This window comes from Rhipicephalus microplus, chromosome X (genome assembly GCF_043290135.1).
Source record: "Rhipicephalus microplus isolate Deutch F79 chromosome X, USDA_Rmic, whole genome shotgun sequence".
In the NCBI taxonomy this organism is placed as follows: Eukaryota; Metazoa; Arthropoda; class Arachnida; order Ixodida; family Ixodidae; genus Rhipicephalus; species Rhipicephalus microplus.
In genome coordinates this window covers 318,628,957-319,177,225 of record NC_134710.1, presented here as the reverse complement: position 1 = coordinate 319,177,225, position 548,269 = coordinate 318,628,957, and the positions used below count along the sequence as shown (strand labels likewise).

Below are 548,269 nucleotides of genomic sequence, written 5' to 3'. Positions count from 1 at the left end.
ATCTTCCTGTAACCCAGCATGCATGTAAAGGGGTTTATGTGTTTAGGGGGGCGACTGGTCCTCAAGCTGCCCAGGTAAAAAGGAGGACTCGGAATTTCCGACCTGGGCATCATAGTCGGCACCTTCCACGTCAGATAGATGCGCAGACTCGCACACGATACTCACTCAAAAGCTTCACATCATTCTTTCAAAGCACGCGTTAACGGCTCTTCCTGGTCGGCGCGCCGCTTTCTCACTTGGCTCGATGGAATTTTATCAAACTTCATGTGCTAGGTCTATGGCACACTTCATTTTTATCGATCAGAAGCTATGCAGAATTTACGCTTAAAAACTTACGTAACGGTGTTTGGGGCGGAAATCTCATGGTGGCGTCACTACCTGCATTTTATCGCTTGCCAAGCGTCGTGTCGCGGTTGGAGTGGTGTTTTCGGGATCGTGAAAACATTTATTACGAATACGAGAAAGCTCGTTTTACTCTTTAGTGTCCCTTCAAACGGTAACGAGCTAGCCATGCAGACACTGGTAAGCACTGTCAAAATCTTTTCGTCGCAGAAAATTGGTGCAGGAATTTCAAGGTGGTTTTAGCAAACTGCATTTTCTGTTTGCTTGATTTCTCACTTATCAATCTCCCTGCAGCAGGAATTGTGCTATTGGTATTGAGTAGGTAATTTACCATGAACAGGCTCATTTACTGACCTTAATCTGCTGGTGCGGGTAAAGTGTACACAAAGTCTGGCTGAATTTAGTACTGAATAAAAACAGATTGGCACTCCACTACGATTTGGTCAGAGGTACACACCAAAAAAAGTCTTCATAAGCCAAATGGTAACTAGTTGTGTCAGTTTGCATACAAGCTCAGCATTTTCGCCTGCAACTTTTTGAAGTCTCCCAAAATAACACAAATGACCAGGGCATCACAGTAAGACTCAGTTTATTCAGTTAGTCAAATCGTGCAACATCCATACAACCAATTCACTTCTAAATTTTTTACATTTTTTTATAAAGTTCAGATTTTGAATATCAGCACAACAAAGGAGTGGCTATGACGTAAAAGAGCATTTTAAAACACGTGTCAAAGTGATATAAAAATTGCGATATTAACAGCTGGTCAAAAAAATAGGTGTTCTTTCCCACCCCCACATATATGTTTTTGGCACCATGTTTGTGATGTGGCAAACCTGAAAAATGCATGCTGAACCATTCTGCCTTTTGACTGATCATTAGAAGACATTCCTCCTTCATGTTTTCACGAAATGCCAGAAGGACAAAATTGATCATGAAACCAGGAAGCGGCACTTGCAAATGAAACAGTCACTTATGTGTGTCTCATAAAATATTGTTTGCTCACTGCTTGTCTTATTAGTAGCTCTAAAGTTACTGTTGATCATGTAGTCAAGTAGAGGAGTGCACACCAGTGAATCCCAAGCCCTTTATAGCAGCTGGAATAAGATTTTGAGAGATACATTAAGATGAAAACTAAGAAAACTTTATATAACTGCAATTTTCTAAGAATTTCAATACTCCATACTGAAAAGAAAACATATTTTAAATCAAATTGCAAAACAGGGACTCCTGATAGAAGAATAATTGTTACTATGCACAACCAAGGCTATACAACAGCACAAAGCATTGGAGCAGCCTCAGCCTCTCATTGGAGCAGCCTGTAGTCAGTGCCAAAGCTCTTTGGCCAAAATTTGAGCTGGCAGTCTGCTGTACTACCAAGTTAAAGCTATGTGCCTGTATAAACCACACCAGGCTAAGCATTAACCCATTGGTGACTGGGCAAAACACAGCAATAAATCCCGCAGCACTTTGCCTAACGGAGGAAAGTTATGGAACACCACGTAATAGCATGCATGCAACAAGTTTTGCCTTAGCATACAACACAAAGTGCCCCCCCCAAATGCTGTGCTCATTGGCATGCTTTGGTTTAAGTCGCATGAGCACCCAACAGTGAAAACACAACATGAGCGAATTCGGTAAATTTATTTGTAATACACAATCAAGAAAATAGAAAAAAAGAGAGAGAAAGGGGGGAACAAAGTGGCAAAAACCTGGGGACAGAGAAAGCAGCAAAAATCTACAAATGTCAAAAATAATTTTACTAGTGCTCTACTCATGAATACTTTTCAATTGCCAAAACGTCTTTTGCACTACAACAATCTTCAGTTTTCAGTCAGAATAAAATGCACTTTACCTTTCTTGACCACAAATCTTACAATGACCCCATATGCAGAAACAAAACTTTTTAGCACCATGCACTGCTAATGGAGAAACATCTGAAATACAATAGCCTAGAAAAAAAAAATAAAATGGACGTTACACTTGTAATAAAATTTTTAAAATTTCATATTACATGTGAACAATGACTGCACTGATAATTATGGATCAGCTTAAAATGTTAGCATACACCACACGAAGAAATAAACTTATTTTTGAAAGGAGGTTCACAGAAATTCCAGCATTTACAATACAACATTGACAAATGTTGATATGAGGTGGAAACAAGGATCTTGATTATTTTGGTTCCCGTCAAAAACTGACTATTTGGAACACTTAGGGAGTCGAGTTCTTGATTTCCTTAAACATTACTCTGATTTAGAAATGGTGAAAAAGTAAACCAAAGCACACAACTCTATTAGGACATTATTGACAAAATAAATGGCCTATTTGGTACCAGATATTCAGGCATGCTGCTCAACATTTACAGAGGTAACTATTTTACTATTAGGAAAAACATGTGGAATAGATTAGAAATTTGTGCAACAATGCATTACAATCTGCTCACAAAGCATTAAATAAATGTGACTGTCAAATTGCAGCTGGTAAAGAGATAAGAGGGAAGGAGAGAGCAAGAGAGCATTCATGCCTTGGCAAACCACACCACAACACAGAGGTGCAATGGGAATGACTAGAAACTGCAGGTCTTAAGCTGGTGGTTTGCATAACACAAGGACTACTGACCACCCTCGGAGAAACACAGTAAGCTTCCTGAACTGACTGCATGCACTAAGTTGGTAACTAAACACATTATGCCAATGTATTTACTACATGCAAAATAAACCGTTCACACTCTATTTGACTTTTAGTGGCGTTGTAGAAAGCATACACGAAGCACGAGTTTATGACCAAAGATGAAGGTGCCACTATGAAGCTTTGCACTAAGTGCCTAAAAGCATGCAAATTGGCTACAAAACAAAAATAAAGGAAATGACTGAAATGCAGTTAACCCATTGATTTTGATAAATAAAAGTAAAAGTTCACTTCAGTAAAGTGAAATATTTGTGGGAGGACTATGCAGAGCAATGGCTGTCTAGATTTGGAAAGGTCAATCCAATGAGCTTCAGCACATGTCAGCCATCACATGCTAACTTTATGACAACTACAGCCCACTGACCCAGTGCCAGTTTGTGTGTAATGTGCTGGGTGCTCATTGAATGTTCTAAACACAAGACAATCCTTGCAGGGCAGCTTTGCTGTGCCACTCCGAAGTTATTACCAGTGGCCCAGGATTGAGCCACTGGAATGTGCAAACTTATGGCTCTGTTGAAAGAACACCAGTGCGACAGAGCTGGTCACATATACTGCGAGACAAATTAATCTGCAGTAATATGTAACGGCATATGACTAACAAGTAAGGAGCTGAGCATAGCGTGTGTCTATCTGACAAATGTGTGGTCCACACACGACACTCATGTCACAGCAAGGTCACATGCGTTCTGATAGAAGGTGCCAGAAAGAGAGAGGAAGGCAAAACAGAAGCAAAAGACCGGCTCTACGCTTCCGTTTTAGCACAATTATTATAACGTTCAAAAAGTTCTGCACCCACAAAACCACGCAAGTGATGCTCTCTGTTCCAAGGGAAGGGCAGTTACTAAGTGCTAACGAGAGGAAGAAATGCCAGGAAATGCACTGTGCAGTGGGGAACGATGGTGGCATTTCCAAAGCACCAAAATTACGTCTTCCGGCTAGCCAATAACATTCCAAAATAATGAAGAATTGTTACAGATGATGACACTAATAAAAGACAGCACACATGGCTCTGCCTGTTTACGTATATGCAGTTGTCAACCAAATGCACTGAAGCACTTTAAAATGCCTGCAATGCTGCCAATTTAACTTCCATAATATAACTGAATAAAAAATGAAGTTTTTCACACTGTCACAGCTTTTCCTACGCATTTCTACCCCTCAATCTTCAACCGAACCTGAGAAAGCAGGCATTCTCAATGCCACAAAGTACACACTCTTAATTAAAAAAACTTAAGCATTGGTTACAGTTCAGCATCACTCGTGGCATACACATTCCACTTCTTTCTAGATAACAAAAAACATATGTTGTTTCTGACAAAAACAAACACATACACACAAAAGAAAAAAAAACTGCTTGCTTCAGACATGGTTAAGAGAAATGGCATTTCACTTTATAGCAGGGAATGCTACTGTGGGCTGATAATTATGCTGGTTGTGGGAAACCAGATCAGCAAGACCAGTTTAAAAGTTCAGCTAGCACAGCGGCAAGAGATTAAAGTGTCTGAAAAAATAAAACAAAGTACAATTACACCACACTCCTTAATATTCTATTACGAGTGTATTCGTCATGCAGTCACCTGATCGTTAATTTTTCTACTACTGCAGAGAAGGGGCACTATATAGTACGATTCCTTCATTCCATTACCCTTCTACATCTGTCAAGTGCATTCTGCGATTGGTTAAAAGCTCCCAAGCTGTACCCACAGCACCTTTGTGTCATATGGTGCAAAAAAAAAAAAAGAGTGAGAACGCCCTATAGGAATGACGTGCCAAGCAAAAACAAACTTCCATTTTAGCTGCAAAGTGCCCCCCTATAGATAGAATAGAAGATGGCCATTCACTGGCCTTTTTGCAATGAGTACCCTTAGCTGGTAGCAAAAGTGAAGTTATTAGCGAATAATTGCACTTAGTGCACTGGTATATCCGTGAAGTCATTTAATTTCTCTTAAGATGCAATTTGCCGCCATTTTCCGCTCAGTTTCAAATGGAGTACACTTGCCAGCTAGTCCACACATATTCAAGTTTGTCCTATATAAATGAAAAATTTCTGAATACTTGCCATTTGACGTTACTGGTTTTTGTAGTTTCCAGTCGCCACTTGAACAGTAAGCAAAATGGGCAAGGCTTGTTTAACCATTTAGGCTAACCAGAGAACGCTGATGGCAAATTCAGAATAAAAATAAAAAAATACCCATCCCATCGTCCCATCGTACCAATCCAGGATAGTGCAAAAAAAAAAAAGTGTGACACCTCAATATCTCCCACATTTTGAAATAGTGATGGAAAAAATAAAGGACGCATGATATCATAGTCTTGTTATCTATATTTAGGATAGCTTAAGCACAAACAACAAGTTTCTATATTAGAACATAAGCCAGCAGTAATATCACTTTCAGGACCGTAAAAGAAAACATTACGCTGCTCGAGGACTGAGAATAATCACTCAGGACAGAAAATCTCCCAGGGCTTTCATTTCCATCACCATGCTAGTGGTTATAAAATGAACACGTCTTCTAGATAAACATTTTCAAGTAAGCCAGTTCTCATTAGCATGCCAGCATAAAACGATGTCTGAAGCACAATAATGGCAATATTCAACATCCACCCGCAGCTAGAAACTCTATAAATACCTTGCACAAAACAGACTCTTACATATGTGTCTTTTTAAAAAGAGAAGCGCAGTGAAAAAAGAAGATAACTGCCTCATATTAAAGAAAAGCTCCACCATGAGCTCACTGGGCAGATGTGAGCAGATGGTGCAGGATGCCTATCTATACAAGAACAACCATTCTAGAGCATTCATATAAAGCAACTTGAAGGCACACATTTGGTCTCAACAACTGAGCAAAGCAAATGTGATATAAAAGGGAAAAAGAAAATATTGCTGAAAATGAGAAGAAAGCACATTCATTCCATGAAGAAGATGTTCACAGTTATGCAAAAGTGAGAGCTAAGCAGCAAAACAGAAGGATGCAGTTCTTGAAAAAGATGGGGAAGTGTTAGTTAGCAGCATAGTGTATACCGAGAACAAGCACAGAGCATGCAGAACACTGAAAAAGGTATAAATTGAGAAGACACATACATTCTGTGAAATTTTATACACACTCACAAACACATATGCCTATACGCAGGAATATGTGCAAGAAAGACAATCATTCATTATAACAGCACTTGGTCCATGCGTTCAAAAACTTTCATTCAACACATTTTTCACATCTCTATATATAATATAATATATCCTGTGTACCATGCAAATTTATGCACAATACTCGTGCAAATTCTTATTTTCATAAAGTACAATAATCCAAGGCAATAGAAGGGAGAAACAAACAGTAAACAATGGGGAAATAATGACTGCCTAGAAGAGCTCACAAAATTTTGAAGAATTCACAGGCATGTGAGCAAACTGTAAAGGTAACCGTAATGGGAAATCTACTCGAAAGTCCCAATGGCCCAATTAAAAAAAATAAAAAGACGAAGAAAAACCGGGTAACATTTTGGCAGGTTGAGAAAACACTAAAGATACATTTAGCAGGTAGAATAGGGTACCAGATGAACAAACAGTTCGAGCTGGAGAACCATAACCGAAGGTGACTGCAATGAGACAGACACTTCTCATCAGCATACCTGCTTTTAAGCAACTTGTATATGTTGGGAACAAGCAATAGTGACAAGACATTACATTCTCACTTGAGTTAAAAGCCCAACAAAAAAGAGGCAAACAGGAAAAGAAGGAGCATGCTGAAAGGTGTCATAAAAGACGCCCTCCAAAACTTGCTAAATACCACTTGGAAGCCATTGAGAACAGCATGTTGCTCTCAGAAAATTAATTGACCAACAGTGTAGAAATTATAATAGAAAACTTGAAAATAAAGAAAGAGGACTCTAGCAAAAAGGAAAAAGATAGTTTACACAACAGCACATAGCAACGTGATCAGGACAGCATGTAGGACATGCAAATTAAGCAACCTACATCTTCTGATAAAGAAGGTTCCACTTGCTACCTGATGTACCACAAGCAAATCTTGGAGTCCCTTAGTCTGCATGCAGTCTCAAGGACCCCTGAAGTACTCAGCCACGTTGTAGCTTGTTTGCTTATGTTAAATATTAAACAGAGTTTAAATGTGTACAAGACTTCAGCACCTTCAAACTTATACATACAACTGCCAATAAAAATACATGATATAGGGTATAAAAATAGCAATCAATTTGACAACATATGTCACTAAAGATCATACGGCTAAAACATTAGGGATGTAGTCTTTTTCCTAAACCTTGTGTTTGGTGGTAAAGTGACTCTATGAATGTGCAATGGATAACAATATTGAATTTGACTATACAACTCATATTTTATTACTTGACCGGCTACAATTTCACCTCACTTTTATCAGTTGCTATACGCTATAGTTTTGCGTACTAAAAATCAGATGATGGCACTGTCCACTGGCAGAGGCACTTTTGACACACATGTCAGAACTGGAAAGAGCTACTCCATTTAGTTACATGTGATTACCTACCAATGAAAATAATGCCAAATTTTTTGAAGTGTGGTTGCATAGCACTTACAAAGCACCCCAGGAAATTTTCAGTTACCTCGAAGTTTAATAAATGCATTTCAAGTTTCTTTTTCTTAGCAGTATATGGTTGAAGCAGCTTCTTGAACATGCACAAAAAGAATATATATATATATATATATATATATATATATATATATATATATATATATATATATATATATATATATATATATATAATTTCAAGCTCTCACTGTTACAGCAACATTATTTGCTTACTAGTTACTTTGTCACATCCTGGAATTTAATGGCATCATGGGCTGTGTGCTGCCAGCAGTGTCTGCAGTTGTGAAGCCAATAAAGCTCTTAATAAAAGGCTATAGGGAAACAAAGAACATCTGAAGATGTGTGCAAGAGAACAAGACAACCCACTTAAATATACTGGATAAGCCAGAACGTTGCAAGAGGGTCAGTGGTGAAGAAGGGCACATAGCCCATGCTGCTTTCCGCTCTGCTGCTCCATAAAAAAAAAAGCACCTAAAAGTAGCCTTTGTAATGTAGATTCGTTAGCAGCAGCTCAGTCAGATGTCAACTATATTTCCAACTTTTAATCTGCTGCCAGGTTGGAAGTAAGTGAATTTCACAGTGGCCGTTGCAAACCGAACAAGCCAACAATGCTTGACAGAAAATGACTCAAGTCCACAATTGTGTACCGAGAGAAGGAAAGAAACGAAGAGAATGTCGCCAAGAAAGTGCAGGGAGGCACTGCGTTAGGTGGAGAAGCAACAATGCAGGCTAGACAAGTATGAAAGGGAAAACGAGGGATCAATAAACGTGAGCAAGAATAAAGACATTGAAACATGTACAGCTCACACAGGGGTGGAGAAGGCTGCTGCACAAAGAGAGCTCAATCACATGATGTGGTGGTTTTGAGGCTAGATGAAGTGCCCGTCTTAAGAGCCGGTACTCCATCTTTTCCTATAAAGAGCTGCAATCCCTGGCCCTCGGTAGGCTCTGCCTCGAGGTTTGTGTCCCGGATGAGATCCTCAATGAGCTGGTCAGCATTGACACGCGTCGAGTCCATGCGATGTTCCTCAGTGATCTGTTTCTGCAACATAATGATTAAATCAGAGGAAAGCAGGCTTTTCAAACAACGTGTTCAGGCTAAGCTTAGAGGACGGCCCCATTGCCATCAAAAGAAGAAAGTTATGATCTATGCACTTTGCAGCAGACCACTTCATAACAAAACCTCGGAACAGTGCAACAAAATACTATTCCCATCAAGCAAACAACCACATCTACTATACACACCAAAAATACAATGCTTATCCAAAGCAATGTGACAATGCCCCAAGAGATTGTGCTAGAGAAATTGCAAGAGAGGGCTTGTGAGAAGTTACAATAACCACCAAGGACTGCCAGTGAAGCAACCAACAAACAAACAAGCAAAAAATACTCTCATTCCCACAGCTATTGAATATACGATTGCCTCGCACTTTCAAAGTTAGTTGATGATCTGCAACTAGTATAAAGCACATCACTTCATGCACCTACATGTGTATTTATGCTGATGACTAATGTGCAATCTTGGGAATTCATTAAACAAAAGGAGAGCAATGCACAAATACAACACTTGTTCAAAAGAACATCACGGACTTCTTCAGCAAAAAGTAGTTGACCCCAATAAAGTTCTTGCTCATCTTTATGATCATATAAATATTTATATTATAATAATAATATCTGGAGTGTAATGTCCCAAAACCACAATATGATTATGAGGGACACTGTAATGGAGTGCTCTCGAGATTTCGACCATCTGGTGTTCCTTAGCATACACCGACATCACACAGCACATGGGACTCTACCATTTTGCCCCCATCGAAATGCGACCGCCATGGCCAGGATCGAACCTGCGATCTTCAGATGAGCAGTCGAGCACCCTAATCGCCATGCCACATTACGAATACTTTGCATGCTCCCTACCAATTTGTATCATCGAGATTCTACTATAATGCCACTGCATCCAATTTATTTCTCATTTGACTCGCACAGTCTTGAATTTCAGAGATGAAGTTTGGCATATCACTTTGAATTTAACAGAGCCACCACACACATCTGCACTTTGGTAGTCTGAGAGCAGAGAGAAACCCACGCCGCAGCAGAGCAGAGCGCACTCAATCACGGGCGTAATTTGCAATATGCAAGTGGGAATCAATGGGAAAGTTAGTCTCGTAGAGAGACAGTTATTTGTAAGACGCCTTTTTCTTGGTTGACAATATTGGCTGTCTAAAGAGTGCTTCATAACAAACACCTGAGCACAGTCCTACATTTTGTGTGCCTCACAGTGTGTCATTATATGTGTGGCTGAAGACTGAGTGCTGGCTTGCCACTGCATTGCCGTAAAGCCCACATATCGCCCATGTTTTTTTTCTGAATTTTAGGGTACAAAATTTTGGCCCTGTACAATATGCGAGTCCCAAGAATTTTCCTCTGAAATTCAGTTTTGGTTTCGGTATAGCGCGGTGCTATAAGCATCATTAAGTGTTTGCGCGCTTCTGGGTTAGGTAATGGGCAGTGTCAGCGGTGGTAGCAACCATTTGTCTTATATACCCGCGTGTGCGAATGTGGTCAGTGGTCTTTACTTCAACTTGGCGCCCATAACGATGGCCAAGATTTTGCTCCTGTGATTTTACGCCATGTCAGCACCGTGCAGGCAGTACTCTGCTGCTTTTAAAAAGAAAGTTATCGCTGGTGCCGAAACCTGGCAACTGTGCTGCGGAGCGGCAGTTCGGAGTCAACGAGTGGAGTATTCGCCGTTGGCAGAAGCAGAAGGATGCCTTTTTTGCTTGCAGCGGCCAGCAAAAAAGTTTCCGCGGACCAAAAAATGGAGTGTTTCTTGACGTGGAACGAGAACTCGTAGACTTTGTGCGGGAGCAGCGAGCTGCACATCTCGCTGTCAACATCGAGCTGCCACAAGCAAAGGCAAGGGAGATCACCCGAGACAAAGACATTCAGCCGGAGGATTTCAAAGGTGAGCAAGTATTGGGTGTCTCTTTTCATGCGCCCGTTGGGTACTCCCTACGTCGGCGTACGTCAATCTCACAGAATCCGCCAAAGCGCTACGAAGAGAACCTTGTAAAGTTTTAAAAGTATGTAATTGCGTTGCGAAAGGCTGTCCCCTTCCAGAAGGGCCAAATCGGCAACGGGGACCAAATGCCGGTCTACCTGGAAATGCCCTCTGCGCTGACTCTGCATCTGAAAGTCTCCAGGCAAGTTATCCTGCAATTAACTTGGAAAGAAAAAACGCGGGTGACTGTAATGCTGCCCTGCATTATAGAAGGTCGCAAGCTACCACTCTACGTGGTAGCTTGCGACCGCTGCCGAAGGGGGAGAAGTTCCAAAAATGTCGTCCTTTGCTGCGAGGACAACGGGTCGATGGACGAATCGCTAGTGCTTGACTGGATAAAGTTCTTGTGGTGTCGACGGCCCGGTGCACTGCTGGCGCTCCCTTCAATGCTTGTGCTCAACGGCTTTCGGTGTCACCTGACCGCCTCTGTAAAGCGACTGCTAAGCAACTCCCACACCGAACTCGTCGTCATCCCCGAGATGACATCACAGCTGCAGCCGCTTGATACGTGCCTTAATAAGCCATTTAAGGGCCGTGTCAAGCGTCTGTACGTGGAGTAGACGAGGTCCGGAGAAGCAGAAGTGCCCTCTGCCGGACGGCTGAAACGGGTCTCGCAGGCGATGCTGTGCGCGTGGATAGTCGAGGCTTGGGCCTTGTTTGGAGGCGCTTGTTTGCAGAGCGTTCAAAAAGTACTCCATCTCGTCCCACTACGACGATGAATGAAGTGTGTCAATAAATGCATTTTTCCATTTTACTCGGGCTATATTCAAGTAAAAACTTTTTTCTCGCGTTTACTATCCTCGAATTACACTCCAGACTATACGCGGGTCCGAGCTATATGCAGGCTTTTACACTATGTCAGTTTCTGAACTACAACAAATGACAGGTGCTTTGATGACCACGTGCCGCAGGGGCACCACGCATCTTGTGCCCGACATGCGCTACACAAGTGCCCTTAGCTTTAAGATAGACATACATTTTTTTATTATTATTACAGTTAAACCCTTTTAAAAAAGGCATGCTCCAGGCAGCAATTATTTTCTCTTATTCGAGATGTCTTATTAGCAGTGGACCTTGTATGCATTTTTCTACCTGTAGGCATACTGGTGTCTCTTATACACATTTGTCTCTTATATCAGTGTCACTTATAAAGGGGTTCGAATGAAATATTACTTCTTTGTTGACACCTGCATGGACGAATCCCTCCTTATGTGAAGACAACGTTCACAGAGCATGGTGCCTAAATGTGGTTGTTGTGTGGTTGATATGCGCGCCAATACGGCACGCAAGAAAGGGAAGTCGCTTGCCTCCATATCACGAGCTCCTCGCAGGGGTGAGACGGCTGAAACTAAATTGGGAGCAGTTTTTGGAGCAGCAAAATTTCAATTTTGGAGCAGGAAAACCTTGCTTTGGAGCAGTTAGCAGCGTTTAATATGTCGTCCTGGGAGCTTGAAAATACAAATTTTTCGCAACATGGGGGCACCAGCGTGTATTTTAATTGGTTTATAATACAGATAACACTGAAATAGATTTGAAGGATGTTTTTAAACATATTATTGCCAGGTATGACCTGCGCTACCTTTTTTTCATAACATGTGACCTATCTAGCTCTCGTAACAAACATGTGAAATAATATTAAAAAAAAAAGGGTCCTGTTGAAAACTAGGTTTCTCGAAAACATTTAAAAAGAAAAATGCATCACACTCAAAAAGAAATTCGAAAATTGTGACTGCACAAGAATCTTAGTTATGCAACAGTGGTCCTTGGCTTAAAGAAAGGCTGACATGATAGCGTCAAGAGCTTTCAACAGACAACAAAAGTGCGCTGCACCGCCGTTCGCGGCCACCTCGTGTGGGACCCCATTGAAGAGTGCAGCGCGAGAGCCCAGAAATCTCGCCGCACTGACTATCTCGTTATGTCGTAAAGCACATGTGTATGGCACTAAGTGATGAGCGAATGGTACTGATAACGCCTCTCCACGCGAGTAACCACATGTTATTCATACTGCACATGTTGGCCAGTTCTAATTTTTGTAATATTGTAGGTCATCACCGTCAATGTATCGGAAGTCAATGTATACATTGACTTCCGATTACAGCCCTCACTGCACAGGTAAGAAATTCGTGTCCAAGCAAACGAACCACCGAATGTACAGAGGTCGGTTTCATTGCAAAGAAAGAATAAAAGAGAAAAGAAAACGAAGTCACACAGCAGAATGGCCGCCGACCAAAACGGCGATCGAACATAAAGCTAAGCCTAAAAGCCCGTGAAGCCCAGAGCCGGCACGCAGTGACGCCTCTTCAAGTGCTCGTTCAGAGTTTGGATTACTGAACTGAGCAGTGGCAAATCACCATTCATGAAAACTGTGCCACGTGGTTGTCGACACGTCATGAGTCACGAATAAAGCGCCGAGGTGACCGTTTAAGAGAAGACACAGGTCTTAGGAGGTCGAAAATCTAAAAAATCGACTTTTTGAACCTGAGATTTTCGGAACCTGCGACTATTTTTGCACTTATCTGAGAAGTTTCTAGCTTTTGGCGTCCTTATTTCTGGTGTGAAATCCATTTATAGCACCCCTGTGAGATGAATGTGAGCACAAGCAGACGCTAAAATCACGCTTTTTTTTGGCGCCGAACCATTGCCGTTACACACAAGCTATCGTGGCTATCTTGGTCTCGTTTGGAAGGGTGGTTCTTCGTTTTCTATTTCCCGCCACCACTGCCTTGCGTTGCTCATTGGTTTTTCAGCAAAAACGCGTCATCAAGAAATACAAGCGCGCGATTCTATTGGCTGCTTGGGGCATGTGACAAAACCTAAGCATTTGAGTGTCCAAGTGGCATTTCCGACGTCTGTTTCAGCATCCCAACGTGCACGGGCATGCGCCATTTTGTCATGTGTGCTGCAATAAAGAAGTTCTGCGCCAGACAAATTTGTGAAGAGGGTGTGGTGATGATTCGTTCACCGTGAACTTCACAAAGAGCCCCGCTATGGTTCAGGACGAGGATAACGACCCCACAGCAGTCAACGAAGGTCGCCGAGTCACCGGTGTTGGCCTAACTCACGTACGAGCCGGTCGGTTGTCGACAACGTCACTGAAAACAGCCATGTTTTGGAGCCTCAACAGTTGGAGGATGGCAAGTAAAAAAGCAGAAGTGAAGCTACGAAAGATATCAATCTTTGCAGCGACAGTACGGAAGTGCAGTCTTATTGGTAAACGCGCCGATTCCACGTTCCCCCCATCTGACGAAACGACCTCGTTGGTGTGTCAACTGTGTGATGGGTCGTCAGAGTGGAGTTCGCCGCGTGTCGACAAACAACAGAAAATCAATCCGTTAGCGGTGAACGTGCTCGCTGTCCGTGCAATGGAGGCTACTGGCAACAGGTAGAGTGCTTTTAATGACGTGTTCACAATGATGAACATATTGCGCCGCGGACTCCACTCGAAAATGTGGCAATCTCACGTGAAAAAAAAGAAACTAACACTTCGCCGCACCTGCACCCTCGAAATTTATGAGCGAGTGCGCGAGTTCGGTGTGCAACATTTACTTGTAACTCAATCTGGACAAGCCGGAAAACATCGCTGTATCATACAACGGATCACAGATGACACTCGCACATTCGTCGCACATCAGCATCCGTACCGTCACCGAACTGATAAGCAGCCTTGTCGGCAGACGAGCACACGCCGGCAACTTGCAGCAGGACTTGAACAAACGACATGCTCATGCAGACAATCAGTCCGATTACATTCCCGGTGCATATTAACTGACTGAAAGTATGTGTGCGATGATATTTTTCCCTCAAAAAGGCAAAATAAAGTTTAAACCGTTTTTTCTCATTTTCTCAGAACACAGATTTTGACCACTTTCCTTGTTTGCTTCTTCTGTAAAAACGGACCTAGGATAGCTAGAGCTATAATTCTTTTTGCACATTGTAGTTAAATCTGCACAAAAATCAATGCTGAGATTCGATTTTTAATGTGCAGCTTAATTTTTTTTAATTTTCATAAAAAATTTCTTTTTTTCTGGTTACATGCCGACAGTCAACTTTATTGTGCTATAATTCCATAAGTACTTGTTCAATTTTCTATCAGCTTGCAGCATTGTACTCCTTAGGCTTTTTAGTATCCATATATGTGTTAATGTATATATAATTTTATGTACATACATTTTTATTGTTTAAGCAATAGATACAATGTTATTACTAATTATCTCAGAAAATGATAAACCTGCCTAAAATATACCTGTATAGCTAAAATAAGCTCAAGAAGCTGAACAAGGCTGCGCTATCACCTAATATGGTGAAGAAATAACCCACGTTATCTCTAAAACCCATGTCCCCCCTTAAAATGCCACCACGGCTTCGCAAATAACCAAGTCTCTCTACCTGCGGATGCCGATGCCCGGATTTCACGTGCGATGGCTTTCTTTAATGCAATGAGAACTCGCTTGTCTAAATAAATTAGTAGCGAATGGGCATAAACCAGAAGTGGGTTGTACGCGTTTTGTCACTCACGGAAGCCACTTTGAGAACCTGCACTAGCCAGGACATCCAGGAGATGCGTTGCATGCAGAGAAATGACTCCACGTTTGCTGTTACTCACTCATGGCAAACACGCACGCGTAGGTGACCGCACGCAGCAGCGTCGACATGAAAACTGTAGCAACTGGAGGAACGTGCCATGCACAGCAAATAACCTGAGAGTCAGCTCCGCTACGCTCGCCACTCAGCTATGGTTATCACAAGGTGACAGAGGCACCAAAACACACAGCCTGGCTAGTAGAAGCAGCACACTCAATACCCGGCAGCACATTTTTGCGGGCATATTTACTACAGTTTAGAGGAGATTATGGCGGCACCGTGCATGGGAGCTTTGTCACCAAAAAGGTGCTAAGTAAAAAAAAAAAAAAAACACGATTGGGTGCGTCTTATTAGTCAACTCGGCCTTTTTTCCCCACTGAAGCTGCGGTTTGCATCAAAATTCTAGCTTTCGAGGCTGTTTTGGAGCAGCTTGGCGCAAGAAAATGGAAATGTATCAAAAATGCGCAACATGCGCAGCTGTCTCACACCTGTCCTCGCCATAAGTGGTGAGTTTGCAGGCAACAGATTGAACCACGAATAACGGAGGTCACATGCACAAGAAGCGGGGCCGATACTTTGGTAAGGACATTCATCTAATGAGAAAAAGTGCTGCGCATATGTGAAAAGTGAGAGAAGGCGAGAGCTCTGCGGCAATCTGCAGAAATAGTTGGGTATGCTTGGTGCCAGACTAAGAATATATTGGACCGAAATTCCCTACAGACATGTAGGCAGACAGAATAATGTATCAGAATTTGAGTGCGGTTGGGGCGAAGTGCACTTGGATGAGTGCAGTGAGGTGCATATTACAGTGGTACTATTACCACATGCAGACTCCAAATATTGGTTGTGTTATTCATTACATTAGTAGTTATCAAAAAGCATCAGTAGCTTCAGTTAGTGCTCAGATTGCTTGTCAGAGAGGAAGAGATGAAGGCAAAAAGCAGCATAAACGCTGATGTAAAGTTGTCATGGGATAAACTGAGGGATAGAAAGTGGGAGAAGACAAAGAGATGGAGCAAAAGAAAAATGAACCGACAAGGCGTAAAGAAGGCAGTATAAAGACGGCAGGGCAGCCATCATGAAGCGGTAATATATGTTTTTCACTTCCTTCACGGTGTGCTTTTGAGCACTGCCTAAGCGATACACAGCAGGAGATGTGCATTCCCACTAGAGTGCCTATTTTACACTAAAGTTTACCAGACGAATGCTTACCTAAACTAGAAAGCAAGTATGATGATCAATAGTAGAAAGAATTAAAATAGAACTTCGCATGTTGCAGAGGCCCTGTATACACCTTGACAGAAAGACTCGTATATAGCATTTTTATGAAAGTGCTACATTTATTGAAGTGCTACTGTTGCGACTTCCTGTAAGTTACTTAACTTCCTGGTAAGTTGGGAACGTGCAAGCTGTATAGGTTCAACACAGAAACTATGAGAGCTGCAAGGAACAAAGTCAAGGATGAAAGTAAAAAAAAAATGCACATGAAGACAGCCAAACTATCAAGACCCGCAAGCATGGATTTTGAAAAGGCTGCAGGAGAAAATAGTCAACAGAGGACAATACGTCGTTTGACAATTCACAAGTGAGAAAAAGAGAAAGATCAAGCCAGAGTCAACACTCACATAAAGCAAGTTCTGTACCTTGCTGATGGGGCGTTTTCGATCTGGAGGTTTCAAGGATCCTGGGAATGTGTCGCTATAGCTTGAACCAGAACTCAGGTTCCTGTAAATACATAACAATAAACTTGGGGCAACTCGATTACCCGCATACTTTTCAGTTAACTCGATCCATCCTGACAGTAATTTTGAAAAAGTCACCAAAGTTGAACATTAAATCAATTATAATTGTTCTTTATAATCCAGCTATTACAGGTTGTCTATTATGAGGATAAAAACTGCATTTTTGAACTGCACAATGAAATAGCCCCTGAAATGTCAGTGTGACATCCCGGATTTCAATATTTTTGTTTGTTCTTTTTTTGTTGCCACATAAGCTAGATAAATGTTTTAAAACTTGTCATGTTAAGTATTCGGGTGCCTAAGAACACACCACAATATTAAATTCTACTAACAAAAAAATATACATCATAAAAGATGCCATCAAAAATCTGTGTCACGATGATGAGTAGATGCAGGAATCTCAAGGGTAGCGTCACCACAAGTCATTCTTTTTGATAGCTTGGTTTTTCTCCTGAATTTTGAGACTTGCGGAAAGTCTTCTCGAGGGCAAGGTATCATGAAATGGCAATGTACTAACAAAAAAATATTTCTCTTTACTGACCCATAGCAGCACTGTCTGTATTCGCTGCAGGTAGAATAAATGAGCCCAGCACAAGTCAGCTACAGCTGTAAATGCCCATTTTTTATACACCTGTCGAGTATACTATTCTAACATTGGCTCACAATATTTAGCAACTTCTAAAGTGTGCTTAGGTGTCTGTAGATATGTGGTGACCGAAGGAGCCAAATCGTGCACAGCAGGACGACGATGACATGACACTTTTAGTGCAATCAAGAAAGCTCATCTGAATGATACCTTATACTACTCATTCATATAACAGTCACAAGTTGCATCACACCTCTTCTGCATTCCAGAAAATTGCTTGTGTTACGTTCTTGAGCGCCTTTGAGAGCCCCCAGAGTAATTTTTCACACACAGTGTACTGTGAGCTAAATCGTTTTGACACAGCATAGATAAAGACAAATATACGGACATTAAATACGCTGAAATAGTTGGTTACCTTTCCTTATTTTCGCAATAGCTGCATGTCCAGTGTTGTCCATGAAACAAATGATGCAAAGCAAAGTGGAGATGTAGCTTTAACACAAAGGTAAGCCTTTTCAGCCTAATATTCATAGGTTGTAGTCACAGCAGCCATCAGAATTCTGACCTGCAACTTGTTTGAATTGCAAAATTTTTCTTCCCAAAGTTTTACAGTGTGCAGTGATAGCACCATTCAAATCTGGGTAAACCTTGTGTGAAAAATAGAAGTGAGCTCATTATGTGAGTCAATACGATATTAATTTGTCAAAGTTTATTGGGCTTTGTGCTGAGTCATAGCAAGACCTACCTGACATGTCCAGACTCGGAGCTACCTTGTCTTGAGTGTGACTGGAGGCTGCCATAGCCAGAGCCACGAGAATGTTGACTGTGATAGCTGGAATTGCGCGAGTGGCACTGTTCAAAGTCCTCCTCTCGCCTGGGCTCACTTGCCTCTGGGCACCCCCCCATGCCACCATTGCCCCCTTCTGCATGATATAAGAATAAGTGCACACTGAAGTCTACCATAAAGTACTCCACAGCAACTTAAAACACTGGTGAAGCTCCCTGACAAAGCAACTACAGTATAGACTGCTTACAACGCAGGTCCCGGGAGTCGTGATTATCCACACTGTAAGCAGTACCGCACTATAACCAAAGCAACCTTTTTCAAGGGCTGCAGTTGCACAAAAAGTATTGAGCATGCAGCCTTACATTTACGATTCTGGCAGTGGTTGCAGCAGTAGAAACACGTACTGACCAATGCTGTTTGCATCTGCAGGTCAGTCGCCATATGCTTGGTATATTATCTATTATCGATTCACTGTTCCACTCTTGCTGTAGCTGCTGCCAGATACAGCTTGTGTTAATTATGTGTTATTTTGATCTGTGATTCTTACGTTGTTTCACTGAGCCTCTAGAGTATGTTCGACTAACAATGCCTACAAATGCAGAACTCTTGAAGAAAATTGAGGCAGACGAATCGAAGCTTGCTGATGTGAGTCAAGGTCTTTTAGACAATCTACTAGAGAAATTCCCGCTCAGAGCCAGCAGTTTGGGTGTAGGTGTAAAACTCAAGAAAAAAATTAACGGCTAGGAAAGTAGTGTTGAATTCCTGAACAAACTCGTCGAAAAGCTGAGTGCCGAAAACTGCGACCTCAAGGCTGAAAATAAAAGCTTAATTAAAGACAAACAATCAAAATCTCGCAAAGAAAGTTTCCGAGCTTGAGCAATATTCAAGACACAACAATGTCGAAATTAAGGGAATTCCTTGCACTCAAGGAGAAGACTGCATGACAGTCATACAAACTATTTGCAACAAGATTGATTGCCCTGAAACAGCCATCGACCTTGACATTCACAGAGCATCTACAAAAACTGAACACAAATTTTGTGGCTTGTTTCAGCTCAAGGGCAAAGAAAGCTGAATTTGTGGCAAAGGCAAGGAAGGCAAGACTTTGCTTAGGTGACATCGGGCTGGCAACAACAATACAGTACCCAGTTTATGTTAAAGATCATTTGATATTAGAAAACAAAGCTCTGTTTTCCAAAGCTTTGCACCTTGAAGAATAAAAAAACTAGAGATTTTTGTGGACAGATAATTGCCAGGTTAAGTCTAGAAAAACAACGAATAACCAAGTGGTTTGCTTTGGAGCTGAATCCGATCTTTTAGCGTTAACTTAGTCCAAATCTAAGCTTCCTCACTGTGTGTCACTAGACAACTACCATATAAACCGGACTATAGGTCGAGTGGGAATATAGGTCGACCCCACAAGTTCAGGTTACAGAAAAAAAAAGGAAAACAACCCAAACTGCTCAACCACATTTATTTGTGAATTGGGCGCACTGCACCCCTATCGTCGGAGCTCCTCTCAACCACCATCGCAACTGCTCCTATTCGTCCAACAAAGCACCGCTGTCTTCTGAAGACGAGAGTTTGTCGCTGGCCGCCTCCCACAGTGCGCAGTCTTCAGTGCCATCCAGAGAGTTGCTGACGCAACATTTCTTGAAAGTCTTTTCCGCATGGAATCTAGCAAGGAACGCCAGGCGGAAAGCACCCATCCACAAACAGTTGCAAGCGGAGGCCTCTGTAGGCGGCCCGTCGGTGTCTTTGGGTTGTCGCCGAACATCCCCTCTTGGTACTCCAGCTGCACTCGGTCCTTGTACGGCTTGTTTAGCACAACGTCGAGCGGCTAGAGGGTGGACGTCATACCACCCGGTATCATGGCAAGGTCCGTTTTCCCGTCGCCAAGTGCGCGTTTCACAGCGGCGACGCTGTGAAACGCGCACTCGGCGACCACGAAACGCATCCAACACCAGCATGCTGCAAAGACGCAGCAGTGCACCTGGTGGACGGTTCCACACTACTCTTATCCATTCGAGCATCTTGGCCTCGTTCATGTATCCCTTTTTGTTGACGTGAATGACAACACCAGGCAGGAACACTTGCTTCGCCATTCGCCATTGTCTTGCGTTTGAAAATGACGAAGGGCGGAAGCTTTCTACCATCTGCCATGCATGCCAGCATGACGGTGAAGCGAGAGTGCTCGTTGCCAGTGGACAGCAGCTTCACATCCTTGGCGCTGCGCTGCGTAATCGTGGTCGACGAAGGCATGTCAAAACACACGGGGGTCTGATCGACGTTGCCAATCTGCCCCATCATGTAGTCGTTCTGCTCCCAAAGCTGGTTCACAAAGCGCTGAAAGTTTATAAGCTTGTCCTCGAATTCTTTCGGCAACTTTTGACAGATGGATGTGCGCCGCCGGCGAGAAAATCCTTTGCATCACATAAATTGATGCACCCAAGAGTTTAGTGCACGTAACAGTTCTCTCGTGAGCCCAGCTTCTAGAGCAAGTTCCATGGTTTTCTTGCGAATGGTATCCACGGTCACTGGCAGCGATCACGCACGAACTTCCCGCTCAAAGTCCGCTAGCTTATCTTCCAGCTGCGGATGAACGGCACTTCGTCCACGCAACGACGGTTTTCAAGGATTGCACATCTGCAGCTTCCCTTTCTGCGTCCTCCAATAATAGCGCACGCTTTTTTCTGATACACCAAAGCGGCACTGAGCAGCCATATTTCCGTTTGCTTCTGCGAACTCAACAACATCTAGTTAAAACGCAGCAGAGTACTGCCTCCTCGTACCGCTACTCATATTCAGTGAATGAAAAAAAAAAAGACCACTAAAAATGCAGCACCATGTCAAGTGGAGCGAAAACTCAGAACAGATCAAAAGCAAATCACGAACACAAAAAAAACAAAGAGAAAAAAAAAACTGCCTGCAATTGGATTTGGATACGGATATGACCTCGTCCGGCTTCTCAAGCACATGCAAGCCACATGGTGCCAGACAGTGGTGCACTTTCAGCTAGACACCGCTATATAAGACGAGGGGCGACTTCGGTTATTTTATGAAAATATCTCAACTTATATTCCGGTTTATACGGTATGACAACTTCATCATACTTCTTTGTCAACCAGCTAAACAACGTTTTGTCAAACAAGCAACGATCCATTTTGCATTTCAATGCACGAAGCCTGTGCAAGCACTTCGATGGCTTTTTCAACTTGCCCTCTGCATTTTCTTTTCCGCTCTCAGTAATCAGAATATCAGAAACTTGGTTGAATGACCACGATAAGTACCTTTTTTGCTTTCCTAATTTTGTTGCTGAATACAATAATCGTCCATCGAGTAGCCATGGTGGAGCAGTACTTTTCCAATGTTTTGTATAAGAAGAGGATTGATCTTACTCTAAGCATGATTAATTGCAAGGGTGTCTGGATTTAACTGATGTACGGCTTCAACACTGACAACAAAAACCTGATAATTGGTTGCATATATCGATCACCTCCTTTGTCAGAACAAGATTTCTGCTCCGCTCTCTTTAATGTCTTGGGAATCCTAGCAAATGAAAATAAAAAGGTAATTATTATCGGTAACATCAATATAAACCTCCTTGACACGTCTACTTCTAACCATCTACATATTAGTTACAACAGCTTTGATTATCAATGCTTGGTTAAAGTATCAAGCCAATTTCCTAAAGACAGCATAGATACTTTAATTGATCACACCCTATCAAATTTGCCATTTCCACCAGTGGCAGGCGTTTTAATGATTGACATCCCTGACCACTATCCCTTATTTTTATACTTTCATTATACCCAGGCCATTGAAAAAAATGACTTACACGAAATACATGCTGGATAAACAATTATTTGTCAAAGCTGTGCCTAATGTTCACTGGGGTCTTCCATCATTTGTACAAATGATTCTGAGAATTTGTACTCACTATACATAATTACGCTCAAATCTTGTTTCAATTGTCATTCACATAAAGTCAAATGCAAAAAAAAAAAAAAATTGTGGCACCTCGTAACGCATGGTTAACAAATAAATTACTAGCGTTAAATGCACAAGAAAGACAATTTCTAGAGAAAAAAAAGCAAAAGACAACCATTCAACAAGACTCTGATTTCCCGGCACAAAAAGTTATCTAACAATCTTTATACAAACTTGAAACAAGCAAAGAAGACGTAGTATGAAAACAAAATCTTGGAATGCGGTGATAACATTCGAAAGAAATGAGAATTCCTTGATTCAGTTTTCAATAGTACACATAATCGTGAAGCAATATTCGAAATCGTTCATGAGGGAATAATGCTTAAAATCGCGGAAGAAATTGCTAATATGTTCGCGAACATTTTCTTCAGCGAGGAACACCATATAACGCCTCACCGATAACCCCATATTAGACCACTTTCTTAAATCTTTCTTTTTATTTCCAACCACCCCTCAAGAAGTTCTAAGCGTTATAAAAAAACATAAAGATAACCAATACTGCAATTAATAAATTACACCCCTCCCACGTAAAATTAGTCGCAGGATTCTTAACTGATAGCCTTGCACACATAATAAACTTCATGTTCAAATCTGGCAGTTTCCCTAATAAGCTAAAACAAGGCAGGATCACACCAGTTTTCATGAAGGGCGACCACTCTTTAATTTCCAATTACCGCCCTGCGTAATGCTATTCTTCAACAAAGTAATTGAAAAACATATTGAAAACTACTTGACTAATTATTTAACAAAGTTTAGTATTCTCTCGCCATTACAGTACGGCTTTCACCCAGGGTATTCAACTGAACTCGCTCTTATTGCACTAACAGATGAATTAAAATTTGCAATTGATGAAGGTCGTTATAATGCTTTAGTATTTATAGACTTAACTAAAGCTTTTGAAATAATTAATCGTAAAATATTGTTTCAAAAACTTGAAACACTAGAATTCACTGGACCAGCTCTTCTTTAGCGACAAAACTACTTAAAAACAGAATGCAAGTAATAACTATTTCAGGTGTTAATTCCAAAGCCATGTACACCAATATTGGAGTGCCCAGGGTTCCATATTAGTTCCTCTCTTGTTTTTATTATACCTGATTGACTGGCCTGTCTCTGTTTCTAAATGTATATTTTATTCAAACGACACCACTATCACCAACTAAGACAAATATCTCGCAACACAGCCACGTGAAATGTACTCAAATGGTGCAAAACTAACCAATTGCACATAAACGCATCAAAAACAAAATTTGTATTATTCACGTCTAACCAGCGGACACTTCCCTCAATTCCTTCTATAATTTCTGGATTCACTTCTATTCCAGCAAGTTCATCTTGTAATTATCTAGGCGTAAAACTAGACAACCACCTAAAATTTACTAATGGCATATTCAAAGTAAAACGAAAAATTGCCTACGGGATCCGAGTACTTCTAAAATCACGACACGTATTGAAGCATGACATTTTACTATCATTGTATTTTTCATTTGCCCATTCACACATTAACTACTGCATTACATATAGAGGAAATATCTACATCACACATCTACATCCACTACAACTACTGCAAAACCACGCTATTAAAATAATTACGTGTAGTATTTTAATCACAAAGCCACGTATCTTTTACAATCTAATCACATCTTTTCAGTTTTGAAACTCGTCATTTATAGCCTTACCAAATTCTTATTCCAAGAAATTAACTTGAGACAATGCAATGGCATTATACCCTGATCATATCTAACATATAATAATACTAGAAGGTTTGCACACAGTAACATGGCCTTACTTAAAATAAGTACTAATTATGGCAAGCAGAGTATCCTTTTCAAGTTCATCACTGCCTGGAATTCCAAATCCATCGAAATCATAACAATAAAAATTCATGAACTTAAAAAAAATTAAAGGATTATATTCTTTCAAGCTCTGATTTTTAAGCATCTTTGCAATCTTGTCCATAGAGTATTGTTATTGATGACCTCGTTCTTACTACTTCGCGTGTTCTTTTTTCCAGTTCAATTGATTTCTGTTCAACTTCAATCTTTTCTATTTTCAGACTTTGTAATGCATATATTTTATATGCTGTAATATTTCTTATTTATTATGAAAAGGTGGCCCTATTGCAGTCTTTGACTTCGGGACCTCCTGTATGTTATCAATATGAAACCTTCGTACTAATTACAATAAAATTGGTTCTGATAATGCAAGTTGCAGGAGTTGTGAATATCTGCACTATAAGCAGTACCGCACTATAACCAAAGCAACTTTTTTCAAGGGCTGCAGTTGCGCCTTTGAAAAAGGTTGCATCACATGCTTCAATTTACGTAAATCGAAACATGCGATGCGTGAAGCTTACAACCATTCAAATTTCGAATTTCCCAATGTTAAAAAAAGAGGGGGGGGAAGACCAAAAACCTGCGTTGGCATAAGGTGAAAGCAACGTTGCGGAATTTCGGCGACTACTTCTCAGACTGCCTCCATTGTATGCATTACAAAGAAACTACGTCGAATAATGTCTAAAATTTCACGCGCTGAAAGGCGCCAATGGTTCGATTTCCTGGGCGTGCACCCGATTTCAAAACGCTGCAGTTGAATGACGAGCCCCAATTGAAGTGCTACACGTGCCACACTTGTTTTCATTAACAATATGGATCTCTTCCCTTCAAGTGCAGCCACCGCAAAGAGTTTCATTGATTTCGTTCCAAACCGCAACTTAGGTAGCACAGGACTGCAACCGAAATGCAACCAACACTGATTAGGCCTAGCCTGCCATTCAGTATGCCGTCGCGGGAAGTTTGTCCAAGACATGATGATCGGTGGTTGAAAGGACCACACTGAACCAAAAACAGCGTGCATGATATGAAGTTTGCATTCGTGGCTGGGAGACCAACAACGAAAACCTGCCAAGCTTATGTAAGACCATGCACTGAAAGCTAAGACAAAAACTTGCGTGATAAAGCTGTAAAAGCTTTCAAATTTACGGACCGGGCAGCCAACGCAATATATGCAGCAAGCTCGATAACGACGGCGTTCTTTCCAACAGGAAACTCTTAAGCCTAGTTGATAGAAAAAATCGCACGTGTCATGTTGAGCCGCACGCAGCCGGCACCAAGCAGTCGGAGCCAGTGCAAAGGCTTCCTGGGTGACCAGCAGCGCCCACAGCGTGCCGTGGTCTTTTTTTCTTTTCTTTTGCCTCCCTCCGCGATTTGTTTGTTCACTCTGCCTTTTCTCCTCTGTAACGACCTCGTCGCTCACTTCCCAGCGGGACACCCAGCATGCCTCCTTTCAGATACACATTCTCTACCGCATTCGTCACAACGATTTTCGGGCAACTGCATTATAACTGGTCTTTCATCTTGGGGGACTACACAATAGACGGCATGCGTATACATAGGGTCTTATAGGATGGTAAACGGTGGTCGAAAAAGGCTGCATTGTAACCAGTCCTGCACGATAAGTGGTTACGTTATCAGTGGTCTACACTGTACATAAAAGCACAACAAGATAAGCTAACACTAATGCGACTTAGAAGTGCAGAATGGTATTGTGGAACTTTTGAAATGAACAGCAAAAGCCAGTAGTGCAAACAGCCAGTAAACACATCAAAACAAAAGGGGGCCACCACAACTGAATTCAGTGTTCAAAGTATATTTCCATAGAGCTAATGAAAAATAAGCTGAGAACAATATCACTGCATTTCAAACTCTAAAGAAGTAAACCATGTAGTATAGGCCCTTTATGCTTCATGCACTGACCTTTCTTTTCCACTTATCTCGGTTTCTCCTTCAACGTCCCAATTTGCTTTCGATTTCCTTTGAGTCTTTGCACCAGGAATTTATTTTTTCATTTTGCTTTGTCTTCTTTGCCTGAATACCCCTATTAAGACCATAAAGTTTGTTGCGCAGAATCCTTGTCGTTGTTGGTCACTGCAAGAGTTCGTCTTCACAGAAGAGGATTGTTACGTGGTTCGTCTTAAACAGATCTTTTTTGCATTGAGTCTATGGGAAACCAAACAAACACTCCCGTGTTGTTTGTCTTAAGCAAGAAGTCCTCTTAACAGAGTTTGTCTTAAGGGGAGTTTACTCTATGTGGCAATGGCAGAGCAAGGGTTAACAAAAATAGTGATACAGCTTCGCTGTGGAACATGTTGGCCATGCCCTGTTTGCAAGTTGGAAAAAAATTTGTGTAATTCTCTAGCCTAAGGCAACGAATTTTTTTGATGCATATATACGCTTTTATGCCAATTTCAAATATGTAATTAGTTTTATGGTAAGTTCCAGTTTTTTTTTGTGTGTGTGCCAAGACAATGTGTAAAATATAGTTTGCTTGGACAAACTTTTTATACCACTAAATTTTTATGGTTCTGAGCCATTAATGGCTTTTATTGCTCCACATTAGCTGTAAAATGCAAATAACAATTAAAAAAAGTGCAAATTGAACATTTTGATGGCCAAGAAAAATTTTATGTGAGAATATAAATTCCTCAGTGCACTTAATTGCTTACATTAAGTTTGCAATAATTATAGACTAGATATCAAGTCTCAAAAATATATTTGCACCCTTGCCATTAAGGAATATGTGAGCTAAATCTCATTCCAATTGGGCTATCCAAAATACCAAAATAATGATGTCCAAACTCAAGAAGTCGCCCAAAATGGATCTTGAGAAAAATGCATTTTAAATGTAGAAGTGAAGTTACTTCTTCTATCATAAGAGCTTAGGAATCGTAGATACATTGAAAATGTGGCTTTGATGAAATTCTCATGTGAAATGCAATGGCAATATGCCAGCTGACAATTTTCAGGGGACTCTAGACAATGGGCTCTTTTTCGTTTCTTTAGCAGGCCAACACTAAATATTTATTTTTGAAGAACCAAATAGAAAACACGCATTTTATTTAATCTTACAATGTGCAGCAATGACCCTTTTATTGTGGGTGGTTAAATACTACTGACAAAGTGATACTGAGTATGCACTCTGTCACCAGTATGGCAGTGAGACGTCCTGCAGTAGTTGGCTTTCGTATCCAATGTTAACTGTAATGTACATTAACTATAAGATCTTGATTACATGCTTATAGATAATATTGACCTTTTAGACAGTCTTAGGTGTTCATTTACGAGTGCTGCTAAAATTGCTATTTACCCTGAGTGTCCGTTTAAGCCCTTAGCAAGCATATTAGACGTCTGGCAGACCGAACAGGGATTCGTCTGAACTACACCTAATACAAAGTTACTGCTTATCGAGATTTCACTCTATTTTATATGCCTATCATGGCTGGAGAACTATAATCTGATGGAAGCAGGCAAGCTTAGAGCTTTTTGTAGTAGACTGTGGTGGAAAAACAGCCCACTTGGACAACGAAGCGACAAAGACAAAGAGGTCAATATAAATGCGGCACCTGCAGATGTGCTGCCCATGGTAGGCCGCTGCTTACGAGGCAGGCTGCCAAAGCCACTGCTGCTGCTTGCGATGCTGCTGCCACTGTGGTCATCCACCTTGAGAGCCGCTACGTGCAGCTCACTGGACTGTTGCTCACTGGGTGCAGGGCACGGCAGCAGTGTGGGACTGCACGGAAATCAAAGGAAAGACTCAGTCTGGTCTACCCTTGTGACAATATGCACATTTATTTTGACAGCACTGACCGAAGTCTTCAGATTTAAGTGCTGGCCAAATTATTTTACCTGCACTGCCAACTTGGACCAGTCTTATTAGGTGCCAGTGCTTGCCTTGCCTGGACAGTTTAGAGAATATAAAAAGTAATGTTTAGGCCTCCAAGCGATGGCTGTTCCAGAGAATGGGAATGCGCACCACAGCGGAGTGTTACCACTAAACACACACACATATATATGTGTACAGGGGTGGAACAGGGTACATGGGTTCGGAAGCAGTCCTGGGAGCAGCAAAAGGTGCCTTTTGTAGCAAGCTTGGAGGATCCACGGAGACAACAAGGGGGACACACATATTGTAATGGTGGCCATTTTGTTTTTATACATATACTTTGTAATTATGTATGATTAAAAACAATTATGTATTCACATATATAATAACGGTTATGAATATTGGCACCGGGTCAGAACATACACCATTGAGCATACACCAGTATATACGAAGTTACTTTGTAATAGCAACTTATAAGCAGGCGCTAGCATTTTCGCAGCTACATCAATTGGGTTAAAGCCTGCAATAAAAATGGCAGCACTTTTTGTACTGACACATCACGGTATTTATTGCCCATCGTGTGTACTGGCTAGAAGTACTGCGTTTCTGTTCAATGAAAATGCTCCAGATTTCAGAGTTGGTTTTACGGAAAGTGCATTATTCTTGACTGTGAAGATACTCAAATGGAACATTGGGAAGATAAATCTCAAGGGAAGACATTTGCATAAAATGTCCCCCCCGCACCAGCCTAAACACGGGGGTGTCCTGTCCCCCCTCCCCCTCCACAATTTACACTACCGGTCAGAGAAAATGTTCTAAACAAATGTAGCCCCGTTTCACAGCACTTGTGAAGCAACATATATCAAATGCCACAATTTTCAGACAGCAAGCTAAATTTGTGCCATTGCATTATTATTGTGATTGCTATTATATGGACCCTATCAACGGGTTTTTGCCACCACTGCATGTAAAGCTGAAATCGATAACATATCCTCGCGCATTGGGTTTTACCCGCGGGTATTAAACAGAAGCACGCGAGCAGGGGCGACGAACTCGGCTGAAGCAGGGATCAAACAAGCCGCCAAATCCCCGTCACTCGGGAGGGTGCAAGCGACAAACATCACCCCGCTTGAGAGATCTCCCATTGAAGCAGAGAGGAAACGCTATGCCTGTCTTGAACGAGCATGAAAAGACACGAGGCTGGGGAGAGGTGTTGCTCGAGCAGCAACAGTGAACTTTGCTTAAGGCACGGTCAGCAAGTGGCTCACACACTTCAAAGTTCTGTGATCTCATCGCGAAGAGACTACGCAAAAAATGTTGCTCTCCTGGCATGGCCGTATTCTCTTCACCAGCATTTTGTAGAGTTACGTGATGTCCGATATAAATATGTTATCTGCCAGCCTCACTTTGTAGAACATTACAATTTGTTGATATTGTATTCATTGCTGACCTCCTGTGGTGCAACTGTGACTTCTTAAGCCATCTACAAGCGCTGATATTTTTTTAACTTGAATGCGCCAGCGTCAACGGCGGAGTCCATAAGCACCATCCTGAGCCTGTTTTTACTAGGCTGTTCTGGGAGTGTTGCACCACCCGCTTCTTTTGAATACCGTTGCAGTCACCCCCCCCCCCCCTCTTCTTTTCTGAACGCTGCCATCAGGTGAAAAAGTTTCACCGCAAGGGTGAAGCAATGAATGCGATAGCAACAAGTCATGTTAAATGGAGTAAAGCCAGCAGCTAACTCTTTTGGATCTAATATCGCATTACAACTCTACGAATGGCTGGAGAGATGCACTCATAGCACAGTTTCTTCCCATTTTGAGCGCAGTATGTAGAAGGGCGTACGAGCTATTCACATTGACGCCTAACGAGATAGCGCATACACCAATCGAGACCCTACAGTCAGGAATTCAAAGCTGCTGAACAGGCGATCACTGCCTTGATGAAACCGCAACTATATCTGTTTTGATGAAACTGAAGGCACAATGTTTAATGGCGTGTTTTTGGGCACCGGGGCACCTTGCGGCTGAATTTGGGTGCCGCGACATGGTACGGCATCGTTCAGAGAGTTTGGCACAGCAGGGTTGGTTCAGTGCAGGCGGTGCAGGTAAACAAGTTTGGTGCACAATGGCACAGCTATTCCGCCCCTGTATGTAGACACACCTAAACGCGACAAATGAGAAAACCAGACTGGCAAAATATACCCGTCAGAAAAAGATAAGGTGTGGCCTCTTTGGGCTTGTTTTGTGAGAAATTCAACTCAAGGAAGCAAAATTGCAAATTTGCGAGACTGGTTCTAAGTAAAATAAATGCTGTTTCTGTAGGAAAATATTGTTTACGATTCATTACATCTCCACCCTATCAGACACCATCTATAGAGATCTGCAAATGTACCAAACTTACAAAAGATTACTTCATAATATTCAATAATATACTGCAAAAAAAAATGTTGCCAGAATACTTTGATTTATGTGCTTTACAGTAATCATTCCTAATTAGGTTGTAATAAAAATATATCTTGAAGTCATGTTGTTTTTGGATAAATAGAAATATAAAGCAAATTCGTTTTCCATTACGTTTATATCAAGCAAAAAAAATTATACCTTTGATGTGGCTTGAATGTCGATCAACTCAATTAAGCACAGCTATTCAGACCAATGGTGTACACAATTGTGCACAAAACGCTAAGCACAAAAAAAAAATGACAGCATATCCACGGGGTGAATGAAAATGAGTGGGCGACGCTCCGGAGGGAATCATCGGTAAACCGTGAATCTTCCGTGTAATCAATCGTCATTTAAAAAAGTGAGAAACTCTGTGTGTATGCCGTGTCGCTTGGGCCTCCCGCTCTCGTACAGCAGGATATTGTCGGCGCCGCCATGCAGCTTCACGGCACGTCCACTGCAGATCTCCCATGTTCCGCAAATCAACTCGGTCCTGTACGTTCTGCTGTGCCACTATACCTGCAAACTTCTAATCTCATCTGCCCACCTAATTTTCTGTCTCCCTCTCACATGTTTGCCGTCTCTTGGAATACAGTCACTAACCATTAATGACCAGCAATTATCCTGCCTACGTGCAGTGTGCCCGGCCCATGTCCGTTTCGTCTTATTAAAGGGGCACTGACACAAAATTTTGGGGCCGAGATAGCCTGCGGGGTCAATTCTCGTGAACATTCGTATATCATCTGCAAGATATCAATAGCGAATATAGCTTAGAAGGTATTTTAAATGAATTTTGAAGTTTTCGTGAGTGACAGACTCCATAGCACCCTTGGAGGTGACCCCGAGGTGACCCCCTCCTTCCCTCACGTCACCACGCTGCGGTCAACAAAACAAGTTATGACGACGTCATAGCAGCCATTTTTCTTGACGTCATATGATGACGTCATAGCCGCCAGTTTCCAAAGTCTACATTTCTCGGCGGCTGGTTGTGAGAGCGTGGCCGTGGCGCACGCTTAGAAAGTTTTGTGTTTGGCGACATTCAAGTGCCGTTTCCTATTCAAAAGTAATTCTTGATGTGGATCGTGCGGAAGTGCGTCACAGTTCTGTGTGCTGACGTGGTCAAGAATTGCACACGCTAGGTGGCACCCAGTTTTTAGAATTTTCTCAAACTAAAACTGATCGATAATGAGGGGCCTATAATTATTTATCTACTGTGTGCTGCAGCAAACAATGTGTCGTGTCATGACTAACAGCCCTACAGCAACGCATTGCAGCAGAAAAACACGAGGCCAAATTTTTTGTGTCAGCACCCCTTCAATTTCTACTATGATATCCTTAACTCTTTCATTACCGTGCGAGAGTGATTGTTTTTCATATGTCTCAAGAAGATCGTTGTTGCCAGTTTGAAAAGTACTCCAGCACGCGTTGAGAAGTACTCCAGCACGCGATGTAGCATACCAAACATTGCAGAATGAAATGTTCTTTCCAAAAAATATATGCTATAGAGCAAAAAAAAATATGTAAGAATGAATAAAAATGTGAAAAGTCTGAAATTTTTCATCACCAGCTAGTAAACAGTGCAATAAAAACACTATATATGCAAAAATATTAACAAAGAAAATTCTGAATATACATATTGTAGATAAATGACCGATGAACGGTATGAAAATGATTAATGCTGCACAAAATGTTTCTCTTCACATAGACGAAGAAAATCAGAACCAAGGCGTTGCTTCATTGCTCATGCCATGCGGTAAAGCACTGCATGTTTTTTTTTTTTTTTTTTGTGAGGCACAGGTGTATTCGTACACACTTCCCAGTAAATTTTGGTTGCCTTACGATAAGAGCGTCCAGGTATTCCAATATAGATAGATACCGGTGATGTGAATAATCCCTCTATAAATGAGATGTCCAATGAACTTCGCTATTTCATCTAGCATCACCTCTTTCCACGAGCCACCTCACTCCGCATAGGTTAGCGTTCCGAGATATGCATCCAAGCATATTTCTTTGCATCTTTGAGCATATCGTAATAAAGAAAGGACAACATCGCGTGCAGTTCTAAAATGTTTCGCACTGCTCTATAGTCAGGGCCAAGATGTGCTCTGGGGTCTTTTTGCCGTTAAGAGAAGCTCTGCAGCCAGTGCCACCACACCATGCCCTAGCGAAGTGTGGACCACGCACGTAACCTTAGTAACTATAAGATTATGCACAAAGGTCAGAAGCTATACGCACTTGCGGCAGAGGAGATAACTTGAGGATGTAAACAAAACAAACCCATGAATGGCTACAAATGTCTCAGGCTGACGCAAAACATCATCTCCATAAAACTTGAAGCTGAGGTGCTGTCGTCCACGAAATCTCGGCTCGTTCTCACTCATTCAGATGGGGTCGCAGGACAGTTTCAAGCAGCGCATGTGTTTTGCAGCGCTGATGCGCACCCATGCGCACGTGACGACCGCGTAATAGGAGCGACTAGTGACACTAGATGTGACCATGTGTCTGATATAATAATACAAGCAAAATCAAAGTGGCTGGAAACTGAATGCTGGCATAAATTTCCGACAATTATTTCTGCTCAACTCGGTCGAATTGCGAAGCTAACACATCAATTCGATATTTGGCTTGCCAAGTTTCTTTTCATTACAGAACTTCGATGTTACTGTAGCATAACTACGAGGGACATGCACTTCTGTCAAGTTCACCAACCTCGCGCATTTTTCCATCTACACATGCACATTGGCTCACGCGGAAGTCTGTAAAAAATCGCGATGTTGCCCAAACCGGCAAATTCTAAAAGTTGAGTGGCTGAACTAACTACTACAAAGTGCTGGCTGCACAAAAAAGAAATTTAACATACCAAAATCCATGACCGAAAAGCGTCGATCACCGATGATCGATTTAAATAGGCGTGGTAACGAAAGAGTTAACCCCACGTTGCTCTTTTCTGTCTCCTAAGGTTACACCTACCATTTTCCTTTCCATTGCTCATTGCGTCGTCTTCAATTTAATCCGCTTTTTAAGCCTACAGGTTTCTGCTCTGTAGGTTAGTAACGGCAAGATGCAGCTGTTATATACCTTCCTTTTGAGGGATAGTGGTAGACTACCATTCATGATTTGAGAATACTTGCCAAACGTGCGCCACTCCATTCTTATTTTCTTCTAGCTATTTCACTCTCATAATTCGGCTCCGCTGTTACTTACTGCCTGTCCAAGGTAGACATATTCCTTAACAACTTCTGGTGTCTTGCCACCCATTGCAAAGTGCTGTTCTCTGCCGAGACTGTTGCACATTACTTTAGGTTTATGCATTTTAATTTTCAGAACTTCTCATCTGCTTTTCATGTGCAGTTCAGTGATTATGAGCTGTAATTCGTAGCCCGAGTTACTCAACAAGGCAATGTCATCAGTTAATCACAGGTTACTAAGAGACTCTCCATTAACTCTTCTCCCTAACTCTTCCCAATCTAGGGTCCTGAAGACCTCCCATAAACAGGTGTGTGAATAGCACTGGAGAGATCGTGTCTCCCTGCCTTATACCCTTCTTTATTGAGATTCGGTCACTTTCTTAATAGAGGACTATATTGGCTGTGGATCCGCTGTAGATTTCTTCCAGCCTGTTTATATAGGTTTTGTCGATGCCCTGATTCCACAGTGCCTGCATGACTGCTGATGTCTCGGCCAAATTAAATGACTTTTCGTAATTATCAAGGCTATGTATAGGGGTTGGTTGTATTGATACCATATGAACTCCCATAATTTGCGCCCCCCTAATATTTAGCGAGCTTTAATATTTTGTGCTCCCCAACCTGCCCGAGCCAGCTCGCCATAGCGCACGAAGAGACTGGATGATTTGGACGGGAGTGCCAGAGGCGCATTTAGGCGAGCAAGCGAGCGCAGCTAAACATAAAACAGGCTGCGAGTACGAAGTCCTTTCTTCCAAGAACTTCCCCGAACTACGGTTCTTATAATAAGACACTCTTTTGCGGGTCGTCGGAACTGCTCAAGCATTTGCCTCCCTTTATCTCCCCATCTCTTGCACTGCAGGAATGCATTTTCGTGTCATGGCATGGCACGGGCAATTTTCTGCACAGGAGGCGTGCGAGGGCCTCAAGGGCTTACCATGCCAATCGTTCCCCTCGTTCTTTGTATCTACCCTGCAATGCACTCTTGGTTGATTTTGTAAGTTTAGGGTTTGTCATCTGTCCATTGTGTTTTTACTGTTCCCTAGCAATGGGTTACAATAATTAAATATATGGCAAAATTCAAGCTTGTTTTTATTAACGATTACTGAAGAAAACTAGAACCGTGCCACCGTGAAGCACTACAGCGTGAAGTTATTTAATGTGTGACGTTCGGTATGAGAGAAAGCAGAAAACAAGCTTCCCGCCATTGTTGAAGAGCTTTTCAACTGTGTGCGAAAACTTGGGTCCTCTGCCATCGACGTGTCGTGGAACCTGGTTCTTCCCAGTATTGTCAAGAAGAGCTTCAAGAAAATGGAGCCCTGAAACACGCTTGATGGAATTGAGGACGACCCGCTTCGTCAGCATGGCGACAGTGGCAGCAACAATTCCCACCCAGACCTGTCACCCAGCGATTCTGACTAGACCACGCATGACCAGATCTGGCTGGTTAGAATACGTGCTAATACTTAAATAAACAAGTACACTTAATTCATCTTTGCTACAATTTGTTTTATTTTTTAAAATATATATACCACATGTTAGGACTATGCTATTGCACATTATTTCAAATGCCTTCGCGAATTCTCCACGTAATTCGTGCACCCCCTTCACAGAGCTCCAAAATCGCAGGGGGGGGGGGGGGGAGAAAAAGTGCATAATATGCGAGCAGATACGGTAGCATGAATATGGTCTATTGTTGAGTAACTTGTACGAAATCCTGCTTGGTCCTTAGGATAATTGAACTTTAATTTAGTCTTCTTAGTCCTATTAGCTATTATTTTTGTATATAGCTCATAGACAACAAACAGTAAGCTGATCGGCCTTAAGTCCTAGACATCCCCATTCTTATTAAAACGGACGAAGACGATGTTGGCGGTCCTCTAGAGTCTGGTACCTTCCCTGTCAACAGACACTTCGTATACAGAGTGGCCAGTTTTTCTAACACAATCTCTCCACCATCTTTTAACAGGTCTGATGTTACCTTGTCCTCACCAGCGGCTTTGCCTTTTCCTCTAGGGCTTTCTATACTTTATAGAACTTCTCGGCGCAAAAACTTCCGACAAGTAACACAAGAGACGAGGACGAGTGCAGACTTTCAACTAAATCTATTACTACTACGACGCACATATATATGTTACAAAAAAGAAGATAAGATCACTTGCTTAAGCAGAAACAAAAAACAAAAAAACACAAACCGAAAAAGAGTGCAAAAACCCACGTGCTCACCCCGGACCATCACGTACCGAATTTAAAAATGTCAATTCTTTTTCAGATAATGCTATTGATGGTTTGCTGATGCAGCTGCCTCGAGCGATTGCTGCATCTTCAATTACAAGTCTTGTGCCTTCGTTAGGGTGGGACGCGAGAACCCTTGTCTTTTCGAACAATGGCTGGCAACCACATTCGGAACAATGAGCGGCCAAAAAACCGTTCCGTCCAGCACCTCTTACTTTCTGGCAATGTTCCTGAAGTCATATTAAGGCAGCTGCCTGACTGACGAGGTGAGCACGTGGTTTCTTGCAGTCTCTTTTGACTTTTGGTTTGCGTTTTTTTGCTTTCTGCTTAAGCAAGTGATCTTATCGTCTTTTTTGTGACATATATATGTGCGTCGTAGTAGTAATAAATTTAGTTGAAAGTCTGCGCTCGTCTTCGTCTCTTCTGTTACTTGTCGGAAGTTTTTGCGCCGAGTTCAATAATGCATTACCAACTAGCCCAATCCCACACTTTACTTTCTTATTTTCCCTGTCATTACTGGTCAGATTTCTCTGGGCTATTTTATTACTGGTTCTTACGATATCATTTTGGTAATTTCTGCTGCTTTACAGATCTCTGTAGAACTATGCCGGTACCTCAACTATCCTATCCATATTGGTTGCGACCTATCTGATTATTGCCTAAGCACAGTTTTGCCTTCACAGCTTTTAAGATTCTGCCCTTTACAGCACGCTCAGTTCACCCCATGTTATACCATTTTATATTACTGGCTACCTTACGCGTATTAACTTTGAAAGCTCCACCAGCTCTATTTGTCAGTTGAATTTAAGGCTTTCAAAGTTTCATGTGTCTTTGAGGCTTTTTGTCTCCTGGGATAGCTTGCCAGTGTCCTGTCTAATGACTGCAAGCACAACTTCTATTGTACACTTTTTAATGATACAGGTCAGATTATCGTTCATTGTGTGAACACCAGAGTCTGTTTCCTTGGTTAAAGCCACGAATATATTTTGAAGTGAAACTCTGATTTCCTATACTTTCCCTTTCAGTGCATCAGATCTTGCCAACTACTTCCACATCCTGTACAGTGCCAGAATGGGCACACAGAATGGAGTCTATTTCATTTTTAGTTTCACAATGATCATCATACTTGGATGTAGACACATATGCCTATACTACCTTCATGTTGAACCTATTAACCTTAACTACGATACTTGCCGCCTTCTCACAAACGTCGTAGTATTCCTATATGTTGCCAGCCATTATATTTTTATGGATAAGAAACCCTACCCCCAGTTCTCTTCTGTGAACTAAGTCACAGTAGCCTAAGACATGTCCATTCTTCAGCACTGTATAAGCCTCACGTGTCCTCCTAACTTCGCTGAGCCCTATTGCATCCCATTTAAAACCCTCCGATTTCTCAAATGGTACAGCTAAACTAATCTCAGAAGTTCTAGGGTTGAACGTAGCTAAGTTCAGATTCCAATGACGGCCTGTCCGGACTCAGAGATTCTTAGCAACCTCCACTGCGTCGCAGGTCTGACCACCGCCTTGGACAGTTGCACAACCGCTTGGGACTGAGGGCCGAGGGTTAACTGATACTTTCATAAGGGAGGTAGTGACCAAGTACTACACCACGGTGGCCAATCCTACTCTGGTAAGGAAGTGCATTACTGGCAGGTGGTCGCCAGCACAGCCGCACCCCTTTTCTTCTTTTACTTCTGAACGATTCGTTTATTGTGCATTTTAAGTAAATATACAATTAGAAATGGTCCGGCATCTGCATTCGAACCGAATTTCGTCATTGCATGCTAGGCTGCTGTGCTATCTTCCAGTAGAGGGTTCTGTTGCACTTTCTTTACACTGTAGAATACCACCTCACAGCCAAGCCTCAACTTCACATGACTCGTAGCTTGCCCGGCCTTTCTTAACCATTTGGAAGTTCATAATTTCATAGTTAAAAAAACAGCACGGTTTCGAACTTCTTACGTTGTGAACTTAGGCCGGCTCGTGTCCTAGATGACCCTCCTCCTCACGTGTTTATTCTCTCCGAACTTCTTCCTGTCTTGCTCAATTTTAACAGTGATGGCTTCAAAGCGTCAGCATTGTCGAGTTTGGCTGATTTCAAGTGGTCGCACTCCTACTTTGATGCGTCCTGTGAACTGAGCAGTTGCGCGGTCTTGTTTTGCAAACTACTAATTGGCTACTTCTATGTGATTTTTACGTTGAGGGTACAGGTCGCGAGCGGTTGGTGTGCATAAAAAGTAAATGCAAAAAGTTTCTAAGTGCTAAAGAATAGGCTGGCGCTGCCTTTAAGGCTGTACCCTATTTCGTTGGCATTTTAGAGTAGTAATTAAAACTCTAGTAAATAGATATATTCGTGGTCTTCAGTCGGGAATTAGGTATTTGTACTAGTGATTACGTATACGGCTAGCCTAATAACGCAGAATACAGGATGATAAGGTAAGGAGCAAATTATTTTTAATTCTAGAGAGCAGTGAAAGGCAAGAAAATTCGTATGAAAGTAATGTCATGTATCGTTCACCGCATAGCCCTCAGCTTAGAATTGATAGATCCCGACAACTCTCGGCACCACACACATGGTAAACACAAACAAAAGCACGTCTACAACACGCACTTGTATATATAAACATAAGCGTCCCGAGGTGACTGATCTAACTTGGGCATGACATAATTGCAAAGCACGTGCTTGGCGCGTAAACAAAGGCAATCGGCCAAGATCACAGATTCGCTATCTGTAGCTGAAGTTTCCTGGCCGCATTTGGCGCCCGCACCAAGAAGCACTTCGAGGCATCGACATGGAAGTTGAAGTTTGACTGCGTTCCCTCGGTGGGAAGCACCTGAAAACTCCTGTCAGGAAGCTGCGAGCGCTCGCTTCCTGCACGTGGGTGACAGCCGCTTTAGCAAGAGAAACTGCACTGCATGAATTGATCTCAGTGAAAAACCATACAGGTGGTGCTCCAGGAGCCAAATCAAAAGGGAACAAATGCCAAATTATAGACAACCGGGTGTGCCCGCCCATCTCAGATGGGGCAACAGACGAGTTGTATTGGCCGTACGCAGTCATTTGACTCCCAACAGTGCTTGCGCTTAGTTCTGCTGCTGTGCATTTCATGGCGGAAAAATGTAGCTCCTAGCAAAATTATTGTGCAGACTACCATTCGAAGCAAAAGAAGCTCATTTCAGAGACCCGAAATTTTTGCAGAGTTGCCGATTTATAGACCACAGCTTGATGCCGCAGTGCCTCGATGAACCCCACGTGTACCACAAATTTTAATAATTTAGTACCATGTTTATCACTGCTAATTTGCAGTGGAAATATATAATTATTCAATACAATATTACGCCAAATTGAAAAGTCATACGCAATCACAAATTTCATACAATCTTCAGACCCTCATGTTGTGCTCAGTCTTACGCAAAGTCCTTATTCAGCGGGCCCAGTGGTGGGAATGCCTTTCAGCAATTTAGAGCAGTGATAGAAGCAGGAAATCTGCTTTTGGAGCAGCTACCTCTGTGTTTGAAGCATGCACGGGCTTTCCATGACACACACAGAGAAAGAAAACTTAGCTTTAATTTAGTTCATTGTTCCCTGACATAACATAAACATTTATACAGAAGCAGCAAGCCCACAAATTAAGCACAGACAATATACAAAATTATGATTGAGTACAAAAGCAGTGACATAAAGTAGTGAAGGATATTGAACCAACTAGCAAGCAGAAGCACGTAGTGCATAACAGTGCGCACACACACACACACACACACACAAAGCACGTTACAGTATTGATAGATATCTGGGGTTTAACGTTCCAAAACCACCATATGATTATGAGAGACGCCGTAGTGGAGGGCTCCGGAAATTTCGAACACCTGGGCTTCTTTAACGTGCAACTAAATCTGAGCACACGGGCCTACAACATTTCCGCTTCATCGGAAATGCAGCCGCCGTGGCCGGGATTCGATCCCGCAACCTGCGGGTCAGAAGCCGAGTACCTTAGCCACTAGACCACTGCGGCGGGGCAAGCACGTTACAGTAAAACCTCTTATTACGTACATGCATGCAGAGAACCTGCGGGGAACATGGCTAACTACGCACTAAACGTAGTATGCATTAACCATCAAGTACATAAGCATGCACAGGCTTCCCATTCAGGGGAGAAGGGGAGCAAAGGTTCATGGCACCCCCTCCTTATCATGCCAATATATGTCACTGACTTCGCGCCCCACTCCCTAATATGACTATGGAGCTGGCTTTGCGACCCCCATAGCAGTTATTGCTTAAAGTGCCCACCATGAAGCCATTTTTTTTCTTTTTTTGCCAAGGTTGAAAAGTTATTGGCATTCTCACAGGACTGTTCGATGGCACGCAGAAGTGATACCGAAGAACATTTCGAAACTACTGCGGAATCCGGGATACGCAGCGTCTGACATGACGATGAAGCGGACATAATCAGCTCTTTGCGATAAATGTGTGCTGCAGTATGCTTAGCGAAAGCTGACAGTTTTCTTAAGACGTGGTCGTAGCGGGCCGATCGTTTACTGGCTAGTTGCGTGCAGCGCTTTGCTTACTTGGCGTACACAACGTGCCGAGCCGCTCGCGCTCTCTTCCCGGCAGATTGAACAGATGCGGCGAGAAGCCTGTTGTGTTAATGTGACGATGTGAGCTTTCTGCAAGCGATGCTTTAGCGGTCCTGGCAGCAGACGCAGGCGCGTTTGGGCTGTCGCCTCATGAAAGCGTGTGCTACGCTTGCGGTCTCGATACCCGCGATCCACAACACTCAGCTCTGCAACAGGGAGATGCTTACATTTCTGCAAAGCAATGCACGCTCAACACGGTCCCGCACAACGATTGAGGTGGTAGCGATCGGCGCCTCAACGCTCTCGGGTAGTCGCCAACCATTAGAAGCGTGCAGTGGGCTTTTTGAGACGATTAGTCATACTGGCGCTCTTTTCGGTAGTCGCGACATCACCCTTCTTCTTTGCCAATGGTTACCAGAAAAGGCACCACTGTAACCGTGCAGAAGTCAAAATAATCGATTTGCCAATTCCGTTATTTTCCAGCAGCAGAAATGCAACGCAACAGCGCCAGTGTACCAGATGGCGACTATCATGTAATATCTGCTCACGATGTGTGCTGTCAACATTACTTTCGGTTACAAAACCACCTTATGGCACAGCAATGGCACAAATTAGATAAGAAAGACCCTTTCGGAGCAGTATGGCGCAGTAATCTCAAGTTGGCGCAGGTTTCTCACCCCTGCGCGCCTTCTTCATACCTAAACATGGACTGTGCAAGCTTACTTTCTCAGTAATCCCGCACTCATGGCCGCTCCCATGACCAAATCATCTTGAAATTGGCATCCTCAGCGCAGTAAACAGCTATTTCAGTGCTGCTTGCCTTTTAAGAAACTGAGTATAGGCCTGCATTCCATACTTAGTGGGCAAGAAGTCCAATCTACAATTGCCTATCCTTGAGAGCAAGGGCATTTTTTTGACGGGCTGTAACTATAAGTAAAACCATATTATGCAATTATGCAACATGTTTTTATTGTGAGAGCTGATGTGGAGGAGAATAAGTGGGGAAAAGTATAAAAAATATCAAAAATGTTTTTTTTTATCGTCAGAAGTCTTTCTCGAATGCTCTTTACTTGAAGTTAGCGTGATTACATCTTTTTATAAAAATGATAATAATATAAGCTTTGGAATTTTTATAAATAAGCATACTGAGAAAGTAATGAGAAACCTTGAACGCTTTGTCATGAGCCCTTTTTGAAATAAAGGCCTGCACACTAGGCAAAAAAAATTTTTTAGGTCAAATTTGAGAATTTTTAGAAAAAAATCTACACTATAAGCATAGAATCTAAATATAATCAAACATAAGCCAAAGTAAGCCTATATTTAGCTAAACAAATTTGAGGTACTTAGCTTTAATATATTCTGTCTAATTCATCACCAAATTAGAAAAAAGAAAACAGCAGAGCAGGTAAGCATGGCACTCCATTTCTTTATCATTATTGATTTACTATGCATTGAGAAAAATTTTTCCCACAAAACCAAATGCGGATCTCTTCTTTCCACTGATCAGACAACAATATATGAATTTTTAAAAGAAATTTAAAAGAGGTCGACTAGCCATGCTTTGTTCGATCTTACGTGGAATCACCCTCCTTCGAAACTTTAACATGCGACCCTCAGGTCACCTTGTGCTCAATAAGCTCGTTCCGGTATGTTTCAACTGATGCACATTAGTTTGGGTCGGCATCAACTCTTTGCTGACACAAGATAGCGAATGTCTCTCTCATTCCTAGATTTATGTGACCACCACTTTCAAATGCAATGTAGCATGAAGGAACATTTTAGAACAGGAATGTGTCAAGTGGTAACATGGCAGCTTAGGTTGGGACCATAAATGTATGATACTGCTGTCGGCAAGGCCAATGTCAAGAAATTTTTTAACAAGGTTCTTCTATATATACAGGGCAAACTTCCTTGATTTCCTTGCAGGGAAAAGTTCAACTGTGGAGTTGGCTTTATAAGTATTTACCCTTCTTTGTATAAGAAACAGTCACAGTTTCGCCAAAAGGGCAAAGCAATGAATGTGATAGCAACATATTCAAATATATTACGAAGCATTTTCAGGAGCAATAATAATTGTAGCAAACATGCGCTTGCTAAGTAAGTTTCCAGTGTGTGTGTGTGTGTGTGTGTGTACACACACACACACACACACACACACACGAATGACGGTGGCAGCGGCAACGACCAGCCGAGGTTGTCGATATAATTACTATCACTATATAACTAAACCATGGAACTTTGTACTAAAAACTAAACACGCCTTCCCATTTTATTAAAATTAGGCCAGTGGTTTAAAATTCATTTTCAACAGCCTCGCCCATAAAGGACTTTAGTATAGTAACAGTCATGGTACAGTGAAAAGTAACTGTACATACGCCTTGAAGCAAGGATCTCCAGAGAGGAGTGTCATGCTAAGTGACAACTGCAGGATGGAGTTGTCTTGACGGTGCTTGGCATCGTAGCCCTCGAGCAAGTAGCGCCGTGAGCAGAGACCTGCACCAGCAAACTCCACCAGGTTGAGGTCTGCAAAGCCCAGCTTCTGGAAGGACCTGCCTCCCTTGACCTCCTGTTAAGAAAAAGAAGAAAGAAGCAACCAATGCACATTGCAGAGACACTAAGGATGAACTCAGGTAGACGAAAAATTCTTTATAATTCTATGTTGATCACTTTTGTTCTAAGAAGCTGATTCTTAGAAATATAAAATAAAGGTGCCAATCTTTTATGTTCGCTATTGCACTGTACCTCCAGTGTTGACATGCGAGTGCCACAAATTTTGAAGCACAGTAGCAATACTTGGCATATTGTGACCGAGTCAGGGTTCTTGATATTTGCTTGTTAAAACTTTGGCACTTTCACAATGCATTGAACTCCATCTTCAATAATAAAAAATTAAATTTGCTCAAACAGGCAATGCGAGAGCCTGCGATGGCAGCTCAATCTGGTGTGGGTACTTCGGCCTTACTTTTGCATCCCTACTGGCTTACCAATGGTAAGATAGCACGACAGGTAAACAATGGCAAGCACTCCTTCCATTGTAAGCAGTGCTGTTTTTTGGCATCATAGAAGGGCAATTTACCTCTACAGCTCACCTACCTTACTCTTTAATGCTCCTTTACCTAATGGTGAAACTGGGAGCCCAGAAGTTCTTTAAGCAGTGTTCCATTATTTGCTGGGAATAAGTGGCTCCCAGTGTTTTTCAATAAAGAGTTGCTCTTTTTCCCTCTCTGTCTATAAATTTTTATCCCAACAGGAACTGATAAAAACACACATGCCACATAAGTCACCTTTTCTATATATTACTGAGAGTTTCTCAACAAGAGCCACGCATTCCAGACTAAATACAACATGCGAAATTATAAATAAAAGTTGCCACATTCATGACACGGTGGTGCCAATACTTTGGTTAGGCCAATACACTCTCTCTGTATGCCTGAACAAGAAAAAGCGCATCGGAGGGAAGAAGAGAGAAAGGGTTCCTTGGCAACTTGGAAAATATTTTAAGGTGTTTGGTGCAAACAACAGAAAACTTTATTTGACCAATTTTGAATAAAGGAAGTTGCAACCACTCCTGACCCAATCAGGAAACGGCCAAGAAGCTTTGTAAATGGTGGCTCTTGGCAATCCAGGACGTCCAATCTAGCTCGTGAAAGGCTGGACTGAGCAGCAGCGCTGCCTTTGATCCTTGAATTGAGTGACCCTCGAATGGTTCTGTTGGGACACATGCCCACAAGATGTGCGACAGATTGCAGTCAGATTGCACAAATTTAATGTCAGTAATACACCACTGCTGTGTAGGCCAGCAAAAACAGTGAACTCGAGTGTAGCTGCCCTTGAACGGGTGAGAGAAACATAACTTAAGCCTAATGGTGCAAATGGCGCAGTTGGAATACCACTGAATATATGCCTGGTCCATTTCAATGCAGAGACCAAACAGGCACCAGGAGAAGGGATTCCTTTTGTGGAGACTGGTTTGTGTGAGGCTGAAGTAAAGTAGCAAATGGGCCTATTTGGAACATACTCATCACGATCAGCACAAGAAAAAGACAGGTCGTGTCGAAAGTGCCGTACACTTTGTGTTTTTGTCCTTTTTGTGCACTGATTGCGATAGGTTGTGTGAGGCTTACCCTATGAGCGTGGTCGAGAAAGGACGCGACGCTGCTCCACCCCACAATGTACAGAAGTACGATATGGCTGGGTCTACCGCATCTCTCACCCAATGCAGAAAAGGCTCCACAGGCAGATCATCATCAAACACTGAAGGATGCAGTATAGTGCAAAAGTCAACGATTGTTGGCAAAGGAAGGCTCCCTACAAGGCCAATCAAATAAGTACACTTTCCGGCGGCGCTATCGGCTAACCGAACGAAGGGACAAGCACATGAATGAGTAGTCATAATGCAAAGGCCTCATGTAAACAGCTTGCCACAGGCCTGTCAGCATCTACCTCAACAAAACAGAGATGTGGACGAGAGCTAGACAGCAGAGGATGCCCAAGGGCCATCCAGGGGGCCAATCAGGGGACGTCCCAATGACCTGTGCTAGTATGGCAACTCGACACCAGAAGAGAGAAGCTTGGTTTGCATGGAAAAACAAGTAAAGCATGCTAGCTGTGTTTGCCAAGATGCCGTAACTAGCAGTTTCCAGTGATCGACATAACACATAGCGCAAGTCTGGGGATGAGGTGCAAGGAAGGCACTTCAATTCCCACGAAGACACGTATTTCAAGGCATGGCGCTACACAGAAATGCTATGCAACAATGCAACGCTATCCAGTTTTTAACATGTCTGAAGCCCTTGGTGTAGCTTAGTGATAGCAAGACCAACTACCATGCTGTGACCCTAGGATTAAATCTTAAGGTGAGGTGGGTTTGTTCATTCAACTTGAAGCCGACTCCAAATATGACCACCACCTTTCAACATTTTCAGCCAGCCGACGAAATATCACTGCAAGCAATCTTCACTCAAGCTGATGGGGTGAACAAGTGAGATAGTGTTACCACCTGCCCGGCCTGGCCAGTTTTATGGCCATCATATTGCGATTATTATTTTCTTTTGTGTTTTTATAAGTGCAAATGTTACCAATTTCAAAGATGCTAAACGTTTCTTGCTAGGGACCAAAAGTATCACGTAATTTTTAACCACTTCCAACCTTATACCCATAAAAACCCAAATAAGATCGCTCCAGTTATACTGATCATTTAACTAAAGTGAAAAATCAATATCATTGGTTATGTGCTTCCATTACGAGTGTGAATTCTCTGCCTTCGCAACAGTGAAGACTACGTCAATGTCTGTTCCAATAGACTTGAAATTTCAATGTCGGAACGAGAGCTGGCCCCTGACCGTGGAAGACGGATGTGTAGACTACATCTATTTTTTCGCAAACAGAATACAGTACACTTCCTTCAAGACAAACTCAAAGGAACCACGATCATTTGTTCGTCTTATAAAGAGTTCATCGTATCAGAAGTTCTTTCCAAAACCAAATGCTAACATGCCAAGTATGCCGAAATATGTTGCTTAAAAACACTGAATGAAGTATACTTGAAGTATAGGAACAAGACAAAGCACTTATTTAGCTCAGCCTTATAAAAACTGCTTTCAAGTAAAGTATCTAGAGTAATCTAATAGGTACTCGATTTCCCGAGTTCATAATGAATATGCTCATTAATAAACTGCTACCACATTATAACAATAAAACTGAAGCATGACCATATTTCGACGATTACAATAAGATAAAAAGAGAGAGAGGCAAGTACAATTCTCCTTCAAAGAATGAAAAATTTATTCTTGTGGCTGTTCACCTTGTGATAGGCCATTTTACTGGCTTTCCTATCACTTTTCGATACACCTCTGTTGCATACTATTACCTTGGCAAAGCCAATATACGCCAAGTTGCTTATTAAAGACCGCAAGCTTTGCTTTGAGGTTCGGATATTTTCTTATTTTCAGCCCCCAGTAATTTTTCCTAAATGACATGCAGCTGAAGATCTCCATTTATGCTACTCCCAATTACAAGCCTTGGGCACACAAAAAAGACATGACGTAGCTATATTTCGTGAGCAAAATGACCTTCCTTTGTCGTGCCCTTTCATAATGAAAATGGCATATCCCAATTTGCTACATTTCACTGGGAATAGATATGATGCGCAAAGGCCCTATGCAAAACAACGCAAACTGACCACAATATGTGCTCGGTGTATGACGGCGATAACAATGCATTCGACTCCTCTGATGCGAATGCTGGTATTGCGTATGTGGTTTTGGTCTCATCTGATTATAATGCACAGACAATCTGTTCCCATTTTCACTTTCATTTGACCTTTTTTGCCCCCTTTCCCTTGCATTTTTCCCTCCAGTCGAGCTGTTGTGTTCTGTTCTCCGCTGTACTCCAGCTGGGGAACTGAAGAACACGAGGAGAAAGCAAAAGGACAAACGCTTTTTGTTGCTTTCTTTGCTGATAAAGCTGGCCCTTTCTCCACCTACAAGCTAGGAGTGAGGAAGATACCAGGTTTATGTGCTGACCTTTTTTTTACACTTATCTCGTTTTTTCCCTCCATGTCGCAATTGGCTTTCGATTTGCTTGGAGACTTTGCGCCAGAAAGTTCTTTAAAGACGATAGTCTTTCTTGGGGACCTTCGACGAAAAAATTTTGGTCTTGCTGTCTTTACAATTGTCTGTTTGTCCGCTTTTAACGATACCTCAAACGGCCGACTCCATCTGCAGCGACCACCACCATTGCTCAAGGTTTAGCGTTCATACTTGTGCGATTATCAAATAAATCAAATAAAAAGCAATTGTTACGCATACCTGAGGTACCACAACAACACGTCGATGTTTTGTATGTGTGCCTTTATACTAGAGAAGGCACACACTAGTAATTCTAAGGAACTTAGCGTTAAACACGTTGTGCTGGCAGTGCGACGCGATGCTCAAAAAGGCAAGTGTTACCAACGCTTGCTAAAGCGAGACGGTGGTGGCACCTGTCAGTCGCTTTGCGTGCTACATCTTATCGCTTCCGAGAATGGCACGCATCTTTCTTCGCAGGCGCGCATGCCTTCCTTCGTTTTGGAAGATAAATGTCAGATGGTGCTCGTGTATAATGCTGATCTGCATGCAGATTACATGCAGATCCGGGGCCAATTTTTTTGTCTATTTTGCTTTTTCTTTGCTTTTGTCTATTTTGCTTTTGTCTTTGCTTTTGTCTATTAAGACCATAATGTTCATTGCACAGAATCCCCATCGTTGTTGGTAACCGAGAGAGTTTGTATAAACGGAAAAGGCCTGTTACCTGGTTCTGGTTTGTCTTAAGCAGACTTTTCTTGCATTGAGTTTATGGGAAACTAAACAAACACTCTCGTGTGTTGTCTTAACGGGAGTTTACTGTAGTTGGTTAGATATTTTTTTTATATTTACATAAAGTTCGCTTCTTACAAAGTGAATAATGTTACGGTAAATGATGATGAAAGTCAAATAGAATTTTTTTTCAGCATAGATTTAACTACCTGTGTTGAATCTATGCTGAAAAAAAATCCCCCCCCCCCCAGAAGCTTTTTTTCTTGTAAGGTGTTAAACCTAGTAAAAACAAAATATAGAAAAGAACAAGAAAAGGCAAACAAAAGAAAATAGAAAGTAGTTCATATAGTCACATACTTTCCTGATGGAAATTCGGCAGATACAGGGGTCCAACTCCCCAGTGTTGGCGTTGGCACTCATCTTGCACGTGAAAACAAACTTGGAGTCCCATTTCACACAATGGTTGCAAACCTCCTCCCTAGTGAAATGAGAAAAAAAAAACAAGCAAACTTACAAATTTCTCGAGTACAAACAGAGCTTTTCATAATGCAACAGAGATTTTGCAGCAGCCTTTTCACAGAATGTTTGAAAAAAAAAGAAAAAAAACTTAGCTTAACTGCGCCAGAATCACCACATGAAACAACAAAATGGCCCAGATTGCAATGAGAGAGACGGAGAAATTACAAGTTACGTGCTTCATCCTCAATCTATAGTGGAGTCAGAATAGGTTGTTATTTTGGCAGTTTTTTAATGTTCCTTCGAGAGTGCCTGTAGAACGGCTCCTTCTGAAGGTACACTTGCTCTACAGCAGTTTTCGTTTGATGAATAGAAGAAAATATTTTTACGATATTGTTGACAGCCATAAGCATGCGCACAGTTCCCTTTCGGTCAGTAGGCATTTTAGGAGCTCAAAATGCTACAAATCAAGAATTTCTTGACACATGGTCATGATGATAAATGGGTTTTAATGGCGCAAGGACCATGCTAGGTTAAAGAGAGCCATTGACACATGGTCAGCACTGTTATTAATTTATGCCCATATTTCTTGCTTGCCTTTTCTTCGCTGTTACAGCAAAGTGGCACTCGTTATTCATAAAAGCCTTCCAGGAAGATCAATTTACCATGCTAGCACTGCCATCTTTAGGAATGTAAAAAACCCAACTTTCCCACTTTCGTTTCTCATTACGCTTTTTTTTCTTAGGCAAGTCATGTATGATACACCACATTATAATGGGTTACACTTTATCATAAATATTCACTAAACTGAGTCTCATTGACAATACAGCTATTTTAAGCATTGGCTTACGATGCATCAGGTGAAGAAAAAACGCGGACAAGTTGCTGCATGCATGGGAACAGTCCAAAAATAACTGACACAACTCAGCAGGGCAAATAAGACTAAGCAGATAGCTAAACAAAAAAGGCACACTCTAGGAGCCAGACATACAAGAATAATAAACAATGAGAGACTGCAGGTTGCAAGCAACCACATGGGCGCAGCAGGCAGAAAAAAGCCTTTATTTATGTTTTGAATACTAAGCATTCTAGGCCACTGTCTGCATTTAGGAGAAAACAGACACACACAGAAGGTGCTTTTGTACACAAATGCACTTTCTGTTTTTGCCTGCTCGTGTGTAAGCTCCAGGTCCACCATAAAAGTAGAAACACCCCGACTGGCTTGTTGTCTGTTCTTTACAGGATCAACGAATCTTGTACATCTTCATCGCCACGCTGGGTAAAGGGGGGCCCAATAACACTTCTCAGGTGCATATTTTTTTATTGATGGGTTGCCTAGAATTATTGCTGGAGATATATTTAGTGTAGGTCAAAGGCACCGACATCAGTCATCACTGCTGACCATATCAATGTGGTGCGACACTCGCTAGGACTACTTTTCATACAAATGACGGCACTAAGTGGTGGTCTGTGAATGGTTAAAAGTGACATAGAAGGCAATCACTGCATAAAACAGGAATATTATTTGGTTTTCTTCTCTGTATTTTTTCCACTGAGCACCAAACAGATGTAGTCATAACAAAAAGCACTATATACAAAACACATTAGAAGTATTGGCTTTGAGCATTTCTCCAGACAACCATGGAGTGTAATCGTCACCTATACAGGCACTTCAAGCTCATTTCATCAGCAGCGTTTCTGGTCAAGAGAGATGGGGTCATATGACCTCGCGAAATTCAATGATTGATTGATATGTAGGGTTTAACATCCCGAAACTACCATGAGAGACGCCGTAGTGGAGGGCTCCAAAAATTTCGACAACATGGGGTTCTTCAACGTGCAATCTGACCACACGGGCATATAGCATTTTCGCCTCCATCGAAAATGCAGCCGCCGCAGCCAGGATTTGATCCCGCGACCTGCAGGTCAGCAGCCGAGTATTTTAGCCACTAAACCACCGTGGCGGGGCCTCACGAAATTCAAGTTGAGGGTAGGCATTTCTTCATAATATTTTCAACTTCCAATGCTGAGTAACTTCAGACTGAGTGGTCCTATTACTGTCCTTCTTGCTGTAACCATCAGTAAACAATTTAGTTTACAAACCCCGCAAGTAAAGAATTAGGGCTACTCAAGTATTACAAGGCCTTATTTGTTAGTATTTGTATTACTGCTTTCCTAGTTGCATATTGTTAGTCGATGAAATGATTTAAAAAAAAAAAGTTGACAACACGAAGTTAAAAATGCCCGCAGGGTAAAAATGCAGATCATCAATGTTCTACATAAAAAAAATCTATATAACAGTCTTAAGACAAGTTTTGCTAATTTCACACAGCTTTCATTCTGAGTGCAGGGTTATAACACATCCTAAATTCACATTACTGATAAGTAGATCACATTATGACACATTAGAATGCACAAGCCCAAGCTAAAGTCACAGCAGTTCTTTCTCCATCACAGTAATTGAAAGAGCAATGGGCAACCCATGGCTCTTTCATAAGCACTGAACTAGATTTTCCTGGTAATCTCATGGAATTGCTGTACTATCTGTAATGCTTTGTAAGCAGTAAACTTCAATTTTCCCAGCAAATAGGTGTACACTTGCTTATACATGTTATTTAATGCATTGCAGAGGCAATTTCCAAGGAGTGCACAGAGATGGGAGCCCAGTGATTGCAATGCACAATGTGGCAGGCAATTCTGTAGTACAGCTATCCTAGTGAACACATATTTTGCAACTTGGCTGCATAATCAACCTAGATTGTCATCAAGTGTCAACACCTTTCATTTCACCAACTTGAAAACAACCCCATGATACAACAAAAGCTGTAACACTGCATGGCCCCTTATGCCTGTCAGGCCTACATCTGTCTAAATGCCACACAAATAAAACTACATGCACAGGCATGCAATGAAAATATTTAGGTTCAATATGCACAGGACTTCAAACAAGACAGAGACTACTACACTGTTGGTTTTATTTGCAATACCCTTAGGCCTTTATTATGAAGTGTGATGGAAGGGTGGATAATAATAATGAATTTAAAAATATGAAATATGGCAACATAAAAAAGAAAGGAACACTTCTAGCAATATGGTTACAAAATTAAAAATAGGTTACAGTTGTAAGAAAAACAAGTATGAAACATAAATAATACAAAGAAGTAAACAATGCTAACTCACTAATCATGGCATGAAAACAAACAATGAAAATACAAAACAACAAGCAGTCATAAGCAGCTGTGCTAGCAAAATAAAGAACACCACTTAGGAGCAGCAGTAACATTAGTTATGGCAGCAAAGTTGGCTGTGCCACAGTTGATAACTTGACCAATCATGCAAGGTTAGAAAAAGTGACAAAAACGCTACCATAGTCAGGAGCTGAACTAAGCAAATAGCCACAGCCAAGAATGGCACCTTGAAAGAACATATGTGTGCCAGCAAAATGCGGTGCATACAAGCAAATAATTTTAGGGGTAACCTCGGTATGGTTATGGGCAACACCGCATTGGAGGAAAATGTGGACCACCTAAGGTTTTTGAAGTGCACCAAAGTACACAGGCCTCGATAATTTTTGCCTCGATCTAAAATGCGGCCGCCGAGGCCGGGACCTCACAAACTTTGGGTCCGCAGTCAGAGGCATGGGTCAATACAATGTTGGGTCCTTAGACTGTGCACATTTCAGCTACAGGAGCACATTTACAACAAAGCTAACAAATACCAGGAAATACAACTATTATTAGACTAAGGTGCTTGGATACTCTGTAGAAGGAAAGTTACTTAGAGGGAGATGTGCACAAGAACAAAAAGATATGATTCCAGTGACGAAGAGTGGCAAGCATATTCGAACATATACAGCCTTTGTGTAAAAGGCAATAACTGCTTTTGAACTGCCAACTCGCAACATGAAAACACACAAGGGGGGGGGGGGGATTCTCACAAGCCAACCTAAGCCTTATAAATGGCTGCAGAACGCATACACAATAAATGAAGATAACAACACCAATGAAAGAGTGATAGAACGCAGGATGTCCCTGCCGAAAGTGATGTATGCTACCCTGCTGAAACCATTGTGAATATAGCTGGATGAAAGACGGCAGCATAAAAACAATGGAAGGTACATCTCATGTGCTAAGCGTGGCGTGACGCTGCAGCTAGATGTGGGTAATATCCAGCTGTGCATGACGATGTTCTGCGTGGCATGCAATGCACCTGTTGCACATGCTCATTGCCGCACACATTCCGTATCGATAGCAGGTTAAAAAAGGCTTCGGCTATTCTCATGCGACCACATAATCAAATCCCAATGTTAATGAAGAACTTGCGGTGGCAAGTGCAGCAAGTTCGGAGTTAAGCATTTACTACAACACCAGAATAATCCCAATTAATAGGCCACAATAGCAAGAGATCTGCAACAGCATATAAGCACAGTGAGGAAAAAAACTACTGCCTTCTAAACTTTTTTGTACAGCCAATTCCAATAAAATTAAATTTCCCAACCAAAATGTGTCAATTACTGTTTGACATATCGAAGGGCCAAATGCAAATTTCACTACAGAATGCCAGCAATAGTAGGCTATGCATATTCTAAGAGTAATATAGCATTCAGGTATTTCAGCTATATGAGCGCACCGAGAAAAAAAATTGTTGGAGTATGGTCATCCACCTTGACAGTAGCAGACCACCGCATTTTTGTAAGTTCTGTTTAATACATTTTTTCTTCTTTTAAAGAGAGAAAAAAAAAATAATCCGTTTGTAGTTCCCCCAATAAGAACAAACAGCTGCTTTTGCTCTCAGTGACAAAAAAAGATTATAGCATTTCTGAAGCTCCTCTGTATATGTGTGCATGTAACAGGAAGCAGGTAAAAACATTGTACAAGGAAGCCACCCTAAGGAAGCCCGTTAAAGAGTCTGGACTGTGAAAGCAGGATGAACAAGAGGAAAAATGAATAAGCACCCTTTACATTTACCTCCAGCTATTTTGGAGGCAACACTTGTGACATAACATTTATAAATAGTAGTGCTTGCATACACGAGTAAAAATCACGGTACTGAAAATGGCACATATAATAAGGCATACATAGAAAGCAGAGATTCAAGGTATTTTGACAAAAGGCACAGAAACATGTATGCTGCTCATCCGTACATTTTGTGGCTAGAAATAAAGGGGATCGAAGTTGTCCAGCTGTATAGTAAAGAATGCAGGTAAACAGACTTAATGAAGCTGCAAAAAGCTTCAAAGATTTAGAGTGGTCGAAATTCCACATTTTTGAATTAAAAAAAATAATGCATTAAACAAGCCAGCCTAACAGACAATTGTGAAGCTTGTTCATTGAGGTTGTGTCTTAACTAAAATGACAGTGAGTGTACCAGCCAGTTCCTACTTTAATGAACCTTAAGGGAGACCCAGAAATATTATGAATGCGAATGATTTCACTTCAATGGGTTCTTTGTACGGTCAACTCAAAGTAGGAAAGGGTTTGAAAATAGGAATGTGCAAATAAACATTATTATTAAATTTCATATCCAAGGCAAGAAAACAAAAAGTGAATTCAGCATTAATTTTGCCAGCCCTGAAATGCAATCAGCAGCTGCAAATGAAAGTAGCGGTGAGACAAACAAGATTGAATGCTAGCTGCTTTTGAATTTGCTAGCATCAGCAACTACAGAGAGCACCAACATGCAACTATTTCAATCAAGCATGGAAGAAAAAGCTAGAAACCTTAGTGTGTGTTTCAAAGTGGTGTACAAATGAAGGCAAACGTGTCATTTATAAAACTCCAGCTGTTCGAGAAAGTGTATATGGACATAATGTGTACAATGCAAATTGTCCAGCAAAGAATAAGTTAACAGATATGCTCGGCCAGGCAGCTAACAATAGAAACACAATTTATTCCTCACATTCAAATCTCGCGTAAGCAACACTATAAACTCGTGAAAGACACAAACACTGATTCGAAGAAATAGTGGGCTATATGAAGCAATGTAGAACCAGTTGTAATAATGACAATTAAATCAAAAGGTCAAGCTGAAAAGTATTTTATCAGCATGCCAACATCCAAGACATATAGATGCGATGATAGAGAAAATGCAAACACAAACATGTCATTTAAGTGAACTCGAGTGGCCTGTGTATTATTATTCCACACATGCACGATGCCACTATCTTCTCGTGCCCCACTGAATTCATTAAGTATATATCCCAAGCAATAAATGAAAGTTTGAGGTCAAAGTTTGCAAGTTCAATCAGACACAGACAAGAATCGCATAGGCTTGCCAGACAGAAACGCCACCGTATCGCCGTAAAGATCTCGCCAGGGGCAATTGGTGTCACTCTTTGTATTTTTATTTTAAAGCTCAGTTCAAAAGTTAAAAGGCTGCGGGCAGGAGAAAGAGAAGGGTGATCAGAAAAACGCTGTCAGTGTGCCACTTTTCAGGCAGATGAGTTATCAGATGCCAAATTTGTGGGTCACCAAAATTGAAAGGTAAGAAGAATAAAAACTGGGGATGCCTTACATTGAAGAATCACTTTAACTTAGCCTTGAAGCATGTGTGTTAGCATTTTTTACAGAGTAGCAATACAGATAGAACACCAGACATAGAATTGAAAATACAAGGATCGTTATATAAATGATCTACATTTCTTTTGTTGGTGGTGTTGTTAAGCAAAGTTGAGCTTTTCCATGAAGTAGTTGTAGAAAGTGCGGTTGATGCTTGACACTTCCGATAAAATGCTACTAAGATTTGCTGACTTTTCAGAAATTATGTCACACTTTTTATACAACGTGAATGCAGTTTTAAACGTTTAACTTATACAAACAGGCCACTTTATTCGTGCTGTGAAACTGTAGCCTGTGTATTCAATGGATCTATTGACTTCTCCACAGCACTAAGACAAAATATAACAATCACACATTGGGACTAAAATGGCTGCATGGGAAAGCACACTTGCCAAAATAAAATTTCTCAATTAACGTCCCCATCCCTAAATGTGCCATTGCAGCTTTTCCCTCATTTGTGAGAATATTTACCTAAATCAACTATTGCAGACAAGTATACTCAAGGACTTAAGTTACTTAAACTAAATGTAGCATTTACACAGCATAGTTAACTTCATGATTAAATGAAAGAAACGTGTTGGTAACACCACAAATGAGTAACAAGGGAAACAGTGAACAGACATGCCATATGCTCGAAGAAGTACGTTCATAAGTCGCTATGAGTCTTTGTGCAGGCATAGCAGCTTACGAAAAGTAAACATCTGGTTAAATGCAACTTAAACAGACGAAGTTGTGGGCTCGTGAGCCGAACTATCAAGTTATGACAGCCAAGATAAAGGGCAGAGAGGCGGCGTAAACATACACTTCGATAGCAAACCGTACAGTTGCAAAACACGGTGCGTACGCATTAGCATAGGCAGCTAGCTAACCACAACTTTGTGCATATAATATTTATCAATCATTAATCGGCGGAACTAACAAGCTATATTGTTTAATTACAACTTTGCTTAATCGATGTGTGTTCCCTCCAGAATGCGGTTTTCCAGTTATCGCACATTTCCACGATTAAGCTAAATTTTGCCATTTTTTGTCCTATGACCTGTGTTACAATTACAATTAAGACAGGGTGAAAAAAAAAAGCGGACGAGAAAAACATACCTGGACGACGTCTCCGAAAAGCTTCCCCCGTCGAGGAGACGGATCTTAGCGAAAAGGATCGCATTGACGAATGGCACAGCGGTCAGCTCTTCGATGCGAATGTCAACCTGAAACTTGTACTTTTTCTTCTTCAGCATGAAGGTCATGATTCGAGGTGCGGGTGTTCGGAATCAGGCGGCAGCCACAGAAGACCATGGCAGCTTCACATGACCCCGGCGGCACTGCGACATTACAAACATGAACGCACCAGGCAAAACACGCACAGTGGTCGCAGTCATTCGATACGTGCCGCAAGCGTCACACGCCGAATGAACTCCACGACCGCGACGTTTTCGAACACTGCGATAAGTAACACGGCGGATCCTAATTGGCCGAACTCGCGGGCGGCAAACAATCCCAGCCGCTAACACAACCTAGGGCAAGAGGTACGATTCGTCAGTTACCATGGGTTGGCACGAAGTGGAACGCGTCCCATGTCATTCAGAGCTCTGTCAAGAGTGGACGGCGCCGCTCATTGAAGATCGCTATCAGTTGCATTCTGCGACTTCGACGTTGAACCTATCCGGCCAGACAACGACGGGCACGAACAAGACAGTCATTCGATGTTTTGCCTCTGCTTCGAGCAATTGATGGGAGCATCAAGAGGTCTTACTATAGGCGCTTTGCCGCAGATTACGATTCGACGTGTTGCCTTCGCAATGCAAACCAGCTTCGGTGAAATCAACAGCCCGAGGGAAGGATGCGATTTAAGAAGCGAATTTTACAGCATCTCACGGACCATGCCATAGTGAGCACAACTTACCGAGGAATTTTAGTAACAGCCCGAACGAGCAATCCCAACATCAAGGAAACATCACAACAGTATCGATTACTCTTGCAACATGTCTGACGCGCCCTCGCCCACCTCTCGCCAGCTATCCAGCCACAGCTATCGCCAGCGGCGAATTTTCAATTTGTTACAAAACACGTAAGTTATCTCGTTCATAAAAATAAACATATTTAAATTTTAAACAATATTTCAAAGCTATATATTGGATAATTTTATTTGCATATGAGAACTTTTTTTTTTAGAAGTAATGGGTAATGCGCATCTGCGTTCCTGTATAAGATGGCGATGCGCTGGCGTGGCGGCACCACGGAGGAAAAAAAGATGCCGCGCGCCAACTGGAGTAAGTTAGAAGCATTCAACCATCTTCGCCTGTTTACGTGTACAGACGCGTAAGCTGAATCAAAACACGGTTATTGCACTTTTATTCCAGGCTCCTCACCGTGAGGTGCGCAGTGGTCACGGTGGTGAAGAACGAAAATGAATGTGAAAGAGACAGACGAACAGCAAAAGCTGCGCTTCCAGATCGAACTGGAGTTTGTTCAGTGCCTGGCAAACCCTAACTACCTGAACTTCCTTGCACAGAGAGGTTACCTCAAGCAGAAAATTTTTGTGAATTACCTGAACTATCTTCAATACTGGAAAAAGCCGGAGTACTCCAAGTACCTCAAGTATCCGATGTGCCTTTACTTCCTAGAGTTGCTCCAATATGAACACTTCCGACGTGAGATATCCAACGCCCAATGCGCAAAGTTCATCGAGGACCAACAGCTCCTGCATTGGCAGCACTACACACGGAAACGCATGCGACTTCTACAGCAGCCGGCCACAGAAGCTGCCGCGGCTCCTACCAGCGCTGCTGCTGCAGCTGTTACTGCACCTCAAGCGCCGACGCCGAAGTGAACGAGAAGAAAGGACCAGATGCCCTTTTGCCCTCTTTTCACTTACTGTTTATCCCCTCACTGCCGCTGTGCAGTCACGTAATCCTCCTCGTCGGCCGCAGCATTTCAAATTGGCCCTCTTTGCGCGCACGCTTATTAAAAGTGAGATGACCTGCGAGTGAGATGAAGCCATTGGTTGCCGCCGGCACGGCGCAACACGCTGTGCGCATGTGGGTTAATCCTTTATCTGCGCCTTTTCACTCGTTGCCGCTTCGCCCGTGGCCCGGCTACCTGTCAATTCGTCACGACTTGGCTGTTGACAGACCTTTGTCCCGTTATGTGTTTGTGTGTTTTTTTATTTTTCGAACCGGAACTTCACGAGCCGTGTTGTTTGAAAGCGCCTGTGAACAAATTTTTTAAGTGCTGTGCAACGGCGAGAACTGCCGCTCGATGAATTGTGTGCTCGATGAATTGAATGCTTATATTACAGTGTACTCACCAGGGGGCACCTCGTCACGCCAAGTGGAATGTGCATTGCCCACCCGCAGGTCGCGGGTTCGTATCCCGGCTGCGGCGGCTGCATTTTCGATGGAGGCGGAAATGTTGTAGGCCCGTGTGCTCAGATTTGGGTGCACGTTAAAGAACCCCAGGTGATCGAAATTTCCGGAGCCCTCCACTACGGCGTCTCTCATAATCATATGGTGGTTTTGAGACGTTAAACCCCACATATCTATCAATCGTATAAGCGTTGCCCGTGTTAGAGTCCCTGCTAGAGAGAGTCCGTGTTAGAGTCCTTCTTGGGGACCTTCGACGGAAAAATTTTGGTCTGTCTGTACATTTGTCGATTTGCCCACCCTAACGATATATCCAACGGCCAACCCCATCTGCAGTGCCCACTCGTTGCAGCTTCGCCCGTGGCCCACCTCTTCACGCTGACTGGAATGTGCACTGCCCGTGTTAGAGTCCCTGCTAGAGAGAGTCCGTGTTAGAGTCCTTCTTGGGGACCTTCGACGGAAAAATTTTGGTCTGTCTGCCTGTCTGTCTGTACATTGTCGATTTTTGTGGTAAAACGTTCCTCATCGAACACCCAACAATTTCCACTGTGTAACTAAAATTCGGTATGGGGCCTGGTGAGTGGCCTTTAACGATAGTCCTTCTTGGGGACCTTCGACGGAAAAATTTTGGTCTGTCTGCCTGTCTGTCTGTACACGATAGTCCTTCTTGGGGACCTTCGACGGAAAAATTTTGGTCTGTCTGCCTGTCTGTCTGTACACGATAGTCCTTCTTGGGGACCTTCGACGGAAAAATTTTGCTCTGTCTGCCTGTCTGTCTGTACATTTGTCGATTTGTCCACCCTAACGATATATCAAACGGCCAACCCCATCTGCAGTGCCCACTCATTGCTGCTTCGCCCATGGCCCACCTCGTCACGCCGACTGGAATGTGCACTGCACGTGTTAGAGTCCGTGCTTCGACATCCACAGGGTCTTTCCTCGTATTAGCCGCAGTGCTTGAACCGATTCGAAAAATTTTTGTGGCAAAACGTTCCTCATCGGACACCCAACAATTTCCACTGTGTAACTAAAATTCGGTATGGGGCCTGGTGAGTGGCCTTTAACGATAGTCCTTCTTGGGGACCTTCGACGGAAAAATTTTGGTCTGTCTGCCTGTCTGTCTGTACATTGTCGATTTTTGTGACAAAACGTTCCTCATCGAACACCCAACAATTTCCACTGTGTAACTAAAATTCGGTATGGGGCCTGGTGAGTGGCCTTTAACGATAGTGCTTCTTGGGGACCTTCGACGGAAAAATTTTGGTCTGCCTGTCTGTCTGTACACGATAGTCCTTCTTGGGGACCTCCGACGGAAAAATTTTGCTCTGTCTGCCTGTCTCTCTGTACATTTGTCGATTTGTCCACCCTAACAATATATCAAACGGCCAACCCCATCTGCAGTGCCCACTCGTTGCTGCTTCGCCCATGGCCCACCTCGTCACGCCGACTGGAATGTGCACTGCACGTGTTAGAGTCCGTGCTTCGACGTTCACAGGGTCTTTTCTCGTATTAGCCGCAGTGCTTGAACCGATTCGAAAAATTTTTGTGGCAAAACGTTTTCATCGGACACCCAACAATTTCCACTGTGTAACTAAAATTCGGTATGGGGCCTGGTGAGTGGCCTTTAACGATAGTGCTTCTTGGGGACCTTCGACGGAAAAATTTTGGTCTGTCTGTCTGTACACGATAGTCCTTCTTGGGGACCTTCGACGGAAAAATTTTGCTCTGTCTGCCTGTCTGTCTGTACATTTGTCGATTTGTCCACCCTAACGATATATCAAACGGCCAACCCCATCTGCAGTGCCCACTCGTTGCTGCTTCGCCCATGGCCCATCTCGTCACGCCGACTGGAATGTGCACTGCACGTGTTAGAGTCCGTGCTTCCACGTTCACAGGGTCTTTCCTCGTATTAGCCGCAGTGCTTGAACCGATTCGAAAAATTTTTGTGGCAAAACGTTCCTCATCGGACACCCAATAATTTCCACTGTATAACTAAAATTCGGTATGGGGCCTGGTGAGTGGCCTTTAACGATAGTCCTTCTTGGGGACCTTCGACGGAAAAATTTTGATCTCTGTCTGTACATTTGTCGATTTGTCCACCCTAACGATATATCAAACGGCCAACCCCATCTGCAGTGCCCATTCGTTGCCGCAGCGCTTGAACCGATTCGAAAAATTTTTGTGGAAAAACGTTCCTCATCGGACACCCGACAATTTCCACTGTGTAACTAAAATTCGGTATGGGGCCTGGTGAGTGGCCCTTCAACGATAGTCCTTCTTGGGGACCTTCGACGGAAAAATTTTGCTCTGTCTGCCTGTCTGTCTGTACATTTGTCGATTTGTCCACCCTAACGATATATAAAACGGCCAACCCCATCTGCAGTGCCCACTCGTTGCCGCTTCGCCTGTGGCCTGGCTACCTGTCAATTCGTCACGACTTGGCTGTTGACAGACCTTTGTCCTGTTATGTGTTTGTGTGTTTTTTATTCTTCGAACCGGAACTTTAGGAGCCGTGTTGTTTGAAAGCTCCTGTGAACACATTTTTAAGTGCTGTGCAACGGCGAGAACTGCCGCTCGATGAATTGTGTCATATAGCTGTATAGCATATATCTGTTAGCTGTATAGAACTCGTTCACTATTCAAGTGCAGCCCTTTCAAGCACTTGCGCACTCTGAATTTAACCTCTTTGTGAAGAGATCTTTTTCTACTGGATGCGACAAACTGATTTCTTAGAAAGCAAGTCATTTGCAGTGCTGTTCTTTCTACATAAGCTGTACCCGTTTTCGAGGCTCATGCCATGCTTATATTACAGTGTACTCACCAGGGATCACCTCGTCACGCCGACTGGAATGTGCACTGCCCGTGTTAGAGTCCGTGCTTCGACGTTCACAGGGTCTTTATTTCCTCGTATTATCCGCAGCGCTTAAACCGATTCGAAAAATTTTTGTGGCAAAACGTTCCTCATCGGACACCCAACAATTTCCACTGTGTAACTAAAATTCGGCATAGAGCCTGGTGAGTGGCCCTTTAACGATAGTCCCTCTTGGGGACTTTCGACGGAAAAATTTTGGTCTGTCTGCCCGTCTGTCTGTACATTTGTCGATTTGTCCACCCTAACGATATATCAAACGGCCAACCCCATCTGCAGTGCCCACCAATATTCAATAGCTCAAGGTTTAGCGTTCATAGTTGTGCTATTGTCAATTAAAAACGCAAATATTGGGCATATCTGAGGTGCCATAACAACATGTCCGTTTTTTATGTCTGCCTTTATACTAGAAGAGGCACACACAAGTAACTGTAAGGACTGTAGCGTTTAACGCGCTGCGCTGGCAGTGCAACGCAATGCTCAAGAAGTTGTTTCCAACGCTTTGCTACGACGACACGGTGGTGGCACCTGCCCGTCGCTTTGCATTCTACACCATATCACCTCCGAGACTGGTGTGCATCTTTCTCCGCGTTCGCGCACGCCTTCGTTTTCAAAGATAACTGCAAGGTGGCGTTCGTGTCTAACATGCCTAGATGCGCTTGTTTGCCTCCGTTACAGCTCGAGGCACTCTAACGCAGCGCCTTCAGAATACCATTCACCGATTTTCTTGCGCAGAACATCAAACGTTTCATTCAAGCCTCAAACCAAAAAGCGCTCAGTTTATTGTGCGGATATCTTTTTTTAGTCCCAGTGGGCGGAGCAGTCACCGGTGAGTTCAGATGCCACAGCTGTCCTAGAAAGTGGGCGTTGCTGGCTTTACTAACAGACCACATCGATGCATACCGATGCACGTTCCTTGATGTGCTGGTCGCCTTCAATGCAACGGCACCGTTGACAATTTGGAGCTGTTATGTTCACAATTGCTGTCCCAAGTTTACCAACATTTGCCATTACGGGCACATAGAAAATGGGCTGCAACCATTTGTCTCCCCTCCAGCCCGGCCACAAAACATCCACTTATGTCGTGTCAAAATGCGCGCTCTACATTCGCATCCTACCTGGGTCCATCACAATATTGCTATCAACGTCAGCAACGGTAGCTGGATTCTGGATTGCAAGGGCATTGAATGCGACGGGTGCAATCCCCTTAAGGAGTTGATGTACCTTGTCTGACTCACTCATTGGTGTGTCAACCCAGCGACAAAGTGACATAACATCCTCGATGTAGGATGTATATGACTCCCCAATGTGCTGTTTCCGAGTCGAGAGAGCTCTCTTTGCAAAAGCCGAACGAACAGCCAGTGTGCCAAAGACATGGCGAAGCTGATCTTTGAAGGCTGACCAGTCGGGGATGTCGAAGAAGCGGTTGAGAAACCACGTCTTCGCGACACTCGTGAGGTTGAATGAGATGTGAGCGAGTTTAAGGTGTTATCCCACCGGTTAGCAGCACCGACATGTTTGAAATCGTCCAGCCATTCCTCCACATCTTCCCCGTGCATACCAGCGAAGGGATGGGGCTCACGCTGGAGGCTGTTAACGATGTAAGAAGGTGCGGTGGTGGAGTGGGAACGGCTGCAGCACCGACCTCATATTGGTGCAACATATTTCCGGACACCTGGCCCAAGCGGCGACCTGAACGTAGCTCCAGTGGGTAGAGTGGTCAAGAGGACAATGAGCGATCTAACAGCACTCTCCATCACGTATGAAGTCTTGGTTTGGAAGACCTTTATTAGGCCCGGGGAAGTGGCAGCCGACAGCTACGATGAACGAACCAAGATGATGATGCTTATGGTGTGGCTCGCTTTAACAATTGATCAGCTGTCCTCGCTGCTACAAACACCACACCAGATAAAATTTTACTGCCGCAGGGCACTACTGTCGCCTGCATTGCCGATCTGGAGCCTGTGTGCGTCGTGCCTCTTACACCTGTCTCCTCTAAAGGCCATCCTGCAGATTATGCTGCCTTGTCGGCCTTTACAGCAGCCATCAACAAAGACTTGACTGACTCACAGGAGCAGAAGCTGCTTGATTTGTTGGAAAAGCATGCAGACTCTTTTGACATTCATTCATCCACCCTGGGCCAGACAACCGCTACAGCACAATGGATGTTCAGTTGGTCTGAATACGATGTGCACATCGTATTCAGACTGGCTGAACATTCATTGTGCATTGCCGTCCGTACCGCGTCTCTAAAACGTAGACGATATGCTACAATGGGAGATAATCTGACCCTCAACCAGTCCTTGGTCGTCTCCCATCGCTCTGGTGCTTAAAAAAGACGGTTTCGTACGATTTTGCGTCGATTACTGAGAACTCAATAAAATCACTAGGAAGGACGTATACCCCATGCCACGCATCGACGACGCCCTCGATTCCTTACAAGGTGCTGAATTATTTTCGAGCCTCAACTTGCGTTCCGGCTATTGGCAAATCCCCATGCACGAAGATGATAAAAAACTGCGTTTGCAACCCCGTACGACCTATACTAATTCAATGTTATGCCGTTCGGTCTATGCAATGCGCCCGCAACTTTTGAGTGCACGATTGACACCATGCTGCGTGGCCTGATATGGAAGACTTGCCTATGTTACCTCGGTGACATTGTTGTCTTTTCATCGACGTTTCCGCAACATCTGCTACACTTGGATGAGGTCCTGACTTGCCTTGCGGGCGCTGGTCTTCAAATTAACACCAAGAAGTGCCATTTTGCCAGCAGATCTATCAAAGTCTTTGGTCGTGTTGTGAGCAAGGACGGAATTCGTCCAGACCCTTAAAAAAATGCGGTGCTTCGCTTCCCTCGCCCTGACAAACCGAAAGATTTGCGAAGTTTTCTTGGTCCCGCCTCTTACTTTCGGCGATTCATACAAAACTTTGCCTCCATAGCCGCACCACTCCTTAAGCTACTTGCTTCCGGTATGACCTTTCAGTGGTCTCAGGAATGTGAATCGGCTTTCGACAGGTTGAAGAGTGCTCTCACGACCAACCCTGTACTTTCTCATTTTCACGATGATGCACCGATCTTCCTGCATACAGACGCTAGCGGCCGTGGTTTAGGATCCGTGCTCCTGCAACGCGACAACTCTTCGCGAGAGCGAGTCGTTGCATACGCCAGCGGCGTTTTTTTCGCAGCCGAGAGGAACTACACTATCACCGAGCAGGAGTGCCTTGCCATCGTTTGGTCAGTGCAGAAATTTCGTCCTTATCTGCACGGCCGCCATTTCACCATTGTGACTGACCACCACGCTTTATGTTGGCTTTCGACACTCAAGAACTTGTCGGGACACCTCGGCCGCTAGATTCTACGCCTCCAAGAGTATGATTTTGACATCGTATACAAGTGTGGCAGACAGCATAGTGACGCGATGCTTTCTCGCTGCCCTCTATCAGCGGCTCCACTCGGCGTTTCCGCAATCACTTTGCACAACACACCTTCGGAGTCCACGTCTACAGCGGTTTCCTCTTTCGCCTCTATGGATCAGCTGCCTGCGGACGACCCCCACGATTTTCCTTCTCGACAGCTGGCTTACCCATACTGTTGACGTATTATATGCTACCTCACTGGCAGTTCCCATCCACCTAATGCGAGGCTCCGTCGCCAACTCTCGCAATTTAAGCTGGACAACTCGGTACTGTAACGCAAAATTTACCATCCTGACGGTGAGCACTGGTTTCTCGTTCTACCTCGATCGCTTTGGTCTGAAGTCCTCAGAGCGCTTCATGACCATCTGACTGGTCACCTTGGTTACCATAAAACCTACGATCGCCTTCAAAGTCGGTTTTATTGGCCAGGCACTACCAGTACTGTAGCTCAGTATGTCAGGTCCTGCACTACCTGCCAATGTAAAAAACTACCAACATCTGCTCCAGCCGGTACACTACATACAGCCTCTTCCGTGCCCAGCCACACCATTCGAAGTTGTAGGCATCGATCTTTATGGCCCCCTTCCAGTCAGTGCTGCCGGAAATCGGTGGATAGTAACAGCCGTTGACCATTTGACGGGCTACACCGAGACGGCATCCGTCACTACTGGTTCAGCTTCTGAAATTGCCGATTTCATCCTCCGAGCCGTTATACTGCGTCATTGTGCTCCACGTGTATTGCTTAGTGACCGTGAAAGGGCCTTCCTTTCACAACTAGTGAACGAACTTCTTCACGCCTTTGGTACAACTCACGACTGCCTCTAGTTATCATCCCCAGACTAACGGCCTCACTGAGTGATTCCACCGCACTTTTGCTGACATGATCACCGCCTATATTCAACCAGACTACAAGAACTGGGACATAGTTCTACAATTCGTCATTTTCGCCTACAATACGGCCATTCAGCGGACAACGGGCTACTGACCATCTTACCTAGTTTATGGACGCTCCCCTACTTCTTTTCTGGACGTCTCTTTCTTTACCTGCCATGCGAATTCATCTCCATCCTCTTCTAAACAATACGTTTTACGACTCACACAGTGTCGCCAACGTGCTCGTATAATTACTGAAGCCCGACAGCAAGAGAGAAAGCTAGTTTATGATGAATCGCATTGTGCTGTATGCTTTAACCTGGAGACGAAGTGCTTCTTTTGACGCCTATTTGCACACCTGGTTTGTGCGACAAATTTCAGCCACGGTTTATCGTGTCGTACACAGTTCTTGAAGAGACTTCACCAGTGAATTATCGCGTGACGCCACTTGTAGCCCCAGGAGATTGCCGTTATCGAACTACTGAGGTCGTCGATGTCTTTCGTATGAAGCCCTTCATGCGACGTTCTTTGTCCCCTTGACTTGCCGCGGCCAGGCTGGCCACTTTCACGTGGGGGAATCAGTGTGGGCATTTAGTATACCCATCCTCTTCACCTGTACATCATCATCATTATCATGTATTGCTCATGCATTCTCATCGTTGTCGCATAGCACCATCATCTTGGTTCGTTCATCGTAGCTGTCGGCTGCCGGTTCCTCAGGCCTAATAAAGGTCTTCCAAACCAAGACTTCATACTATTTCTATCCACTAGGCTGTGCGTTGCGACACTGCAGTCACACTCAAAAACTTGACTTCACGGTGCCTATAGCACATGTTTCAAATCACACAGATGTTAAACTGGTATAAACTTGTGCATTGCAAAAAAATCTTGCATTGGTAAAGGTTCAGCCTTGGTAACACATACACAGGGGTGCATAAGTATTGAGCCTTGCAAGTTGTATACAACAGTTTTCCATTTTTATGGTACCTCTCTTTAGAGCAACGGGAAGCTTATCGGCTGGAGTGTAATCACGGACTGGTAACAGCAAAAATATTAGAGACATTTATAATAAAAAAATTTTCAATCTGTGGCAACCATAAAGTTGTATACAGTACACGCTGCAAACAGGGAGATAGCTTAAGAGTGATTTGTGGGTGCGGTTTGTAGCACATGCGTGCATGCGCTATGGTTCGACAGTTTCCACTCATTGCTGCGAAGGCAACACCAATTCTTAGTGTACAACTAATTTTACTTTGTAAGCAGCACAGAATATAGAGGGGATGGATAATATATGCTATAAACAGTAATTTCGAACGCTGCATGAAAGCGTCGGACTACGTGCGGCAAGAACAGCTAAGTAAACTCCACAATTCATCAAGGCTCTTCCGCAAGGCTTTGCTATATTCCAGTTTTTCATAACCTTTAAACATGATTTAGAAATATAAGCCCTAATCAGATTGTAAATGACTCTTGAATCTGTCACTGTATTTGTGTATCTTTTATTTATTTATTTTTCATTTCTACTAGGATCTAATCGAATGTTGTGGCCATTTGTTAGTCCCTTAGGGCTAGAAAGTTGTTTCACTCTTTTTAATAACCCAAGAAGTCAATGCACTTGTGACATGGGTCCTTCAGCTCAATAAAATAATTTCATCTGGTGTAAATTTTCAGCATCAATTTTCTCCACACTCCAAAATCACGGTCCCTAGAGGTGTTTTCAACAACTTTTTGCCATTGTTTCACCTGCAATGAGGCATTTTCTTGCCTTTAGAGAGCTATTTTAAATTTTTTACTAGATCTCTGAACCAGTAGTGTAAATTGAGATAAATCTCAAGGGGTGCTCTCTTTGATGCCATGGTGGCCATATTGTTTTTCGTAAATATACACCTTATTTTTACTTATATGAGAATTAAAGAAATGAAACGAAAAGAAAACAAGTGTGAGACGGAGAAGCCAATAGTTGGCAAGGTTAGTTTGTAAGTGTAACTCATTTCAAGCTGATATGTCATTCAGCTTAAACCATCAAATGAACATGCCAGCATATTTGTTTTGTCATGACGCGTGAGGGAAAAGCTCTTTAACTTCAGCCCCACCGTGGTGGTTCAGTGGCTAAGGTACTCGGCTGCTGACCCGCAGGTTGCGGGATCGAATCCCAGCTGTGGCGGCTGCATTTTTGATGGAGGCGGAAATTCCGTAGGCCCGTGTGCTGAGATTTGGGTGCACATTAAAAAACCTCAGGCGGTCGAAATTTTTGGAGCCCTCCACTACGGCATCTCTCGTAATCATATGGTGGTTTTGGGACGTTAAACCTCACATATCAATCGATCTATTCAACTTAAGCTCCACTTGTGTGCACTGTTAGCCTCCAAAGATTTGCCTTGAAACCTTTATTTGGTGTTTATATTCACTTGTGATTTTTTTGTTTATGAAACAGTTCTTACTCCAGCAATTTTATTCATTTTAACAAGACTATTTGCTGGCCTAATTAGTAATCACTTTGGGACATAATTTGGTTATGCTTGTCCCTTTGTGCGTGTTCCTAGTTGTGGATAAATTATGTCCTGAAATAAGTTACATACATACTTTTTGTTGATGTCTTCCACCCAATAGTCAACACAAATAAATAAAAGTAGATGGTCTCAGATTTTCAGCGCTTCAGAAGTCACCTGTAGCACTTTAGGAAGCATGACCTCTACACTGCTTTTTGAAACCAAAAGCAGCTCTCACTCCTGTACTTTGTTTTAACTAGAAGCAAGCTCAAGCACTTGAGGGAGAAGACAGAATCCGCACCAAGGGGACTTAGGGTGGGGGTGAACAAAAAGACGTATGAAATGGCAACCCGGAGAGTATTGTCTGTTGTTTATTATGTGCAGTCTTATTACACTACTTATGGAAGGGCTTTAGATGTCTAAAGTTGATTTTAAGGAGAGTGTGCTATGCTTATCTGTCAAGTATTTGAAATACGATATTTTAAAGATAAATCACAAAGGGGATTACTTGCAAGCGGTGTCCCTTCCATCAAAAGTACAAGTGAAGGTCAAAACATCCCCCCCCCCCCCCCCTCCGTGGTTTATGCACTACCCTTAACTCGCCTTTGTGGGCCAAAACCTTTCCCGCCTTCTGTTTGTTCTGGAACAACTCAAAGCTCAGGTAAAAGCAGTTTACTAGCTCATTTACAGATGGCGCATAATGATGTGCGATAACATGTGTGTGAATCAATTGCGAAAGAACTTGCCCAGCTGTCCTGACCATACCATGTTGCGTTGTTGGGCCCTGCCCGACAATGGACCACAAAGGCTTAATAGTGTAACACTGTTGGAGCTAGTATGTAAGCAGAACTTCCCCCTCACTCAAAAAACTTGCCATTTACTTCTGCATTGGTTTATGCAGACAGAACTCCTTTGACCCTGTGCTTGAACTCTTGTTACTGTTATTTTGCTCGTCTTGAGGTCACAACACCACGTCTCATTAGAATTGACTAGTTCGTTCAGCACATACTAATTTTTTAGAAGTGTTCCAAAACTGCCACTCTGTTTAATGTTTTTCATTGGTAATATTTGGATGCATCATGCTTGAAGCATTATTTTCAAATTGTGCATAACAGCATCAACACCATCTGTCATAATCACAGACACATAGCAATAACTTTTGGGTAATATTTGACAGACCTTCCCGATAATGTCATAGATGGGTTCTACATTTGAAAATACAGAAATAGAAGAAGACCCTTAACTGGTCTTTCTGCATTGAAATGGACACCTTTAAAAATTACAACACCACGCTTAATGGCAGCATGTGAAGGGCTAATGTCATTCAAAGTCTGTGGCATTTTATCATGAACCTGTTTTGCACCATTCTGTTGAAGTAACAAAATTATGGCCCTACACTCTTCCGCATCGAACTTTTATGGAGGTGCTGCCAAGTTTACTTTTGACTTGAAAGATCATCTGAAAACACAGGTAAGTCATTATCACACTGCTGAGTACAAAATAGTTTGAGTTTCCTTAGAATGTAGTGAACTCCCAGTTGATTGAAAAGTTCAGTGCTGGTGTAGTGTGGGAGGCCAAGTGCTTGCTTGTAGACAGACCTTTTGTATGAGGGTATCGAGCTTGTTTTATTCTGCACGATGCCAGTTCAGATAAGCAGCAACGTAGGTGATATGACACAGGACAAAAGACTGCACGAGGCGGAGAGCCATCGCCCTGGCCACTCTAAATCCCACCTGTGACACCATCGAATGCTACTCTCGCTCAGCCGTCACTAACTACAGCAAAGGCCGCATTTCTCCTCAAGCGCTTCGCATACTCTGCCAGGCACCACACTCCAAAGAAAACATGATCACCCTGACATGGATCCGCACTCACACGGGCCCAGTCCACCCACGCCTCCCCAACCTCAACAAGGTCGCCCACTCCCTTGCGCAAGGCCTTGTCAACCGCGCTGGAGCTACTAGAGACGATATGGACAACCTCACTACCTACAATGATCTGGTTGAGAACTTTTACCTCAAACGCCGAGCCTTTCCCCTACCTCACCCCAAGCTCAACCGGCCACAAGCCACCACTTTACGTCTACTTCAAACAAACACGTATCCCTCACCTGCCCGCTTTCACCTCATATTCCCGGACATGTACACAATCTCCCACTGCTGGTGCTGCGGCACTCACCCGGCTATGCTTCCGCACATGCTGTGGCATTGCCCGGCACAGCACAGACACATTAACGCCACGACCCTTTCGTTGAAGCTCCATGAGGCTTTGCGGAGCCCCGCTCTTTACGACCAAACCTGGGCGACCCAGCAGGCCCATGAGGCAGCGTCGAGGCAAGCCCTTGACGTCCCTTCATAGAGGCTTAGGCCCGGCCACCTAAACCTGCTGGTTTCTTATAATAAAGTTTATTCCTCCTTCTCCTCCTTAGAATGTACGGCTACCTGGCTAACATTTTTCTGGGTAAGGCTTAAGGGGAGAGGCGGGTCAAGAAATTAGTTTTTTGCCAAATTACGCATTTTTCGTTTTTATTTGCATTCACAAGTTTGGTTTCTCTACTTTCAAGACAATACAACTGAAGACTGTAGTTAACCTTGAAGTGGGTTAAAACTGCTTTTAAAAAGCACAAGGTGAGTACTAAAAACTAAAAATAACTCATTGTCTAGTGTCCCCTGGAAATTGTCACCTAGCTGCTTGCCATTGCATTTCACATAAGGAGCTCACTCAAGCCACATGCTTAAAATAACGACGATTGCCAAGCTCTCATAATAGAAGAAATCATCTTAAAAATATTTCTTTTCCGCATAGATGAGCTTTAACTTATACGTTTAAAATGCGTTCTTCTCAAAATCCGTTTTTGGGCAACTTCTTGAGTTTAGACATCATGTTTTCGGTACTTCTGATAGCCCAATCGAAATGAAATTTTGCCCATATATTCTTTAACATGTGAAGAGTGCAAGAGTCTTTTTTTAAACTTGATATCACATGTATAATCATTAGGAACCTAATGATTGATTGATATGTGAGGATTAACGTACCAAAACCACCATATAAATAATAGGAACATAAAGTAAGCAATTATTATGGGATGAGGATTCTGTAAGAATTCTTAGGTTATAAAATTTTATGTCCATTAAAATGTCTTATATGCACTGTTTTGACAGTTATTTGCATTCTACAGTTATTGTGGAACTATATGAGACAATAATAGTTCAGAATCATAAAAGCTTTGCTGGATAAAAAGTTTATCTAAAATAAACTATACTTCGCATACTATCATGGCACAAAACGAATACTGCACATATTATTATAAATCTGATTACATATTTGAAACCAGCATAAAAGCCTATATATACAGCAAAAATGTGATTGCCCTAGGCTACAGATTAATGAAACTTTTGTTTTGAATCGCATCTCCGCTTAATTGGCACCCCTTTGTATAATAAAGAGTGCATAAATGCAATGCAGAACATGGTTAAAGCAAGCAGTTAAAGAAAACGCCAACTTTCCTCCAAATGACTGAAAAGGAGAATAATAAACACTATGTACAGGGTGTTTCAAGAAATGTGTCCACTATTATTAAAAAATTACAGAAAGGAATTATCTGCGTGCTACCTGCGTCCTTTACTGTGACTGAAGAAACATCAATTATGGCAGTAATTAGAGAAATTAACACAATTAACTTTTCACCAGTAAAAATAAGCGGTCAAGTCAAATAGGCGAATTCAAGTCCTTGCTGCGATTAGTCCATAGCCACTTTGAAATTTATGAAAGGTGGCCACTAGTAATCACGGCGGGGCGATGAAATCTGGCAAAACTGATACCAATGCTCCAAACAGCGCATCTATTCACTTGGAAAACTCCATCAATGAAGACAGTTTCCCTTGCCGCTATCGACCATCAGTCTACATACTTCATTTTGTAGCAGCGCTTTCCTGTCGCATGGCTGCTTATTAACGCTCGCTTATCCTCCTTCCTCGCTGCAAGGAAAACGGTGTCGTCACTGAGGGTGTTTTCGAAGTGAATGGCAGATGCTCTGTTTTGTGCATCATTTTCGGTTTTGTCGGCTGAATTGGCCAGATTTTCATCACCACTAATGATTACCAGTAGCCACCTTCCAGAAATTTCAAAGTGGCTATGGACTACTCGCAGCAAGGACTTGAATTCTCCCATTCAACTTGACTGCTCATTTCCACCTGTTAAAAGTTAGTTTTTATAATTCCCGCAATAATTAAAGTTTGAACACATTTGAGGATGCCTTCTTTCACAGTAAAAGGAACGCTACAAGTAGCACGCAGATACCTATTTCCTGTATAATAGTAGACACATTTCTTGAAACACCCTGCATATATAATTTTCTTTAATGCCCAATAATGAGAAGTGGCAAAACTTAAGCACAGCAGAGATTTCATAATCCATTTTTTTTTCTGCTCTCTATACTTTCAAAAGAAACAAACATGTTTTTTTTTTTTACTTAAACAAAATACTTTTTTTAGAATATGTATAAGCAATCATTTCTTTATTTCCACTAAAAAGACCAATGATTATGTACCTCAGTAATGTTATGAATATAATATGTCGTGGAATGAAACTATAAGGCAAAGAAACTCCTAAAATGAGGACTTTTTAAAGGGAAAGTTAGGGCATCAAAACATGGCAAAACTGCTTATGTTAAATGGACAATAAATCTATAAGTTTGCATAATGTAATCGTACTCTACTAGCAACTACTGTTGATGGCAACTGCTCAACTAGCACAAGAGCACCAAAGGTAAAACCTCTAGTGCTCCTGTTCTGCAATGAGAGCCACCAGTTACAGGGGCAGAGGTGCATCAACCTCCTTTTCCTTTCTCCAGAATTTTTTCAAAGGCTGAGAGGGGGAGAATCTCTAGTTAGGGGCTGTATTTTGCTGTATACTGATATTGTACTACTGGAATGACCCCTGAATAAATGATCTGCACTATTTTTCATTTTCACTGTGACAATGACAAATTTATTTTGTGCACTTTTCCACAAAGTGCGGTTAGTCTAGCTTCTATCCCCCCTGGTCAACGCTAGCTAGTGAGTTGCCCGGCCACCCATTCCGCAGCATATAAGAAGTAGTAACACTTCTCCTTATAGTGAAAAGACATAAACTTTTGGTAGAAAACTTGAAGGCTTGAGTATACAGCAAAAGCAGGCAAGGGCAAATGGGTTTTGAGCACTGCGCTGCTTGTAAATACAGTATTTTTTTTTTTCCCTAGGAAATTGCACATTCAAGGAGCGACATAATTCGATTGCTAGCACAAATAATATCCATACTGTGCAAGGACAGTTTCATTTGTATTGGTAATAGAATACGCACACATCTAATGCATAGGATGAAGCACAAGTTGCGGGGTTGTTTTTGCAGAACTGATTGCGGAATAGGCATATTAACTTCTAAGATTGATCACTGCAGCACAAATACATTTGCAAAATGTGTTTGTGTGAGCTTGTATCACTAACCCCATCAAGAAAAAAATTTGTGATACAGAAGATGTAGGGCAACCTTGCTTTATCAGATTCAAATGTATATGAGTATGTTGCCATATTTTAAATTAACACATGTTGTAGATGTCTTTTGGGTGCCTTTACCTGCTTTGGTACTGCGATAATAAATGAACACAAAAGGCAAATCACACTTTTAAATACTTCAACACAGAAATTTCGGTCTGTCTGTTCGTCTGTGTGTCCCGATTCAGCCACCTGGTGAAAATTTATGCTCAAAGCCCATCTATCTTGACCTGGTGACTGCGTTCGTACTTGAACATTGTCACTCAAAAAGCAAATATAATTATATATATTTGAGGCATAATATCAACCCGTAAGTACTAGTAGTGTATTTCTTTATATAGAAAATTCATATACATGTAATTCTAAACACCGCAGTAGTTATTATGCTGCGCTGACCATGCGGCACTACGAACGAAAAAGCGGACGTTTCCTATGCTTCGCTAAAATGACACAGTACTGCCACCTGCCAGTGACTCTCCGTTTTAAAATACTTATGATTTTTCACATTAATGCCAGATGGCACGAAATCTCACGCAGCACTTGGCGATCTTCTCGCACAGAACACTAAATGAACGCCTTATTCTCTCCCACCAGACAGAAGACTATCGTTTTTTGACGTCTTTTGCAGAGAAGCATGCAGATGCACGGCCAATTTTTTGTCAGACTGAAATTTAAATGCCTGAGAACCTTTAGTACATCAATATTGCGTACAAAAGCACTTTAATAATCGAGAAATTAAGATTAATATAGGACACAACTTGTGCCACCAGTGGGACATCCTGGAACAAGAGCCCAATGATGAATGCCTTTAGTAAAATTAACTTTTCATGCTCATACTACCCATGATAAAAGAGAACATCACAGTACATCTCAGGCGGGAAAGAATGTGACTTGTGCTTTTCAGTCGGATTCGTGAAAAAAATAACTTCTTGATGCTATACCTTGAGAGCAATACCAGTTCTGTATTCTCTGTGCCCTGTGCTGCAGGTCAGGCTGTTAGGCAGTAAAAGGTGGGCTCAGCAAATTTATGCTACGACATAAGGCCGTTCTAAGACATAGACAGCTGGAATTGTGCTAACGATATGCACACCACTTAAAAGTGATTTTCTTTCAAACTTCTTTGGCACTAAACAAGCACTACAAAGTTTCTGAAATGCTATTTCAAAAATCCACATTGATTTAGCATTTGCCTTTGGGATGCCTTCAAAGATGTTAAATTCCAGTATTCCTTATGGCATTGCATTGTGTGCCATTTTTAAAGTGCTTACTGTGTCATACAAGCTGTGCTTGATTCAACAGCTCAAATGAACAAATGCACATTGCCAAAAAGGGGTATGTTTTTCTATCCTCTACAAGCAGCCCAGTTCAGCAAACATCACCATGATGAACAATACTTATATAATGCCACACTTCCCGGCTGCATCATTTCACCAACTAGTGCAGAAGTTGTTTGAGCTGCACTGACAACTCTTGAGCACCATGTCATAACTAAAAAACCTGCGCTGTGCACGGGGTATATTTGAAGCGATAAGAACTTGAAGAGCCCCGAACCATCTTATTTTCGAACACAGCTCAAAGGGGACGCCGAAGCCAATTTTCGAAGCTGAGGTTACTCCATCATACAGATTTCCAGTATACAGAGACCATTCTGAGCAAGTCTGAAGATCAGTAAATGCCAAGACAGCTTGATAATAAAGTAAATTTAGGCATGGCGAACTTTCTGACACAGGCATCAATGTGAAGTCAGGCTACAGCCTCAATTCTAGAGACTTCATGCACCAGTATGGTAGCTATGATGACATTGGTTACCAAAACACTCAAAATGGCTGCTTGCACCACAATGAAGCCACACGGTAATGTGTCCATCAAAAATGTTCCAATATCTTGAGCAAGCGCGTGGCAAGAAGCTTGTAGTGTCATGCATGATGTCAGGGTATAGTAGGAGTCAAAACTAGCTTCAGTTTCAGTTTATTGACTGTACTAGGATGGAAGGTATACATATACGGAAAAGTAAACAGCTTTTAAGAATGTGTAATTAATTTTTCAGGGTGCACTCATGCTTACCAGCAAAATATCTAGTCTCTTGAAGACTTGGTTTTTCATTTGATGCAAAAAAAAATAATAATGAACACATGCACTCTGTGTTCCTTCACTCTTTTCTATACACAATAAAGTTCCCCCAATAGAGCCCTGTGTGCACAAGAAAAGAGGGAAGAGAGAAGAAAGTGCTGTGAGTAGTGATAAAAAAGATGAAACAACTGAATCAACATAATTTGTGAAATGCCTGTACCTTTGCTATTAGAGCATCATTTAAAAAACACATTCATGCAGCCAGTTCACTGTGTATGGGTACAGAGCTGCCACTGTCGTAACAACTTTTACATTCTGGCAATTTAGGGGGCCTTTACAAGGACACTACCATAAAGAAAAAGAAGCTCAATGTGTTAGTAACCTAATATTGGAATCCAGGGTTTGACAGAATCCTGTCTGCTTGAGAGGAGGCATTGCAAAAGAAGAGAAAAGACTGACCACAATGAAAACAATTCAAAACAAAACGAGACATTTCGGCTCCTGTGTGGGGCTGAAACGTATCGTTTTGTGAGCAAGGCTACCAACATGTGGGAGCCGAAACATAGCGTTTCGTTTTCAAGTATTTTTATTGAGGTTGGCGCTTCTTCTTTTACAATAACTCGACCTTCTACGATAACAAAGAAGTAATCTCGATGCAACAGCTGGCTTCATAATCCCACAAAACACATAAAAACGAAAGATGAGTGGTGACATGACCTTGAATAATCAGTACCAGTTATACAATGTCATAAAACTCAGAACTGCATTTCTTGGGGTTTTGCATTTTTTAACGGTTAAGTTGCACTTGATTCACTGAAACATATGAAAAAAACTGAAGCTATTTTCAAGAACACTTGCAGCACCTAAGAACCCTTAATAATAGTTGTACCACATTGAAATCCTCAGTGTTGTAACAGACAGTAGCTTCAGTGAAAAATGCAAAACTGAACTTTTACCAGCATTTTCTTTTCTTGGTATTGGAGTTCTATTAAATTAAGACATATAAGTGGTTTGAAAATCTTTAAGAGTCTAAATTTACTTAGTGTTTCTCTGTAGGGTTCACTTAACTAAGCATATGGAACACCACAGGACTGTGGCCATCTCTCAAAATAGCCGACATTTAGTGGCTTAGTGTGCCACCATCTGGCCGACTGTGCATTGTAATCAAAGCTAGGAACATTATCAGTCAATCAGATGATCAAACTTGTGGTAACAAGGCAGCCTTGCACACTGTGCTGATCTGCTGCAATGACACCCACTGGGCAGTGTAGACAACATGTAGGAGGGAGGTCAAAAATTTTGAGACCTCTAACCCATGTAATCCTATGGCAGAATAGCCTGAGAAATACTGACCACCCATGCACAATGCCATCCACTCTCAGGGTGAACAGAAATCAGTGTGTCTATGCTCTGCAAATAGCCATTGCATCCAAAGCAGCTGTACATCAAATCGAAGTGGCATACGCATACTTGAGAGTGCCACTCTTGCTGTACTACAGCCAAGCAAGTGGTGCCGCGGCCACAGTGGCTACAATGAAACCGCATGCTCCAGTGCAGTAGTAGATGGCATGAAAACACTACCGTGATACCCTGTGCGCATGCATCGCTGCAGTTCAATGCACAGCTGTGCCAGGTTTAGCTGCACTCTGAGGTGCGCAGTCACGCCGAGCCATTTTTACCCCAAGAGTATACATGGAACTGTGCAGGTGCTCAAAAAGTAAAATAAATTACACAAGCTGTGGCCAAACGGGGCGAAACTGCATGTCAGCGTGTTCTATTAGAAGACGTGCTGCAGATAGCAAGAGTGCATCGGCATATCCGCCTGACCCATCCCGATATTCTGATGCTCACCTTACCGCCTGCTCGACACCTCACCGCCTGCCCCCTGACCATCATTGCTTGTCAGGGGGCGAAGGTGGTGGCATCCTTGGCTACGCAGAAAGTACATGCTTCCGAATATTTCGCCATGATGCGAGCAAACAAACGCATAAAAGGTTGAAGTGTCCACTCTTTTGCTGGCTTATGCAAAGATCATTCCAAGTTAATTTCCTGGAGCACTTACATGGTTTTCTTGCAAAATATTAAAGGGGTACTGACACGAAAGTTTTCATTAGTGGTGTTTTTTGTCAAATGAAAGGCCTAGCATTCAAGAGCCTAAAAAATGCACAGTTAACCGTGAGTGCGTCCGAAGAAAGTAATTTGAGTGTCTTTAAAAGCTAGTTTCAATTTCTACCATACCCTGACGGCACCACATGGTATGAGCTACTTCACAAGTGCACGCGCAAGATGTCCCGACATTTGCACAGCAGTTCCGCTCTGTGGATCCATTCGCGACTTAGAAGCGACCATTTCAATTGTTTTGGGTGGTGCACAAGCAGCCATTTTTGTAAGTTTAGGTACCCAACACCATCACAACTAGTCAAACTGTTGTCTGAAGTCACCAGAATTAGCAATGTAGCCTGACGTCAAGCTAGTGCTGATGTCTGTAGGTGTGTCAGAGAAAAAGTGGCTTCAATATCAAATTAGCATTTGCTCAGCTTCGTACTTGCTCTGAACTGTCTCCACATACAGTAGATGTGTATGGCAGAGTAAACTCCCCTCCAAAAAATGGTGTCTGTACTTCTTTAAACGAAAATCTCAAATGAGATTATCACTTTCATGCAATCCTTGATTCACATACAATACGAGACATTATTAATTAATTAGGTATATTAAATAATAAAGGCCATTATAAAAGCATGGGAACATTTCTGCATAATAAAGTTGTAACAGAATTAATTGTATACACTATAGGCATTATGAAGTTGTGAAACCATATGTTTCTGTGCAAATGCAGCTGCCACAACACAACTTGTGGCTTTTGCTCCATTGCATGGTGCCAATGATAATATTTCTTGCATTCATGTATTGCAGGTACTAACTTCCTTTGATCGCAAAATTTGGTTCTTTGCCAACATACTTAAATCGCAGAACAACGTTTAGAAAAATTTGGAATAGGGCTTTCGATTGAGCAACACTGACCCTGCAATCATGCAGTACAGCGACAAGATTTCACTGTGTTCTAGCTACTCGAACAAGGTACTCATTACCAGTCATGGAAAAGCTTGAACAGTGACTGAGCATGCAAATATTCAGTGTGCAGCGAATACCTACCTTTAAGAAAGCCTTCTTCACTGCAAGCTCCAACCTAAAAAAGCATTTAATTTGAAAAAGTTAACTGAAACTGCACTAAACGAGATTGCAGAACTTTTATTTCATACTTAAGATCATATTCACAGATCAAGACACAAATAGATAGTACAAGTCTTGTATATATATATATATATATATATATATATATATATATATATATATATATATATATATATATGACACAGTAAGCATTCACGAGATAAAAGAGGGGTCTACCCCAACAGCCAACTGTTCACAGTGTGATATGAATTGGCCTATCAGCACACGCCAAGTGCAACTAACCATAATGCAACACAGTGGGCATTTAAAGTACCCACTATCGAGGGCAGCGCACTTTGCAACATTAAACACCAGTGACTTAAGCTACCCATGTATGCTTGCTCAACACAGCTAGCATGGGGAGAGGGGAAAAAAGGAATGGCTTTCCCAATGTTTTAGCCAAAAAAGTTCTAACCAATTCAGTGCAACCAACTGTGCCAAAATGTGAGAAAGATGGTGCAGGGCATCACGCGGCTCAAGGAATAGGAAGTTTTCCTCTTTGTAGCCATACAATTAATAGTGCCGAGGTTCTGCTTAAGGATGTCCAGTAAATCACTCCTTCCAAATTAAGCTCTCTAAGGTAGCCTTGAAATGCTTGAGAAGCAATTTCCACAGCCAAAGAACTTGCAACCCACCCAATGCATTTTCCCCCAAAAAATATTGCTACGTGCCAGTGCATGGAGCTGAAGAATCCTTCCCGTAACAATATTACAGGCAATCACAAGTTTCCTTTGCTTTCAAGGTAGCTACATATTTGTATACAAGTGAAACTTCTGGCACAGTAGAGTAATTCCAATAAGCCGAGTAGTAAATAAATAGAAAACCAGACTATACAGCCTAGTTCTAATGATAATGCTAGGGTTTTAATAGTTTTGATAGGTGTGAATTCCCCTGCCCAAGGTACAGCCAGGACATATAATAATGGTCGACTACAGAATACTTCTTCAAATGACTTCACCTAAGAGAACCACATTCACCTTATCTTAAATGTGAATCTGGTTCTATGAAGCACTTTATTGATAAAGCGCTAGATCCATATAGTACACACCATGTTTACTCGAAAATAGTTTCCACAGAAGTGTGGGTCTACATTTGTATATTATTAAATAAATAAATAAATAGAATATAGGCTGACCAATACAGTTTTTAGGATGTTAACTTTCAACATAACACACCTGTGTTTGCTATATGCTATGCTACCAAATCTGGCTAGTCAAATCAAGTTGCATTCAATTGTTTTCTGCATGTTTTTTTTAGGTGCTGCTATTTACTTCAAATGCATATACACAATGTGCCTAAGCAGTCTGTGCTACTTGAAGAATAGCAGCCACATCAACGGGATTGTTTTAAGTAAGTTCATAATACATCAAGATTCTTTGGTAATGATTTAGACCGCAGCTCATTTTGGACAAGACCTATGATTGATATGTGGGGTTTAACGTCCCAAAACCACTATATGATTATGAGAGACGCCGTAGTGGAGGGCTCCGGAAATTTAGACCACCTGGGGTTCTTTAACGTGCACCCAAATCTGAGCACACGGGCCTACAACATTTCCGCCTCCATCGGAAATGCAGCCGCCGCAGCCGGGATTTGAACCCGCGCCCTGCGGGTCAGCAGCCGAGTACCTTAGCCACTAGACCACCGCGGCGGGGCTTGGACAAGACCTAAAAAACAATACTCGAATAAATACTGCATGTTAGTGGAGGCCCCTTCATGAAGCTACCAAGAAATAACGGACAGCTTGTTGTGCACATTTCTTCAACTTTTGCAGAACACAGATTATTTAAATTAATCTAAGAATGTCACCTTCTTAGGTCACTTTTAACTACATTTCATGAATTTCAAAGGCTCAGTGGCTACACATGTCTTTGTTAGCCTCTTTGACCACAATTATCAATGCATACATAAACAATACAATCCTCTTTTACTTTGCAGTGAATACATTAGAGCTTTTGAAGCTGTAGAGCCATTGAAACACAAGTTACTCTTATGATCCAGCAAATGCAGAAAAAAAAAACTTGGCAACTGCTTGAAGCCCCCATATACTACATGCAATATCACAATCTAATATACATCTTTTGACAATATAAGTTTCTTTAATAGCACAAAGCAACAACCATGGCAAACGAGCAAGTTCCAGCAATGACAACAATGCATACCTTCTTTAGTAATATTCAGGTAGACAAGACATTGTGTTCTCATGGGAGGGTCAAGTTCTCATCATTTTTTTTTTCTCCTCATAGGCCTGAATGGTAGACATGCTGAAACCTTACCCTTACACAGAACTTTATGCTATCATGCAATACAGCTAGTACAGCAACAAATGAAGCAAAACATGAAAGATCAGTAAAAATTTGATGAGGCATGCATACACAAATGCCGAGAAAATTACACCAATAAATGCATAGAATACATCTCTCTATATGCACATTTGAATGATAGCCTTTTAAGGCTTATTTAAGATTTTCCAAAACCAAAAAAATAAAACCAAGAAAGAAAATACCCTCTAGGTCCTTTTTTACAACAACCACAACAGGTATATTAAAAAAATAATCTACGAACAGTACAATTATGAAACTTCCAAAAAAAACAAGGCCACATTTCACTTGGATCGATATTCTAATGCTTTTGTCATTGTGGAGGATTCTTTACCAGCACTCAAAATGGCGTACAGCCTTGTATTTGCAGCTAACTGAAAATAAATGCCACAATCAATAAGAGTTTGATGCGCACACGGATGCCCCAATCATTTTAATCAAAGCACTCATGCAAACATACAAGGATATGATGTCATCTGCAAATGCTCTGCCTGGGTGCAGCACAAGTTGCAATTAAGAATAATAAGTAGGTAGGTCACAGCAGTATGTCACAAGCCTTTGTTTCTTCACTGACAATAGAGAAAGAGTGACGGTATCTCACCATGTAGGATGCATAAAGCCATGTTGCAGTGCATCCTCCATAAATTAACCAGACAGGAATAAAGCAACACAAGCTGTATGTTAGTGGGGGCAAGCCACCATCTCCATAGCCAGAGGCGCAACATTCCGATGATGGCATTACACTACTAAACTGGTGCAAGAAAACCGCAAGCTTTCCTGCTCAGACTAAGCAAAAACAGCAGTCATCGAAAATGTAACACTTGTCGGTTCTTGTTGAAAACATCCAAAGAAAGTACTAGACAAAAGAACACCATAAGTGAACAGTTCTCTGCTGAGCTTTTAGCAGTTGTTTCCCGTTCAACCAGGAATGTATAACCTGCCTCATAACCTGTAAAGTAGTAAAACTGCAAGAAATTCTGCCGTCTGCTCGGAAAAGCCAGTAAACACAAAACAGCCCCCACCCAATTTCTTCTATGGCAACATGCCACAAAGAAAAATATGACTAGTGAACAGAACGCTTGCAGTATACCTGCAGGACACGAAGGAATGAACCAGAAGAGAGAGCTCTACCTAGCGTGGACAGTATGCCCATGCCAGTGATAATCCACCATCCATGCTCATGCTAGACAAGAAAAGAAAGCAACATACCTTAAAAAAAATTGGTTTAAACAAGCAGCTATAAAAGAAAAACAGCAAAAAAAAAACGAGGGGGAGGGGAGGAGTTGAGAGAGAGAGGGCTTAATGACTCGAAATAATATTGTCTAAAAACACAAACTGAACTAATACAGTGCCATGGGTAAGTTCTGAGACTACCTGACACTGCAATGCTTTGGACTATATCACGAAAATGGGTGATTCACCAGTCTTTTCCAATCAACTGTACCAGTCTTGGACACAAAAACATACACTCAAAATAGATTGTCACCCACTTTGCGGTTTAAACATTGCATTGAGTGAACACCGAGATAAATTTGCATGACAAACAGCAAGGTGTTGAAACACCAAGAGTGTGACTAGACGGATGCAGCAGACAGTGCTCACAGCAAGCAGAATGATTAGTGCGCACTCATGTAAAACCACAAAAAAGTTGGACTCATGCTGCATGAAAGCTGATTGTTTGGTTGGCAAGGCTTGCTTGTTCCTCTCAAGCTTCAAGCCACAGGATGAAAAATGTGTGCAGCGTGCTGGTGCACATAGAGGAGTTTGCAGTAGATCAAACTTGTGACTGCAGCACTATGCACATATTCTTGTGTTGCACATAACAGAGCCACAATGTGTGACTAAAGTAGCGAACTTTTGAATGTGGCTCTGTTAATGCTTTGAGGCTTTCACAATGAGCAAGCTTATTTTCCAAAGGGGCGTGTGTATCATTGTGGCCTCCAAGCCGCAACAATGCGAGTTTCCCTAACACTGTTACCAGCCCTGAACGTTTAGTCATGACCACCTCAAAATTAGAGATTGCAGAAGCATTCAATTACGCAACACCTGCAACCAAAAGCATGGTACAAGTTGAAGGCTATTGTCCCAAAGTATCCACGGTCCATTTTATCAAAAGTGGAACGTAGCGAAGGTACCAACATTCTTTCTTATTAGCCACTGCGGAGCTAAAAATTGGCCGCAAGATTCCCATGGTGAGACACCAAGGTAGCTAGAAGACTCGCTTTTTCTTTCGGACAGATGTACTGCCCAAGTTTCACAAAGTCTGCAAAACTGTGCCCCTTTTCACCATCTACAAATGTGAAGGACAAGTCTTGGAGGAAAAAAATAAAACAGTAAAATATATGGAAAGACAATACTTATGACTAGAATGCTTCCAGTCAACAGTGTACCTTTTCAACCACCCATGGATCACGCAGTAACATCAAATTATTACAGCACAATACAAAGGCCAACTTCTGGCCCCGATAAGAACAGCATATTCATCACATCTGCTCGAATGCACTCAGAGCTGGTTCCAGCTATACTGGGGGAAACTTTTAAAACTGGCAAAAAACAACCATGCACTTGAGAAAAACAGTGAGGACGTGTGGGACACAGCACATCACAGAAGTTTGACTGGTAGGGTGAAAATTAAACTCTGTTTTTCTTCTTCAACACCCCATAGGGAAAATATTTCCCTCTGAGAGCTAAGCTACGTTCAACGATGTAGAATATACACCCAGTAGGGCTCTCTTAACAACTATTGGGGGAAAAAAGGGGCAAAGGCATGTGCTGACCAAATTTTCAAAAAGGAATGTATTGCCATAAACATGAAGAAACATTAAGAACATACATAAATAACAGCAAACAAAAGAACAGCAATTTTTCCTTTTCATATGTCTTAGAAAAGAAAATATAACAGATAAATAAATGCTGGGACAAAAACAGAGAGAAGTAATTGTGAAACTCGTAAAGCTCAAGGGCTTTTCAAATGTGCCTATGGCATCAGTAGGCAGAAAGCAAGCAAATGCTGTTAAACATTCACCCAGTATCAACAACTACCTTCTTTTGCCATTAACCATACTGTATACTTTTACTTTTAAAAAAAGTATGACCTGCAAAAGCCAAGTGCAAATGTAAAACTGAAGTGATTGTAAACAATGTCAAAGGCAGGAGAAAAAAAAAAACTTTGGAAAAATTCACAAGTTTAATAACCCATATTAAAACAAGTACACACTGTCAGCACACTATGTGCACTTCCAGCATCCACTACTGTGACTTTAGTCCCTCGATTGTGTGAACAGCCAATACGCTTACTTTTCAGGTTTGTAGTCACTATCATTTATCTGTCATATATACTTCTAGCAGCTTATGAACAGAAGATCTAGTAGTGTATATTTTATCGTAGAATCCCCCCAAAATTCTAGGCACATGTTTCTAAAATTTGTAGGCTTGGTAAATTATGAAAGCATATAAAAGAGACTGTTATGTAAAAAGATTTGGCAACGCTTACCGTGCATGCGATATCACTACAGTGCTGGCTGGTTTGGACAAAGTTTACTAAATATACACACAAAGCTGTTTAAGCTCTTCATAAGGAGCATGTGCCAAACCAACATTGTTTTCCCCTAACTCAGAGACAACTTTGCACACAATGCCTTCTACAAACACAAAAATAATAAAAAAAAGTATATATAATAGGAGCCAACTTGTTTTACGCCCTTCAAGAAAATGTGTTTCAGGTAAAGAAGCCCACAGGTGGCCTGGTAGACACCACATAGTGTCAGCGTGCCAGAGGAGGATGCGGCACGCACATTTTTTTTTGCTTTCTTTCTTTAGGGTGAACGCTTCTTTCTCTCATCGTCAGATGTCTTGCTCATATCTTCGGGTGTGGCCAGCACAATAGGATGATCATCTTGGAACAGTGGGTTTTTGACTTCCAGTTCCCCACCCTAAATGAAGCAGAGATGCCAACAAGCATTGAAAAAAAAAAGTTCAATATTTAGAACACTACTGATCTCGCATGTGCCTGTATTTAAGTCTTATAACATCTAGAAAACTGGAATCCACTCTAGTCACTACTAATTTATCCAACTCTTTCTTACTTATACCTGTCATCATGAGCACAAGTTAGCAGGTTTTCACAGGGTCGAAGTTACCTCATATGATAATTATAGAATAAGGTTGTCCAAGGAAAAAAATAAAATCTCTTATAATGGTTCGTGAAACAGTTCACAATGATAAACCGGCCCAAAAGCCAGTACAATAAACTTCTATCTTTTACGATGCTATTGACTCCTATTTGATGTAATGTGAAATTGATTGGGCGGCATTTGCTCAAGTGACTACACTAAAAAATTCACCAGAACTCGCACTTTGTGATTTTTCATTAAATACTCTTTTCGTTTCCAGAGATGCCTTGAGCTAAGAAGTGCACAGCTCATCTGGAAGTTTTTTCAAAAGAAAGTGGAGAAAATCAGCCCACCTGAAGGTAGGAAACATTAATCAACGTTTTCACATAAATACCCGTGGGAGTTAAGAAAAATATCTATGGCAGGCTTACTTAGTGGCAGATAATGTTTTTTCTTGCTTATACGACCTCCTATGGGTGTCATTAGTCATCTGTGCAACAGCAGCAGTACCCAAGAATCCACTTTTTAAGGTCCTTTCAACAAGGTGCTGCATCACACACTTCGTTTTGCTGGTGAATTAATGGTGTCCTCTGAACCATGCCATTTGTTTCAAAAGAACCAGGACTGGCTCAAAATTTTTCTACAACCTTCCTGCCGACAATGCCATATTGGTGCATTAGTGCATGTGCAAAGTAGCAGACGCAGCACATTGACATATGCATTGTTTGAACCTCGCTTACGTGCATCTGCTGTGTTCACACAACATGCATGTGTCTTTATACAATCTCAAAAACTGACTGCACATATGGTTCAACACCTCTCAAACTTGTACAACACTACAATGTGCAAAGTGGAACATGGTCATGATTGTCTCGCAATCACGCAATGCAGGCTTATAGTGCTGGGAAGGCTATTTCATAATGTGTGTAATTTGTAAAATGAAAAAGGGCCTTCATGAAACACATTGGTAAATTCATGCTTCCAAGTATCTCAAAAAGCTGTCTGAAGCGTATACAGTTTTCAGATGAGGTTTAGATTAGCAAACGTTTCATTGAATCATCAATACATGCAGTTATTTTATGATAACCATCAAGTTGAGCATACTGTAGAATTTCGTTAAATGTAACCAGAAGGGACCAGTACTGAGAATACTCAGAATACGAGTAGAAAACCAGTCTTGTCAGAAGCCCTTGTTCAAAGCAGAAGTTCTTTTTACGAGATTTTTTTTTGTTTACTGAGAGTCTACTGTATACATGACCCCAATTGCACAGTGAAATTCAGAAAACTTAAATTTGTTCTACAATATACTTTTAAAATGGCACACTAATGTGTACAAGTAAGCTAAAGCAGTATTTTCTTTTCTTTCTCATCTCTTCAAGCTACTAACACCCACCGAGGCCATGCCGGGACACTCGTAGACTGTGTAATCCCCTTCCTCATTTTCTTCCTCCTCAGTATCCACATCTGATGCTGAGGTGTGTCGATTAGTATGGTTCCTGGAAACACCACCAAACGAGAATAATGAGTTTGAACAGGTACAGTGATAGTGCCAATTAAGGACACTGTTCCAACATAGATGATTAGGATTGCATGGCCGTGCAAGAACACCCAAGAAAAGCAATAGGGGCAAAGGGCCCTAAAAAAAAAAAAAACATGTACACACAGAGTAGCCGCCATACACATATCTAAATACTTTTAATAGGGCCAAGAAATTAAAGGACCCCTGCCAGCGAAAGTTTTGCTTGCGACTTTTTTACAGTAATTTGTAGCTTTGCGTCTGGTAATGCAGAAATTAAACTGAAATTGCTCCGACGACACATTATATAACTAATGCTAGCATCATTACTTCAGAACGATATTGCATCAGTTCGAAACACCCAGCTAAATACCATGAGAAATTAGCACCCCACAGTGCAGAAGCACCTTCGACTACATGCGCTCAAGCTTCATTGGCGTTGAACACGCTGTTTTTAAATGAGGGGACTCGCGGGCAGCGTGAAAAATGAAACGATGTCGGTGCTTACAGCGCGTCCCCCTCAGAAAAAAAAGAAGAAAAGCATTGCGCAGCCAAAACCACCTTCAGAGCAGCTAGTAACAGAGCAAAAGGAATGACGAATAAAGGTCCTCGCCAGATGCCAGTGAGGGTATTGTGCGCGCCCCCTGCAAATGTTCTGACGCCGACAAACTTGCTTGACCTCTACCGCGTCACGAGGGGGGCCCCTGTCTATGTCAAACCACAGAAAACGTCGATTGAACCTTAATACTCGGATGAGCATGCAGCCCTACTTCAAAACCAAAATAAATTATCTTATATAGACAACACTCGTCACTAAAAATCGGTCAAATGTGGCCCTGCATGCAGGACAATCACACAACACAAACATCTAGAGTTTCCAATAGACCCTTTAGAAAATTCAGTCTGGCAACTAGGCTCTTCCGCCATATCTTGTTCACTCATGCGAGCTGGCGGGCTGTGTGTTCCAGTGACGCCAATGAGCGTTCCCTGCAGCACACACGGACACTGCTTGAGTTCCTGCAGGACGTGTACTGCGTTTGGACGGTACGTCATTGAGCGTCCCTTGGATGAACAAGACATGGCAGAAAAAATACGTTTTCAGTTTCGTTCGATAGGTGGCGCTGAATTTTGAAAAGGGTCTTGTTGGCGTCAGGGGTCATTTAATGATGGAACGAATTATGCAATGTGACAAACATTCTCTTGTAGGAACCTCATTGATAAATTTACGGGAAAAAAATGCAGAAAATAAACATATGATCCGAGAAAATGTAGAATCTGAATTTAGTTAGAATTGCGGTTGACAAGCCTATATTGAGGAGCAGTGGCAAAAATGCATATACTTCTAAAAAAACACAGAGGGACACTTCGATTATCAAACTTCTGGCATTTCACTAGCAGCGAAAGGTCAGCCAGCTAGTTTCAGTCCTGACAGGAAACAACGTCCTGATCACATGAGTCAAAACCCAGAGACCCAACCCGATTATCGCAAAATCGAACACTGAGAGAACCTGTGTAAACTTAAAGAAATGCTACCACCGTGGCAGCAAATGAAACTTTGTGCTGCATGGTGCGAACGCCCGTAACGTCTGTTCTTTCTGCATTTCTGCTTTGAAATACAGAACTAGGTTTGCCCGAAAGAGCCCACTTTATGAGTCGATAAACAGCACTTTATACACTGTAAAACCAACATATCCTGCTTACTTTCAACCGATCCCTTTTTAACTGTGTGCCAACAACCACAGCTGTTGCTGTACTACATGAATTGGTTAAAGAGCTGCATATGCCATATGTGATCCAAAACTGCATGTACATTGGAAATTCCAGGAAGGAATTACAATTTGAAAGCTTTAGACTTATTTCTTTCTAATGTCAAGGGCGTCAAGTGCTCAAAAAGTGAGCAAAGCTGATTTCACTTTATGAGGATGGTTTTTTGAACATGAAGACATAGTCCACGAAAGAGATCAGTGAAGTTGACAATAAACTTTAATCATCATCATCATCAGCCTGACTACGTCCACTGCATGACAAAGGCCTCTCCCATGTTCCGCCAGTTAACCCGGTCCTGTGCTTGCTGCTGCCAATTTATACCCGCAAACTTCTTAATCTCATCTGCCCGCCTAACCTTCTGTCTCCCCCTAACCCGCTTGCCTTCTCTGGGAATCCATTTATTTACCCTTAACGACCAGCGGTTATCCTGTCCACGTGCTACATGCCCGGCCCATGTCCATATCTTCTTCTTGATTTCAGCTATGATATCCTTAACCCCTGTTTGTTCCCTAATCCACTCTGCTCTCTTCTTGTCTCTTAAGTTTACACCTACCATTTTTCTTTCCATTGCTCGCTGTGTCGTCCTCAGTTTAAGCTGAACCCTCTTTGTAAGTCTCCAGGTTTCTGCTCTGTAACTAAGTACCGGCAAGATACAGCTGTTATATACCTTTTTCTTGAGGGATAGGGGCAATCTACCTGTCATAATTTGAGAGTGCTTGCCAAATGTGCTCCACCCTATTCTTATTCTTCTAGTTACTTCAATCTCGTGGTTCGGCTCCGCGGTTATTACCTGCCCTAAGTAGACATAGTCTTTTACAACTTGAAGTGCACTATTACCTATCTCGAAGCGCTGCTATTTTCCGAGGTTGTTGTACATTACTTTCGTTTTCTGCAGATTTATTTTAAGACCCACCTTTCTCCTCTCCTTGTCTAACTCCGTAATCATGAGTTGCAATTCGTCCCCCGAGTTACTCAGCAATGCAATGTCATCGGCGAAGCGCAGGTTACTAAGGTACTCTCCATTAACTCTTATCCCTAACTGTTCCCATTCTAGGCTTCTGAAAACCTCCTGTAAGCACGCGGTAAATAGCATTGGGGAGATTGTGTCCCCCTGCCTTACACCCTTCTTGATCGGCATTCTGTTGCTTTCTTTGTGAAGCACTATGGTAGCAGTTGATCCCCTGTAGATTTCTTCCAGGATGTTTATATATACTTCGTTGATGCCCTGATTCCGCAATGTCTGCATGACGGCTGATATTTCTACTGAATCAAACGCCTTCTCGTAATCTATGAGCGCTATGTATAGTGGTTGGTTATATTCTGAGCATTTCTCTATTACCTGATTGATAGTATGAATGTGGTCGATTGTTGAGTAGCCTGTTCGAAATCCTGCTTGTTCCTTTGGTTGATTGAATTCTAATGTTTTCTTCACTCTGTTAGCAATTATCTTTGTAAATATCTTGTATACTACAGAGAGCAAGCTAATCGGCCTGTAATTCTTCAAGTCCTCGTCATCTCTTTTCTTATGTATTAAGATGATGTTAGCGTTCTTCCAAGACTCTGGTACTCTTCCCGTCAAGAGAGCCCCGCCGCGGTGGTCTAGTGGCTAAGGTACTCGGCTGCTGACCCGCAGGGCGCGGGTTCGAATCCCGGCTGCGACGGCTGCATTTCCGATGGAGGCGGAAATGTTGTAGGCCCATGTGCTCAGATTTGGGTGCACGTTAAAGAACCCCAGGTGGTCTAAATTTCCGGAGCCCTCCACTACGGCGTCTCTCATAATCATATAGTGGTTTTGGGACGTTAAACCCCACATATCAATCAATCAATCCCGTCAAGAGACACCTCGTAAACAGGGTGGCTAGTTCTTCTAACACAATCTGTCCTTCATCTTTCAGCAGATCTGATGTTACCTGATCCTCACTAGCAGCTTTGCCTCTTTGCATGCTCTCCAAAGCTTTTCTGACTTCTTCTATCATTTCTGGTGGAGTGTCATCTGGGTTACTGCTAGTTCTTATAGTATTAAAGTCGTGGTTGTTTCGGCTACTGTACAGATCTCTGTAAAACTCCTCCGCTATTTTAACTATCCTATCCATATTGGTAGTTATTTTGATTCTTTGTCCCTTAGTGCATGCACTAAGGGACAATAAACTTTATATTTTATCAATTCAAAGTGATGATGAGTGCTTACTTCTCAACAGCAATCATCTGCTGCTTCTGGTGCTGAAAGTGATACATCTGGGCACTTTGGGCTAACTTGCGATCAGCTGTCGGAGAAGCCCCTTCTTTGTTCGGCCCTGTCACTCCATACGCTGGATAGTCCACATCAGCAGCTGCACGTGCATTCTTTTGGACCCTATAAATAGTGGGGATAATGTGAGCCCTCTTGTGAACAGTTGTTGCAATAGCTTTTACATTCAACAAAGCCCCCCAGAGAGGGGAAAAAAAAGGGATGAGAAACTACTATTAATAAAAGTAAGTCATATTTTAGAATGTCAAATCTTAACGAGTGCACCTAACTACTGCACTCACCATCTTACTTATGCACACCAGCACACCGCCATGAAGCAAATTGCAGTCACACTATATAAAAATGTTTTATCTATTTATTCTCACTCATAACATTTATGCTCTCCTTCAAAAAATTACCTTTGTACTATTGAGGAATGACTGACAAACATAATTTTTGGTGATATGAAGTTGATATGAAGTAGTGGTAAGAAACCACAGTAATAACACCTTTGTTGTAAAAGTGTTTTGACAACTTATGTAGAGTGCTTACACACTCTAACGTGACAGTGGAACATTTAGTATATTGCCTGGCATGCACAACTGCTCGAGATGAGTGTGTCATGTTGCTAAGAATGGGGCCACTTAAGGTAATGTTGGCCCTGATGCAAGTGTTCTCAGTCGTAATTATGCAGACACAACACATACTGAAGATGGCACATATGAAAGCATGCAGAGTGTGCCTATTGGCCTGATGGTTCATCGTTACCAGTAGGAAAACAGCGCTGAGAAGACAGGATGAAGAAAGGGCACAGACTACAACAATGTGGTTAGGGCCCTGTTTTGGTCCTGTCTTCTTGGTGGTGTTTTTCTACTGGGATAACTGTGCCTTACTTAGCCCTCAATTGTCACATTATAATCTATGAGTGCCATACATCCTTAACATACAACATTAGAAAACAATCCCACACTTAGCAAAAAAGCAATGCTACATCATTCAGAACCAATACATGAATGTTTTAATTCTGACAGCCTATGGTCTGGCAATATACTGGGTGTGCAGAAATCACCGCATTCATGCCATACTGGCAGAGAACATTCTAGAGGTTATATGTTATATGCATTTGGTATCATAACATACGTCACTAATTATACATATACAACTTCACTACAAACTGCAAAATTGCATGCTAATAAAATATAATGAAATCTTTGCATATTGTATATAAAAAGTAATACTTCTATATGGCAAAGTCTCAAATTAACTAAGTAAACTACAGATTTAACTGCCTTCGCAATATTAAGGCTTAGTTGTGTATCCATAAACAGCAACTAACTATAAATATTGAGAATAATACACTCACTTGTAGAAGCAGTAACCTGCTGCAACCACTCCAAATACTGCCACAGCACTGCAACCTGCTACAAGCACTGAAATTCAGGGTAACAAAAAATTTACCATTTATAACTATGGGTATGAGTATTAATTTGCACATTTTTAAAAATGTGTTTTACAAAAATATTTTTCAATTTTGTAATGCCACCTCAGAGCATAATGAATCTACCATAAAGTACAGTAAAAACATCTCACTTTCACTGAAAATATGGGTGCTTGCCTGATCAAAGCAATAAAACCAAGACGGTGGCTAACGAAAAATTTGGAGGTAAGGCAACAGTGCCTAGGAATAAAAAAAAAAGCAAGTTTATTTTCAAGTGGGAAATGACAGGGTACACTACATTGCATTACTCGTCACTGAACCGAGTCAAGAGGTTGCCGTGGTGGCCTCAGTGGGGGTGCGGTACAGTTGAACCGGTTTATAATGAACTCAAAAGTGCTGCGATAAATGGTCACTATATCAGTAGTTCGTTGTATCTGGAGCTGACAATAAAAACGTCAACTAAGTGGCCAAACCGTTTTTTCATGTATATTTATTGAAAAGTCTGAACAAACCCTACGCTGAACTCTTAGGCTTTTTTGCGTGTTAAATGACGCCCATTCACAATGAACTTGTGCCGTTTCTCTGAATCACGGTACCCCCACGTCGAACCAGTCATCCCTGGCTAGTTGCGTGCAGTATGACGCTTACCATAGCTACTCTCGCCATTGCATGCAAGTTTGCTTGCAGTCCAATGTATGCGCGCGTTTGTTCATTCTACACGCATAATGCGCTTGAGAGCATACGTTCCTTTTTTTGCGAGCAACGTGCGCCAGCGCCCTCGCATGACATGGCGGCGGCGATCTTGCGAACGGCACCATGACGCGCTTGTACCATCGTCACTCCAGTTATCTGCAGATGACGGTGTAAGCTCGCCAGCAGCGAGTCAAAATGGCACGTTCATTGCCACCAGCCACGTTGCTATCGCTCTTTTTTTTTATGCTTATCTGTTAAAGCACCGCCGCCACTGCACGGAAGTGTGTATCACTAATTGACCGGTCTTTGACGCTCGAAAGGTGGAAAACCTTTAACGGCTTATGGTGATGTTGGAGAGTTGAGCGTCGCAGTAAACTTTCACACAACAAAAGTTATCACTTCTTGCATTTATGGCTTCTTGCGTTCGAAGACATTGTTGGTTTATTGTCTGCGATCGTAGATGCCGAGAACGGCGTCAGAAAAGTATGCCGTGCGAAAGCTGACCGCAATTTTCTATGCTGCCTCCTATGCACCATGCTCCTATGTCTTCTTTTCGTTTTTATCCCGCTCACTTTCGGTTTACCTGTGAAGAAACGTCTGGAAAGTGAACCACCTCGCTCGCAAATCTGAAATCTGCGTGAGGTGCTTGCCGCGTTCTGTGATATTTTCCGTCGCAAGCAAATTGCAGCGATGCGCACGCGAGCTTGCCTATCACATGCTTCAGAATGCCTGTTTGAACTTTTTTTCCCGCTTTTCGTGCGCTATATTTTTACCGCGACCGTGTCTTAAATGTTCATTGTAAAAGTAGGAGACGCTGAAAATTCACTTTGGACATGTAGCAGCGCCGCCGAAAAAAATGTCATTCGGGAACTGAATGCCTTCGCTACCGAATGTCATTTTTTATGCCCGCGTGGCACGGGTATAAGCCCCCGTAGTTATTTGTATACCGATTTAAGATCTCTGCATGAACTGTGCAACTTATTATTCTATGAATCGATACGTGGGAATCACTAAAGATGACTAAACCTCCAGCGGGCAGCAAGCGTTGTCTCCCGGTGTTACAACATGCTCCATGTTGACGTAAGCTGCGCGTCAGTGTTTACCTCAAGGTTTCATTACTCAGGCAACATGAATTGCCCCTGCTGAATTGTGTGCCACAAATCTAGTGATTGGTGACTTGCAAAGATGTGACATTGTATAAGGTTCTGCTGTGAAAGTTCACAAGGTAGCCAGCGAGCGGAGTCGCGACAGCTAGTCACCGCAATGAGTGTCGGGCTCTAGCTATCTTATCAACCCCAGAATCCATGCGTTTGAATCTGTAACTTCACCCCTGAAAACACAACCACATTGCCCGAGTTTACGCTCATCAGTGATCGTTTCCAAATACTTCGCTTGTCCTCATGTCTTCGCAGAATGTTGCCTACCAGGAGAATTAATACTAAGAACAGCTGATAATGTGGTGGTCCCTGGCAGAGCTGATATCAGCCACTCCATACACTTCATCTCTGTTGCCCAACAACATGTGCTGCCTAGCGCAATCGACGAAGTTAAACCAGTCGGTTGCACTTGAGTCGTCAGCGATGCCTCAGTGTTTCATGAGTTGAGAAGGCAAAGCATTGGTAAGAAGAAGAGCACAAAATATAACTACCCATAGCTGCCTTGATACAAAGTGTGTCACTTAATTTTTGGTGCGAATGCTTTTACAATGATGTAGCCCAAACGCTGAAAAAATTTCGAAAAACCATTTTCAGGCCCCTTTAAAACAAGATTTTTAAAATTTTTATTTTTTGGAATATATTGGAAGCTTTCGCAGTATTTTACGGTGGGCATATTGTTCCTGCCTGGTGCCTGCTCCCTGAACACGAAGTGTGTGGCTGAAGCACGTCATGCAACTTTACGCTGGAATTACCATTAGCACTGATTGAATTCCACATTTGCAACGTCTAATGACGAATTTCACTGGTAGATCCGAAGCAGCCGCCGGAATCCTAGAGCAAGCACTCCGATTGCGCCAACCCAGATCTGTGAGTGGAACAAGTGAATGCCCGGCGTGAAGTCACTGCAAAAGTTGTTAACGCATATGTAACTAAACCAGTACCGGAAACTTCCTAGACGCAGCCAATTATCTTCAGCTGTGCACACCATGGGCCAGGAAACACTTCCTTATGGACCATTTTGCATAGCATAAACGGCTCGTCCTTGATGCTGCTACTGCTAACAGAACTAGTGCTCTTGCTGTCGCTCAAAACGAGATGCAAACCAGCAGCAGCACATCCAGCAGAGTCAAGGAGTGAGCAGAGTTAAACAATGCCATTTTAGGACTGTAAACAAGTGCTACAGTGCAAGTGCACAGACATTGCCTCAAAAAATGCTGAAGACCACCTAGCTGCCCGACTGTATCGGAAATGACAGCAACGCTTTCTCAAAGTACGGGCGAAATCCGTCTTTGCAAGACAGCGCAAATGGAACTCTCCGTTACGAAGTGGTTTGCTGTGAATCTACAGCGGAACATAGATTTTCGGCCGCGAAGCAAGCAAAATTCCTCCCATTCGACGAGTGGAACTTTGAATTGTCCATAATTAATAAAGTTGTTAGTACAGTTTCTCTAGTGAGTAACTTTGCAGTAATATTCAACTGATTCATAAAGCCTACTTTACTCTGTAAAGGTCGTTATTTCAAATGGGCCACTCAGTTACTTAAAAGATATTATCACCCTACTTCTGATGTCGACCTTTTGCTTTCGATCTTTGTTTTAATCACTAGACACTGCTTTTGCTGAAACAATGTTTACACACTGATACGTCACACCTGAGTGCATTCAAGATGGCACTGTAACTGCATGTTCATCTGTGCATGCTGACAGAAGAACACAAGGGCGTCATCAAACACCTGAACACTCACCTACAAAAGAAATATCAGAGATAACAGAGGCTGATTTCCTGACAACATGTGGGTGGATATCATCAGGACCTGCTTTCAATGCCCCTGCATGTGGTGCTCCTGATGTTACGCCTTCTTCTGATGAATTGTCTACTGTCTGGGTACCTTCATCAACTTTTTCATTGCTTCTCTGGACACCTGCAGTGAGAAAATATATGACGTAAAATAATAACATCTAGAACACTACTGCAAGCAGGAATATAGACATTTATTTATGGAAGTTTGATATTTGGGGTGAGGAGGAACAAACCATACAATTCATCATCTCTAAGAGTGAACTAGGTATATTTTTTCATGAGAAAAACTGAGCTGAACCCACATGCACAGAATCACTTCACAGGCAATTATATAATGTACAATGTGTTAACACTGTATTCCAACGTGCAGAACAAGCTTCCTTTCATCACACTTTCTCTGAAGGTTTGAGAATAAGTGTTTGATAAGTGTTTGAAAAACAAGGAAGGCCCTCGAAAAAGCAGGAGTCTATGAGTTACCATATTTATTCGCGTAATGAACCCACTCGCATAATGAGCCCGCTCCCCACATTTGCCTTAAAAAGAAGATTAAAAAATTATTTTTGTAATGTACATTTTATTTCAGTATGATAGCCAGTGCCAATGATGATCGAAACAGCGTTAAATCAAGCAATTATATCATAAAGTAACAATGCAATAAAAGTCAAAACAAAGTTTTGCAACCATGCTAAACAGTTGCGAGCAGTTTGAGCGCGGACGTCAATCAAAATTTGAAAGTCGCACCTTTTACGGCAAAGCGCAATCTGTTGCAGGAGAAAACTTTTTGCTGATAGTGCCACGCAAGTACAGCAGCACAAAAACAAAGTGCACGGCCTTCAAACTGCTGCTCGCGCGACGTAGAGACATGCCGTGCGCTCGCTATCTCGAAGGCCATGCAAAACGCAACCGCCCCAATCGCCCCGATTGCGTGTTGTGCACCCGCAACATATGTGCACCGCCATCTGACGTATGTATCCATGTATATGAAAACTCAAGAAAAAAAGCTGCCCTTGCTCGGTTCCCAGCTCGGTCACGATGCGCAGACGCGCACTTATCCTCCACGGGTACTTTGCCCCGCGAATGAAGGGAGGGGGAAGCAACATAGATGTTTCTATGTGCATGCTTATGTTTCGGTGGGGAGAATCGCGGGCCTTCCACTTTGACCAGAACGATTGCGTTTAGTTTAGTGACAGGGCGCACAAAGATCCCTTTGCTCGCTGGACAGGTGCCGTTTGCGAAAAGAGTGCGCTTTTCAAACACACTGAAATAACAACTGGGGCACTTGCTACTTGTTATTTCACACTCATATCTGTACCTGTGATTACGCTTAGTGCATCGTTTTTGTTTAAACAGCACACTACATGTCAAGCGGTCAACATTGTTAGTTCGCTCTCGTTCAGTGTGTGTTGTTTCGTGCGTCATGTGTGCATGAACAGCGTGCTGCACGTTTCGATCTGCTTGCCATTCTTAGCGTTACATTCCAAGTTGTTGCTATCGTATTCATTGCTTCGCCCTTGCGGCAAAACTGCCACTTTTTTGTTGTCAGGTTCGTCGTTGTGAACTTAGTTGGGACACCTGCTGTACAGGGCGCATTAGGTCAGTACGCTAGCTACACGGCTGGTTACAAACAGCGAGCGCTGGAGCATTTGAACCGAGCGGCTGGACGACACTTGGGCGTTAATCTGTGCGCTTTCGTTACGAGAGGAAACAAAAAGACCTGCGGGCTACAAAAAAGATTCGTCGTGCATTTAACGGGCTAAACAAGCAAAGCCGTCGCGCGTCATGCGAAATTTTCGCTGTTGTAACTCCCATGACTTTTTTCCAGCGTAATGAACCCTCCCCCCAAATTGGCGTGAACTTTTCTGAAAAAAAAAAAAAAAAAAAGGTGGGTTTATTACGCGAGTAAATACGGTAACTGGTGCGACACTTCAAGGTAGGTGAGCACTGATGCTGAGGAAAAGAAACACACTACTAGCAAGAAAGGAAAGACACTCACTTGGAAGCCGCAAGAGGGTATCTTTTTCTGTCTGCATCTGAATCCTTTCCTCAACATTCACACTCACTTACCTAAAAAAAGTTCTCGCGTTCTATGTAGCACATGCAGAGTGCTGCATCTAATCACATCATCACTTATACCTGTGCCACACCGGCATAGAAAATGACATTCTGTAGCGAAGGCATTCAGTTCCCGAATGACATTTTTTTTGGCGGCGCTGCTACATGTCCAAAGCAAATGACCTTTGACTTGATGATGTTGATCGCAGCACCTTCCTCGTGAGCATTGGGTGAGTAGCAATTAAAAAAAATAAACAAGCGTTTACAAGCTTCCTACACATCAGATAATAAATAAATGTATACACAAGCATATTACGCTGCCGTTAGATTTCGTTCGACGTTGCAACCGACCGTGTAGCAACTTAAGCCAAAACTAGTCTGATATGCAGCGTAAAAAAAAAAAATGGGGCCTGTCGCATTTATTTCAAAGCGTCTACCAGCTGAAGATAAGTTTTTAAGAACTTGTTTATGTAATTAGTGTGAATAAAGGACGAGAAAAGTTTCCTTCCAGTTAAATCAAATGTCGTTTTATATAGTTACTTCATCAGCTGTGCCGTCGAGAGTACGCATTTCTCAGTCCAATGAGTTCCGCCGATGGCATTAGGTGACGAATGACATTTGGGCGAATGCCATTTCATCCATCCGTGTGACACCGCGCGAATGACATTCAATCTGAAGGCATTAAGAGGTAAATTTCATTTTCTCTGCCCGTGTGGCACGGGTATAAGGCAGGGCAAAGCATTCCACTGCTTATAGCATCAGGTTGGCCCTCCGCGAAAAATGTAAAGCTAAATAACTTGATTCTAATATTTTGTCCCGAATGTGTTTAGAGACGCTCGTTTCAATTTTAATATTTGCCTTCTGTGAACACTGCTTTGTGAATAAATAGAAAGAACAATGAAGAAACAATGATACAGCTTTGGTATACTTCGTTAAACAATGGTATAACTGAAGCACCCATTTGTGGTGTAAGAATGTTTTTGCAGATCTTTCAGACACACTTGCTTTTTTTTTTTATTGTTTATCAAACAGTTTTAGTTTTCATATGTGGAGCCTGATTTGTCCAGAACTTATCATTAGCTAAACAGGTTTTCCTGCTCTAAGCTGCAATTTATTTCCAATTTAGAGAGACCGCCTGCAGACTGTATGTGGTCTCCCAAGTCAATCGTGATTATGTGCACCTTTCTTCCCTCTGTTCTATTTTGGCCCCCTTTATCCCTTACCTCAGTACAGGGTAGCAAAGCAGACGTCTGCCTGTTTAACCTCCCTTCCTTCCCTTGCATCTTTCCTTCTCGCTTTCATTTATTTTCAAATTTGTATTTTTTACTATGGCCATGCAGACACAGCCTTTTCAAATATCTAGCTTGGCAAAAGGTAATTTCATGTTATGACATATCCCACATTCTGTGGAATCTCTATCCCCATATCCCCATTTTGTGAAAGCCTCAATATTTTCAGTAAAGAGCCCTTTTATCAGTCAAGCATGAATCGTTAATTACATAAAATCAATTTTGGCATACAGTGCCTTACCCACTATTTAAATAGAGAGAAGAACAACTATACATTTTGCACTGTCGCATAAATATAAGTGCACAATTTGTCCTCAGAATCGAGACGGAAATAATTTCATACCTTTAAGTTATACTTACTGACAACAGTAAAATTGCACTTCTTAATATGGGTATAAAGAAATGGTCCATGCTATCGTTATATGCGTTCTGCACGTATAGTGTCATGCTGCTTTTAGATAATAAAATGGTCTCATAAACTTGTATTTTGAAAAGAATTGGCAGTGAAGGCTAAAGCACACAGCACAATATCTGAGCACATGAAATTGACTGTGAAAGAGAAAACGGTCACTACCACTACTGTATGAGGGGTCCAGTTTGCAACACTTATATATGCGAGGATAAAAGAGAGATGGTTGTAGCTAATTCCAGTTCCGTTTTGTGTTGCTTTAAGCCACATTCTTAAGATTTACAGAAGCAACTAAGCAAGCAAATAACTGATACCAATTACTTGAGAAGTTCTTCTTAGCCTAGTTAGAGTTGCTTACTTTATGACATTTTACCACTTTTGTGTGTTGTTTTAACTAGCGACAAAACATCACACAGTAACACCAATCACTTCCACAATAAAAGAACACCAGTTATGTGAAGGAACACATATTTCAGCTCACCCCCTCCACTAAGAGACCTATCCACAAAGGTTTCCAGACTAGAAACATCTCTGCCGGCAGCCTCTGCATCGGATGGGCCGCCAAAGGAGTCACGTTCCTCGAGTTCAGATGTCTCTCGGATTTTCGAACGACTAATTTCCCATGGCCTATTTTGCGGCTCTTCTGCCATTCGTTCTTCTGGTTCCCTCCAGCCTCCATTGGGAGTCCAGCTGGGCCGAAGACGCAAGCTCCGCTCCAGCAGCAGGCCATCTCTTAAACGCCATGACCGTCCTGAAGTAGATGAGGGAAAGCAATTTATATACAGGGAACATTTTCTAAAAACTAGCATGTACACTATTACTTCCGTGCAAGCTCTTAATCCCCCCATGTTACGAGGGGGTGCAAAATAATAATGTCAGCATGTTACAATAAGGAAATGAAAATAAATTTCATTGCCATCTGTTCAGTGAGAAATATGAAAAATATTAATAATAAATAAAGGTAACTAAAATATCAGGAACCCACGCATGCCCAAGCAAAAAAAAAACAAAAAAAAGAACACCAGACCTAATCTTTTCATTCTTTTTTTTTTTGCAATACCTTATCTTGCCTATAGTGTTACTAATTTGTCACAGTATATTTATATAGTAAGTGCACAAAAGGTCCTGCATTAATGATGTGTTATTCAGATATAGATGATGCTTATGTGAACTTAACTTATGATCTAACCTGGAACAAACACATCGACATAATTACAGGTCTACACTTCGACCTATACTCTCCATTCTACTGACAGTACTCCACGGTTACGCATTTAATGTTCACCTTTTAGTGACAACACAGAGGGACTTTCTATTCTCTCCCCACCGCCAAAACCAGACCTTCAAAGAGGTTCTTCAATTCTTTAGGGATGCTGCACAAGACAACATGCTGTAGAAGCCAACCATAATGTCAGCCATGGACGCCATGCAACTCTCCTCTTCTTCCGCTCTACTTTTTCCCATTATTGCCCCTCTCCCCGCTCCTTACAGATACTAAGGTTGCAAAAGTGGCATCTTTTTTTCTCCTCAAGATCTCCTCCTGCTCCAATTCCTTGCACGATGTCAGGGCGGTGGCGTATGGTGAGCGGCATGTCCCATTTCACCTCTGGTGAAATTGATTTCCCAAAGCTGGTTGAACAACAGAAATGTATTGAATCCCATTGAGTTCCAAAAGGTCAATGTTGCTTGGTAACACAAATACCATTCTCAAACTGCACTTCAAAGTGAAATTTAAGGTTAAATAGTTTTTATACAGGTGTCGATTTCAAAAGTAGGCATTTAGAGGCACTTACACATTTATACAGAAACACCAAGAATAGGCATTTATATACACTATAAAACCAGTATAAAAGACCTTTAACCTCTAATACCCCTGCCACACAGCAGATCTAATGTCATCTACGATGAATGGCATTAACCTGACCTAATGTCAATTCACCTTTGTGCTGTCACACGACGAAAACAAACGTCATTTTGAAATGATGACATTGACCTTTGCACTCCTGAGCTGTGGATTTTGGGAGAAAAAAAACGTACTAAAGCTCGCATAAAACATGCGTGTGTCTACAAAAATAATTTTTACAAGTAAAAAGGAGCTTCTAGAATATCAACGCGGTCGTTTCACACAACACCAAATCAACATGGCCACCGACATGACCGGGCATAAGTACAGCTGCAAGATGAGCTGAAGCAAGGCGCATGATTGACTTCCCGGCTGCAGAAATGAGACTGCAGCAGCGATTTCACGTAGTCACCACCTGAGCCACCACAACACGTGCAATTGGACAATAAACATCTGCGATACAGGCAACAACAACAACAGAACAAAAAATTAAAACATGGCCGGCATCCAGCTGCTGTAGTTGAGAGTAGTTTATTTTAAATTTTTAGAGACTTTCGGGCGTGCTATTATGCCACCAAACCAGTGATACCTTGATCTAGTAAGAATAAGATATTTACAAATGATAAAAGTTACGTATACATAAGATAAAAGTCATTTCTCTAAAAGTCTCTGGCGTTGAGACTACTCATTTGGTCTGAAATCGAATGCGAATGTGTTTTGGGAACTCATTCGACCAAAAATGTCATTTTCGTCAAATGGCATTAGTTTTCCCATGTGACAGTAAACAAATGACATAACAAACTAATGTCATTCGTTGTAAATGACATTATAAATATTTGCAGTGTGAAAGATGGATTATTTATGTTTATACATCAAAGTGGCATAATAGGAACGCAAGATCAGCGATGCAGCAAACTAGCCAAGTTTCCTTTTGAACTCTTAGTGCCCAAGCCTGTCACTTGCCACATACCAAGTCCAGCTGTAAATTACTCAGAAGTGCATCTAGCGGCTTGCCAGACTGCACATACACTTGCCTGCACATGCCAGCGCCTTTCTATGAGCATTACACCTGCTGCATCTCATGCACAAAGCACACAATATGCATCACTAATTAAGAGAGCTTGAAAAAACAATATGCATCACTAATTAAGAGAGCTTGAAAAAACAATCTTAATTTGGCTACAATCTATTAGTGGTACAGAGTGAAGCTTATCCATATCATACAGCTAAAAAAAATTATTTAAAGGTGCATAATTTGCTAGATACAAACGAAATAATTTTTGTAGAAACTATGCAGAAGATTGGCTTTTCCGTACTACACCATGGCAAGTGACTGAGCCTATCCTATCTTCGATGCAGTAAATGCATCTTTCAAATTTAAAAAATAATCCACATGGACAAGCGAACCCGTGAAAGAAAGTCTTGGACACAACAGTCGAGTTTGTACACATCCATCATCTCCCACTGCCAATACGTTATACTCCGTTTCATACACCAGGTGCAACGCTGTGGAAGCTATGCAAGAAGTTCGGCCAGAACAGCGTATAACTCTGAGTGTTTCGTGGTCGCTCGCGATAAATCTGATTAGTGCCGATGCACATTCGCATTTCTTTGTGGTCCCCTTTGGCGCGACTGGCAAAGAGAAAAAAGCGGGGTGAGCACAAAAGAACGCGAGTTCCGAACGACCCTGTAGTGTTCTAATCTGCTTTGACACTGAAAGTCCAGGTGGCCGCCATCCTGACGTACCCAGAATAGAGAGCCTGTATGTGACGTCATGCGAAAACTAAGCTATACAGCCACACAATAACAGACGTTAAATGGCGTTTTTGTTTGTAAGGCACGTATTATCTTCGATGATTCTTACCTAATAACAAACAAAAATTAAATTTTTGGTCGTAAGAACATTGAACTACTTTTTGTTGCGAACAAACACATCGACTGCAAGAAGTCTCGCTAGCTTCCACAACGTTGCACATGATGTGTGAAACAGAGCATAAAATGATGTCCGAATCCAATAATTTAGAAAAAAATTTGATGCTCTGTGTCGTCACTATTGCACTCGCAGAAGAACAGAAATAATTCATTCCACAAAACCTCACTGAACAAGCGTTTTCTGTTTTCTGGAAAGAGCTGCTATCAGCATGTGCAGGTTCCTTGCACTCACAGCAGGATGCCATTTGCCAACTCCAGTTAGCAGAATGCCTAAATACCTACAGTGCTTTGAGCACGGTTCATATATATTTTTTTTTACTGCCGCATCTGTTCAAGCCAAAGAGAACTCAGAAAAGAATCAGTGTAGCTTAACTATGCTACCCCCAAATGCATCTTTCAGCGTGAACAAGCCCAGCTAATCTTTGGCAAGAGTGATATGAACTGTGTGAACAAGCTCAGCTATCGTCCTCAGTAAGCAAAAGGTTACTGTGAATACATTAAAGGGGTTCTGCAAAACTTTTCCAAGTAATCATTGAATGGCTTCACTAAAGGAGTTCATTGCCTCATGAATCAAAGACCGCAATTGTTTCTAAATCCGTCAAGTATGCACAGAGCTAAGATTCGCGCATGCTGTAATTGCTTTCTCTTTTCTCGCATCCTTATGAACATGCTGGAAACTAAACAAGGAGGAATGGCAAGATGGAAGGATATTAGGTTTCGTGAGAAATTGAAATTTTGTTTTTTTTTTTTAACACAGCGCACGACTAGGCAGACACAAGAGAAGGGACAAACTGGAGCACAGTCCCTTCTTCCCTTGTGTTCTTGTAGTCGTGCACTGTGTTAAGATATGTTCAAGTACTGTCACTAACTGGCTCAGCTTTGAGTCCTTCTACAGTATGAACTTTAGTGCCTTTTCTTCGATTGTGCAGTTTACTTTCAGTGTGATCACAAACGCGCGCGATGGGGTGCCTCGATGCTCCTCCTCTCCATCCTCTCGGCGAAGGGTGGCGACATCGGCATTATATCCGTGCCAGTTTCTCAGCAGCACACAGCTGGCGTGCGGTTGCAAAAAGCTTTCACGGGCTTGAGACATGGACACTTCAATGGTGGACGTACTAGCAATAAATGGCGCCACCCTGCATGAAGCAACAGGGGAGCATCGAGGCACCCTAATGCATGAGCGCACATGGCAACCGTAGTAACTATGCGGCCCACGATGCTCAACTCAGCCAATTGCTGTGAATTTGGATATATGGCCTGGTCATTTGGATATATGGCATCATTTGTAGAAGACAAGGGCTATGATTTCTAGCTGAATTTGAAAATAATTTTGTAAATTCCAGGCCACGTGCTGCACTATAATGTTGGGCTCGTGTATTGCGAGCAGCCTCAGCTACCAGTCCGTAGCATTTTGCGACTATGTTCCAAAGGTGTAGCACGGCTCATTTAGGCTCACGGAGACGCTTTCCTGAGATCAATAGGAATTCCTATGCAACTATCTCACACACTGGCGACATCAGTTTCTCTTAACTTTCACTTTAAATAGCATTATTTGCACTAAATTGGATCACTCGATTTCACCCCCCACCCCACCCCAACATATGATATCACATTTCAAGATGTGGGTTATACAAAGGAATGCAGGCACAATGTTGCCTACTTTGATTAAACTTCAGTCCTAACTCTGCAAACTCAAGAGGACACAATGGCCAGTCCCAGAGCATTTTTTTTTTGCCCTCAAGTCTGGTACACAAAACCTAGATGCACTATCCATCTCACTGTGTCCTCAACATCACTGCAGCAGAAACAAGCACAGCTCCATTTTTCTTACGTCCCATTCATACTGTCCCTAAACTGACGCGCTGCACAGCGGACAGAGAGAAAACGCCTCGAGGAAGATCAACCGACAATGCAGCGGTTTCATGCGGCTAGTGCGAGCCCTGCCAACACATGCCATGCAGGCAGAGAGCTTTCGTTAGCCTTTTTCACCAATGAGTGGCAATATCCAACTTACAGGCACCGTGCCGCGGAGCACGAAAAAAATTCGCAGCAGAAATATTGTCAAACTTTTTCTAGTGAAATATACTAATGTAAAATGTGTGGTGATCAGATATGTGGTAATCTGTTGGTAAGTCTGCGCCACTTCAATTTGCTTTAAAATGTGTGGTGATTAGATATGTGGTAATCTGTTGGTAAGTCTGCGCCACTTCAATTTGCTTTGATAGAGGGTTCCCCTCGCATTTCCGAAATGTGATATTGGGTAGTCAAGCAGCTTCCAAAACAACACTGCAAGCTTTCTCCCTCGATGTGTGGGAGTCGCTCCTGTCATCAACTGACTACAGTGTTCAGTTATGTTCAGGTAGAAGTGATTATTTGGGCCGAAACGATAGTGGCAAGCTTTTGGTTCCAACACTGCAAACCACCGGTAATATAAAATCAACGACAGTGCCTAAAGTTGTTTCTTGCTCTCTCAATATGCTGTATTGTATGCCGTTCTAAGAAGGAGAGGTGGAAAAGAAAATAAAGGACAAACTGGGAATGTGCCAATACAAAACTTACGCGTGCGCTACGTTTATACATGTTTTAGTGCAATTTTTCTGTTTAGCACCATTTAGAAATCAGCTGCACGATGTTACGAAGCCATCTTGATCGAAGCCTATGTGTTGTTGTATAAAAACTTATATATGTTAGTCTCGCCGAAGCGCTTCCTAATTTCAGCCCACTGCATGACGATTCACCCAATAAATACGTGTCTTTGTTAACAAAACTACAAAAACTTCCTTACAAAATTGGTGACACCAGTGTTTCAAGAGCTTAATGATCAGAGATAAATCAAATAAATCCCAATGTTGTACTCTCGTGGTCAAAATTATTCAAGTTTCAAAATGCTTCTAATTATCGAGAGATAACTGCATTCCTTCAAAACATTACAGCTTGAAGCAATTTGTTTTCGCAGGCGACAATGCATCGCATGGGCATAGATGGTGCATTTCTACCCCTTTTGTGCCCATGAGGCCTTTCAAGGCACCAAGCACGCGAGCTGGGTCACACTAGATGAAATAATGCAGCCACTGTTTAATTAGTAGAGAGTGGCATATGGCAGCCGCAAATGGCGTTTATCGTTGCAACATTTATTCATGGGAAGTCAACACGGCATGTGCGGACACAAGTGGGTCAGTGCAGCGGAGAATGAAGCGGTAATCGATGGTCGCAAATTGAGCTGAGGTTTTATCTTCACCATCACATGAATGGTTGGTTTGCAAATTTCAACTCATTTACCCTTCATTTTGCATGTAATTGTAATCTATTTCAATGTGGAACTCGATGCCGCATCATGAAAGTGGCCTGGCATGATTACACTTGTCAAAACAAGTTTTACAACACACTTATAAGCCATCCTACTTGCTCGCAATTATCCTCCAAACCGCCATGTTGGTTCACCTTGCGTGCCACCGATAGTCCGGGGACAGTGAGAATAGCCTTACTGCTACAAGTGGACCAATTTTGCTCCATTGTTAAGTCGCAATAAATTCAATGTTGGTTACCAAGCCCAGAATTTTCACACCGACTTTATCTCCCATCTAATAAATTAATGTTTCATGCCAATTCTGCTGATGCTTTTATAAGGGATTAACATCTTTACTGAGCTTACTCTGAGGCAATATTGCAGGTACTCAAAATATGCAGCCATATTTTGTATGGCTGCATATTGTATGGCTACATTACGAATATGTATAAACAAGTTTATTCATTGATAAAAATGAAAATTACGCCGGTTTAACCATTTTCATTACTGCCACTCAAGTATTTGTAATGTCCAGATTCATTGACCTAATTTTAATTTATGATAATAAAAACCAAATGACAAATGATGTTTAACTATCTTGCCACTCGTACCAAAGAAAGTATATCACACTGGCTTTCCACTGTCTTCATATTTTAGCATGCTTCAAAATGAGGCAACTTTGTGCACTCCATCTAATGTGCAGCTGATAGATATTATGACCGTTTATACAATAACAAATGCAAAAACATATGAACACCTTTCAATAGCCCTGAGCAAGGCTGCATTGCAGTTTCACTAGTCATGTTGCATAAACTGGCTGCTAATATACTACTACCAAAGGCACTGTCAGTCTTGAGTTTAAAGGCACGTCGCGCACTAGAGACAAGCGTGTGGCAAAAATTGAATTAAAGGAGACAAACGTGTGGCAAAAATTGCTTTAACCATGACAAGCATACCGTATTAGTGCGAATATGACTGGCTTTGTTTCAGAACAAGTTCAAGGAGTATATCTAATGCAGATGACAATGACTGCATTAATCAAATTGCAGCAATACATCTACTAATGTTGCTGTGTTGGCTATCTTAGTAATACTTTACTTCCTGGATCATGTAAAGAACGCACATTATGCATCGCACAAACCACATGCAACACTCGCAGTGCATGTGCTTTGTGTAGGTGTCGCAAAATACCTGCAAGATTCTGACTTAAAACTATGTTGAAACACCTTTTTTTTTTCGTATTTATCCAAGTTCAGAAATGGGTGAATTTAATGTGTCGCATAAGGCCAGACGGTACCTGCGATCTCGTTTCTAACCCGTAATTACGGTTCTATTGTATTTTTCCTTACAGTTAACACCTGCAAACTTTCAACCGCGACAAAACCGAGACAGTCAATGTAGTGCTGGTCACCGACTGAAACTGTTAAAGAGAAAGTGCACGTAGGTATAACTTCGCAATTCGGCGCCACTTGAATGGCATGAAAATACGTCTAGGTAACTAAGACTCATCCACTTTGCCATTGGATAAGGACACAAACACCGACAGAAAACCGAGTACATATAGCGAAAACAGTAAGCGCGAAAATGTACATATGCGGAACGAAAGCTGCCATGCTTAATATGAGAATCGGAACACCTATCTGCGGACAACACACCTTTGATGCACAGGTCAGACAGCATTGCGCACCAGGGTCTCGATACACAACTGAACTACCGTGACGTAACCAAGCTGGAGTGATGCACCGAGGCTTGGATATTCATTGTCACATAACACATACTAATCTAAAACGCTAACGCGTGACGGCTGTTAATATGCAAACATGCCAATACAACACTCCGATCGGACGAGGCACCACCGCAAAATACACCGCTCTGAATCAAAATGTAAACAAAACACGGCGATTCGCACACGCTGTCTGGCCCCAACAATGTGACATCTGTTCTAAACCAAGCGCAAAATGGCGAGAGTGTGAGCCCGTTCGCGAGAACCCAGGCGCGAACGTCAGTACTCACCCTGATAGCTTCTCGAGCGAACTTCGGCAGTTACACAGAGTAGGAGGACTGCGATCCAAGGTGTGTGCCTTTTCATATCCGGCAACGTTTAGATGGTAAGCGGGATGGCATAGAAACGTCTAAGCTAAAGTTTCATACATATCCGCCACCTAAAACCGCACGTTCGCCATCTTAGATAAGCATCGCAGCCGGCGACACCAGCGCCGCCAGCCCCTTCAGCGTTTCACTATAGCTGGCAGGAGGGGGAAAATGCTGTAGAAATAATCTATAGAATAGCAAAGAAGCTATTTATAGCTCGCAAAGCGTTTCGGAAGCTTTAGTGCAGCTCGGGATAACTCGGGCGGCTAAAGCCGCGCGTTGAAGCTCAATCGCGCTCGGACCGGTCCAACCCCACAGAGGAAGGAAACAGTTAACTCACCGAAGGTTCAACATAATATTCGGTTTTCGCTTGTTTTCCCTGGCATGGGACACCCGGCTGTGTGGCGCAAAATGTGCCCAAGTTGCGACAGGGAAAGACTTGAGGCCTGGAGGAACTCGGAAATGCTGCTCACTCGAATGTTTTGCCAACTCAAGCAGCGCGACGATAGTTACAGCGCGAGAACAAAACGACGACACAGAGACAAGAAGGGCACGAGCGCTCGTGTCTTTCGTGTCCTTCTTGTCTCTGTGTCGTCGTTTTGTTCTCGCGCTAAAACTATCGTCATGCCATACCAACTAGCCCATGCTGCCACACTTCAAGCAGCACGTTTGTTTTTACTCCGTTATTCGTGCGCGATTCCCTCCCCTTCTCTCTGATATGGCTTTCGACCATTTCAACCCTCTGAATTCTGAAACGGCATCACTGTCACAAACGACTCCAATTTTCGGATTATCCGCGGGCCCCATCTTCCAAAGAGGGGCGCTTTTGTGTTCGGGGGACGACATCCGGCGACTAACGACCCAGCGTGGCACTGCTTGTCTTCCCTGCACTTGTACCGAAAGGGGAACCGGCGGCCTAAAAAAGGAAAATTACCCCCAGATGAGACGGGGTCACGTGTACGCCCCTGAAGAGGTTAGGACTGCATCGGAACTGCGCCGTGTCGCCTGTAGGCAGACAGAAATTAGGTGCCTTCTTCCTTTTCCTCATGAACCACTAACAACAATAGGCAGCTGACGTACAGCCAGCAACAAGTGCGGTCGTCGGTGTCGCGAGTCTCGCGTAGGCGGCGAGCATGGAGTGACCCGCGCAACGTATCGAGACGGCTGCAATTCCGGGCACCCTCGTCGTCTACCAAGCTGGCGAGACCTTCAGCGGCACCCGTCAACTCCCCTACGTGCACCAAGAGCTGGCCTGGTCCGTATGGAACTTTTATTGTGACTTTTTTTTAAACCGTTAATTTATTTTAACCAGCCTTTTTTTTTCTTTAAACATTTGTAGTAGTGTGCGCTGCGTCGCACGTTGAAATTCCAAAGCGCCACCATGAGCATTCTGTAATTATTTCCTTGTAACCCTTTTTTACGATTTCCATCTTGTTGTTATTTTATTAATGTTCCGCATATTTGTCTTTAGCCTGTATCTTTTGTAAGGCTTTTAAGCATGTTCTGTTATATAGCAGTTGTTTACATCGCGCGTATCAGATTTCCTCCTTTGTTATTTTTGTAATCTCCTGCCTTTGCCCCTGTTTTAATTAAATGCTTGTTTATGTGTAATCAAACTCTGTGTCTGCTCTATGAGTGCGTCGGTCAGGCCCACACATCACCACACGTGCAACCCCGCACGGGTCGACCAACCCGCAAATAAACTCGAAATGTGCCACTTCGAGGCCTTTCAGGCGTCGCAGGCCGAAGCGTAAAGTGGAAGCCTGCGAGTCTGCCGCACGTCGATGTTAGATCGGCGGGGCCTCACCCGAAGTGTGTGACATTATCTGGCGTCCGCGCGACAGGACTGGCCGACCACGTGGTGGTGTCTGAGAGACTGACGTAGCTCTGAGCGTGATATGCAGACGTCCTTTTATTGTTTTGTTGGTGGACAACTGTTTTAACAATGGACGGCACGGAGTTTGATAAGCTGATTGAACAGGGCAGGGGTTTTGGCTTTGAGGGCAGAGAATTGTACGATTTCGTGGAAAGAGAGCGCACTAAGCGTAAAGAGGAGCGTGATGCGGAACGCGCATATTTCAGACAACTCGCGGAATTTGAGATGGAGCAAGAAAGGGAAAAATCCCGGCTCCGAATTCAGAAGGAGAAAGAGCGCCTGGGACTGTGTGCGACGCAGTTGGGTCTTAGCCTAGCCGCTAGAACGCCCAGTAGCGTGACCGACCGTGTCCCGAACAAGCAGTCGTACCAGAATCATGTGCAGCTACTGCGCCAGAAAATCGAAAGTAGGCGACGCATGCTTGAGACCTGGGATGCAAGGCACGAAAGGGGCAAAGAGACCGTAGGTGCCAAACCGCTGAGAGCCGGGCAAAAATTTTGTACTGTTCAGACGGACATCAGGTTCGCGAGTGAACCTACTGAGTTAGCTGCCGAAAGTCCCATTGTGGCCACAAAAGCCACTGAAGGCCGCAGTGATGGCGACGAGGCGCTGTGCCTGGAAAGTCTTGTCGATACAGAAATGCCATCTGTGATTGACTTGGCACAGCCACCCTGTATGCGCGTCGCCATGGCAGCTAACTGTGATGTTCACAGTACAACCGGCCCGGCAGACGAGGACCCCTGTACAGAGAGCGGGGCACAGTCGGGTGCTGACGCACACTGTGAGCTGGGCAATGTTGGGGCAAGTAGTTCTCCCAGGTGCGAGCGGCGCAGCCCCGAGGAAGACGCTTGCATTGCTCAGCCGTCAGTCAAGCTTCCCGCAAGTCAGGGTGTCCACAAGTTAACGGAAAATCCCGACTGTATAGGCATTATAGCCGAAGAGACAAGCGAAAGAAGTTCTGCTCTGCAAATGTTGCAAGCGGACTTCTCGAAAGTGAGCACTGAGCAACGTGAAAAAGGAAAAAGACACCGCAAAAGCAAGAACAAGAGAGAAGCGAAGGGTGTAAATCCCCTCATGAAATCGAGAATTGCCAAACGGCAATCAACGCAACGAAAGCTTCGATTGCGTTTTGTGGCATTCGCCAGTAGAGTTGGTTGCCATGCTCCAAACCACCCGACAGGTAGAGGGGGGAGGCAGGCGATTGTACCTGGTGCTCCGAGTAGCCAACCCCCACCACTCCATTCTTGTGTTCGAGGAGCGGAATGCATGTGGAAGGAGCGCAATATGCCTAGGCGACGCGACGCGGGTGCAAAGCCCATTTCCATAGAACGCGGTGTCGACGATGGCTTGCTGCCACGGGGCAAACTAGCGGAAAACAGACGTCGGGGTAGCGGCCGTCCACTGTTCTGTCTGCCCTGGTTGCTTCAAACGGTTCCTCCACGAGCACGGCCACCTCGAGCACGTGTGAAATTTGCGTACATCGACACTCAAAAGTAACCTTAAAGGCAAATGACTTGTTTTTCGAAACAATGTTCAGTTATGTTTTTCGATTTTGGAGCATTCCATTAATGAGGGGGACCAATAGCTTAGTTAATTCATTGTTTGCTTGTGTCGTCCGTGTGTTTGTAGACGATGTTTTTATGTTTGAACTTACTACACGTTTAGTTAGGGAAGCTCTGTTTGAGGGACATGGTTATTTTAATTAGTTGAATCTTTAGTGAGACCGGTTGGTCATATAATCAGTCTATCACGGTACGCATGTGTGATAAACATGGCGCTATGTTATTCAAGACGTTTCTTTCTATTATTATTTTGAAAGGAAGCGCTTTAGCGTGGAGCATGTTACAGAACTATGCACAAATGATCATACCGAATAATTTTTCATTCACCCTTGTCGGAAGCTACGTGTAAGTAAGTGATTTTACAATACCGCTTACAGCCCGTATTTTTGAATATGTGGCATGAAAGAATGCCTACGTGCCTTTTCCTTGAATCGTGCAGCATTTTTGAGACTTTCTTTTCGTGTTTCATGTGTATGTCCGTGTCGTGGTGCGCGGGTTATGACTTACATCGTATTGTGACCGTGAAGCGTAGTGTGTCAAGTGTTCTCTGCCATGTCGTCCACGTCAGTGAAATGGTGCGCGAAAAAGAAAACGCATCGGTGGACGACCCGAACACTGAAAGCTCGCGAACATTGTGCGTTTGTGATTTTCTTGAATATTACGGAGTAATATTCTTAAGAAGGAGGCTATGTCATTAACGACTCCAATTTTCGGATTATCCGCGGGCCCCATCTTCCAAAGAGGGGCGCTTTTGTGTTTGGGGGACGACATCCGGCGACTAACGACCCAGCGTGGCGCCGGCTTGTCTTCCCTGCACCTGCACCGAAAGGGGAACCGGCGGCCTAAAAAAGGAAAATTACCCCCAGATGAGACGGGGTCACGTGTACGCCCCTGAAGAGGTTAGGACTGCATCGGAATAGGCAGTTGACGTACAGCCAGCAACAAGTGCGGTCGTCGGTGTCGCGAGTCTCGCGTAGGCGGCGAGCATGGAGTGACCCGCGCAACGTATCGAGACGGCTGCAATTCCGGGCACCCTCGTCGTCTACCAAGCCGGCGAGACCTTCAGCGGCACCCGTCAACTCCCCTACGTGCACCAAGAGCTGGCCTGGTCCGTATGGAACTTTTATTGTGACTTTTTTTAAACCGTTAATTTATTTTAACCAGCCTTTTTTTTTCTTTAAACATTTGTAGTAGTGTGCGCTGCGTCGCACGTTGAAATTCCAAAGCGCCACCATGAGCATTCTGTAATTATTTCCTTGTAACCCTTTTTTACGATTTCCATCTTGTTGTTATTTTATTAATGTTCCGCATATTTGTCTTTAGCCTGTATCTTTTGTAAGGCTTTTAAGCATGTTCTGTTATATAGCTGTTGTTTACATCGCGCGTATCAGATTTCCTCCTTTGTTATTTTTGTAATCTCCTGCCTTTGCCCCTGTTTTAATTAAATGCTTGTTTATGTGTAATCAAACTCTGTGCCTGCTCTATGAGTGCGTCGGTCAGGCCCACACATCACCACACGTGCAACCCCGCACGGGTCGACCAACCCGCAAATAAATTCGAAATGTGCCACTTCGAGGCCTTTCAGGCGTCGCAGGCCGAAGCGTAAAGTGGAAGCCTGCGAGTCTGCCGCACGTCGAAGTTAGATCGGCGGGGACTCACCCGAAGTGTGTGACAATCACCAACCCCCCCCCCCCCCCCCCACCACAACAACAACAACAACAATATTAATAATAATAATAATAATAATAATAATAATGAGAAGAAGAAGAAGGGATAAATCCGTGACATACCAAATTAATCGGGTTTGGCAAAACCGGCTGTCTGGTCGGCTCCCAAAATCAAGGTATAGCTATTACTGTCTACTTCCTTGTTGATTTTTTTCTCACTATCTGAATCTTTGGTTTCTTTCTTTTTTTTAATATATTAAACGTCTTCATTCTACAAGCTTTTCCCCCAATTTTTCGTTGTTGTTGTAAGCAATAGTGCGGTTATCGTCCATATGAGACTACATGTTTTCTTGGCCACTCCCCCAGAGTGGGTATGAGCCATGGATTCTAGGCTAGAAACAAACAAACGCAAGCATAATAAATGAAGATTATAAAAGATACCGGCTTATTTTAACTCTCAAACAAACAAACAAACAAACAAAAAAGCACATAAATGATAAAAAGGATGTTTTCATGGCCCAAAATAGGGGTGCGCAAATATTCGAGTCTCAATTCAAATCGAATAATACCCAATCAAACAATCGATTGACTTTCGATTAGCCACGTACTCAAAGTTCCGATTAGTTCGGAAGGACGAATATCTAAAGCGCGACGAAGACCATTGGTGTGATTGGTTAGGGTGGTGATAACTATGATGATATGTGGGGTTTAACGTCCCAAAACCACCATATGATTATGAGAGACGCCGTAGTGGAGGGCTCCGGAAATTTCGACCACCTGGGGATCTTTAACGTGTACCCAAATCTGAGTACACGGGCCTACAACATTTCCGCCTCCATCGGAAATGTAGCCACCGCAGCCGAGATTCGACCCCGCGACCTGTGGGCTCACGGGGTCGAAGCCGAGTACCTTAGCCAATAGACCACCGCGGCGGGGCAGGGTGGTGATAACTAACGCTATAGCCTCGTTGCAGCTACTTTCGCCCTTTAAAGGACCCCTGACACCAAATTTGGAAACTCGAGATGCTTGTGTTGTCTAATGGTCCTGCATGATGGGCCAGCTCTGACCCATTAGCAGTGGTGAGCGTTGCCTAAAAGATATCTTAATTTGGTTTTAAAGTAAAGGTGCATGCTCCTCCGAGTATTCAGGTAAAATCGACATTTTCTGTGGTTTCACGTAGACAGGTGATCCCCTTGTGACGTTGCAGAGGTCAAGAACATTTGCGGGGCGCGCACAATACCCCAAATGGCACCGGGCGAGTACCATTGTTCATCACACCCAGTGGCGTAGCCAAGGGGGGAGGGGGAGGTTGGGTCTTCAACCTTTCCAAAATTTTTCGTCCCCCCCCCCTCCCTCCGCAACTTACCCACCCTATTTTTTTTCGTCACTTCGCGCTAGCAACTAAGTGCTGCTACTATCACAATATCATTCCTGGGCGCTTTTACAGTGAATGAAGCCTGCACACAGAAATACTTCTCGCGGTGTTTCTCAAGGCTTTGACACTCTGTAAGATTACGAAAAGTAATCTCGGCTGCGAAGGTTTTTTAGTTGGCTCGGCGATGGGATTAATGCTCCAGCGATGGTCATACATGTACCCGCCGGAACAGATCTCGCCGGAGTAAATCACTACGATACCTTTCACTAGGAAGATGTTCCTTTTAATGAAAAAAGCCCGACACAGTTTGAAGGTCTGACAGGCCACGTTGAAGCATCTTGCTCTTCGTGCGTGTGCTAAGATATACTCAAGGCGAATACCATTTTAATTGAACTTTCACACGTTCTGCTAACGTCTAAATACACACACACGCGTGCGCGACAGAATATTCGGTTCATACACCTAACTTCGCTCGTATGCGAGTGTACAATATATTGATACATATCTTCACTGTGCCCTAACAGCTAAAGGCACTCCGAAGTGTTGTCTAGGGACGAAGGTGCAACACAGGCAAACATGCCGGCCAATCAGAGCCTTCTTAGAAAGGTCTACTAAAGTACTCATCGTGAAACTTAAGCTGATTTATATATATATATATATATATATATATATATATATATATATATATATATTAAAGGGGCTTTCAAGGAGTGGCGCTACAGAAAGGAGTGGTGTAAACAAGTAATAAAAATAAATAAATAAAAAGATGGTGGTCAAAAACTTAAAGCATCGTTCAGTTATCGTGTAGTTCTTTTCGGCAGGGGTGAGTACGCGACTGGCATATGCAACAACTTTCTCTAGGGAAGACTTGTCGCGTTGTAGAAGAACGGCTCCTATACTAAGGCCGCTAGCGTCGATATGGAGGATAATCGGTGCGGCTTCGTCAAAGTGGCAGAGCAGAGGTTCAGACGTGAGTGCCCGCTTCAACAGGTCGAATGCCGTTTGACATTCTTGAGACCACAGAAAGGGGACGTTGGAAGCAAGTAGTTGGTGAAATGGAGCAGCAATAGAAGTGAAGTTCTGGATAAACCAGCGAAAATAGGAGGCGAGGCCAAGGAAACTGCGAAGCTCCTTTCGTTGTTCGGGACGAGGAAAGTGAAGGACTGCAGAAATCTTGTCAGGGTCGGGCCGGATGCCATCTTTGCTAACGACGTGACCTTGATAGATTTGCTAGCGAAATAGCATTTCTTAGTGTTTATTTGAAGCCCAGCGCCGGCAAGGCACGTCAGAACTTGATCCAATCGTTCTAGGTGCTCAGGAAACGTTGACGAAAAGATAATAATGTCGTCCAGGTAGCAAAGGCAACTTTCCCATTTCAGGCCGCGCAACACGGTATCTATCATGCGCTCCAAAGTCGCGGATGCGTTTCAGAGCCCGAAAGGCATCACATTGAATTCATATAGCCCGTCGGGGGTTGCGAACGCCGTTTTCTCCTTATCGTCTTCATAAATGGGGATCTGCCAGTACCCAGAACGCAAGGCGATGCTTGAAAAGAATTCCGCGCCTTGTAGGGAATCAAGGGCGTCGTCAATGCGTGGCACAGGGTACACGTCCTTGCGTGTGATCTTATTGAGCGCCTGGTAGTCCACGCAAAAACGCACAGAGCCATCTTTTTTACGGACCAAAACAATAGGAGACGACCAAGGGCTAGATGAGGGACGGATGACTTCATGTTTAAGCATGTCAGCAACGTTTTCTTCTAATTTTTCTTTCAGCTAGAGACACACGGTAGGGTCGGTGGTGTACGATGTCCCAACTGTTTGAATTCGATGTGCTGTAGTAGTAGTGCGGCCCAGCTTAGACGAGCAAATATCGAAAGAATTTGCGTGCTTATGCAACAATGCGAGCAGCAACTGCGTCTGTGAATTTGTCAAGTCGCTGCTGATAGCGGTGGTAAAGGCGTAGGAAGAAACATGCTCACCGAGGGAAGGGTCTTTGGATGCGATGGCCTGAAGTGGCATGACAAATAGAGGCTCGAAGTCGGCAACACGGGCCACAGTAGTGCCCTGTGGCAGTACGATCTTCTCCTGTGTAGAGTTTACAGCGGTGACAAGTGCAGAGCCATTGCAAAAACGAACGACACCGTTTGGAAGAAGTCTGCCTTTACGAACGCAAAGTGGTGACGGGGAGACCAATACATCACCGTGATAGATATCGTTGGACGTAATGCTGACAATTTGTTCTTGTAGTGGCGGCAGTTCGATGTCTTTCGCAGCGACCAAACGAAGTGGCTTTTGATTGTCGTCGTCAAGCATGTAGTCGGTGTCTGTAAGGCAAACAACGCGTTGTCCTTAACAAATAGCCGCGGTAGCAGATGATAGGAAATCCTATACCCAAAAATTAGTTGGTGACAGCAGTGGGACAGGACAGCAAACTGGACATGATGGCGGATGCCGTCGATGAAAACACGCACAGTACAAAACGTGGAAGGGCGAATGACGTTCCCCTGGGCAGCAACTAACGTGGGACCATCCTAAGGCGTCTCTACTTTCTTTAAATTTTTACACAAATCAGCACGTATCACAGACAATGTCGCACCTGTGTCCACCGAAGCATCGACCCACACTCCAACTTCCACAGAAACCATGTTGCACGGGCCTGATGGAGGAATTTCAGTTATATTTTTCTAGTTTTTCCTCCACAAACTGCATCATTTAGTTTTCCGAATGAATATCAGAGGACAATGAGGCGGGCCGAAGTGGAGAAGTGGAGCGGCGGAAGGGCGAAGGCGAGCGGCGTCTCGTGTTTCGGCTGTTCCGTGGTGCAGTCGATGCCGGAGGAGATGGAGACCGGTGCGGGGGAGACGAATAACGCCGACCTTTATAAGAGGCCCCAGTGTACAAATCCAGTTCACGCATGTCGTTCCGACGCTCATCTTGCTGGTGCTTTCGGCAGAAACGAGACATGTGGCCGCGATATCCACAGTAGTAGCAGACAGGGTGGGACGAGCGCCAGGGTGGGGAGTAGAAGGCGTTCGGGGCCCCTGGAGATAACGCGGTCAAGTGGTGGGCCGAAGAAGAGTCAGGGGGCATCCAATGGTAGTTCACCGGGGGAGCAGCAGCAACCGGCGACGCGTAGGTTGGAAGTGGCAATGTCGCGTGTACGTCGCTGGGAGGCACGGAAGCAACTTGAGGGTAGGTGGATATGGGCGTGAAGCAGGTGGCTGTACGGGCGCAGAGCCGGTCAGGGATGTAACTTCCTCCCTGACGATGTAACGAAAGGGCACTCCCGAAGACTGTGTAGGACGCGGTGTGGGATGTGTGAAGCCCATAGACCGCAATTCTTCGCGTATAATGTCCCGGATGAGGTCACGCAGGTGGCCATGAGACGTGGAGTGGTGGTCGTCAATGTCTGGTTGGAGACGAACGTAGTCCAGCGCATCAAGGCGCTGGCATGTCGTCACGACGTCAGTGATGGTAGCTGGGTTTTGCACAGCGAGAGCATTAAAGGCAACAGGCCCAATGCCTTTCAATATGTGGTGCACTTCATGAATTGATTGACATACCGGCACAGTGCGAGGACATCCTCGATGTATGAAGTGTGCGATTCACTGGGATGTTGTCGGCAAATATCGAGTGTCCTCTTCGCGACGGCGGATCGAATGTCTGGGGTTCCAAAAACGTGTCGCAGCTGCTGCTGGAAGGTAGCCCAGTCGGGTAAGTCAATGACGTGGTTAAAGTACCATGTCTTTGCGACTCTGGTCAGATAAAAAAGGACGTAACGCAGTTTGGCGGCCTCGTCCCACCGATTAGTGACACTTACGCGGTCGTAGTCATCGAGTCAGTCTTCTACGTCTTCTCCACGAAGACCAGCGAAGAGCGGGGTTCCCGCTGATGTCCGTGTATGTAAATAGGAGGGGAAGCTTGCGTCGGTGCGTGGTTGATGACATCAGCTCCGGTAGGCTCGGTCTGGGACATGCTGCCCGACAGTGGGCGCAATCGGCGACCTGAACGAAGCTCCAGGGGGTAGAGCGGGCTGCGGGAGGTCAGAGGACCGAAAATACACCTCCACCACGTATGAAGTCTTGGTAGTCTTGGTTGCGACAGCGTTTATTTGAGGAAAGACCTCGCAAAACGAACGGCCAGAGCCAGTACACAGACGATGACGATGATGATGACCCAGAGTGGCAATGAGGACAAAGGGACAAGCGGATGATGGTGATTATGATCATGCAGGGATGAGAACGATGTAAGTAACAAACGCGCACAACAACAACAACAACAACAGCAACAACAACAACAATAATAATAATAATAATAATAATAATAATAATAATAATGATAATAATAATAATATCTAGGGTTTTACGCACCATAACCACGTTGTGATTATGAGCCACGCCGAAGTGGAGGGCTTAGGATATTTCCAACCATCTGAACGTGCAGTGACATCGCATAGTACACGGGGTTCAACCACCGCGGCTGGGATAATCTTCCCTGTGTTCATCGTATTCCTTGCGCTAATGTGTGTCACTCGGACATCGGCCACTAATCCAGCTGAAGTGATGCTGCCCATTCATGAGATCGTGACAACGCGCATTGATCAGAAACACGCCAAACTAACGAAGCGCATATCTCACTGTATATATGAAGGCCCTGCATCGAGGCACTTATGTGGATGCATGGATGCTATGAGCGTCCTTTCTATAGAGGGACGGTGACATCTGTGTGACCAGGCTCGCAACAAAGAAAAAGAAAAGGAAACTTTCTTTTTGTGTTAATGCTTTATATACTTCGATGAAATCTATCTCTCCGCCTCTTCAGGCAGAATGACCCCATTTCCCCACTATTTCTGTCCTTTATCTCTACTTTTCTGCCACCAATACTCTGAACGTCTATTTCATGCTTCTTTCGCGGACGTGTTCAGCTTTCCATGTACGAGGCATTAACCACTGAGTCATGGAGCAGCACGTCGTTTGAAAGTCAAACGACATGCTATTTATATCTACCATTTATAGCTGGTGACGGGCATCTCGGGTAAGGGTGGACCTATCGTGTTTTCAGCATTACCAGCAAGATGACACAATTAGTTCGTGTCGCCACATCGTTACGACGCAGCAGCGCGTGCTCTCATCTCCCACGTGTATTTTGCCTCGTAGAGAGGAGACTGTGGACGTAAAGCCCCTGGAGGCTCACTCGCGCGCCCTTATCTCGCAGTGGGCAGGATCGTACGTCTTGGCTCACCTTTGTCTTTCACCAGAACGATTCTGTTGTAGTTACCGGGAGCACACAGGTCACTGCAATTGTTGCACAGTCTCCGTTTGCTAAAAGAGAGCGCTTTTTAGACAAGCGAAGTAACAACCGATACGCTTATTCGCGTTCATCTGTACCTGTCAGTACGTTTCGTGCGATATCTGTGCGTGAGAAATATGGGGCACGTTTCGGTCTGCTTGTCATTCGGTGCGTGACCTTCCAACTTGTTGCTATCGCGTTCATTTCTTCACATTTGGGGTAAGGCTGTGGCTTTTTTCTATACACTGAGTAAGAACAAGCAGGTCATCGTCTAAACACCTGTCAATTCGGTATTTATTCTGACATTCTTCCATAAAATCATTTTGCTCTGCTCTCGTTTCTATTTTTAATTTTACTGCTTGCCTTGCCAAGCTGTATAGCACAGATGTAATGGTTAGCGGTCTATAAGAGCGAATGTTAACCGTTTCTCCATTGCCTTTATAGATTAAGTTCATTATGCTTTTCCGTCAAGTGTGCGGTATTTCCTTCTCCTGTAAACACTTTACGGATTTCAGCAGCGCTTCTTTAGCGCTGTTTCCTAGTTCAATAACGAGGTGGATGGGAACCCCATCTAAGCCCGGAATAGTGCGCTTAGGAATGTTTGCTTCGGATGTTCTTCCAATTGAAATTCTCAAGTACTACCTCTTCCTCGTTTGCACTCGTTATCATACTTTTACTCACCGGTAAAGTCACCTTGGCGATCTTTTTAAGCGAATCTGCTGTTACCTTTCGGATATAACCTAGTGCTTCGTACCCTTCCAATTGATTTCCTTATTCATCTACCATATGCTGTTGCATTGTGAGAGACTTCGTACTCACTGCATTTAGGTGGTTCCAAAATATTCTGGGTGCGGCCTTCTTCTTTTCGATTTTCTATATAATTCAGCCTTCACTTTCACCTTTAAGCCTCGACCAATTTCCGCACAGTGTTTTTTTTCTCTAAATATATTTCCCATATTTGGTTGACTTCATCCTGTGGCCGCTTCTCCCTTTGTGCCTGTCTGTGCTCCCGCGATGCCTCACGTCGCTTCTTGATCGCGTCCCGAATTACACTATTCCATCAACATTTAGGCCTTCTCATTCCTTTTCAGGAAATTGTTTTCTTCTCTTTTTTCCATCTCCATCGTGATTAAATTCAACCGCTCACTATACTCCCAGTGTTTGCCCAGTGGTTTTCTTACTTCGTCCTCGACTCTTGCGGCTATATTTGTTATTTGTGTGTCATTTAAATACGAGTTTCCGAACTTTGACTCATGTTCTTATTTTCAGTTTTATATCACATTTCTAATGTTATGCGTTTATGATCCCTACCCAAGCTCTTAATGCCTTCCTCGTCTATTCTCATCTCTCTCTAAATTCGCCATAGATTCCTTCCGTCGTAAGACAATATAATCGATGCTCGTGTGCCTGTGTCCGACTTCCCACGTAATCTGTCCCTCACACTTAGGCCCCACATTAACTATCTCAAGACTAAGTTGCTCGCAGAGATGACCTGCCATTGGAGCCATAATATCCGTCAAGGTCCTGTAGGTGAGCGTTCATGTCCCCCAGAAGAATTATTTCGCCCCCCTGCCCAAATTCTCTGATATCGCTATACAATCCCCCATCTCCGAATTCTTTTCCTTGAAGTTGTCCACAAGTAGGCTACACCTAGCTACGTTTTCTTTCCCATTCTGTGCCCGAGACCCAGATGTGCTCTGAACACGTTTGCTTCACTCTATCTCATTTGTCTTTCCTATGAATTAGCATTCCAGCACGCCCACATTTCCTTTCTGGTATGATCCTGTTGCAGCCTTTCCAAATATAACTCAGAATCTAAGTTGGCTCTTCCAAGACTCTAAAGTGTGTTTCTGCAATCGCATACACTCCTATATGTTCCTTGTTCAACTGCTCCTCAATCTCTAACCATTTTGCCCTTTTTTCGGCCTCCCTGCATTTAATGTAACTAATTGCAACACGCGCCTCCTCCCTTCTTTTACATTTTCTCCGGTTTTTCCCCATATCACCTGTCAATGATTTGCCCTGGTTGTTTCCCTCGCTACTAGCTCGCCCCCCTCAAAAAAAAAAGCTACTGCGCGTCGCGTCGCCAACCCTCCTCATGGCCTATCCTCCTATCGCAGATAATTCTGTCTCGTTGAAAACCACCTCACCTATGCGCCTCTCTGTTAATTTCCACTACCTCAAAGCCTTTCTCTCGACTCATCTGCCATATATCTGTGCTTGCGTTGACAACCGCTCTTTGCAGGTTGCCGTCACGTACTGGTACCTCTGGTATAGTGCATATCACTACCTGTACATGAGGAGAAATGGCGCGCATGTCCTCGACCCCTTTCGCCAATGTGGTCACAAGTACGGCCGATTCTTCATTCTAAACATCGTTTTGACCGCCCACAATTATCAGGAGGCTTCGTCCATTAGCTTTAATTGTGAGTTTTGCGCTCACTTGCCTCCTCGCTGCTTCCAGCTTATGACCTGGGATCGTCCCTACTGAAACCCCTTTGACACCTCTTAACCTTTCCTTGATTGCTTGTGCGCATCGATTTAAATTCGAGTCCTCGGCGATTATCCCGTGCTGGGCCTTTTCTGCTAGAGTGTCCTGCACCTGCAGGTTATTTGCGCCTGTTACGTCGGCTGCTTTGACCCCTCCCAACCCCACCACTACTTCGCCGAAGCTGGGTCTTGTGACCATTGAACCAGTTGAACCTGTTTTTCCGAACCTGTTTTGCTTTTCTTCTCCACCGTTCTGGGTGTCGGTGCCCTACAGTTATTGCCATCGGCTGCTCCTTTGTTCACCTTCGCTAGTGCCTCCCCGGCTGACCTAAGCGTTTCTCCCGTCGCCCTCGTTTTTTCTCGCTCTGTCGCCAACGCACTCTACAGCTCGGCGATTCTCATCAACAGGCAATTGACTCTGGGCAATCATCAATTCTCCCATATTTTTCTCGACCTCACATTGCCTACACTTGGAGTCAGCCTCTTCAGCATTCACGTCCGCACTTGCCTCCATTTTGAAATCCACCCTGCATACTAAACATTTTACAATTTTTTAACCACGCTTTTTGACACCAATCGCACTGCTGAATTGTCCCACTCGATAATTGCAAAACGTGACGTACGGCAAGCCCTGCCCTAAGCAAAAAAAAAACGAAGTTCTACTACAAAAATTTAATCTGGTGTTGTGGTCGGCCACCATGTCTTGGCGCCGCTTGAGCGCATAGAAGGATTTTGACTTTGCAGCGCTTCATAAGGTGTCCAGAATCAGTGACAGCACAGCGATTCTTTAGGTCCGTCGGCTCGCCTCAAGCGCTTTGGGCCCGTACGACGGGCATATTACCTGAAAAGGGCTGTTTTTCTGTGGGCTACCTAGCAAGATCAATCCTCTCTGAGTTGCTGGAGTCGTCGGAATGCACCTGACAGTAAGCCGAGTGCCAGAGAACCATCTTCAGGGACGTTTCTCGCATTCCAAGGGCCTTTCCAAGTCTTCATTTCCTGCGCACTACGGCCTGCCCGGCAGCGATGCCTCCTTGATGAGTCAACCTTGAACCTTGCCAACCGAATGGGTCGACTCTGTGCGTGGGGTTCCAGGTCATCGCAGCGTGCCAGTTGTACCGTGCTGTCACATAGCGTGTGGTGTGTACCACCCCTCCTATGCTACAAACTGTGCGTGCCTTTCCCCCTTTCCTGAGTCCCAAAGAGAGGCGGTGTGTGACTTTGCCTCTTCTGGAACGAAGTAGAAGACGAAGATCCCATTGGAGGGTCCTGAACTGAAGTGTTTTGCCTTTGGCTCTCAGAGAATCTTGGCAAGACGGAGGATATAAAACGTGAGCGCAGAGACGCTCGGGTGTGTTTTTCCTTTTTGTCATGTATAGTATCACACTACCTAATCATGTAAATACTGTAAATAAACATTCCAGTTTAGAGCTCCGTCTCCTCAGTTCGTCTGCGCCCTGACCTTTGGATGGCTGCGGGTCCCTAACCAATTCCCCTAGTCGCAACAGTGGTCAGTGTATACGTGCACCCCCATTGCGGGGTGGCAGGAGAAAAAAAAACACAGAAACAAGAAAAATACCAGTTGACTGCCCCTTCCCCAGAGCACAGTGTAATAAGTGCTCTAAACGTTTATACTGCTGCCTTATTAATTATTAAAAGCAAGCTCGAAACACACAAAAACACTTACTGGCGCAGCCGATACGGAGGCCTCGCAAAACACGTCCGTCCACTGTACCAGTTCGAACAAAACCCCAAAATGGACATTAGGGAGCCTTCATCACACACGCCTCCCACCCGGTTTTAGTTGCCTGTCAGCCTTTGAAAGGGTACATGTCGAAGCCCGCGAGTATTGACGGTCGTCGTCGTTGCCAACTTCTGTCACCATTTTGTTTCTCAACTCAACCGATTCAACGTCAGTGCAGCCAGTGTTCAGGTGGTTGCAGGCTGTCTCCACGCACGCGGCGTTAGTCAGCGCTGCGACGACCTTGAAAACAGTGGCTACACGGGCTCTATTTGTGCATTTCAACGAGGTGTTATCTGAGTGGAACTTGAAACAGCGAATTCTACGTTTTTTTTGTGGTGCGAGTCAACGTTCGCTAGCCCTGCATGCGTCGCTGGCTGCTGCAGAGAGCAAAGCAAAACAGACCGTTGCGTTCCACAATGTTCGGACAACACTCGGAACTGATTGAGAATGTTTCGCTTCCCGTCAAGCCCAACGCGAAAGAAACGTTTGCTGGCCCAAATCAAGCGAAACCGGTGGATGGTGACGCCATCGTCATCCCGCGGTGGGTGAAAGTTTCCGGAGCAATGCGTCATACAACATCCATATAATAACCATGCCGCAATTTCGAGGCGTTACACGCAAAGATTAATACTCCTGTAAGGAGAGCCACAGCGCGGGACAGTGTCAATCGACTCCATTGTCATTAGATATTTAACTTGTTTTAATCAGGCCCCTATCTCCCTCTCTCTTTCTTTCTTACATACACACATACACGCATGATTGAAGAGAAGGACGCACGCACGACATGTGGTTTTGATAACGTTTGCTGAGGGGCAGACTTTCGTCAGCATGGATGCACTACATGTTACCCCCGCCTCTACTTATGTGTAAGTAGATGTACACTGATAAAGTTCACTGCACCACTATCAGAATGTATACGCGTAAAGAACAGATAATCAGCGCATAGTGGGCAGAACACTCCACGGCGAATCACAAAAGCAATAAGAAGCATGTCGCGTTAAACAAGAAACCTTGTAATCACGCATAGGGAGTCCACCCCCAATATCAGCAATGCCGAAGAAACATTACAACATGTGGACGCAAAGTGAGCGCACAAACTTTTTTCCAGAACCACTCCGTGCCTTGTATCGGCGTTGTAAGACTTTGCAGGACATTCGTATACTTCCTCCAAAGTTCGTAATATTGATTATATTCCACCCACTGGTTACCATTATTGTTGCATCTTTAACGCGAGCCCCGCCGCGTGGTGGTCTAGTGGCTAAGGTACTCGGCTGCTGACCCGCAGGTCGCGGGTTCAAATCCCGGCTGCGGTGGCTGCATTTCTGATGGAGGCGGAAATGTCGTAGGCCCGTGTGCTCAGATTTGGGTGCACGTTAAAGAACCCCAGGTGGTCAAAATTTCCGGAGCCCTCCACTACGGCGTCTCTCATAATCATATGGTGGTTTTGGGACGTTAAACCCCACAAATCAATCAATCTTTAACGCAAGGCATACAATCAGATGAATAGCACTGCGACTAAAAGCACCGCCATTGATTTCAGCTTGAAAATTTATAGTGATTTTTCTTGTGAGACAGATGATGTAGTTTATATGCTTGAGTGCTCCATTTGCAAGTTGCTGTATATTGGTGTAACCAACAATGCGTTTTGGTACCAATTCAATAATCACAACACACACGTGCACTCTATATGCTTCATTGGTCGATATCTAGACACCTTCCCACCATCGGGCACACCATCGAATCATTTAAGGCGATGATATTGAGGGTGGGATTCACTTCACAATATAAGCACGAACTTCGCAAGTAATTTAAATTTCACAAGTTGAAAACTTGTAGGAGCCTAAACGAAAACACTGGTGAATTGTCCAGGGTGCTTGCATATTATACCAACCCTTCCTAGAATGTGACGACAGAATACCATGCATGCACAGTTCCTTGCTGCCACAGACTACCTCTGTTTGTGTGGACAATAATTCTGTCACAAAAGCGTTCTTTTTTGTTGTATTTGTTATCTGATTTTGTTCGTAGAGTGCAATTCTTTGCTATGTACGTTTTCACAGCACCGAATATTCTGATAAGTGCTGTATATAGGTCTCAAAGTATCTGATTGCACAGCAGCGTAGGTTTTTGTATAACAGGATATATTTGTTTGAGCCATTGCGATTCGTATTGCAGTGGTGTGTCCACCATGCATGCGCCTAAAACTTATTTTCTTTGCGCATAGAGTCCGATTGAGGTGCGCTGCGCCCTAAAGTTTGCATCTTTTCACCTCTACAGGGTGTTCTAGCTAAAACCGTCATGTAATGAAAAAAATTACACATGAGCCCTACACGTCTCCGATTTGCGCAGAATGCTTTTGAGCCACATGTAACATGTTAGAATATTTTTTTTTCAGTCCACCAAGCTACGCAATTAACAAGAATAGCTTAATGAACATTGTAATAGTTACTCTAGGGGAAAATCTTCAATATAAAATTTGTAGCGCTCAAACAGAAATAATAAAAATTTCATTCTGTGGTAAAACAACTGCACCGCTTGATTTTTGCCAGCATCAGTTTAAATTTCGCGAAATCGAAACGTTATCACATTACTCCCTCCAAACGCGCCGCGTTTAACTGTCTTCAAGTATAGGTTCAAGGAATTATCAGACTGTTCACGAAAGAAGGTCTCTTGAAGAGGCTATCGGTGACTAATAGGGACGTTAAGCAAATGCATAAGAATTGTTTCGATATGAAAAAAGAACAAAAATATCGACAAAAAGCCGGCTGCCACGTGCGAATGTGATGCGAGACCGCAGCAAAAATTTGACGCAGCGCCAGCATTTTTTCTTTTATTTCCTGCGATCAGTGAGCATCGAAACAATAGTTGAACTTCAGGTAGACAAGCAGTGCGTGCTTGATCTGTTCATTAGTTTGCTGAACCATCATTAGGTTTGGCTCACGAACACTGATTGATTGATATGTGGGGCTTAACGTCCGAAACCCCCCATATGTTTATGAGAGACGCCGTATATAGTGGAGGGCTCCGGAAACTTATACCACCTGGTGTTCTTTAACGTGCACCCCAATCTGTGCACACGGTGTAAAATGGCATTGCGGTAACGAAACTAGTGTGTCATGGGTCAATATTCCCCATGAAAAATATGCTGATGAGGAGATCGCCGCAGGGGAGCAGTGGTTATTGAGCTCGGCTGCTCACCCTAAGGTCACGGGTTCGATACCGGCCGGGACAGTCGCAATTCGATGCAGGTGAAATGGTAGCGGACCGTGAACTGTCCGGTGTGAGTGCCCGTTAATGAACACCAGATAGTCAAAACTTCCGGAGCCCTCCACTATGGCATCTTTCATAATCATCTCGTGGTTTTGGACCGTAAAACCCTAGATATTATGCTGATGAAGAAAGCAGACTATACTAAAGAAAGAACGTGTTCAAAAGATGCCGTTCCGCTCACAAAAATAGTCCTGAAATCTTGGATGCCTCTCGATTGTATTATCGACGCACTCCCACCACTTCCACTAAGAATGGCAAGCATGTTATCAGCCTGAGACATTTTTTTGTTTGTTTCATAGGAAAGTGACGAGCGCCGAGAATTCAAGGAACGAATTGATTGATAGATAGATTGATTGATATGGGGGGTTCAACGTCCCAAAACCACGCTATGATTGTGAGAGACGCCGTAGTGGAAGGCTCCGGAAATTTGGACCACCTGGGGTTCTTTAACGTGCGCCCGAATCTGAGCACACGGGCCTACAACATTTCCGCCTCCATCGGAAATGCAGCCGTTGCAGCCGGGATTTGAACCCGCAACCTGCAGGTCAGCAGCCGAGTACCTTAGACACTAGACCACCGCGGCGGGGGTTCAAGGAACGAGTTCAATGCAAGCCAGCAAAGGCAGCCGATGGGAAATATCTCTGGCGTTGCTATGTGAACTAAATATATACGTGCAGCCGCGCTTTGTCGCGTTTCCGCATCTGCTTGGCCATACCGTTTCGCTGTCTGTTCCGCGCACATCGGTTCAGATAGAGGTTCAGGAAAGGAAAAGAACCTCGATCTCTCTCGCGACGGCGGCGCGGACCGAGGACCTGCGCCAGTCACCGAGCGAAAGGGGGAGAGTACTGATACATATCTTATGTATGCTCGTGCGTTCGGTTTTAAAAGTGCGTTCTCTCTTATTCCCTTATTCTCTGGGCACGTGCCCGCAAAGGAAGGGGGAGCAGAGTTCATCTTGAAATTCGACCCAGTTTCGTGGCGCATAGCGTTGCAAATTTTGGCAGACGTGATCATGAACGCCTCATCTACGCATTGCGCTTGTCAGATCAAAACTGTCAAACCTGGTGAGTGGCCCCGTAAGGCCCGTGTGCTTAGTTTTAGACGCGCGTTAAAAGACCTCAGGTAGTCTAAATAATCGAAGCACTCCACTACGGTATCTCTCAAAATCGTATGGTTGATTTAGGACACTGCACTCCTATTATTATTATTATTATTATTATTATTATTATTATTATTATTATTATTATTATTCTGAAGAAGAAGATGTGCCTGCGGCGAGCAGCATCGCCAACGCTCGGCTCTCTCGGCTCGCTGTTTGCTGATCTTTGCTGGACGGTTCTTCACGCTGTCTTGCCGTTGTCGTTATCGACTAATAAACCTCGTCACATTTGGTGGAGAGTGCTGTTCATCCCCGTCGCTACAGCCTGGAACTGCGAAGCCGCACGCTACCGCCCGTCATGACTGACAACGCCAACCCATCGGCATCGTCGCCCCAGTTCAACTGCCCCGGCCATCCTAGGCTACGGCACCCGAAGGTCTTCAGCGGTTCGGATGGGACCGACGTGGAAGACTGGCTTGAGCACTACGAGCTGGTGAGCGCCAATAACAAGTGGGATGAAGCCGACAAGCTCGGCCATGTCATATTTTATCTCACCGGCGTCGCAGAATTGTGGTTTAACAACCACAAACACAACATCCCCACATGGAGCGTCTTCAAGACGTCATGTGCTGAAGTGTTTGGTCGGCCGGCTGTCCGCAAGCAGCGGGCAGAACAGCGCTTGCGCATCCGCTCTCAGCAGACTGGCGAAAATTTCATTAGCTATATTGAGGATGTCGTCGACCTTTGTCGACGCGCGAATGACACCATGCCCGAGTCGGACAAGGTCAAACACATCCCGAAGGGCATCGACGATGACGCATTTCAAATGCTCTTGGCTAGAAATCCGAGCACAGTTTCTGAAGTTGTCAGCTTATGTCAGAGCTACGACGAGTTGAAGAAGCAACGCTCTCTGACTCGACAACCTCAGCGTGGTGGTGAGTCGCTGTCCAGTTTCGACACCATGCCTGACAATTCACCATTGCTTCAGCAAGTCCGAGCATTCGTCCGTGAGGAAGTCGCCCGCCAACTTTCTCTAGTGCCTTTTGCTCACGAGACCACCACCCGTCTACCCGCCCCGCTTCGCACTGCTATATCGAAAGAGGTTGCACAAGCTGTTCCCCTTGCGCACTACGAGCCTCCTCTATCTAGCCGTGTCCACTGCCCGCGTGTCGCACAGCCGGTAAGTGCCCCTGTCGCCTATCCGCCAGCGATTCAGCCCGTGGCCGCGCCCCTAACGTATGCAGCGCAGCCTGTGGCTCCTCCTGTCGCCTGTTCGCAAGAGATGCAGCCCGTAGCCGCCCCGCTCACATATGCAGACGCTGTGCGTAGGCTTCCGCAACCGCCCTACACCACGCGCTCACAGCGCGCACACCCGGCTGTTTATACTACACCTTGGGCGGCACCACCAGTCGTCAATCCATGGATGATTCCCGATAACCAACCGATTTGCTACGCCTGCTTCACTCCCGGACATGTTGCCCGCTACTGCCGCCGTCGACCTCAGACGTTCGGCAACTATGCCCAGTCGTCGCAACCCGGCAGCCAACCCTTCGACCAATACGGGCCGGTCTCGTCACCTCGCTATGCCCCTACTGACCACCTTGACTTCCAGCCGCAGCGCGCACCGTCTCCTCGTCGGCGATCGCCCTCCCCCATGCGTCGCCAGCCCGGACCTTCCGAACAGGAAAACTAAGCACCGCAGTTCAAGAGGCAAGAACTGCGCCGTTTTCGAACTGTCTAAGCCCTCGCCCCTCTCCTGCTAACGTGGTCGCAGTAACTGTTGAAGGTCATTGTACTTTCGCCCTTGTGGACACCGGCGCAGCTGTTTCTGTTATTGCCGATAATCTCTGCCGTTTATTGCGCAAAGTCACGACGCCGCTTTCGGGACTGTCGCTCCACACCGCAAGCGCACAGCAAGTAACGCCTCTCGCAGCCTGCACTGCGAGAGTGTGCATCGAAGGCAATCTTTACATCGTGGAATTTATCGTTCTCGCTGTCTGTTCGCATGACGTCATCCTCGGGTGGGACTTCCTATCCCGCCATAGTGCCGTCATCGACTGCGCTCGCGCCGAAGTTGAGTTTTCACCCTTGTGTGATGTCCCATTACTTGACGCTCTTCATCAGCCGGCGAAGTTGCTCGTTCATGAAGATACCGATATTTCACCTGGAAATTTTGCCCTTGTTCCCGTTTCATGCAACGCCTACACTGACGCTACATGCCTTTTTATGCCTTCCCATATCTTCAAGAGTCGTGGAGCTCTGCCGCTGCCTTTCGCAACAATTGACCTTGCCGCCGGAAGAAGCAATATGTTCGTAAGCAATCCGCTTTCCACACCTGTCACTTTGCTTGCGGGGGAATGTCTCAGCCGCGTGCAGGATCTCGACCCTTCGGCGTTGGTTGATGTCCCGGATGACTACTGCGACCATCCAAAATCACTGTCGGCACTCGAGGAGTCGTCACTCTCACTCCCACCAAACATGCCGACCTGCTGGATGTTCTGCAAGAGTTCAGGAGTTCTTTCGATGTGTCGCAGCCTCAACTGGGCCGCACGTCACAAGTCAAACATCATGTTGACACCGGCCTACACCAGCCACTGCGTCAAAGACCATACCGTGTCTCCGCTGAAGAGCGCCGCGTCATCAACGATCAAGTCGAAGATATGCTTCGTAGAGATGTCCTTCGACCATCTCACAGTCCCTGGGCGTCTCCTGTCGTCCTCGTGCGTAAGAAAGACGGATCTATCCGATTTTGCGTGGACTATCGTCGTTTGAACAAGATAACCCGCAAGGACGTCTATCCTTTGCCGCGCATTGATGACGCCATCGACACCCTTCACGGAGCGGAATTTTTCTCGTCGCTAGATTTGCGGTCTCGCTATTGGCAAGTCGCAATGGCTGAAGCCGATCGCCAAAAAACGGCATTTATTACACCAGATGGACTATACGAGTTTAACGTCATGATCTTTGGGCTTTGTAACGCGCCTGCCACGTTTGAACGTCTTATGGATAATACGCTACGTGGCCTCAAGTGGAATATGTGCCTCTGTTACCTCGACGATGTCGTGGTTTTCTCCCATGATTTTCCTACGCACCTCCTTCACCCCAGGCACGTTTTGACTTGCCTGACCAACGCTGGCCTGCAGCTTAACCTGAAAAAATGCCGCTTCGCTGCACGCGAGCTCGTCATACTAGGCCACATCGTGCCCAAACACGGCGTATTACCTGACCCGGCAAAACTTCGAGCAGTCGCAGAATTTCCCGAGCCGACGACCATGAAAGAACTTCGCAGTTTTGTAGGCCTATGCTCGTATTTTCGGCGCTTTGTTCGCAATTTTGCATCTATCATGTCACCATTAACCTAGCTTCTTCGCGGTGACGTGAACCTCTCCTCTTGGTCCCCTGCATGTGACGTTGCCTTCACTACTCTACGCCGTCTGCTCACCTCCCCACCTATTCTTCGCCACTTCGACCCGACGGCTCCTACCGAAGTGCACACCGACGCCAGCGGCGTCGGGCTAGGCGCTGTCCTCGCTCAACGAAAGCCCGGCTATTCAGAATACGTTGTAGCCTACGCTAGCCGCACTCTGACGAAAGCCGAAACTAATTACAGCGTGACAGAAAAAGAGTGTTTGGCTCTGGCGTGGGCGCTTGGAAAATTCCGGCCATACTTATACGGCCGCCCGTTCGATCTAGTAACTGATCACCACGCGCTTTGCTGGCTCTCCACTTTGAAAGACCCTTCTGGCCGCCTTGCGCGATGGGCACTCCGCATCCAGGAGCAGGACATTCTTGTCGTATACCGCTGCGGACGCAAACACTCTGACGCTGATGCCCTGTCCCGCTCACCTTTATCACCAGATCCGACGTGCGGAAACACTCGCCTCGAGGCATTGTCATCGTTAAATCTCGACTCGATTGCCACCGAACAACGTCGTGACCCGTGGATCGCATCTCTCATCGAATATCTATCTGGCACGCCCAACCTTCCAGTATCTCGATCCCTCCGACGTCAAGCTTTCCATTTCGCCATCCGCGATCAACTCCTTCATCGACGCAACTACGCTCCCGATGGCCGCCGGTGGCTGCTGGTCATTCCACGCACTTTACGATCGCAAGTATGCGCCTCTCTTCACGACGATCCGCAATGCGGCCACGCCGGAGTATTCAAAACATATGAACGCCTTCGCCATCGCTATTACTGGCGCGGCATGTACAATTTTGTACGCAAATTCGTGCAGTGCTGTCCTGACTGCCAGCGACGCAAACCAACACTGCCACGTGCTACTGGCGCATTGCAGCCACTTCCATGCCCTGCCAAGCCATTTGATCACGTCGGCGTTGACCTTTACGGCCCCCTTCCATTGACATCAAATGGTAATCGGTGGATTATAGTGGCAGTTGACCACCTGACACGCTACGCCGAAACAGCCGCTTTGCCGAGCGCTACTGCTCAGGATGTCACCTCTTTCATTTTACGTCGCTTTATCCTTCGACATGGTCCACCTCGAGAGCTCCTTAGTGACAGAGGCCGCGCTTTCCTCTCCGAGGTCGTCGAAACTCTGCTTTCGAAATGCCACGTCATTCACCGGAAAACGACAGCATACCACCCGCAGACTAACGGGCTAACGGAACGGTTCAACCGCACGCTGGGTGATATGCTCTCAATGTACGTGGCATCTGATCATAGCAACTGGGACCGTGTTCTCCCATACGTCACATTCGCATATAACACCGCAGTTCAAACCACCACGGGATTCTCACATTTCTTTCTTCTCTATGGACGCGAGCCTTCCCATACAAACGACACCCTACTACCCTACCGTCCTGATGCTTCCGAGTGCCCACATGTCTCCGATGCTTCACGACAAGCCGAAGAGTGCCGCCAGCTCGCCCGTGCGTTCACCTCAAAAGAGCAGCAACGCCAGAAAGAACACCGTAGCACCGCCCTTTCAGATCCCAGCTATGCCCCAGGGTCTCTTGTGTGGCTCGCAATTCCATACCAAACACCGGGACTCTCCTCGAAACTTGTCCCCCGGTACGAGGGACCTTACACCGTTTTGGAGAAAACCTCTCCAGTCAATTTCCTAATTGAGCCAGTTTCCAGATCGCACGACATGCGCCGGCGCGCACGTGACATCATCCATGTTTCCCGACTGAAATCATACCATGAGCCTCTACCTGAAACTTCTTAAGTCACCAGGATGGCTCCTTTTTCAGCGGGGGCGATTGTGAAGAAGATGTGCCTGCGGCGAGCAGCATCGCCAACGCCCGGCTCTCTCGGCTCGCTGTTTGCTGATCTCTGCTGGACGGTTCTTCACGCTGTCTTGCCGTTGTCGTTACCGACTAATAAACCTCGTCACATTATTATTATTATTATGTTCCCTCTCATTTCACACGACGTCATTCTACAGTTTGGCGCACTACGTGAGGTGCTCCATATAGACTGCAGGATATGCATTTCTGTCAGATGTCGTCAAGGAATTCTAGTGAGATGCAAGGTCTCTCACCTGTGACACCAAGTCACCTGTGCCCCTCCCCCCCCCCTATTACACCACTGCGTGTACGCACCTAAATAATTGTAGTATAAAATTCTCGCCTACTTTGAATTGCTAGAGCCTCGGTCACGATCAAGGCCGTTTCCTTCAAATTGGCAGCCGAGCACTGTGACCACCGACAGAAAAAAGGGGAGTGCACATACTCTTCTTGGGATTTGAACCTGCGCCGCACCGACTTGTCCGCGCGCGAGCTACCAGCTTGGTAGCTCGCGCGCGTGTGCTGCTATAAAATTTGTTTTATCAAAATGCTATAGTCCAAGATTCGAGTCGGCGACGCAACTGTGTTGTGAAAAACTGCATTTTGGAACGTATTTTTCGTCACGCATAAACATGATTGTGGGCTCAAATCAAAGCTTAGTCTTTGTACTGCTTATATCTCGGAATCGTTTGCAGGTTTCCGCCTAGTTTTCTTTAGACGACTCCTTTTTTTTTGTCTCGAAAAACAAGGTGTGATTTCGGTGGCTTCCATAGGGTCCCATTGTGTAAACTTTATTCGTCGTGGGAACAGAATGGGAAGCCACGACGTTAACGATGCTGAATTAGTAAAAAGCAGTACAGCTCTTAGAACTTGCCCCCTAAAGAACTTTTGGAATTTCCGCCTCTACGATTTTTTATCGCCGAAAAATGACCCCATCACATTGAAAACGCGAGGGCTTCCAGCCGTGGCCGCTACGAGCCCGAGATCAGTCAGTGTCCCACTTGCCAGTCAGGGCCGAACTAAATCAGACATAGCCTATAATATATATATATATATATATATATATATATATATATATATATATATATATATATATATATATATATATATATATATATATATATATATATATATATATATATATATATATATATATATATATATATAGTAGAGATGATATAGACTCCAACCAAAAGTTTGGAAGAAGCCCGACGTTTCTTCCATCTCGCTGTATCCATACGTTTATGGAACCAGCGAGATGTTGGCGCGGATCTTCAAGAAGGAAGGGGTTCGCATCGCTCATGCGCCTTTGTGTACGCTGGGCCGCCTCCTCTCCCGCCCGAAAGACAGGCCAACAATGGACAGGAGCCCCGTTGTCGTTTACAAAATTCCGTGGGCCGAGTTCCCCTCGTCGTATATCGGCGACACGAAAAACCTACCGGAACGACTGAAGCAACACGCCAACAATGTGCGGAAGTTCTACAAAGAGCGCAGCGCAGTCGCCGAACATGCTGAGACATTGGACCACCAGATAAATTTCGTAGCGACGGCCATCCTCGAAAACGAGCCGAACTGGAGAAGGTTGTTACTCGAGTCGTGGCACATACAGAGAACAGCCCATGACATAAACCCTCTCTCGGAACCCTTCCCCCAGTGTACATACATGAACTGTGCTCCACGGCGAAACGAGGGAGGGGGGGGGGTAGTAGACACCCCTCGGGTGCTTTGAAGACGCTGCTGCTACGTAGCCTACGCAGTCACCCCTGAGGAAGGAACCAAGTCGGTTCCGAAACGTCGGGTTTCTTCAAAACTTTTGGCTGGAGTCTATATCATCTCCCAGTTTCATATCCAACCAGAAAGACTTCTGTCAAATGTTTACACTCATAGGCTATATTAACATGTATGGTGGCTGGAATGGGTAAAGTGGTTAAGCGATAAAAGAGCAGTTAAGGCAGGATATAATTGGAGATATGAATGCGCACATAGAAGATATAGATGGGTATACTGACCCCACCGGCAAAATGATCATGGATATGTGTGAAAGACATGATTTGATCATTTGCAGAAGTACTGAGAAGTGTGAAGGGCAAATAACATGGAATGTAGGAAGGCTGCAGTCGACGATAGATTATGCACTGATGTTACAAAGGATGTATGATAGGCTCAGGTGAATGCACATAGATGAATGTGGCTCCAAAAATCAGGGTAGTGATCACAACGCATTAAAGTAAGTTTTGGAAAATCAATGAAAGTGGGAAGGATCGAGACAAGATGAGCAACTACATGGGAATTCAACTTCAGAAAGGCAAATAGAAATAGCCACTAAACAAATTGAGAAAGTAATAACAGATGATAATAAAACAGTGTGGACATACACGAATCTAATAAGACTGTTTGAGCATGATAGAGCTTGCTAAGGCACGTGACAAGTCACCCCGGAAAACGAGACACAAACCCAAAAGTTGGTGGGATGAAGAAATTAAAAGAGCCACAGCAAAACATAAGGAAGCGTTTAGGGAACACAGTCATGCTAAGCAGCAGGGTGAGCCGACAGATGATGTTGAAAGAAAATGGGCAACCTTTCTAAGCTGTAGAAGGAATGCATCCCTTCTGATCAATGAAAAGATTAGAAGGAAGGGAGCTCAGTGGCTGGCAGAAGTACATAAAAAAAGATAGAAAGGCAGCTGCGAAATTTTGGAACCATCTAAACTCCCTAAGAAATGAGACGAGCCTAGAGCAGAGTTTTATAACTACAGCCCAAGGTGCTAGGCTAGAAGGGGACGAAGCTATTGTATATATAAGAACAAGGGTGACAGAAAAATTTCAACAAAGAAGTACTTTATGCACCACAATAGACAAGGACGAATCAAGTAGTGCAATGGCTCCATTTTCACAACAAGAGTGGGAAAGGGCTGAGAAAAGGGTTCCTGGTAGTACATCAACAGGCTGTCACAGAACGAGCGCTAAACAAGAGCGCGCCGCCAAATCCTTGCGACAACGGGCGGCAGAAACGCCGCGAGGTAAAAAGAAAAAAAAAAGAAAGCCAACATTCAGGGCTCCCGGGCGCGCGCTCTCCCCGCAGAAGCACGGCTTCGCAGACGATCCTCCTCACCCCACATCGGCGGCCCAGCAAGGCCGCGATTTTTCTAGAACGAAGGAGGCGGGGTTAGACCGAGTGAATCATCCTCCGGAGAGGGCAGTCGAACCGTCTCGTGCCTCTCCCCAGCCTTCGCTGCGCATCGCGCCGACGAAATGAGGAGAACGTTCTGGAAGGTGGCGCGGAAGGTATTTAATCGAGCGGCCGAGACGAGAAATCAGGAGAAGACGGAAAGTTAGCGCCGGAGCGCGTAGGAATTCCGCCGTGTAGTCGGCGAAGGTTCTGCCCGTAGTGACAGAACAGGAGGAGACGGAAGTGAGCGCCAGAGTGCGTAGAGAGTCCGCCGTGTAGTCGGCGAAGTTTTTGGTCCGTAGGGACGGCTCGAGCTACAGGCAAGAGCGTGGGTTTACCGCTATCGAGCGAAGACGCGGGCAACAGCTGCGTGTGGGAAGCCGACGGATTTCCGGCGAAGAAGTTGAAGTTTGAAGAGTGGCCATTTGAGGACGCGAGGTTTCCTGGAAGAGAAACGTCGAGAGCTACGGAACGACAACAACGCTGGACTTTGAGTGAGTGATTCTCGGAAGAGTATCATTCAGACTTTTGTTCCAAGGACTTTGGACTGAATAGGTTTTCTATCTCTTTAGTCCTTAAGTGTCTTGGTTGTTCAATGCATGCGACTGCATTGTAGTGCGTATTGTCTGTGTCCGTTGTTTTGAGTGTGGCTGATTGTATTGTGTAGTACGTTGATTGATTGGTTTGATTGGTGACATATTGTATGCAACTATTGTGGAGTGTGCATTTTTGCGTATTGTTTTCGATCTGCCATTATTGAGAATATAATTTGTTTGTTTATCAACTCTCGGCTCTGTCTTGTTCTTTGGGCCACAGCCGGCGTCCGCTGGCGAACCAATAAGGACCACTTCTAAATTGTCCACGCTTTCGTGGTGCGGTTCGGGGGGCCGATAGTTCGGCTCTTGGAATTAGCCCGGCGATCGCCTCCCTAATAAACGGGACTGGTGTGACAATTAATCTGGCGTCCGCGAAACAGGACCTTTTGGTGCACAGTGTGTCCAAAGTAGTGAGAAAGAGCCTCGAGTTGTTGATAGGGCTATCGGAACGATTTTGTGTGTTGTTCAGTGTTCTCGTTAACGAGTGTAGGGGAGTGTTCCGATAGACTGATTTAGGCAGATACTTTTTGCACGCGGCAAGGTTTTATTTGAGAGTTGCGAGACACCATGGATCTCGAAAAGTTAGTTGCTCTGGGTGAGAAGATGGGTCTTTCTGGCGCCGAACTACGGAAGTGGGTCACCCAGAGGGAAAAAGAAGAAAAAGAGAGGGTCAAAGAGGAAAAGGCAGCTGAGCTGGAAAGAGAAAAGCTGGCGGCTGAGAGGGCGAGAGAAGAAAGAGAAGCGGAGATGGCTGAAAGGGAGCGGCAGCGGCAGCACGAGATGGAACTCGAGCGGCTCCGTTTGCAACAGCGAAGTGAAACTCCCGTCCAAGCTAGAGTTGAAAGCAGCGAACGGGAAGATCACGGCTTCCGCTTGAACCCAAGCAAGCTGCTCGTAGCGTTTGATGAAAGGAAGGACGACCTAGACGCGTACCTCCACAGATTTGAGACGATTGCGAGGAGCCAGAATTGGCCGGAACAGCAATGGGCAACTGCTTTGAGTACTTGCTTGAGTGGTGAAGCGCTCAGTGTGTACGGTAGGCTGACGCCGACTGATGCAGCCAACTACGCAAAGGTGAAAGCGGCTTTGTTGAAGCGATTTAGATTCACTGTGGAAGGATTCCGGGACAGATTTCGGACAGGAAAGCCAGCTGATGGTGAGACAGCTACGCAGTATGCCGCCCGACTTTGCCATTATTTCGACAGATGGATTGAACTTTCAGGGACAGCACAGGAGTACGATGAACTTAGAGAGCTGCTAATTAAAGAACAATTTCTTACTAGTTGCCACCCAAGCCTGTCGCTGTATTTGAAAGAGAGGAAGGCGGAGTCATTTGAAGGAATGCTTGAATTGGCCGATCAATTCTTAGAAGCGCAAGGAGGAACTAATTTGGCCAAGGTCAAGAAGGATTGTCCCGATGATTCGAAGAAATTGGCTCCTGAAGAAAAGAAGCGTGCACCAGAGAGCATGCAGCGATGTTTTCTGTGTAACCGAGTGGGTCATCGCGCGAAAAACTGTCGAACGATCTTTACGAGCCCTACGGTAGTGAAATGTTTTAAGTGTGGTCAGACTGGGCACAAAGCAGATGCATGTCGAAACGGAGCGAGTCAAACTCACCAGGTATCCTGTGTGCAAGTGGCACCGAAATCCGATAATAATGCCGTCACCGACGGATTCGTAGAATTGAAAAATGGGGAGAAAATTCCTATTGTGGGTGCTGTAATGTCAAAACAGCCAAACGGTGTTACGAAAGGAATGCCAGCGCTGCCTGGAAAAGTTGCGGACAAAAAGATTACGGTGTTAAGAGATACCGGCAGCTCCACTGTTATCGTGAGGAGAGATTTGGTACGGGAAAGTGAGTTGACAGGCAGAACGAAACCGGTTTGCTTAATTGACCGTACAGTTCGGATGCTTCCCGAAGCAGAAATTGAGGTTGAAACCCCGTACTTCAGCGGGAAGGTTACTGCTTTATGCATGACGACTCCCCTGTATGACCTTGTCATCGGAAACATCGACGGGGCGCGAGGGCCAAGTGATCCAGAATGTTTGGGAGAAGACCCGAAGATAGAGCCCTCGCCAACACAGCGGCCGCGAGATACAGTGGAGGAGCATCCCGTGACGGATCTCATTAGAGCCCAAGGTGAAGCTGCGGCGCAAGAGACAGCGAATGAGAAAATGATCGTGTCGAATAAGTTCACGGGCCGAGCAACTGGACTTGCGTCGGCACGACCTCAACCGACCGACAGTGTAAAGGAGACGGAGTTGGCCAGCCGGGCAAAATGTAGAGGCATGATCAAGCGGGTAAATAAACAGACAAAACCCGTCGAATGTAATGACGCGTTAACAGTGTCGGAAGAGACAACGATGGCTGAGACGACGCCTCAGATATCGTCGTTGGAAAGGGCTCGCCGAAAAAGAACGTGGAAGCACAAGAAGAGATCGGGCGAGCACCGCAAAAAGGGGCGCAAGCGCAGCTCGAAACACACAGGATAGGTGCTGAGGTGGAATCAGATTGTGTTTGGCAGGGCTGAGTGACATATGTTGTGTTAATGTTCTTGTTATCCTGTGTCTCAAGTGTATGTCGAGCGAGTCAGTGTTCTGTGCGATGATGTGATGTATAGTGTTGTATAATTGTTGTAGTGAGAGAACTTTGTACATTTGTATTATTGGGAATGTGTGGTGGAGTGTTGTACTCATGTGCTTGTGGTTATATTTCATGTGTTGTGGAATTGAACTACAATGTAAGATTGTATTGCGTGATCTATTGTGAATGTGAAGTGTCATGAGCGACTGATGGTGTTACAGTCTGTGAGAGTGTGTGGTGACTGTTCGCGCTCGTTTGCGTGGTTTTGAATATTATGAGATAATATTCTTAAAGTGGGGGGCAGTGTCACAGAACGAGCGCTAAACAAGAGCGCGCCGCCAAATCCTTGCGACAACGGGCGGCAGAAACGCCGCGAGGTAAAAAGAAAAAAAAAGAAAGCCAACATCCAGGGCTCCCGGGCGCGCGCTCTCCCCGCAGAAGCACGGCTTCGCAGACGATCCTCCTCACCCCACATCGGCGGCCCAGCAAGGCCGCGATTTTTCTAGAACGAAGGAGGCGGGGTTAGACCGAGTGAATCATCCTCCGGAGAGGGCAGTCGAACCGTCTCGTGCCTCTCCCCAGCCTTCGCTGCGCATCGCGCCGACGAAATGAGGAGAACGTTCTGGAACGTGGCGCGGAAGGTATTTAATCGAGCGGCCGAGACGAAAAATCAGGAGAAGACGGAAAGTTAGCGCCGGAGCGCGTAGGAATTCCGCCGTGTAGTCGGCGAAGGTTCTGCCCGTAGTGACAGAACAGGAGGAGACGGAAGTGAGCGCCAGAGTGCGTAGAGAGTCTGCCGTGTAGTCGGCGAAGTTTTTGGTCCGTAGGGACGGCTCGAGCTACAGGCAAGAGCGTGGGTTTACCGCTATCGAGCGAAGACGCGGGCAACAGCTGCGTGTGGGAAGCCGACGGATTTCCGGCGAAGAAGTTGAAGTTTGAAGAGTGGCCATTTGAGGACGCGAGGTTTCCTGGAAGAGAAACGTCGAGAGCTACGGAACGACAACAACGCTGGACTTTGAGTGAGTGATTCTCGGAAGAATATCATTCAGACTTTTGTTCCAAGGACTTTGGACTGAATAGGTTTTCTATCTCTTTAGTCCTTAAGTGTCTTGGTTGTTCAATGCATGCGACTGCATTGTAGTGCGTATTGTCTGTGTCCGTTGTTTTGAGTGTGGCTGATTGTATTGTGTAGTACGTTGATTGATTGGTTTGATTGGTGACATATTGTATGCAACTATTGTGGAGTGTGCATTTTTGCGTATTGTTTTCGATCTGCCATTATTGAGAATATAATTTGTTTGTTTATCAACTCTCGGCTCTGACTTGTTCTTTGGGCCACAGCCGGCGTCCGCTGGCGCGCCAAAAAGGACCACTTCTAAATTGTCCACGCTTTCGTGGTGCGGTTCGGGGGGCCGATAGTTCGGCTCTTGGAATTAGCCCGGCGATCGCCTCCCTAATAAACGGGACATGTGTGACACAGGCCCAGATGGCATTCCAATTAGGCTGATAAAGACATTAGGTCCGAAGTCTAAGCAGGCTTTGAGAGAGGCAGCGAGCAAAACAATAATCGATGGGGAAGTTCCCAATGGATGGAAACTTAGCAGGATGAGCATGATCTATAAAGGAAAGGGGGACAAAGCTGACATAAACAACTACCGTCCTATAACAGTGACATCAGTGGTCTACAGGCTGGTGATGCAGATTATAAAAGAAAGACTGGAGGCATGGATAGAGGATGGGGGGGTGCTGGGGGAACTGCAGAATGGGTTTCGGAAACAAAGCAGGTTGCAAGACAATCTGTTCTCACTGCCGCAGTGCATCGAAATAGCAGAAAAGAAACACAGGCCCCTGTGGCTAGCATTTTTGTATGTCAAGGGAGCGTACGATAGCGTGGTTCAAGAGGAATTGTGGGGAATACTGGACACACTAGGCGTGGAAGATGTAGTCACTAATCTTTTAAAGGATATCTATAAAAGTAACAAGGTAATTATAAAGTGGGAAAAACAGGTATCCAAGCCTGCAGAGGTAAAACGGGGGCTTAGGCAGGGGTGTCCCCTGTAACCCTTATTATTCATGATGTACCTACAAAGATTAGAGGCCAAATTAGAGGGGAGTGGGCTTGACTTCAACCTCTCTTTCGTCAAGCAAGAAAAACTCATTAAACAGGCACTACCAGCATTGATGGACGCAGTTGATATAGAGCTAATGGCCGACAACAAAAAAGATTCGCAGAGATTGGTGGACATCTGCGGTAATGAGGGAGATAAGTTAGATTTCAGATTTAGTAAAAAAAAATCAGCAGTCATGATTTTTAAAGATAATGAAGGTACCGAGCTTACGATACAGGAGGTCACACTAGAGATAACAAATAAATAGAAATATCTGGGCGTGTGGATAAGCAATGAGACCGAGTACCTAAGGGAACACAAAATATACTAACGACTAAAGGAAACAAGAATGCAGCGGTGATGAAAAATAGGGAACTGTAGACTTACAATAGGTATGATGTTGTGAGAGGAATTTCGAAAGGTGTCATGGTTCCTGGTCGGACTTTCGGCAATGCGGTCTTGTGCATGAGATCAGAGGTTCAATCAAGATTAGAAATTAAGCAACGAGGAATAGGTACGCTTGCTTTAGGAACTCACAGGAATACACCAAATCAGAGAGTACAAGGTGATATGGGATGAACATCTTTCGAGGGCAGGGAAGCTAGCAGCAAGATAAAATTTGAGAAGCGATTGAGAGAAATGGGGGAGGAGCGTTGGGCTAGGAAGGTTTTCAGCTGCTTGTACATGAAGAATGTCGATACAAAATGGAGGAAGCGAACCAGAAAATTGACGGCAAAATACTTAGAAAAGAGCAGGGGGCCAAACCAAAAAGAACTATCGGGTAATAAGAAGGTGAAGGCAACGGAGACCAATATGTGGAGAATTGGAATGGTGAAGAAGGGCGCATTCTAGATCGATCGAACTTTCAAGCAAGAAATTGTCAAGGAAAGGATCTATGATAATACTTGGGGTAGTTTGCTACTGTTTGAGGCCAGGACGGGAGTGTTGCGAACCAAGACATATCGGGCAAATACGAATGGGTAGACACGGTATGCAGTACGTGTGGAGAGGAGGAGGAAACTGCAGAACACTTTATAATGTTCTGTAAAGGGCTTCACTCTATAGTTCAGGGTGATGGCGCAAAGCTTTCCAAAGCACTGGTGTTTAGGGACAGATGGAGTAAAATAGACTTTAAGCGGGTAGAACTAACTAGAAGGAGGTTATCTGATTGGTGGCCAAAATCAAGGCATGAGTGAAAATTAAACCCTTCACTGCAAAGTACCAGTCCCCAACTATACTTTTTAAGGGAAAAAATATAAATCTAGTTTTTTGGTTAATTAAGGATAACGGTTAGGTGACGTTAGCCGCCGCCCTATCTAAAGGGTACAGCCATTTTAATCCATCCATCCATCCATCCATCCATCCATCCATCCATCCATCCATCCATCCATCCATCCATCCATCCATCCATCCATCCATCCATCCATCCATCCATCCATCCATCCGTCCATCTATCCATCCATACACCCACCCACCCACCCACCCATCCATCCATCCATCCATCCATCCATCCATCCATCCATCCATCCATCCATCCATCCATCCATCCATCCATCCATCCATCCATCCATCCATCCATACCTGAAAGCTGGATATAATATTTTTGGCGACTAGTATGAGCAATGATGTCTTCGAGACGCAAATTGATAAGCCTCAGTACTTCAGCGTGTTTTGACTATTTCCTGGTTTCTGGTAGCTCGCTTAAGTGCCTCTCAAGCTCGAACAACAAGAAGAGGGTGGGAGTGTCGCACACTCGATTTGACACAGCGCTATACCCATGGAAGCAATCGCAGTTGCACTCCCTTCAAAACAACAGAAAGCGAAAGATCTGGGAGAACAGTCAACGAGCATTTCACGTAAGTAGAAGTATTCTTTTCGATGACAAGAAACCTTGCGCACTCATCACTGATAGTTACTGTCCAAAAACTATTATTGCAGATTCCTGACAGCTTCGTCTTGAAGTCCGTATATGAAGATACCTTGTTTCTTTTTTGCCCAGGTTCTGTAGACTCAAGCGACTTGTTTATAGCTTCTTGCAAAGCAGCGCTCTCCCTTCTTGCGATCTTCCTTGCTGGTGATTCATGACGTGTTCGCTTCAAGGACAAGCATTTTAGACAGTTTGGAACGACAGAAGGTACAACACTGTGCTTCAGCTTGCGTTTCTCCAGTTCTACTTTTATTATCCTTCCTGTTCGTTCATCTCGACATGACAATGTCGTTATGAAGTTCTCTGCTTGGAAGTGAAGCTCACAAACCTGCGAGCGCAAGAAAAAAAAGCGGCTGTTATAAATGCGCTACACATGAAGCACACTATGCGTATACATATAACCTGCAAATAGATGTATATGCTGTAATTTTTTTTATGTTTCACTAATTAAATTGCTTCACTATCGGTGCGTAGCACACTCATATTATTAAACACAGCGACATTTATAGTGCGGGTCTAGATACTATGTGTCGAACTTCGTGAATTTTAGCTGGAATAACGTCAGACGTACGTAAAAGCATATATTCTGTGCCTTATGGTAGATGTATTATTGCACCGCTTTTCGTTTCGACAGTCCAGGGGATCATAGCTTTCCATTACTGTTTTCTAATACACAGTGTTCCGCATCTCTAACTTACCTTCATAAAGATAAGCTGTCGGGCCTTAAAAACACACAAGAACCTGTCCACCCACAAAGTAAAAAAGTGAATGGTACTGTGTGCAGGGGTGCACCACTCGGCCGCAGTCAGCGGACGTGTGGCCGCGCCACCAGTCAGGATCTAATGCGTTCTGCAACACTTTCAGGTGCGAAACATGCGTGCCTACAAACTCATAACTAGCAACAACCCTGAACGATTTTGCGTTTTTGGAGGCCATTCTAGCACAAAGTGCATTTACTCGAAAGCAAAAGGCGGTGAAGTCGCGCGCTTGCAGTTCACGCATTGAGGAGTGGGCCAAGTTAAGACGACCGCTAAATTGCCGCTAAATGGCACTTCGCCATGGCGTACTTCGATGACATCGTCATCTTCTATCGAACGTTCAATGAGCACCTCTCTCCACCACTTAGAGGATGTCCTTGATCGGTTGCATGCCACCAGGTTGACTCTCAACCCGAAGAAAGCCTAAAAGTAGCCGAGACTACAGAATTTCACTATTGGGCTTCACCATCGACAGTGGTCGCATTCTACCGTGCGAGAAGCTAACACCATTGGGCAGTAGCCGACGCAAGCGAACATTCAGGGCCTCAGGCGCTTAGTGGGCGTGAACTACTACAAACAGTTGATCCCAAACTGCGCCGACCTCCGAGCGCCTTCAACCGCACCATCGAAAAAGTCGGCGCAATGGAGCAAGCCTTCAAGGTGCTATCCGAAGCTCTATTGGCCACAGTTGAAGCAGACTGGCCCCAAGGCGAGGTTCGTTGTCCAAGCGAATGCGGGCGATCTGGGTCTCGAGGCGGGGCTGATCAGTGATGTTCCGTGCAGGGAATGTTTCTCTTTTCCGGGAATTTTCAGCCATCATTTAGAACGAAAAAGAAAGAGGGAATAGTTGAGATATCGCAGGGAATTTCGGAAACAGTTACATTCACCAAAGAAGAACAATTCATTGCGGTCACAGCGTGCCTTCGGCTTGTGCTATCGGTTCTGACACATGGAGCATGCAAGCATAACCCTTGAGATTAGTCTGACATTTGTTTAGAGCATCTTCTAGAGTAGTGCTGGTGTGGAATCTGCGAGCACTATTTGCGATGCAGTACGTATAGCACATGAGTTAAGATAATAATGCTTTTGTTGTTGTGCAGGAGCACAGGCACAGGCCTTCATTTCAATAGTCGCAAACACGTCACGCACATGCATTTGGGTGTGTGTGTGTATGTGTGCGCGCGTTTGTGTGTGAAGAGGCACTCGTATAATACAAATAATGAGCAGGGAAATATGTTGGGAATTCGGTCAGCGTATGCAGAGAAAAATGCCCAAAATATGGAATTTTCATATGTAGAAATGGGAATTCTCCAGCGTAATACGGAACATGACTGCTGCTTCAGGAGCACGACGGCGTCCTCCGGCCAGTCACCTTTGCGAGCCGGTCACCTAACGCCACCGAGCGCAACTACAGCGTCACTGAAAGGGAATGTCTCGCATATAGTCTTTGCTTTCCGTGGGAGTTACCCTTCTATGAAACTGCAATAAATAAATATATGAATAAATAAATAAATGCACGTGCACACGATTTTTACTCCGGTGGAAGCTTCGTCGAGAGCAACGGAAGGAAAAGAGCGGCACTTCAACTTCACCAGTGAACAAGGCCAGTTAAATCGACAACGGCTTTCACTTCATGGAAGTACGCGACTTGCGACTTCTTTAAGGAGCTCGGCAATTTCTTCCCAAAGAATGCTCCTTTTATGCTTGTTGCGGAAATCCTTCATCTTGACCTCCCAGAAAGGAGGACGTTTTACTACTTCTGCAAGGGGCAACTCGTTTAAGGCAGCGCGAGACATTTCTGAGCCGGGGAGCGCACGGATGTCGTCTGCTACAGAGTCGCAGCGAGTTGTAAGGTCCGTTCGATTTACCTGCACTGCCTGAAGTGGTTCACGTAGTGCCGCACTCGGCTGTTCGTTTTTGCAGTGCAAGGTGGCGCTCTCTGAACTGGGCCATTCGTTTTAAAAAGTGCAGGCATCGTGAACGGCCAGTTCATGCAAAACCGTCACTCAGTTTGGAGGTAACTGTAAGAAAAAACTACCCAAGTTTTGGTGTTTTTGCGGCTCAAGACCTCTGAAAACTATCTCACGTTTGAAATTACTACCGTGTGTTGGAGTAAAAGGTGGTACACTACATAGTTTTACCACCACCTCTGAGGCACGTAGTAAAAGGATGTCAAAATCCAGTTTTACCACGTAGGGAATTTTCTATCACGTGATTTTTAACCTACCTTTTAGAGTTTATTACCACGTGACTGCAAGCTGCAGCTGCTACGGCGGCTTATGCCCCTTACCCCCCTAGTGACACTCTCAGTGAAGCCTGAAGGTACGCGAGGACCGCATATGTTTTTTTTTTTTTTGGCATCGTCGTGCTTCATGACTGACCTCGAGTCAACGCACTTTCACTTGAACTGGTGGCAGCATAAGCCCAACGAGTCTGTGAACGAAAAAAAAAAGGGGGGGGGGGAGGGCCTCTAAAAAAACCCTGCTGTGGGAAAGCCGTCCTGCATATTTTCGCAAATTGATGGCTTTTGCTCTGCGGCGGCCCTGGAGACAGACGGTGCAAGAAGCTCGGGATCTGTGTGTCCGGTTGAGCTAATGGATCTCACGCGTTCCCTACATCATCGAGCGACCTTGCGCTTCCGAGCGTGAGCCTCCGAGCATGTACGTCGCGGATGCCTCGCTTCCGTGTCGAATCGCGAAGATCTGCCAGTGGTAACAAAATCAAGCTGGTGTCATCGCCCGTGGTTGCTTTCTGGAGAAGCGATAAGCAAAACGCCTCACTATGTCGTCGGCACCGAGCCGCCGCCGCCAGTGACCAGTGGGAGTGTGTCGCCGGGGCAGGTGAAAGAAGCTTCGCATATTGTTGGTTCCACAGAAGGCGATGTCTGCTGGACTAAAGTGCTGCCCGAATTGTCCGCCCCACGTACCAACTGTTCTCAAACATGTAGCGCGAAGCCGAGAACCAATACGAGGCAGACGGAACGAACAACCGGGTGCCGGTGAGCACGAAGAAAACCCGCACGGTGATCCGTCTCTTTCTTTGGAAGTATACACATCGCCCGTACCCGTAAGACTCCGCAGATAGCGGACACATGTTCATTTGAGTCTGAAGTGACGACGAAATTCGCACGGGATTCTGTGATCGCCAGCTGTGTTTCATCCCATATCTGTGCTCCTCGAAAAGGCCTAGTACGCCGTCAGTAAGAAGCTTGTATGCAGGCGTGCACCGCTTTTCTACGCCTGTTGTCATAATCAGGTGCTGCTACTGTGTTTGTGCATCGCCGCTCAATGAAAATCGTTGAGCTGCCGTGGTTTGTGTGTAAATAGGTATACATTGTGGACTTGAGCATCAGCAGTGCTAACACTGCTGAGGTCAATAGGCCAATGTGCCAGCTAATTATTGGATAATCAAAAAGATGAGATCAGGTGGGTCTATATTAAAAGGACGGTGTGACTCCTAGCGACCTGCAGCCCACTTTTAAGTTTACGCTTGCACTTTTAACCGTTATTGCTAAACGATGCGAAAAAACAGCTCTCCTACCTGCATGTACTACATGGCAGGTCAAAAAGTTAAATTGTCAAAGTCGAGTAACGCTTGCAGTTTGTTCGAGTGGTGTTTTATTCTGCATTTGTTGTGCGCGCATGTTTGTCTGTATGTTAATCTATGTGTTATCAATTCTACCGTCATTTGATACTTAATAAATATGTCGACTCTGGGCGAATGCAGCCGTCAACTATTATTTTTCACCTGCGGAAAGAACTCCCAGAACTAGCCTCAGAAAATTTGTGAAGCTGTAGAAATTTACGCTGAAAACCTCAGTGGGGTAAACAATTACTACCCTTCCTATGTTCAAAAACTCACTTAGCACGAGAGTAAATTTTTACTTCACTAGAAGGTGGTAACAAAAACAGGAAAGGTAGTGCGCTAGAGGACATGTGGTTTACCCAGTTTTTGCGGTTATTTTTGTTCAGTGTTCGAGTAGAAGCAGTAGCGCTGCTACAGGCACTAACACAGCGCAGACGAATTGTAGCAGACGAATTATGTCCATCCGTAAGAGGCGTTCTCGCATGGTGGACGCCAACACTGAATGAAGACGTCGATTGTGTTGTAGGAAATGGGAGTTTGGTGACTCCGGCGGCTTTTGATATCTACATGTCGGCCGTCTATGTATCATGTGGCGTTCTTAGGTCCCATGACGCCGCTTTTTGCCAGTAAACCAGTTTTGCTACATTCCTGCTCCTGTGTAACTGCAAGCAACCACTTCCGCACTCACGCTGTTCAGAAAATACAAGGTTCGCTCGACGCTGTTGTGTACGGTTGACAGCGGTCGGCCAAGGAGTACGCATATACTGCGCTGTCCGCCCAAGTAGCACCAATCCACCAAGCACGTTAACTTTTTCAGCACTGACCACCAGTCATCCTATTGTCACGTTAGGAAAAATTCAAGGTACTGACTCACGACTTCTTCACAGTAGCTTGGCATTCTGTTGCGTTGCAACCGAATACGAGAGTAACAACTGCGACAATAATTCGTCGAGCTCTTATCAGTTGTATAAAATTTTGCACAGTGGCTGCACTTGTTCTGGCGGAATCCGTGGGTTAATTTTTTTTTCTTTTACAAAATTGGCTAGCTTGCACACCAACGCTTTCAAGCACACGGCGAAGAACATGCGAGAAGCACGGCACTACCTGCACTTCGGCGTTCGTTTCAATGTGGAGCTAGTGTCGCGTTACGCGTGCGCTCGCTGAACTTGTGCTGCATGAGTTCAGCTCTGGCTGCACTGCCATCTGAACTGCCAGGAACTCGAATCCCGCTCCTCTAATCCGCCCCTCACGTCACGTGCCGTCCACGACGCCGCGAGCGAATTTTTCCGCGACGAGAACCGGCGCATTCAGCATGGTACGGCCGATGCCCCTCATCACGCGATTCCCGGCACATGACCGAATGGAGCTCAGAACATCAACTCTGGGCTGTCCCGAGGGACCAAGGGTGAGACTCGGCCTAGCCGTTCCGACGTGAGAGAGGCCCGCTGGTCTACCAGGTAGTGTTCCTCAGGACCTCAATAAAGTTCTCTGTCTGACCGCAGCGTCCAGTCGCCGCGTGCCTCAAGCGCACTCGCGATCTTCTACCTCCGATCAGCGTGCTCGCGGTCGTCGCTCCCATAAACCTCGTCACACGCCTAGAACGTGGCTGCACCAATCGTAGTAGGCCACCAAATACCAATTCTCGCCACCGCCGCTAAAGAATGAAGAAATGCCATAGAAAATGTTGCCTGAGGTGCTCACCGTCATTTCTGTTCACCAATTTTTAGAAATGATTGCCCTCTCGCACCGATCGCGCGCGGTGGCGACATCAAGGAGCATTTCGAAACTACTGTGGAGTGCGAAACGGGCATGAACGGCTGTCCGCGTTGTACTACTTGGCGAAAACACCGAGAAGCGGTCGCAGGTAGCCCATCGTCTACTGGCTAATTGCGTGCACACCGTGCCGCATGCGCGCACTTCGACAGACCGTGCACAGATGCGGCGCTGACGCGAGATTTCTGAAAGCGATGCTCTAGCGGTCCTGGTAGCGGACGCATTTGGGCTGTCGCCTCATCAAGGCGTGTGCTACTGTCTCGGTGCCCGTGATCCACAACACTCGCAGCAACGAGTTGCTTTCGTTTCTGCAAAGCCGTGCACAACGTCCAGCAACAACGACTGAGGCGGCAGCGCTCATAGTCGCCAGCTATTAAAAGCGTGCACTAGGCTTGAAGCGGTGCAAAGTCGGTGATAAGTCATACCGGTGCACCTTTCGGTAGTCGCCACATCCCATTCGTTCGCTGCTTACCAGAAAAGGCACCGCCAAAATCGCGTGAAAGTCGGAATAATTGATCAGCCGATCCCGCACTTTTGCAGCAGCCAACTCTACGCAAATGGAGCAGTGCACAAGATGGCGAACATCGCGTAATATCCGCTCACGATTAGTGCTGTCAACATTACTCTCGGTTCTAAAACCACCTTGAAGTGTGGAGCAGTAATTTCCAATTGGCGCAGGTTTCCCACCACTGCACATGAGAGACCTTCATCCGCCATTAACGCCGAAAACCTGGGCTATCATAAGCCTTATGTTTGCAAATTACGGGGCAGATCTGACAGAGTACAGTATAGGGAACATTTGGCGCCCCCACCTCAAGGATTATTAGCGGGGAACCCCCCTCCTCCTCTCCCACACGCCTATGATTGCACACCCTACCAATAGTTATCCTGCCGATGACAAGCGAGAAATCATTGTGAAGAGAACACCGGTTAACTTTTGTTTCTGAAACATTAAACTTTATTAGCGTAAACTTTTCGCGCTCATGTATAGCCGCACCAGGTCTTCCACGTTGCGGCCTCACTTGAGAATCGAACACGGCTACATCGCATTCATCGAGGACGATCAGTGCCACACCACGTCGTCGAGCTGCAAGTACCGTCTCACGTGGGCCCAGCATTGCTCGCCTAGGGCGTCCAGCCGAGTGCGGCCGTCGTCACGTGGCTCACACGTGACCCGTGCCTTGACGACACCGGCCAGTCGCATGAACTCGTGCATGCCTTCGATGCTTCGAAATCGCCGTCGCACGGCGATTGCGGCGTCGGCTTCGGAGAGGGACAATACTTTGGCCAGCTCTGCCATGAGGGCTGGGTGCCGGTGCACTCGGTCCAAAGCGGCAGCACAGGGCCTGTTGTGAAATGAAACGAAATACATTTCAGACATGCGGGAAAATGCTGGCTGTATCGATTGCATCGAATTATCTACACCCGCATAACATACCAGCGCTAAGGCCCAAGCGAATGTCTATGCTGTCACGGGGCATTAAACATGTCACATTTTTAGGTGTTACACCTGCCGTGAGCTCACCACCAACAGGTTGATTGATTGATATGTGGGATTTAACGTCCCAAAACCTCCGTATGATTATGAGACGCCGTAGTGGTCCGGAAATTTCGACCACCTTGCTGTTCTTTAACATGCCCCAAATCTGAGCACACGGGCCTACATCATTTCCGCCTCCATTGAAAATGCAGCCGACGCGGTCGGGATTCGATCCCTAGACCAGCGGGTCCGCAGCCGAGTAGACCACCAACAGTTTATAATTAAAATTAAAGTCTATTAACCTTCACTGCAGCTGGATATATAATGTAATCTAAAATTTCATTTGACAATTATGCACGTTTGATTCGCGTGATGTCCTCAATGCATTATTATACATTCATTCGAATTGATTTTATTCACCTACAATTTCGATTACGACGTGATTATGAATGCAGGAAACCCTTGCAACGTTGCTGGCCAGATGCGACTGCGATTCTATAAAGCACGACCAAGAAAAAATTGTACTTCAGCGGAAGAAAAGTATCGGTAATCACAGACTGTAGGGCGTGACTCCTGTCATCTGACACTAACGCGATTTCCCAACTATATCCTTAAGATGGCCGAAATCATTGCGTGCCACTGAGTACTCACGTGTCACAACGTCTGCAGTCCAGGAATTGGGCGGCACGTGCCACGTAGCCAGAGTTCCGATGTGCGACGTCAACCACGGCATTCAGCAGGTGGGCTCCACTCTGCGAGAAAGGAACCTCCCAGTCCCACTCAACGTGGCACAACGCGTAGTTCTCGACGACAGACAGCACGCCTTGAAGAAAGCTGTCGCATTTGGATGCGAACCGCCAACCCAAACGGAGCGTTCTGACCGTCTTGCTTTGTGCTACAGCTTTGCCTAGACATTCAACGCCTTCATTGTGGTTTCTCACGAGAACTTCGAGGCCCAGATCAATGATGCTTCCGTTGCGCAGCAGAGACTGCGACAGACCTGGCCACCAGTCGTGCGATTCGGTCCGAAAGCTCCTCCCTCTGAGCTCCAATTCGAGCGTCTGGAGCGTGCACGTCGCCGATACGAAGTCAACGAGAAGCCAGCACAACTCCTTTCCCCACTCTTCCATTCCTAGGCTCAGACATGTCAACGGGGGAAATGTGGAGAGCTGTTGATAAACTGGCAACGCCCTACAATTCTCTGTGGCGCTCACATATGCGCACAGTTCGGAGTAATTCTTGCAGTCTGCTAGCGAGATGCTATCGCCGGTATAATAGTCTACGAAGGTGACTTTCTCCTCACAACCAATTTCGCCAAGCTTGTTCGCGATGTCGGCCAGGCGATCGCGGTCGTTGTCGTCCGTGACGAGAGTTGCCATCTTTAGGCTGCCATGTCGCGACAAAACACGAAAGAATTGTCCCCAACACTCACTTGTCCACACGTTCAAGCTCAACGTGAAATTTTCTAGCGTGCCATTGTTCAAGATGGCCTCTAGCCAGGAGGCGGTTTTAGTAAAATCTATGTTGCTGGGCCGTTCGGCGATAGAATGATCAAGAATGCACAAGCAACGCCACAGACTTAAGGCTCGCAACACTTTGCTCTGCACCAGCATTTTGGCTCCCAAATTGACGCTTTCACTATCCAAACTGAGCTCGTGTGCTTCCAGACTGCTGACTGTTTCATTCTTGAGCATGCCTTGAAAAATCACTTTCATGGCCTTGCGCTTAGCGGCTCTGAGGATTCCGTACACTTTCAAGTATTTCAGTGCGACCGTGCTACTCAGAAAGTCTATGAACGACTGAGGCAGTGCAACTATTGCAGTGGCACATAGCGTCAAATCTCGCAGCATGGAGTTGACCACGAGTGCGCTTAGCAGGCGACACCTGTGCGTCTCGTCAATGTATGGTACTATGAAATCGAGCACGGTTAACGTCTGAGACCCACGGAGAAGCTCCAAAACCATGTGTGTACACGAGGCATCTTGAGATAATGCACCACAATGCAGTTCTTCCAGGCGCTTCATCGACGGGAAAACTTCGCAAAGGCGTTCGCTTGTCAGCGGGAAAAGCTCAGCAAAGGTCAAAGATTTCACGGAGTCATTTCCGCTTAGCACACGGCCAATGACGACGTTGCTCCAATAGGTCATTACCAGATCGCCATTGTAGTCTGGAATCTGGATGGACGCCACGCAGCGATGCGTTTTCAGGAGCCAGTAGAGGATGGCGGCGGCCTGAAGTATTTGGTTTTTTTCGGGCCGCACATGACAAATGTTGCAGACCTGCACGAGTCCCATATGTCTCCCCTCTCCGGGCAACTTATGCAGCTCCAGCTCAAGCCAACCGAGGAACTCGTTCCACTGGGGAATTACGGCCACAATCTGGCACCATGTGTCATCGGAGGCCGTGCAGGGCATGCGATGGTCGACCAGACTACTAGAGAAGCATCCCCTGAAACTTTCATGGCGAGCCAACAGGTCGTCGAGTTCATCGAGTTCGTCAGCGGGATAATCGTGCGCCGGAGTCGCTGCCGCATCACTATCTGTTTTGTCCATTTCGTCTGCGCAAAAAAAAAAGAGTTAACACACACACACACACACACACACACACACACACACACACACACACACACACACACACACACACACACACACACACACACACACACACACACATGCGGTCACCTTAAATACTATCGCCATCGTTTCTTAACATAACCACACCGAACAGTTGTATAGCCAGCCAAATGTCTAACTATATCGGGCGCGAACGGTAGTTTTTTTTATGTGTATCTTTCCCACACGACTGAATTAAGAGGCTAAAAAGGTGAGGACAAGTATGCCCATAAGCACATGCCCGCAATTTTTTTTTTCAACTTCGTTCTATCATATTGCGCTGACAGACAAAGGTGGCCGCTACACACGGTTGTAGTGGCGGGCGGTAGATGTGGCGCAATTTGCGGAAACGAATAACATGCTTCAAATGCCCACTAGGGGTGCAACAGCCGAAATAGAATTTCGAGCAGGTTACGGGGAATAAAACATCTGATATTCATCACGAAAGACCACATTTGTAGCAAAGAGGGCTTACATTTACAAAAAAAAAATAGTATGTTCAAGCCAGTCATCATCATATACAGCCATGCCATTTCATACCAGTTTTGCGATATGTGATGTGAACTGAACCACTGCAAGAGCAGCAAGGCCAAGAAATGTAAATCACGACATTCATGACATACTTGTCACGATTTTCATGTTATGACTAATCACTTATGCGTGTGATACAATCATGTTATGCCATACCCATTTTGACATCGATACCATTATCGGGATGGCCAGGAGAGCTAAAGGTTGTAGGCGGCTAGATAGATAGATAGATAGATAGATAGATAGATAGATAGATAGATAGATACGATCAAAGTCGCTATCGAAACAACGTGCTCATGTTTACTCTGCATGATTTATATGATGTTGAACGGAGCAGAAACCTGGAGACTTACAAAGAGGGCTCAGCTTAAATTGAGGACAACGCAGCGAGCAATGGAAAGAAAAATGGTAGGTGTAACCATAAGAGACAAGAAGAGAGCAGAGTGGATTAGATAACAAACAGGGGTTAAGGATATCATGGTTGAAATCAAGAAGAGGAAATGAAGATGGGCCGGGCATGTAGCACGTAGACAGGATAACCACTGGTCAAGGAGTAACTAGATTCTTAGAGAAGGCAAGCGCGTTAAAGGGAGATAAAAGGTTAGGTGGGCAGATGAGATTAAGAAGTTTGCGGGTATAAATTGGCAGCAGCAAGCACAGGAACGAGTTGACTGGCGGTACATGGGAGAGGCCTTTGTCCTGCAGTGGACGTAGTCAGGCTGATGATGATGATGTGAATGCACATCGAAGATCGACACATCCAAACATGTTAATCATGACATGCGTGCCATGTATAACATGACTACCTGCTACGCTCATAATGCACTCGTGGCCGTTTAACTAGCTCCACATATGCCAAATTTGGTATCACGTGACTTGTATAGACAACGAAGGTGAATAACACGGTATTCATGATAAACATGATATCATGATATGCGTGTCATGTCAAACATGATTTCATGCTAGGCTCATAGCACGCTCGCGGCCATTTCGCTAGCTCCACATATACCAAATTTGGTATCGCATGACGTTAATAGACGACGAAGGTAAATGACACGTCAAAACATGATAATCATGACATGCGTGTGATGTAAAACATGACTACATGCTACGCTCATCGTGTTCTCTTGGCCGTTTTCCATACTCCACATATCACGCAACGTGATACTAACTTTGGTATCACGTGACCTGAATAGATGACGAAGGTAAATGACATATCCAAACATGATAATCATGGCATGGAAGTGACGTACGACATAATTTACGCCCACCTGCTAACGTTATGCTGATTTTGAAGTGACATATCAACCTTCCTCATTCGTGCTTCGCATATCATCGATTCCCGCGTTGGATCTGCCAGTTTTTTTAGAACTACCCCAATGAGCAAACAGTGATAAATTCCACATTAGCACTTGCGGCGTATGTCAAATACTTTGAGTGAATCCGTGAATTAAAATGTAAAGCTGCCTAGCTGGCCACCTTGAAATTCAAGGGATTCGTAATACTAAGTAAGGGTGGCCCAGAAAAAAAAATTTTTTTTTTGGGGGGGGGGGGAGGGGGATGCGACTAATGTGTCATACACTGCTCCAAATCATTGCCAGAAACTTTCAGACGTCACCGATCATACCAGTACTCACAATTATGCGGTAGCATACATGCATGAGTAATTGAACGAAATTCGCTGTCCCATGAGTATACTGCTAACAGCCCCTTCCAAATCATATTACGCTTTTTGGCAAGACGTTGGTGTACTGCGGCGAAGGTTGTTTAGAGGGGTACTGACACAAAATTTCGGGGTTGAGATAGCCTGCGGGGTCGATTCTCGTTAACATGCATATATCATCTGCAAGATAACAACAGCGAATATAGCTTGGAAGGTATTTCAAATTAATTTTGAAGTGTGCGTGAACGAACGACTCCATAGCGCTATAGACAACATAGAGGTGACCCAGCGGTGACCCCCTACTTCCCTCACGTCACTACGCTGCGGTCAACAAAACAAGTTATGATGACGTCATAGCCTCCATTTTTCTTTTGCCGCGTCAGTCCCCGAAGTATGTATTTCTCAGCGGCTGGTTGCGAGTGCGTGGCCATGGCGCACGCTTAGAAAGTTTTGTGTTTGGCAACATTCAAGTACCGTTTCCTATTCGAAAGCAATTCTTGATGTGAATCGTGCGGAAGTGCGTCACAGTTGTGTGTGCTGACGTGGTGAAGAGTTGCACACGGAAGGTGGTGACAGTTGCACCCCGTTTTTGGAACTCTCCCAAACCGAAACTGATCGATGATGAGGGGCCTGTAATCAATTATCTACAGCATGCTGCAGCAAACCATGTATCGTGTCAGGACTAACAGGCCTACAGACACGCATATCAGCAGAAAAACGCAAGGCCAAATTTTTTGTGCAGTACCCCTTTAAGCAGCGTTCTGCAAGGGTTAGAACCAGGCCAATAAATTTTCGAACACGACTATGCCCCCCCCCCCCCCGTTTTACGAAGAGCGTTATGTTTAGGGAATAACATCTCGGTTCGCTTGCAAGGCGCGTTCTGCCAGATAGAGTTAAGTTACAGCGGCGCACGCCCATTGGTCCGGCGACAGCACCGGATATCTATCGCCGGGACGGCGCAACTAACACAGCTCCAAGACAGAAAACTGTTTTATGAACCGTTGCTATGGCGACCAATGTGGTCACCGCAATCCCGGCATTTACAGCGCGTCGACTCTGTTCGCGCGCGGATAACGCGGTATGCACTCCCAGCTCTAGATGCAAACTGCCATGGCCACTTTTACTGGCTAGGGTATTCATATTTCCTGTAAAGCATTCATGGCTACGACAACACATGTATGAATGCGAAGCATTTCTTAGCAAACGTCGGCGACTTTGAGGTTATCTATCTATCTATCTATCTATCTATCTATCTATCTATCTATCTATCTATCTATCTATCTATCTATCTATCTATCTATCTATCGATCTATCTATCTATCTATCTATCTATATCGAGCCACCTACGACTTTTCGCTCTCCTGGTCGTTTCGATGATGGTATCGATACCAAAATCGGTATGGCATAAAATGACTGTATGGCGAACATAAGTGACTAGCCAAAACATGAAAATCATGACATGTATGTCATGATTTACATTTCATGGTCTTGCTGCTCTTGCGATGGTTTCATTAACATGACATGTTGCAAAACTGGTATAGTATGGCATGTCTGCATGGCGAACACAAGTGACAGACCTTAACGTAGAAACCATGACATGCGTGTCATGTCAGAACATGAGACAACACGCCACGCGCATGATATCGCGGTCGTTTCCCTAGCTTCGCATATACCGAATTCGGTACTACGTGACGTGAATAGACGACGAAGGTAAATGGCACGTCCAAACATGATAATCATGATATCTGTGCCATGTGAAACATGACTACATGCTACGCTCATAGCGCACCCGCTGCCATTTCGCTAGCTCCACATGTACCAAATTTGGTATCACGTGACGTGAATAGACGAAGAAGGTAAATCATGACCAAGGAGGTTATACTAAAACAGATTTAGTATAACCTCCTTGATCATGATAATCATGGCATGGAAGTCATGTACGGTATAATTTATGTCCGCTTCGTAACACTGTGCTGATTTCAAAGTGACATATCAACCTTCCTCATTCGTGCTTCGCATATCATCGATTCCCACTATACGTGAGATCTGCCAATTCACACGGAGAAGTTGAAGCGCGTCCTAATTTATGACATACTTACTTGATTGGAAATTAAAAAATACATTGTTCGATATATTCATTATCAAACTTTGAGCGTTACATTTAGACCAACGTTTTTAGGTACTGTCAGTTGGGTAAGCGCGCGCGGTCGCAGGGGTGAGGAGCGGCCGCATTTCGCATATCCCGCAGCGGTGGCGCTGCTGTATCTTTGGGATTGGCGAAGAAGCGTCGTCTGCTATCTGTGCATGCGAAACAGCGGGAAATTCGTTTCCAAATACGCGGACTTAAGGTAAAGCAGCTAGATGAGGGCTGAATGAGTACTACTTAGTTATAGATAAAGGCCACGCTAATACTAAAGAAATGTATGATTATTTCTTGGCCTGCAATAACTGAGTGGTGCGGTCTGCATGTGGCACACCGGGCCTGTGCCGTTCTTCGCCTACCCTTCAAAAAAAAAAAAAAAAAAAAAAAAAAAAGAGAGAGAGAAAATGTTTCGGCTATTGTGACCACACTTGTCTCTCCGGCACACTCTTCAGATCAAAGTGGTGCCCCTACAGCCTGAAAAAAAAAAAATTATGCCTGCGCCTCTGCAATAAATAGAGTTCATTGCGCTTACAGGTTGTGAAACATTCTAAGCAAACGAGCTGTACATATCACATAAATTACATGTAAAATATATATTTAGAAACGGTTGTGCTTCTTTTTGAACAGCTAAGAAAAGACAGACAGGGAGCAGTCCTGCGCGAATTAGCGCCACAATCCTGCTGTTCTTTATATCGGTGAGCTTGCAAGCCTCACAGCTGGGACTGCTGGCATAAATGGTATAATTTTTATGTGAAGACGCATTTTATACTCAAACCCCTTGAATTGATCCTGAAATTATTCGAGGAATTAGGAGAAGGGCTCATAAAGTGATGGAAGAATAATTTAAAAAAAAAATAGAATGCAGTGCAATAGATGACATACAGCCAGTAGTTAAATAACTGTAATTTGGAAAAGCTCATTCGAAATTTGTATTTCACAGGTGACACGATGATCAAGCATGCTTGAGTGAATTAGCAGAAGGATAGTAAACATGCCGACCTGTAGCGCGCCGGGCTGTCGAAGTAGCTATGCCTTGATGGAAAACACTTGCAATCAGCGGCACTCCTTCAAACTCCTAATAGCCCTGCAGTTCTCAAGGCCTGGACAGCTGCTATTCCCCGAGAAGCTTTCTAGGTGACAGTCAAGTCCTACATTACGCATACTCCTATCTTATTGTAATGACCAGCTCTTCTACATGCACTTACTGCAGCTCAAAGAAACCATCGCCCACCTTCTATGTGAGTGTACACATTTAAACGCGCCAAGACAAGAAGTTACTGAAGCTCTGGATAGAATAGATGATCAGCCTTTGTCGGAACAAAGGATTCTGGATCATTGGACGAGTCCATCCTCAGCCCAGAAGGCTTTGAAAGCCTTGTTACGCTTTTTTGCGGACAACTGGCCTCAAAGACAGACTTTAGTGTCTTATTCTCTTTGATTTCGCTTTTCCTCTATCGCTATTTTTTGTATCTTATCTCTCTCTTTTTAGAACCTTTATCGTCTATCATCTTTTATTCCCCTCACCCCTTTCCCCAACAGATGGTAGCCAGCTGGTCTAAGAACTGGCTAACCTCCCTGTCCTTCGCTTAATCTTTCCTTCTCCTCGAATCCGAGTACGGACCCTTGCTGCGAGCACATAGTAGGCGGAAATGTTGTTATAATTTCACGTGGTTGGTGGGCATATTCCTGCACAATTATCTAAATCAGCGGCATTAAAGCGCAAAGGGGAACCCTCAAAACTAGAAGAAACCGCGAATTTGCAGGGCCCTGTGTCGGCAATTGGTGGCGATGTGTCTGACGTAAACATGGGGTACAGCGACGTTGACGAAGCTACTGGCATCCCCTCCAATCCAGAGTTAGGTGCAGAGGTAGCAACTTGGTTGCCTGCAGTACAAGACCGAAGAAAGTTCCAATCCAGGAATGTCAAGCTTATCCAAGAAGAATTTTTTTTTTTCAAAGTTGTTCGAAACAAAGGTATTGTCGAAATCAACAAGGCCATGGTGGTATAACAAAAGACTTCACATTTGTCCTCAGTTGTAGGGGGAAGCTTGTTCCCTCGTGCGCATCAGCGAACATAACTTGGGAAGCCAGCTGAAACTCACGAGCTTGCAGATGGTATCAACTTTTCTGAGCTATGTTGATCACCTGAATATATCCGCGCGTGCTGTCATAACAGCTTATTTCCTTCGATTTCAACTGCAACATCAGCCCTGAAGATCTGGAACTTGCGGAGGAGCTTTTTCGGGTTGTCCCGGAAAGACTTATGCCCTACACGCAAGAACACAAGGAAGCATTGGTGAGCTCGGTAGAAGAAAAAAAGAAAGAGAAATCGGCAAAACCAACGAAGCTTCACTAAAAATTACGCCCGACTACTAAAAAACCAAGAAAGACGGCTATTAGGGCCTCAGTTTATCGAGAAAAAGTGAAGAGCAACAGACGAAAACACAGCTTTCAAAAGGTTCTACCAGTGAAGTGGACTGAGTGATGACCGGCTTTGCTGCAGCGCAACAACTGATGCTGCTGAGCGAAACCTTTTTGAACCCAAATTGGGTTCAAATTTGAACCCAAATTTATCAAATTACCTTTGGCTGATTTCGCTTTGAAGCTTTCAGCACAGCAAACGGACTTGAAAAAAAAAAAAAACGCTTTATGGAGAAGCTCGCAATTCCAGGATTGGAACATTGTTCGGTCTTGTAATGCAGGGAACCAACTTGCTACCTCTGGACGCAACTCAGGATCGGAGGGGACGTCAGTAGCTTCGTCAACATCGCTGTTATCCATGTTAACGTCCGACACATTGCCATCACTTGCCGACACACAGACATCGAAATTTGCAGTTTTTCCAAGTTTCGGTGCTTTACTTTCGCGTTTTAATGCTGCTGGTTTAAGCAAATGTGCCCGAATATTCGGGAAATTAAGGACACAGCGCCGGGCTTAGGTGTCCGCCTACCACACGGAAATTTCACGTTTCCCCTTACGATATATATGCTCGTAGCAATTGATTAGGTCCTCGGATTCGAAATGTAACTCGGCAATGTACGTCTTGACTGTCACCTAGAAGGACTTTCGTGGAATAAAAGCTGGTCAGGCCTTGAGATCTGAGGGCAATTAGGGGATTTGACGAAGTGCCACCGACCGCTAGTGTTTTCCTCAGAGGCATAGCCACTTCGACAGCCCGGCGCGCCGCAGGTCGGTATGTTTACTATGTTAAACTGCTAAGCTAGATTGTCGTGTAACATGTTAAATACTATTTGCGATGACCAAAATTTAACCTTCAAGCTCCCGCCTCTGTGCTCTGAGCAAGCGAACTCAAAAAAAAAAAAAAAAAAGGAGAGACAGAGAGAGAAATTCAACGTTGCCGCGGGAGCCGGCGGTGGCTGGATCTCACGGAGGAAGGAAAGGTGCTCGATAGATGGATAGATGGATGGATGCTATGAGCATCCCCTTTATAACGGGGTGGTGACAAGTATGCCACCAGGCTCGACCAAAAAAAAAAAAAAAAAAAACTTTTTTCTTTTTTTTATGTTGGCCTAATGCCTCTACTTCGATAAATTCTATCTTAATGGAAAAAAGGTAAATTTTCAGCTTAAGTTCTCTGCCATTTACGGCACACTGTCCATATTTTATTTTTCCAATATTTATTTTTGTCCTTTCTCTCTAATTTTCTGCCACCAATACTCTAACCGTCTCTTACTTATTTTAATCGCGGGTGTGTTCAGCTTTCCATTGTTGTCCCTAAAACCCAAGGCTTCCTGTAGGCTCGTGCCCAAACGTACACCTGGGTGGATATCTCCACATTCAATCAGAACATGCTCCGCCGTTTCCTTATCTTTCCCGCAGCATGTGCATTGTTCTTCTTCTTTACTGAATCTTGCTTTATAACTACGCGTTCTAAGGCAACCCGATCTCGCTTCAAACAGTAAAGCGCTTCCCCTTGAATTATCGTAAAATGCCTCCCTCCTTATTTCATTTTTGCCCTTTCGGTAGTTACTCAAAGCCGGTTTTTTCTCCATAGCTGCCATCCAGTAAATCCTCTCCGCCTCCCTGACTTTTCCCTTAACGCTCTTTGTTGACATATGGCTCACAATACCAGCCGTATATTTACTAGTGAGTCTTCTAGTTCTTTTTCTCCACTGTGTGTCCACGCTCTTCCTATACAAATAACGGAACACCTTCTCTGCCCATCTACTCTCCTTCATATTTCTTAGCCTTTCTTCGAACCTTATTTTGCTCTGCGCTTCCCTCGCCTCAAAACCTGCCCACCCCATATCGCCCTTTACAGCCTCGTTTGTCGTCTTCCCGTGAGCACCCAACGCGAGGCGTCCCACAGTCCTTTGATTTACATCCATTCCCGATTGCACCTCTGCCCTCATGCACACCACGATGTCAACGCTACGCCAGCGCCGCTCCTCGGAGCGACTACGAGTTGGTGCCGCCTCCGGAGCGGGCTTTTCCAACTGACAGTATCTAAAAACGTTGATCTAGACCACGGAGTGGCGCGCACAGAGCGCGGCGGAACACGGAAGTGACAAGAAATATTGACGAAATGTGATTGACAGCACGCGAACGAAGAATCTGGTCAGCAAAATCAGCAATAGTTCTGTGATACACTAGTAGACAGCCGAACGTTTCCGTGCCACAGGTGGCTCTCTTAATATAATGGCGCAAAAAAAAAAAAAAAAAAAAACTACTTAGCCTATAAGCATGAAGAATCGCCGCTGTGGCAACCTCGCGAATTTTATGCTTCTCCATCGCTCATCCAGCCGCACGAACCATTCAAGCGCAGTGTATCCCCTACCAGCCCAAAGCACCGCACATCTTCACTCCTTTTTTGTGACAACCGCACGGGACTGGAATTGTCTGCCTACAACTACCGTGCACCACTCCGACCCGCATCAATTCAAGGTTGCCCTCGAATCACTTTTTTATTCTGTAATTAATACCCATCCCTCATGTAATACCACAGCTGGGGCCTTTGAGGTATTCAAAATAAATAAATAAAGGAAAAAGTTGATATTGCGGTTTCCGTCGGCGCTTTTCGAAGGAAACAGATGAGAGCCCAGTACTACAGTTGAAAGCAAGATGATACACGGGCACAAAAGAAATGACGTGAAGCTCTTCACGAGAGCATAAGGCCGCGGCACGCCGTCATTCAAGTTTGCTCACTCTCATGGGCAGTTCCTGTCTGACGTACAAGACCAGCCAAGATTTGTGCGCGCCTCGCGCAATCAGATTCAGTTTCGCCTTTAAAATTTGATGACTATTATCTCGAACTACAGGTCACTTTAGTGATTAAAAAAGAATGGGTAGGCCTTAAACTAGCACGTGCTACAACTTCTTAATACGAACACTGGAAACATAAGTCAATTAACGAGTTTTAACCAATTAGTCGCAATAAAGCCATTTCGACTGCGGCAAAGCACTTCCGCCTCGACGTGGAGTATGTGCGAAGATGACCAAAGCATGAGTGTATAAAATGCGAGTGTATAATCTAAGCAAAGACAACCTGTACATTTTACTTTCTGCGGGGCAAAACAACGATCAACTCGGGCACACGAGCAATGAGAGCAATTAATAATCAACAAGCACATACTGCTGAAACAGCAACGCGAGAGCGGCGCGGTCGACCTGACAGTGTGCTACCAATGCGGTCAACATCATCTTCGTTATGGCGGCACGAAGAAAAAAAAATATTCGGGAATTTCATTTCGTTTTCACAACTCTTGTCACATAAATGAACTCTTTCGACGGCAAATTCAGCACAATATGCAGTGTATGAACCCGATGCATTGTTAACCAAGCGGGTAAAACGGCGCAACAATAGTTTGATACGTGTTATGGCAAGGTTCTGCAGACAACAAAGAAGTTGGAGACAGAGAGAATGAAAATTTGAATACTAGCGCGAAAAAGCCAAACGTGGTCAACAAAAACCGGCAACCATCCCGAGATACGCTAGTAGACGTCTAAAAGTTACGTACGGCCTGTTTCTTCATATCAACCATCAGAATTTATTAATTTTACTCACCGCAAGTTCGAACGTTTATTTCAGACAGCAATGGCGCCCAGCATTCGCGGGCTTCTCCCCTTGCAAACACCTCACGTACAGAGCGAACAAAGACAAAGCCCAGACGGCGCAGACACAGAACACCTACCAGTTTGGCACAGACTTGATCCGCGATGAACAAGCGTTCACCGACGAAGTGCAACTGTTCTGTGGTGGAACTGTGCCGCCGCACGCGTTGACTGTTCGTTTACTACTGCACCGCCTACACCGCGCTCTTAACGGTCAGCGTTCCATCAGGCGCCTGCAAGCAACGCCGCCGACACTCTCTCTCATCATCCGGGTCTCCGGCGCGCTGACTGCAATACAGACGCCCGACTTCGGGGCACGCAGACACGGAGGCGCCGATGGACCTCCTCGCGAGGCGCTTGCCTGTGTCTCAGCCAGTGTGCGTGGTTTGGGTCTTGCGAAGGTGACGCGGCTTCCTTTCCCGGCGCTATATTATGGCAGACGCCGCGGCACGGAAATGCGATGTGTTGCGGCGCCTCGTTCTAACTGTAAATGAATTTGAACCCCTAATAAAGGAATCGCCGGGAAAGTGATTTTTCTCACGGTTCTCGTGAGAACTTCGTCGTCGGGAAAACAGAGAAATGCGCTTGCCAATTTTCTTCGGAGAACCTAAGTTCACGTACAAAAATCACTCTTCTTGCTCCTTTCCGCGCTGCTTTCAAGGCACACGATGTCTTGAGCCTCGAAGCAATAGTGTATACACGCGAATACGAAAACATCACTGAAGGATGCGCGCTGTGTTTCCATTGATAAATCTGTATCAGCGAGCTTGCATCCACACTTTTAAGTGGCCTCCCAATTCAATAAGCTTCGCACAGCTTCGTCGTCGCGAGCGCCCGCGGAAAGTACGAATGATGTCAAAAGTATCAAGAACTTCGAGAACTTGCTTCCATTTCTAGCGTTTTGTAGTTTTCCTTAAGCTCGTCATCACTCTCTTATTCCTTGCGCGCACTTTCTATGAAAGCACCGTTGCTGAAATTTTCCTGCACCATAGGGACGTTAACCTTCATGTATGCAGACACAGTCACCAGCATTGGCGTAAGCATAAGCCGTTCTAAGCAAAAAAAAAAGTGAAGTCTTTGCGCTTATCATCCTCCGGCGTAATATACGTAATGAATAACGACTAAAGGTAACATGAATGCAGCAGTGATGAAAAATTGGGCACCGTGGAATTACAATAGGTATGATGTTGTGAGAGGAATATGGAAAGGGGTCGTGGATCCTGGTCTGACGTTCGGCAATGAGGTCTTGTGCATGAGATCAGAAGTTCAAGCAGGATTAGAAATTAAGCAACGTGGAATAGGTAGGCTTGCTTTAGGAGCTCACGGGAATACAGGGTGTACAAGGTGCACGTATGGGACGGACATCATTGGAGGGCAGGAAAGCTAGCAGCAAGACAAACTTTGAGAAGCGATTGAGAGAAATGGGGGAGAAGCGTTGGGCTAGGAAGGTATTCAGCTACTTGTACATGAAGAATGTCGATACAAAATGGAGGAAGCGAACCAGAAAATTGACTGGTAAATACTTAGAAAACAGCAGGGGGCCAAACCAAAAAGAACTATCGGTTAAGAAGAAGGTGAAGGAAACGGAGACGGACATGTGGAGAATCGGCATGATTAAGAAGTCCTCACTAGAGATCTATTGAACTTTTAAGCAAGAAATTGCCAAGGAAAGGATCTATGGTAATACTCGGGGTAGTTCTCTGCTGTTTGAGGCCAGGGCAGGAGTATTGCGAACCAAGGCATATCGGGCCAAATACGAAGGGGTGGACACGGTATGCAGTGCACGCGGAGAGGAGGAGGAAACTGCCGAACTGAAAATGTTCTGTAAAGGGCTTCACCCTGTAGTTCAGGATGATGGCGCAGAGTTTTTCAAAGCACTGGGGTTTAGGGACAGGGAGGGCAAAACAGACTTTAAGGGGGTAGAATTATTTAGAAGGAGGTTATCTGATTGGTGGATAAAGTCAAGGCACGAGTGAAAATTAAACCATTACCTGTAAAGTACCAGTCCTCAACTTCACTATTTAAATAAAAAAGGATAAATCTAGTTATTGGTTCACTAAGTATTACGGCTGGATGGCGTTAGCTGCCGCCCGATCTAAAGGGTATAGCCACATCAATCTATCCCATCCATCCCGGCGGAACGTAAACAACAATAGTCGCTTCGATGTTGGAGGAAACGTATGGTCCCTAGAATATAGCACTCACTTGCGGAATGCGCGGTCGTGCGATTTTCGTGCTCCTAGGTTCCCAACTCGCACACGGTTGCAAAAACTTCGCGGTTCACTTACTGCCTGAGAAGTTTTCGTTATATCGAGAGTGTTTTTTTTTTTTTTTTAAATCTACTCACTGTCGAGGGAGGGCTACTGCATTGTATCCTAAAGACGTTCGCCTGGTACTCTAATTTTCTTCTTAGCCACGAGAATTTCTTCTTAGGGAGGGTTTCAGCTGCAGTTAATCGACTTATTCTACAATTTGTGCACCTCGTTGAAACAGTGGCTGCAGTGCTCGGCTGCAGAGCCAAAGAAGGTGGTTCGATTCAAGTCCCAGCGGTAGCATTTCGATGGAGGACAAATAGTAGAGGCCCGTGTATATAGTCTGTGCGATATCAGTGCGCGTACAAGAAGACCAGATGATCAAAATTTTGAGGAGCTCTCCACTATGGCATCTCTCATAATCAAGTCATGGTTTTGGAATGTACAACCCCAGATATTATTACTATTTCTAGAGATCCTCTCTTGTACATTTATTCTTCTACGGTTACATTGCATATTGCGGCACGCTTGAAGACCTGCCACTCTGTGTGCCTGACGAAGCGGACGAAGGATTGTCTCCACTCGGTCGCTGGGTAACCAGTCACGCCACAACTGCTGGGGTTATAATATATTCTGCCTACAGCCTCATCCATCCAGCGCCTCTCCTCTCACATAGCAATTTATCGCGACCGCGTTGAGTGCCTCATCTTCATACCACGTGAAGTACAAATGTGCAGTACATGTGAAATACAAATTAAAAAATCAATAGAACTAAGTGGTGAATTGATCGGAAATATTTGCTTAGCATACTTGTTGGTCGATTGCTACAAACCAATATTTCGATATTAGCTAGCGCAGTATAGCCGATGGCTGGATAGATTACTTCTTTTATTGTGAGTGGTTGTTCAATGTCATCAAGGTAATGCAGAAGCTAAAGCGAGTGTTCTCTAGAATTATTCTTAAGGTTTTTTTTTTACTATTTATACACCACTTATGTGTATTGAGACGGCCCTCGAGCTTGTAAAGGCGATGTATTTGGCGGTCTTCTGTGAGTGGCGATTGTTTGCTCGTTCATTAGATAGCAAAGCCGATCTTTTGGTTGGATTAATCTGATCTTTGAGCTTGCCTCCCAAAGCACCACATCAAGTTGAGATGCTTTGAAGATTTCATCGAATTGGTGATCTCAGGGCGTAGCTCGCGAAGAATGTTGAGGAGATTGATTCACACTGCATGCCTCTTGTAGTGAATATAGGCGAGGGACACCGCCGTGGCAGTATGTTACGGTGCTTGATTTCTGATCATAAAGGTGGTGTTTCTATCCCCACTGCGGCGGCAGCATTTTGACGGAAACGAAATGCTAGAGGTTGTGTCGTTGTATTTAGCTACAAGACTAAAAATGCCACGTCATCGAAATTTCCGAAGGCCTTCCCTACGCAGCCCCTCAAATCGTTTTGTGGTTTCGGCGCGTTAAACCGCAGCAGTCATTTATTTTTTACAGTATTTACATAATACTCCCCATGCCATAAGAGGCATTGAGCGGGAACACAATGTAGGCTAGTTTACACATCACGTATAAACAGTAGTTACAACATATCGCCAGGCCTACGCGGAAGGCGCAGCACAGTCACAGCGAAAGTTGCAAGAGCGCCACCTTTAGGACACGTTTTCAACACTCTTGGAGAAACTTTTACAAGTGCACTTGCATGGCACCCACTACACCATAAATCATCCTAATTTTTGTGTAGTGGGAAAGTGTCCGCTAGGCCATTATGCTTCATTCTTCGGAACAGCGCGGTACCCGCTATCCACACTTGTGAGGCATTATGTGTGTTTTGTTTACGCTGCGGCTGATGATGAGAAAGAATTCCTCCAGAGGCTTTGGTAATGGGGTGGAGCATTCGACGATCAACTCGTTGCGCGATCGGAGTTGTACGACGCTTAGTTGTTGCTTTACTGTTTGAAAACGCTGTATTACACATTCTAACGATATTCCTCTAAACAAGAAGAACAAGTTAACACGGCATAAAACTTATCGTTTGATATTTTATTTTGGATTCGTTTTATATGGTCATTGTAGCCTTTGTGCAATAATAATAATTCACTAACGACAGCCACAGGTAATCTATTCCACTCCCTTGTTCTTGGAAAAAAAAAAACATTCTGAAAAATTCTGTATACGAAAGCGTTTCACGCACGTTACGTGAATGATCGCCCCACGCGGATACATTATAAGGTTCTAATACATACTGTTGCCGAAGAATGCCAACTTTTTCGTGAAAAATGTTGTGAAAGAGTTGTTTAGAGAAAGTTTTTTCCTGCAATTTTCAAGTGATTCCCATTCCAGATCCACCTTCACGTGGGTAGCATTCAAAGTAAGCGCGTAATTTTGTGTCATGTGCACCTCGCAGACATATTATAAGACCTATATCTGAGCGTCTTGAACATGTTCAAGCCGCTTTCCTATTTTTAATTTGTGGAAATTTCTACTGTCAACTGCTGAGTGCCTTTTGAATTGACAATAAATTTTATGTGTTTTGTGCAGAACTTGACATTTCTCACTGCCCAGCTTTAGCCCGGCCTCTGGATGTAAACATTTTGTATTTGAAAAAAAAAAAGGAGAAAGTATGTGCTGACGCACAGTTGGTCTAACATGCACTGGGGTGGTCAAATGTTCCTTGGCAGCGCTGCCATAGCATTACATGCATAGGGGCTTTGGAAATTTGAAGCACCCTTGTGCATTTAAACACACTCTTGTGCTTAGGGTGCATGTGAGTCCTTGAAACACTTGAATTTCAAAAAAGAACATATTTGAAAATCCTCGAAAGTCCAGGAACTTGTCCTTAAAAAGCCTTGTGTTCTGGTAGCAGTGCATATTTGCCATATTTATTATTTCTGCAGCAGTACATTGGGACAATCGCAAACACCCTCTGTTTTTCAGGACTTCCAGAGAAATATTAAACACATTCAACGAAGCGATAGACACCTGCTGCAGCTTAGGTGCCGGCAGGTGTCTAAGCCGCAGACACAAGAAAGCCGCAAGAAAGAAAAGGTCCCAGGTTCTGTTCCTGCCGACGGCAAGTCATCTTTTCACCCACTTTTCTTTCTTCATATTTACATTACAATTAGGTCTAATAACTACCCCTATACTTTCCTTGGCATTATTGTCTGTCAGATCTCATATATATATATATATATAAGTATCGACTGTCTCTGGGTCATAGTTGCAGCTGCTTCAGCCAACTGGACATCCCAAACCTGTCCTTGCAAGTCCAAGCTAAGCAGCAGTGTCTCAATCACTTCCTGGTCTTGAATTTTATGGTCCGTAAAAGCAGATGTGAAAGAAAAGGCAGCAGACATGCCACCTTCACGACATATGAGCACCCGCAAGGCCTACAATACCCAAGGCTAGGCCGGTGCTGGCGGCCCTGGAAATTGAACCCACACTAAGAGTGAACGCTCTAACCACGACTACTGCTGCTGTTGAAACAACGTTCCTTCTGTGCAGGACGTTTACCTCCTCTTTACCATGGGTGCTGCTGAACTCTTCATGCTTGCAGAGCGCATGGATAGACGCACAACACATTCGGTTTTTCTCTGGACCAGGAACCCACGGGCCATAATCTAAGCACTCTCATGTGAGCTCACACTGGACTGCAAACAGCGTCGGACAAAATTGACCTGCAGTTTCTTGTGGCGGAATCATCACTGAGGGTGGGTTGATGTGTCGTGCTCATCTCAAGGCCTATGTACACCCCCTAACCCCCCTCTTAAGAAGAATCCTGATATTCCCCAAACTTATTCCACACCAAACCCTACCTCTACCTTACAAACACACCCGAGTTCTGCTAACTTACAAGTTCCAAGACAGGACCTTAAAAAATCTAGTGTGTAACAAAAATTTGTACATAAGGCTATAGCTAGTAAGAAGCCTTTTCTGAGCTAAGTACACACCCCTCTATGTTGGTCAATCTCTCCCTAGTGCTTCATGCCGATCACAGAAACAATGCCATGTCAAAGCAGAGATCTACCACACAGAGGAACACACCAGCACATCGGCACTTATTTATGGTTTGCAATAGCTTGCTTTTCAGCTCTATCACCATAAAATAATGACATAGATTGATGTTTCAATCAACCAAGACATGTGCAAAAAAAAAAACCCTTGGGTAGTCCATGAACTTTTATTTTCCTTTTTTAGCACTCATTTTTTAATGACCATCCAGTGGATAATGTCCACAAGCTAGGCACAGTGAGAAAAAATGACTGCAGCACTGAGCCACAATTAACCACCTTTTTACATACAAAGCTGAGAAGATGAAAACGAAGCAAACTTTGGGTAGGAACAGACAAAATACAAAGCTCATTTAAATCACTTGCACTACATCTAATGAATAGAAGTGAGGGTAAAAATGTGCTCAACAAACATCAAGCATTAAATATTGAAAACATTCATAGCTTGATGGTTACAATGAAAGAGCAATATTGCATGTGAACGAGGGGACAAAAAAGTTATGTTCAATGTGCACACATAAAATACACAGTACACATCACTTCACTAATGCAAACGCAATCAAAACACCAGAAAAATCTGGATGACAACTAAAAAAATTGATTCCACTAGAACAGAACATTGTATAGAAATAAAACGAAGAAAGGAAAGCGCTGACTATCTTGACTATAAGAATTTTGCATGCAATATAAATTAATGCATTTGTGGGAACACAGCTTTAATGCTTTCACATGAAAGAAGAAACAACAGCTGATAAGATTGCGAGCACACACTGTTTTTCTATCTTCTGTCGGGTGAGAGTGTTTTTATCAGTGACGCTCTTTGACATGGCTTGCAGCATCAATGCGCAGGCCCGAAACGGGCGCTGCATCGTTTCGCCACACATAAATCTCAAATGCATTAGAATCAACATCAAATGTTTGTAATCCCCTCAGAATGCTGAAAACTTCAGTTAGATTAATATGAAACTTTCCTGGCAGAAAGCTTAAAAGTATGAAGAGTACACTGAACCTCTGCACGCATGCATAGGTGCATAACAACTGCTTGCAACATACGTGATGTGGCTGTGGACGTGTTCCGCTAGTTGCATCTGTCATACAGTGCGTGCTGCAAACATAATACTAAGTTTACTAAGCAACAGACCTCAAGATGTTTATAAAATGTGTGCAGCATGCTCCCAGTATGTTCCCATCATGCCCCTTATGATTATAGAAAGTATGTCAGTAGTACAAACATTATACAGGAAAAGTGTGGCCATTATTAATCACATAGCGCGATATACACGGGGTGTTCAAATTAACATGCAGTGCAATTTAAAAAAAGAGGAACGGAGTTACACAATGCAAACCTAGTGTACATTGTTCCCAGTATACTGTAGTAGCCGCTTGAAATTTTTTGTTAATGACAATTGAGTAGTCATATTTATATTTGTAACTCCAAAAGTACAAGGCTAATTATCAAAATGTGATTGAGCCAGATTTACACTTGTTGAAACGACATCTATCTGTGTTATTTTCAGCAATGTACTGATTGCGTGCGTGCTAATTTTTTTCTGTTCATAAAGGCAGCCCACAAATTATAAAAAAAACAATAACACATGAATGCGCTCCTAGGCCGAAAAAAAAGCAGTGTCCTCAAATCAGCTTACTACAAGCAACCGTTTTGCCTCCTTTAAATGCGAAGCATTTTTCAATAAACTTCGGCGACTTTGGCCATATTTGTCATTCATCTATCTAGGCGCCTACAACATTTAGCTCTCCTGGCCGTCTCGATAAAGGAATCTATACCAAAATTGGCATGGCATAACACGACTACATGATGAGCATAGGTGACTAGTCATAAGATGAAAATCATGATATGCATGTCACGAATGTCATGATTCACATGTGATGGTGTTGTTGCTCCTATGGTGGTTTTTTTCACATGACATATTACAAAACTGGTATGGTATGACATGACTGCAAGAGACTTAAGTGACAGGCCGTAACATAAAAATCATGACATGTATGCCATGTAAATCGGGACTAAACACCACACCACGCTCATGATGCGCTCGCGGTATTTTTTCGCTAGCTTCGCATATACCAAATCTAATATTACGAGACTTAATGGATGATGATGGTAAATAACATGTCCAAACATGATTATCATGATACGCATGTCATGTAAAACATGACAACATACCACGTGCATGATGCACTTGCGGCCATTTCACTGGCTTCACATGTACTAAATTTGGTATTACGTGACTGAATCGATGACACAGGTAAATGACACGTTCAAACATGATATGCGTGTAATGTAAGAATATGACTGCATACCACACTCACAGCCGTTTCACTAGCTTCACATAAACCATATTGATTGATTGATTTGTGGGGTTTAACGTCCCAAAACCACTATATGATTATGAGAGACGCCGTAGTGGAGGGCTCCGGAAATTTCGACCACCTGGGGTTCTTTAACGTGCGCCCAAATCTGAGCACACGGGCCTACACACATAAACCATATTTGTTATTACATGACGTGAATGGACGATGAAGGTAAATGACACGTTGAAATATGATAATCATGATATGCATGTAATGAAAACCATGACTCTATGCTTACCTCATAGTGCGCTCGCGGCCGTTTCGCTAGCTTCACATATACCAAATTTTGTATTACACGACCTGAATAGACGATGAAGGTAAATGACATGTTCAAACATGATGAGCATGACATGCATCTCATGTAAAACAAGACTATATGCTACGCTCATAGCGTGCTCGCGGCCATTTCATTAGCTTGACATATACCAAATTTGGTATTACTTGACACAAACAGACGACGAAAGTAAATGACATGTCCAAACATCATAATCATCACATGCATGTCATGTAAAACATGAATGACGACATGCTACGCTCATAGTATGCTAGCCACAGTTTCGCTAGCTACACATATACTAAATTTGGTATTACCTGACGTGAATGGATGACGAAGGTAAACGGCACGTCCGTACATGATAATCACGATATGTGTGTCATGTAAAACATGACTACATGCGGCACTCATAGCGCACTCGCAGCCGTTCCGCTAGCTTCACATACACCAAATTTGGTATCACGTGACATGAAGGGTGACGAATGTAAATGAAATGTCCAAATATAAGAATCATGACATGCATGTCACGTAAAACATGACTATACGCTACGCTCCCAGTGTGCTTGCGGCCTTTTCGCTAGCTTCACGTGTACCAAATTTGGTGTTACGCGACGTGAATGGACGACGAACACAAATGCCTGGCGCAACCATGCTAATCATGACATGGAACTCATGCACGGCATAATTTACGTCCACCTCGTAACAGAGCTCATTTTTTAATTGATATATCAACCTTTCTCATTCATGCTTCACAAATCACCGATTCACAGTGTACGTGAGATCTGCCAATTTTTCCATTGCCAGAGACAGCGTTACACACATCGGCAAGGGATATAGGTAGAGTGCCAGCACCATGTGTCGCAATTCTGCAAGGATTCCTTCGACTTGATTGTATGTCACTATCATTGTCCATATCTCACAGCCAACTGTTCTCATTGGTGACGTGGCCTGAGCACTGTTCTGATCACAGCCTCATTGTGCAAGATTTAAGCGGGGACGAGAAGTGGCAGATAGTGCGATCCGTACTTTTTTCTTTCAGTAATACTGGTTGCCTCAAAGCGAGCTTGTTTGAGGGCACTGCTTCCTGATGCGCATAGTAGTATAGTCACGTGTTCTTTTTCATATTTCGCGGGCTTTGTTTATTAACAGAAAATAATGAGCACAAAACTAGTACGTTGATGACAGTATAGCCAATACAGATGCCATTTCAACACGCACACACCTGCAGAGATTTTATGCTTATAAAACCTATAATGCTTAATAAAGTAGATGCGCAGACACAGTTGCCTAAACCTATAACACTTCAATTAGCAGTCTTTTAAGCACAAACATTTCAACAATGATCTAAATACTATGGCAAAAACATATTCAAGTAATGCTACAAAATATGTTCTGCTTCATTGCAAAAATCCAATCTCACACCTAGAGCACTTCACATGCAACATACACCAATGACCCTACATTGGCTACATAGCACACTTATGTTCTAATAAACAGCTGCAGTGAAATGCTTAAAGGGGTCGTGAAACGAAAATGAAACTTCTGGGTTGCAATTTTCCCTGATTTAATCAGGCCTTATATCAATTCTGAAATATTTCGGCCCAATATCCATTCTGTAATTAAAGACGCCTTTTTGAAATGGCAGTTTTTTGGGACATGCACGATCATTGGCCGCTAAAGGCACTAATTTGTGATGTTAGTGGAACGTCAGAGTAAGAGAAGTTACAAACACAGAGTTAGCTTTATTTTGTTCTAAAGTAATCATTTATAAAAGCCTAGAAAATAAAAATCATTGTATATTGACGGAGTAAATCATGATGAGTGGGGCAAAGTGTTCGTCTGTCTGTCTGTCCATATGGTCTCTCCGTGTGTCTGTGTGTCCGTCTCTCTGTCAGTGTGTCTGTCTGGCGACGAGCACGAGCCGCCGAGGCCCTACACTCTGCTTCGTTCATGCCCACCACCATGTACGGCGACGATCCAGGAGACTGAGAAAGGCACTTCTTCCTCGCGCACCCAGGCACAACCCATGCAGCAGCCAATCGGAGAGTAGCGGTACAGCGCCATCTAGAATATTCTCACTCAACTGCAGTTCGTATGTACTTCTATGAGACAGTGCCGTCTATTATACTGCTTAGGAGATACTGCCTTCCTTTTTTTTCCTAGTCTCTTCTTCTCTCGGTTACGCCTTACGCAAGACAAGGTTAAACTAAGAGGACCTTCGCTCCTAAAAAAAATAACAGAGCAGTTTTTGCACTTTGAGTTGTATGCTGTGCAATTACAATGAGAGACTGCCGAGCGAGCACCCAACTTGCTGAATGAAGCCGTGCGGCAGCTGCACTGGTCTGGCCACTGCAGCCAATGGCAGCGCGGAAGCGTGACAAGATGCACCATTGGTGGGCGCCCGTCGCAAATTTGTTTCTTACCGCATGGCCTCTAAGATGGCGGGAGCGCGGCAGGTTTCTCTCCGGCTGTCTCAATCGCACGGAGAGAGCGTGATCTGCTCTTTTCTCTTCACCGTGATGCTCCTTCGCATGGTCGAAAAGGCTGCCGTGCTGTTGAAAGCTTGCATGTGGCGAGAAAAAAAAAATATTTTTGTGCTTTCATTATGTAACTTCCTGCTCATTTGGGAATGTCGGGCCAAGATGTATGAGAGGCTAAGTCAATGCTTGGGCACATATATTCTCAAATGGGCTTTTTGTTTGCTGTAGATTTGTGCTCAGTGGATATGTCGGGCAATATAAGTACGAACAAATGTTTTGCAAGTTCAAGAAGTAAGCAACACGCATTCAGAGTTTGATGTACCTGGTATGAAATACTGAGGTGTTACATAGCAGCAACAATTTGCACTTTTTCTTTTTTTAGTATCCTACCTCTGTCAATATTTATTTTTCGTTAGAAAGACGCCATTATCCTACATCTGCGACCCTTTGATTTGGATGCAGTCAGGAGTACAGTAGATGAACACGACACTGATATTGCCATTGTGCTACCAAAACATGATCAAAAATCAGATGACGAAAACAGAGACGATGGCATCGCGCGCCCGACTACCGCGAGAGGGCGCGGATTCCGCCGACGTCGGAGACTACGGCAGACAGAAGAGCGCACAATATTCCAGAGTGCAAATATATTATTTCTTTTTCCCATACGAGCAAGAATCACCGCCAGATTCTTCTGGCTGAACTAAAGAAAGGTAATATTTTTTCTGTAATTGCATTTATTTGGTTTAATTTACGAAGAAAAGCATGGTAACTACTGAATTTTCCTGATAAGTCATTGTAAGGAGGTATCAATTTGTCTGTGGTAGTATCACTTGGTTTGTTTTTTCATTACAATCTGTTTTGTCTCGGTGCTAAATAGTTCGATTTGAGAAATATAGAGGCATTCTAGAATTTCTCCTTTCTCGAGACTTGCTTGTATGGGGGAAAACTGTTTTAATTATGGTCCACTTTACTATTCTATTTACTCGCATAAAGAACACACATTTTTCTCGAAAAATCACAGCAAAGCTGGGGGTGCATTTATCATGCGGGGCATATTATATGAAAACTTTGCCGTGATCAGCAAAAAATGCGGTAATGCAAAAAAAAGTATAGGTTGTTTAGCTTTTTGGAATAGATATACGTGTACACTGTTTGGAAGCAGCTTCTTTGTTGCACTTAACTTCGGTGGTTGATGGCGCTATCTATCGCAAGCTGTCCCCTCATCGCCCGCGCACACTATAAAAGCGTTTTGCGGCTATCTTTTCTCGGAATCATTCAACTGCAATAGTGGTATCTGCTGTGATCTCGAGGGGCGCCCAGAAGTGTGAGCTACGACACACTTTGCCAACTTCGCCGCAACCTCGCACCACAACCACGGCGCCGCTGTTGACATTGTACTACGGCGCCACCGTTGACATTGTAGCAAGCTACTCTCGAAGCATCAAAACAAATTATCAATACCAAGATGTAACAGCAAAATATGGTCACCACCTCGCTTCCATATGAAAAGTTCCTGTACGCGTGGAAAGAGAAGTGAGAATTGGGAGTGCTACCACATTGTGGAAATCATCACTATCTTTTCTGAGCGAGAAGAGATTTTTTTTTTTGGTTTTCCAGACACCTGCGACGCGATAGCAATGAATGACCCTTTGCGACAGCAAATCCTGTCGTCGTCGTTCGAAAATCGGGTGCATGTCATTAAGTGTTTAAAGTTTCGTATTTGCAGGAAGTGACTGTCGATTGGCATGGGCAGTTTCGTGACCTTCGCTTGCTGTGTGCTTATCAGCTGCGTCTCTACACTCGCATCGTTCGGAACCCTGCTATGGCGCACAGATAAAAAAGATGGGGGACAACGTGCGGCGCACAGATAGAAAGAAAAGCAATACTACACGAGGCAACGGGCGAAGGGAGGAGAGGGAGCCAGCCAAGGTGGCTAAGGGAGGTCAGCATAAGTATAAAAAACGGAAGAGATCCAACGGGTAAGGAGGCACCAGGTGTCGGATAGGGGGACTGCAATGGATGAATGTAGGGAGTGCGTTTATTATGCGGGGAAAAAAATCCAAACTTTGACAACTGAATTTGGGGATGCGTTTATTATGTGATATGCGCTGATTACGCCAGTAAATACGGTATTATATCATGTACGGATATTTATGTGGTGGTAAACCAAAGTGCAGTTTCACTCTAGATAACTGAGTACCCTGGTCATGTAATTGAAATAAGGTACGTGAGAAGTAACTTTGCCGGCATAAATGTTTTGATTAGCCGACCTACATTCACTCCTCACATCTTTTACAGTGAAATTGCCTGAGTTGTCATCGTCTCCTTTTTCATCATCTGAATTATGATTACGTTTTGGTAGCACAATGACAATATCGGTGTCATCTTCATTTACTGTACTCCTGACGGCACCCAAATTAAAGGGTCTCACATATAAGATAACAGCATCTTTCTAATGAAAACTAAGTATTCGCCGAGGTAGACTACTAAAGAAAAAGTGCAAATCGTCACTGCTATGTAACACCCCAATGTTTCATATCAAATACGTCAATCTCTGAACGCGTGTTGCTTAGTTCTTAAACAAGCAAAACATTTCAGTGTCCATTCAGTGCCCAACATATCCACTGAACACCGTAAAACTCACAATGGGAATGGGCGACTATAAGTGTCGAAAATGTGCCTGTAAACAGCCCGTGGGCATCGCAGAACTGACGACATTCAGTGTAAATATAGTCTAGACACATGGTGACCTCCTGCACCCTCCTTCCTGAATCCTGCTTCTGCAGCTCGACGGAAAGATTCTTGAAAGCGCATCACAATGAAAAGCAGCGCTAGTTCCCTGAAAGGAAAGAAAAGCCACCCTTTTAATCAAATGTAACCCATGAGCGTACAACGCGGCACTCTTGTGACTTCGCTCAGGCTGTCATTTTTTTTTTCTTACGCCAGTGCCCTCCATACTATACAGCCTACAAACTTCGAAGTACAGTAAGTTTCTAGTACATGCAGATCTCTTGCAGACGCATCGCAATTATAAGTGCTATAATATGGGCAGCGCAAATATACAGAAAAAAGCCCATTTGAGAATATATAGGCCGAGCACTGATTTTGCGTTTCGTACACCTGAGCCTGACATTCCCAAATGAGCGCGAAAGTTATATAAAAGCGCAAAACTGTTTTTTTTTTTTTTTTTGCGGCACATGCAAGCTTCACCAACAGCATGGCAGCCTTTTCGACCATGCGAAGGAGCGCTGCGGTACAAAGAAAAGAGCGGACCAAGCCCACTTCTTGAAACACGCTCTTTCTATGCGATTGGGATTGGCTGGAGAGAAACCCCTGTGCATCCTCTATCTCGGAGGCCATGCTCACCACTCCGATAGCCCCGATCCTGCTGGTATTTGTGGATATCGTCGTTGCCGGTGATATAGAAAACATTCGATAAACTATTCCTGACGTGAAATAACTCATGATTTATTAAAGTGATGCTTGAAGTGCACTATTTTTGCAAGGCAACATTCTTTTCCGAACCACCAATGAGGTATTGAGCCGTGATGGAAGGCCATTTCGCAGGTAAACAAACAGTGGCACCGGCCGTCTCGGGGAACCAGCCAGCTTCGTTCTCACCTCTGCTCTATACATCGAGGCTGCCAAGTAAACAAGTTGCACTGATAAAAGATCATATAAGTGCACAAGTTTTTATGATGTAGGAAAAAAAGAACGCTGGAGAATGAGCTCATATTGGAAAGTAAGCGGCACTACCGAGAATGCCGACCTTGCAAGGCCTACGCTCGAAGTCGAGATTGAATGTGGGCTGTGGCGATGTTTGTTGCTCGCGAAGGGGTAGCTTTGTTGGCAGTGTTATTAGAAAATGAAGCACGACTGTGTGAGGTTGTTTATTTTGTGCTTGATTAAAGAGGATACGATGTCTTCTGAGTGTGAAAGCTGAGGTGCCGAACGTGGGCGGCGCCCGAGCCCTGATGTCTCGTTCACCTCATGTGTCGCGAATCGTTGTACGCCGTGTGGACGTCACACGCCAAATCGGATGCTGAATTGCACCGTGTCCAGCGCTTAATCCTTGCTATGCCAACCGTGCATGTCATTAGACAGTGCCACACGCACAAGTTATCAAAGTGGAAACAGCGTTCGCTCTCACAAGCTGTCCAGCAAGCCACAGTGCAGAGCAGTGCTTCGAGCTATCAACCGCGATGGTCCCGGATGGTATGGGCATACAAAGCGGAGGTTCATGGTCAGGACTTCTGCAAGGGAAGGTTCTACCAGGCAGTCTTGATACGAGTGCTTCGAGGGCGCAGGCTTCTTCGCCGTCATCGCCGCCGTCACTGCTGCTTTGCTCTGACGATGGCCGATCATGAACTCGCATGGGTGTGTCAGCATACGGCTCAAAGCCCAAAAACCGACTCCGCTCAAGCAGATGACGCCGTAGTTCGGAAAGGTCAGATAGTGGTGATGGTGCCAAGCAGTATGATGCTACGAAGCACAGTGAATGAAGGCTCAAAAACATCACCGCGTTGCCATGTTTTGTCAACGACAAAGATTTCATTGGCTGTCTTGAAGTGACGTGAGCAGCACAGTTGACAGGATTGTGAGCTGGGAAACTGAAACAGCACTTTTTTAGGTATTCAGTGAGCACAGTCGATGAAACGAGCCAAGGTATAGTATTGAATGAACTGCCAAGATTATGAAGACACAAGTGGTTTAAATTTTTGGAGAACGTTTCAGGACCCTTTCAAAGAAGCCCCATTACACTCGACAAGAGTTGCAATGTGGGGTTGTTGGTGATGCATTTGAATGAATGTTTTGTAGCACAAGGCGAAATACGCAAACATGAAGGAATAGGCAGAGTCTATCCTCTCCATCTATTCTACCCTGCTGCCGTATTTCGCCTCATACTACAAAACATAACATTCTTTCAAACCCATTACACTGTTTTCATAGTGAAATATGAATTATAGCACTTGCTTTGACTTTCTGGCCTCTGGCTTTGAGGTGTCCCTACTCCTGGATCTTGACCGCCTCTTTGTTTCCCCACTTGTTCTCCTCCTGTCGAGACTTCCATGTGATCGCGACGACGAATTGTGCCTGCTTCGTGAATCCGTAGAAGAGTCGTCACGCGATTTCTTTGTAGGTGGTTCATCCTCTTTGCCTGGAGCTCGTTGCTTAAGGATTCTTTCAAGGACTCTTCGCTGATGGCTCAGCTGAGGGAAAAGTTCTGCACAAAGACATACCTTTGACATTAGAAATGTGTTACCGTAATCAGAATTTTTTTCACGGCAAAATCAATTACAAGGAGAAGTCCTGAAGTAAGAGACTGCAATGCAATGGTACTACTGGCCCAGGCCTTTTCAGATCAGGATTTTCTTTTCTTTTCTTTCTTTTTTTAAGAAGTAAGAACAAGGTCTGGTAGCAGTAGTTTATAGGAGCAATTGCAAAACTATTAAATAATGTAAGCTGGAAGTGGAGTGCTCACATTGGACAAATAATCAGAAAGCAAAAGTGATAAGGGGCATAATGATGAGGGTGGTATATAGTAAATATTGTTCTTTTCCACCACCCATGAAATAACATGTTGGCTAATTCACTCAATAAAATGCGAAAACCCAGAGAACTGAGAGGGAACAAAAGTAATACAAGTGGGCCGGGATACTGCCAACCCGGTCAACTGTCTTCCTTGTCCTCCCTTTCAGTATTATTGCTTCTTTAGCTTTCATTATTTGTGTTTAATTCCCTGCATGACACCACCTTAACAATGTGCCTTCAGAATTGAACTAAGTAATCACCATATTGAATCTCGTCGAAAACAACTGAAGTTTCATCCACAGTGGTTGTGGCACACAATACTTTAGTTCTGCTTCAGAACTAATTGGCATTGTGCATTCACAAATGCATGATCTTCATAGAGTATTATGTCGATGGTAAACACACAGTTTTACACAATGGTTACAGTGAGTAGCACACAGCTTAAAAACAGAAGGCGTATTAATGGTGCCTTTTAGACTAATAACAATAATTATCATCTGGCTCGCTTGCTCTTGCATTTCCTTTCTTAGAAACTCGGCACATACTCATTTTCTATCAAGAATGCTATGTAACGCTGATAGCCCACACACTGTTTTTGACATTGAAGTACTGGGCACATGGCAACAATGCAAAAAAAGGCACCCAAAATAGACAACTACTATAGACTCTCATTAACAGAAATCTGTTAAGTAAAACTGCTGCCTAAATATAACAACTGCCTCTGATATAATTGGCTTCATATCTGTAATCTGCACCCATTTATCTCTCAGTAACCATAACTCCTGTTAAATGGAACATATTTTCACTGTCCCATCAGGGAATCAAGTTCCATTTATTGGGAGTCTAAAATATAATTTTTATAGAAAAGAAAGACACCCTCTGCATGCCCTTCGCTTTTAATAATGTCTAGATGGTTTTGACTCAGTGCAAAGCATATGTAGTGACACAATCGTATCAGAATCTGTACGGAACTACAGTTAAAACCAGAGCCCCTCTCCTCCTTCTTATGAAAGCTTTCTCAAATTTCTATCACTTTGCTTTTCTAAATTGTGATGTTCAAAACATGGTGTCTATGGTGTGTTTCTGACTTTGAATTGCTTCCGACAAATACGGTAAAAAGAAGCACAGAGTCCGAGAGCTGCCCCTGTTAGCTATGCATTGCTCAGGTGTGAGCCATACGTGGTCGGGTGTGGACACAAGCCAGTTAGCAATGACATCAGCATAGGTCTACATCAATGGCTTGCCCCCGCTGTCTTTACACTGCCAACAAAATCCTGGCCGACTCATCAGAGACGAAATTGCACATCTGCAAGCGTCAATGAAACATGTCATTGCAACGAAGACTGGACATGGAAGTTCTTTCACTACATCATACGAAGGCCACATGACTTTTCAGCTTCATACAAATGAAGATTTAGCTTCATGTTGTAAGTTACACAAAAAGTTGTGCAACAGAAGAAAACTTATTGCATCACAATAATAAATAAAGTTTAGAAGCTCCACAGATACATGAAAATACACCTCATCGTATTCACATTATGAATCAGGTGATGGAGAAATGCGCAGAATACAACCGATTACTAAATAGCCTTCATAGATTATGAGAAAGCGTTTGACTCATTCGAGACATCAGCAATGATGCAGGCACTAGCGAATCAGGGCATCAACAAGCTCTACATAAACATACTAGAAGAAATCTACAGCGGATACACAGCCACCATAGTTCTCCACAAAGCAAGCGAAAGAATTCCAATAAAGAAGGGTGTAAGGCAGGGACACACAATCTCTCCAACGCTATTCGCTGCATATTTACAGAAGGTTTTCAATGCCTTAGATTGGGAAGAGTAAGAGATAAGAGTTAATGGAGAATATTTTAGTAGCCTGCCACTCACTGATGACATTGCCTTGATGAGTAACTCAGGGGATGAATTACAGCTCATGATTACTGAACTGGACACGGAAAGCAGAAGTACTAGTTGGTCTGAAAATTAGTATGCATAAAGCTAAAGTAATGTGCAACAGTCTCGGCCAAAAACAGCGCTTTGAGATAGGTGGAGAAACGCTGAAAATTGATAGATATGTGGGGTTTATCATCCCAAAACAACCATATGATTATGAGAGACGCCGTAGTGGAGGGCTCCAGAAATTTTGACCACCTGTTCTTTAACGTGCACCCGAATATGAGCACACGGGCCTACAACATTTCCGCCTCCATCGCAAATGCAGCCGCCGCAGACGGGATTCGATGCCGCGACCTGCGGGTCAGCAGCAGAGTACCTCAGCCACTGGACCACCACGGCGGGGCAATCAAAAAGAAATGAATGTGGGCCAAGCATGTAGCACGTAGGCAGGATAACTGCTGGCTATTATGGGTAACTGATTGGATGCCCAGAGAAGGCAAATGCACAAGCGGGAAACAGAAAGTTAGGTGGGCTGATGAGAATAAAAAGGTTGCAGGTATAACATAGCAGCAGAAAGCGCAAGACCAGGTTGATTGGTGGATCATGGAATAAAAAGGTTGCAGGTACAACATGGCAGCAGAAAGCGCAAGACCAGGTTGATTGGTGGACCATGGTCTGAGAGGCCTTTGCCCTGCAGTGGGCATAGTCAGGCTGCTGCTGATGATGATGATGACATCATCGGGTATCGAACTTGGCATGTGCTGTTTTTGGGAGTTGCCAAATGAAGTTCTTTGCTGCTTGTTGTGAGAACTTTTAAATATAAGCACTTGTTCAGGGGTGCAACAGCCGAAATACAATTTGGAGCAAGTTTTGGAGCAGCAAAATGTTACTTTCGGAGCACTAAAATCCAAATTTGGAGCAGGTTATGGGGAAATAACATGCATTTTTCATCATGAAACGCCAAACTTGGAGTACTTAATAAAAAAAAGAAGGGTTACATTTATAACAAGAAATATATGTATAAGCCATTCAACATCACCTACATCGCGCAGTGTGAACACGAGCACTGCTATTTCAATGAAAGTAGTATTTTGAACCATGTCATTGAGCAAACAATGATTAAGTCCATATTAGCATTTGCTGTGCCTCACATAATTTGACAGACTCTACGAATTTAAATATAAATTTGCCAAGCTCACGACCTTGAAATACGGGAGATTCGTAGAACCAAGAAGTAGAAATAGTGAAAAAAAAAAAAACTTGGCACACAATTTAGTTTTTTTTGGGGGGGAAGAAGAAATGTCCTACACTGCTCCAAATTATTGCCAGTATCTTATTTAGAAGTCAGTAATTATACTCGTACTCAGAATTACACGGCATTCAAACAGATAAGTAACTCAACAAAATGTGCAGTGCCCCGTAAGTAGCGCCATGATCCTTCAATACTTTTTTCTGGTCATGAAACTCCCGCGTCACTGAATGGGAGAGCTTCATACACCGCCCGCACTTTCTGCGCCGCGGCGCTGGCGTAGATAGAGAGTGTAGATCCTGGTTGATTTCTACGTGCGCATAGGAAGAACAGGGTCGCTAATTAGAATGTGGACTTAGAAGTTGTGATCATTGGTAGAGTACATGAGAATGAATAAAAAAAAAACAGCGTATATCAAAACATGGCTGCGTTATCAAATATGCATGCTTAAAATCAAAAGCTTTCATTTTGAAATAGTACATAGTGCCTATATATAGCAGCTCACAAAAGTTTCATCTCATTTTTCAATCTTTAAAATCATGGGCGCAAATTACGACACCAAATAAAAAAAAAAAAGAACACAACTTGAGCATCCCTCTCCGTCTTGTGGTGTCTCTGTCTGAGTTTTTATTTTTCAGCTTTATCCTTAACGATATCCCTCAAGAGGTACTTGAGGCTATTATTAATGCCAAGTGAACCTGATATATAGATTTGTTTATTGGCACGCGAACTTTTATTGGCTGCTTTGTGATGCCCTATAGAATAAAGTGACATTTATTCCGAAAATGGACGTTACGTGCAGCCAGAGCACGGCTGCTCCGCAATCTCTAGCGCAAACTATGCTAACCTTTCAGTCATCTAGAACTAGTAACAGAATTCGGTTTAGCCCGAAAGCGACTATACAGGAATTGAGAAATTTAGGAACGCTACGATTGCACGTCACTTGACAGACGGACTCAGTTAAAACATTGCCAGCGATCAAGGACTTGGGCAATTTGACAACGCGCATCGGCAACTTTGACAATACTAATAGCTGCTATGATTTGTTAGCGAGAACACAGAAAACGAAATTATCTGAAGAAGTGTATTAGATGGGAAACGCTTCCGCGAACGCGCTACAGCCCTGCCAAGCACGGCCGATCGATGTTCTCCTGCTAACGGTGGCACCTTTGGTGGCCACTTTTGTCCCCATATGAAACTTTCGCGGGAGTTTCATGACCAGAAAAAAAAGTATTAAAGGACCATGGTAGCACTTAAAGCCTTTTCCCAATCTGAATTACTTTATCGCAGGACACCAATGTACTACGGCGAAGGTGGCTTAAGCAGCATTCTCTGCATGGGTTAGACCCATAGCCAAGAAATTTTCTAACCGGTACACTTTTCCCCGACACTTCCCACCCTTCTGTTTCGTTCACTTCAGGTTAGGTGCAGCTTCAACTTGCTTGCAAGGTGCGTTCGACCAGGTGATGTAGCAACAGCGCGTGCCGGTTGCCCGGCAACAGTACCAGATATATATCGCCAGGAGCGTGGCTGGGACGACGCAACTTCAAGACTAAAAAAAGTTTTATGCGCCACTGCTAAGGCAATCAACATGGCCGCTGGCAATGCCGGCGTTCACAGCACGTCAACCTTGTTTGCACAATGAAAATACAGCATACGCTTTAGTTCCTAACAAGCCATAGAGCCGCATTTTCAGGCTAGGAAATTTACATTTCCAGGCGATAACAAGCCAGAGGTTCTCTGTAGGACTGCATTGGCTAGTTCCTCAGGACTTGAACAAAGGTCCTTGTCTGTCTGTCTGCCTGTCTCTACCGCGAAGCATGCATTAGTGGCTACAGCAATGCATTTCTGTCTTGAAGTTCCGCCATCCCGCCGATAGGTATCCGCTGCGGACAGCGGACCAATGGGCACACAGTGTTGTTACCTTATCTGGTCGATCGCGTCTCGCGAGCGTAGGGCGGGTGCCTAGAATATTTTAGGTATATTCTAGCCACTATAGTGAGGGTGTACGCGCTTCGACTGATGGTGCACACTGCAGATGGCTGATGTGGCCTGCATTTCATGCCGAAATTAGAGCACCTGAGAAAACCTTGAGGCTGGCTGGGCATTTTGGCACAGTGTGGTGCAATTTCAGCAAATTTCACAGTTTTAGTGCAACGATTGGGAATTGTATCAACTTGGTGCAACTAGTACAGCTGTTGCACCTTTACTTGTTTATTGAGAAAAACAGCGCTCTTTTCAGCAACTTCAAGACATGACTTTGTGATCAGCATGACTATCTTGATTAATACCCCGGATAGTTTTGTCCCTATTGATACAAATGGCATTTTAGAGAAAAAGATTTGTTCCAGCCAGAAAAGCAAATATAGTGTAAATGTGATGAGAAAAAAAATTAAGAAAAGAAATGCTACAATAGAATTGTAAGGTGTGAGACTTACAAGAGAATATTACAGAAAACTATCAGAAACACACAACAAAGAATTGATACCTTTGGATGCTTCTAGGGCTTTTGAGGCAGCAGCCATCTCTGCTTGCTGGATGCTGAAAGAAAGTTCACATACTCTCAGTTTATTAAGCCAGCTAGAATATCGCTAGATTATTAAAACTGCAAGGTTTCTTCAACCTAGTATATAATGAATTATCTGATAACAGAAAGGGAACCTTTGCTCAAGTCCCTATATTGACAAGAAAGTTCAAAAGATTTTCAGGATTATAACAAAGTGACAACTTTAGCTACAAGGATGCAGAAAATGTGCAAAAAAGCACACATGTCCTCGTACTGTGCGCTGCTAGCAGTTCCAACATTCCTTCAAGCATAATCTACAAGAAAAAAACTGCTGTATCATCCATAAAAAGAAAACAAACAATGGTAATCATGCCACTGTCAAGTGCGAATACTTACTAATCAGAAGTAAAAATGAAAAATAAGCCATTAAAACAGAAATCATTTAAATGAGTTAGATGCCATGAAATGAGACCTACAGAGAAGAAAAAAGGATACATACAAGGAGATCAAAATTTACCTGTGGCCAGATGCTGTGGCAAGCCTTTTTCTCCTAAAGTAGACTGCCACTGTGTAGACTCTGGTATTGGTCGGTCCTTTGCACTCAATTACTCTGCAACAAGTCAAGGAAAAACACATAAGTAAAGGACATACCAGCAATGTCGAATGTGTGTGCATGCATGCATGCATGCACGCACGCACGTACACGCACGCACGCACACACACACACACACACACACACACACACACACACACACACACACACACGCGCGCGCTGCTAAGAGACTTCATAATGTTACTTTGAAAATATCTTTTGTAGAATTAGCACATTAAACTCGTCAGTGCAGTAAAAACTCCTAACTGATCTGGAATGAGTAGCTGCATTTATGTTTATGCAACAGTGGCATACAGTCGAGCCCCCATATAACGACCACACCTAAAACGAACTTTCGCTTAAAACGAATATCTGCGTGACCGTGAAAATATACATTGGTTCAATGACACAAAATCGCACTTAACACGAACGTCTCCGAGCGCTGCTGATCGGTTACAGCGAACGGAGTCAGCGGTCTGCCGACTTCCCGGGAAACTAATTTCAACCACCGATCAGGCATCGGCGAAGTGCCCATACATTCTTATTGTTAAACGCCGACCCTGCCTCCGCGACCCTCTAGTTGCCGCTCTCCCCGACCCATGGAGGAAGGAAAGCTGTTTCCTTCCTCCATGCCCCAACTGATTTTTGTTACGCAACCCTCCGTCCTTTGTCCCCCCCGCTACTCTGAGCACCCTGCATCGCCAGACGAGGCCCTTGTTTTCACACTGCCACCGATCTTTCGAAGACGGGTCGACCATCTACCCGGTTTTTGATCGCTAATATGGTCGTTGGCGTCGCCGCCCTGGAGTGATCAGATCATTTTCCAACATCCTCAGCCACCGACTGTATCCGATAGTCTGCGTCTAGTGCACGCGCGTACGCTACCCCACTGACTCTGATAATTCGCAATTCGTTTCGTGTTTAGGACTTGTTCTCGCTCACTTTGCACTCGGCTCAGCAGCCTTCCACGCGAGTGCGGAAGCGTGAAAGCGGCTTTTAATTTGTGCAGAATGAATAGCAAACTATCGAAGTTCGTGAGGCCACGCAAACCCACCGGCGCAACAAAACAATTTTTTGACCACGGCTGCCAATTCTTCGAACACCGCCGCGCGCACCGATCTAGACAGCCGTGCTTTGACTTCTGTGCGCATAGGCACTCTTTCCAAGTATTTTTACGGGAGAGTTTCGCGGATCTTTCAAGCAAGCTACTCAACCTGCCTCCTTCCCGTGTGCTTTGGTTTTCAAGGTCGCCCTCCCGCGGCATCCTCTTCTCTCTTTACCGCAACTCCTTGCCCTTCTCTCGCAAATCATCTCTCCTCTCTTGATCACAACCCCTTCGCCCACGGAGGAAGGAAATGCCTTCGCCCGTCTCCACCGCTTCGTGACGCCCGCCAAGCTGGCTCGAATTAGTTTTGTTTTCTGATTGGAAACGGGCCCAGAGCTGTTCCTTGCGTTCTGGCATGTGTGTCGCGTGTGCGCGTCTTGCTCGCTCTTGGTGTGTTTGTGCGGTCATGATGGCCGACGGGAGGACTAGCACGCTTTTTCCTGCCGCTCAACAAAACGTCAAAAGTGTGACCACTTGGCTTGAGTGTAATCCGTGCGTTAGGTGCCGCGTTGTAGAGCGCTTGCTCATAGCTGTCGACCACCTAGCAGCCAACATGCCGCTTCGGGCGTCCAGGTATTCACCTGTGGAGATGGCGAATATTTCGTGGGCGGCGGTGATGGCTACATGCGTGCAAAAATGTTTTCGCGAGGCTGACTTCGTCGACGTCGGGCCCGATGCTGAGCCTGAAGCTTCCGAACTGCAGCGGCGATTTGTGGCAGCGCGTCGTCAACTCCGACCTGGGACAGCCGGTGGGACATCTGTTGCAATGGTTTAATTACGGCCGATGATGATGTCGACACCATGGACCGTGCACGGATTGGTGCATTGTGAATGAAGTACGTGGCAAGAGCAATTTGAAGGAATGGGATTGCGAGAACGATGAAACTTCGAAATCAGTGCCTTATGCAGCTTATGCCACGGGCCTCGGCGAACGAGCACCCTGCCGTTTTAAATGAACTTGAGACCACCCTTATTGCTTCTGCTCTTCGAAACACATGCATCACGGACTTTTCGGGGCAAAAAAAGTTTGTGTTTTCACTCGCAACTTTTTTTAAAAGCTGTGTTTCATTCACTACGAACTTCGGGATACAGCAAACGGATGCCGCGTCACGCTCAGGTTCGTTATAAGCGGGCTCAACTGTATAGCATTAATATATGCCTGGTGAGGAGTAGCTGCATTTATGTTTATGCAACAGTGGCACATAGCATAATTATATGCAGGTGAGGGCGGACTAAGCCACTTCACCCAGTTCATATAAACGGTTGTGCATCACATTCAAATAGAAGGGAAAAATGAGACTGCTATGAATGTGGCTAGGTCACCCACTAACCAGCAAAACACACTTGTTTAATCAAGCGCAGCGCCAGGTCAAACCGAGGAAGAAGAAGCGCCTCCTGCCACGAGCAAGTCCGTGCTCACGGGCGCTTGCAGCCAGGAATCGATCAAAACAGCTGAAAATAAATGTTGTTTGTAATGCTTAAGCCTAACTTTTTGCCAGTGAACCGTATGCCATTTTAAACAGTTTTTAGTGCCGAAGATCTGGGAACTGCTACGACGGGACCATGGAAGACTACGGAAGGCTACGAGTGAACTGAACGCTATGGAGAGACTTCAACCGAAGCGGACGTCGAGACGATCTCTCAACACCAGGATTATCAACGAGGCAAGAGCTCTTCTCGGCGATGCGACAGCCACCATCGATCAGCTTAACACCATGTACAGACGTTTGAAGGGGAACAACGATGAGCTGAACCAAATCAACAGGGAGTTAGAAAGCCACATACCAGATGAAAAGTTTGAGGAAGAGTACAACACTATCCTTGAATACGAAGACAACGCTAACAGCGCCATGAGTGAGCTTCCTAGCAAGCGCGACCGTATTGTAGCTTCAGACTTCGTCCGTAGCGAGTACCGCTGAAGCCTCTGGTGCCAAGCTTCCCAAGCTTACCATCGCCCCATTTGCTGGTGACCTGTGCCAGTGGAACGAATTTTGGGAGCAATTTGACCAGATGATTCATCGAAACGAAAACCTCATGGCAACGAACAAGTTCAACTACCCGAGGCTCTTCCTAAGGGGCAACGCAGCTTCAGCTATTGTGGGCCTGCCAATGACAGAAGCTTGCTACAAGGACGCCATCGACATACCCAAGAAACGCTTCGGTGACAGAACGAGACTCGAGCAGGAGTACTTCTCCAGGCTTCGTACGTTGCCTTCAGTCCGTTCAAGTGACCCGACGGCTCTTCGCAAGCTGTACGATCAGGTCATCATCAACACCAGAGGACTGGAAACCCTTGGGGTGAGCAAGATGTTCTTTTCAGCACTGCCGTGCGACATATTGCTGCGGGCTTTACTACACGATCTCGTACTGTACCATCGGTCATGCGCCAATCGGGCGGCGAGCTACAGCAGTAATGAAGCCTCTAACACGGAGCTGGAACGCCTATTAAGTTTCTTGTCTATCGAAGTGGAGAGCTAAGAGAAGAGCGAGTTCGCTAACCATCGTGGAAAAGACAGTTGTAATAAGAATGCGCAGAACAAATCACGGCAGTCTCGTAGCTCAAAACGCACGTCCTCAGTTCTCCATAACAACACAAAGAAGGTACTTGAGAACTGTGTGTTTTGCAAATCAAACCAACATTCCCCGGAAGAGTGCTCGTTGGATCACTCGCTACCAGAAAAGAAGCGTATTTTATCAGGAGACAAGGTGTTTTCGATGCACGACGAAAGGTCACAAGGCGTGTGATTGCAGGCGCAAGATTACGTGCTCTACCTGTCAAGGGCGTCATGCCACAAGCGCGTGTGATCCACAGAAATTAAGCCAGAAGACACGAAAAACCGGCAGGACAAATACTAGAATACCGGCAAGTAAGCCAAGCACCAACACGACTGTATGTGCATCTCTAGGAAAGAATCGACATACCCTCGAGAGTTTATCGACGAGCGTACTTTTTCAGACGTTTCGGGCTTGGGCCGTAACAGATGTTACATGTCGGTATGTCGGAGATGTCATAGACGGAGGAAGTCAGCGCAGATTAGTCACAGAGAGGCTATCAAAGCAGCTGAAGTTGCCATGTGTGGGATCCACCATCATTGCGCTCAACACTTTCGCAAGCAAGTCAAGTCGAGCAGCGCAAACGCGACGTGTTGTGCAGCTTCGATTGAAGAGTCAGTTTTCACACACTGAAGTTACCTTGAAAGCAATAGAAATTCCGCATATATGCCAAGATATCGAAGCAAGTACAACAAATTCACCATTTGTCACGAAAATACAGAGAGCTGCAAAAGACATCGCTGATCAACTACTATACGGATCCGTTGTCGGGGAAGAAGGCATCAGTGTTCTTATCGGTTCCAACCAAATGTGGACAGTGATAACAGGAGAGGTCACTCGATGCGCAAGCAACGACATGTTGATTACTATGAACTCAAAGCTGGGGTGGATGTTTCAAGGAAACACCAGCATGGCATAGGACGTTACACACTCCTGAATTATGGTCTGCGTATTGAAAACCAGTGTACAAGAGAGCGACTAATTCCTTCCTTCGTTTTGGGAACTCGAGAGCGTAGGAATGACAGACGCCATCGACAGTGAGAGCAAGCTCACTCCTGTACTTCAGCAGTTTGAACAGACCGTCTGCCTTAGGAGCGGAAGATACGAGGTGACGCTGCCCTGGAAGGAAGACGTGGAGCTCTCGGACAACAAGCAAGTGGCTATGACAACACTTTGGAAACTTCTCTTTCGACTGTGGAATAAGCAACGACTCTTCGAGACGTATGACACAACCATACGGAAGTACCTACGAGCGGGACATGCAGAAGTTGTCGACGGGCCATTCCTGGATTCGTCAAAAGTTTATTATATGCCGCATGGAGAAGTGATCCGAGAGTACCCACTCACCACAAAGGTCCGGATCGGTTTCGACGCTTCCTCTCATGAAAAAGGGTGCTTTTCATTGAATGAATGCCTAGAAAAGGGTGAAAACCTGTACCAGGATCTCATGAAAGTATTATAACATTTCAGAATGCACTGTATAGTACTTCTTGCCGGCATTGAAAAGGCATTCCTTCAAATTTCAATCGCTGAGAAAGACAGAGATGCCTTTAGGCTCATCTGGTTTCGAGAGAAGGAAGCACTGCATTTGATGATGATGATGATGAGTGGTTTTTAATGGCGCAAGGGCAAATTTATGGCCAAAGAGTGCCATTTCAAAAGACTAGATGTATGAACAATGATATGATGCGTGGCTGTAAAGGGGCCTTAAAAGTCCTCAGGCTAGCACGGGTAAAAACATAGAAGTAATAAAATCAGGACAGTGGTGTGAGTTATGTGTAGTGAAAGTGGATGGCAAAATGTCATGATATTAAAACCATGATGGAGATGTAGTCACCGCAGCCACGACCATGGTACAGAGGTCGTGCACCTCAAAATATAGGGTGAAAGCTATGAACATCTTTTAAAAACGTGAAAAGTGATTGCAATTTAAAAAGTGGAGCCCAGTGGACCCCTACCGATGAGCATTCAAGGTGTAGTGGGAGCTGATGTCGGTAGGGCAGTAAAAAGTGCTTTTTTCTTAGAGCATCTAGCTCATTGCACTGGACGAGAATGTGGAGAATCGTAAGTGGTTCTCCACATCTCTCACAATATGGTGGATTGCCGGTAGATAAAAGATATGAGTGTGTAGAGTGTGTATGTCCTGTTCTAAGCCTTGTTAGTGTTACTTCTGTGTGTCGTGATTTTGATAGTGGCGGCCAATTACCTAGTTGCGGCTTAATAGCATGGAGTTTATATTCTATGTGTCTATCCCACGTGCTCTGCCAATAACCCCTGAACTTTCATTTTAGAAACGGTTTCAAGTCAAGTGCAGGGATTGGTATTGATGTATTGGAAGTAGTGTCGTTGGCGGAAGCAGCCAGCTTGTCGGCCAAAACGTTCCCTTGTATCTCGCGGTGCCCTGGCACCCAGCAGACAACGACATGCTGTTTTGATGTGTACAGTGTGCACAGAAGTGAGTAAAGTGAGACCAGCACAGGGTTCTTGTGTTTTTTAGGAGTTTTCAGGGCTTTGACCAAACTTAGGGAATCTGTGTATATTACCCCCTTTTTTTAATTTTATCTGTTTGATGTGTTATACTACTGCCAGTATTGCGTAAGCTTCTCCTGTGAAAATGCTTGCATCAGGATGAAGAACGCTGCCCTCGAAAAAGGATTGGCCTACTGCTGCATACGACACAGAAGTGTTGGGCTTTGAGGCATTGGTAAAGAACTCAGGACATGTGTATTTATGTTGTAGTTCTAGGAAGTATGTATGTATGTATGTGTGCAAGTGGTGCATGCTTTGCGACTTTCACAAAAGAGACATCACAGTCTATAAGCTGCCACTGCCACGGTGGCAGATATGCAGAAGGAGCCATCAAACTGTGTTCGAGAAGAGGCCCACCTGTTTCTTCAGCCAGGCCCTTTACACGGAGGGAATATGGCTGCCTTAACGAAGGACGGTTCTCAAACAAGCCAGAGCAGAAGAAATCATTGATTGTGAAAAGAGAGGGGGACTGCTTGTCTGCCTTTACCTTCAGAAAGTACACAAAAGACGCGTAGCATCTCTGTAGGTGGAGCGACCATTCATTCGACTCCACGTACAGGCTCTCCACGGGGCTAGTTCGAAAAGCACCCGTAGAGAGGCGAATGCCTGGATGGTGGACAGGGTCGGGAATTTTTAAGGCTGACGTAGTTGCCGAATGATAGATTATAGCACAGTAATTTAGGCACCTAAATGTGACAGGTTTCGTGTACCCCGCACACCTAAATGTGACAGGTTTCGCAATATGCCAAAGCGCCATGTAGTGTCATATGCCTTTTCCATATCGAGGAACACAGAAAGAAAAAAATTGCTTATGAACAAAAGCATGACGAATTTGTGCCTTGATTCGGACAAGGTGGTCAGTGGTGGACTGAGCCTCTCGAAACCCACACTGGTATGGGTCAAGTAGGCCATTAGTTTCAAGGAAGTGCATCAGGCGCCTGTTTATCATTTTCTCAAATACCTTGCAAAGACAGCTGGTTAACGCTATTGGCCTGTAGCTAGAAACTGAGGCCGGGTCCTTGCCTTGTTTTCGAATTGAGATAACAATAGTTTCCTTCCAGGCTGAGAGTAGCTTGCCGGAAGACCATATCTCATTATACAGGGAGAGGAGAGCTTTCTGGGTTTCAGTGGGCAGATGTTTCAACATTTCATATGCCACACGGTCCGGGCCTGAGGTAGATTTATTGCAGCAGGTAAGTGAGGCTTGTAGTTCAGCCAAACAGAGAGGTTCATTGTATGCCTGATGTGTTGTGGGTTTGCGCTCTAATCTTTGTTTTTCTATTCTGGTTTTGTATCGTCAGAACGCTTCACTATAGTGTGATGAGCTGGAGACCTGTTTGAAGTGTGCTCCGAGAGTGTTAGCCTGGTTTTCCAAACTCTCCTCTTGTGTGTTCACTAGAGGAAGTGAATGTGCTTTTCGTCCTGCCACCTTACCAACCACGTTCCAGACTCTCGACTGATCTGTGTATGAGTTAATGCCTATAAAAATTTGTGCCAGCTTTCCCTTCTCGCCTGTCGCCGCGTCCTCCTTCCTTGCGATTTGATGTTCTTAAAGTTTACAAGATTCTCGGCTGTAGGCGAGTCTCTAAGCAACTTCCAAGCCTTATTTTGTTTTTTCCGTGCATCACGACACTCATTATTCCATCATGACGCTCATAGTTTGCCTGGCGGTCCACATGTTTGGGGAATACATTTCGTTGCTGCATCAACCAAGAAAGCTGTAAAGTAGCACACAGCATCCTCTATGCTCAATGCCACCATGTCAGCCCAAATTAATAAGGTCATTTTTGAAACTTTTCCCAATCGGCTTTGTCGGTGAGCCATTTGGGAATCTGTGTAGGACATTTATTTGTTATTGATGTTCTGATAACAGTAAAATGGTCACTACTGTATGAATTATTAATGACTTCCCATTTAAGAAGAGGCAGGAGCGATGAGGATGTTATGCTGAGGTCTATTGTTGAGTACGTATTGTTAGCGATGTAATATGTTGGGTCTTTCCGATTCAGGAGACACGCACCAGAAGAGAAAAGGAACTGTTCAATGCATTAAAGTCCCCTAGGACAAGGTAGGGTTCTGGAAGTTCGTCTATGAGGGACTGGAATTCATGCTTTTCAAGACTGTGTTGTGGAGGTATGTATAGAGAGCAGATAGTGACAAGCTTATTTAGAAGAACTGCTCAAACAGCCACCGCCTCAAGCGATTTTTGTAGTGGTAGATGTGTGCATGCAATCCCTTGATTGACTATAATGGCAACATCACCGGATGGCACAATGACATCCTTCCGGTCCTTTCGAAACATAACGTAATTGTGTAGAAAGTTAGTGTGTTTTGGTTTCAAGTGTGTTTCTTGCACACACAGCACTTTTAGTGTATGTTCGTGCAAGAGCACCTGGATATCGTCGAGGTTTCTCAGCAGTCCTCTGACGTTCCGTTGTAGTATTTGTGTCATTTTAGTGTTGTGTGGTGCTGTGTGTACAAAAGTGTTGCCTTAGGTTACAAGGCCTTTTGGGGGCCTTGTAATTCGGGTTTTTTCTTTCTTGGTGCGCTCCAAAGAGTTGCGCCTATCCTTCGGCGTCTGAGGCGCCGGAGGAGTTGGATTTGTATCCATCACCTCTTGTGAGGTGATGGATGGCGCCTGCTCGACCGACACATTCACGGTGCTTTCGGGTCTCACTGTGCTTGCAGTGGCCCGGGGTTCGGCAGACTGGGGAGTCTTCTGGCCCTGTTTGTTAGGTGGCGGAGCAGCACTGGCTGCTCCAGCTGGGGGCGCTTGTGGCGCGCCCGCAGTCTCACTATGTGCGACTTTTGCGAGCACAGAAAGATGCGGTGCGGCGCCCCGGTGCGTCACATCGGCGAAGGAAGAACTGGACTGATGGATGCAGAACAGTTTACATGCTTCTTGAAAGGCAGATTGAACTTCACTTTAATCTTAAGGATTTGTTTTTCTTTCTTCCAGATTTTCTTCCAGATTGGGCACGATCTCGAGTAGGCAGCATGGTCTCCACAGTTCGCACAGCATGATGTTGAGGTACACGTATGCTCGTTAGACGCACAATTTGCACAATTAATGCGCCCTCTGCAACTTTGCGACCCATGTCCAAAGCGCTGGCACTTGAAACATCTGCGAGGGTTTGGTACATAGGGCCTGACACAAAGCTTGTAGTAGCCAGTTTCAATTGAATCAGTTAAGTCACTGGTACCAAAGGTGATGATTATGTGTTTTGTGGGTGTTTCCTTTTTGTACCGTAATATAAATATTCTTTGGACCTTGACTACATTCTGGTCGTGCCAGCCTTCCAATAATTCACTTTCGAACAGTCCAAGCAGGTTGTCAGCAGAGACCACACCGCGCACTGTATTCATTGACTTGTGTGGGCCCACTGAGACTGGGACATCCCCAAAGGCTACCAGTTTAGGTAAGATGTCGTATTGGAGCTTGTCGCAAACCTCCGAAAGGAGGTCACCGCTTCCCAACTTCGTTACACGATATCCTGGGCCGATCGCTTCGGTGAGTGTTTTCGAGACAGGAAAAGGTGATATTGCTCGGACTGTTTTGTTCTCTTTCTGGATATGCACAACATAAAACTTGGGGAAGGACTGCTTTGGTTTGGAAAAAAGAAACGGTTCTTCAGTGCGCCACCTTTTTGGGCGGCGATCAGAGAGAGGGGGGAAAAAGTTGGCCATACAGATTGTGTACAGTTCGGCGGCGATGGTGGCCACCCACCACCGAGCCCAACAAGGGGATGCTACAAGGTTGAATACTGAACACTTGTAGACGCCAGCCATGCATCGCCGCTATAACTGAATATAACTACCCAAGGTTGGGTAACTACACAGGGTTAACCCTCGCCGCCAGGAAATTCGGTAGTAAACGGAAGAGAGAAGATGACAGGACCGATAAAAAGTGAGAGATAAAGACGAAGTTGTAGGGGAAAGAGATAGGAAAAGGCGGCTGCCGATTTCCCTTGGGTGGGTCAGCCCAGGGGTGCCGTCTACGTGAAGCCGGGGCCAAAGGGGGAAGCACTGCATTTCTCAGAGAAGGATATTCAAGAGTGGAGAATGACGAGAGTGCCATTCGAAGTGATGTGCAGTCCCTACCTACTGACGGCCATTATACTCCACTATCTGAGGAGCGTGCATTCAAGCAAAACTAGAACAGCAAGACTTCTCAGTGAATCATTCTACGTGAATGATCTAGTGGCTGGAGCAGAGTCAGATGAAGAAGCCCTTCAAATCTGCAGAGAAGCCATGAAGATTATGCAGCAAGCAGGAATGACACTGAGAAAATGGACGACTAACTCGGATAAATTGATTATTGCATTAGAGCACGAGGAACAAACCGCAGGCAAAGAACTGGCTATCCTCCATGAGACAAGTGTGAAAGTATTTGGAATTACATGAAATCCACACATGGATGATTTCACATTTTCTTTGAGGGGCCTTCTCGAGTTTATGAAAGAAAACTTGATACCAAGGGGTTCGTTCTTCAAGCTGCTTCCAGAATATTCGACCCCATGGGATTTGTTGCGCCATTTACCATCGCTATAAGGATCTTCTTCCAAGAGTTATGAACACGTGAAATAGCATGGGATGAGCAGCTACCTCCGGATCTTCAGGATGAGTGGCGTGAATGGGTGCATCAACTACCGCTTTTGCAGAATGTTTCCATGCCGCGTTATCTTGGCAGCGGAGCCAAATCACCCACATCACCCAGAGAGCTACAGGTGCACGCATTTTGCGACGCAAGCCCTTCGGCACACGGTGTAGCGCTTTACGTCGTACCGAGCTGTTCAGCAAAGCCCGAATTGCTGATCGCAAAAGCCCGTGTAGCACCTATCAAGACAATGACACTACCACGGCTAGAGCTTCTAGGAGCCTTGATTGGAGCAAGGCTACTTTGCTATGTGTCAAGTGCACTCATGGGCTTCGAGATCCACTGTTTGTTGTGGTCGGATTCTACAATCACACTTTCGTGGATAAAAGGCGACATGACGAAATGGAAGCAATTTGTGTCGAACAGAGTGAAAGGGATCAGAAAAAAAAACAGATCCTTATATGTGGAGGTATTGCCCTAGTCATGTGAATTCAGCCGACCTGCTCACACGTAGAGTTTCTATGGAGAAATTATTATCCAGTAACATGTGGCAACATGGACCAGACTGGCTATGCGATTCAGAAGACCGATGGCCTCAACCACCGTCAGAAGCTATCAGCACCAACGACAGGATTTTTTCTGAAATGATTGCTGTGCACATTGCGATATCCAGTAAGACAACGTCGGTACCAGTCCTGGACATAAACAGTTACAGCAAAATCAAAAAAGGCTACTCAGGGTCACGGCCTGGGTATTCAGATTCATTGAATGCTGCCGAATGAAAATGGCAGCGGACACTGGATTTCTAGTAGCTGAAAAGATTGCTGAAGCTGAAAATTATTGGATCAGGCATGTGCAGCAACAATCCTTCAGAGAAGAAATAAGCTCAATTCGGAAAGGCACAAGTGCAAAGGAGGACTCTATAATCAAAGACCTCAACCCGTTCTTGGATGACAACAGTATCCTTCGGGTCGGTGGGCGCTTGTTACACCTTGAAGCAGCTGAAGAGGTAAAACGCCCAATCATCCTCTCGCACGATCATCGCTTTTGCACATTATTGACAGTACGAGCACACTGCGAAACTTTACATGAAGGAATGATAGACACTTTGTCACAGTTAGGAGAGCAATATCGGATCTGCTGGGCACGAACACTGGTGAAGCAATTGATACACGGATGCTATACGTGCAGATGCTTCAGTATAAGCCCAGGCGACGCTCCGACAGCTCCTATAGCACGCCATTGTTTGACAACGACGAACCCATTCGAAGTCACTGGAGTTGACTTTCCAGGACCGCTCTTTGTTGTGGCTAAAACCGGGGCCGCAGAGAGCAAATGAAGCCACATAGCACTTTTCGTATGTGCTACATCCAGAGCAGTCCACCTGGAACTGGTTTCGAGCCTGACGTCAGAAGCCTTTCTCATGTGTTTACGACGCTTTGTAGCACGAAGGGGTCTCCCTCACATAATTTATTCAGACAATGCAAGAACGTTCAAAAACACGTCAAGAGACTTGAAGAAGCTCTGTCGCATGGTTTCCCAAGAGGACGTATCAGCATACTTGGGTCACAAGAGGATCACCTAGAAGTTTATTCTTCCCAGCGCTCCATGATGAGGCGGATGATGGGAGCGTCTGGTCTGGACTATCAAGCTTCCACTGAGAAAGGTTCTCAGCAAAGCTCGACTTAACTTTGAGGAGCTGACTACTGTGCTATCGGAAGTGGAGGCAGTTGTGAACTCGAGGCCTTTCACCTACATAAAGTCTGACAGCGGGGAACCTTGTGCGTTAACCGCAGCAGACCTCATTATTGGAAGGAAACTTACGGTGCTACCACAGGGCGGCAATGACACGCCAATGAATATAACGCGCACGTAAGCTTTACGACGGCATGCATACAGAAAACGGCTAAGTGAAAACTTTTGGAACTGGTGGACAAAAGAATATATGCTTCAACTTTGATCAGCGCACTTTTCGCGTTCTAGACCCACCAAAAAAGTTAAAGCAGGAGACATCGTCATAGTCCATGAAGAAAAATTATCCCGACAAATGTGAAAACTTGCAAGGGTTCTGAAAGCCTACAGAGGAGCTGATGACCATGTCCGTTCGTGCAAGATCCAACAACAGCGAGTGGTTGTTATCACAAGGCCGATACAAAAACTTTATTCGCTCAAGCTAAACTAGTGACTTGGGGGCCGGGAGTATGTTTAATTAAACGCAGCGCCAGGTCAAACCGAAAAAGAAGAAGCGCCTCCTGCCACGAGCAAGTCCGTGCTCACGGGCACTTGCAGCCAGGAATCGATCAAAACAGCTGAAAATGAATGTCGTTCGTAATGTTTAAGCCTCACTTCTTGCCAGTGAACCATATGCCATTTTAAACAACACTCAACAAGTTTCAGCTTGTTAATTCAAATGGCATAAACAACACATACATGCTGTTTCACAGCCTTTTATTACACAGTAAAAGGTGTGAAATATTTCTGCTACATTCATGTAAACATTGCTAAAGAAGCAAAAGTTTAAATAGTCATTATATGTGCCTATAGCTACTAACAGGCCTATTTTATATGTCAGCTCATGAAATCCTTTCAATGAAAGCTTGTCCAAAAATACTACTGACCACGATAAGCTCAAGAACTGGTAGACTACGGGATACATATTAGTGGAAACAAATAAATAAAGCACTTTGGAGAAGTATGAGAAAGCAGACTTTGTCTTTTTTGTTTGCACTAGTATGTATCACTTTAATGTCAACCAACTCACCCAGCGACGAGTCACCCAACCAACTCACCCAGCGACGAGAACCACTACAGCTTAAGTAGTCTACAAATAAATTAGTCCCTCCGAGACTCAGAGATTCGCAGTAACTACAGTGGAACCACGATTATCAAGCTTTCAGGGGACCACGCAAAAAAGTCGTATAATCCGGGCGTCATATAATCGAAAAATTGAGAATATAGCAATGACACTCAGTCTTGCCCCAAAAAATGGGTATAGACCACCTGAATAAGCCCACAACACGACCTTGTGCCTCTGCTAGAAAGGTAGATTATATTATTCTTGCCAGTGACAGCTAAGTGCAGCATAACTTAACTTAGTTGAAAGAGGTGCAACCGAATCTCTATTCTTAAGTTTAAAAAGAACTGAATCCAACGCGCATTTTTCTACCAATAAATAGAGTCCGAAAATTGCCTGCGCGTGAGAATGAAACCGAACCGGGTTGCCGATAACCTCCCGTCAGAAGAGTCGGACGCAGTGTCATTGCTATCACATAATGGTGACCAACCAGGAGTGTGCGTAGAATGCTTTCGTGTGCGACTGAGCTATGCATGTTGTAATTTGTGGCCTTGTGAAGTGCAACTAGTGATGTCCCGCTGTTAGTATGAACGTCGACGTCAAGTGAAAGTAATCTTTCACAGTGAAAACAGCTGCATCGCACCCTTATGCGTCCGCAAACTAGTTACTGCGAGTGCGACAAAGGCAGGAGATCAGCTGTATGTTGACCAGAAAATGTTTTCATGGACCGAAAATGTGAAAATATCAGCTTTTCGGCCGGCTGGAGCTACTTTGTGTGGATAGAGCTTGACTAGGTAACGACCCCAGATATGCGCACACGCAATTGCAGCGTGTGTAGAAGCGCATGAACTTCCACGAGAATAAATTTTCCGTTCTAAGAAGACATCTGCCTCGCTCTCTACTTTTCTAATCATCAACCTAGGGGAACACAAGTTTATATTTTGCCCTCGTGAATATCTGGTCCACGCTTGATTCGAGTAAAGACGTTCTTTTTTCTTTTGGACGAAATCTGAAACTGCATCGTATAACCAAGGTTTTTTTGATACATTATTCCTATGGTGATTTTGCCAGGACCCAACCGATTCGTCGTAAAATGTGGGTCGTCGCGAAACCGGGGGACACATATCATCGAAGTTACACAGTACATTTTAACATCATAGCCTACTAAGAGGCCTGACATCATAGCCTAGAGCACCCGGCAGCACATGTGTCATCTGGCAACAGAGTCAAAGATCGCGGAGTGGTAGATATCTGCCCCAACAGGTGCCACCACTCTACCAGCTGATCTTACGCACATTCCTCACTGTGATGAATAATGGAGAGGCACGAGCCACATGCCAAACGTGGAATCGTGGCGACGGTGCATGAGGAGAAAAAAGTCACCAGAGGACAGGTGGAACAGCCACATTGATGCAGGAGATTGGTTGGCAAAAGGCTTGTGGCACGGGACCCGAGCCATGATGAAAAAATCGCAGAGGATGAGCTGGCTCTGTGCATTGGGGCTTTGAGCTGCGAAGATGTAAAAAACCAGAAACGCTACAACGACGGGAGCATCATAGCCACCCGGTTCTGAAGGATGTCAGCGTGAGAGGCTTTGGAAGTGGCCGTTGACCTCGGAGGTCCCAAGTGAGGCTGCCCGGACTTGCTGCACCCCTGACTAGCAGTTCCCAATGAATTTGCAGCTACCCCACTATGCGCCGGGATGGTAGCAGCCCACACCATTTAGGTAGCAGAGTGGACCCGTCAGCAAGGGAGTCCATGACGAGCTAAGCCTAGCAAGGCTGAAGATCGAGACAAGGACCGGGACACCGGCAATCAGTAGGACGTGCGGTGCATTCGGCAGGATCAACCAATAATGACCATAAGAAGTGGAGCAGCCCGTCAACAACAGAAGGCATCTTCTAAACGTAGACACAGCAAAGGGCAACGAGTCGCAACGCGGCAAATTGCAAGGACATTTAATTGTTGCGACGTCACCTTGGCTTAAGACTAGCGGCTAGGGCTAGTAACAGATTTAGACTGAGCTACAGTCAGTTTGGGTTTGACCATGTATGCGGACTGTTATTGATTGTTATTGAGTGCTTTAACGCGGATTTTATGCATTGATTTTGTCCATTCAGGGTATAAAGTGTGTTGGTCTTGCCATGCCTGTCTCCCATTTCTCTCAAATCCATCCTTCGCAAGCGCTCGCGAGATAAATTCACGACATCAATTGGCGAGCCTGAGCCAGGATTTTTTCATTGTGCGGCCCAGTTACACTATCGCCGGGGGTTGCAGGATGGATTATGAGAAGTCGACAGCCGTGGCCAAAGACTTGGAGATGACCAAAGAGGAGACGCTAAAGTCCTTCAAGAACACTTAGAAAGAACATGAATGGGAGCTAGCATGACAAGAAAAGGAATGCGAGACCGTGTACCAGAGAGAACAACAGCGTACGCCCGAAGAGCATGGATGCTCAAACAGCATGAGTGCAAGAAAGAGAGGAAGCATGAACAGCAAGAATGCGAGAAGAAAATCCTTGAGCTCAAGCAGAGGTTAGCAGAGATAAATGCTTGTTCACACAACGACGCCAGTGCTGCGAATACCCCTGATCAGCGTCGGCCAGCTTGCCTACTCCCAGGCCTCTAAGTCAAATAACCATTTACGTCAGAGTGAAAGCTCAATGTATGACAACATCTAAAACGACAATATTATCAGCAACAGTGCCCTACTTACCAAGAAATTAAAGTAAATGCACAAGAACACAAGTTCCACAGTAGGACATTTCCGAAATGATCCTGATGACATCAGCCTAAAATGAATCACTCGTAATAGATCTAACTGCACTAAATAAAGAACCTTCTGAGCATTGAGAGACCCAATAAAATGCTGCTTGTTTGTTTCTGTTTGATTCACGAAAAAAAGAACCGCCAGACGTTACTACAGTCAAACTCCACTACAACAAATGCCGCTTCAGCGAAATTTCCGCTACAACGAAAAATTCCCGATTCCCCGTCAGCGGTCCATAAGTGTCAATGCATGAATATTGTTGCCACAATGAACACCTTTTCTTCAATCGTCCCGCTTCAACGAAATTTCACGATGCAATTCCAGGCTCAGATACTTTTTTATATGCAGTAAACCCAATCTTTAACATTTCTATGCATTTTCAGAGCCTGAAAATGCGTCAACAAATTCTAAAACACACATTGGCACCACCAGAAACCGCCGCTGTTCAGTAAGCATGGGCGCCGCCATTTCTCGATAGCGATGGCAATAAGACTGCCATGATTTTGTTTTGCCACTGGCTTGCTTTTGCGCCGCAGACGATCCGAAGCTGAAGCTCAGTCGCTCAGTTCATGGTTTTCTTCTTGCAGCTGCTGGGTGCAACCGCGGCACGATGCCTTTTCCGATTCCGATGCTTATCATTATGTTTGCACTTGGCCAATGTGGTAACTAATCAGAGTGGCTGTTCGTCCACATTATCAACAAAATCAGCTAGCTGTGAGTGATGTATATAAGAATGGCATAGAATAAGGCAAAAGTCACCGCTTCACGATACCTTGCTTCCATCTCGGCATTGTCGGATACACTTTGACAGCAGACAGCTGCTGGTGTTAACGTGTTAATGCAACCGTTTGGTTCATTCATGAAAGCGGTGTTAGGCGCTGTTTTAGCATGCCATTCACCATTGCCTTGCTCTGCGCGGGTGAGAATCACGTCGTAACGCTGCTGGGAAAGAATAGGAAGCAGCGGACATTTTTTGAATTTTGAGAATAAACATTTTGTTTTGCTAGCTCAGAACAGCTATATATTTTTTCGATTTCACTATAACGAAATTTTTTCCGCGCCCCGTCAGTTTTGTTGTAGCGGGATTTGACTGTATAGGAAATGACGTGAGTGGTTCAAAAATTCAATTTTCGCGTGGTTACACGGGACAAGTGGTGCCATCTAGCAGGGTGCAGTTAAAACACAAGCATCTGCAATCTTGAAGCCAATGGCGAGAAATTGATCAATGGCCCTTGTTGCTGCTGTGGCTCTCGCTGTTTTCGGTCAGCTGCTACTAGCGCAGTAAAGCCGGGCAATGTTGTGCATGGCATCAGTGACATGAGTCAGTCCGGTCGGCCCCGCTTCTTGAGGTGGGTAATTTGAAGTGCGCTAACCCGATGCGGAGCGCTAAAACGCGATTTTATTTCAAAATAGGCCTTTCCTTAGCACAAACGTAACACTACGAGGTTCCTCAACTTCGACATTATAGTTCACTTTCGTGTCCCTTTAAAAGATTTGCCCGCGCAAGTTGATGGCACCCTTTGATAAGCGAAAGGACGATTTATATGCCTATTTGCATCCTTTTGAGAGGATTGTGGTAGGACAAGGCTGGGAGAAGAGGGAGTCGGCCAATGCTTTTAGTTTGTGTCTCGTGGGAAAGGCGTGAATGTGTTTGACTGCATGCCAGCCCAACATTAATTAGATTATGATTTGGTAAAGAAAACTTTATTCAGAATATTCCAACTAACCGTCGAAGGTTTTCGTGAAAAATTCCGGTCTGAAAGCCTCAGAAGTCAGAGACTGGCAAACAGTTAGTCTGCCGATTGTCCAACTACTTTGATAGATGGATGGAGTTGTCAGACACAGAAAAAACATAAATAGGCGTCCGCAACAAGGTAGTGGAAGAGCAATTTTTCAACTGTTGCAGTAGCAAGTTGCCCATATTCTTCAAAGAAAGAAAGGTGGGCACGATAGAGGAAATGGCAAGGCAGGCCGACCAATTCATGAATTGATTTATATGTGGGGTTTACCGTCTCAAAACCACCATATAATTATGAGAGATGCCGTAGTGCAGGGCTCCGGAAATTTCGACCACCTGGGGTTCTTTAACGTGCATCCAAATCTGAGAACACGGGCCTACAACATTTGTGCCTCTATTAGAAATGCAGCCACCGCAGACGGGATTCAATCCCGCGACCTGTGGGTCAGCAGCCGAATACCTTAGCCACTAGACCACCACGACGGGGCTAACAATTCATGAAGGCCCAAGAAGTGAGAAAATCTTGGAAAAGGCGTCGGTGAAAGTGATGTGACAGAGCGCGAGATTAGAGGGCAGGTCCCCACGAGCAACGTCAGGGCACAGCAGCGATGTTTCTTGTGCAACCGGCCGGGACATATTGCCATCAATTGTCGTACAAAGAATGGCCCCAACGAAGACAGGAACGTGCTCTAATTGCCAAAAAATAGGACATAAAGCAGAGGATTGTAAGACGAAGTCAGTAGAAAAGTCTGCCTGTGTACTTAGATACAGAGAAGAGGGGAAAAAAGAAACAGGCATGCCCGTTGTAGAAGGCGATGTAAAAAGGCATAAGGCTCCAGTGTTGCGAGACACTAAGGACAATGAGTCACAACGCGGCAAACTGTAAGGACATTCCACTGTTGAGATGCCACCTTGGCTTAGGACTAGCGTCTAGGGCAAGTAACGAATTTAGATCGAGCTACAGTCAGTTTGGGTTTGACCATGTACGTGGATTGTTATTGAGTGTTATTGAGTTATGGAGTGCTTAAACGTGAATTCTGTGTATTGGTTTTGTTAATTCAGGGTATAAAGTGTGTTTGTCTTTCCACGCGCACCTCCAGTTTCTCTCAAATACATCTTTGACAAGTGTTCCAGAGATAGATTCGTGACACTCACCCCAATTAGATTAGCAGCCTGCATGACGTCATGCTTCCTGTGGATGTTGTACTGTGAATGTGTGGTTGAAAACACGTTTAGCTGAGTCGCAGTGATCTGCAGTGATTTGTTAAAGTGTTGTAATAAATTACAGTTTATGAAGAGAGCCTAAACCACTCTGTAAATAACCCTTGGTACTTGGTCTACTGGCCGAATGTATGTGTGTACAAAATCATTACAACTGTTTCAGGGTCTCTTTAACTAGAAATAGACTGTGGATCTGTGCATCTAAACTAAGCCCCCGTTTAAGGAGCTAAGCCCCTTAGTGTCTCGGCATGTCTCCTCTGCTGTAGCGACGATCAATTTGCTTGATTAAAGCCAGTTCTTTGTTTCCTCTGTTTATTCCCTCCTCTTGAAAGAGTGAGTAGGCATTGTGCCCCTGCAGGTAGCAGTTGCCAGCTTGCTCTCTCCCTCTTTCCTCTGTGTCCTTGTGTATCTGTGCATGCAAATCAAACAAATAAATAAAATAAGGGAGGGCACCACCACCTCAATGCTTGCAGGGTGGCGAGAGAGAGAGCGAACGGCACATGTTGGCCCTACAAACGCTGTTTCTGTGATGGACGCTGAACTACCAGCTCGCAAGAAATGAGAATGCACCCCGCTCGCGAGAGACAGTGACGATACATGGCCACTGTAGCCGTACATTCGCAGGAAGCAGCGGCTGCTCGGCAGTGCAAGCAAGCTGACCCTAGCCTTGTCAAAGCCCAGATCGCAGCGGCACGCTAGCGAAGGCAAGCCAACCCACAACTGAAGGCCCAGCAGGCAGCGCCAAATTACCACGACTAGGCTCTGCACTGTTATCATTACGATGAAAGATGAAAAGAACAAGAATGCACCCTTTATGCTCGTCGCTGACTTCAACGTAGACATCATGGAGAGTGACTGAATTATGCAACATATGATGTGTCAGTACACTCTTCGGTGCATTTCCCGAGACTGGAAATGACCAACAACCATTCCTGGAACATGTATCCACCCAGTCTTTGCATATTTCACATTAGAGCCAGTTGAAGAGCCATTGGCTCTCCATTTAACAGACCAAAAAGCAGCTATAATAAAGGGCAAAAGTCATCCTGATCTCGGCACGATCTACGACATGGAAGAGCAGGAACCTCATTATGACCCCAAGCAAGAAAAGTTGAAAGAGCGAAATAAATATAGATTATGTACATGAACTGGGACTTGCTAACTGATGGCTGATTGTAAATAAAAATGTACATTTGTGTATAGCTAAAAAAAAATCTCTCTTCAGTCTCTCATTGCCCATTAGCAACGATTGGCATATTTCAGTAGGAAACACCAGTCCATCACTGCGTGCTTCACCCCTTCTAAGGTTTTACGTTAGTGGAGTTTTTTTTTTTTTTTTTCGTATTAGAATTCCTTCAGTTTTCCTTTCACATGAGGTTCTCCATTTCTCTCATTCCTCTGTTTTAAAATTGTTGCTATGTCTCAATTCGTTTTATTTATTTTATCAGAGAAATAAATAGAGCTTGTTACGGACAAGATGTGTCCATCTGGTTCACCAGAGCTCTACACACTCAGGTGAAGCAGCCATCAGAGAACTGTTTAGCCAAGCATGATTGGTGATCTCAACAAGATTGTTTAAAAACTAATTGCAGGTTCACTCACTTGTACATGGGTATATCTGGCTCGCCACCATCCATGGATCGTAGTGTGAGGCAGCACTGTTGCAGCTTACTCTTTGGATCATTCCAGTCCTGATTGAGAATGAAGTCCTGCATAGAAACAGACGGGTTTTCACCATGCATGTCCACAAGCTTAGACAAAAGTGTGTTGGAAAATCCAGATGTGAGTAGAACTTTTGCTGGGTGACATGATGCGGTACTCCAAAGCTTTGAAGAAAATGAGAAAAGTCCTCAACACTTTTTCCTCTACAAGTCTGTCACCCGAAGTGCTGTAGCATACTTGCAAAACTCCAGTCATAAGCCCGTTAATGAAAACATACATCACAAGTATGGCGATACTTATATTGAGCTTGAAAATAGTATAAAAATTCTTGGAGTTACATTTTCGAGCAATATGCTTTGGAGTGAACACATTAACAGTGTGCTGTGTCAGTTATCTCGTGTAGTGGGTATGGTGTACAGTGGCAAAACTGTTCTACCATACAAGGTAGAACTCTTTACTTTATAAATCATTTTTCTATTCACATTTTACCTATTGTTTCTTGGTATGGGGGACTACAACTTACACGAACTTGCAAAAACTGTACCTGATGCAAAAGAAGTATATTAGAATCATTTTTAACTTGCCGTATGATGCTCACACAAGCGAATTGTTTCAACAGGCTGGAATACTACCCGTACATCGTCTCTACAATTTTAAGTTAGCATTGGCAATCGGGCGTGAATTGAAAGAAAGTCGATATTTTTTGTATAACCTCTCAAAACTGCAGCCAAATATTACATTGTTTGAAACATGAAATAAAGAAACACGGAAAATAAAAACTTTGAGAACAAACTACTCCACAGATAAGTTATCCTACATAGTTCCTACGTTGCCTACCTAATAAATATGTGAAAGCTGGCATAGATTTTTTACACTGTACACAGATTCAATTGTGCAATATACACATGTTTAGTTTTTAAGATTTCTTTGCAGTTACTGTATTATCATGGTTGCTATTTTTATTTTTGAAATTTGGACTTGATTTTTATATCTTTGTTTATTTTTTATTTATTTATCTATTTGGTGTTGTTATTGTTGTTCTTCACATTGCTGATTGTTTGCCACTGCTGTCGTGCTAAAAGGTAGCTGTGAGCCTTTGTCAAGCTGCTCTTTTGGAGAGCAGCTTTTACCTGCAGCTGTCCTTCATCAAACTATTGATGAAAAATAAGCATTATTATTATTATTATTATTACACAGCATCATGTAAACATCTGACAAGTATTGAAGGCAAAGAAATGCACTACAATGAGCTTTTAGGGTGGCCACATTTTCTGTTTCCGAATATTGCACGGGTATGTAAACATGATTGAGCGAGGTGTGGCAGCTTGGGCTAGTTGGTATTACATGACGATAGTTATAGCGCGAGAACAGAACGATGACAAAGAGACAAGAAGTACAGCACTCGTTTCCTTCGTGTCCTTCTTGTCTCTTTGTCATCGTTCTGTTCTCGCGCTATAACTATCGGATTGAGCGAGACCTGGTCTGACATCCCGAATTTCAAACGCTGCTATGCATCGCTTCAACAGAGGTCTGCAAGTTGGCTTGGTTTTATAATAAAACATCCTCACCAATTTGAAGAGTTGGTAGCGACAAGTACCAGTGAGCAGCTACAAAACAGGTAGGTAGTCTGTTTAAAACCTGTTGTATAGTGCCCCTTTTGTAACGTTAGCTACACTGGCCGTGCTGAGCCAATTTCGCGTGGCACTGGTCTGCGCATGCACAATAATACTTCGCCGCCGCCGGAGTGCGCGCAATTCGATGCGCTGCGCAGACGATCAGTGGTGTCACGCACCGGAGCCGGCACTTCCCTCGCACTCGGTCGCGGCTGCGCGCGACTCGCCGCCGCCGGTGTGCGCTTTCCAGAGGATTGCCGTCATAGCCTTGGTAGACATATGGACGCCGACGCGCGCGCCTTCCCTGTGCAGTCGCCATCTGACACTGTGCTGGAGCCGCTTGATAGAGCCTCTGACTGGCGTTTGTCACTGTGGTATAGCCACGAAGAAGGAGAGTGGAAATGCTGCTCAACAGTGCAGTAGAGCGGAGAAGCTTAACTCATCGGATCCCGAAGTAGTTGCCCGGCAAAATAAATAAACATGTTCCACATAATACGTATACCATGTGTGTGTCATTGGAACAGCTGTAAGCATGATATCTGGAAAGCTAAGAATATTCAGCTGAACCTTTGCTAACGCTACGTATATCCTGGCATAGCTGGGCTAAGCCACTGCCATTTTTTAAAAAAAAAGCTTGTATTTTCAGTAAATTGGCCTGTTCAGATTGCTTCTGCTGAGATTTTATTCTATTTTGCACAGAGTCTGGAGTAGCTTCTTTAGAGCTTTAGATCATAGAAAGTGAGCTCTACTATATCTCCAAACAAGCAGCAATGACATTTATTCTATTCGTTGAGATAACTTGAACGACTAGCCCTGTCAGCAACATCAATTTTCTGAAGGGAATCCAATCACTTGCCAGATAAGTGAGAGCGTTATACATTTGGTTCTATTGGCCGTACAGCTACTGATGCTTGTCACCCGACAGACGGCAGTAACAAATATACCAAGTCGGCCTCTGATGCACAGCACGGGCGGTGCGAAATATGGAAATATGTTGGTGGCAGAGCGAGCAATACGATGCACCAATATAGAGACCCTGGCCATGGTTTCCCAATGTTCCCTCTTCTACTACTCCAAAGGTGAAGAGAGCACTGAGGTGCACCCTTGCACCCAAGCCGCTCTTGGAAAAGACGCTGCTCTACTACGAGAGCCAATGTTTATCGCACGACACACATTCTGAAAAATTTTCTCGCAAAGACGGCACACAACTCGACTATATGACCAGTGGCATCAGCCGAAGTTTCTCCTGCAGTTGCGAAACTTCATGACATTGAAACTGCAAATAAACAAGCTTCATTACAATACTGAGATTAGAAGTACAGGGTATTCTATGGACAGTCATAACAAGTATGTACCTCATCATGTATCTCAGTTTCATTGCACAACGGTGCATAAAACACAGGGACACAGGCTAAACAGTCTGTGTTTGTCTTCTTAAGCACTGTTCGACAATGCCGACTAGCTCAATTTTCCTTACTACTGCAACATCAAGGTTTCACTGCACTTGATTAAAATGCACTGATTAGCACCCCTTGCATGTCTAAACAAATTGCATTATACTCAGAAATGTCAAACTTCCTATGTAAACCCAAATTACCCCATAATTTTATTCAGCAAACAGCATGCTGAGCAGGGCACCTTGAGCCAATTTATTTCCTAAAAGCTTCCAGCACAAAGGTAAATCATGAAGTTAGGAATGAGTTTTTTTTTAGCATAATTAGCTGCGTCAAGCTGTCTGAGGCTTTTCTTCGAAGCAAGAAGACATAAATGTCATATATGCAACTGCGCAAGCCCACCAACAATAATATAGCAAGTCCATCTTTAAACAAAGCAAATGCTTCTTAATGTACCACTGAGATAATTTATAAACACTTCAGGTTTTTAAATTTCTGTACCAGCGCATCACCACAGCAGAACTCGCATCTAAACAAAGATCAAAAGAACTACCTGTTTATTTATCTATCAATAACCAAGTACGAGCCCTCGCAAGGGGCAACACATGTTAATTAATTGAATAAGCTCTTGACACTTGCTATCCGTCTTGTTTATTAGCACAATATTGTAGGGATAGAAAAAAAAAGCTATCATATAAGTAGGCACTCCTGGCTGCTACTTGTCAAGAACGGCAGCATGACAAAGAGTGAAGTTTGGATGCCGGAGTTTTGAACTGCTGTGCTAAACACTGCACAAAGTGACATAGCTAGCACAAAAATGCAGGGATATGTTTAGCAAGCATAGAAAGCTGGGCGAATTAGTAAGGATTCATCTTCAAGCAAACTCAGCAGCAGATAGGACGTTTGTGTCCCATCTGCTGTGCAGTTTTTTAAAAGAGAATATTCTTATTCAGGAGACAAATTATGTTTAGTTATATCAATCGATAGGTGCATATATGCTTCATTATATAAGATTTCATTATAAAGAGGCTCAAGTGCAGTAAGAAGCAAATGAGCTAATTTTCACAGCAGTGCATGCATTGAACTTATAAAGATAATAAAGAAATTTTTTTTTGAGAATTCTATTTGTCCAATGCATTAACAACAGGAACAACAACAAAGTGAATGTAGAGTAAAATAATCAACCTTGTATGATATCATGAGCACTTTATTCATCTGAAACATAAATTATCTTTTCAAATCCGTGAAAAGTATTCCTGGCTCTTTTTATTGGTTTGACATTAAGCTTTACAGTAAAAGAGAGAAAACATTTGAACTTTGGCACGTTATGCCAACAGTTTGAGAAAAAAAAAATAAAGGAAAAGGTAGGAGACCCACAACGAGTGGTACATTCACTATAATCACAATTAAAGATGTTAAAAAAAGCATACAGTTGACCCAACTAATTAATAACTCCTTCAGCTCACCTGTAGTCGTGGAAAGAAGCACACCTGGCAGAATGCTTTGCAGTATTCCAAGCCCTTGTCAACAAACAACGCTCCAAGAAAAGCTGCAAATGAAAACAAAGATTAGTACGAAACAAAGTAAGATAATTTTGATGTATTAAACTCTGCGGCCTAAATACACTTTACTTCTCTTTTGGCATTAACTTTGCACTAATGTTGACAATGAGTGCACATTGTTTTGTATTGGCCGTTGCTTCCCCTGAAGACCGAAGTAGTCTTGAACATGGTTGATTTTGTCAAGGCATGTCAACACTGGCCATAGACAGCTGTGTACCCACTACCACTGTGCCTGCTGACTGTGTTGCTAAATTTTAATTCATCCAACTGAATAAAGCTAACAACAGGCGGGAACACGGCAGCTGCTGCTTGCGTGGGTGCAAATCCAAATGGCACTTCTACGGCCATCAGTAGAGGCCGGATTTTTAGGCACTAAAAATGGGTTTTAGGTACCAAAAATAGGCAGACAAAACCCAGTTTTAGGCCCCCAAAGCCGTAAATATAGGCAAAACAAATTTCTGAAAATAAAAATGATAATTTTCCAAGTAACACGTGCAGGACCTGTGTCTATGACAAAAAGGCAAAAAGAGATGTTTTAGTTTATAATCGTACAAAGGTGCCAATGCTTTAGCATAGCCATGCAACATTTTTTTCCCACAGCATTTGCGGAACATGGTCTCTCCTTTTATTGTCTAGCACAGTGAGTCAAGTGTACTCTGTCGAATAAACACGCTCCTGGGTCTCTTTCTTCTCGGCATAACTTGGAAGGGCAGCACAGGAGCAAATAGCCAGACTGCTAATAGGCCATAAGGGTCTTTTACACTAGTATTAACCCGGTCTGATTGCACAGGGTTCATTTCTTTTCTGTCTGTAAACACCTTGAAGGGGCCCTCATCAGGTTTGAGCATTTACAGCAGGCAAGAGAAATGCATGCACTGGGTGCTCACGATCTCGTCTGCCAAAATTTGCAATTCTACGCGACCTGGAAAGAGCTGAAATGTCAAAGTGAATGCCGCTAGCCCATTATTTCATTGGCCCATACCAACATGGTGGAAGTGACATATACAAAGTTTTACGTACATCAAAGTAGTACGTGACACTGCAAGAAATTTTCAAGGCGACATGTGTAATTTCTATAATCTTTTGATTGAATAGAAGTATGAAGGTTGATAAATATTAAAACATACAAACAGAATCTGTACACATTACTTTTTCTTTTAATTCTTATTGAGTGAAATGCGCGCAACTAAGCTGCCTCTACTTTATTTGCATTAGTGTCCTCATCGTTCTCGAATCATGTTGGAGCCAGCCTTGAAAATGCTTGGCATGTTTTTATTGCATCGTCTGTTAGAGAAGTTCCAGCAGTATGACGCTGTGTATAATGCTATGGATACATGATCCATGCGAGTGTCTCCAAACATACATGCGTGCATAGGAGGATCAAGCCCACAGAAACAGGCAGTACACTGCACAGAACGTCAAAACGACACAACACCGATTGCGTGCACGATTTGGCTTGGGCATGTCATGTGAATGCAACTTTGCATGCACGTGACTTTTGATTAGTCTGCGTCATGTGACCTTCTGGCTCTGAAACGCTCCGGTACCGCAACACCTGCCCGCAACACCTGCCGCGACTGTCACTAGCTACACCGCCGATTCGTCGGTTCACGCGCAATAAACCTGTTACGTGCCTCATGACGGATGATATGAACTTGGATATCCTAACTGTCGAGCGGTAGCTGACAGCAGCGTGTTCTGAAAGATTTGGAAATATGCGCCCATTTGTGAACGAAACCACAATAAAACTGTAAAAAGGCTTGAAGCATTTCAGCTTTCCCGTCGTTCGCATATAACTATGGTTGGGCAGACTTTGGCCCTTATTTTTCAGTTGGCTTGAGGCGAAACTTCACCGCGCGTTTGTGACAGCCGCTGTACCTTATACCCGCGTCGCCCAAGAGTTTGGAAGGCCTTCCCATCAATAGTCTATTAACTCAATGGCATACCTGCCAAGTTTAAGGATTTTGAATCCGGAAGATTTCTGCAATGGGGGGTGGAAAGGATAATTGCGCTGAATTATTTGCTTCAATTTTTTTTTTGCCACCAAAAGAAAACAAAATGAAAAAAAAAAACAGCAAAAACAAAAAGAGAGAAGGGAGGTCCCAATCACAAGCACAAATATTGGCCCTGATGTCTTATAATGACTTAAAGTGGCCGAATACATGAGGGTAGGGTTTGCTAAGAAGGTGAGAGTCTCACGGGGGGAGCGCAAATACACCCAAAATTTTGCCTCATCAAAATAACCAGCAAAACCTATTTCCATGAAAACAACTCGTGTATATCACTTCCTGGGACACACGTGAACAGACGGGACGGCACAGCTGGATGTCGCGAAAACTTGTATCAAAGCCTTGCTCACTACTAGATTTTTTAAACTGGACCGGCAACATGCTTTTATGGTTTTCAAACGGTAGTTCCGTTTTCAATCAACATGCCGTGCGCTGGCTGCGCACGTGCCTTCAAAACTAAGTCATATTATGATTTCTATGATAGCATCTGCCGCGGATTTGTCCCCAGAGTTAGTGGAAAGCAGTGTTCCTTTGACTGATCAAGCGTTATATGCGCGCGCACTTTCGGAGTTCTGTCAGTTACGTTGTCCCCATACATGATCGTGTCAAGAACGAGCACGGTTTTGTCCACAGTGGTTGTGGCAATGACAACCACGCGCACTGTAGAAGACGGTGCGCTCGCTGGTCACATGCGTACTTCCGAAGCTTCGAGCACGCTGATTGATTGATATGTGGGGTTTAACGTCCCAAAACCACCATATGATTATGAGAGACGCCGTAGTGGAGGGCTCCGGAAATTTCAACCACCTGGGGTTCTTTAACGTGCCCCCAAATCTGAGCACACGGGCCTACAAGATTTCTGCCTCCATCGAAAATGCAGCCGCCGCAGCCGGGATTCGAGCACGCAGCTCTCGACCTTTGTTCGATCGTTTCAGTACTAAAGTTATTATCGTCTGCGGCGATTAAGAAAAGTGTTCAGAAATGGACACAATGAAATTTGGCTGCGGAATTTCACAAATTCGTATCTGCCCTTGTGGCACATCACTGTGATTCTACTGCATAGCTGCCAAGTTCAAGGATCCCGAATCCGGGAGATTCCCGAGACGGGACGGGACGAGGGGGGGGGGGGGGGGGCTGAATTATGTGCTCTTAGTTTTTTTTTTGGTACCAAAAAAAAAAAAAAAAACTGAAGGCAAACAAACTAACAAACATCGCAAAAAAACAAAGGTGGGGGGGGGGGGGGGGTCCTCAATCACAAGCGCCACCATCAGCATTGCAGTCTTATGGTGGCTTGGAGTGGCCAAACACACGAGGGTAGGGTTTCCCACTAAGGTGAAAGTTTCAAAGGATTAACACAACTAACATAATCTATTTCCATCAAAACAACACGCTTATGTCTTCCCGGGACACAAGTGAACAAATGGGATGGCACAGCTGGCTGCCGCAAATGCGCAGGTCAAAGCTTTGCTCACTCTACTAGATTCTTTTGACAGGAACGCCAAAATGCATCTGGCCCTTTTTATTTATTATGATAGCAATTATATGGACCACCTAGGCTGGTTTTCTTGCCGTCGCCGCCATCGTTCACCATCTGTATACATATCTATATATATATATATATATATTAACACTCAAAAAAAAAAAAAAAAAAGAGCCCCAGCTTGTCGCAATGCGCCTACGCGCACTTATCCTGTAGTGGGGAGAATCGTGTGCCTTCGGCTTTTACTGGAATGATTGCGTTAGTTGCCAGGCCCACAAAGGTTACTTCGGCCTCTGCACAGGCCCCGTTCGCAAAAAAAGCCCGCTTTCATACACAGTGAAGTATAACAACTGGGACACTTGTTAGTTTGTACTCATCAGTACCTGTGATTACATATCGTGCATCGTTTTTGTTTAAACAGTGGGTTAAGTGTTGAGCAGTAAACGTTAGTTCGCTCTCATCCTGCGTGTCTCATTTTCTTGCGTCATCTGTGCGAGAGCAGCGCGCTGCACGTTACCATCTGCTTGCCGTTCTCAGCGTGACACTCCAAGTTGTTGCTCTCGCATTCGTTGCTTCGCCCTTACGGCAGCACTGTGGCTTTTTTTCTTTTTATACGTATTTATGGCCTTTAGTCTACCGCAGTGTGCCCTCGAAGCTTGTAGATCGCTATCGCGTTGCCGCGACCACGGTTTTGTGCGAGGTGGTTGCAGCAAACGGTAGTTCCTTTTTACAATCCTCGTGCGCTTGGATGCACAGGTGCCAAAACTAAGTCATTTTATGCGATCCAAGATTGCATCTGCCGCAGTTCTGTCCGCAGAGTCTGCGGAAAGCAGCGTTGATTTGACTGATTGAGTGCACACTTTCGATGTTCTGTCAGTTACGTCGTCGCCATACATGATTGTGTCAACAGCGACGGCAGTTTCGTTCACAGCGGTTGTTGCAACGACAATCACACGCACTGTAGAAGACAGTGCGTGCGCTGGTTGCACGCGTACTTACAAAGCTTTGAGTACACTGCTCTCGGCCTTCGTTTGATGGTTTCCATACTAAAGCCCATATCACCCACCGCGATTAAAAATGTGTTCGGAGCATTCGAATTCAGGCCCAATAAACATAGTGAAATTTGGCCGGAGATTTTCACAAACTCGTATCTGCCGCCATTGCATGACTGAGATTCTACTGTACGTTTAGATGAACGCCTCTTTAACTCATTTATAATAAAAAAGGGTAGGTTTGAAAAGCCTGGAGCAAATTGAGCTGCTTTTTTGCCAATGCGGCCAGATCAAGCACAGAAATTTCTATTTCCGGGAGATTTTCATCACAACCGTACAAACGGAAGAAACAGTCAAAATACGGGAGTCTCCCGGCCAATTCGGGAGACTTGGCAAGTATGCTACTGTACGTTTAGATGAACGCCTCCTAAATTTGTTTATAATAAAATGCGGTTTGTTCGCAGAAAGGATGGAGCGGATTGACCTGCCTTTCTGTCAATGCGGCCAGATCCCGCACAGATATTTTGATTTCCGGGAAATTTTTATGACAACCATACAAATAGAAGAAATGGTTGAAATCAGTGAGTCTCCCGGGCAGTCCTGGAGACTTGGCAGGTATGTAATAGTCAAGTATGACCTGCCACACAGGACATTTGGAAGGCACTGAGTCAATGAAGCACTCTATAACACAATTGAAACTCCGCTACTAAGTAATGAAACTGATCACCACTGAGTAATGAAAGCAGAAACAGCGGGAATGTGCCCTTTTGTTCACATATCCGCATACTCACGATTAGAACGAAAAACTGACCGGTATGACTTGAAGCAGTATATGTGAGCTTTATGAATTTTTAGCGCGACAAGTCCATCGAGTAGAGAGAGTTGTGAAGTTTTGATGGCCATCAAAAGTGGCAGTACGATGCAGATATAAGTGATCCATTCACGTGTTCCAGAAAGATATCTGCGAGTCGTTCCAGCATAAATAAAAACTCTGTGAGCACACTATGGTTTCAGAATGAATTTTGCTAATTTTTCGGTGATACAAAACTTTGGGCGATACGAATGTTCTCGCTCTTCCTTGAGATTTGTATCACGGAGATTCTACTGCACTGAAGTCATTCTTTAATTATTTATACAAAGGTTTATTCTATCACATACATGCTTTGAGGTAAGCTAAATTTAGGTCTTCATGCAATATGATTACCTGCTCCTTTTTGACCATGTAAGAGCCTAATATATTACTGTAAGTAAAAATATCTGCATATTCTTATTGTTTTGGTTGTGCACCAAACAAACAACAGGAACAATAAAACTATCAAGCACCAATGCCACAACTTCAAACTTTTTTTTTCTTGCCTTCTTTGAAACAACTGTCTGAGTGACCACTACTCTCTAAATAACTACCATGTTTGAGCTACCGTTCATGTTGATTATGTTGAGAAGATCGTGTGAAAAACAAAATGTGGCTACTGAAATTTAAGCAATCTTACAACACTGATTCCATAGAGTTGGTAGTCATGTTGCTGGCAAAAAATCAGGTGCCTGTAGAACAAAGTTCGCAATTATATTTGCATTCTGTAGTTATGTTGATTTGTCAAAAAGTGGATACAAATAAACGAAATAGAGAGTTAATTTTGTTATTACAACAATAGTAAAAAAATTATTATATTTCGACATTTCATGAAAAAATAAAATTTCGTTGGTATGAAAAATACAACACAACAGAACTGCTGAAAAGGCATCTCTGTCTGCAAAAATAAGCACAAATTATGATTCTTACCTTCAAGAATGTCGGCGCGATCTTTGGTCTTGAGCTCAGCCTTCGCGTATGGGTATATAGCGTACTCCACCATTCCCAAGTCATCACACACTACTGCCTGTGTTCGGTTGTTCACCAGAGAGCTTCGAAGAAGCTGCACGACACAGAACGAAAAGAATAAAAATGTTATCTATATATAGCCGCCATGCATGAGCCGGCCCTGCATGCGCACGGTAGTCCACTGAACAGCAAACGCACACACATGAAGAAGAGAATGAGGGTGCTCGAGGCAGAAGCTCATGAGGACTACCAACCTTCGGATCTTCTTGATTGCTGTGCGTCGTTCACTTTGGGCACAAGTTCGCCCTTAATAAACCATGTAAATAGAACATCCTTGTTGCGAGGCTGCTGCATTTGTTAGATGCCGGAGACGTGACCTGGCTCATACGCCATGTTTATTCCATGCTGACTTCTTCCTTCTCCACCTTTACTAACCATCGCTTGATACGTAACATGATTCCCCCACCCCCCGAAAGAAGGCATGAATTATGAACAAGAAAAAGTAACCTAGGAGAGGTTAAAAATCCATAAATGTCAAAATTAACAATTTCTTCTATGCTCCAGGAAAGTTCGGTAAACTTTCAAAGACTTCAGTGGAGAGTGCAGCAGTCCGGTTAACGCAGGAGTTCTGGTGGGCGAGGCTGACTGTGGCGTTCTAGAGAAGATAACCGCGTCCTGCACAACTGCACTGACCATGACACGGCTTCAGCAGCTGCGAAGAATGAACAAAGCTGGACGTCCTTGTTGCATCGGCAACTCGGATGTCGTCGGGGTTGTATTTCTAGTTGTGAATGGTGCAATCCCGATGCTTCTTGCGTACGTGTTTCTCGACAGATTGTAACAGAGTGCCGGAGTGCTTGCGGTTTGCAAGTAGTGCTTCCGCGTCTTTCTCGGCGTTTTCTGTGGTGTTGCAGTGGGTGTAATAGCAGGCGCAGGGAGCATCTCTGGCGACTTTTCTTTGTGCAAAAGTGTCTGACGTCTTTAAATGGCCTTTGGTTTGGAGATCTTATTTTTCGATGTTCTTCAATTGGTGAACGCGCTTCCGTTGAATTTCGCGTTCCTCGATGCCTTTGTTGCAGTCTCTCTTGTGGTCGCATGTGTTTGTAAACTTGGCCTTGCTTTCTTTGCTGATGTTGCTCAGGAGATGGCTGTAGTGGAGCCCCTTTCGAAATTGGGCATTCACTTCTTTTACAAGTTGATATGTCCCATAAACAGCTGATGCATAGTGAGCTAGTGTCTTGCTGGTCGGGCATAGTTGGTAATGCGTCATCATTGCTAAAATGCTCTTCAGAGGCTCCGGTAAAGTGGTCCAGTATGGACGCTTCTGACAGACAGCTGCGTGCGAGGTTTGATGTTTGTATTACTTCTGCATTCTTTCGGTACTTAGATTGGTGAGCCCTGGGTGAGGTTACCAAAGGCGACTTGGCATTACTAGGCTCGATCTGCACAGTCTGCTGAACCATAGAAATCAAGTCTTATGATGAGAAACACCTTTTCGAGTCGTCATAGTGGGGTTGGGTAGTTTCTCGATATGTTGACAGTTTGCTTATCGTGGACATGGTGTCATTACAAGGCAAACGGTGAGCGTTTGATTTATAAGCACTTGAGGAGCCGCGTAATGGAAAACGAGGTGGTGTACCGTGTATGCGAGATGAAGATTGAAGAGTATCAGGTGTGTGAACAACGTCTCGTGCCACACGCTGGAGCGACGATTTTAAAACTAACGACATTCGTGCAGAAGAGAAACCTGATAGAAAGTTATGTGTCTTGACAAAAGCGCGAGGACTGTGCCGGCTGAAAGCGATTGTGTCCAGATGGTCAGTAATAAAGAAGTCCTTGTCGTAGTCCTTGAAACGGGTAATCATCTCTTCTTTTATCTTTTGCCACGATTCGTCGTTCTCGAAGATGTGGGTGAGGTAAAACTTAAATGCCTCACCAGAGATGTAGTCAGTGAAGTTTATGATCATCTCCCGTTCCGACCATGATGCAGCGGTAGCGTGGAGCTCGAAAAGGTAGAACCAGTCCTGCACAGGTCCATCGTTTGCTGCCCCGATGTACTTGGGGATGTCAAGATGGGCCGATGAATCTGTCATGGTGCTGGTCGTTGTTTCCTGGTTGGAGATGATTCGGTAGTCAATGTATGGTCAGGGCGTCTTGTGGAGAACTGCGTTGATGATGAGCGACTGATGAAGGGGCAGGCAGGTCTCCATCCTGGCGACTCGTGCATTGCATTGCAACTCAGTATCTCAGTAGCAACTTCGTCGCATTGCAACTCAGTATCTAGTAGACCTATTTACAGATGAATATGAGCTCTATTACAGAATTCATGGTTTCAGATCCTTGCATGATACACCTACTTCTATCAGTCTGCAATTGGTAAAGTAAGATGCACATTTTATTGATTCCACAATGACACTTCCTCTAGCGAATACCGGAATACGTACACCACATCGCGACATCGATATCCAGTCATCCAGTACAGGCAAGTAGGGGCCCGCAAACAATCAAACTCCACTACAACAAAATTCACGTCAAACCCAACGATCCAGTCGGTGGAAATGACCCTCGTCATCAATGAATGACTGTTGGCAACGTACTTCACTGGCAAGTTTTTCATGCCCTTGAAGCACCGCGGTTTGGCGCTCTTGCCAATAATGATAAGGGGCCATTTGTCAGACCCGTTTCTATTTGCACAGAGCAACACGGTGGCTCGCTTTTTACTCTGCTTGCCTTCGTAGCACTGTTTGCCCTTGAAGACAAGCATCTTAGCTGGTAGCATTTCAAAGAAGAGCCCAGTCTCGCCCGCATTGTACCCGTCGGACGCAGCGTACTTTTCGACGATGTCAGCAGCATTGGGTGCGATCCATGGTGACGCACCGTCACAGTCTGGAGAAGCGGACTCTCTACACAGCACCTTCCCAACGATCTCATGGCGCTCCTTGAATCGGCTGAGCCACCCGGCGCTTGCCTTGAAGTTTTCGTTGATGCCTAAAATGCAGGCGTACTTCAGTGCTTTCCACTGAATTAGGCTACCACTGATCGGTATCTTTTCAGCCCTCGTTTCACTGCCTTGTCAAGTTCTACATGGGCTGGCTGGGTCGTTTTCTTTTGTTGGGTAGATGTGCTCGACGCTAGCACATTTAAAATGCTTGCAAAAGTCTTCAGTATCGTCGACAACGAGCGCGGAGAGATACCGTACTTCTCGGAAATACATTCCTCTTCTTTTTGCCATTCTGCTGCTCCCGCGGCAATTATTTTTGCCTTTTGCTCTAGCGAAAGAAACTTCTTTTTCTTACTCTGTGGTGCTGCCATAAGCCTTCGCTGCCATAGACAGAGGGAAAAAAAAAACCTGCAGGTCGAAGCTAACATGGTGCTGGAGTAATGATCCAAAGAGATGAGGCACAAGGCGGGGACTAACCAGGACTAACACTGCTAAAACCACAGAACAAGTCAAAAAGACGAGCCAGCAGTGTTGCGTTTGGCGGGCCACCATTTTGCGGTGGCCGCCAGAACAGAAGAAAGGCAGCCGCCTCATTTTGTGGAGATAAGGATCAGCGCCAAGACGCCCTGCTGTTTACATGAACTGGCCGCTGCGTGGCTGAAATTACTCTACGGAGCGCCGTTGTCCTTCGGATCCGCGCAGAGATGCGACACGTGGCGTATTCGTGCCCCGGTAAAAGCCACAATGCCAAGCTTCCACCGATTTACGGACGTCAGACCACCACGCTGCGCGTCTCTGATTGAGGAGCCGCCGGCGCTCAAATCAGTACCAGATGTCCAGGTATGGCCCCTCAAAGGCACCTAGACGGCGATCGCCATTCAACAAAGCTTGGGTGGTCGGCCCGATGTGGTCAGCGAGATAACAGACTCGTTTTACCCTGCTCAAGCAAGATTCGTCGAAGGAGGCAGCATCGCCGGGACCATACACGTGTTTAATTTGTGTATGTGTTTGTTGGGGGCGGTGCCGGCATAACGACACTCGTGTGTGCTGCGAGACATGTTATTGGACAGTCCCGTTGTCACAGAATGAGCGCTAAAAATGTGCGCGCCGCCAAATTCTTGCGATAACGTGCGGGAGAGACGCCGGGAGGTCAAAAGAAAAAAAACAAACAAACAAACATCCAAGGCTCCCCGGGCGCGCGCTCTCCCCTCGGAAGCGTGGCTTCGCCGACGAACCTCCTCACCCCACATCGGCGGCCGAGCAAGCCCTCGAAATTTCTAGAACGAAAGAGGTGTGGTCATACCGAGTTGAGTCATCCGTCGCGGAGGGCATTCGAACCGTCTCGCCCCTCCCCAGCCTTCGCTGCGTATCGAGCCGACGAGATAACGAGAACCTTCTGGAATCTCGCGCGGAAGGTATTTAATCGAGCAGCCGAGACGAGAGAGCAGGAGAAGACGGAAGTTAGCGCCAGAGCGCGTAGGGTATCCCGCCGTGTAGTCGGCGAAGGTTTTGTCCGTAGGGACAAAGCAGGAGAAGACGTGAGGTTTCCTGGAAAAGAAACTTCGGAAAAGAAGACGGAAGTTAGCGCCAGAGCGAGTAGGGATTCCGCCGTGTAGTCGGCGAAGGTTTTGTCCGTAGCGACAAAGCAGGAGAAGAAGAGGATTTCCACCTGAGGGGTGAAGGCTCGAGCTACAGGCAAGAGCGTGTGTTTACCGCTATCGAGCGAAGACGATAGCGGTAAGTGTGTGAAGCCGACATGTTTCCGGCGAAGAAGTTTGAAGCTTGGAGAGTGGCCAACTTAAGACGCGAGGTTTCCTGGAAGAGAAACTTCGAGGGTCGCGGAACGACAACAACGCTGGACTTTGAGTGAGTGATTCTCGGAAGAGTATCATCCAGACTTTTGTTCCAAGAACTTTGGACTGAATAGGTTTTCTATCTCTTTAGTCTTTAAGTGTCTTGGTTGTTCAATGCATGCGACTGCATTGTAGTGCGTATTGTTGTCTGTGTCCGTTGTTTCGAGTGTGGCTGATTGTACTCTGTAGTACGTTGTTTGATTGGTGACATATTGTATGCAACTATTGTGGAGTGTGCATACTTGTGTATTGTTTTTTTGATCTGCCATTATTGAGAATATAATTTTGTGTTGTTTATCAACTCTCGGCTCTGAGTTGTTCTGTGGGCCACAGCCGGCGTCCACTGGCGCGCCAAAAAGGACCACTTCTAAATTGTCCACGCTTTCGTGGTGCGGTTCGGGAGGCCGATACTTCGACCCTTGGAATTAGCCCGGCGATCGCCTCCCTAATTAATGGGACTTGTGTGACACCCGTATGAACCTATTTGCCGATCTAGAGATTTGGGGAGATGAGACTGTATTTAATCAGCCCTCGCGGGCTGCTCAGGGTGCTTGTCAATACAATAGACAGCCACGGAGCTTGTTCAATTGACAGCCTTTTTGAATGTAGAGCTTTCAAGTTAGAGGTTCAGGCCAGAGAGCCCGTGCCATGTCAGAAATGTAAATAAACCCTCTCTACGAAGTTCAACCTCCTCCTGCCTCGACATCTTGATCCCGGATCTCCTGTGCCACAAACCTCGGTCGCAACAGCAGCCAATATCCAACGTGTGAATTCGGCTCGGCTTCGGCTGGCCAAGCTCGCAGGCTTTCACGGCATAACTCTATGCTCCAGGGAATGCTGCGGAGCACAACCTGCTATACTCCTGACCTGCCCTGCTGACGGAGTTCCTATGGAAGCCCGTGCCCCTGCTCTCGTTCAACCGCTCACCGTTGGTGGCACTACCTATAACCTTTTCGTCTGCTACTCTTACGGCTGTTTGGACGACGCTGGAGTAAGAATGACTGCATTCTGTGATGAACTGACGGCATATATGTGACATTTCTGCAAACTTGGACGGCTGTTCAAGTAAGCTGTTCAGTGCGGTCAAGTATTTATTGCACACTGGTTTATTAGCGTGGGAAGTCGTGGACTTGCACAGTGTATGACAGCCTATGTGGTGTTGCGTCCATTTAATTCAAAAGAATTTCTGAATCACTTCAAGTATACTAATTTCCAAATTATTTTGCATGTATGCATGTTAATTACACAACATGATCTGTGGGCCAAAATAATGACCACGAACGCTGAAGCTGACGTCAGTGAACAGGTGGTGACTAGCGCCACGCTTTTTGTAGGTTACAGCCCTACTGGCAGAAGGTACAAACTAGACGTGGGCACTGAAGAGAGGATATCTAGGCAGGTCAGGAGTAGAGTAGGTCGTGCTGCAGGGCATAATCATCAACCACAAACGATGGCATCCTGCATTATGTCATGATTTTGTAGCATTTACGATCGTTTTAGCTGTAAGATAACAAAAATATCCATAATGCAGACTCTGAATGCAGGCAGCTAATAGAAACTTCCCGTTAGAGAAAGCGCAAGAAAAAAAATATTTGAAAATGGCCACTGTCGTGTGTGCTTTTTTTTCGTGCCGTTCAATTTACTAGTCAGCAAGGTTCGATTTGTGGCTGGTCGAGAAACTCGTGCAAATCATTGTAGTCATTGTAGTGCAAATATTAGTGCGAGTCATTGTAGTGCAAATATTAAAAATTTGCTTAAAAATCATAAATGCAACCATATGAGTCACCTACCAGTGCTGAGTACGCATTAACAATTGAAGCACACACAAAAAAACAACCAAACACAACATATCACCGAATGAGTGCACGAAAACAGTGCACATTTATTTGAGGAAGAGCATGATCTTTGCCTGATGGGTGCAGCTCAACTTCTGTAAGGTGCACTCTTTAAGAGTGTGCATCCTTCTTACGCACTTTGAACCATTGGTGTTAGAAACAGACTTTTCGCATCAATTTGCGCGTGCTGTTTCAACTTTGCTCTCCTAGTCTTCATCACCATTTTCTTATCATGACTGGTATGCATCTTATTGGTCCTCATCCAAGCCAACGTGTATACTTCATCGTAGTACTGTGCATAGCGTTCAAATGTTAGTGAAGCGTGCACGAGTAATCTTCGGTGCCTTCATGCCGAGGGACACTCGCATTACATTTTTCACAGTTGCTGCACTCCTTCCGTGCTGCTTCCAGAGCTCACTGTGAAAGCAGAGCCCCCAAACCAAAGGCGAGAAGACAACAGTGTAACAAGTGTGCAGGCATAGCTGCCTCGACGTGAAAAAACAAAACAACACGAAAAACATGTACAGGCGATGCTGATGGTGATAGTGCCATTGTGCATTTGAATACGGCAGAGGCATAGAGAAATAAAATAGCGTCCTGATGACGATGATAACAGCATGTAAAAACGGGGCAATGTTTCCACAGCTGTGAGTGTGTCTTCAAAAATGCTACAGTCAAACCCCGCTACAATGAAACTGACAGGGCGTGGAAAAAAATTCGTTCAAGCAAAAATTTCGTAGTAGTAAAATCGAAAAAATATAGCTGATCTTAGCTATATACGATATGGCTAATATAGATTCGAATGGCTAATATATAATTACGAATGGCTAATATAGATTATTGCATGGGTAGTAGAAATGACAGAGGAGAGCTACTAGTAGATTTTGCAGAACGCAATAATTTAGGGATTTTGAATACCTTCTACAGAAAACAAGGAAACCGCAAGTGGACATGAAGGAGCCCTAATGGCGAAAATAAGAACGAAATAGACTTTATAATGAGTGCACACCCGGGCATCGTGCAGGATGTGGAAGTGGTTGGCAACGTACGATGCAGTGACCATAGAATGGTACGGTCTCGAATTCGCCCAGACTTGAGGAAGGAACGACAGAAAATGTTACGCAAGAAGCCAATCAATGAGCTAGCACTGAGAGGGAAAGTACAGGAATTCAGAGTCTCGCTTCAGAACAGGTACTCAGCTCTTAGTGAGGAATCCAACCTTAGCGTAGATACAGTGAATGACAATCTGACGAGTATCATTACGGAGTGTGCAGTGGAAGTTGAAGACAGGGTAGTTAGACAGAACACTGGCAAGCTTTCCCAGGAAACGAAGAATCTCATTAAGAAGCATCAAATCATGAAAGTCTTAAGTACAACAGACAAAATAGAACTGGCAGAGCTTTCGAAGTTGATTATTAAGCGTAAGGTATAACATGGAGAGAATTGAACACGCTCTGAAAAACGGAGGAAGCGTCAAAAACAGTGAAGAGGGAACTTGGGAAAGGCAAAAATCGGATGTATGCACTAAGGGACAAAGAAGGCAAGATAACTACCAATATGGATAGGATAGTTAAAATAGCGAAGGAGTTCTACAGAGATCTGTACAGTAGCCGGGACAACCACGACTTTAATACTACAAGAACTAGCAGTAACCCAGATGACAACCCACCAGTAATGATAGAAGAAGTCAGAAAAGCTTTGGAGAACATGCAAAGAGGCAAAGCTGCTGGTGAGGATAAGGTAACATCAGACCTGCTGAAAGATGGAGGACAGATTGTGTTAGAAAAACTAGCCACCCTGTTTACGAGGTGTCTCCTGACGGGAAGGGTACCAGAGTCTTGGAAGAACGCTAACATCATCTTAATACATAAGAAAGGAGATGACAAGGACTTGAAGAATTACAGGCCAATTAGCTTGCTCTCTGTAGTATACAAGCTATTTACAAAGATAATTGCTAACAGAGTGAAGAAAACATTGGAATTCAATCAACCAAAGGAACAAGCAGGATTTCGAACAGGCTACTCAACAATCGACCACATTCATACTATCAATCAGGTAATAGAGAAATGCTCAGAATATAACCAACCACTATACATAGCGTTCATAGATTACGAGAAGGCGTTTGATTCAGTAGAAATATCAGTCGTCATGCAGACACCGCGGAATCAGGGCGTTTATGGAGTATATATAAACATTCTGGAAGAAATCTACAGGGGATCAACTGCTACCATAGTGCTTCATAAAGAAAGCAACAGAATACCAATCAAGAAGGGTGTAAGGCAGGGAGGGGGACACAATTTCTCCAATGCTATTTACCGCGTGCTTACAGGGTTTTCAAAAACCTAGAATGGGAACAGTTAGGGATAAGAGTTAATGGAGAGTACCTTAGTAACCTGCGCTTCGCCGATGACATTGCATTGCTGAGTAACTCGGGGGGCGAATTGCAACTCATGATTACGGAGTTAGACAAGGAGAGCAGAAAGGTGGGTCTTAAAATTAATCTGCAGAAAACAAAAGTAATGTACAACAACCTCGGAAAGGAGCAGCGCTTCGAGATAGGTAATAGTGCACTTCAAGTTGTAAAAGACTATGTCTACTTAGGGCAGGTAATAACCGCAGAGCCTAACCACGAGACTGAAGTAACTAGAAGATTAAGAATTGGGTGGAGCACATTTGGCAAGCACTCTCAAATTATGACAGCTAGATTGCCACTATCCCTCAAGAGGAAGGCATACAACAGCTGTATCTTGCCGGTACTTAGCTACGGAGCAAAAACCTGGAGACTTACAAAGAGGGTTCAGCTTAAATTGAGGACGACGCAGCGAGCAATGGAAAGAAAAATGGTAGGTGTAACCTTAAGAGACAAGAAGAGAGCAGAGTGGATTAGGGAAAAAACGGGGGTGAAGGATATCATAGTTGAAATCAAGAAGAGGAAATGGACATGGACCGGGCATGTAGCGCATAGACAGGATAATCGCTGGTCATTAAGGGTAACTAACTGGATTCCCAGAGAAGGCAAACGGGTTAGGGGGAGACAGAAGGTTAGGTGGGCAGATGAGATTAAGAAGTTTGCGGGTATAAATTGGCAGCAGCAAGCACAGGACCGGGTTAAATGGCGGAACATGGGAGAGGCCTTTGTCCTGCAGTGGACATAGTCAGGCTGATGATGATGATGATGATGCTTGCAGAACAGCGGCGGTTTATGGTGGTGCCAGCGCGTGTTTTAGGCTTTGTCGACGTATCTTCAGGTTCTGAAAATGCATCGAAATGTTAAAAATTGTGTTTACTGTATAGCAATAAATATCTGAGCCTGGAATGGCATCGTGAAATTTCGTAGAAGCGGGATGGCAGAAGAAAAAGTGTTTTTTGTGGCAACAATATTTATGCATTGACTCCTATGAACTTCTGACGGGGAACCGTGAATTTTTCGTTGTAGCGGCGTTCGTTGTAGTGGGGTTTGACTGTATTATTTTGAAGTATTGAGGAGAGATAAGGATGATAGAATTCCAATTGTTATTCTGAAACATTCAGTATTCTGAAATTTATAGTAGTGAAGTATTTTTACAATAAACCAATGAACAATTGAAGGGAGAGTTTTGAAAAAGTCGGTATTCTGGGGTTTGCTATAACAAGATGTGACTGCAATATTAATGGTAGTTGACCAATAATTACACCATTAAAATGGTTTCTAGGCACCATCACTTGGTGATATTAGAGAAAAATGTATGGTTTCACTGATATTTATGTCTGTGGGCTGCTTCACCTACGTAAATGAGCATGTACTGGTAAGATCAATGTAAGTTAAGCCAAGACACATCAAATAAAGAAACAAACGTTCAAAGCATACACACAAGCAAATTCCACAACAACAACAAAAAAATAATCTAGTAGCTGGACTAACTACGCACCCTCCTTAAAGTCATCCTTAGTGACCAACTTTTAAGCAAATTCAGACTTTTTTTTTTTTTTCTTTGTGCTCTTATAGTCCCACTTCAATATATGAGCATAAATTATACCTAGTTTGAAGGGACACTCACCAGATTTGATAATTTCGAGCCGACAAGCGATATGCGTAGGTGGGGCGTTCATGATCACGTCTGCTGAAATTCGCAACGCTACGCGCCGCGGAAATGGGTCAAATCCTCTACGTAGATGACTGTTATCTGTTGTTGCCAACAGTGGTACATGACATGGCGAAAATTATTTAACATGACATGCGTAGTTTATGTAATTTGTTAGTTGAAAAAATAATAAAACTTGAGATAAAGAATCAGATGCATAAAGAAATGTGCGTGCCTTTTTTTGCATTTTTTCCCGTGAATTGCAACGAGATGCAGGGCTAATGTGCTGGCGTTTCGCATGCATTCGTGTCCCCGTGATCAGCGCATTGAGCAGACGACAGCCGTGGAAGCGAAAGTAACGCTCCTACATGTTCGGGCACTCATTGTGCTCATCTATTCTACCGCGTCTAAGCCAGCATTTCCAAACCATCCCGCAGAAACAAGCAGTAGGCTACAAAATAACGCTGGTCAACAAAACAATACTGCTCGCATGCTCGGGGGTTGGGCTTGTTGGGGCACGCCATGCGCACGTGACCTCTTGGTCGGCTGCCGGAGAGAGTAGGAAAGAGATTTGCCTTGTGAAGGCTACGTGGCGGAGCGGCAAGGGTTTCGAGCTCGCCTTCTCTCATCTTCATTCGTGCCGCTTCAAAAAAAAAAAAAAAAAAAAAAAAAAAATAAAAAAAAAACAAATAAAAAAAAAAACACGTTTTCTCAGCTCGTAATGAACCGATTGAAAAAATTTTTGTGGCATAATTTTCTTCGTTGGACACAGAACAACATACACGGAATAACTCAGATTTGTTATGGGGCCTGGTGAGCGGCACTTCAAAGGGATACTTAAAAAAATTTACCAGCAGGATTTTCAGCTGAACTAAAAGATGGCTAATAAGACCAATAGACACAACGTAAACTTCGTGCAGAATGAGGGGAAAATTACGAATTAAATGTGTTTGCCACAAACTGCCCACCAGGACAGTAATGCACTTTTAAAAAGCAAGAATGAAAATTCAGTACTGCCAGAAGACAGCGCACTGATAACGCAAGACAGCAAGACTTTGCGTTGAAAAAGGACTCACAGACAGATGACCTTCATGGTGCTCTGGAAAATACTTGTAGAGGTATTCAGATGCAACCAGCTGCAAGACGGTGTCACCCAGAAATTCTAGCCTCTGGTTTGAACCCCTGATCAGAAAAGAAAATGGGGCGAAATAGTTTTACATTGAAGCTTGCGAGCAATCTTATGCATGCTAGCAGCAGAAGAGAGAATTGGGCTGTGCGAAAATTCCTGCAGCAGTTACTGCTATATTCTTTTACCTACCTGGTGCCTATTTCTGTTTGGAAAAAAGATTTACGAAGCAGCTCCTCTTATAAAATGAAAATTGGTAACAACAGTCACCAATCTACATTAATATCAACATGATAGTGGTGAAGCTCCATCCTGCTGAAAACCAAGTTGATGACTACTGTCGCAAATGTAGCTGCAAGCGGTTGCAGATGGAAACAGTCTACTATATTTGATTTGAAGAATGCGAACTGTTACAGTGGTGCTATAAGACACCATATTCACTTGCGTAACTTGTGTCATAGTGCAGCTTGCAGGCAATATGGAAATGCTGAAGACGAAGGCTGCAAATTATGCTGCAATACATGTTCAACTCTCTGTTTATCTACTCTGAATATTGCAATATCTATACGTTCATTTCCACTGAAACATGGCCACCATGACAAGACGTTCGACCTGCGACATCTTGTTGGACAGAAGAATACCATATCAATGAGCCACTGTTAATAAAATATGAAGCATTTCTTTGCGTACTGCAGGCACAGTGAGCTTCCCTCTGTCTGTAAAAGTAGGGTACTTAATTAATTTACGATTGGCAATACTGACTTACAGTCTAAGCATATAAAGCAGTAAGCATGAAAAACATTAAAAAAATTCACAGTAAGAAGATACAAAAAAAAAAGTTGGCATAAAAGAACTAGTATATATTTTTTAGCCTTGTGATTAAATTAAATTTTTTTTCCTTGTGGGTTTCAATGGTGAATTCAAACAAGAAAGCAAGCATAAGAAACAGCAAACGGTAGAAAGAAATATTAACTTTATTAAATGCTAAGCCGCACCCCTGTCTGAGTGCTTAAGCTGCATTGCGTATGTCCAAGTTAAGGTTTGTTTACACTGAAACAAAAGCATTCAATAATAAGAACAAACAAGCAAGTAAATAAAATAATTAATTACGAGCTCAGTCCTAATGCGTGGAGAGATTTTGCTATGTCACATAAAAATTACATTTAAAAATACTGGCGATCCTTCTGTAACTTTCCTTATCTCTCTGCCCCCCCTCCCCTGCCTTATGATAACCCTACTCATGCACCAAGGCAAAGTAAATGTCAAAGGGGTGGAGCCACACTTCAGCCATATCATCGCCTTCGATAGGCGAATTGTGAGACAAAGTGTTTCTTACAGTGTGAGGTTGTTGAATCCAATGCTGCGATGAGTGAAGGCTTTTGCCAGCAGTCTAATGTGGGTGAACTCAATGCCAGTCAACTGTTCAAACTCATTCAGTTTCTGAAAAATTGAAAACACAGAAAAATGTTAATTTTAAAGCCAGAAAATGTTATACCAGTTAAGCATATTTGACAAGCCACTTAATTGCACAATTATTATTGTTAAGTGGTATCAAATCTAGGGGTGAGGCTGTTGCATAAGCATTGAACAAGAATGTCCAGCATGGACAATGCATCTTTTAAACGATTACTTGTTTAGTGCAACATCTGTACTTGTGTTTTCTAACCAACTCATAGCAATCACTGGTTGCATGCAATACCAACTTGCATTTTCAATTTTTTTATTGACCACACTCCAACATTTATCTAGGCATCCTGATTTCATTCTACTGAAAGGACACTAATCTATATAGAAGTCTTGCTATGTGATATGTGCTTTGTGGCACATAAAAAGGTACCACAAAGTACCTTTTTATTACTACACTGCTATAATCCATGCTATTATAAAGAATGCTGCCTTTACACATTTTTTTATGAACATGTATGCCAAACCAGGAAGCGGCGCATTTGGTTTTGTATGAAATGACTTTTCCCCGGCCTTTCAAAGCATTTTGAAAGTTTCTGGTCAAAACTGTTTGAATTTTACAACTCAAACATTAAACTTACAATAATGAATAACTATTTGCATTTGCTTGAGCAGTTTTTCTTTTTGCCTCAGCAGTAGTAAAATGCAAATATACAAGTTTCAATAAATCTTTTCGTTTGTTTTTCACACATTCAGCAATTTCAATTGTTTCGCTGTTCCCACAAACCCCGAATCGTCAGTTAGAAATTGTACTAATCTGTTTACAAGGCATGTCCATTTCTATGGACTGTAGCTGTCATATTTCTGATAGTTGAACAGGGACTGATAAGCTGAATTGAGCTACTGTAATGTCAAGCTAGGTCCACGTAACAATGTCAGTCAAGTACGAAATATTCTTTCTTGTTTTTAAGAGTAGTATAATGATTATGACTAATAATGAAATTATTGCAGAGCACCCTTTTTTCTCAGTGGGATCTGAACCCACAACCTTCATACCACTTTTGCGATGCTCTACCACAACTTAACTGTGTAATTTGAAGGTTGTCGGCCTGAACACTGGCAGAGTAGCGGCATGTGGCTATCCCAAAAGCTGTTGAGGTTCCTCAAGGTCAAAGAAATTTTACAACCACTGTCCTTTGTTTCCTTCATGCGATCGGATTAAGGTTCTCTTTTGCGAGATTTATAGCCATGCACTTACAATCAGGAGGGTTGGTCACAATAGCGAAGCCTCCTAGACAGATTGGGAGCGTTGGCAGGTACTACGGTATGTGCAGTCCTCACGTATTGAAATGCAATACTCATTTTTTTTTAATTCTAATGACTACTATGAGTTATTGTTCAAGATAACCATGTCATGTGGCTATGAATCTGCACAGTCAAGGTAGCGAAGGCTCTAATGCAAGCATTGAGAGTCAAAATTACGGGAATTACTTAGCTTTAAATTGTCGTGTGTTATCAATCAGTGAGTACAGTACATATTATGCAGAAAATAATATGAGCATGTGCCAGTACAACTGTTCAATAAAAAAAAGTGAGAATGTGTTGCATTCTTAACACTTTGTTGCAATTAAGGAGAATAGCATGACACTGCACTTAGAATTTCAAAAGATAACTCCGTGCAGTACATAATTACCCTGGAAAATTATTCTGCAACTTATCTCATCGAGCTGGCCACTCATGATTGCTATATTATGATAATTCAATAACCAGAATAGCAGACTGCCAAACACACTGCACGTTCCACATTAAGGCACCAACTGGCATGATTTTCCAATGCCATGCACTTACCTTCAGCAATGGAACAATGCCAATCCACTTTCTATCGCCCTCTGGCACTTGTTCCTGTAAGTGAAACATCAAAACTAAACACAACTTCAACGGATCCTTAAAAAATAACAACTCCAATGGCAAAATGAAGCACCTTAATGACTGTGGTTCAAGCTATAAGACGTGAGCATGTACAAATCAGTGTTAAAAATATAAATGCTCTAAACTGCCTTTACAGTGTAAACCTTATCTACGATCTCAAGGTTGGACTTGATTGATTGATATGTGGAGTTTAACGTCCCAAAACCACCATATGATTATGAAAGATGCCGTAGTGGAGGGCTCCAGAAATTTCGACCACCTGGGGTTCTTTAACGTGCACCCAAATCTGAGCACACGGGCCTACAACATTTCCGCCTCTATCGGAAATGCAGCCCCCGCAACCGGGATTCGAATCCGCGACCTGCGGGTCAGCAGCCGAGTACCTTAGTCACTAGACCACCGCGGGGAGGCAAGGTTGGACTGCAGCACATGAAGCTTACGTTTGGTTTTATATCAAATTACACTACCCAAGCAATTTTCAGACACATTTTCTCATGAGGAAAAAAAAATAGAAACTGTAGTATTGCAGAAGTATCATCATAAATGATTGTAAGCTATTTTCCTTGCATCAGACTTCCTGAGGAACATTGAAAATGGGCAATTTGGATGAACCACAACATGCATTCAATCAATTCACAGTAATTATATCACAACACTACCAAAATGAGCAGCGACAATGCTGGAATCACCCCTTTAGCCACCACAGGGGTTGGGTATATGAAAGATTATCAGCTAAATTCCAATTGTCAAGTTATATGGCTAATTCCAAGATTGAACTGAACACCTGGTCCTATAAAGATGTATGGGTGCTAGAAGGTGCTAGAAGAATGGGTACTAGATCTTCAGTCAAGGTCAAATTATTCTCAAATCTAATCAACCAGCTAAAGCAACAAAATTCTGGTGCAGAGTGCACAAGTAAGCCACAGATGGTGGTCCGCAACATTACAATTCACTAAGATAAGCACGTGTCAACATCACAAAATTCCTTTCCCCCATGTGACAGCATAAAATGATATTCATGATAACTAACAGAAAATAATGCCAAGGAAAGTATAGGGGATGTTGCTAGTAGTACAGTAGACTCATCATAATTCAAACTCTAATAATTCATACTTTCGGTTGCTTCAAACAAAATTGTTGCTTCAAACAAAATTAAATTTTTCGGTTGGACCTCTATTCTTTCTAAGTATTTAAAAGCCTCTTAATTCAAACTCTATTGTTTGATTAATTCATACTTTTCGCAGGCCCATACCAGAAAATATCAGCTGCTTTCCCACAACTATTTAAAAATTTGTGTGCTTATATTATTCTAACAGTCTAAAAATTAAAAATATGCACCAGAGGCCTTCAAGGAAAAGGCTTTGCAAGTAAACAAATGTTTGAAACGAAGTACACACATGGTAAACCGTGATGCTTCTCAACTGGTATACAGAGCTTTGTGCTGAAGGCACATACCTATAGCAATAAAGCAGTTAGAAATTCACGATTTCTTTAAAAGGTCTGATCAGCAGTAATGGCCAATAAGCTTATGGACTTTACGCCTCTACTTTTGCTTCACTTCGGACAGTTAGGGCTTGAAGACGCTTAAAAAAATTTTCAATATGATGAAATCAATGCCTAATCATAATAAGTGGTGTCACCTCACCCAGAGTCATCTATCTGAGAACTTCTGATAAATTCAAACTTCTTGATAATTCAAACAAAATTCAAAGGGCCCTTCGAGTTTGAATTAACGAGAGTTGACTGTAATTGTAATGTAAATGTCACACTCGCCGTCATGACTTCCAGTAGTGCTGACTAATGCTTCCAGTTTTAAATGCCGATATCTACCACGTAAAGTGGACCTGGGAAGGATCACTGCCGCAGCTCAGTTAGCAGAGCATCAGACGCGTTATTCAAAGATTGCAGGTTTGGTTCCTGCCAGCGGCAAGCTTTCTTTTCATCCACTTTCCTTTTTTGACATTTACATTACAATTGCTACTAATAAAACATCCCCTATACTTTTTTTGGCATTACTGTCTGCTCGTTCACATTAATATAATGTCAAACAAAGAAAAATGAGCCCTTATATTTCCACTTCTTCCTTTCGTGATATACAATGATATGACATGACACATGCCGAAACAGTGTCAGTGAAAAATGTGCCTCCAGCTGCTGAAAAGATCATTTGGTGCATCACTACACTATAGCTATCAAATAGGTTTTCAGCTATGTAATTTGTATGTTTCATGGTACTGCTCTCATTTAATACGTATCCACATGAACACAGATTCTTTTCCACAGTCACGATGAGAACAATAGCACTTGACCAAAACGAATGAAAAGAATTACTAGCTATCAATAGCAAATTGTATAGTAATTACACAAATTGTGGTGCCAGCGTTTTCTTCAGGCAACACCTGATCACGCAAAGGCTTGCATAGGTTGTAGAAATTTCTAATTACAAAACTCCTGCACTTTATACATACTTTTGTTTTCATATGTTGCTACTGCACGTAACAATTTATGATAAACTGTTAAGAGGGTGACAGCACATTCTTTTTTTTTAAACTGATTACAAAAGTAAAAAAGGCCATCTTTCTTGTATGTTAAGGGTACAGGGTGGGCGCTATACACCTGATGCATTTTTGGTCATTTTGAGGCACCGTTTTCTCAGTGACTAAAAGAAATATTCACATATTCCATACACCATGTTCTTCCAAATTTTCTGCTTTTTTAACTGAAGCAGATATATTCAAATGTCGGTAATACTCAAACTTTTGTGAATATTTTACAGCTAGGTTGATTTTACCACTGGGTTGAGTTAATTGGCATCTATGAAAATTTTAACACAAAAACTGTAAAGTGCCTAACTTCAATTCTGCTTCACTAGCTGAATGTATTTATGCAGAATTCAAGAAAACATAATCAAATGGTTATCTTGGAATACATAGGAAATAATCGTACATAAGTAATAAAAAACATGGAATGAAGATAATCGAGTTTGAAGTTTGAAAACAGCTGAAAAGCGATCACCCTTCGTCAGAAACACTGTTCAGCTATTTTATTTAGTAGCTGCAAGCATGGTAATCATTGCCAAAGTCCATTTTTCACTATGAAGCCTCTTGTAATGCTTGCCTTGCTTCTTTTGTGACCTGTCGTACAGCTTTATCAGAAATGTATCGTTCGAGTGTGGTCAACATTTTCCAGCAAATTGACTGTAGTCTGACCAGGCTTCAATCATAACTATTTCAGAATTTTGGATTGTTTGATACTACCATCAATAAATTAAAGAATAAAAAACATTTAACGTCACAATTTTTAAGACTCTGAACCTAAAAAAAGACAGCAAAGACTCTGCAATGCAATTCAATCAACTCAACACTTACACCGGGCCAATCTTGCGCACTATTCTGTTTATTTACATTACAAATAATAATCATGTCTATTAGAGCATACCCGTTGTCATCATGCACATGATTCACCTTAAAGGATGCTGAAAAGGTAGAGAGCTTCAACAATGCAGAGCTTGCTGGTTCAGCGTTCAGAGTATCAGTACATCACTGGCATTTAATCAATAATAATTTTAAAGAATATCTGGAGCTTCACGTCTCAAAACCACAATATTATTATGATAGATGCCATAGGCATCTATCATAATAATATTGTGGTTTTGAGACCATCATATGAGACTATATGAGACCATCATTTGAGACCACCATATAATTATGAGAGACGCCGTAGTGGAGGGCTCCGGAAATTTCGACCACCTGGGGTTCTTTTCATCATCATCATCATCATCAGCCTGACTACGTCCGCTGCAGAACAAAGGCCTCTCCCATTTTCCGCCAGTTAAACCGGTTCTGTGCTTGCTGCTGCCAATTTATACCCGCAAACTTCTTAATCTCATCAGCCCACCTAACCTTCTGTATCCCCCTAACCCGCTTCCCTTCTCTGGGAATCCAGTTAGTTACCCTCAATGACCAGCGATTATCCTGTCTACGCGCTACATGCCCGGCCCATGTCCATTTCCTCTTCTTTATTTCAACTATGATATCCTTAACCCCCGTTTGTCCCCTAATCAACTCTGCTCTCTTCTTGTCTCTTAAGGTTACACCTACCATTTTTCTTTCCATTGCTCGCTGCGTCGTCCTCAATTTAAGCTGAACCCTCTTTGTAAGTCTCCAGGTTTCTGCTCCGTAGCTAAGTACCGGCAAGATACAGCTGTTATATACCTTCCTCTTGAGGGATAGTGGCAATCTACCTGTCATAATTTGAGAGTGCTTGCCGAATGTGCTCCACCCTATTCTTATTCTTCTAGTTACTTCAATCTCGTGGTTAGGCTCTGCGGTTATTACCTGCCCTAAGTAGACATAGTCTTTTACAACTTTAAGTGCACTATTGCCTATCTCGAAGTGCTGCTCCTTTCCGAGGTTGTTGTACATTACTTTCGTTTTCTGCCGATTAATTTTAAGACCCACCTTTCTGCTCTCCTTGTCTAACTTCATAATCATGAGTTGCAATTCATCCCCCGACTTACTCAGCAATGCAATGTCATCTGCGAAGCGCAGGTTACTAAGGTATTCTCCATTAACTCTTATCCCTAACTGTTCCCATTCTAAGCTTCTGAAAACCTCCTGTAAGCACGCGGTAAATAGCATTGGAGAGATTGTGTCCCCCTGCCTTACACCCTTCTTGATTGGTATTCTGTTGCTTTCTTTATGAAGCACTATGGTAGCAGTTGATCCCCTGTAGATTTCTTCCAGAATATTTATATATACCTCATCTACGCCCTGATTCCGCAGTGTCTGCATGACGGCTGATATTTCTACTGAATCAAACGCCTTCTCGTAATCTATGAAGGCTATGTATAGTGGTTGGTTATACTCTGAGCATTTCTCTATTACCTGATTGATAGTATGAATGTGGTCAATTGTTGAGTAGCCTGTTCGAAATCCTGCTTGTTCCTTTGGTTGATTGAATTCTAATGTTTTCTTTACTCTGTAAGCAATTACCTTTGTAAATAGCTTGTATACTACAGAGAGCAAGCTGATCGGCCTGTAATTCTTCAAGTCCTTGTTATCTCCTTTCTTATGTTTTAAGATGATGTTAGCGTTCTTCCAAGACTCTGGTACCCTTCCCGTCAGGAGACACCTCGTAAACAGGGTGGCTAGATTTTCTAACACAATCTGTCCTCCATCTTTCAGCAGATCTGATGTTACCTGATCCTCACCAGCTGTTTTGCCTCTTTGCATGCTCTCCAAAGCTTTTCTGACTTCTTCTATCATTACTGGTGGGGTGTTATCTGGGTTACTGCGAGTTCTTATAGTATTAAGGTCGTGGTTGTCTCGGCTACTGTACAGATCTCTGTAAAACTCCTCCACTATTTTAACTATCCTATCCATATTAGTAGTTATTTTGCCTTCTTTGTCCCTTAGTGCATACATCCGACTTTTGCCTATCCCAAGATTCCTCTTCACTGCTTTGACGCTTCCTCTGTTTTTCAGAGCGTGTTCAATTCTCTCCATGTTATACCTTCTTACATCGCATACTTTACGTCTATTAATCAACTTCGAAAGCTCTGCCAGTTCTATTTTGTCTGTTGTACTTGACACTTCCATGATTTTACGCTTCTTAATTAGGTTCTTCGTTTCCTGGGAAAGCTTGCCAGTGTCCTGTCTAACTACCCTGCCTCCAACTTCCACTGCACACTCGGTAATGATACTCGTCAGATTATCATTCATTGTATCTACGCTAAGGTTGGTTTCCTCACTAAGAGCCGAGTACCTGTTCTGCAGCGAGACTCTGAATTCCTGTACTTTCCCTCTCAGTGCTAGCTCATTGATTGCCTTCTTGCGTATCAGTTTCTGTCGTTCCTTCTTCAAGTCTAGGCGAATTCGAGACCGTACCATTCTATGGTCACTGCATCGTACCTTGCCAACCACTTCCACATTCTGCACGATTCCTGGGTGTGCGGTCATTATAAAGTCTATTTCGTTCTTATTTTCGCCATTAGGGCTCCTCCATGTCCACTTGCGGTTTTCTCGTTTTTGGTAGAAGGTATTCAAAATCCGCAAATTATTGCGTTCTGCGAATTCTACTAGTAGCTCTCCTCTGGCGTTTCTAGTGCCGATGCCATAATCTCCTACTGCCTGGTCTCCAGCCTGCTTCTTACCTACCTTTGCATTAAAGTCGCCCATCACTATAGTATACTGTGTTTTTACCTTACTCATTGCTGATTCCACGTCTTCATAGAAGCTTTCAACTGAAGCGCCATCATGGCTGGATGTAGGCGCGTAAGCCTGTACTACCTTCATCTTGTATCTTTTGTTCAGTTTAATTACAATACCTACCACCCTTTCATTAATGCTATAGTATTCCTCTATGTTGCCAGCTATGTTTCTGTGAATTAGGAACCCCACTCCCAGTTCCCTTCTGTCTGCCAAGCCCCGATAGCAAAGGACGTGCCCATTCTGTAGCACAGTCTGTCCTCCTAACCTCGCTGAGCCCTATTATATCCCATTTAACACCTTCTAGCTCCTCGAATAGTACAGCTAGACTTCCCTCACTAGATAAGGTTCTAGCGTTAAACGTTGCCAAGTTCAGGTTCCAAAGGTGGCCTGTAGTCTAGAGATTCTTAGCACCCTCTGCTGCGTTGCAGATCTGACCGCCGCCATGGTCAGTTGCTTCGCAGCTGCTGGGGACTGAGGGCCGTGAGTTATTTGACGTATGCATGTGGGAGGTAGTGGCCAGATACTGCACCAGGGTGGCCAATCCTTCTCTGGTGAGGGAGTGCGTTCCCGGCGGTGGTTACCGGTGAGGCCGTACCCCAGGCCTCTTAATGCAGTTCCATCAACACGCGGTTTTTTTTTTTTTGCCGGTTGGGAATTGCGCGGCATGGGGATTCGAACCACGGACCTCTTGCCTGCGAGGCGGATGCTCTAACCACTACGCCATTGCTGCAACCGCAGTTCCATATAGCAGTTGCCGAATAGGCAGATGATAATCAGTATGAGATAAAATAATCCTGCTCATTTTTGCATTTCACCACACTAGCCTATACGTCTAGCTAAGAAAAAAAAAACAGCCAAAAGAGCTATATGCTTAATATCCCAGTTGTTGTCACACAAATGTGATCAGAGCCGATGATGCTACATATTACACTGGGATTCTAGTACACAAATTATTCTCAGGTTCTTGACTTATGAGTCGGTCAAACAGCAAAAGTTTGTCGTTCTCATTCTCTCACTGTCATTTTGGGGCAGGTTTGGAGCAATTACTAATAAAAATTGTTTGGAGCAGCATGAAACAACAATTCTTTTTTGAAGCAATTTGAGCAGCACTTCCGTCACTGCCCACTAGAAGTACAATGCTGAGAGCCACACTGCGAATCGGACTTAAATGATATGATCATCAATTAAGATAATGCTTTTATTTTACGTTAGAAAGGTGAATTTTTATTTTCAGAAAAAAAAAAGGGGGGGGGGGGGGGCTACCATCTACGGCAGCTACGAACCCTGAGATCCGATGCACCCATAAGCTGCCCTGCTTTGCTTAGCTGCAACGATGCTCACATAACTAGGAAGACGCTCGCATACCCGCAACGAGGTTGTTCTGCCTTTGCGGGTGACTTCTCGTTCACATGCTTCGGAGGTTCCCCTATGTATGGTAACAGTGACGCCGCGGGCTAGTGTATTTACGGAGCTGCCCTGCCGGCCCACAAGCCCGCAATTGTCCCGCTGTGCTGCATCCTGGGTTAATAAACCCGTGCTTGTTGACCTGACGAGAGTGTCGTTTCTGCACCATGTTGGAGAATCGGCTGTAGCGTCTACATACGTGCGCGACGGCAATGAAGAACGACCCGTCCCTTCCCGGTTGCCTCGTACTTCCACAAAGAGCACTGATGTACTGGCACAAAGTGCAGTCCTTCACAGTCTAGCAGTGCTGTGCTGGAGATGGTTTATGGGACTTAGGTGACAGACATTCCATCCATAACCACTGCAGTTTTGAGTGCCCAAGCACCATGAACAATTACTGCATTCTTCAAAATATGATAAATAAGCATAAACTTATTCAAATAAGCAGCACTCTCAATACGAGGGTTCCAATTGGATTTCTATAAATGATGCTTTTTTAGCTTCCGATATAAAGCTGCAACAGTTTGCATACATTTTGGTTCAGCGAACTTTTACTTTAACCAACTTTTTCCTAGGGTTACGTGAAAGTTGCTTCAAGTGAAGTTTCACTGTATGCAGTTTTGTCTACGTTAGGCTGAACGACAATAGCATACGACAGCCCGGGCCCTTAAAGTGCTCCACACCTATTGCATCCTCAGGGAGCCCGAAAAACAAGAGAAAGATATCTCCTCAGCGCAAGCGAGAGCTCCATATCCAGCAAATGGCTATGCTATAAGCGATTATGAGTTCAAATCAGTGCCACCGATTTGAGGAGACAGTAGAGAGATCAAGAGTGCCAGTATACTTGTGACGTCATTGTGTTCTGCACATGGCTGTTGTAACCAGTGTGTAAGTGTGAAAAAGCGAAGCCCTTCCAAAGAAACAAAGAAAGAAACGGTTGAGAGTTCTGTGCTCTGTGCCCCCTCTACTGTCCCCTTCTCTCCACTGCCCTTACTTGCACTTACAATCATGTTGTACCAACTCGCTTATTCCTGCATTCTTCCATGTTATAGTGTTTTTGCCTGAATTATGCGAAGCAATGATAGCATACGACAGCCCAGGTCCCACAAGTGTTCTGCACTGAAGATGTTTCCATCCTGCGAACAATAAGTTTGCAATGATACTACTGTGAACAGTACCACTGCAGACAATGAAGAATTAACTAGTTTCCAATCAGTCCTATCATCAATCATCATCAGTCCTATCATAAAAAAAAAAATGAGGTGGCTTCACTCCACAGAGTGCTTCACTCCGTCAGCCGCCATGTTTGTTTTGACATCCCGCACTGTTACAGCGGCGGCCACCTGTGGGTCGACCTGTGTTCATACCGCAGCAATGTTTTTTTTTTTCCCGAGACAAAAGACTTCCGCGCCAGTTCCGGCTTGATGACACGCTTCATGTGGCAGAACGGACTGTCGCTGGCATTTCCAACACGCTCAACATAACGGAAGATGACCCCCTGTGGGACAGTGAAGACACTGCCGGTTCCGACAGAGAATCGTGCGGCGACGACACTGACGCCAGTGATGCTTCAGAGTCTGAATGAACGTTAGGGGGTCAGAGAGGTAAAAAATAAAAAGGCAGTGTGTCATGCACGTAGCTCCTGCGTAATGCGAGTATTCTATTACAAAGGTAAGCCTTAATTTACTTTTAGGTTTGGTTATGTTCATGATAGCTACCGTAAGAATTCTGATTAGCGACTTTTTCGCATTTCCGGTGCTCAGAATATCTTTACACGGAAAATTTATCCCGCGTAATGATCGCATCCAGAAGTTGGTGTCAATATTTTTTTAAACAAGGTGCGGTCAATATGCGAGTATATACGGTATACAACAGAATACACTCTAGCAAAAAAATGCATGAAATAAATTCAGTTGGGGCGGTAGGACTGCTCACCACTCCTTCATAAGCACATTTAAATCTCCGATCATATCATGACAAGATGGTATTTTCTAGAGCAAGTATAGCCAAAGAGTGCCATGCAGGAAATCTATGAATTGCTAATAACCAACAGATTGCAATGCATATGTTTGACTTGACTACTGGCCACATTTTGTGTGTGTGTGCATATGTGTGAGAGAGAGAGATCCTGACATGCAACAAAAAGGGTTGACTTATAATTCTGCCAACACTTTAGATAGTGCAGCCAGAAATTAGTACGAGCAGCTCAGGATGAAAAATCAGCTGGTTATTTATAGGCAGCCAGCAATTAAGATCCGACATACGTGCACCCAAATCTGAGCACACGGGCCTACTACGTTTCCGCCTCCATCGGAAATGCAGCCGCCGCAGCCTTCATTTTCCTTATGCAGCAATATTTTATGTCGCTAGGGCATTTCGTCTATACTCCCGAAAACCCCTATCGTGTCCTCTAGAAAGCAGTGCATAAAAAAAAATCTCACAGGGTACTTTATGCATACGCCTAAGACAACTCGAAGGCAAGATTCATTTTGTTTTTTGATGTGATAGCAATTATACTGACAATCTCGACTGATTTTTGCCATTGCCATGGGTGTAGCCAAAAATTTTAAAAATCTGGGGGGGGGGCAGGCATAAGGTCATTTTGTACTTATATGCATGCCATGGCGAAACAACTTTTGGAGGTGGAGAGGGGCACGTTCCCAACGTGCTCCCCCCCCCTGCTACGGCACTGGCTGTCATGTTTTGTGTAACGTCCCAATCAATAACATCTACCGGCGCATCGTGTTTTACACACGGGTAAAATCGCCCAAGCGGGGGCAACAAATGCGGCTAAAGCAGAGATAAGAAGAGCCGACCCATCTCCTTTGCACTGAGAGCGAATGCGATAATATCACCCCACGTGCCAGGCATCCCATCGGTTGTTACTCAAGCAGAGAGGAACGTGCCGCCCGTGTACAAGGGGCAGAAAGGATGGAGCTAGAAACGTGAGGGTCGGGGCATTGCTATGAACTTTGACTTAAAAGGCATGATCGCTGGCACACGCCTTGTACTCTCAATGCAAACAGACTGCAAAAAGTGCTTCGCTTTCTAGAGCGGCCGTATAAGGGTGTGCACTGAACATTGATCGCAAGGCAACCACACCATCATCGCATCATTTCAGCGATCCATTCGTACGTTCCGTTCGTGCTGCACAGATAGAATAACACTGGTCTAGAGCAGTGGAGCGCGTGCCTGTTGACACTGTTGTTGGCCGCGGCTTCTATCTCACGTTAGCTACAAGCTTCCGTTGATGCTTACATTATAGTACAAGGGCCTAACACGCAGTAGGACCACGTTTGGTAGCATTACAGCATCTCTCTTAACATATTTCTGAATAAAACGCGAGCTGGAGCGGCTGGCTGGGCGCTCTAAATAAGTCTGATTTCATCTGTACGTGCACAGGCATGCAAGAGATGTTTCGGGGGTCTCTAGTCACCAAAGTCGTAGATGTATGCGGTAAGTTTTTCCAAGTGCACGGACGTCAAGCATTATTATTTGGTATAACGATACAATTTGTTGGTATCGCATTCACTGCTAAGAGTATAAGTCAAACTAAAAAATAGTATCTTTTAGATTGGATATCCGTAACTCAAAATAACGCTGGCTAAAAGGACAATGATCACTCTAGTGTCTGAAGCTTTTGTGCTGTCAGTTATCTAAACGCAAAGCAGATGTTAGTAGCACAGAAAGTTCATGAGAAGTCTCATTATGTCGCGAGATAGCGCGCACCAGCTATTTCAAGCGACGCAGCAGCCTCCCCTCCATTGTTTATTTCAAAACGAAGAAATAAATGCGATGCCATGATGTTCATTTTTTTAACCTTCAGCTATTGACCCTGGAAAGCGAGAGGCGAACATGGGTGTACCCACTTCACAGGCTTTTGACACCAGAGCCGCCAGCGATGACCTCACTATAGCCGCGCATATTAAAACCAAATTGCGGCTGCTCCGACCAGGATACATGCTTTTGTAAATGAGATGACATTTAAAAAGAAAGCACAACGAAAATTTTCAATCTGAACTTTAGCAAGCTCAAGTTCGAAAGGGCAGGGTCTTTTAGGGGCTTTTAGCGCCACAGCGATTATAAACGTGGATGTGCTGGTGGAAGGAATTACGATACAGCTCTTCTGTATGATGATCCATGGATAAAGTATATCAAAAGGAAAAGTGGTAACACGTTCCCACTATTTGCGTGTTCTTCTGCGGACAAGAAGCACGAAAAATTAGATTGTGATGTCCAGACATAGACGTGACAGACATTCTGGCAGCACGCATACAGTTATTAGTGAAAATTGTTTTATTACATGCAGCGCAACTCTTCAAGCGATCATAAGCATTTCTGGAATGAATAAGGGTCGCTGATGAATCACCACCACGGTTTCATGCTACCGATTGGACTAGACGTCACGAACCCATGCGGAGAGCACGTGTCGCCGTTAAGCGGACTTGCACAACAGAGTTGCGTCGACAGCAAACATAGCATCGTGTATTTTAGGACGCACGCGCGACCGCTGTTTATTTAGCGTAATAAAATAGGTATGTGATTGTGACTTTGGTGGCCTTGAGAACAAGGTGCACATGCATTGACGTGCCAGCATAACTATTGCCGGTGATAGACCATCCCCAATCCAACTTTGGTGCAGTTTGGAGCAACTTTCATTGATATTATCAGGATCGCACAGTAAATCTGATTTGGCGCACTTTGGCGCAATTGGCACAAAAATGGGATCACTGGCTAGGGTGCATTTTCACTCGCTACTTGCTTTTAAAAAAACAGGTTTTTCGAAAGCAAGTAGAGAAAAAAAATTCTGTTTAAGGAAAGCATGAATGTGGAAAATATTCAAAGGGAAACCCTTTGCAAATTGCAGAGAAAACAAAAAATTAATTTTCATTATAATTTTGCCCTACTCTGTCGCTTTAAGATACAGCAATACCTGTAAATGACAAGCACAACTAGTACATCATTCTAATACATTAAGTACAGAACTGTCACCTGCAAAGGATGTGGAGGGTAGTTGGTCCAGACATCCAGAAGATCAGGCTCCGAAAAAAGAGTTGCAGAAAAGACCTTGTCCGCCACCTTGATGCCACTATCCAGAAAGAGGGCACCTAGGGGAAATATGAATAAAATAAATATTAAAGCATATATAAGACTAAAATATTGAAAAGGTTGCAACGAGAGTAATAAGTATATTGAACAGCAGACATTTTCCTTTTACTGACAAATATAGAATTAACACTGCACAACCACCATTTAGAAGGTCTTCAGTGGGGAGGAAAAACTATTTTTCACCACTTCAAGATGCCATTAATGTACTTCCATTAACAGAAAAAAGAACAGCAAAATTCAAAGTAATCCCAAATTTTCCGAATTTTTTCACCTTACATCTTCTTCGGTTTTTCTTTCCTTCCATTTCTCCCTTTCTATCAATTTCTCTTTACCTTTTCCCATTTCCACCACACACAAACCTCAAACATAAGAGCTCTGCTATAAAACCTCTATACACTCTGACTGAGACCTACAAGGGGCGCCTTGAAAACCGCTTGAGTTCCACTTGTGGTGCGGCGGGCGCGCAACCTTGAGAGCCTTAGCTGACAGCAGCACCTCATTGTTTTGATAGTTATGGTGGCACAAGCACTCATGGCCGATGCATGAGAGTGTTTCGAGCAGAATTTAAGAATATTGCAGGGAGACATTCATCTACAATGTCGTCATAAATACATGAGAAAACATGAACGAAAGCAGCCACATTTTCCTCGTTAGTGAGCGCCTTGCTGCCTGTTGTCAGTAGTGACGACTAAATGCGTGCGCCAGGTGTACGAATGCATGATGCTTAATTCATAACTGTCATGGTATGCTGTCACTCTTTGGCCCTTAGAATATTGGTGTATGCCTACTACCCGCCTACTTGTGAAATACTCAGGGCACTTAGAAATATCAATGGCTTCACGGCTACTCGCAGTGGAAATCGCGGTGAGCGACTGGGTGGCACGCTCGTTTGTTGCACCTTTGTGCTACGACGATTTTCAACCACTGAGTCTTGCGAAGTCATTTGCTTGAAATTGTCGTGGCATGATCATCACTCATCATTATCATGCGCTCTACCTTGCCGCTAGCACAGCTCATGCTAAGAACTTTAGGTGCTGGTGAGAAAGAGAATGCGCTATGATTTCGTTCAGAAAGGACACTGCAGCCCCGTTACGTCTTTGGCTTCACATTACAACCTCTAGTGTTGTTGATGTTGGTTTCTGAAACAAACTCAGACATATGCACATCGGTCGCTACAGTACTCATAAAGCTTCGTTTTTTTTTTTTTTTTTTGCCCTGTGCTACTCTACGCCCAGCATCATTTCTTACTAACATGCAGATTCTTTACCAATCAAAGAAGACTTCTAGATAAACCACTGCGAAAGATGAGATCTGATAAATCCCTTCTGGTGGTTCTTTCCTTTTGGGCTACAGAACTAGGTTTTAGCCACTGGAGCGTTTGCGATGCCGTATGTGATTTACTATGCGAGACGAAACGAAGTGAATGCTAATATATAAATTGAGTTTATTTTGTAATACCATTAGTGTTTTTTTTTTCGTGAATAAAGCTAACTAGTTATTTTGAAAATGACATACTGCTAAACATTTCGAGGTTACAAACAAATTCATTTATACACTAAGGCGCTGCCCATATCATGGCCGATCCCCCATGGTGGGTTGCGGCAGTTTAATAATGGCCAACCAATGACTTAGCTTGATCGAGCCGATTGCACATAATGCTGCTGGGTGGATAGTTGTGTTTACGGTAATATGCTACGTAACTCAGTTCGCCGCATAACTGATGGTCAATGAACCAAACAAACCACTAATTGATGTTGCATTGTATTCACCAAAACTGTAATGGGTAGATGGCGTGTTAATAATTATAAGGTTCATCAAAACCCTCCATCAGCTTTGAGCTGAATTGAAATGCCTTACATACATTTATTTCCTTACCAGCCTTGTGGCAGTGAACATCACGCAAGATCATCACCTGCACAGGTTGATTGGCATGTGGGGTTTAACGTCCCAAAACCACCATATAATTATGAGAGACGCCTTAGTGGAGGGCTCCGGAAATTTCGGCCACCTGGGGTTTTAACGTGCACCCAAATCTGAGCACACGGGCCTACAACATTTCCGCCTCCATCGGAAATGCAGCCACCGCAACCGGGATTTGAACCCGCGACCTACGGGTCAGCAGCCGAGTACCTTAGCCACTAGACCACCGCAGCGGGGCACACCTGCACAGGTGGTGTCTCAGACGAATTTATAAATCATGCAGTGGCAGAAAGTTATACAGTAGAAAGAGCGAAAAGCACACACTTTTTTACATCGCACAGCCGTGATCTACTTATTTCGCAGCCAAATAAAGCAGGAACGAGTCGGTAAACTCTAAAACGTCATACCCACAGGACACAATATGTACCCGTTAGCACAAATGACTTTGCAGCAGTTCATAATTCCGATAAACTACGTCCTTGTGGGCGTTAAGAAAGCATTTGGTTCAGCTCGGGCTCTCCACTACTGTCTGCTCTGACAGCCCTGAGGCAGTGCGCCATTCACCATGCACGAAGTGTACGGTTCATATGGGCTACCGAAATTGAGCTATTCACACTACTCTCCCCAGTGATGCACAAAAAGTTAACAAGGGAGACACAAGGACTGCAGCACACTGATTTGGGGCCGCACCTTGCAGCTTCTTTTGTTAACGCCATGCTGGTCCACGGTGATGATTATTTTATATCTATGACACACAGAAAATTTTGACCATATCAGCGCTGCTGTAAAATTATAAGGAACCGTGTCCACCACATGTAAAGAAACTATTTGTGATACCATTGTTTTTATAGATCACACCACAGATAGTACTTATTTAGTCTATAGCCATGTTATCAAAGTTTATTTTTCTTGAAATTGAGAGGGTGTTTTAGGAGCTTACTGTTTCTTTTTAAAGAAATTCATCATTTATTGCAGTTTATTTCTCATAATTCCCAAATTCTCTGAAATTTGGTGTTTAATTTTGTATTACAGTAGACTCTCAACAAACGGAACCCAGAACCTGAAGGGACCAGGAAAATATGTTCCATTTAACAGAAGTTCCGTTTACTGAGAGGTGAACATAGGTGCAGATTAAGAGCCCGAAAAGAAGTGTTGCGGAGACAATGGTTCTCTTTAAGCACTTGTTCCGTTTAACAGATTTCTGTTGACTGTATAAGTTGTTGCAATATGTTTTTCTTAATTTAATTTCCCATGAAAATGCATTGGATAGTTGCCGATTGTCTTGTTTTCCCATCTTTATTTTTCACTTCCTGTTCATTTATACTGTCAATAGACTCGATGTGCATCGCTGTAAACTCGTGTACAGCTGTGCACTTGTGCAGTGACTGCCGCTTCAAGTTATTCGCTCAAACTTGCATTGCAAAATACAGGACCATGGAAATACTTTGAATTAAGTAGAATTTCGAAATAACTGTGTTCAAATTATTCAAGTTTCAATGTATACAAAAATTGGCATGGCATAACATGACCATATCAAAAAGATAAATGACAACTCATACCGTGGAAATCATGACATGCACGTCATAACTGCCATTATTACTTGCCATGATCTTAGCACTCTTGCAGCCATTTTGTTATATTGATATATATATACCAAAACTCGTATGCCAAGACAAGCGTATGATGAACAAAACTGCCAAGTCCTAAAGAGCACATTATGGAACACGTGTAATGTAAGGCATGATTTTGCATGTCATGGTTAAGATGCTCGCAGTAGTTTAATTTATTGGATATGCAAAAAAACTGGTATTCTGTGACGTGACTGTATTATGAACGTAAATGACAGGTGATAGACATGAAATTCATTACATGTGTGAAGAAGATGTGCCTGCAGCGAGAAGCATCGCTGACGCTTGGCTCTCTTGGTTCGTAGTGCGCAAGGGGAACAGCTTGTGCAACCTCTTCCGATATAGCAGTGCGAAGCCGGGCAGGTAGACGGGTGGTGGTCTCGTGAGTAAAGGGCATTAGGGAAAGTTGGCGGGCGACTTCCTCACGGACGAAGGCTCGGACTTGCTGAAGCAATGGTGAATTGTCAGGCATGGAGTCGAAACTGGACAGCGACTCACCACCAGGCTGAGGCTGCCGAGTCAGAGTGCGTAGCTTTTTCAATTCGTCGTAGCTCTGACACAAGCTGACGACTTCAGAAACTGTGCTTGGATTCCTAGCCAAGAGCATTTGAAATGCACACACATCTTCTTCTTCACACATGCATATCTTGTACACCATGACTTACATGCCACGCTCATGGTGAGCCAGTGGTTGTTGCAACCCCTGAATATAAACCAAAACTGCTATTGTGGGACGTGACTGTATCACGAACCTATACGACAGGTGGTTACACGAAAATTATATTGTCACGTGCGCACATGTCATGTGCGCAATGACCTTCTCGCCCCGCTCATGCTGAGCTCGAGGTTGTTTCATTCACTTGACATACACCAAAACTGGTGTTGTGATGTGCTTCTATGAAAATATATGACAGGTGGCAATAGGAAAATAATGACTTGCATGTCATGCATAGCATGATTTACATGCTATGCTCATGATGAGGTCACGGTCGTTTCACTCACTTGATATACGCCGAAACTGGTGTTGTGCAACGTGACTGTCTGAAGAACATAATGACAGATAGTAACCAAAAAATATGATATACATGTCATGTGCGCCATGACTTACTCACAACGCTCGTGGCGAGTTCATGGCCACTTCGCACACTTGATATACACTGAAATCGGTTTTGTGTGGCGTTACTGTATGACAAACATATATGAGAGATGGTAACAGAAAAATAATGACATGCACGTGATGTATGCCATGACCTACTCTTGATACACCCACTGCCATTTGCATCTCTTGATATACACTATAATTGGTATTGCGCAACATGACTATATGAAGAGTCTATATGACAGATGCTGAGATAAAAATAATTAATTGAATGTCACGCATGGCATAATTTACCGTACTTGCTCGCATAATAGGCACACTTTCTTCCAGAAAATCTGGTGCCAAGTTCGGGGTTACCAAGAGTCTGACTACAGCATAGACCACTGATAAGTCGCCGAAGTCACGACTTGCACTACAGCCGATGCAACCTTCTTCATAGGTTACACTAGCACAAAACGTATTGGGCATACAGTCTCACATCTGCGAGGCTATACATCAGACTCTGGAGTTTGCTAGAGTTACTGTATATGCTGCCTTTAGGTAGCAGAGTTGCGCCACTGTTTTCCGGGCGCCGCTCGCTCCACCTACAGGAGTTCAGTGCCCCTATTTGTCGAGCACCATCACGTGGTCATATGTGGTTCATTTGCACTGTGGAGAAGCCAATGCTATGCAAATTCCGGGCAGATCAAGCGGGGTTGACCACGGCGGTTGTCATTCTCGCCGTGCTTCTTCAGTAATGTAGCCATGCTGCCTATTGGTCACGAGAAATGCGGCAGCAAATGCATTCTGTGTTGAATTGTACTATGTAGAGCCCATGCGACTGGACGCGAGTGCAGTGGGTGTTGCTAAGAAAGATTAGTGTTCAGTCAGAACAAACGCTAAGGCATTGTCATCAGCAGGATTTTTTCTTGGGGGTGCAAGCCATTGTTGCATTGCGGCTTAGGGAGAGCGAGAGTACTGGCCTAGCTTGGGTGAGGGCAAGTGGTGTTGTGGCTTGAGGGGGGCAAGGGCCCCTTTTCCACTTCTCTGCTGACGCCCATGCGCTTCGCTTTTTTTTAATTATCTGTCCACGGCCCTGCAAAACTTGTTCTATTTGTATTAACCACAGATGAAGTAGTGAATAAGTTTTACATGCAGAGTTGGGCAGCGTGTGTCAGCTGCATACGTACAAATTAGTCTGGTGGTTAACACGCTAAAAATAAAGGGAGGATTTAAGCGAACTATTTGAATCGGCAAGGTCTTGCTGCTACTGCGTGAATTGAATGCAGCTTTGAAACCTTGAGCGAAAAGAATGTTGAACACGAGAGGGTTGTTGAACGATGATTCAGATCAATTGTCATGAGCCGCGATTGTAATACGATCGTAATACGAGATGCGCACTTACCGCGGGCGACGCGCGGCCATTCTTGATCGCTATCCAGGTCGATTCGGTTGAAGACTACAATGCTTTAGCTGGTTAACTCACACAGTTAACGAATAAGCCCAACGCGATAAAAATATTCCATCCCTGGCTCGATAGGGATCAAGAGTGAAAAATAATTTTATACATATGAATGGGAAAAACAGTGCAAAAGAAGCCGAAGCTGATGTGTGGCCTACTATAAATATATGTGCCACTGATTCAATGAGGTGACGCACGTTTTTTTCATTATTACTAACCAAAAACGTAAACATAAAATCAAGGCTTCCATGCGTGACCAGAGCAACTGAGTTTGTCTCATACCTTTATAAAAAATAAAAAGGAAAGAAAGGGAAAAAATAATAAAGCAATGCTATAAGCACGAGCGCTGCTCGTACGTGGGTGGTGAGTGGCTTTCCCGCAAAACATTTGAACCCAAGATGGCGTACATTGGCGCAACTCTGCTACCTAAAGGTAGCATATACAGTAACTCTAGAGTTTGCAGACACGCAGCGCCACCTGTCGACACAGTTTGGAGTAGTGAAAAGCCCGACTCCCCTGCACAGTTTGCTGCGCCACCAGGTGCAACTACAGTGTTCGAAAGAACGATTGAGCTAAATATTACGTGTAATTGCGCACTGAACATTTATAAAAAGAACTATGAATTTCTCTTTGCAAGTCGGATGCGTCACCGAACCGCCGTAAAATGCTTGCTGGTTCACTCGCCAGAACGATGGCGAAAACAAGAGTAGACGCAACAGCCCTGCGCTCTAAGAAAAAAGACCCCAGTCGACACAACTTTTGCATTGTGAATTTCCATGGACATAAGGGACTACAGTTTTATTAATTTCCGCAGCTTTCACGAAGCAGAACAGCAACTATGCTTGATACGGGCCATTGTGAAAACGAATTACCCGCGTTCTTCACAGCCGTTCGCATGAGCAAGTGTGATAATGTAGGTCTCCCATTATTGTTTTGAGTTGTCTTGATGGAGAACTGTGGTAACTTTGATTATGAAGCTTGATTGATTGGTGGGGTTTAACGTCCCAAAACCACCATATGAGAGAAGCCGTAGTGGAATGCTCCGGATATTTCGACCGCCTGGAGTATTTTAACGTGCACCCAAATCTGAGCACACAAGCCTACAGCATTTTCGCTTCTATCGAAAATACAGCAGCCGCAGCCGGGATTCGATCCCGCGACCTGCAGGTCAGCAGCCGAAGACCTCAGCCACTAGACTTCCACGGCGGGGCTTGATTATGAAGCTTAACAGAGCCTCTGACAGTGGTGCGTGCCATACAGCAGTAGACAGGCAATGCGTGCGATAAACATTGCACACGCCGAGACTACCGATAATTTGAAGTTGTCGCCACCAAACAGCACTACGCATGTAGGGCTTTGAAGGCTCTAAGTTCGGACTTTAACTAGGAAATGAAAACACGTACGCCATACAGGTAAATCGCAATATGATGGCGACCGCAATCAGATTTTTCTTTCTATTGGTCTCTGCTATTGCCAAAGCTAGTATTTCGGAGGCCTCGGTTTTGCCTTTCGTTGTACACCGAGAAAGTGGACATGCATGTATCCCCATTAGCAGTATATACAAATGAATGACAACCATCAGGAGAACATTCTAGCATGCGTAATAAAACAGTACAACGCACAGGAAGCAAGAAATCGATGAAGAATGCAACTGCAAAATCACCTGGGCTATTCATGCCGGATAAAGCTAGCTTCGTACCACTGATCGTAAAATAGATTGCTCATCTATGCACTTCATCGCTTTAGCATCATGTGTACGCCCAAGTTTAAGTCATTTAGGCATTACAGTACGCACGTCAGAGTGCTGGCCTCGAACTCTATGTCATGCAATGCTCACTTGCATTGAAATTGCCAGTTGCAGTACGCTGAAATAACTGAAACATCTTTCGTATTGTACGCACAGTTCGTTTTGATGAGCTTCCTACTTTTCTGAAGCAAGGTTGGACTGAAGGAAAAAGCATGCCAGTTCCTTGATATTCAGGAAATTGCACCTTAAGACCAAGAAAAGAGGATAGCCTATGCACGTTTGCTTGCAGACGGCTCTCTTTGCACTACCAATTTATGACCAGCGCGTCGTTAGGGGCACTGGTGGTTGCATTTTTCGCAGCACCGCCTGGGCAGAGTCTGATGTCTATCGAGGCATGTGATGCGGTGAGCTTACAAGCATTCAAATTTACATAACACCACGTTGTCAACAAAACTAACGTGAAAAAAAGGAAAATAAAGCGTCATTGCGGAAATTAGCCAATCATATTTGAGGCCACCTAAATTCTGCGCATTATCAAGACCGAAATTTTGTGTGCTGAACAGTACCGATCATTCGATTTCACAGGCTTTGCAAGTCGGATGCGTCACCGAACCATACAGTCTCGCTTGTGAGCCCGGTCACCGTCCCCTGCTCGTCGTCAGTCCCGGTCGCCCCACAACGCCGTGCTGCCTCCCCGACCTATTCGCAGCCTCTCCGACCGGAAACCCATATCCAAACCCATTGCAACCGAATCGCAAACCACCATTTGAGTGTTACAAGCCCCACCATGTTCCCATTTCTTCAAAGCCACCGCAAAGAGTTACGCTGAATCTGTACAAAACCGCTACTTCGATCACCCACAACTGCCATCAAAAAGCAACTACCACTGATTGGGCCCAGCCTACAGTTCGAGATGATGTCGCGGGAAGTTTGTGCAAGACAATATGATGATTGGGCATCAAAAGGTTGCACTCATGCACTGATCCAACAGTATAGTGCGCGTGATACGATGTTTAGGTTCGCGGACAGAAAATCAATGACGACTAAAGTCCACTGAGCTCGTGCATGTCCGTGTAGTGGCAGCAATGGTGAAAGCTCTTGTCGTTAAGCCAAAAAGCTTTCAAATTTGGGAATAAAGCTGCATACACAATAACGACAATGCTTTTCGCGACAGGAAACTCAAAGCGCACTTGTTAAGAACGCGATCGCACGTTACATGTGGAGCGTGCGTGCGGCCGGAGCCACGTACGCCGGCATTGGTGCAAAGGTTTCTCCGACGCCCAGGCAACTGCTTTTCTTCCCCACTCAGTGAGTCCCCACAACTGGCACAGTGCTCCTGCAGTCTCTTCTTCTTTTATTTTTTTTCTCACTCCAGTTACCATAAGACGGCGTCAAATCGCAACCGTGCAAATACAGTACAGAACTGTTGATTACGACCAAGTTTGAGAGGCACCTATTATGGGCGGGAAAAAAAATCCGATTTCTCGCGACTAAACTGGAGGTGCGCTTATTATGCGAGTGCACCTTCTATGCGAGTAAATAAGGTACATGCCAAGCTCACAGTGAGCTCGCAGTCGTTTCACTTGTTTGATATTGATACAAAACAGCCGCTAAACGCGGCTGCATGAAAGAGGAAGACGAAGTCAGTTTTCGTTGGATGCTGGTCTAGCGCCATCTTGCTCGTCGAGTTCTGTGCGCTGTAAATAGATCATTAAACAAGTTACTCGTAACATTGGTAGAGGTGGACGACCCCCGTACCTCGATGGAGACGCGCAGCGGTCGCACCATCGGCGACCTTTCGACTGCTTCGACTGCTGGTACTTTCTCTACGTCGCCCTCATCAGTCCAAGCCACCACCTACGTCGCACTTCGCACCTCCGGGATCCCGGCACTTTCTGCGGTGATGGTACGATCGATCTCGACACTTGGCTGAAGCGGTACGAGCGCGTCAGTGCTACTCACCGCTGAGATCCCACGCTCATGCTCGCCAACGTGCTTTTCTACCTGGACGGCACTCCCCGAACATGGTTTGAAAGCCTCGAAGCCGACATAACGAGCTGGGATCTCTTCAAAGAAAAGATACGCGACCTGTTTGGCGATTCATCTGGTCGTCAGCTCGCTGCGAAGAAGACTCTTGCCACACGGGCCCAGTCTTCTACCGAATCCTACGTCTCCTACATTCTTGACGTTTTGGCCCTTTGTTCCAAGGCCGACCAGTCCATGTCAGAAGACGAAAAGGTTAACCACGTCTTGAAAGGCATTGCTGACGATGCTTTCAACCTGCTGGTTTTTAACAACGTCTCGAGCATCGACACCATCCTTAAAGAATGCCGACGTCTCGAACAAGCTAAAGCCCGCCGTGTAGCCCAAAACATCGTGCACCTTCCGAACACAGCGGCCACTTCTTTGTGTGACGACGCCTTCCACCAGGCCCCTCTATGTGACAACCTCACACGCACCATTCGTCGAGAGGTCGAGGCAGCACAACCAGTAGCCACGCCACTACCGACGCCTGCGCCTTCCCCGACCTCGATTTCTTTGATACAAACCGTCATTCGTCAAGAGCTATCGAATGTCGGCCTACATCCTGTTCCTGCCGTATACACTGCTGCGCCTTCTTTTCGTCCCTCTTCTGCTTCTCGCATACAACGCAATCCGTCCGAATGGTGTACCCTTGATGACAGGCCCATATGTTTCAACTGTCGACGCGTTGGTCATATCGCACGTCACTGCCGCAGCCGCTGGGCTCCACCGTCCCATTATGCACCTCAGTATCACACCACTTCTGCTCGCCAGTCGTCCCCATCACTTTCTCCATCAACGCAGACCACATTTTACGCTCCTACAGCACCTCTGAGCAGACCTCGCTACAACCGGTCACCGTCCCCTGCTCGTCGTCAGTCCCGGTCGCCCCACAACGCCGTGCTGCCTCCCCGACCTATTCGCAGCCTCTCCGACCGGAAAACTAGGCCGTGCAGCTTCTGGAGGTGAAGCTGCGTTCACGACCTTCGTAAGAAATCCTCGATTAACGTTAACAACGAACCGGAACCTTTTGGACGTTACTGTCGACAATGTTCGTGTCAGTGCATTGATGGATACTGGCGCGCATGTGTCCATTATGAATGCTAACCTTCGCCGCCGACTTAGAAAAGTTGTCACGCCCGCCCTCAACCGAGCTGTACGAGTCGCCGATGGAGGAACTGCCGCAATTCTTGGCATGTGCTCTGCGCGAGTGTCTATTGGGGAGAGAAGCACTGTCGTTCTTTTCACCGATATCAAACATTGCCCTCATGAACTCACTCTCAGTATGGATTTTCTAGCCACGCACTCTGCCCTCATAGACTGTTCAGCTGGTCTCTCCATCTCTTTTACCCCTCTTTTCCGACCCGCCTAGCCCACCGCAAACCAGCCTCTGCTGCATTGATTTCACACGCCTCCCTCCTAACTCTGTCACACATGTCGACTTATCCTCCACGCCGCCAGTACCTGATGGTGATTACATGGTGGCCCCGATTCCTGCAGTGATGCTTACGCATGGGGTTGCTGTGCCGCAAATGATTCTGACGATTAAGAGAAACCGCACCTTCCTTCCACTGGTCAACTTTTCACTCACCACCCAAGTTCTGCCACAGGGTATCTCCCTGGCCAAAATTACTGCTCTCCAAGATGACCATGTCGAGCCCTTCAGAGTTGACGATTGCTGCAGCTCAGTCAGTGGTTCCACTCCATCACGTTCTTGGGGCGGCGACATAGAGCGAATGGTGTCATCGAACCTCACGTCTGAGCAAGCTGCAGCGCGTTGCCACGTTCTTGAGGGCTATTGTAGCATTTTCAACTTTGCCAGCAACTCTTTAGGCCAAACGACCATTGTCACCCATTGCATAAATACTGGCCATGCAACCCCCATTCACCGACGCCCCTACCGTGTGTCTGCGTCGGAGCGTGCAATATTACAACATGAAGTCGGCAAAATGCTTGCGAAAAACATTATCGAGCCTTCATGCAGCCTCTTGCTTCTCCAGTCGTCCTTGTTAAAAAGAAAGATGGAATATGGCGCTTTTGTGTCGATTACCGTCACCTTAACAAAATTACCAAAAAAGACGTTTATCCTTTACCTCGCATCGACGACGCCCTCGACTGCCTGTACAGTGCCCTTATTTTTCAACTATTGACCTTCGGTCAGGGTACTGGCAGATAGCCGTCGACGAGATGGACCGCGAGAAGACCGCATTCATCACTCCTGATGGTCTTTATCAGTTTAAGGTGATGCCCTTTGGACTCTGCAATGCACCAGCCACATTTGAAAGAATGATGGACTCATTGCTCCAAGGGTTGAAATGGTCCACCTGCTTGTGTTACCTTGACGATGTTATTGTCTTTTCGCCCACACTCGACTCGCATCTTGATCGTTCGTCAGCTATTCTGGACGTTTTTTGTCGAGCCGGACTCCAGCTTAACGCCTCCAAGTGCCGCTTCGCTCGTCGTCAAATTTCCGTGCTCGGTCACCATGTCGATTCCCAAGGCATGCGTCCAGACCCAGAGAAAATTCGCGCAGTCACGAACTTTTCCGTTCCAAGGACCACAAAGGATGTCCGCAGATTTGTGGGGTTGTGCTCATATTTCAGACGCTTTGTTAAGTACTTTGCGACCATTGCACGCCCACTCACAGACCTCTTGAAAAAAGACGCCTTGTTTACCTGGGGCCATGACCAAGCGTCATCGTTTTCACAACTTACGACACTGCTTACAACGCCACCAATCTTGGCTCACTTTGATCCATTAGCCCCAACCGAGGTTCACATGGACGGCAGTGGACACGGCATAGGAGCTGTGCTATTGCAGCAACAACACGGACACGACCGTGTTATAGCCTACGCAAGTCGACTGCTATCTCCAGCCGAGCGCAACTATTCCATCACGGAGCGCGAGTGCCTCGCCCTTGTATGGGCAGTCGCCAAGTTTCGCCCATACCTGTACGGGCGCTCATTCCGTGTTGTCACGGATCATCACGCGCTCTGCTGGCTAGCCTCCCTGAAGGACCCCACGGGACGTCTCGCTCGTTGGGCTCTACGCCTTCAAGAGTACACATTCTCTGTAATGTACAAAACAGGGCGATTACATCAGGATGCGGATTGTTTATCCCGCTACCCTGTTGACGAAGCAACCGATACGGATGCTATCACGGACGTTTTTTCCGTGTCGCAGCTGTTAAACATTGACGAAGAGAAACGTTGTGATGCTTCTTTACGAGCCATCATTGAGAAACTGAAGTTAACGCCTCGCGACCCGTCCCTACGAATGTTTTTGGTGAAAGACGGGATCCTATACCGCCGCAACCTTGATTCCTTCGGATCAGACTTGCTTGCTGTCATCCCAGCGCACCTGCGTTCCACTGTCCTGCATCAACTTCATGACGCTCCCATGACGGGTTATTTGGGCGTTTCTCACACATACGATCGGGTACGACGTCGGTTTTTTTGGCATGGACTTGCCTGCTCTGTTCGACGCTATGTCGCCGCTTGTGAGCCCTGTCAGCGTCGCAAAACGCCGTCTGCCCTCCCAGCCGGCTACCTTCAGCCGATCGACGTTCCCAACGAGCCTTTCTTTCGAGTTGGTCTCGACCTCTTGGGCCCTTTTCCACTCTCCACAGCCGGGAATAAATGAATTGTTGTTGCCACGAACTACGCGACGCGGTACGCAATCACACGAGCACTCCCGACCAGCTGCGCTACCGACGTTGCGGACTTTCTGCTGTACGACATAATATTAGTGCACGGTGCTCCTCGTCAACTTCTCACCGACCGTGGGCGCACGTTCTTATCAGCTGTCATTCATGAAATCCTGAGGTCTTGCCATACCAAGCACAAATTTACTACTTCGTACCATCCCCAGTCAAATGGCCTCACGGAGCGCTTTAACAGGACCCTAACCGATATGCTTGCCAAATACGTTGCGCCAGACCACCATGATTGGGACATTCATTTGCCGTATGTGATGTTCGCCTACAATTCATCTCGTCACAACACTGACGGATATTCGCCCTTCTATCTACTATATGGCGGGGACCCAACTCTACCTTTAGACACGTTACTACATGCGGCCACTGAATATGCTGGGGAAGCCATTGCCCGCGCCGACAACGCGCGCCAAGTCGCCCGTAACCGTCTACAGGCTTCACTGGCGCGCCAACAACAGCTCTACAATTCTCACCATAGGGACGTGCACTTTTCTCCGGGTTCTCTCGTGCTCCTCTGGTCACCTACTCGGCGTGTGGGACTGCCTGAAAAACTGTTGTCGCTCTATACTGGACCATTCCGTATCGTTCGCCAAGTGACAGATATCACGTACGAGATTGTTCCAACCGATCCAACAAAGTCGTCGTCAGCTCTGAGCGACACCGTTCACGTGGCTCGACTAAAGCCCTATTACCCCCCTTCAACATCATCTGCGTAAATTTAGCACCGGGACGGTGCTTCTACCGCCGGGGGTTATGATACAAAACAGCCGCTAAACACGGCTGCATGAAAGAGGAGGACGAAGTCAGTTTTCATTGGATGCTGGTCTGGCGCCATCTTGCTCGTCGAGTTCTGTGCGCTGTAAATAGAACATTAAACAAGTTACTCGTAACATTATATATACCAAAATTAGTATTGCTCGACATGACCGTACGACCAACTTAAAGAAGTGATAACGTAGAAATATTGAAATACATGTCATGTGCACCGCAACTTGCATGTATACCACTCCATGCTGGCTGCCATGCATTCAGAATCAGTTATTTCACATCAAACAAAAGAACAAGTACACCGTAAGAATATACAGAAGGAGGTCCCGTAGTCACAGACTGAAATGGGACCTTTTACATTAGAGTGTGGGATATGCCCGATTTTGTCTTAAGATTGCATCATCCCTCTGAAAGGTATCCACTGCGGTAAGCGGACCGATGAGCGTGCGATGCTACTTTATCTGGTTGATCTCATCTTGAGAAAGTCCTCACCTAAATATTATATATCTTACACAGTGGTTTAGGGTTGGAGTCTGCGCGTTTTGATTTGGTTTCTTTATGATGCGTAAACTGCAGGCGAGCGATGGGATGTGGTGTCAGTCGCGGTAGGCGCGAGGGGTGTTTCCTCCGTGCGTGCTATAGAGGCGAGGCCTCACTGGTTTTGGGGGCGTTGACTATAAGGCGAGTCAATGGCCTGTATTCTATGGCGAGTTGCGTGTGAGTTTTACTTCTTGCTGTTATGTTTCATGTTGGCTTTCCTGTCGTTGTTTTACTGCATATGTTAGATTGACCGCCAGTCTGCAAGGATTGTTGTCTCAGAGTTTTTTGTCCTCCCTCGTGCATTAGTGCCGTGTTGAGCCAGTTCGGAAGGCTGTTCATGATTATTTTGAGTTGCGCATTAAAGGCGGTTCTTGTTCTCAGCATTGCTGGCTCGACCCTGCGAATTTTGGCTTACTGATCCCCCGAGCGAAGGCGAAGCCTTCGATATATATGTGTGTGTGTTTGTGTGTGTGCATCGTATGAAGAAATATATCTAGCAAAGTGAGCATAAGCAACGCCTGGCTCTACTCAAGCCAGCCATCTCGAACCAAGGCCCAACCCTAAGCCCGGAGCTTCAGACTTGGGCCCTACGTAAGAACTACTTACCTGGCCCTGGTTTTCAGGTAGACCTGATCCTGTTTAGTGCTCTAGTACATAAAACCAAGAAACAAAAGATCAACTTGCTCTGAAACAATGACCAATTTATTATACTTGACAGCCCTTACCCATAAGTGCCTCAAAGCAGTTTGCCATGGCGTGACGTAGCTCCAAATCATGGCAGAGGTCAGAACCATGAGCATACAGCATGTACTTCTCCAGCTCCAATTTCTTCAGAGGTTGAAATAGGCATGAGAGAAATGGTAAAAAATCAAAATAAATGGGTGGGAAAGAGAGGAACAATTATAATGCATGTTTCATGGCTATTTATCTAGTCTGCAAACACAGAGACAAGCAATAAAACCAGCAAAAAAATAACACGCACATCTCAACTGTATTAGGAGCAAAACCACTGACAGAAATCTCAAGATTGATATGTTTGTGTTACATTCTCCTGCATACATAAGCACCTCTGATGAAGTATTGCTGGTGAACATAGCATTGGACATAATTTAATATGGTTTTACAGCAAGCCTGACTGCTCATTGGAATTCTTAGCACTTAGACATTATCCCCAACATGAAGCATTCAGTAAGCTGCACAAGCTCCAAGTGACATTCCACTTTTCCACAAATGATGTCGACCATACGTATTGCAGCATCACAGCCTGAACAGCCTGTGGGGAACATGATAAGGTGCCTTAGCTCCTCTCCCCGTATGCCATATTTTGGGACAGCATTGCATGTCTATCAGGCTGCTCATGGCAGGACCATATTTAAGTAGCATAGCCAAAAATATTTCTTTGAAAAAAACACGCCTGTGATCATGACATGGGGGTTGGGCAGGAACATGCATTGTGGGTCATTTCAGACTAGGTATCGTCATGAGCATGTTACCAGTAAAAAGTAACAGTGTTTCAGTTACAGTTATTTGATTGATCTGTGGGGTTTAACATCCCAAAACCACCATATGATTATGAGAGACGCCGCAGTGGAGGGCTCCAGAAATTTCGACCACCTGGGGTTCTTTAATGTGCACCAAAATCTGAGCACATGGGCCTACAACATTTCTGCCTCCATTGGAAATGCAGCCGCGGCAGCCGGGATTCGATCCCGCGACCTGTGGGTCAGCAGCTGAGTACCTTAGCCACTAGACCACCGCGGCGGGGCTTACAGTTACAGTTACTGAAGCCAAAAAGTAGCTCTGTTACAGTTACCGATTTTCTAAAAGTAACTTGTTACAGTTACAGTGAAAAAGTAACGTCGTTACTTTTTTGTTACTGTATAAAAATTGATATTACAGAACAAATGATACGTTAATAAAGACGTAGGAAGGCATGCAGGAGGTGAAAGTTGCATGTCGTGAAACGCTAAAACGATGCTGCACAGGGCCAGTTTTGACCTAACAATGTGTGTGGGGGGAGGGGGGAAGGGAGAGGCTTCTGGACACGTGGTTCATTCGCTACAACGCACAGGCTTGCTACAGCAAACCGCGGCTCCCTACCGGACATTTGCAAGGACATGTGTGACTAATGAAATGATCGACCTCCGCTTATTTTTATTTTTTGCCATCGTCTACTGAGGGATACCACCTGCATAGAAGGCAAAACGTCAATCACTTTGTTAATAATTGTTGTGTTAACTGGAAGTAGAGCTTTCCCAAGCAGTTACAAACCTGTTTTAAATGCTTCAGGCTTTCAGCAATATCATGCTGCTGTTTTCTAACCACCTGTCAAACACGATAAGCTGGTAGTCTCAGACGGAGGAATGCTTCACCGGCATACAAAGAAAAGGAATAGAAGGTCAAGTGACAAAAAGGATATATGTATATATATATATATATATATATAAAGGAAAGAAGTGTATACTTAAGGGCTCGCGTCTCCGTGTTTTGACACAATATTAATGAGATCTAACAGACAAAGATGCCAAGGAAAGTATAGAGGAAGTTATTAGACCGAATGATAATGAAGAAAGAAAGGCGGGTGAAAAGATAACTTGCCGTTGGCAGGAACCAAACCTGCCAAGGGGAAGTATGTGTGTATATATATATATATATATATATATATATATATATATATATATATATATATATATATATTTTTCTCCCCCCGACCCCCCACAAAAAGAAAAACCGAGGGGGGGGGGGGGGGGCACGTGAACTTGGCAAGGTGTTCAGTGGCATCATTATTGATTTATGACATGTAGTTTTACGAATAAAAATACCCTCCAGACACACTTCGCTTTAAACCAGCCAGACAGGTTTTTGTCAAATGTGTTTGCTTTTAGACGTGTAGTATACAAGTAAACTTTGAACTCGATCTTCAGCAGGAAAGATATTCCTGATAGCGACCAGTTCTCTCAAACTGGGATGAGAGCCGTGGAAAGTCGAAAGGTGGAGAGGATATTTGAAAGAAGAAAGGTAAAAAAAATAGAAAGTGTGTAATGTCGGCCTTTAACGAGTGTGGCAGTTGGATGATGTTTTATAAAAAACAGAAGTAAATGTAACTGTATTTTACGTTAGTTAATCAGTAAAGAAGTAACTAGTTACAGTTACAAGTTACTGAAAAAGGTAACTACCGTATAGTGCGGAATATAGGTCGAGATTTTTTCCAAAAGATGTCACTAAAGCGTCACACCTCGACCTATATATCGGCCCTTGGCATAAACCAAGTGATCGTCTGGTAAGAGGGAGTGTCGCATGCCTTTTGGGCATCAGCATCGACATCCCCTCTTTGGGTCGACGCATTCTCTGCCGACGCCATTTTTCTTTTCTTGTTCATTCGTAGCGAGTGGCGACCTTACTCTGCGACCAGCCATGAATACCGGGACGCGGCGCCAGTTCATTGCCATGTTTAAAAGAAAAGTCCTTCAATTCGCGAAAGCGAATGGCAACATGGCAGCACAGCGGCAGTTTAGAGTGTCCAAAAAAAGCGTCAGGTACTGGCGCAACCAAAAATCCAAACTGTCAGTGTGTAACGTGAAGAAGACGTCGTATCACGGTCGCCGAGCTGTGCACCCGAAACTTGAGAAAAAAGTGGCAAATTTCGGCCACGAGTACTATGCCAGATCTTTGCCAGTGAATGCGGAGCTAATTCACTCAAAATCCATCGTCGAGCTCGCCCGTGAAGCCAGTCTGTCAAAGAAAGACTTCAAGAGATCCATTTTTTGGGTCCGTCACTTCATGTGACGCAAGGGATTTGCCCTTTGACTACGCACGCCGATATGCCAGAAGCTGCCAGAGATGTACAAGGACAAATTGATAGAATTTCAACTCTCTGTGAACAGCCTCCGGTGGTAGCATGGTTAGATGCTAGGCCAGATCAGCAACGCCGATGAAATGCCGGTGTGGTTTGACATGCCGTTGTCTACAACTGTTTGTGAACGCGGGGCAAAAGAGGTGAAGCTTTTGTCGGCCAGATGCGAGCACTCGCGCTTCACTGTTACGCTTTCCTGCACGGCCGACAGCAGAAAGTTGCCCCCCTTCATCATCTTCAAGCGGAAGACGATGCCGAAGGAAGCCTTCCCGTGGGATGTCATTGTCCGTGTCAACGAGAAGGGGTATGTATATGGAAGAGGCCCTAATGCGCGCGTGGATTCGTACAGTGTGGAACCAGCAGCCGGAGCCCTCCTGCAGCACCAGAACATGCTCATGTTGGATGCATTTTGCGGGCATTTGACGGCATCAGTGAAGGAGATCCTTCGTGACGTAAAGACGGAGCTTGTCGTCATTCCAGGAGGGATGATGTCAACATTGCGATGGCTGGACGTCATCCTTAATAAACCTTTCAAAGACCGTGTGCGTGTGTAGTACACCGATTGGATGGCTGGCAACAACCCGCGGACCCCGACAGGCCGGCTGCGCAGGCCACTTCTCGCAACAGTTTCTAGTTGGGTCTCCGAGGCATGGAGGTCTCTGCCTGAAGAGATGGTGGTGCGCCCATTTAAGAAGTGCTGCATCGGCAACGCTCTCCACAGCACCAAGGATGACATGCTATGGGAGGCGGCTAGTGATAAGCAGTTGTCAGAGGAGAGCTCCAACAGCTCGGAGGACTGAATAAAGTGAATCCGTGAACAATTCCGCGTTTTTCTTTCTTTTTTTTTGTGGTCAAGGTAATGTGGTCGACCTATATTCCGCATTATACGGTAGTTACCAGTAACGCGTTACTAGTAACTAGTTACTGCTCAGACTAGGTGTCGATGACACACCAACAGCTCCCAGAAAAAAAAAAGAAAAAAAGGGAAGAGCCTCAGACATCGCTTGCTTTGCCATTCCATGCATGCTGTTGAGCACTTCGAGTGGGCCTCGTGTGGAGATGTAAGAGACCGTACTGCCGGAACTGGTGAAAGCGACGGTGTCGGCAATGTTATGTCGGTGGAGCAGCACAGCGGCTGCTTTGTGCAGGCATTGGAATGAGTGTTTGTAAAGTGTGCTGAATGAGTGCCAGTTTGAAAAATTGCAGCCATTTCCTTGCAGGAAGTTCAGCTAGAGCTTAAGAACCTTTCGCGACAGAGGTCTTCTTTCAAGCAGTTTTGCAGCGGTGTTCCTGTCAGTGCTTGCTGTATACTACAAGGTTACTTGTTGGCATCCGGTGATCTTTCGAAATTGCCTTCAGCCACTGGTCACAAAAGATTCCTATAAATACACTAGAGGGAGCTTTGGTGCTAGTGTCTATGAAAGTTGCAATGCACGGTGCTTCAGCAAGCATGGGAATGATGGGTAGTACACAAATTTGATCTTCATACTTTTGGCTCTGTTTGGCTTCTTGTGGCTTAGAGCAGCTTTGTCACGAAACGACAATCGGCAAATGTTCAGCAGTTGCACTTCACCACCTTGCTCACCAATGCAAATCAAGTCACAAAGTTCACAATGGTCTGTTCTTTTATTTGAAACAAAAACAAAACACAGCAACAAACAAAGTCACTAGTGTGGTTGAAGCCTGGAAGCATGAAGACTAGGCAAATTTGTGTACTACTATCCATCATTCCCATGGTTGCTGAACGATCGCAACGTGAAAGTCCCCTCTAGATAATTTTAAGAAACTCTAGGCCATTGGTCACGCAAATGGCTGTTCCATGGTCTCTACTGGAATGTCAAGCATGCAACTCTTTTCTCGAGCTCAACAAGCACTTAGACGCACAGTAAAACAGCATTTCTAGACAATCAGAACACATGGTTTAATAACTTTCCATGAACGCATAAAAGCAAGGCTAGGAAGAGCTCCCTAAGAAGAGGCATTGCAACATATTGCCTCATCCATTTATTTCTATCGATAGCTGTTTATTTGCACAGCAGTGTCCTAAACTTGTTTACAACGTCACATCGCTAGCACGTTCTGCATTTTGTCATGCTCTAGTTTGATGAACTCATTCTATTGATTTCAAATATGCTGGCTTTCTTTTTGCTGACGTGCACTGTGTCGTCTGCACGAGCTATTGACGGCACTGCATACTGCAAAAAGCGCCACAAGAGGCTCTAGCGATTGCACCACCTGGAAAGAAGGATAACGGAAAGGGTTGGGCAGCGCTTTTGCAGCTCACTTCCCAGGCATAATTTTTTTTTTTTTCAAGGAGGCGTCAAACTGGCGAAAATTTAGAGAGTGGTAAGCTGCCACACGGCTGATACCATAGAAGTCCTACTGTTTTCTAGTACATAAGACCCCGGTTTAAAAACTGAGCCTCTGAATGTCACCAGACTTTCAACTTATGTGATTACAGTTCAACCTGAGTACAACAAAATTGATAAATGACCAAATAATTTGCTTTTGTTACATGCAGTTCTGCCCTAAAATTTGCAAAAGAAACACGCAAATTAAAAGAGAAGCTGAAGGCAGACCTTGCCTCCGACACTTATTTAGTGGCAAAAAACTGCATTATTTTACTCTATTGTTTTAATACTAAACGCTAGTACTACATCAGTACAACGCTGCTCCGTCATCGTATAGCCGTGGCCTCCGCGATGGGCTTTGGCAATGCGCCTTGCGCCGTCGATGACAGAGTGCGAAGCGGCAGCATTGCTCGTGGCGCACTTGAAACCCCGGAAACGTGAGCGAGTGCTCATTTGTGCGTGTGGGTGTGCACGAGGCAGGCAGGTGGGCCTGCGCCCCTCAAGGCAGCATTGCCGGAGCCTATCTAGAGGCTATATTCTAGCACACCCGTTGTGCGACGGAAGATGGCAGAGCACACGACGAGTCGATCTCCAAAGATCAGTCTTTGCTACCATGGTCTCGGACAGTTTTCATCCCCCCAGCGCCCAATCTCACATCTCTCACAGTAACGACGACACAATCTCACAGTAACGACGACACAGTTGTCCGCATAAAAAAAAATGGCAAAGCTGCATGTCGTCAGTGGCGGCTCCATGCATGCGCAGTGAAACCATGCACATGCGAACGATGTCGAAAACGAAAATTGGCCCCATATCTGCATGTAATCTGCAAATGTTGTCGAAAGACGATAGTCTTGCATGTGGAGAGAGAGAACAAAACATTTATTTGATGTTCTGCACAAGAAAATTGGTGAATAGTATTCCGGAGGCGCTGTGTTACAGTGCCTCGAGCGTGCAGCGGAGGTGAACGAGCGCATCAAGTCACATCACACGTGACACATGAGCGCCATCTTGCAGTTTTTTTTAGAAAACAAAGAGCGTGGCCCTGAGACGGGCGTGCGCGTTTGTCTCAAAGGTGATAAGGTGTAGAACACAAGGCGACGGGTAAGGGCCACCACTGTGTCTTCTTAGCAAAGTGTTGGAAACACTCGCCTTTCCGTGCAAGCGTTGCATGGTCAGCGCAGCGTGATAAGCGCTACAGTCCTTAGAATTACTTATGTATGCCTTTTCTAGTAAAAGACGAACATGCAAAATATATAGGTGTTGTTATGATGCCTCAGATATGTGCAATAATTGTTTTTTAATTGACAATCGCACACACATGAGCTGATTCTTGAGCAAAATTGGTGGGCGCTGCGGATGGGGTCGGCCATTCGGGGTATCGGCTGGTGCTGTTTAAAATACCCGGTTCACGGTAACGGTGGACAAACAGACAAATGTACAGACAGACAGACAGACAGACAGACCAAAGTTTTTGCGTCAAAGGTCCCCGAGAAAGACTATCGTCATTAAAAACACGGACACAGATACCATGGAATATTAAAAAAAGTACCCTTCATAAGTGGCGTGATTTTGATGCATAACAACATGGAGCAAGAATTTATCATTATTTTTTTAGTGGTGTTATTTAGTGTCATGTTAATGAATAGCAGTTCAGAGACTTCTGCAACAACAGACAGTTGGCACTGCAAATGCAAAAGAATTTTTCTTTTTCTAAAGAGAGCTGGTGCAGTTAGCATGGTTAGAGTGTACTAGAACTGCAGCATGGTGGCACCCACAAGCAGCAAGGGAAGGGCACGCTCGCGCATGCGCAGGAACGCCATAACATACCTTGGCAAGTACGGCCAAGTGCTGATTCTGGACAATGGCGGCTCGATAGGTAGCCAAACCACCTTCTTCAAGATCAGGGAACATAAAGAAAAGGTGGATGCTAGAAAGAAACTCCACAACTGCATCCCCAAGGAACTCCAGCCGCTCATTGTGGCTTATGCTGGATGCTGTTTCCTCTTGACGGCCAAAGCGCGACATGATATTGATCAACGTGTTGATGCCTGTAATATAGAAACCAAGGTCCTAAAGATTACAAAAACACACACGTTCTTGGGACAAAAAGTGGTATTATTAAAATATTACAGCATGTGAAAAGTCTGCATTACAGTCTGTGTTAACATGGCATAGGCAGGAATGACGTAATGATTTAGAGGGGATTCGGAGGTTGCATTCAACCCCTTAAGGGAGCAGACTGCCTTTTGGGACCAAAAAGTGCCAAAGAAATTCATTTTTTAAAAATTGACATATTTGGTTTCTGCAAGTATTCTTCTATCTCTCTGCAAATTTTTACATACCAGGAAGAGGCAATTTTAGTGTAATGTCATACTAACGGTCCAGATACTTGGTGCTGTTAACATGTAGAACCTGCAAAAAAATGGGGAACCGACTTCGAGGCTTCTTTATGATTGGGCGGCACCTGTGTCAGATGCTCTGCTACGAATTTATGCTTTTTATTGCTACGAATTTGTTGCTTTTTGAAGAAGCTGTGTGTTTTTATAATTTCTTCCATTTTTTCCCCCCAAAAGTCAATTTACGACTGTTCAATATTGAGGCCTCAATATCTCTGCAGCTAGGGCAGGTACAACAATAATTCTTTTTGCAATAGAAACCTGTATGTGTGTAGAATGCAAGTATGAAAGCAGAATTTACAGCAGAAGCCTTTTTGATTGATTACTCATCAAAATTGTAAAACGATTTCAACTGCTTTTGCAAATAGATAGTTCATTTTACTGTAAGATAACCAAGAAAGGCCTAAAAAAAAAAACTCTTGCATACTTTCACTCTATAGTCATTAGTCTATGTTGGCATATCTTAAATATCACTTTTAATTAAGCACTTTTTCTTCTATGGCGGCCTTAAACCATAGGGGGTGAACTTAAGTTATCTCAAGAACAAGATGAGTTACAGGAAAACTAATTAAATATTTGAAATAAGCAGAAAAAACTGTATAATCCTGTCAATTTGATCAAGATAACTGAAGAAATAAACAAAAAATGACTAAGACCAGTCTGCCCCCTTAACTACAACCAAACTACCCTAAAGTGCCCAAGCTTCCCTGAAATACCTATTTCAATAACAATTTGGCAATATGCCTTATAAACAGCAGACCAGACTGCTGATTCAACATAGTGCTTATTAGGTTCTGCCACTCTCATTTCAATCGTGCAGAATAGACAGTGCGGCACTGTACATTACAACTACTTTCTCGGCTCTCTTGCCGCATGGTCTTCAACTTTGTGCTTATCTCTGGAACAGAAACGGTTTCCCAGGAACAGCTCGGATCGGGCGTAGCCAAGCACCAGCACTCCGTCCCTTAGATTACGTGACCTGCTACTGCTTGGTAAAGGCAAGCTCGAGTTGAAGGTCACGATGCAGCAACGCACGGTCCGAGTGCGAGGGGAGCAATTACAGGCAAACACCCCTTGCTTCCCGAAACTACTCAGAAAGACAGTGACGGTCTGTGCACCAATGACCGGAACCGTGATTTTGGCTCTCCGAGTGTGGGGAGACGGTGGGAAGGCACGAGGGTTTCAACACCGATATATCTCGGGCGTGGTATGCGAACTTGCTGTCACTTTGGGTGTTCAGCGAGAACAAGCCATGAGGACTAATTTCGCGAAAATGTGTAAACAACGGTAAGATGCATCCTCACAGTGAGGAATTGCCGAGAGCGTGTGGCGAAGAGAGAGAGTCATGATGAGAAAGAGTGCCAAGACACCTGTTGAAATTGTAAAAACACTGGTATTGAGATTAGGACAAAGTCCTATAAGGAGTGGCTGTGATCAATTAATGGTAAATGGATCGGCTAAGAGAATACTGAGGTGGGTAAGAAGTGGTCGCCTCCCCTTTTCTTTGTATACCACAGTATGTTAAAAACTGTATGGAACTTGCTTTCCTTTAGTCTAGGCCGGAATGATTTAAATGATAAATCATTAAGACTGTATGATGCAACTTTTGTCTGGGCCGTAACCACCTAACGTTTTATCAATGAGACTCTGTTCTTCATATGTAGTAACAATGCTCTGGGCCCTAACTTAACGAAGCTTTGACGTACACATTTTCGACAGCTAGGTGCACTGCCTTTTATTAATCTGTTCACCAGTGTCCCAGAAAAATGTACGAGTTTTTTTTGGTGGAAATAAGTGTTCTGTGCATATATTGTGGTTTTAAATATCTTTTGCTAGTTTTTTGATGGTGAGAACTTTCGGGTGATGCAAATATTTTCACTTCCCCATGAGATCTCATCACCAAGACACTTTAGTATTGTGATTCAACCATCTGAGCTCCACTACCAAACCGTGGTAAGTTGCCTCAGTGGGGCGCAATTGCTCACACCTTGCTCCAAAGCTTTATTTTAATGTTGTGCTCTTGAACACAAGTGTTCTTGAACACAAGTAGCAGTATGCACATCACTATGTTGGGTTGGATAGGAAGCCATTAAATTAACTCAGATACTATGTTATAAAGGCTTACTTTTTGTACATTTATGTTGGGTTAAAGGAAGCAAGATCCGTTTTTCAAACACAAAGAGTTCAAGAGGTAAATAACACTGAACCCCAAAGATAAGGGTGGGGTTGGTTTGTGGATATACAGCAGTTAAATTTCATGACGCTTGTGACAAATATATGCTTTTTGATTTGAAGTAAAATTTAAGCAAATATAACTAGTGTCAAATAATTTAAAAACAAATACGGTAGTAGAAATTGAACAAAAATATAACATCTGGACTAGTGCCAGGCATTAACAAATTTTAAAAAGTCTGTTCCTTATATGTCAGTAAAGAAAGGTAGCAGAAATTTTCATGATTTTCAAAGTTATGTTATTCTGATAACTCATATAAATATGGAAGTCCACTGTTTCTGACAGCCACAGGAGCAAATAAAACTTGTTTGTAGGCTCCTCATCACTGTTGTGATAGAACGTACTGTTAATTTTGTACAGATGTGATGAGTGAAGTACATTTTTTAGTGCAACGATTTAGAGGTCAAAAGAGGTCGAAAATGTGTGTGGTGCACGGCGGCACCGCTCATGAGGGAGCGGAAAGAAGACGAAGGAGGTTGGAACGCTCGAGAAGCCAGGCGGGTCGAGGCATTCGGACAGCAGGAGAGAACGAGGGTTGCGACGGCTACCGGTCCGTTGTGGCGCTGAACCTCTCATGGGTAGCCTCAAAGCGAACTGGGACTCAAGCGATGCAGGGCGACAATGGTGCAAACGTCACCATCGAGACCGTGAGCGAGTTGGCGACTCCGGGGGCCACCGAACCAGGCAAGCTGAGGCCTGCAGGACTGGTCTGCCGGTGTTCCAGGTGCATGCGTGAGGCCAGCCACGCTACAGCGAAGCAGCCATCCCAGCGACTGTTGTGACAGCAGCACCACAACCTCAAGGCAACATGGCGACACGTCGGACCATCTCGTAGACAGCGACGTGTGAGTGGTTCATGTGTAGTGGTATGCGAAATAGCTGCGCTGCGTCAGGGCCGCAGGAACATAGTACTGTAGCTAAGGAAGTGCAGGAACAATTGCATCGCAAAGGATTTTAAGATCATTTATGTTACTGTAAGTCCTTCATATATGTGTGTTCATGTTGTAGAAACAGGCTGTCGTTGTTTACGTCGCATCTCTTGTCGCTTGAGCACCTGGGCCCACACAAAGCTGTCACAACAGGGTGACATCACGGGCCCGTTTAGTGTTCACCTATAGCGCATAGTCACAATGCTGTTAAGTGAAACCTTGAATGCAAGTAGCACTTAATACTGCATTGCAATTTTGTCAATGTTAGTGCAGTCCTTTCATTTTCTTGCTACCTTTGCCCTTTCCAAGTAGTGATAAATCATGAAAAGGTTGTGCAACAGCAACTTGCCCGAACTGCTGCCCTTTGAAGCTAAAACTAGTGCGTTCACTAAGCACAAAGACGAACTTGGTAGGGCTGTTTGCTGCTTTTGTGTTCCTCAAGTACAGCTTGTGTAAATAAACTTTGGCCTAAAACTGACGACTAACAATGACTTGCTATCCACTGCCGAGGCTTTGGGGTAAGGCTTGCTAAACTTAATCAATGCTGCTTTGCTGCACGTCTGTCACCAGAGCTATGGTTTAGTTCTGTGCCGGCACTAGTGTATTTAGTAAAGTGGCTGTGTTATCTTCCTGAAAGCCTTATAACTATGTTGCCAGAGAAATGGAAAATGTGGGGAACAAACCCACTGAATAATTCAGTCTTCACAGATGCCATTTTAAACAATATTGTGTACAGTTATGTGACAAAAATCAAGTTGAATGAATTGCCTGAAGCAGCATCTGTTTGCAGTTATTTATGCAGGTTGTATGCCAAAATAATTTTTTCACTCGTCTGTTGGGATTGGCGCATAGGTGGTAAAATACATTATGTTTTAAATGTTACCACAACTAGTGCACGTAGTGCACTCTACAGTGGCTATCCATTGATAGAACTGCTTCAGGATTCCAGCAACAGCCACAACGGCCCAAAGCATCAGTGAACTGGAGACTTAGTGGAAGCACCAAAAAGTGACGTTTTATAAAAAGAGAAATGGTGAAAAACTGTCGCATGATGTGTGAAACGTGAATGGCTGAAGTAATTTGCTGTTGATGTTTACAGCTGCGCTACACATTCTGAAGCCATCCTGATGCATCGCAGTGCGATTTTGGTCAATTTTTACTGCTTTGCACAGGAGCTTGCATTCATATGAAATTGGCTCAAGTGGCGTGGAAACACTGTATCTGTTCAAATGCAATGGTGAAAGTCTTGGTGAAGCTTTTAAACACAGTAAATTTACCTCGTTTCCGGGTGTTTAGATAGTGTATCCGTCGATCCCCATATTCAGGCTGCCTGATACCACAGTTGGTCAGCGAGTTGCGTGCATGATCTGGGTTTGTGCCAAAGTTCTCCCGGTAAGATGGGTGTGTCAATGCCAGCTGCAAGAAATCAAAATTAGTATAAAAATTAAATGAAAATAGCATCAACAGAGTTAATCACAAAGATTTTGTTCTCTGGTACAATAAAAGCTCATTAATTTGAACTTGAACAAGACTACAACACTGATCGAATTAAGCAGAGTTTGATCTAGCCGGCAGGCGCTACTGAATAAATAGACACGGCCCCACACCATGTGGGCAGAACGCAAGGAAGCCACCTCTGGACTAGTTATTGCAAATTAGGGGATACTACATGGTCATGGCAGGTGATTTCGTAAATAAGTTCATCGAGCTTAACAGCAGACAGAACTACTATATTTACTCGCATAATTTGCGCACCTCTAATATTTACCCAGCTTTACTTAAAAAAAAAAAAAATACTTATGTACTATGCGCTCCCCGACCCGCGCGAGCCAGCGAGCCGGTACGCACATGAGGAGACTTTGGAGCTTTGTACGGGTGCACCCCTTGCCAAGCAGGTGTGCGTAGTCATAGATTAAACAGGCTGCAAGTGCAAAGTCCCTTCTTCAGAGGACTTCCCCCAAACTACGGTCCCTACAATACCATACCTTAACACCTAGACCTGTTGACGGGTCATCGAAAATGCTCGAGTGTTTGTCGCTCTCAAACTTATCTCTTCTAACGTAACAATGCATGCTTGCGACACGGCACAGACTATTTTCTACATCAGAGGCGTGCCAGGGCCTGGAGCGCGAACTGTTTCCCTCATTCTCTGCATTTGTAACTGTCCGCACTGCAACGCACGCCTGTTTGATTTCGCAAGTTTAGGTTTCGCCATCTATCCACCACCCTTTTACTGTCCCCTCGCATTAGGCTACAATAATTAAATATGCAACGAAAGTCCAGTTCGCTATTATAAAGTGGGTCGAGGAAAACGGGAACGGTTCCGCCGCCAAGCACTTCAACATGAAGTTCTTCAACGTGTGACAATCGGTACGGGAGTAAGTTGAGGAGTAGGCACTAGCTAATACACAAGTTTCCTGCCACTAACCTTTTCAACTATGTGCGAAAGGTTAGGTCGTCTGGTATGACCGTGTTGTGGGACCTGGCTTCTCCCAGCATTGTCAAGAAGAGCTTCGAGAAAATGGGGCATTCAAACGAGCTCGCTGGCACCGAAGACGACATGCTTTGGGAAGGCGGTGACAGCGGCTGCAACAATGATTCCCAATCAGACCTCTCCATTAGCCATTCCGATTAGACGCGGCGTGACCGGATCTGACTGGTTAAAGTATGGATTAATTCTGTTAGCACACTTTGTTTGTGCTCCAAATTCTTTGTTTTATGTATATACCACATGCTTTAGGACTTTTGCACATTATTTCCCATGCATTCGGAAAATCCCCATGTAATGTGTGCACCCCCTTCTCAGAACCCCAAAATCATGAAAAAAAAGTGTGTGAATAATGCAAGTAAGTACGGTATTTGGCAGGCTCTAGTTGCCACTTTGTACTATCTCGCCTGCGTTTTGTGGTACTTGTGGTATTTTCGGTTGGTTAGAATTAATTTTAGCATTCCTAGGTTACAGATTATAAATATTTTCGCAGAAATTCAGGCATCGGTGTCGTCATCGTTGGTTGTAAGTGAAAAATCACCATGTCTGTGACTGAAAACCAAGAAAGATGCAAATAAAATAAAAAATAAAAAGGTGTGGTTAGAGTGAGAGTACTAGAACCCAGACCATCTATGTTAAAAGCAGGTGATCTACTACAGAGCCATGATATTGCACAACCAATGGGTGCTTTAAAGGCTCGCCCATGACAAGGTGCTAGACATATTTAATCATCATCAGCTGCAAAAACAACGACAAAGTGGGCAACTGAGCAGGTTCAAGTGTTGCCTTACGGACACACAATAAGGCCTTGATTTATTCTCAAAAGAATTATGGCATATTCGGCACTTAACAAACGTAATTGCTATAGGCATTCTAGGACAGTTTAAAATGACCAATGTTATGCACAGAGTCATTAGTTTCCTTACGGAGCATGGCTGAAACATGCACCAAAAATCGAAGGCAGGCTAGCACTTGAGAAGGCGATTATGCTGTCCCATAGTCTTCCAGATTTCCAGCATCTTCCAGATTTTTTTGTTAAAATATAATGTTTCAGGACTCTTGGGGTGGTTTGAGAATTGTCACCTTAGCAATCTTGGGCTGCTTTGAAAATAGTTACCCAACTATTTGAAAACTGTTCGCACCATTCGATTCGTATTTGATTTGGTTCTAAAATCCACTACATGCCCAACCCTGGTAGAATAGGTTGAAGCTATAACCATTAAGGACATACGATGCGGCCTTTTCTGTATCATAAACAGGCAGTTTCAGTATGCAACCCGCCACAGTGGTCTAGTGGCTAAGGCACTTGGCTGCTGAGCCGCAGGTCGCGGGATCGAATCCCAGCCGCTGCGGCAGCATTTCTGATGGAAGCGAAAATGCTTGAGGCCCATGTGCCTAGATTTAGGTGCCCATTAAAGAACCCTAAATGGTTGAAATTTCCAGAACCTTCCAGTATAGCATCTCTCATAATTATATGGTGCTTTCAGGACGTTAAACCCCCAAAATTATCAATTTTTAGTTTCACAATGCAAATTTGAGTGCAGCGCATACTGTTACTGGTCACAAAGTTTTAGGATACAAGCGATCTGAAAAAATGTCTGAATATTTGAATAGTTTGAGAAATAAATTTAAATAAAAAATAAAAAGATCTATTTCAATAATTTTACAATGTCAACAATGAAAAATCCTTGCCTGTTTAGTGATCACCCACCCTCCAGTTTTGAACATCAGTGAAGAAGAGGGGTGCAGCCAGAAATTTTGTTTGTGAAGGGGGGAGGGTTTCACCATACTTCATGCAGGTTAATGCGTGCGATTGTATGTGTGTGCGCGTGTATATATATATATATATATATATATATATATATACACAGTAAACTCTCAGTAAACAGAACCTGAAGGGACCGGAAAAATATGTTCTGTTGACTGAGAGGTGAAGAACATGGGTGCAGAATACAAGCCCAAAACCAAGAATTGCCAAGGCAATAGTTCCGTTTAAGCAGTAGTTCTGTTTAACAGATTTCCGTTTACTGAGAGTTTAATGTATATGTGCAAGCAAAATTTTTTAAATTCTAGGGGGGGGGGGGGGCTGTAATCTCTCTCTTCATAGCTACGCCACTGGTGACGTAATCCAACTCTATGTTTTGAGATGATCACATAACTTTATGTATGTTCCGAGTTGTGAAGGTACTACAAAATGAAGACATCACACACAAGGTAACTGCATAATACTGAAAATTATAGCTGTGCTGGATGCATTCAGTATTACAAGGTTTCTTCATACAGCAAGCTTTTACCACTTGACTGAACGTGGCGAATGCCAGTGATCGACACCAAATCGTTGCCAGCCAACCTGAAAGTCACTTCTACAACTTTAACAGAAGCAAAACATACCCTTTTCAATTATTATTATTATATAAAGAAATATGCTATAAAAAATACATTTCTTTTTTTCATTTATTCAGTATTACGGCAGGCCTTGCATGTTGTAAAACCATGAAAAGCCCATGAGTATTCTTATGTTATGCTATCGAACATATATTGCAACAATTTAACTTCATTATATTAGAATTCTGCATAAGAAAGCAAAGCTTGCTTATGTTGAAGTTAAGAAGGAAGTACATGATGTTTCATAATTAGTAGTACATAGTACATAGTAGTTAAATACTACTATGTTATCTAGGGAAGTTCATTATATTGAAGTAATTTCATCAAGGCTTAACTGCATTACTTTGCATCACATCGTAAAAATACTAAACAGAAGTGAACACCAACACATTATACATCAAGGATTTCCCGTGAAAACACAAAAGACCACTTTTGAAGAGAATTCATGAGCATGATTGTGGAGAAGTTCCCAATGAGCAATCTGTTAAAAATTTGTTCTGTCCCTTTTTCTGTGCACTTATACAGTCTTTCCTAGAAAGATCATATAGCCCACCTGAAGAAGATAACGATCCTTGAATTCTGTCTCAATGATGCTTTCGAGGAAGTCCAAGGACTTATGGAAGCGAAGGTGGCACACGAGCACAGGAAGGAGCAGAGCGTGCTGTATGATGATAAAGATAAATAGGTGTTATATTGCATGATAAATTTAACAAAGGCAACTTTAGTGCTATCTCTGTTTCTCATTCTAATGTATTTACAGCATCGACTACTTATGGTTAAGAGTTCATAATAGACCTTTTTCAAAATTCAGCGCCACCTATCGAACGAAACCGAAAACACATTTTTTTCCAGCATGTCTTGTTCACCCAAGGGATGCTCATAAGTGTATTTATGCTCATAAGGGATGCTCATAAGAGTTCCACTGTATTTGCTGAACTAAAGCCTGAAAAGAATAGTCAACACACCCAGCTTTTGGCAATGCTCAGTTTATCTGGGACAGTTTTAAGCTGAACTAAAAAATGCTATTTAGAGAGAGACTGTTTGTCTGCTTTACAAGTAGCAGACAACCCTAAGATTATGTTATAATGCCATACACTCAAACCTCATTGTAATGAATTCTGATATAACCAATTATCGGTTATAATGAACTAAGAAAATAATAGCCTTGTCATAAATACAGTGTTACGAATAATGATTTATAATTTTTGGACATAAGTATTTTCATGACAGAAGTGACTTTGTTAGTGAGGTTAATGTGTAAATGTAAATCACTGCTGAATTATAAAGGATAAAAGAGTTACACTTTAGAGGCTTTGAATGAAACGGCTGCAGAAGTGTCCTATATGAGCCAAAAGAGTCATATCCTCACTGTGCGAAAATGCTGCCGTCACAGTGAATGCGAGTTTAGTCAAAGAGTCAGTAAAGTAATTCGACGTTCTGTACATTTTTTCTGAATGAGCGCCACATGCTCGGTCAACTATTATAAATTTTCCTATAGTAGCACAAGTTAGCCAAAATTGCCAGTGGTGCATTTTAAGCATTAAACAGTAGAGGTGTGCATGGGCTTCGGGTAGCCCGAAAGCCTGAGCCTGGCCCGGCCCATGGGCCGGGTTCACCCGGGCCGACGTCATCCAATCTCTGGCCCGGGCCGGGCTTGGGCTTCAATATTTTTTGTCAGGCAGGCTGGGTCAGATGCAAAGCCTGTATTATGCCCGAAATATAGACGTGTTGGAAAGTTTTCCCCTGTATAGAGCCTTCTAGCCGACCGCCCCCGTGCTATTTCTAGGGTCCCTTTTCCTTTACCCACATTAATTAAGCGTAAGGGGGGATGAAGAAGTCATAAAGGACGAGCTTTGTGATCATCTATACACAGAATAATCCCCTCTCCTACATCGAAGGTACAAAACATCTGGGAGAACAAATGGTCTAAATATTTTAAGCTTGCTGTACTTCCAAAAAAATGCATGGGCAATTCTGGCTACCAGTGCGAGCAGGGAAAAGACCTTCAGTTGGGCAGGGTATGTGATGCAGAAAGGCAGCACGGCCTTAGATATGTGCTACCTCGTAATGTATTTTTAGTGATTTAAGTTTTAAAATGCATGTCTCGGAGGCTACACTTTTTTTGGCTTTTCACATCAAGACAGCTGCAAGCAGCGGCTTGCAGCTGAGCACACTTATTTGAAATGCTTCAATAATATTGAGGATGACGAACTTAATGGTGCACAAGAAGTAAGACAAGTTTACAGACTATCTTCATGTGAAATAAAGTGCGGTAACGTACAATTCACACCTTGTTCTCTATTTTACTGTGAGTGAATTGTTGTTAGCGCTTGTAACGATTTTCGAGGCCTGAAATGCTTTAATTCACACTTTAAATCTGCATATTTTGTATTCCGAATAATCGATATATTAAACTATTTCACGATCCCCGTCGAGTTGAATATATCCGAGATCGACTGTATTTAGAGATGGAGAGTAATGTTTGCCTCACACTTCTTAGCACAGAAGCTCCAAATGTTCATATAAACATCTATTCATAGCAAATGAATATAAATATATACGCATAAAACAAATTCACACAAGAATACAAGAAACTTTTAAATACCTGTACAACATCACACATGATGCCCGTCCGGTAGAACCCCTTACTGCTTACTACCACAGTGACACCCCTCTTCAAGTTGCTGCAGTCCATATGAAAGAAAGAAAAAAAAAACATGTCAGGGCGACTACACAACTTAGCTAACAAGATTGTACAATTTTGTAAAAGGTTGCCATAGACATACGACTGGATAAGTATCAAAATTTCAAATCATATAGTCACACGACCACTGTCCTTGAAGCATCTCTTCCTGTTCCTTAACTTTCAATTAATTAGAAGTGATAATTGCTAATGAAAATCTCGATTTCACACCTTCAATGCGATGACCCATATTTTAGAAAAGACAATGATTGCCTTGGGTATGTAAAAAATCAACAAAAAACATACCAAATGTCGTAATACAAGGCATGAAACAGTGGTGGTCCAACCAGTCAAGGATTCAGAGCAATTTTTGGAGCAGAAAAAAAAATTGCCCGCAGCTTCCCTCGGGGGAACACTGAGGAGGATGCGGAGCATATAATTGGTTAACGGGGTGTTAAAGTGCGACTTACTTGGGTCGATGGCTAAATTGGTTAACGTGGTTGTGAAATGGGGTGTTAAATTGCAACTTACTTGGGTCGATGGCTAAATTAGTTAACGTGGTTGTAGGAGGGGGTGTTAAATGAGTGAACACGTACACACGTATGCGAAAGGGCGGCGCTGGTCGAAGGGACGTCGATCATTGTGTTTGTGGATTCGTTGGAATTCATTTCACCGCGACCTTGGACGTCGACGCGCCGTACAAACCAACCGACGAGTGGCAACTGAGCGAGCGAGCGCCGACCTTGAGTATATATACAGCTCGACGGCGCATGCACTGTCAGCTGTTGAATGTTCTCGAAGCGCGACGCCACATGCGCGTCCACTGGAGAATCAGGAGAATTGTAGATGTCGAACGTGGTATGTAGAGGAGGAAGGGTGCACAGATGGTGGAGGAGTGAAGCACGCGCGGTGTGTAGAGGAGGAAGGGATGCACAGATGGTGGAAGAGTGGGCGACGGCGCGACGGCGCATGCGCGCGCGTCAGCTGTCGAATGTTTGAGAAGCGGTGCGGACGGCGCGGACGGCGCACTACAAGGCGCGAGTATAAGATGCTTCCGCATCTAAAAGTCTGTTTTGGAGCAGTACAGTAGAGCAGGTTTGGAGCAGACAAAACAGAAGCGAGGATCACTTGGAGCAGAACATGTTTAAATTTTCAGTGAACCTATGAGTATATGCACTGGAAATACTGCTGCAAGGTAAATAAAGAAACCTGGCCAACATTCACAGAGCAGTCATTAATAACGAAAGAGTGTAACATTTTGGCTCCAATGCGCTGCGCAAGATGTGCGCTGAAGTGGAGCATTAGGAACAAGGTGAGCATGCACATACGGTTTCTGCAAATGCAGGTGTCAAATGGTCATCCCAAAAAGAAAAAGGATGTTAACCAGAAAACCAGTAGTCCAACATAGAAAGAAGCCAAAAAAATTTTCGCAAATGAGAACATCTTTGAAATTGCTCACAAAGATGATGCACTCAATAATCACCAAAACTCACTATGGATGATGCTCCATTGTACTCAATAATTTTTAGAGGTGTGAGCCCCAATTGGCATTCTCCTTTCACATTCAAGAGCTTTGAGCACATTCAAGAGCTTCAAATTGAGCACTTCCGGTTTTCTGAATGTTGAGCAAAAACCTCTTGAAAAATAACACTGGTAGGAAGGGGGCAGGGCCAGTGATCTATTCAAGCTTAAAGGGGACGGATGCTCTTCAAGGCAGCCTTGAAGAAGTCCACTTTTCAAAATGTTGGCTTCAGCGACATTCCGGTGTTCACAAATTTTTCAGCTTAATATGTTGTCAACTTGGTGGGTATGAGTACCCGTGCTACTTCCACGGTTAGGGAATAAAACATTGCCACGCTGTGTTGGTGGCAGAAGACGAGAGCAAAGAAGTGAATGGCTACTGTGGCTGAGTAAACAGTCATTCACTTCGAGTTCTTGTCTATCATTTCCTCTCGCGACAGACTGGTGGAGTCGGCCGCCCAGCGAGCAACTGCTTCCGAGGTGGCTGACTTTTTCATCAAGAACATCGTTCTCCGCCACGGTACTCCCGCTGTTTTCATCACAGATCGTGGTACTGCTTTTACGACACAGTTGCTCCAAGAGATCCTGTTGCTGAGCGGCACGACGCACCGAACAGCCATTGCGTACCACCCACAAACTAACGGGTTAACCGAACGCCTTAACAAAACGACTGCAGATATACTTTCGATGTATGTCACCAAGGATCAGCAGAATTGGGATGAAATCCTCCCGTATATAACATTTGCCTACAATACGGCCCTGCAGGAAACCACCGGCTTTGCTCCTTTCGTCTGGTTTACGGCCGCGACATCACCAGAATGCTTGACACCATGCTCCAACCAACTTTGCCGGACACGATTACTCCAAACGCAAATGTATTTGTTCAGCGTGCCGAAGACACCTGGCAGCTGGTGCGCTTTCGCATTTTATCGCGGCAAAATCAAGATGTTCGCCGGTACAACACCCATTACAAAGCAGTAATATACAAACCCGGTGACCTAGTCTGAGTTTGGACTTCTATACGTCAACGTGCACGCTCAGAAAAGTTATGTCAGTACTTCGGACCCTACCGAGTTCTTCATCGCCTCGGTGAAGTGAACTGAAGAGGGTGAACTGAAGGTGAAGAAAACGGCGCGATGTGTCAGCAGACACATCGCGCCGTTTTGTAGACCACACTCCTCGGATGTGGTTCACGTCTCCAGGATAAAGCCTTACTATTCGCGTTGACTGCAAGTCAAGAACTTTGTGATGTGGCACTTCCCTTCAAGACACACGTACATTTCTTTCTCGCTTTTTTCTTTTTCATCTCGTCCTTTTTTCTCAATGGACACAGATATTTTTTACTACCTTTTGTTGTTTTTCAGAGCCGCGGCATTCACGCGATGTGTCTTCTTTTTTTTTTTCTTTGGGGAGAGGGTAATCCCACGCGGTGTTGGTGGCAGAAGAGGAGAGCGAAGAAGTGAAGGGCTGCTGTGGCTGAGTAAACAGTCGTTCACTTAGAGTTCCTGTCTATTGTTTCCTCTCGCGACAATATGTCTTCCTGCAAACATGCCAGATGACAGAGGACAACCACCTGGTTAGGTGAAAGGAGCGCGGCCCCCCGTGTAAGTGCGGGGTGACTGTGGTTGAATGGCTAAACACTCCTCCCCCACAATCACCACCCCTTGGATCTGTCATTCAAAGAGGTCTTAAGACTGGGTCTTACACTTGATTCACAATTTTTGCTATGCAGTTTAGCCTGAACGACGTCATTGCACAGCTGGTTAGGTAGTCCATGAATGAAAAATCCCCGCGGCAGCGCGGCTAATTGCTCATCAATGTATGATTTGAGCACAAATGGTGGCTTCGAGAAAATCAGCATTGTAAATCTGCAAGCCAGTGGGACTTTTTCGACTGACGACAACATTGACAGTTATAACAGCATTTAGGATGCGTGAAAGCATGCATGTTCTTTATTTCTCGCAGTACAAACTATGCTGACACATCATTTGATAAATGGAAAAAGTATTTACTTCTGTACAAAGTTCCTATGGTTTGCACCGAACCATAAGATTGACCACATGTTTTACACACTTCTACACAGTCAACGCTTATATGTAGCATACACGCCTCGATGATCGCGCTACATCGAAGAATGCCCCAGAGTGCAATCTCTGTAATAATTTCCATGCATCTATGAAGCATGTAATGGCACAACGGCAGCAATACAAAGAACAGCGTACTCATTTGCATGATCAGTTAAAAGGCCAGTCAACAGGCTCCGACTTTTTTTTTAAACCCCCTAAACAAGCACGGTAATTCGCATAGTAGACCGTAGCGATCACGTTTTCTGAATATTACAGAGCTGCACACCGTGCGCAGCCTCCATTTCGAAAAACAATTCCCGCTATCCTTTCCTACGCCTGACCGATTTCCTTGCAAGCGCAATGACAACAACTCGGCGATCGGCGACGTGACGCAGCACGCAGCTTGTCGATTGGTCTGAACCAGGTCTTAACAAACAGCAGTGAAGTCATTGACAGTTCCTGTTGCCACCCACAGCTACAACAGAGCTATTCAATCATTCGAGTTGCGAAACTCCCCATAGGCTCAATGCATCGAAATCAAGACACTTCATCGACCCAGTTTTTGGGAGTGAGCAGATTGTCGTGCCACCTGTTGATAGGCACACCCACTATTAACCGCATTCTTTGTGTTTTGTGTTGCTGCTCTCAGATGGCGCAGCAGTCTGCTCCCAAAAAATTGAACTCCAGAAAAATCAGGCCAACTACATGTCCGCATTTTGGAACGCAGTTTTGCTGCAAATCGTTGTCGGCTACAAATCGAGCGACTAGGCTACAGAGAAGCACTGGCACGGGGTGAACGGAAAACAACCAGGCATCGCAGCAAGCGGAAGCGCGTTGCCACTGATCGAGTTCACCGATGACGTCAATCACTGATGTCTTGTCACATTGCCGAAGTGAGCAGAGTCACAACGACGGGCCACACCTTCCCCTTCCTCTGAAGGAAAAGGGTGGCGAGACCGTGCGAAAATTTGAAACCAGCTGAACGTTATGTTCTAGCCCCTGTACCTTCCTTAATATAGCATGTATCCACAAAATTCTTGTGGCAGCGTGTTCACGAAGTAAAAGTGCACATATTTCTCTTTACAACAATTTTTGAACCTTGGGGTTGTTTACTGGCCTTTTAAACATACTTGATAGACGACCTCTCACACTGTGCAAAGTGCTTGGACCATGGCCACTGCAGGCATTCACTGGGTGGACTAAGAAATTTTTCAGTGGACACAAACCTAATTAACTGTCTGACATCAATGTTTCTCCTGATCTCGTAGTGATCTTGATGAATACAGTTCATGATCAAATCACCTGAGAGTGCATAAAAATTTTACACTACCTGTGGTAATCAGTGAGACTACCTTATATGTTTTGGATTCTCCCCACAAAGGCATGAGTTGTATGCTGGTGATCAAATGTGTACAGTGCTCTCAATTATTTTTCTTTCCTTATTTGTTGATTTTCAATTCTATGATGCTTGGATATCTGGCTCTAATGCAACCTTCCTTCCCATGTTTCCACATCTAAATAAAACAAAAAAAGCTGTAGATCTGGAACCACGTAGCATATAGACACAAATTTTCTACAGTGATCAAGCTGTGAGCACACTTAAAAAAAAAAAAAAAAAAACACGGTGAAGGCAATTGTTTAATGGAACCACAATTTCAAATCATGCTTGGCTCTCAGCTCATGCAGTGACCTGAACATACCCCAAATGCGGCTCCTTGATTATCACAATGGCTCTTTATTAGTAGAGAGTAACTGTACTGAACGCAATAGATCCAGTGCTGGTAAAGAAAGAAAATAACAGCGCAATCACTTGCCTTCATCTCTAAACTTGCAGCTTTTGTTTGAAATGTATTAATGTGCTACTGCATTAAAATGCAAAGTATTTCAGCAAATGACTGCCTTGCAAAGCCAGAAAAAAAAGTATTTTCACAATTGAAATAACTTGCCTCCACTGCAGAAGTCACAGCCATCTTCATCTCTAAACTTGCAGCTTTTGTTTTAAGGGGAGATACTACTCGAAGACACTTTTTTTTAAATATTCACCCTAGAACAACGAAACTTGAGCTGTTTATGAAACTTTTATGCTGATTTCAAATATATAATTAGTTTACTTGCACGTTACACACTCTTAGCTCTGCAACATGACAAATTGAAAACCTTAACCCTTTTGCCCTCCTCTTTTCATCCCTAAACTTCTGTAAATTTTTACTATTCATCATCATATAGTTTCAAATAAAGTGTAGAATGCAAATAACTAATTAGGAAGCAGATACAAAATATGTAATATGCGTGAAACATAATAGATTTATAAAGACCACATTTGACCTACCCTAGTAAAGGTTTACATACAACTTTTTATTATACAATAAAATATTGGAATTTAAACTAGGTACTTGCATTTGTCATACGTTGAAAAAAAATGTGAACAAAATTTGATGCAGATCCGAGCACTAGAAGTGCCCGAAAAAGGAAGGGCACTTTGGAAAAAATGGCAAAATTGGTGTTTTGAGAAAAACGAGTTTTAAAGTTAAAATTTAGTTTTTATTTATTAAAGATATCATTAAATCTGATAAAATTTACACACCAAAAAGAACAATCCTTCTTGTAGTGGCCGCTGCGACTAAAATACGCCAGCACTAAGAGTTTGTCCCTCTCGTTTTCTTCAAGCCGACTCCTCACAGACATTTCGCTCACGGAGAGGGCCATGAAACGCTTGCCAAACTTCCACTCTATCTGGCAGAGCCTTGTGCCAACTGCAAGCTAGGAAGAAGTTCGACAGGACTGCAAAATCCAAACTAAGTGCAGTGTCATGTCATTTTGCGGCCATGTTTGTGCCATATACCATCGTACATATTGGCAATGTCGTCCCCGCTAAGTTCTCTCTGACTGCGAGCTCTTTCGTCCTCGCAAGATTGGCGCTGACGTCATCCATTGCCGCATCACGAACTTTCCGGCTGACGAGTGTGAATAACTTTTGACGCATTGGCTTTTGCAAGCCAACAAATTAACTGCCGCAAATCGGACCAGCTGCTCGTAGCCTATTCCTACAGAGCACGCCGCACAACGGCTTTCACTTGCGAGCAATTCCTTTTTTCATTCATAAAGGAGATAATTACACGAGGAAAGCATTGTTCAGCTACGCTGCTTGACAAGACATGGACCCCGCAAATAGGTTTCACAGCGCATACAGGCGCGCAGCAGCCAATGGCGGTCCCCGATCCGTACCACGTAAAAAGCCAGTCGCGGCGCTCGAGAAACGCGCAGAAGCGTGCCTCTTTTTATTATTTCTAGCGCTGCATCAGCGAGAGAAACTGTTGTTATTTGAAGAGTGAGGCTAGACTCTTTGACTCATGCGATCAACAATGGCAAGCCGCGGCGCATTATCGGCGGCAAGGTGCTCGAAGACTGCACACTTTGGACCTTTTAACAGGCACCTTGTGCTCTTTAGATGCAATTTTAAAGCATTTCCAGCTAAGTCATTTCCAGCTAAGTCTCGATCTGTACTTTTTTTTTCATAACAGTAGAGGTACTAATCTTATCAAAACAGGTAAAAATAATATAAAAAATCTGTAATTTAAAAAAAAAAACCCGCGTTTTTCGACCTGCATCTCCCCTTAAATGTATTAATGTGCAAATGTGCATTAATAATGTGCAAATGTGCATTAATGTATTAATGTGTATTTCAATGCAAAGAATTTCAGAAAATGACTGCCTTGCAAAGCCAAAAAAAAAGTACTGTCACAATTGAAATATTTGATTGATATGTGGGGTTTAACGTCCCAAAACCACCATATGAGTATGAGAGACGCTGTAGTGGAGGGCTCCGGAAATTTCGCACACAGCACTTCGCCAAAAAAGGAATGGGACATAAGCAGGGTGGGAAAAAAGTATGTCCTAATAGTAGTGTGATGTCAGCCCTTGCTATGCATCAAGAAAAAACAATGTCAACTTGAAATTGGCTACTGGCTATTATATACAGGGTGTACAAAATTTCATGCAGCATGACATAGAAAAAGAGGAACGTTGCTACGTGAAGCACACCTGGTGCATATTGTTCCCAGTATATACTGTAGAAGCCACAACTAATCTCTTTGTTCATGAGGTTTAGTTGATTAGTCCTAATTATTTTTCTAGCTCAACAAATACACACCTGATCACCTAAATATTAATGAGGCATATGTAGGCATGCTAAAATGACATTTAACTGAGCTATTTCCAGCTACATACTAATTATGTGTTAATTTTTTCAGGCTGACAAAAAAGCAAGCAAATTATGAATAATGACATGCGGCTATGCTCCTACACGCAGAAAGTGGGAGCATAGTTGGGAATTGCGACCTCGCAGTGATCCTCTTTGAGGCAGCTAATTTCTGATGTGCGCTGTTGTCAAGTCACAAGTCTTTTTTTTTTTCCTTCAGATTTCATCAGCTTCCTTGATTAGCCAAAAAATAGCAAGCATGGAATTAGAATACAGTCGAACCTCGATATATCGAACGGTGCGGTGATCGTGAAATAGTTCAATATATCCAAAATTCGATATAAAAAAAATCAGGAAAAAAATGCGTCAACAGCTTGCTGAAAACAACCAACGAACCGTTCAAGCGTGGTGCAGCAAATACTCCCTTGAAGATTCAAAGATACTATTTATTGTGTTGGTTTAAAATATTGAAAAAGAGTAGCCTGCTTTTTGTTGGCCATGGCGTGTTTGTTGACTGAGTCCTCAATATAGTCCAGGCGATCCATAAGTGATAGGCTGGTGCCTTCAATCGCACCGCAGTGGTGGCGCACAAGGGCCAAGGCAGCTACGACCTCAGCTGATGTCGGGAGCAGGGCACCATCAGCGCTTGCGGGATCCACCTCGGCAGAGTCTTCATTTGGCTGCTCAGCAGTAGCTTCGGTGACAATCTCCACATACGTGAGCTCCACTGTTCGGAGTTAGGCCTGTCGCGCACCACAGCGCACGACAGGCCTAACTCCAAACGCACGGACACTGCGAGCACAACGACCGATGCCTGCCGATGCTACGGGGAAGGAGCTTGCAACAAGTGCGCAGTGTGCCGTTGACACCATAGAGACTGCAACGACTGCAAGCTCCAAGGCTGCGGCGTGAGTCCGGGTGTAAAGCGCGCACATGGCGCGCCCATGCTGGCTCGCCTGACTGCTTTCCCTTTTCCGGCGGCCGCGCGGTCCGCGTCCAAGACAATCGTCTGCGTCCTTTCCCTCCTATATTTTCCTCCTCAATCTTTACCTCCCACTCCCCCTTCCCCCACGCGAAGCCGTGTCGGTGCCTTCGTATTGAAAGGCAATAACAGCTCCGCGCTTTTCTCTTCACTTTCCTCTTTCAAGAACGCTACGGCGCGCGTACGCCGCTACGTTAAAGCGGCACTCTCGGCGCCATCGATGTGTGCAGTATTCGTAAACGCCCGCCGCTCTACCGTTACTTTCGAGAGTTGCGGAAAAACCGCCGCCTGTCAATGGAGCGCGGGTGGTTTGGGGTGGTTGAGTTCGACATATCCATTATATGTCAAACTTTGTTCGAAATAAAAAATCAATAATGCATGCTATTTCCCACGTGATATAGGAACCGTTCGATATAGGCAATAATTCGATATATCTGTGTTCGATATATTGAGGTTTGATTGTACTGTTGAAAATAACACAGTTGGATATCATTTGAACATGCCTACATATGCCTCAGTGACATCTTAATGATTAGGCAAGTTTTTCTCGAGTTAGAAACATAATAAGAACTAGTTGACTGAACTTCATCAATGAAAAAATTAGTAGTGGCTACTACAGTATACTGGGAACAATATGTGCAAGGTTTACTTTGAGTAACATCATTCCACGTTTTAAAAATCCTGCTGCATGGTAAATCAAACACCGTGTATATGTGCATCAGCATACCCACTCAATGGCCCACTCAATGGCATACCCACTCATACATTTCCTTTTCAGCGCACACACACACATCAAGGAACGTCACACAGTCTGGTAACACCGGCCTCGCTCTGTGATCGCTTCATATAATGTGAGTGAGGAAGGTCCATGAAAAATTTCCCACACTCACTAGAGTCACAATATTCCTTTTCTATCGCTTGCCAAGATCTCCACCAAAACAGTTCCACCTTAAAGCAGTGGCATCTTCAGTTCAAAAGCAGAACTATAGCCTCACCTTTTGAGTCTCATCTCCTGAAGCTTGACTTCCTTCTGGAGTAGCTTGTGCCGGTCAGAGTAAAGCACCTTAGGCTTGTTGGCAAGCAAGTGGCGAAACTTTACGTAGTCTCGCCATGCTTTTTGGTACCTGGAGAATACGTATACGGATACTGTAAGCCTGCAGTTGATTTCCATTAAATTTATTTTCTTAGTTAATTTTACCCCAGTCTAGGGGCTCAGTCAGAACCTGTACATTTCTACAGGCCAAAACTTGCGTTTTTCGAGCATGATATTGGCCACTGTTGAATAATGTCACTCATATGCACATGCCTGTACTGCCTGCAGGTAATCTCCCATAAGGAGGGCTACTGAAATGTTGAATAGGGAAGGCAGACATTTTGGCAATAAGGATATAAAAGAAGCAGGATGATGGGCCTTTGATTAATTATGTCCACCGGGGAGAATGAACAAAAAAATGCTGCCAGCAGGAGTCCATCAAGTTTTTTATGATATGCTCATGATACAACCACTGCGTTTCCTTTTACTCGACGTGAAAAGATAAATCATATGCAATGGTGCAAAAAGCAGGCCAAGATGCACGAAGCACACGCTGGGAGAATGCAGGGCAGGCAATGATGTCTTGGATAATAAGGTCATTTGAAAATCCCATGCATGTTTTATGTGATGCATTCCTGCATTCAAACTATCAACATGCAGTTCAAGCATGCAATTCAGACTAGTGGAATATGACTGGATGGTTCTTCCAGCACTGTAGAGTTATTTCATATATGGGACATAACTGGTGGGAAATACCAATGCACAGACTGGTACAAGGCACTTTTCATCTGTACTAAAGCAGCAATCATTCAAGACTTTGTTCAAGGCAAGAGAGGCTGCTCGCCTGGACGAGACAAGAAAGGCTGCTGACGTACTAGAACAGGGGAGTGCTCGGGACGGCCACGGCACCAATGCAGTGAAGCCCAAACAGGATCAGTCTGCTTTTAGAGTTGTGGTCGGAAGTTTGCAATGTGTTGTCATTTTAACGTTGCCCGCGGCTCCGCCTAAGTGCTTCAGTGGTAGAATGCTTGCTTTTCACTCAAAAAGCACGTGTTTGAATCGCAGCTGTAGATGGTGGGTTTTTTAGTGTTATGATCAGTTGTTACAGTTGTACTGGTTTGCCTTTGCTGGCAAAAAAATGGCAATGGTCCTTCGCGATGGCTGTCGCAAAGGGCCATTCGTGGCCATAGGTTCACAGGTTTCTGGAAAACTAGATAAAAATTGCTTGTCACCCAGAAAATATCGTGACTATTTCCACAACACGATATCACCCCAAATTCTCGCTCTTCATGCTTGTTATCCGTGCGTACTTCAAGGAATGCACTTCTCATGCGGACAGCGACGCGGTGGCCATATTTTGTCGTTAATCTTGTTATCGACGGTTTGTTTTGACGCTTCGGTGGTTGCTTGCTACAATGTCAAACAGCACCGTTGCGTTCGTCATGCGTGCCAGGTTGCCACAAAGTTCGCTACGTGGGTCGTAGCACACGCTTCTGGGTGCCCCTCGTGATCACAGCAGATACCACTATTGCAGTTAAACAATTGCGAGAAAAGATAGCCGCGAAATGCTTTTATGGCGTGTGCAGGCGGCATGGGGACAGCTTGCAGAAGATAGAAGCATCCAACCACGGAAGACGAGTGAAGTGCAACAAAGAAGCTCTTTGTTGACAAAGAGCTTCTTTGTTGACAAAGAGGACAACGTTGTCCTCTTTGTTGACAAAGAGGACAACGGTTCTGGGAAAGTACAGAAATAATGGCTGTTCTGACGCCCCTGAAACCGGCTGTCCAATAATTAGGACAACTACTAGCGCCACCAGCGGCGTGGGACAAAAATTGGTCGAGAGCAAGCCTGGTGGGACGCAGTCAAGATGGCAGCCTTCAGCGGCGCTGCGTTTTACGGCAGCGTGTGTGAAAGTAAGTGAGATTTTTCTACTTTTCGAGTCTTTTGCCATGATTTTTACGACCAGAAAGAAAGTATAATGTACCCAGAATGCGTTAATTTGCGAGGCGGGTACAGAATTGCATCCGTAGTTTCGAAATCTCCATGGGATAGTGATGTACAATTTATTGGACAACGGGACTGAACCGACATTTTTTTGCCCGTTCGTTTCTTTCAATATGTTTTTATTTGCTTAATGGTCTGCCTGTATTTTGCCGTCTCGTTTTTTTTTTGTAAAAGTGTTATTACTGTTTTTTTACAGGAAACCGACCACGCGTTTGTGACGAAACGGCCGAGCGAATACTCGAAAGAATTGCAGCCAGGGAATCATCCGACTTGGACCTGTCTGACAGCGATGAAGAACTGCCTGAGGACGTTGCCGTTTTGGATGACCTGGAGAAAGATTTAGAACCGGATGTTGACAGCAGTGACGAGGAACCCGTACACACTGCACCTGCTGCTCCAAAAAGGGTCGCGCTTTGGAAAACCACCGACAGGTATGACTTACTATTTCTGGTGACAAAGACGCGAGCTTACCTTAATTTCAAAACAAATATTTCGCCCTCGTCGTTTGAGAAACGTCTTTTCTAGCACAGTACCAGCTTCTTGTAATGCTTCTTGTAAGAAGCAAATAAATAAATAAATAAATAAATGAATCAATGAGTGAATAAATAAATAAAAAAAACAAATAAACAAATAAACGCCCTTTACTTGCAGTTCTCCCCAGGCATGGCTGCCGGACTTCAACGTCACCTCAGACAGCGGTGAAGTGCGAGCCCTGTGGCGACCATTCGAGTACTTTCAAGAATACATTTCGGATGAAATGTGGGAGACGATGTCTACCGCTATGAACACTGCACATGTGGTCGAGACCAGGAAGAGCCTTTGCACGACTCCTGAAGAGCTGAAAGTATTTTTTGCTTTTTCGATCACAATGTCGTGTCTTGGGTACCCTCAAATTCGTATGTACTGGGCAAAACGAACGAAAGTGCCTTTAGTTGCAAACCACATGACAAGAGAGCGTTTTTTCACACTGAGGTCACGACTCAAAGTTGTGAATGCCCTTGACGTAGATGATGCCACGAAAGCGCAGGACAGGTTGTGGAGGATACGGCCGCTTGTTGTTGAGGTACAAAATGGGTGTCTGCATCTTCCTAGCGAAGAACTTTTGAGTATTGACGAGCAAATGATACCTTTTACTGGGCGTACCCACCTGAAGCAGTTTGTTCCAAGGAAACCTAACCCAAAGGGTGTTGGCTAGTCCCTCTGGCTTTATCCTTGACTTTGAAATCTATCAGGGAAAAAAGTCGCTTCTTCACCCTGGGAGCTCAGGCATTGGTGAATCCGTGGTACTGAGGCTGACACAGAGTCTAACCAAAGGAACGAAGCTTTTTTTCGACAGGTATTTCACTTCTTCAGGGCTACTCGACAAGCTGGCCAAAAAAGAGATTGCAGCAACCGGCACAGTTATGAACAATCGTGTGCCAAAGACTGTAAAGCTTTCGTCGGAATCGCAGCTTAAACAGAGGGGTCGTGGTGCATCAGAGATGTGGGTCCGAAACGACGATAAACAGGTTGTTGTCAGATGGTATGACAACAAGCCGGTGACACTGATGTCGTCGTTGCATGGAAAAGAACCACAAGACACTTGCAGACGCTGGTGTGCCAAAGAAAAAAGGCACATAGATGTCCTGACGCCCCACATTGTCCAGACATACAATGCTAACATGGGAGGAGTCGATATGGCCGACCACATGCTAAGCTTCTACCGTATGAAAGCCCGTGTAAAGAAGTGGACGATACGCTGTATTTTTCACCTGTTTGACATCGCACTCTGCAACGCTTGGATCTTGTACATGCAAGACATGTCCAGCTTGCGCAAACAGAAAAAAGATATTTTAAAGTTCCTTGACTTTCGGATGTCAGTCGCTGACGTGCTTGTGGCCCAGATGAGCCAGTTGAGCAGTGACGATGACGACGCACTCTGGTCTCCTCCAGAAAAACGAGCTCCCCTGCCTCCAAGTGAGGTGAGAACAAAAATCGTGGGCCACATGCCAAGGCTTGCCGACATCCCCAATGCTGCTCGTTGTAGATGGGAGGGCTGCTCAATGAAAACTAAATTTTTTTGTACCAAATGCAAACTTTTTTTTGCATCACAAAAGAAAGGCACTGCTTTGAGAAAGCACACTCGAAATGATGTTGGGATTGTATGAAGAGTACTACCATTTTCATGAATATTTTTTGGGGTGCAATGTACGTGGAATTGTTGCGATTATGAAAATCATGCAAAAAGTGTTTCTTCCACAAGTTCTTTTGGAATCACAAGTTGTTTTGAAATCAAGCTCCATTCTTGTGCGTCGTTTGTATGATGTTGTCCATAAATATTTTACAAAGTTTTTAATTTGTGTGCATTCTTTTATACCGAATGAAACAATTTCTTTTTCATGCTTGCTCCAATATCATCAAGCGACAACAGACACCTTCAGACCCGATGTCCAATACATTGGACAATTGGCCACGCCCAAGCAATGTACGATGCCAGAAAACTGGATGACACTTTTTACCATCGTACCAAGAAAAGTCATTTTTGGGAGTTTCACCAAAAATCATTATCCTTAACTCACGCTGGGTCTCAGGAGGATATGGTAGTCAAAGGCAACCAGCAGGAACTCTACCCGGAATGCAACGACAAACTGGTTCCAGAACTGGAAGGGAGCCTGAAGATGTCGCCATCGTTCTGTGGCAGCGTGCAGGGTAACTGGTAGGGCCTGCCGGAGCATGTCTGACTCTGAGAAGCCGCTAACGGTCGAGTATACGAAAAGGTCGTCAATAAAATCGATGAGCGATTCCCTCATATCTTGGCCGGAATAGGTGGGCACGGTCAACGGTGTCATCAGGGCCATGGTCGCAGACTGCCTCAATATCCGTGGCCCAGGGGCAGAGTTCTTTCCACTGGGCGCCAAATGTAGGTGTTTCGAGGCTCCTAAGCCCAGAACCCCGCAGGGAAGATGCAAAGCCGACCATGAACCTTGTTTATTCCTCTAAGCATCGGCTGCAACTGCCCGCTGCCAGTGGCTACCGCGTGCCCCGAGCGCATTGGCAATCCTCGTCCTCCTCTTCTACCTCCGATCGGCGTGCTCGCAGTCTCCGCTCTGATCACGTGTATGTCATTTAGGAAAGAAAAAAACCTAATGGCTTTTTTTTCATCACCACATTTTTCGCTCATCCCGAAAAAGATTTCATAAAATTTGCCCCGCATGATAAATGCACCCCCAACTTTGCTCGGATTTTTCGAGAAAAAAAATTGCACTAATTATGCGAGTAGATACGGTATTTATACACTAATAATGCGAGTAGATACGGTAAAGTGTTGCACGGCCCCTGTGTTGTGGCGATGAAGGCCCGCCTGTCACCTCTTCATAGACATTAGAAAGCATTAGCTGATGTGCTGTCCCTTTCCCTCTCCTATTTCACCCCCACTGTCACAATAGCGAGCAGGAAAGGAAGAGAAAGCAACCATCAGCCAATTCTCGATGGCAGAAATGTGCACTGTCCGGCTGACAAAAGATTTGGTGTGCCCAGAAAGATGTCCACGCGTGAGAGTGATTTCTCTAGTTCTGAACAGAACATAGTAAAGGCACTTTTTCCTTCCTGTTCGCCAGCGTCTTCAGTATTGAATTGGACTGTGCATGCATGTGTGCTTACATGAGGTACGTAGGCATCTGTGGCCAGCGCACACTCAGCAACTTAGGTGAACAGATGTCTCGTGCATAGTTGTTATACGTTGAGCCACACTCACCAGAGGGCTAAGTGTATGGAAATTCATCCCAACTCTTGTGAACAAGCTCACTGGTCGTTGAGAGAGCATGCAGCATAGCTGCGAGGGACACTTTTCCTATAGCAGTGTGACAAGGTCAGCTACTAATGCTAGCGGGGCCTTTTTTGTTGGGCGAGACAGCCATTCGCTTCATCACAGACGCAGAACTGGGCATTACAGAGTGCAAGGATGCTGCCAAAGGGCAAATAAAGTGTTGTGTTTTTGAGAAAAACCTATTGTGTGTTTTGGCTGCACTGCACACATTGTCTTTGCAGACCGAGCATGTGAGTGATTGATATGTGGGGTTTAACGTCCCAAAACCACCATATGATTATGAGAGATGCCGTAGTGGAGGGCTTCGGAAATTTCGACCACCTGGGGTTCTTTAACGTGAGACCGAGCATGTGTGCTAGATAAAGGGGGTGAAGGCCGGCGCGGCCCTGTGACTCGCAAAACCTGGCAGTGGTCTATGCTCCTTTTAGTTACGAGATTACCACAATGCCAACTATGATGCTGGCTACCTCTGTTATTTTTGCCGACAAATTCATGTTTTTCGAAGCCTTAATGTTACGTCTGTCATTTAATGTTATGTCGACCAAGATGCAGAGGTCTACCTCCTATTAACTTAATTGATCAGTGCTACAGCAAAGCAGCAATAAACTTAAATTAAGTTCAACGCTCCATGAACATACTAATTTTCTCTGAGTGCGTGAACTTTGACCATGCCCAGCTATGCACGCAACAAAAAATGTGTACACAGTTTAGCGCACTTCATTATTCCATGCCTGTTTTTGCTTTTTAGGTGCCATTAATTTGGGAATCAGAAGAATTTTACAGGTGAAACCAACCCCTTCGTGTTTAGTGGTATTATGACAGTTAACACCCCCCCCCCCAGTTTTTCCCATAGAAATACATCTCATGAGCAAGCTTTGCAAGCACGATCTCAAGATGAACATACATGAACATACACGCACATACAAAAAAAAAAGCCGCATGCAATGCATGTGTGGCTAAAGCAGGCTGAGAAGCGAGGAGTGCAGACGAGTCAGAACCTCTGGCGTCTACGGAGGAACTTGAGCCGTTATTGTACCCAATGTTATGCACAAACCTTGAATGCCATGGGTTATGCTAAGAAACAGTTTTACTTTCTTCTTGCTTCAAATGCAACATGCATACTAAGACATATGAAGTCACATGAGGTAGATCAACTCACATAATCATGGGCAAAATTTCTGATGCATGAAGAATGTCGAATTCATGAGATACAGTATATTCTTATTCACAGATTTAGTTTTAAAAGAAACCATACAAACAAAGAACTACCTGAAGTTATTAAATATATGCTTTGTCTGAAAGAAGATACATAGATAGCAATAATAAAGACAGTGACAATAATTACACACTAGTAGTCATATAATTATTGGGGCTTCACGTCCCAAAACTAGAATATGAGTATGAAGGTGGCTAGAGTAGAGGGCTCTGAAAATTTTGACAATCTGGTGTTCTTTAACATGCATCTAAATTTAAGTACGTGGGCCTCCAGAATTTCACCTCCATTAAATTTCAGCTGCCGCAGCCCCAATTCGACCCCACAACGTTTGGGTCAGCAATCGAGCAACCTAACTACTCGACCACCATAACGCGTCAAAAAATTATTAGATAAAGTCAATGTGGAAGCCAAATGGACATAATAACTTGCAGTGATTGATCATCCACTAATTAACCAATGCATAATATCATGAACAAAAACACAAGTGAGCAAACTTCACTCTATGACTGCGCGCCCTACAATGAAAATACTGAAGAGAAGAGCACAGGGGGAGCGCAATGTGTGACATGAATGCTTGTCTCAAAGTAAATGTACTACTCTGCCCTCTTTTGTGAAGGTTCAACGATGCAGCACCTCCAAAACTCTGCAGGATGCATGCAATCAATCACTTGGAGCATGGGAAGATGTGGCATACTATTGAACTTGCCAGCTTTCTTGACTTTAACTAGAGACAGCGTGATCTCCAACATGTGCATACACCACATGTGCTGAGCCACACAAGCATGTCATGTGACTGACAGTTACCTTGCCCTAAGCCTCACACCTGTTCATACCCACAAAACCACGTGATCACAAGATTAGTGAGTGGACCACGCATCTACAGTTAATGTTAGCAGTCCAAGTTTATCGACAATGTGCTGACTACCGCCAACAAATGCTCGTACGTTTAGCTTTCCCTTGAAGAAGTACGGTAGAGCAAACCCCCCAAAAAGTAGAATTTGCAATTTTGATAACGAAAAATCTACTGAACTGCGAAGACCAAACCTGTGGAAGCCTCACGTCGAGCGGCCGCTCCAAGTGATGTTAGTGCTATGCCAAAGTGCCTTGTGCGCCCTCTGGCGTAAACAGTATGCGCACAAAAACTTTATTTTTCTCACATTGCGCTTTCTTTTATAAACTTTTGAAATTTGATGTACCTTTTCTAAAAACGTACTGAATCAATTTTTATAAAACTTTGCATGCATGTACGACAAGTTGAAAGCAATCTGTACTGAAAAAATTTCTGATTTCGTAAACGTGAAGCTGTAAAAAAAATTATGCAGCAATACATGCACCCTCAGTGGTTTTGTGAGTGCAGTTATTTTTTAATTTTTTTACAGTGACTCCCTTCAGGATGTCCTGTTTTTTTTTTTTAGTTCAAATATAACTCATGTCTGTCTACAATAACAGAGCAAAATATCATCACATTCCTTCAGTGGATACAGAGAAAAGGTACACTGAATAAGTGAACTCACTTTAAAAATTTGGAGTGTGCCATAGGAAGAATAGGTAACGTAGGCATAAAAATGGGTATCGTGATAGATACCCAGTGGCACTCTTTGGGAGCGTGTGAAATACTATGTCAATACTTGCAGCTGCTTTACTGCTTCTAAAATATGTTAAAACTTCGCGCGATTGAATCCCTCTGCGGCGGCTGCATTTCCGATGGAGGCAGAAATGTTGTAGGCCCGTGTGCTCAGATTTGAGTGCACGTTAAAGAACCCCAAGAGGTCGAAATTTCCGGAGCCCTCCACTACAGCGTCTCTCATAATCATGTGGTGGTTTTGGGACGTTAAACACCACAAATCAATCAATATTATGTTAAAGCTGACATATACCATTTACCTTACCATGCCACCTTATGGGATGAAAGCTTATGTTTTAGCAATGCCACTGCAGAATGAATGAGCAGATATGTTGCAAGTGCACTAAATGAGGACCATTTTTGAGCCTGTACTATTTCTGGTTGTGCAAGCAGCCCTTGAGCGTGGCATGCAACTTGGTGAGCCATGTAGCAACTCTGTGGTGCTTTCAGTTTTGCGTGTGACGATTCCCCTCAAAGAAATAACAGAGTAAATAGCTAATAATGTGCTCTGTTATCAGCTACTAGAAGCTTGTATACATTTCCAACAGTGCTACACCACAAGTAATGCACACCCAATTTCGAACATGCAGATGCAATAGCGCTAGCGGTAACAGTGGTGACAACTGTAAATATGATGTACAAAATACATATTCGAAAAAGATGTGATGGTAGCTAAGAAAAAACAATGCGCAATGGCATTCTCACTTATCAAATATGGGGAGTATGGCAGAAAAGTTGCCCAGTTTGGTTGTTTGTGTAAAATCCAGCAGTCAGAAGACACACATACACAACTGCAGTTTGGCAATGCATTGAATGCTCGAGCAGAACGTTTGAATTTTTCATTGGTGCTCTATGAAATGCATGAAAATCGGTGCTCATATGAAATTACAATACATGAACAAGGTTCTACAGTTTGGTTTTGTTGATCAAGCCCATATTAATTCAGAAAATCAGATCATTCAGATTCCTAATTGAAAAATTTGTGTTGTTTAAGAATAAGGTTTCAGCTGCTGAGGCAAACTAGTTTCATTTTTATTCAGCGTGTGTGAAAACTTGTGGATCTTACTGATGATCCTGCCGATAACGAGTGTGGTTTCGTCCACCAAGGCTGCAACAAATAGTAGTAATTGCCTTATGATTCAGAGCATGTATCTATCTTCTCAGCTGCGTGGTTGGCATAGTGTTGCTAATGGGGGTAATTAATTGCTAATGGGTGCCAACCGCGAGCAGGTTGCACGCGTTTTGTCGTTCACGGAACCCAGTTTGAGAACCCATGTGCCAAAGCATTCAGAAGACTCGTTGCACTGAGGGCATGACTCAACATTTACACAGGAAGGTACTCGCTCACGGCAAAACACACGCACATAGGTGACTGCACGAAGCAGCGTCGACATGAAAACCACAGCACCCGGAGGAACACACTACGCACGACAAAGAACCTGAGAGTCAACCCTGCTACGCATTCCACTCGATTTGGGTGGCTAACGCCCAGTACAGTTCTCGCCAAGTACAGTGGTGCCAGAGCGCACAGTCCAGCTAGCAAAAGCAGCACGCTCGATCCACGGCAGTACATTTTTTGCGGGGTCAAGCATATTCAGGGCAGTCCAGAGGAGATTGGCACCATGGGAGCCTTCGTCACCAGAAAGGTGCAAAGTAAAAAACACGCTTGGACGCATTTCATTTTGTTGGTATTCCTGGCACTGCTCGGAAAATCATGTAGTAGTAAACTCAGCCTTTTTATCACACTCAAGCTTAGGTAGGCATGAAAATTATTGTTTTTGAGGCTGTTTCGAAGCAATTCAGTGCAATTTTCGAGATTTTTATTCTTTTGGGGCAGCTTGGCACAAGAAAACAGAATCTTATCTAAAATGCGCAATGTGCGCAGCTGTCTCGCCCCTGTTTGTTTCGACTTCGTGCTATGCATAGTGTGATATGCTGGCATGAAACTCACCTGCTATATTGCAGTGACGGAACAATTTGTAGCCAGCCATTTTTCCAGCAAGTAAATTACCATCACATGCGCGTGATGGTTTCAGTGGTTTTGGAAAGTGATATAGAGGTGGTTTCGAGCACATTACAGACTAATTTATGCATGAGGGTCTCACAATGTGGTTGCATTATGAAGAAAGTCACAACGTGATACAAATTACAGCTATTACACTGCCCTTAAACAGTATAAGAACAGGATTTGCATATTCATGCAGAAAGTGAAACTGTATTGAAGCAATACTCATTGTTTTCTTGACACTTCCAGTTATTTCAGACATTTTTTTTTCTGGCCCCGCAAAATGCGGATAAATAAGCTTCCAGTGAACTGTATTAATTGCATTTGTACGGAAAAATATATTCCACAGCAACTGTTCTACTGTACTTGCCCTGCAATAAATAAACTGATATTTAATAATATTTCTTCCTCAAGGTGCAACAACATTACTAAAAGATTAATTAATATTGCTGTCTTATAAGTTCTGTAGTACTTCATAGCCACAAGAACAAGCACTCACATGGGATTTCCAGCATAACTGAGTTGCGGTGGTCGGATGCCGAAGTGTACAATCTCAGGAAACACGGTGCCTTCTTCATTACACAGCTCCCGGTCCAGCTGGTCCACACGAAGAGCACATGGCTTCATGCCTGGATTCACAACAATCATGCCCTTCACCTGCAGAGAACATGCACACGCATTGCCATCTAGTTATTCTCCAAATATGATTGTTCTCCCCCTCCCTCTTGTTGCGTTGTTCTACACCGCTTATAGAGCCCCTTTATAAGAGACACCAGTGCCTACAGTAAAATACGAGTTGATAAGAAAATGCATATGTGGTACCCTGCTTATAAGAGACATCTCATATAAAAACAAGAACTGCTGCCCGCAGCATTTCTCTTACAAAGACGTTCAACTTGAATATTTGTATCCGGGCACAAATCATTTCATTGATTGGCTTGCATGGTGTCTTCTACCACAAAGAATGTTCCTTTCATTCAGCCATAAAATACTGATCATTCATGCGCTGACAAGTACTGATCTAAAAAAAACATGGACGAAAAAAGGTTGATTTGAAAATGTGGGAACCTATCTTTGCCCTCCACTCCTTCAGATGCTTTTTATCAAGTATAAAACTTGGACGAAAAAAAGTTGATTTGAAAATATGGGAACCTATCTTTGCCTTCCACTCCTTCAGACACTTTTTGTCAAGTTTGAAACTTGGACGAAAAAAGGTTGATTTTAAAATGTGGGAACCTATCTTTGCCCTCCACTCCTTCACATGCTTATTGTCAAGTATGAAACTTGTGTTTGCCTGCTACTGCCACACTATACATTTGGCTGGATGTTTCAGTGCATTACGCATACCTGCCAAGTTCAAGGATTTTGAGTCCGGGAGATTTCCGCAGCGGGGGGGGAAGCTGAATTATTTGCTTCTATTTAAAAAAAAACAAGGAGAAACAAACAAACAAAAACATTGCGACAAACAAGAGGGGGTGGGGGGGTCTCAATCGCAAGCGCTAACATCAGCGTTGCAGTCGGCTTGGAGTGGTTGAACAAACGAAGGTAGGGTTTCCCACTGAGGTGAGAGTCTCAAAAGATCAACACAACTAGCAGAATTTATTTCCTTCAAAACAGCTCGTGTATGTACTATAGTGAGCAATATGAGCTCAAACACGCGAGCGGTGGCAAATGGCTTCAAAACCGAGATAACGCGATACGTGGGTGGCGCTGCCGAAACAGTAGGGGGAGAGGAGGGCACTATTCCACTGACGGTTGGCACTTCCGCATGATTGTTGCTGTAAAACGGCAGCTGATCGCATGCCATCGGCCGCGAGCAATAATAACCCTAAAAAAAATTCACCCAAAACAAAAGTGAAAGATGCGCATCAAAATGTTCGCCCAACACCACCAAGATGCAATAAAAGCATGGCCTGTGCATCACGGCAGGCTATATGTCACAGCCCATATCTTTGTAGCTGCATACCATGATGGGTTATGGCTGTACGCGTTGATGCCAGGTAATGTCACCGCCAGCAGCCAAAGACATGCTATAAGCTGCATTTAGCAGCTACAATATCGAGGCAGGAGTGTCAACAGCAAGGGAAGTGCGCCGCTCTTTCCACTTTGTTTCTGAAAGCGGCCGCTACGAATCAGTCGATGTAGGATTCGAGGCCATTCGCCACGCGTTCGCGTGTTCGAGCTCATATTGCTGACGATAGAACGTCTTACTAGGACACGTGTGAACAGATGGGACGGCACAGCTGGCTGCGACAAAAGCGCAGGTCGAAGCTTTGCTCCCTGCTAGATTCTTTTGACAGGAATGCCAAAACGCATCTGGCCCCTTTGTTATTGACAGTCTAGGCTGGTTTTTTGCCGTCGCCACCACCTCAGTCATTCACCGTATAAGTGTACTTATCTATATATATATTAACACTCTAGAAAGGCAAAAAAGGCGCCCGCGCTCAGTGCCCAGCTCGTCGCCATGCGCCGGCGCGCACATATCTCTGATGCGTACTTTGCCCCGCACAAAGGGGGGGGGGGGGGGGGTTGATGCTTGTGCCCCCGCACTTATCTTTTAGTGCGGAGAATTTTGTGCCTTAGGCTTTCACTGGAACGATTGCGGTAGTTGCCGGGGCCACAAAGGTATCTGCGGTCTATGCACAGGCCCTGTTTGCGAAAAGAGTGCTCTTTTCATACACATCAAGGTATGACTGGTTGTACTCATCCGTGCCTGTGATTATGTATCGAGCATCACTTTTTTTTGTTTGAACAGCGCGTTACGTGTCGAGCGATAAATGTTGTTAGTTCGCTTTCATCTTGTGAGTATTGTTTTCGTGCGTCATTTGTGGGTGAGCAGCGCGCTGCACGTTTCGATCTGCTTGCCGTTCTCAGTGTGACATTCCAAGTTGTTGCTGTCGCATTCATTGCTTCGCCCTTGCAACGAAACTTTGACTTTTTTTTAACGTATTTACTGCATTTAGTCTACCGCTGCGTGCCCTCTGAGCTCATAGATCTATCGTGCCGCCACGACCGCGATGTTGTGCGCGGCGGTTGCGGCAAATGGTAGTTCCTTTTTCAATCCCCCTGCTCTTGACTGCGCACACGCCTTCAAAACAAAGTCGCTTTATGCCGTTTACGATCGCATCTGCCGCGGTTTTGTCCGCAGGGTTTGCGGAAAGCAGCGTTGCTTTGACTGGTTGAGTGTTGGACGCACGCACACTTTCGGGACTCTGTAAGTTACGTCGTCGCCATACATGATCGCCTCAAAAGGGACCACTGTTTCGTTGACAGCGGTTGTGGCAACGACAATCACGCACACTATAGAAGGCAGTGCATGCGCCGGTCGCACGCGTACTTCCGAAGCTTCGAGTACGCTGCCCTCGGCCTTTGTTCGACAATTTCCGTACTAAAGTTCATATTACCCGCCGCGATTAAAAAATGTGTTCAGAACATTCGAATTCAGGCCCCATAGACAAAATGGAATTTCGCTGAGGAACTTCAAGAATTCGTATCTGCCACGGTTTCTCATCCCTGAGATTCTACTGTACGTTTCGATGAACGCCTCTTAAACTCATTCATAATAAAATGGGGTAGGTTCGAAAAGCCTGAAGCAGATTGAGCTGCTTTTTTTGTCAAGGCGGCCAGATCACGCACAAAAGTTTCAATTTCCGGGAGATTTTCATGACAATCGTACTAACGGAAGAAACGGTCCAAATCCAGGAGTCTCCCGGCCAATCCAGGAGACTTGGCAGGTATGATTACGCATCAGTTTGGACCCCTTTGAGGCTCTCTCATCCAGAGCACTACTCAGATCTGAACACGACTTCTGCAGCCTTTGCTCTGCTGTGACATCATCTGTGGCTGCAAGCGCAGTGGTCGCATGGGTTCAGCATTTGTGCACCTTGCTTATTGCAACTGCATACAAAATGACACACTTCCTCTTCTGGCCTCTGATTGTTTTGGCAGAGGGCAGCACAACTGGCTCTGTTAAATAGTATGAGCAGTCGTATTTGTTGAGTGCTTCATTAGATTCATCTTGCATGTATATTTTGAATGCTAGCAAAAAATATATACTTCACACCTGCCAGCCTAAGAGCCTTAAAAAATTGGGTGACTTGAGAAAAGAGAAAGCAAAGGGGGAGGGCAGATGCAAAGAAAGAAAGCTTTGGCATGTTTTTTATTGTTGCTCATGGCCACAGCAATGTTATATAGACCTGTGGTTCTCAATGTGGGTTCTGTGAGGTTACAGGGTTCCACGAGAAGTCAGAACAAATACAACCTCCTCTCCTCTTACCCTCATTAGCACTTAGTTAATGACTTCAATGAGAAAACTTGAAAGAAATTTGGCATTTAACGAAGCCATTGCACGTCACAGTCCCACAGTGCCTGTTGATTTGATTGATATGTGGGGTTTAACGTCCCAAAACCACCATATGATTATGAGAGACGCCGTAGTGGAGGGCTCCAGAAATTTCGACCACCTGGGGTTCTTTAATGTGCACCCAAATCATCTGAGCACACGTGCCTACAACATTTCTGCCTCCATCGGAAATGCAGCCGCCGCAGCCGGGATTCGAACCCGCGACCTGCGGGTCAGCAGCCGAGTACCTTAGCCACTAGACCACCGTGGCGGGGCCCACAGTGCCTGTCTGCCAGTAGTGAGAGAAACTCGTTGTCAAGCACACGCCATGAAATTTATGCAACTGGCAGACCCGCAATGGCAGAGTTCACAGGAAATGATCCGGGGTCAATTCAGTAATTGTGCAAACTGAGATATGGAAGATACCGGCTGTTTAAACAACAGGCTCGTAGGGCGCTTCATGGCTCATGGTGCACCAGCGTTCACATAGCTTAGTTTTTATATACACACTTATTAACTACACTGTACTACGCCACTTCTATATAAAAAATAAATAGTTGTAACGAGAGCCTTCGAGCCAGCTGTGAGCTGCACGAACATTAAGCCTTAGCCCTACGACCGGTGTATCGATGGCTGCTTCACAGTGGGACAGGCACGCTTTCTATTTCGCTATGCAAATCACAAAAAAGGCTTTTGTATGTCTGGCACTTTGTTTGCTTGAACACATTGCTTATGGCATGCAATTGCTTATGGTACGTGGTGCCTGAAGTGCGCAATGTGTGGTTCGTAAGTGACCTGCAGAGCAAGCCGAGGAGGGGTGGGTTACTATATGCAGTCAAGCACCACAAACATCAACCACCGCGGCAAGTCAGTGATACTTCAGAAGAGTTCTTAGGCGTTATTGAATTTCAAGTATCAGTTCAGTTTTCTTTTAATGCAAGATGCCGAAATGCAGGTAATTCTTATAATTCTTCAACAAGTTAAAAAAACATTTGTTTGTTTTTTTTCTCCCATTGTCTTGGACAGCGATGGAAGCAACATTTTGTCTATGTGTCTTCGGAGCAGAAAAAATGCTACAGCTTAGGGTTGCTATTGGTGTTTTCGGAGCAGATGCATGTTCCTAATGACTCCTGAAGTCTAAAACAACACTTAAGCATCTAATAAATATTTATATTTATTATTAAACATGCCATATGCTAGTATGCAGCTAGTATACACGCAGTATAGTTGGCGTGAGTCATAGGCGGGGGGGGGTCTCAAGAGATTTCAAACTTTCCTGGTGTTAAGGCTGGGGAGGACACCCTTGCAAGTGTCCCCCTTGAGATTTAGCTTTAGCACGCAATATAATTGAGTTAACAGTTCAGCATAGCACAATAATCTTTTTAAACAGACTATCTTTTACTACAGACCAGTGTTAAATGTCCCTCAGCTGTGTGAACTATGGAAATAGAAAAAAAAGGTGAAAAAAAAGAGAGATTGAATAGAAGAATGCAATTGCTCGAGCTCGAACCACATGCTCGTTTTTTTCAACTTTATTTAAAAGCATGATTTCATTCCTTCATAAATAAAAATACCGCCCATATTAAAAATATGAATTGGACACTATGGCCTGGTATGTATCACCCCTTGAGAATTTTCTGGTTTTACACCTCTGAGTATATAGCATATTAGGATGATAATGTGTACAGCTTGCTTTTGGTTTCGCTTAGGCTCACGGGATGGTCCCATGGTTCAACCTCATTTTTTTTAGTTTGCCAACGTCCTTTCGGAGCAGGTTTGAAGAAGTTACTAGCAAATATTGCACGTTGGAACAGCATGGAGCAGCATTTCTCTTTTGGAGCAGTTTGGAGCAATTGGAGCAGCACTTTCATCACTGTTTGAATAAACAGGCACAACAAATATGTACAAAAAAAAAAAAGAAAACATTTTTCACTAAAATCCCCCTTTGAAGGAAGGGTTGGGACATACCTTAAAACATTCATGATGGCAATTTGTACTCCGCTGAAAGCACAGCCCTCCACCAAAAGAAACCTTAATGGTAGACGGTACCTGGTCAGCATATGCCTGCCACTTGCTTTGAGACGTCTTGAAGAGGTGGGGCAGCTCCGCAGCTGACACCAGCGGTACATTCTTGTTCAGAAGGTAGCTCAGCACAACATTCAGTGACAACAACTCCTTCCCATTGTCTGGATGGTAGCAACGGAAAGAAATAATACCAGTATTAGAGACTTATAATTCGTTTTCTCTTTACGTGATTTTTCTCAACTACCACTGATTGATATGTGGGGTTTAACGCCCTAAAACCACCATATGATTAGGAGAGATGCCGTAGTGGAGGGCTCCGAAAATTTCGACCACCTGAGGTTCTTTAACGCACACCCAAATCTGGGCACACGGGCCTACAACATTTCCGCCTCCATCGTAAATGCAGCCAAGGCAGCCGGGATTCGATCCCACGACCTGCGGGTCAGCAGCCGAGTACCTTAGCCACTAGACCACCGCAGTGCGGCTTCTCAACTACCATTACCGGTGATGGTCATGGCCAAGAGTGTTATGCGGCACACTTGTTATGCAGCATGAAGAACTGTGTTTCATAGCAGCTGTCCTTAGTTTAGTAGCATATTGCCAGGACGTAACTACAAATTTAAACATTGAACAACATGCACAAATGCTGACTTGGCACCACAGCTGCAACAACATGAATAACAACAGGAATGAGCCAGAATGCTCCTATAAAAGCAGTAAGGCACAAAAACTACTCCACAATAAAGACATGAAACAAACTGACAAGCAAAACTGACATGCTGATGAGACTTGGGCAATGTGGCTTTCAGTCAGCAGCGTAGACACTGCATCGGCTCAAAACACTACTGATATTTCCCACTGAGTGCCTTTCATGACACAACAAAAATAGCTGAAATTTGTATTTGTAAACAAGTTGGACGAAGCAAAGTGACTGCTGTTTCTATCATGTGCAGAAAGTGTTACGCTGAAAAAGCATAACGTTGCACCACACAGTGCCACACAGAACGATCATGAGAGGCGATTAAAGAAAAACATGCCTCATTGTTTTTTCCCAATGCATTACATACGGTATGGCTCGCAGCCTCTCCTTAAAATCTTCTAGCAGATCCAACACACACACACACTATCGCCTTCCCAATTGCTAGCTTGCCCTCGCTTTTCGGTGGAGACATGTACACTGTACCATAAGAAAAGCCAAGATGCAAATGCCCTCCAGCTCTCTTTTCATCTTTATCCGCATCTACCTCATGTTTTGCTCATGGCAAACGCTGCTTTATCACTCACAACCAAAAATGCCAACACCAGAATTTTTGCGAAATGAGCTCTTTAAAGGGCCACTCACCAGGTTTGACAATTTTGAGTTGACAAGCGCAATGCGTAGACGAGGCATTCATGATCACGTCTGCCAAAATTTGCAACGCTACGCGCGGCGAAAATGGGTCAAATTTTAAGATGAACGCTGCTTTCCCTCCCCTCTGCCCGTGCGCACTTAGAGAATGAGGGCATGACGTGCGAGTATGAATGGCCCTACGTACATGGCAATGCGGTGACGTTAGCCCTCTACGTAGACGACTTCGCTCTGACGTTTCAAACAGTGCCACGTGATATGGCGAAAATTATTTAACACGGCATAGTTTATGTAATTTGTTGCTTGAAAAGATCAATAAAACTCCAGATAAATAATGAGGCGCAATAAGAGAATGTGAGCGCCTTTTTTCCATTTTTCTCCCGTGAAGTGCAACGAGATGAGGGGCTAATGTGCCGGCATTTCGCATGCGTTTGTGTCCCCGCGGTGAGCGCATGGAGCAGACGACCACCGTGGAACGCTCCTACGCGTTTGCCCACTCGTGCTCATCCATTCTACCGCGGTTAGGCGAGCGTTTCCAAACCATCCCGCAGAAAGAGGCAGAAGACCACAAAATAACACTGGTCAACAAAGCAACGCCGCTCGCGTGCTCAGGGGTTGGACTCAGGGGTTGGATGTGCACGTCACCACTTGGTCGGGTGCCGGAGAGGGTGGGGAAGAGATTCGGCTTACCAAGGCTACGCGAAGGAGGGACAAAGGTTTCGAGCTCGCCTCCTCTCATCCTTGTTTTGCGTCGCTTCATAAAACCTGTTTTCTCCGCACGTGATGAACCGATTCAAATATTTTTGTGGCAAAATGTTCCTCATCGGACACCTAACAACTTCCACTGTCTAACGAAAATTTGGTATGGGGCCTGGTGAGTGGCCCTTTAACGCTATCATGCTAAAGTACGACCAGGACAAAAGCTGTATGAACAAAAAAAAGGTGCAACAGCTTTGTGCCATTCATCATGTATTGCACATCATAAAATTTATTACCAACTTTTAATAAGCAAACTGTTTTTTTTTTCTAAATTGAAGGCAATATGCAGATGCAACAGAAAACTAAATTACACAGACCATAAAATTATTTTTATTACATCCTATATTTGTCCCAAATACAGGAGACTCATCAAATTGAACTATCATAAAATCGAACCTTGAGGGTTGTGGGAATTGAGGCTGGCCCGCTGCCTTTGCGCGGGCTTTCCCGCCTTTTCTGCCATTCTCATGTCCCGACATGTCTGCCCTCCTTTGCCGTCAGCCGCGCTGGGAAGGGCGGAGTGACGTTTAACTCCCTCACCCGGTAGCGGATGTTGATTGTGGCGCCGCGCGCGGGGACCCCCGAGAGGTTTTTCGCGCGCTGCGTCGGGAGCGGTGAGTACAGTCCGGGACTTCAAATGGTGAGCCACGCATTCTTTTCCGTCCGTCGAGTCCCGTCGCTCGGGGCTCGTCGGAGTTCGCTGACGGCGCCTCGCGCCCGATGCGAACGCTCACCTTTTGTTGCCCCGCTGCGTACGCACGGCCGAAGGGCGGTACGGTGTCCTAGTGCGTGGCCTCGCTACGCCGACCCGTCTCCCTTCAAAGCCAACGCGAGCGCCTTTGCCCTCGCTCGAGCAACCGGGCCTTTGCTCCGGTGTCTCCGTGGATCGGCTTTACCGCGGAGACGTGCTCGTGGCACCCCTGTGTAGTACTTTGTGCCCGTGGCGTGGATAAGCCTACTTGCTTTCCCGCCGCGCCTTTTTGCAACGGGCTGTACTGCGTTGGTGTTGCCACAATAAAGTGTTGCGACTTGAGCAGTATCGTGTTTCCCGCCACGGCGACGGTTAACGCGTGCCCTGCGGCTCGCTAAGACCGGACCCACGCTGGTGGCCGTACTCCTTCGGGATACGTGTACACCACACTGGCGCCCAACGCGGTATCAAAAGCTCTAGCTTTTGTCTGCGCTTAGCGAGTCAGTTCGCCTGCGCGATTCGGGCTCGTCGCAACATGTCTGCTTCGTGGCATGCCGCGTTGCAGCAAGAGGCCACCGCCTCTATCGACGGGCGCCCTTCGGCGCTCGCCTGTGTCGTCACCCCTTTTTGTGGTGAATACACTCCTACGTGGTAGCTGACGCGCTATCTCGTGCCCCCTGTTGTCTGCCGAGAACCTGGATTTCGGTGCGACGGCCGCTCGCGGTGCCTTAGCACATGCAAGCGTCGGGGGCGAAACAGCAGCTTCGCCGCCATTCGGCGAGAAGGGTGAGTCCCCATGCGGACAAACCTTGGCTGCTAACCAGGTAAGCAGCGCACCGCGAAGTGGCCGAGCGGGGGAGCTTTCCGAAGGCCACGAGGCCGAGAGTGAACCCGTAATGCCGACTCACGCGGCGGTTGCTGCGGTCCTGAGTGGGCGCGATACCAGACTCCCCCATTTGGGAGAATGGGAATTGCTTTCGGCAGCGAAGAGCTACTCAAGGCTCAGCAGAGTGATCCGTTTCGAGTCTCGGAGGGACGGAGCGCCGTATACGCTGCTTGCTTTGCGGCGGGCGCCGTTAAACCGTCTTGACGAGGCGCGGAGCGCCGTTACGCTGCTTGTTCTGCGGCGGGCGCGATTAGGGGGCTGAAACAGCGTGTGTCGCTGAGTCACCGGCGGATTCATTTTGCTGGACCATGACGGGCTCCTGCTGAAATATATAGCCACTGACGACGAGTCCATAGACCCGTTTAAGGTGGTTATGTCCAAAAGTCTGAGAGCCGCACTGTTGCGATCCTCTCACGACGAATCGATGGCCGGTCACCTGAGTGGCTCGAAAGTTTTTGCAAACTGAGCGATGTTGTGACCTGGCCCGGCACGAAGCGTGGTTTTTATCGCTATTCCGTGCCTGCCACGTCTGACAAACGGTTGAGCCAAGGGTTGGAAAGCCACCCGGTCTTATAAACCGATTGTCAGTGAGCGTCCGTGGCGCGTACTAGCTGAAAGATCCCCTTTGGGAAAACTCAGCCGTGCCCACATCGCAGACCTGAAGCCCTTTGTCATGGTCTGACGAGCTTGCGCCAGTGCCCTGCGGCACTTCGCGCAAGCAACGGGCACACCCGGAGCGGCGGACCGCATTCGGACCCCGCACCGGTATAATCTGAGGAAGCGGTCACCTTTGTGATTTCGCGCCGGACGGCGGACTTCTCCGCAACCGAAGGCCCTCAGTTTACTGTCTAGCCTCAGTATAGGTTAGCTTCTTTACGGCCTTTTCTCGTAAAGGAGTTGACCCCGCCCTGTCTGCTGCCAGTGTTTCTTTTTTTTTTTTTTGAAGTGTTCATGTGTATTTTATGTTTCTTTTGTCTAATATTAAGTGTTATTTGTGTTTTATGTTTTTTCGCCAGATGTTGAGTGTCGTTTTGCTCTGTTTTTACTTTTTTTCCCGTATTCGTTTCGTCTACCGCGAAGGGAGCTGTGTGTGACCTTGTGTGTCGGTGCTTGCCGGGAGGGAGAGAGACGAAGGACGCTTTGCGCCTACGCTCGCGCAGCCGTCGGCGGTGTGTGTGCGTGCGTGTGTAAGTGCGTGACGCTTCAGTGCGAGCCCGCGAAGAGTGCGTCATGGCTGCCCTCCATCGACGCGGACACTGGAGGTGCTGGGGGGTCATTGACCCACTGACGTCAGACCATCTGGCTGTGCTCTGCTCTTGGCCGTCGCAGAAGAAGCCGTGCTGCCTTTTCCACCATGGCTCCTGCGCGAGGCCAGCTGAAAGCAGCTATATGCTGCCGGCCAACGCCAGGGCGCCTCGCAGCCAATTTTGGTTCGGCCTCCCTGACCACCGGAGAGGCCCGGCTTCCCGCAACGTCCAGCTTCGTCATCGAGCCGGAAATGCGGGGCCTCCGAACAACCGAAGTGGCTTTCGTCGGACTCGCGGCTTATCAAGAGCAGCAACAAGCCATCAGTGAGCCCCCTTCCGGTACCTCTGACCTCGCACTCGGGCATCGCACCCAGCGGACACTGTCACGCCTTTCCGCCCCTCCGCGCAGTGGACGCTATCCCCCTTCAGCACCACGAACACTAGTGCCACGTTTCTGTGCTCCCTTCTGCAGTATTTGTATAGTGTCGTGTGTTTATTTTGTTATTTATGTTTTTGTTTCTCCTTTGTAATCATATTTCTTTTAAGCAGCAGTAGCAGGGCTGGACTGAGGTTAGCTACCGCTCATAGCAGTGTCATTTTAACTGCATGGGTGACGTCCGGCTGCCTTTTGCAGACCGGTAAAGGGCAAATTTAGGAGGGGGGGATGTGGGAATTGAGGCTGGCCCGCTGCCTTTGCGCGGGCTTTCCCGCCTTTTCTGCCATTCTCATGTCCCGACATGTCTGCCCTCCTTTGCCGTCAGCCGCGCTGGGAAGGGCGGAGTGACGTTTAACTCCCTCACCCGGTAGCGGATGTTGATTGTGGCGCCGCGCGCGGGGACCCCCGAGAGGTTTTTCGCGCGCTGCGTCGGGAGCGGTGAGTACAGTCCGGGACTTCAAATGGTGAGCCACGCATTCTTTTCCGTCCGTCGAGTCCCGTCGCTCGGGGCTCGTCGGAGTTCGCTGACGGCGCCTCGCGCCCGATGCGAACGCTCACCTTTTGTTGCCCCGCTGCGTACGCACGGCCGAAGGGCGGTACGGTGTCCTAGTGCGTGGCCTCGCTACGCCGACCCGTCTCCCTTCAAAGCCAACGCGAGCGCCTTTGCCCTCGCTCGAGCAACCGGGCCTTTGCTCCGGTGTCTCCGTGGATCGGCTTTACCGCGGAGACGTGCTCGTGGCACCCCTGTGTAGTACTTTGTGCCCGTGGCGTGGATAAGCCTACTTGCTTTCCCGCCGCGCCTTTTTGCAACGGGCTGTACTGCGTTGGTGTTGCCACAATAAAGTGTTGCGACTTGAGCAGTATCGTGTTTCCCGCCACGGCGACGGTTAACGCGTGCCCTGCGGCTCGCTAAGACCGGACCCACGCTGGTGGCCGTACTCCTTCGGGATACGTGTACACCACAGGGTCCAGAAAAAAATGTTCCATTTTACAGGAGTTCCATTTACTGAGAGATGAACTGGGATGTAGAATTCAAATACAAAACCAGCCACATTAGAGGCAGTTGTTTTGAAGCAGCAATTGTGTCTAAAAAAAAATTCTGTTTACCAAGTTGCATATATATAAAATACGGCACAAAAAAAAGCCTATATGAATTGCCAACAAAGGACTTACAAACTTTGCAACACAAGAAATTAAGCTGAGATGCGAGTTGCAAAATGGAAACTTTTTCCAAAATTACAAGTTTTTCGTTTGTATCTGCTGTCACAAGCTTAGTTTCTCTACTTTCTCTACAAAAAAAATATCTGAAAATTGTAATTAAACTCAAAACCGGTTCAAATTGCTTTTAAAGAGCCTAAGCTGGCTACTTAAAACTAACAAGAGCTCATTGTTAAGAGTCCCCTGAAAATCGTCACCTGGCTGATTGTCATTGCATTTCACATGAGGGGTTCACTAAAACCACATGCTCAAAATAACAATGATTGCCAAGGTCTTATGATGAAATAAATCATCTTAATAAACATATTTTCTCTATAGATAACCTTTGAGTTATACCTTTAAAATGTGTTTTTCTTAAGATTCATTTTCGTGCAACTTCTTGAGTTTGGAAATAATGTTTTTGGTACTTCTGGTTGCCCGATTGAGACGAAATTTTGCCCAAATACTGCTTAACAAGTGAAGGGTGCAAGTATCTGCTTTAAAACTTGATATTGCCTGTATAACTATTACAAACCAGAAGTATGCTACTTCTATGGGCTGAGGATTCCAATAATTCTCACATTATAATTGTTTTGCCTGTTTAAATGTTTTATAAGCACTTTCCAGATAGTTATTTGCATTCTACAGTTAAGGTGGAGCAATGTGAGCCAATCATGGCTAAAAATCATAAAGATTTAGTGGCAGAAAAACATTTGTCCGAAAAGAGCTATCCATTACACATTGTAATGGCATAAAATGAAAACTGTGCAACTTACTATAAAATACTTATATATTTGACATCAGCATAAAAGGCTATATATAGTATGACGAAAATTACATTGCCCTAAACTACAGGTTAACGCAACTTTTTTTTTTTTTTTCCACATTGCATCTACCCTTAAGGGGTACAGATGGTATGTAGCATGCACCTTCACCCTTGGCCATCCTCCAGCAGTCATGGGCACGTTACCGGTATAAAGTAAAGTGTTACAGTTATCTAAACAAAAAAAAAAAAGCTCCGTTACAGTTACAAAGTTTCCAAAAATAACTTGTTACAGTTATCGTAAAAAAGTAACGTCATTACATTTGCATTACTGAACATAATAGGTAATGGATTACAACCAAATGATAAGATAACTTAATAAAGATACGAAGTACGGGAAAGTGTGTAACGAGTGGAAACGAGGTCCATTGACCATCGACGTCCATTCCCCATCTTCTTTAAAATGTACCAGACCCTGTTCGAAGTCTTGAGTCTGTTGAGCATACAAACCGTTGGGACCCGCATTCGCAAAACCCAAAGACCGCACACCTGTAGATGATCAGTGTGGAATCATCTACAAGTAGAATTGGAGGATTGCGAAGCGACATAATTAAATCGGCAAAACGGGCAGCAAAAAATCAGGAATGGAAAAATTGCTAAATTCAACTATGGAACACGTTCTTAAAGCTTTTTGAACACTGCTGGAAAGGGCATAGCTTTGATCATGATATGTGGTGTTTAACGCCCCAAAACCACCATATGATTAGGAGAGACGCCATAGTGGAGGGCTCCGGAAATTTCGACCACCTGGGGGGGTTCTTTAATGTGCGCCGAAATCTGAGCACACGGGCCTACAACATTTCCGCCTCAATCGGAAATGCAGCCGCCGCAGCCGGGATCCAAACCCGCAACCTGTGGATCAGCAGCCGAGTACCTTAGCCACTAGACCACCGCGGCGGGGCAAAGGGCATAGCTTTAACCTAAACAAAGGAGAGAGAGAGAGGACTTTTGGAAACGTTTACTAAAACATGCGTGACTGATGGACTGATCAACAACCGCTCACTTCTCCTCCTTTTATTTTTGTTGCTATAGTATACTGAGGATGCCACCTGCGTCGGTTGGTGACTTTGTTAATAATTGTTTTGTAAAGTCGATGTAGATCTATGAGAATCAATCGAAGGACCCCTGACAACGAAAGTTTTGTTGGCGGGTTTTTTACAATAATTTGTAGCTTTGCATCTGGTAAGGCTGAAATTATATCGTAAATGCTCTAACACATCATACAATCAATGCTAGCGGCGTTGATTCAGAACAATTTTGCGTCAGTTTGAAACACCTGCCTAAATACCGTAAGAAACTAGTGCCCCACAGCGGAGCAGCACCTGAAACAGTGCGCTAAAGTTTTTTTTTTTTTTTTGCTCTTTTGAAATAGGGGGACTCGCGTGTAGTGAAGAATGAAATAGACTTACAATGAAACGGATGATTTGAGCATGTCCTGCTCAAAAAAAAAAGAAAAGTATTCATGGCATGAGCAACCAAAGTCACCTTCAGAGCAGCCAGACAACAAAGTGAGAGAGGTGACAAACAATAGACCTCGCCGGGTGCCAGTCGGGGTGTTGTGCATATCCCGCAAATGTTAACCTCTGCGACGTCACAAGGGGAGCCCAGGTCTACGTAAAACCACAGAAAATGCCGATTACACCTGAACACTTGGAAGAGCACGCTCCCTTACTTTAAAACCAAATTAAAATATCTTTTAGGCTACGCTCGCCACTAATAATCGATCATAGATGGTCTCGCATGCAGGACTATCAAACAACACAAGCACCTTGAGTTTCAAAATTTAGTGTCAGGGGTCCCTTAAGAGAAGTTTTAGAAAATTTCTTCATTAGTTCACGGCCTTCTGGCTTTCAGCAGTTTCGCACTGCTGTTAGCTAGCCACCTGCTAAACACAATTAGCTCAGATGCTCAAGCAAAATAATGCTCCGCCGGCACACCAAGAAGAGCTAAAAGTGCAAGAGACAAATACATATATATATTTTCAGACTCACACGTACCCAAACCCAGTGGTCCTACACCTCTGTTACCCAGACATATATACATATGACTGTAAAGCACGTGGAGCAAAAGCGATGCTGCAGCACATGCTGTGGAAGTGTACCGGTAGCATGCAGCAGTCCCCTGTGAACTAAAGCTCCTAGAACTTCGTAAAGTAGCGACACTCTCCTCCTAGCTCGTTCTCCTCAGTCTCCTCTCCTTTGCACTCGCATTTCAAACCTGGCGCCACCTGCATTGCTCCTGAGTAGCAGACGTCCTTTCGCGAAGGGAGTGCTTGCTTGGCAGGCAGCGCGCTGAGAGCATTCACGCCAGTCGTCCGACTCATCCTAAAATTATCTTAACGAGTGTAGCCTTAGCCCATATAAGCTCTGTTTAGTGCCACGCAACGCGTATTTAGGATCAGGCCTTGATCAAGTCACTCCGCATCGCAGTGACCGGATGTTAACTTTGTGCGAATCACCCTTCAGTATGTTCTTAAACGTAAAAATGTGACCGTTAGTGAGAACAACCGTTTTTTCTTGACCCATTGTTTAGCGTGTCTCCGAATAAGCTTTAAACTGTAAATAACCGCTCAGACGTTCATGTGCGGCCGCCATTGGCTAACCTTTCTATTAGCTGGCGCGATAGCGCCTGAAGGAACAGTGCGACTGTCTTTCCTTACTCAGTGCATTGGTGGTGCAAGCTTCACCGTGTATAGAGTACACAATATGTGCAGAGAGCATTCACAGTGACTGTGATCCAATGAAAGCAACAACTCGCGTTCACGCTGTCGACGCGAGATGGCGATGTCGCCGACGGCCAATTTTAGCATTTGATGAGGCATCTAAAGCCTTAATGTGTCAGAAGGTGCATAGTTGATACATCGGACAGCTGTGGTTGTTTCGTGAAGTGGTTAGACGCACCAATCACATTTCAGAAGTTCGCCTTGCGGACGTATCTCACGAACGAACTATATCACCTAAAGAATGAGCATGCGTATGAATGAACTAGTGTGCCACCATACGCGATTACTTCGCAAAAGCTCCACTCGCTGATCTAAACCTTCACACGAAATAGGAAATAAACTATCGCGCGAAATGACATGTATATCTGAGGTTCCTAAACGATGCATGCATCCAATGACTCGAAGGCATGCAAGCTTTGCATAGCTACATGCCCTTGCATCGCGAGTCCCCCAGTTTATCGGTCAATGTAAAGGAGCCTAAAAGAGGGCAATTTGCTCTGAAGTATACGAGCCCGCAACAAAATCCAACGAAAAGTACCAATGTTTATTTGAGTTGCTGCATTCCTGTTTTGTTTATTCAAAACAGCAATGCGAAATCTCTGATGTTCCGTAACCACAATTTCGAGTGTTTTTGCATACATTTTAAGTGCACAAACCAATACTGCGAACTCGAACCAGTCGGAGCATATTGACAAGCAGAACACATAAGCATGACAAAAAAAAAACAGCCCCCACAGAAGCATTAATGAAACCTAAGCGAGCAATCGCGACATCCTGTACAATTAACTGCGACTTGTAGCAGAAGGCGTAACAACCACTCACAGCAATGAACCGCGAAGCCATTTGTGTGAAAAGTATTTCACAGCACAGCACACCCGGAAGGACAAGTTCTGATCTGCCAAAACAGATGCGCTGCACCCCAAGGAGTCCGTGCCTCCAGAGCAAAGATGGCAGTCACGAGCGATTGTAAACAAACAAACACTGTGAGCAATCCCACGTGACGACATCTGGCCATTACTGATGCGGCGCCGACGTCGAAGAGGTGGAAGGAGGGAGAGAAGAGAGGAGGGGCATGAATAACCACGTACATCGCTACTTTACGAAGTTTTAGGGGCTTTACTATGAACCGGGTAAACATGGCAGTCTCAAACCACGAGGCGCGATGACAGGCGGCTCTGCTCAGTCACGACCTAGCTGATCAACTGTGGGCAGTACGGCACACCCAGGAAGCCGCCTGTGCCCAAGGACTTGAGGCAGTCACCTAGGCTGGGGTGCTTGTAGCCCCAACCCACTAAATACCACCAGGCACTGTAAATAAAGTTTGTACTCACTAAATGTGCCCCCCACACCTACCTCATCCACCAACACTAAAAAAGGGGGGAGGGGGGGGGGGGCCAAGAACTTGCGACGCTGTTCAGCTGCAACAAGATTGATTTACAACATGGAGTTGACAAGTGAACTTCAAATATTGTCTTCTGCACGAAAGATATTCTTTTATAGAGAGGTGTTTTATTCTGTGATGAGAACCCTATTATGGTAATTTGAAAGGTGGCAAGAATATGGTAAAGAAGGAAGTTCAAACAAGTGAAAAGCGTCGGCCTTAAACAATTGTTGCTGAAAGGTGGCAAGAATATGGTAAAGAAGGAAGTTCAAACAAGTGAAAAGCGTCGGCCTTAAACAATTGTTGCTGTTTTGTATTTTTTTTATAAAAACAAAATTAACTGTAACAACATTTTGCATCACAGTTACTGTGTAAAAAAGTACCAGTATTACAATTACAAGTTTCTATAACTTTTAAGTAACTAGAGTTACAAGTTACTCAAAAAAATTGACTAGTTACTGGTAATACATTACTAGTAACTAGTTACTGCCTAAGACCACCCTCCAGCAGCTCTTGTTGAGTAAAGTAAGACTGCACAGGGCTGCTGAGAGATGGCATTCTTATGCAAATCCTGCACTAAGCAACATAACACTCACCTTCCAATTTTCGTGCAAACCGAGGCATGAAGTGGAACCTAGGGCACCCGTCCTTGTCTCCATGAGCCCGCCAGTCGAGGTCAAGCATTTCTAGCACTTCGAAGAACAAGTAACGTGTAAAGAGTTCAAGGCCTTCTACAGTGAAGTTCTCAGGCATTTGCTCTTCTATATAGAGTACTGCATACTCAATGTTGAATCTGATCTCTCGGCACGTAGGCAGCTTTGGAAGTGGCCAATGTGAAAGCAGAGAGAAGCCTTCAAATGCAAATTCATGCCCATCATGCTTGATGGTGGTAGGGCACTTCACCTATTTCAAGAAACAGAAAAAAAGATGACAGAAAATTTAAAACATCAATAAAATTATTCATAGCAACCACAGTTGTGGCTCCCAGTATAATATGCCATACTTCTGTTATAACATATGAACCATGAGATATGGGTGCCTTCATATCACATAACATGAGAAAATCTGATGCAAGCCAAGCCCATTACGAATCCTGCGCGGGACATCCATAATCAGGGTGTCTACCAATTTGATTTTTCCGAAATCCCCGACTTTTCCAGGTTTTCCATGATAATCGAAAGCAAGTTCCATGACCGGAACGTCTGGTAGGAAAACTGAGCATTGGAAACGAAACCTGGAATGGCAATATATATATATATATATATATATATATGAGGCACTCATATAAAAAATTAAAAAAGAAACATATTTACCGCACGTGCTCAATGTTCTGAGCGTGCGCGGTAAATGTGAAAAAATATCTACACCTGGCCAAAAATAAAACCTTTGCAGCAGTGAGCTAGCTGGCTGTTTGGTGTCTGAAAGAACCAGGAAGCAAACACACAAGTTAATAAAATTAATTGCAGATGAAAGTTCGAAGGAACCTGTTACAGTCCAACAACGCAGTCAAAGCTGCTAGGAAATGTGGAAGTGGTGCCATCTTGCAGCATCCATGTAAGGGAGGACACATGAGCCTTGCCGGTTCCGCCACTGGAGTATATTCCAGTTCACTATAGTGATTGTAGCCCACGCCGCTCAGGATGTGGATTGGATTGCATTAAATCAACCTGAAATGCTGTATTTACTGACTTACCTATTTAGAATGTGGATTAGATTAAATCTGATCCGACCTGGATTGCTGTATTTACTATTGGTTTGCATCCCCGCCTAATAAACTATATTATCAGCAAAAAGAGAATAAGTACTATTCGAATATTCTGGGCACCTTGCCTTAACAACAACTAACAAGAATGTTGCAAGAAGAAAGCCGTACGGCAAAATTTTCTTTTTTCCTGCGAGCATGTTGCTGTTCTATTTCTCAGTGCTCCAACGTTTGAAGTATTACAAAAGTCCTCGGACGCATGCTATGAAAGCTTGGGCTGGCGTTTGAAGTGCCGACGTTTGAATATGTGGTGGTAAGAAGAAATCTGTCAAGTTGCAACAGCTTCCCCGATTCCACAGATGAATCGTGAATGTCGGCATATGTTACCTTTGTTTACGTACTCTTCTATGAACGTGATGCTAAAAAATAACTACAGATTCAATAACACAATCTCAAGAAACTGAGACTAGAAATTTCACTGGAGTTAACCAAATGCTACATTTGAAACGCGAACTACAGTAGAATCTTAATGATACAAATTTCAAAAGAAGCACGTAAAATATTCGTATCGTCCCGAATTTGTATGAACCAAAAACAATTTATAGCTGATGTTAAAGATGAACAAGAACTTTATTGGCAACTACCCCTTGCTGAAAAAAGTCTGTGATGTTATTTTGAGCTTTCCTGCCTTCACCGTCTCTCAATAAAGTGCCCCGGTTTCCTCGCTCATGCTGCTGGCGCGGCGCGTTCACAGTTGACATCAGAGTGAGCGGAAGCGGCCAAACTCATTAGAAATTCACTCACTTCGCCGCTTAAGTGGGCGGAAAACCATGCCGTGAAGTCGACCTGAAAAAAATGAGTCCTGGAGAATTCACTCCAAAAAATTCAAGCGAAAATGCCACAGCAGCAGAAAAACCATGTCCGCGCCCGTCAAAAACGTTCACATTCGTTCTGTTCCACGTGTACATGCCACCCCCGCCGCCGCCATGGCCGCTCGAGAATTCATTCCATTTTCCCCGTTTCCTAAGCACTGAACTTCATAACGAGTTCTAATTATGCATGCAAGGCACTCAAAAGACGCAGTTTACACCTTTACTAACATTATTTTGGAAGACACGCCAGCATAAATGACACGAGCGAACACAGCTGCGGCAATGAATTCAGCTGACAGTGCAAAAGCAGGACACGGTGCATGCCAACTCGCTGCTGCTGCAACTTGGACGTGGTGCGTGGGCAGTTTGCGATAGCCCAGATGCGATCTACCGCCGATGCCTTTGCCGCCATGTTGAATTAGCGGCTGGTTGTTTACGTCACGTGGTTTGAGAGATAGAGCAGCCGGTGAAGTCAAAGCCATAAAGCAAAAAGGCGATATGCTATCACGTGGCAGGAAAATTGGTCTCGAACCGATTTTTTTCGAGTCAGCCTCGCGGCGTGGTTTTCTGGCTACTAAAGTGAAGAAAATTCCGATGAGTTTTGATGCATTCACTCCCTTCAAGGTCAAAGGTGAACAGGCCTTCCTCCCACAGACAAGCCGTGTTGCGTTGCTGGCGTACAGCGGTCGATCGCACATTTGTACTATCCATCCACAGTGGCTTGGAAAACCGTTCGTATAACACGGAATTTGGTGTATTTTATATAATGTAGTCGATCCAAAACAACCTTAAAATACGTACCATCATAAAATTTGCATCAACCGTAATTGTATCATCGAGATTATACTGTACCAGCAATAAGTGTGCAGCTGAGGACATTTGCTGTTGCATCACCAATAATAATAATAATAATAATAATAATAATAATAATAATAATAATAATAATAATAATAATAATAATAATAATAAACAGCATAACATAGCCCTGCAAGCCACTGCTGATGGCAGTTCTAGCCTAACCAGAAGGCCTTCAAGTCAAGCCAAAATCGTTGCTCAGACATACAGGCCCAAATTTACAGATGTGAGTAATGTTGCAATTTAAAAGTCAGCTACGCCTTGTGATATGCAGAAGCAACAAGCATCAAAATAGTGCTTCTACCAACATGGAAGCAAAAGAATGCTTTAGTCAATGTGAAGGAGAAGTGGCCAAGCAGAGATTTCCCTGGTCTTGTTTATCATAGGCTGCCATATATTGTGACAACCATTACGTCAGTGGAACTGCTCATTTCAATAAATGGGATAACTCTTTCGTTACCATGCCTATTCAAATCGATCACCGGTGATCGACGCTTTTGGATCGTCTATATTGGCATGTCAGATTTGTTTTTCATGCACCCGGCATTTTCTAGTAGTTAGTCCAGCCACTCAACTTTCAGAATAAATTTGAATTTGCCCATTTTGGCAACATAGTAATTTTTGACAGACCTTTGAGCGAACCAATGAGGGTTTATTGTTGAAAAAGTGCAGTTGGCTGGCGAAATTGACAGAAGTGCATGCCCCTCGTGACTATGCGACAATAACATCAGAATTCTGTAATGAAAAGAGCCTTTGCAAGCCAAATTCAATTCAAGTGTCAGCTTCACAATTTTACAATGTTGAGCTGTAATTATTGCCAGAAGTTTATGCCAGCTATTCAATAGAGATCTGTTCCTAGGAGTCGGAGAACATTTGTTCAACAAAAAAATATTTACGAAGGTTCGCCGGGTATTTAAAGTGTCGAGGCAGCCTTCTCTAACAGTTTCCATCAGTGTTGGTTTTGCTTGCATCATTATATCAGACAAAGGGTATCATCTAGTGTCACTAATCGCTCCTATGACGCCGTTGTCCCGCACGCATGGGTACACATCAGTGCTCCAAACCACATGCACTGTTCGAAACTGCCTTGCAACCCCACCTGAATTAAATGAAGGTGAGCTTAGAGTTCGAGGATGACCGCACCTCAGCATCAAGTTTTATGGCGACAATGTTTTGCGTCAGCCTGAGACATTCAAAGCCGTTCATGGGTTTGCTTTGTTTACATCCTCAAGTTGTCTCCGCCACAAGTGCGTATAGCTTCTGACCTTTGTGCACAATCTTAAAGCTACTCTGGTTATGTGCGAGGACCACATTTCGCTGGGGCGTGGTGTGCTGGCGCCAGCTGCAGACCTTCTCTTAACGACAAGAAGGCCCCCGGAGCACATCTTGGCCCTGACTATGGAGTAGTGCGAAACGTTTTAGAACTGCGCGCGATATTGTCTTTTTTTAATGCGATGTACTCAAAAATGCAAAGAAATATGCTTGGATGCATATATTGGAACGCCAACCTATGCGAAGTGAGATGGCTCATGGAAAGAGGCGACGCTAGATAAAATAACGAAGTTCATTGGGCATCTCGTTTATAGAGGGATTATTCACATCACAGGCATCCATACATATTGGAACAACTGGAGACTTACCGCAACACAACAAAAAGTCACTGAGAAAAGTGTAGTTCACTTGTGCCTCACGAAAAACCATGCAATGCTTCACCGCATGGCACGAGCAATGAAGCAGCACCTTGGTTCTTATTTTCTTTGTCTTTGTGAAGAGAAACATTTTGTACAACATTATTTTTGTACTGTTCTTAGGTCATTCATCTACAAGTATATTCTGAATTTTCCTTGTTTTGAATATTTTTGCACATAGTGTTTTTTATTGCACTGCTTACCGTCTAACAACCAAAAATTACACACTTCTCACATTTTTATTCATTTTAAAATATTTTTGTTGCTCTACAACATATAATTTTTCGGAAGAGCATTTCATTGTGCAAAGTTTGGTATGCTGCAATGCTCGCTGGAGTACTTTACAAACTGGCAAAAACGATTTTCCAGAGACACATGAAAAACAACCATTTTCGTGCGGTAATGAAAGAGTTAAACAACACGAACATGACGTCACAAAACGATGCGTGGTCTCGAATACTCTCACTGAACATGTGGAATCTACAGGGTACTAAATTTACTGGTCAAGCATGTGTAATGTGGACAAAGAAAAGAAGCTTGCATCATGCCTACATCTGGTATCCAGATCCAGGAGTGATGGGACGCTTTTGAAAATGCACTCTCATTGCCTACGTCCCATACTTAGGCGTACTTGAGTACGCTGTGTCTTTCTTATGGCTTTTATTGTGAATAAGGCTCCCGTATTTGGCACCAAAACATCAGTAAACTTCAGTGTATCCTTATGTGTTTACCCTAGCAAACATTTATGCCCCATTTTTTTTTTTTTTCATGCCTTTTAACAGTTCACTGTAATTGCAGCCGACTGAGTCACTTATTAAGCTTTGATCAATGGTAACACTTATTTTTTTTAATGGTCGCACAGACCACTGTCAGTTTCCATGACCTGGCCAGGCTTTTCAGAAATTCCCTGACTTTTCCAGCAGGGTCCAACTTCCCCGACTTTTCCAGGTTATTCAGGCTGGTAGACACCCTAATGATTGCATGCCCTATACTGAAAAGAATTACCATAGACTCACAGTAAACAGAAATTTCTCAAACGAAACTTCTGTTTAATGCATACATAGTACCCTGCTTATACCTTATTGACTCGTACAATAAGCGCACTTTTTTCTCGCAAATATTGGATCGAGCTCGGGGTGTGCCTATTACACAGGACTCTGCTGCCACTGGAGACTGCTGTGTGAACCGAAGATAATGTGTGGATGAATAGTGACCTCGTCTGTGACTGGCTTCACATCATCTGGGAGAAGAGGACACGTGCCATGTTGGCACGGCGGTCCATGCTGGTGTTAGACTTGTTTCGAGGCCACTGCACTGACACAGCGAAACCACGCCTTACTGACCACCGCACCGACCTCGTGATCATACCCGATGGCATGACGTCCATGCTACAACCACTGGATGTGTGCCTCAATAAGCCGTCCAAGGAGCCCGTGAAGCGGCTGTATGCTAAGTGGGTAGCCGACGGGCTGTACATCCTCATACCGACGGAGGCCAGACATTGCGCTGCTGTGCCAGTGGATCGTGGTTGCGTGGCGGCCGATTCCAGCCGACATGGTGAGCAAGAGCTTAAAAAAGTGCGGCATAAGGAAATGCTGCGACGGCACTGAAGACGACTGCGTCTTCAAGAGGGGCGATGAAGCCTCGCATGGCAGCAGCGACAGCAGCGAGTTGGGCGATGATTCAAGGAACGGGAATCGGCCCCGTCAATGTTGCAGTGATCGCTTTCAACTAAAGTTATTTTGTAAACGAGATTGTGACTGTGCAGTTTTGACTTCCCAAAACAGTATTTTTGAAGCTAAGCCTGCAGGTTATACACGAGGATTTTTTTTCTCTTTTTTCAAAAACTTCAAAGTTAGGAGGGCGGGTTATATGCGAGAAAATACGGTATGCACATTATCCCAACTGAAATTTGGTGCGCTGAATGGTACCGATTGTTCATTAAACAAAGACATTACAATTGAATTGCAAACAACCATTCAAGTGTTGCAATTGCCACCCATGCCCCCTTTCCTTCAAGTAGAGCCACCACAAAAAGTTACAGAAATTCCATACAAAGCCGCAACTGATTATCCGCCACAGCCAGTGAAAAGCAACCAAAGCTGACCAGGCCAATCAAACACCCGTGTACTTCGAGATGGCCATGGGATGGTTCGGCATGTTGTCACAGGGCGTTTGTACGAGACAACATGAAGATTAGACATCGGAAAAATTGCACTTAAGCACTGATCCAGAGAAGCACGTGGGATAAAATGTTTAGGGTCGCGGCAGAGAAATTAACAGCGACAAAAGTTCGCCGAGCTTGTGCATAATGCCAGCAAAGGCCAAAGCTCGCATCGAAAAGCTGTATAGCTTTTAAATTTGTGGATAAGGTAGCCAACGCGAAAACGACGACACTTTTCCCGACAGAAAACTTGTCTCTTGTAAATGCACTTGATGAGGACGCAATCGCACGTTCCATGTGAAGCGCAGAGCTACGCCAGTGCAGGCGCATTATTTTTCCTAACTGGTAGACACGCTAAAGTAAGAGGGCATCGACTTGCAACCGTGCAAATACGGTACAGAAGTACTGATCACAGCCAAGTTCAAGGTGCACTAAATACAGTAGAGACACTTCATAAAAAACACAAGAATTGTTGCCCGGTGCAAGTCTCTTAAAAAGTGGTTCATAGTGTGTTTCAGCCAACGCACAGCCCTTGTGATGTGGTTTAATGTGCAAACAAGTCACAAGCCTTTGCGAAATGGCCGAAACTTTGAAGGAATCAGGATAAAAGCGCCCCGCCTATTTGGTTGCATTTACAAAAACACTGCTGGAACCAAAATATCACAAAAAAATTATTTGATTATTTAAATATCTTTTTTTTAAACTAGAATCTATGAGCAGCTGATGGGTAGTTCAAAAAATGTTTTATTAGGGCGGAACTTTCACTGTTGTGGATTATTATATTTTTGCATGATTCGACCCCCTTTAACGCCCCCAGGGTAGTTTACTGTAAAATGCCGAGCAAGCCCCTACAGTGATGGATAATGCGACCGGATATGAAGGAGGGGAGGAAGGGCTTGCTCTGCTCCAGGCCAAAATTCAAGATGACGGTGGGAGAGCCGCTAAAAATAAAAAATGCCCATCCATGCTTTTAATGAAATGCTTTTTTATTTACATGACAACGAAATTTTATGAATGACATTAGATACGCATTCAGTGTACTCATTTTTGTGGTTCTTTTTATACAGACGATGCTCAATGTGTAAAAAAAAATGGCCGCAGAGGAGGGGGGGCTAGATCGGCATTTTACGGTGACGAACTACCCAGCTCGAGTATATAAATAAGGGCAAAGCTTCTGGAATAATTTGTCAAAATCTACACTTCTGGAATAATTTGTCAAAATCTACAACCTGAGCTTTGGAAAACAAATGACACAGTAGCAAGGCGCTGCAAATACAAGCTCGAGAAAGATGTACTTACAGAAAAATTGGTACGTGGAGTGACTACAATACGATAATGGTGCAAACGCCCAATGTTATTAGTGTTGGGGTCACAAGAAGTGAGCGGCTCCTCCCCAGGATAAATTCCATGCCGAATGCCTGATCGCTGAGCCTTGGCACTGCATCGGCACAAAGGGCCGTCATTCATCTGCAAGAAAAATAAAATGATACTCTTGTTAGGATAAATTCTGGTATCTTGAAACAGCAGTTAGCACTTTGCAGTCCTAAATTTCCGCCCACATTACCACTAGTTCGATGCAAAACTTTTTCGATATTTTTAGATGCCATGTCAAAATGCAAACATATCTATACAGACAGCAAGTAGAGTAGATCCCGGATATATCAAACTCTGGTTTATCGAATTATTGGCTGCATTGAACAGTTGAGAAATCCCCTTAAATTTCCCATGCAAAAATATAGGAGCAGTGAGCCCGTATATCGAACTCCCGCATCATGGAACATCCAATGTTTGCAGCGAGATCGGGCTATAGGTGGCAGCATGGTCCCGCGCAAGTGTGGATAGGTGGTCGGCAGCGCATATATAAATACAAATACACGCAGCAGCGCTTCGTTGCATCTGGTTTGAGTCGATCGTCGGCGAATAAAATGCGATGACTACAGTTTATGTTAATATCTACGCTCTTCTCTAATAAATCGGGGCACGCTGCCTATGCAACATTAACATTACCCGCGAGTAAAGCGCATTCTGCCTTTCATGGGGATGCTCGTCCTGGGTGACTCGATCTCATTATGCTTTCACAATAAATCACGTCATTGCTTTGTTGTTTGTACGTGATTAGCTTGTGTTCCGCCTGCTACTCATGCTGGAGCGTGACTTAACAACTTTTGTCATCTTTTGTCAATTTTTGTCATCTGCATACTACAAAAAAGAGCGAAAGAAAGATCGTAGAAAGGCCGCAAATCTGAGCGATTCGACCAGTACCACCGTTCGCACCTTATACTCATATAGTGATTTTTTTCTCTTATTCTGTTCACTATGAAATGTGGGACAGACGATAAGTCTAGTCAGTAAAGATTAGTGGCTGACGCCGCTTTGACGACACATGTGCGTACACCATGTGTACGCACATATTCTTGCACCAGAACAAATATAAAATTATATATATGAGTTCAGCAGAAAGCTTTCATTGGTGGATTACGTTCATGAGAGTGCTACAACAAAGGCCCGATTAATGGGGCAAGCGTGTTTTTTTTTTTTTTTTCAGACAAAAAATTACCACTGCCTTTCGTCGGTCACTAACAATGCCGCACAAACGCTGAAAACAATGTAAAAAAGATAAAATTTTCAGTGAAATTATACGAAATTATATATAAGGCATGCCGTCTGAATTAATTTTCAACGTCTGGGCTCCTTGAAGCTTGTTTAAATCTAAGCACACGGTTGTGCACGGTAACTCCGTTTTAAGGGGAGATGTGTTTCGAAAAACGCGAGTTTTTTTTCAAAATTACCGATTTTTGTTTTCGCCTGTTTTGATAAGATTAGTACCTCTACTGTTATGAAAAAAATAATACAGGTCGAGACTTAACTGGAAATGCTTTAAAATTTTACCTAAAAACACAAGGTGCCTGTTAAAAGGTCGAAAGTGTGCAGTCTTAGAGCACCTTGCCGTCGATAATGCGCCCCGCTAGCCATTGCAGATCGCATGAGTAGAAGAGTCGAGATCGCATGAGTAGAAGAGCCTCACTTTTCAAATAACAACAGTTTCTCTTGCTGATGCAGCGCAAGAAATAATAAAAAGAATCACTCTTATGCGCGTTTTTCGAGTGCCGCGACTGGGTTATCACATGGTACGAATCGGGGACCGCCATTGGCTGCTGCGCGCCTGTACGTGCAGTGAAACCTATTTGCGGGGTCCATGTCTTGTCGGGCAGCGCAGTTGAACGATGCTTTTCTCGTTTAATTATCTCCGTTATGAATGAAAAAAGGCATTGCTCGCAAGTGAAAGCCGTTGTGCGGCGCGCTCTGTAGGAATAGGCTACGAGCAGCTGGTGCGACTTGCGGCAGTTGGCTTGCAAAAGCCAATGCATCAAAGTCATTCACACCCGTCAGCTGGAAAGTTCATGATGCAGCAATGGACGACGTCAGCGCCAATCTTGACAGGTCGAAAGAACTCGCAGTGAGCGAACGTAGCAGGGATGACATCGCCATTATGTACGACGGTATGTGGCACAAACATGGCTGCAAAATTGCATGACACTGGACTTAGTTTAGATTTCGCAGTCCTGTTGAACTTCTTCCTAGCTTGCAGTTGGCACAAGGCTCTGCCAGATGGAGCGCAAGTTTGGCAAGCGTTTCATGGCCCTGTCTGTGAGTGAAATGTCTGTGAGGAGTAGGCTCGAAAACGCCGAGAGGGACAAACTCGTGGTGCTGGCGTATTTTAGTCGCAGTGGCCACTACAAGAAGGATTGTTCTTTTTGGTATGCAAATTTCATCTGATTTAATGATATCTTTCATAAATAAAAACTCAGTTTTAACTTTAAAACTCGTTTTTCTCAAAACACAAATTTTGCCATTTTTTCCAATGTGCCCCTCCTTTTTCGGGCACTTCTAGTGCTCGAATCTGCATGAAATTTTGCCCAACTTTTTCCAAAGTATGACAAATGCAATTATCTAGTTTAATTTTCAATATTTTATTGTATAATAAAAAATTGTATGTATACCATTACTAGGATAGGTGAAATATGGACTTTTTACGTCTATTATTTTTCACGCGTATTACATATTTTGTATGTGCTTCCTAATTAGTTATTTGCACTTTACACTTTATTTGAAGCATTATGAACTACGAATAGTAAAAAATTACAGAATTTTAGAGATGAAAAGAGGGGGGCAAAAGGGTTAAGGTTTTCACTTTGTCAGGTTGCAGAGCTAAAAGTGTGTAACTTGTAAGAAAACTAATTATATATTTGAAATCAGCATAAACATTTCCATAAACAGCTCAAGTTTCATTTCTTTAGGGCGAATATTAAAAAAAAAGTGTCTTCGAGTAGCATCTTCCCTTAAGTACCGTGTAAGTAACCGAAGTCTCGTAGTTTGTGTGATAGTAATGTTTACATAGAAATATTGTAATATTTATATGTAATGGTACTACGGCTCGGTAAACACAACTAAGGCTTCTCGCATGATCGATAAACTACAGTGCCGTGGTTGTACACCTACCAACATGCGCAAATGCATGACCTATAAAGCCATTTTTTTAGTTTGTTTTTTTTTTCAAGCAAGTTGCCATAAAACGCTGCAATCACACAGCATTTAATGGTCCTCATGTTTGGGAGGATGCCAAGAGCATTTTGCGATGTGCTTGAAACAGAAAGCAGCACCCACTGTGAAATTATATTGGTGAATAGAAGGTACGACGACAATAAACAGCACTCTTGAAAGTTGCACTCGCCGATCTTATTACAATGCATTAGCAGCCGAGTTACACTCACGCTGACATGACCTGACAAACCACACTTTGAGAACATGCATGACGTACGCGCACTGTACGCGCATATAGAAACACGACGCAAGGAGCAATCCACACTTCACCGTTTCGGCCAATTGCCGCGAGGTGGCGACTCTGCTCGATCTTGCGGCCAATATCGAAAGCTGCGCCGCATCAAAGCCCAGAAAATGCATTCTTCCTAGCAAATATTGATCAATTATCGGTCATGTTTTAACAAGTTCCGATTCCTTTTCACGTGCAGGTGACAAAGAAGCGATGTAAGTTTATCGCCCTGATTTGGTTTGTTGCGTGGCGCTTGCAAGTGCACCGGTATGTTTGATGCGCGACCTGCAGGTCTCAATGCACAGGCGGAGCGTCCTTCAAAAAGACCGATTGCTGAGGGTGGAAAAAATGAGCATGCAAAGTGACTCTGCAATCTTGTTTCAATGTTTGCATTCCCTATCTTTTTTGTTAGTGCACAGTATGAAGCGATGAGTTAACGAGGCTTATGGCCTTCGAGATGTGCAACCTCGTAACGTATTTTGGTATTCTCGGTTTTAAAATACATGTCTCGGAGGCTACGTTTTTTCTAGCTTTTTCCCATCAAAGCAGCGGCTGCCAACTACAAAGTCACGAGTGACATCGATATCGCCTACATGCCGACGGTGGAAACTGGGCATGGAGGAAGGAAAGCCAAGGAAGGCCCTCGCAATGCGACCTGCAGAGCGAATAGTGTGGCGGAAGTAACATGCTTTTGCAGGGGGTTGTGGGAATGTGTGGGCACAGCAGCGTCTCGTGTCATTCACATCACCACTCATATGACCACGTTGTCGATAGCCGGCTGGAGTTCTGAGTGTGAATTTTTATGCAGCTGTTATGCAGCCTACAGTGAGCATTGGTCTTCATGGTTGCGAGTTTGGTTTATATCACTTGAGGTCGAAAGCGGTCGTTCTTGAAGCTCGCGACCACTTTTCCGAAAATGGTTGGCGCCACAGCTTCGTAGCTTTCCTTCGGCACTGTGCTGTTGTGTGCCTCAGGGATGAAACCCTAGAATTCTTAGACAAGAACGATAGCGTATACGGCTCTTAATGCCAGAGGCAACAGGGAGCTGTTCTCGTGTACAACGGTCACAACTATTGAAAAGCAGTACGTGGGCCACTGTTCTCACCGGAGCTTGCCGAGTCAAGAATAAGACGTGCCTGACACAGTACGGTGATTTGTTGTTTGAATAATCACTTCCTGTTTACGTTTTGTACGAGGTAACCTCACTTGGCCAAGTTTTTGTCTATATGGTCGCAGTCGGCCAACCCATGCCGCTGTGAATGATACTCGTGTGTAGGTATAGTGACACACATGGTAAAGAATAATTCGGAGGTGCTTCATCACGCAAGACAAATTAAATAACATGTCACTGTTACATTATTTTCCATAGCCCAAACTTACCATATCTGAAAAAGAAAAAAGCCTATCATGGTGAATATCCAGCTGATTTACGCTGTTGCTTCCTTGCAATCAACAGAAATAACAAGAAGTGCAAAACTGCAAATGTATTGTAGATCCACAAAAGGAGCCATAATGAGGCTGCGAAAAGCATACAAGTGCTATTCGTGCCGAGATCGAACTATAGATAACAGCACTTTCCCGCGAAAGTGTGGATAGGCGGTAAGGCGGGGCGTGTACAAATACACACAGCGCCACTTCGATGCGTGCAGTCCGAGCCAATTGTCGGCGGATAAAATGCGTTGACTACAGTTTATTTTTAATATCTACACTCTTCTCTACTGAATCGGTGCACGACCCCTATGCAACGTTAACATTACCCGCGAGTAAAGCGCATTCTGCCTTTCATAGGGATGCTCACTTTGGGTGACACGATCTCAGCATGCTTTCGCACTAAATCACGCCTTTGCTTTGTTGTTTGTACGTGGTTAGCTTGTGTTCCACCTGTTACGCACTGCTGTAGCCTGACTGAACTACTTATTTACATCTTTGTCATCTGTATACGACAAAAAAAGAGAGAAAGAAAGATCGTAGAAAGCCCGCATATCTGTGCAATTAGTTCAGTATCACTGTTCGCACCTTATACGCACTTTTTTTTTCTCTCATTTTGTTCCCCATGAAATTTGGGACAGTCTATAAGTCTAGTCAGGAAAGCTCAGTGGCTGACGGCACTTTGCACTACACTGCGTTGAGCACGTGTGCGCACATGTTCTTGCACCAGTAAGAATATAAAAAAATTTATGTAAGAGTTCAGCAGAAAGCTTTCATTGATAGATTACGTGCATGACAGTGGTACAATAAGCCAAGCATGTTTTTGTTTTTTTTTTTTTCAGACAAAAAATGACCACTCCCGTCGGTCACTAAAAATGCCACACAAACGCTGAAGACAATGTAAAAAAAGATGTAAAAAAAGATGAAATTTTCAGTAAGATCATACAATAATATATATAAGGCATGCCATCTGAATTAATTTTCAACGTCTGGACTTTTGGAAGCATCCTTAAACCTAAACACACGGTGCGCACGGTAACTCTGTTTTAAATGCCGCTTAAGTACCGTTGTGTCACAGTTTATGTGATAGTAACATTTCTATGTAGTGATACCACGGCGAAATAAACACAACTAAGGATCGTCGCATGATAGGTAAATGACAGTGCCATAGTTATACCCCTACCAACAATGCGCAAATGCATAAACCAGAGCCAGCTTTTTTTTTTTTTTTACAATGGAGTCGCTATAAAATGCTGCAATCGCACAGCATTTATTATTCCTCCTATTTGGGAGGATGCCAAGAGCATTCTGCAATGTGCTTGAAACAGAAAGTGGCACCCACTCTGAAATTATTCTGCTGAATGGAGGGTATAACAACAATAAACAGCGCTCTGGAAAGTTGCACTGGCTGATCTTATTAAAATGAAATTAGCAGCCAAGCAAGACTAAATGCTTTTGTACGTTGCTTCAGGCATACGCAGAAACACACTCGCGCTTACATGACCCAACAAACCACACTTTGAGAACGTGTATCACGCACGCGCACATAGAAACACGACATGGCTAGCAGACAACGCACAGAGCAATCCACACTTCGCCACTTCGGCCAGTTGCCGCTAGGTGGCGACTCTGCTCGATCTTGCGGCCAATACAAGTGAGTATCACAGTACGTTTGCTCATAATCAGCACAAATGTTCTGCTTTTCCAGCTCGTCTATCAGAAGCGGCAGCGATGCCACCTGGCGTGTTCGAAAACAGCTTGCGTTTCTCTCGTTGGCGCTCGTTGCACATACACGAGCTGCCGTAGCGTGCCTATCATTGTGAGGAGTCCTTTACTCTTCCCTACTTCCCACATCAGAAAATGTGATTTAAGGGGGGACACTGTACTTGAGACAAAATGCCAGATATTTTCATGCATTTATAAAGAAAATTCACAGTGTGATTGAGTTTTTGATGCTGATTTCAAAAATATAATTACTGTTCCTCTATACCAATTAGTCTTGAGATATCCTAAAACTAATTACCTATTGTTTGCCGGTATGACACAAGAAATTTATATTGCAGAGCTACTATTGGCACATGCCTGTGTACTGATGAACATAAGCTACACAACTGTAGGAGTGCTTTTTTTTATTTGATAATCTTAGCAAGGTTTGTCGCACCTTGCATTTCAGTGTTGCCGACACACCTACTTTATGCTTTAATTTCTGATAAAAATTAAATTTTTTGAAGATCTCTATCAAAAGTTCACACCAACCATTGTGTAAACTAAAGATACAGCTACATGTCACAACAAAAATGACAGTCCTAGCTGCCCTGGAGGCAGAAATATCCTTTAGACAAGCTTGCAACTGCAGCAAAATTTGAATCCTGAGAAATCATGCAAAAACACAAGAAGTCCATTTCGGCCAGACAGTAGCATGAAAAAGCTGTTTATTTACAATGATTTGCAAATTCAGCTTTCTCAGTAGGCACTAGGCATGTAGTCCTTCTGTTTTGCGTCACTTACATGACGTTTTTTCAATGCCCACTGCATGTTTTCCGCAGAGACACACTTGCGAGCTGATGCGGTCGTCGTGGGCTCGTCTGCCGACTGTCGCTAATTGATTCGGTGACGCCTATGTGCGACGAATGTGCACGAGTCATCCACGATCTGTCGTATGATAAAGCGATGTTTTCCGGCTTGTCCAGATTGAATTGTTAATGTCGCAGACCGAACTCGCGCACTCTCTCATCAATTTCAAGGCTGCAAGAGCAGCAAGGTGTTAGTTTCTTTTTCACGTAAAATTGCCACATTTTCGAGTGGAGGCCGCGGCGCAATATGATCATTGTTGCGGGTGTGCTGTTACAAGCACTCTACCTGTTGCCAGTAGCCTTCATTATGCGGGCGGCGAGCACGTTCACCGTAAACGGATTGATTTTCTGTTGTTTGCCGACGCGCAGCGAATTCTACTCTGATGACCCGTCACGCAGTTCACGTCAGACGGGGGGCACCCGCGACATTGGCGCGTTTAGCGATAAGACTGTGCATCCGTTCCATCATTGCAAAGATTGCTATCTCTCGTAGCTTCACTTCTGCTTTTTTACTTGCCGTCCTGTAACTGTTCAAGCTCCAAAACACTGCCGCTTTCAGCGACGTTGTCGGCAACCAACGGGCTCGTACGTGAGTTAGGCCTACACCGGTGACTCGGCGACCGCCGTTGAACGCCGCGAGTTTGCTATACTCTCTGTCCTGAGTGATAGCGGGGCTCTTTCTGAAGTTCACAGCGAACGAACGATCACCACACCCGCTTCACAAATCAGTGCGGTGAGGTACTTCTTTACTGCGGCAGGCAGTCTACAGCACAATGACAAAATGGCACATGTCCGTGCGCGTCACGATGAAGAAGCAGACGCCGGAAATGCCCCTTGGCCAATCGGGTGCCTAGGTTTTGTCACGTGCCCCAAGCAGCCAATAAAATTGCGTGGTGGTGCTTCTCGGTGCAAGGTGAGCCACTGGTGGCGAGAAATCGAAGATGAAAAACGACCCTTCCAAATGAGACCAAGATGACCACGATAGCTTGTGCGTAACGGCAACGGTTCGGCGTGGAAAGAGCACAACTTTGGCATCTATTTGTGCTCAGATTCACCTCACAGGGGTGTTATAAATTGATTCTGTGCCAGAAATAATGCCACGAGAAGCTTGAAACTTCTCAGATAAGTGCAAAAATAGTTGCAGATTTTGAAATGTCAACTTCAAAAAGTCATTTTTTTTTTTTGCGATTTTCGGCCCTTTAAAACCCGTGTCCCAACTTAACAACCTCTCCTCAGTATATTCTTTTCTCCATGGAACTCGGTGTTGTCCTTTGTTGTGCCTTGAGTATTTCCTGCCTTGTCCCTGATGAATCCTCATTCGGGAGTTAAACTGAACGTTGACCCGCACATGGCGAAAAAAAACTATGACTAGCACTAATACCGACGTCAAGCAAAGCACCGTCGTAAACTTTCCTTGCAGGCCAGGTGGTTGACTTCGGGTTTGTAATGACAGCTAACAACGGCGTGTGTTGCCTCAAGTGAATTCTGCAACTTATCAGCATTTCCGGGCACTATCTTGGACAGTGAGCGACTTCATCAATGCAGATGACGACGTAGCTGTTACTGACTGCATCTTCGCTACCGCCACACTACAAAGCTTCCGTCGGCGTTGTGCGTGAATCAGTGCTGTTGTGGCCAAAGGAGCTGAATTCGCTTATTTGAAAAGACTAGAACTTGATGGCGCGCAAAAAGCAAGACAAGTTTACAGACTATTATGCGAAATAAAGTGCTCGTAATTTGCAATTCATACTTTGTTCTTCGTTGAATAAAAAAGCAAAAATTGCCGATCACAACAGAATAAAAGATATAATGAAGTTTCGGAACTCACAATGGGAGCTTTGTTCACAATGAGGTCATGGTGAACAAGGCTCCCGTTCTGGGTGCCGAAACGTCATTATCATTTATTCTGTTGTAATCGGCGTTTTTCGGCCTTTTATTCGACGATTCTTTCCAATAAGACGGGCATCCGTCGAAGCCTTGATTTCAACTTGTTCCTCATTATGCTGTGAGCAAATCGTTATGTAGTGCTTGTAACACTTTTGGAGGCCCGAAATGCTTTAACTTAGGCTTCAAATGAGCATAGTTTGTATTTGAAATTGTCGATATATCGAACTATTTCGCGATCCACTTCGAGTTCGATATGTCCGTGATCGACTGTATACAGAAAGCAAGTATACGGACTTATGTATACGTACAGCTCCTTTTTCTTCCATTCCAGTCTTTTAGCAGCACTTCGAAACAGTGGAGTAACACTGTAAGCATTCACCAAGGTGTGCCTGTTTCATTTTTTTGCATGTAGATATGCACATCAGAAACTTCTGTTGACTGTGTTGCCTTCGTGAATGTTGTAATCGGAACTGCACTTTTTTCTTTAACAGATGAACGAACATGACTTTCATCTTTCATAAATCTTCACTAAAGTCTTTGCCACTTTCTACTAAAACGGGGGAATAAGTCCTGTGATATTCATGCGCCACTGCTTTGCCCGGTGCTTAGATCTCTAAAGAATGCAATGAGATAACCACCATGAGCGCTCATGCCACTATCCAAAAGATGGCATTACAAATATTTCCTAAACAAAAAGGTGCAGTTTATAATGCCTTTACAGACACTTTGGGACAGCAGAACGGACAAGCTGCTTCATGATGGTGGGTGGTTCCAAACAGTGGACTGCAAAATGTTGACTGTGCAAATGATCTTCGTACCAACTTCACTCCTGACCATGCTCGTATGTAGTGAGTAGTATGCGGTTACACAAATGTGAAAATGGTGAGCTGTACATGTTCCTGTAAGTAACAAGCCTCTACAATGCACTTGGTGGCCCCACACAAGAGGCAGAAACGAAGTACGTTCAGGTTGTCGCAAGGGGTGTGCGAATACAGTGCCGTCCACTCACAGCAATACCACATATAATGATATATCAGTTATAGCGATGGGTTGACTTAATCTCATTTTATGCATTGGGTCAAGAGGCAAAAAAAACCATATATAATGATACGTTATCCACCACATGTCGGTTACAACGATCAAAAGTATGACATCTGAACGGCATGTTCTATGCAGAATAATCTTATCATTTACATTGATAAGTTCCTTTGAAACGAGCTATGCCAAGACAAGACAATAAGTTAGCATAGACGAGTTCGTATCTACCCCCATTACAGCACAGTGCCGGCAGCACGTCCCATCCGTTTAAAAAGTTGAGAAGAGCATCAAGAGTTGGCACGGTGTGCTGCTAGACAATGCCAGCAGTGTCGAATTTTGTGCCTCGCCGTGCATCGACTGAGGGACTAAAAAAAAATGCAAAAAGCAATGCGGTGCGCTCTGCAGCTCACTACCTCACTCCAAAGCTTGCCGATTGAAAGCGAGAAAGTAGAGGGGTGGGGGGGGGGGGGCAAAAAGCAAAGCGGCGTGGTAGCATCGGGCTTTTGGTGAGCGGGACCTTCGGTAGCTCGTAGCGTTTGTGTAGAGCTTTAGAGTCGCTCACGACTGCCAACGTGTATGGCGCGGACTCGGCGATGTACAATGCATCTGTTTTGTGGATACGTACTTGTTCTTCAGAGCGCATTTTGCTGTGAAATACTCCTCACACAAGAATGACGTTGCTGTTGGTTGGTATTATGCCTTCTCATGACAGACCAAGTCTAGTGACAGCCGAAAGCTCTTTATGATACCCCCGTTATGCGCAACGAGCTGCGACAAAAAACATTGTTGCATAAATTTGGAAGTAAGAACTACAGGCCGACATTTTAGACTTGACTTTGCGAAGCAAGTTGCGCGTCTCGCACTATGAGTATGCGTGGAGGTTCGCTTTGATGCCTGCTCTAATGCCGCAGATATCTCACAGTTATTTGTGCAGTACGTCACCATCTCTCACTCTGGTTTTATTAGCACTTCTGTAAGGGCTGTTTTTTTGTCAGCTACATAGTTATGTTTTCTGCTTGACGTAATTCGCTGACTGGTTGACTGGTTGGTGCTTAGCATGCACGCTGAAGGACGGTCGAAAATGTGAACACGAAACTTGGGATATTCCCAGGGGTGGAAAAGGGTGCATGGGAGCAGGCAAAACTGCTTTTTGTAGCAGACTTGGAGCAGCCAGAAAGGCCCTTTTGAACAAGTTTAGAGCAGTAAGAACACTCAAAGCAGATTTAACCCCATTCAGAGCACCTGTAAATCTGCAGTTGTTCAATGCTGCATTTTTAAAACACTCAGCTAAATTATGCAATAACCTCATTATTGCGATAGAAATTATATGGAGACTGCCTACGGGTTTTCGCCGCTGCCGTCATGTCCCGTAGAAATTCCAAATTGATAACATACTCCCACACACCATATGTTTTATCCACGAGTAAAAGCACACGAGCGGGGGCGACGAATGCGTCTGAAAAGAGGTCAAACGGTCTTCTGCCGCTCAGAGAACGCGTTCGATAGCATGCGATAACCAATCCCGGGAGGCCTGTAGTCGAAGCAAAGAGGAAGCACTCCACCAGTCTTGGAAGAACATTAAAAAAACATCGAGCGAGGGGGGGCGGAAGCAGGTGTAGCTTGAGCAACTATGAACTTTGCTTCTAAGGGCGTGGCTGCGATCGCTGGTGCGCACATGCTGCACTCTCATCACGAAGAGAATATTCAAAAAGTGTTGCTCTCCTTGAAGTGATCGTATTCTCGTACAACAACGTTTTGTACAGTTACGTGAGATCGGGTCCAAATGAGTTAGCTGCCAGTCCAAGTTCATATAACATTACAATTTTCTACTATCACATTCATTGCTCCACACCACACTTACGGTGAAACTGCGACTCTCCTAGTTATCTACAGCCACAATGTTTATTTTTTGTTTTTACCTGAACGCATGATCGTCAACCACCGAGTTGATAAGCGCGAAGCACAGTGGCCAAATGAACAAGAATACACAAATGCTCGATGAACAGCCATGAACACTGTGCACCCAGGTGCACCTGTCTTTGCTAGGCTGTTCCAGTAAGCGAACACCACTTCCTCTTCTTTTGAGTGCCATTACTGCCATCTTTGATTTCTTTTCTAAATGCTGCATCATGTTATAAAAAAAAAACGGTTTCACCGGAATGACAAACCAACAAATTGTAAGACTGGCAGCCAACTACTCTCTTAGATCCGATATCGCACAACTCTATTAAACGAGGTGACATGCTCTTCTCATCATCTTTTTGCCCTGAAAGCGCAGCACATGCAAGGGCCTACCGTGATCGTGCGCACATAGCGATCACGACCACACCTTTAGGATCAAAGTTCACAGCTGCTTCTGGAGCAATCACAGCCTTTACGAAACCGAAACTATAACCGTTTCGATCAAACCAAAAACACGATGTTTCAGCCACTTTTCCACGCACGGTGCTTGATGGCTTTCACATTCTGGTGCTGTGGCGCAGTACCGTGCTGATAGGCGAGTTTGGCGCAGCAGGGGTGATTCAGCAAAGGATGGCGCGCAACTGTTCCGCCCCTGTATTCCGCACTGCTGTTTTCGATAAACAAAACTGGACTGTGAAGAGTGACGATACGATTAGTACTCTCCACTGGTTTTTGTTGCATGCTCGTATATTTCAGAGCAAATAGCTTTCTGTGGCTCTTTTACATTGATGGGTCAGCCGTGAGACTTGTGATGCGAGGACAGCTCAGAAAGCGTGCACGCCCCTACATGCCCCTACGACCCCGTCGATGACCACACAAAGTGCACTGATGTCTAATGACTTACTGATTGATTTCATGCACTCCAAAGAAATGCCGCCAGAGTTTTCGCAGCAGCTCGAAACCATGTGCACCGCTCAAGCTTTTGCGGAAGTAACTGTGAATTTCCGACTTCTTCGGCATGCCAAACCCATTATGCACTCTTTGGCGAAAGAAATAAAGTTTTCTTTGGATGGCTCACTACCTACAATATTTATCCAATGGTGCCAATAATGAGTTCAAGACCGAAGCTACAAAAGGTAGAGCCGCCGATTTTTCTTTAACCTGAACGCGCAAGCATCGATATCAAAGTATGTAAATGTTTGTTGCGGGTGTCCTGGTGTCTGGTTCGCAGAACAGCCTCCCAGAAGACAGCTGCATGGGACTGTTCATCCCAGCCATGCACATATCCTCGTTCATTTTGTTGTTGTGCTCCATTAAGGGGAAACGTGGGTTCTAAAAATTTTTTTAACATTTTTTGCTCAAGCTTAACCAAACTTCTCTATCTAAGCTAGTTTTTCATATTGATTTCAAATCTTTAATTTGTTTCTTAATATTTCAAGTGGTTTAGAAAATATGAAGGTCTGAATCTTAATTAATTGCGTACTTCTTACGGGACTTCTTGGCAGTTTATTCTTGTTAAATCCAAAAAGTGAATGCATAATCCCAATGCTGGAGACTTGCTCTAAGGGGTGATGCCATTTTTATCTATTTGAAGGCATTTTATAAGCAAGAAAACGGACGAACACTTATGGTAACTATATTACAATAAATTTCTCTCACTAAAATCTTCAATGGTAACTTTTGAAGTGATGCTAGAGAAATAGAAATAGCATCACCCCTTAGATCATGTCAAGACAAATAAAATGATACCAACTTTGTCGCATTCACTCAAGTTTAACATAGGAAAAACCCCCGTAAGGCTGAGTGCAATGTGCAAAAACATTGAACTGAGAAAAACGCGTTTGAAGCTTCTAGCAACTTTAACTTTTGCTAAAGTGAAGCTACAGCGATATTAATGACATCATTCTGTAGCTCTATATTATAGCATAAATGGCCATGCTAAATTTCACTGTACCCACCCAGAATACTGCTCACAGCTTGTTCCAGAACTATAAAATAGTCATTGACTCAGAACGAGAATTATTATTTTTTTACTTTGTGGTCGTTCCAGTTTCTTGCAAGTGAAAAGAACACAAAAAAATCATGTAATAATGTTGTCCTTGGATAGACAATAGATTTACACAATGTTTAGGTCTAAAACCAAGAATATTTATTTTTGCGAAAATTCTCACTATTTGCCATCATGACTGTTTACAGCAGACCAGGGCTGTAAGCAGAGTCCCCTGCTGAATTGTGACACTTTGAAAGTCTCTCCTTTATTGAAATACTGTCGAGATGCTCTCTTCGCGATTTTTGCAGCCTGCCCTTGTCTTTCTCAAGGCTGCGACGCACCAAGTTATTGCCAGCGCTGTAACCCACCTTCTTGGCAATTTCCACGTTGCTCTAGGTTGTGCCTTGGTTGAAGCGGCTGATGGCTTCGGCAACTGCCCTTTCAATGCTCCGCAAGGATGCATGCTAAGTTTTGGGGGCCTGCTGCCAAATCATAGCATGCAGGCTCTCACTTGAGTTCTGGGTGATCCCATCGCTGCACCTTTCCAAGAGGGCATTGTCGCTCAGCTGCCTAAACACAGGCTCCAATGCCTCAGTTACGAAATCAGGCAGGCTGTCCTTGCGTGGTGGTGGCTTCTCATTTTTCGCAAGAGCTCTCTGAAATTTGCACCAGGATTCAGGGCCTTTAGGGCAAAGGTCATGCTTTGGTGCCTCGTCAGTTGAAGACATGTGGTTCAAAGTTGCTAGAACAGCCTTCTGCATACCTGGAACATCATTCCTGTGGCTTCTCAATGCGTAGCCATAGTATGAGGTGATCTTCTTTATCTTTTGTAGCGTAAGTCTGCCCTTTCCACCAAGTGAACAACCTTGAGCTTTTTTTTTTTTTCTCTACAAGGGTACGTAAGGCAGCTCCCATACGCTTGTGTACATTATTTATGCAGTCATTTTTGGCCACCTTTATGAAGCCGTACACCTCTTTTTCTGTGAGTGCATGGTATGTCCTGCTGTCGCCGTCCGACAGCATTGTCGTATAACGAAGCTTGTGCTTTTCAAGTGACCGCTCAAACAAGTGTAGTGCTGGCTCCACTTCCATCTGGCCAGCATTACAATCAACATTCTTCTGGCACAGAGGCGCATGCTGAATGAGCCAGGCAGAATGTCCTGCTTCTCCTTCTTTGGGTCATGTGGTGTAAGCCAGGCAAAAGTTCGATAGCACGATATGGTCTATCACGAGGCCACTATACATCTCAACAATGCAGCCAACACATATATGCGAGCTATGTTCACGCGTAAGCCAGGTGTCGTCATAAATGACGTCGACGTTTCCGGGCGCGTTGCCGAACTCAGCATAGAGCTAGCTCCTTGACGCCGCTTCGCATTCGGCAGCAGTCGCACAGCAGGCTTCTTTCATTATATTCATGTGGCTTTGGTAATTCTTGTGGTGAATCCCTCGATGCGAAATATTCATCCAGGCGAAGAAGTCCGACAGAGCCGTTGCCCCCTTGCCAATACTGTTGATGGCCTTCATGACACGCATATTAACTTCAAACAGCCTTATTTTGGCGTCAGTCTCGTCGGCTATATGTGGGGACGAAAAACTCTCTTCGCGAAAGTCACAACTGCCGCACGTGACTATGAGCTCCGAACACAGCTTGTACTCTTTCTTGGCCTTTGAAATAGTGACGCTTCTTTCATCGCATTCTGGGCACGCAACAAGTCCAAATAACGAGCGTATCGCCACCAGATCAACGATAACAAATTCTGTCCCGTTTTCTTAGCCACCATCCTCCAGATCAATATCTAGTAACTCGAACTTACGTTCCGTCGCGCACTGCAATGCAAGTGATGCCTTCAAGCCCGCTGCATTTCTCGCGCACTCAGCAAACTCGTCCGCCGAATAAAACGCCGTGTCAATGCGGTCTAGGATGCTGCTGGAAGTGCAAGATGACGATCCGACGACGACACAATCCGATGAGGTGCTGCTGCAAGGCACAGGAGAGTGCACCGCTTCGGACACAAGCGCGCCGTCATCGGAATGCGCCGCTTCGGCGGCATCAGGCGAAATCGGCTACACGTTGTCGGCTGCTTTCTTCTAGCGGGCGTTCCACAGGCACCTACGTTTCTTGCCGTACGCTTGGCGCGTCTTCTTCTTTAGACGAGCGTCTTCAATCATGCCGGCAAAAGACGGAAAGTTGGTGCGTCGGTCGCGTCGCACAAGCAGGCACGTGCGGGAAGCAGACGAACAACGTGCGCGAACGGGAACCGGCGGCCGACGAACAATATACAAAAAAAAAAAGCGAGGGCAACTTTGGTCGCATCAGCTAATGAGAAGCGAGGAACAGGGGGCTCGCATGGTGCGCGCGCGCTCCGGCCAATCAGCGGCCCGGAAGGGGGCTCCGGAAAAGGGGCGAGGGCAGCCGTTCTGTTTAAGCGACGCCATTTTGAAGAAATCAGCTTCAAAACAAGCCCAAGATGGCGGCGATCGGCCAACTGCTTCGCCGGCGGCGCGCGCGGGAAGTTTGAACGAATTTGACCTGCCGTGGGCTGTTTTGCGGCTCCTGTGGCGACTTCATAACCAATTTTAACCCAGTTACTGATCGAATTCAGCGTTCACAATGTGAGGACATGTGCTTATAGGTCTAAAATTTTCAAATATCGCATTTTCTCAAAATCGACTTTTCGGTCATTTTTTACCATTCTAAGACCTGCGTCCCCCCTTAAGCGCACCCTAAGACTGGGCAGTTGATGCTCGCACATTCTGGTTAAAAAATGGGCGGCTGTACGTGTGGCAACAATTTTTTTACGGCAGTTCAGATATAACAATCACCGGTTATAACAATCATATTTTTAGGTTTTCTGTATATTGTTATAAGTGGACAGCACAGTAGAAATCATATATTTTCTGATCATATATGTAATAAGAAATATCAAATATGAACCAAATACAGTGGAACTTCAGTGATACGAATTCAGCTGATACGAATCTGGAAAATTTCCAGACTGAATGCCATTGTGTCTAATGGGCCACGCTTTGGCTATTCCTAACACTTTTCCGCGTCGCGACAGGTAATGCTAACTTGGGTACAAAAACTGTCCAACAGGCCACAGGAGTGTGCTTTAAAAGCTTTAGAAGTACTGCATACACAGAAAATGCCAATGGAACTACCATTTGCCACAACTGCTATGCACAAAATTGCGGTTCACTTCACTGTTGATACAATCGTATATGAGAGCGATGAAACTCCGAAACTGTGCATGCATTCAACGCTTAATGAGACAAAGCAACGCTGAAGACAACACTACAATAGACATGACCATAGATAGCAACAACGAAGCTATGAAAGCACGTGCACAGCCAGCACACACAGATTGAAAACATTACTGTTTGCTGCAACCACTGTACATGAAAATACATGGTCGCCATTCACTCAATCATCAATAGCAACTACACCGCTCCAAATACACGCAGCTAATCCAGTGGTAGATTAAAGGTCAGTACGCCATAAAAAGGCCTAAAGTGCTTTGGCATTCCTGCTGTTCACTTATAACTATAGCATACCTGCCAAGTTCAAGAATTCTGAATCCGGGAGATTTCCGCAACGGAGCAGGAGGGGGGGGAACGGCTGAATTATTTGCTCCTTTTTTTTTTTGCACCGTGGGAGGTCTTAATTGGTCTTATAGTGGCTTGGAGTGGCCGAACACACGGTTTCCCACTAAGGTGAGTCTCAAAGGATCAACACAACTAGTCTGTCAAAACAACTCGGGTATATCTTCCTTGGACACACGTGAACGGATGGGACGGAGCAGCGGGCTGCTGCAAAAACGCAAGTAAAACCTTTGCTCACTACTACATTCTTTTGACAGGAACGCCAAAACGCATCTGGCCCATTTTTATCGCAATAGCAATTATACGAACAGTCTAGGCTGGTTTTTTGCCGTCACCACCGTTATTCACCGTATATGTATACGTATCTCTATATGTGAGCACTCAAAGAAAAAAAGCTGCCCGCGCTCGGTGCCCCCTGCTCGTCGTGATGCGCCGACGCGCGCTTATCTCTCACGCGTACTTTGCCCCACAAATGATGGGGGGGGGGGGGGGTAGATGCTTGAACGTGCGTGCTTATCCTTTTATGGGGAGAATCCTGTGCCTTCGGCTTTTACTGGAACGATTGCGTTAGTTGCCAGGCCTACAAAAATCACTTTGGTCTCTGCAAAGCCCCCGTTAGCGAAAAGAGCGCGCTTTTCATACACAGCGAAGTATAACAACAAGGACACTTGTTAGTTTGTACTCATCTCTACCTGTGATTAGGCATCGTGCATAGTCTTTGTTTAAACAGTGCATTACTTGTCGAAGGGTAAACGTTAGTTCGCTCTCATCATGTGCGTATCGTTTTTGTGAGTCATTTGTGCGTGTGCAGCGCGCTGCACATATCGACCTGCTTTCCGCTCTCAGCATGACATAAGGTGTTGCTGTCGCATTCATTGCTTCGTCCTAGTGGAGAAACTGACTTTTTACGTATTTACTGCATTGATTTGATTTGTGGGGTTTAACGTCCCAAAACCACCATATGATTATGAGAGACGCCGTAGTGGAGGACTCCGGAAATTTTGACGACCTGGGGTTCTTTAACGTGCGCCCAAATCTGAGCACACGGGCCTACAACATTTCCGCCTCCATCGGAAATGCAGCCGCCGCAGCCGGGATTTGAACCCGCGACCTGCGGGTCAGCAGCCGAGTACCTTAGCCACTAGACCACCGCGGCGGGGCTACGTATTTACTGCATGCTGCATGCCCTCGGAGCTCATAGATCGCTATCGCGTCGCCGCCACCACAGTTTTGTATGGTGGTTGCGGCAAAGGGTAGTTCTTTTTACAATCCCCGTGCGCTTCACTGCGCACGCACTTTCAAAACTAAGTCGTTTTATGCCATCTATGATCGCATCTGCCACAGTTTTGTCTGCAGAGTTTGCGAAAAGCAGCATTTACTTGACTGGTTGAGCGCACACTTTCGGAGTTCTGTCAGTTACCGCGTCGACATACATGATCATGTCAAGAGCGACCCCGTTTTAGTCCACAGCGGTTGTGGCAACGACAATCACAAGCACTGTAGAAGACAGTGCGTTCGCCTGTCGCACGAGTACTTCCAAAGCTTGAAGTACGCCGCTCTCTGCCTTCGTTCAACAGTTTCCGTACTGAAGTTCATAACAGCCGCCGCGATCAGAAAATGTTTTCAGAACATTTGAGTTTAAGCCCAACGGACATAGTGGAATTTGGCTGCAGAATTTCACGCATTCGTATCTGCTGCGGTTTCGAATCACTGATATTTTAATGTACAGTTAGATGAATGCCTCTTTAAAAAATGCGGAAGAGTCGAAAAGCCTAAAGCGGCTTGAGCTGCTTTTTTGTCAATGCGGCCAGATCAAGCACAAAAATTTCGATTTCCGGGAGATTTTTCATGACAACCTCACAAACGGAAAAAAACGGTCGAAATCCAGGAGTCTCCCGGCCAATGCAGGAGACTTGGCTGGTATGCTATAGTGAAGCCAACTCCAGCCATCGGCTTAAAGATGGTCTCATGCAAAGCTTTCATGCATTCATTCGTGGGGGCCAGTTGCGTCATCTTTTATTGGTCAATTTCTGTGTGTCCTAGAAAAACATATGCGAGTTCAATAAAAATAAATATTTTGTTCATATATTGTGGTTTGAAACCCGATTTCGCTAGTTTATTGGTGATATAAAACTTGGGTGATATACAAATATTGATGCGATAGCATTAAAGAGCTCGTTCTCGAAAATTCCGCCATCAGCATCGGTTTTGGCACCCCTGGTAGTGAGCAAAAATCATCTTGGTCATGACCGAAAAATAGAAGGAGATGCAAATAAAATAAATAATAAAATTTCCAGGTCTGAATGAGGATCGAACCCAGGCCATTTGCGTGGCGAGCACGTGTTGTACCACACAGCCATGCATCTGCTTGGAAATACAGTGAAAACAACTTTCTCTGCCTGGAAATGAAGTGAAAATAACATTATTGATTTAGAACAACACATGTCCTGGATACAGGCTTCACAATACAACATGTAATATAGCACTAATATTGCGTAGTACAAGCAAGCATTGCCATCGGATGTCAGAAAATGTGATTATCATAATTTCTTAGTTTAAAGCGGGCCACCCATTACAAAAAGCCCACAAATAATAACGCATATTTCCTTAGGACCACGTAGTGGGTGCATAGCAAGTTTGAAAATATTTCATGCACATGATTGCTTGTGGTTTAAAGCATGCTACCCATTACACAGAATGCAGCCCTATCAGTGTTGCCTACCAATTTTAGAAAAATACCCTAGGTCACTGTGAGAGTTACCCTACTTTAACCAACACAACTTTATTTATTACCCTACATTTTACACTAGCCTAAAAATAGTGCAGTGTAACAAACAATATTTAAGTACATACCGTCGAGCCCGCTTATAACAAACCTGAGCCTGACGCGGCATTCGTTCGCTGTATCCCGAAGTTCGTACTAAATGAGACACAGCTTTTAAAGAAGTTGTGAGTGAAAACACAAAATTTTTGCCCAAAAATATTCGTGATGCACGTGCTTTGAAAAGCAGAAGCGATAAGGCGGTCTCGAGTTTGTTTCAAACGGCAGCGTGCTCTTCGCAGAGGCCCGTGGCGTAAGCCGCATAAGGCACTGGCTCCAAAGTTTTGTCAATCTTGCAATCTGATTCATCCAAAAACGCTATTACTGCGTACCTCAATCACAATTCCCTAGTCTGTGCACGGTTCTGCGGTGTCGGCATCATCATCGGCCGTAATAAAACCACCGCAACAGATGTCCCACCCGCTCTCCCATGTCGGAGTCGACAACGCGCTGCCACAAATCGCCGTCGCAGTGGTCCTGTTCGGAAGCTTCAGGCTCAGCATCAGGCCCGACGTCGACGAAGTCGGCCTCGTGAAAATAGTTTCGCGTGCATGCAGCCGTCACCACTGCCCACAAAATATTCAAGATTTCCACAGCTGAATACCGTCATGCCCGAAACGTCAATTTGGCTGCCAGGTGGTCAACAGCTATGAGCAAGCGCTCCACGACGTGGCACCTAACATGCGGATTAGGCACAAGCCAAGCGGTCACACTTTCGACGCTTGTTGAGCGGCAGGAAAAAGCGTGCAAGGCCTGCCGTCCGCCATCCTGAACGCGTGGCACAGCTCTGGGCCCGTTTCTAGTCAGAAAACAAAACTTCTGAATTCGAGCCAGCGCGGCTGGCGTCGCGGAGCTGTGGAGACGGGCGAAAAAGTTGGGATCAAGAGAGGACAGCAGATTTGCAAGAGAAGGGCAAGGAGTTGCGATAGAGTGAACAGAGGGGAGGATACGGTGGGAAAGCGACTTTGAAAGCCAAAACAAGGAGGCAGGTCAGTAGCTTGCTTGAAAGGTCCGCGAAACACGGAACTCGCACGTAGAAAACCTTAAAAGAGGGCTTGCGTGCACAGACGTCTAAACACAGCCGCCTGGATTGGTGCGCGCAGAGGTGTTCAAGAAATCAGCGGCCGTGGTCAAAGAATCTTTTTGTTGCGCCTGCGAGTTTGCGTGGCCTCTACGACTTCGATATTTCGCGATTCGTTCCACGCAAATTGACAGCCATTTTCATGCATTCGCACGCGTGCAGAGGGCATGTTGAGCAGAGTGCAAAGTGCAAGAACAGGTCCTAAACACGAAACGAATCGTGAATTATCAGAGTGGGTGGGGTAGCGTACGCACGTGCACTAGAACGATACAATAAGACAAGACGCAGACGATCGGATACAGACGATGTTGGCAAATGGTAAGGTCACTCCAAGCCGCCGTCGCTAACAACAGTCGTCATCATCATCATCATCATCATCAGCCTGACTACGTCCACTGCAGGACAAAGGTCTCACCCACGTTCCGCCAGTTAACCCGGTCCTGTGCTTGCTGCTGCCACTGTTGAAACAACAGTACCAGCGATTAAAAACAGGGGAGATGGCTAACTGGTCTTCGAAATATCGGTGACAGTATGAAAACACGGGCCGCATCGGGCGATGCAGGGTGCTCAGAGTAGCGGAGGGACGAAGAACGGAGGGGTGCGTAACAAAAAGCGGTTGGGGAAAGCGGCAACTAGAGGGGCGCGAAGGCAGGGTGGGCGTTTAACCATAAGAATCTATGGGCACCTCGCCGATGCCTGATCTGTGGTCCAAAACGGTTTCCCGGGAAGTTGGCAGAGTGCCAACTCCATTCGCTGTAACCGATCGGCGGCGCTCAGAGACGTTCGTTGTAAGTGCGATTTTGTGTCATTGAAACAATGTATATTTTCACGGTCACACGGATATTGTTCGTTTTAAGCGAAAATTCGTTTTAAGCGAAAGTTCGTTTTAAGCGGGGCCGTTATATGTGGGCTCGACTGTACTACCCTTCCCTGTGCAACATGCAGATGTGTAGCAACAATGAAATCGGCAGCGACTTCAGTAGTTTATAAAAATCAATTTCGGAGACAGTACAGCGAACATGAAGTGCAGCAGATGGGAAGAGAAGGCATTTCTGTATTTGTATGAGAAAAGCATTGACTAACAGTTGAAAAAAAAAAAAAAAAAGACCCAGGAGACTCAAGAGCAAGTATATGGTTGGCAGTGCATGCGACATAGTAACAAAGAATGTAAAGGGAAACACAGTAGTGGCGGAAAGGATGTATTGGAAATCAGCGTGCGGCAAGAAAACAGGCTCTGAGTAAATACTGAAAGGGTGAAGGCTAAATGAGCAAGTATTAATTTACAATAACTGAAGAGAAAGGGCTTTGCTGTTTGAAGCGAGATCAGGTTGCCTTCGAACACGTAGTTATAAATCGAGATTAACTAAAGAAGAGAAATGGACATGCGATGAGAAGGTAATGAAATGACGTATCATCACAATAGTGTTGTTATACCACAATTTTCTGTATCGCTCTTCTTCATGCCGATGGTCACTTTTCCGGTTCGATAAAACGTCTAAGTCTTAATAGCTCGAACCAATTGCAAAAGTCACAAGCCCCTCCACGCAACGGACGAATTGGAGGCAATGGACAGAAAAAAAAAAAAAGAGGCATTATAATAATAGACAATGATAGCACAGGGGTGTGTGACATGCTATCTTTTATCTCTGCGCTATGCTGCTAGCACTGAAATAAGGATTCCAATTTTTTTGGGAAGGTAACCCTCAGATATGTTGCGCGGATTGTCTGCAATTTTCTCTGGATGTCTGCATTTTTCTCTGCATCTTTCTCTGGCTGGAGAGTTTTGAGCGCGTCGCGAACTGCGACGGATGGACCGAAGAATGGAAGCCCCGCCGCGTTTATTTCGCGTTGCAGGACAGTGCATGAACGTGGTTTGAAAACCCCGAAGGTGCCATTCGGTCGTGGGATGACTTCCGACGGGAGCTACTGGCCGCATACCTGAGCACAGACCGCAAGGAAAGAGCTGAAGCTGCTTTGCAAGCAAGAAACCAGCGCAACAATGAAAGCGTCGCAATGTATGTGGAAGACATGTGTCTGTTATTTCGCCGGTCTGATCAAAATATGAGCGAGGACAAGAAACTTCGGCACCTAATGCGTGGGGTGAAGCAGGAGATTTTTGCTGGTTTGCTCCGAAGTCCCCCCGCGGAACATCGCCAAATTTCGCACCGAGGCGACAGCGGCTGAAAAGACTCTGCAACAGCGAGCGAGGCACTACAATCGAGATGTTAACGTCGCATCTGTAGACACGGTGTCAGCCGTCTTCGGGCATGGCATCGACGTATTACGAGAGCTCATTCGATCGGTGGTTCGAAAAGAGCTCCAGAAGCTAAACGGCAACATCTCAACGATCTCGTCATTGGCGGAAGTTGTTTGGGAGGAAGTGACACAGGCAGTCCGTGAGCAGCAGCCACAAGCACAGCCGGTTCAAGCATCGGTTCCGATGCAGCCGGCAGTCTCGTACGCCGACGTGCTGAGAGGCGCCCCTGTACCTCCTTTCGTCGCCCCTGGGCCTTATTTCGCCGCAGCAAGCACGCATCTGCCGAAACCTCGATTCACGCCGTCCCCAGCCGAGACGAGGATCCGAAAAGCTGATATATGGTGCACTCTTGATCGAATTCTGCTTTGTTATCACTGAGGCGAAGCTGGCCATCTTTACCCGATGTGTGAATATCGCCGAGCTGGACTTCGGCGTTTTCCCGTAAACGCTGCTTGTCCAAGGTACGGGGAACGACCTTTTGAAATCAAGGAGTACTTGTCAACGCATCAAGGTACTCATTCCTCGCAGCAGCATCAGTCTCGGTCGACAGTGCCACTAAGGTATCGGTCACCAAGTCCGCGCCCATCTTCAAACTCTCCTAGGCGACTTCCCCAATGCCCGCTTCGGGAAAACTAGAATCGGCGACCTGGGGAAGTAAGGCCGCTGCCGACGCAAGAAAACAACCTCCAGTGCCGATTTCAAAATGTGATGAAGGACACGCGTGCGGGAACGGTAATGTCGCTTCTGATTTGTCGGTACTTATAGACAGCTACGAAACGAATGCTTTGGTAGACACAGGCGCAGACTATTCCGTCATGAGCAGGGGACTTGCCAGAACGCTGAAAAAAGTGCTGACCCCTTGGATAGGACCGCAAGTGCGAACCGCCGGGGGACACCTTATCGATTCGGCAGGCATGTGTACCTCTAGAGCCGGAATACACGGCTTCACTTACGGCGCCAGCTTCATTGTCCTGTCGGAGTGTTCAAGAGCTGCAATCATTGCAATGGACTTTTTGCAGGCCAATGGCGCAGTGATAAACTTGCAGGAAACGTGCATCTCGTTCTCGACGAAACACGCCATCGCGACATTCGAGAGTGAAAAACGATTCTATGCGCTCCAGATTGCAGGTGATGATGTAACAGTACCTCCAAGATCCATCATTGTTGTCACCGTAAAAAGCAATGTTTACAACTACTATGAAGGAATGGCAGAAAGCAATACTGGGCTATTACTCGAGAAAGGGATCTGGCAGCAAGAGGTATTGTATGGCTGCATGATGGGTGTATGAGCGTCTTCCTCACAAATTTCCGAAATGAGGTGCAACATCTTGCGAAAGAAACTGTTGTTAGTCACTTGCACGATTACGTTCCGATTATGGATTTGAATTCTTCCGAGACTGCACCACTACACCCTGACGGTATAGATTCCATACTCACATCTATCCACATTGAAGCAGCCCTATCACTGAACCAGAAACAAAAAAGCGAGAGGCTTATACGGGAGTACACATCACGTTTTTCCACGTCATCGAACGTGCAAAGAACATCCATCACCAAACACCGCACCATAATCGATCAATCTGCTAGACATATTTGCCAGCACTCGTACCGAGTGTCACCAAAAGAGAAAGAAGTCATCAGAGGCCAAGTTGACAAAATGCTTAGAGACGACGTAATTCCGCCATCGGCCAGCCCATGGGCCTCACCTGTAGTGCTGGTAAAGAAAAAAAACCAGACCTTGCGCTCTTGCGTTGACTACCGAAAATTGAACGTCATCACAAAGCGGGATGTCTATCCCCTTTCAAGGATCGATGAAACCCTTGACAGTTTACGAGACGCGAAATTCTTTTCCTCTCTAGACCTCAAGAGCGGATACTGGCAGATAGAGGAGGTGGACGAACGAGATCGCGAGAAAACTGCTTTCGTCACCCCAGATGGGTTATACGAGTTCAAGGTACTCCCATTTGGCCTGTGTTCCGCACCCGCCACATTTCAGCGGATGATGGACACTGTGCTGTCCAGGTTAAAATGGCAGTCCTGCCTTGTTTATCTCGATGACGTCGTGATCTTTTCGGCCACCTTCGATCAGCATGTGGAACGACTACGAACTGTGCTCGAAGTGATTAGTTCAGCAGGGCTGACGATAAAACCCCAAACGTGCCATTTTGCTTTTCATGAACTGCTTTTCCTCGGTTATGCCGTTAGTCTGAAGGCATTCGACCTGACCCCAAAAAGACAGCAGCTGTAGAAAAGTTTCCTAGACCGACGGATAAAAGGGCTGTGAGACGATTCTCATGACTTTGTGCCTATTACAAAAGATTCATCAAAAATTGTTTGAAGATTACAAAACCACTAACCCGACTGACGAAAGAAGACACGCCTTTCACCTGGACCAGCGAGCACGAAGACGTGTTGAATGAGCTACGACAGCGACTCCTAAACCACCCCGACCTTGCACATTTCCACGAAGAAGCCAAAGCCCAAACAGAGATTCACACTGACGCAAGCAATTTGAGATTAGGCGCCGTCCTCGTGCAGTTGCAAAACGGAGAGGAACAAGTGGTCGCATATGCTAGTCGCACTCTTTTGAGAGCTGAAATAAATTATTCAGCGACGGAAAAAGAATGTCTGGCGGTAATATGGGCTACACAAAAATTCCGACTGTACTTATATGGTAGACCATTTCGAGCAGTGAGCGACCATCACTCGCTGTGCTGGCTCGCAGGCCTAAAGGACCCTTCTGGGCAACTTGCTAGATGGAGCCTCAGGTTGCAAGAATATGACATAACAGTCGTATACAAGTCGAGTCGCAAGCACAGCGATGTTGATTGCCTGTCACGCGCACCAGTGGAATCTGCACCTGCGGAAGATGGAGACGACTTTCTGTTTCTTAAAGCCGTCAGCACCGCAGACATGACTGAATATCATCGATCTGACGCGGAGTTGCTTCAACTAATCAAGCATCTAAAAGGGCAACCTGTGCGTGTTCCTCAAGTTTTCGCCCAAGATTGTCCTCGTACCTGATGAGAAACAATGTTTTATACAAGAGAAACATCAAGCACAGCGGGGAGAAATTTCTACTCGTCGTTCCTTCGGCCTTGCGACCCGAAATCCTTGAAGCCTGCCACGATAACCCAGCAGCACAACACCTCGGAGTGAGTAGAACATTGGCTCGCATCCACACCAAGTACTACTGGCCAAAGTTACTGGATGCTGTACAGCATTATGTGAGGACATGTAGAGATTGCCAGAGACGCAAAACGCCTTCATTGAAACCTGCAGGATTTCTCAAACCAATAGAACCCCCTAAATTTCCGTTTGAACAAATAGGAATGGATCTACTTGGTCCATTTCCTACGTCATCAATGGGCAACCGATGGATAGTAGTGGCGACAGACTACTTAACCTGATATGTTGAGACAGCCTCTCTCACCAGGGGCACGGCTATAGAAGTCGCTGAATTTTTCGTCACTAACATTGTACTACAGCATGGTGCCCCAAAAGTGGTTATCACGGATCGAGGAACTGCCTTCACAACCAATCTGATGCAGTCCATTATGAAACTTACCCACGCATGTCATAGGAAAACAACGGCTTACCACCCCCAAACGAATGGGCTAACCGAGCGACTCAACAGAACTCTAACCGATATGTTGTCCATTTACGTTGACTTGGAGCACCGTACGTGGGACAAGTTACTGCCGTACGCCACTTTCGCTTATAATACTGCTGTGCAGGAGACTACTAAAGTGACGCCATTCCAGCTAGTCTATGGTCGAATAGTTACCGCGCAATTAGATGCAATGCTGCCTGTAAGCGCCAATACAGAGCACAAGTCCGACATCAGCGAATTCATTCAGCGAGTTAAAGAAACACGGCAGTTGGCACGACATCACATAAAACAACAATAACGCGTGGATGCAAACCGTTACAACCTTCGGCGGAGAGGAGTCGACTATGCACCAGGTGACCGAGTTTGGATTTGGACTCTCGTGCGGGCGCCTGGCCTCTCCGAAAAGCTTCTGCACCGCTATTTCAGCCCTTACGGAGTCCTTCGTCGCATCAGCTCCTTGAACTACGAGGTGTCACCGGAAGGACAAATGACCTCATCAAAATGCCGAAGGAGAACAGAAATCGTGCATGTAGTCAGAATGAAGCCATACTATGACAGGCAATGAACATCGAACTTTACACACCCGATCAAAAGGAATACCTATTTCTCCTATAGAAACCACGCATTCAGACCATCTCAGCAACACTGCTTTTAAGCATCGGGACGATGCGTTTTTGGAGGAGGAATGATGACGCAAGACAGGCGCAGTATTCAAACTTATGTGCGCTAGTTCATGCGGCCCCCAAGAGACCAGCGGCTCGATGATGAGACAAGAAAAGGCCGTGACGGCGCGTGCCTCCTCAGCACGAGATTTTGACGAAAAAGAAGTGGTGCACCACTCGAGGGCTTCTCAGAGATTGATTCCTTTTGCTGATCGCCTGTTAAAAACGCTGCTACATTTTCCTTTACTTTTCGGGCACAAGTTAGCCCCAATAAACAGTTATTCTTACACCATTCGGATTGTGCGTAACAAGATTGTCAAACCTGGTGACCTCTCTTGAGCCGTCACCCTAGCAAAGTTCTATTAGTAGCTCAGAAGTTTCTGTTGCATGCAACAGATGTGTGCTTTGATTTTTTCAAGCTGTGAGGAGCTTCATGTAGCTCCGCCTGTTCCACATATCACTTTTGGTCATCTCAGTGCCTGCAAAAATGAAAACTTGAGCATTTCACTCATCGGGCTTCTGTATTACCTACTGGCACGAAACGAGGAAGAGGCGGCTGATATGCTCACCTTCATTAAATGCGTCATTATCCATTGCTGCTATGTCAAGAGGGCTCATGCACAGTTCGATGCAGCCTCAACAGTATCCAGCTCGCTGACGGTTCTTGTCAACGCTTGTAAGCGGGTGAGCTCTGCATCTGTTTGCACTTTACAAATATGGCCTGAGGCCATGGAAAATCTTTGGCACGTCATCGGCAAAAGTTTCGGAATGCCCCGCAGTGAATTCACAACACCTCCGATTAGCCACTGGTCCACGCAAACGATGTCACTCTCATTGAAGTGCTTTTCACACACGCGTACATTCAAGGAAACAAATGAGAAACCAGCCATTTCTTCTCGGGTACTGCAACGCACTTCCACTTTTCCCGCCAATCACTGTCTGTAGGCAGCGAAAACTTGGAAACCGTTTTTTTTTTTTTGTCATTTCTTTTGTAAACGGATCGACAACCATATATCCAGCAGGTATACGGTATCCTTTATCTTCAGGCTCAGCACATTCGGCACAATAGTAATCATATGGTGAAAACTATGCGATGGCATGCCACGATATTATGCATTGACCCCATAGCGGCACCAGCAGCTAGCTTCCCTTCAGTCTGCCCAATGCCCAATGCCCCATGCGGCGATGCAGCACCGCCCCGTGGCCTCCACTCGCAGCGCACAAAGCTCCCCCATAGAGTTATGGCAAAGCTTCACAACCAGTAAAAGTATTGAAGGACTCTGGTTGTACTCTACATACTAAGAAATACCTTCATGCTCCATTGAAGGTTTATGTACCACCTGTCCAAACAATAGGTGTGATTTGTTTTTTGCTAAGCTTTATCCTAAACCTATTTAATATAGAATTAGAATGGCAGACTAGGTGAGTTCGTTAAAATGCATGATACAGTTGCCGACCAATAAATTGACCAATAATTTGGACATGCTCGGTACTTCGGGCTGCCGCGTTACACCACCAATGGCCCCATAGAACTAATATGTAAGGACGACCCATATTTCGGACAGCTGCCAGATTTGCATTCTGTAATCTGGAGTGTCCGAGGAGTGCACACCGAATTGGCAGCCATTATCTCCTCCAGTACCCATACCATACAAAATATGGCCTCAAAGATGAAAAACGAAAGCGAACTGGCGATTTGTGAGGCTTTACTTTGATTGCCTCACAGCTTAAAAATAGGAAATGTCGATCTTGGAGGTGCTGCTGAACTCTGGGAAGTCGTATCTACATCACAAACATTCCATGTTCCAGTTCCAGTACCTTCGCCCTGTTATTGCGCTGTACTGTTATCACCGCCATTTCTTCATATGTGTCTTCGGCACTGCGCTCTGCTGAATTCTGCATGCGTTTGATTTTGTGTTGAGACGTGCTTTAATTGCACTCTGCTCTCCCAGAAGATCTGTGTTAAATGACATCAATGGTGCCCTCACACGCAGTGCCAAGGCCACGCCACGGACGAAATACGGCCGACATACACAACACTAACAATATGGCAAAAAAAGCTGCCATCATTCTGCAAGTGTTCAGTGGTTGCCTGCAAGTCGAAGTTGCAAGAGAGTTTAACATTTCGAGACTTCAGGAACCCAACAATAAAACTGAAGAGCTGGACCTGCCACCTTGCGCGATGAGCTCCAGTGCTGACGTTATTGACGACCTGCGAGGCTGCGGTGTGCCGATTTCTGACGCAGTTACACTTCAAGACTTCCCAAAGGTCAACAAGGCTGTGTCGTTGTGTGCCAAATTGAGCGGAAGTGACATAATTGAGCACATTCTGCAACTGCCAAACAGTGATTCTGACTCTGATGATGAGGGAGCTCTGAAGCCGTTGCATGCGAACCTGTTTCGAGCCCTCGATATTTTTTCGTCGTCCTACTGGTGGTCCTACAGTGAGCATATCACACTGGCGAAAATGGAGACGGACTTAGTCGCACGTAAGCGGAAGAGCGTGCAGCAACACATTGACAGCTTTTTCCAGGCACCGGGTCCCTAAAGCGTCAATAAAAGCATTTTACTTTTTATACATTTGTTTTTTCGGACATTTAGTAATTCGGCCCTATGTACGTTCCCTGTTGAGTCCGAATTATCAGTCGTTGACTGTACTTAAACAACAACACAAAAGATGTGACCAAAAAAGACAAGACACATACAATGCTGCTGCAGCTCTTAAGCAGCTTATGTTGTAATTTTGCCTAATAATGCTCGTTCCAGGCTGAGCAATCAATGGTAATCAACATGAATGTAATAATGGCTTCAAATAATGCCTGCCATTGCAGAGTTGTAGTCCTAGGGGAAAGTGCAAGAAATTGGACATCCAGAGATTCTTATATGTAAATTTAAGACATCCTAACACATCGACTCTATAACGGCATCTAACAGTGCTGAAAAAGCATCCAAATTAATAAGGCTTGGCCAAAAAAATCAGGGATGTGAAAAAATTGCTTGCTAAGCGTAACTGTTATTACTTATACTGTGCTGGTACTTACTTCTCCAGGATCATTGTACCACAGTTCCTGGTGTAGTCGGTATGGGTGCTTCCTTTTCACTTCCAACTCCTCCATGGCATTGTCATCATCAGACTCAGATTCATTGCTTGAGGAATCACTTGTACCACGGTTGGCAACTGCAGATGGAACATCTATTAAACTGGGATCCACCGGAGTTCACAGCTAACAGTACTCAGGGCTCTTTCCTATTAATTTTTAAAGCACAAACTTAATGCTTAAGCAGCTAGCAATGCTAGACTCCTGCTGCATGAAAGTAATGATGTTGAACAGATCAAGCATGTTGATTTCGCTTGGATGGTCGAAGTTTGGCATACTGCCAACAACCAAGAAATAAGAAAAAAACTAAGCGCATTGTGTGCCAGCATGGTGGCGCCACCACTCGGCTTGCCACTCGACTAGTGCGGAGAAAGCGGTTGCACCCTATCGCAACCCCCATAGAATCCCATGCATTCTGAATAAAATATGCGCTGCCATTGTGAAATATAAACGAGCGCCATTCTCTCCAAAGTGTTTCACACCAACAACAAGACTCTGCTCCTCACTTCCACCCCCTTGGCACGCTCCGAGTGAGCACCTCTTCACACTTTTTCTTTATTTCTTTCGATAACCTTGGAAGCGCACACTCTGAAGTTGACAGCGCACCAACAAGACCAGCTGGGCTAGCCTCTTTCGTCACGGTCGCATCTTCCTTGGACATTGCAACATTACAATTGTGTAAAGGTCATGGCCACACGTCGGATGATGAGCCCTGATTTTGCTCAGCTGTCATCGCATCAACAGCAATGCTTCAGATACTTCAGACGTGCACTTTTGTTCGTTGGTCGCTGTGCAAGATGGCCTCCTACAAGAGCGTGTTTTTCCTCGACAGTCAGCTGTGTGTGTAGCTCTCGGCTTCGCAGCAGTTTATTGACGCCATGAGGAAAACAGGTGCTACATCGTGGGTACCGCTGGCACAACGGCAACATTTACGACGTTACTGTACACGCGTGAGTGTGCTACAGTTGAAACGCGACACTTGGCCTTGTGTGTCTACTTGACACCAGTGTGCGGTAACCAGTGTGTTGCTATCCTTGTTGCGTTGGTTAATATTGAATTCCAATTAGAATACTGTTTCTACAAAGGTGAGTAAGGCTGTAAGTTGCCTTTCTACATTCTCACTAGTCTACAAACATTCTACATTCTCACTAGTCTACAAACATTACTTCTAAAATCGCATGTTTTGCAAATTCCCACGTACCAGAGGAGAATCTAGCATACGATGTACATACTACACGTGTGCGCATTTCCTATTTAAATCTGAGTAATGCCACGTATACGAACTTCCTGTTTAAACCTCAGTTTTTCATGCCTAATTTAATATACATTTGATAGAGAATTGGGGCTTCAATGGTGTTAATGATTAGATTTTTCAGAAATACGTGATTGTAATGCAGTATAAAGTTGCTCACAATTTTTATGTGGTCTGTGAAATAATAAAAAAACAATGTTTGTTGGTCATTTGCTCTGGTGCTTTCACACATTATTATGCACCTGTTACAACGTTAATTAGCTTTCCATTTGTTGTTTTTATACATAATTAGCTGGACAAAGGTGAAAGTGCTGGACGATTGGAAGTTGAAATTGTATGCCTTTTGTGAGTTTCCTAAGCATGCATACAACGATTATCTGCGTTGTTCTTGTACTGTTAGGGTATTTAATGAAACAAGAAGACCTTTCTACATTGCAACAGCTTTTGTTTCGTTTATGTTAGCTGGTCACGCAAACAAATGCAACACACGCACATTAAAAACGCTTGCATTATACCGTGCTTGCCCGTAACTTTTAAAGATATAAAATAGAACAATTGACGCAACACACATCATGGCTGTCTAGTGGAGCAGTGTCAGCAGTGAAAATATCAAAGCAGAATATAAACTGAATTAAAAAAAGAAAAATGGTCAGTAGCGCACACATCCGCTTTTCACCACTGTTTGCCATTGGTGGTGCCGCAGGTACCACTCAAAGCAGCAGCACACGAGGTGGATACCAAATATGCAACTACTAGCACATTTGAATCACACCAAGTGTGAATTTTTTTTATGCTCCAGATAAAGTAAAAAGAGCGATATGTGAATGCGGTGAAACATACATCTTAGTATTTTAGTTCTAAACCTAACTGCTGCACTTGCATGATTTCTGTGAGTGTACCAACGCAAAAAGCATGTTAGGTGAAATTTACAGGCTATTCAGTAAATTAAACTGAGAAGAAAAGTGTGCCTAGTTGCTCACATTTTGAACACAGCATCAATCCACTCATGATGTCACAGCTTATAGATGCTGGCTATTGAGCGACAACTTATAGCTAACATATGCACTTGAAAGCCAACAGATGCTACTCAAAAAATGGAAGTTATTTTTTTCCCATAAAATACTTACTTTTTGTTTTTACTTGTTTTCACAAGTTTAGTTTCTGCACTACTTTCATGACAAAAAGAAGAGTTATATTTAAACTCGCAGGATATTCAAAACTAAAATATCAAAAACTAAACAGAGCTTTTTGTCTAGAATCCCTTGGAAAATGTCACCTGGCTGCTTGCCACTGCGTTTAGCATGAGGAGTTCGCCAAAGCCACATGCACAAGATAACCATGATTCTCAAGTGCTCATTATGAAATATATCACTTTAAAAAGCATATCTTTGCCACATACATGAGCTTTCATTTCTACATTTAAATGCATTTCTCTAGACATAATGTTTCTGGTATTTCCGATGGCCAGATCAAGATTAACTTTTCTCCAAACATTCCTTAACACGTGAAGAGTGCAATTATCTCATTTAAAACCTTATATCACCCATCTAACTACTATTGTGTTAATGTAAGCAATTAGTATGCACTGAGCATACTTCTCACATTACAATTTTTCTTGTTCATTAAAATGTTTTATACACACTTTCTTCTAAATTGTTTGCATTCTAAAGCACATGCAGAGCAATATCAGCCCTGAATAGCTTATAACCATAAAGGTTCAGTGGCAAAAAAAGCATGTCCAAACAAGGCTATATATCGCACGTTGTCATGGTATAAAATGAGAACTATGCAATTACTATTAAACTTATCACATATTTGAAAAAGCATAAAAATCCATGCAAACAGCAAAAATGTTATTGCCCTAGCCTACAGATTAGAGAAACTTTTTTCAAGTAGAATCTCCCCACAAATAGAAGTGGCAGTTGACCCCTCTCGTCTCTAGAGTACCTTTGTTAGATGCTGACCTCGAAGGGGTACATGGCAAGACAAACCAAAACGAAAGAAAAAGGCATTAAGCAAAGAAACGTGACTGCCACTCATCGGCAAAAAAACAGTGTTGAGGAGGAGCAGGTCGACATAATGCTTTCTTTATATCCCCATCATTAAGCTCCGCAGAAATACCAGGTACAGTAGCCCCAAAAAGGATTAGCACAAGTGACTGATACCGCAACAGCGGTAACAAAATCACAAATACAGTCGATTCTGGATATATCAAACTCGGATATATCCAGTTATTCGCTATATCGTTGAGAAATCCTCTTAAATTTCTTATGCAAAAGTATGGGACTGGTGCACCCGTATATGGAACTACCGCACAGCGGGACATCCGCTATATTGCGCACAGCGGGACATCCACTATATTGAACGTTGTGCTACAATGAAGCTTAGAAAGTGCATTTTTCCTAGCAAATAATGATCAATTTTTGAGTGCATTCTAACAACTTTCTATCCCTTTTTGCGCACAGGTGAAGGAAAGGTGGTGTTCATCTATCGCGCCAATCTGGATAATTGCACTGCGCTTGCAAGTGCACCGATATGTTTGAAGCACGGTCTGCAGGTCTAAACACGCGGGCATAGTACTTTTCTAAAAAAACTGATTGTCGAGGACACCAAAATGAGAATGCAAAGTGACTCGGCAATCTCATTGGAATGTTCGCATTCCCTTCCTTGTTTGTTAGCACACAATGACATGCAAGTGGTGGCTGCATTTCCGCCTCCATCAGAAATGCAGCCACCGCAGCCGGGATTCGATCCCGCGACCTACGGGTCAGCAGCAGAGTACCTTAGTTACTAGACCAACAAGGCGGGGCTACTTGAACTCTTTAGACTTTATTTAAATTCCCCCAGAGGTTCAGCAGACTTTAAATAAACAAAAATCTCTTTATTTAAATTACTGTTTAAATGGAATAACTGCCCCTAATATGATTGGTTTTATCTTATCTCTCAGTAAATAGAACTTAATTTAAACAGAGTAAATTTTTATGGTCCCTTCAGGTTCTGTTTAACGACTCTATTGTACATCAGTGTGACACGACCGATTTAAAATACTATACCAAAAATTAAAATACCTTTCCTATAGCTGCTATGTACCAGGGGTCATATCATTCAACGAAAAAGTTAAATAAAAAACTGCTCTTGATATGATTGCTTTTGCACTCCTCTTCATATCTTGGTAAATGGAACTCCTGTCAAACAACACAGTTTTCTGGTCTCTTTCGTAGACTTGTGCATATAGTGATTTTGGTCGAATAATTTCAAATCGAAGTTGAATAGTGTGTATCAGCCCCTCCCTACAGTGAAACTACCTTTACCAAAGGTTTCATGTGGACTTATGAACACCTCTTCGTTCATTTTGATTCGAAATATTCTAAAATTCAAATTTAAATTGATGCAAATTTGAATAGTGTAATATTCGTTCGAATATTCAAACCATTTGAATATTCAAAACCTACTCTTTAGGTTTCACTTATTGAAAGCCTGCCATATATGCAATATGCACTTTTGAACTCGGGAGATGACGCTCTTTATAATAAAGGTTGACAAACCATGCTCAATTTATACGCTGAAATCAGCAGCCAGTGTGAATACACAATAATAGTAACTTAGTAAAAGCTTATGAAATTTGTTCAGTAGTGTTTCTTTTTTTTTTCTGGAACCCAGTTTAGCTCCATAACTGCAGATAAACTGGCTAGACTCAACAAATGCTGTGAAGTTCAAGAAGTAAAAAGTGCCTGGAGTTGAAACTTCTGAGGCGGCGTCGCCACCCATCCCATTATTAGAATTTTTTTTTCCAGTTTATTCAGTCGTGTTCTCATGACAAGAGTGATTTTTTTCTTTCTTGTGCTGCCATATGAACAGTTATTAATACCACTACTATTTTTTACAGTTCATTTAATCACTGCTTTTGCAGCAACTGCTGCCCCATGCATGACGCTTTTCCACTGGCTGCTATTCCCAAAGCGACTATATGGTGCATGTATTGTCATGCCAGGTGCCTTAGTGAACAATATGCCCTAAAAATGCAGTCCTGCTGGGCAACAACGAACAATTAATAGATTAATTGATATGTGGGGTTCAACGTCCCAAAACCACCATATGATTATGAGAGACGCCGTAGTGGAGGGCTCCAGAAATTTCGACCACCTGGGGTACTTCAACCTGCACCAAAATCTGAGCACACGGGCCTACAGCATTTCCGCCTCCATCGAAAATGCCGCCGCCGCAGCCGGGATTCGATTCCACGACCTGTGGGTCAGAGGCCTAGTGCCTTAGCCACTAGACCACGGTGGCGGGACGAAACACAAGGAACAAGGAACACCTAACTTACTGGGATGTGACTTGGGGTTGCAGAGCTTCTTCTTTCGAGGAGGAGGATTGTATGGCTCTTGCTTGCTTTTCACCCGTGCTCCTCGTTCCACCAACTCGTGTCTAAATTTGTCTTGCAGGGCGTGCAGCTTCGTCGTTCCTGTGACAAGCCCTGAAACCTGCAGCCACAGCATAATAATGACGAAAATTGTCGTCAACGCCAGACAAAGCTATAGAAAACATTACAGAGAATTGAAAAAAAATTGTATTACAATTACCGCACTGTCATTAGTTTAAGAACAATACTGCAAAAATACCTTCTTATAGTGAAACTACAAGACACACACACAAGAAAAAAAATAACAATGAATGGAACAATTCTCACCAATAAATACAGTTCCAAGCTACTGTATTCAGTCTAAATGCATGAAACAAAAGTGTGAACAATGAGCAATGTACATAACTAACTGTAACAGTAACATGTGCCTAAAAATTATGTTCAGAAGCTTTTATGTACAAATTAAAATAATAGTGACCTTCACAAAAAGGTACACATTTTTTCTCCTGAATCAAGAATGAGTAAATTAGGTTTTGAGATAAAGATACAGAATATGATTCACAATGAATAATTTTTATTTAGTTTCATGTTTTAGGCAGTCTTTCTAAAAAGTTGAATTAATTTGATTAATGTCATGTTTCAGTAGCATCAATTCCAAGATAGAAAAGTGTATACAGGAAATTAACTGAGAAAAAGAAAGATTATCTTACCCTCTGTCTTTCTATCAAAATATGAGCCCATTTAATGCTTACCTGTGAAAATGGCACCCCCTTAAGAACGCGCTCGTACTTACAATGCACCTTGTGAAATATTACTGTAAAATAATAAAGCATACAACAGACATAATACAATACAAGATGTTTTAGATGATTCATCAACTTCGTGTCAGACAAAAATACAAGCCCTCGAAATTCCCTTCCTTTATTAATACAACTTGTAAGTGTGGACTGTACAATACCAACCAAAACTTAACACAGCTTAAAAATGGTTTATCATCACACTCTTGACTCCACTATGCTGATACCTTTTCATCTTTTCGATAATACAGCTCTGCAGGGCTGCTACGAATCCACCGTGCAGATTCCAAAAGATAATCTTCCTCCTCTGCATCGTCTGGCTCAGGTTCCTGACCACCAGAAATTTCATCCTCCGACTGATCCCTGGAGAAAAAAATGAAAAGAAAAAAGGAAACAAATTTGGAACGACAGGCACTCTTGAAGCAATGGCAAACAAAGAATATACATGACACATTCACAATTTCAGAATTTCGTGGGATGTGAAATGCCTAATCTTGCAACAAAGTTCTCTGGAATCTCGTAAGGTGGCAGGATTATGAAAGGAATACTATTTGACATCCACCTATTTTTAGCCCAAAGCCACAAAGAAATCCATCAGATTCCTTAAAATAGAAAGCTCTCCAGTTGAATTTTAGGAACCACTAGGCCTGCACGGAACGTGCAGCACAGTCACAGCAAAAGCTGGAAGAGCAACCTCACTAGAGCCTTTTTTAAACACTGTTGGGCAACTGCTACAAGCACACTTGCAGGGCTCTACCCACTACACTATAAACCATCATTTTTGTTTAGTACGGAGGCATTCACTATGCCATCTTCTGTCTTTCTTCAGAGAAGCGTGGTACCCGGTACACACTTGCAAGGAATTTCGTAAGATTGTTCGATGCTACGGCTGACGACGAAAAATTATGCCAGAAGCTCTTGTAATGGGTCAAAGCATCGATGACTCACTCGTTACACAATTCGCTTTGCGTGACGCCTATTGTTCCTTTGCTGTTCCACAACGATTTATTACTAATATTAACATGATTCCTTTCCCGACATGAAGCCTGCTTAGGGTCAGCTTGCAATGAAGTTTCAAGCACCGGCATGACTCAGTGGTAAAATACTGGGATGGTACAAAGGGGACCCGTGTTCGAATTTTATTGTGTCCTTGATGTTTTTTGTTTACTTAGTTTTGTTTCTTATTTCGCGCGACAGTGGTTACGGACACCGGTGGCAGCGGATATCTACGGTGCCATAACGACCCTTCACGTGATCTCATAACAATTCTTGCTATAAAAAAAATTGTCCCGGTCCCCGAACTAGTACGATTTTTCGTTCAAATAAGGCCTGTATTCGCAAACCAACCTTATCTGCATTCCTTAAGTTTCTGTACTCTATACAGTCCAAAAATTAATTGGGGGTAAGAGATAACTACGAGATTTGTTTGTGAATGAGGCCTACTTTGTTTATCAAGTACACTAAAGGCACAAGAGTGATCACAAAAACGCGAGATATAGATTGATTGATTGATTTGTGGGGTTTAACGTCCCAAAACCACTCTATGATTATGAGAGACGCCGTAGTGGAGGGCTCCGGAAATTTTGACCACCTGGGGTTCTTTAACGTGCACCCAAATCTGAGTACACGGGCCTACAACATTTCCGCCTCCATCGGAAATGCAGCCGCCGCAGCCGGGAATCGAACCCGCGACCTGCGGGTCAGCAGCCGAGTACCTTAGCCATTAGACCACCGCGGCGGGGCAAAACGCGAGATATAGATAAGGTTGGTTTGTGAATACGGGCTAAAAAGCTTTCTTTTCTCAGAAAACCATGGGGATTTCCATATGGCTTTGTGCTACTAACTGGTGGAGGTCAAATATCCCTTTGGCCGCATTGAGAAACTCTGTAGAACCAATTTGCAATATTTTGTGTCCATGAGCTGCGAGTTATTGGCATTTTCACCCTCGTGCTGCCAAATGCTTGCATCCTCATTAGTTCCATTGGCAGAGCGATCTAGAGCTCCATGACCTAGGAAAGTAATGACAACTCTCCTCCGAGTGTGGCTTTTCTCCTTGATTCTCTTCGCCCACCAGCGGTACGTGCTGTGCACGGCACCTTTTTTCACCACAGCTGCCACGAATTCGCAGCACAATTCAATGAAGACATGTAATTTCCAGCCACTTGTGCATCACGGTGGTATAGAAAACATTAAAAAATGGTGATAACAAGATCGAGAAAGCTGAAATAAGCTTTTTTTTTTTTAATTCACTTATTCCAAAATCCATGTATATAGAGTATGTTAATTTAACAGGAGCTTTATAGAAAGTTCTACGATGCAGAGATTTATTTCTGACATCTGATACCATGTTTTGTGTTTCCAACTGATACCTGAGCAAAAAGCAAATTGAACTGAAAAAATAAAACGTAATGTAAGCTAACTGGTGCTGCTTATGTGCAATACTACGGGTGTGCTTGTCGTCATTTCTTTCAGGGCTTACATTAGTTGCATTTAAGCAACTCAAATTCACATCAAAGCTGGAAGAATAGTGCCTCTACAAGGTGCTGTTCCAATTCTAAGTAAACAAACAAGGGGTCGTGAAAAAATGTTAATTGGAAAAAGAAATCAACAAACGCAAAAAGGCTACACATATAGGTGCTAATTCCACCTGAGGCTTATTTGGGAAAGCATGCATGTCAGTAGGGTCACAATGAGAATCTGCGTAAGCAAAATAGAAAAAACACAAGCACTGCACTGAAGAAAAAAAAACTAATCATGAAGGTGAGTCGTCATATAGCAGACAACACTGTAATTAGTACCAGCATCACACTGGCCCTTTTGATCGTAATCAGGCCCAATCAACTATAGGTTCAATCCAGATCAGGTTCTTCTACACGATCACATTCAATCGTGATCAGGCCTGACTAGGATCAACACCATCATGATCTGTTTATCGAAATCTTGCATCCAGATTGTGATTTCATTGAAGTTTGCACCAAAATCCATCGCAACTAGTTTGGACCGTACAGCAGCGATTAACGTTGACCGCAATCAAGAAATCTGATCTGGATTGACTGTGATCATGAACAAAAGTGCTCGCGTGACACTGGTATAAGAGATATCTAGTTGCTTATAGGTGAATGGTAAGCTAACTAATGCAGGCAGAACCAAGGCATGCCATTTCAGCCACGCCCTGCTAGGTAACAGCTCACCTTTGCTAGCAGGATGTTCTTGTCTATTTACTCTTTCTTCTTTTTTTACACGGTGCTTGTTTTATTTGTTTTTTTCTTGCAGTGGATCGCATTTGTGTCATTATTTCTGTTTGTGAAATACCCCACCACCACCACAGCAAAACCTACAGTCTCCTCTATTCGTTCATTTGTTTTTTCACCAAAAATACATGTTAAACAAATCATAACAATCTCGACAAATGTGATCGATATGCTGTATCATCGCACATAATTGTTTGCCGCAAAAAGCAGATTCTATAGTTGTGCATTTCAGACTGAATAAAAGTTGCGGACGTGCGAGATAATGGAGCCTCTACAGAATAGGGATCCGCTAGGTGGCGTAGGGCGGTGAGAATGTGCTCACATCGCTCTCCGCTTTATGAAACACTTTCAGGCGGAAATTTCATTGAAGTCTACTTAAAGAGTGCATCATCTTTTTTGTGAAGTTGCGAGGATTCAAAGGACACCAAAATCTGGGACCAGGACCTTCTTTACGAGAAACTATCAACATTGGAAGACACGACGTGCACGAATGCAGCTCACCGCATCACCGGCTTCGGTCAGCGACGCCGGGACGCTAAACCGTGCAAGGTGCGACGACGGGTGTGTGCGCGTCAATTGGCTCACAACCATTTGACTGACTTTCACTGACATTTTCTGATCGAGTCAGAAGTCAATGGTGAGTGCCATTTAACCTCCCTTTCGGACTATATGCCTTGGGCAGAGGAAAACGGAGGTCGGCCCATTCCCCTGTTTCTATTGAGCATGCATGCATAAGAACGCCTAGAAATTCTTCGTCTACATGGACGTCGACAAATACTCTGCCAGAGCATCTCTAGTGTCAGAGAATCAACCGAACAACACAAGTAGCGTCTCATCAAATGAGGAACAAAGTAACGACGCGCGAGCGACCAGCGGCGTGGCTCTCGATAACAAGAACTACGACGACGCGGGTCTGGCTCTTACTTGGACGGGGGATGGCTGGCACACCGTCCTTTCACGCAAAAGAAAAAAGAACCATAAACAAAGCCAGAAAGAGCCTGAGAAGGGACTAGAGAAGAAAAAGGAAAAGTCAGCAGGCCATCCGCCTGTCGACACAGCACAGGACAGCCAAGTCAAGCGGGATTTCCAGTGCAGAAAATGCCAAGGCTCGACTCGACGCCCCTTCCAAAGGAAGACATAAAGGTTATCCTGAGACCGTACAAGGGCCTCACAGTGAAAAATCTATTTGGATCGAAGCTCTCTATGGCAGTTATAGAGGCCTGCCGGAACAGCTTTGGAGGAGAAAGTTTTTTGCTGCGGGTCCACCCCGGATGGAACATCATAATATAGTCCACACCACACGAACAAGTGGCGGGCAGGCCGAGAGAGATCAACCAATTGAAAATCAGAGGACGGATTCACCCCTTCAATGCGTACGTGGCCGACCCAGAAGACGTGCTGCGAAGCATTGTTGACGGACTACCACCCAGAACCATTCAGGCCGACCTGATGGCAAACCTACGAATAAGGACACAAGGGGTGAAGATAGAGAGAGCCAAGACGCTGGGCTCTTCGAAGTCAGCAATAATAACTTTACGGGTGACGTGCTCCCCAGGTGTGTCTGTCTATTTTATGGTTGCAGAGGCGATCTGTTATCCATACAAGCCTACCGTACAGGTTTGCAAGATTTGTCGATCAAGTGGTGTGTGCCCGACTCCGAATGCCAACATGTGCTCCAAGTGTGGGACGCGTGATCCTACTCAAGGACACGAATGTGCCCTGAACTGCGCCATATGCGGTGAAGAGCACGCTACAAGAGACAAGTCATGCTGAAAGGAACTAAAAAATGTGGCTCACGGAATATCCCTGTGGAGACCCCTCAAAGACAAACAAGGTAGACCTAGGCGAAGAACGAATACCCACAACTTGAGCAACACCAGCAGAAACCTCCTTGCTGGTTCAGCTCAGACCGAGAGGCAGCGACGCTCCAGAAGCGGCAGACATCCAGATCCAGCTCCATATCATGATCGAGATCAACATTAAAGACCCCACAACAGCGAAACATCAGCAAGTCTGCGAAGGCCCTGGCAAGCCAAACTTGAAGAAAACACCAAACAGCAGCTGGGAAACAAGCTCCACCCATGCCAGGAAAGAAGAAGCAGCAGTAGCAACCACTGGCCTTAGTACAGAGGACGTACAAAAAACAACCAACCAAACAAGGTGAGCTGGGAGAGTCCAGTGCCTCCCAATGTCCTGTTAACTGATAGCCCCCAGTATAGAAAAATTCTAGAGGAGAACAAAAGATAAACACAAGAAATTACACAGCTTAGAAATCAAATGGCTGCGGAGCTAAAGAATATAAACTAGCAATCTCGTCAGTGGAAAGCAAATTAAAAAATACAATTAAGAAAATACGAAACCCAGGGTCTGTAGGCAACTCACCGAGGGCAATAAAGAGGTGCAAGAGCGTCTAGCCGACATGAAGAATAGCGGAGAAATGAACAAGGAAACGATAGACGATGACTCGTTCGCTACTCAATCAGAAAGCAGTGAACTAGTAAAGCAAGTGCAGATGCAGGTTCAAGCAACCAGGGAAAGCATAGCTACTTTACATAAACTTTTAGCTGATTTCATGGCCGAAATGAAAACATTTGTCGGAGAAGAACTGAAAATTCAGAGACAGTATGCTAACGATGCTGTGGGAGGCTTGCAGAGGGAACTAAACAAACACTGCCTGTCCACCCCAGTTACTGACAAACCACCCAAAACGGGCCGCGACAACGTGAACATGACCATGCAGCATGGCCAAAAATAATATGAAAAGTGTAGAACATTTAGAGATTTGGCAGTGGAACTGTCGCCCTTTTCACAAGCGCACCGCAGCACTCCAAAGTTACATGTACTCGATAACTTTTCAGCCAGACGTAATATTCCTGCAGGAGAATGGGCCCAAGATGGTCAAACAGCAGGGATATCATTGTTTACAAGATGCAAATTATCCCCGTGTAGCCTCTCTGGTTAGCAAAAGTATTGCAGCAAAGGTTGAGCACAGAAAGTTTGCAGATAAATCATCAGATAATCACCCTCCTTTCTCTGAAGAGAGGCAAAGTGAAAACTATAATGTAATGTATATCAGCCCTCCCAAAGATAAACACAAGGACTTTGGTGCACTGCTTAAAGATGTCATCCGCATTGCAGGGGCAGGAGATCGAGTTGTGATATTGGGCGACTAACGCACCCAGCACCACCTGGGGTTATTCAAGAGATTTCCCTAAGGGAACGTGTCTCGAACACGCCATATCCAAACTAGGATTGAGCTTAATTACTCTACCCACAATAACTACGAGTCTGAGTAACAGCGTAAGTCAAGACATGTTCCCAGATCTGACATTCACACGTAATATTAACGACACTAACTCGACAAACCTGGAAGAGAATCTCGGCAGCAATCACTACATAATCAGCATTTCCTTGTCAACTACGTCGGGTCATAGGAGACGTGGTGATCACTTACTGGGACAGGTACAGACGACGCGATCCCCCCCTCGACTCTGTACCGGATTGATTGATTGATTGATATGTGGGGTTTAACGTCCCAAAAGACTCTGTACCGGAGTCGATTGGGGAATGGTCAGAGTACATAATCTCAGTTCACAAACAAACATCTAAACGTTTCGCAAGAACAGCAGAGACACCAGCAGTCGACAGGCACCTGCTCCACCTGTGGGAGGGCAGGTGCCGTATGCTGAAAAGGTGGAAAAACCAGCGGCTCAACTGGAACCTTCTCCGCAGAATCGCTGCTTTAGGAGAGGAGGCAAATCAATTCGCTAAAAAAATTGCAACTCAGGGATGGATTCAGTTCTACAGTTCACTACAGGACACTCTGAGCACTGAAAAAACTTGGGCCATCCTAAGGAACATGCTTGAATGAGAAAAATCAAAATCAACCACGAACAGAACACTACAACGAATAATGCATGATTTTCCAGCCACAAAGGAGGAGTTACTAATACAAGCACTTAAGGACAGATACATAGGAGAGAATACCGATAGTTGCAGTATTGAAATGCAGTACACTGGTGCGAAAAACGAGAAACTCGACGCCCCAATCACCAAGGAAGAGGTCTTTGCAGCTGCCCAAGCAGCCAAGAGAAATTCTACCCCTGGTTCAGGTTAAATCGCAAATGCAATGATAAGGAACCTCAGCGATAAAGTCACAGAGGCACTTACAAACCATTTTAATGATGACAACTACTGGTTCAAAGGGAAGATACCCGTGGAATGGAAAGTAGCCATCCCTGCAGGCACTCACCCATATGTTTGACATCATGAATGGGAAATCTTTTCGAAAGGGTTATTCATAATCTGCTCCTAAACTTTATAGAAGACAACGGCCTTTTTCCAGCCACTATGCTGGGTTTCCGCAATGGCCTCTCCACTCGACACGCGTTTCTTTTATTACAAGAGGAAGTTTTGAGCTATATACCCACGGGAGGAGAATGTCTAATACTAGCCCTTCATTTAAAAAGAGCATTCGACAATATCTCGCATAAGGCCATCCTAACAGGATTAAACAACATCGAATGTGGGGCAAACACCTACAATTACATCAAGGCATTCCTCACAGAAAGGTGGGCTTCGATAAGCGTAGCACAAGTCACGTCAGACGCTTTTGAGATGCTAAACAAAGGCACCCCTCAAGGAGCCATCCTCTCTCCTTTGCTTTTTAATATGGCCATGTTAGGAGTCACGCGAGCTCTGGATGAAGTTCCGCAGTTAGGATACACTCTCTATGCGGATGATATCACACTATAGGCAACGCGTGGATCTCTGGCTAACAAAAACCAGACACTTCAAGAGGCTGCAACAGCAGCTGAAATCTTTGCGAAAGCAAGCTGGCTCAGCTGTGCCCCAGAAAAATCTGAAATTATGAGGGTTCATGGAAAAAGATACAAAAGTAACGAAGCATCGACATACACATTGAAGGTGTCAAAGTATGTGACGTAACCGTCGCACATATTCTGGGTTACCGGGTTCAGAGTAACGGATGAGCGAACCATACAATAAACATATTAAAATCAGCCACGAAACAAGTTGCACTAATGATCCATAGAGTAACATACCAGAAACAGGGAATGAAGGAAGAAGACAATTAGATTAGTACAGGCACTTGTACTGTGTAAGGTTACGTATAGTCTACATTTCCATGCATTAAACAAATCAGAAGAAACTATCGAGTCTATAATTAGGGGCACCTACAAAGTGGCCCTAGCGCTACCGGTAAGCACACCAACCCAAAAGCTTTTGGACCTCAGTATATATAATGTCGCTAGGTGAAAATTACAGAATACAGGACGACAGTACGACCAGGAAAAACGAGGTCTGTATTAACAGAACAAAAGAGCAGCCGCTTCGACTTCTTCTTCCTCGGAGGAACCGTGGGTGCTGTCCACGCTCATCACTTCGTCGTCCTCTGTCTTCTTGCCCGGCCTTTAGTCGTGACATTAGCCTCCCATTCAAGAAAGCATCGTCCCGATGCTTTATAATCAAAGCGGTTTGTACTCGTCGGAAACGCATGAGTTCATTCGGAGAAATAAGGCTTCATACGTACCACGTGCACAACTTCTGGAGCATACCTTCGACGCCTTGAAGAGTGCGCGCTATCAGGAACAACCTCATAATTAATGTCACTGAGACGTCGCAGAACTTTATAGGGATCGAAGTACCGTCTTAACAGTTTTTCTGAGAGGCCACGGCGCCGAATAGGTGTCCATATCCAAACTTTCTCTCCTGGCTCGTAAGAGACTGGTCGGTGACGAAGGTTGTACCGTCTTGAATCGTAGTCCTGCTGGCGATTAATACGTAGGCGTGCAAGTTGTCGGGCTTCTTCGGCAAGCTGAGTGATATAATCAGCATCCGTTTCAGCGTCTTCGCACTCATGCGGCAGCAGAGCATCCAGCATAGTGGTGACTTCACGACCATGAAGAAGGCGGAATGGCGTTGTTCTTGTTGTTTCTTGATGAGCCGTGTTATAGGCGAACGTGACATGCGGCAAGATCTCGTCCCAATTTTTATGCTCCACATCGACGTACATACAGAGCATATCCGCAAGTGTGTTGTTGAGACGCTCCGTAAGACCATTCGCTTGCGGATGATACGCCGTTGTTCTCCGGTGGGATGTGCCACTAAGTCTTAAAACTGTCTGTAATAGTTCGGCTGCGAATGCAGTTCCCCTGTCAGTTATTACCACTGATGGAGCGCCATGCCTCAGCACCACATTCTCTATGAAAAATCGGGCTGCTTCACTTGCCGTGCCCCTCTCCAAAGCCTTGGTTTCGGCGTAACGAGTGAGGTAGTCGCTGGCTACTATAATCCATCTGCGACCTGCTGATGAGGTTGGAAATGGGCCCAAAAGATTCATTCCGACTTGAGCGAATGGAGTAACAGGCACGTCAATAGGATAGAGGAGGCCTGCTGGTTTGACGGGTGGAACTTTTCTGCGCTGGCAATCAAGGCACGTCCAAACATAGTGTTGAACGGTCACCGTCAGTCTTGGCCAGTAGTATTTCTGCCTCTGCACAACGTACGCATGTAACCCAGGTGGCCGGATGTTGGTTCATCGTGGCATGGCTGTAATACTTCGCTCCTTAGAGATGTTGGGACGATAAGTAAGTAGTCGTTTCCGTGTGGCGTGAAGTTCATCTTATACAGGACGTCGTTGCGCAAGCAAAATGACGAAAGCCCTCTCGCAAACAGTCTAGGTACAGCTGAAGTGTGACCCTCTAAAAAACGTATTATGAATTCTAGTTCGGGGGTCGTCTCATAGCAGCTGTGCACTAGTTGCCGTGTTTAGAACTCCGACAAAGGCTGTATCATCATCTTCTGCCGTCGCAGGTTCGTATGGCGCACGAGAAAGGCAATCAGCGTCTGAATGTCGCTTCCCCGATCTGTAGACCACCGTCATGTCAAATTCTTGAAGCTTCAGACTCCAGTGCACCAGCCGTCCTAAAGAGTCTCTTAAATTCGTCAGCCAGCAGAGGGAGTGATGGTCGCTGACAACATTAAAAGGATGACCATACAGGTATGGGCGGAATTTTATAACCGCCCACAGCATCGCAAGGCACTTGAAATACCGAGTGCAGTCGCCTGATGTGTTCGTCGAATGTGGCAGAAAATACAATGATGTCATCTAAATACACTAAGCACGTCCGCCACTTGAGGCCTGATAGTACGGTATTCATTAGCCACTGAAACGTTGCCGGTGCTGAGCACAAGCCAAATGGAAGTACCTTAAATTCAAAAAGGCCATCAGGTATCACGAAAGCTGTTTTCTCCCGGTCTCTTTCATCGACTTCTATCTGCCAATACCCACTTCTTAGATCCATCGACGAGAAATAACGCGCGTGCCGTAGTCGATCGAGTGAATAGTCGATACGTGGAAGTGGGTAGACGTCTTCTTTTATCACCTTATTCAGCTTGCGGTAATCCACGAGAAACGTAAGGTGCCGTCTTTTTTCTTCACTAATACAACCGGCGAAGCCCAAGGGCTTTTCGACGGCTGAATAACGTCGTCTTCAAGCATCTGTCGCACCTGCTTTTCAATGGCTTCACGTTCTCGCGGAGCTACCCGGTACGGGTTTTGCCTGATGGGTCTGGTCATGTCATCCGTTATAATTCGATGTTTCGTCAGCGGCGTTTGACGGACCCTGGACATCGAAAAGAAACAATCTTCAAACTTGTTAATAAGCTGCATGATACTTTGCTTCTGCGCCAGCAGTAAACTTGGGCCAATATCAACAGATAGAGGTGCCGGGGTCAGATCAGTTGAATTATCTTTTTCAAGAGTTAGGCAGTCTGTCATCTCGGCGAGCTCTTCCACGTACGCGACTGCCATGCCCCTCGTTAGATGTCGGCCTTCAGAGCTGAAGTTCGTAACAAGGACGTGCGTGTGTCCGCATTTTATGCTTACGACGCCTCTTGCAATAGATAAACCATGGCTGAATAGCAGTGTTGGAATTTGCTCAGCGATGTTTTCAGAATCGCTCGACGTGTCACATGTCACAGCCACAAGTGCACTCGACTGCGGTAGGATGGTCACGCCGTCTTCGAAGACACGCAATGGCCGACGTCGGTGCTCTGTACAGGGCACATCCGAAACTTGATCTGGGGCCGTCCAAAACGTAACCGATCTCTCAGGAATGTTGATAATGGCACCGTATTCACGCGAGGAGTCCATGCCCAAGATCAGGTCTTTGCAGCACTCCGGTAAAATTACGAAAGTAGCGACGAAATCTGAACTGCCGATATTAATTTGAGCTGTACATTTGCCCGTCGGCGTCACCAATTGACCCCCTGCGGTTTTTATGTTTGGACCCGTCCATATTGTTCTTAATTTTTTTAGGCACTTGGCGAGTTTACGGCTGATAATAGAAAAGTCCGCACCAGTATCTACCAGTGCTGTTACTGGGTGTCCGTCTATACAAATGTCTAGATTGGTGCTTACGATTTCCGTTGATGTCGGTGACGTCGTATTGTCCTTGGTATCGTGCGTCGTACGATCCGTGGTATCATTCGTCGTATCGCGTCATAGAGAAGATGTTGGGGGTGTGATAGCATCTCGACGGGCGGCAACCTTCCCCCCAAAGGTCGCAGCTGTTAGTTTCTCCGACGAGGGCTAAGAGATCTGCCCCGGACCACCTCGGAGTAACTGCGCTGCGGCGGCGAGTTCGGCGCAGGTGAAGGAGAGCGGGGTCGACGATACGGCACTTCGGGTTGCTGTGCTTGCGGGCCTGCACTGCTGTCACAACGGTTATCGAAATAAGCACGAGGGGAGGATTGAAGAAAGTTATGATATTTACGGTCACGGTACGGGCAATAGCGAAAAATATGGCCGGCTTCTCCGCAATGAAAGCAAAGTGGTCGACAGTCGACGGGGCGCCACAAGTCCGTCTTACGAATGAATGGTCGACTTGTGGGCATACCTTGCGACCAAGATGCAGATGTCGGCGGAGTGTACATCGGCGCCGTTTGCATAGGCACGTTAGACTGTGGATACGGCTGCGGCGCATTGGGAGCCGGGGCCCACGGCTCGTTGTAAGGCCCTTGGCTGACGTCACGATAAGCCAGTGGCGACGAGTTGTACGACACTGGAGTGGGTCGACGGACAGCTGATGCGTAGCTTACATACCGCTGGTCTGAGAGCGATTCGGGCAACGAAAATGCTTGGCGGAGTTCTAGCCGCACAACTTCTGCAACGCAAGCCATGGTATTTTCTTGTGGAGTCACAAAGAGGTTTCGGATCTCGTTTCGAACGACCTCACGAATGAGCTCGCGCAGAGAACACTCACTACCGGCACTCAAAGCAGAGAGGCTGGGAGATGTCTTGTTTGGTTGGTCATGGTATCGGCACCGTTGCTGCGGTGCTCGCTCGATTGTTGTAGCCTCTTTGACGAATTCCGGTAAGCTTGTTGGCGGGTTGTGTAGGAGACTGGCAAACAGCTCTTCCTTGACGCCCCTCATGAAATGTCGAAGTTTTTTACCTTCAGGCATCTCGGGGTCAGCTCGCTGAAATAGGCGGGCCATGTCTTCCACAAACATGGCGACGCTCTCGTTTCGTTTCTGTATGCGTGCCTCGATGAGCTGCAGAGCAGAATCACGCCGGTCGGTGTTTGCGAATGCCCCGAGAATTTGCTGCCGAAATTCCTCCCACGAAGATAGCGTTGACTCGTGGTTCTCGCACCACGTACGAGCGCTGTCTGCCAAAGCAAAGTAGACGCGCGATAGCTTTTGTTCAGTGGACCAGCGGTTGGCTTTGGCGACTTGCTCATACTGGGCTAACCAGTCCTCGACGTCTTCATAAACCTCACCATGGAAGGTCTCAGGAATTAGGGGCTGATCAACAGTAAGCTGTGAAGGCCCTCCGGTAGCCATTTCTCCCGGAACAGTGTGTTGCTGGAGAAGTTCGAGCGAGATCGCCTCGGGACTAAGGCCGCGCTGTCGGCGACTGTAGCGGTGGACAGGAGTATCTACTGCAGGAACAGATTGCGGTGGCGGACTCGATGTGCTAGGGCCCGGAGGTGCCCCAAGCATCAGCTGGAGAAGTCCAGCACCTCCACCAATGTCGCTAGGTGAAAATAACAGAATACAGGACAACGGTGCGACCAGAAAAAACGAGGTCTGTATTAACAGAACAAAAGAGCAGCCGTTTCGACTTCTTCTTCCTCGGAGGAACCGTGGGTGCTGTCCACGCTCATCACCTTGTCGTCCTCTGTCTTCTTGCCCGGCCTTTAGCCATGACAATAATACATACTCTGAGCTAAAGACAGCGGTACTGACTGCGCAGATAAATGGTCTAAGTCAAACAAAAGCAGTGAGAGAGATACTTGCTAGAGTGGGTTTCCCACCATACCCCCAGATTCTGGACAAGGTTCATGTAGAAATGCCGGATCCAGTCCGCAGCAAGATCTCGATCTCACCGCCGCCCAAGAACATGGACGTAAAATCAAACAGAAAGAGCAGAGAGGAGTGCGAAGGCTCCAAAAAACATTAAAAAACAAATCAAATGTTTTGCATGTGAATGCTTCGAGGTACAATTTTAAACGGTCAGTTGCATCAGCACTTAGCAACGACAACTGGATGGTGACATGTGCATCGCTGTACACGTCCTCGGTCGCCAAGGCGGAATACTTTGCCATTGTCCTTGCAGTTAAAGCACAGGAACAGAGAGATGAACCGCAGACAATTATCATTTCTGACTCGCAGGAAGCGTGCCGTTTCTTTTCAATAGGCCGCAGTAAAACTCAACTTTCTACCCACTCCCTCTGTTCCCTTGAGCAGAGCTCTCCCAGCTGCGTAGCGGCTGTTGCTACAGAAGGGAGTAGAAGGTTGGTTGCTTCTCGGTGTCCGTCTTGTCTTGTCGTGGCTGCTGCTGCTTGTTCGGGAATGGAGGCCAGCACATTTCGAATGTTACAACTCGACTTTATATACAGAAACTTATGTAAATATTTACAAGACTTCACCTTTGGAACCGTCGCATGTTGCCTCGGCAGGGCCGATAGTGCAGAGCACTCTTTGCTGCGACCAGAACTACCGCGAGAACTCGGAAGCCAGGTTTTAATCCCTCGGTTGCGCCTCCCGATTCTCCTCACGCCCAACCAAAGCAATCCAGTCCGTTTATTGGACTGACTAGACATTTGTTGCCGTCCTCTCCTCTCGCTCTCCTATTCAAGCACTCGACCGCTCGGTCGTAGGGAGAGAGACGAAAGGACCGGCCTGCACACGTTCCGCGAACTGTACGAACGCACACAATGGTGGCGCCGTTCGGCTGCGGGCCTCCTGCATGACCGCGAGATGGCTACGCTGTCCAGCATGTCAGCCGTCCCGCGGACTCTAATCCTGACGGATGGGTGGCTTTACACTGTCCTCACGTCACCCGCCGACAATCCGCTGGCCGGGGACCATTTAGCTGGTTGTTAGAAGTGGCGACTGACCGCGGTATTCTTGCCAGAACGGGCGCCCTTACGCCGAGATTATCGTTTCCCAAGAATCGGCTCTTTGGGAAGCGCGCCCTTTTGCGACCGAGAAGACTCGCTCCCCTGGCCTGCGACGCCAGACCTTACAGCCGCCTTCCGATAAAAGTAAACAAATTCTTAGGCAGAAGATGGACGAACAAATACAGGCTGATCTGGTGTTCAGGACACGCAGGCCTGGAGGGAAACGAAAGTGCCGACGCTTTTGCTCAAGGGCTCACGAACTGAGCAGAGCTTCGACAGCACATTCGATCCTTTGAAACACTCCAGGAGGAAGCTATCGAGGAGGAAAATGACCCATCCAGAATTGCCCCTGCGAAATTCTTGCTAACCAGTGAAGCATGCGACAAAAATACAACGCCCCCCACAAATCATTAGAAAGAGAGGATGCGATTGACCTCCGCAGAATTCAAACGGGAGTCTTTCCCAATCTTGAAAGATTGCACAAAATTTTTTCAATCCTGTATGGGCATGCGTCTCCATGGTGTGGTGGCTCGCCATCGCTCTACCACATTTCGTGGGGATGCCTAAACCAACCATCAAATTTAGATACCTTTTTAGGTCAGTTCGAGCTTTCTAATACTTTTGAGCAATGGGAGGCACAGCTCGCCAGCTCTGACCCAGAGGTGCAGCTTGCACTTCTGCGTCACATCAGGCAGGCTGCAGCAGCCAGTGACAGAGCGGACACAATAGGCTGTTCATGATACCCTTGTTTCGTGGTCTGCTTATGCAAAAACTGATGCTTTTTTTTTTACGTGGTAAGGTCGCAGAGCCGAATCGTTTACTGCATGGCTAATTGCGTGCAGCACTTCGCCTACTCGGCACACACTGTGACTGCCAATATGCTTGCTACACAGTAACCTGCTGAATGAACCCTGCTGGATTTCCGCAAGCAGTGTGCTCTCCGCGATGCTCCAGCAGTCCTGGTAGCGGACGGAGGCCCGTTTGAACTGTCGTTGAATAAAAGCGCGCAACTTACAACAGTGCTACGCTTGCTGTACAGTGCACGTTTTAGCATAATACAGCAACATTTTTCGGTGTCTGCAACCAGCAACGCTAAACTTCGGGACAGCAAGCTGTTTGCTTTCCTATAAATCAGTACAAGCCTGAGCACGGTCCCGCACAACCAAGCGGCAGCAATCGGCGGCCCAGCGCGTTTAGGTAGTCGCCTACTAAAAGCGTGCAGTAGGCTTAAAGTGCAGCTACGCCACACGCGTGCCCGGGCAGATAGCCAGGGATGCTTATTGCCATAAGGCTTTTTGAGGCGATAACTGATAGCGGTGTGGTTGTCGGTGGTCGCATAATAAATAAAATGCACAGTTTGCATGTGCAAATTTAGGCACATCAATTGCCTTTTTACAGATGCAAAAATAATAAAAAGGTTAAGCTTGCAAAAAAGTTCACATCACAATAAATAGATAATAAAAACATGACAACGGGAAAGCATAAATCGTACATATGCTTTTTTCAATATCATTCGTAGCTTCGTATAGACTTTGCTCAATGTCGAGGTGCTCAGTTCCTCCTATTCTTTTCATACAAGCAACAGCAGGCACTTTGGCAATGAAAAGCTGACACCATTGTGTCCTTTTTCTTACCCATCCTCTGGAGATTGCCTGCCTGTTCTGGTTGAGAAGCTCCTACTTGTGCTTAGCCTCCTCTCTTTCTCTTCCATTTCACTTCTCTTCCGTCTCTCATCATGGTAATCATGTCTCCTGTCTGTATGTTGGACGAGTCTTGGAGAACAATGAGAACGTGGTGAAGCTCTTCTGTGATTAGATGACCTGGGGCGAGATGAGTCACGGTGACGATCTCTAGAAGATGTTGAATGATGTGACCGGCTTCGGTGTGAACTACGCTGCCTTGGCTCATCTCGCAAGTGCTGTCGCACATCTCGCCTGCTACTAGGTGAACTCCGGCGGCGTCTCTCTTCACTACGACTTCTTCGTCTTTCCCTTGACCTGCGAACAGGACACAAGAATGGTGACGCTTAGTGGAGTGCTAACAGTTTTAGTGCATGACGAATAAAAATAGGCAGATAATACTTGTTAGGCTCTACATCCACTTGACTGCCTTACATCACAAGTTATTAGGAATCTCTCTTAGCCAGAATGCTGCTACATGAGAAGGGACGCGTACTTTGGAAATTATGGTAATGGCAATCAATAACTAAGTAGTACAGTGGATATTTGTTATTTAAAGCAATTTTTCCTAACTAGTAATGTGTTACAGCTATAAGCAGCCCTTAAAATACTATTGAGGTCCATATAGCTGCTGTGCAATAAAAAATTTGAAATTCTAATCTTTCTCAGGCTTATCTGTATACATAGTAAATGCACATGCCTATATATTTTGTGTACATTCTTCACGATTGTAAAGACATATTGCCATGTTCAACAAAGTTTGAATTTATTACAATAGCCTTCATGTGCAAATGGAGCAGTTGCGACCACTGCATGGAGTGGGAGTGTTCTGGACATGCTCCTGGCAGTCCTGGGTACGACATATCTACCAAGTTCAACAATTCTGAATCCGGGAGATTTTTGCAACACGGGGGGGGGGGGGGGGGGGCAAGCGATTACTTGGTATGTTGCGGTCTTATGATGGCTTGGCGAAACAGACGAGGTAGGTTTCCCACTACGGTGAGTTTCTCAAAGGGGAGCGTAAATATTCCCGAAATTTCACGTCATCAAAACCACTAGCGAAATCTATTTCTGTCAAAACGACTCGTGTATGTCTTCCTGGGACACACATGAGCGGATGGGACCAGCGCAGCTGGCTGCCGGGAAAGCGTGAGTCAAAGCTTTGGCTTTGCTCGCCGCTAGATTCTTTGGACTGAAACGCCGAAATGGTTCTAACCTTTTTTAGGTCTTTACTACGTTTAATCTACCGCTGTGTTAGCCACGTGCCCTCGGAGCTCATAGATCGCTATCGCATCGCCACAGTTGTGTCCGCGGCAGTGGCGGCAAACTATTCTGTTTTCAATGCACTTGCATTGGTTGCACACATGCCTTCAAAACTAAGCCGTTTTATGCCATCTATGATCGCATCTGCCACGGTAATGTTTGCAAGTTTGCGGGAAACAGCACTGCTTTGACCAGTCAAGTGTTGGACGCACACACACTTTCAGAGTGCTGTCAGTAACGTCGTGGCCATACATGATTGTGTCAAGAACGACCGCGGTTTCGCCCACAGTGGTTGTGGCAACAACCACATGCACTGTAGAAGACAGTGCATGCGCTGGTCACACGCATACTTCTCAAGCTTCGAGCATGCTGCCCTCGATTAGCCTTCGTTCGACGGTTTCGGTATTAAAGTTCTTATCACGCCGCGATTAGGAAAAGTGTTGGGAAAATTCGAATTTCTGCCCAATGACACAGTGAAATTTGGCTGGGGAATTTTATGAATTCGTATCTGCCACGGTTTCGCATCACTGAGGCTACTGTAAGTTCAGATAAATGCTTCCTAAATTCATTTATAGTAAAATGCGGTGGGTTCGCAAAAAGTCTGGAATGGACTGGCCTGCATTTTAGTCAATACAGCCAGATCCCACACAGAAATTTCTATTTCCGGGAGATTTTCATGACGACCGTACAAACGAAAAAAATGGTCAAAATCCAGGAGTCCCCCGGACAATCCGGGAGACTTGGCAGGTATGCTAGGGTGCCTGCGAATGAAAATAAAAAAGTAGTTTGTTTTTTTTCATTGTATACAGTACAGACTGCTTATAATGTAAGTAGCAAATATCTGCACTATAACCAAAACAACCTTTTTCAAGGGCTGCAATCACGCAAAATGTGTTGAGCAAGCAGCCTCGCGTGTCCGAGAGAGAATTAAAGCATTCTATACATGGTGATTACAACCTTTTATTGCAATTCCAAATGTTAAAAAAGTTTAACGTCCAAAAACATGCCTTGCCAACAAAATGAACACGAAAGAGAGAGAGGGGGTCTAACAAAAGAAAGTACCATTGCAGAAATTCGTTGATTGCTTCTCAGACTGCCTCGATTATGCGCATTGCGCAGAATGTCGAATCACGTCCAGAACTTTATGCTTTGAAAGACGCCAATTGAATCACGAACCACCATTCAACGAGGCACCCTCGTTTTCATTAATGATATTGTTGTGAGACAATGTCTCACAAAAGCGGTTAGATAGCCGCAGAGAAAGACGACACAATTTTGGTGTAGGGCCCCTTGGTGGGTATGCACCAGGGTAAGAAGGATCATCATCTTCAGCTCTTGTTCTCCATCTTGGCTTGCGCGTTGGCGTGGTGTAAATATATCTTGAAACGCCTATTATCGCGTGTACCTTCACGTAACAATATGTATCCATTACTATCAAGTCCAGCCACCACAAAAAGTTTCTTCCGTACCAAACCACAACTTAGGATTGCGATCGCTACCGAAGCCCAATTAATGCCAATTAGACCTAGCCTGCCATTCAGTATCTTGTCGTGGCAAGTTTGTGTAAGAAATGTAGATCCAGGTTCGAAAAGACCACAATCAAAATCTAAACCAAGAACAGCGTCCATGATACGAAGTTTGCGTTATTGGCTGGGAGATCAAGAATGATGGAAACCACCACGCTTACGTAAGACAGAGCACTGGCAGCAAAGGCGAAAGCTCGCCTCATAAAGCCGTTAGAAGTATTAAATTTACGGACAAGGTAACAAACGCGATATTTGTAGCAAGCACGGTAACGACGACACCTTTACTGACAGGAAACAGTTAAGCGCAGCTGATAAGAACGGGATTGCATCTGCCAAGTTGAGCCAGGCGCGGCTGAAGCCACGCTAGTGAGGCTAATCCACTGTACAGCCGCGTCGCGCCGATGCAAAGCCTTTTCGACGCCAAGACAACTGCCCGCTTCCCTCACTCGGCGAGCCTGGCAAGCATGTAGCGCTCATTTTTCCTGTTCTTTTTCTTCCCTCTGCCCTTCGTTCGTTTACTCCGTGTCTCCTCCTCCTCAGTAACGACCTCGTCCCTCGCTCCCCAATGCCGCAACCAGCACATCTCCTTTCAGAAGCGCACTCGCTACCACGATGGTCACAAGAATTTCCAGCGACTGCATTATAACCGGCCCTTCACCTTGGAAAACTGCACAATAAGTGGTACGTGTATACATGAGGTTATATTGGAGGGTAAAAGAGAGTCGAAAAAGACCGCATTGTAACCAGTTCTGCAGTAAAAAGTGGTTATGTTATAAGTGGTCTGCACTGTATTATGTTATAATGTATCTGAATATTCCTAATAGCGAAAATGATAGTTTATTGAATACTATGAACATGAAGTCTGATTATACTTTACTTATTCCCAAGCCGCTGCTGCTAAGGCTAGACATTCCTTTGCAGTAGAAGTGAGTTTGGCAAATGCACTCACTGGAAAGTGTGCTTTGCTGAGTGTGTCACTAAGTGTTGCTGTGTGACAGCGAGCAAATAACACTAACGACAAAGTGCACTCACTCAAAGTGCACTCACTCAAAGTGCAAGAGCACAAGTTGCCCATGTGGCAGTATTATGACAGGCACATGAAAGTCCACTTGCATTAAAAGCAGGAGGATGTCCTCTCGTTAAAGATGTGGCCTGAAGCAAAACATGGTGTGAGACATTAAGTTGTTTCCTTCGAGATGATGTTGCCTAGTCTTCACTAATCTTTCCAACACCTTTCCTGAGACATGATGTAATATATATGGATCTAAGGTTCCCCAAGGCCAATTTCTTCCCTGGTTTCAGGACCAAGATAACAGCGTGGTTATTGATGCAAAAGAAATAAAAAAACTGTACTGACATTTCACAATGCAATGAGTGTGTTCCATCTGAATGAGCATTACCCTTAGTGTAACATGGATGATTTACACAAATAATGTGTTTTGGCATTTCATTAGTGATTCATTAAGGGCAAAGCAGTTCAGAGGCTAAGAGAAGTGCAGAGTAAATATATGTGCAGCAAGACCAAGGTTAGTTGCAGTCACTTAATAATTGCAGTGACTTAAGGGGTGATGCGGGTCGAAAAATGTGAGGTTTTTTTCAAAATTACCGATTTTTATTTTCCCCTGTTTTGATAAGATTAGTACCTCTACTGTTATAAAAAAAAAGAATACAGATCGAGACTTAATTCAAAATGCTTTAAAATTGCACCTAAAGAGCACAAGGTGCCTGTTAAAAGGTCCAATTCTTCGAGCGCCGCGACTGGCTTTTCACGTGGTACGGATCGGGGACCGCCATTGGCTGCTGCGCGCCTGTATGCGCTGTGAAACCTATTTGCGGGGTCCATGTCTTGTCAAGCAGCATAGCTGAACAATGCTTTCCTCGTGTAATTATCTCCTTTATGAATGAGAAAAGGAATTGCTCGCAAGTGAAAGCCGTTGTGCGGCGTGCTCTGTAGGAATAGGCTACGAGCAGCTGGTCCGATTTGCGGCAGTTAATTTGTTAGCTTGCAAAAGCCAATGCGTCAAAAGTTATTCACACCCGTCAGCCGGAAAGTTCGTGATGCGGCAATGGATGAGGTCAGCGCCAATCTTAGCAGGGACGACATCGCCATTATGTACGACAGTATGTGCCACAAACATGGCCACAAAATGGCATGACACTGGACTTAGTTTGGATTTCGCAGCCCTGTCGAACTTCTTCCTAGCTTGCAGTTGGCACAAGGCTCTGCCAGATGTAGTGGAAGTTTGGCAAGCGTTTCATGGCCCTGTCTGTGAGGGAAATGCTTATGAGGAGTCGGCTCGAAGAAGACGAGAGGGACAAACTCATGGTGCTGGCGTATTTCAGTCGCAGTGGCCACTACAAGAATTTTTTTGGTGTGCAAATTTCATCAGATTTAATGATATCTTTCATAAATAAAAACTCAATTTTAACTTTAAAACTCTTTTTTTTCAAAAAGCAAATTTTGCCATTTTTTCCGATGTTCCACCCTTTTTTCGGGCACTTCTAGCGCTCGGATATGCATCAAATTTTAGTCAAATTTTTTTCAAAGTATGAGAAATGCAATTATTTAGTTTAAATTCCATTATTTTATTGTATAATAAAAAAATTGTATGTAAACCTTTACTAGGATAGGTGCAATGTGGACTTCTTTATGTTTATTATTTTTCATCCGTATTACATATTTTGTATGATCTTCCTAATTAGTTATTTACATTCTACACTTTATTTGAAACATTATGAACGAATAGAAAAAAATTACAGAAGTTTAGAGATGAAAAGAGGGGCGGCAAAAGGGTTAAGGTTTTCACTTTGTCATGTTGCAGAGCTAAAAGTGTGCAACTTGCAAGAAAACTAATTATATATTTGAAATCAGCATAAAAAGTTCCATAAACAGCTCAAGTTTCATTGCTCTAGGGTGAATATTTAAAAAAAATTGTCTTCGAGTAGCATCTCCCCATAAGATGCATTTGCATTTTGCTCTTGTAAATAGCATAAGTGCGCTGGTTTCATTGAAACAAATGATGAAAGGCCAGTGCTTGTAACAAAATAAGTGTATGGTAAATTGAGCAGCTGGGCCCGCATAATGCATATAATGGTAAGTTAAGCATTTCAGCCATGGTTAAACGTAGCTTACGCTACTTTATAAAAGAATGTGCCTGTAGCTAGTCGCATTTCACGTAATTCGTGATCTCGTACTGATACATGTGCGAAAACGCTTCAGCTCTGAAACTGAGACTCGGATGATTGAATGGGCTACAAGAAACAAAAATGCGAGCATTGCAGTTTCGGCCCTCCTCTACATGCTAAAGGGCAGTATAAACTACATGGCTAGAATAGTCATCAGAGAGGTCTACTTCCGTGATGATGGATGACAGACTTCGATCATAGAGACATTGAAATGATGTCAGGTCTCAAGTACCAAGTACCAAGTGCCATGAATGTTTTTATTTAAAGGGTGACAACCTGTGAGAACCGCTTGTCGCACACCACTGGACTCCCACTGCCATTCCCGTTACATTGCCGACTTATGAACAAAGGTGTCATGATGAAGTACGTGTGAATGTACACCACAAAGCGGCAGAAGAAAGTTCTTTACAGCACACATGCACAGCAGCCGAGTTAAGTAACTGATGAGACCACTGAACTGAGCCAATGCATGTCACAAATGAGCCAACTAGACGTTCTCGGCCATGTCTCTACACACTAGTAAAACAGTTTGAGGCCCTTAAGAAAGTTCCTAAATAAAGGAAACAAAATACCTGCCGCTGCACATTTGTACTGTGGTAGCCATTTCGAGAGAGCTACGCCTTTCTTGAGTTGTCACGTCGGCTGCTATGGGGGTAAGTTGAGGTGGCCTTTCTCGACACTTTTGGTAACTAAGTAATCATGTGACCCCTAAAGTTGGGGGTCACTCGCAGCCATAGAGAGAGCCAGTGTGAGCAGGTCACTAATTTTATAGAGGGGGTCCTGGTAACTACAGAATGAACACAACATACAATACACGCAGCAATGCGCACTTGCCACTTTGGCTTGGCTTAAATTAGACTGAGGCTCGTGCCATGACCTCTGACATCAGTGGCGCGCGCCGTTATCTCGTAGGTCATGCTTGTGCGTATATAGCATGCATCATGCTTAAGAGATGGTGCTAGGTTTTGTGCACTATTATCAATGGTTCCAAGGAGCAGAGGACATTTCTTTTGCAATTTTAGGGACTCTCGGAAAAAAAAAAACAATCATATTTTTGCTGGGCAATGTGAGGGAGAGGGAGTATGAGAATTATACAAGTCCGAGGATTATGTCAGTAAATACAGTAATTAATTGATATAGCCAATTTTTTCTTCTCTACCCATGAACAAATCTTGAGATCGACAACTACAGTATGAACTTGGCATTACCACATCAACTTCAGTTTGTGTATCTGAATCAAGTTTTTTTTTTTTTTTCTGCCAAGCCTAAAGTATAGGTAGTTTTGCTCAGAAGTGCACTTGAAAACAAAAGTGAAATGTAAGAAAGAGTAAAATTTATGGAGCATTAACGTGGTAAAAAGTCTAAACAAATCATACCCATACCTGTCCCTGCTGCGATGAGAGCTCCTTCGTTTGTCTACACTGCTGCTCTTCATGTCACTGGTAGTCTCCTGCTTCCGACTTCCACAGGCCTGACTACTTGTGCTGAAAACATATAAAGTTCATACTCTCTAAATACCCCCTCTCTGGCTGTTTTGCAGCTGTCTCAACAAACACGTAAATCTTCATTTTGTTATCATAGTTAGGGTTCAATGGTACAAAAACCGCAATGGACATATAGTGCAAAGATTATGGAAATGTTTGCTAAAAACAGACAGATGTTTAGTATGCACACCCTTACTATTTATATTCAATACATAGTAAGAGCCTGCAAATATATCAAAATTCAAGTTTTTTTTCTTAATAGTATTTGCTTTTCAATTCCATTCGCACTGGAATTTTTACTATTCGAACTTCCCAAAGACAAATAATGTCAACATCACATTGAAAATAATCTCTTCAGATCTTTAATATGCTTCACCTCATCACATTCTCGTATTGTGGCAAAGCTGCCTTTCAGGTTCCGCTACTATTATAACTGTTATGACTTGACAAAATGCTGGTCCTAACATGGAGATAATAGACGTGGCAGAGGTAGCGGTGGGAGGTCAATTAATGCTGTTGCTGACTTGAAATTTGGATAGTAAATATTAAAAATCGAACAGCGAAGATTTTGAGCATCCAAAATTCTAATTTTTTCTAGCTTGATGTCTGTGAGGCAGATTTGTAACTCCAAACTCGAAGGGAGCACAACCTTGTCTGCCACTTCAATTGGGATTCCACAAAAGTTGAAAGAGTAGGAGAGGCTGAGGAAATAGCATCTTTGCCTTTCATATGCAAGGGTTTTCGGCAACACTTTGGTGCACCAAATTACGTACTAATACCATTCGACCTCTGCATTGGCTCATTTTTGATAAGACAACTATGAAATACAATCCCACCAGCCTTCATCAACCTAGCGAAAGGAAACACTTTCATGTTGCTATTTTTCATAAGCACATGCTTAGTAGGCTTGTGCAAATATTTGAATACTTCGAAAAGTCGAACAAATATCACAGTATTTGAATTTGCTTTGATTCGAATTTAAATTACTGAAAATTTCAGACTATTCGAAATGAACGAATAGATATATACAAGTCTGCGTGTAACCCCCGTAAAGGTCGTTTCACTGCAGCAAAGTGGTGCTAAGCCATGAAAGCATTTATTTAAATTATATTGGTTCACATATACCTTTCTGTAAAGGTGGTTTCACTGCAGAGAAGAGCTGCTAAGCCGTAAAAATTTCTATTGCAAAGCCACACTGTCTCGAAGGCCCACTTAAATGTTAAAATGAATTTATCACCCTTTTTTTTTTCTGAAAATGCACTATTTGGGCAAGCCTAATGCTTCAGAATCCTCTCCAACCCCCCCCAACCCCCCCCCCCCCCCCCCCGAATGTTGCTTTGAATTATTCAGGGGTGGAAGTGAATTTAGTGTTTGTGAGCAGCTCAGGGAGCAAAAATAATGCCATTTTGAAGCAGCTATGGCGCAGTAAAAGGGGAGTTTTGGAGCTGGTTTGGACCACCACAAGGTGTGTTTTGGAACAATGCCGGTTAGTTTTGGGGCAGCTTTCTAGGGTCAAACATCATCGTCAGTCAAAATTATTTTTGGTAAAAAAAGTTGTTCCCTAAACATTCAGTACTAGGGTGCTTACTATACTAGACTTACCACCCACAAGTGTGGGTGTGAGTTCCCACCATAAACATCACAGCTGACAGAGAACTCAGAGAAAACAAGAAACAAGCAATCCCTATCTCTTGTTTTCATGACCACTTTATAATCACAGTACACTGTGCTTGCAGTTTGTTATCCCCACTTAATTAAACACATTACTCTGCTCATCTGTGCTCAGTCTGGAGCGTAGTGGGGACAAGCAATCGAGACGGCAAATCTGCGCGCACAGTACAGCGAGCCGCAAGGCAGCGACGGTGTGGGCAGCATAGGAGCCGTGCAGCACGAAACTAACCAGGAGATGATGAAGTCCACGCGACTGCTCCGTGTGTTCATGAAACTGTCAGTTGTCGCTTAGTATCAGATCGCGGTATAAAAGCACACATGTGTATCGTGAAAAGCCTATAGTGTCCGTTCTGTCACTATCTCAGTCGCTGCGTATCCCACACTCTCTAATAGTTTCAAAATGCTCGTCGGCGTCGCCACTGCGCGCTATAAAACAATGATGCAGAAGTGCCAGTCTAGTATCCTTTCCGAAATTTGGCAAAAAGAAAAAGAGACTTTAAGGTGGGTACTTTTGACATCATCTGGTGTGGTACTGTATTTATTTGTTGGTGGCAACTGCGGATGTTAGGAGATGCACATTTGTACAGTAGTGAACGCTAATAACGTAAGTCACGGGAGTAGCGAATATCCGCACTATAAGCGGTACCCCATTATAACCAAGACAGTCTTATTCAAGGGCCACATTTGTGCAAAACATGTTGAGCATGCAGCTACCTGTGTCCGAAAATTGAAGCATGCAGTGCATGGTGCTTACAACTGTTGAAATTCCCGAATTAAAAAAAAATATCATCCTAAGACACGTGTTGCCAACGAAATGAATGAAAAAGGGGAGGTGTAGCAAAAAAAGCTCCATTGCAAAAATTCACCAACTACTTCCAAGACCACGTCGTTTATGCGCATTACACAGAAACTTCCCGTCAAGTGAAGCCACCAAATAGAGTTTCGTTGATTCCGTATTAAACAGCAACTTGAATAGCACGCAATCGCTACCGAAACGCAGGAATGCCGATTGGACCTAGCATGCCGTTTGGTATGTAGTCGTGGGAAGTTTGCCTAAGACATGATGATCCGGCATTGAAAAAATCACACTCAAGCACAGAACCAAGAACAGCGTGCGTGATACGAAGTTCGTGTTCACGGCCGGGAGATCAACGACGAAAACCCGAAAAGCAATGTAGGCAGCGCACTAGCAGCAAAGATGAAAGCTCGCGTCATAAAGTCATAAAAGGTTTTAAACTTGCGGACGAGGTAGCAAACGCGATATCTGTAGCAAGTTCAATAACGACGACCCTTTACCAGACAGCAAACTGTTTAGCGCAGCTGATAAGGACAGGATCGCATGTGCCATGTCGAGCAGCGCGCGGCCAGAGTCCCACTAGCAACGCTAGTACACAGCAGCGTCAGTGCCGGGGGAATGGCTTATCCGTCCCCGAGAAAATTCTTGGGGACCTTCGACAAAAAAATTTCGGTCTGTCTGTCTGTCTGTACATTCGTCTATTTGTCCACCCTAACGATACCTCAAACCGCACTGAATGGCCAACCCCATTCGCAGCGCCCACCAATATTGCTCAAGGTTTAGCGTTCATAGTTGTGCAATTGTCAATTAAAAAGCAATTACTGTGCATCTCTGAAGCACCATAACAACACTCCGAAGTTTTGTATGTCACTTCGAAGTTTTGTATGTCTGCCTTTACACTAGAAGAGACACACACAAGTAACTCTAAGGTATGTAGCGTTCTAGCGTGCTGTGCTGACAGTGCATTGCAATGCTCAAAAAGTTGTTTCCAACGCTTTTCTACGACGTCACAGTGGTGGCACCTGCCCGTCGCTTTGCGTTCTACACCTTATCACCTCCGAGACTGGCGCGCATGTTTCTCCACGGGCTACACGCCTTCGTTTTTGAAGACAACTGCCAGATGGCACTTGTGTCTAACAGGCCTTGATGCGCTCGTTCGCCTCCGCTACACGCTCGAGGCACTCTAACGTAGCGCCTGCAGAATACCATTCACCGATTTTCTTGGGCAGAACATCAAATAAACGTTTTGTTCACTCTCTGCATATGCAAGACTATCGTCTTTCGACTACATTTGCGGTGTAAAATGCAGATTTGGAACCAATTTTTTTTTTTTCCTTTTCTCTTTCTCCCCCCCCCCCCCCCGACCTTTGTTCGTTCACCCCCCCTCGATAATGCGACCTCCTCACTCGCTCCCCAGCGTCGCATCCAGCGCGCCTCCTTTCAGATGTGCACTTGCTATCGCATTTATCACATCAAGATTTTCTGGCAACTGCATTATAACCGGTCTTTCAGCTTGGCGGACTGCACAATAAGTTGTATAGGTATACATGGAGTTCTATGGGAGGGTAAACGAGAGTCTAAAAAGAACGCGTTGTCACCAGTTCTGCACTATACAGTGATGCCACCGTGGTTTTTAGCAATTTCGGGAGCAGTAAAATTTTCATTTTGGAGCACTTCGGAGCAGCAAAAGTTACTATTGAGAAGCACAATGGAGCAGGAAAATTTCCCATTTTGGAGCACTTTGGAACAGTAAAATTTTCCATTTTGGAGCAATCTGGAGCAGCTAACTTCACATCCTGGAGGAGAAGCAAGTTTCATTTATATTCAAAGGCATGAATAATTATTTTGGGGCTCTTGTCTTTTGTGAAGAGCTAGAAATATTTCCATTCATTTAAAATCTCAAGAAGCCAGTCATCTTAGGAGCACTCCCTATTTTAGTTGATGCAAAAATATTGGCATCATTATGTTGGCCATTCTGAAAAAACTTGTTCAATGATTATTTTTGTAGCAAATAAACAAAACACTGGTTGAATATAATTGTACTTCATGAAATAACATTCTATACACCTACGTGGTTATCAGTATATATGGTAGACTGTCACAAACGACTGCGATTTTCATTTCGCCCGCACGCTCTATTGTCCAAGGAAGGGCGCTTTTGTCTTGGGTAGATGACAACCGGCGACTGGCGACGCAGCGGCAGCGCCGCCGCGTCTTCTCTACACCTGTACCGAAAGGAGAAACGTGTTCGAAGAAAAAGAAACGACCTCGAGAGGAGACGGGACGTCCCAAAAGAGTTTGGACTGCATCGGAATCAGCAGTTGACATGTAGCCAGCAAGAAGTGCGGTCGTCGGTGTCGCGTGTCTCGCATAGGCGGCGAGCATGGAGTGACCCGCGCAACGTATTAAGACAGCTGCAATACCGGGCACCCTCGTCGTCTACTAAGCTGGCGAGATCTTCAGCGACACCGTGTCAACTACCCTACGTGTACCAAGAGCTGGCCTGGTAAGGAACTTTTTATTGTGACTTTTTTAAACTATTATTTAATATAACCAGCTTTTAATTAATTGTAGTTATGTGCACTGCATTGCACTTAGAAATTCAGAAGCGCGACCATGATCGTGTTCTAGTAAATTTTCTCTATATCTCCTTCAGTTTTATCATGTTCTTATTTTATTAACATTCCAGATATTTGTTTTTTGTTTGTACCTCTTGTAGTGTCTTTTACAGCTAGCATAGTTTGCTTTGTTGTTCTTCTCATCGCGTATCAGTTCTTTTCCTCCGTAAATTTTCTGTAATCTCTTGCCATTGGCCTTGTTTTAATTAAATGCTTGTGTTTGTTTAAGCAAATGTCCGTGTCTGCTCTATGAGTGTGTCGGTCAGGCACATACATCACCACACGTGCAACCCCGCACGGGTCGACCAACCTGCAAATAAATTTGAGGTGTACCACTTCGAGGCCTATTAGGCGTCGCAGGCCGAAGCGTAGAGTGGAAGCCTGCGAGTCTGCCGCAGGACGATGTTGGATTGGCGGGGCCTCACCCGAAGTGTGTGACATAGACAAACACTGCGACGTACGACACTAGAGACACACACAGTCGCAACTGCATTTCCTTTAGACGACTCCAAGGATATAGAAAGGTTCTTTTTCTTCACAACCGACTATACTGCTGGGCTTAACAGGACGTCATTTAGCTAGTCTTATAAAGCCAACCTCGTCCGGCACTCATCTCTCTGTGCTGAAACTACACGATTTAAGAAACTTCGTTTTCCTTTTGCAGCGATGTTTTATGTGGCTAGGGCATTCGGTGTATACTCCAAAATCCCCCTGCAGTGTTCTAGAAAGCAGTGCATAAAGAAAAAAGAACCTCACAGTGTACCTCACAGGCACCTTCTAGTCGCCTAAAACGACTAGAAGGCGAGATAAATTTTTTTTATTGCGATAGTAATTACAAGGACATACTCGACCGGTCGTTGCCATCGCCAGGGGCGTAGGTAATTTTGGGGGGCGGGAGTGCACCTTTATCTGAAGGGGGGGCATGCAAATGGTAATATTGGGCTATATATATGCCATGGCAAAAAAAATATTTTGGAAAGGGGGGGCTTGTCTCGATGTGACCCCACCCTCCGCCTGGCTGTGCCTCTGGCAGTCACCATCATGTTTTTTGTAATATCCCAATCGATAACATCCCCCCGCGCATTGTGTGCTTTACAAGTCGGCAAAAGCACGCGAGCAGGGGTGAAGAACGTAAGTACTGCTGACTAGGCGAGGTGATGCATGATAAAATGATACTGCTTTAGCACAGCCCAGTTTGAGTGTGAAGAAAAAGATGCTATACAGTCAAGAAGGGGAAAAAACAGATCACAGCGTAAGCACTAGCTTCCAACTCTTGTTTATTGCGTACCCTTACAAGACATTACATAGTACATTCCACGTGACGCCGCACACATGACAAAACTGTAAACATGTGGAACAGTACACGTTACCAAGAAAGCCTAGTTGTGATCTGAAATTAAATTAACAATCCTATATCAGCTCTTCACAGCACACATTCCAGAAAATTGAGCTTATTTTCAAATAAGGCCCCAGACGGCATACTCACAAACAGCTCCGCACATTTTGCGATAGCGTTCGCCTAAATAATTTCCCACGTCAACTGATTATGACTGCGGCCCAAGATAACACACTGGTCAAAAAACGGAGTGCATGCACATGACTTACAATGCATAGCCAGAAACCACCAGAAGAAATCTAGTTTTTCACATTGTAAATGTGCTCGCGCAAGCGGTCTTTAACACACCTACCAGTCTGTCCTATGTAAACCGTGCCCCACGACAGCAGAAAGGTGTAGACGACGGCTAGGGAACATTCAACAAACTTAGTAACATGCTTCTTTCCATAAGTGGGTTGCACCTCCTTCTTGGGATTCGTAAGCTAACATAGACGACTTAGTTTGTCTGGAGCAGAGAACACAGCTCAACGCAGCTAAAGCAGAGATAATAAAGTCACAGTTTCGCCGCAAGGGCCAAGCAATGAATACGATAGCAACAACTTGGAATGTAACACTGAGAACGGCAAGCAGATCGAAACGTGCAGCGCGCTGCTCACGCACAAATGACGCACGAAAACAGCATACACAGGACAAGAGCGAACTAACAATGTTTACCGCTCAACACTTAACGTGCTGTTTAAACAAAAGCTATGTACAAAACGTAGTCACAAGTGAGTGCAAAGTAGCAAGTGTCACAGTTGTTATACTTCGCTGTGTATGAAAAGCACGCTCTTTTTGCAAACGGGGCCTGTGCAGCCAGCAAAATAAACTTTGAGTTGGGCCCAGCAACAAACGAACTAACGCAATCGTTACAGTGAAAGCTGAAGGCACACAATTCTCCCCACCGAAGGATAAACGCATGCACACAAGCATCTAACCCCCTCCCCCCTTCACGGGGTAAAGTACGTCAGGGAGATAAACGCGCATCGGCGCATTCTGACGAGCTGGGTGCCCAGTGCGAGCGGCTTTTTTTTTTTCTTTCTTTCTTGAGTTTTCATATATACAGATACATATACGGTGACTGAGAGTGGCGGCAGCGATGGCAAAAACCGGCTGAGACTGTCCATATAATTGCTATCGCAATAAAAGAGCCGATCGACCTCCTTTGCACGGAGTGCAAATGCGATGGCATCACCCTGTCTGCCAGGCCTGCCATCGATTGTTACTAAAGCAGACAGGAACCGGCTACCATTCTTCAAAAAGCAGGAAGGAACTAGGAACGCAAGGGGGTTGGGGGGGGGTATTCTTATGAACTTTGAGTGTGATCACTGGCACTCTTGCTAATTCAGCAGACATTAAAGACGGCTGTTATACCCTCCTGTCTTGTACTCTTAATGTGATAAACAGACCGTTGGTATCTCATTCGTTGCTAAGAGCCTAAGAGAAACTAACAAATAGTATCTTTTTGACACGACGTAGCATAACTCAGATGAACGCGGGCTAAATTTAGGGACAATGATCACTCAGATTGCCGAAGCAGTTTTTGCACTTTCAGTTATCTAAACGGGAAGCAGAGGTCATAGTAGCACTGAATGTTTACGGGCATGTCTCATTAAGTCTCGAGATAGTGCACTCACAAATGCACCCTTCAAACGATGCAGCTTCCACCCCCTCCCCCCCCCTCCAAAGAAAACGAAGCAATAAATGAGATGACGTGATGTTTATTATTTTTAGGCATTAGCTATTGACCTTGAAAAGTAAGAAGCAAACGTGTAACAAGGTGTAGCCACTTCACCATGGGCCTTCTGACCCCAGAGCGGCCAGCGACAGCCTCCCTATTGAAAGCTGCGCGTAACAAAACTGAATTCCAGCTGCTCTGACCAGGAAACATGTTTTTAATATCGAGATATTAAAAAAAAGTATGCGAGAATTTTGAATACAGACCCTAGCAATCTTGAGTTCGAAATGGCAGGGTGTTTTTAGAAGCTTTTAGCACAACAGCGATTACAAACGCGGATGAGCTGGTGAAAGAAATTACGAAAACGATTTTCTGAATGAAGATCCAAGAATAAAGTATATTAAAAGAAAAGTGTCAACGCGTTTCCACCGTGCATGTGTTCTTCTGTGACTAAGCCCGGGAAATTAGACAGCGATATCAAGAAGTCCACGGACAAATCACCGCCACAGTTTCACTCACTGATTGGACTAGAAGTCACGAGCCCCTGCAGCGAACGCGTTTCACCGTTAAAGGGCCAGTCACCAGGCTCCACCTTTTTTTTTTACACCGCCCAAATAAGCTCGTGCATTTTTCGTACACATGATCAACCTCCTTCCATGCGCAGTTACATCAACTCGGTGATCGGCAACTGTTGAGACTTCGTTTACACCAATCAACGAGCTGCGTGTTGCGTCACGTCGCTGACTGTGGATAGAGTGGTCATGTATAGGAAAGATGTCACTGACGTCAGTGAATGTGGAAAGAGGTTGGTCACCAGTAGGAAAGATGCGCGAGCTTGTTTTGGGGGTGTAAAAAAATGTTGGAGCCTGTTGACTGGCCCTTTAAGTGGACTTGCACAACAGAAGTTGCATCAGCACCAAACATTGCTTCGTGGATTACTTAGGACGCACGCGCAACCACTGTTAATTCAGCGGAATAATTCTAGGCCTTGGATTGTGACTTTAGTGGCCCCGAGAACAAGATGCACATGTTTTGATGCGCCGGCGTGGTTATTGCCGGTGAAATACGTTCCCAAATCCGACTTGGGCGCAGTTTGGCACAATTTTCATTGATATTATCAAGATGGCGCAGTAAATCTGATTAGGTGGAGGAGTGGGATCACTGGGTTACATTATAAGTGGTCTAAACTGCACTAGTAAACGCGCACTGCCGTTTAGTGCATGATCATGCCGCATTTGCAGCTGTTACAAATTATCAAGGTTTCACAGTATTACTAAATAATTCACAATATTAATGAGAACTAACAGACAATAACGCCAGGGGAAGTATATAGGAGATGTTTTTAGAGGTAATTGTAATGTGAATGTGAAGAAAGAAAAGTGGACAAAAAGATAACTTGTCACCGGCAGGATCCAAACCTGCAACTTTCGAATAATGCGTACAATGCTCTACCACTGAGCTACGGTGTCAGACATCCCCCCGTTTAGTTTATAGGGTATATAAGTGCATTCAAACGTGAAAGCATCTGTCTGTGTCACCTGTTGCCATTATGGTGAGTGTGGAACACTTTCTTGCCTGTTTCTTATTACGAGATGGCAGATGACCAATATTCCCTCGCATAACACCTCAAGGCATCAAGTCTGCCAGAACAAGACCCTCGCTATGAATGAAGAAAAGTGTAAATTTAAGGGCTCGTTTTCTTTGTTAGATACAATATTATTGAGAACTAACAGACAATAATGCCAGGGAACGTATAGGGGATGGTATTAGAGGTAATTGATATGCAAATGCAAAGAAAAGAAGGTGGACGAAAAGATAACTTGCCACCGGTAGGATCCGAACCTGCATCTACATTTCTGGATAAGGATGCGGTTACGTCCTCTGCGTGTTGCTGAGTGTTGCACGGTCATCGACAATAACCAAATAGATTAAAGTTTACACTTCCAATCGACAATTATTGCGGAAATGGCCATTTATGCACAGAAAGTCAGCTTGGTTCAGAATGGTGCAATCAGCGCAGCACTTCTATCCCTTTTTGAAAAATATTCAAAAAAGTTTCATTCAATTTAAAGACACACTTCAATATTCAAATTTACTTCGCACCGAAAATTTTGCTATTCGCACAGCTCTAATAAATAGTCACTCCACCCAATATAATCAGGCCATCTCTTCATATACACGTGAAATTATTGGTCCACATGATAATAAATGCATTGCAATAACAAGTTAAGTTAGGTGGAGTATGAGATTAAGAAGTTTGCAGCGTTGATAAGGCCACAGCAAGCACAAAACTGGGTTAATTCGTGAAACATGGAAAAAGCTTTTGCCCTGAATTGGGCATAATCAGGCTTATTGACCATGATGAATTGTGTTGACATCTTAATCTGGGGGAAAAAAAGGAACGCCTATTATGCGAGTAAATACGGTGCAAGCTGCAGTGTGCGGAAAATAATTTGGCCAAACTACAAGAGCTCTCCGCGACTACACATTACGCTGTAACTGCCCGGCTTGCGAGTGCCAGGCAGAATCAGGCCAATGGGAGAGGGGGTTGTCGCTCTTAAAAGCCCCGAACTCTCAGTCAAATACTCGGCAGTCCAGGAGGCCTGCGAACGGGTGGAGAGCCACGGTCTTCCAGTCCCGGCGTGGACGCGGCCAGCAACTGCGGCGGGCACCTCTTAGGGGGGTGTCTGACCAGTTTTCCAGGACCAAATAAAGTTCGTTTCACTTCACTTCACCGGCGGCCAATGAGGCTAGGCCAAGCTCAGTGACATCATGGTGATGTACGCTTAGCATGACACTAGGGCAAAGCTTTGTTCGAGAAAGTTAAGAGACGTCCCTCCGTGCAGGCAAGACCAACGCATGACTTGCATTAGACAAAAAGGGCTGGCAGTGAAGGCACAGTGGCCATGCTCGCGAGACTTGAGCCGAATGGGGCCAACACTCGCTCTAGCTGGAGAACGAGTCGCCCAAGGGGAGGGTACGCGATTCCCATAAATTTTGCAAACTGTATTCAGCATTCATAAAGTTACATTTGGCTCAATCTGTACAAATTCTCGTTGGCTAACATAATTTACAAAGCATAGAGTACAGATAATTTAAAGCACTTCTTTTATTCAAAATCATTTGCCCGAGCTGCTATCCTCTAAACACTATCCTCTAAAGCTCTGTAAAAAACAATCTGGAATGAGTGAATTGTCAATTTAATCTAGAATCCTGTTAATTTGAGTAATCTTATTATGCATATAACACAGAAATGTCTCTGCTAATATAGTGACAGGACAATAACAATTCATAGCACCAATTTTGGCCAAATAATTGCTTCAGTATTCTTGCCGCCAACGATGCAGTATGTGCAAGCGGACAGACAACCGTTGAGACGCTACTTTGCCGCATACAAATGCAGTGGCCTTCCTGTTTAATGTGAATGCGTCAGCAGGCAACTTGATAAGTTGTGTGCTGATCAGTGTGACTTAATAAATGTGAAATTTTTGGCATTAGAGATGGACTCCGTAAAGGGACACTAAAAACAATGACTCGGTTAAGATTGAGAAACTGCCTCACTATCTTAATATTCATTTTACAGGAGTAAATTAAGGTTGATGTTTCACTTTCAACTTTCGTGCTGAAACCTCTGCAAATGATATCACCGATTTCAAAGTGCATTTTTTTTTTATTTTCATGACATTGGCTCAATAAAAATTTTCTTAAATTTTGTATGTTAACCATTTACTGCTGAGAGTAGCGAATTCGCAACATACCGAAAATTTTGGAGCAAGCAAGTCGCGAAATGCGTACCTCCTTTAATGACGGCTGCAAAGTACTCATGGGGAACGTAGCTTTCAGCTTGAAAAATCTAGCCCTGTCTCGTCTAAAGTATTTTATGCTGGAACCAATTTTTTTTTTTTTTTTTTGTAGCTGATGGCAGACAGCGTAAAGCACGCGCAACAGTTCTCACCTCATTCTTTTTGGCCTGGGCAACGTAAGTTCTATCTTCAATAATTTTGTTTATTTCGTGTGTACACACCCCAGAGGTGGAACATAGAATATTACAGAGTTTCGAAGTAAGTTTTTCTTGCAAGGTCCTCGCTTCTACAGAGAATTCAATTCACACCGCACATAAAAGTAAGTATTCAAGTTGCATTTGGTACAATTTACCTACAGAATCACTTAAACTTTGCAATTTAAAACTGGAAAATGGAAATATCATTTATTTTATTCAGCTGTTTCATAATTTGGGCATTAAAGTGTGAAGTCTATGGCACCCACAGTTAACAAGATGGCGTCTATCTACACCTGCATTTTCTTTTTGCACATTTGCTCACTTACCAAGTGCCGTCTCGCAGTAAGAATGGCGTTTTCGGGATTGTGGAATTGTACTTTATTAATAACAAAAAATAGTTCTCTTCTTATACGTCCCATTATTGGCACCGGGTAAGCCTTAACTGAGAAATCTCGATACAACTAATCTCAAGGGACCGCTGAAAATCATTCATTATTTCGAAAAGTCGTGGTGGTAAATGTACTAAAATTTGTGCAAAAATCATAAATGCAGCACACGAGTCACCTACCTGTGCTGCGTATACCGTATTTACTCGTGTAATGAACCCACCTTTTTTTTTTTTTTTTTTCAGAAAAGTTGATGCCAATTTGGGGGGAGGGTTCATTACGCGGGAGAAAAAAGTCACGGCAGTTATAACAGGGAAAATTTAGCATGATGGTTTTTTTTGTTCTGGCCCACAAAATGCGCGACGAATTTTTTTGTAACCCAAAACTCTTGTTTACTTCCATAACGAACGCACACACACCAACGCCGAAGTGTCCGCCAGCCGCTCGGTCCCCATGCTCCAGCACATGCTCAACCAACTTCAAGTTTAAAACCAGGCGTGTAGCTAGCGTACCATCCAAATTCACCCAGCGCAGCAGGTGTCCTCAATTAAAGTTCACTACAATAGCCCCGACAACAAAAACACAGCACTAGACGGCGACGCACAAACGTTGCGGGCAATACGCCGTTGGGGTAGTGGGCACTTTACATGGCCCCCGAGATGGAGGGCGCATGGCAAGTTTCTACGCCACGCGCTCACCATTTTATTTATTTATTTACAGATACTGCTGTCTCGATACATGAGACATAGCAGGAGTGGGTACATTAGAAAAAGGAACGAACATACATTAAGCAATACCAAAGAAACATACAAAGCATTTAAAACATATTACGAAATATGGTTAGGCAGTTCTTTCAAAAACAGTTCAATTGGTTTTTCGCGTAGGGAACCATCTAGGTTGTTCCAAATCTCAACAACGGCTGGAAAAAAGGAATGCTTAAAGCAATTTACAAATGGCTGGAAGGGAACAATGTTGAGTGGGTGAGATCGGGGTCAAGTGTGCGTCGGAAAGCAAGGGGTTCTAACGACAATGAGCATGCGTGAGATGAGGGAGAAAAATTGCGGTCATACCGGCCAAATATAAATCGTATTGCTTGTTTCTGTATGCCCTCGAGCATATTTATGTCAAGTGCAGTATAGGGTGACCATACCGCTGAGGCGTACTCTAGCAATGGTCGGACGAGCGATTTATACGCCGTTAATTTGCAGTCCTTGGTAGAGTGCTTGAGTGTTCGTTTTATGTATCTTAGTTTTCGAAGTGCTCTAGCGCAAATTGTTTCAATGTGATGGTGTCACTTTAGGTTTTGAGTGTAGGTAACACCAAGATATTTGAATGTATTAACAGAGTTTAGGTAGAGCCCATTGTAACTATAACTAAACCTTAGCGGCTGTTTTTTATTAGTAAATGTCATTTGAACAGTTTTTTGGTAATTAATGTTCATTTGCCAACCACAAAAGGACGAAAATACTTTGTTCAGAACATCTTGGTCATGAGCATTATTTATGCTAGTATATAAAGCGCAGTCGTCAGCGTACAATCGCAGCTTCACTGGTGTGTCTTTAATGACCTGTGTGACATCATTAATATAAATAATGAACAATAGGTGCCCAAGCACCGAGCCCTGTGGAACCCCGGAAGTGACTGCACACGACGATGACTGCGCATGCTCAAACGTAACAAATTGTGACCTCAAACGTAGCCAATCAGCTATCCAGCCTATTATTTTGTCATCGTTAATAATACTTCTGAGTCTAGTAAGAAGTTTTTTGTGACATACTACATCAAATGCTTTGCTATAATCTATGAATATGGCGTCAACCTGTCCTCGAGTATTAAGAGCCGAAGCGATGTCGTGAGTGAATTCAATGAGCTGTGTAGTTATAGAAAAACCAGAGCGGAAACCATGCTGATTACGGGACAATAAGTTGTTATTAGTGAGGTGCTGAAGTACATGTTTATGAATTATGTGCTCTAAAAGCTTGCAACAGGTACACGTTAATGAATAGGCCTGTAGTTAGAAATTAGTTGCTTATTACCCGATTTAAACACAGGAATTACAATGGCGATTTTCCAAACGGTCGGCACAATACCTATTTCTAATGATTTAACAAAAATTATTGATAAATAACGAGCATTCCATTCTGCGTAACGCTTCAAAAACATGTTTGGTATGCCATCTGGCCCAGCACCTTTAGTAGTGTCGATATTCAACAGAAGGTTAAGAACGCCAGTGTAGCTAATTTCAATTGCTGGAAACGAATCTATTTCCTGGCTGCTACGAATGTCAGGGGTCGTTCCATTGTCCTCTCCAAATACAGTTTGGAAATACTTATTAAAGGCTTCAGAAATTTTGGATGAATCAGAGCAGGACACATCATCTATCATGAAGGTTGACGGACAGGCCGTGGTAGGATTGATAGTTTTCCAAAAATTAATGGGATTATTTTTCATAAAAGAGCTTAACGTGGTATTAAAGTAAAACTTTCTGGCATCACTCATTTTAGCTTTTAGTTCAGATTTAAGCAAGTTAATTTGGGACTCCCCGTCATTACTGTGAGCCCTCCGTCGCTTTCGCAGTCGCTTAATACGACGTTTAAGCTGTATAATTGACCTGGTATACCAAGGGTGTTTGGCATGACGTTTTATGCTCTTGTGAGGAACAAACTGCGCTATACATTCATTAATTATACTGTAAAATTGGTTAGTCAATGTATCAATACTGCAGTGGTCACTACTCGATAAGAAATCGTCAAAGCATGTTGCAAGTTTAGCGAAAATAGAAGTGTCCTCTGCGCATTCAAAATTCAGCACAGTCTTAAACGTTGGTTGTACTGGCTTACAAGCAACATTTAAATCAACAATAACGGCCTTATGGTCGGAAATTCCATCGACAACCCTGCAATATCCATTCGTAACCAACTCATGGTTGGCAAAAACAAGATCTAGTATAGAATCCTCGCGTGTTGCCTGATCAACCAGCTGCGATAGATCGAAAGCTAGTGACAGATTAATTAAAGAATCACAAATTATTCTGTCACGACCAGTTGATGTTAACAAATTCCAATCTATAGAGGGGGCATTAAAGTCACCGGTCAATACGAGTTTAGAACAGTCCAGCCTTTGTCCCATAATATAGTCACTGACAGTCGAAAAAACGTCTGAGGCAGAGTTAGGAGGACGATAGAGAGCACCAACAATAATAGCGAGACCATCAAGCATTAGTTTGCACCATATAGATTCAGTATTTGGGAGTTCTGGCAGTGAAGAAAATTCAATACCACTTTTAATAAAAAGTGCCACTCCATCACCACGGCCAGAAGGCCTATCTTTTCTTAGAACCATGTAACCAGGAGGCAAGAATTCATGATCAAGGATAGATTCATTTAACCAAGTCTTGGTCACACAGATAGCTGATGGACGATGACACTCAATGAGCCAGTTAAAGTTTGCAATTTTATTAACTAGGCTACTTGCATTTAAATTCAAAAGCGCAAAGGACTTCGCACTAAGCCGTCATTCGAGGCCATGCGTTAGTTTTTCAGAGGCCATGCATTAGTTTTTTGCTTTGTTCTCAGACCGCTTTGCTTGTCGGGCGCTGTAAGCAAGACGGTTTTTCCTGCATTCAACAGATAGCGCTCTGCCGTAAAAGGCGCGACTTTTAAATTCTGATTGACGTCATCCGCGTTCGCGCAACTCGCAACTGTTTAGCGTGGTAGTAAAATTATGCTTCGACTTTTATTACGTCGTTATTTGGTGATATAATGGCTTAATTTAATGTTGTTTGGATCATCAACGGCACTGGGTAGCACAACAAAATAAACTGAACAGATACACTAAAAAAACTTTTTTTTCTTTCTTCAAGGACCAAGGTGGGGGGTGGCTTCATTATGCAAGTGGATTCGTTACACGAGTAAATATGGTACATTAGCAATCGCAGTATGCTCTAATAAGCACAAAAAAAAAACGAAATATTACGAAACCAGTGCACAATAATTTGAGGAATAGCGCTATCTATCCTGTGCATCCTTCTTACACACTGTGAAGCATCGGCGTTAAATATCGATTCTTCACGTTGGTTCACGCACGCTGTTTCAATGTCGTCATTGCTCGTGGCCTTTGCCTTAATACTACAAATGGTACGGATAATCGGTCGTCAACTAAGCTTACGTGCACGCTTCGTCGTCACATGGTTCGCAATGTTCGAGTGTTAGTGAAGCATGCATGGGTAATCACGGGCGAATGCATCCCACAGGTCACTAACGTCGCATTTTTCACTGTCATAGGGTTTCTTTCGTGCTGCTTCAGGAGCTCATCTTGAACATTCAACCACAGAACACCTATAGTGGTTCAACCACCAACCAAAAGGCTAGAAAACAGCCTTGTAACAAACACACAGGCAATTGATTGATTGATTTGTGGGGTTTAACGTCCCAAAACCACTATATGATTATGAGAGACGCCGTGAAGGACTCCGGAAATTTCGACCACCTAGGGTTCTTTAACGTGCACCCAAATCTGAGCACACGGGCCTACAACATTTCTGCCTCCAACAAAAATGCAGCCGCCACAGCCTGGATTCGATCCCGCGACCTGCAGGTCAGCAGCCGAGTACCTTAGCCACTAGACCACCGTGGCGGGGCAACACACAGGCAAAGCTCTCCGACGAAAACAAAGAAAACAAAGACAACGGGGCAAAGCCTGACGTGAAAAACAAGTACCAAGCGATGATGATGGCAATAGGGCTCTCCCAAATTTGATGGGGGGGGGGGGGGGGGGAGAGATCAAAGATACGCCAGCGTTCTGGTGATGATGATGGTGAACAGGCAGGTACGGAGCTGAGCGTTATTTCCCCAGCCGTGAATAACTTTTTAAAATCTCTATTCGTTATTTTGAAGTGTTGTGGAGATATAGGGGGCATAGAATTCGATAAGTTATTCTAAACCAATCAGTATTCTGGAATTCATAGCAGTGAAATATTTTTACATTAAAGCAATGGACATTTGGAGAGTGATTTTCCAAAAAGTCATTATCCTGAAAAAGTCTTTAATCTAAGGTTCACTATAACGAGATTTGACTGTATGTCCCATGCACTTTTTGCCATTTTGAAATACCGTTTTCTAAGTGACTAAAATGAACATTCACATAACCCATACATCACTTTATTCTAAACTTTTTCCTTTTATAACTGAAGCAGACTTATTTTAAATCTGACTAATATTAGAATTTCGTGAATTTTTTACCACTAGGACCTAAATTTCAAATATCTATGAAAATTTGTAACACAAATAACATAAAGAGCATAATTTCAGTTCTGCTTTAGTAGTTTCATTATTTTCTTGTTGTAAAAATGGCACTCAAGTAATAAAAAGCATCACTTTGAAATAATTAGGTTTAAGTTAAAAACAGCTGGAAAGTAAACATACTTAGTCACAAACACCTTTAAACTATTTTATTTAATAGCTACAAGCTTAGTAATCATTGCCAAAGTCAATATTCACTTTAGAGCCTCTCGTATTGCTTGCCTTACTTCTTTTGTGAGCTGTCGTGCAGCTCTGTCTGCAATGTATTTGTCTGCAATGTCTGCAATGTAGCTCTGTCTGCAATGTAGTTGACTGTGGTCAACTTTTTCCAGCAAATTGACTGCAGTTTGACCAAGCTTGAATCCTAACCATTTTAGCATTCTGGCTCGTGCGACGCTGCCCACATTAAATGAACGAACAACATCCAATCTCATAAACTTGGAGACTCTGAACGTAAACCAAGACAACAAAGACTCTGCGCAACAATTCCCATTAGCTCAACACTTGCACCAAGCAGTTTGCATGCACTATTCGGTTTAACTGCATCACAAGTAATATCCATGTCTACTGGAGCATACCCATGGTCACCCTGCACGTGATTCGCTTCGAAGAACGCTGAAAAGGCTGAGAGGTTCAACGATAAAAAGCTTGCTAGTTCTGTGTTCAGGGCCTCAGTACATCACCAACACTCATTCCAACTTACAAGAGTACCCTATCGGTTGCCGCAAAATTTAAAGTTGCTGACTACCTTCTTTAGTCTCATCACCTCACTCAACTTCTCAACAAGCACAACAAACACAAGGTGTAATAAGGCCAAGAGCTGAGTGTGTTTGAACAAATGCGCTCTGAAGACCAAGTGCGAATATAAAGGCGCACAGCATTTTCTGACTGCCTTAGAAGTTACCCGACAATTTCCTATACCCCGCTGACTCCAGACAGGCATTTTGGCTTTCGTACATGAAGTGTGTATGTTAATTAGAAAAATGAACCGTACCCACGAGTGCATACGAGGGGATTGCCTCTCATTAAGGGGGGAGGCTACCATCGGATACCAACTTTTTTGTTTATTGAGATATCTTAATGAAATTTTCAGGATAGACTTATAGCAAAAGCATTAGAAGAACTACAAAATTTCATCAACTTATATTCACTGGTTTTCAAGTTACAGCAGAATATCAGGGTAGTGCACATGGTTCTCTTATTCCAGGCCTGGAAAACTTTCAAAAGGTGCTGGAACTATGAAATTAACTATGATGATTCCCAGATTGATACTCCAAGGGGTAACAGAGCCCTTTTTTTGAATTTCCTTGCTGAAAAGTTTTAGCAGACCATCAAACTTTGTGTTCGTGATTAGGATATTATCAATCAAATTTTGATTAAATATAATAAATAACACACACAATATATTGAAAAAATGGGCTTGTCACCCCCTCAGAAATTTATTCATGTACATAATAAAAAAAGACTTATGGAAATCCAATGAGTGGTTCCAGAGATATGGCTGGAATAAGCAGCCTCACTAGCCAAAAAAGTCATTTTGAGAAAACGACGTTTGAAAGTTTTGAGCACATAGGCAGTTCTAAAATAAACCTGCAGCGTAACTGGAGGTGTCCTTTGGCACTCTCTTTCTTTGCCGCCTTTCCATCTTCTCTAGGGATCGCTTCTTAGCCTTTTTCAAGCGCAGAGAATCTTTCTCGGCTGCCCGTTGAATGGCCAGGTGGCCAGGTGTTAGCCCCACTGATGAAGCTAGCTCTTGGGTGGCCCTGTAGCAGCCAGCATTGTATCTTAGCACTGCATCGTGCAGTGCTGTCTCCACAGCAATCAGTGACGCATGCTGCTCTTTGGGCATGAGGGACCACAGCACAGAGTGAAAGGACTCTGATGCATTCTGCGTCTTTGCTCCCAGGCAGCGTTGCAGAAGAGAAGCCTGTGAGAGCCTCTCATAAATGGGTAGAAGTGCATCTGCAACATAGCGTGGCAGCTTGTACGAATGCTTCGGAGGTGGAACACCGGTAATCTTGCTGGCATTGTGACGACACCAGGAGTCTGCACCCTCTGGGCACAAGTCGTGGTGCGGCTCTTCATCCGTCGACGTCACATGGTGGTACGATGCCATCACTGCCCGCCGCATTGCAGCCACATCATCGGAATTGTTCCGTAGGGCCCAGCCATAATAATCTGTCAACTTGTCGATGAGGGCCTTTGTCAGCCTGCCCTTCCCTCCCAAAGCCTTGTCATTTTTCTGCACAAGGTTGCGAAGTGCAGTCTCCATCCTCTTCTGAACGTGGTTCAGACATTCCTCTTTTGAAATGGGGACCAGTCCATAAACATTTTCTTGTACAAGGGCAGAGAAGGTGGCACTATCTCCATCAGACACGAGCGTTGTGTAACGGAGGTTGTGCTTCGACAGTGAGCGTGAAAAGAGGATGATAGCTGCCTCAACCTCCATTCTCCCCGATTTAGAGTCGGTGTTTTTCTGGCACACGATTCTCCAGCCAGCATGCATAGTCTGTGTCTCCAGGCTTTGGCCCTACTTGGCAACCAAGGCACTGATTAGACAGAACAACGGCGTCCAAGATAAGGCCCGTATGGTATTCGATAATTGCCCCGACTCCAATATGGGATGTGTGCCCACGCTTGTGCCATGTTCCATCATAACAAACTGTTATATCCCTGGTGAAATATTGATCCATTTCTTTGTAAGTGGCTTTTACAGCAGAAGCAGATTCTGCATAGAAATTTTCTATGCATTGTGTCTGCGGTTCCCTGAATTTCTTGAGGTGCTTCTGAAAGGTCTTGTGATGGAGGCCACGATGGGACACGTTCATCGCTGCCCAAAAGTCGTTGAGAGCTGTTTGTCCCTTGCCTATTTGTTTTGTTGCCATAATGGCTCTTACATTCACATCATAGGCCTTTGTGTCATCCTGACGAGATGAACTCCATGAGCTTGAAACTACTCCACAATGCAAGCATACTAGCTCAAGCTTTGCAGCAAGTCCAAGTTGGGTGCCTCCTCGTACCTTCATCCCAATCGCGGTGCACCAGTGGCACGGGGTGCGAGATAGCAGGTCGTCTAGGGCATCCATTTGCACAAGGAAAAATTTTTCGCCTTCACTTGTAGCGGTGGCAGCTTCATGATCGCGCTCCATTGCCTGAAATTTCCGCTCCGTCGCTGGCATAGCGCCAAGTTCTCTTTGCACAGCAGCACGTTGTTGATCCGCCGCCTCTTTCTCCTCGCACGTCAGGAAACTTATTCGCAAATGCACAGTTGACGACGCGATCGCACTCGAGGCCGATGAAAGAGAAGATGCGGAAGCCACTGTCGATGAGCACGAGACACCAGGCACACTTGTAACGACAAATTCTTGCACCGGCGAAGCAGGAGTCCCGTTGCTAGGCGCGTCGATGCGACCACTCTCTTGCGTAGATGAAGCAGAAGCTGCCCCACAGGTACCGTCGCCGCGATCACCGTCGGCGCACGTGCGAGCGGAGAGCCTCGCCGCCCGGACAAGCTTCATAGCTCGCTTCCTTGCACCGAATGATTGTAGCGTCTTCTTTTTCGTTGGGCGCATCGTGAGCGAACACAACAACGGTCTCGTATAGACGGTTGAAAATCGTTTCGAAGACAGTTGAAACGTGGAGAGTATGCGAATGGCTGCAACGATACACGGAAGCGAGCGGAACACAAGGACGCCAGACGGAGGAGCAGCAGACGAGCGGCCGCATCGGCCGCATTATGCGCAAGAGTGCTACGTCATCGCGCGCAGCAGCCAATGGCAGTCGCGAGCTCCCCCACGTCCTTGGGGAGCGCGCGCTTCACCCAATCCCAGCTGCGCGCCTCAGCCGCGGGAAACTTGAAAGCTCTCGCGAGCCCTCCAATCATGAGCGGCTTGCTCCTCTCCTGCGCTGCCGCCGGCGACGCAGGTTGGGGGGAAAGAAAGAGCAAGTATTCACAAACAAAACAACACCAAAATGGCGGCGCTCCGTCGAGCGGTCGAGAAACTGCAATCACGCCAAGTTGGGGTATCTTGAGCGCTCGCGCGCCGCTCGAGGGCCGCCGCGGCATGTTCTAAACTTTATTTCAAATGGTTTCGCGACGAATTAGACATTGATATTTAAAGAAAAGGTAGTTTATGACACATACTGCCCGAATATGTGGTTTGCCAAAAATCGACTTTTTCGCGATTTTTCGGTTTTCAAAGGCCGCGTCCCCCCTTAAAAACCTGAAGGAACCAGGATTTATGTTCGGTTCAGCAGGAGTTCAAATTTACTGAGATATGAAGGGTGCAGGATACAAGCCCAAAACCAATCTTGTAAAATGATTTTGTTCCATATCTGCGTTTTAAGAATTTCCATTTACTGAGCCTACTTTACTTGCCTTCAGAAAAACTGGTTTTCAGCCACAAAAAAATACTCTAATAACAGCACAAATGTGGAATATATGCACAAAGAGATCCCTTTCGAAAGTGAGGAAAAAAACTTTTTTTTTTAATTTTGCTCTACCCTGCTCCCTTAATAATAGCCACTGATTTAAGCGACAGCCTGGTATAAGAGATACTTGTGAGCGTATGCAGAAATAGAGGTTTATAAAAAAGTGCAATTGTGGTTTCCTGCTTGTAAGAGACACCTCATACAAAGGCAAGAATTGCTCCAGAGTGCGATGTCTCTCATAAAAGAGTTCAACTGTATAGGAGGGTATGTTATCAATAGAGCTCAAGGTATTTTTTTTTTTAATTTTGTTTCAAACAAGTACAAGCCAAAACCACACTCTGCATCTAGTATTAGTCAAATTTCCTATTCCGGAGATAATATGAAAAAGCATTCCAGTTACTGCTGGCATGGATTGATTATTCCTTACCTTTAAGGGGCCCTCCAACACTTTTTGACCATGGTCATAAAACACTGCCATTCGGTAGTAGGGGCTCCCGAGAACATGCAAGCTAAATATTATTGCGCAGCAAGCGGCCTGACATTCACAATAAATTATCGAAGTCAGCTAAGAATTGCTTTCTCTTCTCTCGAAAAATGACTGAAGATGCTCAAATTACTCATAGAAGGCCATCTATCAGCAATTGGCTGATTTGAACATGGCGCGCTCGGTCGTTACAGGGATCACTGCAAGAAGTCGTCACTTGTCTACGCGTGCGTGCACAATCGCACTGAAAAAGCCACGTATTCAAAAAAGATAAAAGTGCTCAAGGTCACGAGGTGCGCGTGACATTTTTCGTTTGCCTCTCCCCTCCCTCCCTGCTTAGCTTCCAGCGCTTTCGTCGAGACGAGAAAAGAGAGAATACGTTTGCAGTGTGTGACAAATCTTCGTAGCTGCGCTCGTACTGGATGGGTTATTAAAATTTTTGTGGAATTCGTGAGACAATAAGTTCTTGTAGTGAATCCATTTTATGGTTACTTGAAGTGTTTCAGAGCCTTTTTAACAACAAAAGTTATCCTTACCTTGGGTGAGCTGGAGATGTCAGCTGTTGTAGAGCAGTAGCCTGATAGTTATGGTACTGACCTGCCAAAGAATATGTTATGCAAATAAGATAATTAACAGATGAATGTGCTATTATCAAGCACAAGTTGTGGAAAGCAAAGCAGCCATACATGTGACAAACTTAAAACTTATTTATATAGCTCAATCAAATGCCCTCATCAGTGCCTTCCTGGACCACACAATGACTACCAGACATGCTCGTGTAATGGCCGCAGGAAGAGCCACAACATGCATTATTTTTTATTCTTTTGGGCATGACTTGCCTATGGTAATTACTGAACTTCAGTAAGCAAGTACAGGGAGAAGCCAACAAAAGAAAACAAAAAAGAGCTGCTTTTTATCTTCCACTTCAATGCAGATGTTAGCACATCATTCTAAGATAGCAGAAAGGTAGGTGGTTCTGCTTCATAAAAGATAGATCCATCCACTGCTGGCTTTAAGTGCTCTAATCAAAATACTTTAGTCTCGTGTCATGCTGAGCACTTCTACACAGAGCATCTCAATCGAAATAAAGTAACAATCACTCTGCATCTCTGTCACGTACTGCAGAAATGACTCATTTGACTTTCACGAACATGCTGTGCTAGCCCCGCGAAGTGCACCTCTGTGCTTTTTTTTTTTTTTCCTGAGTGCACCCTCTTGGAAGTACTATCTTCTCACACAATTTTTTTAGTTCTAGAACTTTCGACTATCAAGTTCAGTGCTTTGGAGAAACAAAAAAAGCATTGAATTTTTTATAAAACACCAAAGATAACACTGTTCAACATCTCAAAAATCAAGAGCATGGCATAGTATTGTGAATTTTTAATGTATATTCTGGGGGAATTTTCGAACAGAGAACATGGGTGCACCCATTGCACAAGTAATATGCAATGTGGCATGACATGCCCAGCTAGCAGGGAAAAAGAGTGCATGCAACAATGAGCACCATTAATATTCTTCTATTGTTCAAAGGAAGTTGTCTATGACAGCCCTCTTTGCTATGTTCAGGACAGACTACCTGATGTGTCAACCAAATGTTGTAATTACATAAGCTGATATAACAATCAGAGAGAGCTTTCTTGCCCTAATGTAATATTTCCAATAATTCCAATTTCAAAACACAAGCATTACAGTCAAATACAATAAGATCATGTTACAGCAAACTCCATATCAACGAAAGTCTATGCAATAACAATTTCAAAATTTCTTGCACAAATGTAAGCGCAATTCAAGGCCAAAATTTTATTCTTCCTCTGTATTATTATGAAGTAGAGCTGTGTGCCACCGTGCTGCCGCCCATTTTTTTTCTCACGCCGTTTGCACCGCCGCCGAAGTTCCGGGAGAGACCACACCGCCGCCCAATAATGGTGGCGCGCCGCCGTTTATCGTATGTGAAGTAGAGCGAGCATTACGGGCATAAAATACATCACTTTGCCTTTTTTTTTTCTGTAGGTTTATGGTTTTTCAAAGCGTGGTTTGCAGTGTCTTGACTGCTCTATTGTGTCCGTGTTTACATGCATTGTCTATATAAGAACCCTAAAACAGTTTCTGATGATAAACAACTGAGAGTGTTATTCTCTTTTGTCGTTTCTCGTTTTTTTGGTGGTCTTCGGAACGCCAGAACGGTGATTCACGTGACATGATTAGGAACATATTGTCACAGGTAATGGGTATGAGCCATCAACTGTAGGTGGAATCGCTTGGAAGTGAAGAAAAAAGAGGGCTTTGCTTCCCGGTCTGGGGCGAGCAAGACGTCGATTCGTTGCTGTCTGTAATTTCATTCGTGGCACTGGTGGAAGTGCTGGGTATCGATCCCAGTACCTCTCGCACTGGGTAAATGCGCCTCAGCTGCAGATTTTCAGCCGACACACCGAGCTACTTGGAGACAGCTACAGCTCCCACGGCAAGAAGCAGTCGCCGCCTGCGAGGACTACATCCCGAATATGGTCCTCTCTCTCAAGATGATATGGCAACTTCGACTACCAACCAGGCGAGTCAAACCCACGACGCCTATTCTTTTCTCCTGCATGTTTTTCATGTGCCGCAAACACCACGCTCACTTCATGGAGACATTTATGAAGATGTTGATGACTGGCTTGACCACTTCGATCGAGTTGCAAACATGAACGAATGGGATGAAGCTCGCAAGCTGCGGAGAGTTTACTTTGCGTTAGAAGACTCTGCCAAAACGTGGTATGAGAATCACGAGGGTTCCTTTACAAGCAAGAGTTCAGCCGACGATTTCGTGATGCGTACCGCAGCACTGAAAGGAAAGAGAGCGGAACAGGCCATTTCGTCTCGGAACCAACGACCTAACGAGAGAGTGTCGATGTTTATCGAGGACATGCTTCGACTCTTCAAGCGTGCCGACCCTGCAATGTCCGAGGAAAAGAAGGTGCGGCATTTAATGCATGGGTAAAAGAGCAGCTCTTCGCGGGACTCGTGCGCAATCCACCGACGACTGTGGCCGAGTTCATAAATGAGGCGACCACAATGGAGCGTACTCTCCAGCGTCGGTCGTCACAGTATGAACGCCACGACGTGACCACTGCTGCATGCTCTATCGGGGCTGACAGCAAGAGGCATGCCCTCGCAGAGTTCATAAGAAGCGTCGTGCGGGACAAGCTGCGCCAGCTCCAAGCAGCGGCACCCCAACCACCCGTGAATGCTCTCGCAGACTTAATTCGAAATGAGATCCGACAGATGGTCACCCCACTCGCACCAACAAGGCCTGAGGCACCTGTGCTGACTTATGCGGTGGCTCTGCGATCTCCTGTACCACATGCTCCTGATCCTACCATGCGGAAAATCTCTCGTAGACTTAATTCGAAATGAGATCCGACAGGTGGTCACCCCACTCTCACCAACAAGGCCTTAGGCACCTGTGCTGACTTATGCCGCGGCTCTGCGATCTCCTGTACCACATGCTCCTGATCCTACCATGCGGACAATGGATCAGGCTAGCCATCGATTCCAGGGCACCTCTTCGACTCCGCCACCCGCCTCAAGGTTTCCGAGTGCACCAACTTGTCGTCTATCTGGATTGAGACAGAACGCCACAAAGGCCAGCGTGTGGCATACGTCAGATAACCGTCCACTCTGCTACCACTGTGGCAAAACGGGTCACGTCTACCGCAATTGCCAGTACCGCCAACTGGGTCTCTGTGGCTTCCACCCTGATGCCCGGTGCACGCGTTACGGTGAGCGTCCTCGCGACATCAAAGCGTACCTTACGAGCTAGCAAGCTCCTCGCCTTGGTCAATGCCCCCAATCACGATCACCATCACCTCGCCACCCCACGTCACCTAGCTTTCCGTCGTCATCTTATGCTCCTTTCAGAGGCCGGTCACCGACTCCCCACAGGGGAAACTAGAAACCGCGGCTCCTGGGGGTGAAGCCGCGTCCCAACGAACTGTCAAAGAGCCTCCCTCGACGCAAAGACCCGACGAAAACCGTTCTGACTTTCCAGTCGTTTCCGAAAGTCATAAGACTGTTTACGCCGACATCACCGTACACGTCGATAATCACGTCGTCACTGCCCTCGTCAACACCGGTGCCGATTATTCGGTTATGAGCAGCGCCCTGACATCCCAACTGAGGAAGGTAACTACCCCTTGGCAAGGACCCCCGTTGCGCACGGCAGGGGGCCACCTCGTCACGCCGACTGGAATGTGCACAGCCCGTGTTCGAGTCCGTGCTTCGACGTTCACAGGGTCTTTCCTCGTATTACCTGTGTGCTCCCGTCCACTCATTCTGGGACTGGACTTTCTTCACGAACACGGCGCAATTATTGACCTACAAGACTTGCAGGTGTAGTTCGAGGACCCGTTTCATCCTGAACCGGAAAATGCCCGCTTATCGAAGGCTGCCCTTCGTGTATCCTTCGAATCTGTTACTCTGCCTCCCCGCAGCAGCCTCTTTATAAACGTTGAATTTGACCAAGACGTCCCCGATGCTGTAATTGCAGAAGGAAATTTGTCCCTACTTTTTGCACAACAAATCTGCATTGCCCGAGGTATTGTTCAGCCCAGGAGAAAGCAGGCTTGCCTATTAGTCACGAATTTCAGTGAGGAGTATCGCCATCTTACCAAACACACTGCGATCGCATACCTTGAGGATATTGCTGACGTCCCTGGTCCCTCAACATTATCTGCTCTTTCGTCGTGCGACGATTCCGCCATGACATTCGCAAGCACTCTCGACGTAAACCGGGGTCTACCATCCGCACAACGGGGACATCTTTTGAAGCTACTTGGCTCATTTCGAGACTGCTTCGCTACGACTTCAAAAGTGAACCAAACACCGCTTGCCAAGCATCGTATCATCACCGAGCCTACCGAGAGACCCATTCGACAGCACGCCTACAGAGTCTCGCAAAAAAAACAAGACGTTATACGCCAACAGGTCCAGCAGATGCTCAATCTCTCAAGGACGATGTCATCCAGCCATCGAACAGTCCCTGGGGTCCCCTGTTGTGTTAGTAAAGAAAAAAGACGGTACCCTGCGATTTTGCGTCGACTACCGAAAGTTGATTAAGATCACGAAGAAAGACGTGTATCCTTTACCACGAATAGACGACTCGCAGGACCGCATTCCTAACGCTCGTTACTTTTCTTCCATGGATCTACGCAGCGGCTATTGGCAAATTTCTGTTGATGAGCGCGACCGCGAAAAGACTGCCTTCATTACTCTTGACAGGCTCTACGAGTTCAAGGTCCTTCCCTTCGGCTTATGCTCGGCGCCAGCTACTTTTCAAAGAATGATGGACACTGTTCTTTCTGGGCTAAAATGGCAATCGTGTCTTGTCTACCTTGATGATGTAGTCGTCTTCTCGGACACGTTTGAGCAGCATGTCCAGCGCCTACAGGCAGTTCTTCAGGCGATTCGAACAGCTGGACTTTCTCTCAAACCTGATAAATGCCACTTTGCTTTCGAGAAACTGAAGTTACTTGGTCACGTTGTCAGCCAAGCCAGTATACACCCAGACCCTGAGAAAACGAAAGCTGTTGCCGCATTTCCTGTCCGAACGAACAAGCGTGATCTCTGCCGATTTCTGGGACTCTGCGCATATTACAGATGCTTCGTCAAAGGCTTTTCTAAAATCGCTGAACCGCTAAATGAACTTACGAAAGACGGCGTACCGTTTGTTTGGGGTCATGATCAGCATCACGCCTTTGACACGCTACGAAACCATCTCCAAGCCCCACCTGTACTCGGTCACTTTGACGACAACGCTGCCACAGAGCTACACACGGATGCCAGCATTGTCGGACTTGAAGCTGTATTGGTTCAATGGCAAAATGGCCTAGAGCGCGTGATTGCCTATGCAAGTCGAACACTATCATCCGCAGAGAAAAACTACTCTGCAACAGAAAAAGAATGCTTAGCCGTTGTTCGGGCTATAACAAAGTTTTGCCCTTATTTGTACGGTCGACCATTCAGGGTAGTTAGCGACCACCATTCTTTATGCTGGCTCGCCAACCTCAAGGATCCTTTCGGTCGTCTAGCAAGGTGGAGCCTTCGTCTGCAAGAATTTGACGTTACAGTCATTCACAAGTCAGGACGCAAACACACTGACGCTGACTGTCTCTCACGTGCGCCAATTGGAAGTACGAACGTGGACGTTGAAGAGGACGATACATTCCTTTCCTCTGTATCAGCAACCGACTTGGCTCAACAACAACGCGACGACATAGAGCTAAGCCCGCTGATTCACTACCTCGAAGGCCGAAAACGTAGCCTTCCTCGAAACTTCGCACGTTCGCTGGCCTCGTTCTGCGTCAGGGATGGAGTCCTCTATAAGCAAAATTTCGACCATACCCAGGCTACTTACCTACTGGTTGCGCCGACCTCGGTTCGGGACGATATTTTACATGCTTGTCACGACGAACCATCATCCGGACACCTTGGCTACACGCGCACATTGAAAAGAATTCGCCGCTCACACCTCGCGAAGACGGTCACGCCTCGCGAAGACGGTCAAGCAGTACGTCCGCACATGCCGCGACTGCCAATGCCGTAAGACTCCACCTGTCCAACCAGCAGGACTACTACAGCCTATCGCCACGCCGAAAACACCATTCCATCAAATTGGCATTGACTTGCTCGGATCATTTCCCACGTCTTCGTCTGGAAACCGGTGGATTGTGGTTGCCACCGATTGTTTAACGCGTTACAGCGAACAAAGGCCCTACCCAAAGCTACCGCAGCCGAAATCGCCCAGCTTTTTGTCACCAGCATCGTACTTCGTCACAGAGCGCCAGCTGTGATAATTACTGATCGTGGAAAAGCTTTCACCGCAGAGATGCTTCAAGAAGTGCTGAGACTAAGTGGTACAGAACATTGGAAAACCACGGGTTATCAGACCCAAACAAACGGACTCACTGAACAGTTGAACAAGACCATCGCAGATATGCTGTCAATGTATGTGGCCATTGATCACAAGAACTGGGACGATATACTCCCTTACGTAGCTTTTGCTTATAATACAACAGTACAAGAGAGTACAGGTTTCACCCCATTTCGCTTAGTTCATGGTCGAGAGGTCACTACAATGCTCGACGCAATGCTCCTTCCCAACAACCTGGGCATGTTCAACGCGGACGCTGCTTTGTTCGCTCAATGCGCTGAGAATACTCGTCAACTCGCCCGACGCCGTATTCAGGCTCGCCAAACTGCCGACGCACGCCGCTACAACCTTACACACCGAGAGGTTACCTTTCAACCAGGCGATGAAGTTTGGGTGTGGACTCCCATCCGACAGCATGGTCACTCTGAAAAGTTGCTGCGGCGCTACTTCGGCCCGTACAAAGTTCTACGCCGACTCAGTGACGTTACGTACGAAGTTCTCCCTGAGGGCACTTCAAGACGTTCCCATCGGTTTCCACGAAGTGATGTGGTGCATGTGTCAAGGCTCAAGCCATATTTCTCGCATCATCCATCAAACGTGGACTGACTTACCATGCACTGACTATTTTTTTTTGTCACTTTCATTTCTTTTTGATTGTCTTGTGTCCTAACTCCTTTCTTTATTGAGTACTATCACCAGCCCATTTTTTTTCCTTACGACACAGTTGTTGGATTCCATGGTAGCATCTTTTCTTTCTCATTTTTTTTTTTCTCAACGTTCATTACCAGTATCCAGGCGATGCTTTTCGAGGAGAGGGAATAATGTCACAGGTAATGGGTATGAGCCATCAACTGTAGGTGGAATCGCTTGGAAGTGAAGAAAGAAGAGGGCTTTGCTTCCTGATCTGGGACGAGCAAGACGTCGATTCGTTGCTGTCTGTAATTTCGTTCGTGGCAATATTCTCAAATGGTCCGTATACGAGAAATAACCAGTTTTAAATTGTTTTCTACCCTGCTTTACCACACATTTGCCCCTTCCTGTTTGTTCTTCCTCGCATCTAGCATGATTATCACACGTGATAAACTTGTGATTTCACTGTATTTTGCGAGTTCCCAACTACACAAGTAGAAATAACAGTATAGCCCTCAAGCTCCAAATCCTAATAGTCTTCAAGCTTAGAGCTCACAATGCACTCGTGCTTTACGAAGGCGTAAACATCGAAGAAATATAGCCTGTAAGAATTGTAGTGAAAGGAGTATAGTGGAGTGTAATAGAGAACAGTGTAGTGGATTGTAATTGAGAACTAAACGAAAGGGCCCCACTGCGGTTGTCTAAGGCACTCGGCTACAGACCCTCAGGTCACGGGATGAAATGCCGGCTGCGACGGCTGCATTTTCGGTGGAGGCAAAAATGGTTTAGGCCCGTGTTCTCAGATTTAGGTGCAGATTAAAAAACCACAAGTGGTCAAAATTTCTGAAACCATTCACTACGGTGTCTCTCATATTTTTATGGCGTTTTTGGGATGCTAAACCTTACATATCAATCAAAACCAACTGAAAAATTAAAAGAAGAGACTCTGGATAATGTTATTTTCCGAACAGATGAACTCTTTACAACGAAGACAACGCAGCTCTCCACAAAAAAAGGCCAACCTGCTTCGAGAGTTTTTTATATTTTTTCACTGCGAGAAGAATTATAGGAACACTCTTTATAGGCTTCCTCTATATCGACACACTATCATTGCTTTCATGTTACGTATAAAGACCAAATTAATAACTTTTATACGCACACTGCATGCTTTTGCCGCGGATAAAATCTCACGAGTGCTACCGAAGAACACTGCTGAAGCATATTTTAAACATGCTGCCCATCTCCACCATGCGGAGGGCGCATGTGATAACATCTGTGATAACATCTCTGTGATAACATTCGCGATATGCGAATGAGTACACATGAAGAGATACTCAGGTAAGAGGCTGCACGGCTCGATCTACAACTGTGCACATTTAGTATAAGGGCACGGTTGTGAGTGTTTGCACACTCACTATTCCAGCAGGCATGAGAGAACGGCTCGTGTACTCTTCTACGTGCTATGAGATCACTGCACAAGCAATGCCCTTTTCCCGCGAGCGGCCCTATTCCCATATGCCGGCGTATTGGAGTTACGTGATATCAGATGAAACAGAGTTAGCCACAGCCTAAGTTCGTTGCGGAGCTGCATGCTCCTATTGCACGGTGTAAAGTGTGATAAAACAGTTGAAGTCACCCTAAACTTAGCGTGTTGTCCTTAAATACATAAAATCAAAACTGTATTAAACTTTCTTAAAGTTGATGACCCTTCTGTACCGATTACTTTAGCCCCATCTTTTAACGAATTTTAATGTTGCAGCAATTTTCGCAACATAGATGCGCTCCTTTTCAAGATCTAAGTATACAACACAAAAGAAAACACGGACGAGAAAAAGACAAGGGCAAGTGCAGCCCCATACGTGTTTTCTACAGCGTAGTATACTTAGATCATGCATCACTAACTGGCCACTTTGATTAGCTCCTTTTCAAGTTTTGTGACATTGTATGTGAATGCCTATCAAAGTTTGTGCCTCAAATATACAATAAATGGAACCCAAAACCCCCATGGTACCATAAATATATAATTCATCTCACTCATCATATAAAACACTTATGTAAGAATCTACAATCCTAGCGTAATGATAATGCATATTTATTTTATGCATTGAAAAGTAAACTAAAAGCTAAAGCGAAAGGGGTAAGAACTACTACTTCAGCAATGCCTTCGCTACATTTATGCAAAAATCCATCCAGGTTCTAGAGCTCGATTGGTCCTGCATCGTCTATGCCCTCATCTTTATTCTAGATGGCCGGTCGTTTTCAAATCCTCAAGCTATACCAAATGCCTTTAATAATTACTTCAAACCTGTCTCTTTATACCAATAAAGGCATCACTCCTTAATTTTTCGTGTGCACCAAACTATCTGCTTTTTCCAATCTTAAGTTAAGCTCCTCTGGAGTACTGGAGTACATAACCTCATACTAAATCAAGAGCTTTCGAAACGATCTGGCTCAGATGGCATTCCGAATATGTTCCTAAAGTGGTATTCAGAATGTTGTGCAGAGTTTTAAAAAATCAACAATCTCTGCAACAGTTCCCCAGCTGTAGAAATTAACAAACGTAGTGGCCATATTTATAACCGGAAACTAATAAATAATACCAAATCATAAGTCAATATTTTTGCCTTCTACCAGCTCTAAAGTTTTGAAGCATATCATTAACAATAACATTCTAGAAAACATAAATGCACACAATACTTTCAAGATCACAGCACAGCTTTCGTGCTGGTATTCTACTTAGAAGTGTGGCAGCTTGGGCTAGTTGGTATGGCATGACGATAGTTATAGCGCAAGAACAAAACGACGACACAGAGACAAGAAGGACACGAAAGACACGAGCGCTCGTGTCTTTCATGTCCTTCTTGTCTTTGTGTCGTCGTTTTGTTCTCGCGCTATAACCATCGTCAGGTATTCTACTGTTACACAGTTCCTTCAGTTTATGCACGACATTGCTTCTTCCCTTAACAACCGAAAATAAGTTGATGTTATATTTATTCACTATTCAAAGGTCTTTGACATGGTTTCCTCGGCTAAACTTTCAGCTTTTTCATTTTCTTTTTTCGCTTGAACAAGCTGGTTGACTATAGCAGATTACTAGCTATCACGCTCAAAATTTGCTATGTTTAACTACGCCAAGTCATCCGAAGTACATATCGCATCAGGAAGAGGCCTCAAGACGTGGTTCTTGATCCGCTTTTGTTTATTATTTAATAAATGATGGAGAAGAAATTATCGGTAATAATCAAATTCAACTTAAAATGAATGCATAGGACGCCATTATCAGTAAAACTGTCTAATACTCAAGATCTGGATGCGCTGAATAGTGTTTCTTTTTTCAACATTTTGAAACGGCAGTTAAATATGGCAAACTTAAATATGACTGTAGTCACGACCTTTTCAAGTAAGAAAAAATACACTTATACTAATGATGTTGTAGTTATGTAAGTGTTACTTAGTATAAATACATTGGTGTAACTGTCAGAGCAGATTTAAAATGGCACACGAACGTCGAAACAATGTGCAACCTCTTTGACAACTTTTGTGCGTCCAACGCACGTTAAACCACTCGGCAAAAGAATGCTGACTGATAGCGCACAAGACTTTGGTAAGACTCGAATATGCGTTGGTTGTTTGGTGGCCTCACCACAACATCACATAATGATGTTAGAATCTGTTAAAAAAAATCAATAGTGTTCTTACTTCGTCGCCATCACCAGCGTTCCTCGCCTACTTCGCATGCGCATGTTTTATCGCTGCAGTTCCTCTCGAACATAGTCGCACTTGCAATCGTGTCATCCTCCTTCATAAATAAGAGTTCACAGCGGTTCGAGTGTTCTAGCACCTAAGTCCTTCGTTGCATCTTCGCACTATACACGATGATTTGATCTTCTAAATGTTGTGCCCGTTAGATCAATTCAGAATTATTTTCATTCTCTTTTGTTTGTTTTCGCTTTTCTACAAAACGTGCATTTTTGCAAGGACCTTGATAGGTATCTGCACAGACTCGGTGCTGAGTAATTGGAAAAAAGAATCGCATAAACATGTAATTTCTTAAGTTTGTAAACAAGGTTTATTGAAGGAGCCGAGCAAGTGGATGGTAACTCGAAAAGAATGCAGGCGAACCCAGATGATGGTGCTTGATCGCCGATCTCGTGCCTTCTTCTCGTGGTGATGATAGTTTAGCCGATGGTATCAATGTCTTTCTTCTTCATTATAACTACCCCTGGCGAAAAAGATGAAGCCATCCTGGCAATCTAACACGTGGGGACAAGCGAGTTGAAGTAGGACTTGAGACGGTGCACATGAATGATATCATGTCCCCGCCGACAACGGTCGCTCGGTGGCGTGAGGGGTTCCATGGTGTACTTCCTGCTCGACCACGTGGTAGGGACCATGATAATTAGAGAGTAGCTTGGGTGGTACATGTAGCCATACAAGTGCTCCAGGAACGAAGGTTGGTGCAGAACGATGGTCGTTGTCGTGGGTCGCCTTCTGGCGCTGTTGGTCGGCTGTAGTAAGCCGCTTGGCTAGCTTGCAGCACTCTTCTGCGTAACGAGCGGCTTCCGAGACAGGCATGCATTCGGAGGGATCTGGTGCATATCACAGCTAAGTGTCGATGGTGTGCGATGGTTGGTGACCATACAGGAGAAAAAATGGGAAAAGCCCGGTAGTCACATGCGTAGCAGTGTTATACGCGTATGTCACAAATGGAAAAACGAGGTCTTAGTTTGTTTGATCAGAAGCTACATGTGTCGTGAGCATGTCACCCAGAGTATGATTATACTGGTCAGTCAAACCGTTAGTCTGAGGGGGGTAGGGTGTACTCTTCTGATGTACAATATGGCACTGTTGAAAAAGTGCTTGGATTACATCAGATAGGAATGCACGCCCACGGTCACTGAGTAGTTCGCAAGGAGGACCATGACGAGGCACAAAACGATTGAGTATGAAAGTTGTGACGTCTTGTGCTGTTGCTTTGGGGAGAGCAGGAGTTTCTGAGTACCGTGTAAGATGATCCACAGCCCCGATAGCCCGTTGGTTGCCTGCGGTTGTCAATAGAAGTGGTCCGTAGAGGTCAATTCCGACGCGGTCGAATGGGCATTCTGGGCATGGAAGTGGTTGCAATGAACCTGTTGCAGGATGTGGCGGGTTTTTCTGCTGCTGATATTTGTGGCAGCTGCGAATGACCTGTCGGAGAAGGTAAACTGTTGGACGAAGGTAAACATTCCACGCCAGCAATGCCTTTTCCGTATGCACTCTAGGTCTTGAAGAAACCGGTGCGAGCACACTGCGGGTAGGAATAAAGCGACATGCATGTTGTAGAGTGCAGTGTTCGGGGAAAGAGTAGTAGCCATTTCCTACCATCTGCTGAATAGTTGCGCTGGTGCAAAATGCCATCCCAAATACTAAAGTGCAGAGCCTGGCGGCACAGAGTTCGAGTGGTCGGAAGCGTCAGTGCCTTGGATAACGCGTCAAGGAGCAAAGCGATCCATGGGTCAATGCGTTATGCAGAAGAGATGGTGCCCACGTCAAGAGCTGACGTGTTGTCTGAGGAAATAGATGCAATGTCAGGGGATAGAGGGGATGGTGAAAGCAAGGTATGCTTGTGGTTGCCGAGCAGCAAAGTGGCACTTCTTGAGGTTGAGTTGGAACTGAGCATTCTTTAGGCATGTGAGGACGTGTTTCAGGCGCTCGAGATGTGTTGCAAAGTCTGTCGCAAAGACGACAATATCGTCGAGATAGCAGAGTTATATCTGCCACTTCAAACCCCGAAGAATGGAGTCCATTATGCGCTCGAAGGTGGCAGGCGCACTGCAGAGACCGAAGGGCATGACATTAAACTGATATAAACCGTCGAGTGTCTCAAAGGCTGTTTTTGGTCGATCGGCATCTGCAAGGGGCACGTGCCAGTACCCTGAACGAAAATCTAACAAAAAAAAACTTGCCGCCTAGTGAAGTATCAAGGGCATCATCAATCTTGGGTAAAGGGTACACGTCTTTTCGAGTGATCCTATTTAGGCGCCGCAGAAGCAAATGGAACCATCTTTTTTTTTTTTTTTAACGAGCACTACAGGTGAGGCCCATGAACTTTGTGAAGGTTGAATGACACCACGTTGCAGCATAACGTCCCCCTGTTCGGTAATAACTTGCATTCTGCTGCAGAAACACAGTATGGTCGCTGCCGAATCGATGTAATAAAAAGTGGCAGAAGTGCGGCCAAGTGCAGGTTGAACAACATGGAAAGATTCGCGGTACTGGTACAGCAATTGGAGGAGTTCAGATCGTTCAGATGGTGACAGTTCGTCTGCGATCGCCGAATCGAATACTTTTCAAGCCTGTACATCACAGTGGTTAAAATTAAAAGCACTGACAGCAGGAGGAAAGGACGGAGGAAAGAAAGGACGGAGGAAGGAGGAAAGAGCAGGAGGAAAGGACGAAAAATTCGGCAATGTAGCGGTCTTCCACAATGGTGAGTAGGGCAGTGCAGGCGGTTATAAGATTCACTGCATGTAACGACACCATATCAAGCGGTGTCGTCACTTTTTGGAGCTTGCAGCAAAGTTTGGCGTCTATAACGGACATGGCGGCACCGGTATCTACAAGAGCGTATGCATGGGTGCCGTCTACAAAAACTTCAACAATATTTGACAGCAAAGTTCGAGGACTTGAGCGTTTCGATAGTGCAGTTCTCGCCTCCTGAACTGCGACGGCTAGTTTCCTTCATTTCGAGAAGCTGGTCGTGTGCGCATGGGTGACAAGGAGCGACGATTGGGTGAAGGTGGGCGATCTGATGAAGTTTCCGGAGAGTCACGTGAAGACGTGCTTGACTGATGATCCGAACTTTTGTAACCAGAAGGAAGTCGGTCCGTGTAGTTGCTCCGTGATCGGACGTCTGTGTAGCCGGGCATGCAACGACAGCAGTATCGGGCAATATGGCCAGGGCCGCCACATGCAAAACAGATCAGCCGGTTATCGTGCGTTCGCCAAGCATTTGCAGTGAGGGGCACCGCCCATGTGGGGTACAGCCGAGTCGAGGCTATGATAGAGAGGGGAGGAGCCCATGCGACGGACGTCTGAGTAGGAGCGGGGACATGCGGCAGTATATTCAACGGCGAGAGCTGATGTGGATGCTGCCTCATTAGTGCGTCAGCGTAAGTAAGAAGCGCGGCGACAACGTGCTGCTCAAAGGGCACTGGCATAGCCTTGGCAAGCTGGTCCTGAAGCACATGTTGGAATATGGGAGCCAACGGTGTCGGTGGTCGCACTTGCTGCTGCTGCGGGAGCTCTTGGCACTGAAAAAACGGCAAGAGAGAGAGATGACATGCGACCACCTCACGCACAAAGTATTTCATTTGCACTAGAAGGCAGAAGTGATCACGGACAGCGTCCATGCAGTGAGTAGTTGGTTAGGCTGAAATGGACGACGAGTGAGATCTCACAGTCGCAAATTGGTCGTAGCTCTGGCACAGAGTTACCGCTTCAGACACCGTGCCAGTAGACTTCGCAAAGAGCATTCAAAACACGTCGTCGTTGACACCTTTCACAATGTGCTGAATTTTGACACTTTCGCTCATTGCGGCATCGACGCGCCTGCAGAGATCGAGCATGTCCTCAATATAGGCGGTAAACGTTTCACCTGGTTCTGTGCCCGTGTACGCAGGCGTTGTTCGGCACGCAACTTCCACACGACAGGCCAACCGAAAACGAAGGATATTGCCTGCTTGAAAACGGCCAAGTTTTCGAACTTGGATTCATGGTTTGTATACCACAGCTTTGCCACATTAGCCAAGCAAAAGTTGATGATGCTCAACTTGGCAGCATCATCCCACCTGTTTGGTCCACTGACTTTTTCATAAGACGACAGCCAGTCCTCGACATCCTGGTCTGCGGTGCTCGAAAAGATCGGAGGGTCTCGCTGGTGAACCAAGGACGGGGCAAGCAGCGGCCCCGAGGCGTACTGTCTGTTTGGTAGCGTCAACTTGCATAGTCGACGGCAGGGTGCAGGATTGGAGTTCCAGGGCGTAGGTGATGTGCTTACCCAGCACAATCCACCAAATGTGAAGGGGGTTTATTGAAGGAGCCGAGCAAGAGAATAGTAGCTTGAAAAGAACACAGGCGGACCCAGATGATGGTGCTCGATCGCTGATCTCGTGCCTTGTTCTCGTGGTGATAATGGTTTAGCCGATGGTATCAACTTCGTTCTTCTTTATTATAAATTGTATTTTTTCAAGGAGCTGAACATTTGTATTTACACCTGCTATGTCTCGAAAACAGCGATAGAAGTCTACAAAAATAAATAACATTAAGACATGCTGCTATATACCACGATAACTGTTACGCCTTTTCAGGAAACATATTTTTCTTTAATTTAAATTTCTATGCCCATTAACTCTTGAATCTAGATCCTACCCTCTACCCTCCTTCCTTCCTTCCTCCTCCTCCTCCTCCCCCCCCCCCCCACCCCCCCACCCGGCACGCCGCCGCCATTCCGATGAACCCCGCGCCGGTGACCTGCCGCACCCGGCAATTTCGGTACCGTCGCACAGGTCTAGTATAAAGCCAACAGATAACGAAGGCAAGGAAAGCCTAAAGGGTGTTATCTGAGCGATTGACTGAACTGAAGTAATTGTAAAGTACAGTTAAACCTGCCTTTAACAAACCTCCATATAATGAATTCCTCGATGTTACACAGTTTTTCTATTCCCCGCCATTACTCCATAGAAGAACATGTTTTTGCAACGTCTATGTAACAAAAAAACAGCCGGAGATATCCTTGATATAACGAATTTTCTCCACGGACAATCTAGGAATTTTGCCCCCGATTTTGTCACTTGGGCCTGAGCACGCATCTTTCGCGGTTGTCCCACCGTGAACGAAGGGCGAAGCAGCGACTTTCGCGGTTGTCCCACCGTGAACAAAGGGCGAAGCAGCGACGCGCTCATGGCCCCAGCGACTTCGAGGCGAGAGCGAATGCTTGTAATTGTGCGCGGGTGTGCGCGAGGCGGGTAGGTGGGCTAGATGCGCCTCTCGAGCCCGCAAAACACCGTTGTCGCCGCCGCGGGCACATGCGCGGATGTGCCCTCCCCCTCCTTCCAATACAAAAACATAACAAAAGAACTACTTTTGCATTGGCAGTGCCGCTGCAATAAACCGCTCTTCGATTGCTGCAGAAGTCTGAGAACTGCACTTTATGTGACACAGGTGATCCTACTTTGTGTTGTCACGCTTTTAGTTAGCGTCACATATGTAAGGCCATTGTAACACAGGTGATGCTACTTTGCGTTGTCAGGCTTTTAGTTAGCGTCACATATGTGGGGCTGTGCTACATATGAGCGCTTTTCTGCTGTATCCGTGTCGTTCGCTTTTCGTTTTCAACGCAGTGCACGTGTGCATGGTTTCACTGCGTGCGCATGAAATGGCCCTCGACAATGTCCATCTTTGCTTTTTCTTTTCTCTCCGTTTCTCATCTTGTTTTTTTTTTAGATGCGGACAACTGTGTAGTTGATACCGAGGAGATGTCAGGTTACGTGCTGATGGAAACTCTCAGAGACCACGGTGACAATGACAAATCTTTGGATGTCGACTCGTCACACGCTTTGCTGTCTTGCGCTGCGCCGTGAGTTTGCGGGGCTGTAGCCAATTAGCTCTGGCAACACGACGGTGCGTTCAATACAAAAGCAGAAAATCGCTATGCTTTACGAAGTAAGGCTGGCAGCCAGCTCTTTTGCATCTGATATCGCGGAACTCCTACATAATGCAGGTGTAAGCAAATACGACCGCTTTTCACAGTCTCATCATATTGAAAGCGGACTAATGCTTGTCGTGATAGCACGCGTTCCAACGATCACGACCGCGCCATTAAAGGGCCAGTCAACAGGCTCAGACTTTTTTTTACACCCCTCAAAGAAGCTCGGCAATTCGTAGAGTAAACCACGGCGATCATGTCTTCCAAATACAGCGCTGTGTGCCGCAGAGGCCTTCCCCCATATTTAAAAACAATTCCCGCATTCCTTTCCCACGCCTGATCAATCCTCCTTTCACACACAGTGACGTAAAGTCGCCGATCGGCGACTTGACATAGCACGCAGCTCATTGATTGGTCTAAACCAGTAACAACGATGGGCTATACCTTCCCCTCCCTGTGAGGGAGAAGGGTGGCGAGGTTGTGCGAAAATTTGAAACTAGCTGAAACGAATGTTCTAACCAACATATAGCATTTATTCGCAAAGGTCTTGTGGTAGCATGTTCACAAAGCCAAAGTGCAGTTCTCTTTATATTAATTTTTGGCCATCGAGGTTGTTTAGTGGCCCTTTAAAATCGTTCACTGTAGCTACTCAAGTGACACCACCTCCCCTGTTTTTTGATATTCGTTCAACATGAGTGGTTTTTTTTCTGTTTGAGCATTCGACCGCAGTTTTAACATATGGGGGAGTGTTATCATATGCGATCTCCAAGTGAAATACATGGGCTGGCTCATTTTATCTTTGCTTAATCAGCACTGATAACATGGGCTGAGGCATGATAATAATTTGGACTAGTCATGGAACGCGGTGGCGATGGCAAAAGCCCTTTGAGAGTGTCCATATCATTGCTATCTCAATAATAATGCAGTTTTTCACCACTAAATAAGCATTTTGGATGAGCTCTGCCTATGGTTCCCCTTTTGTTTAGTTTGTGCGTCTACTTTTCCAATTTTTGCACCAAACCTGCACATAATAAAATACTCTTTATAACAAATCTTTTGGGGAATTCGTTTATTTCGTTATATCCAGGTTTAACTGTAAAAGTAAATGAAAGCAGATATAAGAATAAGGCAGAAGTGAGTGAATGATGTTCTCTTTACACTCTTTCTTTATTGTTCATATCAACGGCTGTGCCACCCACGAGACGACCCATTGAATCGATGGCACTGTATATCTGTTTCTTGCTGGTGTATATTATTTCTAGCTGGTGTTTCATTTGACCTTTACCGTACCTTCGTGCACAAGAGATGCAATGGCTCTGCCATTGTAAGCATGAACTTTCTATGCATAGAATGAAGTGCTAACACAACAAATAATGTCATTTTAAAAATGTACGGCATATAAAACGTCCAACTTCCTTGCATTGACCTATGGTCATTTTATAATCATCCAGCCCGAGCACTAGTTGCACCATAGAGTATTCAAACACACAGGATGTTTTTTTTTTTAATACAATAATAATCTTTTGTCTTCTCTTGTCTTTGCCAAGAGAACTCTATGACAAGGTGCAAATACTTTGCCACAGCTGAAGTGACACCAATGTAACAAATGAAAAAACTGGACTAATCATCGAGACTAACAAAGACTTGCTAACTTCTTAATTATATACTGGAGGGCAGCTTTTCATATGAGGAAGTTAAAGGCTATCCCAATATTCGGTGAACAATTTTTTTTTCACCAGTAACCAGCTCAGATAATGCGCAAAGAATAAGCAGTTTACTTGTGTGTTTCAGATGATGTGCCCCTTTTTTTCTCGACCTGCTTCTGATTTGACGTGACTTGACAGAACAACAGGTTAGATAAGAAATTCAGCATGTGTTTGTTTCTATACAATTAATGTGCTCATTTTGTTTTGTTTTTTTAACAAAGGAATAACTTACTAGGCAATGAAGAAATTGAAACAACCGGGACGCATGATGTGCTCCAACGTGGCTGCGCCTGCAATGACAGCTGCCCTTGTGAATGAAGCATACCTGCGTAAAGGATAAAATACTATTACTGGTCAACTATGGTCACAGGAAGAGCGCATTAAACGGAAATGGTGTTGCCATATTTTTTATGTACAATGCACTAAAATATTCACTGGTGCATAAAACACCAAACATTCTGCCGATGCAATGATGCATCACAGAGAATTAAAGGGTAAAAGAGGCAGTACCATATCAGTTTCAGTTTACCGTATTTTTGCACGTATAACCCACCCCTGCATATAATCCACACCCCCACTTTCAGCTCACCGAGAAAGAAAAAAGAATCCTCGCGTATTTGTGCAGTTGTGCACAAATTGTAATTGTGCAGTTGCCTGGAGTTACCGTATTTTCAAGTGTAGAACACCCCTTCTTCACCCTTCTTTTTGCATTTTCTCTGGGATAGTGTGTACAAGGTAATTTCATAAGTTTTAGGCATGGCATCTACAACTCAGTGATTTCAATATGACCACCTCAGGCACAAAGCACCATGTACTAGAAAGCCTGCATATGAGTTTCAATGCTGTGCGCATGTTTGCATGAACTGCATGATGTAATAAATGAAAAAATGCAAGGAATATTTTGTCATGCTGTCCACCTGCTTGGTGAACATTGGTTCAGTTCACACGATGAGCGTTGTGAAGACTGCAGTGAACTGTCGCTTCGAGTTGATCAAACACCCTTGCTATGAGGTGATACCTGGCACCCATTTACTAGCTTTTCTCAAAGTTGTAAAAAGATTTTATTGCTGGGTGGCATACGAACGTTACTTCAGAAGTGGTAAAAATGTATTGAAGTGTAGGAAGATTTATATTAAAATGTGACGCTCTTGTTTTGTTTGTGTCGTCATTATAAGTTGGTCTTGCCAGAAGCTAATTACCTGTAAGGTGCACCTATATATAGCTTGGTTGGTATAATGAAGTGTGGTTATGCTCATTTTACATTTGCCGTAATATGAACTCGAACAGAGTACTGAATTTGTATAAACATACATAATTCTTATCAACAACAAATTCTTCCAGTATCAACTTGGAGCTGTCACTCCCATAAGGTGTAGTTAAGTTATATTTATTGCACTTCACTTGAAGCCATCGAAAGCTGGCAGGTCTACTGCTGCATTGGTTAGGATTTGCCAACTTTATGATGATAATGCAAACCAAGTGGTGGTCTTCGTGTGTGTGCATGTGGGGGTAGGTAGCGGGCCATAAAACACAACTGCTAAACATCGTCGTGCCTTTTTAGAAATTTATCTTTTGTTTCATGGGAGAAATATCTTGCTTAGAGAACAGCTGAACTATTACAACAAATATTCGTGACGATAGTTGCCTTTACCTTGGTTGTGACCTCTGCGGCTATACAGTGCTGTCTATACTAAAGTGTGATGAATCGAAGTCGTCTTCTATGTCTGTGCTGTTATTATTATTCAAAGATTGACGCTCAGATTAATCGGAATCCACCAAAACTTGCCGTTTTATTTGCCCGTTTAGTTATGGCGTCGACATCAAACGTCGACGCCATAACTGAAATCACGAGCACTCACCTCTCTGACTACAAAGGAGCTCTTAAAGTCTCCTCGTGGTAAAGAAAAAAAAGTTACCGTATTTTCGCGCGTATAACCGGCACCAAAAACACAAAAATTTCAGTGGCAAAGTGGAGGTGCGGATAATACGCGGGGTTTTTCCTATAGTGCTGCTTCACAGCAATGCGTGTTGTGCTGTGAAGCCCCTTAACAGCGTAGCGAAGGCTACGGAAGCGGTTTCCGCAAATTCGTGTTGCTCCGCAAGTAGCACGGCAGCTTGCGGCCGATTTTGGTTTCGCTTGCTTGCATCGTTGAAGCGTTTAGAAAAACATTTGGGGAAAGGCAATTCGATTGTTCAGTCTAAAATCTAAATGTCACACCACAACTATATTTTTTGGACGTTCGCGGCCGCTCAGTGACCCTCCACATGTCCCTACGTCACGAACGCCATGTTTACTTTTGGAAAGGGCTTGCCAAAAAGGTGGTGCTGTCTAGGAAAGTTCCATAATAAATAAAGTAAGTTCCATAATAAATAAAGCAGTATTTATTTCAGCAAGGCAAATGAGATGTTGTAGTGCCTATAGAGATATTATCAGTAAATTAATGTACTACTTTTTGATGCGGTAGCAGGCATGCATTCCGGTTCTGTTGTTTCCAGGGTGCTGTTACAGTGTACTAGAAGGGGTAGTGCTGTCAAGTTGTCGCCGAGTGTGAGCGCTCTTTACCTCACTGATACCGCTAGTTCTCCACATCTCGACCCATTCGCCAAGCCTAAGTCGATCTGTTCTGTCACCATGAGTAGCGTACGGCGGCAGGCCTTCACGGCACAGCAAAACCTTAAGATCATCGCCGTCGCCGAGGAATTTAAAAATCGCGAAGCGGAAAGACGGCACGATGTGGACAAGTCCTGCGTGCGACTGTGGAGAAAGAAGAAAGAGAGCCTACAAGCTGCGCACCGCGACCGTAGGTCATTTCGTGGCCCCAAGAACGGTGCCTACCCTGAGCTGGAGGCAGAGCTAGTAAAGTTCATCGAAGATGTGAGAAGAAGGGGTCACGCCGTATCGACAGAGATGGCCCAAGTGGAAGCGCGGCGACTTTCGAGGGAGCTCGGCCTACCTCACGAGTTCCGTGCAAGCCGCGGATGGCTGCACCGCTTTATGAAGCGGCAAGGGCTCTCAATCAGACGGCGGACTACAATATGTCAACACTTGCCGGCTTCTTATGAGGAGAAGCTGCCCAAGTACGAGAGATATGTAATTGGCCTGCGAAAGCAGCACAATTACATTTTCTCGCAAATCGGCAATGCGGATGAAACTCCTGTTTATTTTGAAATGCCATTGGACACAACGATTGAGAAGACGGGCCGCAGTTCGGTGAGCGTGCTGACCGGCGGGAACACGAAACTGCGCATCACAGTCTTGCTTTGTGCCCTCGCCGACGGCACGCAACTGCGACCGTACGTCATCTTGAGAAGGAAAACTCTACCAAAGGTTCAGTTGCCTGCCGGTGTGGTGGTGCGTGCACACGATAACGCGTGGATGAACAGTGACTTGTTCGCAGACTGGATCAAGACGGTATGGGAGAAGAGGCCCGGTGCGATGCTCGCAAAGTGGTCCATGCTCATCCTTGACTCGTTCGGCGGCCACACAACTGAGGAAGTGAAGGACCGCCGTTCACGCAACGGCACCGACTTAGTTGTTATACCCGGTGGAATGACGTCAATGTTGCAGCTTCTAGATGTGTCGCTTAACAAGCCCTTCAAAGCGCATGTCAAGCGCTATTACGCCGAGTGGATTGCCGAAGGCTGCTACAACTTGACGCCGACAGGACAAGTCTGAAGGCCTGATATTGCCCTATTCTGCAAGTGGATAGCCGAGGCATGGAAGGCCATTCCAGGTGAGATGACGCGAAAAAGTTTCAAGAAATGCTGCATCACAAACAACATGGACGGAACCGAAGATGACCTTGTGCATAATAGTGAGGACTGCGGCTCAAGTGATAGCTCTAGCGAGAGCAGCGACAGTGAGTGAATTGTGACTGGCCTTTCAGAGAGCGTATTCTGCTTGCTAAATAAAGCTTTTTCTGTCTACATATGTACTATGTTGCTTGAGCAGTAGCTTTTGTACAGCCTTTCCTGTATATCAAATGTGCGGGCAATACGTGATTTTTTTTTTCTTTCTCGGTGAGCTAAAAGTGGGGGTGCGGATTATATGCTGGGGTGGGTTATACGCGTGAAAATAAGGTATACAGAGTGGTCAGTGAATGGTTGTGCAGCGCGAGCAGTCGTGTTTTTACTAGAAGACGCTGGCTGCGTCAGCCTTGCGAGGCGAGAGAGGGAAGCGACAGTTTTGAGGGCGTCTTCCTGGGCCGGCACAAGATGAGAGCATGTGAAGTGGGGGTGTGGACGGCACCGCCGCCAAAACGCGACATTGTGCGACTAAGAAATGCTTCTCATCAAAATATCATCATGATCTAGCCATCTGAAGTAGCAAGAACATGATATATTCCTATATTCCCCCTGTTCCCATATTAGGAAACTCAAGAAGTTCCTTAATATGGCATCTTGAAAAACAAAAACTACAGCGTTGAAATGAAAGCTCATCTACTGTACTTACTAGCGTCATGAACGCACTTTTTTTTTCTAAAAAAATCGAAGCAAAGTGGAGGGTGCGTTTTATATGCGGGGTAAATTTTATAAAAACTTTTTCGGGAGGAGCAAAAAAATGCGGTAATGCAAAAAAAAAAAGGGGGGGGTAGGTTGCTTAGCCTTTCGCAATTGACATACATGTACACTGTTTGGAAACGGCTTCTTTGTTGCACTTTACTCATCTTCAGTGGTTGATGGCACAATTTTCTGCAAGCTGTCCCCGCACCGCCCACGCACGCCATAAAAGCGTTTTGCGGCTATCTTTTCTCGTAATCCTTTAACCGCAACAGTGGTGCCTGCTGTGATCTCGACGGGCACCCAAAAGCGTGCGCTACAGTGAACTCTCAATTGAGTGAACTTCATGGGACCCAAGGAAATAGCTCACTTAACCGATTGATTGATTGATATGTGGGGTTTAACGTCCCAAAACCACCATATGATTATGAGAGACGCCGTAGTGGAGGGCTCCGGAAATTTCGACCACCTGGGGTTCTTTAACGTGCACCCAAATCTGAGCACACAGGCCTACAACATTTCCGCCTCCATCAGAAATGCAGCCGCTGCAGCCGGGATTCAAACCCGCGACCTGCGGGTCAGCAGCCGAGTGCCTTAGCCACTAGACCACCACGGCGGGGCCTCACTTAACCGAGTTCACTAAGCTTAATATTTACTAGAAGATAGAACAGCACTGGGCACAGCAGACATTTGAGTAAAAAGTGTGAAATGCAATTCATTTTCAGAAGAAATTTGTGATTTTCATTTGCACTGGTGCCCTTAAAGCACAAGAAGAGACAAAGCTTTCCAGAGAGTCTAGGTTTCTGTGCACTGTCTCAGGCACAGCTTGTTGCTGAGACACGAAGTCTCGCAACTTTCTAACATACTCTACTGCTTCGGCTAAAGTTACAAGATTCGAACCAGCCTCAGCCATTACGACTTCCTCGTGGCACTCTTCTTCTGGTTCTGCACAAACCCTCGAAACGATTTCTAAATCAGATACTTCTGCACAAGTGACAAGATTACTGTCACACTGCACATAGTCCTCAAATAAAGCATTACTGTAAATGTCCAGCTGTTGACAGACCTCTGTACACATTCCAGAGTCAATGACCACGCCATGCTCTTCTTCCTGCTCACTGACCTCATTGTGCTCTTCTTGCTCATTTGCATCCTGCATGGATAAAGGCCGGATTTGTGCCAGCAGTTTCTAATTGTAGCCTGTGACACTCGCCACCAGGAGCCTGTCACCATCATGGACGCCTGCCTGACGTTGATGGGCTTATTGTTCCCAATCCTTATATTAATTAAAATCCGCTGCACAAGCCGCCGTTGGTACTTGACCTTCAAGCTTTGTATGATGCCCAAGTCGAGCGGTTGAAGCACGGCGGTGCAATTTGGCGGGAGGTATTCGACACGCACATTGCTCAACTGGAGATCGACAAGATGTGCAGAGCAATTGTCTACAATTAAAAAGAATCTTTCTTTTTGCCTTTGTCATTTCTTCGTTTATGTTCAGCTGCCACTCACTGAAGAGATTCTTGGTCATCCATGCTTTTTGGTTGCTTTTGGGTGCATAAAAGTGAAGGGAAACCTTTGAAACATCGCGATTTTGCGTATTTTTCTACCACTAGTGGCTTGAGCTTGTGGCTGCCCCTGGCATTCCAGCAGATCAGCAAAGTGACCCTTGCTTTCGATTGCTTCCCGCCTTTGCAACTGTCATTTTTGAATGCGAATGTCTTGCCCCCCCCCCCCCCCGGAAGAATCTGATAAAACATACCAGTTTCGTCGGCGTTGTAAATGTCATTGGGTGAATATCCACTTATGATATCCCGTGTTTTTTCGTCCCTCCAGGTTCTCGCTGCTTCATGGTCAGCATCCTTGTTTTCACGCAAATTGCTTTCCACGCGATCCCATGCCTATCCCAAAATCGGATAAGCCATCTGCTACTTGCTTAGAAGCCACGAACATCCAGAAGCAGAACAAATTCTTTTGCTTTGCACTGTATCATCGGGTCGGACACCGGTATCTTTTCGCATCACAGGTTGCAGAGCCATAACGCAACGGCATCATCCACTGCTTTGAAATGTCCCATGCATCGTTTTCTGGTAGGATTGAACGAAGTTTCTCCTTCGAACTTAGATTTTTGTTTGACTATCATTGACGTCGACGGTGCAATTCTGTATTCCTTCGCAACGTCCACTTGCCTTTTCCCGCTGTCCAGACACAAGGATTTTGAGCTTGTCTGACAGAGACAACCGCTTCCTTTTCATTGAACTAATTACAAAAGTAGGCGCACAGCGTGTGAAATTTGTTGATGTTATAAGGGTGCACGGCACGTGAAATGCGCTGTTGTTTCCCGAAATGAAGATGGCCGCACAATATTGACGATGCAGACGAATGCCGAAGAGACGGACAAAAAAAAGAGGGGCGCCGGCGGTGCCGGCGAACTGATGTGCACGTGGCTCATTTTCGTCACCCGCATGGCCGCTATGCCTCGCCAGCGCTGCATGCAAATGCAATGTCGCGCCTCCGTCGATGGATGAGCGATTTAGTGGCGGTATCGGCTATACCAGTGCTGCAGTGCACAAAAATTCATTGAATTGATTTGAAAAATGAGCCTTGGTCCACGAATTAAGTTTGTTTAACTGAAAAATTCACTACTCTGAAATTCGTTTAACTGAAAAATTTTTGCATAGAATACGAACAGATAAAAAAAGACGGGGAACTTGCCCCGCACCGATAAAAAGAAAAACAATACGGCACGCAACAATGAACTAGGGGGGGGGGGGGGGCGAGTTGAGGTGGCCGAGTGGAGTCAGCAGAATTATAAAAAAACGGAAGAGATCCAACGGGTGAGGAGGGGCCAGCTGTCGGTTAGCAGGACTACGGCGGATGAATGTAGGGGGTGCGTTTATTATGCGGGGGGGAAAAAATGTAAATTTTGACTCAAGATGAGGGTACACTTATTATGCGAGTGAGTTCATTACGCGAGTGAATACGGTATATGATGAAGATATGCTTTTTGAAATTTCTTCCAGAATAACCAATCGTGGTTATTTTGAGCACGCAGCTTCCATGAACTCCTCTTACAAAATGCATTGGCAAGCGGCCATGCGATAATTTCCAAGGAATTCTAGACAATGAGCTCTCTTTTTTTTAGTTTTTTCATTAGCCACCTTACGCTCTTTAAAAGCAATTTTAACCTACTTCGAGTTTAGTTACATCCCAAATCGTTTCTTTTATGCAAAAGTAGAGAAACTAAGCTTGTAAAAGCAAGTAAATATAAAAAATATGCAACTTAGGTAAAGACTTGCACTTTTCAAGTAGCATCTCCCCAGAAAGCCCTACACAGGCTTACCATAATGATTAATTTTTAACGGGCCACTTGACTGCTTGATAGGTGTGCAGTTTAAACTGCTCTTTCCTCAATTATAGTATAAGAATTGGATAACTATGCCTAACCATAAGCACTTGCCAGTTGAGTACACCTGTTTGTGTGTTCCAAGCTGTGTCCTCTTTAAGACATAAATGTTTACGATATTAAAGAAAAAAAGATGAGTCATACATACCTGCATCATAGCTTGCCCTGGGTACAGCTCTGTAGGAAATTGGTGGGGGAATGCTTGGAGGGGCAACTGGAAATGGTGGTGCAGCCACTGAGGCTGCCCAGTGAGGTATGCTGGCTATTGCAGGGTTGGCTGCATGATAAAAAGCTGCAGCCTGAGCACCTATCTGCTGCTGCTGTTGTTGCTGCGGATTGCAAGATGTTAGGGCTGCATGGACCAGAGCTCTTGAAGACCCTTGACTACCCAGGGTGATCCTGCAGCAAGAGGTAGTGAAAAAGGACGCTATTAGACAGCATGAACACCTATTTTAGAGTCTAATTTACTGATAGCATACACTTTGCATGCTTACATAGTGTGCTCTTGAGAACTTTGATAGGTGGCTTATAATATTGCTAAAATGTAATTCATGTAAATTTGTCATGGCAATTGACCAGATATACTATTTATCACTCAATCTGTAGTTCTTTTCTCAAAAAAACAGTGCCATATATTCAAATCAACATGGTATCCTTATTTCACTTTTTGGATCAAAAAGATAGCTCGATGATGGCTTCACTACATGACTGAAGTGTTCTGCAAAACAAAAAAATGTTTTTCAGGGCTCGATAAAAAAGTGAACTAAACAGCACAAGAACATGTCTGTGAAGAGTGGTTACTTTTCCAAAGATCCTAACACAGTCAGTGAGTCATCTTAGTATGATAGGCCTTGAAACAAAGCACGGCACAAAGGCCAACTCGGCACTGTTTCCACTAGTATTGTTTTTTTCCTTACTAGAAATTTACCGAAAAACTCTAGAAATCTTTCATCTGATGAGCAGCCATGGAATCCTTTGCTTTTACATGAGCTTTCATAGCCTTGTTTCACAAATGCAGCCATGTTTTGTGCAACGATATCAGAGGCAGCAATACAATGAAAGCTGCGAGCACAAAATGGACAAATGTAATCATCGAGCCAAAAGGCACAACTACGATGAATACTGCCGTCACTAGTTCCCTTTATGACAAATATTTGTTGACGACCACTATAAGCATCATCAGTCATTTGTGTACGAATTCTCATGACGTCTATACTCAACAGCCGAAAAAGATATGGCCACATTCTCTGGACTCCCGATAATAGCGATCATGAAAATGATCCTGTTAAGAGCAATAAAGCATGACACTAAATAAAATAAAAGAAAGAATCTTTTCAGACATCTGCACAAACATTTTTCAGAAAAGAGCCAATTGACACAAGTGTGCTAGTATCACATAGTCCCCGTTTCCTCAATCACAATTATATGTGACATCGACTAAACAACACACAAACTCGTTGCACTCAACAATATTATGAAATATATTATCTCTATGACATCACATACTTCTGACTTACATCACTGAACAGCTATTCAACCTTGCTAACAAGAAATTTGAAAATTGAAACTGCCTAAAGGAAGTTGTTTAGAAGATATCAGATTACGTACATATCACTACTGTTATTATGATTGCTAAGAAGTTCTGTGGTACCCAAGATAAAATCATCCCCAGAGAATTTGGAATTTGCATTCTTTTACGAGTGCTAAAAGTACAAAATATTAAACAGATTTTAATGAACAGACACATAATGTCAACGCCAACTAAAGAGCTGTTCTTTTTTTTTTTTTTTTAACTGCTAAGGTTGAATGTCAGTCCAAAATAGTTGTTCGACACTGAAAAATAATTGACAAACAAGGTGTTATGCTAGTACAAAAAATCTAAATACTGTGAAAACAAACTCTTCTGGGAGATCACAAGACTGTTGTGGAGTTTAAGCATCAGCTTGCTTATGGACTTGGACTGTTACACGAGAGCTTAAAGCAGGTGACAGCAGCAAAACTCACTTTAAATCGACTTGCCTCACTGCATAAGCAGTTAGAAACTAGGCAGCGAGTCCGATCTGTGTCGGACTCATTTCTTCACCACTGCAAAAGTGGAACACTTTTCTGCTTTACTGTAAGCTGCACTTTGGCTGCTCTAGCATGTTAGTATCCTGTTCAAAATTCATAAAGATGGCCCGGATGTGCACAGGGTTCTCCATAAGGAGAAGCCAAGTTTCTCCTCAGCTTTTCCTCCAGTAGAGTCAAAAAGAAAATAACTTTCACAATGGATGCAAAAGTGAAAACTAAGCGTTGACATACTTTTCAAAGACTGCCTGGCTTTATAGAGACAAATATATGAAATAAAGAGTTTTTGGAATGCAACATTCGAAGACCTTGGCTGCCATTATCATCGAAAACATGCATGGACATAACCCTCCAATTTGAAAAATCATGGGATAGGTCCAACCGAGTGAAGGTAGGAGGCAGACTTGGCACCAACCTTGGATGATTAAGGAGGGCCACCCCCTCCTCCTCCTTGTACACATGGCTATGATGTCAGCCAAACTGTCGGCAGTAACTCGCATAGATGCAATCGTAATTTACCACATGCTGCATGACCAACATAGCCTCTACAAGAATGCATTCCTTAAGAGTTAGATATGAATGAATATTGCCAAGGATATGAGAATCAGCAGAAGGTGCAGCAGCAGTACGTTGCTTTGTTTCAATGTATCTTGCTTTTGAAGAGCAGGGCAAATCTACTTCTGCCACTACAGTGGCGTTAGCTTATATAGATTCTGCTGCAGCATCTACACAAAACACAGTTGAAAACTTCAACATTGCTTCTTTGCCATGCTCTGCATGCAGAGCTAAAATTCAGTGCGAAATGAAAAGCTCAAAAAAAAGAAACCAGGTGGCATGTATTCACTTCATTCGTTAACAAACAAAAGGTAGAAGTGCCAAAAGCAGCCATGAAAGAAGTAAGGAACCAGTCACTGCAAAAACAGCCTGTTCTGCATGTTGACAATACATAGCAAGTGATCTATTAAGAGCTTGCAGCTGACCAATTGAAGGTCGCAGTTTCTGTCCCTGCTGGTGGCAAGTTATCTTTTTGTCCACTTTTTTATTTTCACATAGCAATCACTACTAACAACATCCCCTATATTTTCCATGGCATCATGGACTGTTAGTTTTCATTATTATTGTGAAGAAAAAAAAAATGAAGCCCTTATATTTACACTTCTTTCCTTCATTCACAGCAAGAGTTTCATTCTGGCAGACATGGTGCTTTCAGGTAGTTATGCGAGGAACTATTGGTCAGCAGTCAGCTTGTAATAAGGGCACATGCTACGTGACGTCAACTGGCAAAAAAAAAAGACAAAGTGTTCCTCACTCGCCATAACGGCTACTGGTGGTCCTGACTGACCCTCCCACATTTAAATGCACATATATATATATATTGTAAAGTGTATGGAGGGATGACCGCAACCGTAGCTCACTTAGTACAGATCGGAGGCATTATTCGAAGGTCGCAGGTTCGGACCCTGCCGGCAGCAAGTTATTTTTTCGTCCACTTTTTCATCTTCACAAATACATTACAATGCATTCCCAGGGACCACAACACCCTTTTTAGCATTCTCAACACCCATGCTCTCATTTAGAGTAACAATCTGAAAATATTTAAAAGGACACTAAAGTAAACAACAATTCACGTCAGAGTGAAAGCTCAATGTATGACAACATCTAAAACGACAATATTATCAACAGCAGTGTCCTACTTACTAAGAAATTAAGGTAAATGCACAAGAATACATGCACCACAGTAAGACATTCTCAAGATGATCCCGATGGCGTCACACAGACCGCCTACATTTAATCACTAGTAATCAATCTAGCTGAACTAAATAAACAACCTTCTGTGCATCAAAAGATGCAATAAATTGCTGCTTGTTCGTTTCTGTTTGATTCATGGAAGAAAGAACTGCCGAACGTTACTATGAGGAATGGTGCGGGTGGTTCGAAAATTCAATTTTCACGTGGTTAAACTGAACAGGTCGTGCCATCTAGCGGGGCCCAGTTGAATGAAAACACGTCTGCTATCTCGGAGCTAATGGCATGAAATTGATTAATGGCAGTTGTTGCAGCTGTGGCTTTCGCTGCCTTTGTTCTTCTGCTACTAGTGTGGGTGGCCGCGCAGTAAAGCCGGGCAACGTTGTGCACGGCAACAGTGACATGAGATGGTCCGCTTCTCGAGGTGGGTCATTTGAAGTGCACTAACTCGATGCGGGCCACTAAAACGCGATTTTATTTCAAAATAAGCCCGTTCTTGGCCCAAAAGTACCACTACGAGGTATCTGGACCTCGTAGTGTTACTACGATCGAGGTTTCAACAATGAACGTTGACTTAATAGTTGCTTTTATTGTCCCTTTAACTCCATGTCAGTACCTCCTCCAGAATCGGGTGCTCATGTAATGTTAAGGTGCATTCGATTCGCCTGCATAACATGAACCAAATGATGAGGTACTGCACCTTGCCATTCATTTCAAAAGGTGCAGCACTGGTTCACGATTTTACTACGCCTTCTACGCCGACAGTTATGGATTGGTGCGGCTGAGCAGATGACGCAGCACTTCTGCGTATGCACCGTGGCCACCTCTACTAACGCGGTGTGTTTTGCCAAGATGTTTGAACCTCATAAACTGTCCACATGTATGGTTCGCCATCAATCAGTGTTAGTTGAACGATCGAAATTAAGCAAATAGAGATAAGGCCTGCACCTTGTTGGCACATCGTCATTTGTTTCGGGTGTCGCGCTGTGCCTGCACCGCTGCACTCTCGCAGCACACTTCCTGAACTTCGCGTACACAGCCGTAAACCGGTTCCAATTGGTTCAGCTGAATCGAATGGACTTTTAGCATACAATGTTTCATTGTCCCGTCCTTCCACATTTTACGGTTCAACACATTTTCTGGGCAGTTATTTTGTAGCAATGCCTTTTCTGAGGCTTTTCTTTGTCATTAAAGTAAGCTTTCCCTTAGTAAATGGTGTGAAACACGAAGGCATTCCTTCCAGGTCTAAGCAGGCGCCATCGGTATGAAAGCAGTAGGGTTTAATGGCACAAGTTCGGTTTTGGTTTCACTCGCAACTGAAAAGGAGGAAACAACAACAATCTTTCGCATAATTGTGCCGTATCTGACCATTCGTGTTAGCCCCTCATGTTTTCAACTCCGGCGTACAGTAACTGCGAAGTTGACGCCAACATCCTAGAATTCCGAAGTGTTACCAAGGGATTGCCCAACTAGATAGCATCCACCAAGAATTATACTAACACATTTTTCACTGGTGTAAAACGTTAATTGTGAATGCGTAACATTCCTCTAATTACTCCTTAAAAATTTACAAGTAATAAAAGTGAATTTTAATATAGATTTGGCTTTGACCAACAGAATCAGTTAGTCGCAAAAGTGGCTAGCACAAGTGCCGAGGTAAACAATATACCACAGGAGCAGCACATGACCGAAAACAAGGGAAAAGCAGCGGAACGAATATATTATGCAGAAATTTCTGCCGAATTAATTTGCCAGGAATACTGCAAGAAAGATTGCAGCGCGATACAACAGCGTCAACAAAAACACGTGCGCTTATCGATAGTCACGAAGGGGGGGGGGGGGGGGATCATCCGACGTTATTCTCAACCACAATTCCTTACGGAAATAAAATCCAATATAACATGAGGGTCAGGACACCAAATATTGTGCGACTCACCCAGACGAATGCATCTTGGACCCTTGCTGCTTGTTAGACTGTAACTTCTAGAAGTCGACCGGGATTCCACAGCTACCGGCGAGCAGCTCGGTTCGCAGTTTTAGTTCACCGCAACGAAATCTTAACGATTAAGTTCCATTTCAGATGCGAACCAACTAAGGCGTCAAATATTGCAGCGGACCAACGTGAAAAGCAAGCACGGCCGCACCGCTGAAGACGAACGAATATGTGCAGGTGGTCGTGGATAGAACAAGGCGGCTAATTTCTGCAGCTCGGTAGGGATCACGGCGCAGCGCCGGCTATGTAAACAAAGCGTCCCACATCCCATGTGACCTCTGTCACTAAACTTTCAACTACTTTCAACCATACATCATCGCAGCATCGTAGACAGTCCACGCAAACAGCTTAAAAGACAGCACCGAGCCCATACTGTCCGCTAAGTGGAATACGTCTGAACAGCTTCCCTAGCTTCCACCACAGAATACCTATATAACTACCACAGCCTCCTAGATTTTCCTTGCCTGTCGGTTTATCGGCGATCACTTGGGAAGCGGCCGTCATCGGAGCTGCGGTGATGGCGCAACTCAAGTAAAATTGTCCTTAAATAGGTTTTTTTACATTTTTGAAGCTTATAAGCAACAAAAGTAACGTAAAATCTGTTAAAAGGCGTACATTTAATTATAACTTACTGTATTGTTTATTCAAAAATTTAAAAAATTGTTGGCGGACTTTTTGTTAGGCGGCGCGACTTACGTATGGTTTAAGGCGCGTTTTTTTAATGTTTACGACTACGCATTAGTATGAGCAGTGGTATGAGTTGGGATCCCACAGTCACTTGTGGGTTAACTATCACTGACAAAGTGTCAGTGATAGTGACTTTTGACATCAGGATGAAATTTTTAGTGCTTTTTGACGGTCATTATGAGATGAACAAAAGAAAAAAAAGAAGCCCGTGTATTTCTAAAGAACGCGTATTGGCGCTACATAAAATATTTAAAAAGAAAGAAGCGCGAACTCAATTTTAGGCATTATTTTTACGTGGTTCAGCTGCACTGTGGAGGACACCATGTAGTGGCGTAGCAAGGGGGTGGCAGACCGGGCACATGCCATCCCCCTCCCCCCTCATAATGAATTTTTTTCTACCATAGAATACATGGCACAAAATGACATATACTCGACCACATATACCTGTCCAGAGCCCATGTCGGATCAAGGACGGAAAGAAATTTCTGCCTGCGACACTGACACCATGTGTGAAAATGCGGAGCTGCCGCTACGGCGACTCTTACGACCATGTCGTGGTTTTTGCAGCTGAAATACCACAAGCTATTATGCATTCACCGATGCACCATGCGATTACGACGTCACTCTTGAAGCTTTGAAAGACGTGCTATTGTTAGGGATAAAAAAATTAAGTCATCATGCATCGCTCGTCGTAGTGATGAAGAAATAAACTGCGATAGGTACTTGAACAAATAATGCTTCATTATAGCAATAACGTCGGTCGTTGCAGTTCTTCAGTTCCTGTGATGAATTGTGCACACGAACTCATGGACTTATGATGTGTGTCGTTGATGAAATGTTGATGTCGTGTCCAAAGACCTTTTCAAACCGAAACCAAAAAAAAGTTCTTTGGAGTTTGCAGGAAAAAGAAGCGCTGTAAAGGGAAATCGTTTTACGGGATAGGCGAAGAGTGTGCACGCTTGCCGTTGGGTTTCGTACTCACGCCAATGGGCAAGTTGGAGGCCCTGGAAACGTCGACAACGCCCGTCCGAGCAGACGATTGTAGAATCAGTCTGCAGTTCTGCCAGCCGGGCAGATGTGAGCGCCAAAATGCCAGTGGGCTTGGCAGCACCTTCTTCGGACGGACTCTCATGCATTTCTGCTTTTTCGTCCAGATTGCCCTGTTGCGGGCGGATGCCGCCGTGGGATTTGCAGATATTGCCTCACCGCAAGACAGTACCATCGCGCATGCGCAGGGACAAGGCCTCGATGGAACATCATCATGGGAAGCTACGCCTCAGGTGTTGTGTCGACGCCATGACGTTCGCAGTGTGACGTCAGCGGGCACTGACCAGCTAGACTATAAAACCAAGGCCCATCTTCAGCGGCCTTTCAGTGGGCTTGGCAGCACCTTCTTCGGACGGACGCTCATGCATTTCTGCTTTTTCGTCCAGGTTGGTGACAAATATCCTGTCTATCAGTCTATTCGTGACGATTCTCTTACTTTGATAGTGCTGCCAAGCCCACAATGTTTGTTTGTTTCGCTGTGTGACTGTTTGATTGTCATTAGATTGCTCTTGTTAGCATCGGGGGACGTGGAGCGGAACCCGGGTCCGTCTTCGGAATCAGAATCCGAGGCTACTGTAAACAGTCAGCTTCTTAGAAAAATCTTAAAAGAGCAAACAAAAACCAATAAGACGCTCACCATGCTTTCTGCCAACCTGAAACAAGTGGAAATAACCATAGGTGGTGTTCAAGAAAGGATAGCGTCGATTGAAAAAGAGCTTCGACGGCTACAAAAATGCGAGGAAAAGCTGGTTGAGCACGAAGCAGCGTGCAAGGGGACGAGGGAACTAGTGAACGAGCTTACGATTAAAGTTGATGACCTTGAAAACCGAAGTCGAAGAAACAACTTGATGATTTATGGTTTAAGTGAAGAATCAAAAGAAGATAACAAATCTCTGCAAGACAGGGTTCAACAACAAGTATTTAAGGACTTACTCAGCGTCGAAGTGAATTCGATAGAGCGCATCCACAGAGGTTTTAAACGTGCTGGGAAACACCGGCCAATTATGTTAAGGCTATTTGATTACTCTGAGAAAACTACAATTATGTCGGCTTGTTTCAAGCTAAAAGGAACACAGATTTACATATCTGAAGATTTTTCCAAGAGAGTTCGCGACTTACGCCGCAGGTTGTGGCATTCGGCAGCAGTGGAAAAAACCAATGGAGCAAAGGTTTCGCTCTTGTTTGATAAACTGAAAGTAGACGATAAAGTTTATATCTGGGACGAGCTTTCAAACCAACGGCTGGAAGTTACACGACGTGATGCGCAGGCCCGGCGGAATCCTGGTCATTCTGCAACAACCCGAGTGAACAAGAGAAGCAGCAGTAAAAAATGACAGCCTGTGAGCAAAATTCTCAGAGTTGTTTCACTGAATGCGCGTAGTGTTGTTAACAAAGCCAGTTCCTTTGAAGACGTTATCTCCTGTTATCAGCCACACGTCTTAGTAATCACTAAGACATGGCTACATGCAGATGTGCAAGATTCGGAAGTCATACCGTCTTCTTACAAGATTAATTCGTAAAGATAGGGAGTCACGTGGGGGAGGAGTAGCAATCGCCATTAAAAACAACGTCGCATTTACTGGTTTGGATGGCATCAACAACCACGAAAGCGTGTGGTGCAGAATTAAATTTCTTGGTAAAAGAATACTTTTAGGGGGCGTGTATCGACCACCGAGTTCTTCGCCCGAATACTTAGAAGCCATTCAAGGCTACCTTGCAGATAATACAAATTCTCGATCCCGGATTATAATAACAGGAGATTTCAACCTACCGGGTATAAACTGGGCTGATTTTTCTTATGATGGCAAAGAATCTCGAAGTGCAGATATACTGATTACGACCGCATTCAACTTCTGCTTACAACAACTAGTTTCTGAGGCTACCAGGGTTGACAGTTCATCATCATCCCTCCTTGATTTGGCACTGGTTCGCAGCTCGTTCCAAGGTTGTTCAGCCAATGTAGAAGAAGGAACATCCGATCACAAGTTGCTTGCTGTGTCATGTCCTGTTTCAGGAACACGTTCATTTACTAGACCGTCGGATACTTTCGTGAGAGATTACACTCATGCGGATGATAACGCTATTTTAGAATACTTGGAATCGCGCTTTGATTATTTTAGCCAAGTTGATGATGTCAATGAAATGTGGTAAAATTTTAGAGAAATTGTTCTCTTTTGCGAGCAAAGATATGTGCCGTTAAAAAAAGAAACGAGTTAATAGGGAATATCTGTGGTTCACGAGAGAAATGATTCATTTGAAACGCAAAATTAAGCGTCAGCGCAAGCGTCGGAACACGAGTGATTTTTCAAGCGTTACTTGTAAATTGCGAGAACTAACGCGATCGGCAAAGGAAAGCTTTTTTCAGATACTCTACCGTCATTCATGAAGAATGAACCCCAATAATTTTGGCGCTATCTGTCAAAAGATAAACGAGGCATTTCAGAGATCAGGGTCGTGGGAGAAAGTATTGTTGACGCGACTACCATTGCCAACAAATTTAATGTCTTTTTCCAGTCCGTTTTTACACGGGCAGCCACGCATGCTCAGTTGCGGTCATATGACTCTGATAGCCTTATGCCAGAAGTGGAAATCACTGAGGATGGAGTCCTTTGCCTTTTACACAAACTAGATGTAAAGAAATCCCCTGGTCCGGACGAACTATCTAATACTTTTTTGAGTAGATATGCTGTTTGGGTGGCAAAATATTTACACCGCATTTACACTGCATCGTTAGACGCTGCAGTTATTCCTGATGACTGGCGCTCGGCAAAAATAATTCCGGTACATAAATCGGGCTCCACTTTGGAAGTTAACAATTACAGGCCTGTTTTCTTAACTAGTACTTGCTGTAAGTTATTTGAGCACATTATATTTAAGGCCATGATCACTTACTTAGAAAATAACAAACTACTGTATGCCCAGCAGCATGTATTTAGGTCTGGTTTGTCGACCGTCTCCCAACTGGCTGAAATAACTGATGATTTAATTAGAACGCTTAATTCGAAAGGTCAAACCGATGCCATCTTTTTGGATTTTTATAAGGCCTTTGACGTCGTACCCCATCAGAATTTAATAACAAAATTATTAGCTATAGGCATTGAGCAGAAGGTTGTAGCATGGATCGCGAGCTACTTGAGTAACAGAAGACAGTGTGTTACCATAAATGGCTGTCTCTCAAAAGAGTTGGCAGTGCATTCGGGAGTTCCGCAGGGCTCAGTCCTCGGACCTCTTCTTTTTTTGGTTTATATTAATGATATTTATTTTTGTGTCGAGCCACCGATCCAGATTAAACTATTTGCGGACGACTGCGTAGTGTACACATCCATAAATAACCAAGAAGACCAAATTAAACTTAATGATGCCTTGCGCTCAATTAACGAATGGTGTATAAGGTGGGGACTAAAAATAAATCGTTCGAAAACAAATTCCGTCACGTTTACCAACAAAACGTTACCCCTTCATTTCACATATTTCATAGGAAATGCTGCAATCACGAGAGCTGATCGGGTTAAATATCTGGGAGTTACACTCACCAGTAACCTCAGTTGGGAAACGCACGTTGAAAATGTGTGTTCGGGTGCACTGAAGAAATTATCTTTTTTGAAAAGAAAACTGCGTAACACTCCCCCCACGTTAAAACTAAAAGCGTATAAAGCACTCGTGCGACCAAAATTGGAGTATGTCGACATTATTTGGAGCCCTTGGCAACAATATTTGATTAAGAAAATAGAAAGGGTCCAAAATTTAGCTCTGCGCTTTATATATTTCGCTTACTCCCGACAACATAGTGTAACTAATCTGCGTAATAGGGCAAGCTTACAAATACTAGAACAGCGCAGGATAATATCCAGATTAAAATTCGTCTACCAACTTGATCACGGGGACATTAAATTATCACGGGAACGATACCTTCAGCAGCCTTCTAAACTTTCAGCTAGGACAAATCACAACAAAACGTTTAGGCAGCCACCCAGCCACATTAATGCCCACAAGTTCGCTCTCTTTCCTCGCGCAATTGTTCATTCGAACGCATCACCTGCGGAAGTAGTGAATGCTGCCTCGACGGCTTCATTCACTCAACAGATAGAAAAGATTAATTTCACCATATAAGTGATGTATGCTGAAAATAGTATCATTTGAGTGCAATTCATCCGGCTACAAATGTTGAAAATATTCTTAGTTGTGCGCAGTTCTGTTGAACAGCGAGAAAATATATTTGACTTTTCTGTACTTGATAGTTATGTATTCTTTCATTTATGCCCTGTACTCCAGTGTATTACTAGTTATTGCTTGAATGTATTGTTTGTATACCACTCCCGCATGGGCCCGGGTAGGGCCTGCAGTATCTGTAAATAAATAAAAAAAAGTGACCATACTGCACCACACCCCGAGCCTTCGCTACATCGACACCGCCAATGTTTTCCTCAATGCACCACGACCTGTCAGCGCCCGACTCAACACACCTATAGTACTTTTTGGGACTTCGGTGAGACGCTCGTTATGTATAGGTTGGATTTGCGTTGCCGATAGCAATTCTTCTTGTGACTTTTTTCCGCTTTCGTTTACTAAGAAAATCACGGTGTACAAGCGTTCGTTGATCAACGCAGCTGTGAGGATGTTTGGCCGGGACCCGAAAGATGAAACCATGTGGTCACAGCGTGAAACAGCTAGGGATATGAAACCGTGTGGCCAAGCTGGCATCAACTAAACGTTTTCGGAATGACGCCATCCTATTTTGCAGCCTCGGGTAAGCGCCTGGGTTCAGGGTGCAAGAAGATCGTGGGTGCTGATGAGGCACGCAATGATATCTAGGCAAGCAGAACGAGAGGCTATACGAAGGCACGCCTGGAGCTTGAAACATGAGTTCCAATGAAAAAGGCAACTTTAAGAGGACTCAAGTGCGATGTTTCATTTGTGTCAATTAAATATCCATGAGACATATTACTGTCGCACGCAGTTCAAGCAACTTTGTGTACATGCATCCTCTGTAAATGGTACCATCTTCTACTTCAACCGCCGTCTTTCACGAAGCCATCTCGAACAAAGTAAAAGAGGCTCCACAGGTCTCAACAAGACTGCAGGGGGAGCCCTGCCGTTGTTGCGTGCTGGTGTGCCGATCAGGCAGCGACGACAAAGAATTAAGACAGTGGTGGCGCGAGCGGGCTGAGTACTTGAGCGTGGGAACGAGAGTTGGTTTTTGTAATTTAGCAGCATATTACTTACGCGATAGCGTTCTAGAGCTCGTTTCGCAGAAAATTCGCCGTTGCCGTCAATGACGGCGTTGTTGGAATTGAGCGAAAAATCACCTGTGACCGAAAAATCGAGAAAACTACAAAAACTTCGGTCCGAGTTAGATTCAAACCCGGGCCGTCTGGGTGGGAAGCAGGTGACATACCACAAAGTCATCGTGATTCTGCACATTTAATATTGCGTGGCGGAAGCGTAGAATCGCGTCAGGCGTCGAAAGATGCGAATTGCGAAACGAGGGGGTGTTTTCAAGGCCCACCCATTACAAACGTTCAGAGTTGGTGGTTTAAAGCCAGCCTCCCGTCATTGTTCCTGGTTTAAAGCGTTCGACCCATTACGGCGCACATCGCAGTGCGCGGAATTCTGTTGAACTCACGTAAGGGGTGCACTAGGGAGAGAAAAGTTTTTGTTCTGCTTTTCGCTACAGACGCAAAGTGGACGCATTGGCCCAAGAAAGTCGCCGGCTGTGTTTCACTACGAAAAAACACTGATGTCGACGGGAGTCAGGACTGTATTCAAAGCGAGGTACGCTCGGCACGCTGAATGCAAAGCGAGCTGTTGGAGATGGCTGTATCAGTATGCACGGCCTCATAAAGGCAGCAAATGCATTTTTTCTATGTCGCTACTTGTTTCGGATGTGGCACTATGGCAGATGGGATCACCAATGACATTCCCGCCATGGTGGCCTAGTGGTTATGGCACTCGGCTGATGACCCGAAGACCACGAGATCAAGTCCCGGCCGCGGCGGCTGCGTTTTTGATGGGGGCGAAATTGTTTAGGCCCGTGTGGTTGTAATCAGGCGCACGTTAAAGGACCCCAGGTGGTTGAAGTTTCTGGAACCTTCGACTACGGCGTCTCTCATATTCGTATCGGGGTTTCGAGGCGTTAAATCCCACATATTATTACCGATGGAAGCACTTTAGGCTGACGTGTTCATCCTGTCGGCTGACTTCTCAGGAACTGTCGCTATGTGTAATCCTCTGCATCAGTATATGTGCTGGCATATTACAACCTCAGGTACTTCCTCGACAAGAGTTTTCGAGTGAAGCTTTTGCCCGCATCACTTCTGTTGGTTGCAGCTGAGGCGTAGTTAACAAGTAAGGGCTTAATGAAACGGGAAGAGCGCTGTTAGACTACAGAGTGTGCAGTTTCTCGCCAGTATTTGACGATACCCAGCAGTGATATAAATGCGAGGGGGAACTGATGGAAGCATATATCAAATGCCTCGATATGTGATAGGGAACTGACGTAAGTATATAAAATGCAAAGAAAGAACGTGGTCCTGATCGTGTACAACACCATATAGCGTTATCACAAATGCGTTACATAGCGTTATCACAAAAATATATTGATCATCGTTTTAAAGAAATGTAATTTAGAAGGTATATATCATATGCTCCGAGTTAAATTTTTTTGGTTTGTACGGTGCATGGGCACATGTTGGTTATAAATTACGTAATTGACTCATGTGCAGTGTTTTCATCTGTACTAGGTGTATCACGTGTATATAGCTCATGCATGTGCGTCTTAATTGTTTTCCCTTTCGAACCATGTTGCTTCATTAAAAATACTGACGTCAAAGCTTGCATGTACCTGTTGTGTACGCGTGTCCTTCAAGTCAGGGTTCCTCGTTCTTTCAAATGATATGCCAGCAGGCTATCGCAATCTTGTGCAACATATGCAAACACAGTACAAAACAAATGCTGCACATTTATGGATGCAATAAACATACATTCAACATACGTACCACGGTGTTCTGATGCGTGTTCAATCCCATACGCGGTAATCGCTATTTAACGAACCCTAAACGGGTGGTTAAAACTTCCAGAAAAAAAAAGTAATGTACTGTACATGACTAGAGATTAGTACCCCCCTCGCCCCATTTTTTTCACACTTACAATATGCATGTTAAAAACAAAGCAATACGAAGCGTTTGCCAATTCACATCTAGTATTCTCATATGTCATTTTCTGCAGGTAGTGCTAAAAGCTCTGAATTTCTGCTAATTAAGCACAGAAGGACGCAGTAAAGGCCATTTCACATGACACAAAAAGTAGCAATTTTCAGTATTTATCAGTGAATTTTCTGGTTCGCTTCCTCCATTTTGTATCGACATTCTTCATGTACAAGTAGCTGAATACCTTCCTAGCCCAACTCTCCTCCCCCATTTCTCTCAATCGCTTCTCAAATTTTATCTTGCTGAGCTTCCTTGCCCTCAAATGATGTCCATCCCATATCACCTTGTACTCCCTGATTTGGTGTATTCCCGTGAGCTCCTAAGGCAAGCCTACCTATTCTACGTTGCTTAATTTCTAATCTTGCTTGAACTTCTGATCTCATGCACAAGACCGCATTGCCGAACGTCAGACCAGGAACTATGACCCCTTTCCATATTCCTCTCACAACATCATACCTATTGTAATTCCACAGTGCCCTGTTTTTCATTACCGCTGCATTCCTGTTACCTTTAGTCGTCATGTATGTTTCGTGTTCCTTTAGGTACTCGGCCCCATTGCTTATCCATAGGCCCAGATATTTGTATTTATCTATTATCTCTAGCGTGACTTCCTGTATTCTAAGCTGACTACCTTCATTGTCAATAAAAATCATGACTGCTGATTTTTCTTTACTGAATCTGAAACGTTCCTATCTCCCTCATTACCGCCGATATCCACCAATCTCTGCAAATCTTCCTTGTTGTCGGCCATTAGCACTGTATCATCTGCGTACATCAATGCTGGTAGTGCCTGTTCATTGAGTTTTCCTTGTTTGACGAAAGAGAGGTTGAAGCCAAGTCCACTTCCCTCTAATTTGGCCTCTAATCCTTGTAGGTACATTATGAATAATAAGGGTGACAGGGGTCACCCCTGTCTAAGCCCCTGTTTTACCTCTGCAGGCTTGGATACCTGTTTTTCCCACTTTGTAATTACCTTAATACCTTTATAGATATCGTTTAATAGATTTGTGAATACATCTTCCACGCCTAGTGTGTCCAGTATTCCCCACAATTCCTCTTGAACCACGTGATATCGTACGCTCCCTTGATATTCGAAAATGCTAGGCCCAGGGGCCTGTGTTCCTTTTCTGATATTTCGATGCACTGCGTTAGTGCGAACAGATTATCTTCCAACCTCCTGTGTTTCCGAAACCCATTCTGCAGTTCCCCCAGCACCCCCTCATCCTCTATCCATGCCTGCAGTCTTTCCTTTATAATCTGCATCGCCAGCCTGTAGACCACTGATGTCACTGTTACAGGACGGTAGTTGTTTATGTCAGCTTTGTCCCCCTTTTCTTTATAGACCATGCTCATCCTGCTAAGTTTCCATCCATCGGCAACTTCTCCATTGATTGTTATTTTGTTCACTTCTTCTCTCAAAGCCTGCTTAGACTTCGCACCTAATGTTTTTATCAGCATGATTGGAATGCCATCTGGGCCTGTTGATGTACTACTAGCAACCCTCTTCTCAGCCCTTTCCCACTCTCGTTGTGAAAATGGAGTCATTGCGCCACTTGATTCACCCTTGTCTATTGTGATGCATAAAGCACTTCTTTGTTGAAATTTTTCTGTCACCCTTGTTCTTATATATTCAATAGCTTCGGCCCTTTCTAGCCTAGCACTTTGAGCTGTAGTTATAAATCTCTGCTCAAGGCTCGTCTCATTTATTAGGGAGTTTAGATGGTTCCAAAATTTTGCAGCTGCCTTTCTATCTTTTTTATGTACTTCTGCCAGCCACTGAGCTCCCTTTCTTTAATTCTTTTCATTGATCAGAAGGGATGCATCCCTTCTACAGCTTAGAAAAATTTCCCATTTTCTTTCAACATCATCTGTCGGTTCACCCCGTTTCTTAGCATGTCTGTGTTCTCTAGAGGCTTCCTGACGTTTTGCTATGGCTCTCTTAACTTCCTCATCCCACCAACTTTTAGGTTTGTGTCTTCTTTTCCGGGGTGACTTGTCACGTGCCTTAGCAAGCTCTAGCTCAAACAGTCTAATTAGATTCGTGTATGTCCACACTGTTTTATTATCCTCAGTGATTACTTTCTCAATTTGTTTAGTGGCTATTTCAATTTGCCTTTCTGAATAAAAATTTCCCTGTAGTTGCTCATCTTGTCTCCTTCCCACTTTCACTGCTCTTCCAAAACTTAGCTTGATACGTTTGTGATCGCTACCCAGACTTCTGGAGCCACGAAGCTTCATCTTTGTGCATTCCCCTGAGCTTATCATACATCCTATGTGACATCAGTGCATAATCTATCGTCGACTGCAGCCTTCCTACCTCCCATGTTATTTGCCCTTCACACTTCTCGGTACTGTCGCAAATGATCGAATCAAGCCTTTCACACATATCCATGATCATTTTGCCTGTCGGGTCCGTGTACCCATCTATATCTTCTATGAGCGCATTCATATCTTCTAGTATAATTATCTCGCACTCTCCTCCTGACTCCTGAATGTCATTTGATATACACTCTACCATTGCCTGGTTTTCCTCTCTGGCCTTTGCTCCCGTCCACAAGTAGACGAAACCAAGGAGTGTCATTTGCCCTGCCACTTTCCCTTTCAGCCATAAATGTTCCTTGCACTCCTGCTTGACCCTTTGCCAGTCTGTACTTTTATGAATGAATGCCCCAATACCACCCCCTTCCGGCTGCCTTCTGTTCTATTACAATATTCCCACGCGTAGTCTGCATTGTTAGGAGGTTGTTCTATGTCCCTGAGATGTGTTTCTACAAAACCGTATACCATCGGCCTCTCCTCCCTTAGCTGTTCTTCTATCTCTTCCCACTTCAGCCTGTTCCTACCACCCTGCATGTTAATATACCCTATGTCTGAATTGGCTCGGCGCTCGTGGCTACGTCTATTTCTGCCCCGGACTCTACCTATCTTAGATACTGGCGCCACTTTGGAATCGTATCTGTCCCTACCACCTGTCAAAGAATCTCCGTGGTTGTTTTCCTCATTACTAGCTATCCTGACCCCCGAAGGTCCCCCTTGCCTCCCAAAAAAGCTACTGTGCGTCCTGCAAGTCGCTAACTAACTTAGAAGTGTGGCAGCTTGGGCTAGTTGGTATGGCATGACGATAGTTATAGCGCGAGAACAAAATGACGACACAGAGACAATTCGTGTCCTTCTTGTCTCTGTGTCGTCATTTTGTTCTCGCGCTATAACTATCGTCACGCCAACTAACCTCATGACCTAGCCGCATATCGAAGTGAATTCTGTCTCGTTGAAAACCACCCCTCCTATGCACCTCTCTGTTTATTTCCACCACCTCAAAGCCTTTCTCTCGACTCATCCGCCATATCTCTTGGTTTGCATTGACAACCGCTCTTTGCAGGTTGCCATCACGCACCGGTACCTCCGGTATCGTGCGTATCACTACTTGTACCTGAGGAGAAGTGGCGCGCATGTCATCGACGCCTTTCGCTAGTGTGGTTACTAGTCCTGCTGTATCTTCATTTAAGACATTGTTTAAACCGCCTGAAATTATCACGAGGTTTCATCTATCAGCTGTAGTTTTGAGTTTTGCGCTCGCTTGCCTCATGACTGCTTCCAGCTTGCGTCCTGGGAACGCCCCTACTGCAACCCTCTTGTCACCTCTTACCCTCTCTTTTATGGCTTCTGTGCATCGATTTAAATTCGAGTCCCCAGCGATTATCACATGCTGCGACTTTTCAGCTGGAGTGTCCTGCACCTGGGGGTGACTTGCACTTGTGACGCCAGCTGCTTTGTCCCCTCCCAGCCTCACCACTACTTCTCTGAAGCTGGGCCTTGCGTCAATTGAACCGACTGACCTGGTTTTTCCGAACCTGCTTGATCTTTCTCCTCCACTGTTTTGGTTGCCGGTTCCCTACTGTTCTCTCCGTAGGCCGCTCCTCTGTTCCCCTTGGCTAGTGCTTCCTCGGCGGACTTCAGCCTTTCTCCCATAGCCGTCGTTTTCTCTTGCTCTGTCGCCAACGCAATTTCGAGCTCGGTGATTCTCATCAGCAAGTCACTCTGGGCAACCATCATTTTCTCCATTTTTTCCTCGACCTCACATTGCCTACACTTCGCGTCAGCCTCTTCTCCTTCCGCTTCTACACTTGTGTCCACTTTCAAAGCCACCCCACATCCTGAACACTTTACAGTCTTTTTAACCATGTCTTTCCGACACTAATTGTCCCTATGACTTGTCTCACTCGACAATTACAAAACTCGAGCCATGCCCTACTAAAAAGAGAAAGTCTAAGCTCCTCACAAAAATTTGGGTGTTCAATGCACGTGCACCTCCCCCGCGGGGTGGCAAAAGAAAAAATACAGCAAAACACCAAAAAAATCAAACACACACACACATGCACAAACTAATAAATACCTGGTGACTGACCTCCGAAAAAGCCCTACAATAAAATAAGTACTACAGGGATTTTAACTGCTGCCTTATAATTATAAAGACAAGCTCAAAACATGCAAAACAACTTATCTGCGCAGTCGATCGGGAGCGCTCAAAAAACACGTCCATCCACCGTGACAGTCCAAACCGAACTGTTTGTTTAGAGTTAAAGCGCCACCATGCGTTGCTTTGGTTACCTATAGACACCTGCCGCACCTAATTGGAAGGTGAAGGAGCGTCGCTGATTCGCTCATTTTTCCCCAGCTTGGTCGTGGCAGGTGTTCCCGGAACGGGCTATGCGGGTAGTGCAAACTAAACTCAACTAGCCACTGTAACTCAACTCTCTTTTAAATGCGAAGCGTTTCTTAACGAGCTTCGGCGACATTGAGCATATCTGTCTGTCTGTCTGTCTGTCTGTCTGTCTGTCTGTCTGTCTGTCTGTCTGTCTGTCTGTCTGTCTGTCTGTCTGCCTGTCTGTCTGTCTGTCTGTCTGTCTGTCTACCCACCCACCCACCCACCCACCCATCCATCCATCCATCCATCCGTCCGTCCATCCGTCCGTCCGTCCATCCATCCGTCCGTCCGTCTATCTATCTATCTATCTATCTATCTATCTATCTATCTATCTATCTATCTATCTATCTATCTATCTATCTATCTATCTATCTATCTATCTATCTATCTATCTATCTATCTATCTATCTATCTATCTATCTAGACGATGCGAATGTGTGGTGCGGTGTAAATATTTTCTGTAGTTCAGCTGCCAGTGACGCTGTTTCCCTGTGCTTTTTCATTTTTCCGGTGGTGCTTAGGTATCTCGAATTTCCCCTCTTAGCTTTTAGCTTAACTACCTCCCTGAAGCTATGCACCCTCTCGCCCATTAACAACCATTGTTAAACTATTGTATGTGGCATCGTTGATGCAAAATGACCTTAGAGTATATGCTAGAGCTCCTGCAGGATCACCGGCTGAATGTGACAACCATTTATAGGACATGAAGTGCTGACATTTTGAATATCACTGTTCGCACAGTGCTTCATTGGAGTCATGCCAGCTTAAAATATGGTGCTCCCACACAGAAAGTTTTCTTCCTGCGCTGTGACCAACGGGAACACTATGTAGACAATAACAAAAAATATCACACCTAAGCTTAACGGTGCGATGTCTGCCTCAATAAATTAATGCAAGAGTGCTTATATCACCATGGTGTTGCCAGTTTATTACATTTGATATGAACCTCTGCTTGCTCCACCATGGTGTTCCTGTGCATGTACACAGTCTTACATATGAGACAGCATTGCCAGAACTAATTTCTCTGTCACAATCTTGAACAGGTGTGGGACAAGCATGAGCCAGTGCAGAGAACACAAGAGAAGTGGTCACTGCTTACATCTTCAAGGTCCTACACACGCATACTGGACTATAATTTTACAGTGTTTTACATTTTGAGGGGAATATACATCGTGATGGCTGGAGCTGTCTCTGTGGGCACCAGCTAGACTGTCACAATGTGCATATTGTTGCTTGAGAGAACTGTTTAGGACAAAAAAGGACACCGTGGAAACAAATATTTTTGGCTAATGTAAGAGCTTGTGGTGAGGAAACTCTGAAAAGGTATATGGTGCGTGATCTTGCAATAGGTAAGCAACATTTATACCTAGTTTATGTTAGTAGGAGTCTTCTAAACATTGGCCATACAAGCTTGTGGCTAGAGAAAGATGATGTCCAGAAAATGCCCTCCTGAAATGTTAACCTGCACTGTCCTCCCTTGCCCTTCATGGTGCACTGGAAGCTTTGCCCTATAGGTACTAGTTCTTTCGCTGGGTGCTCTTGAAGGGCTTGTGAATAAGCCCACTCTTACCACCTGCTTTACCCAAGGGCCAATCCTGCCGTTGGAACTGTGAAGAAGAAAACGCATCGTTGCCAAGCAACATCGTCACCGCTTGGGTACTGGGTGCTGGGCTTCGCTAGCTCGGCTCGTGCTGATCATCGCCGGGATCAACTTGACCATTGCTCTTGCCCGATCGTGTTTCATCGTAGGACCACCGTCGCAACAGTCGCCAATAAACCCTTTTTCAATTGGTGGAAGGTGCTGACATTCCCCGTCGCCTGAACCTGGGTGCTGCCATTCACCGTCGCCTAAACCTGGAGCTGCGCAACCGAACGCTACCTCCCATCATGGCTACCAACAACGCGCAACCTGGCTCTTCCATTCCATCCCCCAGCAACCCCGGTGTTCTTTGTTTGCGAGAGCCCAAAGTCTTTAGCGGAGCTGATGAGACCGACGTGGAAGACTGGTTCGCTAACTACGAACTGGTGAGCGCAAACAACAAGTGGGGTGATGCTGACAAACTGACTAACGTCATCTTTTACCTCACTGACGTGGCCGAAATGTGGTATAACAACCACAAAAACGACATTACGACGTGGTCTATCTTCAAAACGTCGTTTGCTGACGTTTTCGGCCGACCCGCTGTCCGCAAGTCCAGAACCGAACCACGCTTGCGGACTCGCGCACAGAAGCCATCTGTATCGTTCACCAGTTACATCGAAGACATTATTGGTCTTTGCAACCGTGTGAACAACGCCATGCCCGAGTCGGAGAAGATTCAACACATCCTCAAAGGGATAAATGACGGCTCGTTTCAGATGCTCCTGGCGCGCAATCCTGCCACCGTTGCGGAACTTGTGACTTTATGTCAAAGTTTCGACGAGTTGAGGAAGCAGCGCGCCCTAACTCGGCCATTTTCCTCACACGCCGACTCGCTCTCCAGTCTTTTTTTGTTCCCGATCACTCACCAACTCTGCAAAAGATTAAAGGCTTTGTGTGTGAAGCAGTAGCTTGGCAACTCTCGTTGATTCCCATCACGCAGCAGTCGCCGTCCTCTCGTCTGCCCTCACCACTCTGAGACGTTATTGCCCAAAAGGTAGCTCAGGCTGTTCCCGTCGCTGCCCACCAGCAGCCTGTGGCCATACCTGTTCCCCATGCGCCGGCTATGCAGCCTGTGGCCGCGCCTCTTACGTATGCCCAGGTGGTACGCAGCAGACCCCGCCAGCAGCATTTGCCACCCATGTCTTCAGTTGCTCCCCAATCCGCGCCTCTTTCGACACCTTGGGCCACACCGGGAGTAAGCAATTCCTAGCGCACTCCTGACAATCGACCGATCTGCTACGCCTGTGGTACTTCAGGACACGCGGCATGATATTGTGGCATGATAACCACTCCACGACGCTAGTCGGCCGTTATCTTATGACCCACAGCTCTTTCACCTACCTGCTCCCTATCCCTCACCACAGTATGGCTACAGTAACAGTCCCGAGTCTCAGTCACGCCAGCCCCATCTCAGACTCACTCTCCCCGTCTCCTCGCAGGCAATCACTGTCCCCAATGCATCTCCGACCCGCTTCCTCCAACTGGGAAAACTGAACGCCGCAGTTCCAGGGGCAAGAACTGCGCCGTCATCGAAATGCCCAAGTCCTCGCACGTCACCTGCTAACGTCGTCGCCATATCTGTCGATGGTGTTTCTATCTTTGCCCTCATCGACACAGGTGCTGCCGTTTCTGTTAGAACCGCCCAGCTCTGCCGCTCCCTACGCAAAGTGACCACGCCGCTCTCTGGACTATCGCTTCGTACGGCTAGCGCACAACCAGTTCGACCTCTCGGCACCTGTACAGCCCACATTTTCATCCAAGGCTCTATGTACGTTGTCGAGTTCATCGTCCTTTCGGTGTGCTCGCATGACGTTATCCTCGGTGGGACTTCCTGTCACATCAGCATGCCATCATCGACTGCGCACGCGCTGAAGTTCAATTTTCGCACCTGCCTGACGAACCTTTGCACGAAACTCTTGAGCGGTCCCCAAAACTCGTCGTATGTGAAGACACTGAAATTCCGCCAGCCTCTCTTGCCGTTGTCCCTGTTTGCTGCGATGACCATAACGATGCTACAGTAATGTTTACACCTTCCGACATTTTCATGAGCCGCAGAGCCGTTTCCTTGCCTTTCGCTACACTCGACGTCACTGCGGGCCGAAGCAATATTTTCGTCCACAACCCCCTTTCTGCACCGCTGACGCTACTTGCCGGCGAATGTCTCGGTCGAGTGGAGTACCTCAATTCCTCTTTATTCCCTAACATGCCAGACGAATCGTGCAGTAGCGCCCCGACCGAACTTCATGCCCTTTCCCCACTGGAATGCTCATCGAGTGACACCTTCTCGAGTTCCATCGCCGACACCTTAAGTACCCATGAACGCGCCGAGCTTCTTAATCTCCTCCAGCACTTTGCGAATTCATTCGACGTTTCTCAGCCGCAATCGGGTCGGACTTCCGCAGTGCACCACTACATTGACACCGGTTCGCACCAGCCATTGCGTCAAATGCCGTACCGTGTCTCTGCTGCAGAGCGCCACGTCATCAACGACCAGGTCAAATAGATGCTACGCCATCGCGTCATTCAACCATCGCACAGTCCTTGGGCATCTCATGTCGTTCTAGTTCGAAAGAAGGATAGATCAATTCGATTTTGCGTCGACTACCGGCGATTAAACAAGGTGACGCGGAAAGACGTTTATCCATTACCGCGCATCGACGACGCCCTTGACAGCCTCCAAGGAGCCGAATTCTTCTCCTCCTTAGACTTACGATCAGGATACTGGCAGGTTCCTATGGCAGAAGCTGATCGCCAAAAAACTGCGTTCATTACACCAGATGACCTGTACGAATTTAAAGTAATGCCATTTGGGCTTTGTAACGCTCCTGCCACGTTTGAACGACTCATGGACAACACACTGCGTGGACTGAAGTGGTCTGTGTGTCTATGCTACCTCGACGACATTGTAGTTTTCTCTCCCGATTTTCCTACACATCTGCTTCGGCTCCAACTGGTTCTGACGTGTTTAACCAACGCTGGGCTCCAACTGAACCTTAAAAAGTGCCGCTTCGCCACGCGAGAGCTGTCCATCTTAGGGCACATCGTGTCCAAGCATGGTGTTCGACCCGACCCTGCAAAACTGCGAGCAGTCGCTGAGTTCCCGAAACCTACTACACTGAAAGAATTACGCAGTTTTGTCGGACTATGCTCGTACTTCCGGCGCTTCGTGCGAAATTTTGCGTTGATCATGTCACCACTGACCAACCTCCTACGCAGTGACGCAGACCTTTCATCCTGGTCTTCTGACTGCGACGTCGCGTTTGCCACGCTCCGTAGTCTGCTAACATCTCCTCCAATTCTTCGGCATTTCGACCCAACAGCTGCAACGGAAGTTCACACAGACGCTAGTGGGGTTGGTCTAGGCGCCGTCCTCGCCCAACGCAAGCCGGGCTACTCCGAATACGTCGCCGCTTATGCGAGTCGCACACTTACTGAAGCTGAGGCCAATTACAGCGTCACTGAAAAAGAGTGCTTGGCGCTAGTGTGGGCGCTTCGCAAGTTCCGCCCTTATTTGTACGGTCACCCATTCGACCTGGTAACGAACCACCATGCACTTTGTTGCCTCGCCACATTGAAAGATCCTTCTGGCCGCCTAGCTCGGTGGGCACTGCAAATCGAGGAGTACGACATTCGTGTCATCTATCGCAGCGGACGCAAGCATTCTGACACAGACGCCCTGTCGTGTTCGCCTTTACCTCCCGACTCGGCCTGCGGAGCCACTCCGTCGCATCTCTCGACCTCGACTCCTTTACCAGTAAACAACACAAGGACCCATGGATCGCTTCCCTTTTTAACTGTCTCTCTGGATCGTCAACCACTGCGGTACGACGATCTCTCCGACGTCAAGCTGCTCATTTCACCATTCGTGATCGGCTGCTACACCGACGCAACTACGCCCCCGAAGGTCGTAAGTGGCTCTTGGTTGTCCCGCGCAGCTTGCGATCACAAATCTGCGCCTCCTTTCACGACGATCCCCAATGTGGTCATGCCGGAGTTTTCAAAACTTAGGAACGCATTAGCCATCGCTTCTACTGGCGCGGAATGTATGATTTCGTTCGAAAATTCGTTATGGGCTGCCCTGACTGTCAACGCCGCAAATCACCCCCTTTCCACTTGTCCGGTGCGCTTCAACCGCTTCCGTGCCCTGCCAAACCTTTCGATCGGATCGGAATCGATCTCTATGGCCCTCTACCGACAACATCAGATGAAAATCGGTGGATCATAGTCGCTGTGGACCATTTAACACGCTACGCTGAGACCGCCGCCCTTCCAAGTGCCACTGCGCGGGACGTAGCATCCTTCATCGCTTCATACTACGACATGGTGCACCTCGAGAACTACTAAGCGACCGAGGTCGAGCCTTCCTATCAGAAGTCGTCACGTCTCTGCTTTCTGAATGCCATGCTGTTCATCGCAAGACCACGGCATACCACCCGCAGACTAACGGGCTCACGGAAAGATTTAACCGCACCCTTGGCAATATGCTCGCCATGTATGTGACATCCGATCATACTAACTGGGATCGCATTCTTCCATTCATCACGTTCGCATATAACACCGCGGCACAGTCTACCACTGGATTCTCCCCTTTCTTTCTTCTTTATGGACGCGAACCATCCCACACCATCGACACTCTCCTTCCATACCGTCCTGACGCATCCGAATGCCCAACTGTGTCCGAAGCTGCCCGAAATGCGGAAGAGTGCCGTGAACTCGCACGCATTTTTACGTCACAAGAACCATAGCGCCAGAAAGAAAACAACGCCGACTCTTCAAAAAGCCCCAGCTATTCCCCCGGATCACTTGTATGGCTGGCTGTTCCTTACCAAACCCCCGGCATTTCCTCAAAACTCGTCCCAAAGTACGAGGGCCCATACCGCATTTTGGAGCAAACCTCGCCGGTGAATTTTCTCATTGAGCCACTTTCCCCACCTGACGACATGCGCCGGCGTTGACGTGACATCGTCCACGTCGCCCGCCTTAAGCCATATCATAGCCCTCTGCCTCCAGACTCTTAGGTCGCCAGGATGGCTCTTTTTCGGCGGGGACAAATTGTGAAGAAGAAAACGCATCGTTGGCAAGCAACATCGTCACCGCTTGGGTACTGGGCTTCGCTCGCTCGGCTCGTGCTGATCATCGCCGGGATCTGCTTGACCGTTGCTCTTGCCCGATTGTGTTTCATTGTAGGACCACCGTCGCAACAGTCGCCAATAAACCCTTTTTCAGAACTTGTTTGCTTGGCAGGAATTTTAACAGGAAAAGAAGCTTCAATCATTGCACAAGTATAGCTACAGCACTACAAGATTACTATGATGTTATGTATACAGACCTCCCACATACAATTCACTAAAATGTCACCAATTACCTCTATTGTGAGCCTGATTAAGCCTTAAGAAAGCATGTAAGTTTCTTGATGCTATACTTTTTAATCAGTACATGAACCTTGAAAAAACAAGATCTTCACATGCAGTGCATAAAACCAGTGTTTATAAACTGCAATGATGCCATCGGAGGCATCAGTAAAAGTAAATTCACCCTGCTAGAAACCAAATTCTGCATGAAGCCTGTAAATGTACTGTTAACAAAATGTTCTCGACAACTTTATTACTTCTATTTCTACAATTTGCATAATCCTGGCTCATGCATACCTTGCTGTCCACCCAATAATTATTAACCTCTGAGGTGTTACTCAAGTGACCATGCTCATTTAAGATACCTGCAAGCTTCAGTGCTAACCTAACAAAAATTGAGGCTTTAATAAAGTAAGCTCTATACTGCTCACCCCTTCAAAAAAACTTTTTAGCAACCCCTTCAAACCCATTTTTTTAAAGACTCAACAGGCACACTGACGTGACTCATAAAAAACATTCCGGAGCAACTAAAATCTCTTTGGAGCAGCATAACAGCCGCCTAAAGCTTTTAAGCTAGAGCTGTTGCACCACATGTCAGAAGGAACCAGTTCATGAACATAAGCATGCATGTTCACTAGGACTTCTGCTCAACATAAAAGTAGGCTTTTTGCTTTTCTGCAGACATCTCCAATTTATATCAAGCTATCTAACACTTTCCGGGAATTCACTTGGTATTTGTGAATGACTCTGGCTTTCAGTGATAGTTTAGCTACAATATTGAAGCACAGACTAGTCATTCTTTTTATGCATTCTATTTACTTTTCAAAAAAAAAAGAGGTCTGATTATGTTATTTCTTTTATTAGCACAACCTAATCGTTCAATGTGTAGAGAAATGTTTGCTGTTGTCATTTATGCACAGAATTATTAGGTTCCTAATTAATGAGCAGTTCATAAAAAAAGGGTTTTGTAACTGATTTCTACTACCCATTATTTTTTATGGCTCGAAAAAATTTAGAGTTATGGGGGAGTAAGTAATTACACTTGGCAAACTGTTTGACATGTACAGTCATCGAGGTCGAGAAGCCTAGCCGAGACATACCGGAATAGTGTACACCATGCCTTTTAAGCGAAGTAACAGTGCATGTACAGCATGCGGTACTGGTGATAAAATTTGCTCACTGTATGGACTTAAAACTTAATCACCCTGTATGAAATATTTTGAAAGTAGATTGTAATACATAGGACCACAAATAAAAAAGATTTAACTAATTGGTCGGTTCTATATGCAGGTACTAAATTACTGCATTTTAATACAGTCAGTCAAGCAAGACTGTTGTTCAAGCACAACTAGCTCATTATTACTTTTATCTGACATTAACCACAATAGTTAGAAACTATTTGACTAAAGTCACGTAACTTTTGTAGTATAAGTGGGTTAAAATTGTTAAAAAAGTTTGTGGCCAGCAACTTTTTCAACTACATTGCACGTTCCTGTCCACTGTGATGACATCTCCAAGTCGCAGGGGTAATGTATAGATTTCAAGCACATGCCATATAGTTGCTCCCTGAGAGAACACAACAACGAAGAGTACACGTATTCTTGACACAAATAATGAAATTTTTGAAAAAGATGTAGCTGGTTTTGCTTATTGGTGCAGATCCCTGCAGGCACTTACCTAATTACTACCCCGTTTTGCCAACAAGCAGCCCATATGTAAGATGTTCGAACATGCGCTATCATGTTTCCTCATACCGCCTTGCTCTTAGTTCTGGCACGACATAGGTTTCAAAGATTTATTTCTTGCAAACTGTGCATATAATTGTAGACCATTCTTGAACAATTATTTTCGTGCTTACACGATATGAAAACCGTGAGCTACGAATTTTCTAACTAGGTTTCTAAAATATGAATGGTCAGTGAATTGTGAATGGTAATCTGCACCCAGCCTTAGTATATATTTCCTTTATAATTATTTTCAATTTGAGGCATGGCACAAATTTTGGAATACGACTGATTTATTGATTGATATGTGGGGTTTAACGTCCTAAAACCACTATATGATTATGAGAGACGCCGTAGTGGAGGGCTCCGGAAATTTAGACCACCTGGGGTTCTTTAACGTGCACCCAAATCTGAGCACACGGGCCTACAACATTTCCGCCTCCATCGGAAAAGGAATATGACTGAAGCATCTCATATGCATGTTTCGTTTATTTGAAGGTACCATGCAACAATTTTGAATTAATACTGCAATGAACTAAAATCTCAATGGCTTGCGAATTGCCCACCACAAAATTTATTTTACTAGTTAAATTGTGATGGGCTTATTACACAAGCTGAAGATGATGACGATACTGACATCCGCATCGTGACTGGTGAGACAGAGGATAGCGCGTGTACAATTTAGGTGCACACACGAAGCCCAATGCCAGTGCTACATTTCCAATTTACACACCAGCGTGCGCAATACGTAGGCTTTACCACAATACACTGCGTGCACTTCGCCGCAAGGCACGACTGCCTTGCGGGACTGTTGAATTTAAAAAGACGCTTAAGGTGGCAATTTTGAGAGGAGATTTGTAGTGCTCCTAGCATATTTTCAATTTTATTTCCTTTTTTTGTATACATCTACGAGAACAGACATTGTTTAGAAAACAGATTATCGTCATTGGCGACAGCATATTTAAGCCACTTGGACAATAACGTCGTGTGAACGCCTGGCAATGTTCCGTCGCTTCCAACTTGTGCATTTGGTAACTGTCTTACGCAGTTACGCAAGACGAAGCTTCAATGAAAGTTCTGGCACATGCATACACTTCACCCAAGCGACACTGACAGCGATCGATCATCATCAGGCAACACACGCACTTACCAGACATACACGTACGGCATACATCCACAAATAGCATAACACACGGTGTTCATGCTCGGTCAAGTCATTACCACATTGCTTCTAGACAGTATTACAGAACGAGACCACGTACACATGCGCACAGGCGGTTCTCGCGAATGCATACAGCTCCCGGCCAAACTAAGACCACGGAGAAATAACCACCGCACGGTAAAGTTCCTCACAAATTAGTGAGGAACTTTACGGTAGACTTTTCATTCTCACCACCAAAACCCCCTCGAAAAATTTCCAACACAGCGATTCTCTCGCCGTCTATTCAAACACTATAAGTAAAGGCAAGCCGGTCGTGCCACCAGCCATAACCAGGGGCACGACCTACTGTATTCTACTGACCTGCCCAGCAAGCGAAGCGCCAGCACGCCTTTTCTGGTACTGGCACCTGGCGCTATGCACTTTGTGGCGCTACAACTTATCCCATCCGCACTAAAGTCCCTGAAAAATAAGGTCCGTTCGATTCACCTGCACCGGTCGGAACCGGTTCACGGCTGTGCACGCGAAGTTCAGAAATTGTGCAGCGTGAGTTCAGCGGTGCAGGCACAGCACGACACCCGAAACAAATGACGATGTGCCGACAAGATGTTGGCCTTATTTCTTTTCGGTTAATTTACACCATTCAGCAAACACCGACCTATGGCAAAACGCACATGCGGACAGTTTATGAGGCGCAAACACCTTGGCAAAACACACCGCATTTGTAGAGGCGGGTACGGCGCCTAAGCCACGTACGTCTAAAGTGCTGCGTCGTCTGCTCAGCTGCACGCGCGCCTACACCAAGCCGGCACCGTCAGCGAAGGAGGTGCAGGAAAATCGTGAACCAGTGCTGCACCTCTCCTGCACCTTTCTAAACGAATGGCAGGGTTCAGCGGTTGTCAATGCTGCACCGCTGAAACGAATGGTAAGGTGCAGCACCTTGTGAACTCGTTCACGTGGTGCAGGTGAATCGAACGGACCTATAAACTAAAGTAGCGCTAGAGTGTACTAGAATGGGGGAGTGGGTCCACTGTGGCCGGCGGCAAGCGGTGCGGGTGAAGCAAAAACGGCGGAAAATTTGGTGGCGCTGCAGTAGCCTTCTCCTGAAGTGACGTCAGTTTCGGCGGGAGCGTGCGAGTCGTGCGGCGGTTCGGGCCGCACGACGCGCTGGCGGGGACGCTGAGCGCTCGATGTTGTCGTCTGCTCGACGCGCCATCGTCTGTTCGATGCACCGTCGTTCGTGCGCTGTTTTCACAATTTGTCTCCTGGTTCTTTTTTTACACATTATTAGAGACAAAAACAAGTGACATGAAATAAAATGTATGCTTTTTTTCGTGAACGCGTAGGTTTGTATTTCCCTTTGAGCAAAGCCGTCTGGACAAAGAATACGCGGCAGACGGCACGTTTGCGTGCGCAGATATGTGTCTGCTGGTTGCATAACGGAGCGTTCCAAGCTGCTTCAAAAGATTAGAGGATGAGCACGTCTAGGCGTAGAAATTACTGTTGTGTCGTAGGCTGCCAAACCGGATACAGCAGAGTTAAAAACCAGCCCAAGCTCTCACTCTTTGGAGTACCTCAAGACGAAGAAAGACGCCGGCTATGGGACCAGAATCTCAACCGCGCTGATCGGCCCTTGCAAGTCACCGATGCCATTTGCGAGCTGCACTTCGAGCAAAAATACATACTAAGGCAATATGTACATATTATCGAAGGCCGAGAAGTATATATAGAGCGGGGAAAGCCGGAACTTCGCAGTGATGCTGTACCCATAATTATACCTCATCTCCTGAAGTGTCCTGACGAGCAGCCCACACCGGAGCAGTCAACGAAGAAGAGAGCGGCTTCACCACCAACCTGTGAAGACCAGCCGTCAAAAAGAACTGCGCTGCAATCAGTTGAGCCGCAACTGAGATTTGAAGATTGCGAAAGTGCGAGGCAAAGCGACAACGCATTTGAACTTGAAGACGTTGTCCGGCCAAACGACCACTGGGCAATGCACAAGTTTCGTCATTATGACGGAATTGCTTATGTTTCGGCCTCCCTAAGTCGTGAACTCGTAAGCATCGAAAAGACTGTGCTCATGAATTACGGTACCGACCGGAGTGAAGTGATTTGTCGGACATATGTTCGGAAGACGCTGATCTCCGAAAAGGTCGCCTATAACCTTGAAGATGCCAAACAAGTCCTGGACTGCGCAGAATCTCTTCACCCTTGCAGAGGAGCAGGTAGGGCGAAGGACTTCACCTATGACGTTCTTACGAAGAAACTGGAGCAGCAAATCTCTCATTCCGACGGCCTTGTCTTCAGTGTCACGTGCAAAGGAGCGGTTAAACAACAAGGTGAGTGCGGCAAACGTTTATTGAGACGTCACTTGTAATTGTACAATTAATCAATCAGTAACCTGTTTAATGCTAGAACATTTGTGTGGCCCCTAATTTTTGTAGTACTCATTAACATTTACGAAAGAATAGTTTGCCTACAGAAAGTGAAAGTGCATAAATTGCGTTTCAAACATGCATGGTAAAAAACTGGAAGCTCTTCATAATTTTTTTCTCGTATACTTCCAGGTTCTTCATGCATTTCATGCAAGTACGTGAGGAAAGTAATACTCACCAGAAAAAGCTACCTAAAACGAAAAGAGCGAAGAAACTCAGTCTCCACCAAACTGCGGGTCCTGAGTCAGAGAAACAAGCGGATGGCGACAAGGCTGTTGGACATTGCTGGTCGTCTCGAAGAGATGAGGGCAAACAATGCGAATGTCGCGGATAAAATACTAGAGGATAAAATATCGTCACTACCGCGAAAGCAGCAGGCAAGTGTTCGCGCTTGCTTTCAAGCTGCCAAACAAACCAGCAAGCAGGGCATGCGCTACAATCAGGAGTGGATCCTCGAGTGTTTACTCATGAAACTAAAGAGTCCCCGGCTTTATCAGCACATCAGAAAGAACGAAATTCTCATGATGCCCAGCAACACTACTTTGAAAAGATACTTGAGGTCATACGAGTCGGCCTTCGGTTTTAATCAAGCAGTAATGAACACTCTAAAGAAAAAAACCGCGAGCATGTCAGACCTCGAAAGACACGGCGGACTATTGGTGGACGAAATGAAATTGTCAGAACATTTCAATGTGACGGCGTCTGGCCAGATTCAAGGCTTCGTGGACCTTGGAGAATTTACGAAGCCCGAAGACAAGTACCAGCAATGTGATCACGGCATGGTCATCATGTTTGTGCCTTTCGCTGGAAAATGGAGCCAAATTGTGGGCGTTTTTGCGACAAAAGGAAATGTGAGAGGAGACATTTTATTGAAAATTCTCATGGAAGCTACCATCCTCGTGGAACAGGCGGGCTTGTTCGTCGACCACATCACTTGTGACGGAGCCCCCTGGAATCGAAAAATGTGGAAGCTAGCGGGGGTGTCGGCGTCATCGAAGAAAATAAATGGCGCCATACAGCATCCTGTCGACGAGATGAGGAAATTGCACTTTATCTCCGATTTCCCGCATCTGCTAAAATGCCTCAGGAATGGTCTTCTCCAGAAAGGCTTTGCAACACCAGACGGATTGGTACGTATAGATTCATGGTTGACATTTTACAAAGATTGTGTTTTTTGCATACATTGCATTACCTCAACCTATATTTCTAGGTGTCTGTGCATCCGGTTCGGGAGGCGTACCTTCTAGACAGAAGTGTTAGGACACTGAAAGTTATGCCCAATTTGACCGAGACGCATCTGGAACCAAACTCATTTGAGAAGATGAGAACCCCTTTCGCCTTCCAACTATTCGGTCCATATGTCCTACGGGGCCTGGCCTTCTACAAGGAGGACATCGAGAGAAGGTGTGGCAGCATCGAGGCAACTCAGCTGTTCTTCTCGTGAGTTGCGCCTACGTTCCAAATGAATTAAGTGTAATCGTAAACATCTCAAACGCATGATGAGCGCTCTTCTGACATACATTCTTTTTGTTTATTTTGCAGGAAGATCCAACGACTGATCACCGTGATGACTTCCAGGTTTCGGGCCGAAGCGCTGAGACCAGCTTCTACAGACGTGGCATTCCTGTCCAATTTTCTGGACTTCCTGAATGACTGGGAATCATTCAGTGACAACAAGCGGCACTTTCTCAGCGAGTCCACTGCCATAGGTTTTAGGGTCACTATAGCAAATACCCTTTCATTGCTGAAGTACCTGACAGAGAGCGTTGGATTCAAATATCTCATGACATCTCGACTTAGCACCGATCCCGTGGAACATTTCTTCGGCATCGTTCGCCAGTCAAGTGGCTGCAACGCGCACCCCTCTCCGGATGAGTTTCTAATAACCGTCAACTGCTTGTCCTTTTATAACTTGGCGCACAGTGTGGACAGCGCAAACGCAAACCCTGACATGATAAACGCTCTTGTCACTGTGCATGACAGACAGGGTCTAAAGGTCACGCACAAAAAAATTGATGATCTTATATCACAGGGAAAACTTGGCGAGGTCGAAAGCACGATTGCCACGATGCCAGAAAAGTTTGCTGACCACATCGATGTGACTTTGGAGAAGAGTGACTCGAGACTCATTTACTACACAGCAGGGTACGTGGCCAGAAAGTGTGTATTGAAGTTGGCATGCGTACAATGCAAAGAAGTGCTTCTGTTTGAGAAAGCTGTCGCGGTTGCTGAACAGCTCCCTTCGCAATTCACGGAGCAATGCGACTGGGGTGGACTTCTGTACCCCTCACGACAGCTGTATGATTTCATTGCCTCACTTGAAAACTTGTTTACTGAATGTTTCAGTGTTTCCATGTTGCACACAGATAGCATCTCTGACATCCTTTCATTGGTGAAAACTAATTTTCTGAACTCGAAAGCGGTCGGCTGTCCAGACCACAAAGATGCAGTGAGCACAAAGCTCGTTTCGTTCTACGTGCTCACTCGCCTTCACTTCTTAGTGAAGGGAATGAACAGGGAAAACGCTTCGAAACGAGCGAGAGCAAAACACTTAAAGCTTAGCAGGACAACATAGAGCCTGACGTTCCTTGAGCGACGGTGTCGAAGTCTTTCGATGATATTTATTTTGTTTTTTATATTTATGCGAAAAGCTTGCGCAGTCAATTTAAAATAAAATATTTTGCGCATATCACTTCTTTATTGGTGTCTTTCAGACTTCCTATCTATAGGTGAAAACACGTTCATGTTTCGAGCAAATGTTTGCATGGACACGTACCGCAGGCACGAAGAGAAAAGGTAAAATATAACATATTTCATTAATACCTACAACGTATACCAGCACTAGATGCCGAACAAAAACTCATCATAAAACCACCGCGACGGACGTGCGTCCGCCCTATAAGTCATTTCCTACGAATAGCACAGTTGCCGTCCGATGTGACTAAACTTCCTTTGCCAACACCCTCACGTAATCGCAACAGGACTGGTTCAGTTTTTCAATAATATCACGCGTCCCTAACGAATAGCTGCAAATTTGCAGAAGGGTTCGCATACTTTAGCTTTAATTCTCGTGATAACAGCTGGTAACTTTAGTCTTGCATCATATTCAATTTGCTGCCGTGAGTCTAAATTTGCACCAAACGCAAACTTACTTATATATCCCAGTTATATTGACATTTTTAAAAGCATCGCAGTTAATGCTCATATTACACTTTCGATGCGTACGTTTTCGCAAAAGCCAAATTCAACTTACGCTCTTGATTGTAAACAATTACCGTGGAAATCACGGTACTTGCGTGCGTGACTACCTATACGAGCAGGGCGTTTCGCAATATAAACATTTAGATTTTGTTGAACTGGCGCGGAAGCACGGTGCGACGCCGTTCACGGCCATGCACGCACGAACGAAGCAACAACGCTGCGAGACTGCGCCAGACGCGCGAGCAGCACGCGAACCGCGCGAACTATCAGACTACCCACCCGTCGCGAACCGCGTGGCAAAGGGGACTTGTAACCATGGCAACCACGGCTAAGTCTTCAGGTGAAGGCGATGGTAGCGCCACCTGGATTTTCCGAAAAAAACGCCTCAGCGTGGAGCCTTCAGTGGACCCACTCCCCCATTCTAGTACACTCTAGTAGCGCCAACCGCACCCCTTCGCTTCTACCTCCTCTCTCAGCAGCTACAGCAGCGCCTCTAGAGTATTCACCAGGAAACTATGAATGCGAAAGCACGCGGGCGCACTAGGTGTTCTGTGGGCGCACTGGATGTGCCAGACGCTTGGGCAGCTCGGGCGCTGCTGCGCCGTGCGTGTTTCATCGAGCGGCCGTGCCTCGGGTATGCTGAAAGGGTACGCCGGTGGCGTCTGTTCGGGGAGCGCACGCTCGCTTCACAGAAGCAAAGTCTACGGCAGCCATCGTTCCGAGATTCTTCATCGCTGCCCCTGCGTGTGTGCGGCGTTGCCAGTATTTCGTATTCGGTACACTTCTGCATTTCATTCGTCGCTGAACAGTTCTGTGTATCGTTAGTGTGGTGACATTACTCGTTCGTTCGTTGGTCGATTCGAAGGAATAGAAAGCTAGCTACCCCTCGCAAACCAGGCAATGGATCGTTCTACGTTTTCAAAGCAAGCCTTTTGTGCGAAGAAGCCAACCTTTCTACTGTAGAAGAAACTACGAAAGCAACTATGACTTTGGCACGCTCTTCTTGGACCGTCGGTACCGAAAGCTTTAAAAGGTCGCTGCAGCAATATTTAATACAGCGCCGTGCGCAGCTGAAGGAAAGACTCAGATATACGTTGTCGGCGCGGGGCCGACCAGTTCGAGTTCACCGTCAATTGCATGAAGCGACTGCGTGGGCGAGTTAGGCCATGTGATACTACTGGCAAGTGCTGACAAAATCAGGTCACATGGTCATGCTGATTCTTTCTTCGGTCTGTGAGATTATATGCTGCTCGCATTACTCGATGTACAGTAATTTAAACAACTACTGCACATCGTGCGCATATATTAACAGACGTGGCTTGTTACAGTCCGCATAGAAGGTATATTGATATGTAAACTAGTGTAAAACTGGGTGAGTTCGCTCATATTGGAAAAAAAAAGAAAGCGCAGCTGAGGAGGCAATAGAGCCCATAGAAGTATTACGTAAGACAAGCGGTAAACAAACGAAATACTATCTGAAGAATACAAAAAAAGGTAGCATTCGCGCATGCATAGTGCTTTTTAGCATCTCTCTCTAGCAGCTGAATGCGCAACCCAACAAATAAAACATATATGAAGACTGAACTTTGTCCTTTTTGCCTACATTTCTCTTCTATCTGCCAACTTGTTTGAGAGTTTAACCTCCTCGATAGGACCTAAAAATCTGCATACAAGGGGTGCATGCAGCCCGACCATACTAACATTTGCGATTGCTGTAAAACATATTCTAATTGGAGACTTGCAGTTGTTAGTCCAGCATGTGTCCAATGAAATTTTCTACCTATGTTCTTGTCCATGCCTTTATTCTTTTAATAGGTGTGTTAAAATACAATCAATAAAAATGAGTAAGCATAGCTTGCTCCATAAAGAATAACGCATCTCAAGCTACTTGGTTATTATTATAAGGTACGAACAGCTCGCATTTCACATGGACAGAGGTTGGGTTAGTGCGATAATGTGCATAATGTTTCTCCTCTGTGTTCTGGTGAGGTCCATACCGTTTGTCTCCAGTGTTACATGAAGTTCCTTCTTTGCACATATGATTGTCCCCATTGTTTAAGCAGAATACATCTCTCTTGTGAACAAACTTTATTTAATTAGCAGAAAAATCCTCTTCCCCTTTCAGGTGCGAGAGGAGAAGGGAGGACCAAACCTAGACGACGGCCATGATCCCATGGGCCCTGGCGGCGTCTTCGGCCTGCCGTATTAAGCGGGATTGTAATTGAGAGTCAGAGCTGAGGAGCGCGGCATCCCATCCACTCCCGTCTGGAAATTCGCCTCTCATGGGGGCCTGCGGGCATGCCCATAAAATGTGGCTCAAGTCCGCCCTGTTGTGGCAAAATTTACGCTTGTCCGAATGAAGTTCCGGCACGCAGCGGTTCATTGTTACCGGACTAGGAAACGTGTGGGTCTGGAGTAGGCGCCACGCCACCGCCTGTCCTTTGTTCAATGACGAGTGTGCGGGAGGATAAATTTTCCTGCTTAGCCTGTAATACTGTGTAATATCTCTGTAAGTGGTCATCCGCTCAAATCTCTCATCGTCCTCCCCGTTCGACCAGGGCAATCCAGAGGCTCGGTCTGTAAGTCCTCGAGCTGTCTGGTGTGCAGCCTCATTGCCGGGCAAGGAGGAGTGAGCGGGTGCCCAGACTATTTCTATTGTTCGTTGGTCTTTGCATCCAACCAATATTCTTGAAGCTATTTGGGATATTCGCCCTCGTGCAAAGTTTCTCACAGCCGTCTGCTAGTCGCTAACAATGAGTGAAGTCGAGGTGGATGCTATGGCCATTGCAATAGCTGCTTCCTCCGCCTCTTCTGCAAAGCTCGTTCTCACCGAGCCGCTGACCTTATGATTTCCTTTGTAGTCCGCTACTGCTATAGTCATGTTGTCATTTCCTTTGTATTTGGCCGCGTCTACGTATGTTGTTTCCGGTAAATCTTTTACGTTGTTATGTATATTTTTCGCTCTTTCAGCTCTCCTTGCTTTGTGATGTTCGGGGTGCATGTTTTTTGGAATCGGTAAGATTACTAAACATTTCCTGATTTCATACGGGATATCCTTTTTGGCGCCAAATTGATTTGCGTAGTTTATACCCAGTTCCTCTAGTATAGCTACCTGTTTTACTCTGCGTTAGTCTTTCATATTGTGCGATTCTTTGAGCTTCTATAAGCTCTTCTGATGTGTTGTGAACCCCCATCTTAAGTAATTTATCATTAGATGTAGTAATTGGAAGTCCGATCGCCTGTTTGAAAACTCGTCTAATGATTCTGTCAATCTTTTCTCTCTCGGCCACTTGCAGTCTGAGGTACGGAATCACATATACAATACGACTGATGACAAAAGCCTGTACCAGTCTTATCATTTTATTTTCCTTCATACCATAGTGCCGGTTTGCAATTCGTTTAAGTAGACGCATAGTTTGCTGCGCACTGGTTTCAAGTATTCTAATCGCCTCTCCGTTGTGCCCGTTTGAGCTGATTCGGAGTCCCAGAATTCTTATGCTTTCGACCGTAGGTATTTGCGTTTTTCCAACAAAGACTTTAATTTTAGGTTTTTCCTGGATGCCTTTCCGACCCCTACATGTCGGGTTATAGAAGAGAAGTTCCGATTTTTCCGGTGAACATTGTAATCCTGTATGGATGGCATATTCTTCTACAACATTCACTGCTGTCTGTAAAGTTTCCTCTATGTATCCGTCACTACCCTCTGCTACCCATAAGGTAATGTCATCTGCATAGAGGCTATGGTGGAGTCCTGGAATTTCCTTCAGTCTGGTAGGGAGACCTATCATGGCCACGTTAAAAAGAAAGGGGGATAAGACTGAGCCTTGCGGCGTACCTCTGCTGCCCAGACTAAACTCTTGGGATTCTGCTTCGCCTAGTATTATTCTTGCAGTCCGGTCAGTTAAAAAGTCTTTTATAAAATCGTATACTCTTTTTCCTACCCCTAACACTTGAAGATTGGCAAGTATAGCTTTATGGGATGTATTATCGAATGCCCTTTTAAGATCTAGGCCAACTATTACCTTTGTGTCGTGTGTATTGAGGCCCGAATCAATTATTTGGTGTTTAATCTTAAGCATAATGTCCTGTGTAGACAGTTTCGCTCTGAAGCCTACCATCGTATGAGGAAAGAGCTCATTGTCTTCCATATAATTTGACAGGCGAGTTAGGATGACATGCTCTAATAACTTTCCTATGCAGGACGTCAGGGAAATAGGCCTAAGATTTTCAAGATGTAGTTTCTTGCCTGGCTTGGGAATCATTATGATTGTTGCCGTTTTCCATTGCTTGGGTATCTTACCTTTTTCCCAACACTTGTTCATATATTCGGTGAGGGCTGTTATAGATTTATCATCTAAGTTTCTGAGCGTTTTATTCGTGATCCCATCGGAGCCCGGGGCTGATGTTGTGCTCAGTTTCATTAGTTCCGATCGTACCTCGGCCTCTATTATGGGTCGGTCTAGGGAATCATTTTCTTTACCTTTGTACGAGCTTAATTGCTCTTTGGTTGTATTCCCAATGTATCTCTGTCTGATTTCTTCAATCAGTTCTTCCTCCGTGCCTTTGTATTTACGGACAAGTCTAATAAAGTTTTGTTGTTGTGCTGTCTTGCTCGCTTCCGAGTCTATCAGACATCTTAACAGGTTCCATGTTTTAGAGAGACTTATTTGTTTTTCCATCGCATCACACTTTTCCTCCCATTGTTGTCTGCATAGTTGCTCCGCGTACTTCTCAATATCTTTACTGAGGGTGGCTATCCTTTTTCTAAGGCGTTTGTTGTGTTTTTGTCTTTTCCACCGTTTTTCTAGGCTCTTTTTTGCCTCCCACATATGTAGGAGCTTACTGTCTGTGCTTTCTAGTCCTTCTGTTTTTGGTATGGTCTTAGTTGCGATTTGAATATTTTGCTTAAGGTTCCCTAGCCATTCATCTAAGTCTTCGATGACATCGCATGCTTCCTTCTCTCTGATTTTTCTAAAGCTATCCCATTCAACCATCCTTAATTCTTTGCCTCCTCTTTTACGTGTACCTGCTTTAAATGTGGTCTCAATTATATAGTGGTCACTGCCCATATTTTCTTGTGTATTAAGCCAATAAGGTTCGATGATATTCTTAGTAAACGTGAGGTCAGGAGACGTGTCTTTGGATACGCTGTTTCCAATCCTAGTTGGGAAAAGGGGGTCGGTTATTAACGTAAGGCCCTCCTGTTGGGCGTCGATCCAGAGATTTCTACCTTTGATGTTTTCTTTGTCATAACCCCATGCCGGATGCAACGCGTTGAAATCTCCTACTATAACCAATGCTTGATTTTTAGTAATGCTGATCGTTTTTCTCAAAAGTGACCTAAATTTGGTTTTTTGTCTAGGGCGGCTATAGACATTTAATATGAATAGACTTTCACCACTCTTCTGCGATGGAACTAACTCAACAAGAACATGAACGACATCGCAGATTTCTGTATCATGTTCTATCACCGTGAGATTTCTTCGCACGAGGGTTGTTACGGACGTTTTTTCATCAGGGGTACCATAGGATTTGTAATTCGACAATTTAGCCATTCCTCCAGTTTCCTGTAAGGCGATGACGTCTGGTGCATCCTTTCCGTTTAGGAACTGTTGTAAGTTACCCCGTTTCCGGCGATACCAACGACAGTTCCACTGCCAAATTTTATACTGTTTACGTCGTGCCATGTCTAGTCGTCCCCTGCGATTTAGATTACTTCGGTCGTAGCCAGCCGGTTGTAGGGTTTAGTAGTAGTTTTAACCGGGCCTGCTCCTATAGACCTCAAATCTGTTTGCGTGTTCTCCACCAGCGTTAGTCGATTTTCCATGCTATCTATTCTTTGTTTTATTTCTACGAGCTGCAATCCTGCTAATTGTTGTTGCATTACCTTAGTAAGTTCTCCGAGCATATTCTCGACTTTCTTTTCCAGGGGTTTTGAGAGGTCTTCATTTTCTACAGGAGATATTTCCTCTGCTCTTCGTTTCGCTGCGTGCACTCCCGACTCCTGTGCAGGCGCTGGAGTTAAAATTCGACTACACGATGCTATGGAGCTACTTGACTCGCGCAGCTGATTTTGCCTGAGTTTAGCATTCTCTTCCTTTAGTTGTTTTATTTCATCCCTCTGTTTCGCGTTTTCACGGGTGAGTTGCTCTAGCATTTTCTTAATATAGTTTAGCTCTTGACCTAGGGTGGACCCTTCTGCCACAACCTCAGGCAAACTCCCAGACCGGAGAGACTCCCCTGATACCTCACCCACCCAGCTCACCATTTGTTGACTGCCCCGACCGCCGCCAGGACCCTCGTGGGACTGTCCTTGAGGTAATGTCGTTGCCCTTGTCTTGGATTTGGCCCGTGACCTCGATCTGTGTTGACGAGTGGACCTTGATCTGGATGTGGATCTGGGTTCGTGTTGAGTCCCTTCTTTTCCCCCTTCGGCGAGTCGCGGGAAGGAGCTGGAACGATCTCTGCGTCGTCCCCCTCTGTCCTTGGTGGCGTTGCCATTCTCCTCCGTTGGATTTTCTGATGAATACCCTTCCCTCCATGCCTCTGTTGCTCTAGTGTTCGACAAAATCTTCATTTCTCTTCGTTCATCGCCTTGTTGTTGTTCCTTTTCCCACCATCTTTTCTTCAAAAGGTACGGGGTCCTAAACCGTTCTTTGCATTTTTTGTCCCCTGTAAGATGACCTTTCCCGCAAAGGCTACACCTAGGGACGCACTGGTGGTTTTCAGTTGGATTGAGCACCCCACAACCACGGCATTTCTTGCTGTCAGGCTGTGGGCAGACATCCGCCCGATGTCCAATTCGACCACAAGTAGTGCATGTTTCATATTGCTTCTTGTATAGGAAGCACCTATATTCGGCACCACGGTAGTATACAAAATACGGCACAAACAACCCTGCGAAAACAATGACCACTGAGTCCGTAAGTCCCATACGTCGTGCATGTAGAATCGTCGGGTTCCTCTGATTGACCACGCTTTTTTCCATGTCTTCTTGATTATCATACTTCGGTATTCCGTGGATAACCCCTTTGGATGTGTTTTCTGGTGCTGTTACATAAGCGGCTGTAGCATAGCTCTTGTCATTGATCATAATTTCCTTGATGTTGCTGTATTCCTTCGCATTGGCCAGACTAGGTGTGCTCATGATCATGGTATTTTGTCGCATGTTGATTCTGAGAGTATCTTCCCCAGCGATGTCAGGCTGTACTTTTGCCGCTCGTAGAACACAGTCTATGACTGTGTTCTACGAGCGGCAAGCGCTAGACTCTGTCGCGTCAAGTCCAGACCTCCTCCTGGGCGTATTACAACCTTGTAATCGTCTTCTGGTAGTTGCGGTTCTTTTGGCACTGGCCGGCGATGCAAAAAATCCTTCACTCTCTGAGACGCCTCCATGGACGCACCTCCCGCGTTCGTGGCTGGTTCCGCGTTTCTCTTGTTTTTTGCCTTCTTGCGTCGTTCATGGGCCACAACCCATCCTTGAGTGTCATTGTACTCTTTGGGAGACAGCGTCTCCCCCACAACTTCCACAACATCCATTTCGCAGGCTTCGAACAAGCCGGGGGCCTGGCTTGTCGCCTAGTTGCCAGCGCGTCGATGGCACTGCGTCGGCACTGCGATGGCGTAGCTAGGGCGACGCCGTTGTGGGAACTTAAAAGAAGTGTCACGGCTCAAAAAAAGTAGGCCCACCTGGTATATCCTGGCATCGGACGAATCGGGTGATCGTCTGGTGACAACTGTGATGGTCTTGAATCCCGTGGTTGTCCTTATTCAGCCGCGAATGTGAAAAACTGGCAGAGCCCATTCGAGAGGCGTCCGAGTGGCTCAGCCCCCTAGCGGCCAACCTCATCTCTCTTAGATTAATGTTTTACACTTACATACCGGCTCTAGGCCACTCAACATCCATCACACCTCGGTCTTCCCTGGCATGAATACATAAGAATGACTGCGTCTGGGAAGGCAGCATTGAGTACACACGTATACTTGGGATGTTCATGGTATGACATGTTTATGCATATGCCATCATAATAGCATGCAATATGTCGAGCGATCAAAAGGGCCTGGTATTCATTAGAAAACCCCATTCCATAATGTCACTTTATTGATAAACACCAAAGTTCAAGTACAGTTGATTCTATGCAAAAACTGAATGAAGGGCACAAAACATGACATTTATTCAACATTTCATGAAAATGCAAGACTGCCTCAATCATACATGATAATTATGCAGTGTACACAATAAATGAAATGAAATATGTGTTAACGGTGACTTGTTGCTATACGTGCACATCACAATGACAAGAGTAAAGAAAAGCGATGGCATTCGTGGTGCACTCACAACTAGCGACAAGTGGACGCAATTTGTGCCAAACACCTTTATCAAGATTAAAACTCCACATGTGGAATTTAGCGAATGAAATGAAGTACACATATTGAACTTTTGAAAGCATAGGAATAGGAAGTAGACATGGAAAGCCCCTACTGGGGATATGCAAAACATATTATGCAGATATGTAGGCATGAAACAGGACATACACGTAAAAGACATAATAAAACAGATGTAATAGGCACAGCAAAACCACGGACCTAATCATAGACTAGTGAGGGTAACAACAGCTCTATCTGAAGAGAAGAAGAGCGAAATTAGCCACTAAAATAGAGGCCAACCCAGATGTAGTAGGAATAAAAACACACGAGCTTATAATTGCCCTCAACAACAAATGCAAAGCTGTAAAATCATAGGGCAACAATAACTTCAGCCTCAAGACAACAAGAGGAAAATCAGCCACAGGCCAACCTTGCAGAAGTAAAAATAAAAATACACGAGGTTAGAATTGCATTTTGCAAGAAATGCAAAGCAAAGAGAGGAAAAACGAGAAAACAGACACAGAGGCAATGAACAAAGCCATTACTACACTGACATCTAAAGCAGAAATTTAAGGCGGTAAACCACCAAGGCAGAAAGTAGGCGAAATTTCCCGAGTGACGAGAAACATAATGAAAAACAGGCACACTTGACACAGAATATTAAAAATAGGCTTAGCTAAGTTAACAAAGCTTCTCATCAAGAACTCTAGTCACACAGAATTACAACGTAAATGAGATCGAGACACCACCCAAGCTACTTAAAGGGAACTGCTTATAAAGGACCAAAATGTACACACTGAAACAAACAGGGCAAACGTGTTAGAAATTTCAATGACATTATGACGGCAACTGAAAACATCTGCTCTGAACTGTACGGATCAAGGATAAGTAATTACTGTTGAAATGAAATCACAATAGGACAAAACACTGTAGTTCCTCATGTACGGTACTTGGGGATTCAAACGCAACATCAATTTTTTGGGGATAACTGGTATGCACACCTGCTCGAAATAACCACGTCATGTCGTGATAAATATAGTCTCTAAGAATAATTTTGGCTCTGATATACACGTTCTAGTCGAAATTACGCCAATATGACCCGAACTTAACGCAGTGTCAACAAAAGTATGTGCGTTACTGAGACCATAATTCCTGCATTTCAATCCGTGAGTACTGTACCTACAGACTAGGTTAAGAGGCCATACCACATATGCATCATAGAAAAACGGAAAGAAAACACGAAAGAAATGAGGCATACACACTATTTTACATTTGTTGTAGCAGCCTGCTTTCCAATGCTACGACTACCAGTTTTTGCATCTTTAGCTTCATCAGCTGCCAAATGCATATTCTCTTTCCGCAGAAAAATGTTAATTCTGGTTTTAAAAAACGCTCTCGGCAACCTCTCCTGAATGTTGTGGCAAGGTGGAAAACAATTGACAGCTTGCACACTGTCATTAGTGGTGGCCACAAGTTGACCAATCGTAACTTCATTGTACAGAAGCTTGTTGCTATTCACTCTAAACATATTCTCACCTGTTTCGAGCAAATGAAGTACTGCTGGCCCTGGTGATACGAGCTTGCTGTCATCAGTGTAGGATTTTAACTTTGTGAGCACACTAGCTTTGTTCGACACTGTGGCAGTTTTGCACTGCTCACAAATCCCTGTGTGCTTTGCAACACTCTTTACCACAAACCCAGCAAGGTAAATAAAAGACTCATGCTCCATCATGTTTATGTCGAGAAGATCCCTGGGATATTCAACAGCTTCTGTATCATTGCTGTTAGGAGCTCTTGCGTGGCAATTTTCGATGCCAACTAGGGAAGGAACATCGTCGATAGCATAGCTTCCACTTCTACTGGGCCGAAAGAACTGTGCCAAAGTAGCAGCTCGAATAGCACTACGAAATTGAAGAGCTTTTGGTACTGCATTCTTCACCCTCAGACTGGAGAACAAATTCTCAAGAGCATCTTGAGCAAATCGGCTGAGCAAAACAAAAAAGAAGCCCTTCTCATTAAGGTAATAATGCTGCAATTCCAATGCAACTTTACACACCAAAATTATGCCCGTCTGCACAGGCTTCCACACGTGTTTCTATGGAGAGCCCATCTTCAGATCTGTAAAAAGAGTTACCCTATCCTTTAAAAAAATCAGTGAGTCCTCATATTTCTGATCATTTAACTTGCTGATGCCAAGCTTCGTTGTACGTGATGTCAGTATTTTGAACCACCTATAAATGGTTTCTATGAACCATGCTGTTGTCAACGCTTCTTGGGGCAAATCTCCCCTTTGGACCAGGAAACATAGTGCAGCTGCAGTATCGTGATTTAGCAACGAAAATGCAGGCCCCACTTTCATTTTCTCATAGTACCCTGGGTCCAAGAAGGATGGTTTCAAGTGCGGTGCTATGTTTAATTGCAGTTCAGTCTATTTCTACCAGCTTCTGAATCGGCACAAGGTTAACCTCATTCGAAGGCAGCTTGTGCTTTTCAACCACATTTTCGGGAAGGAAAATCGATTGACCACGTGTGAGGTGGTTCCTCAAGTTCTTTAGCAAATGTGCGGTGTCTGCCATAAAATAAAGCTTGCGATTTTGGTCAACAGGATGACAACAAGAAACTCTTGACACAGAATGCTTTCCCACAACTATGCCAAATTCTCTCCAGAGCACCATACTCCCACCACCCATGTCGCTAACGACTGCATCTATACGAACCCCGATTGTTTCACATTCCTGAATAATTTCAATCAGCTGTTCTTGAACTACAGCACTGCTGAACGAGCTTCCAGTAAGATGATAGGCAACTGTCTGCTTCCATCTTTGTGTAACCCCACCCAGCATGAAAACAAGTCCATGCGTTGCCACTGCAGCATGTGGCAGAGAACCGTCGGCCAAAGATAAAGTTGGCCTTCCAATAACAGTGCCAGTCGTTTGGTCAAACGCAAGCCCTGAGCTCAACTGAATTTCATCGAGCATCAGAACTGCATGCCTCTCATGCTCCTTCATGGTGGTTATCTGAAATATGCAACATGCATTAGGCAACAAAGGCCTTAATAAAGACATTTAAAATACAATGATTTTCAAGAATAAACAGGCAGTGCACAGTGCAAGCTGTATTTTGATGTTTGCATGCAAGAAGATTATCACCTATTGAAATTTATGTGGAATTGTGCCTAGTTAGAGGACCTGAAGTCATAAGTGAAGGAAAGGTGAGAATATGTTGTGGAAACTTTATGAATGACCGCTAAAACGTGCACGACAAAGAGCGCAGTGACAGGCACTAACACTGGCACTAGCAACACATGAAAGCTTAATAAATATTAGGGTTTACGTGCGAAAACCATGATACGATCATGAGACATGCCATAGTGGAAGGCTCTGGAAAAAGTTTCACCTTTTGCTCAAGGTGTACTGCTGAAAGAGATGCTCACGAGAATAAATGTAACAAACATATTCAGCTACACCATCCTTTCACCTTTAAAGCAAGGGACTTCAGAACCTCATGTAGAATTCCTGGTGAGAACTTGTAGTTTTCAACACGACTTTGTAAAGTTCTTTCACTCGGAAGGGGCACAGCAAGCTCCCTGACCGCATTGTAGCCTCTGGATCCACATGCCAAACGGAGTTTGAGGCCTTTCTGTATAGTCTCTGTAGACCATTGCTTCCCTATGCATACTGGAAGTCCACATGCCTTGCAGTTGATCTGGTGACAGGTACTTCTTGATGTTTCGCGTGAGTTCATGGTTTCTACGGTTTGCTCTGCTTTTCTGTTGTTGCAGTGTAGCAACTTTCCGCTTCATGTTGTTCAAGCACTCTTCCAATGCAGCTATTCTTTTGTGAAGGGCAGCTACTACTGCTTGATCAGCATCTCAACTACTTGAACTGGAGCCTGCAAAGCACAGATTGAGCAGGAAGTGACAAGAGTTTGAAAATTTCCCTATTTAACCCAGACTAGCATGTGAGGGAGAACCATAAGGATTTAAAGAAACAAAAAAATCAGTGCCACTCCATATTATTCAGCAGAAAAGTGTAAGTGTAACTTTTTGAGAACACAACAGTGGTTTTAACAAACAGCATAAGCTGACACTGTTGCTCAATGAAGAGGGACAAATGGAGCTGCGCAGAACCCGCAATGCATGCAGCTGAACTATTTTTTTTTTGGTGGGGGCGTGTCCTTGATCCAAAATAGGGGCAGGACAGTCAAGTGTGGTCACGTCTCACTTTGTACTCTGCGTGTGAAGGCAGAAAGATATTTTCGGAGCAGCAAGTGTCCGGTGTACCACCTCCTAGCTATGCCAATAGTTAGTAATGAGTAAAGACATGAATATATGGCACGTACTCTCGGTTATGACGTAGGGTTATCAATGGCGGTGGCTATTTCAAACAAAGTGGGGAGAGTGCCATGGTTCCACTGTTGTAGCTTTTTTTGACAGAGTTGCTACAAGACGGCTGCTGATTGCGTGTCACAAGTGATAGTGTGATGATGGTGCGCAGTGTGTAGCAGTGTGCTATGCATTACTGTACACAAAACACAGCTTACATGTTCCTCCAATAAACTTACGTTGTGTGCGACTACTCTCGCTTTACAAGAATGAGCATACCAGCAAAAGAAACAAAACAGGACACCAGTACTTGGAGCGCATCCGCACTATTAAATGCACCAATATATCAATCTGTTATGAGTGTGCATGTAATTTTCTGTAGGCGGCGATGTGTCACACTCAAGGGTATATTGCATAGTGTGTGAGAACAGTAGCACTGAACACTTACCGGTGACATCAGCTGTGCCCTCAGCAGACAGAAATCCTCCACAGGCAGCACAAAAGTTCTGCTGAGCTGTAAATGACGGATAATCTTATTAGTAGTACTGAAGATCGGTACAGTCACCAAAGCTTTAAATTAGCACAGTTGCAGCACAGGCAATGAGGGATGGCCAGTGACTAAAATTAAAAAATGTATATGACACTGAACAGAAATTTCACTCACACTCAACAGGCACCGTGAAAGCTCGATTCATGGGTGGTTTCTACACCTGCGCACATATGATAGTTGAAACCAACAAAACCATCTGGCAGACACATGCCCATACAAATCATGAAAAGTAGCACTCACCTGCTGAACAAGCTGTTGAACAAGCTGGCAGTGAATCACATTCGGTACTTGAAGGTGCATCTGCAACATGAGATCAACAATAAATTATGTGAAATTTCAAAGCAACATGTTACTGCCATTACCTTCTGGAAAATCCGATGGTGCTGAATCAGTGGCAGTGTGACCTAAAAAAGATAAAGACAAATATAAGAAGACCATCATCTCTGTTACATCGCATTTTGGCAAACAAGCATCAACACTACTTGAAGCATTTACAATACGCACAGGTGCATTACAATTTTTCAGTAATAATTAAGAATGCATGCCAAAACCCAAGCGACAATTAATGCTTTCAATGCTTGCAATGTGCTGAACACCATACTGCGGAGCAAAATGTTGTGGATCTGCAGCCCACCCCTACAGACATGATTGTAAAATATATAAACCAATGGATACAAGTTACAAGCCGTTACAATGCTTCGACTACATGCAGCATGTGTGTTAGCTACGTTACCTTGTGAAGAAGCTAACCCTGCTTGAGTGGCATCACTGTTGGCTCCATAGCCCGCAAATTATAAAACATCAATGAAGGCATAAAGTACGTTTGTAATTACGGTAAGTAATAAATGCAGTAAGAACTCACCATCAACAGCAGCTGGTGTCAGAAGCACATTCGTAGCTGATGGGCAGTGTCTCTCTTTGGCTTCTGCATAATCCAAACATGTATTAATGATAACGAAGAGGGAAAAGGCGTGAGATGTGCTTAACCGTCAACTCACCATCACCAAGAGCAGCTGCGGTTAGTAGTAGATTAAGGCCACAAGATGAGCGGGCTGAATCATTGCATTCTGGAGAATGAAAAAAAATGCATTAATTATACCAAAGAAAAGCCATTAATACACAAACAGTGCACAACACCTATATGCAAGACGACATGTTTCAGGTTAGTGAAAGGCTGAGAAGTAATTATGGGTGATGCAGAAAACAATGAAGACGGACTAAACATTCTTCAGTTTTTTAACTTGATTGGCTTACCTGACGTTTGCAAATGCTCTTGACTGAAGATCGTAGGCGCCGCGTCTCTCTTCAACTTTTTAGTACCAAACTTGCGCAGCAGTATCGGCTCGAATTGGTCCGCAGTGAAGTGGTCCTAGGTAAGTAAATATTCGCGGCTACTGTTACACAATGAAACAGCACGCTCTAAAAGAAACTAAAATAACCTTTAGTGTCAACACGTAGACGACTACGCACTGTTTGCCACATTCTCTTCCCACCAGACTAGCACACGGTGCGTACAGTATGTAGAAATACGCACCAATAGCCTTGCGTGTCCTTATTTCAACCACAGAGCTTCTGAATACTGAGCGCGCTGGAGCACATGCTTAAACGAAATGATGCGACATTCAGGTCGCTGCCCACGCCTTTATACATAAAGTCCTTACACACATACACGCAAGAGTCATTTAACTATACGTCGGCCAATAAACAAAAGTTTGGTTTAGCACTTTAATGTATCCATTACATTTACTTTGTAACATAGTCGACGATTATTTCTGGATCAAACGAGTAATAATAATAATAATAATATCTGGCGTTTAACGCCAGATATTAAATTGTGGTTTTCCAAAACCACAATTTGATTATGAGGGACGCCCTTTTGGAGGGCTACGGAAATTTTGACCACCTGGTATTCATTAACGTGCATATAATGCTAAGAACACAGGCCCCAACATTTCCGCCTCGATCGAAAATGCAGTCGCCGCGGTCGGCATGGATCAAGCCAGAGACGCAACGTTTACACGGCACTAAACGCGGCACGCGTTTCAACTGGCATGCACGTTTACCATCGACGCGGTTACTCTCTTTGCGTGATGCTCGAGCTTGACAGTACCGCAACACTGTAAACACGAATACAAGCGAAACGATAGAGTTTAGCTCGCCGGTACTCACCTCACAAAGCCGCGACGATACAGGGTCCAAGTCAGTCCTTCCGAGACGCTGGAGCCACACTTCTTGCCGAGCGGCATTGTCTTTTCCTCGCGGAAGCGAAAATAGCTTCTTTCCTCTGCTGTACCTGCTTTTGCAACCGCTGGCACAGCAGGTCGGCATCCCGAAACGTGCAGGATGACCGTGCACACACTCACGCGCGGTCGAACTCCGGCTACACAACAATACCAAGCGCGCACGCCTAGCCACAAACACCGTGAAAGTGGACAAACAAAATGGCGTTTGCGATACTTTCACAAAGGCTAGTGCGTCATGCTGCAGATTCTGAGCACCGCCGAGTTTATTACACGGACAGTAGTGGCGCTGCCACCGAGAACGTCACCTTCTTAGGCCTAGGGGTTGGCCGAACAATGGCCCCGAGAAAGAGATCGGGCACTGGAGACGAGGGCCAGGTGCAGTGCCAAGAGTGCCTGCGCTGGTGCTTCTTGGGCGAGACAATGTTCGAGAGTGTGGCGGACGCTAAGAAGGCGCCCTTCGAATGTAGGCCTTGCGAGCGGACAAGGCAGGGCTTCGACCGCCTTGAGAAGCAGATGAATGTGAGGGTGAAGGAACTGGAGGGGTACCTGAGGGAGGAAAGAGAAGCGCGGGAGGCTCTCGAGGCGCAAGTGGCAGAGCTTGACAAGGCGGGTCAGGCGAAGACCGCCCAGTTGGTGCGCACGGTGGCTGAACTGGACGAAGCTCAAGAAAAGCAGGCCCAGCTTGAAAAGCGGGTGGAAGAGCTCGTGACTCCGGCGGCAGGAGACGACGCGAGTGCGCGGGCTCAGAACAACGAGCGGCACGCCAGCGGGAACGCAGACCCACAGGGAGTGACTGATGCTGCGCGCACGAGCGGTGTCCGTCAACGCAGAGCGGACTCGGGTAACAAAGAAAGCCCCGAGGCGGCGCCGGGAAGTGGGGGATCGCCAGCCAGGTCCTTGGCTTCCGTGGTCAACCACAGTAGTCCCCGAACACCTGCAAAAGTGCCGGCTAAAGACCAGAGGAGGCGCCAAGTGATTGTTGTCGGCGACTCCAACATGGCCAGGGTGGGAGAGGTGATTAAGGGGAGGGTGGGAGACGACGAACGCGTGAAGGTGAGCAAGCTTCCCGGAAAAAGAGTAGGGGAAGTGATGCAACAAGCAAAGGAGCAACTGCGGGATAGAATGGAGGACCGCAGTTTAGTAGTGGTAATGGGGGGTGTGAACGATGTGTTGCAGGGACGCGGGGGAGGGTTCGCAAAGCAGATTGCGAAGGGGATCACTGAGCTGAGGACGACCTCGGAGGATGTACACATTGCTGTCTGCACGGTGCCGGAGGTGCAGAAACAGGGAGTCCACGTAGAAAGGGCGGTGGTTACGGCAAACAGGGAGCTTTGGACTCTGGGTAAAACGATGAAGTTCGAGGTGGTCAACCTGAACCGAAACCTGGTCCATGCAGGCCGCAACAGGGCGTTTGTGTCTGACGGCATACACTTCAGTAACCATCTAGCTGAGCATGTAGGGCACCGATTGGCAGCCCGCGCGGTAGCTTTTTTGGGGGGAGGTCAAACGTTCAAGAAGAAGGCGGACTGAGTGGAGGGGGTGGTGAAAGGCAGGAAGGAGGGGGCACTGATGCACGGCGGCGGAAGCACAAAGGAAAGAAAAGGAAAATAAACCGGGGGATTAAAATTAGTTATATAAACATGCAAGGCGGCCGCAAGCAGGAAAAATGGATTGAGATACAAACCCAACTCGAGAAAGAAGAAATTGACGTGTACGCCCTGACCGAAACCCACCTGAGAGATATGGAGGGGCCACCAGTGATGGATGATTACGTATGGGTGGGGTGCAACAGGGCAGCGGGAGAAAGGAAAGGTGGAGGCGTGGGCATGTTGATTAGGCGAGGAGGGAATTGGCAGAGGGAAAATCAGGGCTGTAAGGAGCACTTATGGGTTAGTGGAACGGTGGGGGGAAAAAAGACATGGTTGGGAGTGGCCTATCTGTGGACAGGGAATGACGCCAGAGAACAAAATAAAGAGTGGGTGGACTGCCTCAGGAAGGACATAAAAAATTTAAAGAATCTGGCGAGGTGATATTAGTAGGAGATTTAAATGCCCACATTGAGGATCTAGATGGATATACAGACCATAACGGTGCAATGATTATCGATATGTGTGAAGAACAGCAACTGGTAATAGTTAACCGGGAACATAAATGCGATGGGCAGATAACGTGGCAAAGCGGCAGTAGACAGTCTTGCATAGACTACGACCTGGTCTCAGAGCACACGTATGAGCGGTTGAACCAAATGACGATAGATGAAGAAGGAGAAAACAGTCTGGGCAGCGACCACAGGCGTATAATCCTGAAATTTAACAGTGGGGGGGGGGGGGGGCTAGGAAGAAAACACAGGAGGTTGGGCCCCCGAAAGTAAGCGAAAAGCAGATAGCAGACATCGTCAATAGCATCGAAAGAGAATTAGAAGCACAGCCAACAAAGGTGTGGGAATATGACGAGGTTGTTAGCTGTATACAAAAGGAAATAAACAAAGCAAGGAAAAAAAACCGCTGGAGGGGTAAACGGAAACCACGAAGCTGGTGGGACAAGGAAATTAAACTGGCTATTGAGGAGCGACGACGGGCCTCTAGACTGCACAGAAAAGCAAAGCAAATGGGATATCAGGATGATGAGGTGCAGTTACGGTGGAGCCGGTACCGAGAAAAGAAATTTGAGGTGCAGAGACTAGTACAAGCGAAGATTAAAGCTGCGAGTGAGAAATGGGTATCAGACATACGTAAGAAGGATAAGAGCGCCCCCCAAAAAATTATGGAACCATTTGAAAGCATTGGGAACGACGACTAAAGAGATGCAGACTCAGATACAGGACGGGGACGGTAACGTTCTCCTGGGGGACAGCGCATTAGAATACCTACATGGAGTCATAGGAAATACTTTCGGCCAAGCACGCGAGAGGGCGGCTAACTGGACACAGGTGGCAAATAAAAAAGTGGCAGATGAAAAATTTAATATCGAATTTTTGGACTGGAAAAAGGCAGAACACAGTGTTCCCAAAAGTACGGCAACAGGACCGGATGGAATCCCGATAGAGATTATCAACCATTTGGGACCAGCGGGACAGGCGCACTTGTATGGAGCCATCGAGCGCGCTATAAAATCCAAGAGGATTCCTGCGCACTGGCGCGAAAGTAGAATGAGTTTGATCTACAAAGACAAGGGAGAAAGGGACAAGGCGAGCTCATACAGGCCGATTACAGTCACGTCAGTGCTCTATAGATTAGCTATACAAGCCATCAAAGCCGAGTTGTTGAAGTGGGTTGAAAGTAACGGTATTTTAGGGGAACTGCAAAATGGATTTAGGCCGGGTCGACGCTTGGAAGACAATCTTTTCGTCATAACCCAGACCATCGAAATTTCGGCAGCACAGGGCAGACCAACATGGCTACTGTTTCTGGACATAAAGGGTGCCTATGACAACGTGGACAGGGGATTGCTGTGGCATATACTGGAAGAGGAGGGGATTGGGTCGGAATCTGTAGGGCTGCTAAGGGCAATATATGAGGATAACAAGGCACACATTACATGGGAAGGGCGTACATACACAGAGCCCGTGTACATTCGAAGAGGTTTAAAACAGGGGTGCCCTCTTTCGCCATTGCTGTTCACACTGTACATTAGAGGAATGGAAAGACGACTAGAGGAGAGTGGATTGGGCTTTGATTTGTCACACCGAAGCAATGGAGTGTTAGTGGAGCAACGGATCCCGGCATTGATGTACGCAGACGATATAGTGCTGCTGGCGGATAATGCGGAAGAACTTCAAAAACTGGCTGACATTTGTGGTGATGAGGCAACGTACCTAGGCCTACATTTTAACCCACAGAAATCTGGAGTCATGGTGTTCAACGAGGAAGCTCATGTAGCACCAATAAGGATACAACAGGAAGACATACCATTAGTAAATAAGTACAAATACTTGGGGATCTGGCTTAATGAAGGAAAAGGCTACCTGAATGCTCATGAAGAACACCTCAAACTGAAAGGGAGACGAAATGCAGCAGTAATGAAACATAGAGCACTTTGGGGACACAATAAGTACGAGGTAGTACGAGGCATCTGGAAAGGGGTAATGGTGCCGGCGCTCACGTTCTCTAATGCCGTATTATGCTTAAAGTCAGATATCCTGTCGGGGCTGGAGGTTAACCAAAAGGCACTCGGCAGGTTAGCTCTGGGAGCTCACAGTAAGACTACAAACGAGGCTGTACAAGGCGATATGGGTTGGGCTTCATTTTAGGCGAGGGAAGCACAAAGTAAAATACGATTTGAGGAGCGACTTAGACATTTAGATGAGAAGAACTGGGCAGCCAGAGTGCACAGATACCTGTACCTGAAAAGTGTGGACACCCAATGGCGGAAGAGGACGCGAAAGCTGGCGACTAAATATAACTTGACCGCGGCAAATAAGCAAAGGGGGCCAGTTAAAAAGCAAGTGAGGGAAACAGAGACGCTCATGTGGAAAGAGAGGATGGAAAAGAAGGGATCGCTGGGAATCTACAAGGCAAGCAAACAAGAGATCCGGAATGAGAACTTTTATGACAACAATAATGGTAGTGCGTTGCTCTTTGAGGCGCGGGCTGGCTGCTTGAGAACTCTAACTTACAGGAGCAAATATTCGTCACAGGATGAGACATGTGTTGGATGTGGCATAAATAAAGAAACAATCGACCACATAGTCATGGAATGCCAAAAGATTCAGCCGGATAGAAATGGGGGGAAGGTCACACTTCCTGAGGCGCTGGGCTTCGCGGTTGATGGAAGCATTAACTGGTCAGCAGTAGGTATTACTAAGCAGCGGCTGGAGTATTGGTGGAGGAAAAGCAGAGAAGTCGATAAAATAACACCCCAGCCAAGAGTAGCGGCTGGGCAAAATTAAAAAGACATCCGAGTTGAGGGACAAAATTTAAACTCGAACTATTAAGGTAGGCTAGATGGCGCATGCCGTCACCCCGATTCAAAGTGGAGGCCTTTAATCATCATCATCATCATCATTATCATCATCATCACCGCTGAGCGCGTCTGCATGCAAACGGTAGGCTATCGCGTTGAGTATTGCGTGCTTGCGGTGATGTCTTTTGCCACTGCATGCCACTTGCTTATATACACGTCAAATCGTCGTATTTAATGTTACTTTTTGTATTTTTTTCTTTCTCAATCACTCTTTTGGTGCATCGCCTAGAACCGCAGCGCACAGATGCGCTTTAACGGAAACATGAGCACAAGCTCATCTTTGCGGCCAGGAGCCATACAGCCCCTCAACTAGCGCCGTTTACTATCTGCAATGCACGCGAGGGGAGAGGAGTCTGCACATTGACACGAATGGCGCACGTACGAATGGCGCTACTTTAGTTTATTTTTCAGGGACTTTAAGCGTTTCTAGACTTTGCTGCAATCGTGCGTTGCGGATCGCAGTAGGACAAACGCTTTTCTAAAACTTATATGGCGCCCGCGGCGCTTGCAAAACTCCCTATTGAAACGGACATGTAGTACATGTTGCATGAGGTTAGGGAGCAAGATCCCCACAAAGAACGCACGCGTTGGTTCACGATAGCAGAAAACCTCTCCCTGGCGCTCGCAAGAGCTATCAGCGCGCGAGTCATCAGGGAGAGGTGCGACCTTCTCCTGGCGCAATTCGTTTGGGAAGACCGCGCCAACCTGAGAAAGTAAGTGCACTTTTACTTTCAGTAGAATGTAGCACTGTCTCCGAGGGTGTTTAGGCGGGTCCAAGCTAAAGGTGCCACTTTTGCAGATCAGGAACAGAAGAACAATATGGGGAAAAGGAACATCTACAAGACATTCTTGGGGTAGCCAGAGGACATAGCTACCGCATCCGTCCTGGGGCGGCCAGGAGGGTGGCGGGGTGCAACAGGCTTCGCTCTGCCAGGCTCCGTTGCCGGCTGCGTCGTGCGGGCATAGCCGGCAGCGTCAAGCGAAGGTTCGCGACGGTGGTGCGTGACTCCGCCTGTGCCTCAGAAGACTCCGCGGACGGCGCAGCGACCACCGGCGTGAGAGAGCCGAGTGTAAGTATGATGATTAGTGAATCAAAGAATTGTTGCGGATTCATCCAAGTTCCAGCAACACATAGTAGTAGCGCTCGAGAGGCATGGCCCCGAGGTGTCGCCTGCCACGTAGTGAAGGCACAGCAAATAAAAAAAAAGTGTCGGCGACGTTGTGTATGTGGAGATTGCAATTGTGCGACCTCAGTGAAAATAACGGAAGCAGTGACCGAAAATGGCTGTCCTTCTTTAATATGAAACTTCCTACGCCATTTTTCTTTTAATTATAAATACTCGAAGCAATCGTTGACACAAAGTCAAGCCTGCAAATGTCACTTTATCGTCGCAGGCATACCTTGGCGTGCGGGCGCGGACTGGTGCGTTGTCTTAGCATGCATGAGGGGTTTGCTTGATCTCAGTTTACGCACTTCATGTGCTTAGCATGCCTACTCAGTAAGAAGGCAGAATACACATAGCACAGTGCATGATGGTTAAAGAGTGGAAGCAAGTGGTAAATTGTGAAGGTAATTTTCATAATACTTGATTGGAGATGTCATGCCATATGAAACCTTTTCGTGCAGGGAAGGTGATGTGATCTGAATGAAAAGTACTGTTAATGCGAAGGGTGTGCCAGGAAATGGAGCACCTTACGGGCAACCATAATTTCCATGTTAACAGTTATTAAAAGCTCTAAAAAAAGAATGCTTTGCCTAGTGAAGTTGAATGTTGGAAAAATAATTGAACATGGTGTATCGGTAAAGCATAGACGACATGTGCTGTGTGTAGGTAGGTGACATGCATTCTTGAATCAGATCGCCCATTGCCCTTGCTATATAGGTTGAAACATGTGCAAGCTTCAGCTGTAGCTTGCGCATGTTTGGATTACTGCCTGTCATTGATCGCACAACTATGTACATTTGATGTTTTTTAACACTGCTTTAACATAGTTTTATAGGAGAAATGTTCAGTGGTAGGTCTACTCAAGAATATTTCATCCTCTAATGACTGCATGTCATGAAGCGTTTGTAACACACTGAAATGGTAAATATGTGAACTGCAATTTCATGGGCAATCGTCATTTCATTCAGGGGCGACAGGCGCTTTCGAGAGCGTGGAGGTGGTTACCTCGGCTCCTGAAGAGCCCTACGAAGCGCTTGTCCCCCTAACCTCGCTGCACACGGAGGAGCGCAACCCTCCTCAAGCAACAGCTAGCTGCACTGGTCCAGCAGTCGGTGCTGGTGCTGCCACAGCTGCAGCAAGGGCACGCAGAGGTAAGTGATGTGAAACTACTGCGGCAGTGAGAAATTCCACTGGCTATGTTCTAATTATGCAGACAGCAAAAAGAGCCGAAGAGCAAAAAATGGAAGAAAAAGGCTTTAAGGTTTCCATTATTGTACCACGCAATAAGGAAAAAGTACTCCATCTGAATACAACCCTAAAAGTCTGCCGTACTTTCTTCTCTAAGGGGAACAAACACAAGCCTGTCTAAATGGGCACACTCTGTACAGAATTGTTGTACTATTGGCTCATTAACTATTTTTCGCCGAGCATTGTCTGGTGCAGTTAGAAGCCGCACAAACAACTGCCTGCCAGTGGCGTACCAACTCTTTCGCGATTGGGGGGGCAAGTCTACCTCATTTGTAAGCCGGTACAGTGAAACCTTGTTAAACCGTAGTTGGCCGGAGGTCGCAAAAAGTACGTACTAAACTGTAGTACTGCTGAACCGAAATAGGGTCGGGTCGCTCACTTACCTGTCAAAGAAAGAAACCTTCAGGGAGTGCGATGAAAGAACAAAAAGCGTGCAGTAATTTATTAACTTCGCGTGACAGTCTGTAATCTTCATTTGACGACGCGGCGACCTAGCAGCAACGACAGCGGCCTCAAACTCACTCATGCTGTGAGCCAGCTTTTCCGCCAGCCTCCTCTTCTTGGCAAATAACCGCATGACGCTGACGCAATGTGCAGCTTCGGCCACTGTCGGACCTGGATCACCCGTGTTGTCGCTTTCCATGTCGTCCTCATCACTATCATTTGGCGACACTTCGACAACCGAGGCAACAAAGGCTTCGTCGGACATGTCCGGAGATGTCTGCACATCGCTGTCTGCGTCTCTGAAGTCGGGGAAGGAAATGCCTTCCGTAACGCCCTGCCGCTCCAGCACTTCAGCTAGCAGAGTTTTGCAAGCTTCGTCTACAATGTCCGAAGTCTGGTCGATGGTGTCACTGGAGTCATCTGCGTCGCCCGCACACACACTGAAGCCAGCACGCTTGAAGCAATTTTGAACTGTCGTTGCTTCAACCTGCCGCCACGAGTATTCGAGCAGGTGCATCACGCCAATCAGGTCGATGGAGAATAATTTGCCACATTTAATGGCGAGAAGAAATCTGCGCAGCAGATTCTTCTTGCAGAGCTGTATTACAGCTCAAATGATGCCTTGGTCCAAGGGCTGGGCAATCGCTGTTGTGTTTGATGGCAGAAACGCCAACTTCCCAGCCGTCAGGTTGTCCAGGGCGACGTGCGCCGAAGCGTTGTCTAAAATAATAACTCTTCTGTTCTTAGCCGCAAAACGACGATCGATGAGACGCACGTACTCCTCAGAGTTTTGCCGTCATCCATGCTTTGGTGTTGCTGCGATAGATGACACCTGATGGCAACCGGGCGCCTTTGAAACATCTAGGCTTCGCCGACTTTCCAGTCACGAAGGGTAGAGTTTTGTTGGTTTCAGTCATGTTTGCGCAAAACGCCACTGATATTCTATCTTTTGCATGCTTGCCGCCGGTGCACGTCTCGCCTTTGAACGCGAGCGTTTTGTCTGGTAGCAGCTTAAAGAATAGCCCCGATTCGTCCATAATAAAGATGTCATCAGGTGCGTACTCATCCAAGATGTTCTTCAGCTGACCATTTTGCCACTGTTCCGTGCCATCCATCTCAGCAGCAGCACCTTCTCCCGAAACAGTCTTCGTGGAAATGCCGTGCCTCGCCTAAATCTAGCCAGCCAGCCATTGCTGCACACGAAGTTGTCATGGTTGAGCTGTGAGGCAAAAACCAGGGCCTTCTTCACTAGTAGGGGTCCGCTGATAGGCAGATTTTTTGACCGTGCAGCTTTTAGCCACTTCACCAACGCCTCCTCTACATCCGAAAATGCCGAACCGCATAGCCGGCACCTTTTCACAGTTGCAGCAGCACTGCCTAGCAACTTCTCTCTGGAATTCCAAATTCCACACACCGTGGTTAACGGCAGGTCCTTTTCGCGTGCCAGTGCCGATTTTTTCGTGCCACTTTCAATAGCACTAATTATGTCCAATTTCTCCTCTATTTTCAGCACTCGATGCTTTTGTCCCAGTTTCGGCATGACACAAGTATGAAGCAGCACAAGCACACATACACAACACGTGAAAAACGACGCGAGAGCTGTACGGCACGGATCAACCAGAGAACACCTATGCACGGCGCCAAAGGAACAAGGAAAGCAAAGCAAGCGCACACCGTGTTTGCGTGTTTGTGCAAAGCGCCATCGCGTGGACAACACCAGAAGCCTAGCCGGCTGAGTGCTTCTTGTTGCAGAAAAATCCAAGATGGCGCTCACCAACACAGCCGCCACTATCACCAACACAAACAAGCGAGGCATGTTTCGATCTCTGGGGCTTGATGTTCTGTCGGGACGCCCAGTGGGGGACGTCATGCCGCGGCGAGTGCGCAACGAAAATTGGAAAAACTACTTATTAACCGATACATACACGATAAGCTGGTACGGCTTATGCGGATACAAAATGCATTGTGTTCAACGGCCACCGAGTCAGGGATTTGACTTCACTACTTTTAAAACGAAACTACTGTTTTTGCGGGTACGGTTTAACGAGGTTTCACTGTATATCTATATAAGGGAAAGAAGTGTAAACCTAAGGGCTCGTTTTTCTGTGTTTTGACACAATAATAATGCGACCTAACAGACAATAATGCCAATGAATGTATAGGGGAAGTTATTAGAACCAATGTAATGTAAATAAGAAGAAAGAAAAGTGGGTGAAAAAATAGCTTGTTGCGAGCAGGAATCGAACCTACGACCTTCGAATAACGCGTTCGATGCTCTACCACTGAGCTATCTCCCAGCCACTTTATTGGGTGTGTCAGTCAGCGCCACCTGTAGCCATATATATAACCTACAAGGAAAATCATCAAAGCGGCAATGTTGACAAAATTTCACTATGTTGTTACATAGCCTCTTTAACAATTTCATTTTCCCGTGGGAACATGATTGAGTAATTACTGTTGGGATAGAAAACTACGCCTTACTTGTTCGTTTTCCCAGCGTGCAGCCAAGAGTGACCACTGTCGAAAGTGGGAGGGTTCAGCTCCCCCCCCCCCAACTTTTCTCTGTGGGGGGGGCTTGCACCCCCCTTGCCCCCCGGCTGGTACGCCTGGCCTAACCTGGCCTTGGCCTCTGTGGACTTCTAAGGTTGTATCCGTCTATTACTTAATAGAAGCATTCCTGGGCCGGGCACGTTGAGAAAGTGTAACATGTGCATACGCTTTCTTGCACACTTTGCCACCCACGAATAAGGAGCAGTTGTTGCGGAACATGAAAATTTTTATTAGCCTGAGGCAGCAGGTACATGAACTATCGAAACCACATTTAAATGTAACATGACTAAACATCATTTCAGAATACCAGAACAGCACAACGGAAATGGTACATATAACTCGTACAGCAAACATGAACTTCTCTGTAAGCACGTCTCTACAAGCAAGGCTCCCAGTGAGACCATGTGACATATGCATAGGTTGGCAAACTTGTTGATGAGCCGACAGACTCAGTGTGGGCCTTGAGACCATTTAGGTGTAGTCGAAGAAAAAAAAAAGCAGAGTTTGAGCTTGAGTTAGCTGATGTGACCTTGAGTGTGAAACGAGCTTATTCTAGTGAGATGGAGTCTGGGTGAGGGTTAATCAGTCAGAGCCCAGGTGAGCGTTTAGAAAATTGCAGAAAATGCGAATCCAAGCAAGCCCTGATGGGGAATTTTTCGGCTAATTGAGGTACAATAGTTCTGCCAACCTAAGGACGTATTCGGGAAGTAAAAACGGCGCAAAAATATAGACAAGGACAGAGGAAGAGACGACACCTCTTCCTCTGTCCTTGTCTATATTTTTGCGCTGTTTTTACTTCCCAAGTATGAACCACCAAGTAGTCCAACTTTCGCTATTATTGCTATGGACGTATGAAACTTACAAGGGTGTCGAACGCTGTGCTAAAAGGCTCGGTGACATCGCGACTTGAAGTCGAACGTACAACGCGTACAGAGCTTCCTAGGGTCATGAAGGCACAGCAGTGCACAATGAACATTACACAGTCAATACCCTACTGCAGCATTTCTCTTCGAAGCAAGACAAAACGTATCTAACAACAAATGTGCCCAGTTGGATATATTTCTTGTGAGTTGAAAGAAATGTTAACCGCAATGTTAAAAAAAATGTAGCTGTCACGAGGGTAAAGAAATGCGGCAAGGCTACCAGTCGCGGCAATAGAATTACTCTTCCTTTCAACTCGCATCGCTGGCAAGGCATCAAGTACTGGGAGTTGCCTTGGCTTGTCTGTCATGTGCAATGATACAGTTTTTCTTATTGTGCAACCACAATGGTTTAACGCTTTGAACTAGTGTACTCTCATTGTCAGTTACATGTCAGAGTACATTGCTGCCTACTTGTGGTGGAAGAAAATTACATCAGGTCACATGATGCAGAATGCATAAAATGTTTATTATAGTGTAATGCTCCACGAATTTGTTTCCTTGCTTTTTGTGTTTTGCAATGTCTAGAAACATGCCGTGCTTGCTGTGATTTCAGGAAGGAGGCAAACTGCTGACCGCCACCTTGAATTTTTTGAGAAGCGGCTCGCCTTAGAGGCCGAAATGCGTGAGAGGCAGCCCTCGAGGAAAGACGCCTAAGTGTTGGAAAAAAGGCGCCCCTGGCCATTCAAGAGCTGGAGCTGCAGCTGCAAATAACTGTAGAATGCAAATAACTTTCAAGAAACTGTGCATTAAAATGAAAAAAATGTTGTTTTGAAAAGTGTTGAAAGCTGATGTCATGCTGTTTCTTTTTAGTTCGAAGCATATAAATGAAATGACATTTTAAAGACGCTAATTGCTGTGCTCGAAGAGAACAGTTTGCACCTTTTGTATGTGTGCAGTTTCCTGGACCAAGCATCTGGCCAGCCCTTCAATTGCTTTGTATAATTATAGTTACTATATAGCATTCAAGTTTTGGGACAAAGTGTGCAGTCATTGTTAGTATGTATAATGAAGCTTACAAGTATGCAACAAGATTTGTTGAAATTTTGCATTTAATTTTGGATGTGCAGTGTGATGCATCCCAGGCAACACCAGAAACAATGAGTTGACGTTTAAAAGCCAGTCTTGTCTCCAAGCAAAACAGATTATCTTAATCATAGATGGCAGTCACTGATTCATTCTTTCAACAATTATGGCACCAATTTTGCTGATTATAAAAATGCCAGCAATAGTATGATGCCAAATTATGTTGCTGTTCCTACTTGTCACTCTCGACAGTGAACAACTAAATGCACCGATTGTAAAACGCTGACATGTTGCAGCAAATTAACCACGGAAAACGCTGAACAAGCTGGTTTGTATGAAAAAATAAATGTCTAAAATAGGTGTTAAAAGATCTAGCAAAAGTCTTTTTAGAATCTTTGCAAGAAGTTTACTAGGCTTCTGATAGTACAAGTATAGTAAACTTTTACAAAGGTTCTTTAAAAAATCTAGAAAGACGTTTTTTAGACTTCTAGCTAGAAGTTTTCTAGCCGTATAATGTGGCGTTAGCACAGCTACAGGAGGTTTTTAAGCTGCTTAGGTTTAAATAACATCTCAACACAAGATTTCTTATATACTTTTGGACTATCCTTTTTGAACGTTTACTAGAAGTTTTCTAGCTTTTCTTGTGTTTCGTGGATTGACATGTAGTATTCTCAGCGTTTGTTCTGAGACCGTCCCCTTTGCGAAGGCCCGTAGTGCTGCCATGGAATCACTGTAGACGACTTCTATATTATCCATTTTGAGTGCTAAGGCGATGGCCACCTGTTCCCCAATGATTGGGTCTGTCGTTCTGACCATCGCTGAGTTGACGACCTTGCCAGCCCCATCGACCACCACTGCCACAAAAGCTTTCCCATTGGCGTAGAAAGCCGCTTCAACAAATACGATCCCTCGTTCCTCGTTTGAGACTTGACGAAGTATAGTCCTGGCCCTCGCTACTCTTCTTCCGATGTTGTGTTCTGAATGCATGTTTCGTGGTATAGGAGATACCGTGATATTCTCCCAGATGTTGTCAGGGATATCATTGTATTTGCATCTATTTGCCATTCTTCCGATGTTGTGTTCTGAATGCATGTTTTGTGGCATAGGAGATACCGTGATATTCTCCCAGATGTTGTCAGGGGTATCATTGTAATTGCATCTAATTGCCAATGGGTGTTGGCCCAGCTCCTGCAGGATCATTCTCCCCGACCTTGTAGATAACCTTGTAAACTGTGCTCTCTCTTGGGCTTCTGCTATTTCTTCGAGCGTGTTCTGAATGCCAAGCTCAAGTAGACACTCGGTGCTGGTATGTATGGGTCTATTTGTGTTTGTCTAGTGTTTCTCTTGGGAGAAGCGGTGGCGCCAGAGCGGGTGCAAGTGAACTAGGCCCGTCCCGCTGCTTCGACGGCACGTGGTGTAGCAGGCTGCACCTTGTTTTTTTTTTATTATCCAATAGCCAGCGCCCGTGGTTTTTGCCTAATCGTCATTCCAGCCATTTTGCTGGCAAAAACAACGAGTTTATTTGTGTGCGTGTCCTTTCTGAGTACCAAACATGAGTTTCTTTTTTGTGTATGTTTTTTTTATGATCGACCAACAGATGCATACTACCTAGAAAGAGGAACTGTGGGTGTAAGAGAGAGAAGGTGATATCAACTGCCATCATCATCATGCCGGCGCTGGCCCCTTTGCACAGGATGGCATTCACTACAGTGGTGCGACGGGCAAGAGGGTCGGTAATAGGATGGGTCGTCAAGCCACAGCTTTTTTAGGGGGACCCAGAGCCCTGAGGCCAACAGTAGCAAAAGACGATTCTAAAGGGGCACAAATATTCAAGCCACACGGTGTCCGTGGAAGAAAAACTCGACGTAAGCACAAGGGCCGAGCTAAGTCAGACGTAGGCTATATTAACATGCAGGGTGGCAGGAATAGGTTAAAATGGGAAGAGACAAAAGAGCAGTTGAGGCAGGAGGAGCTGATGGTATATGGGATTGTGGAGACACATGTTCGGGACATGGAGCAACCACCTTGCAATGCGCACTACGTATGGGAATATTGCAATAGAACAGAAGGCAGCAAAAAGGGGGGTGGAATTGGAGCATTCATACATAAATGTATGGGTTGGCAAAGAGTCAAGCAGGGATGCATGGAACATTTATGGTTAAGAGAGAAAATAGCTGGGCAGACGACACTCCTTGGTTTGGTGTACTTGTGGACTGGAGCAAAGGCCAGAGAGGAAAACCTGGCAATGGTGGAGTGTATATCAAAGGACATTGAGGAATTAGGAGGAGAGTGCAACATAATTATACTAGGAGATATGAATGTGCACATAGAAGATATAGATGGGTATATAGATGGGTATTTACCCAACAGGTAAAATGATCATGGATATGTGTGAAAGGCATGATTTGATCATTTGCAGCAGTACTGAGAAGTGGGAAGGGCAAATAACATGGGAGGTAGGAAGGCTGCAGTCGATGATAGATTATGCACTGATGTCGCATAGGATGTATGATAGGCTCAGGGGAATGTACAGAGATGAATGTGGCTCCAGAAGTCTGGGTAGTGATCACAAACGTATCAAGCTAAGTTTTCGAAAAGCCGTGAAAGTGGGAAGAAGACAAGATGAGCAGATACAGGAAACATTTTATTCAGAAAGGCAAATAGAAATAGCCACTAAACAAAATGAGAAAGTAATCACAGATGATAATAAAACAGTGTGGACGTACATGAATCTAATAAGACTGTTTGAGCATGATAGAGCTTGCTAAGGCACGTGACAAGTCACCCCGGAAAAGGAGACACAAACGCAAAAGTTGGTGGGATGAAGAAATTAAAAGAGCCACAGCAAAACATAAGGAAGCCTCTAGGGAACACAGACATGCTAAGCAGTGGGGTAAACCGACAGAAGATGTTGAAAGAAAATGGGACATCTTTATAAGCTGTAGAAGTGAAGCATTCCTTCTGATCAATGAAAAGATTGAAAGGAAGGGAGCTCAGTGGCTAGCAGAAGTACATAAAAAGGATAGAAAGACGGCTGCGAAAACTTGGAACCATCTAAGCTCCCTAAAAAATGAGACAAGCCTAGAACAGACGTTTAAAACTACAGCTCATGGTGCTAGGCTAGAAGGGGACGGAGCTATTGAATATATAAGAACAAGGGTGACAGAAAAAATTCAACAAAGAAATGCTTTATACACCACAATAGACCAGGATGGATCAAGTGGCGCAAATCTCCATTTTCACAACGAGAGTGGGAAAGGGCTGAGAAGAGGGTTCTTAGTAGTACATCAAGAGGCCCAGATGGCATTCCAATTATGCTGATAAAAACATTGGGTCCGAAGTCTAAACAGACTGAGAGAGGCAGTGAGCAAAACAATAATCGATGCTGAAGTCGCTGATGGATGGAAGCTTAGCAGGATAAGCATGATCTATAAAGGAAAGGGGGATGAACACAAAATATACGTAACAAGTAAAGGTAACAGGAATGCAGCAGTCATGAAAAATAGGGCAATGTGGAATTACAATAGGCATGATGTTGTGAGAGGAATATGGAAAGGGGTCATGGTTCCTGGTCTGACGTTCGGCAGTGCGGTCTTGTGCATGAGATCAGAAGTTCAAGCAAGATTAGAAATTAAGCAACGTGGAATAGGTAGGCTTGCTTGAGGAGCTCACGGGAATACACCAAATCAGGGAGTACAAGGTGATATGGGATGGACATCATTAGAGGGCAGGGAAGCTAGCAGCAAGATAAAATTTGAGAAGAGATTGATAGAAATGGAGGAGGAGCGTTTGGCTAGGAAGGTTTTCAGCTACTTGTACATAAAGAATGTCGATACAAAATGGAGGAAGCGAACCAGAAAACTGACGGGTAAATACTTAGAAAACAGCAGGGGGCCAAACCAAAAAGAACTATTGGTTAAGAAGAGGGTGAAGGAAACGGAGACTGACATGTGGAGAATTGGCATGATTAAGAAGTCCGCACTAGAGAACTATCGAACTTTTAAGCAGGAAATTGCCAAGGAAAGGATCTATGATAATACAAGGGGTAGGGTAGCCACCCTACTACGGATAGTTCTCTACTGTTTGACGCCAGGACAGGAGTATTGCGAACCAAGAGTTATCGGCCCAAATACAAAGGGTTAGACACGGTATGCAGTGCATGCGGAGAGGAGGAGGAAACTGCCGAGCATTTGATAATGTTCAGTACAGGGCTTCACCCTATAGTTCAGGATGATGGCGCAGAGTTTTTCAAAGCACTGGGGTTTAGAGACAGGGAGGACAAAATAGACTTTAAGCGGGTAGAATAACTAAAAGGAGGTTATGTGATTGGTGGCTAAAGTCAAGGCAAGAGTGAAAATTAAACCATTCACTGCAAAGTACCAGTCCTGAACTTCACTATTTAAAAGAAAAAAAAAGATAAATGTAATTTTTGGTTCACTAAGTAGTACGGCTAGATGGCGCTAGCCGCCGCCTGATCTAAAGGCTACAGCCACATCAGTTCATCCATCTATCCAATATTTGTTTGTATTCGCGGCGGGCCGCATTGCCACGTGCGTCCGTGCGTGTCGAAAACGCCCGGAGCAGGACAAGTTGCTATTCGCTGTCATGGGATTATCAAGCAGGCTGCTGAAGAAGCTGCGTGATTACGGTAAAAAAGCAGAGCTACTGCTGTCCGGATTCTATTTAAAGACGTCGTTTTGTTTCTCAGGTGACAGTTTTCTGGATGACGGGGACGGAACCACCCGGTCAGACGCATTGAAGCATGACCACAAAAAGTCGAGGCGCTCTGTAGCAGATCAGCGTAGAAAGTGCACCTCTGCACCGACGAAGCTTACTGAGATAGAGCGCATGCGAATGGAACTCGGCCTTGACGAGGCCTGCAACAAACCAGCTGACGACGCACAGCCAGAGCCAGTTTGCGAAGATCGACGAGTGGCTCCGACCATAATATTCAACGATCCAACCAAGCGCAAGGTTTGCTTTGTCGCATAACATTGAAAATTATTTTTGAAGGGTAGAGCATTATTGGTCGCAAAAGCCTCGTCGTCTACTGCAAAAATCAGCTTTCGCTGCCGTATCTCAAAGAAAACGAGAAAAGCCTACTGTGCCGCTGATTTTAGCTCCTAGTTTGGTCACGTTTTTTTTCCTTTCTTTCCGCAGGACAAGCAGTGTCGTCATATTATGGTGGGATTAGTTGATGGTGTGTGCACACTGAACCATATATTTTTTATTGATTCTTTGTTATAGTGATTGAGATTTAACCCCCAAGTCGCATTAGTTCTCTCATCCGGTAATTTGTAAAATAAGCATCTTAAAGTAGGGTCATGCAATTTGGTTTTTAACCTTTTATTAGTAACTCACCCATTACGTACAGCTACATAAGAGTCTTGCTGAAATAATTTCACTGTGTTTTAGTGGCGCAAGCACTGAGTGGCACTCTTTGCTATCTTCCAGACAGACCGCCCTGTCAACTGCCAAGACAACTTGTCTAAGATTTCCTGGTGAAAATGAAAGTATATGTATAAAAGATGGAATGGGTTGAGCTATCGGTTGTGATAGAGGGGACATTGAGGAGGCCCTGCAATACTTTTTCATTGCATTCTGCAGCGCTAAAGTTTGTGTAGTGCTGAATGCTGAGAGTAACACAAAAAGAATGATTGAAATTGGTTCATGGTAACAGAATTGATTAGTTTTCAAACTTGAAATTCCCAGCAGACGACATAAAAAATGTTATCTTTCGCATTTTCACTCTCCCACTGCTGCCAAAGGCCGTTTCCATTTGCCGCATACTTTTGCAGAGATGTACCGGATGACTCACCTCATGGTGGTTGTTGTGCAGTGCTCCTAGCATCGTTGCAATTGTTTTCACATTTTCATACATAATAACAGAAATATTGCATCTTAAGAAGTATGAAGGTTGCTTTTATAATTTCTAGCACACAATAGTGCGGCCTATCTAGGACCGTATGAACATTACGCGCGACTTGTCACGTCAAACCAATTAACGCACACTACCTATATTGTCACTCCCACGTGATGAAGCATCCCTTATGATCACAAAAATAGCCGCTGTGTATCACTAAAGTCCAAAAACAGTGTGGTTTCTCCATAGCCATAAACATGTAACGGCTTTGTTTTTGATGTTGCCACTCGCGCAACGATACCTGTGCATTACATCATTGGAGAACTAGAGAGGAATACAACATGCTTAATTTGTGTTGCAGGGCCTCTTTAAGGTATTTCATAACTTAAAATGCGCTAAAGAATCGCAAACATCTAGCATGTTGTTACCTTCTCGCCACTTGCTCTCTCCCAGTCCTTCCTGCCATGGTGGCAGCTGTGTTCCGGGTTATACAGTATTGGACTTGCATATGTCAGAGGACAGGGCTCATATAGCGTGTACTTCCTTTGTCATTTGCCAGGTGTTTGGTGCCTCACCCTTCCTGCTCCACTCCCTCATATACGAGTGTGCACCTACTTATGTCACCAGTTGCTTTTCTGGGTGTGCTGCGAGCAGTGAACTAGAGGAGTAGCGTCTTCCCTCTAGCACGGCTGCTCACCAGCTGTCGGACTGTCGAGATCAGTGTAGTGTCTGAGCCACAAGTAACATTAGCGGCTTCACCTCCCTCATTATCGCTGCTGTGCAGTGAGCCTGCTACCTCTCTCCTAGCTTACTGTAGCAATGGAGTAACGTGCATAGACAGGACGTCCATGCGCATTTCTTCTACTTTTTCAAGAGCGTCTGGCTTACGTCACTTGCTGCTCTTCTGGATATGCCTTAATACTGTTAACTAGAAGTGGGCTAGTATGCTCACTGGCCTCATATGTGTGACGCTGCCAATATCTCCTTGGGCACAACAACGTGGATGGGCGAGTGCCAATACCAGAGAAATAAATGAAGGATTGGGGCCGCCTAAATATTTGCCTGCCGTATTATGTTAAATGATAGCATTGAAGGAGCACTGACACTAAAATTTTGCACCTTATTGTTGTTTTTGTTGCAATAGGTAGCTTACGACCCATTTATCAAGGCTGGAGAGCTCTTTTGCACGAGTGCAGAATGGTCATTTATCAAGAGACTTGTCTAGAGCAGTTCCAGTGGCAAAGTAAACACAGGTGGCCCTGTGACCATGCAAAGCTGTGATGTGGGCGCTGCGCACAGCCAACACACGCAAAGCCGCAGGCATGGAGGAAGAAATTGTAGGTAGCACGAGTACAAACAACCAGCCAACACAAACACGTGATGTAGGTTTGTTTGCATTGCTGCCGCATTAATGTCAGCGTCGTGACAGGCTCCACATCTCGCTCAGTTGCGCAGCATGCACTTTAAGATTGATTTTAAATATGTTCTAGGCTATATGTTCTAGAAATATGTTCTAGGCTCCTTTGATGATTATGACATGGTATAGCATTACAACAAAATTAACGCAGGCCTACCTTATGAAATACGTTATCTTGGACGTTAGTATATTCTAGAAAAATTTGTTCCTGTGATGGCTGTTAACTACTATTTTAGCCGAATATTTTTTAGCTAACTATGAAAACTTGTAGATAGCAGAACCACGTCAAACATTCATCTTTCTGCCTTTCTCTTTCATGCCATCAACAAAGATATTGCTCTTGCCTTTTTGTGAATAAAGGTAGCACAGAGCCTTATTGCCATATATCGTGTTAAATGACCTCTCTTGTATCCATTTTTGTATTCCCATTCTTTTATTATGAATGCATGTTAATTTATGGTTCGTTTATATTGATTACTATAAAATAATGCCATAAAGTTTGGAATTTCAGTATATTCTTTTGAAATGATCTACTTTCTCTCAGCCTATGTATATGAGCCTGCCTAGCTAGATAACAGTAACCTCTATCTTTAGCAGCAAAATCAAACTTTTGGCCCGAAGCAGTCAGCACATTATGCATAAAAGATAGCTGCAAAGAGGTGCTAGCAACTTGTTTTCTTATTCTTTTTTTTGTTCTCTAACGTTTTATTTTCAACAACAATATGGCTGCTGTCATCATTCAAATTTATCATGTTTTTAATTGATTTTTGGTAATAGTAGAGGATCAGTATATTTATGTTCATTACTATGTAAGCCTCGAAAGCTTAATCATTCTGCCAAAAAATAATGAGCACCGTAAATTTTATTTTCAGGATTATTTTAGAATTTGAATATGAAGTGTAGTTGTTATAAGTTATTTAAAATAAGCTTTATGTGATGTACACTCCTCCCTGAAACTGTAATCATAAACTTTATCAATACTAATAAAATAGTAAATGTTAATAATTTAGTCAAAAATGTTAACAATTATTAATCTTGTATTTCTAGCTATTGATTTAATAACTCATCTAGTTTGTTTTTATCATCTACTGATTAGCTTGGCTCTCTTTTGTTCTATGCTATAACTTGGTGCATATTAATTTGGATGTCATATCTTTACAGAGATCATTTATGGGTTACTTTATGGAAAAGTTAATTGGAGGGAAAAGTGCTGCCCATCCTGTGAAATGAATCAGCTGTGCAATAAACTTCTTTCAATTACTAGTTATAACTATAGGCAGTCCATGTAGTCATCACAAAATCTTTGTTATACAAGTTATTTTTATTTAGCAGAGCACACTCAGTATGTTTTTTTTACCTCCTGTTTACTTGTCAATAAAATAGTGTATGGATATCTGTCTGGGATCTTTCAACGTGAAAATTTATGTCAATTTTTCTAACTTTACTGTAACATTAATAGCTATTTTAGTTTTTTGTGTGTGAAGGTAAACAAAACGTAGATTTGAAGTTTGATAGAAATAATTCACTATACATTCCTAACGAAAAAAAAAAAAAAAGATTACTGCTACAATGCTTGTGTTGGTGTCTGCCAAAAATATAATTGGTCCTGAGTAAAGTTTGCTTCGACTTTTCATTGTAACATTCTTTATTTTGAAGACATTACAGCTAATTTCTAGGAAGTGCACCAGATTTAGTTCTCATGAAGGTCTAGTGTTCTTAGAGGAGTTAGGTGTTAGGCTAGTTCACTTGCGATGCAGGCAATAAAAACGGCACAGCATTTGAAGTAAGCAAACAAATTTCATAACAATGCAAAAAATGCTTTGGCTAGAAAAAATAAAATCTGTCTGATATACCTGTGGTAGCTTATTGATTACTCGAGCACATCTACATGATCAATAACAGTGCCTATTGAATAGTTTAAAAATACCAAAGTAACTGCAGATTCCATCCGAACATCACATAATATGTACTATATTCAGCGACCTCTTATCTTGGAAAAGGGCGAGTGAAGGCTACGGAGGCTGCACATTTGTGTTACTGCGCAAGTAGTTCGACCACTTGCAGTCAATTTCAATTCCAGTTTCAGTTTTGCTTGCTTGCAGCATTCGCTGACAGTTCAGGCCAACAGCACCTTACCTCAGCATAGACATTGCAGATAACTCGCTTGGTCTCTTTTTACGCCCACTGTTTGTCTTGGTTCAGGTATATCTGTCTTGGAGAACCAAGCGGCAAGTTTTCGGCCTATTTCTTGGCGTGTGCACAGGCAATCGTATTGGTTCTGTGGCTTCTACAGTACTGCCAATTAAAGTTGTCGCCGACTACAGACCAATGTTATAGCACCCTTTTAGTATAATTTTGTCATTAGTCCTTACCCGCTCCTAATAACTCGTTCAGGCGTGAATTGTAATGCACTGTCCGTAAATGTCTACATTTAACCCAACCTAATTAAAAGGCAATCAATATTATATTTGAATAAAGAAATAAAATGAAGAAACTTTTTGTTTTTGGTTAGCTATGCTAAATAAAGTTAATGAGCATATATTTAAATAGAAGGAAATCTTAAGCTCAAAATGCACATGCAGTTCATTTTTGGCGGTGTTCACTTCGAGCAAAGAAAAATATTACATGTGATGTTGGTCCTGTAACGCAGCATGTCGAGCGACCCAACCAACATTTTAGCGACTTCACTGAGCAATCGGCTGCATTCATATGCAGCATATTGGGGTTAAATGAAGCTGCATTGATTATGCAGAATGTATTTTGCCCTTTCTCTCCCACTGACCTGAGGAACTGACAATAATAAGTAGCCTCCACGTATGTGGATGTTGCACCTCAAGGGTATAAGATGATGACAGCTCAAGGGTATAAGATGTTCAGCTCATGATAACAGATTGGAGCGCACAAACTTTATTTCAGCCCTGGTAACAACCGCCAGTCTTAAGGAAGCGCTGACACTTACATTGAATATTTTCGGGTTGTTGCTTCAAATAAAAAAATGTGGCTGGTCAAGAATGCTAAAAAGAGTGTCGGGGTGCTTCAGAATGCATTAAATATATTTTTAATACAGCTACCTTAAAACAGCTATTTCAATTTATCTTCCTCTGTTATTGAGGCTGTTAAGCTAAATTATCTGGAACTAGCTCATCCAGAATTACTTACTATATGCCTTCGTGGGAAAACTCAAAACCATAACGAGTCGTTGGATTGTTATATGCAAACGTGTTCCAAAAAATGCTTTTCTCGAGCTACAAATGCTGTAAATATGTGCTCTTGATGCTGTGTTCACTTTAATGATCGCAATATAGCCTGTGTGAATGAGCTAAACTATTCTGGAATTTTACTAGGGCACTGCACAGTTCAGGGCCTTCGCACCCTCGAACTGCATCGACAGTACTGTGCTGACACAGCTGCATAGCAGGCGACAAATGAGGCCCGCTAGGCAAGATGTTTCAACACAAAAAGAAAAAATATTTGTGATGAGTATCTGGCTGGTGCCTATTGAACAAGCCCATCAATTTGCTATTATCTCGTTGTAATTTTGAAATAATGCAGATTTTGAACTTTAAATGAGATTATCTCAAAGCATGCTCTGTTTGTACATATGTTCGTTTTTCTCAGCAATCACAGTATCTGGAATCATAGTTTTCTGCCAGTATTTAGATGACGTAATGGAATATACTGAAACTGAATTATTGTTCTGCGAGGAAGTACTATTCTGCAACACAACATCTAATAGCTATTACGGAGTGATAATTAGGGGCCGGAAATAAAAAAATGTACAAAGAATGGGCATTACAGTTTTCAGTGTCAAATCTGCTTCATTAAGAAGAATAATGACTCATGGTTACAATGATAGTAAAATAATTGCTGTATCTTTTATGGTTATGGAACAAACGGTTCATAAACTGCGGCTAAAATACATGGCTGGTATAGGGCTTACCCTGTTCCCTTAAAGGCTATGCTTTTGAGCACTGCAAATATCATATGCAATAGCAAAAGCTGAAAACACTTCATAGCTACCATGTTTACTTGCACAATATGTAATTCTTCGCTGCTTTGCTCATTTCTAACTACGTACAAGAAAATGTGCCTCATCAATGTGATATCGTTGGCTTACTTTTTCATAATTCATTTGACATAGTGTATCACAACAAGGACACGCACGTACACCACTATGTGTGCTGCGTGTCCTTCTTTGTCCCTGCCAGGATGTGCTACACCATATAAATTATGAATCGTAAACAGCTAGCACTGAAACATGCCTCAGCAAATTATTTTTTTCAATTCGGGCAAGAGAAACAGCACCTTTGCCTGAGGGGCAGTAAAGGGCTGTGATGGTGCGTGTAATGTCACATCTATCCCGAGGGGGCGGGTCGGTAATTCAGGTTGTGCCAGGGGAACATGGGCCCTCAAAGTTTGGTCCCCTTAAATTAAGCATTTCATTTGCATGAAGCAAATGCTGCAGGGTCTTGAGAGTTGGATCTCAATGCACTTCAACTGTCATTAGGCCTAGTGTTTTTTTTTTTAAGATGTACTCCACACTTTGCTACATTAAAACAGGTAATAGCATGTGCAGTGTGCCTGGATAAGCACAGAATGAGTTTAGAAATTCACCTGAGGTAAGTCCTTACTGCTGAAAGAAAAAAAAATGTAATCTTTTGCTTCACATAGTACTGGCATTGACAGAAATTTTATATTTTCTGGTGTACCCATATTTTAGAACAGGTCCAACGATATGTATCAGTTCATAACAACGTAAATGTAGTATTTTTGCTTCATTTGCTTGCTGTATTAATCTTTCACATGAAACTTGTTAGACACCAATATCTTATTTTCGAATTTTGAGGCATTTTCTTCCTTTGCACGCATTTATATGCATCACAAGAATAGATGAAAATTAACTTGCTTTGTTTTCCTTTCAATTGCTTTTTTTTTCTTTAAGGCAAAGAAACGGCAGCTTGAAGAAAAAAACACTTGCAATGAGATGCCACAGGAAGTAAATGAAGTAAGCTTCAAGAAAGCAAGGCATGATGTGCTGAAGTTTGGCATAAAAGGCTTAGACAAACCCAAACAAGAAGAAGCCAAGATTTCACTGGCTGTGCAGCTTGGAGCCAAGGTGAGTCTGCAGACATGTGCTCATGGAAACAAGTTATTTCCTTCCCACTCTTTTTCTTTAGCCACCCAAAAACAGATACTTGAATTACAAGGAGCTTGTTAATGACAGAAAGGAGAAAAAAGTGAAGGAAAGAGAAGAAAGAATTATGGTGTGTACCTTCTCATTCACTGAGTTTGGCAAGACATTCTTAAATTTATATTAGATCATTAACCATTTTATTTTTCTTTCAGAATGCAAAAATGGGTCTTAAGCCTAAAAGGCAGGGAAATCTTAGGCAAAGGTAAGCCGTCATGTACATTTAGGCATTACCAGTGCATTTTGCTGTGCCATAGTAAAGCAAGGAATCCTGTTTTTTTCGTAGGAAACCAAGCCATGTACAACATGAAGGTGTCCACCATGTGAGTAAAGACCTGATATCGAAGATAAAGCAGAAGAAAGGAAAGTGAGCAAGTGTGTGAATCCTGTTGGAAATGGAAGACTATGAAGGTCACGCACTACGTGGCTACAATCATCATTAGGATCAGTGTGGGCATTAGTAGGGAAGAGGAAGGCAGACGTGTCATCCGTCTCTGTCATATACATTTGGTGCCGAAACTCTCCACTTCACTACCTGAGGCAGAAGCAGCGTTCTCACTTTTGTTTCTAGGCAACCATCTCCTTGTTTTGTCACACCCTTGTCTAGTTCCTCAAAGTTGTGTGAAACAAAGTCTTGACGTTCAGGCTGTGCATCCAATGTCAAGTACAGGACAGGAAACATGGTAGGACTGCTCTCTCCACCGACCAGCCGATTGAATTGGTCGTTGTTGATGGTTGGTAAGCTGCCGACAGGTTCTTTTGCACTCATCATCAGCTGGCCTATGACAGCAACATGTTCATCCTCTTCAACCTTATCGTATAAACCACAGCCTCCACCATTTATTTTACCTCCTTCTGCTCTTTCAATATTGTCAATCCTTTGATCTTCTATCAGTTCTTCATCTCACTTCAGGGTACTTCCACAATGCTCAAATGGCTGTTCCTCTTCTGTAGAATTAACAGCGTGACATGTTTGCTCCAGAGAATTTCTCACTCGCGTCATTGTCACGTTATCACCACAAAAAGAGTCTCAAGTCACTGAATTATGATGTGGTAGGTCCACACTTCTGCAGGGAGATTATGTGTAGTTTATTGCTTGAACCTCGACACAATTGTTTTGACTCGCAGACTTTACTCTTTTGTGGTTGGAATCTGTGCCTTCCAAGCATTTAATGTCTCTTTCCATGCCTTAAAGCAGCCCTAAAACACTTTCAAGTAACCATGGAATGAATTCACTGGAAGAGCTTATTGTTTCACAAATTCAGCACCCCCAAAATTTTAAGAATCCGTACAGTGTGAGTGAAGTTACAAAGATTTGTCGCATGCTGCAATCGCATTTTGCTTCTTTCGTCCCGACAAAAGCATTGGAAGCTAAGCAGGGAGGTGTGGCAGGGGAAAATACATCACGTGCACATTGGGACCTTGAGCACTTTTTCTTTTTTTTTTCTTCGAATGCGGCTTTGTCAGTGTGATCGCGCGCACGCATGGACAAGTCGCAGCCTCCCACGGAGATCTCTGTAACAACAGGGCGCGCCATGTTCAAATCGGCCAATGGCTGATAGATGGCTTTCTGCAAGTGATTTTTGAGCGTCTTCCGTCATTTGTCAAGAGAAGAGAAAGCAATTTTTAGCTGACTTGGATAATTTATTGTGAATTCCAGGCCACTTGCTGCACTATAACTTTTGGCTCGCATGTTCTCGGGAGCCTCTACTACCGATTGGCTGAGTTTTCTGACCATGTTAAAAAAGTTTTGCAGGGCCCCTTTAAGAAAAGGTAAAGTAAGGTAAAGTCATTAGCTTTTTTATGGAAACCAACTTTGTTGTGGTATTCACGGTCATTTCTGACGTTAAAAAGCGGTTGATAGCTCGTGTCACTTAGGTGAAGAGACTGTTCGTGTTGGAACAAAAAATACTGCCCACCCTCACTTGCACATTCTACCTTCTTATGGTAGTTTGCAGCATCCCCGAGCTCCTGGACAACTGCCTCAGTTACGTTGAGGATCTCCTTGTCTAACTGGCGGAGCTCAGCTTCTTTAGTCATCAAAATGGTGACTCGCCTGTTGACCTTACATGCCTCAGTGTCAAGGTCTTGCAGTAATCCAGTCAGGAGCATAATATTGCATGAGACACTGGCCCTGACAGTTCCCCGCACCTTTTGAAGATGCTGGGCCGAAGTCATCGTTATTCCGAAATGACCACTCTTGGGTTTTGGCACCAAATATAAGCAACGGGGGCCCAGAGTCATAGAACTGGGAGACGATGTTTACTCCATAAGGGCCGACTTTGAAATCCTAGCAATGTTCTCTTCATTCTCTTTGTCTCTCACACCTCCCCCCAAGCCTATGCCCTACTTCTTTATTTTCAACACATCCAATAAATAAAAGTTTATTTGTACAACTGGCATAGAAATCAAATTACTTGGGCTTAAAGTGGTCCAGGACATTCGTTGAGCTCCTGTTCTTCAGTTTTTTCATCTCAGCCTTCTTCTCTTGCGAGATCCACTTCACGTGTTCGTGCATAGCAAAAAGACTCTGTACACACCACACTTATAACGTATGACATTAAACTCTGCTTGTCAGATGTGTGCACGGGCCTTGTGTGAAGGTGCATATGGTAATTGGCACGCATTGCAAGCAAAAAAAGAAAAGGCATAAGGGCCCATTACAATGTGCCCTCATTAAAATTTTGTTTTGAAACACGAAAGAGGATAATGCAGACTCTACCTTTGTGTACCAGTCTTGCTTGACTTTGGCAGACTTCTATTCAACTTTGTGAATGTAATCAATAGTCCTCAGCTTTCACCTACTGCAAACACCGAAAAATGTTTATATTTACAGCAATTTGTTACCAAGTTTGCAGAAAGCTTTAGAAGCTACAGCTAGAGGCACAGTCCTCCGACACTTCTAGTGAAAGTGCTGTTGAACTCACTAGTAAAGGTCACCATGGCAAATGCATATACTGTGAACTTATCTTTTCCCCTGCAATATTTGCCCTATTGGCAGCATTTGAAGCAGATGCTTCAGTAGAGGAGTTTTATGACTGTGTTGACAGTGTTGGAAAAGCACTGGAGGATTCACTATTGTATTTACTCGCATAATTCGGACACTCCTAACTTTCAGCCAGATAAAAAAAAAGTACCCGCATAGTTTGTGCTCCCTGTTCTAGCCGTGCATGCATGAACAAGCAAATTTTGGATGGCTCTGCAGACATGCACTGTCATATCATAAACAGGTTGCAAGTGTCCTTTGGATAATTGAAGCATTGGTGAACAACTGGCTCAACTCACTCTAGGGTAAACGACTAGGCGCTTTGTTGAGAGTGCCATTGGTATTGGTGTTCAACAGTTTTAAAATCCTCTCATGGACGGCATGAAGGAAAAGTTGTGAGACATGAGAGTGAATTTGGCTGTTGTTCATGGTGGTCTAACTTTGTAAATCGTGTAAGGACTGTGTACGCAAGCAAGGTGTACATTGAATGGATGACCAGCGTTAAGTGTGGGCTTGCTACTACAGGGAGAATAAAGAGATCTCCACTTCTTAGATATTCTCAGCGCTCGACGGAACCAAGAACGATGTTTTGGAAGGCTGATGACAGTGGCTGCGATGCAATTTCGACTATGCCACAAGTGGGTACGGGTGGTACAAGTATGTGCTCCTTTAAATGAACAATTACCCGTCGTTTGTGCTATGACACTTCATTTTCTTTTTAATGTATATTACACATTAGAACTACCTATATATATTGTTACGCACGAAGAGGATGTACACAGCTGAAGGGGCTGTTTATTTGGTCGCGAAGAGAAGTGCCGGAGCGGCCAACAGGTTGCTGATCATAGCGTTGTCATCTTCCCTCTTTTGCTGCAGATCGGGGTGGCCAACACATTCACCCATCTTGGTTTTCTTTCCAGGCATGCGCAACATTCCTCCCCTCACAGACGAAGCCCGCCGGGCGAGGTAATTGATTCACCTTGGTGTGTACAACTTCAGTTGGGTGACATGGACTGTGGGGTTTTAGCAGCTCTTCTATCATTTCTCGTGAGGCGAGCTATTGTGTACGCGACTTCCGTGATTTTGTTAAGAACAACAAACGGTCCAACATATGTGGGCAAGAACTTTTGGCATAACCCGCGTTTTGGTACTGGAGTCCAGAGCCACCACTAAGTTGCCTGGATGCTAAGTTACAAGCCGGTGGTGGACGTCGTATCAATTCGTCTTGTGATGCCAAAGTGTGTAAACCAGCAATATGACGTGCCTCTTCTGCAAGGCAAAGGGTTTTGGCTACAGGGAGGTTCCTGTGCGTCGAGAATAGAAAAACTGTGTCGAGTGTGTGCCGCATCAGTCGTGCATACATTAAGAAAAAGGGGCTATAGCCTGTTGTCTCGTGCTTAGCGGTGTTAAACGCGTACGTTATAAATAGTAGCACATCATCCCAGTTCTTGTGGTCAGATGCTACCTACATAGAGAGCATGTTTAATTATTCGATTGGTACGCTACGGGAGCCCATTTGTTTGCGGATGGTATGGCGACGAGTGACAGAGGTGGGACTCACTCAATCGAAGTAGCATTTCTACTATATCTGCCATGAATTGTCTACGATCTTGATGATCACGTGAGGTGGGCCATGTTGGAGGATAATATGCTGCAGCAGGAACACAGAGACATTGCTGGCAGTTGCGGTTGATGTGGCCACCGTCTCGCAGTAGCGCGTGAGGTTATTGACGCATACAATTATCCAGCAATGGCCCTTAGCCGACTTTGGGAAAGGGCCCACGAGGTCAATGCCCACTTGTTGGAAAGGTTCTTGGAGGTGGCAGGGGTTGTAGAAGACCAGCTGGAGCAGTAGATGGGCATTGTGGCGTTGACACTGCGTGCAGCTGGCCACATACACCTCGGCGGACTGTCGCATTCCCGGCCAATAAAAACGTTCTTTAGCACAGTAGAGCGTCCACACAGAACCTAAATGTTCGGACGTAGGATCGTCGTGCATAGCACTTAAAATCACTGGCCAAAGGCTTTCTGGCACCACCAGGAGGAAACGTGCGCCAGTGCTGGAAAAGTTCTTATACAGGGGTCTGTTGCATACACAGAAATGGCATGCTCTAGAAGCTGTGCAGAGCAATGATTGGTGTCCTTTCACTGTTCTTCTTTGAAAGTACTGAAGTTGGGAAACTTTGGTGACACAGAGACTACGAAGTGGTCGAGGTTATCGGCATCACACACTGTAGTGCTCAATGGCATGCGCAACAGCAATCTGTGTCAGCGTGTCGTTGACCGCTTTTATATGAGACTGTAAAGCTACACTCTTGGAGCTGAAGTGCCCAGTGTGCTAGACTGCCGCAAGGGTCCTGAAGGTTGACGAGCCAACACAATAAGTGGTGGTCGGTGACAACTGTAAATGGGCGTCCATATAGGTAAGGCCGAAACCGCTGAATCGCAAATACTACCGCGAGGTATTCTTGCTCTGTGACAGTGTAATTGCGCTCGGGCCTACTTGAGAAGTGACTTGCGTGTGCGATGACATGCTCACGGTTATCGTAGCGTTGAACTAGAACGGCACCAATTCCTATGCCACTGACATCCGTGTGCAGTTCTGTTGGAGCTGATGGGCCAAAGTGTTGAATAAGAGGCCGTGATGTGAGAAGGAACTTCAGTGGATAAAATGAGGAGTCGCACTCCATAGTCCACTCAAAGAGAATATTCTTCCATAGTAAACATATCAGCGGATACGCGACATCAGCAAAATTTGGTATAAAGCGACGAAAATAAGAGTAAAGCCCCCCCTAAAAAATGCAGAGCTCCTTAACAGAGCGCGGCACACTGAACATTTCAATGGCTGCTCTCTTCTGGGGATCTGGACAGATGCCATCCTGATCGACGAGGTGTCCGAGAACAAGGGTTTGTCGGCCTTCGAAGTGGCATTTCTTTGAGTTGAGAACAAGGCCAGCATTTATTATGCAAGTCAGTACAATATTCAGACCTGAATTGTGTTCGCTGAAGGTGCAGCCATAGATGACGTTGTCAAGATAGCACATGCAAATGCTCCACTTCAAGCCACGAAGAACAGTGTCCATAAATCGCTCGAAAGCTGCCGGGGCGTTGCACAGTCCAAGTGGCATCACATTGAATTCGAAAAGGCCATCGGGGGTTACAAAGGCTGTCTTTTTTTTATCTTCAGGATGCAGGGGAATTTGCCAGTAGCCCAATCTTAAGTCTACCGAGGAAAAGTAAGAAGCTGAATGTAGACAGTCGATGGCATCATCAATAGGTGGAAGTGGGTACACGTCTTTTTTGTTACAGCATTCAATCGGCGATAATCGACGCAAAATCTCCATGATCTGTCTTTCTTTTTAACGATAATCACTGGAGCTGCCCATGGACTCTCTGACTCTTGAATAACTTCGTTTTAAATCATTTCGTTCACCTGCTCATTAATAATCCACTGCTCGGATGGTGAAACACGGTATGGCTTTTGTCTAATCGGATTGGCCAAACCCGTATTGATGGTCCGACATGTTCGAGAAGCAGGGATTAAGAGTGCTTTGTCTTTCTGCACAGTCGAATGCCGAGATATGCTTCGAAAGTAAATTCACCAATGTTCGGCATTCACTTGTTCTTACCAACTTATTCACCATTGACAGAAGAGCCGTTTCCGAACTGTGACTACAATGCTCTTCCGGCGGCGCATCTCTTCTGCTCTTTTGGCGGTCACCAATAAGGCCTCGTGTTGTTCACTGACGACGGCTAACTTTAGACCATCTGGTAGCATCACGGGCTGTGTGGAGCAATTGACAGTCTATTAGTCAGTGCGTCTACATCTGATCGACACCACACAATGTGGAATCAACACATTCTTTTTCATGCAGTTGGTGTACACTGGTTCTACGTGGGTATCAAAGTTGGCGGAATGGCTGTTGCTGCAACCAACTGGTACACAAACGGTTGAAGATGGAGGTATGATAGTGTTGCCACAGACACACAATGCCGTCTCACCAAGAGTGCTGTCGGAACGTGATCCAAGTTTTCCAAGAGTGCTGGCAGAACGTGACTCTCAAGAGTATCGTTCTTGTGCTGCAGTTGACAGTCGCACCACACTCCTTCAAAAAGTTCATACCCAAAATGACATCATGTGTCGCCTGCGAAATTATCCCGAATTTCGTTGGGATAATGTAGCCTCCAAGAAACACATTACCTCAACACACGCCAACAGGCTGCAGTGGCTCACCACTCACTCCGCAAAACTTCGAAACTTGATTCCACTCAAATAAAATCTTCTGTCCCAAGGTATCTTTAAAGGAGCACTGACATCAAATTTCAAGATTGGCATGAGCCCATCATTCGATCGCTTGGTATACAAAGGTCTTCTTGGCCAAATTTGAACGACATCTGTCGCGTGGAAGTTATTTCAATTCGATGTCGAACAGCTTGGAAAAGCTAAGGGAAAAAAAACGGAAAATAGACTGCTCTGCAACATCGACACTAGTGCTACGTGTTCGGTGTGGTAAATTCCACAAATACCATCCTGAGTGACGATGCCCTAGTAGCGATGACGCGTACGATCCGAGTGTTCTTAACGTGGCGCAGAAACGCACTTGCTCGTCGCGTCTGATTTTCATCGCACTGGTTTGAATGATTTCGTAAAGTTATCAAGATAGAAACTACTTTTAAAAGAATGGCAAAAGAAAAGAGCATGATTAAACTTGTCGGTCAGCAAGTCGGGGAATCGTGAGTTGCACGTGAGTTGCAGTCGTTGAGTTTGAAGCACAAAAAAGGCGCAATAAGGGTGTTTTTTAATATCACGTATGTGTTACACATCAACACGACCACAAGCTATCAAAAGTGGAACTGTGTATAGTCAGATATCATTGCTTACAAATAACACGCAGGTAGCGTTGAATTTTAGTTCAACTGTAGACTTTGTGTCCACGTTAGAATAGTAACACTGCGTTAACCGCAAGAGGCTGAATAGGTGGGGCCATCTGGAGGTGCAAAAAAAAAAAACCTGGCAAGCAGGATTTCTCCGCTGATGCTCGTTTGTGATAGCTATATTGCATTGACCCCCCTGCGTATACCTGAATGCTTTGCACGCCAGAACACACCAATATACTAGCTGAGACACACGAGCGAACATGGCTGAAGCGTGCATCCTCGGGCACCTCTGCAGTGCTGCTTGGAATGGCATCCATTTTGGAATCACTTCTGCAAAAAGTCGATCCAAGCAAAAATGATTCGCGACGTCGCGAATCGTGGGGATTCTAAGCTGCAGACTATCATATTGAACCAGAGTCGACACTTTGAAGGGCGACGACAGCAACGCAGGTGACAAGGCATGACTGAGTGTGTCAGCCTAGTAGACGAAATGTTTGCGGAGCAGCTGAGCCTGACGTCACTTTTTTCTGTAAACAAGTGGTCAGCTGTGGCGTGGTCTGGAGGTGACCGTGAGTTAGCGCCACTGCTGGTGCTCCCAGCGCTGAAAATTGTGGGATTTTCGGTCGTTTTGAATAGTGCTAGATACCAGTGTTATAAATCAATAAAAGTGATAGTTATACATTCCTCAGTTGCGTTTTAGGTCACGAATCACTGCTACGGGGTCTATAGCTACTTGCTGTCGCAAAAAACTTGGCATGAATAAATTTGATGTCAGTGCTCCTTTAAATCACGTGCTCATGACAGAAATTGTTGCCCCCGTGTCCACCAAAGCCATCACAGGCACATCGTCAACAAAAACAGGCAGTTTGTTTTTGAGCATCAACACAGGAGGTATTTCTGATATTAGCACATCTCCGGAGGCTTAACCTTCATCGACCGCGCTTGCGAGTTTTCCTGTGGCAAGAGACGTGTTACGATGCCGCGGTGAGGGAGAACGGGGAACACAAGGCAGTGGAGGCGTCAAGTTCCTGTCAGATATAGGGGAGTGATTCCGGAGGCTTAGTGTCCAGTAGTCGTCTCGAGGCAGCAGGTGTGTTGCCCTTGGGTTGTCGTGCGGTCGATCAGACGTTCAAGTAAAGTGTTGTGGTGGGTCATAGTACGTTGCTCACGGGTCGTCCCGAAGTCGTTTGGAAGGTCGAGCAAAGTGTGGTGGGTGTCCATGCTATGGGGCTACACGTTTACGGATGCAAAATCGCGAAATATGTCGTGGGACACCGCAGGAGTAGCAAACTGTGAGAGGTCAAAACACTGTCCATCGATGAATCGAACATTGTCTTCACTGGCGTAGTGGGTTGGTTCGTCCCGTATATCATAGGGATAGATCAAGCGTCGCAAAGAAGGTGGACGCTTAGGGTGCCGGTCATGGCGAGGAGCTGGCAAGCGTGGTGTTCTCCTTGGCTGTAGGGGTGCGCTGTACTTCACAGCTGCTGCACTATGATAAGTGGCCGTATGTGAGGGGCCAAGTGAACAGTGAAGTGCGGGGGATGCGTTTGAACTGTGCACCTCTGAGACCATCGAGGAAGACGATGTGCGGAATCGGGGCACGCGGTGGGATGAAACCGAGAAAGAAGGAGTAGATAGGCAAATACGGCTGGGGATCGAAGAACTAGGGCGCGGGAGCAGAGACCTGTCGGGTTCTGGCTCCCACCCGGAGCCAAACCAGCCGTCCACGCACCTGTGGCTGAACCAGCCTTCCGACCACCTCGGTCGGGCTTGGCGTGGTTGAAATGTCGCCAGGACGTTCCTGCCAGGCAAGCCACACGTCTACCACAGTGACCCTCACCCAGCATTCGTGAGCAATGTGGCAGGAGCCATGCGCGTTCAAGGTCGACGACCCGGTGGTGAGCAGCGTTGCTGACTGCGGCTGGCAGCGCAGCTACCGCGCTACCCAAGCATCGAGTGCCTTCACTCAGTGTCATTGAGCCGTTCAACCCTTTCCCGGGACTTGACCATCTCGCTGCTCCCAGTGAACTCATTCTTTGCTTCGTTTGATCATTGACTTTTCTTTAGCATTCTTAGCACTTGCTCTATTTCCTTACTACCATTATAGCTTTATCATCATCTGTAAATACATCGATTTTGTTCATGCAGAAGCGGCCTCGTTATTGTCCCGGTGATGGTTAAGGCATCGTGGTTCTTTTTCAACAAACACAAGCGCTTCGTGTAGAGCTCTGTCTAGCCATATACAAGCTCGTTACATTGGCGTTCAAGGCGACAGGACAAAGCCGTTTATTGCATTATTAGTCACATGAGTTATTACAATTTGTTAAGAGTATAAAAAGACCGATCAAAGATGAGTTCGGATATAGTGAAACTGGCATTGCGTATGGGGCTAGAAGGAGCTGAGCTAAATGCTTGGGTAGAACGGAAGGCTCGAGCTCGAGACAATAGGGCAGCAGATCGCGAAGCCATCAAAGAGAAGATGGAGTTAGAACGGAAACTTGAAGCGGAATCTCAGAGGACTTTACAGTTGCGTCTGCAACTTGCTCAGGCTCAAGACGTGAGGGAGTCAGTGGTGGCTGACGAAGGCCAACAAGTTCGGGCATCGTCTAACGTCAATCCTCACAATTTTATGCCTGCGTTCAATGAGAATTGGGATGACTTAGACGCGTACCTGAAGAGATTTGAGAATATTGCTACCGGCCAAGATTGGCCAAAAGACAAGTGGGCCACGGCCCTAAGTTAGTGTTTGAGTGGAGAAACGCTCAAGAAGTCTTCGGTCGTCTGTCTCCAGTAGAGGCACTCGATTATAACAAAACCAAGCTGGCGCTCTTGCGAAGATTTCGGTTCACCGCGCAGGGCTACTGTGAAAAATTCCAAATTCCGGCACAGCAAATCACAAGAAAATGAAATGGGCGGGCAGTGCGCCGCGAGGCTATCAAGTTTCTTTGACAAATGGGTCGAGATGTCAAAGATAGAAAAAGAGTACTCAGCCGTTCGGAACCTCGTAGTAGCGGAACAGTTTAGGAACAGCTGTCATGATAAAGTGGCACTATTTCTACGAGAGAAAAACTGCCGCAAGGTGGAAGAGATGGCGGAAGCCGCCGACAACTTCTTGGAAGCTCAACGACAGACAAACTTGCTGGTTTTCTGGGAAAAAAAGGAGAATACCTCGGCAGGAAAAGGCGCAAACACGACATCAAACGTTCCCACTCGATGTTTTGTGTGTGACAAGTCCGGCCACATAGCTGCAAAATGCCGATCTCGGAAAAGGCAATCATTCTGTAGGTTTTGTCACAAACCCGAGCACGACAGTCAAGCGTGCACCAATAAAACCGCCACCACACGGAAAACGTCATGTATATGGTCGCCAAACCAGAACTGTAAGGAAGTTGACGAGGTAGATGACAACCAGAATGAAGATTGTAAAGCTAGCGCAGTGAATATGAGACCAAAGATGACCAAGCGACCAATTCCAGTGTTTGCAAGGCATCATGCTTGGAAAGATAGTATCAGTATTGCGAGATACGGGAAGTGACACGATGATTGTGCGTCATTCTCTTGTGCCAGACGAAGCACTTACGCGAACCACGACTACGTTGTTTGCGAACGGAAGCAAAATTATGATTCCAGAAGCAGTGGTGGAAATTTTTCACCCTACTTTTCAGGCGTATGTATCGTAAAATGCATAAGGTCTCCATTGTGCGACATCATCATGGGAAATGTGCCCGGATTACGTCAGGCCCATGACCCAGATTCAACATGGGAAGAGAGACTAGCGGCAGTGAAGTTTAAGTCAGACAGCCTGGCCCGTGTGAAGTATAAAAAAGGCCAACATAGGAAGCCCTTCCTGAGTGGCATCAAGAGTGCAAGCTTCTAGCCAAACTCAGCAACACACAAGGTCGACACTGAAAATGACGAGAGAGGAGCTGAAAGCTGCGCAAGCTGAAGATAAGACCTTGGATACCTGCAGCGACAAAGTCGGACAAGTTTATTTTGGAAGAGGATCAACATGGTATTCGTATACCGCAAAAAAGAGGATAATCTACCGCCATTACCGGTTATCCTCTAACAAAATGGTGAAGCAGCTGGTCGTCTCCAGTAAACTGCATAGCCAAGTGCTTGAGATGGTTCACGAAAGTCTGATGTCGGGGCATCAAGGCATCAAACGTACTGATCGTGTCTTGGGATCGTTCTAATGGCCTGAAATACAGGAAGAAGTAAACGCTATGTTCGATCATGTGATACATGCCGAAGAACGTTTCCAAAAAGTAAAGTAGGCAAGGCACCACTGGGTCAAATGCCACTGATTGATAATCCATTCTAGCGACTAGCAGTAGACATTATCGGTCCCTTGAAACCAGTTCCTAACAGAGGTAACTGATACATACTGACGATGGTTGACTTCGCTACCCGCTACTCGGATGCAGTGGCTCTGCCCGCTATTGATTCGGCGACTGACAGAGGGCCTGTAGAAATAAATGTCCTTGCGCACTGGATTTCCCCGTGAGATTCTATGCGATCGGGTATCCTGCTTCACGTCCGAGTTGATGAGAGATGTCAACGACTTGCTGACCATCAAGCGTCTGAATTCGACACCCTACCACCCCATGTGCAACAAGATGGTGGAAAGATTCAATGGCCCGCTGAAACAGATGCTGTGTAAACTATGCCAAGAAGATCCAAAATCATGTGATTGGCTGCTGATACCACCCCTGTTTGCGTGTAGAGAGGTACCTCAAACCAGCATGGGTTCTCGCCCTTCGAACTTATTTATGGAAGATGCGTTCAAGGCCCTCTCAGCATATTGAAAGAGATGTGGGCATGAGAACACATCAGGGCGAAATGAAAACAACATATGGCTACGTCTTGGATCTTCGAGATCGTCTTGAGAAGACGTTGCAAGTAGCCAATGAGAACCTGTCACAAGCAAAGAGAATTCAAAAGAGATACTACGATCGGGGGAACAAGAACCGTCAGCTCAAAATTAGAGATCTTGATCTTACTTCCTACCACGAAAAACAAGTTACTAATGCAGTGGAAAGGGCCATTTAGAGTCGCTGGGAAAAAGGGTAACCACGGCTATTTATTGGCACTGGGACATGATAACAAACTGTTCCACATAAATACGTTAAAGCACTACGAAAACCGGCAGCTGCAAAGAACCTCTCAGCCAGCATCTTTCGTGGTCATGGAAGAGGACAAAGCAGACAAACCTCTATCAACTTGCAAGGTTGCCCGAAGTGTTGGCGTGAAAGCAATACCTACAGCCGAGGGATTAGAGGAAGAGCGACAAATTCAGCCCCACAAGATCTTAGGTGCTTATAATAATGTATTCTTCGATATCCCCAGAAATAGAGAAAAAAAATACAAAAAGATTCTTTGTTACTAGACATATTAGAAGCTCAGAGAATGTAGTAGCCGACTTCATCAGTAGATTGTAACATAACCTTGCACGGAAGTATTCCAATTTTCGCTTGCCTGTGTATATTCGAACATTCTTTGTGGACTTCTTGTGGACTTGTGTTCACCATTGCAGTGCAATGTTCTCGTGTGGACAAGTGATCAATGTGACTAAAACGTACCCGCAAAGTTTTATTTAGGAAAAAAAAAAACATTTCTCGGGGGAGGGGCATGAGTGATAAGTGAGGGGCCAAGTGAACAGTGAAGTATGGGGACATGAACTGCGCGCCTCTGAGACCATCGAGGAAGATGATGTGCGGAATCGGGGCACGCGGTGGTGCGAGACGCGATGGGACGAAACCGAGAAAGTAGGGGAAGAAGATAGGCAGACGTGGCTGGCGATCGAAGAACAAGGGCGCAGGAGCAGGGACCTGTTGGGTTCCGGACTCAAGGTAGCAGCAGGCTCCCAACCGGGGCCAAACCAGCAGTTGAAGCAACTGTGGCCAAACCAGCCTTTCGACCACCTCGGGCCTGGCGTGGTTGAAACGTCGCCAGGACCTTCCCGCCAGGCGAGCCACGTGTCTACCACAGTGAGCTTCAGCCAGCATTCGTGAGCAATGTGGCAGGAGACATGCGTGTTCAAGGTCGACGACCCGGTGGTGAGCAGGATTGCTGACCGCGGCTGGCAGCATAGCTATCGCGCTACCCAAGCATCGAGTGCCTTGACTCAACGTTGTTCAGCCGTTCAACCCTTTCGCGGGACTTGACCACCGCGCAGCCCCCGGTGAACTCATTCTTTGCTTTGTTTGATCATTGGCTTTTCTTTAGCACTCTTAGCACTTGCTCTATTTCCTTACTACCATTATAGTTTTATCATCCTCTGTAAATACATTGATTTTGTTCATGCAGAAGCGGCCTCGTTATTGTCCCGATGAAGGTTAAGTCATCGTGGTTCTTTTCCCACAAACACGAGCGTTTCGTGTAGAGCTCTGTCTCACCATATACGAGCTCGTTACATGCACAAACCATCAATTGCCAACAAGGTCGTAGAAGGTGGCGGCGCAGTCGCAGCCTCATTCAATTTTTCTAAGTATTTTTATTACTTATACACAAAAAATTATTTAATTGTACAACCGAATTGTGGATTGACTATGGGAAACAAAGGCTTAAAGCAATTTTATATTTTCTGAAGCACATGTATTTTGGAACAGATTCAACCAGTTATTTTTTTATTTCGTGAGCAGCATATTACCCCAAATATTTCTGAATTCCAATTTTGAGGCATTTTCTGTTTTTACACATTTATATGAATTGCAAGAACAAGTGAAAATTTACATGCACTGCTTTTCTTTCAACTGTTCTTGTTAATTTTTTAGGCACACAAACTGCAGCCTGCATAAAAAATGAACACATGCAGTGAAATGCTATAGGATGTCAATGAAGTGAGCTTCAAGAAAGACGCGATGTGCTGTAGTTTTGTATAAAAGGTTTTGGTTCTTTTCCCACAAACATGAGCGTTTCGTGTAGAGCTCTGTCTCGCCATATACGAGCTCGTTACATGCACAAACCATCAATTGCCAAGTGGTCGTAGAAGGTGGCTGCGCAGTCACAGCCTCACGTGACGCATATACCAAATGTTGGTCGTATACAGAATGGTGATCGACTGCTGAATGTGTCTGCTCTCCATAGCGAGAAAGGTCTTCGCGAACAATCTGTCGAATTGGCGAAGACAGGTCTGGGCAGGAGCTCGTGCCGATGCTGGCAACCGTTGTAACATTTGTGAGCCGGCCGAACATTGGAGCAATCCTGCGCATTTTGAGCTGTTAGAAAGTTCGGCAATGCTGAATGACATAGGACACTGAGCGCAGGGGCTCTTTTTCGATGAGAAAATTATAGACATCCTCGACTATGCCTTTCAGCAGATGTCCGACTTCGTCTTCTGACATCAGAGCAGAACCACCTTGCAGATCTTCAGCACATTCTCTATACATGTGGTGCATGTCGCACCTGGCAGCTACGCACATTGAGACAATGTCTGCTCAACCTGCTTCCTTTTGATGCTCAAGTCGCCGAAACACGCTTTTAGCTCTGCAACAAAAGCGTCCTCGATGTCGTCAGCGTGTCGTTATGGTTTTCGTACCACACAAGCGTAGTATCTATAAGGCAAAAGACCACGTTGGTGAGCTGAGCGGTGGTATCCCAGTCATTACTTGCTGACTGGCTTGTACTGGACGAGCCATGCGTCGACATCTTCTCCCGATTTTCCTCCGAAGGTTGATGGGACTCGGTAGTATAGCACGAAACCCATCCGAGTTGGCCTTGAAGCGATAGATGGGAGGTTTTGGGCCATTACGGTGAGCGCAGGCGGGAGTCCGGCAAGGGGGCGGCTGCGGCGAAGTCCTGGTAGTGAAGCTCTCGTTGTTGGGGTCGTCTTACCCAGCACCTACACCAATCTGTTACGCACGAAGAGGACCAGGACGTACACGGCTGAAGGGGCCGTTTATTTGGTTGCGAAGAGAAGCGCCAGAGCCGTCAACAGGTTGCTGATCACAGCTCCCGGTCTTCTCTCTTTCGCTGCAGATCGGTGCAGCCCGCACGTTCACCCATCTTCATTTTCTTTCCAGGCATGCGCAACAGTATATATATCGCATGCGTTCACAAAATTTCTGTTTAATTTGGGCACCCTCACTTTTAAGCCCTAAATTCACGCAAAAAAGTGCTCAATTTATGCGAGTAAATATGGTGTAGGTTGACTTTTTTCCTTTTCACAAATGTCCATTAATAGCCATCGACCTATATGAGTGATCAAAGTCTGGAACAGTACTAGCTGATAAAGTAACACTAGCGTACCTACTATATATGCTTGCAGTAAACTTGCACTCCAACAAAATAAAAACAAGAAAATGCAATAAGAACTTACAAAAATGTTAGGTCACGGTGATTGCTGCCAACTGCAGTTTCGACTCGGACACCACAACTGCACTCGGCATAGATCTTTTGTCGATGGATAAAGTTGTCAGAAATAAAATGGTGTTGTACACAGAGTCATGATTGCTCTATGTGATTCTTTTGTCTCAAACATCAGATAGTGTTAAAGAACTAAACGGGTGCAGAGTAGCTGCCCAACGACTCGTAAGCACATACACAACGCATTTGGACAGTGGTAAGCATAGAAGCACCTCTGACGACGATGAGCCCACGCCAGCAAGATAGTTCTGGACAGAATACGTAAATCTTAAATATTTTGCTTTTTAAAGGGGCTTTGCAACATTTTTTCTACATGGCTAGAAAATGATGATTGGTAGTTCAGGCTCCTAAGAACGTACCATTCAAACATAAGACAGCAACTAGCCTGGAATTTACAATTTTGAAAGTCTGCTAGTAATCGCTCCTTCTGCTCTCTATAAATGATGCCAAATTTCCTAATTATTGCACTGTACACTCAAAAGTTCACAGCTGTTGGTTTATTTGGGCATCGTAAGTTCCATCGTTACCACAGCCGTCGCATGCCCGTGCGGGTGCTCTTGATCACATCAAAGGTAAGTCACGCATTTGAATAAAAATTCAGGAAGTCCCACGTACATTGGGAATCCATGTTATGTGAAGCATGAGCATGGAAGATTACTGTGTTGTAATTTTTTTATTGAGTGAAACGTAATGAAGTGGTGCTAAAGATAAGTATCAATGCACGCACAGGTAGCTGCAAATGTTTTATATAACTAGTCATTTACAGTTGCATAACGATGCCTACAGCAACATGGATATTAGCAACACTAAAAGTGGTAAGCTGATGTAAAGCACTGGACACTGCTACCTAAATCAACTTCACCGGATTGCCCCTTACTACAATTGACGTTTACCCAATGTGAGAGCTGTATAATAGAGGTACTTATGTAACATTTATATAAGTGGAGAGCCAGCACTTCAACCACAATTGATGTTTCACGAACATTATGGTCTATTTGAAAAGTAGTTCCGAGACCTGGCACGGCTCTGTGGTAAAATACTTGATTGCCACACAGAATGTGGAGGTTCGGTTTCTGCTTGGAACGCCAACATTTATTCTCTGCATTTGTCGGAGCAACGCTCCCAATGTCAGCTTTTTCCTAATGCTTACGCGTTAAAATTACCTATGTCTGTTCTTGACGTTCCTGGGTAGATATGAAGTGATCACATGTGGCACATACCCGCATACCATTCGCACATACCCGCCCTCAGTTATGTTACAAGTGGCTAAGGTACTCGGCTGCTGATCCGCTGGTTGTGGGATCGAATCCCGGTTGTGGCGGCTTTATTTCCGATGGAGGCAGAAATGTTGTAGGCCCGTGTACTCAGATTTGGGTGCACGTCAAAGAACCCCAGGTGGTCGAAATTTTCGGAGCCCTCCACTACGGCGTCTCTCATAATGATTTAGTGGTTTTGGGACGTTAAACCCCACAAATCAATCAATCAGTTATGTTCCACTGTCTTGCAGAAAGTGTCGATGTTTGTGACAATGGTTTTCTTGCTCTGATTCTGGGCAGACGTTATTATTTTATTTCACTTCCAAAGTCTACGTAAAAGCTTATTCTCCCGATCTAAGCCCATAGCAAATGCATCCAGCTTTGACGTATCTCTGTAGAAAGGGAAACGAAAGTTGTAATGACATTACACGAGATCTTTAGTGAGCCTAGGCATGCACAGGTTTCCCTATCGGAGGGGACGAAGGTTCATCACTACCCCCCCCCCCTGCCCGAGTCACATGGCCCCCTCTCTATTATGTCAATGTGTGGGGCTGGCTTTGCACCCCCGCCTTCTAGGTGACTATGGGAGTGGCCATTAGAATTAAAGTAAAAACAAGCTTACATTTTATTTGTGGGTTTTATAATTTCTCTTGGCTTTCAGTCATTATACTCAACAACAGAATAAACAAATTACACATGAAGGGTTCCAGGACTTTCCAGGATTTCTTGCAAGTTTTTCAAGGTCTAAAAGGGCCATGCAAACTTGAAATTTTTTTCTATAAAATCTTCAAAAATGGCTTGTTTTTCATTGCATTTGAGTAAATGGACATCATTAAGTAATAACAAAAACATCAAGTCTTGATAGGTTCTCAAGAACACAACACGCAATAACCGCTTATAAGAGGTATTGAGATTCAAAAAATATTTGAGATAGCATTCATTGGTATGCCTAAACTGAGTTTTTTCTCAGTACAGTTTTGCAAAACAGAATCATGTGCACTCACACCAAAGTACTGTTTATGAACTGGAGAGTTTGTCATGTTGAGGGTGATCTACCACATTAAGAAGATTGCAATGTCAATATGGGAGTGCACTGCTCAGGAAATTCAAGGATTTTCAAGGGTGGGTGAAAATTCCAGGACATTCAAGGCCCTTGAAAACAAGTTTTTCAAGTTCAACAGTTTTCAAGGATTTCAAGGACTTGTACGTACCCCGTGTGACTTGTCACCAAGAATAATTCTCGCAATGTCCCGTACAAACTTCTTAATCTGGTCCGCTTCAAGAGCTCTGTATAGTCAGAAAATTAAATATTTTTGTCTGGTTTTCTAGCTATAGCCAGCATTTAATCAGGACCTGATTAAGAGTGAACGGTGGTGTATGATGAACGACTTCGGAACACCAATGTCAACTTAATGGAGCGACGTAAGAGCATAACCATTCCTTGTTGTAAGTCACTCCATCCAGTATGCGGCACACACGGGTGATAAGAAAGGCAAGTGGCATTCACTTTGAAATTTCACATCTTTTCTCTATCTGTAGCATCGCAAAGCTTGGCAGATGTGATCCTAAGTGCCCAGTGCATGCATTACGCTTGTAAGCTCGAAACGCCCAAACCTAGTGAGCTGCTTGCATCATGCCTTTTCATTCAAGAAATTCGGCAAAAGGATTACAGCTAGGTGGCCTCTTGAGACAATAAGACAGGTGTTGTCCCACTTTTTCAAGGACACTTCATGGGTGAATGGGACACATACGTCTTACTTTTTTCTTAAAAACTAATGGTCATATTTTGGTGAAACTTGCTTCATACTATTTCTAAGCACGCTATTTACGAATTCCTCTGGCATAATTTCGGTTATGTGAAAAATATTGATGAACTTGCAAAGGGTTAAAGCATGCAGCGAGTCCCTCGAACTCTACTCGTACGTGACGGATTTTATTTGTGGCAGTTGGTTCATAAAACAATAGGCTCCTTTAATGAAACCATTTGATAATTACTCTGAAAAGTGTTGTAGCACCCCCTTAAGAGCGTGCAGTATCTCATCGTTTCCATCTTCAAATAGAAAGAAGGCCATGCTTTTGCTTGCTGGAATCTGACACTTTATGGATTTGGTGTGTGCTTAATGTAAATAAAGAGGTGTCATGTTCCAAAATTCGTTCTCTTCTCAAATGATGTGGGTCGACCTACATTTAATATTTTAAAAGTTTTTTTGACTGTACATTATTATATAGGAGTGTACGTATATCCTTGCTCAAACTATTTTCAAGTAAATACGATAGTCTCTTTCTCCTTTCAAGTGGTATGTGGTGCTTTTACTTTTTAAGGTGAATTTCCCCTGCGCTTTGCAGTTTTCAAACTACTTTGAGGTATCACGATAAAATTCAGCTCTTAAACATGTTCATTTAAGTTTACTTTGTGCCTTGCCTGGTTTTTTCTATAGAAGTTACTACTCCTCAAACAATGAGGAAATTAAAAATATATAGTAATTGATCCAGTATCATTGCAACTTTTGCTCACTTTAAAGAAGTTTATTCTCAAATATGAATGGAACAGCAGTAGAGATGGGCATATCGATAATGTTCAGTAAGAGATAGTACAGGCCCCAGGTAGCATGCTCCATTGTAAAGCAATTAGTCAATTGAGCCCATTAATTTGATTCCGCATATTACACAGTTGTGTTACGGGGAAGCTTACTAAAAGAAGTTCATAACTATGAAACCTAAATAAGACAGTTGCTGCATGTGCCATCCATACTTTGAGACTCGCACACCAAGCTATTATTGCCTTCACTTTCAGTGTCATTTTTTATTGATTGATTGATATGTGAGGTTTAACGTCCCAAAACCATGATATGATTATGAGAGACGCCATAGTGGAGGGCTCTGGAAATTTCGACTACCTGGAGTTCTTTAACGTGCACCCAAATCTGAGCACACGTGCCTACAGCAATTCCGCCTCCAACAGAAATGCAGCCGCTGCAGCCAGGATTCAAACCCGCGACCGATCAGCAGCCGAGTACTTTAACTGCTAGACCACCGTGGCTTGATGAGGTTTGCCGAATTGCTGTCAGACGACAAATTTAGGGCCAGCCTTACGATGTTGATGCTTTCTATAAGTATAGCACAACAGCTAAGAGCCAGACTGCAGTGGGAGTGGAGGTATCTAGCACACGCAGCAAGCCTGAAGAAAGTGCGAAGCTGGGAAGTCTCCTTTGTTTCTCTTGAGCTTCCTTTCCTCCTCTCTTTCTTTTTTTACAGTTTTTTTGTCTGTATTTCGCCTATTTTTTTCTTGCCCTTTCTATTTGTCTTCGTATTTCTTCTTTTTCCATCTCTGTCTATTTCTCGCTTAATCTTTTTTATTTTTTATGTGGTTTGTACAAAGTGCTTCTCACTTAAAAGCACCTTCAGACTGCATGATTTCGCGCTATCGTGTACGGCAGCGCTAATGCCATGCATGTTAATATTATGGTCGTTGATGTACTTAATATCCTTGCACATGTAAGTGTATGCATGTAAGTGTATGCACATGTAAGTGTAACACTCAAACATTACGTGTTTGTTTATGTTCGAGCACTTTCTAGATTTTACGTGGTAGTATGTATTTATCATTCTAAACTCAAATTATCATTCAAATGTCAACTAAAGCAGTTTTAAAAGACAGAAAGTTCTGCGATGCATTTGATGTTGGGAGCACATTATGCGACATCATTTGCGACGTCTAGTTTTTGTCTAAAAGAGAAGTGCATACGACGTTAATAATACATAGGCTCTTTAGACTGTAAGAATGGCGCCTTATGGTGATGTCGATTACATGTTATTGATAGAGGCAGACATATGGATCTTATTTCTACATTGAAATTATTTCCCAGAGTTACAGTATCCAGGTACAAAGTGACCTTGATGCGATACTACTATGGTGTAATAAGTGAAATATGAGGCTGAATTTTGCCAAGTGTGAAGTCATCCAGTTTACTAACAAACATCACACTTTTGATGGTATGTGTTGTCTTGATGGTGAAAACCTGTCGATTGTATCCAATTATAAATATTTAGGTGTTTTGTATAAGAATGAATTTTAATGAAATGACCACATTAACTATGTAGCAGCCAAGGCTGGTCGTGTTCTCAACTTCTCAAAGGGGAACTTCAAGAAATATCCTCTTAAGTTGAAAAAAACTCTTTACTTTTCAAATGTGCGCACTATTTTACAATACGGGTGCTCCGCATGGGACCCAGGTACAAAGAAAGACTTCATTATCCAATTAGAACGCATTCAGAAGCGTGCAGCATGTTTTTTTTTTTCCTCAAACTATCACTTTTCAATAAGCTCTTCTGACATAAGAGCCGATCTTGGATGGCTGACTTTGCAAGATGAATGAAAATACATACGCCTAAAGCTATTTCACAAAATTTTTATTGAGGTAACAGGCATTAGAAAGGAAATATATTCTCGATCTTACATACCGGTCAGCCCATCGTGATTACTCTCTGAAGGTGAGAAAATATAGCTGTCGCATTAACATATACAAGCATTCCTTTTTTTCCAAGAACATTCTATGATTGGAATAGTCTACCGGAGAAGGTTATCTTGTCACCAATCAATTTCTTCAACAGTACCCTTGCTGAAGTTTTGCTCCACTAGGTATCGCGTAACCTCTGTACGGCACTCAAAAATTTGTCTCCTAATATGTTTTTTTAGTCCTTTTTACTTTTTTGTAGTTTTGTGGTAATGTATTGTTCTAGGTTTGATGCGATATATTTTTCGAGTGATGTATTCGGAACGTACATGTGTGACATTATCTGTAATCTTAAAGGGGCCCTCCAACACTATTGAAGCACCTATTTTTTATCTGTGTTTCGCATAGATTGATAGCTGTAGGTAATTTTAGCATAGGTCTAAGCATTCATATCAAATGATTTAGTATTTTAATCACACAATGAAGTCACTACATTGCTGCCCACCGCATTACCACGTAGTGGCACTCGCCAGAACTTTGCAGGCAGAAATGACGCTAGAAGGTTGCCGACATATCCTTGGATAAATGTAACGTTAGAAGTTATTGTGGTGTAGCATCAAAACTGAGGTTACTAATCTGTTTTATTTTTCTTCTCTGTTGCTTTTTCATCGACTGTGAACAGACTCGGTCACAACAAAAAAAGATCACTGCAACTACAAAGCACGACAAAAGTGCTGGCTGCCATTTCGCCACTGGATTCTTGGCTTGCATGAGTAGGATGTATATACGAGAAACCTTTCTCTTTTTCTTCCCTTGTCTTGCTTTTGGGAGTTTGTGAGCTGCCTCTTTTCGCACGTGCACTGTTGAAGGGGTGCAATGTATCATTGTTGTTCGTTGGGTAGCTCACCGAACAATGCGCGAAGTGTCAACAACACTTCACTGTCTTGGTCGTTTCACAAGTTCCTTTCTCAGAATAAAAGGAGGGATTGACTTGGAATGTTGTAAAAAACAGCACAAAATACCTTGCTTCGACACAGTAGCTCCCGCGCACGTTCTGGCAAGCCAGGCGTCAAGCACCACGCTTGTCATTGAGGCAACAAAGTCAACATGACTTTGAAAACAAGAAAATAAAAAAAGCAAGCAACTATAGGGTGCAAGCTTCCCCTAAATGGGCACTTCCAGCTTATTTCATCGGGGAGCTTTCCGACGTCATGGGCGCGTGAAATGTGGTCAAATGACTCCGCGAAAATCAAGTTGAGGGCCAGCATTTTTTCTTGTATTTTGAATTTTCTAAGTCGAATAACTTCAGATTGTGAGCCGTTATCACTGCCATTTTTGCGCATTAATCTGTCTGTACTTCGGTCTACATAACCCACGAATAAAACATGGGGGGTTGAATAGTGTTGGAGGGCCCCTTCAAGTCATTGCTGATCTTGTTATGTTAACTCTTGATGTTGTACGCCTCCTGTAATGTATTATTTATTTTTTCCCCTACTATATGCCCCTTGGGCACTGTAGGTATCTGAATAAATGAATAAATAAATAAATAAATAGAAGACAGGATATCAGTGGTTCACTGAAATGTATCCAACAGAAATGCCAGCATTGAGGCTCGTACCATTGCTGTGTTCTCAGAGAGCAACAACACACATGGAACATTCGTTCTCTAAAAAGCCTGGAGCTATGCAATAAAGTGCATGCAACATTGCACGAAAGATTAATGCACAGACACCGATATGCCTGAAGCCTTATTATGTAATACCTTTGCGGTGTGAAACACATTCCTACCTTCCACCCAAAAGTTAAATGCTGAAAGCTCAAGTAAGAGAAGTTTACTTACTCTTTCACAAATGCCATATAATGTAGTGAGAAAACGCTTGTGTGAATTAACCGCAAAAGAATTTATCTAGCAGTGTTCGACCACCGACCGCTGTGGCCATGTTGTGTTATGAGGAAGGGACCGACAACAAACCAGAAAGGGTTAAAAGTCTCAGCATCACAAATACAAAGACCCTTGATAACAATCATTAGTGTATATAATACAGGAGCTTAAAGCCAGCCTGAGGCATTCGCAATGTAGTACCACAGTAAAACCCCTCAAAAATGAAATTTATGGGACACAAAAAAGTTTGTAGTCACAAAATTTTGTTGCTGTGAAATTTCATCTATAGGCCACAAAAGTTAAGGAGACCTTATGATGAAGACTTGTCGTTGGGTCTTGACAAGTGCATTATTTCTTGCTCAATAATGGTGACTCTCAAGTGTAATTATTCACAACAGACCCACTTTCATCTGTCATCCTCCTGCAAGAACAAACAGTGTTGTTATCTGCCGTCTTCCCAACAGAAGCAAATGATCATAAAACTTAAATAGCAGATTATAAATTTGAATTGCTAGTAAAATCATAGTCAAGAATATAAATTTGAGTTGTATATTGTCTACATCCTTTAATTTGCATTAACAACATAGATTCCTTTTGCATCACTACTTAAAGGTACATTCACTGCAATACCTAATTACAATGTAAAAGGTGCGAATGCATCAATGTTATTCTCATTTTAACAGTGCATGGTATGATGGAAAGTAAAAGCTAAAATTTCAATTCCTATTTAGATGCAGGTTGATCTAATGTTCATCCTGAAAGCATTGTCAGAACTGATAGTAAAAATGTGCCTCCCAGTTAAAAAAAGCAATTGAAACCAATTGGAAAATTTCCACCTGGTCCAATTGGTTCCAATTGTGAATTAGTACACAATTGAGCCAATTGGACCAATTGGTTTTACACCAATTGGTTTTACACCAATTGGTATAGAACCAATTGGTCCAATTGGTTGTGCACCAATTGGCCCAACACCAATTGGACCAATTGTGTATAATTCACAAATGGAATCAATTGGTTTTATGCCAATTGGCTCAAATGGTATAGTATGGCATGACCAATTGGCATCTAACCAATTGGACCAATTGTTTATATGCCAATTGGCTCAAATGGTACAGGACGTATTGATTAATGAATGCATGTAGACACCTTTGACAAAAATGCAATTATTGTAAAACAGAACATCTTTTATTTACAAACATAATATGCGGTATCTTGCCATGCAGGTCCAGCACTTTGCTACAGCCACATTGGTTAGTCACGCTGCACCCTGCAGAAACAATAAACAAACAGCATTTGCATGAAGGCTAGTTTCATTACAGTTAAAAAAAAAGTGGCTCACAATGAAAAGTGGAATTAAATGCACTTTAGGTTCAATACACATTGAAGTAGAGCCCCAACTTATCAAGCCAAAATTTGTTTACTACTGAAGTTAAAAAAATTGCAAAACAAAATTGCGGTTGGTGTACCTCTTTGCCATCTTGTCGATGTCTGCGATTTTCTCTCCAACATAATGGTTCATTCGCTTCATGAGCGTTTGGACCGCACTGTCTGGGAAACCTTGCTTTTCCAAGCGACGCTTGTAGCAGGCTGTTAAAAAAAGGCATTTAAACATATATAAGATACACAGGTATAATTATTAACATAAAGCTAAATGAATCCATTATAGAATAAAAAATACGCTTTGTTTTTAGGCAGCTGCACATGAAAATTTTAGGTAGCATCTTCAGTGGTGTCAAAATGGCATCTCATAGCAGAAAAGATATCAAAAGCACTCATTATTACTTCGGTAGCAAAGCATTTTGGATATAAATGACACAAAAACAATGCAGAATATAGAACTAATGAATCTATTCATGAAGTTATCGTGAGAAATTTTTTTAAAACAGATTTTAAATGTAATATCAGTTAACCATCTATGAAATTCACCATTATGTATTTTCGCCTCATAAACTGCATACATCATGAGTGATACTATTAAGAAATGTCCCAGAAGAATAGACCTCTACCAGGGTACATCACAGTGCGACGTCGCTAGCGCACGTGGAAGGTGTGGTTGGCGAAGCATTACCTCTGGTGCCTCAGTGCAGTACGGTCGTGCGATGTTTGGGGAAAGTTTTTTTCTTTACTTTCTTTTTTCAAAGCCTAACTTCATGTTACAATGGCGACATCAGCTGTAGTACATGTCAGTGAACATCTAGCTGTGTGGTAAACTGCGTGATGAAATATTTGCCACGCTGGCTGTTTATCTTGAAGAAGTGAACACACGTGGTGGCCTGTGCGAGGAAAAGCGGCATCGTCTTGGAAAATGTGCACTCTATTGTGGAGTGTAGTGTACGTTAAAAGGCATCAACAATATCGGTTCATCTTGACATCTGCAAAGGTGAACCTGAGAAGATTGTGTGTGGTACGTGCAGGGTGAATAACGATGTGGCTTGTTTGCAAAAACATAGGCGCTTGTTTTGGGCTGGTGGCAGCGACCGGTTGTCTACAGAACTTGATTCAAGATTTTAGTGAAGGTAAATATGCATTTGACACGGTCATCTGCGAGTCTGTACATCTCAGCATTTGCGCTCTGTGCAGGAAAAAAATTGCATGATCACCGGGCTGAAAGATACCACTGGTAAAGCTAAATATACGCTTCGCCCCAGCGAGTACACAAACCCAATAAAGGTATAACTCGTTTTATCAGAGGCCTCATATGACTTCATGTAAAAGGCAGAGATTCTTGTTTCACATATACTTAGTACCTTTACTGCTCGATATTCATGAAGTGAAGATGCACACTAGAAGTTTGTGTGTTAGGTCTTAAGGGAACAATGTAAGTATGCGAATACCTTGTATGCATCAGATGCAGTGATGTGACTGTGCAAAAGATAACGTATGTAATTAAGTTAAAGAGTTTAAAAATGCATAAATTTTCAGAGGGGTATGAGGAATGTAGCTGACAACTTTGCTTTAATTTTCACAAGGATTTGTTAACCTCAGCCGAACACACGACAAAGTGTTTTCTTGTTTGTTCTTGTTTCTTTTCCCATTCATCTTCGGTCAGAATTTTGCGGCACGAGTGAGAATTTTCTTCATAACCTCTCGCACAGCAGCTCAAAACCTTGCTGCAGCCAATGCTGTGCCTCGTTTAAAACTGCGATGCACATGTCGCAACGAAAATTGGGTACATTTAGGTCTATACCATTACAATATTTCTCAAAGCATCCGTCACCGTGAATACGTTTGCTTTTGAAGAGGAAAAATGTTTTTTTAATGGCTGCCATCTATGGCAGCCTACAACAATTCACCAAAATTTCAGCCTGACGAATGCAGACACATGCAGCCCTGCTAGTATGTAGAAAGATCCCGCTAGCGGAACTTTCTTGTCAACCAGCCCCAGCGCCGTAGGAAGGAATGGTGGGCACAGTGCTCATAGTGACGTCACATTATTTGCAAACAGGGAGAGGTATCTATAAAAACACCAGATCTGTGCGGAAGGCACAGCACAGTCACAGCGAAAGCTAGAAGAGCGACCTTTCAGAGCCTTTTCGAAACACTCATTGGTAACTAGTACAAGCACACTTGCTTGATACCCACTAGGTCATTATTAATAAATTTATTTGGGTAGTAGGCCAGCATTTGCTATGCTGTTTTTCGTCATTCTTCTGAGAAGCGTGGTATCCGCTAAACACTTGCAAGGAATTTTGTGCCAATTTATGCAGTGACTGACAACGATGAGGAATTATGCCTAAAATGGGTATGCGCCACAGTTAATAGCTCAACAAAAACAAGATTTTGTAATGGGTTGGAGCATTGGATGACCCACTTACTACGCTGTTCACATTGTGCGACAACTGCTTGTTCTTTCGCTGTTTTAAAACGCTTTATAAGTCGTATTAACGCAATTGCTTTCTCGACATCAAGCCTGCCTAAGGCAAGTTTGCCAACAAGTCCCAAGCTCCGGCGTGGCTCAGTGGCAGAATACTGGGCTGGCACCCAGTGGACCAGAGTTCGAGCCCCACTGTGTCATTAGTTTTTTTCGCTATGTTCGCGCAAGACCTGAGTTGTGATCTCACAACAGCTTTCGCTGTAATATATGTGCATAGTACTGGGTCTTGGTTGAACTTCAGCACTGTAAACTGTGCAAAGTGAGGTAACTTAGTTATTGGTGCTTCATTAGAACACCATTTATGAGCTCACACACTGACGAAATGGGATATATGTTGATACTCACTTCGCATGACAGACACCTTCCATGGTGTCAATGGATCCTTTCTCGGCCGATTTGGGAAACGAGGACAATGCTTGCCTGCAGAACATTATACATTAAGCAATTTTAAACACTGCATTACTGGCAGTTCAAAGTACTGGAAATTACCTTGCAATGATCGTCCTTGTAGCTGAGCTGGATCCCAGATTGTCACCAGCAGATCCTTAATGAACAAAGAATCTTTGTCCCGAGCCTGCACACGACGCCATGTTTCCAGCGGAATTCGCAGCCCTTGTCCAATGTCAACCTGCAGAAAATAAAAGCAGCAGTAACACATGAGTGCCATTCACAATGCTTAAATTTAATGTACCATATATAAAGGTTTTCAATTGAGCAGAACTATTCTGTGTGAAGTTCACAAATAAACGCATGTAATTGAACAACAGCTTCTTGCTTATCACATAAAACTAATGCATGCTTTCCTTCAAATTTCACGAAGAAACACTGCAGCTGAGTCATTGAAGCCTTAGTGGTTTACAGTGCACTAGGGCAATGATACACCATGGTTTGTGGGCTGTAACTGGAACATGAGGAAGTGAACGGATCACTTGCAAAGAAAAACATACACCTGTCAAAGAACTAGGCCAGGCTTATGAGCTGAGGATTTCAAGTGTAGTTACTATATGATTGCTGTCATTATGTAGGCACTAAGCACAGCTTTTTCTAAAATAAAACTGAGTCTCAAACATCTCACCAAGCTACCGCCTGATGCACCAGCTTGCGCCTTCAAGGGAGAATGTGGGCACTCTCTGGTGGGTGATGAAGGGGGGGATGGTGTGCTGCTAACTGCTGGAAGAGTGATGTCCATGCTGTGTGGCAGAGGGGTGCCAGGGCTGTGGGACTGAGCAGTAGGCTCTGCACTTTTGTATCTACTGGAGCCTACATGAAAATTGCACATCAGAAACTGAAGTGAACCAACTAACATTGGAACATGGTTATTCGCTTAGAAGGTACATTTGCTACATATAGATGGGGACGAAGGAAGGACACAAGACATAGCGCTAAACTACATCTGATTATTCATTTTTGATGGAACGACCTATATGTACCAAACATGCCAATAACAGCAGTCTTAGTCCAAGCACTAGCAAAGAATAAAGTAAGCAAACTACACTTACCTTGCACACTGCCTATGGCTTATCAATGTTCTGAAATTCTACCTCATTTCTTAAGAGCGTTGTGGAAGCAAAGCTTTCAGGACACTTGTCAGAAGTGTATGAAATTGATTGCAGGAAAGATGCTAAGGCGCATTGCCGGGCTAGTTGGTTGGGGTTCATCATTTATATGGGTATAGCGCACCACCACAAGGACATAAAAAGATCTGCTGTATCTTAACATGATCTTTTCCAGGTTTTACCGGTCTACTGTTATTGTATAAATAGCATGTGTGATCGCAAATGAAACAGTAGTTGCAAGTTAGTGCTAAGTGTGTGTCTCTGTGTCCTTGTGGTGGTGCGCTATACCCATATAATCGCAGGAAAGAAAATGGTGTGAGGACCCCTTCCACGACACCTAAGAATGGACATAGAATTTTTGAACGCTGATAAGCCATAGGCAGTGTGTAAAATGGTGTGTTGTTTTGTAAAACTTTTTTGATGATGCTTGGCCAAAGAGTGCTGTCATAGGCTATTTACGTCCATATAATTTTGCTCCATCAGAAATTAAGCATCAGTTGTAGTTCAGCACTATATGCCTCGTGAGTTCATTCTTCGTCCCCGTGTATATGCGCAGTAGAGTTTAATGATGCAATACCAACTAGCCCAACAAAGCATCCTCGTGAACTTAACTTGCTAAATCATTCTTACACTCTTGTTTACAGAATATTCCTTCTACCAAGAGTGTGTGCCACCACTTCATATATAATATACCAATTAGACTTGCCTTCTCTGATCTTGACTAGGAGCTCCTTTTGGAGATCTCTGTTCAGCCCTCGAAGCTCTACGAGTTCCTCGTTCTGAGCATCTATTTTTTTTTGCATTTCTGCAACTTTTTTTTGGAGCTCATTCAGCTCAGCCTCCTGTGAGGGTGAGACCTTCACAGCTTTTTTCTTTTTTTGTAGAATTTTTAAAAGCCGCTCCCTACTCTCGGAGGGCTTGTCTTGTTCCTAAAAAATAAAACATGAGCAATAAAATACTGGGCAATATTTTCTTTTATGCTTGGTCAAGCAATTACATATAGGGTGAACCATACCTTCGATGGTGCAACATTGCTGTCGCCATCGCTGGCTTGATCAGAATCTTCAATTAGGGGCCTCACCCGCACCCTTTTTCGGGACACAATTTCCTTCAAGTCTTGTTCCGACTCTGGAATACACAACATTCTATTACAGTACAAGTCGTAAGCTAGAAAAACGGTGTAACTGAAGACTACCATAAAAGCAACATGGCCCAAGAGAGCAATATGATTGTAGCAAGAAATGTTAACCTAGAAAAACGTATCTGTCTCAACAGATTGTGATACATACATATAAAGGTTAAAGCTCTTTACATAAGCAAATGACACAAGCTCACGTGTTTGAAAAGGCAAACTAAAAGATTGGTGAACCATCAAGAAATATATTCATGTGTGCACATAATTTCGCGTGTACATTCGAATTTAATGGCTATATATCTGAATCAATTAAATGCTTGATGTCGTTTGATCACATAAATGACCACAGTGCACGCCATATTTACCTGGGTATATGACAAAGAGTGGGTGTACACGTGAGTGTACGCAAATATAATTAGGAAGTTCTACAATTTGTGCGTTCAAAGAAACCTAGAGCGCCTAGCTCACTTACGTTTTTTCATGCATCTGCCTGTTCTAGCCCCCTACATTAAACGGGGCACGTAATTTTAATTTTGCCGAATTGCACGAACTTCGATGAAAATCGCCCTGCACTGACGTATACACGATCGATTTATCGCACGTCACATCGTTGCTGCGTGGAGCACGAAACAATCGAACTAATTCAATGCAGCCTTAAAAATGCACAAACTTACCTCCAACCCGCAAAATTCTTGCGCGGTAGTAGGCACATGTGCCGGTGGAATCGGTCCATTTGACCATAAAGAAGGCTGTCGAATAATCCTCATTCGGATTGAAATTTTTTATGTCTTCCACTGGCACGATTGCCAAATGTTTGTCGTCCTGGTATCGAACGTAAGCGTGAGTAATCATCGCTGCAACGTTCCGATTCCAACACCGCAGACAATCACGCACAACACACAGAACACACTACACACGTTCTCGAGCAGTACGATGCCACCATTACCACGTTTTTTTCCGAAAAGCTGCTGCAAGCTCATTGATGTTGATGCTAGTTAGGCCGTCCTGAAGTGACAAGGATGGCGCCCAGCTAGAACTAAAAAAGCAAAATAAGTTAGACACTGACACTGATGCTAAAATAAAATGTTATTGCTGTTGAAAAATAGTTTGATAAACTTATTATTTGGCATTCAAATCCCCCATAAATAAAAAAGTTACGCCAATTTTGAGGCCATTGTTGAGCTTGTTGGCTCGTTGCACGCAGCAGCGCGGCCATGGAGGCCTCCGTGAGCGCGGCAGACGTCGAAAACAATTTTTTTCGGCTTTTGTGACGTGATAAATGCCAAGAAAAAAACGTTTTCTTTTTTAGGTTGCGTTCACTGACCACTTGCGGTGAGCTATTGTAAACAAACGTATGTTTGGTATGTTTGCGGCCGCAGGACTGTGGTAGCGTGGTCGTTCTGTGGCGTGGGTCGGTGTTCTGGCAAGTGTTCTGTGGGTCGGTCAATCTAGCGTGTAGAGCAAGTGGTGGTCAGAGCGCATTCAAGTTTTACACATAGACGAGCGCATAGCGGTCACCGCCACATATTAGCAAGATGGAACCGCAGAAGAAACGGAAAAAGCGCGGAAGGTATAAAAAGTATCTGAATCCAAGCAGTGTATGCAGTGTGCCCAGATCAACAGACTCATCAGCTAGGCTGCGGCTCGCTAAAACTGTAAGTAAACTTCTTTAATTGTCTCGACTCTATCAGATTATCGGCAAAAAATGTCCTTGTTAAATCTCAATAATCTTGCCGCGCAGGAATCCATAAAGGATGGCTCACACAATAAAAGTTCGGATGAAGGTCCGCTGGATTCGCGGCCGCCCGTCGGTCAAGCGGAGTACACGGTACCGCAAAATGCGACATCGATGGCCGCTGCGGTGTTGGCGGCGGACAGTGCTGTGCAGCATGCGAATAATGACGACGATGGGCAGCGATTCCGATGGAGCGAGCAGCCTATGTTCTAGAACGCTGGTACGTAGATGGATGCCTTCGTCTCAAATATTGTACGCAGTGCGTTGAATGTAACAAGTACGTACGTTTGTGTTGGTGCGTGCACGCGTGCTGGAAAGTGCACCTACAAACATAATTTCCTAAAGCATTGGCTTAATGATTTCGAGAATGCGTGCTCAATTTAATTAAGAGGCACAGTTAAATTTAATTAGAGAAACTGTTGAGCCTCATTTACCACAACGTTACGATTGAAATCTTGGGTCCTTTTCTTGGAG

The 548,269-nt window shown here is 44.5% G+C and overlaps 10 protein-coding genes across 15 annotated transcripts in view; 4 read left to right on the top strand and 6 right to left on the bottom strand.

Annotated features, from left to right (window-relative positions):
• Positions 1-8,135: 8,135 nt before the first annotated feature.
• On the bottom strand, positions 8,136-56,817 carry LOC119161295 (EEIG family member 2). Of its 3 annotated transcripts, none has more exons than XM_037413691.2 (8): positions 56,672-56,817; positions 55,870-56,090; positions 48,116-48,236; positions 42,839-43,029; positions 27,762-27,928; positions 18,329-18,506; positions 16,881-16,980; positions 8,136-8,655 (listed from the first exon to the last, which is right to left on the bottom strand). In XM_037413691.2, the coding sequence occupies exons 2-8, from the start codon at positions 56,013-56,015 to the stop codon at positions 8,455-8,457; spliced, it is 1,104 nt and encodes a 367-aa protein (XP_037269588.1). In that variant the 5' UTR covers positions 56,016-56,090; positions 56,672-56,817; the 3' UTR covers positions 8,136-8,454. The 3 variants fall into 3 exon arrangements, with proteins under 3 accessions (XP_037269588.1, XP_037269589.1, XP_037269590.1); XM_037413692.2 differs by having other exon boundaries at positions 8,136-8,649; XM_037413693.2 differs by having other exon boundaries at positions 16,899-16,980.
• Positions 56,818-56,938: 121 nt separating this feature from the next.
• MED31 (mediator complex subunit 31) lies at positions 56,939-66,956 on the top strand. The gene is made up of 2 exons (XM_037413694.2): positions 56,939-57,038; positions 57,129-66,956. The coding sequence occupies exon 2, from the start codon at positions 57,176-57,178 to the stop codon at positions 57,596-57,598; it is 423 nt and encodes a 140-aa protein (XP_037269591.1). The 5' UTR covers positions 56,939-57,038; positions 57,129-57,175; the 3' UTR covers positions 57,599-66,956.
• A 17,370-nt stretch (positions 66,957-84,326) lies between these two features.
• On the bottom strand, positions 84,327-108,658 carry LOC119162096 (uncharacterized). Its single transcript, XM_075879568.1, has 7 exons — positions 108,469-108,658; positions 99,876-100,145; positions 95,589-95,765; positions 91,920-91,986; positions 90,518-90,682; positions 86,440-86,542; positions 84,327-84,866 (listed from the first exon to the last, which is right to left on the bottom strand). Exons 1-7 carry the CDS (start codon positions 108,542-108,544, stop codon positions 84,750-84,752), a joined length of 975 nt encoding a protein of 324 aa, XP_075735683.1. The 5' UTR covers positions 108,545-108,658; the 3' UTR covers positions 84,327-84,749.
• Positions 108,659-151,605: 42,947 nt separating this feature from the next.
• On the bottom strand, positions 151,606-159,454 carry LOC119162097 (uncharacterized). Its single transcript, XM_037414575.2, has 3 exons — positions 159,056-159,454; positions 152,802-154,707; positions 151,606-152,016 (listed from the first exon to the last, which is right to left on the bottom strand). Exons 1-3 carry the CDS (start codon positions 159,093-159,095, stop codon positions 151,734-151,736), a joined length of 2,229 nt encoding a protein of 742 aa, XP_037270472.2. The 5' UTR covers positions 159,096-159,454; the 3' UTR covers positions 151,606-151,733.
• Positions 159,455-171,585: 12,131 nt separating this feature from the next.
• drosha (ribonuclease 3 drosha) lies at positions 171,586-448,605 on the bottom strand. Of its 3 annotated transcripts, none has more exons than XM_037413695.2 (29): positions 447,912-448,605; positions 440,585-440,835; positions 432,766-432,858; positions 414,142-414,202; positions 390,765-390,866; positions 383,363-383,725; positions 367,273-367,408; positions 366,213-366,369; positions 360,577-360,713; positions 329,146-329,313; positions 321,162-321,468; positions 309,100-309,236; positions 303,208-303,365; positions 292,016-292,144; positions 282,176-282,254; positions 280,124-280,231; positions 275,975-276,113; positions 270,967-271,187; positions 263,658-263,760; positions 247,936-248,051; positions 235,247-235,300; positions 233,331-233,434; positions 231,945-232,050; positions 220,140-220,272; positions 213,783-213,865; positions 209,250-209,356; positions 188,267-188,359; positions 187,732-187,784; positions 171,586-181,785 (listed from the first exon to the last, which is right to left on the bottom strand). In XM_037413695.2, exons 3-29 carry the CDS (start codon positions 432,854-432,856, stop codon positions 181,523-181,525), a joined length of 3,708 nt encoding a protein of 1,235 aa, XP_037269592.2. In that variant the 5' UTR covers positions 432,857-432,858; positions 440,585-440,835; positions 447,912-448,605; the 3' UTR covers positions 171,586-181,522. The 3 variants fall into 3 exon arrangements, with proteins under 3 accessions (XP_037269592.2, XP_075735681.1, XP_075735682.1); XM_075879566.1 differs by lacking the exon at positions 447,912-448,605 and adding an exon at positions 446,186-446,682; XM_075879567.1 differs by lacking the exons at positions 390,765-390,866; positions 414,142-414,202; positions 432,766-432,858; positions 440,585-440,835; positions 447,912-448,605 and adding an exon at positions 389,955-390,240.
• A 34,872-nt stretch (positions 448,606-483,477) lies between these two features.
• LOC142776242 (THAP domain-containing protein 1-like) lies at positions 483,478-491,445 on the bottom strand. The gene is made up of 3 exons (XM_075879564.1): positions 490,809-491,445; positions 489,894-490,008; positions 483,478-489,706 (listed from the first exon to the last, which is right to left on the bottom strand). The coding sequence occupies exons 1-3, from the start codon at positions 490,965-490,967 to the stop codon at positions 489,585-489,587; spliced, it is 396 nt and encodes a 131-aa protein (XP_075735679.1). The 5' UTR covers positions 490,968-491,445; the 3' UTR covers positions 483,478-489,584.
• Positions 491,446-495,447: 4,002 nt separating this feature from the next.
• On the top strand, positions 495,448-503,728 carry LOC119162363 (uncharacterized). 2 transcript variants are annotated; one of them, XM_075879565.1, is made up of 4 exons: positions 495,448-496,557; positions 496,644-496,914; positions 497,979-498,161; positions 502,729-503,528. In XM_075879565.1, exons 1-3 carry the CDS (start codon positions 496,385-496,387, stop codon positions 498,054-498,056), a joined length of 522 nt encoding a protein of 173 aa, XP_075735680.1. In that variant the 5' UTR covers positions 495,448-496,384; the 3' UTR covers positions 498,057-498,161; positions 502,729-503,528. The 2 variants fall into 2 exon arrangements, 1 of the variants encoding a protein (XP_075735680.1); XR_012887390.1 differs by lacking the exons at positions 495,448-496,557; positions 496,644-496,914; positions 497,979-498,161 and adding an exon at positions 500,878-501,346 and having other exon boundaries at positions 502,729-503,728.
• Positions 503,729-507,709: 3,981 nt separating this feature from the next.
• LOC119161299 (uncharacterized) lies at positions 507,710-516,430 on the top strand. Its single transcript, XM_037413696.2, has 6 exons — positions 507,710-507,846; positions 507,907-508,172; positions 515,421-515,594; positions 515,656-515,742; positions 515,825-515,874; positions 515,956-516,430. Exons 1-6 carry the CDS (start codon positions 507,804-507,806, stop codon positions 516,038-516,040), a joined length of 705 nt encoding a protein of 234 aa, XP_037269593.2. The 5' UTR covers positions 507,710-507,803; the 3' UTR covers positions 516,041-516,430.
• A 24,228-nt stretch (positions 516,431-540,658) lies between these two features.
• LOC142776240 (uncharacterized) lies at positions 540,659-547,063 on the bottom strand. Its single transcript, XM_075879563.1, has 8 exons — positions 546,735-547,063; positions 545,941-546,053; positions 545,632-545,854; positions 544,445-544,629; positions 543,859-543,997; positions 543,715-543,789; positions 540,962-541,082; positions 540,659-540,762 (listed from the first exon to the last, which is right to left on the bottom strand). The coding sequence occupies exons 1-8, from the start codon at positions 546,910-546,912 to the stop codon at positions 540,747-540,749; spliced, it is 1,050 nt and encodes a 349-aa protein (XP_075735678.1). The 5' UTR covers positions 546,913-547,063; the 3' UTR covers positions 540,659-540,746.
• A 211-nt stretch (positions 547,064-547,274) lies between these two features.
• LOC142776239 (uncharacterized) overlaps positions 547,275-548,269 on the top strand; it is a gene marked incomplete at its 3' end in the record, with an annotated part of 2,184 nt that continues 1,189 nt past the window's right edge. The window contains 2 exon segments of the mRNA XM_075879562.1: positions 547,275-547,715; positions 547,802-548,015. Coding sequence (XP_075735677.1) covers positions 547,815-548,015 — 201 coding nt within the window.

Coding starts and splice junctions, on each gene's coding strand:
- LOC119161295 (XM_037413691.2), bottom strand. CDS start 56,015: ATGACCTTCATGCTGAAGAAGAAAAAGTACAAGTTTCAGGTTGACATT. Junction 43,030..48,115: donor GCCGAATTTCCATCAGGAAA/GTATGTGACTAT, acceptor TTTTCTTAACAG/GAGGTCAAGGGAGGCAGGTC. Junction 16,981..18,328: donor TCCGAGTCTGGACATGTCAG/GTAGGTCTTGCT, acceptor ATGTATTTACAG/GAACCTGAGTTCTGGTTCAA.
- MED31 (XM_037413694.2), top strand. CDS start 57,176: ATGAATGTGAAAGAGACAGACGAACAGCAAAAGCTGCGCTTCCAGATC.
- LOC119162096 (XM_075879568.1), bottom strand. CDS start 108,544: ATGAAAAGGCACACACCTTGGATCGCAGTCCTCCTACTCTGTGTAACT. Junction 90,683..91,919: donor GCAGGTTACTGCTTCTACAA/GTGAGTGTATTA, acceptor CACTATTTATAG/GGTCCAAAAGAATGCACGTG. Junction 84,867..86,439: donor AGTGTCCCGGCATGGCCTCG/GTGGGTGTTAGT, acceptor TGCTTCATTTAG/GGTGGGGAACTGGAAGTCAA.
- LOC119162097 (XM_037414575.2), bottom strand. CDS start 159,095: ATGAATATATCGAACAATGTATTTTTTAATTTCCAATCAA. Junction 154,708..159,055: donor ATTTTTTAATTTCCAATCAA/GTAAGTATGTCA, acceptor TTTTTTGCGCAG/ACGAAATGGACAAAACAGAT. Junction 152,017..152,801: donor GACTGCAGACGTTGTGACAC/GTGAGTACTCAG, acceptor ATTTCACAACAG/GCCCTGTGCTGCCGCTTTGG.
- drosha (XM_075879566.1), bottom strand. Junction 360,714..366,212: donor CAACCCCAAGTCACATCCCA/GTAAGTTAGGTG, acceptor TTCCATCTGCAG/TTGCCAACCGTGGTACAAGT. Junction 303,366..309,099: donor GGCAGGCATATGCTGACCAG/GTACCGTCTACC, acceptor TGTTCTCTGCAG/GTGAAGGGCATGATTGTTGT.
- LOC142776242 (XM_075879564.1), bottom strand. CDS start 490,967: ATGCCGACCTGCTGTGCCAGCGGTTGCAAAAGCAGGTACAGCAGAGGA. Junction 490,009..490,808: donor TATCGTCGCGGCTTTGTGAG/GTGAGTACCGGC, acceptor TTACTTACCTAG/GACCACTTCACTGCGGACCA. Junction 489,707..489,893: donor AGAGCATTTGCAAACGTCAG/GTAAGCCAATCA, acceptor TTCATTCTCCAG/AATGCAATGATTCAGCCCGC.
- LOC119162363 (XM_075879565.1), top strand. CDS start 496,385: ATGTTGCATGAGGTTAGGGAGCAAGATCCCCACAAAGAACGCACGCGT. Junction 496,558..496,643: donor GACCGCGCCAACCTGAGAAA/GTAAGTGCACTT, acceptor CCACTTTTGCAG/ATCAGGAACAGAAGAACAAT. Junction 496,915..497,978: donor CCGGCGTGAGAGAGCCGAGT/GTAAGTATGATG, acceptor CATTTCATTCAG/GGGCGACAGGCGCTTTCGAG.
- LOC119161299 (XM_037413696.2), top strand. CDS start 507,804: ATGGGATTATCAAGCAGGCTGCTGAAGAAGCTGCGTGATTACG. Junction 507,847..507,906: donor GAAGAAGCTGCGTGATTACG/GTAAAAAAGCAG, acceptor TTTGTTTCTCAG/GTGACAGTTTTCTGGATGAC. Junction 508,173..515,420: donor ACGATCCAACCAAGCGCAAG/GTTTGCTTTGTC, acceptor TTTTTCTTTAAG/GCAAAGAAACGGCAGCTTGA.
- LOC142776240 (XM_075879563.1), bottom strand. CDS start 546,912: ATGATTACTCACGCTTACGTTCGATACCAGGACGACAAACATTTGGCA. Junction 546,054..546,734: donor AAGAATTTTGCGGGTTGGAG/GTAAGTTTGTGC, acceptor TGTGTATTCCAG/AGTCGGAACAAGACTTGAAG. Junction 543,790..543,858: donor ACAAGGACGATCATTGCAAG/GTAATTTCCAGT, acceptor AATGTTCTGCAG/GCAAGCATTGTCCTCGTTTC.